The 525,024-nt window shown below is 39.4% G+C and overlaps 4 protein-coding genes across 14 annotated transcripts; 2 read left to right on the forward strand and 2 right to left on the reverse strand.

Annotated features, from left to right (window-relative positions):
* Positions 1-14,186: 14,186 nt before the first annotated feature.
* On the reverse strand, positions 14,187-22,501 carry OXSM (3-oxoacyl-ACP synthase, mitochondrial). Of its 4 annotated transcripts, none has more exons than XM_056485208.1 (3): positions 22,326-22,501; positions 17,212-18,217; positions 14,187-14,793 (listed from the first exon to the last, which is right to left on the reverse strand). In XM_056485208.1, exons 2-3 carry the CDS (start codon positions 18,213-18,215, stop codon positions 14,391-14,393), a joined length of 1,407 nt encoding a protein of 468 aa, XP_056341183.1. In that variant the 5' UTR covers positions 18,216-18,217; positions 22,326-22,501; the 3' UTR covers positions 14,187-14,390. The 4 variants fall into 4 exon arrangements, with proteins under 4 accessions (XP_056341183.1, XP_056341182.1, XP_056341180.1 ...); XM_056485207.1 differs by lacking the exon at positions 22,326-22,501 and adding an exon at positions 19,999-20,222; XM_056485205.1 differs by lacking the exon at positions 22,326-22,501 and adding an exon at positions 19,957-20,201.
* A 229-nt stretch (positions 22,502-22,730) lies between these two features.
* Positions 22,731-45,912, forward strand: NGLY1 (N-glycanase 1). The gene is made up of 12 exons (XM_056486001.1): positions 22,731-22,937; positions 23,985-24,099; positions 26,119-26,361; positions 29,710-29,869; positions 32,807-33,029; positions 33,689-33,810; positions 34,217-34,362; positions 34,544-34,654; positions 39,475-39,639; positions 40,900-41,088; positions 44,200-44,377; positions 44,791-45,912. Exons 1-12 carry the CDS (start codon positions 22,756-22,758, stop codon positions 44,964-44,966), a joined length of 2,010 nt encoding a protein of 669 aa, XP_056341976.1. The 5' UTR covers positions 22,731-22,755; the 3' UTR covers positions 44,967-45,912.
* A 15,958-nt stretch (positions 45,913-61,870) lies between these two features.
* TOP2B (DNA topoisomerase II beta) lies at positions 61,871-122,266 on the forward strand. 4 transcript variants are annotated; one of them, XM_056486002.1, is made up of 36 exons: positions 61,871-62,264; positions 79,217-79,390; positions 80,069-80,159; positions 82,133-82,196; positions 83,397-83,542; positions 83,947-84,044; positions 85,437-85,649; positions 85,728-85,901; positions 90,251-90,352; positions 90,434-90,571; positions 92,133-92,271; positions 95,442-95,599; positions 96,307-96,432; positions 97,090-97,200; positions 97,282-97,387; positions 97,600-97,709; positions 101,776-101,868; positions 101,963-102,077; positions 104,908-105,029; positions 105,794-105,942; positions 106,531-106,762; positions 108,142-108,276; positions 108,747-108,947; positions 110,591-110,786; positions 110,941-111,032; positions 112,175-112,330; positions 112,454-112,537; positions 113,445-113,642; positions 113,964-114,108; positions 115,290-115,448; positions 116,239-116,446; positions 116,946-117,028; positions 117,347-117,457; positions 120,606-120,722; positions 121,471-121,568; positions 121,780-122,266. In XM_056486002.1, exons 1-36 carry the CDS (start codon positions 62,199-62,201, stop codon positions 121,939-121,941), a joined length of 4,872 nt encoding a protein of 1,623 aa, XP_056341977.1. In that variant the 5' UTR covers positions 61,871-62,198; the 3' UTR covers positions 121,942-122,266. The 4 variants fall into 4 exon arrangements, with proteins under 4 accessions (XP_056341977.1, XP_056341979.1, XP_056341980.1 ...); XM_056486003.1 differs by having other exon boundaries at positions 61,902-62,264; positions 116,949-117,028; XM_056486004.1 differs by lacking the exon at positions 117,347-117,457 and having other exon boundaries at positions 61,901-62,264.
* Positions 122,267-122,331: 65 nt separating this feature from the next.
* Positions 122,332-438,853, reverse strand: RARB (retinoic acid receptor beta). 5 transcript variants are annotated; one of them, XM_056486007.1, is made up of 11 exons: positions 438,782-438,853; positions 430,313-430,393; positions 401,514-401,635; positions 311,252-311,747; positions 188,265-188,413; positions 167,243-167,384; positions 142,615-142,775; positions 135,639-135,815; positions 128,112-128,316; positions 126,620-126,778; positions 122,332-123,754 (listed from the first exon to the last, which is right to left on the reverse strand). In XM_056486007.1, the coding sequence occupies exons 4-11, from the start codon at positions 311,427-311,429 to the stop codon at positions 123,558-123,560; spliced, it is 1,368 nt and encodes a 455-aa protein (XP_056341982.1). In that variant the 5' UTR covers positions 311,430-311,747; positions 401,514-401,635; positions 430,313-430,393; positions 438,782-438,853; the 3' UTR covers positions 122,332-123,557. The 5 variants fall into 5 exon arrangements, with proteins under 5 accessions (XP_056341982.1, XP_056341981.1, XP_056341983.1 ...); XM_056486006.1 differs by lacking the exon at positions 401,514-401,635 and adding an exon at positions 214,404-214,490 and having other exon boundaries at positions 430,298-430,393; XM_056486008.1 differs by lacking the exon at positions 401,514-401,635 and having other exon boundaries at positions 438,782-438,845.
* Positions 438,854-525,024: the final 86,171 nt, after the last annotated feature.

Here is a 525,024-nt window from a genome sequence, read left to right on the forward strand (position 1 = left end):
CCTAACCTATAGCCCAACTCTCAAGTCATTGTTCATGTTCCTATTTCATCTTGAACTTGAGCCATCAAAATGCCTTTAATATTAGCAGCCCAGACCTGTTCTTAATTCAAACAAAAATATTCCAGGCCCCCATCTAAACATTATGCTTCACACAAACCCCTCCTCACAGAATATATGCTTAATAATTTAGCCACCTGATTTTCAGCTCCAGACAAATACAGGTTTCTTTTTGCTCTGTCAGGCCAGAATATCCACAAGCCTTCTCCACATAACATTTACTCTCACTTTTTATCAGGCATCCCAGCCTTACTGGAAACAGCACACTGGAAGATAGCCCTGGTCTGTATTAACACAAAGGAGCCCCCAGTGACAATGCCAAATAATTTATTGGTATCAAAAGCATGACATGGTTGGAAAAGATAGGAGATATAAAATTCTTTCTGTATTCTGAACCATTCCCCATGTTTCAGTGCAGTGTGATACTGATGCAAGGCTATTAGGCACTCTGATCTTGAGAGGATATCAGTTTGAGATTAGTATTGAGATTAGTACTCAATTACTCCACTTTTTGGTATAATCTCTGTTTGGATTAAAAACAACAGAAATAAAATACTCAATATTACTCTTCTTTAAAGAAAAAACAGAATGTGAAAACCTTCCAGCAAAAGTTCAGGATTCTTATAGCAGAAAACCTCTCCAGAGATTAAATATGAATACTTTGCAAAACATGAAAAAGAACATGGAAAAAGAGTGGTGATTGTTATTTATTGTTGTTGCTGTTGTTATTACCCCAAACCAGAGATAAGGTTGACAGGAAAATCTGAAAGAACTCAGTCCATGGCAACTGTGGTGATGATTGGATCAAGGTAAAAAATAACCAGAGAAAAGGAAGAGATAATTGGAAAAACTGTGAATAGTTTGAAGCAAGAACTAAGCACTGACAGAGAATTCACCTGTAATTATGGTGTTTATTAAGAATTTTAAGCAGGTTTCTAGGCTTTATGTCTATCATACCATTATATCTTTGCCATAAGTAGTGTATATTACTGAACAAGAAGTTCTGACCAAGAGCAATTTCTGCAAGCACACAACATGGTCTAACCATGGACAGAGCTGGATCCCAAGCAATGAACATTTCTCTGCTGTTTGGGACACAGCTTTGCAGAGGGAAGGAGACAAACCAAAATGTATCAGCCCCTTGCTTAACTAATCAGCTGATAAATGCAACTACATCCAAGTTTAAAAATAGCTACACTAGGAAACCTGGTGAAATGGAGACTTTGTCTCATAAATAATAGGGCTGCAGATAAGCCCTGAAAGACCATGCAGCTGAAGCCCAGGTGTAGGATATCCACTAAGGCACTGACAAGGAGTGGCTTAAGCTTAGCATGACATCTCCAGGAAGGCTGCAGAGATAATTAATATACTGCCTATTTTTCATAGGAATAAGGATGGCAGAAGCCTCCTGAATAGATACATAATCCATTCTTTGTCTTTTGGAATGTATTCCAGTTCTAGTCCTCAAGACCTGAAACAATTCAGAGTTCCACCTATTCTCTGCTAATATGGTGCTTTCAGAAACTTCCTTTGCTTTGCCCAAGATATTTGACTTTTAGTGTTCTGTGCATCTGACTCACCTTTTAAATGGGTCAGTCAAGAAGACTTCTATTTCAGAAAGTTCCTTGTTAAAACACACCTTTCAGAAGACAATGGAAACTCTTCTGAATCTCATGAAACAAGTGTTTATGAAAACAACAGATAGGCAGAAAATAGCAGAAACATGACAAACACAGGATTTTCATCAGCACCTGCTGTTACTTTTTTCCTCAGTAGCAACCCAGCTACAACATAGCACAGAAACATTTTCAAAGAAAAATGTATTGAAGACAAAAATACATCATAAACAAAAAAGCAGTTCAAAGGAATTTATTTTTTTTCATATTCTACTATTATGATGCCTATTTAATCATTACTTTACTCAGTTCTCCACATCTTGGTCTAAATCTCCTTCATTTTCTATATTTCCCTGGCCTCTTGCATCAGAACAGACAAGTTAACACTGTTTACTTCATCAAATAAGCATTCCTGACTCGAATAGCAGGCAAATAATTTATTTAACTGCTTACTAATAAGCAAAGAGAAGAATCTATCACTAGAATAATCTTAGAACCCTCCATCTGTTATAGATGGTGTGTTTCTGTTCAAACAAATGCTGGGAATGAACAATTTATTTCTCTGTTTACTTCCTAACCCATACCCTGCATATTTCATAATGATGGAAAAGCCCACAGATGAGTAACTAACCCCAGAGACTCAGCAGAACATATATTTCCAAGCTGTCCATAACTTTAGAGCCAAAGCACCAGCAAAAAAACAAAGGATCAAATATCCTAAGGTGCTCTTGGTGAGGAGCAGCCAGTGTTCTAAATTTCATTCTAACCCTTCAGGGTAGAATACAGAAAATTTGAAGATCCTACTGACATTTTGTTTGAGTTGGAGAATCAATGGCTTTGAAAAGATTCAATAGCATAGTTAGGGTCAACTATCAGTACATTTGTCTGGATTCTGGGAAAAGGAATGCATGTCCAGCACCTGCCACAGTGATCCTGACCTTCTGGGTCCTTTGGCACTAATCTAAATTAAGTTACACTTTTAACAAAATGCAGAAACTGACACAAGTACTAATTCTTTCCTTAGACGTGGCCTACTTGAAGAGACTAACACATAGGGCTAAGGCCAATTCTTCTCATGTTTTATCAGGATATTTTGAAACTGCAAACATAAAACCATTGCATTATTAAAATTGATCTGATTTACCTGTACAGTCAGACCCCTCTCAGCAAGAGCTTGCCCATCTCCCTGATTAGACCTACCATTTTTAATAACAGCAACAGAACCCATGAACAATCTGGTGATCTTTAGCCAAAGACTAGGAAATAAACTGGGATTTGCCACCAATGCAGGATGCACACACAGCATATCAGGGAGAGCAGGGAACTTGAATTAAGACACATAGGTAACTCATAGCACACAGGGTGAGCCCAGGTTCTGGATCTGAGCTCAAATAGGCTCCTGTGCAGTGAGCAGAGAGTATGTGGGTGGGGGTCCCAGCTGAGAGCCCTCAGAGCAATTACAGCCCACAGGGCCCTGGCACACACATAAGCATATACATAGATGTGCAAAGGGTTGGTTAGTGCTCAGAGTCAGTAAAAAGATATCATTGTGTCCTGGGTGTATGGCTTCTTGCATTAGCTTAGAGGAGATTGGTTTGAGAGAAAACCCCCACTTTGCTCTCTCAGCTGATTGAATTTTTTTTCTCTGAGATATGCAAGTCACTGTGCAAGCACACCTACAGCAATAGGCAGGTTTCTTGGAGCACTGAGCTCTTGAGCAGGCTGACAGCATTATTCCTGCCAAAGGCAGTAGCAGTTTTGCAATTTGGAGTAGGCAGGTTTTGAGCAAGAAAGTCAGGAAAGGATCTGAAAGCCTTCTGAAGTTGACCTTCCTAACATTCCTAGAGTTCACTGCTTGTTCAAAAAGCAGTCTTAGATAACTGTGAGTCAGCCTGGGATATTCATAGAATCATAGAATGGTTTATGTTGGAAAAGATCTCTAAGATCATCCAGTCCAACTGTTAACCCAGCACTGCCAAATCCTCAACTAAACTGTGTCCCCAAGTGCCACATATCTTTCCATTATCTCTAGGAATGGTGGTTCTACCATTCCCCTGGGCAGCCTTTTACAATGCGTGACAACCCCTTCCATGAAAAAAAATTTTCTACTATCCAATCTAAACCTCCCCTGGGGCAACCTGAGGTTATTTCTTACATGTTACTGGGAGAAGAGGCTGACCTCCAGTTTGCTACAGCCCCTGTCACACAGTCTCAGTGAGTGATAAGGTCTCCCCTGAGCCTCCTTTTCTCCAGGTTAAACACTCCCAAATTCCTCAGCTGTTCACCACAGGACTTGTGCTCCAGACCCATCACCAGCTCCATGGCCCTTTTCTGGACCACTCCAGCCCCTCCATGTCTTTCCTGCAGTGAGGGCCCCAGAACCGAGCACAGGATTGGAGCTGTGCCCTCATCAGTGCTGAGCACAGGGGACAGTCACTGCCCTGGTCCTGCTGGCCACACCACTGCTGATCCAGGCCAGGGTGCCATGGGCCTGCTTGGCCACCTGGGCACAGCTGGCTCATGTTCAGCTGCTGTGGACCAGCAACCCCAGGTGCTTTTCCATCAGGCAGATTTCCAGCTGCTCTTCCCCAAGCCTGTAGCACTGCCTCAAGTGCAGGACCTGGCATTCAGCCTCATCCTAGCAGCTCCTACAGGCAGGGCTCAGTCCTCTCAGTCAGTCCTCCCAGAGCTCTCCCCTCAGCAGGACAGGGCAGCCCCCACCACACCAGTTCTGAGCCAGCCCTGAGCCCCACAGCCCCGGGGCCTGGCACTTGCTCTAAAGAAACTGTGGAAGTACCTCCCTCTGCCAGACCAATTCTGGAATTCAAACACCTAAAGGATCTTTGGGACCAAAACCCCAAAACCTTCTCGGTCTGTTTTACCTGGTCCATTACAAAGAAGTACTAGGAAGGAGCAATGACTGTCTTTATGTTCATTTTTAAAAAAAACTTCTGTTCTCTTTCCTATTTTCTCTAAACAAGCACTAAGCAATAAATATTACTATTTGCCTATGAATGTAATTTAGGATTTTCTTGAAACAGTTCCCAGGAGAGTCTTCCTTTCCTTCAGTCTTGTAGGCCACTCCACACAGAATGGAGGTGTCAAGAGATGAAGCCAGAGGAGGAAAGGAACAAGAGCAAGAACAATCTGACTCACGTTCAATATCCAGTGAAGTAGAGGGATTCTTAAGCTGTCTCAATTAATTTGCAGTTTATAATGGGAAATAGGTAGTCCTAAAACACTTGTGAAGAAGGTCCAAAACATGAAGAGTAAGTCACAGCAAATATTGAGTTATCCCAAACATAATTCTATTTTTGAACTATGGTTCTGTGGTTCCCTCAGGGCTAGAGCCAACAGCAGCGGGACCTCTCCTGCCTTCTCTGCATCAGCAGAGACATCCAAGCACTACAGCATATTAAAAAAACTTCTTTTTATTTTATCTCGTATTTCCTTCCTTTCAGCAAGCACACAGTACGCTGCTTAGGAAACATGGAATCATTTCCCCTCTTCACTGCTCCGTGCTTTTAGTGCCTAATGGTGCAACACGAAGGCTTTAAAAAGCTGCTGACCCCTTCAGCAAGTCAGCACACACTCAAGTTTAATTCACACGAGGAACTCAGATTACTTTTATGAAGGAAAAACAAAGGCTGGGTGAGATGTCCTGCTCTTTTCCTGTGTGAGCAGGAGTGGTTTGCAAAGGAAAGCGATGTCCCTGAGCAATCCGGTGTGGAGGGGGTCCCTGCAAGATGCCCTTTAGCGATCGCTTCCAGCCCAGGGGTTCCGCGGCTCCGGGATGGGTGTCCCTCGCTCCGGGATAACCGGGATTCTGCTGCCACCGCGTGGGCACCCCGCTCCGCCCGCAGCTTCCCGCTGAAAAAGAAAAAAAGAGCTTTTCCTGCAAAACTGCGGCTCACCCCAAGGCTGACCAGCCAAGCCCAGCCGAGTCTGATGAGAGCAGGGTGGCTGCTCTCGGTAAAGGGAGGCTCACCGGTGGTACCCAGTTTCAGAAGATGCTCTTCTGTGGTTTCTGAGGCTCTGCACTGGTCCCCCAGCGTCACCCACTACAGATGGACAAACAGGAGTGCTCAGAGCAGAAGCAGGCGCTTTCCAAAGCAGATAAGGTATATTCCATTTTCTTCCATAAGATTGACAGCTGATGATAATTTAAAATGCTTAATATTCAGACTGCTCCGACAGAATCTTTTGGCCTTAAAGTGTCACAGATATAAACAGCCCATTTCCTCATGAGCAGTTACTGGTGGAAATGGTGGAAATGCCTCTGGAGCTTGTTACACTGAATATGGCCAGAGGATCAAGCACACACCCTTTAAGCAGGACATTTTTAAGGTTTCCTCTGGAGACCTCCTGGAGCTGAGTAGAAGAGATACTAAAATTCTTCCCAGAAATCCTACAGCATACATCTTCCTAAAGCGATCCTACAGCATCCATCATGAGGTACAGACCAGTGCAGGAATCTGACATTCCAGGACAGACCAGTGTGCTGGCAAATGAATCTGGCTATCAGCCAGCAAACCCTGGCTCTCAGTGTGTGAACCACAATACCACCTTTTTTATCTGTTTCTAAAAAGGACAGTGCTGTTCCAGACCAGGAATGAGGATGTCCCAGTGACCTGGTGACCAGGTACAAGCTCTTCCTAGGAGCCCTATAAAATTTCTGGCTCTAAATAGTAAATACAGCTAAGGTTTTAAGCGAGCATGATTATTTCAGGCAAGGTGACCCTTGGGAGTGAGATCTTTTGTGTCAGTCCATTTCCTGGCAGAAAGGCACTCACATTCAAAACACAACCATCACAACCAATCATTGCCAGTCAGAGGAGAAACAAAGACAAATTGAATAAAGGCCAAATTATTCACTCCTATTATATGCATGACATTGGCAAGAATCCCAAATGTATCCAGTGGTAACTTCACCTAGTTTGTTGGATATTGCAGCTGCCTCTAGGGGAGCATGTTCTATTATTTTCAAGGGCTTCACCAATTGTTATTCTGAACACTCTCTTCCACACATATTTCATCTACCTAATACAGAACAAAGGTGTCCTCTACTCCCTTTCCACCTTATATTGCTGAATAACAAAAAGAATGTCTCTGAAAAAGGTTTGACTAGAGAAATTACTACTCCTTGTCTTCCTTGCTCTGTTAGACTCCCTATACAATTATTTAGCAGTCTCAGAAATCTGCTTTTCCTAGAACTTCTGGCTATCTTTTAATTTTTTTTTTTTAAATTCTAAATTCATCTGAATCCTTCTCTCTGTGTTATTGAAGAAATTCAGCAAGAGCTACTTCTATAAATTCCACCCCCACATTGTCTGCTAAGAAGGGCTTGTGCAATGAGTAATTTGCCTACATTAATGTGAAAAAATGCACTGACAAAAACTGACTTGCATCCATGACAAAGGTTGTTATTCTCTTTCTTTTCCAAAAAGGGAAACAGAGGCAACTCCCTGGTGTTCTGATACAAAGAGTGAAAATCAGTAACATCCCTCATCTAACACTCAAATTAAAGGTATGCTTTAGACTATTGTTTTTTAAACCAAAGGATGACTTACAGGATGTAGACCAGACTCAGTTTTACCCACTTGTGCATCTCTCCATCCAAGAGAGGAGGTGTTCTGTCCATTGTTGTTTCAATAGACAAAGCTGAGAGAAGCTTATCATTGGGGTAAGTTAACTGATGTAAGTATCTAAACCTTTTTTTCGTGTGTAAGGAATGGATGGCTAAAGGGCAGTGCTGAGACAAGACCAGCTCCAAAAACTCCTTTTGGTGTATTGCTGCCAGCAGCATTTCTCTTTATCCACTCAGGGCTTGCTGCAGGTTGGGCTTTGTTGGATCAGGACCAGCAAAGTGCAACCTCAGTTTTACTGCCCTGGCCTCCTGCACACAACCAAGGGCTTTAGGGTGTTCACCAAGTGTGGAGAATTTGGCTGGTCACAATAGAAACAGTTGTGGAGGTGGCTGAAGCTGCTGGTTCTGATATCCAAATGATACCAAATTTTCTCAAGAGCCAAGAGTATTGCCACCACTGATTTAAGAAATTCCCTGAGCATTCCTTGGTGATTAAAAAAAAATCCACTTTAAATACAGATAGATGATACCAAGCTACATGCAAGCCTCCCTAGGCAAGACATCAATCTCAGAAAAAAAGTCCTCAGGAAAAAATAAGAAATCATAATACTCCTATAAAAATAATTAAATTGCAGATAGAATTATTGCCTTCTGATGCTCTTTCAGTACTTACTGTATACAGATATTCCATATCAAGCTCAATGTCAACAATCCATCTTCCTCTTTCTATCCTTCCTTCCTTCCTTCCTTCCTTCCTTCCTTCCTTCCTTCCTTCCTTCCTTCCTTCCTTCCTTCCTTCCTTCCCAAAATATCATGAGAATTGACTTTTAAATGAATTCCTAGAATACATTTTATGTGTTGTTACAGACCACAGACTGCTTGATGGCATTCTGAACTCCAGGAAACAGTTCATTAGGCATGAAACAACTGACCGCTGCTTAGATCAGTAACACTAAACACCAAAATCCTGACAATGATAAAAGGAGGAAAACTACAAAATTATATTAACTATAACATGGATGTACAGCTATTTAGCATCTGATATGTTTTATAACACTCTAGAAGAACTACAAAACACATATTAAAAAATATTCATCTCTTTTTCAATTACAGTTCCTCGTTTGCATTTCTTCTGATCTTCATGAGCATAAGTCTTCTTTCAATCCTTCCCATTGCTATTTAACTTCATTCCTATTATATTTTGCTGGACAACTTGGGCTGCAATAGCCTATATGTTACTAGTTTGATATACCTGTATACTAGCTATCATACTAAAATTATTGTGCCTCCTACACAGATGTACTGGCTATAAACAATTTTTATTGGCATATTTCTTTACAGTTCAATAACTGCAGATAGGAAATTAGCTTTCTACCAAGTTAAAATTAATCATAATTGTTACAAAATTTGGAGTGGTGTCTACTGCCCAAGCAGAAACTATTTCACATTTTGCTTTGGTTATAAAACTGCCTGCATCCTAGTTTTTTTCATTACTGTTGCTGGCTTTAGAAAACAAACAGGAGCCTATATTATTAAATAAATAAATAAATAGGAACTAAAACTGTGATAGATACAGAATCATTATTACAAATCTAAGCTGATTAAACTTAAAAGCCTATATGATTTGTCTGGAAATATCCAGAAGGAAGAAATATTTTCACTATGGTCTTAGCTGTGATAAATGCTAGTTCTACCTTCCATTTCCTATTTAGTGAAAGCTAGCTAGTGAGTATGAGCCAACATTGCTATAGAATCCAAATCTTGAGGGCAGTAACTCTCCCCACATCATAAGAGGTAGAGAAGTTTGACTGTGTCCAGATGACAAGCAGAAGCCCTGGGAGACTTGCCAAAACTCACAGTGCTACTTAACTATCAAATGTCCTTTTGTTCCAGGTGAAATATGATTTACATAGTGAAAATGAAGGACGGTAAGAATATTTATAAATTAAGTTACACATAGAACCTCTGACAGAAAAAGGATGTAGTCTAGGTATTTGAGGCAAGCATGTTCATCCATTTTTACTGCTACAAAAGAAGCTAAAGTGGTGCATTTTCACAAGCCATTGCCAATGACAATCAGAGGAAACCTGAGAGACTAGGATTTTTACATGCCGTTAAAAGCACCAATAATTTCTATTCTGCAGTATACTCCACCGTATCAGCTGAATTTGAAACACTGTGCTTCTCTTCAAAATACACACTTCTACAAAGCAAGGCTTATACATTCCAAAGGTTGGGATGTTTGTTGCTTTAAAATTATATTTACCTCCTGATCCAAATTGAAAAACTATAGCCAAAGTTGAGGGTTCTTTTTTTTTTCAGATAGCAAAAGTTATGTAATGGTTATGTATTATTTACATAAATTACGAAAGGAAGCAAGAGAGTGAAGATTGGGAAAAAAGGGAGGAGAGAAAAGGTTCAATTCATTATACAATCTTTTCATTCTCTAATACATCTACTGTCTGCTTCAGAATAAAAGGAGTACTTGCCAGTCTAAATCCTAAGTTTGAGGGGAAAAAATTATTTAAAAACCTTTTCTCCAAAATTGTCCAGCATAGAAATGTTCCATATAGTCCTCAAAAACTAGTAAAGTGCATCCTCTCCCAATTATTTTCTAATAGAAGACCAGTATATAGCTGAAAATATAAATAAATTCAGGGTTTTTTCTGACATCAACAACCACAGTAAAGCTTTACTAAGTAAAAAATTATATGTTAAACAACAGACAGCAAAATTAATCCTTTTGCAAACTTATACCAGTTGTTTTTCACATTACCTGAAAAGCCATAATCTGTCTCCTCTAACACTTCCAACAACATTTTAAAATCAGTAGAGCTTCTCGTGTTTCTTATCACAGGAACTTTTCTCTTTATTTCAACAAGCATACTCCACCACCCAACTCTCCTTAAAGCCTGCTTTTGAATTCATTAAAACACAAAAGGAAAGACAAGTTAGGTCACAGAGAATTGGGAGAAAACTCCGTGGATGTTTTTGTGCCAACTGTTTTTCCATTCCCCTTCTGGTCACAAAAGTCCAGAGGGTGGTCCCACAAAGATGCCACCCCAAACATTCTGACAGCACCAAGGGACTCAGCACAGCCCCCAGCATGGGCATCCCATCCCTGGCCCTGGCTCTCAGGCATGGTGGGAAGGGTGACAGGAAAAAGCTGATCCTCAGCCACCCAGGTTTTGTAGTACACATTTCTCACTGCAGTCCCACTCATGACTTGAGAAATCGTGAAATATGATCCAAAGGACACTCAGAGTGTCCATGCTAGAGAAAGGTAAACTATCCTCAGCTGGTTAGCAGGAGATCATGCTGAGTTGCATCTAAAGATAGTCTTTGTGTTAGCTTTTTGTTCAAAAGAATGCCATAGATGCTTTGAAATAACTATAGTATATACCTATTGTTGATTCTTATGATCAGATTTGTAAACTATGAATCCCATTTTTTACTGCTCAGGGCTTCTTTCAAGTTTTAACTGGATTTAATTTAAAATAATTTAGGAACTGGCAGGACATTATATTATAAATCCATTCATTAGCCAAAGATGCACTGTATAAGTAAGTAAAAAACTTCCTCACACTGAACTGAAGTGATCTGCAGTAAACTAACAGGAGAAATATTTGCTCTTTCCACTTGCAGAACAAGCTACAGAAGTCTGAAATGAAATTAGGTTTATAATTTTAAAGAACTGCTTCTGGAGACAGACAGTAATTAACCCTGAACAGTGGCTTGATCTTTGTAAGATTTCAGCAAGCATATGCTGTTTACATTTTTCATAACACATATTTTTATTAGGCTCCTTTAAGTAAATGAGTTCAGGTAAGTTACCATAATTCCAATTTTTTGTTTCAAATGCATTTATTTCTAAAAATATTAGCTTAAGTTAAAATTCTTGATTCAAATCTAAACACTATTTTAACCATCTGGAAAGTAGGTTGATGAAATAGTCCAGTGGTCCTCATGGACCAGCTGCCTTTTGCAGCAAAGAAGACCAAAATCATTTGTGGGCATCAGGAAGAGCAGAGCAGCAGCTCATGGGAGATGATCCTTCCCCGCTACTCATCAGAGACATTTCTGCAGACCTGGGTTCAGTCCTGGCCTCCCCAATACATGAGAAACATGCTCATACTGGAGTAAGTCCAGTGAAGAACCACAAAGATGCTAAAGGACCTGGGGCATCTGACAGGGGAGGAGAGGATGAGGGAGCTGGGACTCTTTGGCATGGATGAGACAAAGTTCCAGTGAGGTTTCATCAACATGATTAAATACCAGATGGGGGAAGGAAGAAGAGGGAGCCAGACTCTTCTCAGTAGTGTCCACTGAAAGGATAAAAGGCATGGAGCACAAATTAAAGTACAAGAAATTCCACTGAAATGTGAGAAACTTCTTACAGTGACTAGTGCCAGTGACCAAGCACTGGCACAGGTTGGCTAGAAAGATTGTGGAGTCTCCATCCCAGGAGATACTCAAAATGCAACAGGACACAGCCTTGAGCAACCTGCTCTAGCTGGCCCTGCTCAGAGCAGTGGGGCTGGACTAGGCAATCTCCAGCCCCAGCCACTCTCTGATCCTGCCTGGAGAATTTGGCTCTCACAAGTGTGTTGGACCACTTGAGAAGTAGGTTTCAAAATAAACACTCTACCAGCATCTCCAAATTTTGTTTATGAGATGGTTAGTAACTACAGACTTGTAAATTTAAATATGATAATTTTTTAAATCCAGACTCTGGATGCTTACCTCTCTCAATTATTGAAGATGAATAGAGCATTTTAAGGGAGAGCATTGTTTTAATATGTTGGTCAATTTCCTCACTTAATAGTTTAGCAACACAGATCTATTTTCCTTTCATGTTTGCAGCTACCATAATAAAGCAGTAATTAGCAGTAAGTAGTCCCTGATCAGCTCAGTGGGGTATGTGACACAAAGAGATGATTCAAAAGAAGTATATAAAAATGAAAACTATATAAACAAATTTCAAATAACAGGGGCTAAACTTGGGCTCTATTAATTTATTTTTTTTAAATCCAGATTCCTTACAGGGTACACAACTACTGCATCTAGACATCTTAAAATGATTCCTAATTAAAACACTGAAAATAATTATTGTCACAAAGCTTCCGTGGTTTAAAGGTTACCTGCACTAGATTATTAAATTGCAGTGGGCTGAAGAGAAAAAAAATATTTTAATAATTTCAAATAATTTCAGTTTCTGTTCTATTTTTCTCTGTGACAGTATCATCTATGTTTTCATGGCTGGCACACAGCAGCCTGCACCCAACACTCCTGGGGCCATGACCTCTGCTATGAAAGGGAAAAGGAGGCATCTCTGCCACAGTATTAATTACAGGTCTGCAGCTCTGTATCAAGACTAGGTGAGTTTAGTTAGACTGTACTTCCAGCCCACAATAATGCAGCACTATCTAGTCTTCCCTCATTCTGCCCAGAATCACAACTACCTGAAAAACACCATCTTCAGAAGAAGCTTGCTGGATGATTTCCTATACATTCACTGCCCTCCTGTTTGCTCTCTCCTGGAGTCTGAATTTTTAAAATCAATTTATTTTTTGCATGTAATTTGCAGAGGGTATTTTTGAATTTTGTATTCTGCCCTTTACATTGCAAGCAATCCAGATTCTCATTCATTGTACTGCCAGTGTTAATTAACATAGGGTGAGAGATTTGTTGGTATTTTCCCTGACAGCAAACTCGATTCTCTGTCTTGCTTTTATGCCTTCACATTTTCCCTTTGCTAATATATCATTTCACTCTCATTCTTACTATTCATTAATCTGTTCTGAGCTGCATTGTTCTGTATAAACTCAGCTTCTGAAATAGTCTTAATCATTCTCCAACTGCGTTTTTCACCACAGCCTCTTTAACTTTCTATTCAGTAAACACAGCAAATGAAAAAATTATGCTGTTCAATATCAGCATTCAGACCATTTGTGTAAATAATGAGATTTTAGGATACAGCTCAGCCTCATGACAGCCCATTAGTAAGCTCATTCCAGAATGAAATTTACTTACAAGTGCAGCTTTAAATCTAGTGAGTTTGCCTCCACTTACACAGGTCAAAGGCTAAGACTGACTATTTCAAAAAGAATACTGGCGAGAAGTCTTTTAATGAACTAACCGAAGAGCCAAAGTCCTTGACTTTTCCTTTGAAAAACTACACCTTCATCAATATGTTAGCTTTAGGTATAGTTTAGTGCTCCTGTTCTCTCAGATTTATTTCTTGAGGACAACTTTTTTTCCCAGAAAAGGCCTTGTTTGACAAATTTTGCTAGTTCTGTTTTTCCATTTTGGCAGAAAAACCAGATACTTCCCAATATATTTATTCCTTTCTGTGTAACTATTTTTGAAATTTTCAGTGCCATACTTGAATATCTACCTTACTAGGCTTGTACAAAATTCCAGAACAAAACAGGTCACGACCTACTAATTCTATCCCTGTGCCAAATAAAGATGAACAGGCCACTTGTACAGGATGCTGTTGCATCCTTCAATGCTTCCTTCAATCCTCCCATGGCTAACAAGAAAACACAACAAATGGAAATGAATAAAGATGAAAATAAAATTAACAAGTGCCAGAAATCTTATGAATGCCTGTCTATATTATTGTCCCCTGAATATCACCTGTGTGGAAGAATGTACATAAATCTGATATTTGAGACAACACGCCATGAGGAAAAAGCAAAATTCTATATGGAGTGGGTAACAAAGAGGAGCTCAATCATAGACCTGGTGTTATCATGCAATTATTTCATCAGGTGTGGAGTCCCAGCTTGTTAGCCAGCCCTCTTTTGTATAAATTATTCTAAACAATTTCTTTGTCACATGCATAGAAAAATAATTTCTAACATAGTTTAACCATCTCTCCTGCTCCAGTCAAGAACAAAAACTTCATCACACAAAGAACAGATATTTTATTTATTTTTATTAAAATGAGTAAAAGAAGTTCTGTCTTTCTAAAATAATTACTGGTGTAAATGTTAGGGTGAATAAAGCTCTTATGTATCAAATGAGCAACTCTCAAAGCTGAGAAAAGATTACAGAACACACCAGAGATAGCAGTACAGAAAATCATCACTGGTGCCATTTTTTCACACCATTCACAGCAGAAGTTAAACACTTGCAAAGCACAAACTTGCATTAGTGCCACCGAAGCCAAATGAATTTGTGAGCGCTATACGCCGTTTGTCAGTTTTCCACTCCTGAGCTATCAATGGGACATAATTGAGATCAAACTCTGCCTCTGTTTTGTGTAAGTTTAGAGTTGGTGGCAAAATCCCATGGTAGCAGGCCAGTGCAGTAAAAGCTGCTTCAATAGCTCCTGCAGCCCCCAAGAGATGTCCTGTTGCTCCTTTTGTTGAGGAAACTGCAATATTACGTGAGTGGTCTTTAAAAAGTCTCTTGATTGCTTGATTCTCAGCAGCATCTCCTAGAGGCGTTGAAGTTGCATGTGCATTGACATATGTTACAGCTTCAGGTAGGATCCCAGAATTTTTTATTGCTGCAGACATGCACCTAAGGAAAAAAAAGATAACAGAATGCTGATTTGCCCAATGTATTTTTGTCAAATGTACAAACCAAAAGAAAACACATAGGTTGTTTTAAAATGTTTATCAAGTGTGAAAATCTGCTTTAGCAGAGATATAAATGACAAGAGGTTAACTCATCTAACTAAGCACATTAGCATCTACATTAGGTACCAGAGGAAGACAATAAAAGTGAGGCTCACTATAAAATCAGACTTGTTGTTAAAAATTCTACAGCTAGAAAAAATAAAAAGAAAATAAGACACGAAAATCAGTCTCTACAGACTTCGTTAATGTATCAAACACACTTTTCACTGTAAAATTTGAAAACATTTAAGGGACAAATAACTAAAGGTATTATTACAAAAAGTTTTTATATGTTCTCCCCAGCAAAAATACTGGAAAATGAAAAAAAAGAATCTGCAGTCCTCCTCCACATGAGCTTCTTTCGCATACTTTCCAGAGACTAGAAAATGTCAAGGAGATAGCATAAATTCCTATATTTTGTTTTATAATCAAATTTACTGAAAGTCACACCCTTCTCCCCTTGGCATGGTATGTTTTATTTGACTCCTGATGACTTGTGCACTGTGACTGCCTCTTTAAAACATGTGTTTTTATTAAAACCATGGAAGGATCAACACAGCTCCATACTGCAATTTCTCATAGATTTCCCTCAAAGAAGGAGATGAATCAGATATCCCTCCTTGCACATAACAACAAACCACCTCTGAGCAAAAGACCACCGACTCTTTTGAAATTTGTGAAAAATAAGGAAATAAAAGGAAGCTCAAAAACAGATAACAAAGGCTTCTGGACAAATTTAAATGCCTCTACTACAGCCTTCAAACCTTAGATGCATCCAGCTTAGCTTAGGTCACTGACACTCACTGTCACTAGATAGTGAGCCAATATTCAGGCAAAAGATTACTGATAACTATGAGATAAATTAATTTAGTTAAATACATTATCTGCAATGAACTTATTGACTTAAGGAGATACCAGATTGCTTGTGTAGGACACTCTTTATATCCACAATTCTGAGTCTGGCTTTGCCTCTCCTTTCCTCCTGGTTTATTCCAACATACATATTAACCTCCAACAGAAGTAGTTATTAGAAGATAACAAAAAAAAAAAAATTCCTCTGAATTTTTTTGATGTGGCAAATAAAATTCCCACAGAAAAATGAGATAAGCACATACATTCCAGATTTAATCCACATACCACTGCAGTAACAAAATACTGGCTTGAAGACAGTATTAAAATGTATTATCTCAAGGGTGGAAATGCTCAGCATTTTGGAGATACCCAGATTAACTTTCAACTCTTCCTGCTGTCTAAATCTAATTTATATGCTACTGCCATCATAAAATACAAAAATTCTATTACAATATATTGCTATATAATCTCAAGGGTAAACAAGTCTGAAAATATGAGATAAGGCACTCCTGATTACTCATCTCACACCTAAATCTGCAGAACAATTAAACATGAATCAAGGAGCATAGATGGAGACATGGCATATTTACACTTCTAGAAAAATCTGTCAACCTTATAAAGATGCAAACACAGCTTTACAATACCATGCAGAAATTTGATCTATTTGTGCAGTGATATATTGAATTTTGGTACTAAACATTCACATACATTCAGAAAAAGGCAAGCTAAATCTTTACTAAAGATTCTAATGCCAGCAATAGTACTCAGCCTAGACGAAGCTCTCCAACTTAAACATGTGACTAAGCTGACAATTTAATTAGGCCAATGATTAATGATTAAATTGGTATCATCTACTTGTGACCTTGTTTTAATGAGATAAACACTAATAAACCTTTACCACCTCCCTAAACAGTACTAACAGCACTAGCATTTCTGCTCTGCCCCTTCACCAACACACTTAGTTGCATCTGAATGAAGTACTGAATATTCTAACAAACTAGATCTTCTAAGTACTCTACAGCTTCCATCATCTGAGGTTTCTTGTAGCAAAAAACATGCTTTTCTGGGGGGGATGGGGAGGTGTTTATCTTCTCAATGGAAAAAGGGTGAAGGAAAACCAGAAAAGATTCTATCTCACCACAGACATCTTAAAAAAGAGGTTTCTACTGAGACTTATTTATATGAACAGCTGTAAGCACAAAAGGAAAACTGCTTTCACACACAGTTTTCATATGTGTATTGAAAAAGGTTGATTCTACTGAGAAATGGTCTTCACCGTCCTGCTAAAAAAAAAGAGAATTGGAGCACAGCATTACCAGCTCTTCCATTTTTCAGATTTTCAAGGTTTTGGAATTTTAATTCAAGGTTGAACACCCCTTCTTTATGAAGAACATACAATGACATAAGCAAATGTACCCAGTATGATTAAGATACATAGCAGCCATTATAATCAACATAGATTTCTTACCTGAATGCACCATCTCCCTTGGGATCAGGTGCTGTTATGTGGCAAGCATCACCGGACAGTCCATAACCCAAAAGTTCTGCATAGATCCTAGCACCTCTCTGCACGGCATGTCCATACTCTTCCAAGACCAGCACAGCAGCACCCTCTCCCATCACAAACCCCTCCCTCTGAGAATCGAAGGGTCGACACGCTGCTTTAGGGTTTGAGTTAAAACTCATGCTGAGGGCCCGGGCTCTTGCGAATCCAGCCAGAGACAAAGGACTAATGCAAGCCTCTGTCCCTCCAGCCAACATGACATCAGCATCACCAGCAGCAATTAATCTAGAGGAGTCTCCAACTGCATGTGCACCTGTGGTACAAGCCGTGGACACAGCGTGGTTCGGCCCTTTCAGTTGGTATTTAATGCTGATATGGCCTGCTGCCATATTGACCAAAATCTTCGGGACAAAAAACGGGCTGACCTTACTGTAACCCTTTGTTTTAAATAAGTCAGCTGTGTCAGAGATTTCTTCCAGTGGAACCATGCCCATGCCAATTGCCACACCGGCAGTTAAGTGGTCCAGCTGATTCTGGGGATACCAGCCAGAGTCCTTCAGCGCGAGCTCTGCCGCGCCGATGGCCATCACTGTGGCAGAACTCATGGACTTGATCTCTGACTTCGACACAAAGCTTTCTTCTCGGAACTCACCCTCCTTGCTTCCCCTCGGCACACAGGCAGCCACTCTGCATGGGATGCCTGCATATTCCTTCCCATCTAGTGATGTAATCCCACAGCCTCCTTCCAGAAGGTGCTTCCACACAAACTGAGCCCCCACACCAAGAGGGGACACTAGGCCAATACCTGTAACAGCTACTTTCCTTCGACATGCAGGCAGCGACTTGCTGAAAGCCCTTCTGTGGTTTTGTAAATGTAGATTTATACTCAGACTCCGGAGATGAAGATTTGCAATCTTTAACAGGTCCTGTGAGCACTGTGAGAACATGGTGGCAATAATCAAGCACATTCCTGTAAATGGAGCGGGGTGGAGGGGGTGGGGACAGACAAACACAACAATAAAGCAGTCAATGTGGAAAACATTCCAAGAACATTAAATTAATAACCTGCTTTTTACATGACAGCCTATTTTCAACTTTGAAGAAAGGGATATAGTTTCTGTCTGTAATGAGGAATAGTACTAGGTATGGCAGATAATGGCAAAGAAACACATTCACTGTGGGAACATCTCCAATGGGCTCTTCTAGCTTAAGCTGCTGATGAATATGACTTTGCACCACTGTGGACTGTGAAGCACTCTCTGGTTTTGCAGCAAAATTTTCCCTGGAGCTCTAACTACCAGCTGGCTGGAGGCAGAAACAGCTTCATTCTTTTATGAGAAAAAGTGTGTGCTCACCAGAAAGTGTATGTCCCACCATTACCAAGTTGAGGATAATGTTATTTCAACCTTCATGTCAGGCAGAACAGTCTAGAAACCTCAAACAGGAGTCAATAAACTTGTCTTTGCTCTGCTACCAATGCAATTACACATCCAGGACATTCTCTTTCCTCCTCCACCTACCCTTTATCAGCCTTGGGTCACTACACTGTCAGGGGACAGTGTCTTGAGTAGCTTGAGCAAGATGTGGAGCACAGCAACACCCCCGTTGAAGGCAACACCACCAGACACTGCATAACAAGAGGCACAGCAAGTGATGGCAGAAGGCCTGCTGAGAACAAGTACTTGAGGAAGGACCAGAGGACTGTGCCAAGCAGTGATGGTGCTGTATTGTGCCACCATCCCTTTTCCTTGCCTTGGCCACTGACAGTCCAGAGCAGTCTGACTGCACACGTCTGACACGCTGGAGCAGAGCAGAGGCTGCAGTACAGCTCTGCCAACACCTACAACACAGGCTTCAACAGGTTTCTGCCTTGCCCAAAGCACAACCTGGCAACCTCAGCTCTCTGGTGTACAAAGACAGTAAGGGGCTGCTGAGCACTTCTGCTAAAATACCCAGACCTGTGGCAGCACAAGCGTACAGCAGTGTTACTAAAAAATGTCATGGAACCATAGAAAGGCCTGGATTGGAATGGACCTTAAAGACTCTCATTCCAACAATCTCTGCCATGGGCAGGGACACCTTTCACTAGACCAGGCAGGAGAGACCGGCAACCAGCCTGGCCAAGAACACTTGGGATAGGGAATAAAAATAATAAACCATCACATACTATATTTTATACATATGTATGCAATTATTGAATTTAATTATTAAAAAATATTTTTAGAGCAGCCTTTTTTTAAGTTTTAAGTCCTGACCCAGATTTGCCATTTCAATTTTTAAGCCACTTAGCCTGGACTACATAAAAGAGGCAGTGTACGTGTGTATATAAGTGTAAAAAATATATGCTATATATAACATATTATGTATTATATAATGCAAGTTACATACATGAATATATAAATAATATTATATATTCTATATACAATATAGAATATCAAACAGCTCTGCAATCATATTATACGCATATTTATAATGTATAACATATATATGCTTTATAGAGACACTATTGATATATATATATCGTACACCATATACAATGTATAAGATAATGTATTTTACACATATTATTACACACGCATACAGTAATGTATAAGATAGCATATTTTATCAGTGTGTATATATCTCAATATGCACATATAATATGGCTGCAGAGGTCTGCAAGGCAGCTCGTTCCGTAACCCCACGAAGCCTTTACTGAAATGCCGTTACCCGCTGCCGAGCCGTCCTGCCCGACCCAACAACGCCCGATACCTGGTGTGCGGGAAAACCAGGCGCAGGGTCACTCCCCCCGGGAACAAGCGCTACCGAACACCCCAGGTGTTTCAAGGGAATGGCTACTTTTAGCGTGTAAACCTGCAGTCAAAGCCCGCCGCCACGGGCCCACCCAGCGCCGCCATTGCCGGCCCGGCCCGCCCTAAAGCCCCGCCTCAGCCCTCAGTGGTACCTGCGCCGGCCGCGCCCCCCCGCCCCGCGATGGTTCGCTCTGCTTGCCTCTCCCGTTCCCACGGGGCGAGGCCGCACCACTCCGCAGGCGCGGGGGGGAAGAGGGCACTGCGCGGGGGTGCGCGGCCCAACGCGCTTCCGCCTGCCTGGCCCCGGCCCGCGGGTGCCGCTGTGGGCGGGCAGCGTGATGGTGCGAATAGCCCCGAGACCGGGAAAAGGCCGTGGAATATTTCCGTCACAAGCCACCTGTTTCAGTCACGGAAACGAGGAGTGTAAAAAAAATACCCAAACCCCAAACCTAAAAGCCTTTAAATAAACCCTCCGGTGGAGTAATAGGCAAGAACAGACTAGCATGGCAGAGAATAAAATGTTTGTCAGTCTCATCAACAGAGACATGAATTAATTACATCGTGAGTCTACTTGTGAGGTGATATCTTTATATCATTTTAGTATACAGCAGTAAGAAACCTGAAATAAATTTACCCCCACACAACACAATAATATTTATAAGCTGCAAACACAGCTACTTAAAAATACAAACTGTAGCACACAAATGAGACATGCACCACAGGAAAAAAAGGGGGAAAAAACTAAGACAAATACAATATTAAAAAAAAAAAAAAAAAAAGTGTGCAGGTTTTTTTTTAATGAAAATTCTGTTTTTAATTTAGAAATAAAATTCCTGGGGCATTTAATGTGTGAGTGATTTGTTGGAAGTTGGCACTTGGTTTTCTAAATTTTTCATGCTGCTTGCCTAGGAGCACTTCCTAAGCATTGTTTACAGATGCCATACTGAGATGCATTATGTATTTATATAGATACAGGTATAGCAAGAAAGTTAATCTTTGTATTTCCTAAGGCAGCCAACACTGGTAGTCACATGCCTACATGAAACACATGGAAAGGAAATTAAAAGCTGAAGTGGCAGCCAAGGAACATGGCATCATCTTAAATTAAAATTTTATTACTTTGGTACCAGTTCCATGATCCTGAGAACTGAAATATTAACTTTTTAACTATGCTAGTGAGAATAATAAATGTAATCTCAGCAAAAGTGAACTGCCCTGTGTTAAATCTCAGCTTTTGTGAGGGATATGTACCACTATCTTTAAAAGTCATAGAAGCTGAGCAGTGACCTGTCAGAAGCAGGCAGCAGAGCCATAGTGTAATATCACCTTCAAAATCAGAAGGCAGTGTGAATTTTAAAGACCTCTCTTGCTTGGAACTCTTTAAATCTGCATTCCTAATAAAGCAAATCCCCACAGGCTATTGAGTCCAAGGTTCTTCACCACAGTTCTTTCAGAAGCAGCACAAACCAGATCTCTGGAAGAAGACAACAAGTTTTTTCAGTTTTTTGGGTAGTGCAGGGCAGATGTTGTGGCAGGGACGAGTCGCTGCAGTGACATCCCTGCTCAGGCAGCCCAGGTGAGCCTGAAGGTGTGGCAGCCTCAGTACTGTCAAACCAGAGCAGAACAAAAAGGGATTTATATCCTGAATGATGTTACTGCCTGCCAAGGGGCTCCTGATGTTGCAAAATATGGAATAGGTAAACATTTTCTTAAGAAATTATATTATTTGATCTTTGTATACTTTCAAGCTAAATCAACCAGAAAGAATATTTAATCAAGCTCTAAGTTATGACCAGGTGTTAGAAATTGCTTGTTGACAGAATTGCTTTTTTAGGGCTCCACGTTTCAATGAGATCACACCTCAAAGAGATGGAGGTTTACAAAGGAAGAAGAATGTACCACTGACAGTGGGTACAAAGAATGCAGAATTTATTGGGCATTTGGCAGAACTCCCAAGGTAAGCAAGAAACTAGCAAAGCCAGCTCAGGAGCTGTGCTGGGATCAGCTCTGGCTGGATAAAAGGTAATTCTGGGAGTTTCTGGTAATGGAGAGTTTGCAACCATCGACTCCAGAGAAAAAATGAGCACATGGACTGATTAGCATAAGAAATAAGGGAATCATTTAATAGAAAATAGCATGCTAATTAATTAGAGAGCTGTGTAACTTGAATCCAATAAACATTAATGCCTTTGTTTGCTGGAACGTATAAATAGTGATGCGTTTTGGTAGTCATCGTGCTGGCCTTGTCCACCCCTTTCTGCGCAGATCTATAAACAAATCAAGTACCTGCTCCCTGTGCGTGGTTTGGCGCCTTGCACAGCGGGTGAAGGAAGCTGCTGTGGGACACCGAAGCCCGGTGTGACCGGGAGGTCCCGCTGCCCCGGGGCTGCGGGGTCAGGGTTAAACACGTTCGGGCCCTTTAAAGACCCGCCTCAGTAGGGCTGTCGGCTGTGACCTACTGCGCATGCGCCGAGCGGCGGGCGGTGGTGCCCGGCTGAGGGCGGTGACCTCGGTGCTCGCCCTGCGCATGCGCCGAGCGGCGGGCGGTGGTGCCCGGCTGAGGGCGGTGACCTCGGTGCTCGCCCTGCGCATGCGCCGAGCGGCGGGCGGTGGTGCCCGGCTGAGGGCGGTGACCTCGGTGCTCGCACGGCGCATGCGCCCAGCGGCGCGCGGTGGTGCCCGGCTGAGGGCGGTGACCTCGGCGCTCGCACGGCGCATGCGCGTGGCGCAGCACCGGGGGCGGGCGGTGTGGCGCGGGGGGCGGGCAGCCATGGCGGCCGCCTTGGGGCTCTCGTCCTCGCCGGGCTCCCCCGCCGTGAGCGAGCTGTGCCAGAACAGGCGAGAGATCTTCCTGGAGGCCTCGCGGCTGCTCCTCACTTACGCTGACAACATCCTCCGGTGAGCGGGGTGGCCGCCCTCGGTCCGCGGGCGGTGCCGCAGGGTCCCGCCGGCCGCTCCCCGGCTCCGCGCGGCGCTTTCGTTCCTGTTGTGTAATAGCGCAGCTCAGAAGCGTCTCTCATGGTTTTGCCGTTTTTTTAAATTAGTGTTGCTTATCTAGAGGTGTAGTGCTCTGGATTTCTGTTTCTCTATTTATTGCTGGTTGGTTTGTTTTGAAAGTTTCGGAATTTGTGTATTAACCCCAAAATGATGCCTTATTCCTGATTCTCCACCTTGGGCGGGTATTGAGCTACCTAAAAGCAAGCGGATACACAGCAAGTAGTTTAACTTTAAACTTCATTTTAACTTCATTTTATTGTTTACCCTGTTTTTCGCTTGCCCTTTGCTGGTGAACTCGCAAGGTTGGTGCCGAGAGTTAATTACAGCTGGATTTCTGCGAGGTGGCTCTGTAGGGTGCACACAGACGCCAGGACGTGTGATTGACCTTGGTGTCTTCAGCAGCTCGAGATGTGTGGGCTGCCCCTCCCTGTCCAAATCTGGCTCGTAAAAGCTGCTGTGTGACAGAGAATAGCGAGTCCCGGGCTGGCCTTCTTTTAAAGAAAGAGGCGAGACGGAAACGTTTTTAGAAGAACTGGAAGGGGAACTGAGAGGTAGCACAGGGACCACAGTCGTTTCACTCACATACAGGCAGTTTAGTGCAGCTTCCTTGGTGGGACTAAAGCCATCCAGCATTAACCTGACAGGCTCAATTAGAATGCACCAGGTATAGTGGTATCTGAGGTTGTCTCTTAAGTATGAGACTTAAGCCCTGCTAGGTATGACTACCAAATGTGAATTCACGAACATAAATTGCAAGCTGAGCTTTAGCACCGGTTGGTAACTCTCAGAGTTAAGTACAAAAAGAAATTTATAAAGTCAAAGTTTTATGTAGGTTTCACTTAACTGCTGTAAATGAAACTAAACTTAAAAAAAATTCATAGTGCAGTTACCCAGCCTTTAAGTGTTTACTTAATTTGCAAATATAATTACAACTTTCAATTTGTTCAGGAATCCCTATGAGGAAAAATACAGATTAATTCGGATTGGAAATCCGGCATTTTCCACAAGGCTGTTGCCCGTCAGAGGAGCAGTTGAATGTTTATTTGAGATGGGGTTTCAAGAGGTGAGTATAATGTAGTAATTTCAGGTGTCTTCATCAGTTTACATATTAAAATTTAAAACTGGATATTTTTTTTCCTGTTTCTCTAGTTGCAAGGCAGTAGATTTTAGGACAGTTAGTATTTTCTTTCAGTCTGTGTCTGCCAATATCTGTAGCTAACCAGCAGGGAATTTAGATGTGGCTGCTTCAGAATTATGGTGAGCTAACTTAATGCATGACAAGGTTTATTTATTTTTTTTTTTTGCTGCACAGGTACACTGCTGATTTACTGAATGGCTGGATACATATCCATGCTGGCACAAAGAAAGTGGTGGGAAGCAGGGTGGAAACCCCTTCTCTTTGTAGCAATCTGCTGTTAGGTGAACATCAGACATTATAAATGAGTGTTGAAATTGCTTTTCATAGAGAGAAAAATAACTTTAAAAAGCCCAACTCTTCTTCATGTTCCTACCATCACTAGGGCCCTGTAGTGATTTAGGTAAGGGAAGCTGATCTGATTAAAATGTAATCTTCCAAAACAAAACCAGAAATGTTTTCAGCCAATTCACAGTGCAGCTGCTCAAGTACTGGTGTTGTCATGACAGCAGTGAAGGGCAATAGACTGACTGTTCAAGTAGTAGTAGGAGGGTGAGTCCTTCAAAACACATTTTTAAAAGTTATGAAATGCTGTCCTTAAATAGTGTTGAGTGAATGTTGATTCTGTTGCAGTCAGAATGAAGTATTTCAAAGATTGCTTTGTGTTCTGAAGCGGTCTTGGTGGGGCTTAAACTGCCAGTGCTTGTTAAACTAGAAGCAGTTTTTGCAATTACTGGAAAGCTGGTCTGACAACCAAGCTCTTGTTTATTGGTGCAAAGCTCTTGCTTTGCTTTAATTTGTCTGATGCCACACTTCTGTATGGGTATGTACATTATGTTACTTAGATCCAGCTGTCATGGAACTTCTGCCTTCTGTCTGGGTAAAGTTACTGTAATTTTTTAAAAGAAAAAGTGTGCTGAAGGAAGTGATGACTGCAGAGGGAGAAACAGTCTGTGGATTTATTCTCATGCTACTGCTCAGGAGACTTTTAATGATGTGTTTTAGCCAGGAGGTGGGTTGTGTAGCTAGAGAAGCACTCAGGCAGGTCTCTGAGAGTGTGTTGGCTCAGTCTTATGGTTATTGTGTCAGTCAAAGCTGGAGTTCACAAACTGCTTTTCAGCTGCATGGCTAATACTGTTCCTTCTTTTGTTTCTGCATGATAATGGATTGATACATTCCATTTAGTTTTGTGGTGATTTTAAGTGTTAACAGGAAGTCCCTATCTGCAGTGATATGTGACCTCAAGTAACTGTAGGTAAACAAATTAGCTCAGTAAATATAAGTGCTGCAGTGGTAGAAACTGAAACTGTTAAAGGATGAATGCTTCAGGATATTCATGTTTTTAGTAACCTATTTCTTTATTTTAAGTACACAGATATTTGATTCTGTCATAACTACTGACCTCTTGTTATGCTACCAGTAATCATGTTGAAGTCAAAAATAAAACCCAGAAATCAATCTAGGTACCAATTTTAATAAGAGTAATATTGCCTATCTGAAAACTTAAAACTTTTTCATAAAAGATACCAGTGTGTAAGAGCATTTCCAGCAGATGCCATTCTAGGGGCTTCTTCCCTCAACATTGGATGCCTTTCTGTGTTGCCTAGGATTTCACTGCTGTACTGTGAGAACTGAGCATTAATTGTTCATTTCTGTTGTTGCTGCTTTCTGTGCCAAACCACAACTACACAGCCCATGAATGGCTCTGCAAAATAAGTTACTAACAAAAGCATGTTGTTATGAGCTCTCTTTCTCTAGATTGACTCTAGGTTCTTGATCTGGTAGGCTTCTGAAGCTGTGAGAGGCTTCAAGCTTCTATTGTAAAGAACCCTAATCTAAAGAGCTGAATCCTGCCAGACTTTAGGATGCTAACTTTCAGCTATTGCTAGAAATCATTGACCAGCTCCAACCTGCATTAACTGCTGAATTAATTTGTCTAAATTTCAGGGAGAAACTCACCTGGTTTTCCCTAAGGAAGCTTCAATTGAGCAACTACGTAAAATCAGGGACTTAATTGCTGGAGAGAGGAGTAGCAGACTGAATGAGTCGAATCAAATCCACAGATCAGGATCCTCTGAAGCTGCCAGCAGCACTCAGACAGCTGCACAACGGCCTTCGAGACCTGTTGAATCTGTTCTTGCCCCTGCCCGTCAGCGACCAGAAACATCACTTGTGCAATCTCTTGAAATGGTAATTATAACCTGCAAACTTCGTAGGCTGGTTAGTCATGCATGTAAAGATTGAAGAAGAGTTAACTGTTCAGACAGGCTGCTCAGAGAAAATGAGTAGTTTCCAAAATTGAGCAACTTGGTCTGACCACAGAGCTAATCTTGCTTTATGAAGGTTGTACTAGACTCCTTTTTTTCCCTAGTGGTTTCTGAAGGTTTTTTGAGTGTTTTCTTCAGTTTACGTACAACTTAAGCATGAAACATCAGACAGCACATTAGCAAGAGATTTTGTTGAGATCTCCATAAATATTCTGTTAATCATGGTGTCAAGAAAAAAAGCTGATACGTATTGAAAGGGAACAGCAAGATGGGGAACAAGAGGGAGAGTGGGAAGCTGAGTAGGGTTATATTTGGTATTTGAGAGCCAGCAGAAGGAGCAGGAGCATAACTGTAATGCTTATAATTGCTGGTATCTTGGTTCATGCATTGTGATCTCTATGTGTAGCCTGTGAGGAGGGCTTCCTTTTTTTATATGTGCCCGTCATTAAAAACAGAAATTTAGCCAGACAAGGACTAATTTATAGTTATTTAGTTTGTTTCCCTTGTCCAAGAGGTTGAGGTAAAGTTTCTGATCAAGACAGAGCAGAGTCCTTTCATCTGATGTTAACTGCCCTGATGGGAGAAGACTCAGCACCTCATATAACTTTTAAAAATTAAGTTTCTCCTTTTCATAGAAGCTTTTAAGGATGCTTTGGTTTTAGCTTTCTGGAGAGTTTTTCCTCCTAGAACCAGCATCACTTTGGTCTCAAAGTTGGTGTAAGATGAATCCTTCTAAAAGCTTACTACCCATGCATCTTTAAACACAATTTGTGTGTTTTATATTATACTACCAGTATATTGTTGGATATGAACTATGAAGTACTGTTTCTTCCCAATGCCTACCCAAGTCAGTGAATCAGAAATGGCAAAGCATTGTTTGAAGTGATGGCTTTTGAGGATAGATAGAGAGCACTAAATGACCCGTCCTCACCCAGAAGGTCCTTTGGGAAATGTACTATTGTAGGAATGTTGTATTGAGACATTTAATCTAATTATGTTAGCATGGCAGTAGTTGCCTCTGACTGGATATGTTTTACTTTGAGGATTTCTGGGTTGGTTTTTTGGCCTGCTTCTAGATTTTTACTGTTTCAGCCGCTTCTGCAGTTAGTGGTTGGAAGCAACAGAGTGATTTGGTGCTGCTGTACTGCTTAGAACAGGAAGCTTTAAAATTTGATCCTGCAATGACAACAGTGTTGCATAATGTTGCACAATGTTAACACAATGTATTCTGAGGTTAATCCCTCCAATTTCTAGTTACTCTGCCCCAACATATGCTAGTCATCAGAGCTGTGGATTCATTTCTCTGAAACTGTTCATTTTCTGTGCGTCCATGCCTGGGTGGTGGGACCAAACTTACTGCTATTTAGAGGCAATGTGGCATTCTGTTAGAATGCTGGATTTAGCTGATCTCTACAGAGAGCTATGCTGATGGGTCTCTGAGCCATTGCATTTGGTCTTTGTAGTCTGAATTGATTGGAAGGAAGTCTGGCAGTGACTTGGCCATTTTGCTTGCACAGCAGGGCTGGGCTTGTTTTCCAGTGAGTACACTGCAGAGTTATAGTTGTATAATTGTTGTATGCACTGCTGACAGGTGTCAGAGAGTTTTAGAGTTGTTTCTGTAGTGTGTTCTTGCCTATGTGTTTGACCTGTCATTCATGGGAGGCCTGATAAGTGCAAGGAAAAGCAGCTTGCTTGAAAGAACAGAGGAATATTCCTAAATGCACAATTTTAGAGACCCTAGCCCACCATTAATTTGCCTCATTGTTTTCTTCTGCATTTCTCATCATAAAATATTCTTAAGACTTAGGAGAGCTGTGGCTATTTGTTAATTCTGGTGGATGGATTCTGATCCCTTCCTGGATGGCATAGTGATTACAGGAGGAAAGGTGTATCCAAACTTAGAACTGCAGTGAGGTTCACCTCACTTCTGACATTAAATGTTTGCTTAACGCCTCATACAGTGCCTTTCACGAAGCAGATTAAGCACTACTGACTAACAATGATGATTTTGCCTCAGAAATGTGAGTTGTCAAAGAATCTGAGAGACTTCTGCTGTGCTGAGCAATATCCCTGCATACCTTTTCAGAAAACTGATGGACCGTGAAGGTCTTTAGGCCTTTGGCAGTCTCTAGTGTACCTTGTTTCTTTCTTTCAATTTGTATTAAAGTAGATCTGGACACAATGGAGTTTATGATGTTAAACCAGTTACCTACAGCTGATGAGCTCCAGGAAGAGCCAAACCAGCTCTGTTCTCTTTTAGCAGTTATGAAAATTAAGGACTGATCCTGCAGTACTGTAACAACACAAAAGCAATCACTTGTAATTTAAGTGCTCCTTTAAAGGAAGTTATCTTCTGAAGATACCTGGGTGTATTATATTGCATTTGCTGCCAGCCTCCCAGGAAAAGCATTGCATTTTTGATTAAATTAAGATAGTAGTTAACAAGGCTAAAGACTGAAACATGATGTAACAGTAGAAAAAAGGTAATTTAGCAGTGCCACAGACTTCCTCCAAAAATATGCCAGACTCTTACTTTTGAAATCCCATTTCACTCTCTGTATTGCTCCTTTTTAAGTGGGAACAAATAGTTTGCTCCGCTACCAACTTCATTATTATTAACTTCAGCTGTTATTTTTAGTCTACGTTGTTGGGTGCAGCATGCCATTAGGTGGCACTTAGGATAACTGACTGAAGAATTCTAGTTCTTATATCCAGTCCCTGCTGAAACAGACTAGGTGGTCACTAGGCTGTCCATACAAACCTCCATTAGAGTTGATATATAAAAGAAAGAAATAGAAACAGACAAGCAACATTAATGAACAAGAAATAATAAGCAGAATTCATCAATAATACAGTTCTGCAAACCAGTATAGCAGTGTCCAGAAGATGAAAGTGATTTCATATCTTTTTGTGGATTTTGGGCAAAAGGTATCCAAAAGAAAGGTGGGAGGAATTAGGCTGGGAAGAGAAGTCAAAAACCTTCCCATCAGGGGTGTCTTTAAAAACAGTTTTCTACCTAAGTTAGTATACTTTTCACTCAAGACACCATCCAGAATGCTCAGAGATTACAAGATTGGCTTTATAGTTTGGGTGGTGGTGTCTTCAATTTTTGTTGATATCTTTGCAAGTAAACATTTCACCTGTAAATAAATATATAATGTGAATATGAACATAGAATTATGGCTGATTTAAACTAAAATAGTAGAGCTTGGTTATTCTGCCTGAAGGTGAGCGTTCATAAATCATCTTGTGACTGAAAATCCTTTTGCAGGCTGCAAATATCTTGAAAACACTTCAAACAAACTTTGAGAATCTTGTATTGATGTATGAGAATCCTTCTATTCAGCAGAAAGCACTAGCTGCAATTCCCCTCCAGGAATTGAAAAGCAAGGCTCAGAAAAACCTAGCACAAGCTACAAGACTGGACAAAGGTAATGCTGCCAAGTGTATATGAAAGTAGAAATGTTCTTTCAAACATACCATCCATTGTCAGTGTGTGTTTGGTCATATGTCTGCAGGTTCGAAATGCTGTTTCTAAACTGGAATTGCCTTCTTACTAATTTACTACTCTCTTATTTTTATTTCACTTTTGTCATCTGTCTTTTACTGCTTTTCTGTAGAAATTTTGGACTCAGTTTCTGAATTAGTATAAAAAAGGGCTGAGGAAACAAATGTTGCATTCCTTGAATTTCAAGTGAAATAACTACAGCAAGAGGAGGAGAGCTTCTTGTTCAAGTAGTCATTGTTGTGAAATTCTCAGAGTGCAGTTTTCCTGTATGTGCTACATTTCTAAATTCAGAATAAATTTTTAAAATACTGCTTCTCTTTTTTAAAGTGATATTGGTGAGATTTTGAATGAGATGTTTCTAAGATGCAACCTGATACAAACAAATGATCACTTTCCTTGCTAATGCTTAAAATGATTAGGGTTATTCCCTGTTCTTCATGGAGTGAGATATTAAATGTAGGCATAAATACTTGAGACATCAGTGTCTAAAATTTATATTTTCTTCATAAATGTGGATTTGTTTTGAATGTATGAAGGTTTTGTCAGTTAAAATTACATATTTCTATTTTCAGGTGATGATTTTAGATTTGTTTCAGTGATGTAGTGAAATGCTTCTTCTGTAGGATAAATATTTTTAAAAATGCAATTCTAAGACCATATTTAAATGGAAAAATTAAGAGAAATAAGAAACCACGTGAACAAGTACAAAGCATTCTCATTCAGCAGCATGGGACAATACAATGGGAAAAAGAGACTTAGCAGTAATAAATTACAACTATTACATTTCTTTATAAAGGAAAAAAAAGAACAAGCCTGCCTCTTAGACTCTGTTCTAATACTACTGTGCACATTGTTTAAAAAGGGGAAGGAAGGGGGAGGATAGTGTTCTGAGTGCTTCTTCTCAAACCATTAGGCTGATTTAGTCCAAATGGCTTCCAGACCTTAATTTAGGTAGAAATAAAGAGGAAGGGGTGGAATTCCGCTGTTTCGGATTGTGACAGCTTGAAAGCATTTTTCAAGAGTGTTCTAGAAACATTGGTTTTGGAATGGACTGTATATGAGATGTTTGGGTAATTGGCTTTCAGTTTCTTTGGTTTCTGTCCTGCTGCATTAAGACTGCCACCTCTGGGAAGGATATGCCTTGAAATGTATCATGAGCTTTTTTGGCTCATAAAGACTATACTAGGAATATAACACTCATTTGATGAGAGATATAGCTTTGATTTTATTATTTCCCTTTGCCACATTTCATTAGAAAGATGGGCTGAACAGTAAAAAATAGCTGTGTATCACAGCCAACTGTTTTCTGTTCAAATAAATCACATTTGTTTATTTTTCCATGTGATGTTTTAATAAGGAATTTATTTTGCAAATCAAGGGAAGAGCGTTTATAGTATAGCAGTCAAATTTTCACAGATGGGTTCTAGTTTGAATCTAGTTTAAAAAAAGAGAGTGTGGCCTGTGCTTGAAATCTTCTCATTGAGGTTTTAGCAAAAAGCTTGAATATACAAGCATATCAATTTTGTAAGCAGTAAGCCTTTCTCTGAGAGTTCCAGCTCAAAGGTTTTTCACATGCATGAGTAAAAATGGAAATTTTACTATAATCAGAAGTCAGGTGTTTTTGCTTTGATAAACAGATGATCTCTTCCCATGGACTTTGTGATCTTGGCAATGTGTGTTTAATAGTGTTAGGTGCTCCTACAGAGTCTTTTGTACCAAAGATGGCTACAGCTTCAGAGCAAGATGGGAAATGAGCTTAAACCCAACTCATCTTGGGGTTTTTTTCACCATCCTGGTGAAAAGGAGCTAGTGCATAAATTTTTAGTGCATCTGCCTTCAATTTTCTTGAGGCAGCATTTTTAAAAATTTATTTTGAATGTTAATATTCATTAGTCAAACCTGTCTGCGCTGTGACTAGAATAAAGCTGTAGTGCATAAAAATAACCAGGCAGTAATACCTATGTGTGGCCTAGATGATAAAGTTACTAAGAAGAATTCTTTAAATATTTATGTATCTGAGAAGGAAGAGGATCTTATACTCCGGGCATTGTAACCCAATGTGCATTTAAAGATTCTAAGGATTTTAAAGAAATGGATCTCTCGTGAAAAACTGGATTTTTTAGATTTGTTTTTTAGATAAAGTGGGGCTATTTCCAGGTGTTAGAACAGTGAGAGCATGTGAGTAGATTCTAACACCTTTTGTAAGCAGGAAAATGGGCCAGAAAAGTCTGGTGTGGTAAAATCAGGTAGAGTAGAAAACAAAAGACATCCAGAGTCTACCTTGGGTAAGCTGAGAAAGGTGTTTGTTTGCTGAAATTAGAACAAACTCCATGCGTTTATATGGTATATACATATTTTCTACAATAATTAAGCTGTGTTTGTAGAAAGTTTGTTTATAGAAAGCCTGTACACCTGGTTGTTAAAATTGCTGCCAGTGTCTGATTCTTTGGGATTTGGAAACCAAAGCAATTGTTACTCCTAGTTTAATAGCTGAGAATAGGAAAATACTTTAGAGCAGAAAAATAATTAACTCTCTATTCCAAAGTTCTGGAAGAGTGTGAAGGGCATCAGGAACTTCACCAGGCTGAAATGTAAATCTGACTCGTTTTTCTGGGCAATTTCTTATTGTCATTCTAGCTGTAGTATTTAGGACTGCAGTTTTTTGTTTTTAAGTGTGAGCTTACTCAGTCTTGACAATTTATATTTTTTTGTATTTGTTTAAGTAATATATTAAGCTTTTTAATATGAAAGTACATAAAAATATATAAATGCCTAGAGTTACTGATTAGTTTAGGCACTATCAAGTTCAACTAAACTACTTTTCCATTTGAACTAACTGTGTGTTGTATAAATTTTACAGGTGCACATGTGAATGAGGAGGACTTCTTATTGTTGGAGCTTTTGGACTGGTTTAAGACTTCCTTTTTTCATTGGGTAAACAGTCTTCCTTGCAGCAGGTGTGGTGGGCAGACAGAGCCTAAAAATGGCTACCTGTTGCCTACGGATGATGATCTAAGGTGGGATGCCAGGCGAGTGGAAAACCATTACTGCAACCAGTGTCAGCTCTGTAATAGATTCCCAAGGTGAGCACACAGAGACTTGCCATCTTTTTTTCTTTCAAGAAACAGCTTTGCATTTGTGCATTTTGTGAACCGGTGAGAAGTTGTTAGTTCAGAGATTTTTCAAAACAATATGTGCTTCCTCTTATGTGGATTTGTTCTGAATGCTTGTCTGGCTTGGTTGGTGTTTTTTTAATGTCAATTTGATGAACTACAGCTTCTAAATAAAATTTGTTAATATTGGCAACTGTATGTAGATAGTGTTTTGTTATTGCAGGGAAAGCTTCACTTCTGTAGGAAATCACGGTGTAATGTACATCTTTTGCTGAATCTGTAGCAGAAGAGCAAATACACAATTTATTTATACTTTTGTGACATTTAAGCATTTTGCTGACTTTTTTAAAGGACCAGCATACAAAAGTCATATTTTAAGATGTCTAAATTGGTTTTGAAAACTTAACCAGATTCATTTCAGTGCTGCTAAATACTTATGATGGAGTCATGTGAGTTGAGGTAGTATTCTGCTCAGATGTATTTTGTGCAGTACAACAATTATTTCCATTATCTTCTGCAGACTGATCGGTACTGAAATCTGTTCAGATCATCAGAACACAATGTAAAGATCTCTGGAACCTGAAATGTATTTTCAGTTGTTCTCATTCTGTGTTGTTTTTTTCCTGTAGATATAACAACCCTGAAAAACTTCTGGAAACCAAGCGCGGACGCTGTGGCGAGTGGGCCAACTGTTTTACGCTGTGCTGCAGAGCTGTAGGGTTTGAAGCAAGATATGTCTGGGACAATACAGGTACCAGTATTCTGGAGTACTGCAATGTTAATACAAGCCTGTGCAAAAGGGTGTTATATATTTTATGCCTCTCAGATCATGTTAGCCATCAGGCAGCACGTGCAGTTATTCAGTCTGCTAACAAAGACAGTATACATTCAATTTCATGTATAGCCTGATGAGATGAAATATGGTTCTGCAAGTAAGGTCAGATGACTGACTTCAGAATGATAAAATCTTTAGCTGAATGTAAGAGACAGTGATCCTAAGAAAGAGGAAGCTTTAGTAACATTTCTAAATGTAAATGAAAAGAAAACATATTTTCACCTGCTCCTTCATTTAATAAATTGGAAAAAGTTACAATATTCTACAAGATTAGAATAGAGACTTTATAAGTCATTGTTTATTCTTGGCCTTTGTTATGTAGATCATGTATGGACTGAAGTATATTCTTCATCTCAGAAAAGATGGCTTCACTGTGATCCTTGTGAAAATGTCTGTGATAAGCCTCTTCTCTATGAAACTGGCTGGGGAAAGAAGCTCTCCTACATAATTGCATTCTCCAAAGATGAGGTAGGAGTAATGATGCTAATAATAAACAAACTTGCCCTGAAGCAAGCGTGCAATGTATTCCACCATGATGTGATTTTCAGAATTACTGTAGAAAAGCATGCTTTCAGTAACTAGACTCTCTAAATGAAGCAAGATATGTGGAAATTTTTGGTTGCTTTATTTTCTTCCACTTGTGCTTGAGGTTGTTGATGTCACCTGGAGATACAGCTGTAAACATGAAGAAGTGCTCTCTAGAAGGACGGCACTCAGTGAAGCTACGCTGCGAGAGACAATTAATGCACTGAATAGAACGGTATGTAACTTTTCTTCAGTGGCTTTCTGAGAGTGAAACAAGTATCTGCAGAATGTGGGGTCTTCAAACAAAGGAATGTATTTGGTAACCTCATAGGAATATCCATACACTGGATATAAAAAATGCTGTTAATTACCCATTTTACCCTGAATACATAGGAATAAGTTGCAGTGCTGGACTTAGGGGAAATAAGATAAATAATGGTATGTAAGTGGGTTATCATATTAACTCTTACATACACAGATGTGTGTGTATATATTATATTTCGTAGGGACTTCAGAGCAGACTTGTGCTTGCTGGGAGTAAACTGCAGTCCTTAATAACTATATGGACTTCTTCAGGATGACTGAAGGTGCTACTATAACTTGAAAACAATAGCATTTACAGTTAAAAGAAATGCAGGTTTAATTTGCTTTCAGTGACTTTTTGCAAGCTCTAGGAAGTGAGAGGAATGATTCACAGGCTGTTTCCAAGACTCAAAAGCTGTTGGTACCATCCGTAGAACTTTGACTAAGGGCCATGTGTTTTTACACTGTTCATGCTTAACATCCCCAAAATACATGGAGCCATTTGCACCTGCATGTCATGGTTTCAGAACCTCTCTGCTAAGCTTTTTCTCTTCCCTACTTGGGACACCATGAACTTGATTCAATATACTATAACACCATAAAACCTTGAATCACCGTGTGGTTTCCATTTTGTCCTCTCTTCCTTCCAGGGATAATTCTCATTTATGGAAACTTTAATTCCAGTGGTAGTATGGATCTGATGACTTAATAAACAGATAATGCCTTTTTTGAGGCTTACTGGCTTGAGAGTTATAGCCATACATTAAGACTGTAAAGAATTGAGCTGGACTAATATTTTGAGACCAGGGCTTGAAATAATTTTAATAGTAAGGAAAAATTATAGTCACATAGCAGTGGAGCACTGGAAGAGTAACCAGAGCAGCAAAGCAAATGGAGGTAAAGGATCAGAAATTCAAGTTGAGGAATGCATGTTCTTTGTGCAGGGTTACAGGAATTTATTGGTGTCCCCTCCAAGCCTTGAACCCCTGTTGTTTACAATACTAATTTGAGGGGTCCTTTCTTCTGAACTAGTGGCAGTAGAAACCAATCACCACATTCTTTTCCTCCACAGTTGTCCATACAAGAACTTTGGAAATGGGGCACTAATAAGTTGAAAAATTTCCCTGACAATATTGATGGAATCAGGAAACTATGACATCCTTGTCATCTCAGTGATGTTACTGTAGGATCATGCTATGTTTCACTTACAGAAGTTTAGGAAACCTCTGGAAAGGATGTCATTGCCATTTCTAATAGATGGTTCTTCATGTTGGTCTGTTTCTTACTCCTTTCCACCTTCTTTACAGGACTGTGCAGCTCTAAAGCTGCATTTTTCAGACAAAGAGCGAGCATTCTGGTCATACTTTAAATGAAAACTTAATAGTAGAGGGAAGAAAGTTATACATGTATTTCCAGTACTGTCTGTGTTTTTCCTATCTTCCTTTCCCTACATGTGAAAAATCCCAGCCCTTACATCTCTGTGCTGTTGCTTTCCCTGCTGCTTTCCAGTATTATTAAAGCTGTCTTGTGATTTTATAAGAACACCTTTGTCAGTCTTTTTAATTATATCCTATTCGAGGAACAACTTTCTCTACAAAGTAAATGATACTCACACTGCTCCTGTTACATTTTTTTGTCCAGTAGCTGTTCGGAATGTTTGATTCATTTAATTTACTAAGTTAATAAATTTAATCCCTATAAGTATCTGCTCTTGCTCCTTTTTCTTTTGTCACTTACAATAGGAATTAGATTTCAGGCTTTTAGAGGCAGTTTGCCATCCAATTGCCAAAAGGACTAGGTATCTTTCCTACATTTGTCCTAGCTAAAAGGCCTTTCCTAAAGCTCATTCTACAGTGACAATGCAGTGGGGAAAAAGGGGACTTTAAAAGTTAGTGTCCAAGGTTCTCCATGTTGTATTCTGCAGTCACAGAGGGCAAAGGTATCTCATCCCTGGAACTTCCAAGATGTGTTAGGGCAAGTTTTCATTACTCTCTTCAGATACAAGCATCCAGGTAGTATGGTTTCCTTCATTGCAGCCTATTCAGACAATAACAGCTGTAGAGGCCTCCTCTAACTTGTCCTTTTCCTGTCATCTCCTAGAGACTAACTCCACAGTAGGAGGATTTGCAGTCTTTGTGCTGTTTGATGCAGAGCTCCAATGCTGTCTCTTTTAAGCTCAATTTTTCTAAATTACAGCTAAAGAGAAGCACACATGCAGTATACATTATCACCTGTACTGCAGTGTTAATGGAAATGGAGTCTGAGGGATCATTTTTTGTCTTTCCTGGATACAGAGCAAAGGCTTTGGCCATTTTTTCTCGTATGTCTGTCTGTTCCATTGCCAAGCAGAGGCCACACAACAGTTCAAAAGATGTTGAGTGGCTTGCAGTTAAATGGATAGCAGGCAGGAATAATTTATCTCTTCAGTACTTATTTTACTTCTCAAAAATACTTAGTGTGTTTTATCTGGGCCAGGCATTCCTAAACAGGTATATAGCCTCTTGGTTACCCACCATCTGAGAATATTCTGTAGTACTATAGCACACTGACTACAAATTTTCTTCACCTACTGCCCTATTTCAGTCCATTATGTTATCCCGAGAGAAAATGGGGAAGGACTCTGAACTTTCACTGCTTTCATTGGAATCTGGATGGTAGAACAGAGAAGCAAATTATTTTTTAATTTGCTCCAGACTCCAATTTTTTGATAGTGATTGTGAATGGTTATAGTTATAGCCAGGTCAAGTCTTAAAAGGAAACTAATAACATTGATGTGAGATGAACCAGTGCTCCTTGTCAAAGGTTTAAAATTCAATTCCTGCCCTCAAATTATCTGTTGCTCAGCCAGCAATGGGTCTACTTAAGCTATGGATTATCAGTCTCCTGAAAGCAGAGTCCTTCAGGAAGGATCAACAGCACAACTCACACATGACACAGAAGTGATCGTAAAGGTGCGGTTCACCGTCCCTCTTCCTTCTTAGTACCTTTGTCTGCCAAAGAAAGGTATGGCCTGAGCAGGCAATGCCTTCACAAAAACAACAACAATAAAACATTAAATTAAAAACCAAACAACCCAACCAAAAAAAAAACAACAAAACCCCAAAAGCAGGAAGTTTGAGCCATGGCAGCTGGAGTTTTTGCAATCCATTTCTAATGACAATGTCATTGGTAGGAAATGCAGTTACAGGTTTTCCCAGCACAGGCTGTGTTGATGTCTGCAGAGTCTGAGTGTTTAGCATGTCGTGCCTGCTGCATTTCTATGCAAGAGTCTGTTGGGTGGCAGGAGATGGCAAGAATTAGCATCCTTGTGCTCATGATACTTGAGGAACTTACTGATTTCTTGTAGAGATCTGTTTTCTGTAGCCTTTTAATGTTGAAATTACTCTATAACAGGTTTTTTCAGCTGTTCTTACAAAAACTACACAGCAAAGGCATCCAGTTCTCAGCACGACATCAGTGATTTCAGTGGTGATGACCACTGACACTGGGTTTCCCCTACATCAAAGTGGATTGGTGTTGTTAATTTAGGATAAACCATATCAAACTTCCTCTGAGTTGGAGCAAGATCAGTAGTGCTGCATAGGGATATCCTAAACATCAGGGCAGCTGTTAGCCTCAGGAAGGCCTGATGTTTCATGGGAAATTGCTGCAACCGCTGGTTGTCATCTATCAACACAAGCAGAAGTGTGTTTCCCCCTTTTGCTATGTTAGAACTGGTATTTAGCATCTGGAATTTGTTCAGCTGGAGCTGTTCCTCATCATTTCTCTGTATCTTACTTTTCTTTATACAATTCCACATTGTTGTCTGGAACAAAAAAAGTCTTCAAATGTTTCTTTTGTGATCTCTATTAGCAAAACTTGCTGGGTCAGAACTGCTTTTGAGATAATTCAAATTATTATTGGCCTTAAGTTTCAGGTCCCACTGGGATGAGTGTCCATGCCTTGGATGATCACCAAAGCAGAAAATGATGATGTGTGTAATAATTTACATACTCAATGTTGAACTTAATTTTTTCAGCCCCATGTGGGTTTATCCACAATTAAAAAACTGAAAGGCTTCACATTCCAGATTTGTAAGTTTGACGTGAAAATCATGTAGACAAATACTCACATCTCAATAAAATTTTTAAAAGTTCTACCAAAAATTGCTCATAGTTTTTTTCATATAGGCAAAGAAGACATGTCATTTTTATTTTTCACTAATTTTTCTGCAACTAAGTTTTTCTTAGTTTTCTGACATCTGAAAAATAGAGTTGTCATGGTTTCTTTATGACAGAATCAGTGAAATAGCTCCTTCAGATACTTTTGTTTGGGCTTAATCACAAAACCAAGACTGTTGCCAATGAAGTCACTCTGTGTTAGAGAAGAAAAATTTGACCACAAATGATTCTTGTCTTTTCTTTCCTCCAAATAATATTGAGAACAGCTATGGTACAGCATACATATGAATGGCTATAAAAACTGTTATGGAAGTATTTTATCGTCCAAGTAAATGTATTAAAAACAAAGCACAAACATTATTTAAAAAGAATTCCACAGAGTGCCTGCAAGTTCCTGGATAACACACTGCTGTCACATAACTGTGTGCTTATGACTGATTTATATATGTGTCTGTGGTGTAAGATTAATGTTTCTAACAATCAATCTAGATTTAAAATGGTAATCTGGTTTTTTCAATTCTGTTTTTCCTGCTGGTGTCACTCTAGAGCAGAACTACAAATACCATTTTTTCTGAATGTTTTCTTTTTTCAGAGACAAAAGTCTTTGTCAGAAAATAGAAGAAGAGAGCTCCTGGGAAGGACTATTGTGGAGCTTGTGGAGTTTATTTCTCCTAAAACACCTAAACCTGGAGAATATGGTGGAAGGACATCAGGCTCTGTGGCTTGGCGAGTAGCCAGAGGTGAAATTGGTCCACAGGTATTTAACTTTTGCACTGATGGCCATCTTAGAGGTAGCTAGCTAAGGCTTTGTGATTATGGTCTATAAAAAAAGAAATGACACTTCATGATAGGTAGTCAGATTCAGCTCGAACAAATTAATCTTGCAAAAACATTAGGTGAAAGTTTGACATTAATTCAGTAGAGGTCCACAAGCAATTTTTGAGAATTGATAGTGGTCCGTTGATTCTAATAATGTTTGGGATTCCTTGATATAAAATGTGCTTTCTTCTTAAAGGTTAAAAATAGTTTTTTCATTTAGCTAGTTTGACAGAACTAGAAAGTTTAAGTTAGTTGAAAAAAAATTGGGAAAACTGTAAAAATTTTTGTATTTGTATTATTAGTTACTTCCAGGTTTTAACAGTAGGTTTTGACCAACTATTTTTGTTAATAAACCAATGTAAGAGCAATTACAATTATGTAAATTAAGCCATCTCTGAAACAATAAACTTGATTTTCACATCAGTATTTTTTTACTGTTTCCAAAAGCTAAGTATGATTTTATCTATTTTATTCTAAGATATAGCTTCCCAAAAACATAATATTTAGCTTGAGTCAGGATGCAGAGGTGTGGCCTCAATTTTGTAGCAATTCCTTCATGTGGAATGTCTAACTGTCCTAAACAGAAACAGTTAAGTGACATTAATGAGTTTCTTAGGATTGTCTGAGTTTGAGAAACTAATAGTTTATTGCACTTCTCCATTGTTTTATTTCTGAAACTCTTAAGAACAATGACTTAAAAAAAAGTAATACTGTGAAGTTACAAAGTTTATACTTTGTTTTTTGAAGCTGATTTGTAAACTGGCATACACAAGTACCTGTATGTGGTAGTCACAGGTTTGCTATTGAAAATAACCATTTACTTATTAATTGTACAAGCAATGTACTTAACATATAAATTTTCTGTTCTGAAACTCTAATTTCTCACTTAAATGATACTATTTTATGTTAGCTTGTTTAAAAATTACTTCTAGAGAGTAATTACATGAAAATTTAAAAGATAAAATTACTCCTCCCCTCTAGTAAAGTTGCACATGTACTCTAGGAAACTGGTTTAAAACTTTTATTCTGCAGAAATGGTTTTGTGCGTGACCTCTCTTAAAGAGGACATTTTCTGTTTTTTTTCATTTGGCAGCAAAACTGAATTGCAAAACCATGACATACTCTTTAAAAGTAGCATAGTCTTGGGGGAATCTAGGCACTGGGGAATGAAGGTGCTTGTATTTTTTGGCTTTTTCAGAAAAGAAAAGAAGTTGTTTTTATTCCCTCTGAAAAGGAGAAGACATCTAAATTGTTCCATCTCAGCTACAATGTAATAGACGATAGTTATACACGGATTTCCAATAACAATGAAAAAATAAATGGCTGGGAAGCAGGTGTTTGGAAGGCAGAATCTATTTGGAGGAAGGTTGAAACAGACTGGAAAATGGTAAGAATAGCAGTTATTAAAAGCCTATAATGTACAGTAAAATGATGATAACTCCAGTAAAACAGAAAACCTTTGCCAATGTTTGGATTCAAAACCTCTCTTGGTGCCTGTAGAATTTAGCTGATGTTAGTAAATGCTGTTGTTAAGATTCAGTAAGATTGCCAGATGGTACAAGAAATTAGAAATAAATTTAACTTGTCTTTCAGAAAGGATGATTGAATTCTCTGCAGGTAGGTAAAATCCTTGCCAGAATGCCAGATTTTAAAAAATGGCTTCCTTCTTAGCCTTTTGGGAAAAAGCTGTTTTATTGAGAAGCAGTATTTCTCTTGAAATAAAAAAGGGTATTTGTTATTTTTAAGAATAGTTTTATAGTATGTCATATCTCTTTGATATGCAGCCAAAGGAGGAAATTGTCATCTTAAATAATAAATTCCATCTGCAAGAAGTTAAAAACCTGTCAGTTATCCAGAATATTGTATACCTCGCCTAGAATCCTTCCCAAGTGTCAGGACTGAGCAGCACAAGAGTCATAGGCTCTAAATCTAAGAAGAGAACTGCTAGCTGTGAAGTGATAAGGGGTCATGTAGTAGCAAATAGCTTTTCCCACAACAGCAACCACTGTGGAACTGAACATTCTTGTCAGGGACTAGAGCATATTACTGCTTTTTTCCTCTGCTATTTGACAAGTCTGAAGGATCTCTGATCAAATATTCTTCTAGCTTCCCATTGATGAAAACGGAGCTAAGTATGTATTTGCCTTTTGAGATTTTCTTTCCTGTGTCTTTACATGACTGACTTGCAAAATGCAGTGGGGGAATAACTTTAAGAGGCTATGTTGCACTAAAGAGAAAGACTAAGTGAAGAAACAGGAGAGTAGTATGAAAGATGTCACAACAGGGTAGACTTAATGTAAAAGAGAAGTAACAAAGCTCAGAGTAAGGTACAGATGTTCTCTGCTTCCCCAGGATCTGCTAAAAATATGATAGCACATTATGTTTTCAATTCTGCAATGATCACTATCCTCACTTTTGCAGAAAACATGCTGTCCCTGCACTGAAACGAAACTACAGTTTTTCTCAGCTTTACTAATCAGATAAGACAGGGTGGGACTGATCTATAAGACCAGGCAAAAGGACTTGTATTCAGTAACACCTCAAAAGAATGAGATGATGGTGTTGAGAAATTAGAGGAGCTACAGCTTAGGTCTCTCTTGGGCTTGTGGATAAGGCATGTTAGTTCTGCAGAAATTGCATACTGCAGAAAGTGTGTAAGAATCAAAGAATTTAAATTATTTTTCATAGGGTATTGTTTGTATAATGGGTAATAACAGCAGAGGGAAACATTGATTGGGATTTGCCTGTTCATTTTGTAAAAGATGCTGCTTTGGAGTTTGATCAGCAGCTGTCCAAGAACTTAAAAGCCAAAGGAACCTTTACAGAAATACTTGGATAACATTTATTATGTCATGAATGGAAAGGCATTTAAATCTAAAAGCTACAGAAAATGTATCTGTCAGACCAGGAGAAACAGGAAAGAACCACTTGGTTTTATGGTACTCAATGCAAACAGGTACATACCACAAATTCAGTCAGATTACCCAGAGATAACCTGGTATCCAGGACTCAAACAGGCTGACCACAGTAGGTGATAATGATAGTGAAAGAACCTGTAGATCTGAAATCAATGGATTTGTAAAAGGATTCTTTTCTGTAAGAATTGCTGCAGTGGAAAAGAATTTGAATGAGTTGGTTGATTGGTTAGGTTTTTTTCCTCTGATTTATGATATTTTTCAAATAATACTAGAAGCAAAACAACCACATTTGAAAGTTAGAGGAAAGTCAAAAATACACAAAAGAAAACTTATTATTTTTTTCTGATTAAATGCTTGTATATTATAATGAAAGATGAGACAGACTAATGTTTGAAGCTATTCTAGTGTTCAAAAGTTTAGTGCATTTAAACCAAGTGGTATTTAATAGGGTGTTTTGTCTTCCTTACTCAAATACAGCAGTTCAGTAGGATCTGATCAAGGAAAAGCTTCCTAGAACTAGCTGAGATACATTAAAAAATATGTGGCGGTCAACACCTTAATGAACATTAAGATTACATTCACATGAAAACAGCTTAATTCATTACATTTTCATAGGTGATTCTTAGTGTAAAACCTCACACATTTGGGGGTTTTGAGCTTTCTTCAACTTGAAAATAGTAACACTAAAATTCTGTTTAATGGTCTATCAATTACATTTCTATATTAGGATGGGATCTTTAGTAAAACAAACTACTGTGTTTTATTATACTTTTATTCTGGGTTGTTATTTCAAGATTAAAAAATAAACAGCTGACTAAGTCCACTCAGTATGATATTAATCAGAAGCTTGGACATGGCAGAGTTTTTATTAATTTAGGATTCCAATAGGATCACAGTAGTTTGGACTCTCTAATCTGTAGTGTCTGTTGTTTAGGTTTGCTGATAATAGATGTTGGACTTGAAAGAACTGTCAGGCACTTGTGACTAAATTCTTGAGAGGGTTCATAGTAACTTTAATGAATGTTAATGTGTGTGTTACTGTTCAGCTAGGTGAAGCTCAGAACAGCATTGGGACTAAATTAAATTATGTCAAGTTGTAGCAGTTCAAATAATGTTAGTATGGAATTTATAAATGGCTGGCATGTATGATTTGCTTTTGCTGAGACACACCAAGTCCTAGGAGAAGCAGTGTGCAGCCACAGCTGAAGAATCTACTGATTGGACAGTTCTTTTCATCAACAATACTTAAGTGTCCTGTGCATTTAAACAGACCCTGAATTCTCTTTCTTTAAAAAACTATAAGCTCAGGTGGTTTTGTGGCTTGAACTTTATTATGGATGTTGAAATAGTTTAGTATTCCCTAGTGAGGGGCTGTGAACATGTACAATTACCTAACTGTGGAATATACTTGAGGGTGAAGAAAGAGGCACTTGGTACAGTTTTAAAGGTTCAGGGGCTTGATAAAAAAATATGCAAGTGTGTTATCTTATGATTTTTGTGTCCTTTTCTACGAGGATTAATTTGATGTGTGTTGGTCATCTCAGTTTTTGACATGCTGGTTGTGTCTTCTTTCCATGTAGGTTTATTTAGCCCGAAAAGAAGGGTCATCCTCTGCTTCCATCAGCTGGAAGTTTGAGTGCAAGTCAGTTGGTCTAAAAATAGATAACATTTCAGTTAGGACAAGCAGTCAAACATTTCAGAGCGGAAGAATACAATGGAGACTTTGCTCTCCTACAGCAGAAATTGCTTTGATAGGAGGTAAGTGTGGAATTTAAATAGTTAATTATATCATGTAGCAGATGTGTAACTGGAAATAAATAGTTTATATGAAGAAACTACTGTGCAAACATTAAAACCATAATATGAATATTCTTTACTTTTCCAGCAGCATTACTAAGCAAGGTCAAGAAAATACTGTGCATTTAATTAAAGCTGGCACAAAACTCAGTTTTATTAATATACACAGCCCTACCTGCAAGAGAGCAGGGCAAGCAAGAACACAGAGTGAATACAAGATACTTGTGTTTTTCTAGGAAGGACAGATGAATCTGAGTAGTTGCAACTGAGATCCTTAAAGATCCATTACAGCTTAGCCTTTGTAATGTGCATTCTATTGTTATATGTTGTTTGGAGCTGTGGCTTACTGAATTATTTATCTTTTCCTCCAATAGATAAAAATCTCTGCTCCTATTCAGATTTTTCTGGAGCAACGGAAGTTGTGTTGGAAGCAGTTCTAAATGGAGGGGATGGTGAAGCTGCATGGCAACACACACAGCTGTTTAGAGAGAGCTTAACAGGATGTGGGGAAAATTGCTTGGAGATAATTATAAAACTCAGTGACCTCTGAGAATCTGAACTGCAGAAATGTACTTTGGATTCCTCAAAGACATTATACCATGGATACAACATGAAGATTTTGTTGGCAATTCCTCTTCATCCTGCTGGCAGCTTATTTCCTGTTTCACTGCTTCCATTAAACCATCTTGAAACTGCACGTGTATTGAATAGGTAAACATCACTTCATGAAAATCTCTTTACTATAAAAACAAATGCCAAAATTAAAGGATTGAACTATAAAGTACCCTTTTCTTAAACTTTACAATGAAAAGGAAACAATTTTTAGGAAGCAAAACATAATAATAGAAGCACACAGCAATTGTAATTGATTTTAATTTGGAGTTTTGAGATTGGCTTGCTGGGTTTTTTGGGTTTTTATAATCTGCTTGGAAAAACAGTTTGAATTCTGTTTTCCAACTACAACAGATGGTTGTGATGATTTAAAAATATTTTAAACAATATTGGAGGATTTAGACTTTTTTTTTTATTTGATTTCATCTAGTATCCAGAAGTGCTGAAATTAAGATAATTTCAATGCTTGAAAATTTCTTTGTTAGATGTCTAAGTATTAAACCTGTGTTTAATACTAGAACTATTTGGAAGCATGATGGTTGATGGGAAAATAACCTCATTTTGAAAGAAGTGTTCATTACATACCTAAAATTGTCATAGCCTGTGATATGAAATTGAGACTTTAAACTAAGAACATAATATTTTTTTCTATGAAAAAATATGTTACTCATTATAAATACTTTTTTAATGATATTAATTCAGATTTGCTTAATAAATCTTTTAAGAGGAGGCATGTAGGTTGAAATCCTTTTAAGCTATTGTCTTGACTTGCTTTAAATACTATTCCCAAATTTGATGTAAAAGTATATACATTTTTTTTCTGTTCAATTAACGCAGTGTTTAAATTTATTTTCAGTCAATATAATAAAAAATACTATCCAGGAGATGTCAGTTGTTGCAGTTCTATGAATAAAGCATGGAGTGAATGTTCAGATTAGATAGTCTTTATCAGAACGTGAGGAAGACCATGCCTGGATTATACAGGAGATTTTCCATTATAGAACTAAAATGCAAAGATCAAACTATGGTTTTATTTTAAAATAAGTGAGTATTAAGGATGATGTTCTCAAGATCAGTATTTTTAAAATTTTTCTTCCTTTTTCTAACCTTTCCAACCTCTGTATTGATTTGAAGTGTTTGTCAAAAATAATTTATGTTGAAATAAATGTTTGCTGACCTTTCAACAAATCTAAGCAAATATAAAACTACTCAGATTTTATTAGAAAACTGCATATGCACAGTGAACACAGGCATCTTAAAAATAGTAGCTTATGGCAGCTCAGAAGTGATAGAAAAATATGTGATGGATTATATACTTCAGAATGTAAATGGACAATTTATGGGGGGAATTAGAAGAGTCGTCCCCCTGTAATACAGAATAACTCAGGGAAGTACACACTGGAATGGAAGAGTACACACTGGAAGGGTGTTTGTCAGTGCTTGACTAATGCAAAGTGAATTTGCCAGTGTCCATTTAAAACTACTTCTGTATTTGATTTCAGTTAAACACTTTTTCTGAGATTTTGATTGGGAACCCAACAGAAAAGTATTTCAGGCTAATATGGATGCTACATTGGAAGAAAAAAAGGAAAAGAAAGACAACTCAGGTGCTACCAATCAACAAAAATTATTCCACTTAATATTTTGATAGCTGAAAAAATTACTTCTTTAAGTCAAAAATTGATTTTGCAGTGTGTTACATAGAGGACCTTGAAGAATTTCAGGATTCCTTAGCTGCATCTGATAATTTGAAATCAGAAGGCAAAATAAATTTAAAAGTAGTAAGATAAAGTAATTTTCTCATAATTTTGGTCAGAATGTCTGGGGGAAGAGTAATAGCTAGAGATAAAAAAAATAGACTTCAATTACTTTACTGTTTTAAGTTAAGTTTGAATGAATTAAAAAGATGGGAAAATGCCTTGCCAGTCTAATTAATCAAGAAGTACTTCTGTATTTATAAGATCACATGCAATGAATAGAAGTGCTTATTTTAGGAAAGAATTAATAAGTGAAACACTCAGGCTGAATAGAGCTAATATGAAAAATTTAAATGGAACTCCTTGGGTTGTCTTTTGGAGTAGTCTATGAAGAGTGAACACTGAATCTTCTTCGTACATAAGCATTTTTGAGGCCCTAATTTCCTCCATTGATCTCCATTTCGGCACAACTCTTAATACATTTTAATTTTTATTTTTTTTTTAAACCAGAGGTAATTCCTCATCCACAGTTCTTTAATGTTAACTTACAGTATCCTGAATTCCCAGTATTATGTGGAGGAAAGATCTGTACTGCAATCTGCTCAAAAAGTATGGTTATTAAATTATGGTACTGTACTGGGTGAGATGTTGATCAGGGCATGTGTAGATAGAAGTCAGTGCTTACTCAACTTCTTGGAAGTTTGAGGAGGTGGAGATTAAATGGGGAAATTAAAAGTACTGTTACCTAGAAATTTCTGGCTTAATACATGTAAAATCAGCATTGTTTTCTAGAATCAAAACAGTCAGGTACATTTTAAAGAACAATTGGCTGTCCACTGTGCCATCTGTAGGTGCCTTACAAGGTTGCACTGAGGTGTAACAGTGAAATCTTTTCCATTACAGTTTTACATAAATACTATACTACCCAGTTAATGCTTGCAAACTAATTTTGTGGTGCATGGTTTCCAACAGAACTATGTGGGAGCCTGTGCACAGAATTCCTCCTTTCAAACAAGTGTTTGCTATACTGTTGTCTGTCTAGAGTTGATTGTCCAGCTGTTGATTTCTTCATATCCTGTTTTGACACTGAATGCTTAGTAATTTTCTACAACCCAGGAAGTTGCTGGGAAGATGTATCCTTAAAACATATGAAGGAAGCCCCTTCTAGGCTGTATAGAAAGAAAGAAGAGGTACAAAGCGCAGGTTTGCAGGAACCAAACAATCTTCAGTGTAAATTATATAACTTACAATGAGTAGTAAGTAGTGAAAATTATCTTGTCTGATCCTATATGAAAATCTGTCTCCTTAATTCATATGTTATCCTTGGAAGATTTTTCACATATAGTAGGTTGGATTTAAGATACAATCCTTATTATGTGCAACATCAGGAAATGTAGAACACTAAAAATAAAGTATGTTTGTCTCCATAGTGCGGTGGAATGAAAACAGATGGCAGGCAGCACATATGGCTGCCAGAAGCTGGGAACACCCATTTGCAGAGTTCTTGCAGCTCTAAACAAAACAAGCCAAAACAAAGGAACTCCAAGAGGGGCAGAGTTTGTTCCAGGCAGATATCAGGATATCCGTCCTCTTCTCCACACCTGCACTCCTCATTTCTTTCCCTTTGGTTGCTCAGGCTAGAAATGCTAATTAAGAAATAATGAACCTCCTTAGCATTTGTCTAAACTTAACATTTTTTAAGTATAGGTATTATTTAAAATAAATCTCTAATTTCCGTTGGAGATTCAAACCTCTGGGTTTGGACAAAATTTGAAGTTTTGCAAGTGTTGTCCAATTCAACAACATAAAAAATGTGTCAATATTGAAGGGACTTCTGTATCTCAGCTTTATATCATATGGATTGTTGAGAAGGAAATTGCAGGCAGGTGCCTTCCTTGAACACAGTTGCTGGAATAGACTTGGGTCCTTTTTATACTTCGAATATTTTGAGGTAATTTATTCCGCATTATTGGTAGTAGTTCAGCTTATCTGGTGCTGGTTTGAAGGTTCTTTGTGGGGTACTACTGTTGCAAGCAGTGCTTTATGCTTTGCACCTTATGACCTCTCTAAACATTAATCACTGATGTAATGTATATTATGTGTACCTATATGATCACTGGTCATATAGTTGTCAACATGAGCAGAAGGTAAGAGTAATAGCAGTAATATCTGGGACAATTTGGGGTTTTTTATGCTGATCTTGGATATTTAATCCAAGCAAAAGGAGTGCACAGTGAAAAAAAAGTCTTTAGTAGATTGAAACAGTTCCTTCTTTACTGAAATTTTAATTTTAGAAGCAGAATTTTGAGACCTCCCAGCCTATATTATGGAACTTAGGAATGACCAATTAATAGATCAAAGTCAAATACATGTATTTTAGGTGTACAGGTATTATGGAATATGTAAAGGCTTAAATGTGACTTTGAATAAGACAACAATGATTTTCTCCATTGTTTAGATTTTTGTTCTTATTCTTGGCCTTGGGGGCTTTTTTTAATGGTAAGCTTTGTAATTAGGCTTTAGCTTTGTTTATGATTAGCCTGTTTCAGTTTCTGCATCTTTTTTCTCATCTGACTTAAAATACATTTTAATTTGCTTTAATTTATGTACACAATTGCAGCTGTCGGCTAAATGCACTATGACAAAAATAAGTTTATTTATTTGGGAAAAAGAGATGAAAGGGATAGTTTAAAAAAATTCAAACTCAGCAGGAAAAAAAAAAAAAAAAAAGCAATAGTAATTAAAATTGATGATACCCAGAAACCAATAAAATTACCAGGACTTAATAAAATTTTATGGTGAAAGAAAATGTAATGGACTACATAAACTGGTGCTGGCAAAAATAGCTTCCAAAGACTGACCCTGTTTGAGACATTCTACTGTGTATTTATATTTAGGTCCTTGAAAAGTTTCAGTAGAAGAAAATTGCTGGGACTAGTGAACAGTTTTTTTTTTTTTTTTTCAAATCTGTCTGAGATTTAAGGAATATCTTGGTTTAAATATTCTTTATTTTTACAAGTTTAAGCTATAGAAATAATTTAAAAATTAAGATCAGGATCCCACTTATGATAATTCCTTCCTTTGTTCCAGTGAATAATCTGGATCTTTGATTTTTGAAAAAGTGTGTTTAGTGACATTTAACCAAGAGCTTTAGGTCCACATTACCTGTAAGGGTGTGAGATTTCAGTGTGGCATTGAGCACCTGCTTAGATTTGAAGGACTGAGTCTCCCATTAGAGGTCTTACAGACTGGGGGAAAGATGATTTCACTATGCATTTTGATGGTGATGTTTCAGTGTATGTTCTATTAACTTGATCCCTTTATTACATAATGCTGAGTGTTATTTCATATCCTTGGAACTTCAGTAATATAGTGTATTATCCTTGAAGTCCCAGGGGAACGTATTTTCCCCACTGAAAATCATCAGCTAACAATCAAGAGGAAATGCTGGACTTACTTTAGATAAGCAGTTTGGATAAAAATGTGCAGACTCCCCTGTGGAACAGTCATAAGGAAACCAGCTGACGTAAGAGAATGAAGACATCCAAGAGCACTGTTTAAGCAAACTTGAACTAAAGTAGGTGGAGCAGTTGGTCACAGTCTCTTAGAGCAAGTGGAAACAGCAGTGAAGTACAGAATGGAAGGAGAGCCTCGCTTCTCACCTCTGCGTTGTTACCACTGTGAAGAGAAGGATGGAAGGTAATGGAATGTGTGTGTGTCCATTCTTGTATTAAATCAGAAATCAAAATAACATAGTTAGGCTGCAGCAGCTTTCACTTTTAGCCAAAGTGCCAGGAAAATGTATGGTATATTAAGAAAAGCGAAGTTCACTACTTGCAAAAGGGGTGTAAAACTTTATTGGCCAAAAAGGAAGTGCCTGGTTTTGGACTGCATTAAGAATTGTGGAGCTGTTCTGTTTTGTTTTAGTATGAAGCATGCCCAAAACTGGTTTTGATTTGTGTTTTCTTTTGTTAGGTTGTGTAGGTTGGAGTTTCTGCCTGAGTATGCTAACTGATTTCCATTATGTTGGCAATAATGGTTTAAAAGAAAATAGTCCACTTCCCCACCCCCCCAAAAAAATCCCTAAAACATTCAAAATAAAAAATAAACACCCCCACTAAGGATGTAGGAACACAAACAGGAAGTGTTAGAGGCTGCAGTTTAATTTTAATGCTAGAGGATGGAAAAAGGTTAAGATCAACGGTGATTTATTAATGTCAAATTTGCATCATTTGGGGAGTTGTTTAGAAAATCTAATTATTTCCTTTTTTTTAATAAACGAAATATTTTTGAAAGGAATTTTTATCATCATGGAGCCTTTCAAAACAGAACCTTAGGAAGTTCTTGCCCAAGTGTCAGTAGTATGCATGATCTGTCTTTTTATGTTGTCTTAGCCCCTGACAACATTATTAGTCATATCATTTCTTCCTCTACTCTTCAAAGTCTGTCTTTGATAATGGTATTTTAAAAATATAAATCCATTTGATTTTTTTTTTAGTAAGGGTGAAGCCCCTGAGTTCATATTCAGTGCAATAGACATTGTAATTTTTCTTAACTATGCGCTGTAACTATATACTCTGCATCTTCATTTTGTAGTTTATGTCACATTTTAAGACTTGCTAGTAATTCATATTACAGTAGCTTATAGATGAAAAAAAATATTACTGAGTGACAGAAAGATATGAAGAAATGGGCTTTCAACCAGACACAACATCAGAATAACTGAGCACACAGAATCTTACATGCAGAAACAAAATCTGTGATAGGATGAAGACTGAGAAATGCTTACCAGAATACCTTTTCTACTATTGATTTATTTCACATACAGGACTGATTACCAATTGTGAGGAAATTCAACCTTTTTTTAAGTAAGTATTCAGTGAAAATACAAAGTCCATCTGTGAAAAGAGCATGGAGGCAACATGTATGCCAGTAGAAGAGTGGCTGGAAAATTTTGGACATGAAAACAATGAAATAATGTATAATTAATTTGTAAAGAACATGAGATTTACTGGCGTGTGATAACCAATTCAGTGGAGATCAATTAGAACCTATTCTGTTCCAAGGATTTAACGTTAAATGCATAACTGGGGAATATTTTATTGGAAAAGTATGGAAGGGACACTCCAATCATGTAGTGTTACTTGTGGGTGGAGCAGGAGTAACTATGAGCAGAACTGGTCAGTGGATTTTGCATTTGATACAAATGAGAATGAGAAAACCAGGACTAGCATTACATATTAGCATTACCTTTATTAGTGGTGAGATGGAGGGATTCTACAGTGAAGCATAAGCAGATGCTTTGTCCATCTTTTGGAAGATTCCTTTGTTTAACGTGTGATATCAGCGGTCTCCTGGGATAACCCTCACTGTTGTCTTCACTCTTAAAAGCCCTTCCAAATTTCCCTTTTTCTAAACTAGTGGTTTTTGTCCTTTGAAACAGTGTCTGCAGTCACAATCAAGGCAACTTCCCAGTGACTCATAGGTAAGATCTAGAGGCTTCTGCATCATCTCTGGGTTCTGTCCTTTTCTCTCTTCCCTGGCGTATCATAGGCTGGTACCCCAACCCCTTACAGCCTCCATATGTTCCCTAGTGCTAACAGCTGCTGTTCCTTTTCTGGTGGGCAGTGGGAGAAGCTGTGAAGATGACAGTAGCATGGTCTGCTGAGGGAGTTCTTTGGATGTGGTCCTTTAAATCAACCACAGTCTTCACTGTTGAAAGATTTTGTTCATCTCTTTTATCATTTTATCTCCTACCTGTTTTTTGTGTCGTGTCACTGTGTCACTGTGTCGCCCCACTCCCTGGGGCGTATTCATATGACAACTGAAGGCTAAGCCGTTATTCCAGTAGTGTGTCCCTCACTGATATCCTCCTATGTTCCCAGTTTTGTTCTGGTTCCCAGCAAGTCTACTGCCCACCAAGAGTAGTAACATAGGTAAGCTGCAAGCGTGGTAACATAGGCCTTTCCTCACATCATTGTGAGACCTGCTGTCATCCAGGAGCCAGAGAGGTGATGGAGGTGTTGTAGGGCCCTCAAAGCAGGGGAGAAGTGAAGGAGCAGCCATTTTAAGGGAAGGGTTTTAGGACCAACATTACAACCTTGTGTTTTGGTATGTTTATGCATATAGTTCAAAAAGGCAATGAGACTCCTGACCAAATTAAATAAGCAGATTTTACTTAATGGGAAAATTTTTCTCCACACCTCACAGAAACATTACAGAAGGACAACTGAAGGAATTGCCGTGGAAATTCAAAGAACTGAATGAATGACTATACATTAAGTTTGCATGCTGTGCTACAGGTATCCCTTGTAATGCAATGAATGCTGTTATATATTCAATTTAACTCCAGAGAATAACCCAAACAAGCACTGAATTGAGAAGAATATTTTTATTTCATGTCTTTTTGAAAGATCATCTATTGCTTTTTATGAATATGCGAAGACCTGTAGGAGTGGAAATGCAAAGCATTCACCCCACTAACATGCTAATTATTTGGAGGGAATTGAAAAAGTAGTTTCACCTATTTTATTTGCATGTCCCTGCTAGTCTGTTACAGAACCTGTTAAGCCACCCTGCCCGTGGCATAGTTAATAACTCTGGAGGGAGCATCAACCTTAGGGATCGTGGGATGTCCCACCGTGTACAGCATGGGAGTAGCATAGGTCAGGGGTGGGATGACAGGCACTGCAGTCTTCCTGTTTGTGAAACACAGAAAGTGATCACAAATTAGCAGGGCAGATTTAAGCAGGAGCTGGAGGGAGGCGTGGGAGTGCTGTGTTCCACATGTACACTCCTCTTTTGGGAGAATGTCTCGTACTGGGCAGCTTGGGAGTGCTGTGTGCTGCGCCTGGCTGAGGAGATGCTTGGATTTTTGGCTAAAAGCAGTCATGCTGGTTTGGTGAAGCAGCTCAGAGCTGAAGCATGTGCCGTGGGTTATGTGTGAGTGCTGCAGCTTGTGCTACGTTCCCATGGGTTGGTTAATGTTCCTGCTCTATGGCCTGTGACTGTGCTCTGTCTTTTATCAGAGAGCTGGTGTGGCTCTGGCTTTGCTGTACTTCAACAGCTATCAGGAAAGAAAACATTGTTTGCTCTGAATTCCCTTCAATTCTGCACAGCAACTCAAAACTAGTACCTTTAATTATTTGGGAGAATGGACTGTTTGATTAGAAAGCTGAGGAAGGCTGTGATTTCAGAATCAAATGTTGCAAAGAACCATACGTATGAAATTGATCTCTTAAACTTTATTTTTTTTGTGACTTCAGGTAATTTCATTGTGCTTTTAGCCTTTATGCCAATGTGCTCTTTCATCATCATTTTCCATGTCCCAGAGTCCAACATACTTTGGGAGAAATGATAGAAAATAATGAGCAATTGAAAAAAAACCAGGTTAGCAAACCAGTGGAATTCTCATGCATGAGAATTAACAAGTGACTTTTTAATAAGCTAACTGTAAGATGAAGGGTAAAAAAGGAGTTTCCATGCTTCTTATCATGAGTCACAAGAGAAATGAACTCAGCAGAAAATGTCGTGTTTCAGTAGTGTGTCCAACATGTCTCAAAGGGTACAGGAATGTAAAAGAATCTGTAATAATACATCTGTCTTTTCCCAAAGAACTAACGTTAGTACTGGTTCCAAAGTAAATGGAATTCTGACACAGTTAGTGTCAAATAGTTTTAAAACCTGCTAGAAAATACATTGATACATAAACCCCATTTTCTAATTTAAGACACATTAGAGGAAGGAAAATGTTGAATGGGATGGAAACTGATACTATATTGAAATTGCTGGGTAATGTGTATTGCCTTTTCATAAAAACCTGACAAATTCATTGCAATTATTACCTGGAAATAGAAGAATGTGAGCAGCAGTAAAAACCAAGGTAAAAGGAGCCACACTACTTTCAGATAAATTTCAAGAGTTTCAGAGCTTCCCACTCTTCAAAGGTTTTCTGCAATAAAAGCTTTCAGCAGAGGGGCATATGTGGAATAAAAAAAGCTCAGTAAAAGCCAACTAAATGAAAAGGAAGGTGAGTTGTTATTACAGTTCTATAGCATGATGGTAAAAACTTTGGCTTACTATGAGGCACAGTACAGGAAATGTATTCTCTCTAGTTGTTATCTAGGAACACAGGGTATCACTACGTTGTTCCTTGCAAAATTATTTTTAAAAATGAGGAATGTGATTATAGTATAACAGTTAACAGATTTGTTGCAAAAATAGATATGGCTGCCTTTTTTACACTTAGGTTTCTCAGTAAGATAAAACTTACAGTACCTGTTCTTTGCTTCATAGTTTGCAAGAAATGAAGTAGTATTTTAAAAGAACTTCATGGATGAAAAACATTTTTCTTTACTGTTCTGGAAGTTAAATCCACAGTAGATTTCAAAAAGAAATGTATAAAATAACGAGGACTACAGCGTCCATATTGTTTAGGTTAAAACCCCCCACAGGTATATGTATATCAAAGCAATTTAATTTTAACATATCTTGTAGATTAAAACCTTTTTTCTAGAACATTAAATTGATTTCACAAATTACTAAAGTACATATATTCAAAGTCATTCAAAAAACTATTTTCCTTCTTCACAGGTGACAGCCAGGAGTCCTAAATCAAAGAAAGAAATGCTGTGATCAGGCTGCTGCTTTCTGAGGTGTTTAGAAATGGAAAGATGCTTTTGGAAACCTTGCTGGACTGAAGAATTAGACTGAAATTCCCAGACTCCAATAAAAATATAGCATAGCAAAGTGCTGGCTAAATGAAGCCTAAGCAGTCAGACACGTTGTCCTGGCCATTACTGAAAGCTGTTGGTACTGTGATTTCTGCTACTTCTACCAGCAGTGGCTGCAGTCATAGTGAGCAAGAGGCATAAAAGAACCACTGATCTGGATGATTTTACTTCATCTGAAAACTGAGGTAATGTGTTCTTACATTTCTCTAAGAAAAACATGAGTGCACTAAGGAGCATGAAGAATCTACAGGGCTGATTGGAGCAATGTAAGGTACATGGTGGAAAGAGAATATAAGCAGCGTTAGTTGGGTAAAAATAGAACAGGAGACCATAACCTAAACATAAAATCATATTTGATGTGTTGCATTTGGTGCTTTATTTACACATTCTCCTAATGAATGCAGCAAGACTAAAATGCTAAGCAGAAACACCACTATTGAAAAAAATGGAGGACAGCTGCTGGGAGAGAAACATTCAAGACCCAGAAGTACCAATGCATTAAAGGATCTAAAGGGATAACAAATGTTTTTTTATTAATTTCTGATCATCTTTGCTTATAATAATATTGCCTAAGGAAAATAGAAGAGTGCATGAAGCAGCTAGCAGTGACCATTTTAAAATACTGCTTGCCCAATCATCCATGCTGTTGAATTACACAACTCCTACTGAAATAAATAGGAACTGCTGCTGCCAAGCCTTGTTATAAATGAGACCACCTGAGAAATTGTTGAATAGCTGATCTGTAACAAGTAGTTGTAAGGGAGTTTTAAATTCAGATAATGCTTATGGTGAAGTGGGTGGCTGAGTCTTGTGTACATTTTACCTGTTTAGCTATACCCTTTATAAATTTTTTTTAAGTTAAAGTGTACATCTTATTTTTGTAATTACTTTCTCAAAGACTTCTGAAAAATTAATTCTCAAAAGCCTTAGAATAGTCTGCTGACGTAGGTAATCTGAAACAATGCATTAAAGCAAAGATAATTATTTGTAAACAGGTTACTGGAAAGAGTAACAACTTAAATCAGCTAGAAAAGAATAGTCACAAAGCAGTATTATTTTATAAACTTCCTTTTCCAAACTGCCTTGTAATTGTCAGAAGAACATGGTGAGCGCATTCCCTGTGCTGTGGGCTATAAAAGAGTGATTCAAATTTTAGGCCATCTAGTACTAAATCAAAACCACCATAATCTAGTAATTCAAAGCACTAAGTCAGTATAAACTGAAGCTTCCAGTACAAATTTACTGTAAGGGAATCTCCATTAATTTGTTGGATAGCTACATGTAAACTTTCTGTCTGTGGTTCTGTGCCTGATTGAACTTTTCATAATTACCTCTGACTTTTCTTTTTGTTACTACTTGTCTTCCCCACTTTTTGTGCTCAGGTGTATTGTTAGCTGATGTCCTCATGGTGCCTACCCTGTCCTCTTTCAGAACGATGTTGACAGGTCATCCACCCAACTCTTTTGTTGCTCTTTGCCTCAGATATTCATTTGTTCGAGTATTCCAGAACTTGTGGCCTCCTTCTCTTTTTGCCTTTGACCTCAGCATATACTATGTGGGTGCACTGGCCACACTTTAATGACATGCTCTGCCTCAGTGGAGATTGAGCCATCTGCCTCTCTTAGGTCTTTTTTGAGACTTTTCCCTTCTTTGGTTGCCTCAAGAACCACACAGCTCCCTTCTGAAAATGGGAATGCAAAAGCACACCCTGTCCTAGCCGTCATTGATTCTAGTCACAACTGGTGATACAAAGAATCTGTGCAGAAAAACTTGTCCTTTCTGTTTCCTCATCACACTAAGTCAAAACATTACGTGTCAGAGGTGGTTGAATTTTAGCTCAAGAGAGCAAAGTACCATCTCTTTAGATATTTCCCAGAATAGTGGACTTCTCTGCTGTCTACATACTCATCACTTTCCCCCATGATTCAACGTATCTACACATGCCTTGTATAGAAACAACTCCTTCACCTTCCTGTCATTCCAGGAATGAGTAGACATGACCTTCTGCTATTACAAAGCAGTCTTGATACTTACTCAAAATCTATCATGGATTTCTGTCTGGGAAACTGTAGAAATACACTGGAAATTGTACCTTCAGTGAGCAAGGAGAGTCTTGCTGGGTACAAATAAATTGCTGCTCACATTTTCTTGCCCAAACAAGCTGTTTGCATTCTCCACAGTGATTAACAATGCCATAATGCAGCTGATGATTCCCAGCCTCCAAATCACAGCAATCTCCTCTCAGCTCAGTATAACTACTGTGATGGCCACTGCTATCTCATGTATGTTCAGCACAGACCTGAAAATATATCATCTTCCACATTCTGTGCTTTTTCCATTGTTTTTGTCCCCCCAGGCATTTGCATCTTTTCTGACTGCCACTGACTCTTCTGAAAGACTCAGATGGTAGTAGCATGGGTAGTAATTCAATTCTATTCATGTTGAGAATTTCTCCCAGTACAGCCAGCTCAGCTCCCCCTGCTTTACCTCTACATGCAACTTCCCTTTCTGCGTGTGGTCACTGCACAAGAGAGCTTTTTCCTATGGAATTTTGATACAAATACATTTAATTTCTATGACCAGCCTCTGCTAATCGAACAAAGAGGTTTGAGATACAATTGTGTAAGAACACATGACCTGGCTAAATTTATATTGTTAGGTGATCCAGCCATGGGAAGACTTTTCTTGAATACTTTGGAACCATCACCTGAAGCTCATTCACAATCAGTACAAGTATGTTGGTCACTCTCATATTGTACTGCCACAACCCTACTCAATAATTTGGACAACTATTTCAAAATTACACTAATGTATTATAATGAAGTTTAAAAATGCAGTAGAATATGGAAATTAGTTCATTGTGAGTGTAAATATTTAATATTAAAATATGCAATGTTTGTTTATACCTCATTACAACCACGTACAATGTGGAATGTATAATGTAATGGGCATCTACTTAGTTTCAAAAATATTTTACCACAAAATTACACTTTTTCCTGTGTAGTTTGCAGAAAAAGGAGAGCTGTTATCGGTCATTTAAGCAAGTGCTTGTATCTGAGTACGTTCACAGATTAGATAAATGTACATAGTTTCACAAATAGTCATGTTTTAGGCCCTTTAAATCTGAGTCCAGAAAAGCCACATAGAAGGAAAAGGTTTTATTAGATAGTAAGTAAACTAGAAGCAGCAAATAACTTAGAACAGATGGGAAGTTTGTACATACCAAGTATAGAAATACTTAAAGACCATACATACAGCTGTCTTACTGCTAAAATGATTGAACACAAAGTAGTATTACAATAAATATTTTGCTTACTAAAAGCAGTAGTGAAACTGGTTTAAGTAGATCATTGTTTTGAAAGCCTGTAGAGTACTTCTGTTTATGTTATGGTCTACTACTATGAGGACAAGTAAATCTCCAATGAATTGAAATAGGACTTTGTGTGTACTATCTCAAGGGCATTATTAATTTAAAATGTCACACAGTAAGTGTGAAGTATTTGACATGAACTGGTATGCATGATTTAGGCAAGTTGCATCTAGTAAAGTAATTCCACTCCTATCAAAATGTTATGGCACTTGAATTTGATTCATGCTCAAATCTGCTTCTATGTTTGTTTTAACAGGGATCTCTTTAAATGTGATGAGCAATCTCATTTCACAGCTTCACCTCTGCAGTTCACAGAAGCAGCTGCTTTTAGTCTCGTGAGAACTTTGTCCCACAATCCTACACAACTAGTAATTGTCATTGTGCAACCACTCAGCAACCACTCAGCATACACATAGAAGTATTAGAGATAAAACCAACATCAACAATAAGCCAGTAACATGCTGTGCAGCTAGTATAGGATGAGAATTAAATAAAACCCAACCTGGATGAAGTAATTTCAAAGACTAAGGAAAATGCTTGGGGGGAGCTCCAGCATTTCCTCATAAATCTGCTCCAGCGTGACACAGACTGAACATGTCTCACCATGCATGTTCAAAGATCAGTAACTGCCAAGAAGAAACTCCCTCTGTCTCTCTCTAATATAAATGGAATTGGCTGCCTTCAAGGTAGATTGCTATCTTCTACTTGGCTCACTTTGCAAAAGGCATGCTTCCCACACTAAGGACAGCCTATTTGCTAAACAGCTGGAGCTAATGAGAGCATAGTACACTGATGTTTGGAACTTGCTCTGTTTCTGCTGAATACAGTAATGGTCCTCTACCAATGCAAAAAGCTTTGAACAGATGCACTCCTTCTGTTTTCTCTGATCCTCACAATATTGATTGCAGCAGTACATGATTCATTTTAGTGGGTTCAACATATGAATTTGAGATTTTGGGGGGAAAAATATCAACATGGTTCTAATCAGCAAGCTCAAAATTCTGAAGCACTAGGCAAAACCCTGCAAGTGTTATCTTCTGGTTCTGCAAAAGCACTCTTTATCTTGCCAAAAGTAGAGGAAAGCACAGCCTACAGCTCAGAGGTACATACAGCTGGCAATAAAAGTACAGATAACTTACTGTCCCTTCTAGGCAGATGCCATTATTTTCCATAATCCTTGTGCAGCACTTAGATATTAGTTTAATAGCTTCCTTAGAAACTGGTAGAGTAAAATTATGCTAAATAAGCAATATTTACTAGAGATTCTTCTGATCCTTCCCTTGAGGCGTAATTGAGCATTACAACTGACTCCTCAAAAGTGACTGCTCCATTTCCAATCCCTTTACTCCTTAGGAAAAGCATTTTGCAAAAGGAAAAAACCTTTAAATTATTACTCTTCCTTTGAAACGATTCAGTGATTTGTCTACTAGCTCAGATGCAGTGTTCCTACTAATCCCTCCTTTTGAGACTTTACATTCTTAATAATTCAAGGAGTGTAACAGGCTGGACTAGGTAGGTCCTTTGCATTTCACACAGCAGAATGAAAATTACTAACTGAGAAGTTGCTTGTGCTGAAGCATTTTTCTAAGCTTGTCAAAAAATCTAGTTATAATATATCATGGTTTTATATATATATAAAGTATATATATACTTTTGGTGCAAAGTATCTAAAACTGTATGGATTTTTTGTGCTGATATCTAAAATTACATGAATTTTGGGCTTTGTACAAGCACCAGTTAGACCTAGGAAGTAGATGTTAAGTTTTTTGGCCACACCGTTTTTTCCAAAACGGCGAATCTGGTTGTAGTAGACAGGGTTGTGTACTGTGTACAGAACGGGGTGCTGTGCTTTGCAATGCTATATGAGGACTTCACAGAGTGATGCTGAAATGCAGGATAAAGATGTATGAGCTGTCCGAGTTAAAGAACTCCTCGGGCCGGTCCCCAGAGCCCAGAAGAGGGCAGTGAATTGTAGACACTTTCCTGCCTGGAGCCCGGGAGTTCCACCGTGCTGGAGGTCGCAGCGGTGACGCTTGCACGGATCGTTAAGGACTGGCGGAAAGGGAGCAGCTGCCCGCCGTACCCCGAACACCTGTCCCACCGACCGCATCACCTCCTGCCGCGCATCGCGGCATCATCCACCTGGAACACCAGGGAAACGGGACAGCCGTGCTCTGCCAGTCCCCGAACCAATTCCCCTATGTGGTCACGGGGAAGCAAGGTGTCTCCCTGCCCGCCGTCGCATTCCCGGCAGGCGAACGCTGCTTCGCCGCGATCCCCAACCCTTTCGCGATCCAGCCTCCCTATCCCTATCCCTATCCCTATCCCTATCCCTATCCCTATCCCTATCCCTATCCCTATCCCTATCCCTATCCCTATCCCTATCCCTATCCCTATCCCTATCCCTATCCCTATCCCTATCCCATCCCGATCCAACCGCTCCTCCTCCCTTCCCGCCTCCCTTCGCACCGCCCCCCGCTCGCGCGGCAGCGCCCCCGTGCGGGCCGTTCGCGCCCTGTTGCCACCCTCAGTGACGTCACTCGCGGCCTCTCCTTCTGGCTTCTCGGATTGGCCGGCGCCCCGCGCAGCCTTCCCGCCTCCGGCGCGCGATTGGCGGGCCGGGCCGTGATTGGCGGGCAGAAGGCGGGGGGGAGCGGAGGCCCGGGCCGGCTGCGTGGGGAGCAGCGGCCGCGGCGCGGACGCCGAGCGGGGCCGGCGCGGTTATTTATTGTCTACGCGCGGTGTCCCGGCGGCGGCAGCGGTTCGGGGGCCGTGCGGGGAGAGGAGGGGCAGGAGGCGACGGCGGGCGAGCGGCGCTGGGCACCGGGACGCAGGGTGGAAAGAGGAGGGGAAGAAGGAGGGGGCCGGGCCAGCTCGGGGTGTGCGTGTGTGCGGGGGGCGCGGAGCGGAGAGGGGGGATCTGCGCGGGAACGCGCGCGCGCGCGAGGGGCGGGAAGGGAGGGAGGGAGTGAACGAGGGAGGGAGGGGACGAGGGAGGAGGGAGGGAGGGAGGGGGAGATTTTTTTATTATTAATCTGTTTTCCGGGCCTTTGTGGCTGCGGGGGGGACGGCCCGGGGGTGAGGAGGAGGGCGGGAGGCAGCAGCGCTACGGCGGCGATAGCGGCGGCGGCTGTTGTTGCCGCCGCGGAGCGCAGGGACCGGCCCGTCCCTTTAAACTAGCGAGAGCCGCAGGCCCGGCCGGGCCCTCCGTCCCCGCCCGCGGAAGGAAGGGGCGCTTTGTGCGCGCCGCTCGGAGCCGCGGCTGAGGCGCGCAGGGCGCGGGGCGGCCCCAGCGCGGTGTCCGTGTCGGTGCCGGCCCTCCCGGCCGCCTCCGAGCGCCCTCGCCTCGGCTGAGGAGAGACGGGCACAAAATGGCAAAGTCGGGAGGAGGAGGAGGAGGCGGCGGCGGCGGCGGCAGCGGGGGACTGACTTGGGTGGTGAGTTGTGGAGCTGCGTTTCGTTGTTCGTGGGTTTTGCTACTCGCGTTTTATTGTTATTATTACGATTATTTCTATTTGCGTCCCTTGCGTGTGCGTAAGGAGCGCGGGCCGGCTTTGAAAGGAGGGAGGGAGCTGAGGGAAGGAGCTGAGGGCTGGCGTGGAAAGCGGAGCGCTGTGGAGCAGCGCTCGGTGGAGGGCTCCGGGGTCGGAGGGGGAAACCTGGGCTTGGGATTGGTGTTACACGGGGGAGCTTTAATCCCTGTGGGGGTTTCTCGGGGTGCTGGGAGCCCCAGGGAGGAGGTCAGTCTGTGAGCAAACAGGTGGGAAGCTCCTGGGGGAGCGGTGGGTCATCAGGGCTGTGTGAAGCCGCTGTCCTCCCAAGCGAGATATGGTCTGCCTGTCGTCCCGCCAGAGCTGCAGCTATTGCCTCTTGTTCCGAGAGCAAAGCCTTCGCGGGCTAGATGAGGGTCTCTGTGTTGGTCCCATTTTCTTCTCCAGCTCTGTGAAAGGACAATACCTGAAGTTCCCAAGTTTCAGGGACAGGAAGCAGGAGCTGTGTGCTTGCTATTCCATCTTGGCATCCAGCATCATCCTCTTCCAAAAGTTGTAACTCTATAACAGACCCAAGAAGGAGGTGTTTTACTGCCTTTCGTGGATTGGTGGAAGTGTTGAGATTACAGAGGGTGCTGGTGGTAGTTGACTCTAGAATTGGTGAATCCCTTTGAGCTTCCTGATAGTCCTTTGAGAGTACAAGTCCTGGCTCCCAGTGCAGTGGTCCTCGGTAGGAAGAGTGGATGCTCTCAGGTTTTGGTGAGACCTGAGAGGGAGGAGGAGCAAAGGTGACCTGAAGGGGTCTGGTTCAGCCAATCGGTGACTCCCCTGCCTTTCTCTTGCTCAGCATAGAGGAGGAACTTCTTTAATGTTTAAGCAGAAGACACTAGATCTTCATGGATAGATGGTGAGGTATCTTTAATCAGACATATGTGCTTTACAGAGGTGGGAACTTTTAACAAGTCCTGTTAAGCAGAATAGTAGCAAAAGAAATGTTATTGGAGTGAACAAATCCTACGTGTTCTGATGGTGGACTGTTTCCGTGGCTCTAATTACTGCATTCTATGTTGGTAATTCTCTTTAAGAAGCTGGCAGCATAGAAAGGTATATTAAAAAATGTGCAAGCTTCTGGGTGTGCCACTTGAGACAGTTTAGACATGGAAACATGTCTAAGTTGAGAAGCCAAAATAATTCTCCTTTTTTCCACAATACTTTGCAATCTTTATCAAATGTGTTCTTTGGATGGCTCTTCAGAATTAAGATTATACCATCTAGGTTCAACCAAGTAATTGAAAGTTTTACAGCTCATACAGAAAACAACAGAATGAAGTGTGAAAATTACTGAATAGGCATTTTTATTGAAACATGTTCTTAAATGTAATGAGGTTGAAATTATGGTGAGTCAACAGTTTCCTACAACTGGAAATGATCAAACTTTTCATTCTCTAAAAGCAGTAAAAGTTAAAAGTGTTTCAGTCAACTCAGAGTAGGTGGAGGGTAATAATCAGATTTTAGTTAAAACTGTGTTCATTTATTTTTTCAGAAAACAGTGGGACATTCTTTCTTCCTCTCATGTGCATTTTATATGGTGAAGGTAGGAATTCTGAGCCAGCTCCTAAAACCAGACCTGTTCCATGTCAGCTGCAGAACACTGGCATACAAAAGAACAATATTGTTGTAGCACTGAGTTGGATGGGCCCATAGCCAGTGTGCCAGGCTGAAAAAAATGTTGGTTTTGGTGGTGGCTCATTTGTAGATGATCATATGCTGTCCTTAAGGAGGGTGAGAGATAGGGAATAGTTTGAGCTGTCTGGCTTTAATCTGCTTGCCATATATCTGCTGGATGTGCAAGCACTTGCAGTTTGGTATTAGGTCGTTTTGAAACCACCTTGATTTCTCTAGAATTCTTGCTAGTGTGTTGAAACCACTAGGATGCTTCTCTGTCTGAGTAATGTATTCTCTGTAGTTTGTGGTTTCTTAATAAGACCACGAGTTAAACAATTGAAGGGTAACTGCAGAAAGCCTGGCCCTAAAGATGAGGAAACATTCAAAACTTGGTGGGATGTTAATGTATGTTTCAAACTAGCAGGTCCTGTACATAACCTAGTTGCTCACATTTTAGTGAAGAGTTGTGTGTGTAACTTCAGCTTTGGGTGTGATTCAAAGAACATGCTTGTAGGTAGGAAAGAATTACATGCAGTTGTGAAAAAGGAAAGGTACTTCCTAGAGAATTTACCCTAGAGTGAATTTTGAGACATCATACGAGCATCAGGTGATACCTACTTTTCCTTTTAAAAGAAAGAGGAATTAAGTGTTTATGGAAACAAACAGCAAGTCATCTCTGTTTTTGGCTATAACAGGACTTGAGGAAATATAACTAGTTGGGCACAATTACCAGTGATGGGAACACATCACTTCTATCAATAGAGTATAATAATTGAAAGCTTTTATTGGGAAAATAATTTGGCATTATTTAACTGAAGACAACCTCTGATTTATAAAATGTACTTGCTTGGTTTTTTAATAGCTTTTTTTTTTTTCTTGGTCTGGTTGATGATTTTCTGAAATCAACATGCATCTCTGCACTCTAATAGTTGGCAGAAGGTGGAGTTTTGGCTTAGTGATATAAATTATTTTGGTGGGTGATCTCCAAGTGTCACTAACAAACGTGGTAAGTTGTATTAAGGGTTAGTTACAAAAGCGTGGATTTGTAACTGGGAGAGTTTTCATTGGTGAAATGTAATGGCATTTTCTGATACTAGAAAAACTTACTGTGAACAAAAGAAATAATTCTTCAGCCTCAGTGTGTGTTTAGGAACTACAGAAAATTAATTGTAATGGCACAGTAATAGCACTTCATTTTTTAAAATACATATTCCTTTTATAGTGAAGATGAAGTCATTGCAAGTAACACTTTGAAGTGCATTGGTTCTGATACAATGGTAATGCCCACAAAAGTGAGTATTTCAAACAAGCAACATTTAAGCATTTCTGTCAGTGTTTTCAAGACTTTTTCCTCAACCCCAAGAGCTATTCATATAGCCTGATAAGTAGAAAGTGAGACTACTGATAATAATTTAGGACTTTGAACACTACTTCCACTTTCCTGTCCTTGGTGAAAGGGACAGGTTCTGGCTCTAGGAAATTCTAACTTAAAGTGAATATATGATGAGTGTTCATGTGACTTCTCTTTTAAAAAAATATCATGAATATCTGCTCCTTATATGGAGTGGAATGGAAATAATGTATATGATTAGTAGATGGAAATATTGCATATATTTGGGTTGTATTTGTTTGAATAAATACAGTAGCTGTATATTGGTAAATGAAAAGAACCAACCTTTCAAATAACCTAAAAACAGATATAAGTGTCTTTCAGAAGATTCAGTTTACCTTAAAAATAGCTTTTAATGTAGTGCTGTCATTTATTAAAATATGAAGAGTGTATGTAATTGATAAGATAGTTGGCTCAATATATATATTTTAAAGCACCAACAAATTAAACCTCCCAGCCCTGTTAAAGGGACCTTGTCTTTCTTTTATTGTTTCATTTGAAATCAGATATTTTTAACTTTATTAAAGGAGTAACTTTCAGTTTGATTTGGCTTTTAATATGTTCTGAGAGGGTTAAAACAAGTCTTCCTCTTGAATAATATCTGATAAATTCTGGTGACGTGCCATAATTCACTGGTTAAGGCTTCTGGACTGGGCAGTTTTTAACTTTATGGGTAGGTTTTCTGCATCTGAAATCCGAACTCTGCTGGCCCAAGGGTCTGCCCATCCTGCTGCTCTGAGCTTTGGCTGTTCCTCTGATTTGGGAGCAGGGGCTTTTGGATGGAGCAGCACAGGAGTTCCCTCCTGACAGTGTTGGGCAATGACAGCGTGCCCAAGAGTTGCATTGTGTTTCTGCTCCATCACAGGTCTGTTTCTATAAGCTATGAGGGTCCTGCCTGCCTGAAGTACAAACACTTGGCAGATATGGTCAGTAATATGACCAAATCCTAATGAAATCTTCTGTTTTTAGAAATAAGCATGCTAGAGTGTCGTAGAGTTGAACCAAGGGTAACTAGCCCTTTATCCTTTTTACTGCTGTTCTTTACTATGCTGTTAATTTCCAAGGAGGAGTAGGTGGTTGGAGTTCCTTTAGACCTCTTTTGTTGTCTCTCCAGACCCAGGTTAAAGCTCAGAATTAGCTTTCTGTTCTTCCCATTTCTTATCTGGATCAGGCCTTCTGTTTCTCGGCTGGCTGCAGCGGGGCTGGGCGCAGTTGTCACATATGTAACACTTGTTACATGTGCTGTTAGTTTGTTTTATCTTTCCTCTGCTAAGCTGTGGTGTCTGCAGAGCAGGCGGGGCGTGGGGAAAAGTCCTGTGTTGTTGCCAAGCCTTGTTTCAGTGCTCTTTTGCTATTATGGTGACCAGAGAACTGGGAGGTTTTATGTCCTGTGTGTCCTTAAGCCCCCTCCCCCGCCTTTTTTCACAGTTATACAATAAAAGGAAGGTCAAATGTATTAATATTAATATTTACATTTACTAAACAGGAAGTGTTTTGTAGGCTTTGGGCTATATAGTTATATCCAGCAGTTGAGGGGAACAGCATTCCCTCCTGGTCTTGTTGTATTTCTGATTCTGCTGCCCTTAAGGAAGCAGTAAAGAGATGTCATGACTCTCCTGGATATTCTAGCACCAGAGGGAAATATCTGTGGCTCAGCTGGGTGAGTCAGACACAATAGTTCTGAAGAGGGATTCCTCAGATATTTTGGTTTGCCTGCCAGAAAAAAAAAAAAAAAAAGTGGTTGCTTCTTATCCTCTATCTTCCACACCACCATTCATTAAATACTTTTGTTGTCCAGTCTTCTCCTTGTCAGAGTGCTGAATAATGCAGGATCAAAGAAGTGATAGAGGTGATATCAAGTGGAGGCTTGGTACTAGAGCAGGATCAGGGCCACATCTTTGACAGCAGCTGAGCCAATCCCACAGCTCAGAACGTGCATCTGCACCCTCTGTGTTCTGAGCTGGGAGGAAACCTTGTTCTGGCATAGGTGAAAAGGTGATGAATGCATTGGAGTGGGAACCTAAATTGTAACCAAGTCTAGGAAGTAATGTATATCTCAGAGTTTGGGAAGAATTGGTTTTAGAAGGTTTGTGGGTGATTACTTTAGGTGTTCAGTGAGGAAAGATGCACATGCCATCTGTTAATGTTTGACCTGTGAGATTTGTTGTACATTTAATTTCTAAGATGTGTATATTTAATTTCTAAGATGCCTGTGCTGTATTAAAGACTAAGTAAGAAGTTACTTTATTTGAACAGATGAAGTAACCTTTCCAAATAAAAGAACATATAAGTGGTCTAAGATGGATAGCTTAGGTCTGAAAAAATTACTGATTAAATTTAGTATTTCATTTGCATTGACTTTATTTCTCCAGAAGTAGGTTTTTATCTTGCATCTAAACTGTCTTGTGTGTCTATGCACAAAGGCAGTCTGCAAATGTGTGTTTATGTTTCAATTAATTAAAAGCAGAACATGTGATTCATAGCATAGCTGATGGATGGGAGCTATTCCATCCCTAGGAGTGAGTTTTATATATATATATAATAGATTATATATAGAATATTTAAGAATGAAAACTGTTACAAAATTTAATTTTCCTTATTTGAAACAGTCAATTTCTTGCCAGCCACCCACACTGAAAATATTATTCTGCATTAAGTAGGTGCTTTGAATGTTTTCAAAAGCAGTTTAAGAAAAAAAAAAAAAAAAAAAAAGAGTGGTTCTAAATGTGTATAACTGTGAGAAGATGTCTCTTGAAAATTGCATGCTTGGAAACATAGTAGTGTCTTCTCAAATACTTACAAGTTCCTGTGTACTGGAACACAGGTATTTTGGAAGAATGTATTTTAAGGCTAGTATTCCAGATTTAAATTCTAAATCAAGGCGTATAAAATATTATTGCATAACTTTGAAACTAAATACGAAAATTTGAAGTGTATTTTAAGTTCTAGCAATAAAAATGTGTCAAGATCAAACACCAAATATTTATTTGTGTTGCAAATATTGGAGAAAACTGTTCCTCATAAGTAAAGTGATAAACCAGCTCTTAGTAATTTTTATTCAAAAGTGTTTCCTAGCTGTTTTCTTCAGGTCTGTCAGTAATGAGTACTCAAAAATTTGGTGTGAAAAGCAGGAAAATATTCCTCCTTGACAAGTGAGCATCAGATCTGCTATTTTTAAAATTTCTGTGTGGTTGCAAATGCCTTTGCTCTTATGAACTAAGTCCTTTAAAGCTGTGTTTGGAAGTGAGTTGTTAACTTATTCTATGATATCAGCTCATCTAGTTTCATTTAATAAAGCTATTTTAATATCCTGTCTGTGTCTCAATGAAATTCCAATTTACATAGAAATACAGTTTGCCCCTGAAAGTATAGTACTACTTCTATTTTTTTTTTTTTATTTTATGAAAGTGATGAATCTGTGTATTTGTTGCACTATGCACATCTAGCAATTGTAGTGGGTTTTTTTTCAGCAAGTAAGAAAAAAGGGTGTTAGCTAAATTAGTGTAAAATCTACTTGAGCTAGAACGTGTTTGAAAGGTTCAGACCTAAATGTCAGGTCTATATTTTCCTTTGGACCTAATTAAAAAAGCTACCTTAAAGGGAAAAAAAAAAAAAAAGAAGAAAGAAAGATGTAAAAGAAGATTAAAATGCTTAATCTACTGGTATTTTCCTGATTTGTGAAGAATTGCAGTTGAGATATTAAACAGTCCTCTCATGGATCCCACATCACTTGATTTCTTCTGGTCTTTTTTAGTGAATGAGTGGGCTTAGTCTTGGGCTTCCTGTTCCTTCTTCAGACATTGGAAACTTGTGAGAAGAGCAAATGTATGAAAAGCTGGGCAAATGTCTACCTTAGTGAGGTGCCAAAAACTCACACTATCTTTCTCAATCTGTGATGTAATCTTTAAGGAGAGAGCAAGAAATAATATTTTCTTGTCATGACAAAATACAGGAGCCATAAGATAACACTGAGAAGTTATTTTCCTATAAATCAAAAGAAACTGAGATAAAGTAGAGGGGAAAAAAATTTAAAAAGCTCTTGCAACCAGATAACTTGATATGGAATGTTTTCATAAGAGCAGTTAGAATTCTGGGGTTGTCCCCTAAGCAGGGCATCTTTACTTGTGAGAAATGGATAGCATGAGCTTCTCTGGAGATATTTCCAGCTGTGTAATCCCATGGTTACACATCCTGAGTTTTTAGGGACAATGGTGTAGTAGTGTGTGAGCATTTCAGTCCCGTGTTTATTCCCCAGTTGTGTGCCGTGAGATAAAGGTACAAGAATGGCAAGGTGTCTGGGGAAAAAAAGTTAAAATAACTTTGTGTCAGTCCAGCTGATATAGAGAGTTCTGCTCCCTGAAATCATTCAGGGTCTTACTCCATGTGTCAGCACAGAGCTTTGTGTTGGTTATGGTTTTTTTCATACTCTAGTGATCCCAACTTAGTGTTTTCCACCACTGTTGTGTTACAGCATCATCATGAAAACTTTGAGGTGTCATGCCACAATCTTGGAGTAAAAGGGAGGCAAGTTGCTTGGAGGAGAGCAGTTGCAAGAAGTGAGGCAATTATTCTTTTTTGGTATTAGGTAGATCCAGAAGAGGGTTTTTCTTAAATTCTCAAATAGGAGACTGTAAAAACATTTGAGAAATTGACTGGGGACAGAGGAAGAAGTTCCATACTGGTTTGCTGATGGAGACAGAGGCAGATGGTCCAGATGCTTGAGAGAAAACAAACCTAAAGTTGTATCATGTTAACCTGCCCTTCCTGATATTAGTTAAGTAATTCAAAAAATGCCATGTAGACTTCTTTGCCAGCTGAGTGATAAACATACATGTCAGGTAACAGAAAGATGATGAAAATGCAAACCAACTTAAGAATTAATCTCAAAATATATTTGACGTTATTTTATGAGTCTTTTATATGGTACCTTTTATGGAGAGGTTGATTCTTCTGCCTGCCAAGACACAATTCTTAAAGAGCAAATCAAAGGGTAGAGTTTTGATCATCTTTAAGATTGTCAGCACTTTTAATGAACAATCCTGAAAGGCTTTTCCTAATGACTTCTGTAGGAATGTTATTGTGGGAGGATGAGTGGCTGAGGAAGAGGGGAGTTCTGGAACAGCGTTAAGGGTTTATTGACTCATTGATGCATCTGTTTTCCTCCTTGAAAATTGCTGTCAGTGTCTGGAACACCAACCCTCTGTCCCTTTCTCATGGAATTTACTACAGAATTGAGGCTAGTATTTGTAGCATTAGCGAGGCTTATAAAACATTTCAAGGCTTGTAAAGTCTCCAGAGAAGGAATAGATGTTGCATAGAAGCAGCTGAGCTATTAAACTCAAGCAATTTTTTTTCAAGGAACACTGGATTCATGTTTATTTTAATATGGCAGAAAAAATAGATTTTTAAACTAGAGAATATAAGAAAATGTAACTGTGTTGCCATAGGTTGGTTTTCCCAAATGTAGTATGGGATGTGAATATGTAGAGTTTGTTCAATGTTTGGGACAGTTTTTTTAAAAGGAAAAAAGCTCATTAATTTTTATTTACATGGTGCCTTGTGTTAAGTAAATATGTTGCTACTGCTTTTCTGTGGAAGGTTCCAGGGAGTAGACTTCTAATTGTTTCTACTGATCATATTGCATGCCTTTTTAGGCTACCCATGTATATTGAAAGTATGAAAAATCTGTGTATCACAGTCAAGGTGTTTTAGTATTTCAGTGGAAGGTAGACAGGCCAATAACATAAAGATATTAGAATTTGTTTAAATTAACATATACTGAGAGCTGTTACATTTGTGAGAGTTTAAGGATTTGCTTCTCTTGTTCAGCAGAGGATTGCTTCTCACTGAAGAGTGCAGTTGGAAAAGTAACCTCTGAATGGTATTTGGGCTCTCCTTTATTACTAATGTAGTGGGACTGGTAGTCCTGAACCTGACTAGAAAAGTCTGGGCTTGGGGTGCTCTGTAGAACAAAATCTTCATGTGTGCCAGTTAACATGAGCTCAAAAACTACCCTGTTGGGTTTGTTCTCTCCATGTGCTCTCTTGCAGCATGAACATCTTAATGTTGCCTTAGTCCTGCCCAAAGTTTTTTCTAAAGTTTGTATGTTAGTAATGAAGATAGCTCAGCAGGGAAAACATACCTTGCAGTACGATATGGGTTCAGTCTGGCCATAGAACCCAGAGCATCTGAAAGAAAATATCACAGTGCTGATGTGATACTTGACAGACAGCCTGCATGGGTTTCAATAAATTTGTTTTTCTGAAACAAAAATCTATCAGGTTGTGGGAAGTAATACTTGCAATTGGGAAATGGAAATGTGCTGGGAGTCTGGAATACATTCACAATGCTCGAACTAGTGATGCAGTAAAGCATTAGGAAAAGGCCAAGGACCTGGAAAACACTGACTTATAAAGAGGTGCAGCCAGATACTGATAACAGTCATAAGATGCCTTAAAGTAGAACATTAATAAATTGTTTTTTATGTTAGAGTATTCTTCCCTTGTTTGTCTCTGAATTTTAGCTGGAAATAAGAGATTCTTAGAAGATTAATCTGTTACCAGATCATCCATGGATATACTTTTAGATACTGTGTGAGCAATAAAAAAAGTATATTGATAGAACTTGTCAGTGGATAGACAACTAAAAAATTTCAAAATAACAAAAAAATTTAGCAATAAAATACAATTCAATTGTCATCATGCAAGGGCAAGTATTAGACACCTGCTTTTAAAGAACATAGTAAAGATCAGGATCTGAATGTATTACTGGTTTTGTACAAGCCTGTGCCAAATAAAGTGTAACTGTTGCTGTAGTAACTTAATATGACTGAAAGTGAATTAATACTTAAATACATAATTTTCTGGTCAGAAGAAGTTACAGTTAGCATACATATTTGCACAAAGGTGTTATTCTTCAAAAAGAATGGAGAAAGCAATCCCTAAATTTTTATTTGAATCTGGTGTGCCTCTATGTTGTATATTAATAATCCTAAAATAAAAATGATGCTACTTTTATGGTGTTTTGGCATTTACTAGGAAGATGAAGCTCTGTAGTTCTAAGTATGTCATTCCATCATGCAGCTAAACAATCTAGCAATACCTGTTGAAAAGTGTGGATTTTTTTTTTTTTAACCATATTCTCCTATCTGAATCTCTGAATGTTTCTGCTATTTTCCTTGCACTACTAACCTGTCTGATTGTCTAGCAAGCTCCTTCAGAAAAGTGAGCTAGTGGACAACTGATTATTTCTGATTGATGAAGAATGGGGAAAAGCTATGCTTGCTCCTTGAGCCAGACTGTTGTGAGGTGGATTTGATTCCACTGTGAGAAATGGAGGAGGGAAGAAAGAAGGAGTTTTGCCTTTTGACAGCAATCATTAGTTTTGGTTTTGTATAATCTGAGAATCTGAACATTTTGAAGCTATTCCCTAACTGTATCATCATCACTAAACTCTATGTAATGTGATGCTTTCAGAGTCCAGAGCGAAGTGCCAGAATCAGGGGCTTTAAAAAAAGAATTTTTGTAAAAAATTAGGAATTTAAAATTAACAGATGGATTAGTCTCGTTGTTGAGACTTGCTCTGGGTGAATTTTCCAGGAACTCCTTTCCATGATCAGCTTTGGAAAGGATGTGATAGAGAGATTCATGTCACTAATGGTATGCGACAGTCTATAGAAATTTGCTGTGGTAAAAGGCAACTGTTACTTTTGTGTTTTTTCATCTTGGCAGGAGAGCCCAACCATTTGTTAGACACAGCAGGAGAGTGGTTTATTTTGAAACTCCCTCCAGTTTTGTTTTCATGGTGGGAGGCATTCTCAGCCAGAGTTTTCTTTGGGAAGATTGCAAAATGTTTAGGTAAAATTTTATTCCTTGTCTATTTTTCTAGGGCAAGAAGAGGCTGTTATGATCCAATGTGACACAGTGCAGTCAAGTGCATGTTATCTATAGAATTCCCTAGTAATTATCACATGGAATCTATACACTTTTTCATTTTTTTTTCAAGTGTAGCATATCTCTGTCAGAAGAGGTAGTTTTGTTTTGCACTGTAATCTCTGGATTTCATTACTTAATTAACCTCCCAAGGTGTTACAGCTTAATTACACACAAAATTTACTGCCTTGTCCCACTAAATGTGCTTATCCTACACTTTATTTAAGGAAATGTAGGACACATGGCATGTACTTTTCTAAATTGTTATGTCCCAGGGCTGCATTTGCCTATTCAGGAGTATGTATCAGGAGTATTCATTATATGGAGTAGTTTTATGAGTTTAAGGCAGAAAAGACAAAAGCCAAAGGGAAGGAAAGAAACTTCTTGTTCACCTACATATTCTCTTCTAGGCCTCATTTATGCTTGTCTGCCATTGTGGAAAATGAGCCCTTTTCTTGCCCCCTAACAGGGGTAAGGAGGAATGGGCACACTAAAGAAAACTGGTTTGTTGGTGTTGTTCTATGGAGATATTTTGCAGTGGAGGAGAGTACAGCAGTGACCAGTACAAAATTAAGTTTGTGTAACTGGGGCAGACATCATTATTAACATTTTTCAGGTCTTTCAGCTCTCTATGGTGTGGAATTCATCTACTAAAGTAAGAGGAAAACCTTCACTTAAAGTAAGGAGTCAAACCAAGGATATATATTCCACCCGTGGCAAGATTGAAACTGATGATGGAACCTGCCTTCTTTGTTGTAGCTTTACATGTTATTGTGTCTTTAGATAGGAATAGCTTTTCTCTGGTGCTGCCAAACCTAAATCAAGTGTGTATTAAGATTTAGCTGTATTAAGTACAGCTGTTTGCAGCATAAGTGACCAAACTCAGCACGGTGGCTCAAAATGCAAAGATGGCATAACCCAGTTTTCATTACAAAAAGACAATAAAAATCTCCAACTTAATATGGATGTCATTCATACCTTCTTATACACAGAAATGTCAACGGATGAGAACACAGCATTAAAAAAAAAAAAAAAAAAGGCAAAATGTGAAGAAAGAAGATGCCAAAGTGAAATATGTGAGTTAATGGGTTGAAGGTAGACAGTAAAAGCCTTGTTGCCAAACTCTTGTCTATCAGCAGCAACTTGAGTTCTGACTCTGGAGGTGACCAAAGGAAAGAATGACTGCAGCTTTCACACAGTACTAGATAAATTAATGGCAAAAACACCTTCAAAAGAGAAGCTCTGCAGACATTGCAATCATCCTGGGGAAAGCAGTTGCCATGATAAGACCTGGTCGTGACAGCACACACAATAGTTGTGATGTGGGAACCTGTGCAGGAATTGCTGTCAACAGAGAGCTGGGGTTTTCCCATCCACTATGCTGTGTTTAAGCTGGCACCATCAAAGGTCACTGTGTGAAGTATGACTGCATGTCTGTGAAGAAGGATGAACAGTTCAATTAGGTTGTAGGTTTCCCAACTACTTAAGCATGGTCGTCTTGCTGACTTACAGATACACGTGCATTTGTCATCAGTCTGGAGGGTTAGAAAGGCCACAAGATTAGCAAGAATTTGTAAAGTCTTGAATGTCACAAAAGCATTGGGAAAGTCATACGCTGTGTCTAAAAAATAAAAAATTGACAACATTAAAATTGCAAAGCAGACCTTGAACATTGGGTAACCTGTAAACAAACAGGCAAGGAGCAGTCTTGCTGTGGAGCAGACTTAAGCCCTTTGTGACACTTGGTTAATTCTCTTTAGGGGTTTTCTCATGAAACAACAGCTGGTGCTGTTTTGAGAAGTGTTATTGGAGCTTTAACAATATGAAGATCTTTCATACAGGACAGAATACAAAAGGCATTCTTGAGACAATTCCAAAATATACAGCAGAGTTTGTCAGTTAAACAGCACTGTGGTTAAGTGCTTGCCCAGTTTAAAAAAAAAATGTGGGGGAGGACTCTCCTTTTGCATTTATTTCTATTTTAAGTAGTAGAAATTCAAAGATGAAAACATTTAAATTTTATTTTGATTTTTTTATCAAGGAACACAAAATGTGAAGACTGTGGAGGATGTTTGTATCAATAGATCTGTATCCTGTGTTTTGTGATAATGATTTTCTCTTTTTGGACTGAGTTCTAAGCATCACTTGAACTCTAAAAATGTCCATTTGAGATGAAAAGATTCAGAACTGGTTTTTCTAGGTACAGCACAGCTCAAAATACTTGACCTGGGAAACGCAGTCCTGTGGACTTCTGATCCTTGCACACCTGCATAATTACATTCATTTGTGTAGTTGAATACTTTTGAGCTTTTGCTTTTATACTTGTGTTTCAATAACGTATTAAATAACTTCTGAATGTTTATAACGCGAGGGTTTTTTGCATGCAGAATATGTATGGATCTTGAAGCACTGTATGAATAAAATCATGAATAAAATCTGTCCTTCTCTATGACAGTGAAATGAACATTTAAGTTTGGCACACTTTGTGATGCCTTAATAAAATCTATAGCATTAAAGTTCTTTAAGACAACTTTTTTCCTTTTTTTCTTTTTTATCATTGAGCAGAAAGAAAATATGATTTTTTGTGTATTATTCTCCCTTACATCATACATTATTGTGTTCTAATGAGTGTGTTATAAACGATAGTGGGCATGGGTGTCCCAGGGAGTACAGTACCAGAAGATCCCAACTAATGCTGGCCTACAGCAAACCTTAAGTGTCCCCAAGAAGGGACACTTCTGCAGGGTTAACTCTTTTCAGGCAGCAGAGTTTGTTTAGGTGTGACCTCCCTTGTCTGTCAACATGACAACAATTGGAAGTAGCATCTCAACAGAAGATATTTGATACTCTACACTTATTACTGATAAGCTGGAAAGTATAAGCTCCTCTAAGCTGTCAGTAAGACTTTTGCTAGGAAGAAAAATGCATTTCCTAGCATTGTACTAAAAGCAATAGCTTGTAGGAGGTCCCTTCCCAATATTCTGCAATAATTTTTCCCAAACTAGAGTTACTTGCTCACAATTAAATGGACTTTTGCTAATCTTCTGACTCTTACTCTACTTGTCCCATAGCATTTTTGACATTGGAGGTAGGAAAATTGTAGCTGGAACTTTTATGCTAAGGTTTAAGTTCTCACTTTGAGTGTTTGCCAAGTTGGGATGTGTTGTTAGATCCCAGTTCTCACACACTGGAAGAGCTGTCTCAGAACAGCCCTGAGAGTATTATACTGATGTACATGTCAGCTGAAGAACTATTGTGTGGTCACAAACTTCTCTGACTGTAAAAACTTCTTAAAGCCTAAGAATTGGGAGCAAATGAAACAGTTCTGTTTGGACAAGATTTTGATGGTCTTTCCACCTGGAATTCTTTTGTATTCTGCATCTCCTCTCTTCCATTTTTTACAACACTTGTTTAATATGAGAAGTGTTATTTTCCTGCTAGTCACTGGTCCCTTCAGAACAAGTGGGTAATAAAATAAAAGAATATTTATATACATGTGCAGTGAAATGTATTGAAAGCCCGGACATCATTCTCAGAACTGCTTCAATGGAAAAGAAATTATGTTGCAACTATTGGCAGTGCTTCTTTTGTAACAATTCTTATTGCTCCTCTTCCGTATTTCAGTTTAATGCTCTTTTTTCCAAAGTTCTGCTCCTTTTCTTGCTTAGTTGATCTATAGCTAGTATTTTTAGGGTGATGGTGACAGGGTTATCACAGTTTAAAACCAAATAACTGTGAAGGCTAAATTAACTAGGATACCAAAGCCCTCTAATCACCCATGTGATTTTGCAGCTCTCCTGTTTGGCAGAAAATGAGATAGACTCCAGAAGAATAGTCATGAGAGCTAGTGTTTTGGTTCCAACTGTGCTGCATGCAATCCTGGTGCCAGATTGTGAGGTTCCCTGGGTTCTTTCCCCGTTTCCTCTGGATGCTGTCAGATACAGGAGTAGGCAATAGAGAATTTTATTCTCATTTGGCATGCTCAGGTTTACTCGTGTCCAAGTAATTGGCTGTTGTCATTGCTGGTGCACACAATCTGCCTCTCTCAAAGTTCTGGAAATGTGTTTCCTAGAATTACCATAGATAAACTAGAAAAATGTGATCTCTAAATCTGGAGGAGAAAGGTAATTTACCTTGTTATGAATAGAATTAAATACTTTATTCTTGTGCTGCCTGAGCTGGGTGGGGAGCTGTAGAGGCATCAAAGCCTGAGTATTAGAAGCTGGAGAGGATAAATGAAATTAATATGTGGAGAATTGTGTGCTATAGGTTGGTGTTTGGCCTTTTGATTCTGCTCAAACTGTGTGAGTCCAGTATCCTTTGCTCCTTTTTCCTATGGATTTATGTGATTTATTGCCCTTTGCATACAGTGCTATCTGAGGCTGCAGCAAAAGCTAGATCGAAGGAGAAGTGATAACACTTCCTTTTGGCCACAGAATTTACATGGTGACTGGTTAATTGGGGGTTGGAGTTTAGCCTGTATTTACTTTATATAGACACATACTGGAAACAGCTAAATGAGAGGGAAAAAATTTGCCTGAGTGGCAAGTGGGTTTTGTCCTCATTATTTGTGTGGTGATGGTTTCTACTGGTCATGTAACACCTGCTTCAGAGTTGATAAACCTCCTGTGAGAGAGGTATTTCAGGTACTGGGTGGGTGGGGACAGAATTTCTTATGTCTTCCAGCCAGGCAAATAAATCATGTGAGTTAAAATTACATTTATTGGCATTTTTGAGATAATTCAGATAATTCCAGTTTATAGATAGGAATACATGCTGTAAAATGTCGTTACTAGTTTCCTTTGTATACATGTTTTTACTGTCTCAGAATAGGGCTAGTCTATATTTGGTTGTTCTGAGATTAACCTTTTTTTAATCTGGTTTTCATTTGATGGCAAGGAGGTATCTATCAGGAAAAAAATCACTGAAAGTGCACCAAATCTCTGTATCCCACCTCCCTTCCCATCCCAAAGTAGGTTAGTTTACCATAAAACTGTTCTTCAAGGTATTTTTTATAAAATTCAGACAGATTAAGCTTGAACTTTGTTTAAATTCCAACATTAACCTATGTGATTCTCTCTTCTTACAGCCCTTGGCTTTTTTCTTAGAATCATAGAATCACCTGTGTTGGAAAGGACCTTAAAGATCATCAAGTTCCAACCCCACTGCTATGGATAGGGACGCCTTTCACTAGACCAGGTTGCTCAAAGTTCCACCCAACCTGGCCTTGAACACTCCCAGGGTTGGGAGATCCACAGTTCCTCTGAGCAACCTGTTCCAGTGCCTCACCAGTCTCACAGTAAAGTCTTCCTAATATGTAATCCAAACCTACTCTTTCAGTTTGAAGTCATTCCCCCTTGTCATTCCTCTATATGCTCTTGTAATTAGTGTCTCTCCTTTCATCATAAAGCATTCTGGGATTGTATCAGGCTTGATCACTTCAGCAGAGAATGTAAATTATAGTAATTGAGAAGCCAGTAGAAGAGGCATTAAGTGTTTCTTAAATACTGCTGAATGAATTGTCCAGACTATAATGTAAAAGTTTAGTATTGCTGTTACCATTTAGAACAGTATTCAGTGGTTTGGATTCAAATGCTTATGCACAAAATTAATGTTGTAATTACTTAACCTGAAGAGATGGGTGGTTTTAAGTGCTGTTGTTTCCTTATTTTGGTTTAGTGTGCTTAGTAAATTGCTAAAGGTTGAATATGCAACGATTAGTTAAGAATCTGTCATGTAATCTGTTGGTTTTTCTCTATTGCAAGGATAGCTTTATCTTAATACATCTGAAAACTTAAATTTAAATTACATGACAAGTTTTGATTGTAACTGAAATCTCTGTCAGATTTTGTTTGTATATCAAGAGTGACAGATTGAATGAGGTTGATTGTTGGTTTGGTTTGTTTTTTTAGACATTATTTGATAATCAGATGAATGCTTCTAAAAAGGAAGACTCAGAAAGCATTAATAAAAATGACACTTCAAAGAAGATGTCTGTTGAGAGAGTTTATCAGAAAAAGACTCAGCTTGAGCACATCCTCCTCCGTCCAGATACCTACATTGGCTCAGTTGAACCCTTAACTCAGGTAAGTGTCACAGTCTTAATGTTTTTTGTTGTTTTAATGAGGAAATGTCTATTCTGGTTGTTAAATAGATGCATCTCTGTTTTTCTCAGTATTTGGAATTAGATAGTTAAAAACTGTGGTCTTGTTTATGTATGCACATGTAGGAAGGGGATGAGACTTGCTTTAAGGCATTGAGTGCTTGGTTCATCTGAAAAGATAGAATCAAAAAACATTGAAATCCAGTCAAACCACAAACACTCACCTGAGTGTGAAACAGACAGCTATGTGTGTATAGGTCTGTGCTCACAAGCATGCCTATGTGCACACACATATGTATGCACATCTGTAAGCAGCATTTGTTCCAGGTCCAAAAAGCTTTGGTCTGTTTGTTTAGGTAGAGAACAGAGAATTTAAGCCTCCTGCTGGCACATTCTTCAGTTGTTTTTGTGAAGTTGCAATTTGCTTTGAACATCACTGTCTGTACTGTTGGGAGTTCCCTGCCAAGCAGAAAATAATGGATTTTCATTATGGAATTCTTTGTGGGTACAGCTATAACTTTTGCAGACTTCTGCTTTTGTCTTGGATGGCTGCAGTAATCAGACTGTAAGAGGAAGGTTCCTGGAGGAAATAGGTCTTAGAGGATCATAGACTGGTTTACCAAGATAGTAAATACTTTTATTTTATTTTGTTTCCATGTAGTTAATGTGGGTTTATGATGAAGATGTAGGAATGAATTGCAGAGAAGTTACCTTTGTTCCAGGCTTGTACAAGATCTTTGATGAAATTCTTGGTAAGTACTTTTAACAATAATGCTGCCTTAGCATTATGGAGTACAAGCTTTTCTGAGTGCTCTCAAAGTACATCAACTTGTATCTAAGTTTAAATCCCAGACTTGAGTCCTGCTAAACTATAGGGCATAAAAAAATTAGTGCATTCTAGAACTATAGAACAGTTTAGAAGGGAAGAGTTTTCAGCTGAACTTGTAAGAAAATGTAAATATTTGTTACTGAATGTCCAAACTAGATAATTCTTTATAAACAATATTGTTACAAGATTTTTTTTTTTTCTGTGAAGTGTTATTAGGGCTGCAATTTAAAGTGACATTTGAAAAAAGATTATTCCTCCTTATCCTATCCCTTAAGTTGTCTGAGTGTTCACTTAGATCATCCTTTCATCAATCATTAAAACTTCCTCCTTCTGTACAGAGGGATAGTGGTGGTAGTTGTTATGGATCATTTCTAGACTTCAGACAGCTTTGAAATAAATAAGTATCATACTGCCATTAAAAAGCACTATGACTGAGGCACAAAAAATATTTTTAGAAAATTTTGTCAAAAATTCTCTGAGTTAGTGTGACTTAATGATATTCTGTTGGTGACAGGAACACACTAATCAGCAGCAGAGATGTGGAATATCTGAATACTGTGCTGTCTGCTGAACTGATATTTTGGCATAATTGGCATGAAATCTTGGACTTAACAGCTTTTATGAAGCTCTGCTTCAAGGATTGGTAGAATTACCTCATAAATTAAATTATATTCTGCTGAGGTCAGTTTTGTTGCGACATTCATTAGATTCACAACTTTTCCACATCTCTAAAATTGCTTTGCAGCATTGCTGTCTTTGAGGCAATAAGGGCTGTATATTTACCAGATGGAAAAGAATGCTTAATTTTTTTTAATATTATTTTTAACTTATTACTTAATTTGATAAACGTGGTAATGAAAACCTTTAATTGCTTCTGTTTTGAGTGCTGCCTCATAGATTAAGTTTTTTTGGCTTTTCATGTTAGGGAGATCACTTCCATATTGTCCCATTCAGAAGAAGATCAGTATCCTGTCCTTATTGGAGTACTTCATGGCTTATTGCTGCTTTATGAGGCACTGATAAGTGCTCCAGAGGGTGTGGTTTGAGAGCTAGGGGACAGTGTAATAACATTATAAAAATGGGACATTGACATTTTGGCTATGCATGCTATTGAATGAAACTGCACTAGATGATTTTAGCAAAAGCACCCTGAAATATCTGATCTTACACTGCGGTCCTTGTCAGCTGTCAAGACATTGTACTTTGGTGTTTTGGGGTTTTACCTTCATCTGTTTCATGGATGATGAGACAGATGCTGAAAGTGGCTGTAATGTGTTTTCCTGTTTAGTGGCCACAGTCACATTTCTGCTCCCTGTAGTTCATACACATGGCAGTGCAGTTTAATTAAATTCTGATCAAATGTTAATTTCCAGTTATCATTGTTTTAATGCTAAACTATGTAGACTGTTAGTTACAAGTCTTGCAGGCTCTTTAGAGAGAACTTTTGCTGCAGTCAAAACACACCTTAATGGATATGACTTTTTAGAAGGGTTTCAGTGTGTAAACTGGTCTGGTGATGCATGTGAGTTTCCAGGGTCTTTCATGTACATGCTGCAATAAATATCCAAACAAGAGCAACAAGAGAAGAATGAAGTGCTCAGTATGTTAAGAACAGTTATGAGCTCACAAAATACACTTCTATATTTATTTCTGATATAGTCTAACTGCTAGAAATAGAATCAGTAATTATAAGAAGGCTGAAAAATATCTTCTTGTAGATACTTGGTTATATTTTTAGACTCCAGTGCTAAGATACGAAATATATACAAAGAACTGCCAGATTAAGAAATACCTGGACTATTTAACTGATGGTGGAATATGTATAAAATCAGTTTTAGAGACCAAGGGATTAATAATTGCCAATGAAGTGTTAATTTGTACTACTTTGTTTCATAGTAAATGCTGCTGACAATAAGCAGAGGGACAAGAATATGACTTGTATTAAAATATCCATTGATCCGTAAGTAAAAGCATGTTTTCATTTGCTTTCCTTGCCAGTGCTATTGCAGTTTAGATTTGTACAAATGATTTTACTAATGAAAATTGATTTCTTGAAAACAGAATATTTTTGGAATTATTTCTATTAGCTTCATATTTTAAGATGAAGAGGTGAATTGAAAGTGGTTAACAGTAAGTGCTGCCATTCTGAATTTATAATAATTGCTTTCCTAAACCATTTGTTAAGGTTTGAATGAAACTTAAAACCACAAGTTCGTAAGATTTATGATAAATTGAAAGCTTGGCAGTGCATAACTATAGCCAGCCAGGTTCTTTACAAATCTTAAATACCAGCTTTGAGGTTTTGTAACACAGTTTTGCCCCTCTTGAACTTCTGTGTTAATTCCTTTACCATTAAGATAAGACTGTTTGAATTAGTCATCTGTATCACACTGAAACTTCATGTTACAAATACATTCATACCATGCTTTTTGAAACTGAATACTTGAAGAGATAATTTCTGGTGAGAAGTACTGTATTTAAATAGATGCTGATTCCTTTTCACTGACATTTAACTAAATAATAAATTATTTAGAAAGCTAGTTTTCAGACCTCACCTTTAGGATAAATATGCTGAGAAGCAATTTTTCTACTTTCCTCATGGAGTGGGAGGGAAATGGTAAATGTGTAAATTTGCCTGACCTGTCCTGATTTTGAACTCTCTAATACTCAAAAATGAGAATTCTGTGTAAGAGCTAGAAGTATTAATGATGCCAGGTATTAATAGATTTTGGCACTGATACATAAAATTAAGTCACAATGTTTATCACAGCTCAGAAATAACACTTTTCTGGATGGACTCCAATGAAACCATAAAAGCTACATCTCTAACTTGAGTGTAATTCTGTCACTAAGTGTCTGGATCCAGTTGTAGTTCATGTTGACAGTGGAATCTCTTCATGCAGGTTTTTGGGGTTTTTTTTATTTGTATGAAACACTGTCATGTATGGACAACTAAGCTTCTTCTTCCAAGACATCTAATAAGCAAAACTAAGTGGAGTTTCTTGTAATTAAAATTGTTAGAGCTCTAAGTAAATGTGGTAAGAATATGGGTTTTTTGCTGTATTTTTATTTAGTTATTTTATTAGTGTGTTTAAACAGGTATGCAGAAGTCTGTTTTCAAAATTGCATTCATTTGTTTAATGTCTTCTCTATTTTCTAGGGAGTCAAACATTATCAGCATATGGAATAATGGAAAAGGGATACCAGTTGTGGAACACAAAGTAGAAAAAGTATACGTACCTGCTTTAATCTTTGGGCAGCTACTAACATCCAGCAATTATGATGATGATGAGAAGAAAGTTACAGGCAAGGCTATTTAATGTGCTTTGTTTTATTCAGTAAAGCCATGGTGTGCCTCTTCTGTATGCTTCCCCTTCTTAATTTTTCTCTTTTCTTTTTTGTAGCTGGTGATTATCCAGTCACCATTACTCTATAGCTCTTTATTAGTGTAAAAAGGCTTAAAGAAAATATCTTACTTTTCCTTTTTTTAATACCAGTATTTACAGAGAACTTTACGTTTACATCTCCAGTGTCAGTACTCATTATTGAATAAGAAACAACATACTTTTATATTTTAATTGTAGTGTATATATGTGTTTAAACATTTCTGCTCCTGAAATGCAGGGAAAAAATAAATTTGATAAATTAGGATATGATTTATTATCCTAAATTTAAACTGACCCTAATTTACTGCATGTTGTTTTTTCCAGGTGGACGCAATGGCTATGGTGCAAAACTTTGTAACATATTTAGTACAAAGTTTACAGTTGAAACTGCTTGCAAGGAGTACAAACACAGCTTTAAGCAGGTATAGAAATGTTCAAAACTCCTTTCCATTTTTTTTTTTTGTTGTAGTTACAGGTTTAAAATCTAACACATATTTCAGGAGTATTTAACAAAATGGATAATTTCTCAGTCAAAGGGATGTGTAGAGTTTGTTTGTAGAGTTGGTATTTCTGTGTGTTAGGATTTTGGGTAAAATAATACTTTCTTTGAAGTGTTAGGTGACTAAAAAACGAAAATTTCTGTTAAAACTGAAGTATATTCATGTACATGTGAAGAGGAATACATTCCATGGAAACATATTGAAGTTGCTGTTGTACAATTTGTCAAAAAAATCTTTTTACTTAGCTATGCAAACATGGAAACAATTATCTGTGTCATTTTGTATGGTGTTAAGAAAAGGATTTTTCAGTGTTTATGTCATGAATTTAACTAGCCCCACGTGGACTTAAGTGCAGGCCCCCCACTTGAACCCATTGCTCATTGTTAGCATACAGACCAAGGGCTGAATATAATCAGGTCTACTGTATATAGCTTTGAGATGGCCACCTTTCAGTTTAAAGTACTTTGGCAGAGTATTAGATACCAAAGTTCCTTGACTTTACTGTCTTTCCCAGCTGGAGGCTTTCTTCTCTTACTTTTTGGACAATTAATTAATTTCTGGTCATGCTATCATATCACTACATAAATAATACACTTAATCTGTTATGCCTGTTTCTTAAAAAATTAATATTTTATGCTGACTGCCAAAGAGCAAATTAATATTGGTTCGAGAGTACTTTTTGAAAAGGACTAAATGCTTTACAGCTTAAAGTGCTGTTCTCCAGTATTTTCAAAATCTGTGAAAATTTATTAGAACTGAACCTCAATATATGCTGTGAGCAGATATTCTTCTTGATCATGCAGATGTGCCCACCTTCTTAAATAGTTCTTAAATAAATACAAGACCCCTGAGTCAAGTCTGAACACCTTGGGGTTTTTTTTGGCCCATTGCACAGTTACAGCATCTCCAGGATGCTGTCTTGGAGACTACTGAATCTCTGCACAGTGACTAAAAAGCCTCCCTGTAGAGGTGTGGAGAGATTGAAAGTGTTAAATGGATGGCTAACAAGGACTCTAATCCCAGCACACTTGTATCTAATTTATTAAGTTCTGTGGGAGACTCCATTTGCATTAGAATCATGTCCATCAATGTAATAATACCTGCATGTTTATGGAAACCACAAATGTGCTGCCACCTATGCTTGTGCTTTGTAAATCAATTAACTTTATATAGTGTTTTACCAGAGGAAACTTCTAATGGAAGTTATGAGCTTTTTGTTGTGTAACTGTTGCAGTCCCAGCATAGCTGGAAAAGGGAATAAAGGAGAAGGATAATGTGTTGTAAACTAAATTCTAAAATGTTTTGTTTCCAAAGACTTGGATGAACAACATGATGAAGACCTCTGAGCCCAAGATTAAACATTTTGAAGGTGATGACTACACATGCATTACATTCCAGCCAGATCTGTCTAAATTTAAAATGGAAAAGCTTGATAAGGATATTGTGGCCCTCATGACCAGACGAGCATATGATTTGGCTGGGTCGTGCAAAGGAGTCAAAGTCATGTTGAATGGGAAGAAACTACCTGTAAGAACATCACTTACATATCTTGAGTGTGCTGAGTATTTGGTGCAGAGAGTAGTGACTGTTTGCTGTTCCTTGCAGGTGAATGGATTCCGCAGCTACGTAGATCTTTACGTTAAGGACAAGCTGGATGAAACCGGAGTCGCGCTCAAAGTCATCCACGAGGTCGTGAATGAACGATGGGACGTGTGCCTCACCCTGAGTGAAAAAGGGTTCCAGCAGATCAGCTTTGTAAATAGTATAGCTACCACAAAGGTGAGGGGCTAGATCAAACATACGAAATGGAAATGATAAAATGCGTGCTGAGGCTTCGCCCGGTCGGGTGTTTGATAAAAAAGTGAATCTGGGTTGCTATAAATAAATAGGTGAGGTAATCCTGTGTGTGAGAGGAACTGGCAGAGCAATTGGATGCAATCAAAATACATTCATAGCAGTGTTTCTACATAACCACGAGTTTTGAAAACACTAGTAATCATTATTGCTGATACTGAAGTCTTATGTGAGCATACATGGTGTTGAAGAAAATGAAACTAATTGATTTCTTCCTTTTTAACACATTGTAATAAAATAATTCTGAAAGTAAGATAAAAAAGTGTACAAATGCCTTTAAAGCTACCATTAGCAAGTTTTGGCGTTTGATGTCCTTCAGAAATGGCTATTTATTGCTTTATGATGTAAAAAGTTGGCCTGAAGTGTTGAGATTAATTTTGTTTTATTTCTGTGTCTTCATAAGGGTATCTAGGTTTTTTTGCAGCTATATTAGTAGTGATATAATAACAAAGAAATATCTTAAGTTATGCTAAAGCAGCAGTGTGCTCAGCATACTAAATAAAGTACAGCTTGATACTACTCAGCTTGTGGGGGTGGTCAGGCATGAAGGGAATCCTCTGAAATCAACCAGCATAATTCTTATTTATGCCCTTTTGGCATGAAGCAGGTTTAGGGACCTGTGGTCCACTGTGGTGAAAAAAAAAGTCTTTGTCACTTCTGCTCTTCTCAAATTGCACTGGATGAGTGACTAACAACTATGCAGTTAACTTGTTAGATCTTACTAAACAGTCTAGTTATTAGAGGTAGCAGATCTAACAAGCTAGATTTAACAAGACTAGAACAAGCAGTCCTAGTAATTGGTGAGACTGTTTCTAGAGAATGTTAACTGTGAGCTTTCCAAAAGATGGGAAAGATAAGAATTGGCAACAGATACTTTGAAACCTCTCCTTGCTCAGATCTCTGTTGAAAGAGTCAGAAGGAAATCCTAATGGTAGCACAAGTGATTCATAAGCACTGGTGGTTACACTCAGTCTAGTAGGTGCTTAGGAATGTTAGTGTTAATCTTGGTGTTAGGTGATGTGTAGCCAGTGTTAGGTAGGGAGTAATTTTTATTGTGTAACTTCTTTTCAGTTGCTCTCAGTGAATTTGAATGAATGTTCTGCAGTAACAGGGCAAGTTTATTTCATTGTAGAATATTTACTTTCTAAATGTGCATTGCAATTAAACACTTTGTCAAAACTAGGGATGACAGATGTGGTAGTTAAAGGGTTACAACCTTGTTTTAGTTCAGGCCTCTTTGTGCAACATAAGAAGAAAAATAACATGACCTTAAAGATGTGTACAATACTTTTATGAAGAAACTGGCAATGTAGAGAAACTTCATTATGCCAGGATATAGGAAGTTGTTTGGAAAAACTGAATACCTCCTGACTCCTAAGTAAAATAAATTGTATACACTTACTGGTTTGAATTTTACTCTTCTGGATCACTTTTCACCATCATGCAGTTACACCTACATTATTATTATATATTCTTCTAGTATATGCTTAGAAAAAGGTTCTGTGTATTCTTCAAAAGTAAGTGCTGTAATTTCTAGTTTTCCCCACTCTCTCAGTCCATGCCATATGCATGTTACTGTGTGGTGTGGGATGTTCCAGCAGTGAATCCTCTCACCAGCAATTGTTGAGCAGCTACCCACTGATGGGACATAATGGGTAGTAATTAAGTGCATCATCTGCCTGCCCCCTTATCTGCTAACAGGTGGGGAGCTCATTCTAGCCGTTAATTATCATTGTTTGCTGACAGCTTTTTGGTTTTGTGTTTGGGTAAATTTCATCCAGCTGTAACTTTCCCCCATGTTTTTTAAACTTGCTATAAATTCCAAGTAAGGTTTTTTTTTAGGTTGCTGGTGTTGTGTTTTTTGAGGGGTTTGGGAAGTCAGGCAGTATGTTGAGATGCAACTCCCTTGTTTAGTTCTTGTAAATTTGTAAGCTTTTTCAGCTCCCCAGTTAATAAAAATTTTGCCATAGCACACCACCACAAAATTCAGCTTCAAGCTCTGATACAGCATTTGAAAGAATGTCTGTTGCTATTAACAGTTGTACAGATAACCTTCACTCAGACTTGAAAACTGATTAAGCATGGTCTTCTTAAGTTCTGTGTTTCAAATAGTAGCTGTGGTAGAAATCGTAGTAGAAACCTCAGCTATTAACATAGGAATCTAATGATAATTTTAATATGGTGACACTGCTGACTTAATACTACCAATCATTTTAGCAGAAAGGTTCAGCCAATACATTTGCAGTGTCACAAGGTAGACTTGCATGGAGAGAGAATCCCAACCTGTTAAAATTTGCTGGAGTTCAGTAGGAAATTTGGGATCATTCTAGATTTCAGATTTATTTTCTTAAAATAAATATAATTTTGAAAATGCAAATGAAAATAGGGTTGAAATTGTAAAACTAATTAAATGAAAACTTCAAATTTATTGTTTGCTTCTGAAATTTTCTACCATATAAACCATTTTTCTGTCCATAGTTTGAATAAAGCTTACATCCAAACTGATGGAAGCTATTGGCTATGAGAAGAATAAAACATATATAGGAGGCAGTCAAAGCTTCATTTTTAAGATTTTTGTTAGCACTTAATTAATCCTTATTCAAACTATGGACAGAAAAATGATTCAGAGGGTTGTTTTGCCTTTGTGTCTTGTATGGAATTGTTCTGACAGCTGGGGCAGTTCCAGTTCTGGTCCCATAGTGGGTACATTTGCCACCTGCTGGTGAGATGGATGAGAAGGTCCCAGCTCTGAGCATCCCTCACTCACAGCTGTGTGCTAAAGAATGGACTCAGGAATGAGGAACTGCTGTAATAACTAGTATCTCCTAAGAATAGGAGCTGCTATAATAACTAGCATCTCCTAAGAACAAGAATTACTGGTAAATTGCTGGTTTTCTTTGATATGTCAGATGCTACTTTTAGCAAAATTTTAAAATTTCTAAAGTTTTAAATGCAAAAATATACTGAAATGTTCCCATAAGTGTAAGTTTTCAGTAATGCCATGAGTAAAAGAAACGCATTTCGAGACTGCCATTCAAGTGTGGAGTGATTTTGAAATGTATAATTTGATATTTTCCTGTAATAGCTTTTCTTTGCAGTTTGGAAATGCATGTATTTTCCTTTAAAGTGGCAGGATATTGATAGATCATCTTTCAGTTGAACTTTCCCTCTGCTGAAACTCTGTCATTCATGTGTGGATAAAAACAGTGTTTTAATTGTGGCAGCTTTTGGGGTTTGGATGTGGATTTTTTAGTTGGTTGGTTGTTTTTTTTTAGAAGAAATGCCATGAGAAAAGATTTTGTATGGTGCTTCTAATGGTTTGTGCTGCTGTTTTAGTAGATGACTCTAGGAACTGGGAGAAACCATAGATGTTTTCTTTGAAGTACAAGTACTGGTTTGGTTATGAGTAATAATATTTAGTAGCTTAACCATTTTGGTTTTATCTACTCTTTTTTTTTTTTTTTAATTTAAATCTCTTCCTTCTCCATGAAGCTGAGAACACAGCTGCTATCTCGATTCAGCTTCTTTACATCTTCAGTTTTTCACATGCATATTCTGCCTTAAAATGAAGAATCCTAACTTGATGTTTGATTGCTAGTTATTTTTCTCTTTTTGGCTGCTGTTTATTCTTGGTTTTGTTTTCTCTTGCATATTTCTTATCTATCCTATACTTCCTCATACCTGTCAAGGGCTGTTTTTTCTCCTTGGTTCTGTTTTAAACAACAGCTTTAAAGAGCAAGGCTTTTTCTGTTTGTTACTTTATGATGAACTTCTCCATAGACACGTGTTCTTTATTTTGTCTGCCCTAATGTAGATTGGTCTGAACAGGAGCCAGTATTTAGTCTGTATTTTTGTAAGGTGCTTACTGATACAGCAAAGGTGATATGTGTAAAATATGGAATGTTGAGTTGGGTATGTTTTAATTTTATGGGATGTGCATCACTCCACTTTTCATTACAAGATTTTAATTAAAGTGTTATGAACTTCCTATGACAGCCACTAGAATTTATTTTATTAATAGTTTGGCTTTTTTGTCTACAAATTTAAAGGAAGGCATTTGAGTAATCAATCATTTAACTTCTGTCATCCTCACTTGAATGAAGACTGAATGACCTGGAAAAAATAGATTTTTCTATCTTATGCTGCAACTCAGTGTGCAAGGATTTCTATACCAAAGTATGACTTCAGGAATTTTGTTAATACAGCTAAAAGCTATTGGTAAATTCAATGGTTATTTTGTTTATTATTTGGGTTTTTTCTCTTCCCTCATGCAGGGTGGTAGGCATGTTGATTACGTGGTGGATCAGGTTGTGGGCAAACTGATAGAAGTGGTGAAAAAGAAGAATAAAGCTGGTGTTTCAGTCAAACCATTTCAGGCAAGTAACTTTATGCAAAAATATTGAAAAAGATGGATGTAAGAATTTTGTTGAGTAAATTGGTTTCTATGTTTTAAACAGGTGAAGAACCATATATGGGTTTTTGTTAATTGCTTGATTGAAAACCCATCATTTGATTCCCAGACAAAGGAAAACATGACATTGCAGCCTAAAAGTTTTGGGTCCAAGTGCCAGCTATCTGAGAAATTTTTTAAAGCAGTAAGTAAAGCCTTTTATTTTTTCCTCTTTGAAGTGGGAATTGACACACTGGACCAAGTGTATGTATGTTCTGTAGCAGAAGGTTAGTTATAATTCTTTAGAATACTGCAGTGGCATTTGCATACTCTGAAAATGGGATGAAGGAATGTCTGTTCATTCTCTGGTGTTAATAATGGATGTACTGACTGTGTTTTGATTGTTGCCCTGGATTTAAAAATGAGCTCTGCCTGATCAACTTGTTTGTTGGAGATTCTGGCATTTGCATTGGTGAAATGAATTGGACTCTTAAAATCTAAACGAGGTTCTTGATCTCTGTTTTTTGTGTTGAAATATTTTCTGAAGTTGAGAATATTGTCTGCCTTACTCTTTTTGTATCAGTCCTACTCCATTGCACTGGAGTGAAAAGAGAGGGAGGGGATATTTCACTTTACTTGCTCATCCAGTAATCAATGAAATGCAAAATGGTGCCTGTAGTATTAAAAGTGATGAAGTGATCCTTATTGTCAGGCAGTAAGTTTAAAAATTTTTCTGTAGATGTGTTATGAATTGTTGTTGTAAATGAATGTATTTGTAAGAAATATATCAGAGAGGTTTTTCCTCTACTACATTTTCTTACAATGAGGGAAAAGTAGAATTCTGTTAGCCAGAACTCTTTATACTAGGTCCTTTTTAGTGCCAGTGGCCTAAAATGAAACTTCAGTGTTGAGAACCTGCCACTGCTAATACTCCTGGCATCAAAACTTTATTGATTGTAGAGTGTTTTTTTCTTCTAATCCTTGTTATGGGTGACATTCCTATAGAATTAAGAGGGAAAAAAACCCCATAACGAAATCTGAAGAATGAATACATGTTTTATTACCATCACAGGTTTGATTTATAGTGTTTCTAATATTCCCAGAAGTAAACATTGATTTCCAGATGCATTAAATGTGCAGCACAATCTCAACAGTGAATGCTGTATTATGGGGGATAATTGAAGGCCAAAGCTCACAGTATTTTGCTTCATCTGTGTTTTCTTTTGATGTGAAACAAGACCTAAAGCAGTTTTAGTTTTGAAAATATACTGTATGCTGCAGATGTGTTTCTAAAATTGGCATCAGATTTCCAAGTGGTTGGTAGAAAGCTCATTCTCAAATAGTTTTGATTGACTTTCAGCCATTTTCAGTCATTTCCAAAGAAACTTTAAATGGTCATAAATAATCCATAAGGCCTCTTTTTGCTGTCAAAATCCAGGAGACAAATGCTTAGTACCTGAAACGACTCAGCACATCAACTACACAGCGTAAGACAACCTCTTGTTAGGTCTCAGACCTCCTTTGCACTTTCCATCAGTTATAGAAGTGGTGGAAAAAGGAGAAAAGGAAGCTCTTTTTTATTGTGTTTTAGTTGTATGTGCATAAAGTCCTAAATAATAAGGTGTGTGTTAATTCCTTGACCTTTCACATGTTGCAATTTTTACAATTTAGAGAACCTTAGAAACGGTGATTTAAAACTGAGATGTAAACATCTGCTATCTGAAGCTTTATTTTTCTCATCCACAATTCTGATTTATTGCTTGTAGGCCTCTAACTGTGGTATCATAGAGAGTATTTTGAATTGGGTCAAATTTAAGGCACAAACTCAACTGAACAAAAAATGTTCATCAGTGAAACACAGTAAAATCAAGGGCATTCCGAAACTGGATGATGCTAATGATGCTGGTAAGAGAACTTACTTTTAAATTCTTTACTGTTTCATAAATTCTTCACAGACATGCTGATTTGAAACCTGACTTTTATTTCTCATCCTTATGTGTTCTTTAATAAAAAAAATTCTGGTTTTCTAAACTTTCTAGAGCTAGAATTCAAATGTGATGGTGAGTTTAGTATTAGGAATGCTGTCCTCTTTAGGGTAGAGAATTGACAACACTGAGCAAAAGTGGCAGTCTAGGTTGGTATTGGAAGAGTGTGTATCTTCTAATTGTGGTTTTCCTGCTAAATGGTGATACCAATATTCCATTTTGGAGGTGACTGCTCTTCTTGACCTTTCTAGTGTAGAAAGATCAGAATGTTTGTAGGGCCAGAAGGTACAGGAAGTAAATCAAGTAGTGTGCAGACCTGAGGGAATGGCTCAAGAGACTTTTTTCATTAGACTTTAAATGCCATTAGGTTCCTGTCTGGGAATATAGGGCAAGCTGGCAATCTCTGCTGGCTTGCTTCCTTAGCACAGATAAGGGATCAGGATCAGCTGGCAGTGGTTGTGCCAACAGCAATGGGTTGGGAGTTGTTGAATGGTTTGAGGGGCAGACATGGCTAAAGAGCTTGAAATGTTGCCAATCTGTGTTAATGTTAGTTGATTTTTACATTAAACAAAGGTAGAGAAATTGCAGTGAAGTAGGTGGGTGGATTGAGTAGGTAAAAGCATGTAACACTGAGAAAGAGGCTTGGTTTTGGTTGGGATTTTTGTTTGGTTTGGGGGATTTTTTTGTGCTTCAGTGTTCAAGACAAAGAAGATGAGATGATGGTTCTGTTTAATTTTTCTCCCTTTCTTTTTGGTTCCTTGGTTATTAATTTTTAATTGAGTTTTCTTCAGTATTTAATTGCTTTTTCATTTATTCAAATGTGGTATTTTGCCTCAAAAGTTGATAATCATGTCTACTCTAGTATTTTGCCTGGGGAATTTTCACTCCTCACTCAGATAAATGTTCCTGATACTTTTCTTGCCAAGAGGATTGTGTGCTTGAAGAAATTGCATATTTTCATGGATATCTAGCCCAGTGCTCCTAACTCATATAATGAATGATTTTGGACACACTTTTTTGGTAGTTGTTTTAACTTTGCTTTGGAGATCAGGCTTCAAAAATCACTTCTTACTTTTTTTTTTTTTTTTTTTTTTTTTACTGTGGGCGATGGGAAGAGAGAATCTCTTACAGGGGAGTTAGTAATAAGCTATACTGTTGTTTTTCATCCTGAAAGTTCCTTAACTAAGAAGGCATGTAGGGATTCATTTGGGCTGAACACTCATGTCTAAAGCTTTGCATGACTTGAATGACTGTTACCCAGGTATTTCTCTGATGCCTAATTATTGTTTCATGTTGAGGAAACTCTGCATCTCCTGAGGGAGCTTAGCCAGATATTGGTTTATTGAAGATCTGGAAGATACTGTATTCCTGACATTGAAGGCATTGCAGATTCAGGGTGGACACACACCCCTCTGACTTTAGTTATTCCTGTGGTTTTTAGATTTTATCTTTGCTTCAAGAATGAATTTGAAGCTCAGGTTCAGCATCCACAGGTTTCTTGTGTGCCTGGTACCCCTGAATGCTTTTATTCATTGCCAGTTAATGCTTAAGAGTAGGAGAAAGGTGTATTTGTAGAGTGAAGCACTTGCTGCAGATTTCCTCCCCCTCCCCTGTAAAGAAAGGGTCCTATACCTGGTTATTCTTGATTTCTTGTGATCTTGAACAGCTAAACATAGTTCTGTGGCTTCTTGGAGGAGAAGAGGTAGAAATCAAAGGAAAAATTAAGAATATAAGATTGTTATGGAGCAGCTAGATTACTAAATCAGGTGAAGCATAAAAGCATTTTTTGAACCTGTCAGTTCATGTAGTTTTATCTTTGAGTGCTTTAAAGCTGTGCTCAGGAAAATACCTGGCTTGTTGTATTTCTGTGAAATTAATTGCTACTGATTGCATCTATTCCAGAAGAAAGGGAACCTGGATGACATTCAAATGTGTTTTCTGCAATTCATTTATGAAAAATACTGGCTTTTATATATTCTAAAACAGCAGACTTGTGTTTTTCTAGGTATTTGGAGTCCACCTTGCTGGTAGGTAGTCACTGCCAGTGTGAATGACCTAGATTATAGGTTTATTTATGGCTTAGATTCTATTAAGCCACACATCTTGATTCAGAAAGCCAAAGGTGCTGAATTTAAGTTCTGTGTAATAGAAAGTATGAGGTGGTTTTTATCTGCCACGTAAAGGCAAATTACAGCACACATTTTAAATAACAGTATATTCAAACTACCTTATTGGCAGTAGGTGAGACTCAACCAGCTTGAAGTGGTTTTTTTTGGGTCTTTTATACCATTTGCCTTGGTAAAATAGCAAAGCTACTTAATGAACATTTGCACTGTTTCAGAAGGGTGGGTTCCTTTTTTCAGTCTGCTTGTTATTTAGAACATCTATTCCACTGCTACACTTGCAAGAGGCAGAGCATAAATGTCATTCCAGTTTTCAGTGCACAGGTACCAAAATTTGTATGTCTTGTAGAATCAAAATTACACTGTTAGTAAAGATTTATTTTTCTGTTTGAGAAATTTGTGAGGTATAAGAAGTGCAAATGGTCTCATCGTTTGAGCTTTTTTGACAAATTTTTCGTACAGTTGTCTGGTTTTAGCTGATAGACAATAAAAAGGGAAAACCACAAAAATGTGATTTTACAAATTACTTTTTAAAATATACTGTGAGGAAAGTGAAAATACAGAATGGGAAGTAACTCCTGTATGTAACTCAGGCATGCATAATGTATGTGTGAAAGAAATTTGCAGCTAGCAAAATGAAATGGTGAAGGTAGAGAAGCAATCTGTCTTTTTTTGTGCAGATGTGTGGGAACCATTATATAAGGTGAGCCATTGTTGCACCCCATTTTGCTTATCTTGCTCCTTGTCCATAGCTATCCATAGTGTGCTGCTAAGGGCAAGGATACTACTCATGGCTGTGCAGTTTTAGTGGTGTGGAAGGCCATCCCTAAGAAGAGAAATTCAACCTACTTAAATTAACTGATGAGGAGAAATTACCTGTAGAGTAGAAAAAATACACCTGTATTTCTTCTTTTTGAGTTATGCTTTCTGTTTTTTTGCCTTCCCTCTCCTTCTTCCTGGCCTGCAGGTGGCAAACATTCCTTGGACTGCACATTGATATTAACAGAAGGAGACTCAGCCAAATCTTTAGCTGTCTCTGGCCTAGGTGTTATTGGTAGAGACAGATATGGAGTCTTCCCACTCAGGGGCAAAATTCTCAATGTCCGAGAAGCTTCTCACAAACAGGTGTGTAGTTCTTTTCTTTTTGCTGACAAATGGATGTCCTCCTGTTTATTCTTGATTTCTAGATATGCATCTTCTTCTTTTAATTCTTAATATTTTCCTGGAAGTTTTGTGACTGAGATTTCATGAAGTACCAGCTATTTTGAAGGGTGGGATAAACGTGTAAATATTAAGTATAGCAGAGCAGTACTGGGTTGATGAAGTTAATTTCTTCACAAGTGAAAGTAAATCTTTCTGTGGCTCATATTCACATTTCACATGAGTACTTAGAGCCCCATAAACTTTGTATTCTCTCCATTGGCATGTGATTTCATGGACTCAAAATATGAGTCAGTGGCCAGCAGCATTACCCCATATTGTTTCTGCTACCATTCATAATTTGTCTGTAATAAGAGGTGTGCTGCAGATGCCCATAAAAACACTGGAAAAATAAGGTAGCTTTGTGAGATGACTTTTTGTTATATGTTCAGATTTCTCCAGCTTTCCACATCCAAAGTGATTTGGCTGTAGAGGAGAAAGAGAGTGGTGCAGTCTTGAGAATTTGCATGTTCAGAAGAAATCATTGCAAGTTCAAAGGCTTCAAGGGGTGGGAATAAAGAGTTTATGAAGTTGAAGTCAGGGTGCATTGAAAAAATAGCTATAGTGCAAGATTGGTATGTTTCTGAATCTCTGCTTTCTACACTGGCTGCAAAAATAACTATTTTGTACAGATTATGGAAAATGCAGAAATCAACAACATCATCAAAATAGTTGGATTGCAATACAAGAAAAGCTATGAAGATCCAGAATCTCTGAAAAGTTTGAGATATGGAAAAATTATGATCATGACAGATCAGGTAAATCTGGAATTCACTGGTTTTAATCTACAGAGCTTCTTACAATGTGTTTTGCTGCAATTTCATAGATTATGAGGTTTCTTTAAGGAATTCATTTATCTATATATATTGTTTTGGTTTCTCTAAAGGCACAACTGAACTTTGTTGCACAAAACAGCAAGAAACCAAACCAAAGTAATAATAAAAACATGCTATTGATAATTCAAAAATATGTTGAAAGTAAGAACAAAAGTAGACAGTAAATGAGCTGGTTTTGCCAGCAAGTCTGGTAAAAACAAGAATGTAGACAATTATTTTTGGGATAATCTCGTGGAAGCATTTGCCACCAATGAGAACTGGGGCTGAGTTTGGCTTTTTTCCACTCTGTTGAGTCTGGGAGAGCTGTCTAGCTCTCAGCAGAAACATGGGCAGAGAAGCCTTGAAGAGCAACCATGCACTTGGCATGGAAGAGCTTTTTAATGGCTCAGGGACAGTGACCTTCACAGGTGGTTATTTCATACCCAGGTTGAGTTTGGAATCCAAATTAAAACCAACTGTTCCTTTCTATGCTTTCTGTCATCACACATTGTGTTGATGTATTCAGGCCAGTGAGTGGGTTTTTTGGTGGTTTGGGGAATCTGATACAAAGTTGTTTCATGTTTTCATGTTCTGATTCAGGATCAGGATGGATCTCACATAAAGGGCTTGTTGATCAATTTTATTCATCACAATTGGCCATCACTGTTGAAACATGGCTTTCTTGAGGAATTCATCACCCCTATTGTGAAGGTATGGGTTCTGTTATTGAGATTTTATAGATTACTTGCAGCACAACAGAAATGTTGATTTTGTTTGTTTGTTTTTTCAAAGGCAAGCAAAAATAAGCAAGAACTTTCATTCTATAGTATTCCTGAATTTGATGAGTGGAAAAAGCATATGGAAAATCATAAAGCATGGAAGATAAAATACTACAAAGGTTTGTTTAAAAACAAATGTGTGAACCCTATGAATAAATAATAATAAATGTGTGCTAGTTTTATATAATAAATGTGTGTGAAGTTTTATTATAGCTGTTTTCGTGATAGTATCTTACATAATGGTTTTATAATATTCCCAGGAAAATAAAAGGGGTAAAATAAGAAAACTTAATTTTTGAATATTGAGTAACTGTTCCTTTTTATTGTACAGGATTGGGTACCAGCACTGCTAAAGAAGCAAAGGAATATTTTGCAGACATGGAAAGACATCGGATCTTGTTTCGATACGCTGGGCCTGAGGATGATGCTGCCATTACACTGGTAAGAACTCACAAAAATGCATCTATATTATATAACTTTGATTTTCATTGTGTGCTGAAAATAGCACATGAGGAAGTCCTGACAGGGCTTGTTTTGGTTTTGGTGTTTTTGAGTACCTGAATGTAGCAGTTTTGGAAACTGCTCGGAAACACCGATTAAGTGTGGTGGTTTGGTTTGCCAATCATTCATTTCCCAGCCAATGCACCAATTAAAGAAGTGGGTCTAGTGCTGGACAAATGCAAGTGCAGCCACTAGAATTATTTACTCATTTTCTCCTGCAAGATGAGGATTAGTAAGACAGCAAAGCAGGCTCAAACTTTAAAGGGTATAAAGAAAATTTTATTGACAGAATTAAAAGAAAAATAATAAGAAAATCAGAATAAACTTTCAGGACATTTCTCCCCCCACACCCTCTTTTCTTTCCCTCTGACAATGTAAACAAAACCTGGGACTTTCAGTCAGTTTACCACCTCTAAAATAGTCTTTCTTCAATTCTCTTCAGGACAGGAGTCTCTCTTACTATGCCATGAGACTTCTCCACAAGAAACAGTTCACTTGTGGCTTTGATGTCACAGTGAATCAGCAACCACGCAGAAATCTGCAATCTTGAAGTCCCTCATTTTGATAGTTTTTTCCCATAAGTACCACCATGGGTCATCTCAACTTACTGGGATGCAGTTTTAAGGATGAGCTGTTTGAGTATAGAAACACAAGTTCTCTTCTTTTATCTCTGGGAACAGAGGTTTTCTTCTTCTATCCCTGCAGCAAAGTTTCTTCTCTCTCTCTGTTCAAGCTTCTCACTGCTTATTTCAACATCTGTTTCTACACTGGTGCTTCTTCTCACAGCTGTGGTTAGAATGTGACATGCCCCCAGTGTGTTCCATTACTTACAGGGAAGAAATGAAGTCTGATGTATCAATTACATCTTCACCATAGCCTTACAAGAACATTTCAGCCCAAAACTAAGACATCTCCTCAATCTCCTCCCATCTAGAATTTGACTCCTCCTTCACTGACCTCAGTGTCCCATGTTGTGTGTCTTCACCCTTTCCTTTTTTTGATTTGGGAGAGAACTGGTGTTCCTAGGTTCCTTTGTTTTCAAGCTTTATCAATTGAAACAGTTTTTATGGAGTCCTGCACCGCAGAAAGACTGTGCACCGGGGAACTCGCTCGCCGTGCCTCTCTATTGTCATGCTGGCTCCTGGCACCAAAAAAACTAAAAATAGAAGTGGCTGTGGCTGCTTTTATCCTTCTGTCTGCAGCATGGCTGGCTAAAGGCAACTAAGGGAAAAAAGGTTCATTGTGAGCCATGCTGAGATAGCTGCGGCCATGCAGCGCTGCCCCGGCCGCGCTGATTTTGGCCAAGCAGTGCCGGCCATGGGGCCACTCCAGGAGCTGGTCCTGGATGCATGGTTGCTCCCAGTGGTGGGATGGCCTAGGGGTGCTGCTGGAAAAAGAAAAAAGGACCAGTGGGCTGCACCAGGAAGGGGCCCAGCCCTGCTGGGAAGCGGCCTAGCAGATTTTCCCGGGAAGGGGCCAGCGCCCGGTTACCTGCTCAAAGGCTGGAAGCAAGAGAGCTTTTCCCAGGCCTTGTTCATTTCTAAATGCCAGTCTCACAGAGGCATGTTCAGCTCTCTTGAGTGGTTTAACATGGTGTCAGTATTCAAAACTAGCCAGGTTATGGTTGGTTGTGCCAGGCCAGAAGGAAGCTTCCCACAGGGAACCCCTTCCACAGCTTATGGAGTCCAGCTCAAATCCAAACTGCATTAAACCGTGACACTGAAAACAATACTGTGGGTGGAGAAAGAATCTTCTGGAAAATGTTTTAAATTTTGGAATAAGCTTAATCCGTGCCACAAAATGAGCTGCACCTTCTGCTTTTAGATTTGATAATTTTGTGTGGTGTGAATATCAAGAAGTGTTACAGTCAGAATTGCGTTTAAAGTCAGAACATACAAAAAAATACTCTGAGGGGTTTTTATTTGTTTGGGCAATAGAGCCCAAACAAAATATTGTTTGTTCATTGAAGGTCTGTCAGTGGGTCATGTATGTATTCATGCATGTGCTCTACATACTGGAAGTTTTGTAAATAGTTGTGTGCAGGTAAATACTTGTGTTTCAAAGAAATCTAGTGGAAGGACAACATATGAAGTGTCTGGAACGAAACAGTTTTCTCAAGAAATATTTCAACTTTTATCTACTTTAATTTGCTATTTTAATTGTAGGTGGCATTAGCAAGAAAATAGGATAGGAGAGAAAAAAAAGCGAAAATGGAAGAATACCTATCTTAGACAGAACAACTTTTTTCTTAACCTGTGGGTACAGTAAAATGTGTGGTTTTACTAATGGAATTCTGATCTCTATTTCTGCAAAGAGACCTCCATACACAGGCTGCACTATGAGGCATGTAACCAAATATGGCTGGTTCTCACTGTTACCTAAAATAGTATTCTGTCAGTCTGGGAGGAAGATGTTCACCTCTGTTACACCTCAGAAACTACCAGCTAGTGCTGGAGCTGTGCACGGAAGCTTCATTTCCACTTCCACCTGCATTTCCTCTGCTGGTCTCTGGAATCCCAGCCCCAAGTTTATCTCTGAGTGGTGTGGGATTTTTGGCCCCACCAGACCTCATGCTAGCTGAAATCTTGGAAAGCAAAAATTATTTCACAAAGCAACTTCTTCAGCATTCTTAAAAACTCTTTTGCTAGTAAATTAAGAATTAGAATAGCAGTTTTAAGTGGAGAAACCAAAAAAAATCCCCTTCTCATTCTATTGAAGAATAAATATTTAAGAACAGCTCTTAATTCCATTAATTCTGTTTTTATTCATTTGAAATAATTTTTATGCTGATCCAGCTCTTGGTCATTTTCCACTTCAGTGGTCTAAAAAAGGTGTAGATAAACTGAAACGAGCCAGAAGAAAATTGTAAGAATTTAGTTCTGTTTTTTACAAAAGCCTAATCTTAAATTTTTGGATGTCTGGCACTGTGAATTATCAAGCTTTGTTCACAGGTGAAGTCAGTCTGATGCAAAACAGGGTGATACCACTTAGTCCCTTTCTCAGAAACTATGTTTATTATTTATTATGTAGCATTGTGGTCTCCAAGGAATTGAAACTACTCACTGAGCTCTTTTGGAGCATTCCAGTCGGAGTCCTTTGAAAGAGATAGTGCTGATGACTGTGTTCTTATGCAGGAGAGTGGTTGAAATCAGGACATGATGAAGTTTCTATATGTAGCTCTCTGAGAAAGAAAAGGCAGTGTCTCAGCAGCTCACAGAATTTCCCCAAAGTTGTCAAAATCTTATTTAAACCACACATTCAGTTTTTATGTATTTTTTTTCTTTTCTGGGGAAGAAACTCACTGGAAGGGAGCTCTGTTTCTGTAACACCACAAAGTCAGAATGTTCCTGTGTCCTTTTGTAGTGGTAAGTGGTTGCTGGAAAGTGATGCCTTGTGATCATAAAGGCTGAGGCCATCAGTCAGCTCACCCAAACTCTGGCTTAGGCTTTTGGGCAGTGTCAATTCTGTCAGGTTGGCAATTTTCGTAACTGGACTAGGCATGGCCAGTCAGGAACAGCTACAAGTTATTGGCAGGGCAAAGAGGGCATGAAGAGGACAAGAGTGGGTTATTTTTTCTAATACCTTCACTTGTTTATCTTGATGAGAGCTGATTACAGATCAGTCTAAATGATGAACCCAGCCTTAAAGCTTTGTGGGGAAGGACATTCAAACCTGTGTGTCAAAGCACAACTCTGACGTGAAGAGGGGAAGAAGAATGATAAAATTTGTCTAAATGTGTGCAGATTTCAGGAAAGCATTAGAAATTTAAATTGCAAACAGTGAGAGATCTGTCATTTCAAAAAACCTTGTACAAAAATGTCTGAAATGTCATGTACTGGTACTGCTCCTTAAATGTAGATGTTAGCTATATGGATTAGTTTGTCCAAATAATCCTTATTGAACACTTGATCTGAAAGTGCAATATACTTAAAATTCTGAGTGAAGTAACACACATTTGCACAAACATTTGTATGCTGATACTTTAGTGTATTTGGAATCTTTCCAGGCCTTCAGTAAGAAGAAGATTGATGACCGAAAAGAATGGTTAACAAATTTCATGGAAGACAGGCGACAGCGTCGGCTACACGGCCTTCCCGAGGTGAGTCCTAAATAATAGCAATGAATCTGCCAGCTGAGATTTAAATGTAATGTAGTTTTTGTATTGAATGAATAATGTATGTGGTTTTTTTCAGCAATTTTTGTATGGTACAGCAACAAAACATTTGACTTACAATGATTTCATTAACAAGGAGTTGATCCTTTTCTCAAATTCAGACAACGAGAGATCCATCCCTTCCCTTGTTGATGGTAAGCTGATAATTCATTATGATTTGTTGGAATATTTCTGCTTTTTTATGGTTTTTAGAGCTGTGATTTGCATTGGAGTCAATGCATTCAAGTAGGGAATATAAGAACTTCCATGTATGCGTTTTGTTATAATTTTGTATCAATGATAACAATGATTCTTGGGTGCATTAGGAAGAGGAGTGCCAGGGGGTCAAGGGAGATGATCCTGCCCCTCTGCTCAGCCCTGGTGAGGCCACATCTGCTGTGTCCAGTTCTGGGCTCCTCAGTACAAGAGAAATATGAAGCTCCTGGATCAGGTCCAGTGGAAGGTTGTGAAGATGATTAAGGGACTGGAGCATCTCTCTTATGAGGAAAGGCTGAAGGAGCTGGGCCTGTTCAGTCTCAAGAGATGATTGAGAAGGGGAGACCTCATCAATGTGTATTAGTATCAAAAGGGCAGGTGTTGAGAGGATGGAGCCAGGCTCTTCTCAGTGGTGCCAATCAGTAGCACAAGAGGCAGTGGACAGGCACTGACGCATGGGAAGTTCCACTGGAGCATGAGGAAGAACTTCTTCTGTGTGCAGTGGCCACACACTGGAACAAATTTCCCAGGGAGGGAATATCTCCCTCAGTGGAAATATTTGAGAGAGAGACCATATCCTGTGCAATGTGCTCTAGGATGATACTGCCTGGGGAGGCTGGATGAGCCTCTGTAGTCCCTTCCAACCTTCATTATCTGTGTGCTAAGGAATTGCCCTGTTTTTAGTGTGAGGAAGTTTAAGCTGTTGCTGTGCAGGCTTTTTACTTAACCAGACCTATTCCCTAGGCCCTACAAGCACTTTGTTTCTGCTCATACCATCAGAGAAAGCAAGTCTCTTAAGTGCTTATAATAATTAACATTCAAGTCAGCAGCTGAGTGCAGATGAAGATGCAAATGTTTTCTCCCCTCAGTCTTGCAGTGCTCTAGTGTTTACTGACCTGTAATCTTGCTAGGCTCCTGTCAGTCAGCTTTACTAACCCTCCCCTTGAAATTGCATGTACATTAAAAGAAACAGTTTTTACTACACTACAGCTTCATTTATAAAACTGTCTGCAGACAGTGTAAGCAGGAATTTCCACCCATGCTATTGTCTGTGTGCACAAGCTTACTATGTCAGAAAAAAGGCCTTGAGACTTCAGGGAGGAATGAAGTGTATTTATCTCCAGTTCCCAGTACATTTTATAGTGGAGCTGGTCAGACTTCTTGACACTAGAGACTTATACCAAAATATTCAAGCAGCAAGAGCTTTTTGTGTTTTGGATGAAAGAGAGGGATTGTTCAGGGGGCAGGGGCAATAGCTTCCCAGTAGGATGGATCCCCAGCTGTGATGCAGAATGAAGCTGAGTTGGGTATGCACACCTAGGGAACCAAAGGATGTCAGTCCTTGTTTCAGCTTCTCCAGACTTACTTCTCTTCCTCCCATACCTGAGTACTTACAGAGCTGTATGTTTCAAGAGATCAGTGCTCCTTACAACACACAGTACCCAGACTGCCTTCTCAGAAACAGCAGAATGATTTTGCTGAAACTTAAAGAATGAGCTTGCAGTGGACTGTTTCTACAGAAATGTAAGAGAATAAGAAGGGAACATAGTTATTCATATATCTTTGTCTATGTATACATGTAACATAATGTAGGTGTATATATAAAATTACAAATATTATATATAATTCCTATGAGTGTTTCTGCCAACTTCAGCTGTAATTCTGCATTCTGGGCATGGATATATGAATTGTTCAGCAGGTGTAGTGCTCTTGCAATGGTGTTTGTCCTTTAGCATCATTAGGTGATATATGACAGGCTAGTCTGGTGGCAAATCTCAGAGAAAATAATCAAAAGGAAGAACATTTTAACTGTGTCTTCACAGCTCCTAGTTCCAATTCTAACTACTTGTGATTCTCCTGTGTGAAGTCAATCCTTTAAGGCTGTTGTATAGATTTGTGGTAGAAAAACAGGATTCCAATTAATTGCAAAAAAGTTTAGATATTACAAGTTTAAGTGAAATGGAAATTGAAGTCAGAGTCTTTTTTTTTATTCTTTTTTTTTTTTTTTTTTCTTTTTTTCTTTTTCTGTCTTCCTTCCAGCTTTTGCTCTTATATTTGACCCACTGTAGTAATGGTAGCATTTAACAGTATTTTAGTGCATTTTAGAAATATATGTGAATTAAAACATTGACTAGCTCAATAAGCATGATCTAGAACTGGTTGTAAAGTTCTGGATAACATGCAGGAAATATGATGCAATCCCTTCTGCACAGATGTTGTATCTAAAGTGTGCCTAAGCAATGAAAATAAACCAGAACATCAGAGGCTGACTTCTTTTTTAAAACTTTAAAAGATCTCAAGAGGATTAAATTTTTTTGTCATTGAATTTTAATGTGTGTTTGAGTATTTCACACAAAAAGTAAAATTTCAGAGTGCTGTGAAATACATGTAAGCTACAGTTACAGCTGTCATTGCTGAATTTGTGCTGATACTTTTAGGAAAAAGATTTTGCTGAGTAGAATGGAAAGAATGCTTGACTTGTGGAAGTTGCACATTTAGGATCAAGGTGTATTTTATTAGAATGTATTGGATGCTGTATAATTGGCTTGTGTTTCTACTTTTTTGTAATTTTTAAAGTTTGGTATATTTTTAAATTACACTTTTAAAACTATATTTTTATTATTTTGTTAATATTACAGTGTAAATTTGCTTCTATTTGATGTTTAGACTTCTTTTGAGAGATTAGAAATGATAATAAGGCAAAACAAGTTTATGACTTGGAAACATTTGCTTGTGTATGTGTTGAAAATGGGATGTTTTTCTTGATAGGTCTGAAACCAGGGCAACGCAAGGTTCTGTTCACTTGCTTTAAGAGAAATGATAAACGTGAAGTAAAGGTTGCTCAGCTGGCTGGTTCTGTGGCTGAAATGTCAGCTTATCACCATGGGGAGGTGAGTATGGAGGATGGTGAGCTTGTGAGGACTTTCAGCCCATGTAAAATATTAGATAAATGTTCCTGCCATTAAAAGTGCAAACTACTGACTAGAGTTCTCCTAATCACAGATGTACTTTTAAAGAAAGTGAACCAAACATGCAGCTTAATGAGACAGCCTGTTTCCTTTCTTTCCAAGTGTTGGTTCACAGTGTTATCCCAAATACATTGTGGGTTGTGGCAAAATAGTAGATAACTAATTACCTAGGCAACTTCTAGATTCTGAAATCGTAGGAATATAGGAGCTACATACTAGGAAATTTTTTTCTGAAGCACAGAAATACAGTATTTTAAGGGAATAAGAGAGACTGTTCTTCAAAAACTTATTACAATGTCAGAACAAAGATTATTTCTAGCTCCTGTTTTGTTTATATTTCTGTGAAATATTAGCAAGAGTGGCCTTATTAATGATCCATCCATCCCTTCTCTTCTCCCTTTAGAAACCATGGGTAGTGGTTTGTGCATGCAAATGTGGTCAGTTTATGTCCCTTTACTTCCCCCAGAGAAGTGCTTTAGAAGAAACTGAGAAGTTCAGGGGTTTTCATAAGCACAGAATATGTATTCCCAGCAGCCTTTGTAATAGGTTACAACAATCCTTTTAGGTAGACTGCTTTCTTAAAAATTTAATTCAGGTTAGTCACACAATTTTAGGCCATTAAAATAGATTTTACTGGCTGATTAGGATAGACTGTCTCATTCCTATGAATATGTATTTTCTTGCAGCAAGCATTAATGATGACTATTGTCAACTTGGCTCAGAACTTTGTTGGAAGTAACAATGTGAATCTGCTACAACCTATTGGTCAGTTTGGCACCAGGCTTCATGGTGGAAAGGATGCTGCCAGCCCTCGCTATATTTTCACCATGTTAAGGTAAACTATTAATGTCAAGCTAAATGCATTCTTTTAAATAGCATTGTTATGAAACTCATCCTTTCACAACACTCCATTTTTGGGGGCATGGAGGAGAGAAATGGAGAAAGATTGAAATATGTTGATAGGAGCACATATTTTGCTTTGGATCTCTTAAGTGTGGTTTTGAACATCCATCACATTTTGCTATTCCTACAGTTAAACAAGGAAATTTTGCTACTATTTGGATGCTGTGTTGGTTTATTACTGGGGCCCTGGTGTCATGCTGAGCTGTGTGTTCTGAAAGCTTCAAAGAATGATATTTTGTAGGTGTTAAATGTCAGCAGTTGCTAGTGTACCAGATACATGTGTTACTGTGAAGGAAACAAACATCATCTATTATGAACACATGCTTCCACTGGGAAGAACTTTGTTATCTCAGGAGATGTGTACATTGGATTTTCAGCTTCAGAATGGCAAAGAGAAAGGAAGACATGAGAAAAATCTGCAAACAGATAATTCCTGGGCCCAAAGGCTGTTAAAGCAAAATGTTCTTTATTTACTGGACTTTAGGTTAAATGATTTTCTTTTTTTTGTTTTGTTTTAAAGCCCTTTAGCAAGGCTACTTTTCCCATCAGTGGATGACAACTTGCTTAAATTCCTGTATGATGACAACCAGCGTGTAGAGCCTGAATGGTACATTCCCATCATTCCCATGGTCTTAGTAAATGGAGCCGAAGGAATTGGTACTGGCTGGGCATGCAAACTTCCAAACTATGATACCAGAGAGATTGTAAACAATGTGAGACGAATGCTGGATGGCCTAGATCCCCACCCAATGGTAAAAATAATAGTATATATTGGTATTTTATATGTGTGTACTTACAAAATTAATTCTTTTCTTTCTGGAACTTCTTAATTATTAGAGCATCAGAGTTGGTTTGTCCCAGTAATTTTATGTAGGAGCTTTACTTGACTGTTGGGAAGAGGCTGAGGAAGTTCACCTTGAAACAAAAACATTGCTATTTTTATTTTTAGCAATTATTTTAAAGGACTTCATGTTCAGCGTGCTGACTGTTACAAGTCTTACAGGATAGCTGTGATATGGCAGCAGAGTAAAAAGTTGTATCACTCTTTCTTTTTGAAAGTACTACTTAAATATCATCAGCCAAAGTTAACGTTACCTTTCTGCTTTCTGAATTGTTCTCCCTTCTATATATCTGTAGGCAGAGGAGAAGATGCTGTTGGTGTTTAAGAAAATCAGCAGCTTCTGAAATGCATTTAGCTTCTGTTTATTCAAAACTTTAGAAGTCCCAGAAGTGACATGAAAAAAATTGGGCAGGAATAAAACCTGTGTGAACCCAAAACATACGTGACCAAGGGATGAAATGCAGTTGATGTAACCTTAATTTTACAACTGATGGATATTGCTGCTTGGCTGTGTTTACTAAGCCATAGAAGCAGAAACATTTTTTTTTCTTTATTTAGATCACATTTCACTCAGGTTGCAATATCAGTTTTCAATACATAGTGGCTTTCCTTTTTCAAATTCTTGGGGACAATGAGATTTTTTTTTTTAATTAATGCAATCCATTGCCCTTCCTTTAGGACTTCTAGGCCTGTAGTCTTACAGTCAATTGAAGCTCACTGTGATTGAAAGAGGCAGTTCTGCCTCCATCTAGCACCTTTCTGTATGCTGGTATGTGCTTGTGTCAAGCTGGATAAAGAAATCAATCCTGTTAAAAAAATTTTTCAGCCTCTTAGCTACAGTTTAACCTGGATGGGTTCCACTATCTTTGCCAAAGAGCACAAAAATGAAAAAATGGTTAGGGGAGGCAGCACCACTTCTGTAAAGTTATTGTGGGGTGTTAATCTGCTTTCTGTCGTGCCTTATTTGTTCTTAGTTTTCTTTAAGAAAGATGAAAAAAAAACAAACAAAAGAATTAAAACAAAACTCACCACCTCACTGGGATCATCTGCATCTTAACAATTTTTCTGCTCTATGGACAGTAGGATAATTGGTCCTGTCACTTACATGTGTGTATTTGGGGTTTTTTCTGTAGTATTTTTCCTATGACTTCACATTTTCACAGGCAAGAGAGGTTTGTTGGTGTGTTAGTGCAATATACAGTGATAACTGTATGGAGTATGGAAAAGAAATATTTTTTACATTTTTATTTATAAAGATAATTACCACTTTGCTGCTTTTTCCAATTTCAGCTCCCAAACTACAAAAACTTCAAAGGAACCATTCAGGAACTTGGTCAAAATCAGTATGTAGTGAGTGGTGAAATATTTGTGGTGGACAGGAACACAGTAGAGATTACAGAGCTTCCTGTAAGAACATGGACCCAGGTAAGTAATAGTGAAATACATTTTAATAAAAACAAAAAACAGTGAAGAATTCCTCATTAAATTATTTAATCCTGTGTCTGCATAAACTTCTAACACAGTTTATGATTATACACACATGGAAAGGAGCATGGTTTCATTCTCCTGTGTGCTTTTGTAGAAGATGGTTCTCTGTGCTGTAATACAGAGAAACCTGCTTCTCCTGCTTTCATAGCTAATTCATAGCTAATCCTCTGTACAGCAGCCCTTTCTGTCCTGGTTTCTGCCTCTTATGTTTGTACTGCTCTTGGCCTGCATTTCTCAGGTTATACTGGTTCTATAACTTGTAAATGGTATCAGGTTTTACTGGTCCTATAACTTATAAATGGTATCAGAGGTAATGCACAGAACTTTGGAAGTTTGTGTTGTTCAATTGGTTTGCATTTTTAAGGCATTTCAAGTGGCTCTGTTTTCTGCTGCCCTATTTTCAACAGGTGTACAAAGAACAGGTTCTAGAACCTATGTTGAATGGGACTGAAAAAACTCCAGCATTAATTTCTGACTACAAGGAATACCACACTGATACAACTGTGAAATTTGTTGTGAAGATGACAGAAGAAAAGCTTGCACAGGCAGAAGCTGCTGGATTGCACAAAGTCTTTAAGCTTCAAACAAGTCTTACTTGTAATTCTATGGTAACTTTTTCAAGTTTGGCTATCAGAATCCCCACTGTTGCTTGTAAAATCAAATGTTTTTGTAGTATACTTTGGTTCTTGGTAGTGAACAGTGCATTGTGTATTTGAAATTATTTCAACAGTAGAAAACTGTAATGATGACCAATACTATGTCAATATGAATAATCAAATCCATTTTAGTCCTGATGAGTCTTTCAAATAAGACAGGCCTGGGGTGGTTGCCTTCCTGTAATTGAAAATTTCCTGTGCAGTGAACCAAAAGTGGTTAATGTAAAGTAGATCATACAAATAACTTTCTGCCATATTATAATTACATTTGAGTTTTAAACTTGAGACAAATTACATTTTCAATATTGCACTTTCTGCAGGACTGTTACTCCTCTAATAGGAATTAAATGATCCAGTGTTTCCACCAGCATAAATCAAATTTTAGGTGGTAAGGTATAGCAAACACTCTTCTTAAGCTGCTGAAGACATAATAGTGCTGTTAATTACTAATAATATGAATAAATATAGATGTCTGTCTGTTCTGAGAGGGCTTTGAATGTAAGTTAATTTTTGGGAAGATTTCCAAACATCCTGTCTTTACAGACACTGAAAAAACAGTTCTATTTTTTTATGGCAGATGCTACTTTCAGATATTATCACAAAACAAAAATATCATTTTCGTTGCTATTGCTGTGTACATCAAAAGCTATGTGAAAATAGGTTAAAAATAAATTACAGACTGTAGAATGGGAAAAGGAAACAGGCCTTACTCAACTTATTTTGTAGATTGTGCTTGAAAAGCAAATCTGCCACATCAGGGTGATGGTATTTCTCACATATTAAAACAACTGTAGGAGCTACTGTGAGAATCTGTTGTCAGTTTTACATTTCACAGATTACAAAATGTTTTGCAGCTGAGTTCCTGCATTTTCTGCCTGCCAAAATAAATAATAGATTGTAAGGGCTGTATTCTGTACCTGTGTAGAAATTAATCTGCCCTAGTGTAGGGACCTTAAAAAGTTATGAGAGCTTGGCCATTGTCCCCCTGCTCCCAAATAGCTATTTTGGATAGATGAATTATCCCCTAGAGGGGTTTATTTCTTTCAGTTGACTGTGGAGGGCACCAAGGGTGACTAGTTCACCAGTAAATGTCTAAACTGGAGATGTCAGAAGCCAGGATTGATTCCACCTATCAAGTAAAAATGATTTCTTACTTTGTGCTTAAACTTGAAGGATGGTAGTTTTCAGAGCTGAAAAGTGACAGATTTCACAGCTGAATTAAAAGACTATTAAGGATTATTAAGCTTTTCAACTGTTATATTAAATAGTTGTGAATCATCAGTTGCTACTGAACTCGAGATTTAATTTGTAGATAAAATTAGTCATTCAAGTGAATTCAGGCATATTTCTCTGTATAGCTGTCTTTTTGTTTGATTGTGCTCCATAAATCTCATCCTAAATCTACTTATAATAAATATAAATATGTAATAAAGTCCATCCAGCTCTCTGCTGTGTAGCTCCACAGTGAGGTTTGAGTTCACACTCCTTGAAATACCACTTTTTGTAGGGTGCTTTTATATGTGCAATAGAACTGAACACTTACGCAAAAAGTCTGAGTTACACAGCCTCTCTCAAGTCTATCCTGTATTTTCTAGGTGCTGTTTGATCACATGGGGTGCTTAAAGAAGTACGAAACTGTGCAGGACATCTTGAAGGAGTTCTTTGATCTGCGGTTGCATTATTACAGCCTGCGCAAGGAGTGGCTGGTGGGGATGCTGGGGGCAGAGTCCACCAAGCTGAACAACCAGGCTCGTTTCATCCTGGAGAAGATACAAGGGAAAATCACCATTGGTGAGTAGGCAGAAGTTACAGTTGTGAACAGTGGGGGAAGATCTGGAAATTATTAAAGTGTAGTAGAAAATACTTGCTCGCAATGTTTTCATGACACTGACTTCCCTTCTTTTTGTTTTTCCTCCCCTCCTCTGTGTTTGTGTGTGTCTTGTAGAGAACAGATCAAAAAGAGATTTGATTCAGATGTTGGTCCAGAGAGGCTATGAATCTGATCCAGTAAAAGCCTGGAAAGAAGCACAGGAAAAGGTAATAATCTGGATATAGCTGAACTTGTTTTCTAGTTGTCTAACTTAATTTGCAACACACACATAGCACTTTAAAAACACTATTCATTACTCCTTGTTGGCTTCCATTTAAAAAAAAACAATTAAACTTACACGAAAGCAAAGCCATGTAATATTGATATTGTATATGGATAATGCTTAGAAGAAAACTAGATAGTACAAACCTGAAAAATGAGATTGCAGAGGACTGAATTTCTTAATGTACCCAAATCAATACAGGCTTTCTGTTGATTCTGACTCTGTTTGATTTCTGACTGGCTGATACAGATACATGGTGTTGCATCAGTTACCCTACATATACAACTAATTATTAAATGTAATTATTTCTACACAACTTATTAATTGTTTTTCTGCAAAGAAACATGGATATTATAAAGCTATGACTTTTAAATTTATTGTAGTAAATTTGACCAATACCTTGACCTGTTTTGTTTCTACTTTTTTTAAAATCAAGCATTTTTTATTGTTCCAAAAGAGAGATGTGGTGAGTTTAATTTCAAAGTTACATTTGCATTACTATGGGCAGATGGAACTGCTTTGAAAAAGCAGCTTTGAATTTCTTTCAGCCACCCCTTTTCTGTGTCTTTGCTACTGCTTTAGTTATTTATTTTTTCATTTCACATTTATTTTGTATTTTTAATACTGTATTTTATCTCTATGGAATGATTTCTATTTGATAACAGAACTGTTATTTAGAAAAATTTTGAGCTACTTTCAAACCTTAGTTTGCACATTTTGGGCTTTGATACCAGCTCTTCTTATCCAAAGGACTGTGCTCATTTTCTGAAAGAACAGATATCCATGATTGCCCAAAGGACAAAGGTCTCAGCCCTGAGAGACAGGTGGGACAGCACCAATATCTGCAGCCAGCAGCACACAAGGCTCTAGCACAGGTTCTATTTGTTTTCTTAAATCAAATGATAAAATAATCAGCTCTAGAAGGTCACAGGAACACGGCCTTTTGGAAAGGTCCAGAAAATGTTCAGGTTATTGAATCTGTGAGGGCACACCCTGCTGCTCTGTGATGGTGCTTTGGAGCAGTGTCACTGTTCATGCACAGAGCTGAGATCACTGATGCCTGTAATTGTGCATGTTTCACCTCAGGCAGCAGAAGAGGAGGACTCTCAGAATGCAAATGATGATGCTTCCTCTGCTTCTGGAGCAACCTCTGGCCCTGACTTCAACTACATTTTGAACATGTCCCTGTGGTCACTCACCAAGGAGAAGGTGGAAGAGTTGATTAAGCAGAGAGATTCCAAGGTTGGTACACCTGGAAGGCTTGTTCTGAAATGACACAGATGATGTGCCTGTTGGGAATGTTCAGTCTCCAGTGGCTTTTGCTTTAGTTTTGCTTACATGCTCTGTTCTACTTTCTTGTTTTAGGAGAGAGAACTAAATGATCTTAAAAGGAAATCTCCTTCAGACCTCTGGAAAGAAGATCTAGCAGCCTTTGTTGAAGAGCTTGAGGTATGTTTTACTTTATATATATTTCTAAAACCTGAAATGCCCACTAATTTAATTAAAAACACTGGCTAATAAAAATTATTAAAATTTAAGAAAAATAATTTAAAAATACTACATTTTGAATCAAAAGTGGGTACATTTCACAATATAATGGTAACTGGGAAATCAATATTGGATATCTGAGTGTTTCTTAGGGATTGTTTCTTGCATCTATCCAGTTTAATGTTTTTTCCAAGTCAGTGATGTTAAAGAAAAATAACCAGGAGAAAGTTCGTTTTCAGATGTTACAAAAACCTGTGAGTAGTAACTGTAATGGTAATAATTACAGTAATTCTACATGGTCTAATTTTTTGTGAGGCAGTAAATATTACCAAATTCAAAACTGTTCATTCAGGAATTAAGTGTGTAGAGTACAAATACTATATGAGGGCCCCTTAGTTTGCTCCTCAGTAATACTTGAAAAAAGATAAAGTCCCTTTGGTGAATAACCTGTTGAACCTCAGCTTTCCATGTTGTCTGAAAAGGGCTGGTGCAATTTTTTGAAGTGACACACTTTGAAACCAAATTTTTAAGTTAAATGCTGAAATGATGGAAATTTACTATAGTACCAGAGAAATACTTGCAGAATAGAGACTTGATAGAATAAAGATTTTTCAGTCTAATAGTGTCCAAAAGTTTGTATTTATCCTTGAATGAAAGTGTAGTTTTTACTTCTAGAAGGTAATGAATTTATCAAGATTAAGTGGTCACTTTTTTAGAACGGAAAATTGTATTCCAGTTCAAGTGAGAATTAAGGGGAGCCTTATGCTTTATGTAAAAAGGAGCTGAATCTTAAGTAATCATCACATTCCACTTTGTCCTCATTAAAAAATAATGTGTTTCCCCCCTCCTGCCTCCCCTTGTTTGTTAGAAAGTAGAAGCACAGGAAAGAGAAGATGTTCTGGCTGGCATGGTTGGCAAACCAATAAAAGGCAAAGTTGGTAAACCCAAGATGAAGAAACTCCAGCTGGAAGAGACCATGCCATCACCATTTGGCAGAAGAATAGTTCCACAGATTACATCTGCCATGAAGGCTGATGCCAGCAGGAAATTGCTGAAAAAGAAAAAGGTAAACCAAAATGACTGCTACAGTTAAATTATTTATTATATAACTGGTGTATTTTTCTACTCCAGTAGCATAAATCCAGATTGCCAGTATTTGTATTGTTTTGCTGACCTAATGATAAGAAATTTTTACAGGATTTCTTTCACATTTGCAATCCTCTTGAGACTGGTTATTGTTCAAATGTTTTTATTGAGATAACTTCTTTCCAAAACTATTCAACAAATGTCAATATACTGGTCTGCATTCATTTATTATCTTCTGCAAAACTATTCCAGTTCGATCTTGAAATATAACTGTGTAAATTACTTTATTTTGTAATTTTAGGGTGAAACTGATTCTCTAGCAATAAAAATGGAATTTGATGAAGAGTTTGGTGGTGTGCCAGCTGAGGGTGGTGGGGATGACTCATTGAATGCATCAGCTGCAGCAGCTAAAACCCCTAAACCCAAGAGAGAGAAGAAGGAGCCTGGTAAGACCCTTGCACAGCCATAGTTAACCTTAGTTGTGTATTTACTGGGCATGAAATGCATTTTTAACACAGTGTGAGAAGGGAAATACAGTACAATAATCACTATTACATTTGGTTTCCTTCCCTAAAATGAAATATTTGAAAGTACTCTGCTGAAATTCCTTTATGTCAGCTACTTTCCTGAGGGTGATGGATCTTACATTTTCTACATTTGAATTTTTGGGAGGGGTCTAAATCTTCAAATTTGTGTATAGAAAAATAGATTATTTTTACATAATAAGGCTAATTCTTTGCAAACTGAAATGTCTAGCTTGTGTGCTCTTTGATATTGAAGGACAGGGCAGTCACCTTCTGCCCCTCAGTCTGAGTAATCGTATAGATTGTAGAACTTGATTAAATAAATGTGGTTTTTTATTGGCATATTCAGTCATTCTGACTTTTAGAAAGTTATGGGTGCTGTGGCTTGGCAGATGACCAACGTTCACTTCTCCATTTCCTCTACTAGTGGGAATTTATTATTGCTGTTTGAGAAATACACTGTAACAGGGAGGCAGCAACAAAAAAAGAGAGCTGGAGACAGAAGAGAAGGTTTAAGTGTGAGGGGGTTTATTTTTTTCAGAAAAAAAAAAACCAAAAAACCATGTTTGCAGAAATAATTATCTGAGAAGATTCTCTAAGTGCAGTTATGACTGACTTGTTTATGTGCAGCTCAAATCTCCCACAGCCAGTGTTGAGCCAGGGCAAACTAGCCCAGCTTGATCTGAGCTTGCCCTGCAATTGCCTGACCACATTTTTACCCCCCCACAATAGGATAACCTCAGCTTCCCATGTTTGTTGTATTTTTCCAATAACTGTTTCTGATCATGTTCCCTGAATAATGGAAAACTGCATGTTGTTTTCCTGGAAAACTCTAGCAACCTTTAAAAAAACATAGGTTTGATGGCAGAGGAGATAAAACTAGAGACTTTATGTTTCTCAGTCATTAAACAAATTTTTTTGGCAGCAGCCTATCAGGTTCTGTGTGAAGTAATTTCATGTTAAATCTTCCTTCAGGAAGGAGAAGAAAATTTACAAGGTTTAAAAGAGAACTTTTTAAGATGAACATTTGTGCTAAATTTGTAAAAATTAGAAAATGTGAAAATATTTTTTTACCTGATTGTAAGTGCTTTTGCTTTTGGAAGGTGCCAGGGTAAGAAGGACACCATCATCTACAAAATCCAGTGCAAAAAAAGTGAAGAAACGAAACCCATGGTCAGATGATGAATCCAAGTCTGAAAGCGATTTAGAAGAAAATGAGCCTGTGATTATTCCAAGAGACTCTCTGCTTAGGAGAGCTGCAGGTACCCAGCATTTTGTGAATTGTGTATTGTGACTGAAAGTTTCAACTACAAACCCACATTTTCCTTTGACAATAGCCTTCCTTTAGGACTTTATTTCCTACAGATAGCTTGCATTATGTTTTCTTCACTGTGTAAAGAATACTCTTAATGTCAAGATCAGGAATTTGTTATGAAAGATTTTTGTAACTTGGATCAGAAATCTTATCCCCTGTTTTAAACACTAGAATAGAAATTACTCACAAAACTAGTGAATTGTGCTAGAAACAGACAAGACAATATTCTTAAAAGAAAAAAAACCAAAAAAAACTAATAAAATTATACTGCCAAGTAAGGCCTAAAAGGCAAGTAAAAAATTATCAAAAAATTCTGCACTCTCCATGAAAACCAAGACTGAAAATTTGGAAAATGTATAAATATTTGATGGTTTAAAAAACCCCCACAGAGTTTCTGGAAAATCAGGAAGAATGTTCAAAGGGTAGATTCAAGAAAACTTCAATTGTAAGTGAAGGAGTCTCATTTCTTAAAAGTACTGATGCACAATTACTCTAATGCCCTTAGCTGAAGGTGTCTGAGCAAACCACAAGAGGTGTTGGATGTTTGCTAACATCTAAATTATCCTTTATTCTTTTCAGCCCTTTATTCTTCCAGACTGAAACAAATTTATTATCCAGCACCCTTTCGTCTTGTGTACTTTGAGGCAGGGATTGTTCACTGACTTCCACTTTGATTTGTGTATGTATCTGTCTTATAAACAACTCTCCTGAATTGTGTACATGTGTGATTTTCTCAGCTGAGAGGCCCAAGTACACTTTTGACTTCTCAGAAGAAGAAGATGATGCCGACGACGACGATGATGCCAACAACAACAACGATTTGGATGAGCTCAAAGTAAAATCCTCTCCAGTTACAAATGACAGAGAGGATGAGTTTGTTCCCTCAGACAGCTTAGAGAAAGATGAGTATGACTTCTCCCCAGCCAAATCAAAGCCATCTCCAGAGTAAGTACTGTAACTCAGCAGGATTTCTTTATTAATAGTTTTTTCAATGCAGAAGTGTCTGAACAAAACTGAGAAATGTCAGCCTATTATTGCTCTACATGCACCATGAAAAATAAAATGTGGAGGAATTCAAGTGTATATTATCTCAGCCTTGCAACTGACCTATGCAGGGGTGACTCAATATTTTAAAAAATAATATAATAATATATAAAAATAGTTATGATACACTGTCTGTAATATCATCTGTTAAACTGCATTTTTAAAGATTCTCTGTTTTCTGTCTTGTGCCTGTCTGGAACAGAGAACTATTGAAAAAAATGGTATTATGTTAATTTTAAATGCTGGGAGTTCTTGACTGGATGCAAGCAGATACAAAAATGCTGGAAATGTTAAAACAGGATTTAACTTTTACATGAATATTACAATGTCCACATACTTCAGTCTGTGCTTAATGTAACTCATAATTCCTTTTTTTTTTTTTTTTTTTTTTGCTTGTAAGTAGAAAAACATCTCAAGCCAAGAAAAATCAAGATTTTGGGAACATCTTCTCTTTTCCATCTTATTCTCAGAAGATGGATGATGGTGAGCTTGTTTTCATAGTTCCATTTAATTTTTATAGCAACTATTAATTGGCTGTTTTGGGCAGTGGTATACACAAACTTGACACAGTAGTTACAGTAAAAGGATGTCTACATCCTTCCCCTTTAAAAAGAGGAAAAGTGAAGGATTTTCTGGTCTTTAGAGGAAGAAAGCTTGTATCATAGGTAAGGAAGTCACACTACATCCATAGCTGTAGCATCACAAACACTTTCTTGAGATTAATTTTTACTGTAATTAATATGGATGTAATTAATATATGCCATGAATGAATCTTATTCTAAACTTACTCTGTGATTGTAGATACAACAAAATTGGACAGTGATGATGAGGATTCTGCTCCTGTTTTCTCATCATCTTTTGCCCCAAAACAAACAGAGAAAATTCCAAGTAAAACAGTAGCTGCTAAAAAGGGTATGTATAGAATTGGCCTGGAAGCCAATCCTTTTGTTTGAAGTCATCATCTTCACCTTTGCATTGTCTCTTCACTCTTCAAAGTGGGACCTCCTTTCATTTATTTTGAACACAGTGAAATTGAGCAATAGGGTATGAACTTTCTCCAGCTCCTTAATAGTATTAATTTGTTTCTTTCCACTGGCTATTTTGTATTGTCAGAACTTAATACCTTCCATGTTGGGAGGTGGTGTTCAGCCTTCAATTAGTTTAACTAATGGGAGGTTTTTAGCTTCAGAGGATAAGTAGAGCATGACACCAGGAGGTGTGGAATATCCCTTGGGTCAGTGGGAGACAGCTCTCTAGACTGTCCTCTCACAACTCCTTGTGCACCCCCAGCCCCTCCCTGGTGTGAGAAGCAGGAAAGGCCTTGACTCTGTGTCAGCAGCAACAAAATATCCCTGATGTCAACATCATCTCCAGCCCAAACACAAACACAGTCCCATGCCACCTGCAATGAACAAAATGAACTCTGCCCCAGCCAAAACCAGCTTAGAAGGCTATCACTTTTTCCTCTTGAAACAGAGGATCTCTGAGACTCTCCTCAGACTTCAGAGGTATAAATTCTTTCAATTCTTAGTCAGTTTTTGGAACTGTCATCTTGCAGCATTTTTTCCATGGTTTTTCCGTTGTTTTTTAAAACTGCTTTTGACCAACTTGCAGCTGAACTTAATGTATTAATTCTTCTGTAAAAAAGGTACCTCGAGGAGATTGACAAGAAAGCAGCCAGTTACCATAGTTAACTTACTGTTTTAAAAATTAGGAAAAAATTTATTGTTTTCTATATCAGGAAAAGGTGAACTGCAGCATCTTTTCATCCTTTCCCCCATTGCCTCCCTATTTCTAATCTATTTCTTGATGCACTGTGTCCACTCTAATTTTTTAAGAGTTCAAATCAGTGAATGCCTGAATACTTCTCAAACACTTCCAGTTGTTGATAGAGTTCTATAGTACAGGAAATGAAGATTGTATGCAGAAATAGCTGATCTCTAATAGGGTAGTCTTTAATATTGAATTTCTGTGCTGGAGCAAATGCAAGAGAGAACTCTGTATGCAGTAGCCACGCATGGATGCAATTTAATATTCAATCTTTCTCCCTCTATGTGTTTTGAGGGTCTGGACATGGTGAGTTGTCATTAGCCCAACCTGAAACCTTAAAATACAGCTGTGATCTGTTTCTGAGGTTCTGATTAACCTCTGCATGCACAAAGCAGGCTCTCTTTCAAGCAAGAGTTAAATTTTTGCCTTCAGAGTTGCCTTAGGGGCACTCTCCTCAGTGCATGGCAACATGACAGGTTTCTTTCACCAGTTTTCATCTCTTCTCTTCTTTTTTGCCCAGATCAGACATGACCACACTTTCATGATCACAGCTGGACAGTCCAGTGACAACCCAGAAGGTTTAGTTCATTGGTCATCTGGTTACTCTTTTTGTAGTCTCTTTGATTCTAAGTCCATCTTCATGGACTTGGCAGCAGCCTCCTCAGAACCCATTTTCTGGTAATGTAATATTCCACCCACTCACCCTCACACTGGGAGTGCTTATTGTGTGTGGCTGAAACGATTGTTCCAGAGTTGTTTGATTTTCTGTGACTTCAGACTCCGATCAATTTGGGATGAAATCTCTTGACCTCTGCTGTTCACTACAGAGGATCAAGAGACAGTTGAACTTTTCCATGACCATTTGAGCTGTCTGTGGTTTTAGGGCTTTATAGTAAAGCCTAAGGGAAATTTGAAAAGCAGGCTTACTCTTGATAAGCAGCTGCTCAGCTTGAACAGCCTTGAACAGCCCAGCTGCTGAGATTCTAGCAGTGAGATGTACTCTTTGCATCACCTGTGGGACTGATGCCATACCTGGACTTCCTGCCAAAAACTTGAGCTTTGTGAGAGCCTGTGTACAGTGATTGTGCTGCACACTCTGTTTCCTGTCATGCTACCTAGTGGAGAGCTTGGCTGAGCTGATTTGCCATCAAGTTGCTGTCAAGAGATCCTTCACACCTGTGCAGCCATTAGGGGTGTAAGTTAAAGTAGCAGATGAGAATTCCCCTGCATTTAGTACAGAGGGAAGTCAGTGTTCTGCACACTATTCCTTTAGCCACCACATAAAACAGTTAAGAGGTTTTCTGTCCCTTGGACAGACTTCACAGGAGTTACCCAGTGATATCAGGCTCTGTTTCCAGGGAAGAACAAACCCAGTGTCTTTGGCAGTGTGTCATACCTCTCTTTCTGCAGTTCAAGGCATCATAACCAAAATGCTTGTGGAGACACTCTTGTTCTCCAAACACATTCCCACTGTGATCCCATAAATGAAATTCGAGTTCTCACAAACATCCACATTCCTGGTGTCTGGAGCATTAATACATGTGTCTGTTTGAGGCATCTGTGGCTGGTAGAGGGTTGGTCAGGTGTGTATCCGAGGTTTCTGCAAAACTCAGTCATCTGTAAGCCTGTAGAACACGACCTGATGATCTTAAGGGTCTTTTCTGTCCTAAATGGTTCCATGAGTATCCCTTGACACCCACTGTTGGGAACATTCCCATGACCATCTTAAGGACAGGCAGATTAGTTGTGTAGCACTGATTGAAATTCTCCAGGAAATGCAGAATGTTCCCTTCCTCTTCTTTCTGCATTTTCTGAAGTTCCTTTTTGCTGAGATTGACAGAAAGCAGTGTCACAGAGACAGAAGCACCACCTCTCAAACTCCTGCAGTAATCCAGGGGAAAGCTATACCCCAGTCATGCCACCCTGAAGGCAAAAACTTCACAAGCAGCTGGATTTGTAAACACTGTAATGTATCCAGACACGGACAAAGTATCCAACCTGGAGGACTTCTGTTGCTGCTTTAGCTACAAGTAACCTATGTGTACTCAAAAAATGAAACAGTATTCAGCCAAGGACACTGGAATTTACTGAGTGCACCAGTCCTTCTCGGGGCATCCTGTTTATTCCACACAGTTCTAGCATAAAAGCTGAAGTATCATTTCCCCAAGTGCAGAAATCACTCATCACATTTTAATGTCTGCCATTTGTGCTATAGCTGGAGTATCTAGTACAATTAACCAATATGTGAACCAATATGTGAATTTATTTAGTATCTTTTAACTTCCAACAGCAAAACTAGATGCGCCCCCTAAACCTAAAAGAGCTCCCAAGGCCAAGAAGGTGGAAACTGTGAACTCTGATTCAGATTCAGAATTCGGCATTCCAAAGAAGACGGCAGCACCCAAAGGTAGGAGTCACAGCTGGGCTCTCTGGAGCACAGGGCTCACAGTTCTTCTAAGAACCACGCTGAGTTATGAGTACATTGATCACTGTTACATGGCTCAGCCTTCCCTGAGACAAACACAGTGTACTGACTTTTTGGCAAACAATGTGTGGACTTTTTATCTGACCTTCACTGTTGGGAATGCATTTAATAGCTGCACCCCCCACACACCCTCTTCCATTGAGCTGGATACTACTCGTTTCCTTTGATCTCAACTCTTTCCAAGCCAGTAAAATTCTGGTAGTAATTGTAGTAAATAGCACTATCCCAGTTCTCTGAGTCCTCACAGGACAGCACAGCAAGTAGTGTGATTGGATGAGTCTATTAAGGGATGCACTAGTGTTGATGGTTGAGGTTAAGAGTAAATTTACTAAATAATAATGGTGAATTAATGCTGTGTAATAGTGCAGAAGCTCACCAAGGACTTGTAGCTCTTCAGCAGTGTGGAAGTTGTCTGATCTCATGAAGTTTGTCCCTGTCTTGAACTGACAGCTTGAGCTGTCAGGGTGAATGGTGACTGTGGAAGAAGTAGAAAAGATTTAAAACTTGGAAAATAAAAAAGACTGTTATACTCCTGTTGTGAAGAAGCTTGAGTAGTAAACTGGGTTTGAACTTAACATGTAGACATACTAAAGTAACTTCACTAGGGAGTCTTTCAGTTTGATGAAGTTTGGAGTTTAAAACCAAAGTTAATTCATAATCTCTAACTTAGGAAAAGGCCGAGGGGCAAAGAAAAGGAAAGCATCTGGTTCAGAAAATGAAGGTGAATACAACCCTGGGAAGAAAACACCCAAGTCCACACCAAGCAAGGTCAGTTCCATCTGTGCTGTCTTCTCCTTGTAAAAAGAACTTCATGGATTACTTTACATAAAAGTTAAGTTCTTATTATAAGTTGCTAATGTGGTTATGGGGTCTGAAGTGGCATTAGCAATTGAATGCTAGAGAGGTTTTTTTCAATTCTGAATATTAAAATGGAAAGTGTACAAAACATCACAACTGGTTTGTCTTTTCTTTTCCAAAGAAATCCAAGAAGGCCACTTTTGACCAGGATTCTGATGTGGAAATCTTCCAGTCAGGCTTTGCCTCCGAAACCGCCCCAAAGCCACGGACAGGCCGGGCTAGAAAAGAAGTGAAATATTTTGCAGAGTCTGATGAAGATGATGATTTTGATATGTTTAATTAAGTGCCCAAAGAGCACAAAAAATGTTTTCCAACAAGTATCTTGTGTTGTCCTTTTGTCCCCTCTGTTGCAAACTTTTGTACATTTGACTTATTTTATGTGATAATGTAATTGATGGTTTTTATTATTGTGTGTAGGCATTTTAACATTTTGTTCTTACACCTACAGTTTTATGCTCTTTTTTACTCATTGAAATGTCATGTATTTGTCTGACTGGCTTGTAGAGATGTTCTAGACAGCTGTGCTAAAGCACATTTTAATTGTCATGGTTGCAAACAGCAAACCTGCTTTTTGAAATGAAGTTTAAACATTAAAAAATGGAAAACTACTCTGTGTGTGTGTGTTTGTATAAACTTGGGCTAGAGGGACTACTTCTACACGATTTTTAAAATAAATATATTTTATTCTTTGCCAGGAGACTCCATGGAAAAAGGTAAACAGTATATGAACATAGAAAGCATTGTTAAACAATCTCAATGTACAAACAGAGCCAGTGAAAGTACATCACAGACTTGCTAGAATATATAAAAAAAAAAATCCACTAGTGCTTTAAATGAAACCTAAGAAACTGACACTTTAAATCTGTTAACCATTCTACCACAGTTTTCACTCTGCTTCATGGTGATTTAACAAGGCCAAGAAGGCAGATTCTCTCCTTGTGTTTCTGGAAGTCCTAGCTGCACTTCCTTAGCACCGGGAAGGCTGGAAAGCCCAGCTGATTCCTGGCAGTTGATTCTTAAGGAAATACCCTGGACTCAGCGATTCAAAAGCTGTAAGTGAGTCTGCTGGTTATCATCCCATGAAGTTTCCCTAATGGCTTGTGAACAAGTAAACAAAAACATGGTAACACTGAAAAGTGTTTCTGCCTTGGAGGCTATAGCATTGCTGTCGAAATGGAGCAGGTAATTGTGGAGCTAGGTCACCAGCCAGCTAAGAAACCACTTCTTTAAACTTTAAAGTGACATTAACAGTGGAACAAATGACATCTGAATAACTGATCTGGCAGTTAATGCTGATACTGATACCTCTTCTGCTGGGGCAGTGACATTTTGTATACTTTTTACAAGGAAGGAGATGCAAACTGAGGGCAGCAAGGACAAATTTTCGTATTTCAACTAAATCAGACGGTCCTTTCAACTTCCTTCTCTGGATGTGTACAGTAGTCCATGTCCTATGGTTGGTGTCTTGATCGTTTTAGGTATGAGAGACAAAAGGAAAGCACCAAACATCCAGTATGGAGAGTACAGCCATACATTTGTATGTACAAAGTCATCAGAAATGCAACCAGAATTTGAAGACTGAGATCTGTCTTGTCACCATGCAATATTGAGTGTTCAGAGAAGAAAACAGAAGCTTAACTATTTTTTTTTTTTTTTTTGCATGAAATGGCTGATTTAGAGTTTCAAAAGTTTGCATTTTCTAGTTTTAAGAGTTTAAACAGCAAGGAGTATATATCGATACATATGAAAATTTCTTGGTCCTTGTTGAGTTTATCTATATATATATACATATATAGATATATATTAAGTCCAGAAACTAAGCAGCAGTAAAAATGTTTTTCTTGCTTTTCATCCCTGTACATAAGGTATTAGGAATGTCTGAAGTAGCTGGAAAATGTCTTATTCCACCATAGGGGATTGACTGACACTGCTGTTATCCACTGAACTAGGTGAGATACTGGGACTGTGTTCTGCAGTATTTCCATTTGAGGTTGGTGTCAGTGGTTCATGTCCTTCAGAGTTCTCCAACATTTCCTGAATAAGAGGTGGCATGGATCCAGGAATTTCCATTTTCAATGTAATGACACGTTCTGCACCTTTAAAAAGAAAACACAAAATCCTTCCCATGAGCATGATTCATACTATTTCCTTTCTGTTAGCACTACAGGAGTAATTTCAGGGTGTATTTTGTAAATAGTTTTGCTGACTCCTTCTATACTTCTTGCACACAAAAGTATGCAAGTTCATGCAGTTCAAGAAGGAGGAGTTAGGTGAGTGCTCCTTAACAAATTAATTCAAACCTATGACATAGCAACTGATATTGCAATACAAGTAAATTGGATGAGCTGCCTTTTTTTTAAAGAAGGATCCAAAATGGCATTAAAATACTGAAAAATTAAATTAGGCTGTGGTCATGTAGATGTCTTTATAAACTGGAATAACATTTAGTCTTTATTCTCTACTGGTTCTGCAAAGAATGACAAAATTTCTGTCTATGTTAAATAGGTGAGATAAATCCTGCAAGAGATCGAAGTCAAAATGTTTCCTTCCCATAGAAAAATCTGTGAAATAAGACACAGAATTTAACAAACACTTTATAAAAGAACACATTCAGGCAAAAAAGATACTTTTTTGGGGGGAAGTTGCCTTCTGTACTCTTCAGGCATCCTGTCTTGTGCTAATGAACCACCAAAGCGTGCAGGAGCCCTGAGCACTGCTCAGCTCTGTGTAACAGGCCGGTGAGTGCACACAGGATTAAACAAAATTACTGCATCAATCCTGACCACTCAGACTGGGAGCCCACAACAACTGGTTTAGGGAGGAAAAAAAGCCCAACACACAGTCTCAGTGTGTGGTCAGCAGGCAGGGACACAGCACAGACACAGCAGCCAAGGCTCTGCTGGACACTGGGGAAAAAAAAAATTACAGAGATAATAGTTTGGTTTTTGAAGAACCATTCCAGAAGAGTGATCCTTTGGAAATACTCTGCTTATGCATGCTGCTGCAAGGGACATGCTGGAGAGAACACTACTCACTCCAGACTGGAAGGGAGCATTTAAGTGTTTATGCCTTACATGAGGAGCATCCAAAAATCATCTACAAAGGCAATGACTGACTTTCCAAGTGAATGCTGACTTAAAAGTCTCTTTACTATAATGGGAAAGATATTAATGCAGAATGATGCTGAGAGCTTCTCTGAAAACAAACTATTGTCAGAGCTGTGCTGATGAACTCAATTTGGCCATGTTAAACACCTGCTTTGCACTGTTATGTCTGGTGCAGTGAAGTGTTTGTGTGCTCATTGAGTGGAGAGTCATAGAAATTTTTCAGGTTTTTCAAACTTCCAATTTAATCAGGGGATAAGAGAATTCGGAAGATGAGAAGGGCTCAGAACTGTCTAGCTTCAGTCCCACAAACACTTCACCCTTTAGTTACAATACTTCTAATGCCAAAAGGAGACACTCTCAGTGTTCCAGATTCATGCTTTCTTTGGTGTTCTCTTTCAGAGATCAGGTACCATCCAAAGTCATTATCGTCTAATGTACATCTTTCCAAATGAAACTCAAGACACCCCCACCCCTCCAGGACATCACCACCCTTTGGTATGATTTAGTTCTACTATGAAACATTAATGATATAATTAAAGTTAAACACTCATGTCAGAATGAAAAGAAGCCTTTCTTGTGAATTGAATATGAGGAGTTGTGCTCTTGAGGAGCAGGAAGGCTCTAGTAAAGAAGGAGGGAAGTGGATTTCTCACAAACAGTGGAACAAAAGGGCTCCCCTAAATGCTTTTATAGCTCAATACTGCTCTAAGTTTATTTTGTAGATTCAGTTGGATGGAGCTTGTTTTACTTGAGGGTAAACTGCAAGCTTTAGATAACCTGGTAAATGGTTCCTTTTTAGGATACTTTTGCTTCCAGCTCTGGTGTTTCCCTTCCAAGTTACTTCTTTTCGTTCTAATAAATCCAATTAAATAGCTCACTTATTTTTATAAAGATAGTTACAACTTAATCTTTTAACTTGGATTTATATTATTTGAAGTGGAGCAGTTAAGGTTTAAATTTAAAACAAATGTATTTAGTTGAGTGAATTAACTACTGGGTTTTTTTTTTCCCCTGAGTCTTCCCCCAAACCATGTCAAATGAAATTGGTAATCTTCCCAAAAGTACAGATCCAACCTACACAGGTACCTGTACCTACAAGCTCATGTGCCTGCTTATCTATCGGGCTGCAAATGTGTTGCTGAGTAAGCAGATTAAGATGAAACTGCATCAGCCACCATAAGAATAAGAATTGTTGCACTTCAGACTCTCTATTTTCAGACTGGTACATCAGGGAACCTGTTCTGATAAAATGAAAGCATTCAGCTACACCTGTGCTTTAGAGAATGTGTAACAGTGCTTAGACTACAAATTGCACAGGATCGATCCAGCACATACAAGACTGCATAAAATGTTAAAACTGATCCATGTTTAGGTATGGTTAGTTTGGATTAGAGGGGCTGAATCTGCAAAATGCTGCATCAAATCAGTTCCAAATCTCCAATACCTCAGACCACAGTTTAGGTGAATTTTGATTGTACAAGTTTTTTCTGCAGTCTATAGCCAGACTGTTTTTAAAAGCCATTGATGATACAAAACACATGTTGATCTGAACCTCCTAGTAAACATTAACAAATGTCTTTCTTGTCCTAAAATGACTAACAAAGACTTCATGTTAATGATTTGCTAAGCCACTTGCACCTACATCTTTTTCACTGTCAGTTGCATGGAGAATGGGGCACACCAAGCACATTTAAATTAAAACAAATTTCAAGGAATTATGTAAAGAAACTGGGAAGAGTAAGGTCACAAGGACCTTTCTTAGATGTGTTAAAAAAATAACAACCCAGGTGTCAAGGCCAGTTCTTGTGAAATGCAGCACTGCCACTCCTGCTGAGTTATTGGGAGAAAATGTACCTTTTGCACTGATGCTACGAAGATCTGTGATTTTCATTAAGATCTTTGGGAACATGTGAGGCTTGTTGGGTCGTCTCTTTCGGATATAAATCTTTAGTGCTTCAAGCAGGGGTTCCTGAAGCTTATCCACTTTCATTGGTTCTTCAAGGTCCTGGCGATCTGTAGAAAAGTATCATATCACTCATATGATTTTAAATATTTATGTTTTAAACATTTATTTTTTAAAATAAACTCCAAATCACAGAATCTCCTCTGTGTTCTTGATTAGAACTCCATGAATTTCATTCTCCACTAAACAATGCACGCTCTGTAGTGAGCGTTCCATAGGAAGAGGATAAACCATGGCTTTCTGAAAATTGGAATATTTTTTTTTCCTTGGTGACTGGAATGGTTTGTCATTTGGGTGGTCGAGAATTTCCAGTTTGCTCTTGTACCTCCCTCTTTAAGGGGAGAACACCTTGCTGCAAACAATATTTTGGTATTAATTTTATATGTGTCACTGATAGGCTACCCAGGTACTCATAGAGGTTACAGCTATTTTTTGTTACCACTACTATAGTAAAGTGAGTTACCATCAGGAGTCAGCAGATGGCAGCGCTGGCTTGAGTGACAACAAATGCCACCCCTCTGCACCAGGACACAGCAGTTACATATCAATGGTATTCTAGGAGCCCATCAATGCTTTTAATGGGTTAGGGTTAGAGACACATAAAATCGGAATGATTTTGTACTAAAGGGCCACTGCCATCTAAGACTGAATCTTGTGTTTCAAACACTCACTTGTAGCACTCAGTTTGTGTTTCAACAAAATGACCCAGGTAAACAAGGTGTGTTTCTATTGCTAATCCAGATTTTGCTAAGGAGAACAGGGACCAAGTGATTAAACCAACAGAAATTTACAGATGATTTTGGACATTATCTGAGACTTCACTTTTTTATTTTAAGCCTATGATTTTAATTGACAATCACCTTTTTGAGCTCATTTCAACCCCAGTTTGGTAGCATAACTTTTTTTTTTGGCTAAACAAAGTTATCAGCAATGGCTTCCACATGACTGAAACCAATGCAGATGCACACAATTATATTTATGAATAAAAGCTGTGTAATGGGGCATCTTGCTGTAAGAAAGCTCATTCATGCAGGTACCTATACACTGCTTAGCAAAAACACAGCAGGATCTGATCTCCAGAGGTCCCTCCTGACTCCAACCATTCTGTGAGGTACCTCAATGCCCTTTGTCAGGCAAACAATAGGACTGGTTGCTTGACAGAATGATTCCAGTAATTTTTTTTTTTTTCAAATTATCAGAATTAAAACCAGTAACTATCACCAGTGGAAAACAAACCTTTAGCATTAAGTAGCTTATATAATACTGTTACAAATATATATATACATATTATATGTTTAAGTAAAGCAAAACAAGTAGAACATAAATGAAGACATTATCATGCCTGTCCTTTTGAAATGCATTAGAGTTCATGGTGTACAATACCTCCACAGATTAGGCAGATGGCACTAAGGAGACCTGTTTCTGTATCATCCATTTCCAAAGGCAGGAGCTGGTTGGCAAATGTGAACACGAGATCAGTCAGCGGGCCAAATCCGGCATTGTGCATCTGAGTTCGGTTTAGGGTAAGGCCATCTGAAAAGGTCATGGTGTCTTGTTCTGGTGTGTATCTTGTGCAAATTCTAAGGATCTGTGGGAAAAAAAAAAAAAGAAAAATGGAATCTGAGGAATTTAATCCATGAGAGGTTTGTTGCATTTTCTTGGAGAGGTAAATGACTCCATGGAACTTCAGTACTTGGCCATGTCAGAACAATCTGAAAACAAAACCCAGTTTGTGCAGTCCTAGCAGCACAAAAACTCTCAGGTACAACATAAATATACTCTATTGACTATGTGTACTCCTTGTAGCACAAACCTAAGAACAGAAATTTCCCCCTAGTTATGAAATAATCAAAACTTCAGAGCAATACTCACAACTCAGTTCACCAATATTACAGTGATATCTACAAAAACGGGTCTTTCAATAGTCTGTCACCCACACCTAGCTATGAAATGTAACTGATCAGATGAACTGCTGATCTGATCCAACAAGATCCTGAAAGCATCTCACCTCTTTGAACAAAGGCATATCTCACTGATTTTGGGGATTACTTTCTCACGGCAGCACTTCCCTGGGTTGTGTCTTTGGCAAGGACAATTTTAGTCTGTGGAACCTTGTGGGAATGAGTGTGGACAGCTGTGAGCTGCTGAAGAGGCAGAATTTTGGGCTGCCTTCCTTCTTCTGCAAGAGCACACAGGCATACATTGCTATGGGGACAATGCCCTCCATCTCCCCAGCAGAGGCAGGTAAGGTCTCCTTGGAGCACTGCTCACCTTGTCAGCCTGGGAGTCTACACCCAGCAGAATATCAAACTTTGCACCTCCAAATGGCAGCACACACTACTGCTGGCAGCCTGGCCAGTGGTCTGAGGAGCTTTTCTTTTTTTGTGGTGGTTGTTACTTCTGTGTGCTGTAACACCGAGCCTCCTCGCCAGCCCGCTGGCTCCCAGCCCTCCTGCAGGCTCTGGCGCTGCCCCCTGCGCAGCCCCAGCGGCGGCAGCCCCTGCCTGCCTGGTGCAAAGCTGTGACACTGTCGCTCATTGCTGCGCACGCCCAGGCTGTGTTGGCTTTGGCAAGTTCGCCTGTGTGCCGACAGCCACCCAGTGCTGACCCCAGATGAAAGAGCCTTCGAGGGGAGGACGGGGATTCACACCTCTGACTGGGCACGGAGGAATGCAAAACGCATGAATAAAACACCGAGGATGCCGCACGTTTCGTTAGTGAATGCCTCGGGGTAAGGGCAGCGTCAGGAGCGCTGTCACAGCGGAGGTGCAGAGGGAGGAGTGTGTGCTGAGCGCCCGGCGTGCGTCCCATCACAGACTCTCTGTGGCACAGGATCATTTGTACTGCTGCAAGTAATGAGCACCGCCTTAAGGACCAAATAAAAGAGACGTCCATCATGCTGACATATTCCTGTTCTATATATCAATGCTTAGTGTTTAAAATAATCAGAGGTGGGAGAGGGCTTACGCTGAAATTAAACTGAACTAAGACCCTGCTGAAGTCAGGCTGATTAGCTGAGCTAAGACTACAGCTGTGTTTTTTCAGGGCCTGACTGTATTTATTTCCCATCCTACTTGGTTTTAAAGATACAACAAAAAAGATTTACATGAATATAAGAGAGCACTGGGAGAATTCAATTACTCCTATAGCTGCTGAGGCTCTGAGTCAGAGGCCCCAGCATATGGCAGCTGACCAGTCTGGGCTTGGTTCTCCCACTTCCATCTTTGTTTGGCAACACTGCTCCAAAGAAGCAGGGAGGAGAATGAGGAGAACAAGGTCTGTAAGACACCTATAGGGAAGCTTTTATTTCTTTTCTTCAGTTCCCTGGCAAGAAACTTAATAGGGTGTATTTCTGCGGATGGTTCTAAAACTATTTTCTATCTCAGCAATAATCTTATCTCACATTCTGTGTATACATAGAAGCACTGAAGCTTTGTGTGGTTGGACAGGCATGTTTGACATTGTTGCCTTAGCCCTGAATTAGGGTAAATTCTTGAAATTACCTATATCAACGACCAAGAGGGGCACAAATACAAACACAAGGCACATTAATTCCTCAGTGACCACGAATTCCCCATAATGTATGTCATCTTGAAAGTTTGCTGGTTGTTAGGTTTTATGTAGTAGCCAATGTATTGTTCAGGATCATTAGAAAAAATTAACATTATAAAACACAGCACCCTGTCAGTAAGAGGCAGCACCTTTACCACATTCAGAACTGCCAGTAACCACTGGCTGTGCTCTCCCCTGAAGTTCACAATGGGTTGCTCTTTTAAATCATTAAAAGATTGTATAGAAAAGAGAAGAAACATGGAGAATGTCTGGTGTTCAAGAAAACAAAGATTCAAAAGCTACACATTTACTGTGACACCCAAGAGCTGCTTGGTTCACTTCTCTAATGGCATGCAAGAGGAACTGGGGTGCAGCACTTCCCACCCAAGGCCTGCACAGACAGCAGCTGCCTTCCAGTAAGGGTGCATGGCTGAAGATCAGGTATCCAACTTAGGCAGGAACAAGGTTCTGTACTTCTTACCTGGTACTGCTTTTCCCTTAGCTCAGCCAGGGAGAAAGGCAGCCCCTTTGACTCCAGTGCTATTTCAATTGGTAAGCCTTAGCAAGGAGAGTTCCTCCCTCCACAGCCTCAGGACTCCCTTCCCAACAAATTAGTAGAGCAGGATTGGGAGCTTAATTGGGCAATGCTGTGGTATATCCCCAGGCTGCCTGCAGCTTACCCAGCAGCTGCCCAAGCAGGGCTGGCAGATATGGATCCCCAGATCCTCCCTCAGAGGGCAGGTCTGGGCACCAGCTGCCACAGAGATCTCTGCCCAGAGGGACTGGGGTGCCCTGGAGTGATCTTCCCCAACAGCCCAGAGGCTGAACACACACCTGCCACCATACACCAGGCTGCTGGCTGCCTCGCAGCAAAGCCTCCTGTGCTTGTTCCCCCGTGCCACGAGCCCCACTGTGTATGGGGGTGCATGCCAGGAGTGCTCAGCAAAGAGACCCCCAGGGCTAAAGAAGAGGAAGAACTTCCAGGCTGGATCCTCACTGGGAACAGATTTGGGGTCAGGTTACTCAGCCTCAAGACAGCTCCTGTGTGCATGCACAGAAAGGGGCCTGCAGGGGCCCTGCAAAATTTATAATTAAAACATAAAGTTGTGTAGGATTTAGCTACTTCCAGGCTTAGGCAGCAAGTAGGACAGGTTTTTGATAAAGGCAGCCTTCAGGCCTTTGTACCCCAAGTGCTGCACCAGCTGTCAACTGGAGGAGCCTGCAGCAGCTCCGCTGGGCACTGGCACGGCTGAAGATCAACTATGTGTTTTCAGCAATGCACTTAACTTGACTGCAGCAATCAGGTCTCAGGTTTCCTCTGCATTCCTTTGACATTATCCCACAACATGCTGTTATTAAACTCCAAGACAGATCATTTCAAATGGTGTTTTTCTTTTTTTACTTTTTCTTTTTTTTTTTATTTTTAATTTCTGTCCTTCATCAAGATCTGTGAAACGCCATGGATATTGCTGATCGTTGCTAAACTGTTCTTGGGCAAATTTCCAGTGTCAAAGTAAAGCTGATTTCAAGCTCATGTTCACTGAAGAACATATGGGAAACATCAGCACTTCAAAATAAGAAATCACGGTATCTTTCTCCATTTTAAGCTGAACTCCTAATGTCCTCAATGTTGTTTAGATTTTGCAACCAAGCCAAGTATTTTAGTTGTCACCCTGCTCTTAAATGCCACTTACAGCCATAAATACGTTTTTTCCTCATTATTAAAGGGCCCCTTGTTTTAAGGACTATTTATATATTAAAGCATTAGGGATTCTTATGAGCCTGTCATAAAGTGCAAAGCAAAAACCCTACCAGAGGCATAAAACCAAAGTCAGGCAGAAAGTTGCATTTATGACATTGTTCCTACCACAGAATTGTTACTCATTTTAAACAGATCAGGTAGGGCAAGGTGGGCCTATTTTTTATAAGAAATCCTGTTGTTAGACACTAGCTGCCTCAGCTGGCTGAACAGTTCCTTGAGAGGAGAAACCCAGGCAGGTGATTCTGAAGCAATGATGCCCCATGGCACTGCCAAACCCTGTCAGCACAGCTTGTTCTGGATACAAAATTCCTGCCTGGCATTAACGCACAGGGACTTACAACAGAAAGCAAAAATTACATCATTAAGGATTAGCATTCAAGGACTTCTCAGGTTTTTACCCACTGGATTTAAGACAGACTGGACTCTGGATTCTTTCCATATTTGTCTTGCCAAAGCTCAGCGAGGCTGGGGATGCTTGGCTGCTGCTGGGCCAGTGTACCAGCAGACAGAAGCACTCACTTTTACAAGGGTTATTGACTGAATTTTAGTAATATTTATCCCTAAAACTTTTGGCATCAGACAAAATATAAATTCCATGATCCTCAGTTGGTGCCTCAAGCTGCCTCAGGAAGCTTGATGTTTTTTCCCTTCCAGAGTTAGTGTTTGTACATAAAACAATTCTTTGGCCCATACCCATCAGAGTTTACTGAGCTCCTGGCACCATTTCCTTTGTCAGCCTGTTAAGAGGGGCTTAAGCATCCACAGCCACAGGAACTAATTGAGCAGAGACCTTGGCAGGGTCTATAAATGCTTAAGACTATCCACAGCTGGTGCTGAAGGGCAGGCAGGCAATGAAGCCAGGGTCCTGCTGGCAGGGAAGCCTGGCCACCCCACTTGGGAGCCCCATGCTGCTCCTCCCACGTGCTGCAGCTCTGGGACCACGTCCAGGGCATGGCAGAGCAGCAGGATCATGAGGGCACTGCTGAGGCTCACGCCCTGCTCAGCAGAGCTCACACTGCAGCCACTGGGTGCTCTGTGCAGCAGGAGGGGCAACAGAGCTCGCCCTGCATCTCAAGGCACAACAGAAAGAAACACACCTAAGTAGGACAACTGGCTTGTTGCAGGGGGGAAATATGTGCTATTAAAACTGCTCCAGTACTGATGTTCAGCTTAAATAAAGATAGAGAGTAGCACTGCAATTCCAATTATGTGCAGGTGATGCGGGTTTAATGGATACAGCATTTCACAGGCACACTACGCATTACTGTGTCATGGTAATTATCCCATTTTCTTTTTAAGCAGCACATAAAATAGGCACATAAAATTTGTGTAAATGTCACACATGAAAGTTAGGACTATTTGCCAAGCTGTATCTGTTCCTAGGTTTGGAAAAACCTCAGCTCCTCCCAGCTGCGGGCTCCTATGGTGCTCGCTATGCCCTGCTCACTTGCATGTTGTCACCTTCTCTGGCTTTGTGAAAAATAAAAAACAGAACGAGCAGGTGATCTGGAATGATGGTGACAGGCCTCAGTAAAGTTTATAACTAAAGCCTGAAGGTTGCCAATAGCCACAATTTAAATACAATTACTTGTATTAAAGAATCAACTTTTCTACCCATTAATTAGTTGAAATAAAGTCACCATTTACCACCTGCTTCATTCTCTTTTTTTTTAATCTGGCAAGTAGGTTTTTATTTAATCACTTCGATCAAAGTGCCTTTATCAAGGCACCTCAGAAAAATCTCCTACCAAAAAGGGTCCCCTCAATTTTTGAGCCAGTGTTGGCAGTGGCAGCACTGAGTGGAGCTGCTGCAAGGACCCTGTGCAACATGGGCTGTGCATGTTCCCAGGGCAAGCTCCCACTGCCCACCCCAACAAAGAGCACCAGGAGCTTGCAGGATTATGGAATTAGGGTATTTGTTATCCAGCAGATATGGAGCCAGGGCATGGCACAAACAAACAGGATGGCAGCTTAAAGGCTGAAGTTTTAGGGGTAAAACATTTAGATGTGCAGATTCTTGCCATATCCTGGCTCCTCCCCACATTTTTTGTGTAGTTTCTCTATTAACTATTTATTACGGGCTGCAGCAGCACAGCACAAAGCAGTTCCCATTCCCTACTGCTGTCAGAACACACTGGAGGCAACGCTGCAGTTTTTTGATCACCATCTGCCTCTTGTGTAAGGGGAAGGTAACAGAATCTGATCAGGACAGAGCTGGTGATGACAGGCGTGCAATTGGTAACAAATGGCCCTGCCCCACCAAGGGACACTCTCAGTAACAATGGGATGGCTGAGTCTGAATGAGTGCCTGGATTAAGGGAACAACAAGAGGTGACTCTCAAGCACGGCAGGGCAACCTCAACCTTCCCTTTTTCTATAGGCCAAAGAATGATACCCCTTCCCCTCTCCTACCCCTCTTCCTCCTTCATCAATGTCCTCTTGATGCGATTCTTCCAAACAGCTTTTGACAAAACAAGAGGAAAAGGTCACAGCAGTTAACGTCCTCCTCAACATGATCCTGTTTGAAGCAATGCACTTTTAGAAATTCCAAGATTAATTACTTCAACTGCAGCTTCCTTAGTTCAAACTCCTGTGTCGTGACAAAAAATATAGCTACAGTAGCCACCCTACAATGCGTCTCTAGACTGGCCATGCTTCTCTCAATGAGGATCTGAAGGTTTGTGCCCAGAATGAAACATTTTAAATGTATTTACATTGAACATTTTACTGCAAGTTATTGCTACAACGAATAATACGAAGCATATTTGCCACTAAAAGCCTGAAGACCTCTAAGGTCTCGATAAAGAAATGCTGAGATCCCAGAGGGCTCCTCTGAAGGTCAGCATGACAGAAACAACTGGAGACAAAGGGAGGGAAGACAGCTTGCCTTGACATAGTGGCAAGGCAAGGTTTGGAGAAAAACTCCCAGCCCACCTGCACAGCTCCCTCCTGCAGGTTGTAGTTTGCCTATTTAAAATTAAATTACATTTAGCTAAAATCTGTACTGAGTCCGTTACATTGGCCACTTCCACAGATATCTGCAGCACTGGAGAAAGCAGGGAGATATGAGTGCCAGAGGCTTGCATCTGACAGGCTCCAGGCACATCAGCTTCCCCTCTAAAATGTGAAAAACACTAATTCTGTGTCTTGTTCCTTAAATTCCCTCATGACGACAGGTATAGCACATTCCTAAATCATTATACAGTGGACTGTCTCTTCAGGCATCCTTTATGTATAGGATTATGCAGAGGGAGAAGAAAGGATGAAGAAGGAAGGAAGGAAGGAGAAACAGGTCTCTCTTCAGTGTTAACAGTAAAGAAAATTTTCCAAAGTTACACATGCCACAATACCAAAATGTGCCCTTTTTACTGAAAACCACAAAGTGTAAGGACTTATTTTGAGAAGTATGCTCATCCCCAAAACACATCTTTGTAGGTGTGCTGGAGTCATCTTCTGACCACACCAGACTACCCAGAAAGTTCAATTTTACAACAATAAGGTCAGGGCCGTATTTCATCCCCTCTTCCTGTCGATTATAGTAAAAAGAAGAATAGAAAAGGCATTAGTAGGAGAACAATGATGTTAAAAATACATACCAGTATATCCAGGCAGGCTGCTTTGAGTAGAGTTATTTGGTCTGCAATGGTCAAACTTGTAAAGCCTGGCAATCGCTTTGCAAATTCCACTATTTTAATAATGCACTTCGTTGCAAGTTCACTGAATTTGTCCCAAAGCCCAAGGTCCAGTCGAACCCGATGATCTGCACTGGAGTTCTGGAAAGACAGACAGAAGGCACCATAAATCAACAACGTCCCTTTCAGTGAACAATTTTCAAGGGAAGGAAACAACAACCACGTTTTCCTTCCAGAAGTACTTTCTATTAACATTCCAGGCATTTTCTGCAGCTTGCTGTTGGGATGATGCTGGTTTTAAACTTGGATTAATTGCCTGAAAATTCCTTGGATACTTCTGTGTTACTTATGATTGCAGAGGCCATCTGTACAAGGAATACAAATGAACTTAAACATTTCCAAATGCCACCCTCATTATTCTTCCTTGCCATTATATAATAAGTGCATTGAGAAAGACAATTTACAGTTGTACCCCAGAAAATATAAATGAACAGTGGAACAAGAATATTGGGTCCTCCTCTGGAAAAAGCAGCACAATATTTGGAACATAGTTTCACATACTTAAGGTCTGAGAAAATTGGTTCTGCTTAATTTCTCTGCTCTGTGGTTATGCCACAGCTTTCTGAAGCTACAGTCTCCCATGACTTACAGAGCATTTATTTACATGATGCTGAGGAAAATCCCATGTGCCTTCATGAATGCTACATGCTCATTTGATGGTCTATCTAACATACACCCCCACTATGGAAGTGTAACAAGGACATTCTGGTGGCATCTTTCAGGGACTGTTTACAATATATTCAATTGAAGTGTCCATCATTTTCTAGAGCGCATAGGAAACTTGTGTTAAGTTTGTGATCAAACTCATATTTTCATACATTTGGAACAACCACTTAACCCTTGAAAAAGCTGAACATATTAGCCATGAATCATCAATCTGCTGTGACTCACTTGATGCCAGCCCACCAACACTGGGTGTCATGAGAAGACCTGGTGAGTCCATTCCAATCCACAGGATTCCCACTGAGTAGCAAGAAACAGCTAATGATAGTGCTCTAAAAAACCCAAATCTCCTCTCCTTCTGTCCTCACTTGCAGTGTATTGCCAGCATTTGATCCAATGCTATTTAGGATGCAGCCAGTGTGATGGTGTCCCTCAGTTCCCTGTTTCATAAGCCACCAAGTTTAGTGTGCATTGCAGCTGCCTTCAGCATCTGGGTGATCTCACTGCAGGAGGAATTTTACCTATAAAAATATGCTCAGGCAGTGGCTTTCTCCCCAGCTGCAGAGGAAGCCCATGTGATCAGCTGCCTCAGTCTCAGCTGGTTGAAGTTAAAATGTTAAATTAACTTTAAAATTAAAGTTAAATGAGCAGAGTCTCAACCTAAAAGTCTAACAGACATGGCAGATTAAATAGCCATCAAAAAGCATTCAAATTACACAGATCACACTTCCTTGGTGGAAACATTTCCAGTGAGCCTGCCACCACCACTGCTGATCGTGAGGATATCCACCTTCTAGAAAACCAGTGAGGCCATTATCTTGTCAGCTTTCTTTGGTTCACAGGAAGGACACAGGGCTGGAAGAGGTTGGTGAGGGAATGTGGAGTGAGCTCAGCTTGGCTGTGATGCTCTGGACCCCATCCCAGCGCTGCCTTCACAAGACACCACCACCACCACCATCAGTCACGAAGGGGAAAGTCCTGATGGGTCCCCAGGGCACCACCAGCCTGACATTCACCCTCACTTGGAAGAGCATGGAGATTTGAGCCAGGAATATTTACATTAGGCCCTAACTGCAAAAAATTAACACTTACCATGCTGAGCAGTCTGAAGGAGCATGTGTGCTCTTTCCTGCTACCCCTCCCTTTAGGGGATAATTAATTCATTTCATCATTTCTATCTGAATTTTTATTCTGGGAACTTCCTCTATTTTGTTTGGGTTTTTTTTAAATGACAGAAGAAAGATAGAAGAAAATGTCTTTATAATGCTAAACCTAAAGAATTGCCTTCAAAACAGTCCAAAACTAATGAGTTAACAGTCATTGTAATGCCCTTTGAAACATTTCTTTTGGCTACTGGAGTATGCATCCTTCAGATTTATTTTATTTCATCCTCAAGGACCTTGGTGAAATACAGTACATTGGAGGAAAAATAAGATCAAGATGTGCAGTCATTCAGGCTGTAATTAAATTTAATAGGCAGTTTATCCAGTTCATAGAAAGATGGCATAGCAGAGAGCTACACAAAGCAGAGCCTAAAGCAGGAAATCATTTTACAATAGGGTATCCATCTGGAAAAAAAGACGTTGCATGAAACCAGCAAGTGTGAACGAAATCTTCATCAGTATCATATGAGGTTACTTTATCATGCTGCAGTGCCAGCAACGGGAAGTTTGACGTGCCTTCTATTAGGAGTAATGCACGGCTGTCGTAACAAATGTAAATCTAACTCTCTATTATGCAAACTGAAGAGAAGGGGCAGTTAATAAAATACAAAATAACCAGGTGTTTTATTATGCCAGGTGCCAGAGCCCTCAGCATTGGAGCTAAAGTGGTTTTGCACATTATCTTTGAGATGCTACAAATGGAAAGAGTTTTAACATTCTTTCTGTTAATGAATGTCAACATTAGTGCTGCAGTAAAAAGAGCTGGATTTTTAGCAGCATTTCTCAGTATTTAAAAACCAAAACTGACTGAATATCAATGTATAGGCTGAACAATGAAACACGGGGTTAAGACAATGCACAATAGAAACAAAAATTCTGATTAAATTTGACTGGTGATCTCCTCTATCCATGCTGTGAAAAAGATGCAGATGCTATGACTTTTCCTGATTATTTTACTGAAGCGGGTTTTTGGGTGTCTTTTCCAGGAGCAGTCTCACATGTTTTTCAGGCCTATGCACCAGTGCACATATGGTGGAACAATACTGTAATACACCCTAGTGGCATCTTTATCAGTGGAAAAGCCCAACCTTGCTATGAAATCCAATTAAACAGCCATTTTTGCCACATAAATTGATCCCATTTTTTCCATCATTTTTGTTTTTTCATTGCAGGCTGCTCTGTCTCCACATTAACAATACGGGATGAGGTACTCGTAGAAACATACACAGCAGCAGAATCCCTACTGTCTTTAAAATCCACTTTACAAAGGAAACAAGGCTCACAGGGGCACTCTGCCCTAATCAGGAACACTCTTTAGTAAAAGCAGCAACACACTCCAGCTCCAGTGGGTTCACTGAGGACCACAACACATGTCCCTGCTCAGTCCCAGTATCAGGAGATTCACACATACTATATATATACATATTTATATATTCCTCTGCAATGGTACAGAACAATAGCTGTGTAACTTCTAAGACCAGCACTTAAAAAGAACAAACTGCTGCCAAGATGTGGAACATCTTCACTTTCAGCTAGCCAAAAGCAGCCCAGGAGAATCTGCACCAAGGGTCTGCAGAGCCAAAATTGTTTTCTGTTTTATCCTCCCTTTATCACAGGGCTGGATGTAACACAGCTGTAGACTTACAAATAACACCACTCTCCAGGGACAAGCAGTATAGTTACACTCAATTATACTATAAAGTATGACATCTCCAGAGAAATTACTCAGGCACTCTCTCTTACCTGGATGACAGTAATAAAACAGATCTGTTTATGATGGACTTTTGGAATCCATTACATTTAAACAGCTTGCTGATTCTCATCATTGGTAGAACTGTATTTGTCACTGCCCACCAAATGCAACTGTTAAATCAAATGACCCAGGGAATTTAATACAAATGCTATTCTCCCATTATTTTAAGTAGACTTCTATCAACTATGTAAAGTATGGGGCCCCTTTTTCTTTTTAAAGAGCAGATGGATATAAAAAAAATGTAATTGAAAATGCTTCTATAAAAACACTTTTAACAGGTAAAAACACACAATGGAGGGGGAAAAATCACCATGTAACCTTTCCCTCTGGGAAATGCAGGCTGCAGTGCTCAAGAGTGAGAGGAGCCAGATACACAAGCCAAATGCCAGAACAGATTTATTTTTTTGCTATATTTCTGTAAGGTCTTTTTTACTTTACACTCTTATACTTAAAATTCTTTGCTCTTTTTAGCAGCAAATGAAATCTTCTTTTAAAACAGTCTGAACAATCACGTAACCGAAGGCACTTGGGCTGCTCTTGCAGAACAGTTTCTTCCATTCACCATCCCTGTCAGTACACAAGTGCAAGGCTCACAAAATTCAAGGCAATCTACATTGGTTAAAAATACTCACTTCTCACCTCTCACTTAGAGAATTAAATTAAAAACTCTAAGGTTATAAACACAATCTGTGTGCTCTGTAGAGTAAGCACGGCATGCTTCATGACTGACAGCATGCAGGACCAGGCATAAAAGCAGAAGTGGGGGCAATCTTCTACCTGTACTGATTGTTATATCAAAAAAAGCAGAGTGGCATAGGCTTCTAGCTCCCCTTGGACACAGCACTTAAAAAAAGGGCTGTGTGCTTCCCTGTTTTTTGATTTCTCTACTTCAAGTGTCTCAGATTGTTGCTGAAGCCCTGCCATTTGATCAGCAGCTGGTGGTGGTGTCCAGGCACCAGAGCTGTGCTCCTGTGACCAGCACAAACAGCTTCCATATACCAGATCCTCCTATCCTTATCCTCAGTGCTGCAGAAAGGATTCTCCTGTGCCCCTGGGCTGGAGGTGAAGATGACTCTTACTCCAGCTCCAGTGCTACACTGTCCTTCCCACAAGAGCTCTTAATACTGAAGTCCTACATAAAATGCTGAAGTGGCTGCCAGACCTTACCTAGATGAGAGATTTAAACACTCTGCATTTCACACACAGACTATGAGAATGCAGTAAGAAGACATTTATTTAGCACCATTGCTATTAGCTCTGATGCAGCATTTGAAGAAAGCTGCAACGCTCTCAAAGACTCAAGGTAAGCCGAAAGTGATGCTCAGTATAATTTTGTTATTGTAATTTGTACCATGAGAAAGCAGGAGGGAGCTAAGCCCTGTGAAGCAGTTCACTAGTTTGGACTTCCAACAGAGCAATGCTAAAACCAAGAAATCTCCAGCTCTCTGGGCTGTCCCATCAGGCTTGAAATCTGAACAAACAATATCCAGCCTCAGAAAGAGTGCTATATCATGGCTACTCGTGTTCCATAGACAGACCAGATTCATCTGCTCATTACTGAGATCCAGGTGCTCTCAATAAGGGCTCTGAAATTCCAACAGGGACATAAACTCGCCATGGGGCTCAGAAGGAACCTAAGGACGAAGGCATCAGCAGTGGGTGTGCTATGCAACAAGACCCTCTCCAATTTCATCCACTTGTATCATTTCAAGAGCTAAAAGATTAATGATACTTCAGCATCCAATACCTAATGCAAGTGTAGAGGTGCCAAGGCTTATCTTTCAGCCCTTGAGGATCTTTGGCAATCACCAGGATGCAGTACAGTACCATCCCACCAGCTGCAGTGCACTGCTAACTCTGAGGAATGTGGAAATACATACTAAAGTGTTCCTGCTGGGAAGGACCAGAGAAACATGGGGAGGACAGGCTCCTTCCCCAGTATTAACCAGTTTACATGGGGCTCAGAATAAAATGTGAAAAGTGCTTGTGAAAATACTTTCAGCAACATGAAAAACGTGTCTTTTTCTAAAATCACACCATATGTCCTTGCTTTTCTTGCACCTAAATACCAAGTCTTACTCTTAGACTTCAGTTTTGAGCCTTCCACTTTGCTTTGTAAATAGATTAATATGCCACAAAAGAGCACCCTGATCACTAAAACAGTGAATATTTATGGAACACAGGGATTTGTCTACATCACTCTTAGAAATTTCATGTTTGTTTCAATAGCAGAAAATTTACTCAAAATCCAGTGATAAAGTATTTCACCTGGCCTCTGGGGATTGGTCCCAGATCTTCAGCTGGGGCTAGAGGGCAAGAACCATGGAGGCAGCTGTCTCCTTGCCCCAGCCATGCCACTCCTGAACTCTTGCTCTCAGCAATGAGAGCACATGCCTGACTACCTCAGGATGTTTTGTGCATGCCTCTCAAACAGCCAGTGCTGCTGCAACCAAGAGCAAGCCCAGACCCAGCAGTCACTTCTCTTCTGACAAGGCTCTAAACATTACCTAATAGTTATTTTTTATCATATCTTTTATTATGAAATTTGCAAACTTGACATTGAATTTTCTTTAATCAATTAATATCACTGACTTTCCCTGTATTTAGCAACATATATATATTTCCCTGACTCATCTCTGGAGAAATTCCCATAATACTGAGCTTCTTCATGGGGGGGCTGATTTTTCACTTCTAAAAGCAGCAGAAGTTTTTGCTGTTATGGGATGTTTTGGTAGACTGGGAAAGGATGTGTAATTTTTGGGGCTGTCATATGCAGAGCCAGAAGTTGAACTCAATGATCCTTGTGGGTCTCTTCCAACTCAGGATATTCTATGACTCTAGGAATAAACTGCAAATGATCATTTTGGAAACAGTTTTACTTAAACATTTCATATTTTCCTTGACCTTGGTAGCTTTGGGACTATCACCAGTAATCCAGCAGCATTTATGAACTCCCTACACCTGCAAAGTTGTAATCCGCTGATGCACGAGCAGAGATCATGTCTTTGGAAGCCAACAAATTTCTAATGAATGATGGAATGTAACTGACTCATGGTCTCCAAGCTGGTCCTTTGGCTGAATTAATCCTCCAGGAGTCTCTTGTGACACTGCTAAGTAGCGCTCACATCTAAGTGCAATTTCTCTCCCCAGCAGGCAGCGTTTGCACACACACCTCTGTTTTTTCCTGGCTAAGGAGGTGCAAAGAGTGAATCTACTGCTCCATCTATTTAAAATATCCAGAGCCTCCAAAACTCACATCATCCAGGCATATCTAGAACACTGTGCCTCAAATCATACTCACTGTAGTGTACTTTCCCAGCTGGCAGAGTGAGGGGAAGGTTTCCTGGTGAGCTTTTCGGATCTTCTCAGTGAGATCATCTAACTCTGCTGTCATTTCATAGTTTTCTGTGGACTCCTGCTTTGAAGGTTCCTTCTTCTTTTTGTTCCTATCATTTCTGACAGCTGAAAAAAAAGCAGATACAGATCACATGGGGTTATTCAGACCAACCTATGTTGCTTTTGCTGCTCTATTTCAAATCACTGTAAAATGCTGTTATTTTAAACACACATTATTTTAGGTAAATATAAAAATGTTATATGCATAGAGAACACCAGTTCCAGCTTACTCATTTAAAAATAATTTAAGAATTAAATGTAGTGAGCAGTGGTGAGACCAAACTTCCACAGGGTTTGTTGTGGGTGTGCCACCATAATTCCATAGTATCTGCCTTCCAGGAAAGTCTACTGCAACTTCATATGCACAGTGTCTTAGTAACTTTGTGAGGTGGGATTTTTTCACTGAGCATGGCTGATGGTGAAGTCCTCTGCAGTGACGCAGTCGCTATTTTATTGGATGTGAACAACACTGAAAAAAGACAGCTTTCTCTTTCTTCTTAAGTACCTCAGCATGGAAGATAACAAAGCCCCATACTAATACAAATTCCACCACACAGAAGTTATTTAAAAGGAAAGTTAAATGTGAAAACAGTAAACAAAAGAAGATGAAACATGTTAAACTCAAGTTCTGAAGATCAAAGCAGAAGCACAAATACTTGAAAGAGAAAAAATGGCAGTGAAGCTATCTAAAGTTGCTTGCCATCTGCTTCTGCACTCAGATCAGCCTATTCTACCTTCCCCCGGCCGTGGGGGATTACTGGAAATATGCATTGTGCGCACTCGTGCTGTAATTGATTTCCCACATATTTGTGTTTTGTAATAAAATATGACAGCTGCTCCATCACCATGCTGCTCTTTGTTCTTTTAATGAAAATAGCTTAATTTTACAAAACGTGCCCAGGAGATAAGTCCATGTCCACAGTATTGCCAGTAATTGTGAATTTTATCAAGAGTCTTGCTGTTAGCTAAAGCTAACGTCTTAAGTGTAACCAGATGCATAAGGCTTTACAACAAAGCCAAGCAAAATCAATCCCTCTCCCCAAAGACTCCATGTCAATATTAAACACCCTGAAGACTAAATCTTACTGGATAAATAAAACCAATCTTAACATTGTTAGTATTCAAAACCTCACGATATTTAAAACAAGGCCCTAAACTTGGGGGGTGAAGCTGGTGGGTTTGGCCAGGGATGTTGGATGGCCAAAGATCTGCTGATTCTTATTTGTACTGTCCTGCCCCAGAAAGTGCATCTATCCGTGCAGTAGGGAGGGAAGCACAGAGCCACCTCTGCGCCAGCTCTCCTTCCCTGTGGGTTCCCCAGATCCATCTCTACATCTTCTGTGGCTGCTTCCTACATGCCAGTGAGCCACAAATAATCACAAAGAGTAGAAAAAAAAGCGTGCTGGGAAAGCATCAGAGGCATCTACAGAAATAACATATTGTGTGTAATAGAAAACAAGGAGCAGAGATGTGGGGAATGTTGTTTCTCCTTCACAAGGCCATTAGCCACATAGTCCATGCAATGTATGGCTCTGGTTTTCTCACTAAAGGTCTGAATTTGCAACTGAGAGAATTCTGGTGCCAATCATTCACATTTTAAGCATGAACTTGACTTAACTGTGTGAAAGACCCGCACTGAAGTCACTCACGTGCTTGGCTGGATCAGGGCTGGGATGCTGAGCACCCCACTGGATTAAAGCCTAACCTTGAACACCATCAATTCTGGTGTTTGGAGAACACAGATCCAAAGGAGACCAAGAAGAGTGGACCAAAAAGGTTATCCCTTGCAAAAGTACAATGCTGGACTGGTTTCTTCCTGCTTCCTTTTACAAGTTTTCCCTTCAAGCAAATGCTGTGCTTTGCTTGCTGGACCCCAGGCCAGAGCACAAGCACCATGCTTTACACTGAAAAAACATCCATGACCCAGAGGTACATCTTGAGTACTGCAAACTGCCACTGCACTTCAGAAACAAATCCTAATCACTGCTGTACTTGGGGGATAAAAGAGTTCCTTAGAAAATTCTGTAAACTGCTACACAACCGCAAAGAGCAATAAACCTTCTTCACAAAGCCCCAGTTACTTAAAGCTCTAGAAGCTGATTGACAAATTTGCCAAGCAGACAGCCTCAACAACTACTTCCCTCAACAGCTTTGAACTCCTCGTGGAAGATGAATGCATTATTCAGGCCAGGCTTCAAAGCAGGTGCCAAGGGCTCCCAGGGACCAGGATATAACTCTGGCAGGAACCCTGCTATGCTCCTTTGCTACCACAGCACTGCTATTTCTGCAGCTGTACCTGAAGTCCCCTTCCCTCCAAAGGCCACCAGAGGGACAGCTGCTGATCAATCCTCATCACCAAACTGGCCCAACTCCGTCCTCTTTGTTTTTTTGGTGCAAATCAGAGAGTAGAAAGGGGAGAAGAAACACAGCCTAAAAACAAAGGTTTTTTGCTCCTCATTAACTTCTTTATATGATTCTGATACCTTTTATAATAATGATAAAACCAAAATAATATATATATTCTTGCTTTATTCATCAAGACTGAATCAGACATGTCAGTGTTTCTATACTCCCTATAAGATAATGGATTAAAGCGCTGACGTATAACACCCAAACTCCAAAAGTATAAAGCATTTCAATAACACTGAACTATTGGGCATATTTAACTACAGCTATAATTCAATACACACACACATACACACAAAAAAAAAAAGACCTTAAGACAACACTATGTTTAAAGGAGTTAAATAAAAACATATAAACATATACATTTACGCAGTAAATTTAAAAACCATCACTTCTCTGGGAACAGGAACTGTCACACTGCATGTGGGAAGGTTCTAGGTTACAGCTTATGCTTATATTACATAAATCACACCTTTTGGTATCCTGATCTTTACATGCATATGATCACATCAATCCCCGATGCATGATGATACGCCAGTGATGAATCTGTGTCGCAGTTAATGCTGCCGTAGAAAACCCGGGTTATGAATTTCATTACTGTGCACTAAATTCTGACTTGATGGCTGCATTAATTAGAAGCTCCCAACAGGGGACAGTATAGAAGCTCTCTTGCCCTATGAGTTGAAGAAAAATAAATAAGGTGGCAGTGTGGGGAGGAGAACGAAAAAAGGTGTATCTTGATACGTGAAGAAGCCAGGTCTTGACGCGCCCCAGAAGGCTGAGTGACACACGCCCACACCTGTGCACGTCTGCTCCAATCCATCTTCCTGTGACAGCTTCCCTGTCCCCTTGACACACATGCCAGGACTTGCACTTCCACACCCAGAAACCTCCAGGCAGCCACAGCAGGGTTTGCAAGCTGGCAAAAGTACTTTCTGTTGCCTTAAGAACTAGCCCCTACCTTCAGATGTTCAGCTTCCTCCCTGATGATAGAGGGGCAGAACAACACCTCTTGTTCTGTTCAGTCTGTTCTCCTCACCCCAGGTTTGCCATTGCTTTTTCCTTAGCCTCAGATACACTTTTCCTCTTATGCTTGAAGTGATGAACAGGGCACAAAAGCAGCATGAGGGTCAGATGTGTTCTTCAAGGACAGCAGGGTCTGCTGTAGATAGAATTAAGTATAGAGAAGACACAAACAGCTTCCCTTGAAGAACTGCAGTGCTGTCATTTAGTAACCATGCAGCAATTCTCCTGCCTGAGTGGGGTCATTTCAAGCATGTCCTAATGCAGGGAATCGTCCAGTCTTAAACAGAAGCCCCTCAGGTCCACCAAACTTAGCCACTGTTCAGCTAAGAATAAGATGAGATCCAGCCCAGGAGATTTAGACAGTTTCTAAACCATCAGGTAAAAATCAAATTGTGAGTGTTAGTACATCCATCTGTCAAAGGTGGCACAAATGTGTCCAAGGGAGAAGAACATGTCACACAATGCAATTTTTCCTATTTTTTGCACAACCTGTGCTTCCCCAGATATGCAGAAGATACGCAGACAGCTCCTTTCATGTATTACAATGATTAATCAGCTATGAATTCATTATTTGAAATGCTATCACTGCAGTTTTGCCTCTTGGAGATCCCCATGACCTTTGAAGAGCTCTGTGTACTAGTTAGCTGGTTTTGTTCCTGTAGCAACAACTACTAGTGCTTCCAGTCAGTTCGCATTCCTGTAAAACCACACTCCTCTTGTCCCCAAATATTTTGGAAGTTACTCGTTAAGCTAACAAACCTCAAAAGCACCATAAAGCACACAGAGCAAGTCAGTAATTGCACAGCGCTGGGCACAAGGTCGGGCTGCAGAAAGACTCCTTTTGTTTGTAAAACCCAATGAGAAGAGAAGTGAGAGGTGAACTGAGGTAGGAACGCTGCAGACCTGCCAGTTCTCCCTTCTGGGAGAGGCTCGCTGTCCCGCCTGTCCTCCTGCTCCCTGGGAAGCCACCTGTCCCTGTCTGAACGCCAGGCAGCCTGGGCAGGCTGATGGTGCCACATGGTCCCATGGGGCCAATGCTCAGCACTGCAGCTGGGAAATGCAGGAGCACCAAGCTGCTTGTTAGGGTGGAAACCCACAAACCTTGCACATCTCTTCCACACTCTTGCTTCTCCAACTCCAGAGGCAGCTATTAAAACAATTCTAACTCTGGCAGAAGTTAGCAGCTGTGGCCAATATCAATCAAATCTTTCAGTTAAATAATCAAAACGTGCACCTGCTTTCAATGTCAAGTTTGCTCCATCAGGTTAAATGCCCAACATATACTACACATTAGTCTTCAACAAACTGTGTGGTATGGAATGGCAGTCCATAAGGGTGTCTTTCCCAACAGTCACCATGGAAAATCTCAAACCAAAGGAGCGTTAACAACCCTGCTGCTACTGCTGAACTAGGCTCTCTGACCCCATGGTCAAAAGCAACACCCAGCTGCACATCCCAGGCAGCTTCCAGGCCAAAGAACTGGTGGAAGAAAGCATGAAGATAAGGGAACTCAAGGAGTTTGAGTTTCCCATCTCCAACACAAGTAAAGGAACAAAACAATCATCTCAAAAGCAGCAAAATCATGCTCAACAAACTGACAAGGCATCAGTTCAGGATGGTGGGACTCCTGTTCAGATTAACAGCAGTGCAACTGCAAGCTAAACATACTAAAATATGCAGAACGCCAGGTAGTTATAAATAGATTGGCTTCCTAGGCCGTGATTTCCAGATGAAATAATGTTTTCTTTTAAGCAAAATAGCTCAGTCTTAAAAAAAGCCAGGAAACTATTTTAAAACAAATTTCCATGCCAAAACTTGGCTTTGACATATGGAGAATGATTGGAGACAAAGCCCATTTCAAACACAAAACTCTCATCTCTAATGGACAAAGCAAATAACAAGTACACAGTTGTGTAAGGGGCTTACAAAACCAAAGCACATTGAAACCTGCATATTTTGTAGCTGATTCTGAGAAATCAACCATGTCAGCTGTTGGATAACAATCGCCAGAAGAAAACATCTCAAATTAAGTGAGATAGTATCTCTCTACAGACACATATCAAAATTAACAGGGAGCACAGAGAAACAATCATGGAAGACATTTCATAAGCACCTGGCACGCTATCATTTTTCCCCAGGCACAGAGCAAGCACATCCATTACAGAGTTCGAGCCCGCCCAGGGTTTCCTATTGAGAAATAACATTCAGCTATGGCAAACCCACCCTGGCCAATGCGCCAGGAACCTCAGTTCAACCACAGGGGAACACACTGCAGATCCAGAAGACATCGTCCTGCCGCCTGCCTTCACGTACACTGGCCCTTCCAGCCACTCATGGTATTTTTCTTTTTTTCTAATTTTTTTTTTTTTTTTTGAGGAAGGTGAATTTAAACTCTGCCTTGCAGCTTTGTATTATTCATTACATAATTGCCATGTTTTATTAGAAATATGATCTATTATAACCTTGAATATGGTAACTTAAATGACATTGAAAATTAGATTATTCTGATTATTAGAGAAGTGAGAAAGGTACTAAACATTTGTAAGGCTGATAATCAATCAGTGTATCCATGTGAGTGCAATAAAAATCAATCAGGAGCTAGTGCGTTTAAATCTAATTTTTTAAGCATGACATTTCCTTCTGAGTTTCTTTTTTAAATGTCACCCTCTTCTACAACAGTGATTGATTCTATCCCCAGGGATAGTTAACTCCAACTGTTTTATTCATTGCGCTGAGCTCTTGTATCCACAGTCTTTTCTAAATATCAAATTAATGACAACAATAATAATTTTATCAAAATGTAAAATTCAGAAATAGGCATTCAAAACAGCAAGAAGCGTGGCATTACATTTAAACTGCTTCAAATACCTTTTAACTAGTAAGCAGTGTACTTTATTTAACACAGAAAATGGTGGAATTTTGTGGCCCTCCCACTTTCTTTTTCCTCCCATAAAAGAGAAGGCCAAAGACTTGCTTGTTTAAAACATAATTCATTTAGAAATGTTTCAGTAGAGAACAATGAATCACTGGCTATAGGGAGTCTGTGAGTAATTACCTATGCCTTCAAAATAACCTTATTAGGCTATTGTAAGTATAGGGGAGACCTTTGATACCTATAGCCTAAGGGCCTCTATTTTTCCATTCATGCACAGGGGATTTATATGGTTATATCCTGACGAAAGCAACACATCTCCCATTTATGTGTGAGGATAACTGCAGGGTTAATATATCAAGAGCTGACTTATAAGAACAGGTTTCATTATATGAATGAATGATACAAATGGATGCTCTATAGCTTTATTTAACTGGCCTGAAACTTCACCTGTGGTTTCAAGGATTCTCATCAGTCTGAACAATTTTATTTTTGACATGAAATTTGACACCTGCTATTGTCACATCCCTGAAATACTAGTAAGTGGAATGAGCAAAAAAAGGGAGTTTCTAGTCCTTTGATAAAAAGCAATACCATCTAAAATCAGAAATAGGACCAAACAGGCTGAGAAAAATACCCATTGAAATAAGCTGAAAAGTATGCCTTTGGCATTCTTTTATCTATTTATTTTAAATTATTATTTATATTATTTCACTGTCTTTTAAAAATTATTGATTTTTTTTTTCTTATTAAAGACATCCAGAAGCATAATCAGCAGCTATCATACATGGGATATTTAGGACCACCAATCCAAGACCCAAAACAACTGCTGAAGGAAAACAAATGGTTCTACAGGCACATTTGTCTTGAATGTAGCAAAAGGACAAAACAAAAAAACCCCAAACCAAACCAACAAACCCCAAAAAACAAACAAAAAACCAACCCCCCCCCCAAAAAAAAAACCAAAACCAAAACCCACCAACCCAAACACACCAAAATTGTATAAGCTGTTTCCAAGTGTATGAATATACCAACTAATGCCTACCTTTATATATGCTATAGTATTTTGGGAGTGGTTTGAGTCCTGCAGAACATGCCAAACAGAGTACCAACTGCCCAAAGAATAAAAATCAGGACTTCAGAAATAAAAATGGAATACCCCCTCACTCCCCAAACAGGTCCTACGAACAAATGAGAAATGAAGAATTTGCAAAAACAGAAAAACAGTAAACAAGTGGGGAAAAAAGCCAGAAGAAAATGTGTTTTGCAGCACAGGGTTGTGGGCAGGTAGAGGACAAGAGGATGAGGAGCAGTGGAATCAGAGGCAGGACAGATAGGTCACAGCATCTATACCAGTGGTTGAACTGAAAGCAGACTCCTTGGTCTCCCTTACCATCTCCCTACATAGTGGAATCAAAGTAGGTGGAGAGATGGGATTATACATTAAATGATAAACTGTTTAAATAGCATTTGCCCTGTGATTTCCATTTTCAAAGTGCTTTAATGTCATCAACTAATTGCCAGTGTGAAATAGGATAATCCACACGCTCCAAGCAGCTGATGCTTAAAGAGCTATTGAAGGTTGTTAGCATTAACAATTGCAGGCAGAATAAATCACTGATATTGCCTGTGAAGACCCACCAACATATCTGCAATGGAAATAGCCTAGCCATAGTCATTGACTTGGACAAAATTTACTCACTGGTATGTTCCCATCTGTATTTCACATAGGCATCACCTCAAGTTACTTGATATAGCCAGAAATTCCCATGTCTGAGATTGAGTATCTCCACATGCAGGTCTTGCAATCTCCCTGTGCATATGGGCAGCTGTTAAATTAAACTACACATGTCACTCCCTCCTCACTCTGGTCATGCCCCATCTCTCTCAGTATTCTTCATGAAATCAGTCACTTCCATACTCTCAATATAAAATCTATGATTTTTATTAAGAACTACCATGCCACTTGCAACAGGTTTGCAAGTAATTGCATCACCCAGTGGGAATTGCCAGTCTTTCCCTTCTCTGCACAGTGCAGGAATGGGAAGAAGCTTTGGGAATCAATCACTCCATCTGGGGAGGTTTCCTAAATTTACAGGGCTTCTGCAGGTTACCCACTGAGAAGCGCCAGCCTGTGGCAGAATCCCCATGAAGCTAAAACCCTCAGGGAAGCAAAGTGCTGTGCTTACTATCTACTGTTTTGGCTGCCAAGATCCCAGTGGATTTACTAGTAACTTCTGTGGCAGTCTAGATAAAATTCTGCATGCAGCTGGTTAAACCAAAATACTCTGGGGAAACGGAGGACAGCTTTTCTGGAATTGCAGTGTCTTAACACATTAGCTAAAAACACACAAGACCACAAACACAAAGTGATTATTCTTTCTCTTCGTAACTGCTGAAGTGACCAAATGTATATACAGCAGTTGATAAACTCTTCTAAATACTCAACCTGAAAATGAATTTCTGTTAGGCTATAGTGCATTTCTTTTACAATAGGCTGGGTTAATAAAAAAATCCCTAAATTTCAAACTCTGAACTTTCAGTCAGAAATCTCTGAGAGGCCATTAAATCTGTCTCATCTAATTTCAGCTGTTGAGGTGCCCTTTCAAGCTACCTTCTCAAAGCAACTGCCCTTTTGAGCTACAATCTTGAAGCCTGGTACACTAACTCTTTATGGATAACCGATTATGAGCAAAAATATCCTGAACCTGACCTTTCTCTCCAGGGTCATCAAAAGGTAAATCAGTCGACTTATCTACAGATATTACATTAATTTCTCGTAGGAGACAGTCATGGTAGTACAATGCCTCGCAACTGGGAGATGCTGGGGTTATCCAAAGTCCTCATTTCAATTTGCTGGGCATTATCCAGGAGCACTGATGGCCAAGGAATTGCATGGCTGTAAGCTAAGACCAGACACTGCACACTATCCCTGCCCCACTGCCTGCCTGTAGCACTTCACACTTCAACCTGCCACAGCTATTTTATTTCTTATCCTAACATACAATGAGGAAAAGAACGACTTGCTTTTTACTTAACTAGCAAGTTACCTACCGTGACAAATTGCAATCTCTTTCCTGACAATACCATTAACAGGCTCCTTCCACAAAATAACTTTCCATAATAAGCACGTTTACTGAATGCAATGAATAAGTCTAAGCTACAGGACAAATTCTGATCATGCATGATAAAATTGACTTTATGGGACCAAAAAAAGGAGGTAAGCTGAAAGACCCCTTCCCCTTGCTTGAACACGGACACTCAAGGCAATGGCACCCTAGAAGGAAGAGCAGGTTCAAGAACAGCATCAAGATAGAGTGTCACTGCATTTCTTCCTTTTATTATGGGTGGTTTCATGCAGTGAACAGAGTCTGGCTTTCCCCAAACAGGCTTCACTCCTACATTATTTACCAGAATTAAAAATAACAGCCTCAGCTTATCCCCACTGCTGTTTTTGTCTTGCAGTGGTGCTACTCCACCGATCGCAGCAGAGTCCTATTAGTGTAAAACTACAGTAGCGTAGTGGGGGATCAGGTCTAATATCTGTATCTGCAGATGGATAACACCGCATTCATACCTAAGTTTCATTTCTTTGTTTTGCCCCCAAGGCTGAATTTCACATTTGTACCTCCTGGTGGCTTGTGCAATTGTGTAAAGGTGCAGCTAGCGAGAGAGCTGCCAACTGCCAACACGTCTGAAGAGGCTTTGCGAGCGCGGGTGCTTCATCAGGCGCAGGGAACACATCGCCTCCCGCGACCGTAAACTGAGCTCATGAAGGCGCAGGAACAGTTGTTCCCGGCATGCTTTAAGGAAGGGAGCTGCTGTCTTGAATCGCAGCGCTTGCCTGCGTTACAACAGCCTCAGCAGCTTGCAGCCCTGGCCTCCCACTAGGCCAGGGACAATAAAAGCAAAGAAACAGCTCAGAATCTATTTACCTATTCTTCCAAAGCCAATGTGGAAAACAGGCCGTTATGAACTTACATACATTCCTTCCTAAATGCAAGAGCTCGTTCATACTCCTACTACTAAAACAAAATAAAATAGAAGTGCGATTGGGAAGTTATTTCCATCTCTCAAGGTGCCAGGAGTGGCACCCAAAGTGGAGGGCAGGGGGGACGGAGTGTGCACCCCACAACCATGCTTAGCCACCCTGCTCAGGCTTACCTTCCTGGCTAGCTGAAGCAGCAGCAGAAGGGAAGAATAATATAATTTAGCCAGGTAGACTAGAAGCACTGCTAGATCAGCCAGAAAAAATTGCCTGTTTAAGCCTCACACTGATGCACAGTCCAACACAGCTGGTGGGCACACATCTGCACTGGCCAGGGGGCTTGAACGGCAGGTGGGTTTGACTTTTGAAAGAACAGTGTGTTTTGTTAAAGCTGTTTTGCCATAATACTACAAAAAAAAAAAAAAAAAAAAAAAGGTTCATCAAACAGGATAATAACATGCCCAAACAATACTGTTGCATCTCACTGCCTTTTAGTGTGTTGTTTACATCCTTTCCCTTCCCAAAAGCTGAGCAGTTGGAATAAACAATCTGCAGATTTGTTGTTGGGGTGGGGCATTTTTTTTGAAGATTACATAGTCCTGTTTTCACCAACTGTAAACTAAGGAGAAAGCAAGGAGTGAGGTCAGAGGACTTCTTTTTCTTTCCATCTAGGATTTCAGGAAAGCCACGCTGAGCCAGCCAGCCTGCTCCGGGAAAGCTGAAGCTGGCTGCTGCCACAGGTAAACAAGTTTATTCACTTTCAGCTTTTGCGTCTCACTGCCCACCCCAAAATGCTACACCCGCCAGCTGAGGCAGTTCAGAGGCCTTTGCCTCCCAGGCTTTTCTTCAGATCCCTTTCTGCCCATGCATGGCATAACTCTGCTCTGAGTTCCAGCCAGGTTTAACAGGCAGCAGCTGAAGCCCCAGTTCACTTCTGGGATCTCTGTGCCTGGGACAGCAGCAGGGTTTTATGTGACTCTTCAAAGCAAAAGGTGCTCGGGAGACAAAGGCTCTTATTTTTGCCTCTAATAAATACTGCTCCATCCATAATTCACATGCAGAAATTCTGCTTCTCATCTATTAATGCAGGCTCTCTGGACATCTGTACTCCTGCTTTGTGTAGAGGCAAAAGCATCACAGCATTACAGGGTCGAATTCCCTTAACACACCTGCAGCAACCTCAGCTGTTTCAGCACTCACGTTATGACATGAATCACTCCACAAGCCTGCACCTAATTATCAGACTGTCTATTTTGATATATTTTATCTTTTATGTACAATGCCAAAGAAGTTCTTTAAAAATACATTCCAAATATTCTTTCATATAAAGGAAAAAAAAAAAGCTTTCTTGTCTGGGACTGAAGTTCTAAAATAGCAGGAGTAAGTGGACCAGATTATTTTAAAAAGAAGGCATGCTAGTAACTACAGCACTGGCTTAAAGAGCTTAATTCTGTCAGTCAGGGTCAAGCAGAATCAAATCCTGATTTCTCCATAAGATCATTTAAATATCCCCAGTAAAGCCAGCACATAACCTTTTTACATTAAGTGCTTTCACAGCACACCAGACCAGCCTGATATACTGATCACACAAGAAGCAAAGCAGACAGATACTTGTCTCCAGGAAACAGAAAGATACTAAGGAAAGCAGCCTTTTTATTTTTTATTTGAAATAAAAAAGTGATTCCTGAGGGCTCTGCAACTTCCAGGGTAAGATTTAGTGCACACAAGGGAGTTCATTTTGAGAAGGCAAACAGGCAGCAGGTCAACACAGAGTTAACTCAATAAAATAATAATTTCTACTTGGATAAACTGACCTAGTTTTCTCAGACTTCTCCATGAAAACAAAGGATGCAACTTGGACATGAGATGACGTCTGAAAAGGAAGCCAAGGGCTGGGCAAGGAGACTGAATTCAACACACAGCTGGTCCTTAATTAAATGAGGGGGGTGGTCCCCAGTTGCCACTAGAAGTGACTACACAGCAAGGATCATCTGGCAGTACAGGTGGCTGCTAACCCCATCTTATCTCATTAATAGTGATGACAAATCTTTCATATCTATCACTATTGTGGGATTGGGCCCTGAGCTTGTACACAGGTTGGGTTCTTGCTTCCAGCTAAGACAGTCTTCTCCAAGACTGTGGCAAGTGCAAGATGAAAGATGCACTAACAGAAGGGTTTCTATGAGGACCTCAGGGTACTGTTCTAGGGCTACAGCCCCCATGGGAAACATGGGCTAAAACCTCAGGATTTCCAAAAGCAGAAGTTTATTCAGTTCCCAAAAGAGCTAATGAACATCCACCTGCCCAGCCACCTGCAGAACTGCCCAGAGCACCAGGCTGCATGGTAGACACAGTGCAGCCAAGTCCTCCAGGGCCTGGGATGTACAACATGGAGGGCAGGAACAGACAAGGCTCCTTCCTGGCCCCCCTTGTATCTCATCCTGAGATTCTGCAAATCTGAACACAACAGACAACTCTTCATTTTGGGATTCAACCCAATGTTATTTTCAGCGAAGCTTTGTTGTGCTGGAACACCTCCAACCAGCTCAAGTTAAACAATTTGCCCAGAGAAAATGTTCAATGAAGAGGAAACATAAAAGTATGCACAGAAAGAGGCCTGAGTCCCCCTCTTTTCTAATCCATCACACAGCATTAGGGATTAAATACTCATTAAAAATATATATAATAAACTGTTAAGACAGGGTATCTAGTGATTCCTCTTAATTGCCTCATTTTTCCCACACCCTGGTTTCTAGGGAATATTTTTTTAATATTCCTTCTCCATTAGTTCAAGGCCCATTTATCAGAGGGTTACCTCCCTGTCTCACTCCCCCAGCCAAGAAAGAAGATCCCAAAACACATGGGTTTATACTGCATATCCTATGAGTGGCAGCTGATATGTCTGTGCAGTTTATGTATGTTTGAACCTGACAATGCCTAAATTCTAGCAGGAAGAATGTTCCTAATAAACATGTGAAATAGATGTAGCTGACTTAGAAAACAACAGGAAAAGTTGCCAAGAAAAGGCTTTGACTCTCTTTTGAGGACAAACAGGATTTAAGCCTTCTTCAGAATTAAAGGAATAAAATATTTATGCTTATTCTCCTCTGTCCCTGTTTACTTTTCCCTGTATTATGAAAGGTTTGAACATAATGGGGCTTCTTTTTCTTAATAACAAATATCCTCTTGCTTTTATTTATTGTCTTTTTAATTATTTTAGTTCCTTTTCCATTTAAAATTATTTTTTGGATGTTCTGATTTAACAGTAGTGTTCACTTGAAGAGGCATCCAAAGAAGGGGCAGGGGGGAAACTATGCATTGAGCTTCTCTTCCAAAATACTGAAACAGCAAATCAAACATCTTTCTTGTACAAAAGTGCTATCAAAAGGTTCTTATGAACTAACAGTCACTTATTCCAGGGATCTGGATCACATGGCTTTGATCCTGGAGCTACTTGATGGGATAACCAGATGGTGCAGCACAGTAAAATGTGGACAACAAGCCCAAACACACACTGAGCTCTGGACTTCTTCACCAATTTTCACAAGACTACTAATTGGAAACACAAGAGCTCCCTGCCCAAAAGAGGCCAGACTGGTGTGGTCAGAGAGGAACTCAAGCTCCCTAAACCTAATGTTTCATCTTCCAGCACCAACAACTTATCAGAAAAAAAAAGCTCCTGGATGAAATTTCAGATGTGACACCTTTTTGAGTGTCTTTTCTCAGTTGTGTCTCCACTAGAATCAAAACATTCCATGTCACAGATCACCTAGAAGAAGTGCTATGGCAAAAAAAAACACGGGAAAGATAGTCCTTGCATGAAGCACAGCTATGGTGCAGTCAGAGATGCTGACCACGTGAGGTGCAGCAGTTCAGCACATAAGGATATTCACTTACTGCTGATTTGTCTTCCTAGGCTGATGCTTCCTCTACTGGTGCCTCCAGTTTAGGCTAAGACCTGTGCAATGCCACTATCAGCCTTCTTGAGAAATAGAAAAAACTCTCATGTATTAACCAACATCTTATACTTAATTTTTAGAACCATAAAAAGTAGATCTCAATCTCTGCCACTGGAAAATTCTCTAGAAATACACAGTATATAAAATTACTGCAGTTCATAAGAGTATACATAAATTGTGGATTCTCTGAAATGTAAAACTCCCCATAAACATCAAGACTTCATGGCGATTTCCATTTTTTCTGCCTCTCTTACATTGTATTGCTATTTCTGTGATGCAAACTGCAGTCAGCTAGTTGGGAGTTAAAAACAAGGAGAAATGGGAGGAAGCAAAAGATTTGCAGCAGCACCCATTGTACCAGGGCCGAGTGACAGCAGAAAATCTGTTAATGATGGAAACAGGAGGAGACAGAGCAGGTGAAAACAGTGTCCCTGAATCGACCAGTGGGCCAGTGTGTCAAGGAATGATGCCCTCTCCTGCTCCTTCAACTGCTCCTTCAATGTTTTAATCCATCCTCACTGCTAAGTTTTCCTATTTAATTTAAGGCTTCTTTTTCCCAAGCTCTCAAGTTTTACAGTAAAGTGATTCCCAGGTTCAAATACATCAAGTTCTGCTTCCAAGAAAATACTGACGGTGGAGAATCAACCTCCTTAACATAGGGAAAAAAAAAGCTAAAGTGCAAAATGCACAATGCTATCTGCCAGTAATCCCTTCCCCCCAAGTTTAAAGACAGCAAACGTTTAAAAATATAATGCATTGAAAATGATACAAATATAATATGCTTTGTTAGTCTGTTATTTTCAATGGTTTGTAAAGTCTTCCCTCAGAGGACTGGGCTTAAATCATTCATTAACTTGAAGCTGATTGCTTTGTCCTGCAAAGGGGGAAGAACATGGATTTCTCAGATGTAACCCAATTTCCTAACAGAAAAAAAAACAACCTGATGAAATTCAGTTATCAAAACAATCTATCAAATCCTAAACAGAAGTGTAAATAACTTAAATTACAAAATCAGATCCTTCACCAAGATCTAACTTTATGGAGAGTTTTAAAATTAACATTTCACTTGCTTCAAAATTTGAAAAAAAAAAGAAAGAAAGAAAAGTAGGTCAGCATGTTTCCCCAGCATGTCTTTCTGACTCCATTAAAAGTGTCTGTCAGATGACTAACCATGCCTGTAATCCAACTAAAAGCATGTTTACTTTCTGTTGCACTTTTTGCCAGGGGAAAGGAAGAATTCCACTTAGCTTTAACTCTGAAATTCAGGTAAATGTCTCCAAAGTCAGACAATTTCCTCACATTTACTTACCAAATCTGTTTATATCAACAACAAGCAACTGGTTATCGGTGCATGGCACCGAGAAATGATCCCACAGCTCATTAAATGCCAATCAGCCACAGGCACTGCCTGTAGGGCTTTAAGCTACAACTTGTAGAAGTCAGGTTTCAGAACTGTAGTCTGACTGACAGACTTTTCATGAGACCTAGATTTAAACATTTAAGAGCTTTCAGAAACAGGCAAGTATGCAAACAAGTACTGGAGTAAAATAAGATGAGGCAAAACCATTGCTTTCTGTTCATTTTGGGCTAGAGGACATTAAAAATTCGAATGCCTTATGATCTTGCTTTTTCCTTTTATAGAATTGGCAGCTGAGTGTTATTTAAGTTTGGACAGAAAGGGTGTTATTTCTATTCCTTGTACACCATCTACTTTAAAAAATCCTTTACACTTTCCACACGAGCGCTGAAGAACTGGAAATTAACTGTTCCGATGTATTTTAAAACGAGCATGTGATACAAAGTCAAACTAAAAACAAATCCAAGCTATTTTTAGAGCACAGTCCTAGGGCCAGCATCCCAGCAGGAGGAGCTGCAACGTGTCAGCCAGCTTATCGCAGGCACGGCAATGGAAAACTCCCTCTGCTCTAACAATTCATCCAGTGGATGAAAGCAAGCCGAGAGAGCCTGACAGCAGCAGAGGGAAACCCATGGCCTCATCTACTCATGGAGAGATCTTCCTAAAGCATCTTTGAGCGCTCACTGGTTCTGAGTGCCTGCTTTCCATCTTCCACACCATCAGCACGGGAGCTGCTCTGGGCAGAGAGGCCCGAGAGCTTTGCTTCTTTGCCTTTTGCAGAGGCACCTACCCCGTGCAAGACCATCTCCAGGAAAACAAAAGTTTGCAGATATAAACCAGCAGGAAGTCATACACATTCTCACATTCGTTTCTTCTGATCAGCATTTCCAAGTAAGCCTCTCATTTGATAGAGAGTCCTTCAGGAACATTCGAGTTGCTGCAGTTCAGACTTCCCAGAACTCTTGGGAACAATTTACTGCATTTCTCATGAACCTTGGCTACTGTAGATAACATTTTCAGGTTGGCCTGACAACCAAATAAGCCATGTTTAGCTTCAAGGCCCAGAACACTGGCAATTTGCTCGTTCCCAGACTGATATTTATCTCATTGACATTTCTGCATCCTTTGGATTCAACATCCTAAAATAATAAAAAAATAAGGAAAAACACCAAAAAGCATTCAAAAGAAAAAAAAGATACTAGAAAAACCACAAGAGCCAGTATAGAAAGTGCAAGCCACATAGCACAATGGCAATCAGAAAGAGAGATGCAAAGATGCCCCGCGTCCCAAAGAACAAAATGATCCGAATGAGGAATACGAAGCAGTGAACTGAGTGCATAAAGGAAGAATGGAAGCTCTGAAACAAAGCTTTTGAGGTCATGGGATTGGGGTCTCAGCAGTTATGTCCGCATGACAAAGCAAATGTGGCCTCAGCTTCATTCTTAGGAGTGCAAGGACTGGGTAGGGACTGGCTACCTCAAGATTTCCCATCTGCTCTTACAGCAGCATTGCCCAGCACAGGACAAGGCAGAAAGGATAACCCAGGGTTTTCCTTGTCATGAAAGCCACTGCCATACTAAACTGAAGAAGAGGCAAAGGCAACCTGCAATGGCAACAAAAATGCATAGAGCCAGTGTCTTCACATGTACAATTTGTAATAATGCTATAAACCAAAGTGGGGGATGAGAAATAACAGAAAAAGGCCAGGAAAATTACAAGATTTATGTTGAGAAGTGATTTTGTAAGAGATACCTGCCTAAAATGCACTTTACTGGGAAACTGATGGAGAAGAAAGCATCTGATGATTCCTAAAACATCCAAAAGGTGTAAAAAGAAAAATATGAAAAGTTAGATCTGTGTCAATGCCAACTGTTCTCAAGGAAGAGCTCAATCTCCAGAGAAAGACCACCACAGAAGTTGGCACATGGCAAGACTGCCAGAGAAACCTGAGCTAAAAGCACCAACTGACACACCATGGGCTCCTTTAAAATAAGGATGGGTTCAGCAAGGTCTGAGCACTTTGCTAGATCACTGAACAGTAGTAAGCACTTCTCTGGAGTGTGCAGCAGGTCTAAGCAGAAATTAGATTGTGTGTGCATTACACTTTTCCCTGGCTCTAGTTATCCTAAGTTTTACCCGTAATGAAAGAAAAGTTACTTGAACAAGGACTCTGTGCCACTCATCTGAGTATCTTCCACAGGACAAGATTGAGAGGCATTCAGGAAGTTCTTTCCTAAAGCACATCTCTTTTAGAGCATGGCTGGGTACTGCAGTACAAATGATTAGTGTAATAACTTTAGAAGTGTCACAAATTTAATAAAACACCTTGTTAAGCAAAAACGTAAGAAAGGCACACATTTACAGTCGTCAAGGACTAGGATTGATGGATGCAGACAAAGGCTGCAGAGAGCACACGAGCCCTGGTAACTTCTGCCAGGATCTGTGTTGTCATAGAGACAGCAGAGAGCGTTGAAAAGTTCACCACGGTAGCTATACCTTAGTGAATAAGTCTTAATGTAACTTCCAGCTGAGGACATGTAATCAATCTCTGTATGAGCTTATTGAAGGAATTCCCTTTATGCTTACTCAGTCCTCAAGAGCCCAAAATGAGGGAAAATATTTTAAAATATATATTTTACTACTTTTAAAGACAAGCCAAGCTTCTTTTGGATTGGGACAGTAGGGATGGTAGCGGCAGGAAGATAACTGTTTCTTTTGAGAAAAAAATTATGTAAAACATGAAAAACTTGATAAAGATATTAAATTTTAAAAACCCCAAAACACTAGCAATTCTAGAGCAGCCTGGCAAGTTTGACCACATGCAGCAGTTCCTCCCCCTTTCCCTGCAAAGGTGGTTGCAGCCCTGGCATCTCACTGCTGCTCTTCTATTGAGTTTAATCACCTCATCCCCTTTTACACTGCAAAATACAGGACTTCTCCTGTTCTCTCTTCCCTCTCCAGGCCTTTTTCCTGGCATCTCCCTCTCCAGTGGCATCTGACCCCTGGTTTACCTTCCTCAGGGCAGCAGCACCCCGTGACCTTTCCCGGGTCCCTGCTTCGGGCTCTGTCCCACCACTTGGGAGGTATAGGACACTGCAGCTCACAACAAGCAGCACAGAAACAGTGCCAGGGGTTGTTTCTTGGCTGAGGTCTTCAATTCTTAGCTTACACAATTATGGAGTTTCTATGCAAGGAAGGGGGGAAAAAATTTGCAGCACTAGCATGCAGCAGTTTAAAGTTACAGGTATTTGCATAATGCCTGAAAGGCAAGGAATAGAAGAAAAAGAGAACATTAGGATACTATTCTTAGTTTTCCCTAACATTTTAGGATATAAAGATCAGACTAATTACCAGACAGTCTTGAGCTGAGCAGGGTTCACTAATCACACTCTGCTTGAGGAATTAGGAGAGAATTACTTAGCCGCATCATGAAAGGTGCCAATAAATTGTTCAGCTGGAGAGTTAACATAATAAAAAAAATCATTTTTTATGTTATTTTCTTTAGCAGTTTATTAATTGCTGCCTGAAATACTTTTCTGAAACACAACGAGCTGCAAATGAATTCATGGGCTATTAATCTGCTGTACATGGCACTGGAGGGAAAGCTCATTAGGTGAGTTGATGCAATTACTGCTATTACATAACCATCTTCACAGAACATAGAGTAAATTATGGATAATAACATTCAATCTAAGTTGCTCCTTTAAACATTAAAGCTGGCAAGTGAAAGCTATGCAAAATCAAGGGTAAAGGCTAAAACACAGCAGCGGCAGACCCCAAAAGGAGAAAGGAAAAGCAGATCTGCTTCTTTGAAGACAAAAAAAAAGATGTGAAAAGCAAGAGATGTTTGTTTAACCATGGGAAACAATGCACAACAAGTAGAACCCAGTTCTCTACAAGAGAATTTTAATTGTATGTAGATAATTTTCAGCCACCCAGCATAACAAAGTGTGTATTATCCCTGGCAGAGCACAGGCTGACACTAGAGCACTGTGGTTTTTGTTGTAGGACAACCCTTGCCCATTAGCATTGCTCTCATCTTAAAAAATATCTCCCCATCAGTGATATTGAGAGTTTGGCATTAACTTTTAAAAGCTCCCAATCCGTCAGCCTGAAAAAAAAGAATACAAGCTTTCTAATCTGATCAGCAACTGAAAAAACAAAAAATCCATCCTTAAAAAACAAAATGAAAAATATGTTATCTATATGGCTTGGGCATAGCTTCCTCACTATCTATATTCTCTAATTCTTAATTTAATTGGTATTTTCACAGTTTACATCTTTCTACTTTAAAAGCAGTTACAATACAAGGTCTCCCAGTCTCTACGAAAAGACATAATTTTCACCTCTTAAGACAGGAAAGACAGATTAATCAGCTTGTAGGGTTTAGAGAGAGGAATTAGTCTCAGAACAGAATTCAGGGGTTTGTAATTTCCACTCTGATATTTAGCTCCTGCCTCCCGAGAAAGCAAGTTTACAAGCAAGGCAACTACTCTGGAATTTTTGAAAAAGCCCCCAGCCACTGTGTGGTATTTAGGCATCCAGTTAAAAATCTAGCCTGTAGCAAAGCAGAAACAATTCCTAAATCCAGTGCTTCCTGCTGGCTAAAAAGAATAAAATAACCCCAGTTCAGTTCTGACTAACATCTAAATAAAGATTGCATTCTAATTAATTCACTTTAAAATGACATCAGTGAAATCTGCATGAACTTCTCGAATGCAACTATGCAGACTAGCCCTCCACTTAGCCACTCACTGCAGATAGAATCATACTTCATGAAGGAGACAAAAAATTAAAAAGAAATAAAAAATACAAATATGACAGTTTCTCAAGTTGTTTCCTGCTTGCCAATTTCAACCAGAACGCAAATAAGTAAATCCATTCATTCTATTGTTCAGTAGCAGAATGTAATCATATGTTCCAAGAAGCATGAACATTTAAATATTATAAGGCTCAAGTCTGTGACAAAGAGTAACAGACATTTCTGGGCAAGCTAAAAAAAAACCAAACCAATAAATACAGAGCACAGAAACCAGATTCTCTTCTCTTCATGATAATTTCCCTGCATTCCCTTCCTCCCTCCTTCTTTCCCTCCAGAGAGGTTAATTGTAAGCAGATTTGCAAATCTGAACATTGCTTCAGCGCACTGAAGTAATCTGGAACAATTCTGTGCCTTTATAAACATAATTTTGCTCTATTAGAGCTCACTACAGACAAGGCTTATGCCAGTATAAAGAGAGTTTCTCTGTATCACACTCTGGTACGTGGGCTGGGTTGTGTCTAAGGGGACTCTAAAGATCTTCAAGTACAGTGACAGTCCCTGCAGCCTGCACAGTTTATGAAAAATGATGCAAGCCGAAGAGCTGCTGGGCTAAGCTGGGTAGTTGTGGCAGAAGGGAGCTCCATCTTCTTCCTCCTTATACCCTACAAAAAGATCCAGTTTAGGTTCTCTTTATGAGCAGGCTTCACCTCACAAAGCGCCTGTTGCAGCATCCTGCTTGAAAGAGTCCATTCTTGTGTGAGAGTGCTGCCCAGCTTCCTGCCTGCTCCCTGAATTGCGGGAGGCAGTGCCGTACGCGCGACCCCTCGGCAGCTCCTGAGCACCGCGGGGCCGCAGCCAGGCAACAGCGCTGCCACTGGCACCTGGGGTCACACCGGGCATGGGGCTTCAGCAGCAGCCTGGACATCACCTAATAGAAGGGCAAAGGTTAGTTTCCTAAGGCTCTCCATCACATAATGAGCCTCTGTCAGCCTTAGGAGCCTTCTCACTTCAGCAGCAGCAAAAAAGAAAAAAAAAAAGAAATCACTGTGCGTGATCACTGCTTGTCTCTACGTGGTAATTGAAAAAACCAAACAGACTGGGAGGGTACAAAGGACAGAAGTCATTTGGAGCGGGGTCAGAGCCTCAGCTGCACCTACACTCCCCTAAGCACTACTACTACATGGGCAGAGGTGGGACAGCCACTCAACAGTCCCCAAACCTGATGCGGGGCTGGTGGAGGGACTGGCTCCAGGCGCTGAACCGGGAGCTGCAGCTCAGGTTTCGGGGACAAAGCTCTGGAGTTTCTGAAGGAAGGGTATCTGATTAAAGACAGCAGGGTTTTATTTCAAGCTGTGTTTTGTCCTGTTGTAGGATGATAAGGCAGTCATCACTAAGTCGTTTCCCCTCACAGTCTTTGTCTTGCCTATCTGGAGCACAAACTTTTTGCAACAGGGACTACACAATGAAAGAGGGTCCCTACACTAGTGGGATCTAGTTTCAGCAGGTCTTGCAGATATTATCTCAAGGCAAACAGCCCCACTCCTGCCCTGGAGGTAGTGTAGTTATTGACCTCTCTTGATCAGATCTGGGGACTAAAATGGGGTCGAAGATAGCTTTCTTCCCTTACAGGAACAAAACAACCTATAAAGAAATGCAAATTCTGTGCATTCCTTCATCATCTCACTTCATTCTCTGAAGCAAGATAAGAGCATACAAGAAATACTCAGTATCTCTTCTCATTCAAACGTACCCCCATTCTTAAACCCCTACTTATCACACTGGCTATGCACCCAGTTCCCATCTCTCCTCTGATGTTTGTGAGGAGCACTCTAAGCTCAAAGGGAGCTGCATGTGTAGGTACTTTTGCTTGTCCTTTAAAGACAGAACAAATAAACAAGGACTGTAGCTTTTAAGCACAGATTACTCTGTATACTGAAAACCATAATCTACTCCTCCTTAGCTCCTGGGAACAGACCTTGGGGTTCCTATTTGCAGGTGCCATCATGATTACTTTCCCCATTTGGGACTGGTTTGAGCATTGTCGGCTTGTTTCCCTGTGAGATTTCTCTGATACTTTTTTCTGTCCTTTGTTCACAGCATTCACATTACAAGATAACAGAACTGTAAGAAGACAAAAAAATAAAATGTGAATAATGCACTGAGGGAAAAAGAAAAATCTGTATCTGGTAAGAAAAAGCCAAATGACAGATGTGCCTTTGTTTACACAAACTTCTAAAGAAATGGAGTTGAAACCTAGAGATACGTTTGAAAGAAGGTCAGATAAGAAAATAGATTCTCAAATCTCTTAAGAGATTAAAAGCTCCTGTTTATGAAGGGATAACACAGAATCACTTCAGACTTAGTTCTTAAACCCAGAAGACAAGACACACTGCATTCAAACTGATGACATTTAAAAAAATTTCCCTGTTCCTTTGCAAATGTCTTCTACAGAAATGCAGCCAGAGGACATCCCTCACTTCTCTCCCTGATCCTCTGTTCCCCCTCCAACCTGTTATCCCCCTTTCAGTGCCTGTAGAATTTTGAGATAAAGGCAACTGCCAAAGGGCAATTTCACTCGGTTCACCCTAGGAAACAGGCAGAGCAAAACCTTAATTCCTGCTGGAAAAGCTCCAGCTACCCTATGGGAGAAAACAATCCATCACCTAAAAGGCAGTAAGTCTTTATAGTTTATCCAAAGTAACTTTGGTTAACATGTTAGAAATACTGCTGATACTTCCAAAACCTACTTCAATGTGACGTTACAGCATTTAATAAGATTACTATTTCACGTCAGCAATAAAATCCTTAAGAACTCAAGAGCAACAAGCCCTCAGGTGAGAAAAGTGCTTTTTCTTCTCTTCCAAACTGCATCATCCTTTTTTTTTTTACAAAAAAAAAAAAAAAAAAAAAAGCTGCACAGGTACATAGCAGTGAAATAGCTATCAATTAAATCCTTCTCATTCAATCTTAAATCTTTGCATTTAGCCTACCTTCTCCTTTACTCCCATCATGGTCTGCACTCCAACAGGTCTATACCTAAGTATAGATAAGTGCACTTCAGGCACACAAGAAAACTAGAAAACCAAACACGGAAAATGAAATAATGGAAATCCTAAGATGTCCTCCATCAGTAGCTTGAAACTTTCCAATAACCACAACTTCACATTTCCATGAAAAGGAGCTGGAAGCATAGCACAATGGCCCTAAGGATGTATCTGGTTCTTCAACACACTTTCTCTGAGAGGAAAGAGAGGGTGGGAGAGAGAAATGGCAGTGAGGAGGGACAAATGTAACTTTAGGACCTCTAGCTCCTGACCAACTACACACAAGGGAACTACTGGGATGTCCCACACAGTCCAGGCATGTAAAACGCTGAAGATAAGAACCAGTTTAAATCACAGTTCAGACATAAATGCCTCATCACAGTCAATTTTTCTTTTCCTGTGATCTTAAACTCTCTCCAAGAAACTCTCGTGGGCGAATTAAAGTTAAGACTTGGTGTTGGGCAATTTTCCCTCCTCTGTTATGCACACACTGCAAATTTCTCTAGTGGTTATTACTGGAATTGACCTACTGACATCAGGAACATCACTGATAGAGGTAAAAACCCTCAACAATCAAACAGATCACTACACCAGGGACTTTTTTGCTACTGCAATCAATCAAATAAAAAATGAGAAAGTTTCAGAAGCATTACCCTATGGGATCTGAGAAAGGCTTTTTTAGCTATACTTTCAATCTTGATGGGGATATCAATAAACTGAGAAAAGAGAATATCACATATTTCTTAATAAATATTTTAAAATGTTAATTTAAAGGGCAAACCAGAGATTTGTAGAAAAGAAGGGAGAAGAAAATCCTTTGGGGTTTTGGTGTGCTTTGCATGGTCAGGTTTACTGGCTTTGCAGGTTTAGAGAACAGCTTGTTTCACCTTTTAGAGAGGGTCCAGGCAGTAAGAACACACAGCTTTCAGGTTGCAGACTTAAGGACTCAGAAGTTTGTAAATAAAGGTCTAAAGCTGTGTACCAAATTTATACTCCTTTCCCTTCATGTGAACACAGATACTGGCTTCAATCACATAATTGCATAATAATTTTTTCCCTTAGGACTGCCACATATATGTAGGATATGACAAACAATAAATTGTTTCTGAGACAACTTACATTCTTTGGACATTCCCACTTCAAAGCACTTTTGTAGTCTGCAGTACTGGCAGCGATTTCTGGTAACTTTATTGATAACACAGTTTTTATCTCTGTGACATGTGTAAACCATGTTCTTCTGGATACTCCTGCGGAAAAAGCCCTGGAATCAAGAAAAAAAGAAAAGAAGTAAGCTTCTGAGCTTTCCATAAACCTTAGAGACAGGCACAAATGTTGCTTTAAAATAACAAAATAAATTCAAAGTTATGGCTGGAGTATGGCATCTTTAAAGACCCAGTCTTACTATAATTTAGTACTGTTTGTTGCAACATAAGACTCATCTCTTAAATAAAAACTAATTATCTAATGCAACCTAAGGCCAAAATAAACAAAGCTAAAACTAGTAAGAGCATTCAGGAAATGAAGTCCTAGATTTTACAAAATAGCTCAACTACAAATGGTTTGAGCTTATAATGTAAGTTATGAGTTGGGTAAACAATAGCCTTCCTAACAGATCCACTTGGAAGTCAGACACTCATCCAATAACAAACAGACTCTCTCAGCACTAAGGTCTCATCTATTTTTGTTACTGCAGAGATTCTCTAGCTTGAAGGCAGCACCTCAAAAGAGAAATAATTTGAAACCCAGCTCTCTTAACTGCTGAAAGTCCTACAGCAATTAATGAGGCTTCTGCAGGTGGAAGAGTTCCAGTATCAGGTTATTGAGTTGTGAACTTGTAAAAGTTGCCAATTTTTTTTCTTACTCAGATACAGCTGTGAAAATAATCAAGTAATTACAATGATCTTGAACAGAAATTAAAGAAACCTAGAGGTCTGACTTGTACTTAAGGAACACCATTTGACTGAACTCTTCCTTCAACAAGTGAAAAAGAGAAAAATAGCCATAAATGGTAAAGTTAGGTGGCACAGAAAAAAGGCAAACCCCAAGTTAATTTCTTTATCTGCACTAAACCCCAAGCTTTAGATAATATCATGTAATAATGAAGAAAAAAAGAGGATTACTTTAAGCATTTTAGAGCTCAACTCACAGATACTCATTGAAAGTATTTTTGCAACAGACATTTGGAAATTTGACAGCACTATTTAACCTTCTCACTCAGATTTTGAAAATCGTTTCAGCAAGCACCAGGGTCAAATTTCAGTCAACATCACAGCATTATGGAAGAACAGTCAGCAACTTAATATTTGTTGGAGGGCTTGAGAGGTTAAAACTCTTCAACCAGCCACATGTTTACACCCCACAGGGAAGCTGTAAACTTGATGCCGCAGACGATAGCTCTGTGCCCACAATACATTTGTCTAAAGATGCAATCAGGGTAAGCTATAAAATTGGCTCTCCTCGAAGCGCTCACCGAGATACGTGAGCGGTTCAAACGACAAAACTCCCATCATTCAGAGCTGACTGAGACTTTCTGGCTATATGATCAGGGAGTGGTAGGGCAGGCAGTAAGGGCTGGTCATAAATTCCTTGCACAACCAACGTGCTATAGATGCTAATGTTATGAAAATACCTCAGATTCACTCGGAACTGAAAAATGCCTCCTTAATCACGTAACCCCTGGCAAAAGTTTTCTGCAGCTCTTGCACAGACAAGCCTCATCCTGAGGTTAGCTCCTCTGATTTAGGAGATATTTATTACTGCTATCAAAGAGGTAAATAAAAACTCTTCACATCTTTTCCTTAAGCTACTGGACACAGAAGAAGAATTTAAAGCTCTTTGTTTGGATAATTAAAACCTTTCAAGTTATTAATAAGCACTGCTACTTTATATTCTATGCTTCTGATCATTAACACTGCTTGAATTGTTGCAGTGGCAGGTATGGCATGTGTATGTACATTTGTTTACTTGCCAAAAATAAAATTTATGGCAATATTCACTCCTTTCTTGCTTTGATATTCCCCTGTGATGCCCGGCTCTGGGGTAATTGCTGATGTGGCTAACAACAACAGTGAGGCATCTATGGCATCTAGTTTGGTTTAATTCAACAGGCAGAAAATGTGAGCTGTGCTGTTTCAAGAGTCTTTCTACAATTTATTTGGTCATCACTTTCTAGCTGGAAAGATGCAGGACAAGCTGAAACTGGTAACTTCTATGGCAACCATGCCAGCCTAACCCAGTGCTGCTGCAGGTGATTTAACACCCACAGCCACCAATGGCATTATTTTCCTACCACCTGCCTGACATGGCAAGAAACAATATGAACAAGTCACCCAATACTGGGAAAAGAATAAACAGTCTTCTCCAAATACATCTATACTTTACCAAAATATAACCAGTAGCTAATGGCACCTACTGATCTGTTGTTCTGATATATAGCTGCTGGGTTTCCATCCTTACAAGCCAGGGTTTAATTACAACCCATCAGGAAAGATGTCCTTACCAGACAAAGTTGACCACACAGCACAGCTGAAAAATGTGATCCATCTGCAGACAGCAAGTATAAAGCATTCATGAAGTCATTACTAATAAAAAAGGCTTAAGAAGAACAAATTTGGAAAAAGCTGATCCAGGTCTAAATGAAGACAGTTTCATCATCAGCCTAACCTCCCCAGGCAATGTCTTCCACAGAGTGAAAGATATAGAGGAGGATACTAATTGTGGAAGTTTTGACTGCTGTTTGACAAATTACTTTTTAACACCTCTATTTCTTCATGGATTTACTCATGGAACATAAATAAAAATGAACTTGTTTGCACAAAATATTCAGGTGAAAAAAAGGTGCAATGTAGTCCTGGTCAAAGCTAAGGACATGGTTCTCAATAATGTATTAGTGCCCACTCACAAGCATTCTTCCCCAAGCCAGCACTGGAATATCATTCCTGGTAAAATTTGTGACAAACTCATTTTAAAAGTTCAGCAATACATCATCAAAAAGACTGAATTTTAAAATTTTCCTCTGGAAAGGCACTAAGATTATAATTATCTTTGCACACAAACCCCAAACCAAGCTGTCCTAGGGGGAGGGACAGGAGTTTTAGGCACTGGCAGGTGAGGAGCATCATTTGCTGGGCACTGGGGGCTCAATTTCCCCACCCACCTCCAGAAGCCTGGTGCTGTGCAGCCCCAAGTTATGGATGGTGCTGCAAGCAGGGCATGCTCAGAGGTATTTCCTGAATCTGGGCTGAAAAAACAGAGTATCTTTCCCTCTGCAGGGGTTTGGACCCCAACTGCAGCTCTGCAGTGAAAGAAAACTGTGCAGGACATGGAGATGGCAAAGCAGGTACTTGCTGCAGTTAAATAGAAAAGCACAGTTACACCCTTTCAAGGCTGAGTTCCAAACAGCACAGGTATAATAACAGTGTCCTTCTCACTAAAAATATGAAGTTAAAAGCAAGCCTACGTTTTCCTCCAAGTGCTTTCTGTCAAATGACTCCCATCTGATCTCACAAACCCAACAGTTTCTTCAAAAACTAAGAAAATCTAAATGTGACCTGATGTTAAGAAGTTGTCATAAACTTCAGAGACTGAAAACCACCACTGCTAGTAAATTAATCAACTTCTAGTGCCTATTGGCTCTTGGAAAACAATATACTACCTACTATAATACAGTCACCTCAGAATGAATCTGCTTGTCTGAATATTTACATGAGGCACTTTTTATGCAAATATTTTTGCATCCTGTCCAAATTTACACCCTGTAATGGGAGATGAGACACTCCATTGCCAAAAACAATCACAAATTATTCTTTCTTTATAATTTAAAAAGCCTTATGAATATAAAAAAAAATCCCATTCTGTGATACATAAAGCATTACTGTCATACATAATTGTTTTTGATAGCACCTACAAAGTACTTGAATTTAAAGTAGAGGAAGCTACTGAAGGCCTATCAGGAACAGTGATTTACTCTGATATTCCTTTTATCCACAACTTTTGAAAGGAACATGGATCTTGTGTTTTTATTTTAGAGAAGACAAAGCTTTGTGGAAATCACACTTTTTAATTAATTCTGTTTTTCTGAGCGGCTTTTATCAGCATTCTTTACACAGAACATTTTGGACAAACATTTCAATTTTTAATCTCATCTTTTCTGTGTATCATGCCACGCTCCTCCCAGGCCCACCAATCTTGTTATCTTAATGGATGACAGATAGAGTATCACTCTGACCATGCCACATTAGGCATCCTCATTTACCGAGTGCAAGGAAAAAATGCTGAGTATAAATTATTCAGAAATCTATTGTATCAGCGTGTGTTCCCTAAGCATCCACCAGTGGCAGAGCAGACAGATTATTTTTCACTTTTAATTGTGTTGATATCTTATCTGCTGCACTGAAAGCAGAGAGTGATATGTGAAACCGTATGTATCAAGCAGCAAACAAACCTGGCTTCCTAGGTCTATTGCACATAAGTAAATAATCTATTTAGTCAATCCAACCTCAACACAATGCCAAAGAAACCACCTCATCCCATTCACCATTTACTTTTGCAGCAGTTGCCTGTGAATGGGTCAAACTTTGAGAGCTCAGTACAGAACAGAGTGCCCAAAGAAAATATTAACTATTTCAGTAATATTTTGAATGCCATTATGACACTGGCTATCTGGATACAAAGGACCTCATTAAGGATGAGCCTTCAAGATAAGGTTAATTGTTTAAACTTATAAAGTCTTATAGATTTGTTAGCATGAACTGCTACTCTTAAATACTTGATAGGGAATCTATACAACTCCCTCTCCTTCACTGTCCAGTTGATTTTGGCAAGGCAGATGATTTAGCACTCTAGTTATGCACATGCATGAAGAGATGGATCATTTGACCACAACAATGTCTTAAAAATATTTTGCCAGCACAGGGCATGCCAAGTCTTATTTGCAGGCAGAGTGGGCTTACAAGCTGAAAACTTGCAACTGCCAGCCAGGGACAGGGTAATCAGCAGAGAAGGGCTATTGCAAGCTCAATCTGTTTAAACAGCCTGCTCAGTTCATCTGGTCCAGCTTTGATTACCCCCAAACACAGGCAGCTAGCTATGACTCCTGCAGAGTTAGAGGCCATTCTTTGGTAAATTTGCAAAATAAGCTTTTGAGTGAAGCATATTGCTACTTTATCGTAAAAGAAACAATGAAGTAGGAAGGACTTCTCCATGGTACAGTTTATTAGTCATTTATAAACTCTGACTGAGGTCTGAGAGGAAAGATAAATACTAGTAAGAACTGAAAAGAAAATCCAGCCCTCCACACATCTGAAACCTCTGCCCTTAGCTTTATTCTGAAATACAGGCAGGGCAAATATGTGCACTTTTTACAAAAGAAATATTTGTGGTGCAGGGCCTCTTCTCAATCTATTTTAATCATTTAAGTTACCCTCTATCCTTGCTCACCCTGTAAAATGTACTTAGAGAAAGTAAAGCTCCTGGAGCATCAACTGACATTTAAGGTATCTCTCATTGATGAGATCTGCACAGAACTGCTTTGTGACCAGGGAATTGCCCAGGTACCTGCATGAACTAAATGTAGTTTGCAGTATTTTTAATAACTACTGGCAGTAGTCAGGGAACAAAAAACCCCTGCATCACCAAATCCTGGTAGGCTAAACAGTCAAGCTAGGGGAAAGACATGCAATTTTTAGTTGTTAACTGGGATACTTATTCTGGGAGGCCTAGGTAGCATGCAAACCTGCAACTGGAGTTGCATAGAAAGGCTTACAAAAGACCTACAACCCAGCATATGCTGTTCAGTGATAGCATACAGACAAAACACACTGCAAAATGGCTGCAGCCAGAACAGGAGACCCCAGAAGTAATGAAAGCTACCAAAGCAGCTATCTAAAAGGAAGCTTAAATGAGCTTATTCCCAGTTGCACAGCACTTTTCCAGGATGTCTGCACTGTCTATCACACTTTGGAAGTCACGGCTTGCAGAATAAACAAATTAATTGTCTGACATTGTGGCTGGAAACCACCGTTGGCACAAAATGGAAGCAGCTACAACAACAAGTAAAGGAAGGCTCACTGCCAGAAAGCAGGGAGTTGTGCTGATGATGTACATCAGGGCAGGACAGGAAGATCTTTGCAAAAACAAATTTCAGTAGCTGGTAGAGAGCACCTAAAAATGCCAGCCAGACAGTGGTGGAGGAACTCAGCATCAGCCTGCCCTGGGAAGGGCTCTGGTTTTGTCTGTCATTGCTGGTATTTCCAGCTTGCCATCCAGCTTGTCTAGCCATTTATTCTGCAGATGAAGAGCAGTCCTGAGGTTCTATGGCCAAAGAAACCTAAATTTGCCCTTGAAACCAGTGTGGTAGTGCTTTTCATTCTTTTTAGTAGACAGAACTCAAAACACAATAAAAATAAGCAGTTGCCATCCCACATCTTGCATATGGAAATGAAGACCCATTATGGGGCAAACAGGTCCATTATCTTTTCACTGTTGTTACACAAATGGAGAAGTTTGAAATACCTCAGGGTTTTCTCTTTTCTTAAAAAGAGAAAAGACCCCAAAGGACATGGATGAGCAGACGAGGAACGTGCCACTACTCTCTAAGTTACCACAGTGGGGATACTCATCTGCAACTACACAAAATTTGCCAGCAGAGAAGGCCATGTTTGATAAATCCTATTAGTTTCTAAGTTGAAAAAGGTCTTATGGGCTTCACAGGGCAAAAAACCCCCAAAACTCTGATGACAGAGCTTGAAGAAAATTGTTCAAGGGTCTAGTAAAGCTGATTAGCCATTAGCTCCTGGTGAGGCTGGAAAAAACCATCATTTTTCATTGTGTCCCTTACCAAAACATCTTCTGATTCCACAAAGCTTGGTTTAATGTAAAACACATTCTAGAAATCATCAAAACATTGATTGCTTTTTTTTTTTCTGGTGAGTTTGAAACACTTCTGGTGGCCAGCTGGCAGAGAGGCAGCTACCAGCAAAACAAGGGAGATGTGTTCCACCAGCTACAAATCTGCATCAACTGGATTCTTCCAGAAAGGGTACCACAGCATCCCTAGGACTACGCACGTATTTTTCCACAATTTCGATTTTCACTGAACTCCTGACCTTTTTAGCAAACATGTCAAAGTCTCCAGACAGAACAGTCATCACCTTAAAACAATATGTGAGGGGAAAGAACGGCTGAGATTTTCTGCTTCTCCACTTCAGTGATTTAAATGGAGAGGAAGGTGCTGGTATGTGCTTCCATCTGCTTTTTTCAAATTAAGAAAAAAAGGAGATGGAATGTATATAATTAAAAAGTTACAGTTAACTTCCTTTCAGTCATGTCTGTAGGATGATTTTTGGCCTGCTATGAAACTCCAGATGGGAAGAGTAATGAATATAATTTAATACAAATAACAGGAGATCAAAGAAGTGCTTTTCTGAGTTATTTCACACAGTTTAATGGGGAACTCAGGAATGAATTATTGCATTTTGCTGTTGTTTTATATTTTTGTTTATGCAAATCAATTCCCTTTAACCTAATTTGTGAAGGATCAGACCTATAACCCAATAAAACCATAAAATGTCACTAGGATAGTTGTACAACTGGCTAGCACTTATCCAAAAAGGCTATATGTTGCAAACTGCTCATCGTTTTTTTTTCCTCTCTTCCCCTCCAGTGCCTCAGGATTTATACCACCAATTAAGACAATAATGAGTGCCCCAGGTTGACCTCCCAGGAGCAAGAATTAATTAAGCGCAGTATTTCTTCGTAAAGAATGACACTTTTCCAAACCATTTATGTAGCAGCCCTCCTGCATGGAAGCACACTATTACAGAAGACTTTTCAAATTGTTACCCCTCAATTGTATGACTGATTTTGGTTTACACTCATAATTCGTGTCTTTGTTTTCATCCACTGGGTTTTTGGATGGCTGGAGCGGGGGGACCATCTTCCATGGACAATGTTACAATTTTACTAGGACATGCACAAGGCTTTTTTTTTTTTTTTTTTTTTTTTTTTTTTGCACAGAGCTACAGTGGAAAGACACTAAACAACAGCTATTCTAACAAAGTAGTGGACCTCCTAGTAAAAACAAACAAAAAATTTCCACCAAGCTATGCCTCTGCAGTGACATGCAGATTCCTGCAGCAGGCAGGACAAGGAAAGGACTCATGTTAGATATGCAATTACCATGCTGCAATTACTTGTAGCAGTCTCTCAAATTAACCTCTCCATTTAGCTGCTTGGCAGAGATGGAAACATGTGAAGACGAAAGGGCAAGCTCAAACACAAACCTACATGAGAGAAAGAAAGTGTGTGTGTGTGCTCCAAGGAAATTCCCTGCACAGGCAGGTTTGTGTCCCCCTCCTTTTCCCCTCTCAGCCTTCCCCACAAAGGCTTGCAGAGTTCCCGCAGCAGAGTTATTTATCAAAAGAGGCACAGGGACTTTATTTAATTGTCAGCCAGTACAAAAATCCCTGCATTTCTGCACCATCTGAAATTTATAGCGGCACTAGTTTCTTTCCCGCTATCAGCAACCAAATGTTTAGAGCTCAGCTGAAATAATAATGCAAACTATGCCACAAATATTTATATATGCCTGCAAGCTGGCTGAGGCGCAATTCCCCTCACGCTAGCAGAGAGATCTGCACAGTTTGCGTGCGCAGCCAGCTGTTCCCTGCTCTCGCCCCAGCTGACCTGGAGCCAACGCAGCAGCCCAGCCTGAGCCTGGATGGCTGGGTGGGTGCCTGTGGGTGCTGGCAAACAGCTGGCTTTGGCCATGCCACAGCATGGCCCCTGCTTACCTCCAACACCCAGCATGTTCCTATTCTCTTTGTCTGACCTGGGAGGAGTTTTAAAACACACTCGATCTGCAGCAAAGAAGTTTCTGAGGAGGGATGAAGTGACATATGAAAACAATGCAGAAAGCAACTTAAAATTACTCAGAAGAAATAACATGGACATAAACATGCCAAAATAAATCAGATGTCTTGAGCATTATGCTTCCTGGTACAGTTCTCAGGCATCTATCTACGAATGACTCATCAACACACGTTCACTATCTCCCCATAATTTTTTTTTTGCTCTTAGTTTTGACAGTTGACATCTAAACAAATATGTTGTACCAGATCTCTTGAAATCTGGCAAGTAGTATCTTGTACTTACTACTTTATGCTGCACTCTCATTCCCCTGTGTTCAGCAACAAAGAAACTCTGCTAATATAGAACTATCCACTAAAACCTTCTAAAGCCTAGAGTTTAGTGAAACTTGGATGCCTGGAGACTAGAAAACAGAGTTCAAGTAAACACCCAGAAATATGCAAGTCTGGCTCTCTAGTACTGGCAGTAGTCAAGGAAAATTACCTTTCCACACTGCAGCTGAAACTCATTACCAAAGGCGACAGCAGAGGGATGAGTTGGAGCTGGACCAGCTTGGAAAATCCACCATTTTTAAGAGTGAGATGGTGGCCATATCCCCCTGTCCAGTTTCCATACACAGTCAGAGCACCCATGGTCAAAACAGTCTGGACAACATGGGAAAGCAGGCTGAGAAAGATGGATGAAATGCAGTCTGTGCCAGTGCAAGGGATTAGCAACTGCAGAAACAGAGCCAGAGGAATCAACTGACTCATTCCTCCAAGCAATAAAGACTTTTAGGATAACCAGAGAGATGCATCTTGTTGCAAACCCCAACACAAATCACATTGAGATGCTGGAAAAAGCATTGCAGCTTTCAGGACAAATGTAGTGCTGTATCAACCTTGCCCAGTGGATCATTCAGCCAAGCTGTACAAAGCAAGGGAGAGTCTCGGACTGGGCAACTTTGACGATGAGAAAACATGACCTTTCAGAGATGAGTGAATGAACTGGAGCTGATTAATCTAACACAGGAAAATCTTTGCAAGATGTTTTCCTGTTTTCTCACTCCCCTGCCAGACTTCAATCAATGGCCAGATTCAAGCACAGAGCTCATATAATCACAAGATGATCATTCTTTCAGTTTACGAAAATCACATGGATTTTGGGTAAGATGAAAGGTCTTTTTAGTTAGTTCATCCATTTAGTTCCTGGATGCTGTGCTAGCATCTCTTCTGTTCACCTAACACTCCCTTTTCTTTCCTTTTAAAAAAATATGTAGTTTTCACTTTTGTTTCTGTACATGTAACAACCACTGTGCATTAGGATCGACAAATGTGGACTGGGCAAAACCATCTGCAACAGCATCTGAGAAATGCCTTGATCCCCTGATCAAAAAAAAAATCCCATAAAAAACGGTTGTGCTCATTCATTTAAAAATGATGGGTTGCAGAGCTCTCTCTCTCTTACATGCTCTGCTTAAATATTGCTAAATCTGGAGCAGTGCCACTCTTTTGGACCAGCAGAAAGCATGTAAGGATCACGGCGCACACTGAAGTGAGGACCTAATAATTTGCATATATATTTATCATAGGGCTCCAAGCAAGGCAAGCACTCTAGAGACAGGGAAGACCTCTCTCCTGTTTGGAAGATTCATCTGGAGAGCAGCCAGCAAGGACACTCGCAGGAGTAGTGAACAGTAGCCATTGGAGTGGTTACACCACAGCTATAAATCTCTGCTTTCCCTGTTAAGTGCCTGGGAGGAGGAAGAGGGAACTGGCCACAGCTGACAGTAATGGGTCCCATTAAACTGCCGCTTTTAAAGAGACTCTAAAACGAGAACAAACTTGCTTCATAAGCATTTGATCAGTTTGCCTGACACCAGGCAATGGCAGACCCTGCTCATGTGCACTGGCTGGGGGCTGCTGGCTCTCCCCACCAGCACTGAAATGCTGGTTCTGAATAGCTGGAGTGAAATCACTGACTGCATTTACAGCCAACCAAATCTACATTTTTGGCACTACTTGCAACTGTGTCTCACCTTATAATTTATGTATCCATTATTCTAGACAGGGGATCCAGAAACAATACACTTTTCCCCTATAAAATATAACTATTATGATCCAGTTTTTATTGCATAGTAACTTTTCCCACTGAAATATATTAAATGAGAAATTTTAAGCATGGCCACATGAAATCATAAGGGACTTTACATGAAAAAAATGTTTTTCTACTTCTCAGCTGTCTCCTGAGTTGAGTGTGGACACTGTGGGGGCTCCTGCTTATTATCAAAAGGAAGAACAATTCATGAGGAGGGACTTTGAATATTTGGCAAACCAGCTGAAGCAGCACACCACTTAAACAGCTTCCATGCCAACATCCTAAAAGTACCAATTACAGAATTGGTACTTTGCATGACTTTTTTAACACTACAAATTTTCATAACTGGAGTACTGAGATGCACAGGTGTCACACGTAGAGGTATCCCCTGTATACGGAAAGTTTTTCTGAAATAGCAAGAATAATAAGAAACAGGAAGAAGGATACAACATGTATGTAATTTACATGATTCTCAGGAGACAAAGTATCCGTATTTCAAGACTATAGTACAATCTAGATACAAAGAGGGAAAGATAGGCACATGGCTGTAATCTCAATTTTGTCATTTTCTGCTCTTTGAATGGGTACTCAAAAGTGAAAGAATTTTTTTTTTAGTAAGGCATTTGTTTTGTTTTAAAGGGTGAAGAAAAAGAAGAATGTATATAATAAACCAATTGGATAAAAAATCTCTAAAGCTGACTTCACTGGAAATAATGAATCATGGAAAATTACATCCAGTTGTCTTTTCTGCTACAGCACAGACAAAGACCAGCTCCACAAATCTGCACAGCTCTGGGATCCACGGTGCAAATTCAATTGCACTCCATTTCCAGAAGAATCTAAAGCAAATACCCCTCTAGGAAATTTTCTCAAAGGAACACTTCATTTGGGATTAGAAAGAACCTCTGTGTCTATTATCAGGTCAGTCACTAAGTGCAGATGGTGATGGAAGACTACTTTCCAAGGCCAAAGTATTTCTGCAAATTGGGAAGCTGACCATTTACAAACACCAGAAAATCTAGATAGATATATCTTTCCAAGTAAATTCCAAAACTGCAGCAAAGAAAGAGCACCTGAATATCTACTTAACACATAAGTGTGAACAGAATTAGATAATGATTAATTCCATTTTCTACCATTATGAAACCCTGTAATTTTGAATTTACTTCTCTAAGATGTGCCAATCAGAAAGTCTCTAAGTACTTGCTCAGAAAAACTCAAACTACAATTTGAAAAGATGCCTAAAGAAGGAACAGCTGTATCCTTAACCATCTCACCAGCACCAAAATCACACTCAGCCAGAACTACTCCTGGCAAACTATTATCCTAATATTTTTTCCAAGAGGAAAAACAGTGCACTTTCTTATGGGGTGCAGCAGACTATCCTAAACCTAAATTCAACAAATCAACTGTATATCCTTCTCTATCAACTTCTCATTAACCAGATCCTTTTTAAAGTTCCAGAGTTAGAAAATGAAAGCTAGTTCATTGTAATTTTATACATTTGTAATTGCAAAAATATGGCATAGTATAAAAAGATAGGCTAATACTGTTAATAGAAATTCTCTGTGTATTTAATTTCTGAGATGTTTGCTCTGACATCCCTATTTCCTTATTTGCTGGATTACATCTGCAAACAGTACTTTTAAAAATCGTATTATAAAATCTTGTATTAAATATGGTGGAAAGCTGCATTTTTTCCTTACATATGTACAATTTGCAGAGCGTGCACAGAACAGCCTGTACTCTACAACTGTAATTAAAGGCCACATGTGGTCCTTAAACTAACAGAGAGGTATGAAATAGATTGACAAGATGAGAACAAAATAAAAGGCTTTTCCCTCTTTCTAGTGAAGAAAATTGAAAAAGTAAAACCCATTAGAACCTAGTGACAGGAAAATAAAAACACACTCCACATTCCCTGCATGCAAACCAGGGGACTTCCCAGCAGGCAAGTCTGAATTTCAGCCCACCTGCTTCTGGCATCTCGGGTCGGTACCTCACAATGCATAGACAGCACTTTTACACATGGATGTAATTTACTTAATTCTGCTGAAGGTGTTGTAAAAACACACAAATTACTGATCAGCTGTGAGCCCGAGCTCTCTCAGCCATTTGCTAATAAGCCACAACAGCTATGGGCAGGTGAAAGCTGGGTAGAAATGTGACAAATACATCTGCAAGGACTCTTTATCACCCATTGTGGTGCGAGAAAACATGATTCAACTCCAACAACAACATGTACATCCACATATAAATTTGAAGTTTCTTCATTTTAGAGTGTGTACTCCCAGATAGGGAAAGACATAGACACTGCCAAAAGAGAAAGACTCAACTATTTTTGTTTATTAATAATAACAGCAATGAAAAAGCTGTAATCGTTATGGACTAGTTAGCGGCCAAAGACCCTGAAAAGATATGCAAGGTCAGCAGGCATGAAGGCTACATTTATATTAGGAAATGCTCACTATGGCTTGCTGGCATACAATGGGAAAGTCTACATCTACCTTAGATAACTCCTACTGGCCTCTGAAATGAGACAGTTGTACCCAAAATGTCCACAAGAGATGCCTGCCTGCAGGAGGAACACCACTTGCTACCAGAAACCTTCCAGGCGCACAGCAAAGCTGTGCCCCAAAACGTAGCTGGTCACCAACACACCAAAGTTAGAGAGTCAGACGTTGCTGTTCATTTTTGAGAAAGCCTTCACTGATGGTATCAGGAATTTTACAAGAGAAGGGAGTGCAAGTTTCAAGCCAAACAATTATACATAGTTATTTGACAGTTCATGGAAAATAAAAGAGTACTTTCCAGTTCCTGTTTCCACAGGACATTAGCCCGTATGCTCGCAAATAAGTAGAGCAGTGGGGTTAGCACAGTTAGAAAGTTAATTTGGGATAATCTCTGTGCTTTTATAGCACCAGCATGGTTGCCAGAAAAAATTACAGTAATAAGTAAAAAACAACTATTCTCACAGCTTAAGATGAACCCGTGGTCTATGACAAGGCAACGGGCAGGGTAAGAGGGAGATTAGCTGTGGATGCAGGTGCTGTACCCTCACGGGGACACTGCTGCTCTTTGTCCATCTCTGCTCCAGAAGCCCAGTGCAGGGGAGCAGCTGAGCTATAACCCACGACCTGGGTCCAAAGCACTGGAAAGCATATTTGGCACACAAACACAATTTACATTTTTGCTGTCTGTCATGGTGAGCAAGTAATTTTATTTCTTCATTCATGGCGTTCACACAACCCAGAGAGAGATTTTAATAAATCTGGTAAGAAAAAATTTTTGCTCCTGATCCCACCTATTTAATCATGTTTGCTTGCTCTCAGAGTGCTTCTAACTAATATATGCTTCCCCACCTTAAATTTTTTTAAACAAATTCAGGATCTGTCAAAAGCTTTATCTTCCAAACAAAAAAACAACAAAAAAAGAATTAAGAACTTACTGAAATAGATACCACCCTTTTCACAGGGCACCTGACCTTCTCGGGATTGTTATTTGAAAAGATGAATTTCAAGGATGGCATTATAACAATCAGGTCTCCTCTGATAGCACAAAATGAATAAAATTTCCAGATTTTCAGAACTACATTTAAAGCAGTTGCAACTCATTTAGTGTCTTTCTGCATATGGCACTGCTTTCTGCAAATGAATGGTTTGGAATGTTGCTATGCTGCAAAGTGCTTACAGTTTAAGATCAGATTATATTAATAGTATGCAGAAATGTATTTCAAAATGCATTTTTCACCTTCTAAAAAGTATTGTTGATTTAACTGAAACTAGGAGCAATTTTCTGTGATTTGAAGAATTTTTCATAGCTGGGCATGGATGACAGCACGCATCTCTACTGCTGGCACTGTCACTAATACAGCCTAAATGGAGACGAATACAGCTTGATTATTCAAGCTGATCTGTATTTTTCTTTGAACCAACAGAAGCTTTTCCCACTGCATTGCTGCAAACAATGTTACTTCTTTCCCTGATACAAATCATACCCTGCACATATTTTTCAGTTTACATTTCTTACTTTCTGTTTCAGTTGTAGGTGATTAAAACATGCCGAGAAAACAAAACTAAACAAATACATGAAATGTTAGTTAGCTAGCTTTATGAAGTGTGCTTTTACTTTTTACTGCTAAATAGCTGAGAAAATTCTATGTCTGGATCCTTAATTCCCCATAAAGGGGCATAAATATAGGCTTAAACATAATTATATTATAGCTAGAAGCTAACATGTGCAAGAGTGGTGTTATCAAAAAGAACTGCTGCTTGAGATCCCTCCACAATCCCAGAACTGCCTAAGAAAATGCAAATCTTTTCTCACATGATGTAAGAGACATTATTAAAAGGAAAAGGCATCTGTCCCAAAGGACACTGTTCCATAAAGGGAACTTTTTTATAACGATCCATAAAATATTTTAGGTCTCTCAGCAACATTTCTCGCAGACCAAAGCATTATATCATAGAACCATGATATCATTTAGGGTGGAAATAACATTCTTGCCATCAAATTTCAAACAAACAAATAAAATGAAAGCCAACTCCTCTTTCTCTCTCTCTCTGTGCAGCATTTTATAAACCAGTTGTTATACCAATGCTGATCAGGGATTCATGGCCTGCACCAGGGAAACCCCAAGCCCCTCAGCATCCAGAGGGACATAATCATAGGGAACATCATATCGAAGAACATTAACACAGTTGTGCTTGGGCACCTAACCCAAAGGCTCATGGGGATAGGCTGTTCTAGAGGGTGACTCAGAGCAGATCTGGTTTAGATGCTTTGAATCAGCAAACAGAGGAGCTTCTCTCTCTCTTAACAGACTGCAGAAAGCCCAGCCTTCAAAGTCAGGCAAGCAACTTTGGGCCTCAAGTTGAGTGGTGGGACAGCCTCGCACTGCATCTGTAAGTGATTAAGTTAAAATTATAACAAAATAACAGCTTTTCTCCTAAACTTAACTTCTTAAGCCTAACAACAAATTTGAATGAAGCAAAAACTGTTTCTTTTTTCTCTATTTTTTTTCCCCTGTGTGTATTTTATCTTTTCTGGGGAGTCTGTCCTACAAAATTACAGACCTTAATGTCAAGGTTTATATCAATGTCTATTTCTTCATACTGCTTCAAGTCCATAATAAAAATATATATTTGAGTCAGGAATATGTCAAATAAATAGACATATTTTCATAGCTGAAGACCCTTGAAAATATATTAAATGTGACTACCCTTTTAATTTAATGATCCCACATTATATGTGATTCTATATGAAAACTGTGATGGAAGGAAAGCTATCCTTATTTTATGATAAAAGCCAACTTGGGATCACTCAGTATTGAAGTAGATTTATCTACATTTTTGTCTGTTAGCATCAATAGCAGGCAGAGAGGCATCTTCATCATTCAGACAAAACTGCTGGACCGTAAACCTACCCTCTTATATTCTGCGCTGTCTTCTCCCATGAAACTGCTCTAGGCATCTTTGCTGCCCACCGAATACAAGCCAGTAATCTGGGCAGGACTGTCAGCAGAGGAATGCCGTCTTTTAAATGCCCAGAACAAGAGACAAGGCTCTCAGAGACAGCTGAAGCTGCCAGAACACCAGCTTCTCCTCCTCACCCACACAATGATGGCATTGTGTGGGGAATCCAGCCCACTACTCTCAGTTCCCCTTTCTGCAAACCCGGCTACAACAACGACTCAAGTCAGGACCAAAGAGCTGAGCGTTTGGTGACAGTCAGCCCTATAACCACTTGCACCAGCTGGATAAATCCAAATTGCTCCTTTTCGATGGAATTTGTTTGCGTGCTATCTAGCAACACCCAGAGACTGGGGTGGGGGGGGAAAGAAATATCTCAGAAGTCTGTAACTGAGGTCATTAAACAACACAAGTAGATTCCAAAACCCACCTCTGAAATGCCATGCAGTTTACAAAATGGAAAAGTTGTAAATAAGCTGAATCTTGTCAATGTACTGTTTTGCAGATAAAAAGATGGATGTCTATGGAATTTTGCTTACAAAATACAAGTACACTGTGAAGATCAGCTTGATTTTGAAACTCTAATACATATAGAAAGCCAATGACCAGCTATGAGGCACATACACTTTCAAGTTTTGTGTAACACCCAGAAATAAACACAGAAGCACGTGTTTGGGGGTCTTTTTTTAACTATTTTGAAATTCTCACTGTGGTTCACAAGTGCCTATTATGAAATACTCCATCTTCTAAAAACCTTAAATATATCAAACTGGCCCCAGAACAGTCTTCCTACTACAGTGGGTACTGAAGACTCCAGTAATGAATAAAACAGCAAGGTTACTAAAGTATTTGGAAAAGAAGATTAGGAGGCTGTTCCTAGGTACCTGAAAAAACAAGAACCAAGGATGACAGTGAGTGGGAAAAGAGGAAGGGACGACAGGAGAAAGCGCCAACTCCACGTGAGAAGGCCACAGCAATGGTTTAACAATGAAGGCAGCTGAAGCCAGATTCTTAGATTCTGGAGGAAAAATTACAACAGATAGGGTAAAATAGAGTACTGCAGATCAGAAATGACACCATCATGACAGGATGTCTGAACGAATTGGCATTATAGTTAGTGATGACATAAAGAGAGGATAGAAAGTTCTGTCTTCATGAACTCTGTGTCCAAGGTATCAGTGAGGTGAGCAAGATGTCATTCCAGGGAAAGATGGGAGGGGAGAAGTCAGAGATGGAAATAGTTTGGAAATCATCCATGGGTTGGTGCAGCTGAGGGAAGATAAAATTTACAGTGCAGTGTTTCCCAAACTGAACATCACAAGGTCATAGTCACCATCCACGGCTCTCCAAGGGCCCCTGGTCAGAAAGGTCTCAATTAAAAATACACCTGTTATAAGCAGAATATTGCCATAACATCCCCCACTGGTGCACCATAAAAAGAGGTCAGTAAACACTGCCTTTTTAAATAGAAAACCAAAGACCTGAACCTTGGGGAATGGCACCAGGAGGTGGATAAAGAGCCATTTAAGAAGATATTAAAAAAACAGCAAGGAAAGAGTCCTGAAAGCCAGGAAAAAGAAAGCCTAATGAATCAAAGGCAACCCAAAACTTGGAGGACAGAAAACTGTTCCTCACATTAGACAATGACTAATAATGATTACTGTGGCAGCAGCTTCACTGGAGCTCAAAGGAGAAAGGCAAAAGAAAAGGAAAAAGAGAGAAGACTAGAAGAAAAGCAATGGAAAGCCAGGACAGAGAAACAAAAGATCAGGGTCCTAATTAGATAAATATGATGTGAGCAGAGTTTTCCATTTGTGTTTCCCTTGGGAAACAAGACTGCCAGAAGTTCAAAGTGAAAGGTGAATGAGTCAGAAAGGAAAAAAGGAAAAGACTTGAGAAAATGACCTCAGAACAGAGGAAGGTGCAAATCCAGGAGAAAAAATGAGTTAATTTAAGATTTAACATCACAGAACAGAGACTACAAATTCAATGAAGAAGAAAGGGAGAATAGAAGCGAAGAAGGAGAAAACTGCAACATGGCTAGATGAAAAGAGAAAGAAAAGGATTGGTTGATATTTTAGTTTAGTTTCTTATGGAATCCCATCCCAACAGCTTCTGAATATGCTGGTCAGCTTCAGTGACAAATCTTGAAGAAAACAGAGCACTTTGAAATTGCATGGAAATGTGTCTTCAAGGTAAAGGGGTAATGAATTTGAATTTCCTAGCTGCACAAAAGGCTATTCATCCTTATTATTATTGCTCCCTTGATTTACCAGAGAATCAGCATGAAACTACAGCTCCACACCAAGCAGAAGCCTTCAGTGAAACACAGACTCTCTAATAAACTTAAGTTAATCAACTGAAAGGCAGATATCCTCAGGAGAGAAGGCTTCCTCAAGCAGCAGTGCTCAGTTCTCAGTGCTTATTGAAACTTGCAAAGCAACTGGCCAATTTTTGTATGAAAAAGGCTGGAAAGAAAAGAGTTTCATGAAGAGCTGATATTGAGAACAGAGGGTGAAAGTAGACTTAAGAACAGGCAGAAGCAGATCAGAAGTTCAAGGTGGTAGTTTTCTTGAGGTACAGGACAAACAGCTGATGACAGTATGAAAGCAAATGTAAAGATGAAGGAAAAGAAACCAAACAGTCAAAAAGGTTTCAAGAGAAAAGGGCAACATTCTTCAGAGAAAAAGTGGAAATGGACAACACAGATTTCTGGGGTGTTTTCTGGTGCTGCAGTCTGCTGTCTGCTCTCTGCTGACATCCAGCTCACCACTTCTATTGACCTGAAAGCTCAGACAACTTTCAACAGCAAATGTGGCACCTGACTGTTCACCAAAGGGAGCGGTCGTTGATTCAGCAGCCACATGTTCTAGCACTCACTAAGGAATTTGATTCAATTCATGGAAGAGATTCCATAAAACCTGTTGCAGAGCTAGCATCAACAAACCCAAATATTATGAGTCTCAAGCAGCCAAGTTACTACTTTGGAATCTTGTTATTTCTCACAGACTGACAGCTTTTGTGTGTAACTTATCTTTTTTTCTTCTTTTTTCAACATCAGCTATCATTAACTGCTGAATTACACATCTTGCAAATTAGCAAATAAACGAAGATAATATTTTTGTTCTTGCTGAGTAATGGCTAACACATTATTGCTTTATTTATGAAAATGTTTTGCAGTAGGCCAGTGAAAGTCCTACAGTGTATTTTGAATTAATGAACTCTTAGGGGCACGTGACCTTTCTGCCACGGTCTGCAATTATGTCTGTGCTTAGAGGTAACGTGGGTGAGCAAGTTACACTACCAGCATTTGCACGTTAGTATCTGAGTATGATGAGAGCTCCTACTTAAGGAAATCAGCTATAGCATATTCTTTCCATATTTCTTTCTAACAAACAGGTAAATTTTAATAGTTTTGTGGTATCTAAAAGAAAAAAATTACGGACAGGACATCCAAGAAAAACCTCAATACCAGAAAGAGGTTCTAAAACTGAGGTGAGATTAAGAAGTTACTTTCATTAATTCAGTCTCTACAGTTGTAAAATAGGGGGGGAAACAGATTTCAATCCTTTAATTTTTTTGTCTAATGACACAAACCTATGACTATGGTATTTTATATAAGTACAAAAGGCCAGTAGCATGGAAGAAGTTGAAGGTTCAAAGAATAAAGTAAAAATGGCTAACTACACACTAGCTGAAAAATACATCGTTTCACAAAAATAAACCAGCAAAATTCCTTTTGTTAATTTATTCTAAGAACTTTATTTATATGGCTATAGCACCTGTCATATTTTCAGCATGCATTGGCACTGTACTAAACTCCACACATCTATTTTAAGTGAAAGGATGAAAATCATAGGTCTTTTCTTTAACTGTTAAGAAAGGTCATTGCACTAGGGTATGCTAACAAATTTATCTATGACAGCATCTGCCCTATGATATCATTCTTTACCATTTTTCACTCTACCTTCTTCCCTGCATGCATGGAAGTGCACACTGAATGCACACCTCCAATTATTGCCACACAACATGGTGTAGCTGACATTGCTTCTCTGCTGGGTGTCTTCTCTTCAGACATTCTCTAATTTTGAGTGGTGTGTTTTATTACTGCATCCTATGGACAGTCATCAATTCATGCTCTGATAATCACAGCACTGGAAGGCAGCTGGCAGATGTGCCAGCAATAAAGTCTGACAGATTAAATTTTGCAAATACAAACCTGCTAATCCTTGAATTCCCAAATTGGTTTGAGATTAGTTACATAGCTAGACACTACACCAAAAATTTCCAGATGATCAGATCCTGTTCCCAAATTCCACCCCCTGGGTGCAGAGAGGTAGAAGTACATAGAAAAAAGCCAAGAGAAGCCAAGGGCCATAAGAGATCTCAGGAAATATCTGACCTACAGATGTACAATGAAGGCACAAAAAGTTTTCTGTTTATTCTTTGATTATGTCTACATCTATGTAGACTCATAGACTCACATTCTCATGCGAGTCAGTACTTAAGGAAGTCCCTGAAAGACATATTTGGCAGAAGTTACGAAGGGAATTAATTCCAAGAATGATGGTAATTTACTTGTCTTTAGCCATGAATCAGAATTAATTCATGCAAGAAAGTTACAGCTGTCTTTGAAGACAATCAAGTCACACCAAACTGCATTGCTTTATCCCTCTCCTAAGATGAAATGCAGCCCTATAAAAGGAAAGGGAGATGATGGCACTCACCTTACATCCCTCACAAGCACTGACACCATAGTGATATCCGGATGACTTGTCTTGACAAACAAAACAGGGCTTGTAAACACGAGGGGGTGGAAGTGGTGAAGGAGGGCTCGGAACAAGTTCCTCAGAACTGGTGCTCTGAGTTTCAACTGCTACAAAAGAAAGAAAAAATAAAATTGAATAATTCATAATAATTTTAAATAAATTCCTGTATATAACCATGTTGTAAGTATCAAGCTGGCCCATACCTTTCTTTCCATAATAAACATTAATTCATCTTTCCTAGTAAAATTTGAAGGGAGATAAGCAAGGCCTACATCCCATAGCCTCAGAACTGTATTTTAAAGTACCAAATAATTTAGATGTATGGCATGAATCTTACCAGGCTCCCAAAAAGGACAACTTTGGGCTCATGTTCTGTTTTCAGCCTGTTGAATGTGTGCAGTCTGGATATCAGTATTTAAAGGGTACCTAATCTTGGGAGAGTATTTTAATCTCTTGCATTTTTCTACAAAAGGTAACACCTTCAGTATGCAATTCTGACCTAGCAGAATAGCAGCACATATCAGGATATATGTACAGAGTGTGAGATGAGACCTGAAGTAAAAATTACCTAAACAAAAAAGATTTTTTTAAATCTGTAAAACTAGCACAACCCAGCAACACTTCCTTACCTACCTTAGGACCTGTAACATCAGGAAACCTCACTGAGAAAAAGCTACTTATATATTATGACCCCCACATCCCTTTATTGCCTTAATATTTCTAGATGGTCATTTGTTTTGAGGCTGTTGAAAAGCCAGTAACCCCTTACAGGGAAAGGACATGAAAGCTCTATGATGCAAGATAAGACCTGAACTACATTTTTCCAAAACATCTGCATTAGTTTTCTGTGATATGCTGTCATCATTCCTCACATTTATTGTGGATGTGCAATACATTTTCATGTTTCACCTAGCCGTCTGCTGCTTCTCAGATAAATCCCTCTAACTTTTCAACAGATATACAGGAATGACAGGATCTGTGAACTCAGATCTATCCAGAAATATTAGGCACTATCAGCAGAGCTAAATCTCCAGAGTACTAACAGTAGGCCCTAAAGAATATTACTCAATGGAAAAATCTTAGACAAGATTTACTGTACATGATATTTTTCAGATTATAACGATGATACATTTGTATTAAACTCATGATTCATTGTCAACCCATCTGTTGCTGAATTCACAGAGGGCATCACAGCACATGAGGCAACTTCTGATTACTCATGAGAGAGGGGCCCCTTTCTGCCATTTTTCCTTGGGTTAAGCTAGTATCAACTTCAAGGACAGACAGTTCTTGAGAAGAAAATAAATGCTAGAGTAAAGTATTAAAGGTTCTGATCTAAGGAAAGAAGGACCTTTGTATTTTATTTATATATCTAACAATAAGGAGGCTGTGATAAAACAGAAAACTAAAACAAGTAAAATAACATGGCTCCATAAATTGTGACCTTAAGACAATGTCCAGAACAATATTTATCTTTTTCAGTATTAAATAAACTGAACTTCGCAAACATCTGTGTGTTCCTACCACACCAAGAAAACTTTAATGAAGCTTCTTCTTAATGAAAACTCATATGAGAATGATCATTTATTTTCAACAGTAATTTTTGGTATTTAAGAGAGATAGAGAGTGCTCTGTTATTGATCTCTGCACAGCCACCCTGCTTGAATCAATAATCTATTAGTACTTCTAAATTAAAGTTAGATTCATCAAATGCCCTTGAGAAGCCTCAAACATTCCTTGCCTTATTTCATGCTCGTACATGAATTATGGTGGCTTCCAATGAGTCTATGGAATGATCAAATTTTAGCTTTAAAACTCCAATACCAGCAGACAATGTGTTTTGTATTAGCTCATTCAACTCTCCCAGTCCATCTAAAAGGCAGTTTTTAGGCTCCCCATGGGAAAACAAGGTTGTGTCATTCAATAAAACAACTGTGCTCCTGCAATCCTTCTGTGATTTTGGTTTGGGGAAAGCAGCCTTTCAGGAATAATACTGATACACTTCTGTTTATTCATCAATTCATCCTAAACAAGCACCGGCATCCAATAGTAGTGTTCCAACCACAAACAGTATTGTACTCCAGAGAGGTCTGTCAAGCACTGTAGAAACAACAGGAGCTTGTGATACCCAGAAGAGATTATGCAACCAACTCAGCTCATAAATACACAACAGAGCCAACAAGTGAAGTGTTGAAGGTACTGCTAGAGAACATTTTTCAGGACAATTTGAAAAGGTATATGATAAGGAAGGAGCCAATGGAAATCAAAGAATCTTCCCTAAAACACCCATATATGTGAGCCACTTAATCTACTAATGCTTGCACATTAGCTGAACAACTGTCTAGAGAGTTTGGTTTTTTGGTTGGTTTTTTTTTTTGTTTTTTTGTTTTTTTTTTTTTTGTTGGTAGGTTTGGGGAGGTTTATTTGGTTTTTCTGGGGGGGTTTTGTTGGGTGTTTTTTTTTGTTTTGTTTTTTGTTTTTTGTTTTTTTGTGTTTTTTTTTTTTTTTTTTTTTTTTTTTTTTTTTTTTTTTTGTTGTTGTTGTTTTTGTTTGTTTTTTTTTTTTGCATAATAAAACCTAGCTTGGGCACATTCACTTTTGATCACAGGCAAGGTGTACAGTTTTCTGGAGGAGAACCCAGGTTCAAGCCATGCTTGACTCTTACTCAAGTTTCTGACTTACTATTCTTCCTTGGATTTAGCTTTTGGAACTCTTTATTTGAAAAAGTATGCTGTACCTGAGTATGCAGAAGTCCTGTGCAGGCATCTGTAGCAACTCATGCTTAACAGGTATAAAGTGTTATTTTTGCAACATGTTGACAGCTAATGGATGCATGACAGCAGAAGCTGTTTTTTCCTATGCATGTCTACACAAGCAACAAGGACAAAAAGATAGGATGGGGGGTGGAAAGAAGCATTTTTAAAGTAGTCCTTACAGTTTCAGGAAGAATTCAAGGGGGAAAAAAAAGAGAATTAAAAAAATACAACGTCTTTCCATGCCCTGCTTTCTTGTCCTGTGGGATGTGACACTTCAGGATCCCTGCTCACCTGAGACAACAGAGCCTCGTGCTGTCACCCAACACCTGAATGCAGCTTAAGCACACAGGGACTCTCAAACAATCGGTCACTTCACAATTCCTAAGATTTCTGAAATTTTTCTAAAGGTTAGATAAAGTAGCAGATAAGATCTTTAAAAGCACAGCGTGCTTTCTGAGAGCTAATTTACTGCCAGCTAAACCGTGTTGACAGGTGGAGAAGGTATTTTATTTTGAGACCAACTAGAAGCAGGCAGGCACTGCAAAATGCTTCGTGTTCTCCTAGAAGCTTAGATTATTAAGCTTGCATGTTAATGCACACTTTGGACAGTTGAGTTTTAAAAGAATAAGAAGTTGTAAAGCAAATGGCATTTCCTGGATAGCCCCAAGGGAATTTTGAATACTGAGCTCAGGGTCCCTGGTGGGAAGCAGCAATTTCAGCTAATTAGGGTGAATAGCAAAGTGTTGCATTTGGTCAAAACACTCTGTTAACCCTCATTTTTGTTGGCACCAACAAGAGTCTGGATATTTTGCCTTTTCTTTTCTTTTTTCTTTTTTTTTATTTTTTTGTGAATTCACTGCAGGAGTGCAAGGCACTCAGCTCACATACATTAGGCAGAAAGTCAAAGGAAACGCCAAAGTTCAACTAAAGTACAAGTAATTAGAACCAGATTCTCTGCTGCTTGTATGGGTGCATTTGATTGTAGAAGTTATTTATAAGCCTCCAAACATTTGAAAAAATAACTATATACTGTAGATCATTTAATTTTTATGTCTCGTCTGGAAAAAAAAGTCTGCTTTTAATCATCTTCCAGGAAAGAGCCAGGAACTGGGAAAGTGGGTCTCAATTGTTTCAATACAAATTTCTCTCTTTCATGTGCCACATAAAACTATACTATAAAATTAAATCCAAAATATCATTGACTTTGCCCCCCCTCCAATTTTTTTTAAATGAAAAACTTCTTTGAATTTGTCATGCTTAAATACTTTGCATTGTTATGAGGGTTTGGGTTTTTTTAAACTCTTGTTTGGAAGACAGACAAGGGGAGAAGGAAAAAAAAAGGAGTGAGAGAGAAAGAAAACATTATCGTGGAGACTTGCCAGCCTTGACTTAGTAACCTGGCCATGACCCTCCAGCGAGTGTGTGTTTGACCCGGTCACACATGACTCTAGCTGCGTACTGTTGCTGGGTTATAAGTCCCAGATATTTTTACCATATATACAACAGGTGGGGATCACAGACAACAGAAAGAGGAAAACAAAGTCTCCTCTTGTGGGAAGACTCCCATTTTCCCCCTTGCAAAGAAAAAAGCACAAAGCAATGAAGTTTTGCTACTACTTCAGTACTGGCACTTGCTGTGCTGGCTCCTTGTTTTTCACGGGGGGTGGGTGCACAGAGGTGGAGTGGGCTGAGGGCAGCAGGACCGAGGAAAAGGCTCAGGGGAAGCCATGTGCAACTGTTAATCAACACAGAACAAATTATCACAATCAAAAATCTTTCCTTATAGACCTGGGTATGCATCAAAGTTCAGGAAGGAATGCTTCTTATTACAAGTGAACTCAACATACCAGGATTAAAACCTACAAAAACTTCAGATTGAGATATTATTACCAGAATTTTCAGAAGTACCTAAGAAAGCTTGTTTTCCACATTTGAGGGTTTCTTTTTTATTTATGTCTTTGTAGCTGCACACATCTGCCTTAAAACTATGATGTTAAATATGTTTATTCTATTTTAATTCTTGGTTACAATTCTTCCAGCATTAATTATAATTAAGTCATGCATCTCTACCAGACTGTCCTGAAAAAAAGGGTGGCATTTTGGATGAAAGCCAAATCAACTCTCTAAAGTCTAATGGTTTGCATTTAGTCTGAAAAGGGACATTCTACTTTCAAAAGGGACATCAGAAGATGAAACTCCACAACTTTTTTTCTTTTTGAGGGTGCCCAATCAAAAATGATCCTTTTCTGTTATTTTAAAAGCTGATAGAATATCTGACAGGTTTCCACTATGTGCTGCTCAGGATTCATACAGTATGATTAAAACAACAACAGAACTAGAAAGAGGTAAAGGTTACAGAGCTGAGAAGCCCGGTCTGCAAGGACTGTCTAATGGACAAAACTGCACACAAGGTCACCTAAAAGGAGTCTCAGACCCAGGGCACTTTGAAGGCCATGCAAGGGGCACAGGCTGCTGCTGCCAAAACTATCTCAGACAAGGTGCAAGTCCCGATAGGTGCAGCCGAGTTGGCAGGAGCTCTCTAAAGCTGAAGTACTTTTGCTGCTACAACTCTTGTCAGCTAAAGAGCGATAGGGACAGCTGGCTTCTGTCCCAAAGCATCTGGGAGAAGAGGGGTCCTACTGAACTCTGCCCTGCACCTCCCAGTACAAGAAGCAGTGAAGCACACTCTCTATTCTGATATCCTCACCCTAATGAAGTTCCAAGTACAAATTTGGCCATTGCTTCACTGCAGCCAGACATACCATCAGGACAGTATTTTCTTCCCCCACCCTTCTGCATCTCATGCATTTAGACAGTGCACTATTTTGGGCAGGGCCTCAGAATGTGCTGTGCAGTAACTGGCGCTGCAGGACTTTCCAGTGATACTCCAATTCAAATAATGATAATGATCATGATCCTGCCAAGTCAAAAGATATTTGAAAAAATGAACCCTGAAAGGCCTCCACAGCCTTGAAGGGAGACATTACTTGCAAAGCAGGTCCTTAGAGCGCTTTCATTTTAACTATTGTAGCATTTCAATGTTAACACATAGACTATATGTAAAGTATGATTTTAAAAAAAACAAACTTCATATTCAACAAATGCCTTTGCTGTGTATACATCAACTTGTATTTGTCAACTGACAGAAAAAAAGTGTTTACACTCATTTGCTGCATCTTCCCCGGTTTAGAACTGGGAGAGAGAGAGCTGCATCATATTCCTTCATGCCTTTCATCAAAATTGCCAAGTTTCAATTGCAAATCAGTAACGTTAACCAGCAGAGTCATGTAACATAAGTCAGTGGAGTCAGTGGATACTGATCTTGGCCATACAACAGGAGTATAGCCCTTTGAAACCTGTATTCATATCAGGTGATTAGGGCCAAGAAATAGCTTAGTATCCTACTACCAGCATGCAGAGTTTTCCAGATTTTTTTGCTCTAAGTCAGATGACAACAGCATCTATCTTCTGGTATTTTTCTGTTCTACTCTCATAATATAATTTCTGTTACTTAGCAGCTAACTTCTTCACAGGTTTTATTATTCCCCCAAATAATCTCTATCAGTTACCCACTGAAGAGTAAAAATTCTTCTGTATCATACTTTTCTGTTATGACACAATTTGGCCTCTTTATCAATCCATTAGTTAAACATGGCAATTTGGTCACCTGACTTTATGCTGGCATTTAATAAAGCACTCCAGGAGCCCCTCCTGCCAGCACATCTTCGGGTGACATTCCTGCACAGATTCCCTGAGAGACTCTCCTCAGGCCCTGCTGTCCCTGGCCACACAGCAACACCAGCACTGCTTCTGGTTCTGCCATGTTTAGCAGTATAAAAGGTCCTTTTCTCTTCTGCTTATCTGATCTACAAGCAGGGATGGTCCCTGCCACTCCAGTCCATGAATAACCCATGAGCATTCATATTTTTACCTTTGTAACACCTAAGAGAGATAAGGGAAGAGCTATTCTTACTTTCCAGAAACAGAAAGCACTGACAGGGAAAGGGCTTTATTTGCTTGCATCATAAATTCCTAGAAAAATGCAAGCAGTACCCAATTGGGATTTTCAACAGCAACTGAGAACCTAGCTGTCTACAGCACTAAGCAGTGCCCTCAAAATATAGCCTTACATGTCTTGCCCTTGGTTTCACATGGGATACGTGACAAAGCAGGGAACTCTATTAAGGTCTGTGCTCGGTCCCTCTATTGCAGGGGCTCTGAAGCATCCCCAAGTCTGCATGTGCACCCCACTCACCTGCCCACTGTGAGACAGGACAGGGCTCGGTGCCTCCTGCCTCCAAGAGCCACTGCTGCTGCCAGCAAGAAACTCAGGAGAGATGAGGAAACCCTGCATTTATTTTCTGATCTCCACAGCCAGCTGAGAATCAGCTTTATATAAGACTACCATCATATATACAATTACACAGGCATAATCAACACTAGAAACTGCCAAAAAATCCTCTACTTTTGACTTTACTGTCCAAGCCTCACACACCACCAAGATGTTAAGTATGAATCTTGCACAGATTAGTCTTATAAAATGAGTATGTATGACCTAGAAATCACCAACACATGATCAGGTATTCCGGAAAGAAAACACCCTAAAAAGCTTTTGTCTGAAACTACTGCATCTTTTTCTTGTGTCCCACATGGGGACCTGCCACTGCAACCACTTTTGGTGCTTCTCCCAGCAGAGCCACAACTTTTGGCAAGTACATTTTCTACACACATATTTACTACAGTTAGCAGTAAAGGACAACGAGGAGGCTGCAGCTGCTCCGTAGTTTTGCACTTTCTGGTTCTCAAGCATCAGCTTCACTAAACCTTGAGGTAGTATGTATAATAAACATCACCTTTTCAAAGAAAATTATACGGCTTTTCAGGGCTGATTTTTTTTTTTTTAACAGTTATGTCAGCAAAGCAGATCTACATTTGGGTTTATGTGTCCATATAGCCAGAGAGATGTATTTACACCTGAGCAAACATGGAAAGCAGAAAGCTTGTCAGGATTAATTATATCAGGGCCAAGAACTGCATCTGGTTATACCTGTGTTACTCTCAAGACAGCGAGACTTAATGACGTGCTAGTAACTGAGAACAGGAGCGTCTTTTGCTAAATAAATGGCCAGGCAGACACCATGAGTGAGCCAGGGTGAAAGTAAGAGTAGAGACAGGATGGCCGCAGGGTTTGGCAGGCAGAGTTTACAGGGCAGCAGCTCATCACTTTGTATTAGGAGCCTACCTTCGAAATGAAAAAGAAAACATGTTAAATGAAAAAATAAATCGTATGGAAAACTGAAGAAAAACATCCGAAAGATGCTAGCTCTGTAGTTTTTTCAGGTCGGTGATTTTCTGCCTGTCCATTACCATGCAAAACCACATCAGTCTCAAGTGAAAATTCCACATTACTGCAAAACTGAAAAATAAGATCTTCCTTAAAAAAAAAAAAATACATAATTGCACCATCATCTGCATGAAGTTAGATTTTCCTTTGAAAATGAAATTTTCTTACAACTCAGACCTGTGAATTCCTATAGTCTGATCCCTATGTGAAATAAAGTGGCACAGGCAAAGAAGAGACACAAATATAGAAAAGATGAGAACTCTGACCTCTTTATTATTTATTTATGGAAAAGAAGCCTATTTCTGTGGCCTATTGATACAAACGTGGAGTAACAAATTCAGTGCTTTCCCTATAGGATCAAAAATTTTAAGAAAAGGTCCAGGTAAGGAAAGAAACACTTAAAAATAAAAGGAATCTGATTCTTTTTTTTTCAGCTTTGTTCTACGGTCTTGCTACTCCACTAACTCCAAAAAAAGACCCTTGTAAACATAAATGGGAGAAAACCCAGATCTAGTATCATCAGTAAGAAATGAAAATTGCAAGGGCAATGAAATAGTTGCTATAATCTCTACACACATCCAGATATTTTACTAAGTCATAAAGTCTCCATTTCTAGTTATTAAATGTTTTATAGTGTTTTGAAGATTTTTAAGTCTTTTCAAGCATTGAAACAGAATAATTCAGAGTATTATTCTAAAGGAATGATTTTATTCTTCAAAACTCACCCCCTATCCAAGCTGGTAGTAGTTTTTGGTACTACTATGTCTGCCAAATAATTTTTTTATTTTCTATATATTCAACATATCTTACGACACTATTCATCCTGACTTTTTGCTGTGGCTTGAATCCAGTTGGAAAAGGAGTTTTAAAAATTTTTTAATCATGTAATACTATTACACCATTGTTCAGTACCACATGGACAAAAATAAAACTATTGTGCTCTCTTTGGAAATGCCATAAAACTGACTTGCTGTTAATATTTTACATATCATTTCACTTCTCAAATTTTAGGACCATTAGTTCAGAATATTTTGATCTTAAAGTATTTTCAAACCTTAAAATTAATAGAGTGACTCAACAAGAGCCAATTCAGTGATCAGAACTACTTCAAGTTAGTAGAGTAGCAGTTAAAATGCTTATCATTACAATTAATTTGTATTACAGCCACACTGCTGGATATCACTAATTGATTTATATACCCTCCTTTCTATACCCATTTACAAGGGCAATTATGAACACCATCACATATGTTTAAATGGGTTACATTAGAACATTATCTAGAAACTAGACTGCTGAGCTTAAAATCCTTAAGAACAGGTAAATTCTTCATTAATGGGTATGTTATCAACTCACTACAAACGGCCTATAACCTTTTAAGGCAGCACACGGTGCTAATATTTTACTTTTCATGGGCAGTTGGAGGTTGGCTCCAATGATGAGCTCCACCGCTATCTTTAATTGTTTTTAAAATTGCATATTATAGGCAGCAATAAACACAAATTAGTATTATACCATCCACAGCTTTCTGCAAGGCATGGTTTCTATAAACAAGTTAAAACGCATACATCTGTAAATAATAAGTGTAAGTATGCTGAATTTAATGAATAAGGGCACTAAAAGAAATTGAACAGTAGGGGTTCAGCAATTAGAGTAACTGCCCATTTTATTAAAAATGTATTGTTTCCAGCTTTCACTTTAGAAGGCTTTTATTGCTTTGCTAATTCTAAGTTTTGATTTCCTTCGAAAAGGATGTCTAATTCCTTATTTTTCTTTGACAGCCCTGTCACACAGCACTTGCCTTTTTTACAAGGCAGTGGACAACTGCAATGCTTTATATCTCCTTGCTCAGGATCTCACTCTCGAGCCCTCACTGCAGACCTTTGTTTGGCTTATGCCACCCAGAGGTATGATTCCTTATCAAGTAAGGTTTCATGCCACACCAAAGCTGGGATGAAACCTGCTGAACCAGCACACCCCAGGCAGCCACCCTTCAGCCCTTTCCCAGAGGTTACCGACACTCTGGCAGGGTGGGGAGGGGAGGAGCATGCTTCCAGCTTCCCAGCCATGCCCCTGCAACCCAGAGCCATTTGCTGAAGCTGGCAAGGCTCGGGCCATGAAATGGAGCCATGAATTTCCTGCTGCTGTTTCAGCAGCAGCCAGCTGCAAGAGGACAGGGCAGTGTGTAGACTGGGAGAAGCAAAGGTAGCTTCTCAAACCAAGCAGATATCCCAGTACACATCTCTCATGCCTCAGGATCACTGCAGTGAACCTCTGGGCTACCCTTGCTTGTATTTGTGTGCTTTACATCCATGTAGCTCACTTTCCAAGTAAGTGTTAAGATTACTCCCTACACTAGCCTAATTGCACCCACATTGCTGTTCCACAGAGGTATAATTAAAACAATCCATTATTTCCACTTAGACACGACACAATAACAGGAAAAATATGGCTTTCATCACTTGAGCTTATCTACAAATAGAAGGACAGTCAGACCAAAACTTGACCTTTCTAACATCCTACAGCACACATACATTTACAACATCTAAGACCAAAACAGGCACATACTCTGATCTCCTACATCCCCTCAGTCTGCCAGAATAGGACAGTGCAATACTAAGAACAGCTCACCCTAGCATTTCTGATGCTAATGTGAGTAATTTCAGATTATGGTACATTTAAGAACTTTGTAACTATCTTTGAGAGAGTAAATGAAATACTGAGTTTACGAAGCTGTAATGCTCAGTTGAGAGGAGTTTCAGTATTTTTGAATTTAATACCTGCCAGAATAAAAATGGTAGCACAGTGGAGAAGGTAACATGAAAACTAAGACACTAACAAATTTCCTTTCCTTGTAATTCACAGCACCTTGACATTGAGTTTATAAAGTATTTTGTTCTGGTGTTTTGGTTTTTTTTTTTTCCTTGTAACTTTTCATCTGTGTAGTTAACATGGCAAACATCTCTCTGCCCCTCTCACAGTAGGTCCAGCAAAAGCTGAAATCTGGGAAGGAGTGCAGTGTACCCGAGCCAACTGGTAGTAGTTCTCTTAACTGTGACTCAGAGCACACTTCCCCACTCTGCCTAGAAGATCACAAGAGCCTGGAGACAAGATGAGTACAGTGACTGGAGAGCATGCTTCCCAGTATTCTGTTTTCCTATTCTCTACCTGCAGTAATTTTCCTATTAAACTGCTGGAGTGAGGAATGCTCATATTTTTACCTGTATGTTGTCAGTCATTACTATTCTCACTCAGAAGGGAAAAAAATATGCACACACTGTACTTCAGGAAAACACATATGCACTAACAGTATTTCCTAGTCACCTGGTCTTTCTTATTCAATACCTACCTTCAGCAGTGATTCTTTTTTTTTTTTTTTTTCTCACAGATAAGCTACTCACAACTGACTGCAATATCCCTGCCTTGCAAACAGGAAAAACGTCAGCCATACTTTATATAGAATACGACAAAAAGAAAGCGCTTGTTTCCAAAGAACTAAAAAAGCAACATTCAGCCCTAGTAGCTGATATCCCAGGAAACTTAAGGCAAAACATACACTGAAAAAGTAAAGTTACTTTTCCCCAATGAGGTTAAAATCTAGAAGATCTCTGGTTACGGTGCTCTAATAATTTTTAAATATCTATATTATGAATATCCACTATTACACTACACTTATGATTCATAAAACATACCCTTTTTTAGGGGGAAAAAGATGTTTGAGAGATTTGGGCCATTATTTTCTGAGAAATTAGGCTAATATCTACAAAAGGCTTTCCACTTGTCACAGTTCATTCAATGCAATTTTCCCAAACTTTCTGAAGGACTGCTTTAGTGCCTCTGCCAATGCCCAAAGGATTCTGAAGACAAAGCAAAGTATTATTGCCAACACACCCTGACTATTAAAAAATGTAGATAGCTGTGAAATTGTCTGTAAGACTACCCATTTCACTTGAAGATCCAGAAAACCTCCAACCTGTGGCACTGCTATTTCATTGAGTCACTGTGACAGGGCAGAGTGGCCATTTTAAGGAATTAGTGAAATCGGTGGTGGAGGGTTGTTGGTTAGAAATCATTGCTTTTAATTCCTTAGTATTTGCACAAGTCTAACAGCTGCACAGCTGCACAGAGTTGCCCCAAACTGTAATATAAACTAGGCAAGCTTTCCACAGAGTAAGTTCAATATGCATTCCCTTACTTCCCATTCTAAGGTCTGATCATGTTATGGTTTTCATTACACGGATTTGCCAGAAATTTTGGAGAATCATCTTAGTTCTTTTCCTGAACTTTTCCTGCCAGACTCAAGGTTGTCATCCAAAGAGGACAACGTATAAAAACAGTAATTTAAAAAAAGGTGTAACCTGTGAGCTCAAGGAATGCTCCCTGAACAAACTCACCTCTGACCACCTTACCCTGGAACCAGACAATCCCAGTGGGATGGGAGCACATTTGGGAAAACTCTCATACCACCCAGGAACAGGAGACCCTGCTGTTTCATGGCACCCCCGGCATTTGCAAACCAGTTTGCCTGATCACTGCCTTCTATTGTTTCCTGAGATAAGCAGGGCCCCAGTGAACAATTAGAGCTTTCAATAAATAATCTGTAAGCACATTCATTTGATTTACTGTTATTTGATACAGCAGTTAGTTTCAATGGGGCAGTTACTATTGATCACTTAAAGTACTACAGACAAACATGAAACACTTCCAGAACTCCATGGATTATTACTCTTTATCTGCCACTCATCTGGGTTACTTGTAATGGTTGTGAAATTTAAAATCAATAACAACAATTAGCGTTTGTTATACTCTGAGGAATGAATCATGTGAAATATGTTTTGTTACTAAAATGAAATGCTGGAGAGCTTGCAAATAGAGCTTGTAAAAAGCAAAACTCTAAAACAACTTCTCTTGGTATTGGAATGTCCAATAAAGGGGGTAAAGATGTATTTTACAGAGGGTAAGGATGTATTTTTAAAGGGGATATTTTAAATTTACACAGAAGTATACAGACAATTATAAAAAGGTTTTGGTATGATTTTCAAAGGAATAAAAGTTTCAACGAAACTGCTGAGAAAGTTGCACCGAAGCTTCCCTTAGAAAATTCCACTACAAGTCCTATAATTTCATACCCTTTGACCTCTACAAGAGTTTTGGGTTGTTAATCATGGCAGAACTTGCTCCTATGAAGATAATTGAAGATACAGGAAAAGCTCTGACTCCTCTTCCAACTACCTTTTACTGAAGATTATCACCAAAAAAAGAAAAGTATCTAAGAAATTAATTCAAAATGAAATTAATGAAAGCTGGAAACTGATTTTTAGGTATACATGTTGGAAAAATCTTTTTTATCTTCAGATTCATATAAATAAGCTGTGAATCTAATGAAATAGATGGAAATAACAGTATTTTGAGATCTCTGCTAAAGTAGTAATGCTACATAATTAAAATGCAAAACAATAAGAGAAATATTTTATCACTAAACTGTAACCAGAGCTCTGTGTGAAACCATCCATTCAGAAGACTTGTTTTTCATCAATTATTTGTTATTTATCTGATGTAAATATAAGAAGGTCTAATTAAAATGTATGACTCCTTATGCAGCTTCTTGTCATTAAGACCAATGAAAGCACTCTGAAGACCATAATGAAATAATTATGTTTGCCTTTAAGAATCCTCTTCAACAACACATGGTAGTACCACAGTAAATTAAAACATCAGGAACTAAATTTCTCTTGCATCTATTTCCATTTTCACTAATTATACCCCCAAGCTTTCCAATAGACCAGGCCCTAAAATTCTTTTGAAGCTGAAACAGCCTAAGGAACAGCAACCTTTTCATAGTAATGGACTTTGAAGAAGAAACAAAGGTAACAAAGCCCTGGAAGGATTAATATTTCAAATAGAGTTATCATGTGAAAATATGTGTTTATTTGAAAAATGGGGAAAAGATTGTTGATAAAAAGCCAAATATGTGTTCCAAGGAAACCAATACTCTGATTTAATCTCATTTAATTGCGTCACTCCTTCCTAACTTCTTTTTGTCAGAGTATTTTCTTGTTCTGCACAGAAATTCAAGTTAGTAAAAGCATAACAAACACAGTACTGCTGGGCAGTGGCAGTGTACCATGCAGTAACTGAGCTCTGCTTTCACGTTTTGGTGAAGGTGAAAACAGCCTCTGTGAATAATTGCAGTGTTCATAATGGACTCCATTTCAGGGAGAAGTGAACACCTATTTGCCCAAACTGCCTCCAGATATGCAATGTATCCTAACACACAGCTCATGCTTTAACCACAAAAGTCTTGCAGGACCTCACCAAAACACAGAGAAAGGAAAGGATTCAGATAAGGAAGAGAAAAAAAAAAAAAAACCACAGAAGGATATGAGTCAGCTCTGACTTCGTGCAGGCAGCTGAAGGCTTCTTTTCAAAACTTCAGGGAGATAATGGATCCTTCTTGGTGTGGTGTCAGAGAAGTGAATGTCGCAATACGAGCAAAACATAGAAAGATGAGCAGTTCACATACCTAACCTGCATAGCATGTGACTGTATGTGCAACTAGAAAAACACAGCTGGAATGTGCTCTCTAAATGGAGAGAGGAAGGCAGAGGTTCACGAGTGGATGAAGATTTTGGAAAAGTAGCTTGCCCTGTTAGTCCCCTGATCAAAGACACTGAAAGACATAGGTGATTTACCATTTGTTCTGCATTTTACACCTTAGTGTTCAAAGTTTGTAGTGAAATAAGAAAGATCTTTAGAAAGTCCAAGACTTTCCAGCTAACCTCTAAGGAGGATTTGACATATATCCTCATTCAGTAACTAATAAAATTTCTTCCTCAGCTGAATGAAAAGAGGAAACTCAAACAACAAAGCAATGCTAAGGATTACTCTGCAAGATGAGGGGGAAAAGGAAAAACCTCCTCAGACCAAAAGTTGAAAGGCAATAGTATGAACAATGGCTTAAAACCAAAGAAAGAACCCCCAAGCTCAGGACCTGATCTTAACAATAAAAAAGTTCACCCATGCGTGACATTTTAGCCATTCCTTTCACTTGTGCCCTAAGCCAAAACCTGCAGGCTGGTGGATCAATGAGGGTGGATCTCTGTGAAGAAGGGAAAGTTTGTAGAGAAGTTAGGACCTTTGATTAGAGCAACCCAGAGAGGAGTGCAAAATCCCGAGAGAGAGTCAAGCTTTGGGTGGCACAGGAGTTTCCCTGCGTCTAACCCGAGGTCCTGGGGGGAAGCATCTGCCTGCAGATCCACAGCCCTTGCCCAAGGGGAGGTCTGGGTGTCAGGTATCGCCAGATGGCACTGTGACACAGTTTTCCAACTCCTTTTTTTTTTGTGCGAGTGAATGTTCAGTCTTGGAAAGACAGGCAACCCTGGTCTTCTTGTGAGTTTTTGAGTAGAAGATGAGGAATTAAAGTGGCAGAGGAGCCTGTTTCCTGCCCCGGGCTCTGCCCACAGCCAGTTCCTGAGCAAAAGTGTGGAGGCTCTGAGACCCCCAAAAGCCAGGGCACAGCTGCACCCTGCCTGAACACCTCTGTCCCAAATCGGTATTTGTGAACAAGTGAAATACTTAATTCAACTCAGATGCTGTTACATTCACTTATCGTGCAAGAGCCTAGAAATCCTCTAGGTAACAGTCACCAGCTGGCAGAGGAGTGATTCTGGTGCAGGACTGGAAGATGAAGGAATTCTCGTAGGAGATCAGATACACACTTCTACGTGATATGCTGCTGTGTCATCAGCCAGCCAGGAAGAGAGGACCAGCAGAGTGGCTTAATGGCCACTTCAGGAATTACCTCAAGATGCATTCAGATTAAAAAAATAAAAAATGAAAAAATTGCAGGATTCAAGGGACTTTTGGGGTTCTTTAACTGTTTTGATGGGGTGGATTTTTGGTTTTTTTGTTGGTTTCCTTTTGATTTGTTTCGTTGGGTTTTTGTGGAGGGAGGAAAGTTTTGGTGTTTTGGTTTTGGGGAACCAGTAATTGAACTGTTTCTTCCACAGGCCCAAATGGCTTTCTATAATGCAAGCACCCACTAAAGGAAGTCTGTGTTAAATCAAACTGCGTTTTTTGTCTTCAGCTGGTGCAACACTGGTCAACCTGTTTAATTGTTCCACATCTCTGCTATGCATTTTTAAAAGAAGAATGATCCTTCTTTCTTTTCAAGAAGAAATGCTGGATGTTCATTGTGCTGAACATCCAGCACAGTGACATGCACTTTTACTGGTATTTCCTAAAAGTACCAGTACATAAGTACACTAAAGGCTCACTCATACAACAGCTCTGTCTCTGAAACCCTTATTAAAATCGAGGGTGGAGGGTTGAGTGCATTTAAGTGCTTCACTAGATAAGGCTGTAAAAGACAAAGACATCCTTAATTTGTCATTTTATTGTTCAAAGATCCTTGCTAAAAATACAATGTGAGCCTAGAGAAAAATATTATGGTTCAATGGAAAGAGATCCTCCAAACCATTAAAAGAAACTAAGCAGTGCTAAAAAAATCTCTGCTGCAAGACATTTCTCTGCTTTTTTTCTTAGGAGATGCACTTAGAGGGTAAAATATAAGTCACTGAAAGTGCATAAAACGGAAATCCTTCCAAACTATGGATGGACTCTAACATCATGTCCTTAGTGGTGAAGATCCAGAGCACTCTGAGAATTTATAAATACTCATTCAAACTTTAACCTATTAAACCTATACAAGTGTCGCCCGCATATGTATATTTAACTTACATAGTTTTATAATATTCAGTTTATATATGGTATAAGCAGGCAAAAGAAAAATCACCTTGTCCAAGGGGAACAGAAGGTATATTATATACTTTGTGTCTAGGATTCTTTAACACAGACTTGCTGGATTATATTTCCATCTCTCTTAACAAAAGTATTTGAAGAAGCTGCAAGGCTCAAACAGAACACTAAAAGAAAGTGGGGTCAGTTATATAAGGGCTAGCACTAGTTTCTTAAAAGGTTTTTTCCTACCCACTCCCAAATAAAGGGACAAAGAAGTGAACATTGTCGGAATGTGTTTCTAAACCACATGATATCCTTATCAGATTGTCATGTACAAGGGAGGTTCTCACACAGGGACCCCATGCTGGTGAGCTGACCTGTCACATGATGCAAGTTCTACGCTCCTATTCAGATTACTAAAATGAGCTGAAGAAAGCTAGATTTCCCCTCCCCCCTCCCCCCCCAAATAAGCAAAATGCAGTGACCAAAGTCACATTAATTCGCTGCCACTGGGAAAGCAATCCTGAGCAGCTGCAAATGATAAGTGAGTATATGAAGAAGACCACAATTAATATCTGCTGAGCAGACTTTATCATAGAGAAGCAAACAGAGAAGCGGAGAAACCTGTGAGTCAGCCAAAATACAAGGAAAACTCAGTTGATTTGTAAATTTATGGAAAGAGAGTAATATATTTTTATAAGCAAGTTCTACTTTGTCTCTATTTTCACTGTTGATGTTGTGAACATTGTCATTGAATTACTTTTTCATGTAGTTTGGGAGAAGTGGAGCAGTCCTGTAAACATTTTTAATATTAAATGTAGGTTTTAAATAGTATTTGATCATTCAAATATATGGCCTGTTTTAAAAAGTGCTGAGGGAGCTCTGAGATGCTCAGCATATTTGGAAATGAAGCCATGAAATGTGGATTTAGGATGCTAACTTAAAGCTACTGTTTCTGACATTCTCAACTTTTGAAACACATGTGCTCATGCAACAACAAATTAATAAAATCCCAGACCTCAGATTATTTTTAAAAAGACAGTTTAAAATCCATAGTTTTGGATGCAAATTGTTTACAGATTGCAATTAGAAGGAACAGCTAAGATTACTGTGACCAAAAAACTGCATAGAATCATTTCCACATTATATCAGTTTGTTCCTTTTATACCTGGAATATGGTTCTCATAAAAAGGTGGCAGCACTAAGACATTACTCCTGGTTTGCCTGCCAGAAAATCCAGTTTTGTTACCCTCCTGTCTATACTTTTTCCTGAAGCACAGAGAAAATGATTATTCTGTTACTTTAGGATAGTTTTGAGCATTTTGAGGCTTGTATTTTTGTGGTTGCATTTGGTTTGAAAGGGCTTGGATTTCAGCAAGAAGTGGCATGGGTCACAGTGCATGGGGACAGACTTCATGCACATGAGCAAAGGTCAAAATCAATCATAGCTTTGTATTTCCAGGCCTATTACTTTTGGCAGTTTACCCTGCCAGAAGGGGCTAAAATATTTGCCTCCCAAAAGGAGTAAACATCAATAGGGGGCAGGAATATAATCAGCTTCTCAACCACTCGGCAATGAGAAATGAGGGTAAAGGAACCCCTCTTCACTGCAGCCACTAAGCCATCTAAATGTTAGATGCAACATTTTCAGCAAAAAGTTGAAAGATTTCACAGCAGAGTGACTTGAAAAGGACAATAGGCCTATTTAGGCAATTATATTATGCAGGCTTTGTTATTAGGCAGCCCTGCTCAGCCCCAGAAAGTCTGGATAATCAAAAGTGTCCAAGTACAGGAAGGGGAAAAGTACAACCCCACCCTCCCGCACAGCCGCTGCCAGGACCTCTGGATTTGAAGGGTAAAGTCTATTTACCGAAGTTCCTTGGCCATTTTATACATCAACTGATATCCTTCCTCATGGGGCTGCGTGCTACAGCCTAGCAAAGCTCTGGAAAGCCCTCTGAAACCACAACTAATTTGGCCCCAGCCGCCCGCCCCTGTAAATTCACTGCTCAGAAGCTGCTGCCAGCCCCCCAGGCAGAAACCGTGAGGGGAGAGGGATGTTCCCCCCCGGCTCGCACGCATACCAGGGCCGGTCCCCACGGCTCAAACAGATCTGGAAACTCATCACAGCTGTGCTCTGCTTTTGAGGTCTCAATAGGACGGGGCACAGCGTGGCCGACCGCGGCAGACAGCAGTCCTTCGGAGCACAATGTCCCTTTCACAGCCCCGCTCCCAAACCTAAATGCTGGCTGTGTAACACAGCCGCACTTCATCGGCCGCGAGAAGGGCGGTATATAAATTAGACCTGAGCAAAGCCAGTCTCTTGGCGCGTTTCGGGGAGGTGGGACCGTAATCCGCCGAGCAGGGCGCCTCGCTCCCCCGAGCAAAGCCCCTCGGCTTGGCCGGGCTGCGGGGCTGCCGTGACGCACACATGGTTAACAAAAACCGCTCAGCAGTAAGTAGGGATTTAACTGGATGTGAGGATGACTAACTTCGCTGTCTGAAACACTATCTCCCTCTTTCAACTCCTTAACTTCGCCCTAACCCTCTTCAAGGCATCGCCTCAGAAGCCTGGCTTTGTTCTGACAAGTTGCACCTTTGCTGCACAGACTCATTAGGCAAGCAAGGAGTCACCCAAAGATACATTGCTTTTCCTCCAAGCTTATCCCACCCTGACTTCACCAGCGAAAGCCTCTCATCATTTTTGTCTGCAGAAGTTTTTGACAGTGGTGCGTGTCCATTAGAGTTTTCCTGTGCCAGCAGCCGAATCAGACTAACTGCATCACAGTCTACATAGAGAATAGTTTCCCCCTTTCAGTTATCCTGGAAAAAAAAAAATCCCCACACAATTTTTAAAAAATGAAATTGATCAGAAACAAACATTTTTTTTTTTATCACACATTTCAGAGCATTAAGCTAGACATATAAAAATTTAAACAAAGACTCTATCCCTTAACAAATCAGTCCTAGCCATTTAGCTGTAAAGTTTATAGATGAACTTCAAAGAAAATAACCTGGTTCAAACAGATCTTGCCTTCTGGGCACTAGCAAACACACCTGCAGCAATTTGATACTTGGGAATGCAGATTACAAGTCCTTCACTTCAAAATGTTTGTTTTTTAATTCAGAAAGATGAAAGAAAATAAAGTAGTGGGCTTTTTTTTTTTTGTGGAACACAGATGTTTCCAGTGCTTGCAGGGAATGGGAACCTGACCCAAACACCGCAATAATCCAGAATTTTGGAGGAAAACGTATGCTTTCGGGAGTCCCATCTTCATGAACTTTCTGAAAGTTAATACCTGCCAGCTCCTCTCTAGGCAAACATCTCCTACCAAACTGAAATAAGAACTGTATACTATGGGAGCCTCAACATCCCAGTGTGTTCCACTGCCATGTCCATAACTTTTGACTTCATCAATTTTTTCATGCTTCTAACCTAAGGAAATGCAGTAGGCTGCAGTCATCTACTTGATATAATTAGCTGAAACACTACATAACACCAAACAAACTTACTCTTGTTTTGGGCCTGCTCATTTGGTTTTTTGCCTGTTTAATTAATGAAGACTAATGAAGACTTTTTTTAATAGGCTTTTCCAAGGTCAGATCTCCATTCTTTGCAGCTCCTCTCTCAGGACCTGTCCTGTTCCCGCTTCCGCAGTATTTAGTTAGCTCATGTTTCACCAAAAGTTACTGGTTCTCTTTCAGTATTTGTTGCCACTGCACTACGAGGGAGTAGAATATTCTAACTTACTTAAGAAACTATAAATTACTCATTCTTGCAATCTTAACTCTTTTGTCCTCTTAAGAACTAGCCTTGTCTAATTTAATTATACCGACCTGATTTTTATCTTACAACAAAAGGCGCGAGAACAAATTACAATTAGAAGTGCAGTTGGTTCTAGTCTCGTTTCTGAGTCCACAATTTTCTTTGCAAACAAATAGTCTCATTTTAGATCTACAACAATAAAACTAGAATCGCATAAAACATAAACTCATATGAGTACAAAATCAGGGGTTTTTTTTGCGTTCTTGTAACGCACCATGCAATACACAGCGGCTAACAGTTGCATTGCAAACCCATGGCAGGTTTTTCCTCCCACAGGGGAGAGGAAAAAAATACCACACAAGTTAAGGTCATGTTTGGGTTGCGTCTTATCCTCTATTTTTACTTTGCAGACCCTCATGGACTAGAAAATTCATGATGCTGCAGGAGTGCACTAGCTTAGTGAATCGTAACAGGATTAACGTACGGAAGATGTGCTGAAGTTGAAGACCTACAGCATTCTGCCCTAAACCCTGCAATGGCAAATTTTGCCAGGATTTCAGTAGAAACCCTGATGCTGTCTGGGATTGTTACTGGCCTGCTCTGAGTTTGCACTATCCATGTACTATTCCCTCAACAACCATTTACCTTTTACTCTACAATCACGTTTCTATCAAAGCAATATTTCTAAGGCCTAAGGCAATGGCTGCAGGTGTACTGGTGGTTTTTTGCAGAGCCAAAAATTAAACAACAAATTAGACCAAAAAAACCCCTATCATATGTCTAACAATTATAAAATTTGATTATTATTACATCAAATCACAGAAGTCTTCTTAAAAATGGAGAATCAGGAAATGCCAAAGTTAGAATTAAACATTGCTATCCTTGTATTTATAAGCACTGGAGCAATCTTTAAACTAATAAAAGCTTTCTGGACAACAAAAATTCTCGTTCTGTCATATTTTCATGAGATGCAAGATAAAAATCTTACACTTTAAGAGAATTTTAATATTTCATAATCAATTTATATATTTACTCATGCATAAACTGCTTATACTTTCTTCAAAACTGAAAACAAAATTTGCTCTAAGATTTCAAACAGAAATCTTAATTTAGACTCACTTTAACGAAATTGTTTTTCCACATTTCTATACCATTAACTTTCACAGTTCAAATTACAACCACTGTATTATAATTCAGGTTTCAGCCTGATTTTAAATTCCCATGCAGTGAAGATTAATCCTACTGCTTACAAAGTTACAAGACTGGATTCCTGAATGCATTTTCCTGTGTTTTTATTTACTCTTGTTAATATGCGTTTCTTTGATTAGCTAAACTTTCCTGTTATCAACACTTGTCTCTTATCACAGGCCCTAGGCAAATGACATATTTACCACTCATTCCATTCTGATAAGGGTAATCCTGTGTTTAACTTGCCCAAGAACAAACACCATATATTTTGTTTTTAAGAATCCTGCTTCTAGGTATTAAGAACATACAAGAGAAAGAGCAGGACATTTTAAAGCCAGGAGTTATTTAAAGAGTATTTTGCAAGTGTAAGCTTTTAACGACAGTATATATGTCCCCTACTCCAGGAAAGTTTATTTAATTCCAAGTTTCCGCAATATCACCACTGAAGTTATACTAAAGTTTAAACCATGAAAAGAGGAAAACGCGTTTTCAGTAAAACATCTGGTTTGGATTTTTATTTTTGCTAACCAAAGCTCTCCCATAGCTAGTAACACTATTTTGAAGCAAAAGCTTTGTTTTATATTTTGTTTGAAGCATTTTGAAAAGAGTGCGAAGAAAATAAATATCCTATTCTGAACTTCACAGTCTCCTTTTAATTGTAAGGACATCAAAACATTTTCAGTGTTGTAGGCTGCTAGTCACTGATTTTTACAATTCTGTTTTCATTACTCAACCCACACAAATGTCATATGGTGTCTGAAAACTTTTGAGCCGAGTGAAACACACTGTTCAACCAAACACTTTTAAATTTATTTTTCAATTACCTACTCCACCCCTTTGAAATGTCAAAGGGAGCTCTTCTAGTTCCTAGTTAACTTTTTAACATAATGCAAACCAGAAATTTCCAACGGCATTATATAGTTAATGGTGTACTGAAGTGTTCGAGAGCGTGCTAAAAACATTTTGATAGATAGCCAAGTCATTTATCTAAATCACCGTCAGAGCAGTGAAGCATCCTGCAAGCTTTTAAGCATAGCATAAGGTGATGTTTTCTGGCACTTTTTGTCATTTCTCAAACTTGAAACTGGGGTGTTAAAATATCGCTATTGTTTATCATCTATATATTTCAGCAACAAATCAAGACCCTTGTAACATAGTGACACATTTTCAGAAGTGTCCTACTACTAACTCTCACTCCTCTCTTTAACAGTGCATCGCTGTCTGAATCTGAAAGGTACAGAAATAATTGATGGTTAAACTCAAAGGGTGTTCACAGTAAGTAGTTTTCTAGCAAAACAGCAACTTCTTAGAGCAACAAAGTGAAGAAGAAAGGTGGCAGCAAGGTCAGTACAAAGAAATATTGCCTTTTCTTCGGAAACTTATAACTACTGTCTGATTTTTGGAATGGCACCTACCCACTGCAATTCCACATCTTTGCAAGAACTGTAGAGATCAATATTTTAATTGCTTGTCTGCTCTGCTAAAATGCACTTCAAGACAACATGCATCCTGATTAGCAAATGTACTACAAAATTAGATTAAGGAGGGGGAAAAGAAAAAGCTACCACAGAGATGTTATGTAAATTTGTTTTTCACCGGTTGGAGTTTTGCAAGTACTTGCTGTATTACATTACGATTTTATGTGTTCCTGTTTGGCTCCACAACTGTTGTTAGGATCAATATGCCACACGAGAAGGGATAAACAGAAAGAAGTCCCGTGCTTCTTTCGTTTTTCCTTTCTTGCCAAAAGGAGAAATAAAAAAAAAGCTTGCAAACCACATTTTGCACAAAAACTCACCCCACCCCTCATTACCTCTGCGCTTAATTACCACTTTCTTTTTTAAATACATGCAAGTAAATAAATAAAATAAATAACAACAACAACAATTATAATAATAGTAATTGCTTTAAAGTGGAAAAATAACAGTTGGGACCTACATTGAGCACTGTGCCGGTGTTGCCACTCTGTTTGTGCCAATCCACTGAAGCATGCTTTGAGAGCCTTCTCCTGGAGCATGCAGGAAGACGGACTCGCAGTGTAGAAATCCAGCATCTGAGCAGGGCTCACTGCTAGAACGTCCATACAGTCAAACATGATTCCCCCTGCACAGAATGCCTGCAAAAGTGCTTTCCTCTAGGTGTGGAGGAAAATGGCACATAAAAGTACACCCAACTCCATCAAACTCTGCCCCTTTTTTGGCACGTAGGCTGTTGGTCTTTTTCCCAGACCAGAATCATGAATTATGACAGACAACACAGCTAAAAGCCTGTAATTGATCCAAATGATCATTTACCATTTTCCAGGCTGCCCAGCCAATCCAGCAAGATGGGGGGATGCGAGCTGCATTCCAAGTTTTAGCTACCATCAATTTCCCCCCAAAATTTCTTGAGAGTCAGTCCAGCTCCTGGGGCGCTCGCCGGGTGTGTGCCGCGTCCCACGCCGTGCCAATCGCCCACCTCCCCGGGATAAAACAGCTCCGGTGGAGGCTCGGGATCCCCCTCGGCCGTGAATAGATGCTTCTGCCTCTGAACAGCTCACTTCCTACTACTTGTGTCACAGGGAATGAAAGATTGAATTGCCTAATATATGCGAGTGAACTTTCCGTGAACCCTTCCCAGGCTGCTAACCTTCAAATGACCCAAGCGGTCTGACATCACCAGCTCCCAGGATTCTCACACGCCTTCACAACTCCCAGCAGCCCTGCAAAAAAGCCAGGCAGGCAGGCGGGCGGGCAGGCAAAGGCGAGCCCCAGCCCTGCCGGAGTCGCCCCGCGGCCGCCGAGCGGGCGGGTGCGGACGGGGAGCGCAACTTACGAAAAGATCCAAAATAATAAAGTAATTAAAAATAAAATAAAATAAAAAAAGCCAAAGAAAACAACGAGGAGGAGGGGAAGGGGGTGGGAAGTAAAACAGCGGTGTTTTCAGCGGTTGCAGGGAATGGAGAATTCGAAAATTCCAGCTCAATTTGCTGAAAGTTCTGTGCCCCCCTCCCTCCCTCACACACACACATTCCTTTCCTCCCCGGAGAGGCCGCGAGCGAGGCGCAGGCGCTGCCGCTGTTCCACAGCCAGGGATACGGGCTTCGCCCCAGCTGCTGGGCTGGCGGGCCGGCCTTGCGAGCAGCCTCATCCTGGCGATTCCCCGGCACACGCCAGCGGGGACCCGCTCGGTGCCACCCGCGGGGACCGCTCGGTGCCGCCCGCGGGGCCTGCGGCCGGGGCCAGCCCCGCTCCCAGCGGGGAACCGCAGGGGCCCGTCCCTCCCGGCCGGGGGGTGGGGAGGGCGGCCAGGCCCCATCTCTCCGCGCCTTCCATCTCTCCGCACCATCCATCCCTCCGCACCATCCGTCCTTCGCCCTGGCTCCTAAGTCACCCAGCGCTCCCTGGCTTCCCCGATGGGCCAGATTTGGCACTGCCCGGGAGGGTCTGTCCCCACTACCGAGCCCAAGGCAGGAAGCAGCCACGCATCCCCTCTTCTCCGTCCCCAGCCCCGCCGCCGCCGGGTCCTGCCTGTCTCTGATTAGCAGAGAGGGGCTGGGGCCGCTCGTGTGGCCCCGGAGGAGCTGTATCAGCTTTCAGAGGGCTAATGAGCCCCAGCTCCCCGGGAGGGGAGAAAGGCCACGGGCTAATCCACGGGGAACAGGACCCAGCCCATGGTGCTGAGCGGGGAGACCTCCCTGGGGCGGGCGGCCCCGGCCAAGCCCTCACAGCCGCTCCGAAGGCAAGGGGCCGCTCCTACCCGCTACGGTCTGTGCTAAACCACACTGCCGACAGCCCTCCCTCACTCCCTCATGGCCGGTCTAGGTGTCAAAGGCTTCCCAAGCCTGTGGCCGCAATGCCTCGGCCAGCCCAGTGCGGGCCCACCACTTGCATGAAGCCAGCAGAGAGCTCGGTGCTTTTCAGGGAGGTAATTACCCTCTCCCAAATCTTGCTCACCGAGAAAGACTCCAGGGAGGCTTCCACCAGTTCTTATTCCTATGGACAATTTAAACATTAAAAACAACAGCCTGGAAACACTCCATCCGCCCCAGTGGGAAGAACATGAGCTCAATAACCACATGCATGCTTTTATTTTAAAATAAGCCAAGCCACCTCAGCCCCAGCAGCGAGCATCATCCAGGAGCAAGTCACGCAGGAGCCTCGCTTCCCCGCTCCAAAGCAAGCTCAGGTGCAGAAACTAGAAAGTGGAACACTTGATTATTGCTCATTTCTTGCGAAGCCCAAGCCAGGAGTCGGGCAGAGAGGGGCACGCTGAGCAGGCATGGCACACCACTGGCGACCGTAAAGAAATGCTGGAGAGAGACTCACCCTGGGACCTGCGCAGCCACTTTAATGGATGTGGTGTCCCCTCTCCACAAAAAGTCCTTTGATGAACCGAAAGCTCTCTGACAATGCCTGCAGATTGTATTAACAAAACTTTTCACACAGATTCAAGAATTTACAAAAAAGCCCCAAACCACAAAACAAATCCCCCACACAGCACACGCACTTGTTCCCTGAAACTGATATACCCACATTGAAAACCAGCGGCCAGCAAAAAGACCTGCTGCAATCTGGAAGAGAATCCTTTTGAAGAGATTAAAACAAAAGCTTTTCTTAGCCTCCTTCCCCCCTCAGTGGGAGAGCTGTAGCTGTCCCTGCAGCAGGCAGCCTCTCTTTCCCTCTTCCCTTCAGGCAGAAGAGTTACAAATGCTGGAGTTTAACAGCGTCTTTTTAAAGGACTTTTTAAGGACTTTCTCAGCCCTTTGGGGTGTCCTCCCCCAGCCTGAACTCCTGCAGTTGAAGAAGCCCCTGACACTCTCTAATCTAAAATTTATGCACAGCATACACTTACTGAAAAAGCCATCCTTCAGGGAAGGCTTGTTTAAACTATTTCAGCACAGCAAAACAGTGTTTGTTGCATTAAAATAGCCAAGTGGAAAAGTGGCTAAACTTTTTTTTTTTTTTTTTTTTTTTTTTTTTAACTTGGCTGGCTACATTGCTACAGTTTTGTTTGGAATAGCAAAGCTAAATTAACAGACAGTTATTTTCTAACCAGACGACACAGGATGCACGAGAAATTTGGAATACGTAATGTATCACCACAAAAATAACTGGAAAGGATGACACAAAACACAGTATGTTTTTTTCAGTCTCCAATTTAGGGAGAAAACAGCTTTTTGCGAGGACCAGGGTTCTTGGAACAGTTTAAGCTTATGCCAAGAAAAACATGTTGCCTATGTGAGTTAAAAGTAAACAACCAAACAGAAATACAGTTATGTTTATCCCATTAGCAGTCTTACTATACCGTATTCAAAAATAATACCTGTTGGTTGTACCTCAAAATGTAGAGTGGCAACTTCTGAAAGTAAATGTCGGGAAGTGACACTTAAGTGTGTACAAATTGGAAAAAGATTGCTTTTTCTCACTATATCAAAATGAGCCAGGTAGCTCATCATGCTTTGTCACAAATAATAGTTGCACTAATGCTTATTTTTATTACTAAATGCACATGTAATTTGAAAATTCCTCAAATAACTCAATGGTTTACTCACTCACTATTTCTACAATATAGTAACATATTCATCTCTAATTTCACTTTGAAATAGCACAATACTTATTTTTCTTCAACAGAGTATTAGGAAAAGCTGCATTCATAAATGGGGAGTATTTTCTAACTTAGATCAGAACTAATCATAATTATTGGGCAAACTAATAGTCCTCTAGTTAAATGTAATGAAACCTTAAGTATTGCCATGTATTTTAAATGCCTACCCAGCACCCACAGAGGTGCAAGGAGGCAAAACTCTGCAATATCTTTGACTTTGTCCATGCAAAGAAATTGTGGTTTCACATCAGTGCTTTGATCTGTTTTCTCTCAGACTGTGATAGCAGAAACTTTACAATAAACATATTCTTAGCTATAAGTGAAATAAAAAGCACAAGTTCAAGTCAGAAATCTATTTCCTCTGGTGTTACTGTATATTTGTCAGTGTGACATAGCACATTTGAAACCCATAATCATAAAACAAAAATTTACAGCCAAGGTTTAGGGTCTACATCTGTTTCTCTGGTTTTTGTACTGCAATTACCCACTGGACAATTCAGAAAGCAGCACTATGAATCATGTACTGCACACATGGTTGTGCTGGTCACTTTTTTGTTAGTACAAGAGGCTGAGGATGCCATAATGTGCTTCACTGAGAGAGAGAGAGCATTAACTAGAATTAGGATGAGTGCACCAGGCTCTCTAATAAAAATGACTTTACTAGAAGCAGCAGAGCACTTCTGGAACATTACAGGCATATTTATAGGATGGAAAAATTAAGAAGTGCATGCAGAAATTCTCCCCAACTAGGTATCTCAAGGGAAGCAGACTTTTTTTCTCTTTTGCATGCATTTTACTATTAATCAAATGTAGCACTCTCTTGAAACAGTTTTGACAGCAGAGTAAATGGTTACTAGTGAATGATGTGTGTGTTTAAGCAGTGAAAGCAGAGACAAAGTGATGTTTTCTTCTACTCCCTAGGCAAGGGCTGACACTGAGCTTGCTGCCTCAGCTTTGATACTCACAGATTCCTTTGTGTCAGTTGCTGGGAGAATCACTGGCAGTTCACTAACCCTGCCTCACACACAGGGGCTTTGATTTTTACCTCTTCATTGACGATAGATGTTAATATGAAACAGTACTTGCCTGCCTTGGCATTTTTTTTTTCCCCTCCCACCAACTGGTGATACAAATCTGAAAAATCTGAAAACCTGAATTCCCTTTCCACTACATGCAGATTTTAGTGTTGAAGGATGTTTTCTTCATGTCTCAAGCACGTGAATGATGTCAAAAGATTATGGGGAAGAAAATCAGTAGGTCACAAGAGAATGGCTCAGAATTTAAAACTCTAAGGTAGTCCTAGGAAATGCCTATCAATTGTGAGCAAGAATTGCCCTGAAGAAAGTAAAACAGTAAAATTACTGGCATGAAATGGTACAAATGACATGGAAAAAAACATGAAATACAGTGAAATTAAGTAAAAAAGGGTTTCTTCAGTCTGCTATATGCTACTATGCACAGCTTGCAATGACCGAAACAGGAATTTGCACTAACAGGAAGAATTATTTCAGGCCTGAAATACAACAGCAACTGGCAAAAGACAACTCAGTGCAGAGCAGTATTTTATTTTAGATGGGAAAAGCAGAGTTAGTCATCTCCAGACCCAGAACTCAGGCATGCAACCAGTCTGCGAATCACTTACTGATAAAGGTTTTGTCTGTTTTAATCAGTGGATATGTATTTTTAAAGATGCCTTTAAAGCTGATTGTTTAACTTAAAGGCTATAGAAATAATTAATCTCCACAAACTTGAGCATACAACCATGTTTCTCAGAATCCATACAATCCTTTGGCCTTGAGCCAGGGGAGAACTGCCCTACGTGATAAAACTGGGAGTGTATCTGCCTCAGCAATCCATTTCTAAGAGTGTCTGCTACTAGATCTTTCTAAGGAAAACACAGGAATCCCTAGTGACTGGCAAAGTATAACTCACCCAAAGGTCCTCTAATAGCCTATTCTCTAATAGCAAATCACTTAAGCATTAAAGCATGAGATTTAATATCCCTTCCAAATTTTTTTTGTAATAGCCCTGATATTCTAGATAGTCATATATAGACAATGTCTTTTTGAATTGTGATAAATTTGTAGATCTGTGACACAGAAGTAGATAGTAAGCTATTAGGCTTTGAGATAAAGAAGGGTAACTTTTAAAAACCAAATTAAAAAAAAAACACTGTAAAACCCATCCACATTGCAAATAAAGGAGAGAGACCAAACTGCACCTTTTTGAGGCCCCAAAGGGTGGTGGCTGCAGGCTCCTGAAAGGTTGGCAAAGAGGCAATGACATCATATGCATGAAGAGGGGACAACATGCATTTTTGAAGGATATGAAAAGAAAAGAACATTAGATTAAAAACTGGCTACATACTGAATCTGCACTTGCTATTTATGAGGATCCTGCAGTGCAAACACCACTGCTAAATGGTTGCCAGAAAGAAAAAGAAGTGAAGAAAAAAAAGGTTTGTTTAATTTTGTTTTCTTTTTAAATGACTAGGAACTGCTGCTTCAAGGTTTAGCCAAGAAAGAGATTTTTACTGCTAGCCTATAAATCCCTCAAATCATAGAATTATAATGGAAATGCTGAGGTAACTGGAGTGCCATGCATGGCACTGACACATTGCATTATATAAACCAGGGAGAATGAAGGTAGGGAGATCTATAAAACCTAAGTAGAATCAAGATGTATCAAAGAGCAGAAGAGCAAGCAGAAATGTTGAATATTAAACTACAGAGAATACTACTACTAACAATAAAGATTCCTATATGCTGAATATGCTTATGGTTGGCTGAAGGCGAAAGAACACACAGCTCCATTAAAACTAAAACAGAGATTCAAAAAGACTGTTCAAGTAACTACTTTGTTTCTGCCTTTTTTTTTTAGGAGGTAGAAAAAAGAAAGTTACTTAACAAATGGATAGTATTTCCTGATGTTCTGATATCCTGAAAGGTGTCTCAGAATGTATAAATAAATAATCTGAGAACATGCAGAATAAATGGGAGTTCCAAACATAGGCATCTTACCACTTTATCTGTAACCAGAATCAGAATATAAATGAGCACAACTGTACTTCTTCTACATGTTCACTAATTGCAGGCTTAAACTCTTGGTGAAAAGTTAGGCCTGATGGCTTTCTTCCAGAAAAAGACCAAAGCTCAATACATACATACATACATACATACATACATACATACATACATACATTTATTTTAACAAAGAGTAGACCTTACCTAAGCCCTATTTCATTTAAGTCAGACTTCAGTAGCATTTAAGGCTTGTGCTCCTGCTCTGCTGACAAGGACAACCCATTCAGAGGGATGGCAGAGGCCTGAAATGGCTGAAACACACTTGAGTGGAGCTCTGGTCACATAAAGCCCAATGCAGATTAGACTGGATTATGCCATGAATGTAAACTGTGACAGAAAAAAATAGATCCACGCTCAGCAGCTTGACGTGCTTATTTATGACAATCCAGCTCCCACATAGCTCCTTCCCAAACCTACATCAAACACTGAAAGAACAGCTCAGTGTCCTGTCTCTGGGGTATCTTGGAAAGAAGAATGAAGGGGTGAGTGAAAAATGTGTTGGCATAGCTACCTGGCTAGCAGAGGTAATGACAGCAATGACAATGTGGTGACATTGCCTGAAATCTGCTGGTAATGATGGTCATCATGCCAACACCTCCACTCTGCCTGTTGCCCTAATGCACTGTAGTTTCACACCTTTGTTTCTGTCATGCAGATGTGCTTTCTGTTTGGGAACAGCCTGCATAAATTTTTGCTGTAAATGAGGTAGAATTACCCAGAAACTGAGGTATATATTTAGCAAATCAATGTCTGGTTTCTCTTGTAGAACATGTACCATCAATAATGTGTGAATTAACTGAGGACACATGTCCTCTGAGGGACACTGTTATCACTGTAACTTTATTGATGTAGCCTGAAAAGTAAACTTTACTAACAGGGTCAGTTTTACAAGCATGCAGGTTATCATAATGTAACTACTGTTGAGCAGGTAGAGGATTCTGTATATTCCTTTTATACTACAGTAACTGAGCTGTGACAGGTAACTGTCTTTCAAAAAGGAACAACTGCTTTCTCACCCTACATTGTTAAACCAGTGTAACATTCAAACATAGATGAGATCTCAGGAAAAGTCAGGCTGGGCTGGACCTCATTTGCATTCAGAACAAGCAATGTCACCATCAATGACGTCCAGTCTGAAATGTTCACAAGATGTTTCCTGGTTTTCAAACTCTACTAGGATATACTTATCAAATTGTTCTTTGGTGCATTCCTCAAATTCTACTTGACTTGTGCAATTTAAGCCAACAAAGAAAAATTTGCATGGTCCCAAGCTGCTTCACTAAGATAGTCCCACATGATTAAACAGATCTGCAAATTCCCATACCCTTAGATTGCAAGAGTCCCATATTGGACCACAGAAGGGATTGAATGTCCACACATATTATGTCCACGTTGAGGCAATCACAAGTGACACACATGTTTTAATCAGAGACAACTTACAGAGTTCAGTTAGATATTGTGGTGGCGAACAGCATACTGCCCCAGGCTTTATGCAGTATCATGGTTTTTTCCCCTTTTGGGACCTTTAGTCCAAATGTAGTGGTGGACATGCAAAGTGGTGTCTAAGCATATCAGGCTTGACAGATCTATAAAACTATCAAACTGTTTTTGCATAAACTAGACCAAAATCTCTTCATTTGCGTATCTTGACCCTTCTGACTGAATAGTTCTGCACAGACCTTGTCATCACACTGAAAAAAGCCCCATTTCTTTCAATCCAATCACAGTTTTGAGCAAGAATCCTCAAGAGGCTTCTCATTCATGGGACACTGATCTTCCATGTATTGTTATCAGACTTAGAAAAACAGACTTACTCAACGTCATATGAAGACACAGGAGGAAGAATGTGTGTTCTGTCCTTTGCCAAATGGCTTTGAGATCTCACCCTTACTGCATCCATCTATTCTATCTTTGGCATGAAATATGCCAAAGGGTACACCAAAAGACAGGGTTGTGGCCAAGCTCTTTCAATGAATTATCAACATTGTTGGATGGGTAAGTAAACCTGATTCTATAAAAGCTTTAGTTACAAGAAAGGCATGTGCACATTCCCAGTACTGAGAAATGTGTTGTAACACTCTCTAAAAAGTATAGCAAGTTTTATCCCCAATCAGATCTTAAATGACAAGTTGGTGCATATATGCTAATTAAAACCTTAAAAAAGTTAAAGGTCCACCTGTTGGATTCCTAAATTTGTCTAAAAATTGTTAGGTTTGGGGGGTTTTTTTGGGTGTTTTTTGTTTGTTTGCTTGTTTTTTGTTTTGTTTTTTTTTACAGACTCACTAAGAGCAGAAGGGCACACCACTGATACTAAAGCCTGTTCTGCTAGCTGAACAATGCAGGAACATTATGTCACTCAGAGGTAGAACTTCACAAGCATGCAAGAGAGGCTAAGAGCTTTGCCAACACACATTATCAGACAGAACCTCACTGGAAAAAATGAGGCACAAAGATCTAAGTGAAGTGTAAAACTTACTGAGACTTGAACAACATGTTGACAGATACCACTCCACTCTTTTGCTTCCTATCAGAACCCAACAGCCAAAGCAGAGATTCCTAAGCAGTGTTTTTACAGGCTAGGCTTAGTCTTTCCCTCATCTTATCAGTAGCCTTCAAAGGGACTGTGGGTGGATCTCCTCCAGGGAAAATAAAAAAAAAAACCAACAAAAAAACCCTCAGAAGTGCCACCTCTTCCATACAAATATATTGGTGCAACCACAGAGGTCTTTCTTGAGCTGAGAAAACACACCTGGCTCTTCTAAAGAAGAAATTAAAGAATTTGTGCTTCAGCCCTCAAGCCTTGAGTGGCCTTAGAGAAGAAGAATAGCTAAGCAGAAAGTCTAATCAGGATGCAGGAAAAATCAATACTCACTTCTTGAAATGCCTTAGGCAGGAATGAACAGTTTAAGGTTGAGACATTTTTCTGCTCTTTCTGCACAAGAAAACGTGCTGAAGACTAAGTGCACAGGTGAGAGCACAAAGGTAGGAGAAGGCTTTTAGGAAGACTAAAAGCAATCCAAAGCATCTTATATCCTAAAGTTCTTGGGGAAATCTTATCTTTTAAAAGTTTCCTAGTTTTGCTGCATGAGAGATCTTTCTATACACCACTCAAAGTTGTCCAAACTAACATTTTCAGCAATAAAAGCACACCATTGTACTGTTATTTTCTGACTTTGGTGTGGAATACAATTATTTAAGACTCAGTGGGAGAGTATGAAAGGAGCAGGAGTGTAATTCCAGTTCAGGAAAAACTCCAATAACTGACAACAACTAAGAAACACAAGATAGATGCATTGTATTGTAGGGGTGAGTCCCATTGGCTGGAAACCATGACTCTCCCAGCAGGACTCAGTTACATAGCAACTCCTGAGGGCAGATTAACCCTTTCCCAGTCAACATATCTGGAATGATTTAGGAGACCTTTTCCTTCTCCTGCTACAGAATAATTTCATAGGTTTGCAAAAATGGTTTGGAAAAAAAATGAGTTGAATGCTACCAGGGTAGAAGCAAAGCTATCTGACTCACCACAGGATACTGATGGTACAATGAACAGACATTGCAGGGAGTTCATGTCAGTCTAAATGATATTTTATATCTTCAGGTTTTGTGACATGTAAAACACAAAGTGTTTTTCTCATTAAATAGTTAATGCTTAGTCTGTGGGGACCCAATCCAGAATGCATTTATCAAGTATCAATGGTCTTTCTCACCCAAATTCTGCCCACTCATTGACTTCTGTCTAGATAGTTAGTGAAGAATTAGAGTCCTCAGCTGGCATAGTACTTAATTAATCTAAAAGAGAATTTTTCACTGTCAGAGAATGTGTTGCTTTCATTCAGAATTGTACAGGTTTATTACTGTAAACTCTGAAATAACTCCTACAAATCTTATAATACTAGTTTTCTTGTAATAGTCCTTTCTAATTACTGACATCAAGTAATTTGATGAATCTGGGAATCTCTATTTATTTCATCACAGCAATTTCCCGATTTTGTTTTTAGAACTGCATTACACTTCGGTGCATACATATCAAATGTGAGCAAAAATACTATATACTCTTAGCACAGCAATATTCATGTTCTGGTTATCAGAAATAATAAAGTTTGAATCTAAAAAAGTCAATACCTAAGACAAAGACTCCTTAAGCTCTCTATTTTTAAAATGTTAAAATTCAGCTACATTAGTTTTCTCCCTTGTAAGAGAGCTAGAGGGTCCCTGGGCACCAGGAAGGGCACATGTCCTCACTCAGGGCATCCCTGGTGTGGTCACACTTCACTGCTTTGAGCCACAGCTGCAGACTGTGTAGGAAAAAAGAGCTACTAGGTTTCCAGAGGAGAAAATAAGAGATCAGGCAGATGTGATATTACACTTCTTATGACTGTCTTCTGGTCACAGTAAGTGAGCTCTGTCTATTTCCTCTTTTCTTTCTTTTTACAGGCAGAAATGGACTTATGGTAAAACAGGCATTAAACAATGCTTGAAAAGGCAGGCACCGGTGACACTGCCCTGATTCAGACAAGCAGGGTAAGATTATACCTTTCCTTTACTCTGGAAGACCCAAGGACACTCATACTTGAAGGTTAGAGAAGAAAAGCCTTGAGCCAGTTCATCTTCTGCTCCTCTTCCCCCACCCACCATTCTCACACATGGACACAGTAAAGTTACAGCAGATCCTGTAACACACATCTCCCACCAACATCTCTTCATGAAGTAAAATCTCTGCTCAGCAGCAGCTCCTCAGTTCCCATTCAGATCAGTCAGAAGAAACCACAGCCCTGATAAAGTTTCTTTTTTTCTTAGTTGCTTTAAAAAAAACAGGTAACCTTTGTGTGTTACTGAAAGGACTAACCACATGGTTAAGATATGCCTTGCTTTTCTAAACATTTTACATTCTAAAAGTTCATCTCCATTTTCTTTCTATGGTTCTCATACATCACATCACTTAAAAATCCAGGTGGGATAGAAAGACATAATTTAAAATTCTACTTATTATTTAATTTGGCTTCTTGCATTATATCTTGAAAACTCATCTTGAATTACTTAGCTGTGACTGTCATAAAACTAGAAGTACCAATGGGTGGGAGATTAGCACAAACAGAGCTACTTCAGAAATATTTTGTGATCTGAAAATTAATTAGGAAGAATCAATTTAAATTCTTATTATGGAGTTGTTTTTTTTAAAGTTCGTATTTTGCTACCATTATTCACCTAAAACTGTCACTTATGCCCCTGGAAATGTTGCCTTCAAAAGGGTAAAACCTGAAGGACCAAGTTCAACACACTTATATTCTGTTGAAAGTACCTTTTCATATAAATACAACACAGACCTATCAAATATTTGTGTTCTTCATTAAACTAATGCCTCTCTGCACCATAAACAATATGGTGCAAAATATAGGTGTATTCCCATGTCCTCTTACTAAGGTAGATGACATCAAAATAAATTTGCAACCATATCATTATATCAATCTCCAGTATTACTGCATCAGTACTATAACCATAATTAACTAGCTGCAGGTCAAATTTCTAATAAATCTTTAGAAATTAAATGTATAATTTGTCAAAACCACATGTCTTCATAAATTGATTATTCAGAATTTAGAAGCTTTTTAATTAGGAAGAAATTTATGCAATACCATGTGTAATAATTACGAATCAGCTCTTCTGTGATATTTTTGTACATCAGCAAAAATTAAAACATTGGAAAACATTACCAGGTCATTGCAGTATTTCAATGTCAAAAGAAACACATAGTTTAAATATAGAGGTTAAAGATATTTTCCCGTATCTTTTACATCTTATATAGCTTTATGATCTCAGAACTGGAATCATTAACCAAATACAAAATCAATGAGAAAAAGATCTAATCTGACCATTTTCAAGTGCAGAGTCACTAAAAATGATTTATGCCACTGTAACACTTTTTTTTCCATGGTTCTATAGTTTTACTAAACAGCATATATTCTAAGTCAAACTTCCATTTTATGCTACACTAAACAATATTTTGCCTTTCTCATCCCTTCCAGCTAAAATTATGAAAGAGTTTAAAAGCATCACCTTTGTGACAAGCATCAAGATGAGGGGTACAACCCTGGCTGCTAAATAGAAAACTAGAGAAAAAAGAAAGTTAAGTGATATTTGTCCACGGCACACAGGCAGCAAAAATTGTATCCCAGCTCCCCTGCTCTCCCCTCCTATGCTTTCACCACGGGCCTATTCAAACTCTGCACCCCCACAAGGGCTGTGGGTACTTCTATCAACATTTCATAGGAGAAGATTTTTTTTGACAGAGAACACAAAAGCTGCTTTGTGTGAAGTCTGGACACTTTTTTTCTACCTAATAAAAACATGAATAGAAGTGGGACCTCAGTAAGCATATGGCAGAAAGTCTGGACTAACTGAAAAAAAGGGGCCTAGAAGAGTTTGCTCTCTGTCATTCCCCCCCATGTTTACTGGTGAATGTATATGGTGTAAATAAGGAGTATGCAGAGCAGCCCATAATGGAACATTGTTTATGTGCACATCCTGGCAAATGCATATATAGCATGGAGACTATTTCCAAGCAGAACATAAACACAAAAGGGGAGTGATGACAAACAAGTATTCCAAGGCAAGAAAAATGTTATTCCATATACAAACCAAACAAACTAAAGTGGTTTCTCCCCTGCTAGGATCCAACTGGCAGATTTCAGCTGCACACACTATGTAGCTGTTAAAGAAATGAGAGACATTCCAGGCTTACTGGTTGGCTTTCTTTTTCTTAAGAGACCTTATTATGCTCCTAATATTAAAAAGAAAAACACAGTTAATATTTTATTTTACTCTCTTGCAAAAACACAACAAAACAAAACAGCCCTTTCTTTCAGCCTGAATAAGAGCTGGGGAGATAGAGCTGATGCCAAGAAAACACCATAAGGAATTAAGTCACAGCTTTTCTATTTCAAGTTCCCACTGAATGATAGAGATGGTTCTTTCTTCTGCAGGTCTCTCTGACAAACCTATTACACAGCTTTAGCAAGTGACACCAGTGTGACAATAACTTAGAGGTTTCATGCTTCTGGCAGAATGTTTTTTTCTTTTTCATCATTACTCATATAGGTTTAGAGGAGGGTTTAGAAAACTCAAGTCCCTGCAATTTCAAGATAGCAAACAAGGGGGATGAACCTTTTTGTGTGCTTACTTCTGGAGAACAGAGTATCATGCTTTGACAGCTGCTATGTCAATAAATGGGTGTAATTTTATTCGTTTAATTTCAAACACCCAGCTAAAGAAGGAAGAAAAGATGACAAGCAGGAAAACAGACAGCAGAGTAACAACAAGAACCACAAAAAGTCAATTGATAAGGCAGAGCTTTTAAAATAATTAATAGGCCTTTTTAAGATATTAGACACTAGAAGCTAGCAGCTTTAGTAAGAGATCATAGGAGGTCCAGAACAAAAATACTTTGTGATGTCCTACATAGAAACAGAGCCTGTGATTTTAGCCCATTTTAAGATACTCAGAGTGCGCCTCACTTTCTCCAAAGCTCAAGATACAGACCCAACAAAATTGAAATACAAGTTCAGAAATGGGGTTTGCACCTATAAGGAAGTTTTCTGTTAGTCTGTCAAAACCTGGATGCAAATGTTCCATGCTTTGCCTTTATGAACTCTTGGAACTTGGGTGCATCACTCATTGGGAAGTGATAGAGCCCGGGCTGGGAATACTGGTAGCACCTTTATAGTAGATAGACAGTCCTTTATGGAATCACATTATTCTTTGATTTTCCTTTTTTCATGTATCACTTCCATTATACAAGACCAAAAGAACCCTCACAAAGCCTCTCTCTGGTGACTGATTTAATGTTAATACTTTTCAATTAAAATCACACTTTATAATCCAAAGGAGGCTTACTTAATTTTACTTTTATTTTAATTACCCTTGAATGCACACCTACCTCATCCCAACATGACCTTACACACACCCATTGCTTGAGTTTCTCTTTAGCTGCTTGCAGACTTGTGCAGAGCTTCACAAAACCACACATTTCTCATAATTACTCTTGGCTGCTTGGACCACTTACAGCATGGTGACAGGGAGGGTGCCCACTAATGCCAATACAAGCTCCCATGATCTTTCCTCACTACAGAAGGTATTTCTGGTGACTGAATACCTTCTGCACATTAGAGCTGTTGGCTGTATGGGCAACCATACAGCAAAGAGGAGGATCTGTGATGGCTGTTGCAAAGCTAAGTCACAGTGGGTGCTCCAAAGATTTTAAATAAAAGGGGTTTTAGTAAGACTCCACATCCTACCACTTACTCTTAAAGAAAGGTACTAAACTATGGGAAGAATCTGTAAAAAATTGCCAAATGTAGAAAATTCACCATGCGATTTAAAGAATCTTTTTATTCTCTTCATCTAACTTTCACCAGTCAAGCGAGCCATTCAGTTTTCATCTGAGAAGTTTTCAGCTTTAAGGACTCAGGAGAATGGCCTACAAACATGACCAGATAGGCATGTTGACAGGCTAAGAAATGGAGGGATAAGGAAGAAGTACTCTAAATTACTAACACTGAGCCTTTTAATATGTATGTCAGCATTAAGATTTATTTTACATCTGCGGCTGACACTGAGTTATTCAGATATGCTAAAGTGAATTCAGGACCTGCAAAAGAGACAACAAAGGTACTGGAAAGGTACTGTGAAAACACTCTGAGACCAGCTTTGTATTCCTTACTAACTGCTGTCCAAGATGTGCAATCTTTTACATCGTTGTTTACTAGACAACTACATAAAAACTAGTAATCTTTATATACTACTCCCATCCCTCTTTAAAATTAAAATTGAGTTGTTATTTTAACCCTACTCAAATATGTAATATAGTGATGATTGTAAGTCTTTATGATCACAAAATCCCTTTGATTTATCCCTTAGTTTACTAGCTTTAACAAACATAATCCTAAAAACAATACAGAGGAAGATCTTATAGGCCTTCAAATAATGGAGAGGGAGCAGGGAATGTCTACATAAGTAAAGCTACAGCTTCAGGGCCCAATTCTTTCCTGTTGGGAGGCTTTCTGAATGCTGCTAATAAGGTCCTGCCACTGGAACTAGAAGAATATCTTCATAAAAAAAGGCCTTCAGTGTGGGAAGATACAATTTTCAAGAAAATTTTTAATAAAAAGCTAATAGATGTGGGACCTGAATCTAACAATAGACATAAGTATGTCTAAATACATAGGAAAATATGAATATTATTAAAGGTGGCAAGTCCATCCTGCCTACCCCCCACATCCAGATCTGTAGTCACGAACATGAGGATGTTCAAAGCTTATGTGAAGATACCAGACCCAGCTCTCCACTCTTACTAACCATATGGCAACAGCCAGCTAAACACAAAATAAGAATTATTTCATTTTCTGCTCAGTATTCCACACTATGACAGCCAGAAAAAATACATGGAAACAGAGCAAAATAAACCTGCCTTGTCTATCAGCCTTGGCCTTAGCCAAGATGCAATTACCACCCTGCATCACAACTGACCCTCTGAATATTTTGAGAATCTGTATCAAAGCAACATTAACTCATATGAATTCCACCCCTGGCATTGCTGGGGAGAGGAGGCCTGCATGCTACCTGTCAGAATGGACAACTCCCAGGACATGACCTCAGCCCATGGCCTGACCCTGCTTGTTTTTCTGATAGCCTTTGAGCCCCTGCAATTCACTCTATCCACCAACATGGGCAGGATCTAAGCAAGTCTAAGAGCTCCCTATGGCTTTTGCTGACTCTCAGGACAGTTCATCACACTCTAGTGGAGAAAGAGTCCATGTGAGTAGGTGTGAGACTTCAAGCCCATGAGAAGTTCCTGAAAACAAGAACTGCAACAGCCACTCTTTTCAAGCATCATTGTGAGCAGAGGGCTGGAGTTCTTCCATGCTGTTTCTGGAGCTGCGTGGTTTGGGGAAGAGCTGCCTCCACTTGGCTAGCACTACTTAAGCAACATTTTTATATGCTCACTGGATTCACACAAGAAATCTGATCAACTACCTTCAGGAACCATCCAAAAACTTAGGAATCTTCCAGCTGGCTCACTTGTTCACCCTTCTTGGGTACTCACATATCTTATATAACATTCCCTTATTAAAAAACACACAATTTTTATGGGTTTTGTACTGCCTAATATGTAAGCATATATACAATAAGTCAGTGCCTTCAGTGACATCATCCTTCTTTTCAGCTGAGATATGGAGATGTATCTGATGAAAGAGTGAAAAGAGTTTTTTATATTTTTCTCTCCTGCATGTATCTCCCAAATGGGCTTGGCTGAGGTAGGAGTGATGTAATGCCTCTTTTGAAGACATTCTTTAAGGGTCAAAATGTACATACCAAGAGGACAGTTTATCACATGGGAATTCTGGTCACCTATTTGGAGTTTAACTGCAACCACAACGTGTCTCTTAGTGCTGGCACTGGCACATGAAACTGGAGGTGAGCTTGCTGGTAACTTACATTTCATTAGTACAATGAAGTTTTACTGGTTTCTTATTAGTGAGAAGAAAAAATGCCATCCTGGTTAGTAAAAATTACTATGCTTCCCCTAAGTGTAAAATTTGGTATTGAGACAACCCAGATGCCTAAGCTTATCACACCACCAACAAATTCCCTTCTGGGAGGAACCTACTCTATCTTCTCTCATTAGTTTGGTCCCAATTATGTCTATTTATTAGCTAGTCATCATAGCCACCATTACCCTTGCCCCCATCTAGCTAAGAGAGCTTTGGCCAAAAAGACAATTATTTCATATGTCTGGTAGGCTCTCCATGTCCACCCAGGGTGTGCATAGTCAACATGGAGACAGGACTGCTTCCAGGCTGAGGGTGTTGGACACCTAGTTAAGATGCCAGGAGGGAAGGGATACGCTCCTTAGTAGTGTCATGGCCAATCTCTCAGCCAAGGAGCCAAGGCCAGGCAGTCCTTGCCCTGTAAGCCCCAGGGACAAGGCAGGCTACAGCGCCACACAATGGACTGGTGTAGAGCTGAGCACTATGGGCAAGGGATAGAAATCCTTCCAGCCATCCTACCCAAGAGCAGGAAGCACTAGAAAGCCAACTGCAGTGAGTGCACACCTGCTAGCCAGAGAAGAAGGAGCTGGCATGAGACATGACTGCATTGCTTTCTCTAAAGCGGACTTTTAACAGCAGAATCTGTAGACCTTTATCTGTCAGAAGCACAGTGCTACTGCAGCTTCCTTATCTCCAACAGGGTTTGTTCATGTCCAGCACATTAAAATGAGACCACCTCTTAGTGAATAGGGCTGACAGCAAATGCTTTATCACTAAATAGAACCATATAAAACCAGACAGTACTGGAGGTAGACAATCTAGGCTTAAACATCCTCCTGAGCTAATTATGCTGCTCTTAGGGCAAAAACTATGAAAGAAATATGACACTTAAGCACAAAATTGACATATTTTGCAGAGGAATAAGATGGAGTTATTGAGCAGAACTTTTTTTTTTAAGCATTTCTGTGAACTCAGTTCTAATCTCAAAATATATAATCTGTTGGGTTTACATGACATTTCCATTGCTGATAAACGATGTTCAAATATATCAGGCAAAGGATGAACTTGTTGAAAGTTCTAATTGTCAATTTTAATGGATGGCCAGTTACAAAATTTGCAATCCTATGTTAGGGGAAAAGAGCCTAGACAGAATTATACGGGCAAAAAAACCCAATTATATAAAAAGCATTTTCCGTAACTATTTATGTTTTAGATTCATGCCTTCAAAGCCAAGTGCATGCCACTGGAGTGAAGGATTTAACAGTTGTGGGTTTCTGTTGTTGTTTTTAAGAGTTAGGGATACTGGACTTGCTCAGTCTATAGAGAAATCAGTGTAGTTGGAAAAGTGGGTGAACAAACATTTTTACTGCCACAGCAAACAAAACCTGATACTGATTTTTTTATCCATACTGTAGATGTCACAAAAAGCTACAGAGATGTAAATCAACTGGAAATAATAGTTAGTCTGAATTGTTGCTGGTCAAATATAGCAGAATTTGACCTGACACGAAGGCAGAAGAACAACTGTGCAACTGCATTTATACAAGAAAAGAGTAACATAAAATATTCTTTACTTAAGAACCCTACAAAGTATTTTAAACACTGACATAAACTAGTTTTCCTTTAAAAAGTTTGTTGCTGAGTTTTCAGGGCCACAGTAGGCTTTCAGATAGTATGATGCAGTATTAGTATGAATTTGGGCCAGCATTTTCAAACCAAACATTTAAAGTCAAGATAAATATATTTTTATGTGCCAAGTATTTATGGCTCACAGACACTGATAATGACTGAGTAGGGCAGGACAGATCCATTCCAGCAGTGAATTTTAAGATGCAGTTCCTGCTTGCATTAAATTAAAGTAACTATGCTGCTGATCCACAATCACAACATAAAAAGCCAAAGCCAAGTCTCTAGAAATACTCAGTCTCATATAGGTGGAAACAGAGTGGCAAAATTTGGTCAGTAACTTGGGGGCTAGTCTGATCCTATTATTAGCATTTCCTTTTTTTTTTCATGAGACCTAAACGATTAAATATAGCAGCATCAACTCACAAAATACATAGCAGCCTTAGAAGTTAAGAAAAAGGGCATAAATCACATTTGAGCCAGAGGAAAATAAGTATCATGAGAAGTAGTACTTTATGTTGTTTTAGTTTTAGTTTTTGTTTTTGGACAGCTTTATTTATACACAAGATGAAAAAACACTGCAGGAAGTTTTAACACAAGCAGATTTTTAAGGTGATCTCTATCTACTACAAAAGTAATTTACATTTCCATTATCAGTCTTAAATCTTTCCTGAGAGTCTGAAGGCCGAAGCAAGTTCCTAATCTCAGCCACTGTCTACAGGACCCATTCAAAAAGAAACCCTCAAAGCTCAGGCTCCTTAAATCAACTCCATTTGGTGCAAGGCTGGGTTTCCTGCTTGTTTGCTTTTGGCCTTCCTGCATATTGGTTCAGGACTTAGGGCCGAGCTCAGCTGCAGAGATAATGCAAAATCAGAACTATTCTTTTCCTCTGGCTGCCAAGGAAATCCCTGCTTTAGATTAGAAAATAACTAATGATTGTGTGTCCCTGTATGCTTTGGAGTAGGGCCCCTTATTTTATCTACATGGCAGCTACCTGTCAACGTGTGGTGCTTGGAGTAGCGCACTGGGAGTTCATACACACCAAGACTATCTAAACAGACCATTAAGTGCTAGTAAAGTAACACATGTGAACGACAGGTCAATAAATTTTAAACAACTTATGTTCACTGCAAAGACCTGGCTCTTTTAGAACAAGCTGTGTTTACATAAAATCAATTTTTACAAGCATCTAAATAATTAGGGAATATACTGCAATAATAATTATATTCTAAGTTCAATATAATAGTTCCAAACAAATTCAATGCATCACTTGCTTGTTTACACAATTCCTTCCCCCTCCCAGGACTTGCTTCTTAAATAACTCCTTCTCTTCACAGGAGATGTTTAAATTTCAACTTGTGTCCAAACGAGAAGGAATTGTTACTTCTTATACTAATGTGCCCTGATGCTCATCCCATTGCATATGTTTGTGCAAAATAACTGAGAGGTCAGTAAATCACAATTCTAACCTATGTGGTTATTTTATCCCTTCTAACAATATTTGCCAATATTTATTTAAAATCAGATTATTTATCCAGAGCAATCTAGCGTTAATAGGAAATTAGAATTATCCGAATTCAATTTTGGATCAAAAATTCAGAAGTTTTGGATTAAATGATGGTTGAGATCTCAACTTCCTGTTCTTTATACAATATCAGTTTATTAATTTAAAAGCTGCATATGCATACTCAAATAGACATACATACATGCCACATGTGCTCACACCCAATTGGAAGCAGATAGCAAATAAAAGAACCCAAATTTCACAATAAAGACTGAACTAAATGTTATCCATAGCTACAATGGCAAAGACACTGGCAAACTGATTTACAGGGCTGAGTTTCCACTTCATTTTTGTTGCTTTTCAGCTACAGGCAAAAAGAATTTAGCATGTTGTGAGCACTATAAATTCACATTTGCCACAAGAACCCATGATGCCATCTGTTCCCTGGAGCGTTTACATAAAGTATGCCAATGCAAACCATCTGCAAACTGTTCTTGCATGCGAATTCTTGTGATAATGCAATGTGGTACATTTGCAATTTCAAGCAAAGACCACTTGAGCTTCTTTGTAATTGCTGTGCTTAACTCAGATGTTCTATAAAAACCTCTTCAGAGCAGGATTGTGGAGTATTTTGTCGGTGGTTTTGCTGAAGTCCTTGATGTTAACTCTTTACCATTGTTTTCAGGTTTCATCACTGCAAGATAATGGTGCACCTTAAGGTAAGGGTGAAAGGAAGGAACACAGAGAAGTGGGACATCCTCCATTCCCTTGAGCTAAGGACTTTTAAACAAACTCTCAGCCTTTTGGAAGCAAGAGAGAGCACTGGATTGTATGAACTGTGGGTTTGCAAAGCACTGCAGTTCTTTCTATCCAGTGCAGAATTATATCTGAGTTTCTCCTTTTCACAACCCACTTTTTTTTTTCCTTCTTACAATTTTAAAAAAATTGATGGGAAAAAAAATGCTTATGAATGACATGCTGATATGCACTGATACTGTGAGCAGCAGTGGAAATTTTCTGAAATAGTAATGGTGGAAAAGGTGTACACACACACACACACACACACACACACACACAGACACACACACACAGACACACACACACACACACACACTCTACAGCAGAAATCCCAGCAGATCCCCCAGCAGTTGGGACCCTGGTTAACTCTTTGCTAAACAGATTAATTACTGAGTCTCTAAACCATTTTCTAGGTTTCTCCAGTTAGTATTTAAATTTTAAATAACCATTTCTCTCTCCACACAGTGAATGTAAATGTAGAATTCCCTATCTTGGATCGAACTAGCTACTATGAGTAATCTGTGTGCAAGTGTGTTCTGCTTCCTTTTCTGATTTGCCATAAAAAGGAGTGGCCAGTATCACCACTTAGTCATTCTTCTTTAGGTAGCACAGTTTCACACTTCTGCTGCCACCATATATAATTTAACTTCGCTCTTCCCTACTACTCAAACATGCCTTTAGTAAAAGCCACGCAGGAAAATAGAGATCTGGCAGAGGGCTTGGGTGACACCCCTCAATTATCCAGACACATGCAACACACCCCTGCTGCCCCCACTCTCCAGCTATGAGCCCAGCTGACTCCAGTGCATTAGCTGATGGTTGAAGAGTGTATTATAGACTGACTATAGAAACGATTAGCAATACTTAAAAGATTCAATCAGCTTGTAAATTGGCTCAGTATGCACTTGTGCTCTATGAAAATGACAGTCTGAATCTTCCCTACTCTGTGAGTGTTACTACTGGGAAGTTTCTCTTGACAGCTATCCCCATACACCAGCCTTAAACTAAATCCTAGTAAAACTAGTTCTGAGATTCTAATTTCTATCACTCATTCACTCCAGACAATGTAAAAAATTGTGAAGGGTGACATATATGATATAATTAACTTTGACAGAGAGTTTTCATTTGTTTACATGCAGGGGCTTTATTTTCCATTGTCTTGTTTTTAGCAAAGAAAGAAGCAAGCAAGTGCTGACATATATGGTGCACATCACATCCCTCTCAACATTTTACAGCCAGTGAATGCCAATTTTTAGTGCCAAATCTGTCTTTCTTCAGCAAACCTGCTTCCTACCTCCCTCCTGAGCCTCTGGGACTAGTACTCACCCCAGGCTGTTTTCCAGAGTGGGTTATGTCATGTTTTGTTGGGAGTTTTCAGCACACTTAAAATTTATGCAAAAGTAAAAAAGAGATGATCAAAGAAGCAGGAATACCTGACCTTCTCTGCCTGTGGTCACTCACTTTCACTGAGCAAGCCCCAACAGCATCTGTCACTAAAGAAAAGGATTGTTTTGCTCAGACATCTGTGGGTCACATTATTTCACAAGGCTGCAGCAAGAGGGGAAAGTAAAACTGAGGCAGGTTATTAATCACTTACCGTTTCCTGTACGACATAGAGGAAATAATCAAGCAGTATAGTGGGTTATAAAGGGAGATTCCTGAGATACAAAAATAATCACTTCATTTAAGGCATTGCAGGAGGCCGTGTGATAGAGGCAGATTTGGAAATTTGGCTTTATTTTATTTATGAGATTAAGTAACTGACAACAGCTGCCACATCTAAATGAGGGTATGATGGCATTCACCCAGCAACTGAGAAGAGCAGCGCTTTGGATTTACAAGTCTTCTCCATTCATACCCAAAAAGCACAGGGTTTGCAGGGTGGAACAAGCCCAAACTACTCTCAGTGATATTACACGACCAGATCTGGAGGGAACTTGCCCCATATAAATTAATGCCAGCCTTAACAAGAGTAACTTTGATTCATCGATATATGCAGCTGTGTCCTCACTAGGGAGTTTTCTGGCTACACAGGATTTTATACATCTGTCAGCTTTAAATCAGGGATCCAAATATAGACTGCAGCATGCCAGAACACTCCATCAATTTGTCCCTTTCCCTTGGGCCTATAAAGCACTAAATGGGCAGAGGCTCATCAGTGAGGGATCAAGTCCTGATCCTACCCACACCCTGCAGTCCAGTTAACCTCAGCAGTGCAAAATAGGAGTCAAAGGAAACAAAGCTGCACCCAATTTTTAAAGTATCTCCCCCAGCTCCCACCCCAAATTTCTGATGTACAATGGATTGCATTTTTTTCCATTTTTCCTCCTGCCATGCAAATGTGATGGCAGCTTCCTGCAGCTAGCAGTGTGAAAAGTCACCATCAGCAACGACGAACACCAAACTGAATTAGATCATCTTCTCAATCATCATTTCTGTGATGAAAAAGGGAGATAAAACTTCCTTTGAAGAATTTTCTAAAGCTACACTGAAGCAATCACCCAAAATACAGGAGAAGTGGCTCACGCAGAAGGAAGGATATGGGGGCAGTGTTCTGTGGTTTTGTGTGGATTTTAGCTGCATTAAGAGAAGAAGACTTAAGGCTGCTACCTTTGGTAATTTATATGAGGTATTTCTAGTACTGACCTATTCTTCTGTTATGCTTGCAGGACAACAAAGTCTTCTCCCTGTTTCTGCTCTTCCCGTGAATTTCCAAAGGAAAAAGACAGCATTCAAAATCAGGACTGGTCATGCTGGCAGATGAGGCAGCTTGGCAGTTCAATACCAAGTGAGTTAAATAAAAATAAAATTTAATTTTAGCCCTTTTAGGCAGTATCAACTGCAGGTAACAGTGATATTCACATTTTAAAAGGCCTCACATTTCAGTAATATTATTGTTATTAATATTGATAGACCAAATTTCTAGTAAATGCAAAACCCTCTACCATGAAACACTGCAATGCACAAGAAGCAACCCTCACACCACTTTTTTTCTCTTTTTTTTTCATTTTTCTTTTTTTTCTATTACTGAGGTTTATATTTCAGTCTTTAGAAATAGCTCAGTCATCAAAGACTGTGACCCCCATGAGGGCACTAATTGAGGAATGGATAGAGTTTCCCAGAGACTAACAGCCCAGGGTAGTGAGGCTGTGCTGCCCTGCTACGGCGCTGCTGCGAGGAATACATATATGACAAGACCTTTGGTCCCTAACCGTGATGGATACCAAGTTGCTACAGCAAATATTGCCCTGGATGACTGCCAAGGATTAATCTTTTGACAATTAGGAACTTGTTTCATTTTGCAGCATAAGCGAGGGTATGCCTTCACTAACCTAATCTCAGTTTGAGAGATGTCAAGCATATTCTTCAATACGAAATTAAAAGATAGGCTGTTTTATCTTCAAAAGAAGTGACTTGAACATAGAAAATCACTCTTAAATCTATCTCTAGATATAGGATTAGATGAAGACTGACTGTGTTTCACTGATACACACAGCTTTCAATACCCTCTTAAAAATCACAGTTCTAAAAAAATCAAATGACAGAATCTGGTAGAAATTGTATTACTTTGTAGTGATCAAATTCTGTCCTTAGATGTACATGCATGGGGCTTCAATTTGACAGCAAACCTGCATAACCAGAAAGCCTTCATCTGAGCACAGAATCTGACCCACAGATGCAGGAAAATATCTATGTTTGATGTAGCAGATTTCTATTATTTTAGAAGAGTAGCATCTGGACCTGGAAGTATTTTACCACACTGAGACTGATGCATTTGACATATTGTAGTCTTGCTGAGTTCCTTCCTTTATTTGGAGATGATGAACTTGATAGCAGTCGGCATTACCGAGTGATTAATCAGTCACTTTTGTAAAGGTTATCTGTTAAAAATACATCTGATTAATTTGGTCCAATGACAGAAGAGGAGCTGTAGATCCCTTAAGGCTGACCCAGAGGCCATCGCTGTATAACAATGGACAGGTTTCATTTATAACATGGGGAACACACATGGAAATCTGCTTGTAATTAGAAAGTGATAATGAATCCATCTATCAAAAGGAAGCTGGTTTGTCAGCAGTTGTGGATGCAAACCCTGATATCTACTGTAAATCCCTCTGGCCTTCCCTGGGGAGTATAATTGTAAATATAAGTCTTCAGTACCTCAAACAAAGGTCTTTCCAGGTTCTGGTTTTGAGAAAGAGATTTTTCTTTTTCATCAATTCATGTTCTTGTTCTAACAGTGAATAAAAGTGGCAAGTGATGAGTTACAGACATCAATCTTTTTCTTCAAACATTATTGTGTCTGTTTCAGCAGAGGAGAAAGATGCTTAGAGACTCTGATGATCTGAAAGACAAATGAGATCTGTACAAACAGAAAATGCTTGAGTGAAGCAGAACTACGATCGCCTGCAGGTAACAGAGGATAATTCAAGAGAGTTGTGTACCTAGTGTAAGTTCCTGACAAAGGGTACAGGTCTTTCAATACCTATAAAGATTACTGGAGTGATACTAAGGGTGTTTCACAAATAATCTGATTAACACAAGCTTCTGAAGAAGGCTCAGACTGAAAAAGGACTTTGAGATTATGAGTTTTGGAAACTGGAAGAATAGAATTACCATCAAAGGAAATGATCAGGAAGGATGAAAGGGAATAGAAGGCACTTGGAAGAGCCCTGACAACAGCTGCTAGCCTTTTTCCTTTTTATCAGCATTCAGGTAGAAATATCTGCAGATACCAGAACTCCACTTCCAAACAGCAACTGTAACGGGAACAGAGCCATTACTCAAGGTACCTGAACATCTCCATCACCCTAGGCAACTGATAATCAAATGTAAGTAATGTCCCTGAAGAAAAACCACAGTAAAGGAGTTCAATACATTTCTGAATATTGATTCCTTCCAGAAACCAGAGCAATCCAGATAGGACTAAAAGAAAACGGGACATCAGTCTTTAGTGTAAAATCAGTTACAATCCAATTAAGCATCTACCAGAAAGCCAACATAAACACTCACATGCAGCAACAAAAAACAAAACCATGTAGTAATAATCCTCTAAAATCTAACACCAGAAGATGAAGAGACCTGGCCTGTTTCACAACCACAGATAGATGATTAAAACATAAAACACACATGTCAGAATAAAACTGTTAAATAAATCATTTTACAAGGAGGAATTCTAAGGTTTATTTCCACTTTTTTCTTGGCAACTAGCTAATTACCTGCTTATATCTTCTTAAGATGAGGAGGAAGCTGAAAAGAGGCCATTAATAAATCAGATGTTCCCCAGCAGCCCCAAGCCTTTAAACACAGTGGACAGCAGTTTTTACTACGGGAGAGTATAGCCAAGCTCATAACAACATTACTCAAAAAGTCCAAACAGCCCTTCAGCCACCAGTCTTCTCAAGTGTTTGTGGGGAAAAAGTCCATTAAAAAAACTCTAGAATATACACACATGGAAGAAAGTGAAGAAATGAAGCACAGTGGAGCACAAAGCCTTATGTCAGGCAGCCACAGCAAGGATTGTGCAGCACAGGCACAGCATCAGAGCAGCAGGACCATCCAGAACTGTTCATTACTGCAGAGAGAAAGAAAGTATTCCCTATGGCCTCATGGATACCACTGACCATTCCTAGGGGCATGATCATGGTTTGCCATGAGCACTGAATACCTGCAGGATACAGCCAGGCTGGGGTGGCTGGAGTCAGAGCTTTGTGAGATCTTCCAAGGAACCCTCTTTTGGCTGGATATGGCAACATGGAGAAAGACCAGCATAGCAAGGAGGGGAAATGACCAAGAACAGTCTTCAAACAATGCTCTAAAATATGAAACTCATGATTTCACTGATCAGAATCACCTGGTCAAAGCAAAAGATCTGAAGTAAAAAAATTCAATTGCTACCACAGCAAATGATACTCAGCCAGTAACACCAGCCCCTCCCAGCACACCATCCAGCAACCTGCAGAAAGCAGCCTTCATCTTAGTGTTTTGGTGCCAAGGAGTTGAGTGCAACACAGTTATTTGGCAAGCACTGAGCCTCCAAATTCTACATGATTGAATGTGTTTCCCCTAATAAAACAGATTTATTAATACACTTCTATTTTTAAATGTGATTTTTAGAAACTGTGTCATCCAAGAGGTACACTGCAGGGTAGAAGAATGGAGAGGCAGAGAGGGGGAATAGATGCCTTCTGAGTCTTGCTCACTGAGACAAAGTTATTGGCACAGCAGCACTAGGAGAGCAGCAGGTACAGAGCAGACACCAAAATCGTGAGTGGAGATGTTAGTGAGAATGCTGGTTACACAGGCATGTGCAACAGGGCCACATGGTTCTATTAGATACCCAGAGGCTCTGAAACACAGCTGGATCAAGCCTGAGTAAAGTGCCAGGTGAAGGCAAAAGCCAGCATTAAAATTCTTGCAAAGCTGGGCATGGTCAGTGTTAACGTTTGTGAAGTGCCACAGAAGCTCTACATTTTTCAGACACCTAATGATATTGAGGCACAGAAAGCAAGCTAAACAAAGAGCTTCATTCACTCCAGCTCCATTAAAAACAGGGAGAACAAAATCAGTTCCAGACATGTGGGAAAGAACCAACAATTGCTAGCAAAAACAGTAATACCAGCATTAGTGTTCCAAGAGAAAGAAAAAAACCACGATGGAATAAAAAAATAATCACATGAATCACAGAAGATGTTTTCAACAATCTGAGCACAATTTAAAAATAATTACTAAAAGAAATCAAAACTAGCTTGCTGAATTCAAAATGTACATGTCTGAAAGATTAACACTGCTTCAAAGATATTCTAGTATAAATGGTCAGTAATAACAGCCTATGTAATGAGTACATGGTAATTAAGAAATATAGATAGCAGTAACTTAATGAGGACATCATATTTTCCCCTAAGGAAGGACATGAGCACTGATACATCCATCTGTTCTCTTCATACCTAGAGTCTTGTCCTGGTGGCACAGTCCTCACATACTTCAGTCCATACTATTTTGTAAGAAGCATTGGTCAATGCAGTAAATGTCCTTACACTTTTATGTTGACTTATAAATAATAAGAGTAGCTCAGTGATGTTTGATCTAGTAAAAAGGTTTGTAGCCATACTACTCATTTCATCCTTGTCTGGCAAAGCTAACTGAGAATCTCTTCTCTACTGTTAAATGATCTTACTGCCCTGTCAAACTGCTCACTCCCCACTCTCCCCCACACTTGGGAGAAGTCTTGCTCATAGCCAGAAAAAGCAGTAAGAATCCATCATCATATACACAGAGCAGCTTCTCAATTCCCTGTTTTCTTTTATTTTGCCTTCTCAACAACCACTCACTTTTCCTTCTTAGAGAAACCTGTCTCTCATTCCTCTTGGAGAAATGGCACCCCTAAACTTCAGACACACTGCCTATATTGCCAATGTTGTTTTTTTCTTGGCATCTCCTAAAGCAATCAGGGCTTTTGAGGGCACAGCACTCCCCAAGCCGGCCTCTTGAACAGATTAAATGGATCAAGTATGCCCAGTATTTGTTCCTGTCAAATGTATCATACAAATACTGCTCTGACAGTGTTTTTATGAGTAGCACAGGAACATATTTGGAAACAAACAAATCTTATCCTTGGGACCAGAGACAAGGATATTAAGGAAAGAACATTTTGGTGTATGTGAGTGTATGTTTTCCTACTTACTGCCCAGTAGGGAGGAAGGTGAATTGCTACTTACTTTCACAGACTGTGGTAAGATTTCCCATTCACCCTGCCAGGCTCAGACAGTATTATCACCTGCATCAATTAAGGTACCTTAGCAAGGGGTTTTGCAAAAAAAATTACAGTAATGGCTTTATCAAAGCATGAAAACATAAATGTGCCTTCATTTATGAGGAAGAAACAAATGATTAGAGTATGAATGCATCGTTTAGGGTAATTTGCAAAACAAGAGGATGTGCTGTAGGCACTTTGGTTGATAGGTGGAAAATAGTTACAAGAGAACAAAAAAAGGTCCCACTGAATTTCCTCCCTGCTGGCCATTGTCCTCCTCCCCGTTTCTTGTTTGGCATTTAACTGATACTTTTATTTTTTCCAATAAAAATCTGGCCACTATTTCTATTAAACTTAAGGGTTTGTATAAGGTTCCTTATAGCAGCTGCAATGTCAATGTGGGTTCTCCCAGCCTGCCCTCCAAATCATTTCAAACCAGCTCCACAAAGACTGTCAACAAAGCCTCTCAAATGAGCACAACGGCAACAAGGATTTTCTTCATAAGAACAGTCCTTTCCCTAGGAATCTCTCTTCTGTGCTGCAGTTTTGCCCATAAGCCTCCCACTTTAAAGCCAGAGTCAGGACAATACAACCTGCATAAATACACCTGGTCAGTCTGCCTTTTCCTGCTGATAGAGAAATAATAAGTTACATACTTTTGTAATGGGCTTTTGAAGTTTTTCACCTGTTTCTACTTTTCCAGATGTCCTAGGCCAACCAGCCCCTGCGACTTCTACCCCTGGCCTTTATTCTTCATTACTGGAGACCTTAGGGTTGCAATGCTGTCCTCTCCAAATTCAAAGCAAAAGGAGCAAAATCTGACTGTGAATTTCTAGCTGAGGATACTGCTGGATAGGATCTACGTCCTCAGAAAACAAAGACATAGGGACAGTGCTAGAGGCTATTTTCAGGGGATAGTACAGAAAGTGGCTTCAGAGGGAGGTAGGATACTGCAGAAAAGCAGTTCCATGCCCTGTAGGAGAGATCTCCTGCACTAGTTGAGCCTCTTCAGAATGGATAAATACTGAGAAGCAGAAGCTTCACTTCAAACTGAGTCTGACCACTAAAGTCTTCACTGAAAGAAATTTCTGACAAGAGTCCAGGAAAAGAGCTGGTTATAATATAAAAGGACACACTGACATTGTCCACCCATTTGGTTTGATGTCAACATAAACCTCATGCCACAGGAGAAAGTAAGGAATTCTGAAATAGCTCCTCCTACAGAATCAAGGTTTCATGGAGTTCACGTGGCACAGAAACATAGACTCACACAATGGATTGGGTTGGAAGGGATTGTAAAGATCATCTAGTTCCAGCCCTTCTGTCATGGGCAGGGAACCTTCCATTGGACCAGAGCCCCATCAAGCCTAGTCTTGAAGGAGAATTGTAAAACTGTTTCAAATCTTTTACTGGTGGTTCTCTTGCTGAAAATAATTCATAGTTCAAAGAGAAACAAAATAAATCTTTAGCACCATACCCTTTGTACAAAGGATTTGCATACTTCTTGATTTTTCCACTTTCAGTTGTCCAAGTGAAGAACTGGGTGGATGGGGAGGTGTTTATGGTAGACACTTGTTTCCTGCAGAATGTGAATGTCTTTAGCTCTGGAAGAAGGACCACAGTGGCATCCACTGTGGGTGGCTCCTGTGTTGCTCAGTCAACCTGACAAAGCTTGGCACCGAAAATTAAACTGTGGAAGTTCAAGGGTTTCTTAGTTGCATCATTAACAAGTGTCAGCAGACAACAGGAAAAAGGTGATATATGAAGAACATAAATGAGAGCAGAACAACTTCCAGCAATAATTGAAAGCATAATGCACTTTCAGCAGTGAGGTTGGACTACTACTGGGAAGCACCTGGTTCTGTCAGGTCTCTTCTCTCAAGACCAGCACCAATGCCAATAGCCACTGGAAGTGTTTAAGCCAGAAGAGAGTGCCAGTCTATTTGCAGGTCTTCGTGACTGAAAAATGGGTGCTATCAGCCTTTTTTCCTAATATTTGCCTGAGCCTCACCAGAGCCTTTATAGGGAGACTTATTTTGTGATAAGATTGTTTCAGGAGTCAAGTGCCTATTTCTTTACTTTGGGCATGGAAAGACATTAAGGAATTATCCCCATTTTGGCATCCCTAATTGATAGTCCCAAAAAACTGCTAAGTATCTATCAGGGATTTTCTGAAGCAGGAGAGACATTTTTTGCCCTTTTGAGGCAGTTACCACACAGCAGGATGGGTGAGGCTTAAAATAGAGTATTTTGTGTGCCTGTTTCACAAGGGTGCTTTGCCAGTCTGCCCAGCCATTTGTTAGTTCACAGTTATTGGCATTCAAACCAGAAGCGAGGACTGTAAATGAATCTTTGGATTGTACAGTCCTTGAAGATTTCAAAGGAGTTCAGCCTGAGCTAAAATCTGGTAAGTTGGAAACCATTTAGACATCTTACTGTGATGGTCAGTAAGAGGAAACCAAGTTTCAGACTACCTCCTGCCTTAAGTAAACAAGATACATGTGTAGCCCTGTCAGAATCAACTAGTCAAGAACAAGGTTCAAGCACATTTAAAACTGAATCTATGCTGACCCTGACTTAAAAGAGAAGCATATTGTTGGTAAGAGTATATAAAATTCATTTCTCATTTACAGAAAGGAAAAAGAAAGACCAATTCTGATACAAGCTTGCAGGTCGTCTTAGTACTCGAGCCTTCTAGATGTAGAAAAGGGTTTGCTAAGAAAGGAAAACATGCTGGGGGTTTGATCTATATTCTAAGAGGCCTTTGCAGTCATATAAAATGACCCAGACTTATTACAACTTCAAAAGACACACATAGTTAATACTGATTTTATCAAATACCATAATGCTATGCAGGCTAGCATTGCTTCTGAAAGTATTTGCATAATGAATAACATATCAAGCTATGTAAACCTTTACATTTTTGGTTTCTCATCTAGATAGCTTTTAAACAAGGTCAGAAGCAAAGCTGCATGTTTATTTTGCCTTTTTTTAAACTTTTAAGCAGAAATTATATTTGCTATTTTTCAAGCATTTGTTGTCCCTCCTTCATTTTGAGCAAGGAGAAATGATCCTGACATATTACATATGACATATGACATAATGGATTTTTGGAGGAATCTTTTGCTGATTAACCATGCAGTGAAATGAAATGCTTAATAGAAAACACTTGGCACAAGCTCCCTGATCAAAATGTCACCTTGAAAATGGCTCATAAGTCATTTGTCACTGTAGATTTTACCCACATTGCACAATACTGGCATCCCATACTAACACACTGCAACTGTGAGTAGACAGCCTGGGGTGATAAGGAAATTACAGGTATTACCATTCTGGTTATCCACAGATAATTAGCAGCTCCCATAGGTTGCAATGATCTAGGAAATACCATGTCAAAGGTAATCCTTGTGCAAGTACTGACTCTGACAGTGCTTTACTATCTTTGGCCAAGGTTAAATTTGGGTCACCGTACATGTGAACGTACGGAATCACGCATATGATGCCAAACAGGCTTCGTCCAGTGTTTGACCTTTACAGAGAATGTTTTTCTTGCAGTATCTAGAAATTATTTGCAAAAACTGGCATGTAAAGTGTGAATACGGTTGAGAAGTTACAAACAGAACTAGGTATTTTCATTTGCTCTGCTGCTATGAAGTTGTCTGGGCCCTGATATTTTAGACAGAACCAGCTTCAGCTGAGAAATGACATCAACAGTAGTCCACACAGTGCCCCTTCTGATTGCAGGCAAAATGAAGATTCCTCAGACAGGCGACTCAATGCTCTTGTAAAGGGTAAAAGTCAAATTCTGCCCTTTTGAAGAAAAATGTTGGTAGCTGTCTGCCTGCTTTGAAAATTGCCATATACTCTCTACAGATATGGCTGAGAACAAATGTGGTTAGTGTTTTACCCCTACACATCTTTGCTTATTATTTTTATACCATTCAGATTACTTCAGAATTACCTCTTTATTTCCCCTGCTTTTTATGAAATTATGTAAATAACTGGAACTCATGAAACATATGGGTGGAAATGCCACAGCCTGATTTTTTTATCCAGTATTTGTGACATATGCAATCAAAATCAATCCATCACAATGTTCCCTAATTCCTGTATTCTCATTCCATATGCAGTAAAAGCAGCACCCACCATAACATACTGCCCTGCAAGTGCAGTGGTACTTGGCATGTTGTTTCCTTTCTGTTCTGCAGAATTTCACACCTCCTTTCATTTTGCCTGTGCTCGTTGTAGCCCATCTCTAGATGTCCACCTTATGTCTATGTGATGTAGCTTCATTTGACTCTAAAAACTTATTGTTTTTTTTTTTTAGTGTTATTTGTCCAGTCAAAGGAACAGAGACACTTCTTAGCCCATGGTGACACAGCCAAATATTCTGCAGCCCTTTCTGATGACAGAAACATGCACCAAACCCAGGATTCACTGTGTAGCCTGAACAGTTCACCACACTGCACACTGCATCAACAAAGGATCCTTGGACAGTTTATTGTAGCAAAAACAAAGACCACATTTCTATTTGTGTGAGTGGTCTGGTTCCCTAACCAAAATTACTGAGCATACCTTTTAAAGTGATATTTTTATCCCTAAAAACTGAGAGCCTCTAGTGCTACTACACCTGTCAAAATACTTCTTTACTCTTCCAAGCATCCCCACACTTGCAGTCTGAGTCAGACCATTTGGATATTACTCATGATGATTTCTTCTATCTACAGCCCTGGGAACACTACAATTCATAGGGGTGAGACATGCTAACACCAGGTCTATGAGTGATTTAATAAGGCCTGAGTGTTTTTTTTTTCTCTCTCTCTGAACAGTCTGTGGTACAGAAGGGAAAAAACAAAATACTTCCATCATCACAGTACTAAACATTAACCTTTAGGTAATGAGTACCATAATTCAGGCCATTCAGTTCAGTTCAGAAAAATCACATGGAAACACAAAGAGGAGGATATTAATGAGTATGCCTGGATGTATCTGCATGTCCCTGGAAAACAAGAGCATGCTGTGGTGGACCAGTCACACCTTCACGAATGGCACTTGTGCTGCACAAATGGCTGGGAGAATCCTTCAGTCTTACCAGCCTTATGAGTGTATTTCTGTGTTGTGTGTAACCCACCAAAGAACAAACCAATCCCAAGCCATGAAGGGGCACAGTGTCTCAGAAGAAATGTGACAGCAACAGGAAATGTCCATCACTGGCACATAAACGTGGCTATGACACACAGATGCCCTCACCTACGCTGCCTTGTTAGTGGCAATGAGCAGAAGGCACCTCCCCCCGCCATCTGTGCCTCCTCCTATTTGTGGAGGAAAGACTAGCATATACCTCAAAAATAGTACATATCAATGACTTTGCTTCTTTCAGTGAACTTTAAGTCTTAAGTGAAAAAAACTTACATGTTTGAATGTGACATAATCAAGTGAATCTTCAAAGGACTCATGGATTTGGAGGAAGGTAGAGGACATGCCAGTGTATAGGCTACAATCAGCATCTTTCCACAAAACTGTGTAATTGAAGCCCACTTACAAAACCAAGGGACATCATATGTACCTGCAGCTGATTTTGGGAGGCTGCTCTGGAACCTCCCTCCTCTGCTGGCCAGCAAAGCCTCCTTTCCTCTACAGACTGCATTCATTTTCAGACCTGTGCATTCCCAGAATACTCTTGTGCACACACTGTCCTCTAGGTGTAACTCATCACCTTCCCCTGTAGCAGCCTTCCCCTCTGGGGCACTCAGCATCCACTGTGTCACTGCCAGCCTGCACTCTGCTAGACTAAACACACAGGGCTCCTTCAGCCTCCCCTCTCCATGTCTTCTCGAGCTGACACTCGTTCTCCTGTTGCACAACACACTTCCAGTCCTCTCCTGCATAAAATTTCAATTGTTCCAGTTTAAATGTGTGGGAAGTGCTGAGCCCACTTCTTGGTTTTGCTTAAAAAAAATCACTACCTCTAGACAGTGCATTTATGAAACAGGCTGTTATCAAGTTATGCATATAAATTAACCTAACCTAGTGAAAATACAGCATATAAAAAAATAGCTTCTATGGATCATTTGATTCTATGATGAAACGTAAAGCATTTGCTACTCTGGAATAGAAGCTAGCATTCACCATAAGCTTTTTGATTAAGGTTTCTGATTAGGACTGTTTTTAATGTCTCATATAGCAAAATCCAGTGTTCATATTATGTTGCCTCTGTAGATCAAAGCTTGTCTCACACGACCTGTGAAATTCATTAATTTTATTTTTGTGTATCTAGAATAGGTCATGCCACATTCTGGATGTAAAAAAACTAAAAAAAGACAGTGTAGCTTAAAACTCCACTTTTCCTGCCATTGTCTTGAAATACATATTAAGTTTAATGTGGAAGAGATGATGATCCAGAATAGAACTTGCTTTTTCTGTCAATGTAAGCAGTGTATTGGTCTGGTTAAAAAGACAGATAGGAAGTCCTTCACTGCAGCACAGCAGTGAAATAATAACGGGATAATGCCACATGTGATACACAAATCCCTAAAGAAGAACTTCCTGAATTCCTTTTAAAGTTTATTTAAGCTTATTTCCTTCAAAGATTTTTCTTCTTTCAGTAGAAGGTCAAGACAGCTCTCCTATACTTCCCCCTGAGCAGAAAACATCTACAAAGTGTCTGTATTGCTCAGATGAGCTCAAAAACTGGTTCTGCAGCCCAGAGCTGTTGTCACCTTTGCCATCCCTGGCAGAGAACAGCACACCATTTCTTACACAAGTTCAGAGTAGTCCCTGGCTCCCACGTGTTGCTGCTGCTTCTTTGTCCTGTCCTACCCTTCTTATCTCCCAGTTGTCTGGCAACCATGTCTGAAAGGAGAAAGTCCTCCTGCAGGTGATCCAAGGCAGCTGAACTGGAGCTGGTGCCACTAACAAGTTTCCAGCTTCCTTGACCAAGGGAATTGAGGTCTTTCTGAGTGACCACTCATCTCCAAGACATCAGTGGCATGTATCAGATTAATACCATCTCTGAGGATGTGTCAACCCAAACAGAACTTCAGCATGACCACATGAACCTTTTAACTGGGACAAAAGGTTATTTTCTATCAGCTGCTTTTTGGCATCCATCTGTGTGTACCCTGTGGTAGAGATGAGGCTGATTAATTCCTCTGCAAAAGATGCTGGAGATAAGGCCAATCCCCACAGCTCAAGTGAGGGACCTCACAGGAGCATGTCTGTGTGTGGAAACTCCAAAGCTGTATGTGATTTCTGCCCATGGATGAGTACACAAAACTCCCACTGAGACCCACAGGGAGCCTAGAGAACTTATCTAAGGGCAAAACTCAATCCTACCCTTATAGCTCAAATTAAAAAATAATAAAAATTCCCTCCGCACACAGTCACATGACATGCAGCTAATGTTGCATGATGGAATAGTACAACTCCCTCTGCTTCCTTGGCCTTCTTGCCAGAAAAGCAACAAAATTAATATTTAGCTTCATGTAGTGCTTCTTGTCCTATTTCTAAACCCAAAGTAAACCCTGCTTGGAAAAAGCATTTCAGGAACCTCGGTGACACAGAATCTCTGCACTGGCAGAGCTTCAGTAAGAGGCATGTTTGGTCAGAGATGTGTCCCACGCAGCATCATTGCTTCCAGGAAATACCAATAGGAAATATCTGGCAGCAACCAATGCACAGCACAACTGTGTGAGCTTACTACAGCTTACCCTGCACACAGAAATGAGGAGAAAATACTGCAACATATTTCTTCCTGCCTGTCCTCAACAGCACATGGACTTTTTAACCCAAATTTTCCCAATCAAGCCTTAATAACAACACTGTTGATGTTGTTTACTATAGTAGATATTTTCATAGCATATCATCTCCTCTTTAAAAAAACAAGCAAACAAAAAAAAAAAAAAACAAAAACAAAAAAACTGTCCAAGGAGTTCATCCTGAAAAAATAAACTTCTGTAATTCACACAGAGCAAATTCCACTGTGAAAACATTCTTGTTCTCTTCAGGAATGTAAAACTGTTTAACTCCATCTACACACTGGGCTTCACAGCCTGGAAAAGACCTGGCTGGGCTTTCTATTTGTAAACCAAGTTGAATGTCCTTCCAGCCTCAAATAAGGCCACACAGAAGAGAAAAGCACTATGGAGAGATGAAGTTCTTCTCTGCCCTCTGAACCTGTAAGGGATTTTTTACCATGCATGCTGCATTATGCAAGTTTCTCTTGCCTTCTCTGAGCATGGTGGGAAATGCACTGTTCTGAAAAGAAACCTCTGCAAATGCAAAGGCAAAAAGCACTGAGTGGGAGAACTTGGGAAATTGCTGTGTGTAACTTTACAAAATCCAGTTGATACTGTGAAGTTGTCATTTAAATAATTAAGTACCAGAGAGTGTCTCTACTGATAGCAAAAAGCAGTGTGGGCAAGCTGAGCTCAGGCCAACAACACTCCCTGCCACTCTGAACCTCTGTGGCTGACAGATGCTGGAGCAGGAGCTCTACCAGGACAAGGTACCAGAAGAGATGTGACCCCGTACATATACATATATATATATATATATATATACACACATGCACATAGTTTTAAATAATAAAGACAGCATAACTCACACGTATCATTGCACATTCACACACAAACCATGCAAGTATGTGAAGAAAAACCGAGCATTTGGCAGGAATATTCTACATCATCAGACACAGTCAAATGAATGTTTTGTAACAAAAAGTTTCTGTAAAAACACCATGGAAATCTGTGCATAAGTCTTACTCCATTTCAAAAAGGCTGGATGTACACACCACAGAAATGATCTCATGTTTAATGCAAACAATAAGTCACTAAATTTATTTTCATTTTTTGCATTGATTCTATTCAGTATAAAAGTCTTTCTGTTATGAGAAATCCTACATCGAAGTACTGTATCCACGTTCAGATACAGGAGAATGTTCCTCATCCTTTGACAAATCTTGGGGGGCTAAAGTTTCTCCTGCATCAGAAAATGTCTGTTTTATTTCTTTATGCCTATTTTTTTGTTGTACTCATTCAGAAGAATAAATGTAGAATGCATTCAGCAAACCATGCTAACAGGAAAATTTTCTTACAAAAATATAAAGACATGGGGTTTTTTATAGATAGATAGATATGCATATATATGTATCTGGAGACATATGTGCTTAGGCTGTCACTGATATTCGCTAAGTAGGGATTTAACAAAATTTTCCTACAGCAGGACCTTGTTACTATTTTAAAATCATAAATATGTGCAGAGGCAGTTTACAGACCTTTTAATTTATTCTGCACACACTCACACTGAGACTTGCAAGACATACACAAAGAAGCACAAGGAGAGCTAAAAGAAGAGACGGTATCTGGCCTAATTTCAGCATCTAGAAGTTAGATGTCTAGTTCTCAGTTAGTCAAGGCTCCTTTCTACATCTAGTACGTATTTATAAGCATACCTCAGTATCATCCTGTCTAGACAGTCACTCTGGAAATGCTTGTTCACTGCCTGTCAAGGGGGCTTACGGTAATGAGTTAGTGGGTAGGTTTTAGAGATGTCTAAAACTGGGTGAGATAAATCCAGACATTCATATATGCCTTTGCAGAGGTGCAGAAAAGCCTCTTTTTAACCCACAGGACCTCCCTGCCATGCCTGAGGGCCACCACCACCTTCCTGCATTGGGATGCCCACAGCTGCCAGGCCATCACTTGGCCCATCTCCTACTCCTGAAATGCTGCAGCCAAGGCCTGAATACACATCAGATGTGCACCATTAGCAATGATGCTTCCTGCATTTGCAGCACATAAACTTGTTCCTATAACAGCTCTCGGTATTTTCCACCATTTGGCTGGCGCTCAGTGATGTAACCCAGTGTGAATGAAAGAACCCCCTTTTTCTCCAGTCTCAACAATGTGCCTATTTGTGAGCAAAGCCATTGCTTTCCCCCATGGACCTGGTTAGTAGTGATATTTTATTTAAAATTCTTGTGGAAGCTTATGGGCTAAAGTAACTGTGATGTGAAAACCAGATGTCCATGGCAAGGGAAAGACTCAAAGGGCTTTCAGAAACAGGGAGAGTCATAATTCGGCTTCAGAGACTGTGTTACTCTTCTCCATGATGGGTACTGGCAATGGGCAGGGGGGGTTGCATGCAGAGATAGGTGGTAAAACACATCTGCATTTTCATTGTGGATGGGACTGTGCTCAAACACAGGGGGAAATGGGGTGAATTGGGGGCCCTACTCTCCCTCAGCAGCCACATTCCCAGCAGTGCCACCTCACTCACCTCCCAGGAATCAGTAGGGGCACAGCCAGCATGGCAGCAGCTTTGGGCATCATCCTGCATCAGCTTATGTGACCACAGTCACCACGTTGCGGATGTCCCCAAGGGGTGAAAGCAGCTGTAGCAGGTCAGGAGGCCAGCCAGAGGCTGCCTCATCACCCCACTGGGGATGTGAGCTGCAGCACAACCACGCAGGAGCAGGCAGCAGGATGCTGCTCCAACATGCTTAGTCTCAGGAGCTCTTTAGCTACCTCTGCTCAAGCCCACCCAGGCCACTGAAATAGAGGCTCACACGCCACCAAACTGCAATGATGCTGAGAAGAAACTTGAGCTTGGAGTCAACAAAGAGCCAACATGTTCTCCAAGTACTTTTCCTGTTCAGAACATACACCCTACCATCTGGAAGTTTAAGGCAGCAAGGAAACTTTGATGGCAGGCTTCAGCAAAGTAGCATCACTGACTTTGTTACCAAAGTTATACCAAAATATATATCCCAAAACTATATGTATATGTAGAATAATTAAGGCTAGAAGAAGCCAGTTAGCTAGAAGCCCACCATAGCTATCAGTGCAATTTGTGCCTGCATTAGAAGCACAGCTGCAGCTAGTTTAGGATTTTTGGAGCATGCTGGTGTGACTGATCTACTTAAAACACTAAGATGTAAGAAATTAAAAACTTGAAATGGCCTGACTATAAAACAAGATCCAATTACATGGCAAAGCCAGCCTGAACGTTTTTGGATACATAAAAATTTTGAAGATGTGTTTTTGCAACTGTAGGTGCTTCGGTTTTTGCCAAAAGAGTTTTGAATAATTTTAAAACTCTCCCTGCGTGTCTGCCAAAGGATGTGCTCACTGACAGGAAAAGCTAGTAATAGATGACAAAACAGCAACAAACTCCTTCCCACTCAAAATGCTGGTGAGGTCTTTTTAAATGGGGAGATGGCTTGTCTGCAAGTGCTGTAACAAAACTACTGTACTTTGATCATGTTTATTTTAATAGTTTAAGCTGTAATTATATCAAGAGGAGTTCTTTATTCATTTTTTACAATGGGTATAATGAATGCAAATATGCTTTTTTAATGGTTTGTGTCTTTTAGCTTTATCCAAGCACTATTAAGAAAATGGATGTGGAGTTATTCCAGGATAACATCTCCAAAACATATTATTTTTTCCTCTCTCCACTACATAACAAAATGTGACTTTTACTACAAATTATTATAAGCACACTCCTGGAAGCTAGTCTTTTACAACCTGATATCCTATTCTGATTGCAGGAAAATGTGAAAATAAATTACACAATCATTTACATTCCTCTAACAGTTATCTTTGAATATGTATTTTAAAACACCATTTCTGTTCTACGTATTTTTCATCATTTTAGCTTTGTTTCCTTATTTCTAAAGACATGCTTTAATAGACAGATAAAATTTCAAGTATTCTGTCTGTGTTATGACTCCTAATAATTTTCCCTCTTACTAACAAAAAACTTCTTCCTTTTTGAGGTCAAAGAGTGCAAGAGTTGAAGCTAAACCCCAGGAAGTCAAGGGTTTAAGTTGGGACATTTCTGGCTGTGATTGTCCAAAAGCAAGCATTGCTGGTGGCACTGAGGCAAAGCTGTCCCAGCAATACTCCCAGAGGTATCACCCTTTGTGACATTCATCAATCTTCCTGACATTTAGTAGGAGACAATACTGCCAAAGCTCCATGTAAACAGAAGTAAGGTGCCTGCAAAGGTGTAATTTGTATTGGCCTTCAAGTGAAATAAAAATGAAAAGCTGAAAAATGTAACTTATAGGTACAACCAGCAAACACACACCTCAGCATGAGCCCATGCATATCAGAGTCTGCTCTCATTGCTTTCCACCTTTAAAAGAACCCTATAACCCCCACCCCTAACCTGAAATTGTTAAATTCAACAACACTAAAGACTGCTTTAACCACTTTAACAAAACCAGAAACATGCAGACACACGACACAGCTTCCCACAGGCAGGGAAGTGCTCTGTATTTCCCTGTAAGGAGGGCCCTTCTTTAATAAGAGCTTCATCCGATCACTGTCATTGTTCTGGATAATGGATTACCTACACATACATTTTCAAGTGTAATGACACTCTTGCTTATTAAAGACCTCTCAGCTGAAGGGGCAGAATATTATGAACTGGCCAATCCATTCATTTCCTTGAATATGTTATTCAGTATTTTATGCTAAACCAGCAATACACCATCCATTTTAGTACAATGATCCTTATGTTCAATAAAACTGAAGTGCTGGATCATAAATCATTATAGTCATTTATTTTACATTAGACACATTAGCCACTATATTCCATAATCTATTACAATAAGGTGGATTTAAATGTACCCCAAGGAACTACAATAATAACTTGAGAACCAAATATAGCAATTATGGATAAAATATGCTTAACCTAAAACTGCACTAGCTGCATAGACTGCTGTGAACTTTAAATAAAATTTAGGGAGGATGATAACTGTCCTGGAATAAACAAGTAAAAGAGGAAAATCAGAACCTCCTCTTTATACTTCAGCTAGTTTAACATGCTCTATCTATGGAGAAGGAGATGTTATGCTTATAAACCAGTGTCTACTAAAATATTATTATTCCATTATTACTGGTTATGTTAGCTTTCCATCATGTGAAAATTTCCCATATTTTCCTGGTGTATTATATCCTACTTACATTTTTTAAACAGTGTTCTTCCTTTCTAACTCTCTGTTTCATCTATTTGGATTCCTTGTACTTTCTTCAAACTCCCTCCAACCATTTTTAACAGTTTTGGTAAAATTTCCATAACATGTCCAGACCTCACTGGTGCTTTTGGCTTTGGGCTGAGTGACAACAAAGGGCAAAGTCTGTTTGTCTCCTCCAGACGCAATGTCTCTGCACAGTCCCACAAAAGGGGCCATTGGTAACTTTCTGGCCCCAGACCAAGAAGCAATCTCAAATGCTTGTGAACACAGCTTAGCATTTTTCAGAATTAGTGCTCTGCCAAGTATTAAAAACCACTACTAAATGCTAAAGAAAGTGACTGTTTTTTTACAGGAAGGTTCCACACTTCAGACCACTGGGATTTCTGAAGATGCCTGCCACTAGCCTGGTACAGAGGAGAAGGAAGATTGAGGGCTCTCAGACATCACCTGTATGAAGAACTGATGGATGTCATGTCCAAACTTCACATGTGCTGCCTTGTATTTATAAAGCCACGTTTCTTTCTGCATAAATTCCATTATTCTTGAAATATTTTCCTGTGTTTATTGCCTGGATTTTTTTTTCTTCCCAGGAACAGAAATTACATTTAAGAACTCAATGCTCACCGCTACCACTGTAGCCACTCTTACCTATTACTATTAGTTCTCTATTATTTTCTGCAATTTTTCAAAAATTATTGCTATTAGGTTAAATCATTTCCTAAGGGGCTTATTAGCTAGATCAGCAAACATGTACACTGGAAATTCCCTTTTCCAGTTGTTGTAGAGCTTTTTGTAGAGGCCTGTTTACATCACTTTCTTTGCTTACATTTGTTTTTTCCCATGGAGGCCAAATATTAAGACTGGGTATTGAGTGCAGCTCCTTGTACAGTTTCTAGAAGTAATCAGGTCCAGCTGAAGGCTCATAGGCAAACCACTGCTGCACTAGGTGCACTTTTGCTGCCTGCCCTGCACCTACACAGACTTCAGTCTCTCGTTGCCATGCCAGCACCTTTCATGAGAGTTCACATAACTAAGAGAAAATGTACACATTATTCACGACAAGTTCAAAATAAAATTTCACTTTGGCTCCAAATCGTTAAACATATTCAGGCAAATAAGGACATCCTAACCAAGGTAAGGCAGAAGCTTGCTTTTCCAAGCCTGTGTTCATATTTTACTCCATAGCACAAGAGGGATAGTAGTGAAATGTGTGAATGCAAGAAACCTCAGCTCTGGTTTAAATACTCTTCCTAATTTCTATTGAATGTGAGCTGACCTGTTTGTTTTTATTCCACAGTTTCTGACTGAAGGGAGCTGCTGTGGTGCCACCAAGAAAGGAACAATACACCCAGCTCTGTGTGTTTTGGGAGAGAAAGTAAATATTTTGTACGACATCCATTGTTGAATAAATAACTTTCTCTTTGATAAACAAGCACCAAAAATCTGTATATATCATAAGAATTCAAACCTTGGTGATAACCTTCCACCACAGGCACCCAGCAGAGCTGTGCAACAAGCAGCTGAGAAGGGCAGCTACTCTCCCATTCCATTTTGGCCCCACATTGCTCCTTATGATTCTCATGTTCACCCACATGTGATACAGGAACAGAAAGGAGAGGTGTGCATCTAACCAAGTCACTGTAAAGTTTTGTCTGAAGCAGGACAGAGCCTCAGAGGCAAGATGCAGGTGAACCTCAATTCCTGCTTGCTTTACATCCTGAGCTGTGCTCTGCCCCTCCACCAGCACTACAGCCAGTAATCTACCTCGATCTGACATCTCCAGAGGGGAAACTATTTTCCAAAGTACAATGCCAAAATGGAAAGTGGTGCACAGTGAGGACATCTGATCACTCAGGAGTTATGGCAGCCACTGGAATCCTGCCAAGGAAAACCTTGCTCTGTTACTGGGTGTATTCAAAGAGCATAAACTGATCACATTGGGCCCTCCTTCCTTCTTGGCCCTCTCCAAGAGAACAAATGGAAGAGGGAGATGAAAGCAACAGGCAGCATGGCATGCTTTGACTGAAGGCAGAGAAAGCTGGGCTGTACTCAGGGCTGAGGGCTGCCCATGCAGACGGGGGCCAGGACAGCTCAGACACCTGGTGGCCACCATGGCACTCCAGATCAGAATGTGCCACCCAGTAAAGGCCAGTCCCAGTCCCGCCAGCCACACCTCGTGCCAGGCAGGCACCATGCTGTGCTGCCATGGATCTCCAGCACAGTGCTGCCTGCAAACAGGAGAGGAGCCTGCCCACGGTGAGGTGTGCCAAGGCAGCCATGCTCTCCCTGATGCAGGACAGCACAGGAAAGAGCTCGGAGTTTAAACTACATAAAGACAGTTACATATGTTCAGTGACACAGAGTGCTCACAGAGGGCCACATACTGATCTAGCCTAGGCATAAGATATTGTATATTTTAAGAGAGAGACAGAAGCCCTTAAGGTATTAAGCTCTCTGTAAATTCAGCCCAGAGAACCCTGCCCACTGCCAGGGCACTGGGTGGTGCCCCTTCCCCGCACAGGGAGAAGGTCTCCCTGCTAGAGTGAGTGACCCACGGCCAAGAGGGCAGTTTCCTGTCCCAGCAGGGCCCTGTGTCCGCAGGCTGTGCCGGAGGGGGCGAGGCAGCTCTCCCAGAGCACAGCCTGCCAGGCGCGGGGCGCCGGGGCCCTTCCCGCTGCCTCCCCAGCAAAGCCGCCTCCATTCCGACAGCCGCTTCCTGCCAGCGCCGCTGGCAAACAAACCTGTGGAAAAGTAAATACGTTTATCACACAGATTTCCTCTGCCCCTTTTTAAATAAGGAAGGGCTCTACTGCTTTCCTGAGTCAGACCCATACCACGCTGAAGCTGTATCATCGATAAATATGCGCTCCCATGCTCATTCCAATGACTGCAGCCATGGGTGATATGGGGTTGTGTGGTTTTAGGATAAAACGAAAAAGAGCTCCTCTGTGTAGGCACATTCCCACCCAGAAGCCAGCATTATGTATAATGTGGACCAGTCTGCATAAGCCAAAATACCAGGGCAGCACAGTGAGATGAACGTGTCCCTCACCCACTCTTGCTGAAGCCAGCAGATATGCAGCAGCTTCTTAATGCCTTCCCCTCACAAATAGGAAGGCCTCTTGAAAGAAATTGTAAGTGAAATTTAGCCCTGTTAACAGCAGGAAATAGCCAGCAGTTTGAAATCACCTGGGCCAGGGATTTGGCCTTAAATTTTCCAATCTGACGCTAGCGTGGCATCAGTACCTTTAAAGTCTCTATTAAGAAGGGGTAAAAACAGTTGGAGAAGTCAGGGTCATCTCTGGGAATTTATACGAGAAATGTTTGCTGTACTGCAGATCAAAATAGCATTTTGACTCATTGATCCCCTGAATGCCATAAAATCTGAAGTAAGATCCTAGTGCTTAGCAGTGGGAAAAATGAGTTTCTCTGGCCTCCTATCGTAATATAAAGAATGAGCAAAATAAAGAAAAACAAAGGAAAAAGAAATGAGATATAAAGCTGGAGATGAGGGCAAAGACAAGCAAGCAATTAAAAAAGATATATGGACTTCAATTTACAAAAAACACCCTAAACCTCCGCCTCAGTAGCATGTTTAGCTCTTAATCAAGTCTTATTACAATCGCATGCAAATGCCGAGATGGCAGGACATTCCTTCAAACTATGTTTTCATTAAAGATTCTGCTTTTCCAGAATAATAGTAAATGACACGTGAACTTCATATGAACTATAGGTCATGAAAGGATTTAGTATTGGCATTTTTAATCTAAAAAGTCTGTGCCAGAAAATCAATATGTTTCAGTCGCAGCATTCGAATGCAATTTTCTTCACGTAACAGGGTTCTTTCTTTCACTCCTCCTTCCTCTCCCTCTCTCTTTCTCTCTCCCTCTTCTTTAAAAATAATGAATAATTCCCAGTTTTTCTATGAAACAAGCAGGCACATTAGAAGGCAACGACATCAATAACGCGTTACATGTAAACAGAAAATGAACAAAAAAATCATTCAAGGCCCCTTTCAAACTGGCGTGCTTTTCATCAGCGCTATTACAGGTTCCATTCACATTATCGGATTGAACCACGCTGCATAACCAAGGTGCTGACAAGCCTTGATTACCCAATAACTCCTGTATTCCTTTCAGGCAGGTTCACCGAGAGGACAGGAATGCGCGGCCTTCCTGTGGGGCAGGCTGCTTTCCAGCCAGACCAAGTCAATGAAACCCAACGCCCTCTCGCTCCTGCGCGCCGAAACAGCCCCTGCATTTCCTGAGAGGCAATTATGACTTTTCCCTTCTTTATTCTCAATTGTTTCGGATAACAATTTATTGTACATCGGAGGGGCCAATATAAACATTTTAAACTCTTTTCATAACACTTAGAGGGGGCTGCTAAGTCATCTCTGTAGTAAATCTGTTGTCGGCTCTTTCCCATGCTGCAGAGTCAACAAATCCGTCTCTCACCCAGGGCAGGGCCAGCCAAGCGCTGCAAAAACAGAGGAAAATGAATGCAGCGCCTCGTACGTCGCGTCTCTACTTGCTCCGACTTTCCCTGCACGCTTGTTAGCCGCCCACCTTTCGGTTTTCCCTTTGCACGACACGCTTCTCGAAGGATAGATTGCTCAAAAGAGAAAGAAGAGGGGAAAAAAAAGCAGTTTCAGGCCATAAGTGTTTTTCACGTTTGGATTAATCCCTCCTCCGTCCCGAGGAGAGGCAGAGGATGCATTACACACTCGCTCTTTCTAGCAACTTAGGCTGGAGCACTAATGAAAAGCAGGAGACAGAGTTGGCAGCCAGATGTGGGGCGAGGGCTTCTACCGAGAGGGAGCTGGAGCCATTAGGGCTGGGATCTAACAGAGGCTAATTCCCTCGCTATGTCACTTGCCTAATTCCTTACAGACAACTCCTTCTCCGTTCCCTAAAAAGTATGCACATATCAAAGGCAATCAAGCAAAACAAACATTTGCAATAAATTTATTTTTGGTAGCAATTTATATTGAACTTACTGTTATTTCTCCCTAACTAAGCAGTTCTTAGTCCTGGTCTATGTGTCCCCTGAGTGAAACAGCTGCTTTAGTATCATTTCGCATCCAGAGCTGTGGGTGTAATATTACTCACATTTCTCTAATTAACTTCTAATGACATGAGTTATCTGCACGTTTTTCTTGTTATTTTTTATTGTTTTCAAGTCAAGCAGAATTCAGCTTTTACCTGGTGCCTGCTGCACATGCAGCAAGACTTGCAGGGCTGTGTACAAAGCTCCTGCCCAGCTCTGAATCCGAGCAGCCCCCCCCACCTACCAGCTGTAGGGCCACTGGGATCTCCTGCTCCCTGGCTGCTTCAGTTTTCTTACCAATGCCTGCAGGATCAAAGGAAGGACTATGCGTGTTCCTCCCACCTCTGCCCAATGCACCAAGGCCTCCCTCCTCCCAACAGGGATTTCAGAGAGAGAAGGAAGATCTGCCTTTGCAAGCCCTGGAGATTCTAGAGCAGTGGGCGAAGGAAGGGAGAGCTGTGGCATAGGGTCAGAGGAGGAAATTCTTGCTGCTGGTGCGAGGCTTGGCCAAGTCAGCTCATGGCACAGACCTCTGACAAGGCACTGCCACACAAGGCCACACACACATATTATATTCTTCTTTTACACACATACTATATTCTTCTTTAAGGCCTCAGTATTCTATTCCCAGAATGGTAAGACAACGGTAAATGCAAAGGCGTGGGTGAGTAGAGCGCACAAAGTCAGAATTGATGTCTCAATACTGGGTGTCTGATGTGGCTGACTCTGAAACCATCTTGCACAGGCATGCAGAAACGCACACACAAGTCTGCAAATACACGCAAGGAAATTTCCCTGCTGCAAATATGCACTGCCTAGTTCTCAGCTTTTTTTTTATTTTGTCTGTTATTCCATTCTCCACACATGGCTGTTACACTCAGCTCATCACTGGGGTCTATTTGTTGTCACAGGCCTTTCAAACAGCAAATATTTTGAGTCAGTTTACTTTTCAACACAGCAAACTAAGGGCTTTTTACTCGGTATCTCCTAGAACTGGAACAAAAAGCGATTTCCTACGCAAGTACAAACAAACAAAAGCTAGACCATTTTCCTTCCAAGCAGGGAGTTAGTCTTGCCCAAAGAATTGTGCTTGGTATCTTCCAGCAGCAACACACTGCATTGGAGGTTTTCTCACAAACTTACAATATCAAGCTTTAAACTTTTCTGCATCCACCATCAAGGCAACAGTGTCAGACAGGAGCAATCAAAAAACTACAAATCTGACCTCAGTTTTTATCTTAGCTGACCATGGCTCTAACAATGCAACTTCTAAAAATACCCAAGTATTTTTAAAGCCAGTGTTAGAGCAACATAGATTATAAAAACAAATTAAAATAGGAGGATGAACAAGATGGATACACAAACTTCAAAGAAAATTTCTAAAAGGCATTTTCCAAGATACAGCATTTATAAAAAGGTTTCTATTTTACCTGTATCTACAGTAATTTGCTACATTAAAAGAAAAAGAAGGGGGAGTAACTGAACTCCAGGAAACCATAATAGCAATGCCAATGAATTACTTGCCCATTGAGTCCAGAACTGAGTTGAAATCTGTGTTATGGATGTGCTGATATTTGGCTGAATGAATAACCCATAGGAATCCTACAAGCAAAATGCAGAAGTAATCGCTCCCTTATTAATTTAGTAGTGAGTTTTTTATTTTACTTACTCCTAGTTTATATGAAGAAATCAAAATTGCATCTTGTTGTATTCATCTGGTATCTCCCTCTCAGCTTAAAGACAACTGTTATCAAGCAAATGCTCCAAGGAATATTTACTAACCGTGACTCTAAATTGCAGTCTATCTCCAAACAAAATCACAGTTGTGAACTGCAGTTTTACAAAATCCCAGCATGTGACAAAAAAAGACCAAAACTGGACTGCTGGATTTTTGCAGTCTCAGTTCTCTTAGGCTGGGACATAACTACTACATCTTTAATTTACATACATTTTAGAATCTTCCCTTCAAAATTATTTGTATTCTTCAGCTTCTGTTCCAATGCCTACAAGAACAGAGACTCTAAATAGAAATTTGGTTCAATAAATCTGAAAGAAAAGACATGTCATCATCCCTCTCCATCCATTGCATTGTTTGTTGCATGTTAAATTGTGACTGCTGTGGCCTTACAGGATTTTTTTTTAATTTTCTGAGAAAGCTTCTTCCTTAATCGTGCTGAACAAATCATAATGATGTTTTTTAATAGATGCTCAGGGACAGTTCGTAAAAACTCTATGCACCATTCAAATAAAGGTTTTATAGAGCTTAACCAGATAAAGATGAAATTCATCTATTTTCAAAAAACTATTATCCTATACAATGAGATATCCTTTCTGCAGTCTGGCTAACCATCCCTAATCTGTTATATCACCTCCTGGGACAATAAATCATAGGAAAAGGAGAAAAAGCAGGCTGGAGTGTGAAGACAGTGCTATACCACATAAACATAAATCATCATCAACCCATATTTAAACTTCAGAATAAAGTCCATGAACACTGCAATCTCAGGAACTTTAATGGGACAGGCTGCAGTGCTGACTTTGTTTTCCAGTTTATATGTTATTTTTATTGCCACTGTATGATAGTAAATCCTTTCATCAGGAAAGTCTTTAATCAGATTATTTTATTATGAAGTTTTGCTGCTCTGTTAGATCTTGAGTGGCCTTTCAGTCAATGCAATGCCTTTGTCACTTTCTGCCATACAAGCAGTAGGTGTAACATCAGCCAACCTTTCTCTCTTCTCAGTAAATATTGGCATCAGACGTCAGTGATACCTATCAGTGGATGGCACAACATCCCTCTGCATCCCAGGGCACAATGCAACACCCTTAAAAAGCTCTTCTGACACATGAACTCAAGCCCCTTGAATCCCTCTCACCCAAAAAACCTAACCCCAAACCATCAAACTGTATGGAGTAACCCACTCCAAAACAAATTTCAAAGGAAAAAGTTCAGAAACAGCCCAAGCTAGAAAGAAGGACTTTGGTCTGAGCCACCAAAGAGACTCCACATTAAGTTAAAACAGGGCTACTGTTGCCAGCATGGCAGGTGACTTCTCTCTCTAAGCTCCCTCCCATCCATCCATCCATCCATCCATCCATCCATCCATCCATCCATCCGTCTGGATTCAGACTGATTTTGCAATGGAACTATTTCTAAATCTATATCTCCTTCTCTAGTGCCACTGCAGTCCAGTGGGCCACATTACCAGCTAGACAGACAGCCTGCTCCCAAACACAAGCAGCAGCCATCAGGCCAGCACTGCTTTCTGCAGTAACAGCGATGTGCACAACACTCAGCTCTCTGCAGGACCAAACAGGGCTGCAAAACGAGCTTTTTTCATTAATTAGTCCCTTAGGAAAGCATTTACTCCAAAACAAACTGCTGGCAGCATGAGATGGATGAAACCTGTAATATTCACCATGCAACAGTGCGTGGAGGGAAGCAACACTGGAACTGTGCACTGAAATTCTTTGTCATTGCACAGCAAACTTTTCCTTTTAAACACAAGAATAAAAGATTTAGTAGACTGTGTGACAAACAAAATCAAGAGACTGTTTACATAGGAAAACCAGCCCTCTTGTAGCTGCACAAATAAATAATATTCTTTTTTCTTTGAAGAAAGAGCATATGCTCAACATTCCTTTGTCCTGCATCACAATAGAAAAACCCTTTGCACTGGAATATCTGAATCACTTCTTGGCAGTCCCTCAAGGTAAACAGAGTAAATTAAAAATGAATGTTTATTGTAGATGCACACATACACACACACACTGCAAAGTGGAGTGCTGTATTTGCCTATCAAACATAAGAAGCAATTGAGTCCATCAGTCATTCAAACAAGCAACTGAAAAGTGGAAATAATGGGATGACAACATCAGAAAACAACCTCCCAGAAAGAGATGAGTTTCTGCATAGCCATTTGTCTTGTCTAATTAATCCCACATGTGGGACTAGGCTGGAACATTAAAAAAAATTAGGTACAAAATATTACTTTCAGTGGAAGCTTCAGAAGTACAAAAGAAACAGAAATGCTTTATGGTCACACTTTGCTTTCAAACCCCTTTTTCATATCATCTTCTTAATGTGGGACTCGGCCCCTGTGCCTAAAATGAGACTAAGATAGTGTTAACAGCACAGAGGAAAGCAGTTGGAAAAGCCGGGGAAAATTATGTCGTTGCCACTAATAAAACAACTTGTCAGTTCCTAATAGATTTAAAACCTGTGTATTAGGTTGCAGACTATTCCTGGGCACCCACAGAGCGGTCATGCCCAAGAGCACTTCCCTCTGCTCAAGACCGGTGAAAAGGGCATGACCTATTCCCTTCCACGCAAACCTTGTCACAGTTTATCCGTATTTTTGTCAACTTGGAATTGGACTGCTGTAACACACTCTCCACAGGGCAAAACAAAATGCAGAAACAAATGCAGAATGTGTCAACTGCTGACTTAATGGAGTTTCATGCCAGGAGCTTGTTGCCCTAATGCGCGCGGGTCTGTGATATCTGTCCTCACAAGAGACCGCGCAGGTAGAACCAGGTGGTGGGTTTAATATGTGAACCCAAGAATTTTTCAAAGGTATTTCTGATCCTAAGTGTGGGGACAGACATGCCTGCCAAGGTTCTGAAAACTGTGGCCACTTCTGGAAGATGTGTTGGGGTTTTTTTGGTGTTTGTTTATTCTTTTTTTTTTTTTTTTTTTTTTTTTGCTTTGAGTGTTTGCTCTTTGTTAGTTTTGTGGGTTTTTGAGGGACTTTTAAAGTATGCAGCAGACACCTCCTCCACCACCATGTGTATCAGGCAGGCTACCAGAGCTGAAATGAAAGCAGAGCTGAGCTGAAAGTCGCCTCAACATGCCAAGAAACATCCTCCATATGCCTACTCCTCTGAAGCAGTCTATCTATCTCCCCATTATGAACATGAAATAATGTGAGCAGGGCTAATCTATTTCCACAGGATTTTGGAAGGAGAAGGGACTGCAGGTTGCAGCATTTCCAGCTGCAGTCTGAGGGGTGACTATGCATTGGAACAGATTGCCCAGAGAGGGTCTGGAGTGTCCCTCACTGGAGATACTCAAGAACTCTCTGGACACAATTCTGTGCCATTTGCTCTGGGATGGCCCTGCTTGAGCAGGGAGGTTGGACCAGATGACCCACTGTGATCCCTTCCAACCTGACCCATTCTGTAATTCTGTGATTTTTGTAATGCAATGAAGTAGCATATACTAACTAGCCTTTTGCACATCAAGAAGTGGTGAGAACTGTTCTGGCACTTGGCACGGTGATGACACCATGCCTGCTGGCACCATTTGCCAAAGAACTCTCCCAGGTAACATCCCACACTGACACCAAAAGGAAAAGTGGCACAGAACAAAGCACCAACAAGCTAACAGCTTCATACACAACTTGGCACATCTTAGCAACTTTTTAACAGGAAAGTAAAATGAAGATTCAGATTAAGTGTTGTGCCTCCATCTAAGCAGGTGGCAGTGAGCCTACTCGAGGCATGCAAACACTTGTGTACTGTGCGTGTGCACACCCATCTGTATCTGTATGTACACAGATCTGCTGGCACCCATATGTGGATCACTGGAACTTCTAAAGCAAAGAATGTTTTTTAAATCTTTTTGCTTCTCAGGAGAACCATAAGGGGCGTTCTCACGATTTTTCTGAGGACAGTCCCTAGTTTGCTCTTGCAGAGTACTTCTTTCCCCCCACCCCACCTCCCAAACTCTCTTCAGTTTGCTTTCAGAGTAAGGAGGTGCCACCTGATTCCTCCCACTTCGGCCAGGAATGAGCTGCCTGAAGTGCTCTGTTCCATTCCCCTCTGCCTCCATCCAGGGAAGATGCCCCCCATGCTCAGGGACATGCAATAGCCCACTCCAAGCTAAATGCATTTAATTTATCTGCTCACTGAAAACCACTTCTCCCATGCTTCCTGTCTTAGTTGAAAGTAAGTGGGTTAATTCCTGTTGCAATATATTTGAACCAGATGTACTTTTATTTTTCCCCCACAGCCAGAAAGAAATGGGGAATTGCAAAGTTTTCCTTCTCCTTTGAAGGAAAATCTACAATTTGATTATTGAGTCAGCTCCAGATCTCACATAAAAACACCTTGGCATCCAATTCCTCCTCTACTGTATTGCATTTGCATGTTTTGCTTTAGCATTTATGAGGGCCTGAACACAATGTATCTGTTAGAAATATTCCCAGTGCATAACTCTCTAAATAAAGTAGGAAGAAGATTACACCCTGGTTAGCACACCAGAATTTTATGTCAGGAACACTAGTAGCCAAAATGCCTACCTTTGCCATTGGAAACCTCTTCAGGAGAAGAGTCAGCTCAGAGTACTAGCAGAAAGGTCTAAGGCATGTATCAATACGCATCAAGATTTAGGAAAAACAACAGCAGAGAGATCTGTTCTGCTAGCGCTGCTAATAAATAAGGTATTAAATCGTTAAGATTTCAATTACAAGGTTAGAATGCAGCTAACCAAATAAAAGCAGGAGGAGTTGAAATAAGAAGTAGGTTAAAGATTAATATTCTGGGTTCAGAACAAAAGGATGCTCTTTTGTGGTACTGTGCTTATGCCTCTGAATGTAAACATTGTTCCGAGAACCATTTTTTCTTTGCCCAATCTTTAAAGGGTAATAAATTAGACCTTGGACAGCCATACAAGCTGCTACTAGATGTGAATGTGAATGTGTCTGTAGAAAAGGCTGACTTTCAATCAAAGTCTATTGAAAGAATAGTTGGATTTTCTAAAGAAGCATGTTGTGCCTATTAACCAACTTACAAAAGGGGCCATTTTCTTGATTTATGTTTGGTTGCTATAGAGATCTTGCAGTACAGACTGGCAGGTGAAGCTCCCATTTAACAATCTCACAGGTTTTTCTTAGCTGTACTCAGAGGACACAGAGCTACAGTAGGTAAAAACCACCACACAAATATAGCATATCTGTCAAACTTAAAGATCAGATTTAAGGCTTTTCAAGAGTTTATCAGGAATACGGTACAGTTATTACACAATCTTTTCCCACAAATGGTTTACACCCTGAAAAATCTTATTGCAGCAAGCTGCTTCAGCTCTGTTGGGTTTTGTCACTGATCCACTTCTTATTCAGCAGGTAATTACGTGTGAGGATTCCAACACATCGCAGAGCTGTCATTTATTTGTGGGGTTTTTTGCAAAACATACAACACATTCACAAGGAAAAACCTTTGCTCTGCAAAAACTGATACCAATGTGTGCAGAGAGGTGTCAACTAAAATGGCAATAATAATAATAATCATAATCATAATCATAATAATCATCATCCCCTTGTCATGAAACTCAAAAAACCCAGAGAACCTGCTTCTGAGAAACAACACATCATGTTGAAGTCACATGAGATACTTCTGTGTGTCAATAGGTCACAGGCAATTCAAGACCTGGACTTTAAAATGTTATTTTATAAGACCAGGTCTTCTGCCTAAAGTCTGACAATAGGTAGCTATGCAGAAGCTAGAGTCCTGGAAGAGGAAATTATCAACCTATGCTAGTCTCCAAACAGCAATCTCAGAGGAAAAATTGCAAATCTGCATGGCAGTATATGTTTCAAGTCAAAACCAAACAAAAACAAATCAAATGAATATTTAGGATGCGAGTCTTCCCTTAGTTGCATCTTGGCATTGACAGATACAGTATCAAATATACAAAACTGAAAAAAAAGTTTGGAAAAAGAATAAAGAATCAGAAATATTATTCTTACTGTATTTAACACAAGGAAAAGAACCCACAATTATTTCTATGTGACTCCTTGATTCAACAAGGAATTTCCATTGGCCATCCTTATAAAAAATGAATCTGTAATTCATAAACCAATGATTTAATTAAATTAACAAAGTTTGAAAAAGGCAGTGCCTCAAAACTTCCTTACTTATCAGTATCTCACACCATCACTATCTTCCATACTATTAAAATTTTATTTAATTTCTTCAAATAAAGAAATAGAAGGGAACAAGGAAAATGAGAAATTAAAGCATTATGGCTCTCCATCATTTTAAAGGAGTAGTATGAGCTGATAGGGGTACTTTATCAGAATCAGTTCCACTGCTCCCCTTACCATGATCTCTCTATTCACAGCCCACACTCCTTAACCAGCAACTCTCACCTCTTGCCAGGAGAAATAACCAGTTTTGCTTCTCTACCCTGCACAAAACCATCTTGTTTACTAGGCTCACCCAGGCAGAATCAAACACATCACCAAGGAAAAATACCAAAATTTTTTTTTTTTTTTTTTTTTTTTTTTTTTTTTTAAGTCATTGTTTCAAATTGCTCCCAAGGAGGCCTGATTTCAGTTCCTGAGGTGTATTTAGTGTCTGCAGAACAAAGATGATATTTGAGGGCACCAAACATCTAGAGCCACCAGTGGCTGAGAAGGCATCAGCACAGCATGAGATGGATGTAGGTGGAGTAACTTCCATGTGCAAAGGCAGCTCAATCCAAAGCTTATCAATGCAGAGAGGTGAGAGTCATCGATGGCATTAAAAGGTGCAAAAGAATAAATGGTTACCTTTTGCTAAGACCAATACAAATGTCTCTCCAGAGGCAGATGGCTCAGGGGTTGAGGTTGGTCTGGCCTTGTACAGCTGAAGTCAATGAAAAGGAGCTTTGCCACCAAGTTCAAGAGGGCAGGATGGAGGCATGGGCAGGAGGAGCTCTGACATCAGGCACCCAAATTCAGCCTCTCCAGAAATGAACTTCCCTTTCCAACCTGCTGTCAGAGCAGAAAGCTGCAAAAGCTTTCTTATGGTTAAAAGGGGGAGGGGAGGATAATTGCGGTAATCTTCAAAGGATTTGTTTTAATTTTTGCTGAAAGGACAGCAAGTCTTTCGTTGTTTGAACATATGGCTTTTGGGGAGAGGGCTCCGAGTTATTTCATTACTGCTCTTTTGAAATTTTGCTGATTATCAGGAACAAATATGGCCTTAACACCAGAGCTGTGATGAAGAGAGATGACTTCCTTGTAAAGCTCCTCGTTGTTTGCATCCCAGTAATTATTCAGCAAATGGATTCCACCTGTTGTACTTCACCCAGCACATACAGATGGGACTGAAATATATCCTGGATTTATATTTTATTTGGACTAACAAAGCCAGGATTTGAATTCAAGGGGCAGTGAAGGAACTAAGAATGTTCTGCATCAGAGACTTGGAAAAAGAAACACAGGGCTTTGGCTGTGGCCCTTCTGCTCAGATTATCTCCAAATACTTTACACAGTGACTCCTCCTAAGGAAAGCAGGAGCGATCAAATCCATTACACTCTGCTGCTGAACCCTGTCTCAGGCCTCCTTCTTGACACATTTTTTAACTTCCTGTAATTTATTTTTTACATTAAAATCACTGGCAATATTTTGACCATCTCCTGCTTTAACTCCAAACCATGATGAAGGCAGATTTGACTGCTAAAACAGTATTACACAATATCTGTCATGCAGATTGGACAGTAACTTATTAGACCCTGTTTTATTGAGAGTCTGCATGTCGGCATTTTGTTTTTATACCTTGCATGTGTTTTTAGTGTTGAACTTGGCTTTTCCAGGAATCTTATAAACATAAAAAGCACAAAGACTGAAATCCAGTCCCTGCTGAAGTAATAGGATTTTCGTCACTGATGTCCACAGGGTAGGATTTCAACCCAGATTACTAACAGATTTGGGTTTTTAACAAAAATTTCAATTTGTGTCTCTCCAATGTACACCTTTTGACTGGAGAGGTCAGTAGGGAAGAAAAAAAAATCTGGAAGAAATATTGCTATTAAAATCACATTCTAGACAACATCCCTGTGCATGTGCATGCACAGCCACATCTGGAAGAGCTGCTGAGAGCACATGGAGTCACACAAGGTCTGACACCTCAACTAAGAGAACACCAGATTTAGACCTGGGATCTCTAAATTCTTGAAGATACATCCAATATCTTAGAGGTTCTAAACAGTGTAGAAAAAGAACACTTAATGCTGATCCCCTAAACATATTAAAAAATACATTTTCTACCTTCTGTCATTCTACAGGACAGAACTCTATATTTTTGTCTTCAATATACATACACAAGATATATATAAGCAAACACAAAAGGATGGCAATAGCCATGTGGAAAGATGCTGGATCATATAGTAAATTAATTTACTGAACACATCCCCTCCCTTTTGCCTGGTAACTTCTGGTCTTTTTCAGTTTCAATGCAGTTAAGGTCCTTATGAAAGCTGTGAAATGTAATTCCATGAAAAGCAATGAGGGTAGGAAAAGAGGCCATCTTCTCCCTGCTCTGTGAAGAAAGGGACAACTCTGGGAATCTAGTTTCTTTGTGGTTGTGAAAGATTAACAATTACCTTCAGCTCCACCAGTGAGCAGTAAAGGTCTGGTGTGCCCACCAGTAAAAACTTGAAGGTTATAACATCAACCCTTGTAAGAGAAAAGTTCTTAGGTCATTTCTAAAGGTGTTTTGTTGTTTAATAAGCATACCCCCTCAGTCTGCAGGAGCAGGATTTTGGAAAAAAGTCACAATAAAACTTAAAGCCCTCCAAAAGATTCTTAAACAGCTTTTCTATAACCCATATGGCATATAAATGAATATAGGATAGTGTTGTGTAACAAGTTTATTGGCATACAGTTGGTATGGCCAGATTACTTGTCCTTTTAGTGTGTAACCTTAGACTGCAGCCATCTTAAATGCCTGCTGATAAATCTTAAATGTACCAGTCCACGGTGTGTCATTTGTTCTTCATCCATTCACTTCTCTTGGAGCACGTAAGTAGATATTTACATATAAAACTCTGATGGGGCACAAAGGATTCGATTAATGCATTCCTCTGTAAACCCACCAAACCCACTATGTTTTCTACCACGGATAAAACCTCTAAGCTTTTAAAATCACAAATGTATTTTAACAATTGTTAAGCTGCTGTTATGGCCTGTGAAGGTTCCTGGTCTGGAAACAATGGAAACTGGAGTCTTATGTTTATCTTCAGACCAGGACTGATGGAGGCAGCAACAGTATATGCTTTCCTAAACTGACCTACTAATGACCTGAATCCTGCCCTGAGGGGTTAGTATCCCTTGGAGTAAGAGGATATTTAGCTCTGATGCCTGTTCAACCTACTCATTTTAAAGAAATTGCCTCATCCAAGCTAAGGGGTTTAGATCCTATTCTCCAAAATTAATCATTCATGCATGTTATTTTAGAAACGTAGATGTTAGTTGTGAAAAATATATTATTATAACTTGAGCCATCTTGTACCACAAAAATTAATATGGCCAGTGCCAAATACCAAAGAAAACGTTGGTACCACAGATACTTGGTAAAAGGGTTTGACTGCTTATTCCTTCCAATAGCATAACTTGAGTGTGTCTGTTTTGTGCATCAGCCATTTTTGTGTCCCTGCTGAACCAAGGCCATCCAGGGATACCAAGTTCTTTATTGACTACCTTCCTCCCTTAGAAGGAGGAAGCAAGCAGTTTGGATTAAATAGAGTGACTTCATTCACTCTTTGGATAAAGCTGATCTGTCTTGAAGTTACAATAAATTCAACTACACTAAATAGCTATTTTGCTTATCATATGCATGTGCATTTTACATGTTTCTGATCAAGATCAGAGACAGAAAAGGGCACAGGATGCCTATTTCCATGATATCCTCTCACACATCTGGAGATTATTGACACAGCATTCCAGAAAGATTTTATAGTTTGGAAAACCCCAAGATGTTTTGATCACTTACTCACAAACCCAAACATGCAACCTCACCAAGCACTACCAAAATACCACACTCTCTAATTTTCTTGATTATCACAGAGTAATTATATGACCAGAACTCCTACTTCCTGGAGTCTATGTTCTCTTCTTTATCTCTGTGTACATCTGCCACTCAGTGCTGTCCAAATTCAGAGCAGTACTTGCTATTATTCTATTACAGGTTTTCCTTGAATGCTAATCCCCCGGGATCTGGCATCTTAGTTCAGATCAAATCCTGTTCATGCACACACTCAAAACAAGAATCCAGTTTACATATTTGCAAAAACACCAACAAAAAAATTAAAGCTACAATGAAATTGCACGTTTATTTAAGTTTCTTGGCACAATTACCATTCAGATTAAATCATCAGACTGAAAAATTCACAAAAAAAAATTTTGCTGAAATTTTGCACTAAATCACTTCACTATCTTGGAAAAAATTCTCCCTCTCCAATTCATTTTACACTCCCTCAACCCCCTCCAATAGAAGAAAACAGGTTTGTATTTTGAACATTAGCTTTCAGGTAAATTTTGTGCTGCAGATCTAAATATTTCTTCCTTGGGATATTCCACATCTCCAGAGGCAACATTTGTCTTCTTCTGCATGTAGAGAAAAAAAAAATAAAACGAAGAGAGGAGAGGAGAGGAGAGGAGAGGAGAGAGGAGAGGAGAGGAGAGGAGAGGAGAGGAGAGGAGAGGAGAGGAGAGGAGAGGAGAGGAGAGGAGAGGAGAGGAGAGGAGAGGAGAGGAGAGGAGAGGAGAGGAGAGGAGAGGAGAGGAGAGGAGAGGAGAGGAGAGGAGAGGAGAGGAGAGGGGAGGGGAGGGGAGGGGAGGGGAGGGGAGGGGAGGGGAGGGGAGGGGAGGGGAGGGGAGGGGAGGGGAGGGGAGGGGAGGGGAGGGGAGGGGAGGGGAGGGGAGGGGAGGGGAGGGGAGGGGAGAAGGGAAGAGAAGGGAAGAGAAGGGAAGAGAAGGGAAGAGAAGCACACACATGGCTTTGTGTAAATCTACCTGCCACTATATTTATCATATATAAGTATAAAAATATTTAGCAGTGAAGCCTTTCTTGAAGATTTTAGAGTAATTTCCTTGCTCCTAGACAACTTTTCAAACTTACAGTCTCAACTGCCTCTGAAACCAAATTCAGTGACTCCTAGAAAATTCATTTAAAGAAATGATTTGCATATGCAAAGCACGCTACCTACCAACTGCTCCATGCCTGTATGGACAATGAGTACTAATAAACCACAACCTTGCTCACTTGAACATATACCAGGCATGGAGCTAGGTTATCCCAACAGCTGGGATGAGGGTCAAATCAGAGCACCTGCAGCTTTCCAGTAGGATGCACCTAATGCTCCTGCACCAGTAGGGGAGACAACTCCTCATCTCCTAACAGAGAGACGATGTCTGTGCCTTGCTCACTTCTCCCACCTACTCCTATCTATCTGCTCCTATCCTATCTGCTCTGACTGATTCAGAGATGGGTGCAGACTGGGCTCACCAGAGCTGCTCAGAGCCATGACCTGGAGTCTCGGGTGCTGAGCAGAAATGGGAACATACCTGGGCACCTTTACAGCACTGCAGACAACAAAAATTCACAAGCTGTTGCTCAAAGCCCCCACCAGCCAAAGGCCTGCAGGCAGCACTGCTGGAAATACCTCCAGGCAGGTGGCAGCACCTCTTGGGGTGGGCTGGGGATCCCGAGGCAGTCGGTGACCTCTGTCCTGGCAGCTCCAGCCCAGGGATGTTGCAGGGCACGATCAGCGCCGGTACGTACCCACCCCTGGATCCAGGTGCACTGTTAACAAAACTGTCTTTCCCACAGAGCCTGCAGAACAATACATTTTATATTCTAATGAAGTAATTATTAAAATAGGTAATTATTGAAATAACCGCATCAACTCCCAGTCATTAAAATCCTCCTAAACAGAACTGCATGATGGCTTAGGCTATTAGAAAGCTTGGCAGCCACCCAACGCCTACAATAGCTTCTAATTAATTGATCTCACCTCTAATCTGCTATTGTTAGCCTAGTGCTGATCATTTGTTTGGCCTACAGATCCTATTGCCCCTTTCATTTGATTGTATTTGTTACTGTACCCTCTCTATCTCTTTCAATTAAGCACAGGTTAAGTGGTTCAACCGCAAGAGAATAGGAGATAATGGCACCAATCAAAGTAATCTCTTTAATTTGCTAAATGGATTACAGGGAAACCCCAGCCAAAGTGAAGTCATAGCTGGTGGCCTTCACTTGAACTATACACAAAGAGTATCTAATTATTAACCCACCACTTGCCAAACTTTACAGATATTCAATAAAACAACACAGCAGTCCTGTACTAGTGGGGTTGCTCTCATTAAAGGGTTTTCCATTGTAAAATTACTTTGTCTGCAAAATCCTTGTATCAGTGTCTTTCTAAGCACACCAAACACTGCACTTTCAAGTGCAACATATCTAGATACAGCAGTCAAAACACTGCACTGCATACCAGTCAAGGGAGTGGATTTATAATCTCTTTAAGGACACGCTCATGGTAGAGTTCATTTTTCATATTTGTACTATAAATGCAAATGCAGCTTTGCAGCTAGCATTGCTCCTGCTGACTGGAGAAGTTTTAATAGTAAATAAGCTTTGTCCTTAAACTGGCAAGTGGGTTCCTTCCCCCTCTCCTCTTTCCTCAGAAGTGTTTTTGAGCAAGCTGTCTGGCAGCAGAGCTTCACACCCAGTACTTTGGCTGTGCGTGTCCTTGGCTAATCAGTCAGGCAGTGAATTCAAGAATGTGAGCTGCATGAGACAGAGGGTCATTTCCTTGCAATGACAAGAAGAGTGGGGCATCAGAAAGAAAAAAGGTAGGAGGGGACAAGAAGAAACAAAGGAAACAGCTTGTTGGAAAAGTAGAATTTCTTAGGACCAGCTGAACCCCTGCCTTTTCATAATAAAATGTTTTTATTAGTGACAAAACAGAGATTACCAAGTACAAATCTACTGTTCCTGGCAGAATTCAACTTGCATCAGATGATGGGCCTGTGAAACAGAGTATGGTATCATTTTGCACTTCCATTTTGCCTGTGGTTGGTTGCTTTCAAATAGAATGATTATGTTAGCCTCAAGCAGAACACCTAAGTGAAATCTCCATATTAAAGGAAAGTGAGCTGTATGGAGAAATAGTAAACTATATTCCAGGCTGGATGACTTCAGATCCTACAAAAAGTCCATTAAAATGGAACAGAACTTGTACTTTCCAAACCTGACACCTGGCCCACAAGAGAGCACTTACTTCTAACACTCACTGCATTTGTCTTGTAAAGTCAAGAGCTACAGTTCTGATTTCTGACTTAGCTTTCTGCATCCTCACTTGTTTGGGCACCAGAGCTTCTGTACTGCGATTGTCAACTTTACACAGCTTTGTGATGGTGTGGTTCCAGGTCGTTTCCATGCAATTCCAGGCACGAACAAAGAAATTATATATATATATCTATATATCTCCAAATTTCCAGCAACGCTCCCAACACAGCATGCCTCTGCTCCAACAAGATGTCATATTTCATAACATGTTTTTGTTTGCATGGTAACTGGCCAGTAACTTGGCATTCTTCTGCTGTTCTGTGTTTCGACACCAGTTCAAGCACTAACTGCTTAAAGCTGAGCACATACTTCCTGCATTATTGAATTAGCAACTACATACACACACTATAAACTTCAGCAAAGTCCTTGCAGCAACTGCTTGTATAGCAGGTAGGGGTCCACAGGAAAATCACAGATGACCCCAGGTTTGTCACCCACGGTCACCTAAAGGGACACACACAAGGAACCTGCTGCTCTGAACATGTTGAGCATTTTGAAAAAAAAAAGTTATTTCTGGGTGCAGTTTGGGGAACAGAGTGAGATGCTCTTCTTTTTCCACTCCCCACACCTCAGCCTCATTATACACCGCCCTGCTTACTATGTCCTGGCCTAAGGCACCCAGGACATCTCCATAGGCTGACTCCACTCATCCAGCCAGCAAAAACAGGGGCTGTCCCATAGGATGTGGGACCTGGTCTGGCTCACTGGAGAAGTACTGCAGCACCAGGAGTGCAACCAGCAGGGACTGGGAACCAGCCTGGGGGACAGGATGCCTCAGCCACCGTGTCATCTGCCAGATAATTCTTGTCCTCCTCCTGTAACGTACAGCATGCAAACAGATCAAAAAGATCTGGAGCATGACCTGCAGCTCATTTCCATTTTTACCTCTAACAAGTCCTTATGGAGATGCACTTTCTGCCCACAGCCATCCATTGTGCCTGCATATGCACACCTGACCTAAAAATACATGGCTGGCTGACATCTTCAAGCATAGAGGAAATCAAATGCCTAAATTTCCAAATGCCTTTGCCATTTGAGAGCACACGTAAGGCTATATTCTGCTTTCCAGCTGCCGCAGCTCAAACAACCTTAATGGATTTAACAGCACAGATAAAAACAGCCTTCCAGACTTTACCCAGGAAAGAATATTTTGCTATCTTAAATTATCCTATTTTTCAGGTAATTCATAAAGATTAAACTGGGCAAAAAAGGAAGGTGGAAGCTTACCCAGTAGTATTGTTGGGTTGGATGATATTCAGAAAACTCAAGCTTTAGGGATCTGTGGTGCTGATTCAGCCCATTCACAGAGCCAGGGGTCAACCCACAGCTCTACTTCTCTGGAATGCAGAAATATTTATTCACATCTGGAAACAGCCCATCTGCACTGGAAACTTTTCTAGCATTTTCTCGTCTATTATGATACAAAAGGTACCAAGCAATCCCTTTTGTTATTTTTTTATTGTTCTATTTATCCAGCAGTCTTCCCTTCCATTTATATACCTACATTAAATAAACAACATGCCTGTTGCGAAGTAAATCAAAATGCTCTGAAATCTGCCAGAGTGGGTACCAATAACACAAATTGGTACATAAATATTGAGGCCCTAGTAATCCTCCCTCAACAAGTGAGCCAAATAAGAAACCAGGTGAAGCCCTCCCTTTTTAATTCCGCTGAACTATTGCTAATAGCATGGAGCCACCCCAACGCACAAGAGTCCCTGGCTCGAGTGACCGTTTTCAACACCACCTTAATTAAACCTGCTCCAAGCAAATTTAATCAGCACAGTGAACAAAAAGGCTTCTGAAAGCAGGGAGCACTTTACATCAGAGTTTGCAGCACAACTGTCAACAGCGCCGAGAAAACATTTTGCTAAGCATCAGTGGCGACTTCTGGTTACAAAGAAAATAATTCTTATTGCAACTCTTTGAACAAAACACTTTAGAAAGATCCTGAGGAAAGTGAACACAGGGAAGACACTTCCCCATCTGCATCCCATCCCTTTCAGTTTCAAGAGGAGCTTCTCTTAATGTCTGAAATCCGCCCCTATGTTTAATGTCAGTGGTAATATTCCAGGGTTTAAATTCGGATCACAGACAAATCTATTCCTCTTTTTCCTGTTCTTTCCTAAGTGTCTGCTTACAGTCAGGGCAGAAGACAGATTGCTGGGCCAGACAAACCCTGGGTCTGAGCCGGCACAGCCTTTCTCATTGCAATAAGTTTCCTACACTACCCTGTCACAGGCAGTGCAGAAACTATTTGCTCTTTCTTTCTGCTGGCTGTATGAAGTCTATTATTTAGGTAATTACACTAGGAACGGTACCAAGCAAATGGTTTCCTCCCCTATTGATGCAAGACAAGTCTCAAGACTGACGATAATTCCATTGCCTTGCTATACAAATAACATAAATCTCACTGATGGATATTTTGCATGATCTCTGATTGAAAACAGCCTTGAAAATATACAACTGTCTTTATGTACTTTCTTCCCTAAACCCAAACTACCACAGAAGCAAACAAAAAGCAACTCTTTTGTTAAGCAAACTACAACAGCACTGTTAAGCAAAGCCCCAAGGTAGATATTTCTATTAATTTCTGTATCCAGCAGCACAGGCAGATCTGCCCAAGAGCTACCCTCCCTCTTCCAAGCCACCAGCCAAAGGTGTGCTGGGCAAAAGGCACAGGACTCCCCCCTTGCAAACCCATTTGCTGTGAAAAATAGCTGGTATTGGCCACAAGGCAGGCAAAGAAAGAGGAGAAGTAAGGCAGTGCTACAGACTCTGATCTCCTACTCCCAGGGACCAAAAGGAGCATGGGGACACCAACCTCTGACAGAGCTGGAGTCAAAGCCCTCTCTTTCTGCACATCACTGGAGCCAACTGACATTCCCATGGTTTTGCTGCCATGTATCTCACTAAAATGCATGTTCTTAGGGGATACCTGTTGCCTTTCCTCGAAAGGGATATGTCTCTGTGCTCGCTACAGGCAAAGATTCCCAAATGCACAGTGTTAGAGAGAACATCTAAAGGCACAGTTACATCCAGATAATGAAGTTTCACCCCAAACAGCTTCATTCAAATGCAGAGATGAACATACACACAGATCACCAAAGGCCCTTTGCAAGGACTGCTTTTAGCAGCCAAGTGTGAAAAACCAAGAAATTTGCAAAAAAAACCCTAAACAACCAAACCAACTAAAAAAAAAAAAGAGTAGTAAAAAAAAAAAATTGTCTTTACATTTTTGTTAATATGTCATGATCCCATCTCTCTGTCAATAAGCTCAGACTTCTTCACAGGCCCAATACAAATTCCTATGCTTTTCAGGCAATGAATATGTAAAAAATTTAATACTACTTCAGTAGGAGTTAAACACAAATGAAAATACCTTATGTCTAGAGCACTCTGCCAGAAACCATCTGCTAAAAATCTCCAATTTAAACTTAGGCTTATGACATGCCTGGTTACTACTGCAATCCCAAAGTAATGGGAAATGCAGGAGAAAATGCAGTGGTGCCTTTCCTACTAAACCTCAAAAAAAAAAATCTGTGAAAAATATCTCCTTTTTGAGGGGTGCAGCCTTCCCTCTTAAAATTAAATTTTAATCTGGAGAGGAAAAATGCTTTCTTAGACCAACCAGGTTTTTTTCTTCCTTCAAGTAAAAGTGTTCTCTAAATATGAACCAAATTTTCAGATACTTTTGCTCCAACCTAAACTGGATTGTTTCAGCAAATCAACCCTTTGTAATTTGCAGTCATCTTAATGCTACCACTGACTGAAGGATCCAGTTTGCACATATTATTTACACAGTAGCAAATACAATGCAGTTAGAACCTGCTCAGGGTTTTTAGACTGAGGATACACAGAAAAGCTGCACAGTCCCACAGGGCTCTCCAGGCTGCCTGGTTTGGCTGGAAGTGAAGCAGCATCTAGTGCTAGCCAAGGAAATACTATCACTCAAACACACCGAAATAGCCACAGAAAGAAGACACCATGCAACAACACAGCACTCCTATAGCTCTACTGTACAAAAGTACCTCTCTTCAAAACCCTCACTGAAAAATCAGAATTGCTCAGTAAAATATTTTGGATTACTAATCAGAAAGGAAAACAAACAAACACCAAACCTTTTACAGCTTCAGCAGAACACGTAATATAACCTAAAAAAAAAAAAAATAAAAAAAGCTAAGCACTTTCAATCCTCAGGCTTTAAACACACTATTCACATGATTTCCTAGACAAAATTTAAATCCATCAGTATTTCAACAGGTCCCTAAATTAATAAGCTATACTATTTTAGAAAAATATGTTCAAACAACAGAAAAACAGAAAGTGAATGGTGTCAATTAGATATTAGTTGAAAGTCCTGATGTATATTAAAATCTAAAACGTATCTAGAAGTTAAGACTTTAGAAAAATATTAATGTGAAATACCTATGAGTGCAATCTTTGAGGAAAAATAATGTGTTAAGCCAAGTACATATGGAAGCATCTAAAATTACAAGCTCTTATTCCAACTCCTGGTTATTCAGTAGCTAATCTGCACTGGAAGAAGGTAACTAAATACAAATGAATTGTTAAGAAAACACCCAGTATTTGCTTGAATATTTAACAGCTGGAACAGCTGGACTGGATTACTGAACAATGAAATTCAGTGTGCAGTCAGGTAGCGAGGCAAGAAAGCTCCCTGAACAAAGCCACAAGAGAAGGAAATAAAATAATAAGCATTTATAACAATCATTTTTTTCTTCTTCTTAACCAGCTATTAAATCTCACACTGAATGCCCCATTTCATAAATACATGTGAATCAAATCAAGACATCTAGAAGCCAGTTTTAAAGGTTTTTAAAGGCTTCTTAATTTCATTTTATAGTGACAAGATAAAATGAGATTTCTTTTTTCCTTAATTGAACATGTGTGATTCCCAGGGTTGGAAGGATGCTAAATTTAACTTATTTATTTATTTATTTGAAAGTATATGAAATCTCAGGAAATTTTTCAATCATCCCTTATCTATGCTGGCTGACATGGCTGAAAGCAAGAGGCTTATCTCAGATATTGACCCAGGACAGTTTTATTGAAACTGTGTGAAGCTGCTGTGATGGTCTCTGAAATATACCAAAGTGCAGTATAAGCACAGAGGAACAATTCCCAAGGGATGTGGGACTGCAATATGCAAAGGTGTCTCTGGATGAGGGACTGTAGCTCAGCAATGGAGAGCAGTAGGGATAAAGGAAACCATTTTTCATCTTTCTGTTTTTGGTCCCCACAAGCTCAAGGATCATCTCCCCACCAGATGACAGCAAATGAGATCCAGTTCACCTAATTCAGATGGACTCTCTTGCATGGGTACATTACACACACAGTATTAGTCTCTAAACCTTGCTTAAATGCTAGCTGTCTAATGGCAATTCCATTTGCAAACTTTAAAGAGCATCTTTTTATTTCCAGCTCAAGGAAGCTGAATGCTTATTTTACAAGGACTGCAGCCCTGGTGTCTAAAATCTGGATTCTCTTCTGATCTGCAGCGCTGTTTTGACTTGAACCTTCTGCTCCCTGGAGATGGACTCAATGGTCCTTCCACTGCCAACTTCTGCCTCCAGCTGCCTCGTTTTCCCCATTCAGTGAAACATCTGCTGTTGAGCAGCTCCTCTGGTATTGATATCACTGCAATAGCCAGGCAGTCCAACACCAGGGCCATGAGCACAGGGTAGATATCCCAACAGACTGATCACCAATTAATCAATGAGAGTGACCAAGTTCAATCTCGACAAACTTTTCTTAGAGGGAGCCAACACCTCATCAGGATGACCAAAACCTTGGAAAGCACAGCAGTGTGGAAGACACTGTCAAGTTCAGGCAGTTGATGCTGTGCCAAAAGACCCATCAGAGCTGCTTCAGATCCTCAAGTGGAATTCCTTTATGTTCAGGCACTGACTTGTCTTGCCAAATACTTCTAATGCGATTTGCATACCTCAGAAAAGATCCCAAACTTTGCAAGTTAAGCCAAAACACAAGCCCAGCCAAAGCCTCCACCTGCGCAAAATGTTTATTTTTAGCAGCTGCAGACTTAGGGGAGCCTGGCAATAAATTTGACCTGCAGCTGCTCATCATGCCAACGCTGTGTCAACAAATGGCAGGCTGGCAAGGAGCACATTGAACACAGCGCTATCCGATTTATTCAACGCATTCCTAATGGCAGGGGAGACAAATGGTGGTACATGCAGGAGACCCAGATTTAGAGGAGGCTCCTGTTCATCCATTTGAGAAAGATCTGGCTTGAACTGCCTATTTTCTTGTTGGCCAATTCCATCCATGCCCATTCATGGACTGTTTGTTTACTACTTTGTAAAGGAAGCAGGTGCTTAACAACAGATGTTTGATCACAAATTTATCATTGGACTTCACTGTGAGCAGGGGAAAATGAAAAAAAAAAACAAACAAACACTGCAAAAGTGTAGATGCAGCTCACACCCACAGACCCCTCTCCTTACTCCAGTCTGGATGGGAGGGAATGACCATGGGTGCACTGGTGAGATGTTGCATCTAGGCTGCATGTGCAGCTGAACAGCTGTGCAATGCCTTCTGCTTCCACCACCAGTGCCAAAGGAGGCAGGGACCCAACACTCTGGGGAGCTGAGGAGCCTACAGCATTCCTCTGTGCCTTCCTTGGCCATGCAATGGCCTGGAAAGGGACTGGGGAGGGCTCTGGTGCAGTGGGACAAGGCAGGAGGGGGTGAACAGCGTTTCTCAGCAGGAATGTAGCAGTGACAAGCAAGGAGGGAAAAGACAGAGAGTAGGACAGTGTTTGTGCTCAGGCCTGGGGCAAAGGGGTGAGGGAAGACAAAAGCCCATGGCTGTGATCCATTCTGTTTCTGTACAACTGAGACACCCTGAGCCAGCACCACTTTAGCCTTTCCTCAGGCCAAAGGGAAACACAAATATATGCAGAAACAAGACCTTGGGTCAGGCCTATCATGCATGCAGAACCTTGCACTACCCACCAGCTAAGCCTCACAGCTTTACTGACTCAGCCCAAACCCCAGCAGGCTTGGAAAGCACCATTGATCCCATGGGCTGAGTCAGGCAGGGCAGCACTCGGAGCAGCTCCGCTCGCAGGAAGGCTCAGGGACCGTCACCTCCTGTTCCCAGAGCAAGAGTGTGATGGAGAGGTGAAATATTTGATTTCAGGTAATGGAGAGCTGTTTTTTTCCAACATCCTTGCCAGATTATCTACAGCTAAATTTAAAAGGAGAATAGTTCCACAGGTGAAACAAATACGAGGCCAGGCTGCACATCATGTTGTTACCTTTGTAGCCTTGGCTAAGTGAGGTAGTTTTTTTTAATTCTGCTTTTCTCAGTGATGATCAATGTGCAGTCCTGGCAGGGTTTGACTGCTGGGGAGGCACCACTCATGGCACCTCTGTTGGGCACGGGCTTGCCCAAATGCCAGGGGGACTTGTGGTCTGAGGGTTAAATGCCAGCTTTTCTCCCAGCTGAGAAAAACTTCCCTGCACAGAAAGCAGGAATGACACACAACCTTCGCATAACCCAACCCCTCTGGGCACATACCTTCAACAGACAGCTAAAAAAAATAATAATTTTAAAGCTCTTTATCTGATAGACAAGTTGTTATTATACCAAAAGAAGGGAAACATCAGAGACAAAATCCTGAACAGTGCTGACTACCCACAAATCCCATTAAATGAATTTAAAAAAAAGGCCAAGACAACAACAAAACTCTTCACCCTTAATCCTGGATTTATACATGTGTTGTAATTAAATATAAATTGAATTTCAAAGCCATTTCAAATAAAAGGGCAGCTCAAGAGGCAGAGTGATAGAGAGATCTATATATAAACATAAGTTATATGAATACCTACCCTACTTTATGCCAACATAACATAACATAACAAACAATCACTGAATACCCTGTTACAAAACACTGGCCAAGTTTTTGTAAATTTGGTAAAGAAATGGTACTTCAGAGGAAACATAAGAAAACAATGGCCTGGCAGCAGGGAAGCACATTCATACTGCAACTGTTAACTCAAAAAAGAAATCGGGAAATTGAAATTTGAAATCCACTGTTGTGTTCTGTTTTCCAAATACCTGCTGAAGGTGTTTTTGGCCCCCAGACTACAGGCCTGATTTTGGCCATCCACTGTTAGCCTATGGAGTAATTGGCATGCTTTATCATCCTTCCTTTGCAAGATGAGAGGAGGGGAGGTGGCAAGAAGAGATGCCTCTGGCTAAACACAGGAGAGGATACTTTCCACAAGAAGCCAGGCAGATCTCTGGACAGAGGCCATGCAAACCTCCCCCCAGTCAGACTTTTCCAGACTGGAAAAAGCTGGGAGTGGGACAGTCTAATCTTGGAACTGGCCTGTCTTCCAGCAGAGCACCTGATTGGAGCCCTCATAGGGTTCTGTCCCACCTGAGATATAGGAGATGCCACTTCCTCCATGGAGTTGGCAGACCAGAGTTTGGAACATCCAGGTTTAGTTTCCAGTTCTGCCACAAATTCCACATGTTACCCTGGGCAGGGAAACCTAATCCCCATGCTTCCCTTCTCTGTTACCTTGGCTCTTCCTATTTGTTTGTCTCCCCTGATTAAATGTTGAACTCTAAAAGCAGGGGCTGTGTTTTCATATGGTGTTTCAAGCAGCGAGGCTTGATAGGATTTGGCACATTCATGTGCAGTGAAATAAATCAATCAATAGTCAGGAGAGTTGCATTACAGCATAGCATGGGCAGAGATATCTACTACAGGGTCTACCTTTAGTTTCTTGATATGTTTCCAAGAACCTTAAGGATAATTTTGTTTAAGTATGTAATGAAAGATTAGGGCTAAATCTGTAATACACATGAAAACGAAGTTATGCCATGCAATGAATAGTTATTGTCCTCCTCCTAGTAAAAGTTTATTACACACAAAATCGTTCTGGAGGCATGGGTAGCTATTAAAATGCCTACACACCTAATTCTGGTTTCATGGCTGCACGAAGTAGTGGCTCCATCAATCCCTCTGCAAGATCCCAAAAACAAACGGCAGTTGTTTTCTAAAAAAACAAAAAAACAACAAAAAAAAGGGGGGGGGGAGGGGAAATGCAGGACTATGCACCTAAACAATCCATTTGTTTCAGCAGAGCTACTGTTCAGAAAGAATGAACTGTGCCTGCTGCCTCTCCCATGTGTCAGTGGCTCACCAACTCCCTGCCTACCTGCTGCCAAACTCGACCTCTTGGGTCCTTCTAAGTAACCGCTGGCTCATTTTGGGGCAAACCCTCTGCCACCCCATTGTCAGAGGACACCAGCATGGCAGGAAACCTGCTGGAAATGACAGTGACAAATGTTCCACACAGAACAGCAAAGCCATAGACTCTCTTAAACCAGCCGTTACAGCGCCTATATTTTAATTTTAATGGCGAATCTTATGGAACAGACATGTTGGAAGAGCAATAAATAATAAGTTATTGTACCCAGTCTTTCATTTTTGAATAGTTAAGGAGATTAATGTACTTGTCTGCATTACTACTCTGAGCTATTCTGAAAATAAAGCCCAGGCAGAGCAGCTTCTCCATGGCCATGGACGTACCAAACTGTGGGCATGCTTTGCCACGTGCCTCCACAATGCACACTGCAGCATCTTGTCTGGATTGCCTTCTCTAAATAAAAGGTAGATCAATAAATAAATATAATTAGCACATTAGAATAGCCATTCTTTGCTCTGACACACAATGAGGGAAATGAAACAACTTCAAAGGAGATTTGCTCAATTAACACAAGACTTTATAATGGCACTAGAATAAGATCTTATCACTGATCTAAATAGCCTGGATTGCAATTTCTCTCTGACACATACTGGCATGCTCCTGACAGTCATACTATCATTAGAGGGATCTGTCTGCACTTCCATGATATCCCTAATCCCCTGTTTTGAATATTTAATAACTACAGAAAATGGAAATCAGTGCACCATACTTCAGAGATAATTCCCATAAGAAGGACAGGGGGCTGTATTGCTGCAGCCTACTCTTGTAGCTGTTCCCACTCAAACTTCTCAGCAATTCCCTGTGCAAAAGTCAAAAGACCTGGCTTTGTTGTGGGTAGATCTGGCTCTGTCATGCAGGTATCCATAGCTGCAGACCCTGAAATGCAATTCATCAACTCAGAGCAAACATAACGCTGGATTATGCACTTCTCCTTTGTGCCTACAGCTGAATCAGCAGCCCTGATTTGCCACATGATACATACAGGCACAGCATGGAGAACAACTCTAAAATTAAGGAAAAATTCATGACAAAAAAATCAATCTCTTCAGTATATTTTTGTTGTTGTTAAAATCTCTAATAGAATACTTCACAAGAGAAAATCACAAAAGTTGTTCTTCAGAGCAGTCACCTCCACTGGGTCTCAAACCAAATCACAGAATAATCTTTCAATGAAACCATGAAACAGTTTTACTTCAGGCAAAAGCACTGAGACTTTTTCTTAAAAGACAATTAAAATTACGTGCATATGACCAAGATGCTGCAAGCCTTTCTTGTTAGGATACTAGCTGAAAAGCAGTCAATAAAGATTTCTCACATCTTCGATTTGTCTTGTCTCTTTTATTTTAAGAAAGAAAACCTTTCTTGCAAAAAGGAGGCAAATCCCTCAAAATAGCATTTTCCCAGGCTTGCAACGAAGTATAATTCTAAAACAGTTGGGTTTAAAAAAAAAAAAATCTTTATGGCAACACCTATGACCTTACCCATGGGCAAAGGCAGAAGTCTGCAAAGACAGCAATTCTGTGCAACACACAGGTTCTTCTTTTAATGTACAAATCAAATGCCTAATACCAGTGTTCACTAGGGATTGTGTTCAGCAAAAAAAAACACAGGCAGCTCTACTAGCTGCCACTTTTCAACATCCATAGATATCTGAAAAAAATGGTGTAACTGTAAGAAAAACAACAGGCATCTTTCATCTTAACTTACTGTTAATTAAGCTGCTCTTATAATTTATTTCTTGGTAATTTTACAAAGAACCTAAGCAACTGTGAACTCAGTTCAAAAGTGGGAAAAAACCCCCTTTCTTTGAAGGTTTCTATGAAATTCTATTGCATGTGCATGGAAAAAATAACCTTGTCAGTACAAAATGCCTTAAAGGAATCTCCCATCAAAACCCCAGCGAGGATGTAGACTCTTGACTGAAAAGAAGAGATCAGTGCAGTCTCTGGAGACAGTATCAAAGGCAGAGACGCTAAGCAACAGCAGATTTAGCAGATCTCTCACTTCCATCTCTTCACTCCAGGACGCCAGCCTCCTCAAGAGACTAGCTCACATCAAACAGAGAAAACGATCAGCTATAGGCTCGAAATTAAGCTTACACGGTTTCACAAAAGACCTGAGTGTTTCTGAGAGATAAACATACAGCTGAATTTTGAGCAAGGAGCATGCCGGCCGCTGACGGCATCCTGCTCCTCTCCATCAGCAGCTTTGACGGGAGCCATGGCAGAATTCCATGTGTGCAGCACGGAGGATGCGCACTGGCACCAACCCTTGCCTTTAATCCCCAGTTAAATCTGCAAACCACAAGGGTTTGACACCATTTGTGTAAAGAACACTTAAAATACAAGTTGAAGAGACACTGCTGAATATGGATGGCTGGACAGAAAACACTATAAGGTTTGGGACAGTGAAGGAGGAGATGCCAAGAGATCAGGCAAGTGGTAAACAGGGAGGTGCAGTTTGTTCTGAACGTGGATCGTGCCATAACAGCAACTTGAAACTCATGGGGGATGCAGATTCTTGATAACATTAAAGAAAATCTCCTGCTTCTAAAAGCCAGTCTACATGCCATCACTTGGCAGACGTTTAAACTGAAAATCTTTACAGTTACAAATTAGTAGCTTTAAACACTCACTCAAAATACCTCCTGTTTTAGGGCAAAATCTGCTCAGACACAACGCAGAGGTATGGTGTTCCAGCAATTGAAAATCTGTTGGTTTTTAGGTTTTAGTTTGTTTTTTTCTGTAGGACAAGCAGCCTTGTCCTAGCTCTAGGTCACAATCAGCACTACATATTTTCTAAGATAAAAAAACCTCGCTTTCCTCTTCCATGCTTGCATGATGCAGACTGATTAAACATTTGTTCTCTAAAATTGGAAATGTTATTTTGTATCAGGAAATCATAGAGGTCTTCATTTGTTTTGGCTTCCATTTGCAGTTTGCCTCTCTGAAAAAAGATACAGGAAGTAGCAAAATGTACTGTACTTGCACTCTACATAAAGATAAGGTCTATCAAAAATCTCTTCACTTGTGATGGATAACTTTTGCAGGAACAAATACATAAATAGCAATACTCTGAAACTGCCTTCTATTCACATATTCAAATAATTGCAAATTAGACATGTTTATGATGTCTGGAACAGCACAGAATGAAAATGGCAACAGATTCCACCCCAATCTCACTGGGAAATTCTGTGTCAGCTGCTGGAGAACTGTATTGTGTCATGGGGAAGTGACTGGCAATGTTTCCTCCCACACAGCAGTGCTAGGTTATCAGCTGGCAGGTGGAGCAATGATCAGCTGGGGGTGGAGCAAGAAGGGAAAAAGAAAGCAAAAAGGTGGCGGGGGGGTGCGGGAAAGGAGAAAGTCTCTTCTTTCACAAGACTTTAAATCTCAAAATTGTTGGCAGACCTTCATGAAGCTCCCAACTTCTCTCCTGGTGAGAAATCCCACACAAGCAGGAATGACAATTTGAATGGCAATGTTTTAAAAATATAAGCTTCTCCATGCCTCAGTTACCCAGCTGTAATATGGACACAATTATATGCCTTGCCACACTGAAGTTTTCTGAAAGTAATAATATATGTATCTGAGGCAACCAGACAAGATATGGTAGGATTGATTGTCCCACAAAGGTCTCAAAAAAATTAGTACTATCTCAGAGAAAATTTTCAATTACATGCAGTAAATACTCTCCAGCCATGACACAGTGAGTTAATTCCTAATTATTCACTGTGCTTGGAAATATTTTTTATCACTTCTTTGATTCCCAGCTTTTCAAATACGCCTCTTTTCTCAGTGATTTCCTCCAGGCAAAAATACTCCCCAGGTAAAGTGAAAACATGACATCAAATAGAAACCAAAATAGCAGGGAATGCTGGTGTACAGAGTGGTTATTGTGCTCGCTGTAATAGCCTCATGCAAGAGCTGCACAAAAGTCCTGTGATAATACAAATATAAAATCCTTGCACAGACAAAGATACACGCCGAGGCATGAAATAAATGAATGCCTACTACTGAGTTACATCAAGGCTGAATTTTCCCCTGGAGTCCATGATTGATTAATTCCTGTAACTTTGGTACCTGAAAGACAGGAGATTTTTCTTGGTAGTAAAGAGCCTTATAAGATATACTTAAACGGATTATGTTGATACCTTTCATGATGTAACCCTAATGATAATTTAATTGAAAAAGTGCTTTAAGCCATAATAGCAGAGAAGACAGGATTTCCTTTTTTCACTTTGACAATTATGGGCCAGTTCAGAACTGTTTTCAAAATAAGGAAGAAGACGAATTTCCAATCAACTTAAAAGAATGTGTCAAATTCTGCATCAGTTTTCCTCAAGCCAAATACAGAAATGTACTGGCATCAAAGCCCACAGATTTTTCTCATCAGTATTCCCAGATCTTTCCTCTTCCATCATGGAAATCACTCTATGTTTATCCATGTGCAAGTGTGCTCATTACCATACCACCCTGCACAGACCATTTTTGCTATCTGCTCCTCAGAGCAAAGAGCTCCCCAGTGACTGAGGAGCCAGTGGGCAAGGCTACCCAACTTCTACCTGTTGTTCTCCTCTATACTCTCTTAAATCTTACATCTTTTAGTGGTTCACATGCATTGTTTGAGATGCCATCAGGTTTATAAGACTGAGAGCATCAAGCCACTCAGGAGCGTATGATCATTATCATCATGTGCATTGGTACCACCAACTCACAGATATACTGATAGTACAAACTGAGTAAAATATCTTTATTTTGTTTTTATATGATCATTTTCCTTCCCACAGGTTACTGCTGATTTATATACTTCTTGTAGCCAGCCTGTGGGGTGCACATGAACCAGGACTCATGCTAAAACTCCATTCATGGGGACAGTGCAGCAGGACATGGTAGGTGTTTGTCCATGTCTCAGACTAGGGGAGAGATGTTGCGGCCTGATTTTCTGCCAGTATTTTAAGAGGGCAACCAGGATGAGCTAGGTATTTACAGATCAGCTAACCTGGTATTGATTTCAGGCAAAATAGCATAAAAGCTGTTATAAATGCAATCAGTAAAGAATGATGGGTTGGTAGCATAACTAATGAAAATCAACAAAGTATTATGGAAGAGCAGTCTTATTGCATAAGCTTGGTATCATTACACATATGGTTGGAAATACTCTTGGGGAAATAACACTCTTAAAACTACTGTCATGCATTTGAATTAGTTTTACATGACATTCCAATTAAAAATTATCAGTGGACATAATCAATAGAGAAGAAAATAGATTAAAAAGCTGTCTGATCTACCCTAAAAAGTAATTGTAGACGGGAAACTATCAGCAATTACAGATATTTCTATGGCAATTTTACATGGATTTGGTCTCAATCCACTGTTGTTCAAATTCTGTTGGTAACTGAGGGACAAAGTGAGTAATAGTAACAATATCCCTGACAAAGGTTTTTTGGAGAACAGTACTAGGTAAGAGAACATCAGACCAGATCAGTTCCAGAGAGTGAAGCACAGTAATTGATAGAGGAGACTCAGTCTCAAATAACCAGCCTGCCAGTATCATCTCATTTCAAGCTCACACATGTACACATAAAAAATATACTTTGTGCACAAAGGGCACAAGATGCACCTGAAGGGCTGTGACTTAAGGGCATTTATCATCACTGTGGCTGACCAGTTAAATATACAATTACCACTCAAACCAGTCACAGAGAAAACCATCTCTCACATGTGGAAACTGGAGAAGGAAGTCGGTATTTGCAACTGTAGATGATGTTAATGAATAATGCTAATTCTATGGCACACCAAAACTTCTGGCACCCACTTTTTCCAAAAGGAGGTTGACAAGCTGAAAATTATGCAGGAAAGGGCAAACAAAAGGGCAAGTCCTCTGGGTACTTTGCCATACACACATACAGCCAATTGAATGAGCAAAAGAAAAAAAAGCCCGAGACTCAAGTCCAGGTCTCAATTTGTCAAAGAAAAGGAGAAATTGGAAACACTTCACATCATCTGCAGAAAGAATCCCAGGCGTGCACAGTAATAAAAACCTGAGTGGATGAACTCGCAATGAAGGAAAAAGAAACACAAATAGATAAACTGTACTTCTCACCCCTTCTCCTCTAATATCAGCCTTATTATCCAGCTACACTCCGTGGCCCAGAACCAGAAAGAAAGAAGGAATGAAGCACTGGGAAGTACAAAGCAACATGCACTAAGATATGAAGCAGCTAACCAGGCATAAGTGCTGATGCTACAAACAGCAGGGCATTGACGGTGTCCCTCTGATAAGCAGGAAAGCTTTCTTTCCCAGCTATTCAGCAATCCTCTGCCTAAGGCATAAACATACTCTTCAGCCATAGAATTCCATCCCTATCTATAATGAAGACAAGAACTATGTATGTGCGTGCACTGACTGGTGAGGAAGCTCAGAGCAGTTTCTACCCTCAGCTTGCTTTTCCAGAAAATTTATTTGTATCATTGAGCAATCATTTTGATGAAAACCTTGCAATTTATTTTGCCTTCCAAAGCAATGACATCAGCACTCCCTAGACAGGAAGAATCCAGAGATTCAGAAGAGCTATCACCCTGCCACAGACACAGTGAGGTTTTGGTCAGCCAGTGGGCTTTTCACACCTGATTCAACCACAAGGACCCTGGCCACCTTTCATGATGTTGCTCAAACCCATGTCTACTCACCTACTACCTTCAACCACCAACTACCCTCCAACAGCATAGTAGCAGTGCTTCTTCCATCATTTCACAAATTATCTGAGAAACAAAATACATAGCAAAAATAATACAAAATATTATTTAGATAGCTCAAAAAGATATCCAAAAGGATAGACATCCTTTCCAGTCTATCATCTAAATATTAATGCGTAAACACTGACTTGCTCAGATAACTGTTCAGTTTTTCTTTGTGGTCCCTTGCAGGTGTTCCACTTCTGGTTTTGTGAGATGAAGGAGGAAAGGATTAGTTAAGCCCAAGAGAGTCAGAACTGGCATTACAAAGCCATAATATGAACTGGCCCAGTTTCAGCTTTTCAAACAGTACTGCATTCCAAGAGACATCCTAAGGTCATGAGCATTATACGAGGCTTCAGTTTGTTGTATACACCCAGAACGTTTTCATATGGCAGGAATTTAATACTTGCATTCTCAGGAATTTCCATTCACTGGTGCTTCACGCATCCCTCCTATATTTTCTCACTTTTCATTGCTGCACATCCCCTTCGTGGATATGAAGCACTCTTCCACAGATACGTAAAAACAAGTTATTTCATCTCTAACATACTGCAGATCTGCTTATCACCCACACTTCTGACAGGGAAATCAGGGAGGCACAGAAATCAGCATAAAGACTAGCACATTAAGGGATGAAAGAGAAGCATTTAGAAAAACTTAACACAAGAAAAGGGGACAGAAAAAGACAAGGTTAGATCTAGACATGATGTGAACAGAATGAATACGCCCACGGGGCATAGAGGATGCAAACAGTAGGTGGTCTTTAAAGCTCTCATCTTCATTCCCAACAAACTAGAGGTGGCAGCTGGAGAATGCAGAAAGCCTACGGATAACCTCACCACCATTACCTTCACTGTTAGCGCATCCCACCACCATACTCTGGAGTTCAGCTTGCTTACTACCGAACAACTTGTCCCACCTTCCTCCTCCCTGAGCTCACAGCTGCGAGATCCCAATCCCTTCATGCCAGCCCTGGTGTTCATCCGACCTGGGCCATTGATATGGAAATTTAGGGATCTAAACTGGCAGAAAACTTTCACTTTTAATCATCCTTGGTTCTCTGAGCTGCCTCCCCAAGGACGAGAGGGGCACCCAAGCAGAGGAGGCCACAGCCACCACGGTGCAGGAGGCTGGAGCAGCAGCAGCAGCCCCAGCAGCCACCAGCCTGGCCACGAGCAGAGCCCCAGCACGAAGCTGTGCCCTTGGTTAGCACCAGACCCTGCTCTCTAACAGTATCACATTCATTACCTTACAGAGCACCTTCTGAATGAGGATACGCTACATTTTTGAGTGATCAGTCAAACCCAAACAATCAATTACACCTTTTGTCAAAACTGTTTACGCTTTCACACTGTGCTGGAGTCATTAAGAATGAACACTGAGCAGGACTGGTTATTTATCCTCCTCCTCTTGCCCTGAAAGGGAATTAATCTTAAACTTTGCGTTTAATGATCTCAATACAGGCTCACTGTAAATGACAGCAGGCTGCACTGAGAAATATTTAAAAACAGAAGGGCCTCTGAATGACAGAGTTTAGCAACACACAACTGTTCCTCCACATGCACGCCAAGGGAAGCCAAACCTCTGTGGAAGGCGAGGTTAAAAATGTGCTGCGTGCCACTCCAGTGCTACAGAAAACATGCTGTAATTAGCAACCTCTAGGGATTTATTCAAGCTGAGAAAGATAAAAGTGAAAGGAGTGATTCAAAAGCCATTCTTAAAACTGCTGGCCGACCCACTTAACATTCTCTCAGCGTCTACACAGAAAATGCAATTCTTCTGTCAAAGAAAAGTAATTAATGAACCTGTCCTACCCATCCATTGCCCCTCTAGGGATGCTGGCCACCAGCATGCTCCAGCCTGTATGCTGAGGTGGCAGACAGCCCTGCAGCCCCACATGGGTGTCAGTCACACACAGCACCCTCACCTCAACAATGCTTCAGCAGAGCATCTCAGACTTACATGGTCTAAATGTGGTCCAGGCTGGGACACATCCCTTGGTTTGGCCTGGCTGTGGTCCTCAGCAGGTCCCTCCCTCTCACTGCCCTGTACCACCTTTCCATATCCACCAGAACCAGCAATGCCTGTTGTTGGAGAGGATAAACCAGAATGTTTCTAATTCTGGTCTGGGTGATTTTCACTGACATGCAGGGAGGACATGGGGTTTCATTGCATGGCGATCTCCTCCCCACCACCATGTTTAGCAGACTTCATCTGTGATGCTTGTCTAGGTGGGATGTTTATCTTATTCCCTTCCTCTCCCAAGGAAAAAGAGGGTTTGCTTTTACATACTTTAAGAATTTTTAAGTCCAATTCTAAAACTGATTTATTTTTTATCATTATTTTCCCACCATTCTCACTGCTCCCCTCCACAGATCGCCTTCCACCCGAGCAAAGCTGACAGTTCCACACAGCAGCAAGCCACATTGATGGCAATCATCTCATTCATATGCACACTCAGAGCACCATAAATCTGCTCAAATATCATTCCTCCCCCAGGGCAATGTTTTTTTTTTCCCCCAGAATATCTACAATGATAGCTGCAGAAATTTCTCCTTCTAATTAACTTACAGGTTCCAAATATCACCAGCTGGAATCACAGCACAAAGCCTGGGCAATGAACACAGTAGAACCCAGCTGAAGGATGAGAGTCTTTAGAGTCTTTGCTATCTTTTCTCAGTTTTGGTGCTTTTTTTTTCTTTTTTTGTTTTCCCTTTCACTTAAGAGCCAGCAAGTTGAAAACTACTGAACCCTTTATCAACACATGAATGGACAACGAATAACCCATGAACTGAATGAATTGAAACTATCCACAGAACCCTTAACTGATATTTTTGTTGGCCGTGTCACATCACGTTATATTTCTGACGTGTCATGTTTATGCCTGAGTCACGGTGCAGCCTGATGGAAGAACAAAGCACCATGCGATGCAACAGGACGTACTGGTGAGGTCAAAAACCCCATCTGACTGCTGATTGACTGCCCACCACTAATCTGGATTTAGTTAATTCCTTCTAAAAGACAAGAACAAAAGTTCAGAGAAGGTTAAAGGGCACTTGCAGAGTTTAATAATCTATTAACACAATAACCTGCCATATATGACTATGCAATAAGCTGAGGGAATTTGCCAGAAACACTTCACTCTGCAAACATTATTTACAGCAAATCTTGATTCATTATATTCTCTGTATACACAGAGAAGGGCAGTGTTTCTCTAACAAGAAGGCTCCAAGACATGAGCTAGTTCTAAGGTAAAAAACAAACCCTAAGCAGCAGCCAAATTAGAAAATTAGGTTTATCATATTTTAATTTTTGTTGATGAAAACTTTTTACTGTTGCGGCTGAACTCAGGCAGGCTGAGAAAGAAAACCTGACTTCAAACAACATCAGGGAAACAAAGAAGTAATTTTATCATAAAACCTTAAAAACCATAAAGATCAACTCATTAAATGATCTCTGCCTTTCAACTCCTGCTTGTCAATGGATAGTTTTTTCTTTTATTGGATTTTCTTTAATTAATGTAGCCAACAAGGCTGATCTCCATTTTTAAAGGCAGTTATCAGACATGGTGCTGACCCTGAGAAGGGAATCCCCAGAATTCAACTCTTCTGCCCATGCCTGATGTACAGACGAAGGTTTATTCCTTCTGCAGCTTCTGCATCAGAACAAAAGAGTTTTGCTGCAAAGCAGCCCCACCATCCTCCTGGAGAGAGAACTGGGACCTCTGGGATCCTAAACCAATCTCAAGCAGGAGCTTGAGTTTTGAGTTTTTTGAGGTTTGCATTCCTTACAGCAACAAGAGAGACCCTGATATTGAAGACAGTGTGATTTGTGATGATGATCCTAACCTAGCACCACTTGAAGAAATAAACTAGTTACTGTCTTTTAAGGCCATTCATACTTTGCCCAAATAAGGCTTTAAGACAGTTACAACTGAAGTTCTTTTGGCTTGGAATACTGTTTTTGCTGCCTGAATAAGCCCATAGAACACTTAACCAGCAAAAAAATGACACCACTGAAGTTCTCCTTGTGTTATACCAATATGTGCAAACTTTGGACCAGGAGAGCAACATGGTGAATGAATGAAACAACGTGCAGCATTAAAAAATCTCCATTTTCCTACACTAACAGAAGGCTCAGTAGGTGCTCCTGCAAAAACAGTCATGCTGTCATAGTATCTTACTGACTTGGGTGCACAGAGAGAAGCAGTTGGTAAAGAACTTATGGGAGCATGACAGGAAAAAAAGGGGGCGACTGACAAATCCCAAGAAGGCCACAATCATGCTCCTCAAACCAGTTATATGGTAATATAAAAAAATCAGAAGCAAAGGGAAACCAAATTTTGCTCAACCTACTCTAGAACTACCCCTTGGTTTTGATGAAATCTTTCTGTAACTTAGAAGATTTTTATACTCAATTTCTGTGCAGCATTCAGCATCAAAAATATGCAATGCAGCTTCAAAAGGACACTAAAGTTCAGAATCCCTTCAGGTTTCCTTGCCCTGCCCCTGTTAACTTGATGCATCCAAAAATCATTCTAGAAAACATTGATCATATGTAAAAGCATGTTCCAGAAGTGTCTGTTTTGTGGTTAACATTCCCTTCTATCCTACTACAGATTTTTCATTTGGAGTAGTGCAGTCACTGTATTATATTAGGTGGACCACTGGCAACTATGTTCCTCCATCTGGGAGTCCCTGGGACTGCTGAAATCCCATGGAGCACATCACAGCATCACAACTGTGATTCAAAAGCATAAAGCAAAATCTCCTGAGTGCCTCTCCCCCTGAAGTAAATCTTGCCCTTGAGACAGTTCCCATGGGAAGGACTGTTTTCCTATAGGATCTTTCAGACCAAAGAAAATCAGTGGGTTGACACGTGAAATGGAGGGGTTTAATTTCTGTGGGACATGCTTTTTAAATGTATTTATCTTAGTCCATGTGACTGAACCAGGAAGATGTATGAGGGAGACACTAGAAAAATCCTTAAAATTGCAAATTTTGGCACCAAGTTTTCATAAACCCTCTCCCCATCCTCAGGAGCTATATAACAGGCACTGGAGCAGGAGATTTACAGCATCCCATTGAAGCCCTCCAGCCATCCATCTAAAGAATCAATTCCTGCTCCTTCCAAAGAGCAATGCAACCAAAGATGCCCAAACACACCTCTTTGAAAACACAAACTCAGAGCATACAGAAGGTACCCTCACCATTAACATAGTTATGGAATTGGGAAGCTGCATCAATCTTAAGCAACATATTTTGCCCTCCGTTCATGCTGTTCTGAAACAACACAAGGACTGTGAGATGATTTTCTTACTGAGTAGCACCATACTTGGAGTAATACATTACTGGTGGGACTCCCCTGATGATGTATTACACTAATGCATCATTAGGATGATGTTTCACTCTGATGATATATTGCAGTGCAACATAATGAGAGCAATAGCTCACTGGGTGCATAATCCTGCCAGGAGCTGTGCGCCTGCAGCTCTCTGACTTCATTTGTAGTTCAGGGTGTCCAGAAGCTTAGATGGATTAGATCCTCAGACACACACATCTCAAAGCATGGCAAGAGTCAGAAAAATGCCAGCATACAGGTGGGTGCAGTTAATTACAGGCTTCTGTGTACAGTATGCTAATATCAAGCATTGGCATCGCATTTTAACACCTGTGCAAAACATCTTTAAATGAAGAAGTGGCTGTAACAGAGCTGCTGAAGCTCCTTATTCTTATGCTTCCCTGCAGTAGCCATCATAGCAGACTCTGGATGCTTACAGCCTTGATAAAAATACCTAGCTTCCATTTTCCATGCCAGATGTCTGCTAGAAGGAGGAGGAAGGCTAGGGAAAGGGGGTGGTTGCTTGTTTTTAATCAATAAATTCAGTGGAAGCAGTTCTGTTCAGCTATTTTTATGACCCAGACTAAGAGAAAAAAAAATAGGTAGTTTTGCCAACAATGAAAGATTCTGGTGACCTTTTTTCTGACCTTTTTTAACAAACAGAGCTATTTGATCTGTATGAAATTCTAAAAAGACCTTGCAGTATGATCAGTGTCACTGACAAGAAGGCAACATTTTAAGATTTGTGAACTCTTAACCATGAAATCATATATAATGTTCAAAAAGAGGGCAAACTGGTAAATAAACAAGGAAGGAACAAGCCAACTTGAATAATAAAAGAACTTCTTCAGTCTCCCACAGAAACATTAACATTTACAATTGAACCACAACTTCATTATTTATTTAGTTTTTTGCTTCAATACCTTTGGGGTTCTCAAATAAGTCTAAATGTGCATGCACACACACACACTCAAAAATATAACATGGATTCTGCATGCAATTTCCATTTTTTGTATTTGTTTAGTTCTGAAAAACATAAGAGTATTTTAGACAACCAACTAATGTGCTCTGCATCTTCAGGTTCTTCAAAATGAGCAGACCAGACTCCTCTCCAGGGAACAGCAACCTCTCTGGTCACAGATTTAAAAAACGTAGCTTTCATACCTTTCTTCTGACAGCTGTAATTGAGAAACCACAGGGTAACTCATGAACTGGAAAAGAGTATAGACACCTCAGCTAGCTAAATGATGAGTTAATATCTCCTCCTTTCTCTTTTTTTACCCCCTTATGAGTAGCCCTTCAGATTACCTGAGCTATAGGGCTCTGCCTTGTAGATGCTATCTCCAGCCAGTAGAGCACAGGTTGGAAATACACAATAAAGCACTGATCTTTCTAAGATCTGTCTGCACCAGGAAAAAAACAACCAAAAACAACCAAAACCAAAACAAAACCAAAAATACACAACACCCAAAAACACCCAAACAAAACCCAAATAAAATAATCCCCCTGAAGCCCCCCTCACTTTTAGGGGACCAATTCTGAACAGCCCTCCAGCACATCCTGCAATGAATTAAATTCTAAGAAGATAACATCAGCTGAGCATCACTCTGACCTACAGTAGCCTGAATCTACCTGTCAGGCTACTGTGTGTTTTCCACACAGGGCTGTTTCCTCCCTGTTTCCCAGGGAGACAACAAAGTCCACAGCAGAGAGAAGGGGACGACACAAACCTCACCTTGTAGTTTGCAACATGCTGTCCCCAAGCTTGGGGATGGCAATGAAAACTCACCTCTTTAACAGACTACAAGATAACAACCAAAATAAAATAATAAAAAGAAAAACAACAAAAAAAAAAACCAAACCAGAATGACTTCATGTATTTCCCCCACCAGTCGCCCATGCAAGGGCCAGCCACGTCCTGGCCATAAATTCTCTGGCACAAGAGCATTATACCAAAGGAAAGGAATGCCTTTCCATCTGTGTATTTCCCCTCAGGCACTCACTTGATAATGAAACCAGTTAAGGTCTTTGGGTTCACAATGTTATTATAGTGGGATAATATTTTGTTTGCAGCCAAGCCTGAAGAACTCCTAAGTAGTGCAGCCCAGGCACCATACACCTGTTAAGTCATGGCGTTCCTGCTCTAAGTGGACAAATCTGTTTTAGCCATCTCCTGAGATTTTCCCCTCACAGTTAATTACAAAGCGATGACTGTACTCATTTCCTGATCTTAGAGGGAATCTATAACAAATGTCTGCCAGGGGTGAAGGCTGTTCCCTCTGTCCCTCAGAAACACCAGCAATCCTTCTAGCAGCCCTGGCTGCCCTCCTTCAACCTTTTCTCCCAGTCGTCCCAGACCTTCTGCTGCAGCACAAACACTGCACAGAAAATAATAACCATTCACTAGGAAAGAAACAACATGGGCTGACCGAGACCAGCATTTTCTAAAATAATTGAACAATGCACCTCCTGAACACAAAAACACTGGCACAGACATCCAGACCAAGGTCACTCTGCTAAGACCTACACTGAGATGGAAAGACCCAACCCTGTCAGTGATGTTCATGCAGAGCATGAACCAGCAAGGCAGCAGGATTTTATTTACTTCCTGCACAGACATACACAACTACAGAGGTGAACATGTGGTTCCCAATGACTTGGGGAGCAATTTTGTTTAAAGTGATTAGCAGGCTCACAAAGAAATTTGCCCCTTTTTGTATCAGAAACCCATTGGAGCCACTTTGACCCTGTGACATCTATTCTAGTATACAATTTTGATCCAAAGTATTGTTGTGTCTTGCAAAATACAAGATATCTGAAACCAGGTCAGGCACAATAAGCATTCTGGGGGAGAAATAACGGGAAAGTAGTCCATCCTAAGAAGAAGTGATACTTCATTGTGACAGCAACCTTTCTTCATGCTACTCCTAGCAGGCTGATGTCTGATCCTGGGCACAAATTGTTGGAAATTGGTCTACCTGACCTTAGGGACATACGTTAGGTCAATGGTTCCCAACTTTCCGGACCGATAGCCAATTGAAAAGGATCAGCATTTTTTGCAAATCGTCACACACGTTTACCATCAACCTTGTGGCTGGAAGCTCAAAGGTGATGTGACTCAGCAGCATGGCTCCAACACCTTCTTCGTTACCCATCTGGGATGACCAGTGCTCAGCAGACACAGGTGAAGAGCATCCCTTGGCTGGAGCCATCTCAGAGAAACTTAGAAATTGAATTTGTTCCCTGGCTCCCATGTTTTCATAAGTTGTTTCACACCATATCCCAGGAGCCAGCTCCTGTGCCATCATTCAGGCATGAGCTCTATCACAGACTGTGCTCCCCCTTTTCCTGGCTGCTAAGAACCAGCCTAACCTTCTAAAATAACACTTCTGAATCCCTCTCACTGCAAACACAACATCTCACTGAAGATGCCACCCTTCCACTCTGAGGATAAATACAAAGCAATTCCTTCAGCAAGGAAGGAGGGAGCAGAAGTATTTTCTGTAATTGAATGTATGGAATTAAAAGCACAGAAGCACACAAACACCATATAAATCAATTAAATAAAAGCAGACACAATCAGACAACTTGCAGAGACAAGAAAATAAAGAAAAAGATTAAAGGGAGAACTCCTGGGTGATGAGCAGATGGACTGTGACTTAAAGCTCAGGTAAGAAAAGGGACTTTGGGTATTGGATTCCTTCTGTGATATAGCTCCACTTTTCCAGCCTCAAACAACAGATCTGACCCCAAAATTACTCTTTTCTTCCAAAGAGAAGAAATCTGCTAGACCCAAAATGTGCTCAGTACCTCTGATGACAAACGAGAAGCATCACCTTCAGAGCGTCCTTGTAGCTGTTGGAGAGCAGCTTTAATAATTTTATTAACATCCCCAAAACACTTTTAGGTTTTTTTTTCTCTCCATCAAAAAGAGACAAAGTTTACAAAACAGGGCCACATATTCCTTATCACTTCATTGATTTCTTTTTGGAACTATCATTGTAGAGTCTCCTGGCCAGTCAAAGAAGTTTCATGGGTGTAGAACTGATTAAAAAATGGATCGCCAAACGACATCTCAGGAGAAAAAAAAATGCACATATGTCAATCTGGGTTTAGTGTTAATGCTCTTCCTTTGTACACTTCATTAGGCTTTTAAATTCTGGGCTGTCCATTGTATAAAACTCTCAGCACTATTAGAAACCCCTGGCACTCACGCAGAGTGCTTCAGAACAATGACAAAGATTTGGCAGAAACCCCATTTGAACTGCCCACGTCAGTGACTCTCCATGTCCTTGCACTAGTATTGGACTGCCTCAATTATGCTTTGCTTTGGTTATGGAAGGTTCCAGCTTCGTCTTGGACACGAGGTAAAAAATTCTTTGGTTATTAAAAAAGCTGAAATGGGGAATACATCTGAAACAAACAAGGCATTTTCTGCTATACGCTTTAATTCACTTTCTCGAATAATTTATAATGATTCTCATTTTTTACTACGAGTAAATACCATTACCTATTTAAAAATCAAAGCTATTGCAACATGTTTTCATCAGGTTTGTGTGAGTAATTACATATTGAAATGGCAAACATCCCTTCCAATAACACCCTGGCAGAGTTTGCTTCTTCTGCAAGTAATAAAAGTGAAAGAGAGCAAACTGTGCTTCAAGATATTTGGCTGCTGCACCATGAGGCAGCTGATGCATTCCAAATGTCTGTCAGGTCACTTTGCAACACCAACCCCTGCTAATCAATAGTGAAATCTTTCTCTCTGTGGCTTAAATATATTTCTGGTTTTGTTTAACAGAAGAAAATTGCAAATTAGTTGGACTCTGCCTGTCCATGCAGCTTGAAGAAACACGCTGTCATCTTGACTAGGAAAGAGTTAAGCAGATACACTTAAATTACAATACTTAATTGACTGTCCACCATGCACACAGGTTTTGCACTGCAGTATCTCATTGCTGGTCTTCACAAGAGGCAGGCCAGTCTCCACAGGCTGTCTTGTTTCTAAGCATCCAAGCATTTTTCTTAAAGCCCCAAACTCAGCTTCCCCTTTCTAGGATGCGAGCCTTTCTTCACCTCCTTCACTTGGACCAGAAGTCATGTCCTTTTCTCTTGCTCTTCATATATCTTCCTTTTCTTGATTCCAAGCTACTTGGAACAGAGATCATATCCGTCTTTGTTTGAAGACTCTATAGCAGTCTGCATGTTGCAGTGGTACCATAAATAAAAAGCAATAAAAACGTTAGGAAAGTCTTTTGAAAAGTCCATGTTATTTTTACTATTACTCATGCTGTCGCTATTTAAGAAACAATGCCAGGAAGATCTAGGACTTGAAGGGGACTTATAACAATTTTTGTAAGAATACACTATTGAAACTATGATGTTACTGACAGCAAAGCATTTTGCAAGGTGTACAAGTTCTCCTGCTGCTTTTTTGAGTGCTTCTAACAGATGTTCAATTTCAAGTGGTCTGCAGATACCAATAGGCTGATGGTTCTGCAGGAATCAGAGCAGCAGATGTGCCCTGCATTATGTTTTGCTATTCCCTTTATGAATCGACATGTCACCCTGCGGGTTTATAGCCAGTTAATTTTGTAATGACATCACTATTTCTGTACTTTTAATGATTCTCGCAGGATTTAATTTCTCGAATAACAGAACTCTTGATCCTGGAATTGCTATGCGAAAGTAGTGTATAACACACAGATTTCTTTACATGATTCAGTTCCACTTCCTGCCAAATGCCTTTGCTGATAGCATTTAGGTAGTGCTGGTATGCAGAGGGATTCTCCCAAAAACCGCAGATTTACAGTGTGGCCTCGTTTCAGGGCTCTGTGCTTCTCTCTCCAGGATCATTACCCTCAAACAAGTATAGCCTGGTGGCTGGAAGGAATGAGGACAGGAAGGGAATAAGGACAGAAAAAGTGGGGATTTCCATTGGCTCTGCTGTAGAAGGGAAGGTGTTGCCCCTCTCCAATGATGCGTTCCACAGTGCCCAGCTAAAATCACAGGAAATTTTGCTGCATTTTCCACTGGCAGGAACCTGATTGTGAGGACAGTACTCTGCCTGTTGGCTTGGATGCTTCCAATCTTAAAATGGAGCCAAGTTTTTTCTCCCTCAAATACAGTTGCAGAGTTTGTTGGAGCCCAGGGGTTTTTGGGCAGAACCTCTGGTAACAGCTGCAGGCTGCACAGAGCAGCCATAGGACACCACCTTTCATCCCTGGAGTATTTGGCATTGGTAAAGTATGCCTTTCTTCTTATTTTTAAATACAGAGAGGAAAAAGTGATGCTATTACAGCTGTATTTAAAGGACTTTTGGCATTTCCTTCATTGAAACTAACTTTTAGGTATTTAAAAAAAATTGACTGGAAAAAACATCACAGGTTGTAAAGGGTTCTAGTTAGCATAGTTGTGTTACGAAGCTTTGAAATACATCGGAAAACTTTTAACTCTGAGAAATGAGAACTGCAGAAGTTTATATTTTGTCCCCCTCCATTATCTCAGAAATTATATTACCCACATTACTGTAAATATCAAAATACATCTTTAGTAAAAGCCAGTTTTTGAAAACCATCTTAGGTCTTACATTTAAGGAGTGATTACTATCTGCTCTTACTGATCTAGCTGAGAGATCAAGGCCTTAATTTCTAAGAATCAACTACATAATTTTTACACACATACAGGAAAAAATTATCTCCAGTTGTGACCACAGGCAGTCTTCACAGCACTTGCAGGAGCTCTGTGGTCATGCTGGGGTCTGAAATAATCCATAGAAAGGATGCAAAAATTAATCCTAAAAAGATAAGGTATTATTTTTCTGAGTTTTCCTCAGTATTTCTGAGTTTTTTTTCTGCCCATCTTAACTTTCTGCAGTACACACATCTTAAAAGAAGTTGAGTATCAGCCTTAGTACAAGTCTCAGATTGAAACATATGAAGTTCAGGAAAGCCAATGCTGAGGTTAAATCAAATTTGACTGGTCTTCAGCACTGGAAAATAGCAAAGACAAAGCTCTGTCTGGAGGTCCACACCTATTAAGTGCATGAATTACCTGACTTCCATCTCAACTAAAGCTGTAAGCAGGTGTGCTGTCTCATGGCATGCCGAGCCCATAGATATCTCAGAGTACTCCCAAAGCAGAAGCACATTCCCCAGAGACATGGCACATCACAAGACTCCAGACCCACCTCTCCTCTTCTGCTCTAGCCTCCCAAGAAATGCTGAACCAAACTCTTCCATTATCTGAACTCAGCATTTCTGCCTCAGACATTCCCAGCAGCCAGTCATGACTTTCAGCTCCTCTCCCAAACACCTTAAGCTAGGGATGAAAATCATGCTCAAAAACCCTTTGCTCCTGTGGCATAACTGAAGTACTTAAATCTGTGAAGTTTGTTTCTGCAGGCACCTAAACATCCTTGCAGGCTTTCCTGAGAAGCAAGGATCACCATAAAATTGTGGAGCTAAGTCAAGGACGCATTGCCTTTGTCCAGCCTTCCCCAACATGGAGACATGGCCACACAGGGACTCCCAGTGCCTCTCCAGCCCTTCCCCTCCTTCAAAACCCAAACTCCCAGCCAAAACACACACTTTGCTACCAACACACCTTCCCTGACTCAGACCATGAAGAATCAAACACACAGGGAAGATGCTGGGCATGCTGCTCACTGCACAACCTCAGGGTACTCAGATACAGCCACTGGGAGCTCAGCAACCCAACCCTGGTGAGACCCACTATATTTAGGGTATGACTGCTTTCTAAAAATGCATTATCTAGACAAAACAGTTGAGTATCTTAGGGATGCAGGTTCTGGTTTTCCGAATATTTCTGATATTTACTCTGACATTTCCTCTGAGTGTGTGTGGTGTTTTGAAAGGAAAAGAGTTTTCTGTTGCTTAAGGCCAGTCCTTCCTGTTTGTTAGTTTATACCAAACCTAAGTTTTGACATGAATAAAATTGTTGCTTTAAATCTGATTTCAAACATGTGGTAAAGGCAAATCTAACAATTTTATGAGATATAGTTACTTTTGTAGAGGGTGAGTCTGCCCTGGGGAATTTTCCCTGACTAGATTTATCACAAGTTTTTTGAACCAGATAATTTTGTTTGATAGCACATCTGGCAGCATCATAAAATCTTGACGTCCCAAGCTATTACACAGGAATTACTTTTGTAAATCATTTATGAATATTACTGATGTAGGCCTATTCTGGGTAGTAAGAAAGGAAACAGAGCACTGAAGGACAAAGGAAGGGAAAAAGGATTCCCTGCCCTTTCAGGGCTCATCAGATAGGGTGGGTATTTATCATTTTAAATGGGAAACATGTTGTCATTGATACAGCTGAAAAGTCCACATAACACAATTTGTTCCCCATATTCCCTAAATAGGCAAAAGGGGAAGATATTCTACCTGAGCAAAACCATAAATTGCTCTCCTGAAGACAAATCTGTCCCTGTCCAAATCTTAAATAAGACTCCCAATTAAACACCACATATTGCAAAAACATAGTAAACAAAAACTCACAATTCAAGTAGACTAAATGAGGAAAGTCTTACCAAGACCAGCACTGAGGCACAATAAAAAGCCCATTTTAGCTCACCAAAGAAAAAAAAAGGTATTTACAAAATCCCCCCCAGTCCACACAGTGACCTGCCTTTTGAACACAGCAAAATGATTAAATGGAAACTCTCCTCACATAGCAAAAATGACATGATTAGCTGCTAAACATACACCTTCAGACAGAAAGCTGGCAAATCAAAAGCTTATGTTGATTCTTTAGTATCATGAATTATCACACTATTAGCAATTTCAGAAGATTGCAACTATTGATTTGGATTGGAAACACATCAGACATTGAAATAACTCTGGGTGCTGCCCTGAATGGACCAACAATGGGGGACAGCAACAAGCCCTTCACTCTTCGTTCCTGATATCCCCAGTACTGGGAGCTGCTGGGAGTTATTCTTGTTGAGCCAGAGCAGAGGAGAAGGTCATTTGCAATACTCCTCAGAAACACTTTCTCTGCCTTAGGTAAGAAGGCATTTTGTTGGGGAATTTCCCTGCTTTGGGGCCCATAAGGAGGGAAGGAGCAATTCTCTGACAGCTCCTGTTTGACTTCCAAACACCAGGCTCCTTCAGAGGAGGGATGTCCACGAGGGATGCACAGAGCCATTGCGGAGCACATGCCAGCACTGCACCACACACTTCCCTGCCAGAGCAGGGAAAATTTCTAAATTTGGCTTCCTCCCAGGAAGCAAATTCCTGTCCATACACACCCAGACTGATTTCTCACAGATGAGCATGCTGCCCACTAAAATGTGAAGTGGGCTGCATCCACAGGGTGCTGAGGACCCACCCTGGCAGGGCAGGGGAGTGGCAGGAGTCACCAGCTGCACAGAGTAGAGAGGAGCTCCTGGTTTATTTGAAAATGGCAATACTGAAAAAGAAGCTCTAACATGAAAATGCAAGTTTAAATTTTTGATAGTTTCAGATCAACTAGAATCTGAAAATGACAACATAACAGTTTCAATAATCAAAGCATGGGTGGTTTCAAGCTGCATAAAGAGTTCGACCAGGAAAAAATCCACAACATGACATAAAGGAAGAACTGAAAAGAAATGGTGATTTCCAGGGCTATGAGTGGTATCTGGACATTGCTCCTCAAACTTGACAGCATGAGGCAACATTGGCTGTGGCTAAGAAATCTGAGATTCATGTTCTGTTTACCCCCCTCCTTCTGAATGCAAACACATGTTCTGCTTTTCCAATAATGATGGACAACACATGCACTGAGTAGGTACACTGAAAGTCATCTGTTAATTGCAGATACATGTAAATGACCACACAGCAAGCTTTCCCAATGATACAGGACTGGAAAAAAAAGAAGACAGCTACACTAAGATTAGACACTGTGAAAAAACCTCTAACAACATAATCGAACAAGGTTGATTAATATATTTCTTTCCTAATTCAATATAACTATTACAATACTATTTTAGATAATTCCAGAAAGCCAAAGAGTGATGAGGGCTTTTTTTTTCAGTCAATTATAGATAGCACTTGCCTCAGTAACTATGCCAATGGAAGAAAATCCATCATGTACTAACCATACTCCAATCTCCAACAGGAATATTCCCCATTTTGTGAAGTAAAGTGAGATGTGGGAGTCCTTGACCTTCCGAGTAATTAAGGGAAACAGAGACATTCTTGTTTTTATTAGAGACACACTAAACTATTTGAAAATAATTTGAATAGCTGGAGAATTAGTGTATTTGCCTGCTCATGAGTAGTGCAGATAGTTTAGAGTTCTCTTGGGGGCAACACATCGTAATGAATATCTGCTATTCATATTTAATGCAATCTGCCAAAGAGTGCTTTTGGGAGGACTTTCTGTGTCAATATAATGATTAACAACAGGACTGGAAAAGTAAATGAATTCCTGCAACGGGTGGGGCTGGCAAAAATATCTTGCAGTACTATACCAGTTACACTGGATTTAACTGTACTTTTTAAATTATACAAGTGGAAAATTCATTTCCCAGGGAGGGAGGGAGGGGGGGAAAAAAGCAAGCCATCTTTAAGATGAAGTTCAAGTAGCAAATAATTGCATTAATGAGAGGAAAACAATTCCAGCAGAAAACAATGCCCAAAACAACAATCTGCCTGTCCAGAGCATGTCTGAAAAACCTGGTATGTTATACTGACTACTAAATAAAATAATTAGTATTTACATAGCACAACCCAGAAATAATGTTGTAGGTACTTCCTTTCTACCTCTTCAAATTCCTCAGCTGATCTTACTTTTCATAGATTTTCTCATATTTCGAAGACTTACATAAAACAGAACATAAAGTTCTTTATTCTTTACAATACACTTTTAAAACGCCCCAGACAGAAGAGGATAGAAAAGCTTGGCTGAAATACAATAAGTGACCTTAATATGGAATTTTCTCCATGGCATCCCAACAGTCCTCTAAATAACACATACAGATTACTTTTTTCCAAGCTATCTGGATGAAGCAATCTTACTAAGTTTATATAAACTGCAGGACATTCTTGTATCAGACTGACTGCTCTTCCCTGCCCCTTATCAAGCTACTCCTATTCCTCCCTTGCAAGAAATGGAAGTGGGTATATCAAGGATTTGAAGGCTCATGTTGGCAGTCTGAGGACTAAAATGTGGGGTGGGGTCAGAGGTAGAATATGGGGGTGCTCCCACCAAATGCCATGAGCTACACGAATCACCTCATCCAAGCAGATGCTCAATACAAGCAGAAGGGGAACAAATGTCAAACAAAGTGTTTTATTATTTAGTGGCTCCTACTGTGGTTATTGTCCAGACCTTTTTAAATTTGATCTAGGATACACTCAGGGATTCCTTTCATCACAGCATTAGCTCAGATTAAGCTTATTCCTCCAGCTCACACCAACTGGCTTTGTTATGTAGTGGTATCTAGCCATGTTAAACTAATTCTGTAAAACTCATTCTGGTGAAGTTATGTTATAAGAACCAGTCTTGCAAAGATACTATACAAACAACCAACAGGGCTTCATCATCCCCATGCTGATATTTGCTTGTGAAACTGCAACATCGCTGTGTGCCTTAGTTCCATCAGCCATAACATCAAAGTAGCACTTTCCTCACTCAGTTTTCAACTCCATGGATATACTGCAATGATCTGTGCAGCTTTTACATACCTTCTTCTCAAATTCCAGGTGGTGATTCTTTTGGTTAGGGGGATTTTCTTGGAGTTTGGGGACTAATTTGTATATATAATCTTTTTATATATTTTATATATAATCTTTTTAGAAATTAAAATGTGCCCGTTACAGCCACAACAGATGCTTTATAAAGAAGGTAAATTCTTCCAAAGCTGGTATCCTCACATTGTGGCAGTTGCCTTACTGACCTCTAGCAGCAGCATTAGGTCTCATGATGGCCAGATGGGCCCTGACCCTTCTTCCAGGGCTGATGGAGAGCAACACCACACTTGTATCTGCAAAACTTACCTGTGTGACTGCTACTTACCTGAACCTAAGGTGTTTTCACTTTAATAAAACACCAAGCAACAATATTTGTCCATATTTATTTATTTATTCCTCCCCAAAATAATTCACGAGTGTTCTATGATTTTCCTATTGCAAACATGTTAGACTCTGCAAGACTTTCACCCATTTCCCATAGCTGGTCCCAGTCTGACAAAGAACCAAAACCTCTTGGTTTACGACAGGCTGGTGCCTGACCCAAAAAGCACAGGAATGCCCCCAATTTTGCCTTCTCTGACTATTTCTAAACGATCTAAGCAGTAACCTCCTGAAACCATCTCTGCAGCATAGAAGAAACTCCTCATTCATTAATGTGGCCAGGGAAGGCTGTGTGCCACCCGATGCCAGGAGTGAAGGAGTCTGCTCTGTGCCCCACGGGGTAACTAACACAGCAGGAGGTAAATCAATCCGACTTCAAAACAGTAACCATCCCCTTGACCACGGGTCTCGCTCGGCGCTAGTGCGTGGCTCACGTACCCGTAAAAGTGGGTTTTTTCATCCTCTGACCTCTCCAGCACTGCCACCAGACCTCCAATCATGAAGTATTTTGCACTATGTATCTCAGGATAAAAACAGAAGCCGAGCCACAGGTCACAGAGGCAACAGCATTATTAACATCAATGAAACTAAATCACTCCATCCTGACCATTTATGGCAAGCCCCTTGTGCTCACACAATTCCTGTGTCTAAGATGTACTGTTGTCTGTTTAATGGGACTGGAGATACCTGCTTCAACTGTAGATTAGGATATCTAATGCAACTTAATGCAACTTGATATAAGGTTATTCTGCCATCATTAAAAGTCTAAAACCAAGACAGAAAAAAATAAGACACTAATACAAAAGCTCAAATGGTGCTAACTTTGAACAAAAGCTGTTGAACAGCATTGTTTTAAAAAGATTAAAAAGATCTTTATAACATTCCTTTTATGTAAAATCATTTCTATTGGATTTTAGATGAATGAAAAGAATCTGGAAGATAAATAGCACAATAGCTTCAAGCATGTAAAGAGGACTGGTTTGGCCAACCTTTAATTTTTTCAGGTCTTTGCAAGAGAGTTCCATATCATTTCACCACACAGTATAAATTCTAACCTTAATAGAGACCATCAATCATACTGACTTTGCCCTATGGGTGGCTTCATTGGGAAAACAAACAAATAAACAAAAAAAATCTACAATGGAGGACAGAACCCTGAAATACAACCCAAAGCTCAACCTGCAGGCTTCCAAGAACTTGTCCCCGTAAATCCAGCAATATAATCCTCAAGTTCCAGAATCGGAAGTCTACAGACAGGGTGTTGTCAGTACAGGTATGAAAACAGAGTAGTGCAAACCAGAAGAGTCATCCTGCAGTGGACTGTGTCTCAAAAAAATTCTAATTCATCCTCCTTCCTATCTTGCCAATTTTAGCTGGTATTTGCAAACACTATTGCCTTGAGCTATGCATGACAGCTGCCAGGCTTTTGGCTCAGCCACAGAGACCCAGTGCTGCAAAGCACCTCCACAAAAATACTGACCTGAAAATGTTGAGACCAGGGCATAAAGACACAAACCTCAGGATTCAGAAGTAGTCACTTGTTTTGCATATTGACAGAAATTCCTACTAAGCAGTACTTTTCTGAGAGGCTGAGCACTGGCTGGTTTATTAATCATTAATAATGCATCAGCAACACAGTCTTTATTCTACAGGAATAATTCATAGTAAAGAAAAACTCTGCATCACTAATGATACAATTTTCATATTTACCAATCTATGCCTCAGAAAATATTCTCATTTCCTAATAAAACTATTTCTTCAACAGGTGAGTATTCCTGAAGTAGTGTGGGGTAAATTCAGGATGGTAATCTGATAATCAACCAGGATATTTTCTAATAGGATTGGAAAATATAAATTACTTGTAGACCTTTTGGCTGTTTTGTTTCTCATCTTCAATAAAGATAAACACCCTGCAATAGAACAGGGCAAATAAAAACCTAACCCAATTATACTTCTTCGCATATGTGACTGAATAAAAATTTTCCACACAAATGGAAAAAAAAAACCAAACACAAAAAACCACAAACAAACAAAAAGAACCAACCAAAAAAAAAAAAAAAAAAAAAAAAAACCACTAATTTACTTCAAGACTGCATGATATTCCAGTATCTGTATAGGAGACATGAAGCCAGAATTAGTATCAAGCAGCACAAAACCTACAACTTTACTCTTCAGAAGTACTGTCTTCACTGTGATTTCCCATTGAAGCTTGGAGCTGAAACTGTGACATTTTTGTAAAGAACTGTCTGAAAGATATACCAGGGTCACCTTTTCTTTTAGTAGGAAGTGCATTGTTCCACATATGTGCTGTTTAGTCAAGATTTCTCATATCCAACAGTTGCAGTAATGGATTTAGACAAGCACCTTCAACCACAAACTGATTTGCAAAGCTGTATCCATCTGAGTTTCCTGGGTAATAAATACATCAGTCACCCAGTGCAAAGACCTCCAAACATGTATCTTGTCTAAGTGATCCTACTTAAAAAGTTTATACCTGGGACAGCTTTGTTTAGGGCCACTTAAACATATATAGAACTGAGACCAAGCAGAAAGCATACTTGTCATAAGGCAAAGAAAATGCCTTGCCCAGCTAATGTACTCAGCAGTGCTACAGTAAAACTGTCCTGGTTTCAGCTGAGAGAGTTAATTTTCTTCCTAGAAGCAGGTAGAGTGCTGTGGTTATGGAACTGAGTATGAGAATAATGTTGATAGCATCAGCTAAAGCATCACTGTGTTAAGTAGTGTTTACTCTCAGTCAAGGGCTTTTCATTTTTCTGTGCTCCAACAGTGAGGAGGTGCACAAGGAGCTGGGAGGGAGCACAGCCAGGACAGCTGACCCAAACAGGCCCAGTGGATATTCCATGAGATAAAATACTATCTCCAGTATATAAAGTGGAGGGAGGTGGCCAGGAGCTGCTGATGGCTCACCACCTGTAGAGACATCTTTTGTCTCTCCTGGGTTTTACTTCTCTCTTTTTGTTGCCTCCCTTTTGATTGCACCTATTCTTATATTACATCTTCAATATTAACTTGTTCTTATCTCAAACTATGGGTTTTACACCTTTTTTCCCTTCGATACTCTTCCTCATCCCACTACGGGGGAAAGGAAATGTGCGAGAGCAGCTGTGCAATAGCTGGTTGCTATCTGGGGTTAAACCATAACAGACACTCAACCACAGACTCAGGGGCTCATTCTGCAGCCAGAGACAGCTCACAGCTACCAGCTGTCCACTGGGCTGCTTTTCAGAAGCTGCAGATGAAGAAAAGAGTTACTTACAGAAGAAAACAAAATCAGTTTTAATAACTGTGCAACTTCAGAGAATTCTATACTGAGGTATCATCACCATTCATGGTTACAAAAAGATCAATTTTTCTTTAAAAACAACACTGGATTCTGTATCTAATATAATAATGCAGGATATACCAAAATGCACAGCAAGTTTTGTTACTATTGGTTTCCACAGCTTTGGCATGCGATACAGTTGCCTGTTTATTTTCATAAAAACAAGAGGAAGTGAAAATGGTATTTCAAAACAAATGCATGCTCTTTGCCCAAGTAAAATACATCATGGATGAACAACTGCAATCACTCTTGATAAAATTTCAGAATGAACACAATCAGTCTTCATTAGAGGAGAGCTGGTCACTAAAAGGTATTAATATCAAGCACTTACTTGCAGGTGATGGGGTGCTGCATCCACTAGTTGGTGGGTGACTCTGGAGTCCATGGAGGGAAGGTAGTGACAGTCCACCAATGACTGGAGGAAAAAGTAAGGGATATGGTGCTGCTGGATAGTGAGTCATATGTCCATTCACGGCCGGTACGGGACATGTGCGGCTGCTGGTTGTCATGTTGACACCTCACAGTGGACAAATATTATGTTGCATCACTCCAGGCCAGCAAATTAGATACCTCAAATTATGAATGACGAGGGCTGTCAAGCCTGAAGGTACAGCTTAAGCTGGATTGTGTGATGATGAAAAGGTAATTCACTAGATCAGGTCCATCCTATATTTCATCACTGCTTCCTGCTGTTCTCTCTTCTAGGACATCCTTGCTCTGCAGACTGTGGATAGAAAGTCTTCTCACTCTGGTGTTAGGGTGCAGTTGCTTAAGCAAATGTTTCTCTGGGAGCAGAGTTGATCTCTACAGATGCATACTGACACAGTCTGGGGGAAGAAAACAATTTATATTGATTATTTATACTGATTATTTATATTGAAAACAATGTATATTGATTAAAATACACTTTTTTTTTAAAAAAATATGCACATAGAAGAACCTTTTTTTTCATTGTTGCTTTTGTTAAATTACAATTTACATAGCAGTATCCCATGAGGTCAGCTTGATATTTACCTAGGGGTAAAACACTCACCCTATTACAGAAGCTAAGAGAACACCCATTAAGTTGATTTCCCTGCACAATGTGCAACACCAAGAGCTCTTTCTGGTGTGACCCAGTCTTGTGAAAACTTCCAGATTTAAAACCAATGCATCAATAATTACCTGAATATTGATGTTGAAGGAGAAAAAAAAATCAACTTCTGAAACATTTCCCTGTATATGAAAATGTATGTGCATGAATATATAACATAAATTATATGTTTATACACATATAATATATAATAATATAATATAAATTACATAAATAACATGTATGAAAGTTTTCAATGTCCCCCTAAAAGCTACAGAAGAATTGACACTGAGGAGACTCTCAACTCCCTTCAGAGCCATGGCTCAGGAGGCTGAGGTGATTTTGGGTTTGGCTGTTAAAGCAGTGATTGATTTAATAGTGACAATTTTGACAAAGCATAGTTAGTTTATTATCCCTTAGGAAACATCTCACTAACAGTTTACTCTTTATTCTTGTCTTTTTTTTTTTTTTTTTGAGGGGTAGGAGGAACTACCCAAACAAACAAGCTCACATTATTTCATAATGTGAGTGAGTGAGTGAGTGAGTGAGTGAGTGAGTGAGTGAGTGAGTGAGTGAGTGAGTGGCATGAGTCAATACACTCCAATACAGTGCTCCTGTGCTCTGCCAGAGAACTTGCTTGCTTTCATGACCACCATCTTCAAAGCCATCCAGAGCTCCACTCACCTTCCTCAGCTTTTCACCCAAACAGTTGCCACCTTTCAAGGGGTCCTCATTTTTTTCTGTACCAAAAGCCTCAGGCTGAGAACACGACATTTCCTGTGATATTCCCTGAAATTTGCTCCCCCATGGCAGCTCAAGTCCAGGTACAGCAAAGGGCTGGTGGTCTCTGGATCAGCCTGCTGGTGCCACACCAGTAAGTGCTACTGGTTTCCTGAGAGATACGCTACTGGGAAGGCTCCAACTCTCTATATTGCAAACACTGCTCCTGTAGCTGCTCATGCAGTGCTCCAGGCAAAAGTGAGTGCTGTAGCCAGCTCCTGAGCTCACCCTGCATGAGCAGGTTACTCATTTCCTCCAACACATACTGTAGAAGGAGCCACAGAGCAAACTCAGCCACCCAAGAGTAAGGCAACCATGGCTGCCTAAAGCTTTATTTCCTGAGACAACGTGCTAGGCTCTTGCATCTGCCACAGCCAGTGATCAGTAACCACATCCACCACTATATAGCACTTTTATCTGTAATTCTTTGAAATTATAGCCTGAAACCAAAGGCAAGAGGACTTTTGGGTGAGAAAATAAAGGAGCGGTGAAACGATGTGTCAAGGTCACGAAGCAAAACTGACGCCAGAGGAGGAAAACCGTGACAAGGCAGCACTGACTATCACTGCTGCTACTCAGGGCACCAGTTGTCGGTAAGAATTCAAATGAGCAAGGAGAAGAAAGAAAAAAACCCAACTCAGATGCATATGTTTGCCTGTCAGAGAGCAGTGAAGTGTTTCTGCTCTGTGTGGAATACCAGCAAAGGTTACCAGCTGTGCGTGTCGTCAGACAGCAGCTTCTGCTGAGTGCAGCCTGCTTGGGGATAGCTGAAATGTAGCTTGTAAGTGTTTGACAACTGTGTAAATTATGCACAAAATGCCTTTAGTACTAATGGAGGCAAACTTAAGCAGAGACCAGGCTGTAAGAAGGGGATGCAGCAAGCGAAGGCAGAGCTGCTGGCCAAGGAGACCAGTGAAACCAGGCAGGTCTTTTGAGGGAGCCCCGGCACCTAAAATATATTGACATGAAATGAGATGAACCATTGCTGGTGCCTGTTGCACCTTGGTAAGGCTCTATGAAGCTTAAGAGACAAGGAAAGTCAAGTATCAAAGGAACACGCAAAGTTTTATAAAGCAATTCCACAAAAGCCAGCAAAAATATCACACTTCTAAGTGTTTGCAAAAAAAAGAACAGGAGAAGGATGCTGATGAATACCAGCCCTAAAGATGTGTGCATTAAATTAAACACAGAACAAGGTCATCTATTTTTAAATGATGTGGGGCTTTGGAAACAAAGTTCATCTTATAAAACTATCTAATACCTTCAATTATATTTCTATTAGCCAGAAAAATGCAGAGCTCATCATAACTTAAAAATGTTCCCAGAACCACATCAGATATATTTGCATATTTAAGTGAAAAGTATTCAGACAAAAGCAACTCCTTCAGCACAGAGCGGGGAAAAAAAGGCACTCAGGAAAACTCTTTGGCCACTTCTTCATTACTGAAGGAACATGATCTGTGATGGAGCCAGTGATGACAGAACACAGTGGTATTATAACTCCTCAGTATACAAATACATATATTTAGCAGTGCCAAAAGTAGGTTTTGCAAAACAACTCTATAGTTTTGTGCGTTTATAATTTTACATGAGATGTAATTAAAAACTGAAATTACTGCATGAAAGCAAGTTTTTCTTGCCTTACTCAAAAATTGCCATAAATTTCCTGCAGATAGCTGAGCTAGACATAAGCCTTCTGAACTTGATAAGTTTACTTTCCACAGGCAGTGGGAGAAGACAGTGTAAAAGTCATGATACTCTAAACAGTGTATCATTTGACTCTAAGCTGTGTCCCCTTGGGAGCATCACGGGTTGTCCACATCTGTGCTACGGTCAAGGAGCAAACTGTAGGCAGATAGCTACATATCAGCAACTCCAGCTTCTTGTAAAGAAGCAAATGCCACTCATGTTCTGTGGTTACCAAGGAACTTCAAGTTACCAGCTCTGCTAACAGAGATTACAGACCCATCACCTCCATCACTGCACAGCAGAGGACATCCCAAAGTAGAAACTGCAGCAGAATGGGAAACCCAGCAATCAGTTTTCCCATTCACACCGGTTCCATGGCACAATTCCCATGACATATTTCACTAATGTATCACCAGATGGACACATTCACATCCCTGAACTCACTGATGAGGACCTAGCACTGGACATCAGCCACAGATGCCTAGGCTGCATGTGATTCCAAGGTGAAAACATCTCTTTTGCCTAACTAGACCGGTACCATAGCTCAAAACACTGCACGGGTGTCAGCTTTTTGAAGGAGATTTTCCTTTGTTGTCACTTGGTATGGGAAATATCCCACAGCTGATGAGCTTACCCTAAATGGGTTGGGAAGAGCCAGCTACCACAGCTGAGGACTAACCAAGAAGGAGCAAGCCAAACTGACTGCAGAGTCACCTTGATGGTGGATGACCACCCATTCACGTGATGAAACAACATGGATTTCTGCCCTGGAGGCAGAAGGCAGAATTTTCAGAAAATGGCTGTCACCAAGGCACTTCAGAGGATCTCCTCAGCATACAATGAAAATCCTCTTCCATAGACTTCTCCTTAGTGACTGTTCACAAGGCCTTTAGTACAAGCAGTATGGAAAAGGATCATACAGAAAGGTTCCTTTGAAGGTTCACCAAGAGATGATCGCACTGCGCACTACTTTGCATTGAACAGCAGCCAATGACTCTTCTTTGACACAACATATGCCTCCTCCCTTTAGGTTTTTACAGGTATTTTACTGACTTGACTTTAGTGGTAAAGCAGATGGCCATAGGGGAAGCAGGCTACAGTAGCTCTAGAGCAGAGCAGAATATTTATCAGCTGCAGTTAATGCAGCAGGTATATCTGTCTCTTCCACATTTCTTCTCAGTTTGTGCAGCAGAGCAGAAATTTAAAATTACAAATTTTCACATTTAAGCTTCAAATTTTACTGGATAAACAGTAACCCAACTTTTCTTATTGTCTCTTAATTTCCATGCATTTTGCACAGGCTTGACTACAGAAAACAGCTTTGCTCTTCAGACATCTGTCAGTTCTCCTAAAATATATTAAATGAATTGAGCCTCATTCATTATATTGCTATTTAGCTTCCATTTGGTAACAATATTTGGTATTACTGTAACATAACTCATACTTCTGAATTTTTCACTTGTATAAGATTTATTTGAATTCCTAAAATCCCTTTGGTGTTACAGGTGACTTTGATGCACATCACCAGCTGGACAGGCAAGAAGCCAAGGCAGGAGTCTTGGCCAATTAATCTGTGTCAGTAGGAAGGTTACGCTCTGTCCTCCCTTTTGCCAACAACACCCCAATTCCACATTCCTCTTCCTCCCCTCTCACTAGCCATAGCAGGGAATTAAGATGTCAGCATTGCAAGTAAAGCAGGATTTTCGTCTTTTTTTCTTCCCTCACTTCTGAAAAGGTCAGTGGGGAGTTCTGCCCTACCTATGGTAATGTTTGAAATTCAGTAGTCATTTTAAGATATCCATGATGTAGCATCCAGAAAACTTCTCAGCTAAATCTGCCATCCCTACATCCTTCTGCCACAGCAAACTGCTGTTTCTCTTCCCTTACAACTGGGGAACAAAACCAGGAATGCAGAAGAGGCACCCCAACACGAGGAACATATTCTGTTCAGAGCCAGGCACTTGGGAATTTGCCTCTCCAAGCCCTTAGTCTGCAGCACTGCTGTCCCCAAAGTTTCCAGGGTCACAGAGGAAGTCTCTTCTAAGTTCATTTCCCATTTTCCTGCCAACTCCAAACCCCCCGCCCCTCCCTTAAATCTTCTAAAACAGGAACCTCTGGACTGGGAGGGCAGCCTGGGCAGTAAGACAGGAGAGGCAAGTTGCTCTTCTCAGAGCAACAAAAACAATTTCAGAGAAATTTTGCATATAAAACATTTCAACAATATATTACTTGTTTATCCCAAGGGACAGTTCTTATTTATTAGCTGGCTTCAAGACATAGTCTAATGCTGTTTTCAAAACAAGTCAAGTTCTGAGAGCCCTTACTGTATTTAACGTATAGTTTGTATTGAAATCCCTGATTATGCATATGCTTTCTATTATGCTGGCTGATGGAGTTGCATTCAGCAGTACTGAATAATTCAGCAGATTTAGCACGACTCAAGTGTAAATCAGTCAGATCCAGTAACACGATAACCACATTGCCTTTAAACTCTTAAAAATGCATGGAAACTTTTATTTCATAAAGAGGCTGTACTCTGTTCTGCACCAGTTCTCACTGACTGTGAGATGTTGCATTTTTGTTTTCGTGGCTATCCAACAAGATTTAATTAAACAATAAACTAGTTACCGTGGCAGAAGTAAAAAAAAAAAAAAAAAAAAAAAAAAAAAATCCTTTGGAGTGTTATGTTTCCTTTATTAGCATAGTGATGTGAAACTAAACAGAAAAAGCAATCTAATAACAAACATTCCTTTGAGAAGGGCTCTGGGAGCAAAAGGACATCCACTTATTGTTCAGCCCATCCCATTGGTCCATATACGGCAATAAAGGTACAATAGAAGGAAACAGGAAACAGACTGGCACATCTGCATTATCTTATTAGAGGCTAATGGATATCTGAGAGGAACATGCATCTGATGCTGAATAGTCTGTACCAATCTCCGAAGCAATTACTCTTAATTAGTGGATTCTGTTTATAGATGGAACTTAGTGTACCCTTTTGTATCAAAGAGATGCAGGCATCTGGAGAGAGATATGGTTTTCTTAAAGGGAAAGCACTGCAGCACAATGTGAGGGTTGGGCTGGTGTTTGGTTGGGTTGGTTTTTTTTTGGGGGGGGTGGTTCTTTGCAAATAAAAGCTCTCTGAAGCATAACATATTCTACTGTATTATTAATCAAAAGGGCATGCTGGTTCAAAAAAAGTAAAGGGTAAAAAAAAGTCCATACCCTTAATCTCAAACTCTGAAAGTAAACACAGAAAGCTAATACTCGTATATGAATTATATGACAAAAACCACTTTGATGATAAGCAAATAAACAACTGAACCTAAAATTTCCAACCGCTGGCCAAAAAGCTTAAAATAGCAGCTTAACTCAGAAGAACAACATCTGCATTTTGTATCTGCCAAGTCTGCAGCCAAAAAAAGTAAACTACTCTATATGACCAGATGCATGAATAAAAAAGAAAATGCATGAAACAGAACTTCAAAGTCGGTTTACTGAAAAGCAGATCTGTAGCTCTTACATCCCATAACCACAATTGTCACATATTTTCAAATATAGGTGGAAGACTTATGGAAAGAAGGAAGATAAATTGTTGTAACAGAATCAAGACACTCTTACTATGACACTTTTCCTGCATCTTGGTATGCAAGCTAGCTGTCTGCTGGGGGACTGTGAATTCCTTTTTGTCATAAAGCTGACACTTCCAAAATGGGTTTCTGTTTTATTTGGGGATTTTTCCCCCTGACATTGTTAAGAGATAATTAATATAATTAATGAAATTGCTGTTTATTTTAAAATCCTATTGGGAAGTATAAAAAGGAGGGGGGGAAAGCTTCTTTCTCCCTAAGCAGCTATGCTTCGAATTGCCTGCATTGCAAACACACGCTGATACATGCCTGAAAAAGAGAAAATCTAAATCTGAAAGGGGAAAAGGGAAAAAAAAAGTGAGACACAATGACACCCATTTATTTACACACCATACAACAGTACCCTGCTGTGCCAACTATTGATTTTAGTGGAACTGAGAGTCCATGTTGGAGAGCAGCAGCTGTGAGTACATAGCTTGAATCCTCATATGGGAACAATAGTCCATAAGCAGAATAACCTACTTCAGCCAACCTTCATGTATAACAACCAACATTAAAAACACACAGAGCTTACATTTCAAAACCTGAAAGGCACTATGGTTATTTGTTCCACAAAGGCTTGGGGGAGTTATTAATTTATTTGTGCTAACACAACCAAGAGGTGTGAAGGATTGAAAATCCATGCTTTGCATGTCTGGTACTCTACAGAGATGTTAATTCTGTTCTATACTAACCATATTTAAGATCCTGCCACTCTATCAGGCAATTTCTCATTTTCTCCTGTTTGCTGCTTTAAACAGCAGAAGGGCTGTTTGAAATTGAGCTGCAGGGTGGTTGGGTTTTTGGGTTGCGGTTTTTTTTTTTTATTGGTGGGGGGAAGGAGGAGGGGGTTGGTTGTTGGTTTTTTGTTTTTTTTTTCTTTTCTCCTTCTCCTACAGCTATCTGCATTCCATGTTTTTTCTTTCATTACTCAGCAGTTGCCAAAACTATACTGAGAACTCAAGATAAATGGTTAGGTCAGGTGATGGGGTTAACAATTTACTGTGTGTACTGCTCTGAGAGCCAGATATAGTAGAATTGGCTCATGTTTATGTACAGGATGAGAAGTTGATTTCCTGTGCAGTGGCTTTCAATCACCTCTGTAAGGGACTCTCTTGCAGTTTTCTGCAGAGAATTCAAAGGGCTCTGAATACATTTTGTGCTGGTATATGGGACACTCTGCTTTGTAATTAAATGCATTCCTTTCTTACTCTGTCACATTTGAAAAATCCTGAAGGACAGTCAAGAAATAAAGTTCTCTTTCATCTATGGAAACCAAAGTAAAGGCAACTGGGCTTCCTGCTCCCTGAGTTTAAGTGAACTTGTACACTCATTATGCTCCCCAAATTTAAAAGCTATTTCTTAATGCTTAAAATTGCTTGTTCAATGGAATCAACACTTCCGTCCTTGCATAGTCATCTCTGCTGTTCCTCATTAACATTTCCAAGGATGTAAAACAGTAACTCCATACTGAGAATATCCTTCATGAGAGACTATCCCATGTGCTACAGAGGTTTGGGAAATCAGAGATTTGCCAGACCAAAGCTGCAGTGCTTTTCAGCAGACCGAACTGGTTTCCTTGTTTCTGTTCACCCACGAAACTCAAAAGGAAAAACAAATCCCTTCTCTCAAATACGATTCAGGTGATCCAAATTTGTTAAAATTGGGTAGTTAGCTCTTAAAAATCAGGTTGGTTCCTTAAATTACACAGAACCAGAAACTCAAGTACGAAGCTTTTTCTGCTCAAGGTGCTGTGCCTATTGCTTTAGTTCTCTGACCACATTTTTTCAGCAGGTGTCCTGTGTTCCTGAACAGTTTCTCCCTACAGTTCAGAAAAACAAGACTGGATTTAGCAATATAAATTATCCTTTACTGTCCTATGCATCCAGTCAGATTGTTTTGTTCGTAGCTGCCTCTATATGAGTTGACAGCTAGGAAGATGAGATATGATCACTGACAGGACTAAGGAACCTATCCTTTGGGCTCTCTTTTCATCATCAAGTCAAAGTAGGGAAAAAGAATCACAGGTAACAAAGGTAAGCTGCAACAAGCACCAAACATGTTTCTAGGATTTGGGAAGATTTACACAGGCCAACAGGTAGTACCTTAAACTGAGAGCATACTCAGCTATCTGTGATCCTTACCCATGAAGGAAAGGTAGCATCTCTAATTAAGTTCAGGATGGAATATGTTCCCTGTCCAGCAAAAACAAACTTCCACTGAAATCTTCTCCTTAACTGGCAATTAATTGGTCTTTACCCTTGCCTACAAGGCACCACAAGATAGCATCACATGGATTCCCAGCCAAAGCAAGCTTTTGTGAGAAGAGCTTTTGGAAAGAGACAGGAGGCCAAGGGAAGGGAGACTGAGTAAGCAAGAAAAACCACATCCTGCTGCCTATGTTCAGTAATGTCATCCAATATTATGGGATGTGCAGACATTTACAAGTGTGCCAATCGCTTCCCAAGTGGCGTTACAGCGAGGAGGAGTGAGGAATCTATCTGAAGCCTCCCCAGCATGCTCTCAGAATGCTCATCTTAACATGTCATAGTGACCAACAGCAAACACAGCACTTACCATGGCTGCAACTACTAAAAAGACTGTATACTGGCTGTTTATAACTTTTAAGAGGCCTCCGAGATCAGTAAGAGGGGGTCAAGTGATGTTATTGTTTTGGTGACAGACGGAAGATCCCTAGTAAATGATCCCAGTGGCCTGGGAGTTATTAAAAGAATGGAGTACTTCATCAGCTCAGGAGCTGAAGAGGAAAGCAGCTTTGGAGGGCGGTTCCTTGACAGAAAAGCACATTTCTTTGGGAGGCCAACACTCTACAGTCACAACATCCACTGCAGAAACAGGATAACAAGAGATATTTCCTTAGAGGAGAGCACAAAGACATGCAACACCAGTGACAACTTTTACTGGTACTGGTCTCAAAACCTCAATCAATGAAGCCAGGAGTCAAGGAAATGATTAATCAAATGCTCTATGAATGTGGGTACAGAAAATATTAGTTTGGATGGCTATGCTTTATCTGAACATCCACCTAGGTGACATTAATCACCCACAGGGTTATGTTGGGAAAGATCAGGGCAATTTATACCTGAAGCCTCTGCTGTTAGTTTTCTGAATTGCTAGAGATGATTATCCCAGCACAGAAGCTGTCTCATCTCTCTGTTCAGCTTTAGAGGTATATTCCTGAGAAGTCCTAGTCCTTGCAGAATCACCACAATAAAGCAAAGCACCACATCCTCTCCCTGCCTGAGGTCATTTGGGTAGTCTTCCTCTGCATGGACAGGGTATCTTTAGTGACACTAAGGATGGAAACAAGTAGTCAGATTCATCCAGCCTGGATGTCTAGCCACAACTGCAAATATTGTCATTAGACTTGCTTTCACCACCAAATTAAGGTAGAAAATCCTCTACATCTTTAATTTCTACTTTGTTCAGTATCTGGACAACGAGTAAACACAGATCCTTTTGTGCCCCACTATGGCACAAATGTGCTGCCTGGAAATGCACTGATGGGTCAGTGCAGTATATGATCTTCACACACTGTGCAAAGAAGCAAATAGACTTCAACAGTCACTGAGATAAAAAAAGATGAGAATAAAATTCTGTTTAATTTAGAAAACATTCTGCACTACAGCAGAAGGTTCTGCCTCAGCTCAGCACACTTCACTTTATAAGCCACACAAAGAAGGATCCTACAAAAATCCACTTAACTGCAAAGAAAAACTCTGCTATCTGGAGTAATCTAGACTCATTGTTAGGATAAGCATGTGGATTCACTCAAAAAATGAATAATGTTTGTTCGGGAGGCTGTCGGAGAAACCTGAAAGAGGATTTTGTAGAGGTTGTGCCTGAATTGTGAAATAACATAGATTTCCCAATCCCCCATGAGCTGGGAGGCACAACCATGCTCAGGAGGTAGGTTCAATCTGTTAGCAGTTTTTTGCACTGCAAGGCTGGAAGTTCTACTTCCTCTGAGCTAGAGGAGTCTGCATCCCTGCTGCACCCATTTATCACGTGAGGTGATCCAAGTGGAAGAGGGGGGAAAAGAGGGTTCAAGTGATGGTTATGAACTTTGTTTCTGAAGACTAGTCTGTTGGACTAGAGGTGCATCTATCATCTTAATATCATGGAGGTGTGGACGCTGTGCTAACACAAAATAACTTAGCACACATAATTTATCACCTTTTGTTATATACGTCGTCTGGTAGTCTGTCTGCTGAAAGGTTCTGCAATTCCTCTGAGTTATTAGAGTCTTCTGTCCTACTTTACCCAGAAGACGACATTTCTGCTGCCTACGTCAGGCTCCTGAACCTTCACTTATTAGATATCACAAGTTTCAATATATTCCCAGTAAGACTCCCTGAGGGTCAGCAGAATATGCCAGAGGGCTGGTGGAGATTATGAACATCTATTTTAAAACCTCTGTTCTCTGTAGCTCCCTGTCACAGGAACAATAGGGTGGCAAAATTAGGAACAAGCACAGCCATTAACTAGCAAGGGACAAAGCCATAGCATGGATCACAGAACAAAAATAGCATTTTTATTGTCAATATTTTGCTTAACAGGGAGCCAATAAAGCAATTGTGAAATGCTAATAATATGCTGAGATAACACTGCACATGTAAGCACCCTCAGAGCCATCCTCTGAATCATCTGAAAATGTTGCAAAAACCTTATCAGTCAGGTCATAAGGACAGAGGTGCAATAATCAATCACAGTAGCCACAAAACCAGCACATCTTTTCCACATTCTAACATTCAGAAGATCTATATCCCAGAATTGTCTGCTAGAGGTTTTGGACAGATGGATTACATTGTCAGAAAGAGCAACATGAACTATGACCTTACATTTCACATCCAAAAGCAACTAAGAGGAGCCTTAGCACTGGCAAAATTCAAGGAGACTTGTGTCATGCCTGCCAGTCTGCAAGGCAGGACTTTCGATACCAGACAAAGGTATTCTTGCAGAGTAAGCAAGTGTGTGAGTTAACTGCACAGCAATCATTCCCAACAAGCCCCTTTCTGAAAGGATCTTTCCACTGATAAATGCAAGACAATTTTCCCACTTCTGTGGGCAGAGAAACCAGTCTGAATTACTTCATGTTCATGGTGCAGATAGAAGCTGCATGCAGACCCTTATGGATGGAGACAGGTAATACACCACCATGCAGCTCTTAGACCTGCCCAAACCTGCCATCACATTTAAGCATGTCAGCCATAACTCAGATCAAACACTTATCAAACACTTAGCAGGGCAGCATTTAGCTTCTGAATGCATTTGGATCACTAATCTTTCAGCTTCACTGAAAGTCATGAATTAAAATAATGAATTTTGAAAACATTTAAGAAAGTAATAGTGAACATTTTCATAATTAGTTCATGAGACATGGGTCAAGAGTTAAGCCCTCAAAAACATTTGGAATCCCCCAGGAGATGCTAAACTTGGATAACAGTGCCAAAGATGACTCCTCCTGTGGAAAGACAGTGTGGTTCTGGCAGAACTCCTGTCATCAAGCCTCCAACCAATTCTGAGCCACCACAAGCAGAACAACAGCAAGGATGCTCAGCCTTGGCAACAAGATGCTCATTTCTGCAACCTCTGAGCCACACACATCAAAAAACGTAAGTCAGTGAGAGAAGCAGTGCTCTCAAAGCTCCCAGCAGCACCTTTACCCCCATGACAGCAGTCAAGCCCAGTGTGCTGCTGAGGATAAGCCAGCACAGCCCCATCTCCTGGTACTGACAGCACCATCTCTGCTGCAGTAACCCAGCCTTCATCTGCTTATCATGTGCTTATCATGTGCTTATCAGGCTGTGCTGAGTCACTTCATCAGGTACTCTGCATTTATTGTCTAAAAAAAGGTATCCAGAGCCAGACAGCTGGGCAGGTGTGCACTCCATACCACTTGTCATGTGTCTGGTAAATGCCCTTCTCTCCTGTAGCAGAATGATCTTACCAAGGCTCTTCCTGCATGATTTTCAGGACAGTAGCACCTCACAAGTCAGGATCCAGCAGACCAATGCACTACAAAGAACACAGAGGAGTGAGAAGCCTGAAAGCTCAGCTGGGTGCCCAAGGCTGATAAGACAATCTGATTTAACCATGCAAATACCAGCAGTCAAGTAGAGCATATCTTTGGAATTGGGAACGTCAAACCAGACATGCCACAACAGAGAGCACTTTTCTAACAGCACCTGAAGTTCCTTCAACAGATGCACATTAGGTGAGCAAATGGATTAATCCCCAAGGAAACAAAAGAGAAAAAAAAAAAAACCAAGGAAAAAACCTCCAAAACAAAACAATGGTCTCAGTTACTGAGATAAAGCCATTCAAAATCCACTCCTGTCTTTTGTGATTACAATCAAGTCAAAAAAATATCTAAGTGGAGTAGTCCACTCAGAGATGACTGAAAGATACATGTTGATTCGAGCACATCCCTCAGTATTATCCCAAATGCATCCTCTTTCCAGCTAATGGTGTCTGTGCCAACTGAAGGTCAAACACTTGTCCATTATATGGGGTCCCACAGAGCACCACATGCTAAAGCAAATCCAAAGTAAGCAAAAAAAAAACCAATTTGTTTCCTCAAAATTATGCATAAGCAAGAGAATGCAATAAAGATGTCAGCTAATGGAAATAATCTCTCAAAATAAGTGACATCTCTAAAGGCTGTCACTTCCTTTACGTAAGCCACAGTTCTTGAAGATTTTCCACCCGTACAGCTCCAATTCCCAATGTGGAGTCCATCACTGTGAGATGAAGAGAATCATGTTGCTCCACACTGAATATCCAAGTTTATGAGGGAGAAGGGAAGGAATCAGAAGTGGGAAGAAAAATTACCATGTTGGGTACAGTCACTGCTGCTTAATTTGATGACCAGTGTGAAGATGCTCCTTTCAAGAATGCCAAGCCTGTGTGCACTGTCAGAGAAGTGACTAAATTGTATGGAATACTTAGATATTCAAGAACATATTACAAGCAACATACTTGACTGAATGACACATGAAAGAATACTCCAAGAAAAATGATGCAGAGTTCTAATATAGCAAGAGATGGAAGGGATACTGAAGATCATTAAGAAAAAGCACCCTGTAGAACATGATTTTGTATAAACAGCTGCATTTACAACATGGACCAGGTCTCATATTCATGCATGGGACTCTGCCCATGTTTTTGCCAGACAAAAACATACAGGGATTTTTTAATAATAAATGTCAGAAATCAGGAGATATACTCCACAGTAATAATGGGAGTCCAGGTGTTAAAGAAAACCATAAGATCTCTTCCCTTCTAACACACTTTGCAATCACAGTAATACACCTAGACTACAGTTTTACCATGTGTGAGCTATGACAACTTTTCTCTGCATGTGTTTGAACAGTAATGACGGGCCTTAATAATAATAAAAAAAAAATCAGGTGTATTGTCTTTATTATGAGAGTATAAGGAGTTTGAAACAGAAAGAAATAACTATTCTCTTCTACAAAGAGGAATGTAAAAATGTAGCCTCTTCATGTCAGATCCAAGCATCAAAGACTAAATGCTTAAAAGTAGAATTATACGAACATTTGAGAAATGCTACAGTGAGAACATAAATTCCACCCTAGCATTTGATTTAGTGATAATCCTCCAAAACCAGCTCTGCATCTGATAAATACAGGTTTAAGATCCAGTTGTTGACACATGGTAAGGAAATGAAACACATTCTCCCTATATGAAGCTCACATTTTTCTGGGTGAAACAAAGCACAGTTGTACCTCATGTCTCTAAGGCACATTTTAAAGCAATAAGGAGAGAAAAGGGCTCTACATGAAGCAGTTTTATCTGACGTGCTAAAAGGACCAGAGTTAAACAGCCTGACTGTCACATCCACTCTTAAGCCTTTGAAAAATAAGGAAATCCAATTTAAGATTTACGCAAAAAAGCCACGGCACACAGTTCCTTGGCTTTACAGCTCTGCTTCAAATACCTCACTGCAGAGGTAGGCTGGTTGCTCACTGAACCTCTTCAAAATAAAAAGACCTTTAACAAAAATGAGTGAAGGTACAAAGTTTGGTTCACTAGAACATCACCAACTCTGATTAATAACAACCACAAAAATAATATACGCTCCTTTCAGAAATTCTCCACTTTTAAAGAAACAGAAACATTAACAGGTCTGGCCAGTGGCAATGAAGGCACCCAGCTCATATTCTTCTGAATAGAACCCATAATTTAGCCATGTACCAGGCAACCAAGACTTTGTCCCTCAATTTTTAAAAGCACATAATTCTAACTAATTATGTTGCTCGATGATCCTGAGTACTACTGAACAGAAAATGTATCAAATGGGAAGCTAAATTTTATAATTTAAAACATTCATACACATAAAAGGGGAGAGGGAGAAAAAAAAAGACACAGTTTTTCAAAACAGCATACAAAATTACATAGCAACAGTGTAAAAGCTTCTGAACCATTTCCTTTCCCTTGCCTCCAATGGAGGGTTTATTCCAGAGAGACAACCCTCAGCAGACAAAGCCTGCTTTTAAACATAGAATAACAGGAATTCCTATAGTGGGTCAGATTAATAGTACATTTAGTTCAGTAACCTCTTATTTGACAGCAGCCAGAATCAGATGCTTTAGGGAAAGAATGAAGAAATCTCTAGGAGAGCAATTACAGAAAAAACTTTCCCATAAAATTTCTTTCCAACTCACATCATCTACTGGATGGCTTATGCCCTGTAACAGGAGATTTTCTTCTCGTCTTTTTGTTTGTTTTTGCTAGCCTGAATAATACAAATAGCACTAAATAATACCCCAAGCACTGTGGATATCTTCTCTATCTATGGCCCATATGTTTTTAATCCTCAAAATTGTTTGCCCTAGCAGAATTCAGAGTCACAGAGTTTCAACATCACCAGCTTGCTGTTTAAAATAATATTCTGCTTTGCTTTTAAATAACCCTCACATTTTCCCTGGATGATCCTGTGTAGTTATAGTACACCACAGTAAAAGAAAAGTTAGGTGGATCTAACTCACCTTCTTCAAGACCCTTCTGGTCTGCTTTCCTCAACAGAGTTTACTGCAGTGACTCTTAAGAAAGCAGCCTGGAGAAGGCAGAAATGCCTCCAAAATTCCTTTCCCCCACACCAAGTGTTTCAGGTTTCCTTCAGGACAAATATTAGTTCCTTTGTCAAATTTACTTGTTCATCTTAATTGCTAGTATACACTTCTTCAAATATCACCCTTCCTAGTTAACAACTCCCTTAGATTTCAGGGCAAACACTTTTCAGGGCAGGAAAAAAAATCAATTCTTGAATAAGTCAAGAGTAGCAAGTCGTTTTTCTAATTAGGGCATTGACTTTCTACTAAGATTGTACTAGAATTGTCTGTATAGTCACTTCCATGTTAAAAACCTAGGTAAATATTAGTAAAGAAACAATTACACCAATTAATAATAGCAGCTGACAGATAAACACTACCAAGAGGACTCCATTCTCTCCTGGGGCAAACACAATGCCAGATTCCAAAGGAAAGCAGAAGGGGGATAATATGGACCCAAGCTGTCCAAAACCTGCATTTGCATCTCCAAGTAAACACTTAAACTCTGTAAACACCAAGCCATTTCCAGCCTGCTTGCCATGCTCCCAGCTGGGCCACAGCAAACAGCTAATGGGGAAGCTCCAGAGCAGCAGGGACACTCTGGCTCTGGCAGCCTGCCCCATCCACTGACCCCTGGTTGGCTTTGGGGTCACTTGGGATTCCTCCATGCTGCCTGAAGTCTGCTGGCTGTCTCCAGGATTTCTGGAGAAGGTTGAACATTCGCAATTTTTCCTAATATATTCACATTGGCCATGTCCATATGTCTTCATCTGCAAGTCTGCTCAAGCATGGAAACGACTAGAGCATGAGCAAGTATTAGACTAAATTATTTCAGCAACCACATTACTTTCAGTAGGCTGCCTTTTGCCAAACCAAAGCATCTGCAACTCAGAAATGTAACTTCTAAATTTAAAAACTCTGCAAAAAAGTGCATCAGCTCACACAGATTTGGATGGTGACAATCCTCCAGAAGTTACTGCTGTGAATAACACTAGCATAAGCAAATCAGCCCTCTGAAATCAGTACTGACAGAACACCTGAACAAGGAAAGGCTACATGGTGTTAGTCTTAATTTTCATTTTTGAACAAGTTTTTAAATATTCATTTCAATAAAAGTTAAAATAAACAAATATTCATAAGCAAAAATTCACACACAGTGTGAGTGTACTTCAATTTAAAATTACATTCTCCCATTCAGATCCACCTATCCCTAGTCAAAGGACACAGCAGAAGCACTAAGAGTCAGGTCACTGCTTGAGATTTGGGCTGAAAGAGGAATTGAATGCACAGAAACAGCCACTGATGGAGAAATGGGAAGTCTCTCACTCATATCCCCCTCATCTCTTACTGCAGGCCTTCCAAACAAATTCAGTGAAATGAAGCCATCACATGGGGCAAATAAAACACAGAACCAGGTTTGTATCCAGTGACGAGCTCATACTGTCATGTGATCTGCCCCTCAACTCCTCATGGGTATAAAAAGCAAATACCATCACCTATCAGACAGAACAGGGGGGAAAATGCTCCTGATCTCAGCACAGCTGCTCAAAGTGTCTTTAATACAAAGCAAGATGGAATAAAATGGATGCATTCAGGATTTTACGACTGTCACTGTGATGTTTTTCTTTATTATTCACAGGGCTTAAGAGATGCTTACCCCACCATCAAGGAGAGTCAGGGGCTCAAAATAACAGCCTTGCACGATCATCAAAGTACAAAAAAGAAACTATATATCAACCAGCTTAACTGGTATGTCTCTAAAAGAGCAACATGTAAGAAGTAAGTTCAAAAAATATTAGAAACCACTTCTGAGCACTGTCAAGCTGACTGAAATCTTAAGAGTTTGGAAAAAAAAAAAAAAAGGAAAGTGTTGTGACAAGTAATCTAAACAAATGTTAAAAGTGAAGTTTGACAAAGATGAAATATCTGCCAAACACCCAAAACATAAATGAAACTGCCATTCAGCCAGGGCCAAATAAAACAAGATGTAGCCAGGCAGTTTCTGACAGAACAGTAAGGGCATTGTTAGGTCTTCTTATAGACCTCCTTTCTTTATGCAAAAAAAAAAAAAAAAAATCCAGGAGGGTTAAAAAAAAAGAACACCACTATGTGGCAAAGTGTGCCTCCACTTCAATGCACACCCCAGGCTCTCTGTTTCTCTGTGAAAGAAAAGGGATGGGGGTTTTATCCATGGCTTCTGCTGAGCACATGCTGGAGGTTTCCAAGGACCAGAGCAAGAGGAGATATTGAAAGACAACAGGGAAAATCCAGCAGGAGGAAGGAGAGGGTTTGGGGGAGTGGTAAGCTCATCTAAAACATTTAGCAAGATTTTACACCTATTTGGTTTCAAAGGCTAATTAGCATTTTGAATAAAGGGCCTCTTCACTAAACATGTAAACACCTCATCCTTCCAGTGACTGCCAAAAATCAAAGGTTACCAAATGAACATATATAAGGTCTTTAAACTTCTAACGAACAATAAAACTATTTTCCCCATAAATTTCCAAATAAAAAAGCATAACACAGCACAGAGATTACAATGCCAAAAAAAACCCAACCCAGAAAAACCCAGCTCATAAACTCTGCAGGTTTTCTGAACAGTATTTTGATCTTTCCAGAAAGGAACAGTAAAAGCAGCATATTCCCCACTACAAGCTTCATTTTAGGATCAAAAGGATATGAAAGTACATACATTTAATTAGCAGGGAGAATACAAAAGCCCATTAATGGAAAACAAAACACATTCTGGAAACAAAAATACACTATAAATGTTACAGACAGTCACTGGTGTGTTCCTCTGTGCATGGCAACAGTTCAGGAGGAGGAACTTCTGAAAGCAACACGCTGGCTTCCAGCTCACAGCTTTTCAGGATATTCACCCTTCTGTGACTGCTTAACATGATCTTCTCTATTTATAGCGACTTTTTTTGCAACTGTTATTGCATGGTTATTAAAATGAGCAGGCAGAGTCACAGAAACACGGCAGCAACCAACGCCAGCGACGGAACAGACGACACTACCCCAGCACATGCTCTCGCTCGGAACTCGGGCAGCTCCGGGATTTTTGTTGGCAGCATCCTCTGTGCAGGTCAGGAGAGCCCAGGAGCAACGCTGGAAGTGTGGCCTGTGAGCCACAGCATGACCCCTGCCTAAAGCAGCAGAGGTGTTAGTGCAGAGCACACAGCTCCACATCTGGCCCCTGACCGCCCAAACCAGCACAGCTGGGAGCTGAGGCTCGCACCAACCCAGGGCTGCTCCTGCAACAATGGCAATTGTGCCTGGTCCAGCTGCACCCTCCAGCAGCAGGGTCCCCAGGACACACCAGAGCCTCCCTGCCCTAAAGCACCCACCCAGAGAGCAGATCTCTGGTGGCCTCCTCCTGTGTGAGCAGCCCTGAGAGCCCACTCCACACCAACTATCCAAAACACAGCACCAGGCTTCCAGTGGGATCTCTGGATGCTCATACATCCACAGCCACGCTGCTCTGTGAGAGGGTTTATGTCCTCAGACACAAAGAACTCATCGCTGCAGCCTGGGCTGTTCCCTCACAAGTTCCCTCACAAGTGTCCCATGTGTTTCTATACAGGCTGGTTGTCATTGCAATACATTTTAATTAATTGTATGCATTAGAACTGGATTTTATACAAACTCATTTTTGCAGTTTCCAGTTCAGAACAGCCTTAAGTCAGATTTTAGAAGAAGTTCAGCTCTCTCCTATTATAAATAAACTGAAGTGTTTTCTGCTTTGTTTGCAGAAGGGAAATCCTTTTAACATTTCATTATGATAAAGATGATTATGGGCAAAAACCAGTATTTATTTTTAAATTTGTTGATTTAAGCTTTATTTTAAAGCTGTTAGCAAAAAAAAAAAAAAAAAAAAAACAGAAAAAACAACTTTATTTGACTTCATTAATTAAAAAATTATCCTTTAAAACCATCATAGGTCATCTATCATTAGCTTTACTACTTCTAAAACATGAATACATTGGGACTGCTAGGGTCTGGAGTCTCAGACAGGAGGGGATGGCCAGTGGGGTGAGCATATGTTCCTGCTGCTGCCAACCCATTCTGGTCCCAAGCAGCTGGTATGAAGCTGGTATGAGCCAAGGTTGTAAACATCAAGTGAAGTAATCCCTGCAATGGCAGCTTCTAAAAGCTCAAGAAAAAAATCCCAAGAAAAACTGAAATTAAAAAATTATATATACACTTCCCAACCTTAAGTTTTCCGCATCTCCAGACCAGTTCTCATGAGAGGGCTTCCTATATTCCACTTGCATCCTATATCAGTATCCAAGATTCAAGGGACAGAAATTCCAGCTGCAGAGACCATGCAATTCTTCATGCAGCTCCCTGCTTACACTTGTAGAGAACATGCCAACTAAGAGAGGTTCACACAGGGCTGGAAGCAATCAAACCTCCCTAGGCACTGAGGCACCCTCCAGAGTGAGAGACTTGGGTGCAATGAGACCACCACAGCTCATGGGGTCAGTCAGATGGAAACTCACAGAGCCAGAAATGGAAGAGCCACAAACCATAACTCCTTCAGAAAAAAACATTTCAGAAGCACCAGGAAACAATAGGCTTTGGGTTTTTTTCAGGTGTTAGTGAGAAAGAAGATGAGTATGTCATAACATAAGGGGTCCCCACTCACCTCAACAAGACTTGAAAAGAAACACTGGTAAACCAACAAACTTCAGGGTTTACTATTCCCATTAGGATTTAAGGGCTTCCTGAGGGAGGAATTCCCACCTAGGGTTAGGCAAACACAGACCACTCAATATCTTAAAGCTGGAACTAGATTACATTCAGAGAAGATGCAGCTTAAAGGTCCAGATAAAAAGGTGCAAGAATACCTTTTTTGTTCTGCAATCTCAGCTTATTGCTTCTAGTCTACATGGGAAAAATAAATCCACAGACCATACAGCCTGGTTTGTATTTTAATTAAGTAAGTGCCTGGAAACAAGTTATAGGTTTTTTCCACTGCTTTCTCTTGCTAGTTGCCCAAATACAGGCTTTTCCATAACCTTGTCATGGATCAAGTTATTAATAAAATACAAACAAAAACCGTACTGGCACATAAGCTAATTAAAATGTCTCTACCAATTTCACCTTTGCTTCTCTTCTCAGAAATGAATACATCCTCCTTTGACACAACCCCAGTATTCTGTAATCCCAGTGTCTCTCCAGCTATCCATGGTTATTTTGCCATTACAGCATATGTTGTTTCAGAGAAGCTTTGATAGTGTCATTTCCTTACCCCACTCCCAAAGATGCACAGAATGAGTTCCAGTCATTGTGGGAAATTTGTTCATGTCCAGTTTACTCAATGCTCTCTGCAACAATTTTGTTGTGAATGGCTATTGTTAGCCTGCTGCTGTTCACCCCTTAGAAAAGGGGGTGTGGTTTTTTCATTGGTTGGTTTTTGTGGCTTTTTTTTTCAACATTCTGCCAAAGTAAAACACTTTTTCAACCCTTCAGTGCTGTAAATCCATGTTTAGTTGCTGTATTGGTCTTGCTGATACAGCAGTCCATACAGTGCCTTGCTTGAATCCTTGGCTGGAAGAGAGTTGATAACCCACTGATGTTTTTGTTATTGCTGAGCGGGGTTTGCCCAGCAGCAAGACCTCCTCTTGTGCCCACTCTGCTCTGCACCATCCCACTGGGAGGGGACACAGCTGGGACAGCCAACCTACACTATCCAAAGGGATACTACAGACCACAGCATGTTGTGCTTGGCAGTGGATGTTCAAGGAACAGGGGAGAAAGGGGGAATGTTCATGGTCATGGTGTTTGTCTTCCCAAGCAACTGCCATGTGTGCTGAGGCCATGCTTCCCAGGAAGCAGCTGGATGTCTGCCTGCTGATTTCAAGTAGTGAATGAATTACTCTTTTTGCTTTGCTTCCGTGTACAGCTCTTGCTGTCATGATTAAAATGTCATTATCTTGAGTAACAAATCTTCTCACCTTCCTTCTATTTTCTCTCCATCTCATGAGAGAATGCAGGAGTGAGCAGCCGTGTGGGTAACTGGCTGTCAGCCAAGGCTAACCCAGCACAAGGCTACAACTGCCAATAATTTTCTTCTTGACCTCCTTCTTCATCTCTAGTTATCTTCTGTTTAATTAATCTAATTAACCCATATTAATTTAGCAGATCAAAGGAATTCTTGACATAACAGCTGACTCAGTTAACATCACTGCATGCTTGGAATCACAACAGATTTACACAAAGTCACTGGCTGAAGTTGGATGTCCTCCTTAGACCAACTTCATTCTCTCTAATCCACAAAATAAAATCAATGTTTTAATTTCTAAGAATTATTTCGGTCAACCCTTAGGACATGACAACAGAAAGAATATCAGAACTGCAAGATCCCAATTAATGCAGGTGGTAGTAACTCAATCAAGTTGTATTGGATGTGTGTGATGAACAGGGAGGCACTGGAAGATGCCAGTGAGATTAAAGACCCTGAAAAGCTGTAAAGTTGCTCATATCTTTGTCAAATGAGTATAAAGGCATTAATGAACCAAAACTACCTACTCAGGCACTTCAGAGTTGTACATAACATAGAGGGCACAGGGGAGAGGGCAGCTGGATTGCATCTTCAGATCTGACAATGATTTGCTTGTGACTTCAGGAAAGTCATTTGAACTCCATCTGACTCAATTTTTCCATTTGTGAAATGGAAATCAACATGCACTTCCATTTTAAGATAAGTGAAATACTCAAGGCTGGCAACATCATTAACTCTAAGTAACTAATAGCTATTAGTACCTGGTGTACATGATTGCCCCTTGGAGCAGCTTTCCTGGGGGTATGAGGGAACATGACTTACAGCTCAGCACTGATAACCACTTGATTTCAATAGCCATTCTGAAGAGGGCAATGAACATGCTCCTAAATGAATTCCACACCCCAAATCAATTCAGTGTCTAAGAAGAAAAAGAGTATCTACTGGAAAATAAGACAACATATTCCAAGACGGCTGTTTTATCTACCTGACATGTTTCCTGTATCTTGTGGTGATTTACCGTAATAGGTAATAACTAGTGTACATTATATCTCGTTTTTAATAACCACACTTCCATTATATTTCATTTCCCAAAGGGACTATTTGTGTTTTTTCATATCTTTTAACTGTAAAACTGTAAACTGCTGTAATCAAGTGCTGCTTTCTCTTGCATTCTGGACATCCTCCGTTGATTATAATCACAGCCTGCTGAACTTACCTTCAAAATGTTAATCAGGAATTGAAATAAAAATTGATATTATCACATTACGTGATGCCCCATTTATTCACTCTTCTTAACACAGGAAACCCAGAATACAAAGAAATATAAAACAGAAAAGTAAAAAAAAAAAAAAAAAAAAACAAAAACCAACAGTAAACAAACAAAAAAGTATGAAAAAGGCAGGGGGGGAAAAAGGGAAACAAAAAAAAAAAAAAAAAAAAAAAAAAGAACAACTCCAAAAACTGGTTTTACAGAAGATGAGAATTAGAGAAGACCTTTAATAAAAGTAAAAGCCCATGCTGTTGAATCTGATGTCTGTAGAAGAGATGTAGGCTCTGAAAGTATGTTTTGAGGTACTTGTAACTACATTCTCTCTTGTAACTCTGGATAAAATACATTAAAAACTCATTTTAAAGTAAATTTAAGAATAGCACATCTGTATACAGTACACTACTATTTTGGGACTAGTGACTTGGTCCCACAAGCACCTACCAGCAAGACTACAAGGGGAGAATGTATTTTAGAAGGTATCAACAAAAACAAGCAAGTAAGTGTGTAAATCAAGCTACAAAGTCAGCTGGATTTTCCAAAATGAATCCACATTTAGGGGAACTGACAGGTTCAGAAGGATGCCAAGACTGAAAGGGTCACGGGATACTACCTCATAACACCCACAGTGACATTTTTAGCAGCCTCACAACACAGCATTTCAGAGATTTCCAGGTTTCCAGCACCAATACAATGCTGGGCTGGGAAGATCTAAAATCTTTGGTTTAGCTTACACCCAGCACAAAGGATGCATGATGCACACCCACACCCCCGGTGTAAGAGTTTTCTCTGCTCTAACACACAAAGCTAATACTACAAACTAACAAAACAAACTCCAGTGTGGTCCATCACTTTATCTTGATCAGCACAACCTAAAGGCTGGCTGTAACTGCATCCAGAAGAGCAAGACACAACCATGGCCTTCTTGAAAGTAAAGGAAACTCTTTCCTAAGGAAAGATTTTTAGTGGAACACACAGAACTTAACTCTCTCAAGAACCTCTCCTTCCTTTAACTGGTCACTGTCACCAGGAGTAACTAATATTTCTTAGCTTCCTTCACAGGAAGAAAGGGATGAGCATTTACAAGGAAGATTTGGGAAAACTGTACAAATGCAAAGTTGGACAGATAAATTCAGCCAGCTGGAAAATAAAATCAATGAGCTAAAAGCATTATTAATTGAGGCAATATGGGCAGAGTCAAAGCTACTGACAGAGCAGAGGAGATAAAGCAGACAAACCATTATCACCAAAAGTAAATAACATTGAATCAACCAGATATGATCAAAGGAGCATGTTCATAAGTACTGGTGATATTACTTCTGAATTTGATTTATTTTATCTTAAGTCACAGTGTATATCACTTAAGCAAGCCAGTTCCTTCCAGGTATCTTGCTAATATCCCATAAGAGAAACAAGACTGGATGCCCAGACAGTAACAGATTAAATGAAAAGGCAAAAAAAAACCCCTAACTAGATAGAAAGACATAATTAACTCCATACAGCTAAAAAATCTATATACAGAAAAGGAAGAAGCCACTATAATCATATAATCTGGCCAATCACAAACACAGGGCATGTATTTGCCCTCCCAAAACATGGATTAGCAGCATTCCCTACTTATATAAAAGACTTCAAATGGTGGCATGTTCCTCACTTTCCCATTAAACTCTCTTCCCTTGTCCTCTCCCATTTAACTCTCTTCCCTTGTCTTCTCCCACTTATGGTTACACTGTGCATACTGAAGGAACAGTACAGAGCAGGGAGCAGTCCCCAGGAAGTGCCTGCCTGTGCAGCAGCATTGACTTTCTCCTGGTCTGATGTGTCCAACACACCTGGTCTATATCCCTGCTTCAAAAAGAGAGGTCTGTATGAAAGCTCTGTCTAATGGAAAAAACAATGTGGCATGTAGTATTCTTCACTTTAAGTATCAATCCAGACACCTATTAGTGAGGACCATGGTTCTGATTTCAGGATGAGTTCCCAATAGCTGTTGAGGATTTATACTCAATACTATTTATCATCTGCAAGTGGGTTATCATTCTCAACACCCCCAAATTGCACACTTGCATAATATTCTTGGGTTACCACTGTATTATAATGTCAGTTGCAACATTTTTACCAAAGCCAACCAAAACTGACTGAAAGAAGCTCATTCACTGTCATCTTAATAGTTCTGAATAACCTACAAGACCAGTGGCAGTGTGCTCCCCACGTGGGAGGCAGATGCACTCTACTGTAATACAATAATTCGTCTTTTATTTCTATGATTATAGATCCTAAAACCCTAAATGTAAAAAAAAATTTAGAACTCCCCATAAAGTACCCTACATAAGCAAAAGCACTGATAATAAGGTATTTATTGGATATGGTTAATTATCTCATTTTATTTTTACTACTCAATAATGTTTTCATGGAAATTAGAGAGGCTAAAAATTCCTGTCAGACCTGAAATGATTTGCAAAAATGTGCAATATTCCACTAACATTTCTGAAAGTCTGAGACTACAACTGGCAAACAATCTGCCCTGGCTTTGTGGCTTTCCTAACCAAAAAAAGACCATTATAAAATGAGTGCTGCGAACTTCATAACTATGCTGTGTTTCTTGTCATGCTGGGATTAGTAATAGCAGTGCTATCAAATATTACTGTGCAATAAAACCTGTGGTTTGCATTTAGATTACATTTGATTTCTTCATGTGGAAAATGCATACTCTAATTTTCCTCTTACAGTAAAATTGATAATACATAGAATACAACATCACAGCAGATGACACAGTCTACAAGGTAGGCATGACTTGTTTTATAGTCATAAAGCTTGTACTTCTGGCTGTGATTTTATGAGCCAAGCATACCAAAAAAAAAGAGCACAAAAAGATATTTATAAATAAAGGCATACAACAGTAAATAGGAAAGGAGACGAAGTTACAGAACAGATTGAACTGGATATAATCAGAACCAAACAGCTTTCACAGAAACTGCAAACTTAGCACTTGGATTCCTCACCAGTCAATAACGTAGGTACAGCAGCCTCCTATAACAAAAGAAAGCAATTCTAGGCTGGAAGAAAAGGAATGTAAATAGGATAGGCAGCATCCTCACCAGGCCAAAAAAAAATTCAGTGAATATATTCTTTTAAAGGTCACAATATCATAAATTAGCCCCTCACCTCCCCCCAGCTCCCACAAAGTTGATATCATCTATCAATATTTTCTTTGTAATAAGTAATCTTTCAAAGTATTAATTTCAGTAGTATCTTTCACAGTATATTTCAGAGAAGCTTTTATAAGCATCTAGGAACTTATTAGATAAAAAAAGGGAGGTGCACGGCGCACACGGTCTCCATGGGGACATTGCACATGGCAGAGCTGTGAACAGAGCACTTCCATCACAGAAAGGCAATGGGGAAGAATTATACAAAACGAACAGAGAGCTCATTAGCATGTAAAAGCCATAGCCCTGTATATGCTGCCATATTTCTGTACGTCACTGCATTAACAAATTGCTGTTTATTAGCCATGATTTACTGAGTGGAGCACAACAGAACTGGGCACTAGCTGAGGCAAAGCAGCTGGATGCAAAACTAATGCAAACAGCTAAGAGGAGAGTGATGTCTTAACTACTTCTCTGCATAGCTTGATCCACCAGCCAACAGATGAACTGATTACACACTGTAGCAAAAATTTCACCTTTTGCTACACTGCAATAATTCATGAATAAATACAAAACATGGTCAATCTTGACATACCAAAATATGAAGAGCTGCAAAAGGATTCCTCACCTCCACCGAAGATGCTGCTGTCACATTTAGAGAAATTATCTTTTTACAATGCATTAGTGTTCTTGTATTCAAGCCAACCATGAAAAATCACGAACTGCAAACGTATTCCTTTTGAAATGTTTACATCCACTTCAAAGTATTTTTCTTGCTACTATACCACCATGCTCTCACTGCATTACCTTACTCTTCTGAACTCACAGCTTTTTCCACTGCAGTCTCACTGTGGATGCATACCTCAATACAAAGAAACCAAATCCAGACTTCGCAAAGCCAATGATAACGCCATGCTCAAAGCTCAGGAATGCAGTAAGCATAAATTCCCAACAGAGACCATCACCAGTCAGTCTCCCCACCATGCTCAAGCCCAGACTTGCATCCCCTTTCTTGCTTGGGCTTTGAATCTGGCTTTAGAAATGCCAGTACCAGGAGAAGCACTTTAACTATATGTTATAAACAACATGCATTAATGGCTTATGGACTGATACACTTTGCTTTTTCCTTTTTGTACTAAAGGGATTTTGCTTAGGGAGAAAAGAAAAAGAGGAATCAATGCTTTGGACTTGTTTTTTTCTCGGAAGAACCAAAAACCCCACAAACCTAGAGAAGAAACGTGCAAAATGCACCAATTCCTAGAGACAGCAGAGGATTAAGATTCTTTACTGTTTTAGTATAGTTCTGAGCCCCTAAATTTCAAGTTCACATCAACCAAAATTAAAACTCACCACAGATTATCAAGTTTCATGTATTTTTTCACTACCCTTATGCAGAATTTACTTTGGCACTGTACAGGAGTGCATTATTAATCAGCATAGGTTTGTTTGAAAAAGCAGACTCTATTTATTCAGAGCTAGGACTGACTCCAAATCCAGGCTTTCTTTTCCGCATGGAATGCAAGTGTATCAGATTTGGTATTTGATTTTTCAGCTCAGCTGTGAGGGACAAGCTGAACTTTGGAAAAAACCAGAGGTACAGTCTACGTGGTAACAGAAAAAATAACCACAGTATTTTACATTTTTTTTTGTGGTGGTTTCAGGTATCAAACTGAAAATGTCAAATGTCTCTCACCACACCCATTACAGCAAAATCTCAGACCAGTTGAAGACAATGACGCTTTGCTACTGGCATTAAATGAATCCGGTCTCACCCACCCATGACCAAAAAAGACACAGCGTCATTTCAAAATCACAGTCACTTTCCTATCAACTTTTTGCAGCGTTTTCAGATTTATACATCCTCTTCTTGCTCTCATATTGCAGTCAATTAGCAGCTATAACTAAGCAGATCTGTGCAGTTTTAGCATGAATTCTTTAAAATCACTGATCTTTACAAGCTACTTTGATGAAAAGAGAGAATATTTACCAGCAACTATTAAGCATGAAGTTTGAGGAAACAGAAGAAGCTTGTAGGAGGATTTGCTAATGTAGTTTATTGCTGTTACTTTTCATATCTGAAAAGATACTGCCTCTGAAGTCTCTGACGAAAACGCAAATAGATATTCTTGGGAGACAGTACAAGCCAAATGCAAGTTACAAAATCAGATAACTCAGTCTTAAGGATTTCATCACATAAATCCACTGATATCTCAACAGTGTGACACTAATATACATGTAAAATCGGAATCTAAGTGTCCAGTGCTGCTGAAAAAAGAGATGGTGGAGACATACAAGGATTTTCACAGCCGAAGTCTTCCACATAAATGTGCGCAGGGAACCTAGAGATGAAATCCCCCACAAGAAGACACAATACTACCTACCAGGCAGTGATAATCTCTCAGTGGTCACAATAGGCATGTTGTTGAAACAAGTAGATGGAAAAAAAAGGCATCCATGCTTGAGTGATTCTGCAGAGCAATGTGCCTACACCTAATACAATGGAAAACCTATTCAAGAATAGCTAATCTTGTGAAACTATGACTGCAGAATGCTGTTAGAAGCAGTGAAAACTGAAAATCCTCTGAATTAAGTGTTCACTGAGCAAGTTAAAGCTCAACCCATCCATCCACATACCTGAGGGTGGCATCCATGTGACAAATTGCATTTAACATGCACCTGCACTCTACCTAGTAATCCATCCTCACCTTGGCTACTTCTAGCATTACAAATCTCCAAGGTACTTTAAACAACTGCCTTCTGCAAGGAAGAATTGCTCCTCAAAAGTGTATTCTCAAGAAGTCAGGAAAGATTCAGGTTCAAGTATACTGCTGTTCAACATGGATAGAAATAGAATCTTTAAATTCTTTGGAAACAAGGCTTCTATGGGTTTTCAGGACCATTACTATTTCAAGGAGACAAAAATACAGGATTTCTAAAAGGAAAACTTGTTAAGTCACTAAGCAGTAAGCAGCTCAGAGATGCATATCCACTGCTGAGGACGGGGTCAGGTGGTGAAGCCCTCAAGACACTGATGGAGTGATAACATGCACAGCTACTCTTGGATCACCTACAGGCAAAACCATCATTCCTTAAGCCAGACAGACCCAACACATGCCTGCTCCCCTGAGAGCTGGGTCCATACATTGCCAAACTGAGGCCTTGACAAGGGGAACACACTCTTCCATTGTCGAACTTCAAGAAAATCTGCAGTGTTTTGGAGGTGCAAATTAAAGGTGCAATAAATGCACTGGGGAAATGCTGAACTTCTTCTCAAAATACTGCAGCCACTCTCATGGCATGGCAACTTAGGGAGAAGGAAATACTAACTTCTTGTCTCCAAACTGTGTGCTCTGTGGCAGCCTGAAGCTGTGCCTGGAGTAGTACCATAGGTCCACAGATACCTCTACCATGCCCACAGTACTAAGAGTGCACTTCCTTCAGCAGATAGGAAAAATCTCCATCTCAAGATGAGAGAAAGAAGGATGGAAGTGTGAAGGACAGTTTATTATTATTTCAACTCAGGCTGGGCACCAGGACTGGACCCTAAATAAATTATGCCAGGATATATGCTCAGAGTTAGCTTCCCTTGCAGTTCTGCACAAACAGAAATCAGCAGGAGTCCAGCATGTAGAACGGCTTCCGAATCGGGTCATTAATCTGTACAAGCAGAAAAACCTACCCCAAAAACACATTAGCAGCCACTGCACTCCAGGTTACAAGGCTGAACTATCATGCAAATTGATACACATCTCTTGCTTCCTCGAGCCACAGAGGAGGGCACAAGCAACCTACAGGGGAGAGAGCACAGAAACCTACGGATGCGCACTCCTGGTGAGGAGCAATGGAACAGGACAGATTTATTCAGTGATGATGGCATGGTATTATTTTTTCCTACAACAGCAATGCAAATTATTCAAAGATGGTCACATTCTGAAATGGCTTGGCTCTAGAAATTGCCATGAAAATCTTGCCAACTTAAGTGAGCACACAAAACCACAAAGGCAGAAGACAATTCAAGGTTTCAAGTAGACAGCGACACACAGATTAGTCACTAACATTTTTTTTTTCATCTACTTGTTTGTTGATTTATCAATAAACTAAGCGATCTCCACCTGCTGTCCAGTCAATAGCTGATTAGTCAGATGATTCCCTCCAAGTCCTTCAGCAGGACAGAGTCTTGCTGTCTTGACAGCAAGGACAAGACAGTAGTTTTTTCATAGTTTTACAGCATGCTGTTTCTTAATAACAATGTAAATAAAGCAGAGTGAAGAGACCTTTCCATTTCAAAGCTACTGTAAAATGTGGAAAGGGACTTTACTTTGGGCTCAAACAGATCATTTTTTTTTTCCTTCTTTTTTAAATACCATTAATATTGCAGGCAGGAAAAGATTTCACTCTTCCAGTCCCTAGACAAAACCTAACACTTACTCTTTAATATAACTACAAGCAGGACAGACCAAAGTGGAACAGAAAGGCGTATCTCTCACTGTTTCCATCATAAAAACACCTATTATTTACATTAACCTGAGAAAGAACCACATACGAGGCAAGTCATTAAACAAGAATAGCCCTATGTTAATCATCTAAATTCATGACTATATAACCCACAGACAACATCTGAGTTAACACTGGCTGGCAGCTCTTCAGGAGGCTGCAGGAAACAACAGGGTCTAAGGAGAGTAAGAGGAAAAAAGGGCTGGCTGAGCAATGCACCTGCTCCCTTGCTTCCCCTTCCCATTTTGCACAGAAAAATTTACACAGCTACAACTCTTAAGTGCACATTAAACTTATGCCCTTTTACATTGACATGACTGTGAAGACATTATGGTGGGTGTAAAATACGATACTACTATTAAGAAGCATTTCTGCACTACCAGCTGGTGTAAAAGAGCCGTTGTGCAGTTAGGAATTTTTGTTTTCCTATGTATGATAAAAAAACAATGATGAGCCTTGTTCAAAAAGTGTGTTTAAGTAAAAAGAAAAACACCTACTAATTTACATGTATATGTATATACAAAATATACAAATCACACAGACTTACAAATACTTATATAAATACTTATATATGGATACACATATAATTCGTACACGTAGAGATATAAAGAGTATGTGTGTGTGTGTGTGTGTGTGTGTGTATATATATATATATATGTGTGTGTAATATACATATATATAAATCATCCTAGGAACACAAATTGCCAAGTGAGTGTAAGAGAATGACTCCTCTCCTACGCTCACCAAAAGCTCAGAATCAATTCTTGAAGTAATAGTAGTATAAGTTATGCTTTACACCAGAGAAGAGCCAGTGAACAAAAGTTTGAACTGTTTCAAGTGAGCCTGAAAAATGTTTATTCACCAGAGTTTGAATCTGTTGCAAACGGCTCATTTAATTCAACCTCAGAGGCATTTGCTCTCCACTTTTCAACCTCAGAAAGCAGTAACCTAGCTAAGGAGGTTAGATGCAGTATCACCAGATCAAAAAGATGCCAATGAACAGCTGAGACTTAAATTTATACCCAGCACGGTTACACGGACACGAAAACGAACAGTAGATGCAATCAGTTTCAGCTATATCATATATTTTTGCCTGTTCATAAAGAATTTCAGGAGGAAAAATATTAAACAAAACCCTGAAATTAAAATCAACCATGGAAAAATTAATCTAGCTGCCAAGAAGAACTGACTAAGGTTCCATGACAAGCACAGATACGTATTCAAAATTAACTTTAAAAAAGCTTCTAAATTCAACCAATGCGCTATAAAATGACAAACGCACATATTATACAAACCAATTATAAAACATTGCAGCAAGCATTAACTACATGCACAGATCTTATGAGCACCTGGGGAGCAGGACAGTGGACTAAATAAAGTCAAGGAATCTTGAAATCCACAGACATTACATTTTCCCTGTATCGAAAGGGTGAGAGGTGTTCAGAAGGTTCTGACTTTCGGTTCTGAATGAGAGAGGAGAAAATACGGCAGATACTTGGAGTATCTGTAGGTTTAGTCTAGATGCAGAATATATACCAGAAAATTAAAACTACTGAAATCCTGCAATATCTGCTTCTATCAGAGACTCACCTATTTCCAGAAAGATGACAACCATTTATAAATCCGTTTCCACGAGAGAACTATAAAAATCCTTTGGATATGCAATGTTCAGTGTTCAATATTTGCCACCAGCAGACACTGTTGTTAAACAAAATGGGAAGCAGCCCTCAATGCATCCAGATAGAAAAGCGAATCGTTGCCTCCCTGTAAATCCTGCAAAAATACATCTCATTCACTTGTGTGGATCTCTTTATTGCAGTTGACATGGGCTTGCCCAGGGGACTAACTTGTTGTTCCATAAAGATCCTTAAATAGGCACTACAGATGAAACATTTAATCCAAGCCCTGGTATCAAATGGCTGCTATTGCCAGTGACAGTGATAGAAAAATCTATTTGCCAATTAAATAACTGCATGCAAAGCTATGACTGTTTATTATACCTTTTAACATAGTTCAGCTGGTTTGGATCATATCCAGTGAGCTTCATATTTTACAAAAACTGCATTCCGTATAACTCATAAGTAACATGCTTTAAGCCTTCGTTTTTTAAATACACCCTTTCACTCATGTTGTTATGAAGTGTTTACTTGGGCAAGGGAATACATTTTACACAGAAATGCCACTTATATCATTCAACTATACATATATATTGCATTGGACCTCTCTCTGTTGATAATGAAATTATGATTTATGCTTAGAACAGATGACCGTATTTTATTTGTTGGAAAAAAAGGATCACTTTAAAAACTCGCTGTGTTTACTTTAAATGCTAAGAATGTACAAAAGCTATTCATTTTTTGTAAAACTAAGGGAATACATTTTGATCCCATGAGTCTAATAAAACTCTGCATAAACATAACAATAGGGAAAGCTAAGATGAATAGTTGAGATGAACACTTAAGCCTGGACTTCATTCCGGTTGGACTTCCACCATGCCAGGAAACAAGAAAACAAGTGATGGGGCAGTAATTAAAAGGGATTTAAGATTAGTGGCTGTGTTACACCCAGGTGTGGAACACCACTAAAATAGGACACAGCTCTTAGTTTGACAAGGCTGCAATTTAATAAAGCACATAAGTGTGGAAGTTGCAGCTCAGAGAAGTCACCTTTTCTGAGAGCAGCTTAAGCATTTGCTTAACTTGAAATAACCAGAGCTTAGCATGTGCTTTGTGTCAAGCATGAGTGTATCTTTGGGACATAGACTGCATTTTCATTTCAACTTAGTATGAGAACAAAATAAATTAAGTCATGCTAATGTATAAAGCAGTATTGGATAAAAAAGGGACACAAATACCAGAAATGGAAAAACATGTATCTAAAATAAACCTCTTTCCATAAATAGGAAAGAAGACAGATTAAGGTGAGTTTTTATTTCTCTTAATCACAGGAAAGTTATGGTTTTTTTCCCTTAATCTTAAAAAAATTACCAGATGTAATTTAGTATCTTACTCCTATTCCCCAATGCCATAAATTTAGTATAAACTGAGAAAAAAAAATTCTTAATGCTTCAGAATGAACATTGATTCTTCCACATATTGTATTAAGATTTACTGCTTTTTATGCCATTTTTAACTTTGTAACTGTTTTGTCAGGATAAGCTGTAGCTTTTGCTGTACCAAAGTATGGAGAAAATGTTTCCATCTTACTTTATCAGATTATTGGAACAATGTATTATAATTTCTGGAAAGTGCTATTTCCATTTTTACATTTAAGCTTTATTCAAGAAAATTGCTTATGAATTTTAGTAACTCTTTTAAAGTACATGGGCTGAAATTGTTAGGAATCACTAGGAAGGTTCATTGAAGACTTCTGTGAGGTAAATAAACTGATTTAAGGGTGCTGCTCTACCACAGCTTTATGAGAACACAAACTGTAGCATTATCTTTGAATAAATAAAATTTAACCCCTAAAGTAAAAAAACCCCAACTGTTTGTCTAGTAAATAAAGCTAACGTTGTTATGCCATATTACAATACCTCTCTTCCTATAGTTTATGGCTATTTATATGGGAAAAAATCCAGAATCCAGACTGTCAGTGCTTAAAAACTGCATTTCAGCCTCTTTACTTCCTTGATTTCTCCCTGCTGGGCAGAAATTTTTAATCACAAAAATACCTCCTGTAACTCCATCTCATATCCAACTTGGATATACTCAAGTTCGAGCACAATCACTTTGTTGTACAAACACCTTCAGAGCAGGCACAACTGGAACTCATTAGGTTTGCATCTGACCAGCATATTTTTGTGAAGGGTACAAGAAGGCAGCAGGATCTAAAAGAGCACTGAGACCCCAGTCCTGGTAGTGTGGGGGTTTGAGCTTCACAGCATGCAGGTGAGTGCACCTCTGAGAGCTTGCAGGTGCTCTCAGGTGCTTCCTCACCTGCACTGGACCACAGCCAGAATGCACGAGCTGCAGGAAAAAAACTGTTCCTAAAAAATGGTAAAATTTAATTTTTAACATTTTTTAAACTTTTTTTATTTTATTATTTTTTGTAGTTCTGAACGAGACATTTTTGTGACAAATATTCATGGAAATCTCACCTGAAATTTCAGACATTTTAGCACGTTTCTTTTACCAGCTTATCTCTGACACACATTCAGCAAATGTTTTGGGCATTTGTTATGTAGTGCATTCCAAGTTTCTCTCAGAGCCACAGTAGCAATCATCAAAACTTTTATTTCCTTCTCCTAAGATTCTGATCTTTAACATCTACAATTAGTTATTTACTAGTGTATAAAATATCTTTAAATGTGCCAAATCTATCTGAATAAATATACTTCAATGCATAAACTATTTTTTTTTGATGTATCACAATGAATACATCTGCTTTAACATCTATTCTCTTGATCAGTCATTTTGAGGTGGTCCACTTTTGTTTTCCTGACTTTCACAAACATGCTTGCAGCCAGTAAGAGACTCTTCACTATGATTAATGGCCTCCCATTGGGTATACAGAGAATTTCCCAGCCTGGTTCCCTTGAGAATGCTCCACTACATGGATTTCTACGCAAAGCTAGATTAAAAGAGGAGGAGCAATAGCTATAGTCCACCTACCCCACAGCCATCAATTATATACAGTTATAAATCAAAGTTTTCAGCCAGAACAAAGCCTAGTGTGGCAAACAAACAAGGGCGTTCACAGCAAATTGTTTTGAAGCAGAATAAAACTCTTGATAGAAACAATGGGGCAAGCAAAGCCACTGTCAATATCACTATAAAGTTCCGTTGATTTATTAAGAATTAGACACAGTGTATCCAATTACTGCTGAATTAACTTAAACAGAAAGCAGCAAGTGGAAAAATAAGCAAGGAGATGGATTTCTCTTTTGAAAGGAAAAAATCGCGCAATTCTATATCACAGTTAATTGAAGACAGTAACGTGAATCATAAAGTATCTGTACTTTAACTCCCTGTATTTGTGTTTCTTGGCTTTTGGTTTTAAGCTCTCTCTTTCATGAGACACTGGTAAGTCTATCTCATCCATATTTCATCTCCGCTCTGTTTGTTTTCCTGGCTATTTCTGCCTCCATGCCATAGATGATTTTGATCAGTTGGATATTTTTAAATACCCTTCACGCACAATCTGCTTTCAAACAAGACAGTAGAAAAAAACACTAGGGGACGTGGAGACAAAAGGCTGTTAGCATCACTCCTCACATGTCTCTTCCCTTCTGGACAACGTGAATTATCTGCAGGGGCCATTTTTTTCCAGACATTTAAAATTCCATTTTTTGATACACAGCAGCTTTTGGGAAGCCAAAGAATATAGTCAAAGCCAGTCAAAATGAATGTAAACCCCAGCCAAAAAAATTAGTTGATATTTGCTATTGCACCCAGTCCTCACTGCAGAACATTTTTCACATAGACTTTGTCTCTATCTGAAGAAACAGATGCTTGAGAAGAGTGCTCAGTAATTTCCAGCAAGTGAAAAATTAATTTTTTACAACTCTGACTAAAGCTGTGCAGCCAAAGACAAGAACCTTTAGGATGACTTCACATTCCTGAGAGACAAACCTTGCCTGTGCCTCACCACATTTTCCCCAATCCTTCCTTGCACTACTGTCCTCCAGGTTGCAGCAGGCATCAGCACCCCAGTTTTGGAGTAAGATGGAGTTTATGGATCTCTGACAGGGGAGGGTCACACATGAAACATGGAATCATAGAATGGAATCATGTAGGTTGGAAAAGATCTTTAATATCATTAGGTTCATCACTGCCCAGCACTGCCAATCCCACCACTAAATCATGTCCCCAAGTGCCATAAATCCACAAGTTGTCTAAACCTACATTAATGCACTCACAAGCTCCTGTCTTCTCTGCAAAGATCTCTTCAAAGAGGCCCCATGCATCCAGAATGTACAGGAACCATCCACTTCCTGCCTAAGTAAAGCTGCAATGAGAAACATGGACCATCACCTCAAGGGCTGGTGAGAAATTCCCAGTAAAAATTCAGAACAGTCAAATGTGCTTAGCATCTTGCAGGTTTGTGACACACATCTCAAACAATATTGGTTATTGAGTAATTTCTGACAAATAGAGTGCAGAATTGACATGATGTCTGGAGCTCTAACCCCAGCTCTCCTGCTAGCTCTATACCACCTAATTCAAAACACCTAATAATGAGAGTCTACATCCTTCAGCAACCAAATAAAACTGCAGAAGATCAGTTTCTACAAAAACAGGACCAAAAAGTGCATACTTGAATTTCTTTTTCTGTCTCCTAAGGGTGTTCATACTGGACAGACCTCAGTTTTTTTACCTGGTCATAACTTTTCCATCAGATTCTCATACTTGCAGATATGCACTAGTGTTAACACAAATTGTCCTTCTGGAAACCTACATTATTTTCCTAGCAGGACTATCTTCAAGTAAGAATAACAAAATCTGGCATCCAGAGGTTCACAATCCACACATCCACATTAGTGGATGGACCTCTCTTCCTACGTATTTCTACGCTAATAAAAGAGACATTTGCAAAAATACATAAAAGTACACAAGAATTCCATTAAGGAATTCTACAATCAAGAGTCACAGTCACTCATAAAAGACCTCTACAATGACAATTAAAGAGGTGCACAAGTACATATTCCATTCAGGTTAAAAATGTGCAGGAAGTAGTTTTCAAATTTTCAAGGAACTGTAAGATAGAAAGTGAAAAATGCTAACAAAAATGCTAATGTATCACCTTTTAAGAAGAGATACTATGCATATACAACTCCCTTTAAATCAGTTTTATGCCTGAATTACACAAAGCTGTTGGCAGAAGTAAAATGATGCTGTTTTGAAGGATACATCAGTAACAGGTATGATCTAACATACTTAAAAGTAGCTTAAGAACTGCATGTACTACTGCTGAATTTCTCCCTTTCTCACAAATTTCCCCAGCCCTGTATCACCTGACACACACATGCCCCTATTACATCTTGTACTTTGGAAAATATGTTCCTTAAGGGAAATGGCAGTATGGAATTTTGCATGTAGAGAATCTAGTCCAACCCAAACGAGGTCCAAGCTGGCAAAAGCTTGTAGCTGCTTCTGATACGTGCTGAATACTAAGAATAGAAACTAGCACTGCCTTCAGAGCTCCGTGATGGTATTTGTGTGTCTAAAATTAAACGCGAGGTCTATTGATCCACAGTAGTTTTCAGTGTTGGACAAATTCAAAGGGGAAAGAAGAGAATGATGACCCTGACACAAATGTGATTGGGAAAATGGGCTGGGTGGGAGGAAAATCCGTGTTTTTCCAAAAAGCTGATTGTGTAATCTTCTGAACATACTTGTGTCTAGGTGCAAGAACAGCAATTGAGGAGTGACATCAGCCAATTACTTTGTTCCTTTAACACTCATCCTGCAGCCCCCACAATAGGAGGAAAATCCTTCATCATCCCAGTTAGATGTTCAGTGCAGTAGCTCCAGGAAGAAGCCTGACACAGCAGATAGAGAAAGTTTAAGTTCACTCCTTTCATTGAATAGATACAACAGCAGGATTTGACTTGTAAGGTCAGAAAGTGGACAGACACACATAATTTATTATTGAAAATTACAGTCATATTTGGATTGCTTTTGTTTGCAAATTATTCTGGAAAAGAAACCAAAGCACATACCTAATTCGAGTAACAACAGGCTCAAGGTCATGCAGAAGAATATAATTATCTTCATAAAAAATGGGGGCAATATTAAAGACATAGTTCTGTGTATGAACTTTGTGAATGGATGAGTACATGTTCAAAGAGCAGATGGGGAGAAACCCTCCCTTCACTCACTAGATGAAGTTATGCCTGAGCCACACAATATTAAGGTAAGCACTATTTGTAGATGCAAAATTACTTTTTGAAGGGGTCACAAATTCAAACACAGCACCTCAGCCTAGCCTGAAAGCGTTCCTTTTTTTATTACTCCTTTTTAAATGCTTATTTCATACACATTTACCACAGCTCATTTCAGCTGAACAGAACCCCCATGTTTGTGATTTTTGCCTACAAGAATATTAAATTTCTGCACATCTGTCTTCTCTCTAGGGGTTTCTCTAGGGAATATAATAGACTATTTGTTTTTCTATTGATCTTGTATCTAAATACTGTTTTCTCCTTTCAGAAAAGAAGAAATCTGCCAAAGAATCAGTAGTGTCACTGTGAAAATGTTTTTCTTAGCTGGATGAAATGATGGCAGAGCAAGATTGGGAAAAAATATTTTTCAAATCTGTTTTAATAAGCGTACTTCCAGATAGGGATATGCTAGATATTGGTCTAGGCATGCCCCAGGCCTATGATCCATCTTTCATCCTTTTTACCAATTTCAGACTGACAGCTAAATTAGCTCCTGGAAAAGGCTCCCGTAGGCAGTAACCAATAACCTGCCATCCAAGGTAAGTTGCAACAGTGAGAGGAATAGGAAAAAAAATGGAGATAGAAAGCTGAATTTACATCAGTCAATAAGAAAAAAAAATGAAGATACAAGCAGGATCAAATTCTAAGAAAAAAAAAATTAAATAAGTCATACTGGAAAGAGAAATAGAAATTGTGATTTAATGTTATGTTAAACAATAGGCATAGGCTGACCTCTTAAGACATGACCAGGCAGTCTTTGAGTTTCTGTAGTTAGTAAAACCAGTAAGTTTACAAACACACAACTGCAAATGGAAGGGCTTTCTTGTCCTCTAATATTTAGGCTTACTACCACCTAGTTACTGAGATGTGTTCATCAGGAGACAATAGCTGGTCATAAAAGGCAAGTATCAACAACCTTTTGAAAGACAAAGCTCATTTTCTTCTCAGGCAAAATAAAATCCTCAGCATGGGAGAGTTCACATTACAGTGCTAATAGTGCACATGTGCTGAATTATTTAAAAAATAATAAAGATAGGAGGAATGACACATCCGCTGGTTCACTGACAAAGCAGGCAGTTTAATATTTGCACAGCATCTCTCTGACCAAGTAACTTGAGCTTATTGAAGCTGACACTTAACATAGATTTCTGCATGAAAAATAACTGCTGTAAACACTTAGAATAAACTCTTTCTGAAACGGACTTAGTTATATCTGAACTTGCATTCTATACTTGCATTTTTGTCATTTTTTTTCCATCAGACTCTATGATAGGCAAATCACAGTTTAAAAACAATGACTTTGGTACAGTTAGTGATTTTCTTCATGGTAGCAATTTCCCCTAATGTTATTTATGGTATAGTGTAACATTAGAAATTATAATTAAAATTAAGGTTTCAAAATAGGGTGCAGTTCTCTGTTAAGCAGTTTGTGTTTTATTCATATAGATAGATAGACAGATTAGAATTTCAACAGACAATCCCAAAATGTTAACACAGATAAAAAAATCCCTTTTTGTTTAGTGGGATGCCACAAAACATGACAAGCCCATTTTGTTGCTCACTGCAGCTGTGTGTCTGCGTTTGAAAAGCATGCTTAAATTAAAGACACAAAGAAATGCCTGGGGTTTCATTGCATTGCAAATGTAAAGAAAGACTGATTTTCTTCAAAGGAGGTTGATAATAACCTACAAACAGCAGGTATTTTCTGCTACCAGCATGTAGCTGGCATGTCATGGCTAGTACATCTTTAATCATAATAATGAGTTCTGTGGTAATCATGATAAAATATGTTTTAACTGACAATGTTTTTACCTGCCATTGCTACCCTCTACTGAGAATTAGCCAACTTCTTTTCTTTTTGAGTTTCTCTAGCTTTAGCAGTACACCTCATTGAGGCTGCTATACCATTAGATGGGTCACTACTCTAAAAGGTTTGCTAGTTGTCAACACTTAACTCTTAAATATCAGTTTAAATACTGTGAAATTCAATTGACTGCTCAGAACAAGGAATACATATAAAAATAACTGAATGATCTGGAGAAATAAGTGAAATTGCCATTCCTTTTTCTGCAAAAGGCAAGCAGTTTTTTAACTTCTTTATCTAAACAATTTTTTTTCCCCTGCCACAGTCAATTAAAAGAATCATAGAATGGTCTGGTTTGGAAGGAACCTTAAGGATCACCTAGTTCCTAACATGGGCAGGAACACCTTTACAAGACAAGGTTGCTCAAAGCCACATCCAACCTGGCCTTGAACACTTCCAGGCAACCACAACTTTTCTGGGCAACCTGTTCCAGAGCCTCACAATAAATAATTTATTCCTAATATCTAATTTAAAAATAAGCTTTTTCAGTTTCAAGTCACCACCCCTTGTCACCACATGTCCTTGTCAAAAATCCCTTCCCAGTTCTCTTGTAGTTCCCTTTAGGTACTGAAAGGTCATAAGGTTACCCCAGAAATTCTCCTGTAAGTTCCTATCTCCTCTTATGTGCATTTTCTCAAAGATGTTTCTCATGTTAAACTAGCATATTTCTCTTGTCTGTTGGGAAAAAAAAAAAAAAATCAGACCCGTAGCAATACTCTCTCTTGTCCTAGACCACCCACATCAAATAAGGCCCAGTTACCCTTCCCTCCAGCATCCCATCCCTCTCAACCCAGTTATTGACAGCACTCAACTTTTGCAACTCCTAACTGCAAGCAGGAACACAGTAGTTTACCATGAGGGGACACCAGCTTCCAGCCTACTCCAGTAAACATGATTCTCCTTGAAATGTTGTGGATGCCCTATCCCTGGAAGCATTCCAGGCCGGGTTGGATGGGGTCCTGAGCAACCTGATCTAGTGAGTGAAATCCCTACCCACACTGGGGGGATTGGAACTAGATCATCTTTAAGGTTCCTTCCAACCCAACCACTCTATGAAATATCACCTTCTTATTTTAAGACAAAACCGAACACTTTAAAGGAATCTTCTGCCTTTTTTTAATTAAAGAAAAAAATTAATTAGTAATTAGACAAACATCACTGAAATTCCACAAAAAATATGGAAGGGAAACTAGAGAGAAGTGATTAAACCTTTTTTTAAAGCAAAAGTAAAGCTGCCCAGTGAAACATCCTGAATGGCAAAAAGTCAGCATTAAAAGCTAACACCAAAATAAACCTTATGTCTAATAAATCTAATAAACTTCCTCTGGTCTACGATAAACAAACAAACAGGTGGCTGTGAACAAATGCAACCACTTCCACCAGGCTTGTAGAGGATTATTTGGAAGGGAAATCAGTAGAGCTCTGATGTGCAAACCTAAAATGGCTTTGAGTGCTGGGGATGAACCCAGCATGGGCACAGAGCCTCATGCAGCACAAATATCTGCTCCACAGCCTGTTTCAAAAACCTGTGCCAGACCTCAGGTACTGGGTTTGGCTGGGACAGAGTAAATTTTCTGGAACAGAGTGAATTTTTTAAACCACAACAGATCATCATAGAAGAGCCCCTGATGTGTGGTTTCATTTTTCTTCTGCCACTGTCCTCACAGTGGTGCCAGCAAGACTATTCCTACCCCTACTCCAAAAAAAGAATTTATCTGACAGCTGTACTTTGATCACAGCGATTCCAGGGACCTGGGGCTCCATCCCAAACTCTTTTGAAGATGGGAGCCAACTTGAGCAGCAATGGTGAAAGATGAGGTGGGAGCAGATTATCAGAGGTTGTATCTTGGGTTGAGTCTCCTACTCCACCATCAGTCAGCCCTTTACCTGGGCTTTTACAAGCCTCAATGTGCTGCACAACATTAATAAAACTTCCCACTGCACAGTGGCAATATGAGCAGGGCTAGAGACCACACTCTTGAGTTATTCAGCTATGGTGGTAGCACAGCTTTACTAAATACCTCAGGTATTTTTACCATACAGGAAATATAAATGCACCATAGCAGCTAAGACCTCTGCAGGAAAAAAGTACTTAAAGACTAAACTATGAAGAAATAAGCATTCTAAATGAGTGCCCATTTCAAAAGCATTTTTCTTTTGCCACTTACTAAGGTTTGCAGAAACCTGCTGAAAGGATGTTTCTCTGTTACAACCTTTAACTCCGAGTTCTTAACCATACCATAGATCATAATATTGTCATCCTTCACTGTCACCACTGCGTCAGCAGCTGTTTTTGGTCTCACAAAAAAAGGATTTGACCTTTGGGATGGACAGGAAGCTGAAGGAGCAACTTTCTGAAAAAATAGCCTCCTGTTTACATTTGCCTTGTTTAGCGAACAATTATCTTGGGAGACATAAGTAATAAGCATGTAAGCTCACATAAGCAGAAGTGTCATTTTGATAGCACTAAATATGAGTGCATGTCAAGCTGTCGGTAACGGTTCTAACTGTAAAATGCTGATCTGTATTTTACCAATAAAACCCAGGAAAATGCAAATGACAAGACCAACAGCACAGTCTGTTAGAATCTAACCCCTATCTATCACAATGAGGCTCATCAGCAACCACAGGGAAAACAGCAGCTGCCATTATTTTATGGCACAGTTTTTAGTGGTACTTGTTTGCAATTGTATGTTTAATGCTGGTAAATTCAGACACCTATTCTATGATTCTGTGGTCTACATCAAGAGCACCAGCAAGACTCTAACTATTCCTTATATATGTCCTAAATATACTCAAGTACTTTAGTTCTACTACAGTCAGCATTAAGTTTTCTATATATATTTGTGTGCTGAAAATAAATGTTTCCTATGAATTTGAGAAGCAGTTGGGTGAATTATATGCAGTATAACATCTTATGAGTGTTAAATGTTATGGCAGAGACAAAGCAATTCAGTTCTTTAAAATCTTATATTCTGCTGAAGTTATAATGCTATTTAAACATATTGCAAGTATTTACATGCATTGACTAGATAATCTTAGTTCTAATGAAGCATCACTTCATTTTCTGAGGTTTGAAAATATGCAAAAATCAAACATGAAGTATAATAGTTTTTTCCAACTTTGTATTTTACACTGTCTTTATAGTGATATTTACTTTAAATATTTTAAAGGGTTGTAAAGGTGGAATGTACAATATCCAATAGGAAAACCAACCTCAAGAGCATCCCTGAGAGTGTATTTAATACTACAAAAGAATACCATTTTATTTGCTTGGAAGAATATACTACTGTTTAGAGTCCTTATATTCACAGTTTTATATGAGACCTAGAGAAAAGCTACATACATTACAGAACAGATTTACTGCCATATATGAGCACACCTCTATATTTGCATGTATTTAATATTCAGCAGGTTCTGTAGACCACCTCAATGCTGTGACTCAGTTCACTACAGGATAGTAATGACACTGACAACAAACTCATCCCCTGAGACTATTCAGGCAACTTCTTAGTTACAGTAAAAGTCTCTTGAAATCCCATCCTAACTCAAGGGAAAATTTAGCTCTTTATTTACTTAAATTTTAACAAACAACTGGAACAAAGAGCACAATGCCAAATACCCATGACTGTCACCACACCTCCCAGGGCAGCATGCTCTCCTGTATGTCATCTCCAACATTACCAAATGTAAACAAAAGAAAACACCCAAACTCTCACCGGACTATTTCACAATTCTGAAATGCAAGAAGAATAAATTTTGGCTTGCCACCTAAGGTGGGGAGAATACCTCATCAGCCAACACACTCAAGGTGCTATGGAGCACGATCATATGCAATGTTCAGAAGTACCACAATGAGAAAATATGCTTTCAAACAGCTACTAATGACTCAAATTACAGAAAGCTCTGTCAGAAGACAGACATGCAAGTCATCTGCCACAGATCAGCAAAATCCTGTATGCAGGCTCTGTGGTCAGCATTTTTTTTTTGATCCATTTCCAGCAAAAGATGGATTATGAAACATAACCCCTACAGTTTAAAAGTCCAGTGGGACGGCTGTGATAACACTACCTGTCTTACTGCTTAACACAGACCATTGTGTTTTGGTTTCCCCTGCATGGGCTTCTTTTTGCAGCACAGCTGTCAGGAATATTTCTATTTAATATTTGGCACGCTTTTTTTCACTGAGGAAAATGAAAGGCCTCCACAGAGTTAACCAAGGTACACTTTTTTACTTAGAGAACTTGACTTCAACTTTCCATCTGTCTCAAGTTCATCCCCAATCAGTGTGCTGAGACAGCAAAAGACTATGGATTAACCATCCATCTGAAGAAAGCTGAGATAATGTGCCTTCCTACACTTGGGAGAGGATAAAGATCCAGCATGACAATCAATGCAGATGTACTCTCATAATGGATTTCACTTACTGGGATGAGTTTTGTTTAAGCACTAGCCTCAGTGATCACTAAATCATTACATAAAAGTAAAAAGTTGTACCTGGCCTTCAGCAAAGTACCCCACTGAACCTGACACCAGCACAGTGTGAGATCAAACAGTCCATCCCCACTCCACTTCTACTCAAGACTCAAGCCAATTCTCTTTTTCTCTTCCTTCTGCTCCCCAGTGGCCCTCTAGACCATCTCAGGGCACCCAGCTCACCCTGAACACAGGTCTCCTTCCCTCTCTTCACCACAGCATGGTCACCACTGTCATTTCAGCCGTGCCCACTGACTTCAGCAACACCTTCCTCTCCCTCTGCTCCTGCTCTCTGTTCTCCCAAAACTTCTCATAATGTCAGGCTGAGCTTTTTCCTTCTGCATTGTCATGTCCTTGCATCTGCTTCTCCAAGTTTCACTAACTCTTTTTTCTCTCCCCTAAGTTCAATTCTGTCCTCTTGTCACATAACTGACTCCCTTTCATTACAAAACTGGACAAATACCCCCAAGAAACAAACAAAGCAATAAATAACCCTGTTCCTGGCAAGGTACTTGCTGCCATCCCATGTTTATTTGGTCTGAGCTCCTTCTCCTTCTCCCAGTGCAGGCCTTGTGTACTGACCCCACAGTCCCTTTGAGCACAAGGACTATTTGCTATTTGGGGTATTTGCACACTGCCTAGCACAGAAAGGTCCAGCATAATTTCCTTACTCCAAAGATACAGTGTCAGGACACTACTCTTTTTAATGCAGCTCATCCAAGAGGAACCTACATCCTTTTTTTTTTTTTTTTTTTTTTTTTAAATATGCTTTCTAAACAACAAACAAGTTGTTTTGACTGTTTGCAGGCACAACTGAGCATGCAAGGACATATGACATCCACACAACTGTTGGACACAGTGAGTATTACTCAGCACATCAACAGGCTGGTCGAGTAGAGCACCATGTACCATTCCCAACATCATTCCAAGGGAAGTGAAGTAGAAAGCCAGCTTGTGTTTTCAGCCTTAGGTAACAGACATTTAACTGCCAATCACAGGTTTATTTGTCTGATCTTACAAAAATATGAGCCCAACTCATTCCAGATGGGTGCATACCCAGGTGCCCAAATTTACATATGCAAGCACACAAACATGCTCCTGCACAGACCCACAGTGCCCACCCAGCAAGGAGCAGAGCAGACCCTTAAAGTATCTTTTCCACTTCTGTCCCACCCACACACTGTTAAAAGCTGCAACCTAATTTTAATTCATTGCATATTGTTCTGCAGAATAGTTTGTGGCAAATGACGACAGCTAGACAAAAACATTTCTCCTGCATTACTTTTCAACAAGTTCCCATTTGTATTCATCTCCTCGGTCCAGATGAAATGACACTGCAAGTCAGCCACACCTGTTTGACAAGTGAGGTCATCTAGGACATGAATTTATCCACTTACATAAGAAAAGGCCTAGTCACAGAATAAATATTAAGAAAATAAAAATAATAATAGACATTCGTAAAGCAGTATGATAGAGGGGTGGTTACTTGCCTCCCATAGAAAATACAGTACAGTGAATGTTTAAAAAAATTGTTTAAAAATATTTTTAAAAGTCAAAAAAAGGTAAAAGCTTGAACAGCAAAGAGAGACAGACAGATGAAGGAAAGAAAACATCCTGGCCACTATGACACAAACCTCAACATCTGCAGTTGGTGAGGAATAGAATTTATTAAGGCAAAGTGAATCCTCAGGGTGAAAACAAGTTCGAAACACACTTCAACCTAAAGAAAACAGGATGCTTCTCAAGCAAGGAAAGCAGTTTATACTTCAGAGAACAAAAACAACTGCATTCGTCTTAGTTGCCAAGTGCCATAAATGGAGCCCCTCCACCTCTATTAGCAGCTAAAAACATTCACATTTAAAATAGTTTCATCTCTACTTAATTAATTATTTGCCACTTATAGCCCTTTGTTTTCTCCCTTATGAACCTGAAAAAAGCACCAATATGTTTCTCTTTGCTTAACAGAGTGTAAGGAGAAATAGATGCTCAGAAGGTAGGTGTTTCCCCATCCTCACAGGCTTTTTATTCAGACTCACTGAAAAGAATTTTCTGCTATGACTGAGCCCTTGGCTTAAAAGACTTCAAAGTTATACTGTCACATATTTTAAAAATACATGTACTATAACTAGCAAGTTAGCAAAAAAATCATGGCAATACTTCTAACAGGCACATACCACATACACTCAGGACTGGGTGAAAACAGATTTGGACCAAGACAGAGTCAAATATTGGCTGGGAAGCAGAATCTCTCCAGCACCACCACTCTGTAGCCACTTTGTACACGACATTCAGGTGGGATGCTGCTTCTCCAGTGTGCCCAAGAAGCATCTCCACCACCTTTTTTTGTGAGTGACCATCTCTGCAATGCTCTCTTTTCCACTGGGGCTGCTCCTCACCAGCAAGGTGCCAGATGGCTGTAGCACACCTGCACAGAGACAGAGGCCCCAAGAGCAGAAGCTTCTGCTTACAGAGTGGGTGGCTTGTGTGGAATGCCAGCGGTGTCGATGATCAAGCTGCCAGCGAATTTCCAAACAAGATGTCATGCTTTTGGTCTACCTTGCCTGGTGCTGAACATCTGCAGCACTATCTCTCTCTATTTCCTTTCTTTTCTGCTCCCTCACATTCTTACCACCCCTCGTGCCCTCCTCTGCAATCAATCAGTAGTCCCAACCTGGAAACTCCTTGATGCGAATTGGATGGAGATGCTGGTGGGATGTGATCCCATCCAGAGTCTCAACTCTGTGATTCCTTGGATGCTTTGGCTACTAAACTCTCCCTCTGTGAGTACTCAAAGCATGCTGCAAGGCCAGTCTCACTTTCTACCCTGAAGACTGGGAATGTTTCAAGGTTATTTTGTTGCCACTGAATATCTGTATAAGAGAGATGAGCAGTCCTTTCTATTCCACTGTTCTCTGTACTATGTATTAATTACAGGAAGGGCATCCAGAACATAGCTTAGGTCTCCTTAATGGCTTTTAGAAATCTAAACACATGAAAACAAACATTGGATTTTGTTCTGTACATAATCCTTACCAGCTGTGACTGAGCTTTATATAAACCGAGCTATTTGATAGACTTCCTTAATGAGAATTGCCTTGTAGTGTAAATCATCTGAGGAGGTAGGACAAAAAGCATGTTTTATTTACTCTTGTGCTGTGGTGTCATCACTTCGAAAAGGAATCAACACAGCAATTAATTATTTTTACACACACACTCTCATCTGAAGGACTGGCATGATCTAGTACCAGACAGGTAACTGTACAAGTCTAGTAATTCACAGATGTGCAGCATATTTATGGAAACAATCCAAAGACATTTGGTTTGTGGGAGGTGGAAGAGGGAAGACCACCAAAACATTTTGGTCTTATTTCTGAAGATTTGCTATGTGCCCACCAGCCCACATGTTAAAGCAGCATTTCTGTAATAAAAACAGCATCTTAACCCTGGAAAATTACAAGATTTGATACAGAAAGCATCAGCTACAAAAGTTACAGCTGTGGACACCAAAAGCAAGCCATAAATCAAAAGTAAAACACTCGTTATGCAAGGAAGGAAGCAAGCTAGCTGTGTGAGATGCCCAAAGACTGAAAGGCAGATTCTTTCTCATTAATATCAAAGCAGTATTTACCACATCCTGATCCAACTCTAAAACCAAACATGAGGTGCCACATTCTGGACATGCACCAGAGTTTCATTCTCCAAACACAAAGAATATCCCTCATATCACTTCACTGACAAGGTCAGGGACACTTTCTCCTGACCCAGTGGGAGGACATGGACAATGTAAAAAGAGGACAATGTACAAATGGACAATGTACATTGACTGGAGCAGTATTTGCTCCCTGAGCAAGGTAGAACATGGCTCTACCTTCAGCCTGTTCAGGGTGGGTATTATCAGTGTCATATGTGAGACTGAGCAAGCCTCCAGGGGGGCTGGATCTGGAAGCAAAGGCAGCTTGATGGAAGCACAGTGAGAGAAACACAAAGTTATGCCAGACAAGACCAGGGCAGTGCTGACTTTGAATGAGGAGTGATGAAGTTTCATTTCCTTAACTCTGTCTAGAGGAAGGAGCAAAAAAAAAAAGAAAGCAAACCCCTAATCCTGCCATATACCTTCCAGTCTTAAAAGGTCAGGTGAAAAGGAAGTTGATTTTACTTACTTTTAGAAAATTCAGATACGTCTTTTCATGATTACTAAGCGTGGAATGGTGGAAACTTCAAAAGACAATTTGTCTCTCTCACCTACTGTTGTACTAAGTGGAAGATGGTAGGGAGGTTGGAACTAGATTTTCTTTAAGGTCCCTTTCAAACCAAACTGTCCTATGATTCTACTTGACAAAGAAACAGGTGTCTTTATATTATATTATGTCCTTATGTTATATTTTACTTTAACTTATTTAAAACAGAGATCTAGAATGCCCAAATTAAAAGAAATCACTTTACCTAGCAGTAGCATCAGGTGACTCCTTCTTCCATTACTAATGCCAACTACAACATGGAGGGCAAGAATGACCAAGCTGTGAAAAACAGCTTATTTTTCCAGCCTACCAATGGCTTTTGTGCTTTTTTTTCCACAGTACAGAGGCTTGAACAGACAAGACTCATTCTCAAAGTCCTTCTCAGCCATGCTACAGATGAAAAAAGATTTTCCAGTAGGTTATTTAATCCATGGCCCACCTATAATTACTCATGCACAGGAAGAGAAACTTCTAGTTTCAGGCTTCTGAAAGCAGATTAATGAAAGTGCCTTTGTTTGTGGGGAAAGAGGGAGCAGGGTAACTTGCTTAAAAAGGTACATTTTTGCCATATGTAGGTAGAAAATAAACCCATCCATCAAGGATATATTAAAAATAGATGAAAACTGGCTCCAGACATAAGATTACTTGGTGAAAATACCAGAATAATGGACATGGAATTTTTATTCGATCAACTCTGAACAACAGGGGAGATTAGTTTATGCAAACTCCACAGAACAAGGCTTTATTTCAGAAAGTAATCCTTCAATTTAGCCAAGATTTTGTTTGCTCAGAGATACAATGGAACAGAAAAAAAAGAAAAAAAAAAAAGAAAGAAAATATCTGGCAAACATAAAGACAAGCCTGTGTACTGCACTTAGAAACAATTAAAGATGTGCTTTGTACCAGAGTAAAGCTTTCAACTATTGGAATAGGCAGAGCCAAATCTCGTATTTTGTGCATACAGTTTAAACTGCCAAACAGGGTTTATGTACCGATTAGTGGAGATTATTTAGAGTGGTACAGCCATTTTTTAAAAATACAATATTATTACAAAGAACCCCCAGAGGTTCATATGAAGATGGTCTCTATTTCATAGACAGTAAAATCACTGAGGCATATCATCACAGCAATGACTTACTACTCCTGAAGGAGCCAAGGGAGTCAAGCTTAGGGCTGTTAATGCAGGGAACAGCCCTCCCCTGCAACTGAACATGCAAAAAACAGTTCACAGCTCTTATCAGGTTTTTACTGGACTTTGGCTGAAGTCTTAACACGTCTGCATCGCCTGTCAGCTTCATCCAGCTTTTTATAAGGAATTAGGACAAATTAAAAACACCTAAAATATTTAATTTAGGAAGTCTCTACTTCTTGTCACTCTAGTAACACCACTGGTGGATGTAAATGTTCACCAGGCTTTTGGGAAAAGTCACTTTCACAACCCTACCCTGTGCATGGGACAATATTACACAGTGGATCATGACATTCTGACATTCAGGTTGGATGTCTCAGGCCTTACTTCAGCATTCTGAGCAATGTAAGGCTATTTATCTCCACCACAAACACAATTATTTACATTACTTAACAGCTCTAAAAATGTTTTTTGGATAATCTTTGTTTTGTAAAACACATTTAACATGATTAAAAATCAGCAGCAGAACAAGAGCACTATAACTGGATTTTAGCAGTACATCCAAAGTGAATAACCCAGCATGCTTACAAGAAAACAAATGCATTTTTCAGTCACAGCCCTTCTCTACACTTAGATACCAACAGGGAAGACAGAGGGGTTCTTTGTGGACATCAACAGCAACACCAGCATTACCCATTACTTTCAAATACTGCCATGCTGGGATGTTACCTGGATCATGTCCCACTTCACCTGAAGCAGGCAGTGCACTGCTGTGTGTGCTCTGAGTGTTCTTGGTACATTACCTGTGCAATATAAAGGCACAGGTACATGCACCACAGATCACTGTGTGCTGTGCATGCAGTACACTCAACACTGCCATGTTTTCTCCCACCCCCTCATGCACTCCAGGAATACTCCTTGGAATATCCTGCTCTCCTGTTTCTCACATCATCTTACTACCATCCACTTACCACCCAGGCAAATCTGCAAGGGAAGCAAGAGCAAACTGCATTTTATGAAAATATGCACTGAAGGCAGCTGCCCATCCCCACTTGGTACCTACTTTGGGGTGCAAACTCCACAGACTCTGCTCCCACACACAGAGGGCTTCTGAACCCCACAGAATGAGGATCAGTACTCTCAGCTTAGCACAGAAGATGCAGGTAATGCTTTTAGTTGGCACAACAGTTTAACTACACTATGTTTTAAGTATGTACAAAACATATCCGTATCTCTGTGTTCTACCCCAAAGCTGAAGAAGAAAACACACCTTTAGGTCCAAAATTTTTCTATAATAATGAGTTTAAAGGGAATTAGAGCTCAAGCAACAGAATACTGGAGCACTTTGGACAATGGAAAATGAAAAAAAATAGATATCACACGAAATAAACTGCTGGGCTCTGTGTTGTAGTGGACTATAAGACAAGAGAAACACTGTCAAACTTGAAGGGAAAAGGGCATCAGGCAGGTAATAGCAATAGTTACAGAAAAACTCCATTTGTGGAGATGCTAACAAAAAAAGGGAGCAAGTGCCTAAAATAAACAGTCCTTTATTGACCTGAAGAAAAGCACACTCACATCAACATCAGCCACCAAACAGGCTGCAGGGACTTTCTGTCAGGCCCTATTGAAAACTCCACCATAGAAGGAACAAGGAAAGGGGCTTCTCTTCCACTTCAGCTGAAGTCTTTTCCTTGCAATACTCAAGTTTTATCCAGTCTGCAGATCAAATGTTTGCTAAATAAACTTAACTGAAAAACTAAAATATGAAAATACATAGCCCAAAAAACTTATAGGACAAATACTGGAGTAATTGAACACATGAATAACAAATTTCCATAAAAATGCATGAAGAACAGAAGATTCAGTTTCAAATTTCCAGGAGTTCTTTATACTTGTTTAAGAAAGTACATAAAAAATAAAATGCAAATATTTTATGCATTGTTAGCAAAGGTAGTTGTAACTGGCATTACTGCTTAGCTTCTTATCCTGCAAAATATCTGAAATATTGCTTACCATCAAGTCACTGACCTACAAAAATAGCAGAAGGCAAAGAAAGTGTTTTCAACTAAAATTCAGAATTTGGATGATGAAATTAGAAATAGTTAATACACCTTTTAGAAGTGAGTTATATGGATTTATAGCTATTTCATAAGCCTGTTTAGAACTCTTCAATAGTTTGTCTCCTAGTGCTTCTTTTCCATGATGCAGAAAGAAATAAACTTTTTTTTCCTTTCTATTCTGATTTCTAGCAATTGAATCTGCTTCACACATCAATGTTAGCATTCCTGTGAAAAATTTTTCTGACTGACAAACCTGCTATGGATAAAACAGTGATGAGCCAAATCCAGATTTCCCTCTGAGCAAAAAGGTTTCAGGGCAACATTCCCATTAAACGATGATGAATTATAATGAAACGCTGTGTATGAACACTGGGATGAATATGAAATGAGATCAGCTTTGTTAAAGTCATCACAATAAATATCAGATGAATCAATGAATACCAGGCAATTACTGCTGAGCCTTTTAAAGCCATCCTACTGCAAATGCATTGCAGGCACTAGAAAGATACCCAGACCTGCTATAGCTGCAAACAGGCAGTGTCAATACTGACTGTAGAGAAAAATGCTCTACAAATCACAGCTTGGAAAGAGAAACCAGTGGTGGCCACAAAAATGCTTAGGATAATGAAGGCACAGCCACCACTCCATCACAGCAGCCATCTATCCAGGCAGCAGAAATGGCATGGAGCTGGATTTCCCCAAAATGTGAACTTGAAGACAGTTTACTACTAAACTTATGGCTTAGGTTTGAGCTTATGCACAGGTCAAAAACAGAGAGACTGAGCCCTGGAGAAAGTGCTCATCACAAGAAAGAACATAAACCATGAAAACTATCTTTCTCGAAGTTCAACCATGGAGGGAATCACCTTTGCTGCTCTCACCCCAAGAGGGTACCCTGCTCTGTTCAACATCTTGGCATGGCTAAAATGGGTTTCCCTTACCCTCAAAGACCCCTCTAGCCACATAAGTAGCTCACCACTTTCAACTCTGCAAAGAAAAGTTTTTAGGCGATCACGATCCCCCTAGAACTGTGCAGTGGAGCAGTTCAGTGCCACACCATAACACGTGAGGCATGCGCCACTAAGAACAGCAAAATACCTAAGTAATATTTGGCTGCTAGCAGAGAGAGAACAAAAATTAAAAAAAAAAAAAAAAAAAAAAAAGAAAGGGCTGTGGAAAACCAGATGAGAAGCAACACTGCGAGCTACTGGCTTGAAAATAAAGCAGCTCTGCACCCGCCAGCAGCAGCAGTGTGCTTGCAGGTCACCGAGACCTCACTGAGGCTGCAGGTTTGTTCCTTGCGGTGCTGTGACCCATCATGCCGTAGTTCACCGAGGAACCAAGTAGCTGGGTCATGCGATGGGCAGATGCACGTGGGAGAGGAGCCCTCGGGCTGCCGGCGCTGCTCCGGCTCCCGGAGTCCCCTCTGTGACCACTGGAGCACATCAGCTCCCCCGCCCCGAGCTTCTGCAGCCTGGGGAGCAGGGACAGGCTGAAACCTGGGCTTATAACCTCGTTTGGATGGATACCTGACACACTGAAAAAGTCAGGTCCTTCTTCTTTAAATAAAAAACAAACCGACTCCCCTTTTAAATGTTAAATTTATATGCACATCACACAATGCAGAGAGACAGAACCGCATTCTTTCTCCTTTCAAACTAAACGTCACACAACTTGTTTTCTTAAAGCCATGCCCTAATTTGATAGATGTGGAAACTGACTCCCTCTGTCCTGTAAAAAAAAAAAATGAAAAAGACAAAAAAGAAAAAGAAATTAATACTAATAATCCAGAGGATTAGGGCTCAGAGGTCAGTGCATAACCTTTTAATGAGCGAGGTATTTAAAGACTGATGACATAGTATATTTTTATTCTTCAGTAATTCAGTACAGAAGTTTACATTGATTGCTTAAAAGGCCATTCGATTTTATTTCCCATATTTAATTGTTCTTAGTGCCCAATAAATGGGTGACTGAAGAAAGTAAAGGATCATTTTATTCTTCTTGTATCATTAAAAATACTGTCAGCCCAACTCACCCATTTCACACGCCCTCTACATGCCCTCCATGTTTGCACAAAACCACGAGGATTATCTGTTTTTCATTACCACCAAACCCGAAACCCCCACAGCGCTCAGGCTCTCTAACCTGAATTAAACCTCTCACAGGTGCATGAACAAAAAGGAGGTATTTTACCATTCCGAAGCAGAACTTTATTAATACGACAAAGAAAAACCATAAGGCTTGCACAATGGAATTTTGTTTTACCTTAGAATTTATATCTTCAATGAAAAAGGGCTGCCTGCTAAGTCCTTATGTCTTATCATGGCTTGGACCTCTTCAGATCCTGCTCATTGAGCAGCAAGAGCTGCAGGTCCTCAGACCAGGAAAACATGCATTTAAACACATGGCTAAGTTATATGCCTAAAGTTCAGCCTGTGCTTAAATTGGCTCATCATCTGCTCATCTTTCCCCTTGTCAACAGAGAACAAATGTGAAAGACACAGGAAGGGTTCTCTCGCCCATTCAGTATTTGTTGTATCTCACAACACAGTTAAATTATGCCACTCAGTGAACATCATGACAACTTCCTAGGTACAAAGTTATTTTTGTGCTTTCCATGAATTCTGGAGTTATCTGGACAACACACACAATTCCTAGGTTGCTGTTAATGCAACACACAGATATTGTGGGTACTTGCTGAACCCACCTACACACTTGCACAATTCTAACTCACCAGAATCCAGAAAAAAAACCCTGTCATTTTTTAGTTTCTCTCTCCAGTGTTTCTATGATGTAAGAAATAATTATCACCATTTTCCATCCAGGCAGCTGAGGTACAAAGAAATATGGTTTGGATTTGCAGAAGGTTCTGAGGAAGTTTAAAGCCCAGATCACCTTATCTTAATTCCTAACATGTTAGCCTTACTTTCAACAAACTCAGAAGGTGAAACTGTTAATGCCATTGAACTCAATGGGATATTTTACAATGATTTCAACAGTGTCAGGATTTCATCTTCTAATGCCAGAAGGATTTTTATCTAAATAAAATCTGGGACTTTTTCTTTATAGCAATTCACAATATTTTATCACACACCACTGAATTACTGAAAAGGTAACTTGATTCACTTCTTCATTTAAAGTGAATCTCCCTCAGTGGAAAATACGATTCCTAACAAAAAAAAAAAAAAAAAAAAAAAAAGCATACAACAAGTTTCACAAAAAATACATACATGCATATAAAAGGCAATTTTTAAAAGTCATTTTCATGTACCATTCAATATTGATGATCTCAAAGATCATTACTGTAGAAAGGAATATTGAAACATGAACAAAAAAGGAAATGGCATAAAATATCTTTTGAATGATAACCATGTAGAGTTTTTGAAATGCAATCACATATTTGAACTAGTACAATTTATATTGGATCTGTAATCTACTTAAGTATTTATTGATTGACACCCATGACAAAATAACTGTTGCCCTAATAGGATTCACATCCAACATTTTTTAGGTTTTCCAAATAGTTCACATGGTACATTTACATATAAATCAATTAATATTGACTGATTGATCAATATATGCACAGTATGAAAAAGAGTTTTGGCGGCTTTATGTTCTTCGCAGAGCAGCTTTACCTACTGATGATTAATTTTAATTTACTTTAAAGGATTCTATTGCACTGAAACTTTAATTAAAAACGAAATGAGAAAGTCTATAAAGTCTGCATAGCATCAATTACCTAGACTTGATATCCTGCACTTCGCCTACCCTCTGTACATATGGTTTCTGTTAAAATAATTGGAAAGCACTTCTGAACAATGTCACCCACACATCCATTCCAAGAGTGAGAGGATATATTACCATTAAACGTCACTAATATTAATAAAGAAACAATTAATTCTTCATTAGCTATTTCTAAAATACACCATCAGACTCCCTCAGTTCAAACACAAATAAAATGTTACACATGCCTGTCAGTGAAATGGGTAATCATCATCGTTGTTGTAATTTATACTGCTTTCTGTTGTAAGTCTAATGCCTCATTTATTTATAAGGCTTTTTGGCTGGCATTATAAATAGCCTCTTTGAAAAATTAAAAAAAAAAAAATCTAGCTCTTATTAAGAAAACTCACATACTTCCTGTCAACTCTTATAAAATGTTGATTTTAATTTGCATTGCACCTTTTTTGGTGAACAGGCAACATTTATGTTTATAAGTGTTACTGTTTCATTAAAACACACAAAATAATACCTTCTATTGATTCGTGTAGGCATATAAAAAATATACATTTAGCAGACTAATCTCAATCCCAAACTAAGAAAATCCATACAGAAAATTATTTGAAAACTGCTGGTGAGCTTACTCTAGGAGTAAGTCTGCTCAGCAGCTAGCCTGATTTAAAGATCAACCATACCAACGCTGCTTTGGATCAGGGACAAGAATGGTTCAATGTTTTAATTATTAAAAAAGCATGGAATTGTCATAGTCCTACTCCACTGCAGCCAGCATCAGGTTACAAACCTCCGTGGTGTCTCTGGCACACTGCCTGGACTATTTACTGCTATTTGTAAATTAGACACTTGTGTAGGAATGTCAGTTTTAAATATCTTTGTTTAAAAGAGCCTGATAAGAGATGACCAGATATACATTTTATGTGGCCACTAAGTAATTGCATGACACGCAGCCAGCTTGTGAATTTTACAGGACAGCTAATAACAACCTACAAGGTAGCTTGTGAATTCAACATTAAAAAGAATAAAGCCATCAAAAACAATAAAAAGTGTACTCCATAAAGCTGTAACAACAAAAACACCAAAAAAGTCAACTCCCATCCATAACAAGAGCAATCTCTGAGCTCTCCATTTCTGAGAGTAATGGAGAGTCTTAGGTGCCCCTATCAATCCTGCTAATACAGCTCCAGCAATTATTTTCCATACTCTACATCAGTAAGTTAAAATATGTTTCCAATGCCTAACACAGCAGTCATTAAAGTTTCCCCTGGTTCAATCAGCATAACTAATGAGGCCACATAATAACAGAATGCAATCTCTAATGAAAAGCCCAACAAAGTCTCCCTGCTACAATACTGCTGGTGATTTAGTATTCTCAACGTGTCCATCCTCCATCTTTTACTCTGTGGATATTATCACCACTCAGAAAATTACATTTCAATGAACTTGTCAGGAAATAAGTAATAAATTAATCAGGCAGCATAAACCAATTACACTCATTTTCTGTGTGTTTTCTTCCAGGGCCCACGCACGAATGCAGTACTGGTGTGCAGGTTATTCCTGCTGACTGCTCAGAAAGGCTGCAGGCTGTGAGCAGGAACGCTGCTGGAAGGAAGGGGAAAGGAATCTTTGCTCTGCTGAAGCCATCACAAGTACTGTTGATGCCAGAGGACATCCAGCACCAAAACACTGCTAATTCTTAATTTTATTTATTTAATTTATTAAAGCATATGCAAATCTCTGCAGAAAACTGAACCATTACAGAAACTTTGAAAAGTATTTACAAAATAACCGATGTGAAAACTTCCAGCACCTCAGCAGATTGGCAAGTGTAGCCCTGTGTATTTCTAGGTGTCAGTAGTGACAAAGAAAGGTGCCTACAAGGCTTAAGTTGTGGTTGCTGTTATGAGTACTTCAATGTCACATTTGGGAGGACCCAAAGGAATTTATGCCAATGTCTATGGCTAAACTGAGAGAACTGAGATCCAAACACTGTTTAGGCAGCACCCAGCTCTTCCCTCCAACTGCTAGAAAAGCCTTTAATACTGATGATGTTACTTCTAAACATGGGAAATGAGCAACAGTACCATGTGAAGTAGCAGTCAAGAGCTCCCATGCTAACAGGGACTGAACGACTCAAACTGGACGCCTCTTGCTCCAGGCTGTGTGAAAATTTGGGAAGAGTGGCGCTCTGGTTTAGCACCTCTTGTTTAAGGCATGATGTCCATCTTCACAAGCAAGAGAACCAGAGAGATTTTTTTTTTTTTTAACAAATAAAGCTCAGATGCTCAAGCACAAGGCGCAATCTGTCATGGTACAAAATTTCACAGCAAATTATTCAGATGCAAAATCTGAACACAGACTTCTGGTCCTATAGTAGTGAGCCCAGGTGACACAAAATGGCACAGAAACTCATGGCTTAACAAGGAATGCGAGTCCACCCATTTACTGCCTTCAAAAGGATTTAGCTGGACTCAAAATAGATGTACTTTCAAATAAAAAAAAAACTTTCTACCAATTGCTTTTGTTGATACATAATGAAGATTTTATGCATGCAAATACACTTTTTCCATGTATGAAATATTTCAATGAACTCTTAAACTTAGTCCTGCAAGAGTAATTATACAATCATCATGCACCTGCCAGACTCTAGACCCCCACAGAACACCAACATCCTTTTTGTGAATATTGTCTGTGCTCTGTCTCGGCTGGGAAAAGATCCAAGTGGGTTAAGCTCTGGGAGCTCATTGTCATTGCCACTTCTTGAAGGCTGAATATTGTTTAACCTTTCCCCTACAGTCTGCATAAAATTCCTAGAGGGCAGTTTGAGACTCATATGGACAAATTAAAAGTGGGATTTATTACAACTGGAATAAAATAAATTGAAATAAAATAAAATATGTCATGATACATGTAACCTCATATTTGGCAAGAAGTAGGCCAGAAGCACAGTAAAAAATTAAGTTACAGCATTTAAAAAAAAATTATCTACCAAGCACTTTTGCCACCAAGCTAGCTGCCAAAGTAATATCCCTCCTTCATGACTTTTACAATTCTTTTCTTCATTTATCCTCACAGCAGACAGCTCCTACCAAGAAGTCATGTGCTCTCATACTCTTCCCTATATTAATTTCAAACTGCATTTATCTACCTTAATAATTTTAGACCCTCTTTTTTTTCTTTTTTTTTTTTTTCTTGCTTGCCCATTTTATGCTGTCATCCTATATACTTTTTAAAAGGTAGAACCAAAGAAGCTCATAATTTCATAGCACTGGTCAAGGACATGAGAAACTGAACCAGGCATACTTTTCACTTCCACTTCCAACAGCACAGAAAAATGCTTACAAAACAGGATTATTTGAGCTTGTTCAGGTACTGACAGCAGTAAAAATGGGGAACAGAGACACTGGCTGGCTTGGAGACAGGCTCTCCTGTGTTCAAGTCTTTGCCCATGGCACACTTTCTCCACAGCTCAGGCACACCAGACATTTGACATTTGACAGAGTATTGTGCAGCCAGAAAAACATCATGAAAAAAAATGGAAGAGGTAGTCCCATTCTGTTAATAGAAATGAAAAGGGAACAGCAACACCCACACATCCCTACAAAGACTGGAGGAGACAAGCTCAGCAGTCAGACCTGATGGGCCATGGTGACAGTGGCAGTGGCAGCATTTTCAGCTTTTTGCTGCTTTGCAGTAGGTTTTTCCCAACACATCCCAGCAGCAGCCAGCCCCACAGCCCCAGCAGGATTTAGAGAAACTCTGCTGCTCAAACCTTTAACCCAGTTCACTGCAACCACAAGCAGGAGAGCCTTGCAAGCCAATGGTTCTACTGCAGAGATAAAAAGTGCTCACAAACCAGTACACTCTGCAGAACAAGTTCATTTTGCTATCCCTGGTTCATCTCTGTGCCACAGTGCAACAGCCCTATTAAGTAAATCTCTTCTCCAGCCAGCTTCCATTTTCATGTGTTTAATTTCCTCGTATTATCCCAACTACATCACAGAGGGTCATGCTAAATAATTTCTCTTCTTTTTCTTTTTTTGATTCTGTACATTTTCATACACTTCAAAAACAGTGAGGTGGTTCTTGTGCCCCATCGTTTCAGCCTCCATTAGCAAATATTTAAGCCTTTCAAATTTGTGCTTTGAGTCCATGTTTCCAGCACCTGAAATTTGTTTAGTTCACTGGCTTTCAGAGTGTAAGCATCCTGGTGTCAAATGCTGTATCTTACCTTCTAAAGAAGAATATAACTCCAGTTACACTCACTTTTTTTTTTTTTTTTTTTCTATTCTGGGAAACAAAGCAAAACAAACAAAAACAAACAAATGCACCATTTTCCGCAGTTGCCCTTAATTTGACTTCACTATGGTCCACATTAACAGAAACAGCAGCTAAACTGTCTTTGAAACTTTATTCACCATAGCCAGAAAAAAAGAAGGAAAAAAAGACTGGTGAAATGCCTTTAAAACATGCTTTAATCTAGCTGGAATGCCATAAATTGCTTCCAGATGTGCTCCATACAAAAGTCAATCATAGCTATTTATACTGACACTCTACAGTCCAAACAATCTGAATCCAAATGCCATGTCTCTGCTACAATAAAGCTATAAATGTCAGTCTTGTTGAATCTGAAGAGGTGTTGAAGAGTTCATGCTAGTTTGCTTTCTGGGCTATTTGTTAGCCAGCAATTATTTTTAAAAAAGGAGGAAAAAAAAGAGGGGGAAAAAAAGAGAAAGGAAACAAAAAGAAACTTTTAAAATAGGTCCTTTCCTTGCTGTGCTGCTCTTAAAGCACACCTGACACCTTCCAATCATGACCTTGAAAGTGCCACAGGTTACAAGTTGAAATTCATTTCATAAGTTAGAAAAATGTAGTGCTTAGGCTCTGAGCCAAGAATAACTGAAGGGCTTGGCAAGGCTCCCATGCCCTCCCCTAGAACGAACACACACGTAGTACACCTGGGACTAAATGAACTGAAGTACAGTAAAATGACACACTGACTGCAATAATACTTCTATTCAAAAATCTTCCAGGGTATTGGGGGAAAAGAAAATAATTCTTGCTGTACAGAAAAAAAAAAGTTTGGAAACTGTACCCTCATCTGTTGTTTTGCATGCAACACACAGTCATTGGAATCAAAGTAGTCTTCACCTGGGAAAGCTGAATAACCAGCATTTAGATGAAGAGATGACCTATGGAGTTATTCCACAGTTTCAGGAAAATATATTATTTTTGTGCAGTCTCCACTGAATTTTCTTGTTCATTTTTATAGACTTCATTAAGATCCTTCCCTCTCCCCTGCAAAAGTGCACCTGCAGTTCAATTTATGCACAAATGTTTCAGAGTTTTAATTCTGGATGTTTGTAAGTGAAAGACAACAGGGAATTTTCTTATCATTGCTTGCAGTTTGGGGAATTAAAGCATTTCAGAAAAATCACAACATGTAAGAACTTTAGTCTTCAGTTCCCTGCCTTTTTATTTCCCTTGATGTTTGCCTCCTACTCCAAAGATTTCCTCTGCCTTCCCTCAGATCCTTACCTTTTCCAAGTCCAGAAGACCATCCCTAAAACAGAGCTGAAGAACATTCCTTCCTTCCAGGTTAAGCTGTAGCATGGACTGTCATTTTTAACCACACAGGTTGAGAGAAAAAAGGCAGAAAATGCACATTGAAATGATTAAACTTTGGTCTAAAACTTCCAGAGGAGGGAAGTAAATTGTAAGATTCAAACTGTATACATACATACATACATGTAGATATAGATATATGTACATACAAACTGACTACTTCAGAACAAGATTTGTGCTCTCAGTTCAAGTTACAGAAAAACTTCAGTTTTTAATAAATCTCTTCAGTCAGAGGTTATACAAATGACTACAGAAGCAGCAAACATAATACCTGTATATAAGAACGGGGGAGGAACCTATCTAGTGAAGTACTGAGCTATCAGCCTGGCCCAAACCTTAAGCAAGGTTTTGTAACCTATTTTAAAGGAATGTAATTTCTGTGTAATTGCAGGGGGTTGGAGGAGAGATAAGCAACAGAGAGGCAGAGAAGCTCTTCAAGTTAAAAGACAATTCTGGCTAAAGAAGAAATGATTAAGACTTGGCCACGAACCCACAGAGAATGGAATTCACAAGCACGTGCCTAGCCATGAGGAGGGCGAGATGCTCCAGCCACTGTCCCCTGGGAATGAGATGGAGGAAAGCCCTACCACATGGGAGGCTGAGAAATTTACATGACTTCAGTATCCTGCAATAGCAGGGGATGAAACTTGGTGATGCACAAGCTGCCTTCGTCTCCTGTATCAGCCTACATTCAAAATACCTATCTTTATTCTTAGCTCCTATCAGACAGTGAGCAGTTTTCATTGCATTGGTTCTCCACATAAAGACATTTAAGACTTGCAAGAAAAGCTGGGGGGCTAAGGCCATAAACAGAGGGTACCAATACCATTTTTCAGTGGCATCTCTCTATCAGTGTATTTCTTCCTTTTCTTCCACCCCAGCAATAATATCAACCTTCAAAAACCTTCTCCCTCCATGAACTTTACTACACAAAACATCATGTTATTGCACATCCTCATACTATCAAAATCTATACAGAAAGTCCTTCTCACATCCTGCCTCACTGTAAAGGCCCATCACACTGCCTCTGAACATGCCACAGTCCCTCTGAAAAGCCTGACCACACATTTGCAACATTTAAAGACAAATGCACACCCAGAGGAAGCAACTAATTTACTCTGTGTCCACAATCCTTACTGTATTCTCTCCACCAAAGCACAGTGTTCCCCTCTAAAATGAGCATTAAGTTTCCCATTTAGATCCCAAACCTTCTAAATCTAGGACTTCTCATGGAGCACCAGCCCTACTCTGGGATAAAACAAAGTAAAGTAACTATGACAATAATAATAACTAACACTAATCACTATTGCTGCTTTGAACTCCATAAATCTGTCCTGCTTTTGCAGCTGTGCTGTTTTTTCTGAGGCACCAGTGGTGCTGCCAGCAGCCTAAATGTTAGTATTAATTCAACCCATCCTTCCCATCCAAAAAAAAGTACCATATCTCCAGATCTGCATAGCTTCTGCATTTGTGATGGCTGACCCCCAAAAAGAGATAGAAGGAGAACAAAAGTCACTAAAGTTACCAAAATATACAATATAGCTACTGTTTCAAACAAACAGGTTTGAAGCCAATATAATTTCTAACGATATCATCCAATATTTTATTTGCTTTAAATTTGTCGTCTTTTATTAGAAACAATAAGCCTTCCAAAAAAACCCAAAAAACCAAAAAAAAAAGAAAATTAAAAAAAAAACCAAAAACAACAGCAGGCAAAAATAAAACCAAACCAAAGCAAAAAAAATTTTAAAATTAAAAAAAAGAAGAGAGAAAAAAATCCCTCACTTTATGTTTCAAATTATTTACTATAACTTTAAAAGTAACAAATGAAGCATTTGAGTCTCAGATGTGTAACCAGTAGGGAGTTGGCTCGATGCGTCAGTTTTTACACCTCTTGCAGTTAAATCAGAGATCCAAATGCAAAATCTAGCACTCAGTGGTGAACTTATAACACTCCCTGGAGGAGTGTGTCCATAAACCATTCACTGGATTACTCTCATCCATACAATACTTTATTTTATAAATCCACTCCCCACCAAAAAAAAAAAAAAAAGTAAAAAGAGAAGAAAGGGGGGAAAAAAAAGAAAAGCTTAACTAAGGTGAAGTTAAGGTTGCACAAACTATAGATCATTTTTGTCATCACATGTCTAAATCTCTGCTTTCCTTTCTGCGATTTCATTAGTACAACTTTCCGGTGTTTTTATCTCAAATGGATTTGTTTCCCCAAATTTGCGTCTTGGCCAGAAAAGGGATCCAAAAACACCCAAGGACAGATGTGGCACAGCCACGCGTGGCGCAGGAGCACTCCCAGGCCTTTGGAGAACGCTCAGCAGAGCTAAAACACTTTCAAAAACTGCTGCGCTGACTTTTCTGTGGAATGTCCTCGGTGACAGCTTTTTGGGAGGTTCACATTACGCCTCATGTTCTTATGAGTCTTCCAGACATTAAGTCTTTCGCAATGTATTTCACAGAGTCACGGAATCGCTAAGGTTGGAAAAGACCTCTAAGAACATCCAGTCCAACTATTAACCCAGCACTGCCAAGCCCACCACTAAACTGTGTCCCTAAGTGCCACATCTAGACATCTCTTAAATACTAAGGCTTGGTGTTTCAGCCACCACACTAGGCAGCTGTTCCAATGCTTGACAATCCTCTCCGTAAAGAAATTTTTCTTAATATCCAATCTAAACCTCCCCTGGTGCAACTTGAGGCCATTTCCTCTCGCCCCAGTGCTTGCTGCTTGAGAGAAGAGACCAATCCCCACCTGGCTACAATCTCCTTTCAGGTAGTTATGGAGAGTGGTAAAGTCTCTCCTGAGCCTCTTCTTCTCCAGGCAAAACAATCCCTGTGCTCTTCCAGGTGCTTCTCATAGGATTTATGCTCTAGAGCCTTCATCAGCTTCCTTCTCTTCTCTGAACACGGTCCAGCTCCTGGAGCATGTTTGTAAACACGTGCACACACTGTGTATGTGTGCTCACATGCATGTACATGTGCAAACACACACACATGAACATAAACACAGTCTGGGGCTAAAACTAGAATGGATAAAGATCAGTGCAGCTTCACTGAATTCAAAGGAATCTCCATCAGATGACAAAACCTGAGTACAGTGAACCTGCCTGATAGCCTACTGACTATTTCAAAGTTGATAGAATGTAATAAATGTGAAGATTTCTGAGGTCTTTCATGATTTAAAAAAAAAGGAAGCACATGCACTAATAACAGAAAGAGTGGGAGTTTTGTTGCAGTGAATATCATTCTCTTCAGTGACTACCTAACACACAGCTCCCACTGTCAGCTCCTTCCATGTCTCTTGCTTTATTAAAATTGCAGAATGGGTGGCTTCTGAGGCTTAATAGTAGTGTTGACTAGACAGCCTCCACCAACCATAACTTTTTTATCTTTTGGAATATGACAGTTATCCAGATTTATATATTTACTGTAATTTCTCAGCTATGCCTGCATGGATTTATCATGCTCCAGGAAAGCTTCCTTTGATTCTCTACCAGTTGTACACCACAGTCTAAAAAAAATCTTAAACACAGTTTTTAAAATGTGCATTAAGTTCTTGAGAATTTTTTTTAGTTGTCTTATAAAGTGACATCATTGAAAGAAATATTTCAAACTTTCAAATTTTGAAAACTTGCCATGCTCACCTCCCCCAGATCAATTCAAACATAAAATGGAGTCCTTTTCCAGTGGTTCAAGTTCATGAAAAATTAAAATAAACAAAAAACTCATGTTGTTTTAGAATGTCCATCTATCACAGATCCATTTCTTGCTGCAGTGGGGATGGGACCAGCAGCAAGATCAGCTCACCTGCAGCATCACCTTCTGCTCCAGCTTTGACCAACTCCAAAGAGTGGGTGAAACCAACAGTACTATCAATGTCCATTTGACCCATTGCACAGCCCCACACCTCTGAGAATATGCAAAACTGGCTAAAACTCAATTAGCCAGTATATGTAATTATGCCCTCAAGTGTTAGGAAACTGAAAAGCCTTTTTAGTTATAAAATACATTGGGAATCTAAATGTTACGATCAGTAAGACAACAGAGCATTCATTACTTTTGTTGCATTTTATCTAGTCCTTGAATGCAGCTCCCCCATTCCTGATGTAAGATTTTCATTAGCCATTATACAGCTGAATGGGAAAGCCAAGCCAGCCAGAGAACCAAACCCACTCAAAGACACAGCCACATTAATAAGTTGACAGCACATGCTGTAAAATACAACTGTGGGCCTCTTATGTGAGTCACAACCAATAACTTTTACAGCAGGACAGTCAATAAAAAATAACCACCACCCCAAAAGAGTGTCTTGGTGAGCAATAACAGGTAATGGTTTGTTCATCTGTTTACCAGCCAGGCTCTGGAGAATAATCTTCTCCAATTACACCACTCTCACGCATCGTGCCGTACTTCAGTGACCACATCTCCGTGTCAATGCTTTTTAATTCTTTTATCTCCCCTAATCTGCTTTAAAGAGCTACCCTAAGTCTTTGCTTACATCATTCTGCTGAATTTCCATTACCATGGAAAAACATCCGCCCCTATTAATTTTTTCAGTGCATTTTGTGGCATGTTATTGCTTTTTTTAAAATCAACTAATAAAATCATATCAGAGAGTTTTTCAGTGCAGCCTAAGCAAACACTGGCGTGTGACTACAATGAGGTATAGTACAGTATGCAAGAGAAGTCAGAGGCTGAAATGAGAATACAATTTCCCATGAGAGGGTTCTATGTTCAAGCCATTTAACTTTAAAACTAGTTCAATATTTGAACAAGAGACTATTTTATTCCCATTCAAAGTTTAAACACAGATCACTTCGAAATCAATCATAAATTCAAACCTCTTTATTTTAGAAACTGTTTCAATATTTAAAAGCTTTTTCTCTCTTTAATGTAACCGCACCTTCGAGGCTGCAGAAGCAGAACTGACTTTGAGATCCTTAAGAGCAATGCTATTTTCCTGCCAATACATACAAAAGGCAGTTCTAGGAAAAAGAAAAACCCACAAAGGCGAGGCTGTGCTTTGCTTCAGAGTTTAAGAACAAAGTCTGGACAAAGAACACACAGCCTAGTCTTCAGCCCAAACTAAAGTAAATGAACTTGGTTTGGGTGCTTTTCAGGGCACACCAACATAATTCCATGTTGCTGCACTGCTTTTGTCCTCACCTGAGTGTAAGGAAAAACCAGATGAGTGGGATCAGTGTAGACAAAAAGCAGCCCTCCTTTAGGATGGTACAGAGGGGGAAATGTTCAGAAGGAGGATGCAGAGCCCATTGGGTCCCCGTCCCCACCCAGCAGAGCCAGGCTTGTCCTGCTGCCTCAGAAGCCTCACAGCCCTGCTGAGGGTGCAGAAATGGACGGCTCCAGCTCTGAAACACATAAAAAACAATTCAGCCTGGTGAAATAGCAACATTTCACACCCATATATCATTTCAATGTGATGATCTTAAGGGTACTTGGGGGTGGATGTTACATTTGCTTGTTTTTAAACCTTAAAACTCATTCTTCAGATGGGCAACTTATCACAGAGAGTCAGTGATGGAGAAGTGAAACCAGGCGAGTTCCTGAACTGTGTCAGTGCCAGCTCCTTGGCAGATGCCACTCTCATCCAACTAATTTCAGTTCCAATTTGTTTCTAAAAATCATCTTTTGTGCCCTCATCCTTGTAAAAAGCGGTTTTTCACAAGCCCAGAGCATACAGCTCCACACAAATGTAACACTACAAAAATACTCATATCAAGTAGAAAAGACAAACTGATTGTTCTAAAGCAAACAGTATTACTAACCTCAGGGCTGACTTGTTCTGGTTTCTGGTCAACTACAGTCTTCACAATCAAGTTAAAAGATGCCTTTAAAAAGGATTAAGCATGTCTACTATTAAGAGACTACAGAATAGGAGCAAGAATTAGGTTGTGTCTTTGTGATATCAATGCACTTAACCATCTATGGCTTTGTATGAACCCAGGAAGTATTTTTTGGCTCAATATATAGCATCATGATAAACCTGGCTGCATGGGTAGTGATGCTGCTGCACTAGCATCTGAGTGTCACCTTTCCCAGGAGAGGGCAGCTGTCATTCATAACTATCTCTCCTTAATTGAAAAATGAGGGGTCCCTATTTCCAGGAAGCCATAGGCCAAGAGCATTAGGCAATAAATGAGCTTTACTTTTTACACACCTCCAAATAAAAAGAAATCAGTTGTAATCAACGCAGCATTAACATACTGTCTTGTAATATTTCACATAAAACATGTCACTGAAAACTCAGTATTGAGCAGGAAAGAATTTGATGAATCAAGTAGATGAAGCCAAGATGTAGTTATTAGATGCATTACATCTTTAGCACATCATCTGTAAAAATGTCCAGGGTAAACTAACGCTCCAGGGGAAACCTGACCTTTAAGAGGCTCCCTAATACTACATCTAAATTAATGTCAGTGACAGGCACTTCAATCTAAAATAGCAGGGTTCTTTCATTCTATCTACACTATCTATTCATCCATTTATTTGTGTGTAAATGTGTGTGTGCATAAATGGATTTGTGTCATTCTGGCATGGGGGAGTGGGTGGGGGACAAAAAGAACTCATCAATTTTTTTTTTTTATTACTATTTCTCTTCCTTACTACTCCTATGCATATTGTTAGTTTTGCAGGATTCATTCAGAATCCTTTCAGCATAAAAAAGGGTAGGAAAATTATTTTCATAGTTACTAAGTATACTTCTCCAAGGAAGTATCAACCTTGCAAAACAAACATGCTTGGACTAGAGCAGGATGGAACTCTTGCAGCAATCAATATAACAAGCAATTCTGAATTTTTGAAGAGCTGGGCTGGGCTCTGACATGACTGGTGGTCAAGATAAAAATCATAATTGAGATCAGCTTTGCTGTTTCAAAACAAAACATTGAAAATAAGTTCAGTAGAAGATGCATTTCTGCCTTGGAGGAAAAGAAATAAATGAACAATACACAGCAAAATATTGATCATAGAGTAATTTCATCGCTGTTAGTCAAATCAGTGCTAACTGTGGTGTCCAAACCTTCCCTCACTTCTGTTTTTCACTCTGTTTTGGAGGTTTTATGATCAAGAGATGAGGCCACTGGAAAGCAGCCACTCTGATGACCTTCTTATGGTGCTCTTCCTCCCTTGCCAATACCAAACCCACCCAGACCTGTGGTCCTCTGTCCTTCCACTTCTCAGAGACAACAGCATGTGTTTTCAAGAGATATGTCTTCGTGCAATAGAAGCTGAGATCTGTTCCTCGATGCAAAGGATTTACACATTGCTCTGAAATAAGGACAATTACATTAGCTAAATCCTAGTGAAGTAAAATTGTTAAGTCCTTTCACATTTTGTTGATCAAGAACCCTTTTATTGGAACATTTTTCTTTTCAAACCTCAGTTCAGTAATAAACTATCCTCTAATTGGTCTTTATGCTATGAAGAGCTACCTTGCATTTTAGTTATTTTATGTTATATTTTCTTACAAAGACACAATTGATCAGGAATTGCCTTAGCCCCACACAGAGAAGTAGTCCTAGAAGCACTGAGTGCATAAAACATTAATGTCAGTAATGCAGACATGACAAGTTTCAACTCTCCTTTCAGCCAAACAATCTGCCTCTTTCATACTAACATCACCGTTCAGCCATGGGCTACATAAACAATGTCAAACCTGGTTTCAATATAAAGTGAGCACATTAATGTTCCCACTAATATACATTTCCCAGTAACCACTCCATTAGATTGCTTAGTTCAAACTGCATGACATATCCCATAACATATCAGCCAGTTCAGATTCACAAGCTCAGAAGATACAGATATTCTAAGTATTAAAAAAACCCAACTTTCTTGTGTGTGTGCTCAAGAGCTCTGCTAATACAAAAACTCCCACGAGGCTCTCGAGAAAACATGCCTGCATGGAACACAGCCCTCCTCTGTTCAGTAAGGGTTTTTTTTGGTTTTGCTTCTTTTATTTTTGGATGATGGTCTTTCACTTACTTCTTCACAAAGACTAAGTAAATGGACACAAAAATAAAGAGGTGCTGTTCAGAACGGATAATCCTTTCTGTAATCTCAGATAATGTATCTAAAACCAGTGGATCCAGTGATGTCTCTCTTTAACCTATCCCAAAAGCAAGCCAGTTGAGTGGCTAAAAAGTTTAATGTACATGATGTAGAAATTCCCTGATTTAGCTCACTACAGACCCTCTGATCATATTCCAGACACATGAACTTTGTCTTTTCCCTCACACCCAGTAACAGCACAGCAGCATCAGTCTCAGGGTAGATGGACATGAGAAACCCCCCCCACTGCAAGACAACCTCGTGTGAGCCTCCTTAACAAGCCCAGGTTCCCCAAAGCACAGTGCACAGCCTGCACAGCAGCGTGCTACAGACAACATTACTGTGCCTTCCCATGTCAGTCCGGGTTATAGGGTGGTTTATTATGGGCTGGGGACCAATATCCTAGGAGCTCACACTTCCAATTTTCACGTTCAGCAGCTGGAAAGGCAAATATCCTCAGCCAGAAAGTTCATTAACCTAGAGATTTTCCATGGCCAGATTTCTTCAGTATTGCAGTAAGATGCAATTTTACATTTGGGTTATGGTGTTTTGAAGTATTTAATGTAGCTGGAAGCCAACAAATACCAGCTAACCTTATCCCTGAGCTTGATAGTGTGTTGTGAAAAATATAGCCACTTTGAAATAACATAACTTTAAAACTGTTTATGCTTAACACGGTGAAATTAAACACACTGAGTCAGACATGCTAACTTTTCTATGTTGTTGAGTAACACTTAATACCTTAAAGAAGTGAGAAACAGGAAAAAGACTCAAGGATTGAGAGAGCAGCAGGGAATTTCCATAAAGTCATCTGATTTCTCAGATTGAAAAGAATGAAAGTGAAATTGAATTAATCCTACAAATACGTAATGCATGCCCTCCACTAATCAGACTTTGGGGAGAACTCAGCATAGATAGTGGAAGGTCCACTCAATCTTTAAATGAAAAACACCCACTCAAGTCCTCTGACTCCTCCAGGTTCACTAAACTTGACCCAGAATACATAAGTCTGGACTGGCACGGATCTTATAGGGCACATCCTCAGAAGGTGTAAATCTGAGAAACTCCACTGACTTCAAAAGTCTGTCGAGCCTTTAGCTCCAGATGTTTGTGTGCAGTCATGAATTCCTGATTTCAAAATACTTTAACACACCTAAAAGAGCAGCAAAGACTAAAGGTTTTGCACTTGTTGTTAAGTAAACAATCACTTAATACGTTAAATAAAATTAATAGCTGAAAATATTCTACATATTCTGATCAGCAGCTGATATTTATTCCATACATTCAGGTTCAAAGTAATTTTGCTTTGGGCTTCAAAGCTCACTTTTAACTTCAGCCAGCTTCTACTGTCAAGTTTCCAGGACAAAGTTCAATAAGGCTTACTTTCTAGTAAGAGTCAAGCCATTAACCTATAGCACACATTCATGTACAGTGTGCCTAGTGAAATGCAAGTCTTCAGAATATTGTATTATGTCGGTCAAAAGAAGGTCTGGCATAAAAACCCCAGTCAGGGCTATTTCAACCATTCAACAGTCCAATTACTTACACTATGTTAGACCTTCCAGCTCCATGAATGTAAAGCTCAGGAATGTAAAAATCAGGCAGCCAGGGCTGCACAGATTGGGTTGTACATTGTGAATTATTTTGTCAAAACACAGTGCTTCAAATATAATTGCCAGAAGAGATGTAACATGTAGGCTTGCAGCCTCAAGTGCAACTTCATGGCAAGTACCATGGTGCAGCCTTATGGATTAACCCATGAGAAATTCCAATTAACTGATGCAAGTCCATTAACACTGGGTCTGAGTAATATCTCCTCATACACAGGATTCCCTGAAACTGGAAATAGAATATATTAACAAGGAATAAATTCACTTGCAACATTCAGCATACAAGTGAAGAAGCTACCAATTAGCTGCCTGTGTAACTCATTTTGGAAGATGGTATCTACCTTTTCTTTCCTTCTCAAATTAGATAAATGAGCATGTCCTGCAAGGCCTTCTAAATATGCTGGAGAAGTATGTATTCTACAAGATACCCAGAAACAGGATTGAAAGGTCCTTACTATATTCCGTTCTGTCTGCAGAGTTATCAAAAGAGAAGACCAGCCTGAAAGAGAACTGTTAAAACTTGTTCTTCCTACAAATTCCTCCATCTCTACAGAAGCAGCATTTCAGGTGCTTTCTGCCTGTACAAAGAAGAATGAATTTTCCATTGCCACCATCAATTGATTTTTCTGAAATTTGGGTTCGATTCACTTTGTATCATACACTCCTATCCTTTCAAGCATTACAGCAGCATCCTGTGATAAAAATACAGAAAGGATTACAAATACATGTCCCAACAACATCTTATGTTCTAGCTGGTGAATCACACCAAGTTCTCACATAATCACCTCCAAGTTGTGGCTCGCATACTAAAACCATGTGCATGGTGAGCTGGTGGGGCCCAAAATCATCATGGACTTAGATGAAAAGACAAAGCAAAGTGCTGGATGTACTATTTTTCACAAAGTCAGGAAATAAGATTTGTGCAAGAGGAAGAAAAATTAGATACTATATCTTGACTCATCACTCAGTGGGATACAGAGTGAAATGTTGGGGTAATTGGGAGGTCTTGCCAAAGAATTGTTGTGCTACCTATCAGGAACCTGAATCACCCAGAAAGCTATAGAAAGAAACTGAAATGCACAAGTGTAAACAGGTATGAAGATTCAAAACCTGCTACTTAGCTGTGATCCACTAATAACTGAGCAATGCTATTGCCTTACTTCTTAATACTTTATTGAAGATCATTTCCATAAAATGGTATTGTTACAACCCAGCAATTCATTATTTCAACAGCCAAATTTTAAAAGACACCTTCTGTCATCATCTTTTCTCTCTTTTTGGCCATTTAAATCTAGCATTGTGGGTGACCCTCCCACGCATACCATTCTAAGCAGCAGCATACACTCTTCTTCTGCCACACCACTTGGAGATTTAGGGGATCCACAGGAAGGAATAATCTGGCTTTCCTAACCCATAGCGCAATTGGTGCCACTTGGGTGGCTGACAGAGAGCTCACTTTCAATTTGCATCATGATTTCTTCCCTGCCAAAATGCCACTGCTGAGGTGCCACCAGCAATGCGTGTTGTGCAATCGAGACCACCGTGCTCGGGGCAGGCAGAGAACTGAAGGCTCCTCTGTGCCATGCAGACATGCCCACACTTGGAGAGGCAAAGCTGACTGTAAGCTGCTTGAGCCACTTCCCTGTGAATTATTTTTACTTCTGTGGCTTGACTTCTTCATTTCCTTTCCCTCTCTTTTCAAGCTGATGCTGTAATACGGTCACGCTGCAGAAATCCCAGTCGGTACAATATGCCGTGGAGCCACACAGCCCCTCCAATATTTAGGAGACTGCTCCTGATTCATCAAGGCTTCCTTGATGCCTTACAACGTCTTGGCGAGGTCACAGGGTGCAGGCTGCAATTTCCTTTGCCTTTTTATTTGTATTAATCAGGAGTTTGGGGGCTGTGTATGCCTGTGTTTGCTGGCCGGCTGCAGGCATCACTGCATCACAGCGGCACCTGGTGGGACAGGGCAGGGCTGGAACACACCACTGCCCACCCTGCAGCGCCCACACATCCACAACAAACCCAGAACCAGCACTGCCTTGCTCTGGCAGGTCTGTCTGACATCTGTTGCTGTGAAAAGTTCAAAATTAACATCGCTGAACCCTACCCTGGTATTTGCTAAAGAGATGCAAAACGCTGGATGGGGAACAGACTGAAGGCTAAGCCACATCTTAGAAACAGCCTGCAACCCGAGGGAACTGGGAGATGCTGCACACAGCACCAAAAGGAAAAAATAATCTGATAAATAACTCATCTCCAAGGCCTCTCAACTTTTGATTCATTAGCCATCATTAAAAATTTATAAAAGTATATTAGAAGTAAAGCTCAGTTCAGCCCCTACATGCATTCTAGCAGCAGTGTGACACATTGAGCCCTTTTCTTTTGATTACTGCCTTCAATCTCATCATTTTTATTTTATGGGACGCAAAGCATCAAATTCAGCTTCAGAAATACAATGTTCAAAATATAGTGGCCAATAAATGTTTCATCTTTTTCACAAACTAGACCTTAAAGAGCTTCAGTTATTTATTTTTATAGCAGCAGCATACATAAGTGTATGACACAGTAAAGGATACTGATCTCTGAAGACCTCAGATTATCTTAAACTCCAGAAAATCAATATCAAATCCTGTGTTTACGGTACTTTTCATTATTTATTTTAGAGCCTAAGGAAGTGGACAGTGGAGACTGCCAGTTTTGTACAAAAAGAACCTAGCAAAGTTGCAGTCAGATTTATAGGTCAAACACTACATTACGAAAGAAACCATTTACCCCCAAGAGCTGAAATCACTGCTGTTCACCATAAGCAGAACACTTCAATAAAAGTCTGCAGACTAATTTACTTCAGTCCTCACACCCTGGCCAACGCAGAGCTCGTGCAAGGTGTGTAAGGGCTCCCACACAGTACAGCTGCACTGGGAGGCACTGGATTTGCAGAGTGCAGCTGGAGCTGAGGGCGTTGCTGTGATCTCTCACACCCCTCAGCATCGATGCAAACGAGCACCAGGCATGTCAGACTGTGCCCGCTGCTTTCAAGACTACCAGTTCTTGATGAATTTTTCAAAAGTGCAAGTCCATGACACACATGAGAAGAGGGGAGAAAAGGAATGAAAGAAAAAGTTCAGGGAGCTTTAATCCTTAAAAACACTTGGATGGAGGGAACATCCAAAGCCAGAAATAAGGATTTTTATCTCTTTAAAAAAAAAATCCACTCTTTGCATTATGCTTACTGAGCTAACTGAAGAAAACTAGTAAGTTAGATCTACATTAAGTATAACTTTAAATTCCAAATTAACTTAAGTAGGTTGATAAAGAACAAGAAGAAATAAAGTCTTAAGGAGTCCACAAATTAACCTACAGAAAGTGCTGGATTAAAATGCAGAAAAGGCCATTAAGGTGAAAGAGGCTCTTACTGTCTCTGACTGTGCTCAACATACATTTAGAACCAATCTCTCACTGCTGTAATGATTCTACCACCATTCTCCTGTATCTGAAATAAAACATGTTAAAGATAATTCTGATTGTAAGCATCTCTCTTTTCCCCTTGATTCTTCATACCAACATAAAAATGTTACAGAAAAATAGTGTTGCTGCTATAAAAAATAACTGCATACTCTTTATATTAAATACTGTGATCTGTTCTTGTGATAAGCAGAAGGTTTAGATATGAAGAATTGTTAGAATAATTACAGGCATTGGAAGAGTCCTGCAGGGTAGGAACTAGAAACACTGACAGGAATCCTTTTAGCTTAAAGATGAGGTATCTAATAGAAGGCATGTTTGAGGTTTACATGAGACATTAGACATTCCTATTTATAACATAAAATTAATTTGTGGAATGCACTGCTACCACAGCACACTGACATCAAAAGCACAGCAAAATTCAGATAAGGTTCAGATAGATAACATGAAAATGAAGTGTTGCACCAGAGCAGATTTAGGAAACGTGAAGGATTTAAGCCTTTTTGCTACACAGCACAGACCAAAATCTACCGACAGGATTTTAAAAAAACCTACAACTTTCACATAATGTGAAAGACATTTGAAAGTTTATTGTAGGGTTTTATGCACTTGAGTTTGAAAAACCCAGCTCCAGTCTGTCTCAAGAGAAAGGACAGCTTCTTAGATGGACCACTGGTTTGATTTGGTATGGCAAGCCCTATATTCTTATGTTCCTACCAGATAATCTGCAGTAATTTGAGTGACAATGGATGGGTACCCATCCTAGGGAAAAAAATATTCTATCATTCTATTTCTCAGTGCACTGAACTGAATTATGTTAGGTTAAGTGTTGTCACACTGAATAATCTCAGGCTGTATCACATGTCCAAAGACACAATTCAGTGTAATGTGTAGGACAGTGCACTCAAATTTGCTACAGATGTGAACTGGGGGGGAGTGGGGGGGAATACAAACTTTAAGTCTAGTGAAACTTACAGCACCTACAACAGTAGCAAAAACCATGTTAAAATATGTTAATTCCAAATGCTGTCCAACTCCAGAAACATAAATTGCTTGAAGATATAAAACACTTTTCTTTCCTCTTTCTGCCTCTCCTCAGCCTTTCTAACTTCATATAATCACAAACTGTGTTTAATGCCAAAGAAATTCAAAGACATCTCTCAATAAAACCATTGGGAGAGCACAAGTAAACTGAAGACCCCTTAGCTTCTTGGAAAAACATAATCATAATAGGTAAATGTTACCAATTCATTACATTGAACTAAAAAATTTTACTTTGTCTATTAAACACAAGAAGAAGCTCTCACAAGAGACATGAGTGAGAGCCTCAAGATTTCCCCACTCTTTGGAAGCCAAGGCTAGGTTTCTCTAACTTAGCTCGTTCCAGAGAAAAGATGGGACAATCTGCCTCAGCTGTTTCTGAGATTACCATAATTTTTAATTGAATACAAAACAGGTAGGAAAAGAGAAGACCCATATGCCTACAACTCACATCACAATGCTCAAATGTTCACCCCTCCACACAAATGATTCTGTTCACTACTCTCGCTCCTTCTTCTTATGGCTAATAATTACAATTTTGAATAATTTTGTAAAGCACGTTTTGCAAAACAGCCACCTTCACAGATCTCTCAACTTAAGTATGACAACTATAGGCAAAACCCCCCCACCAAAACCCCCCATCCTCCATGTAGACAATGTGACATGTTTAGATGAACTCTTTCATGCCTAACCAGCCAAAGTCCTTGGATATCCTCAGTGGCTCTAATTGTACATATTTCCAAACAGAAGCTGAGCAGGACATGAGCAGAGGACACTTGTGCAGGTGAAGGAACCTTGTCTTGATGACTACCCAACACAGACATCCCAATCACTGTCTCCCAGACAGAAGAGCCCTGGTGACAGAGAGGTGAGCAATGTGTAAGCCACTGCCTCTTTCCAGGGGATTGTGTGCAGACAGCTACTCACATCTGGGAGCTTGCAGAACTGAGACCTAGGTCTGTATTTTAGTGTTTGCTTTCAAATCATGCATTTAAAACAAGAATTTGAGGACTCCAGTAAAAAAAAAGGCTTTTTACCAGCTCCTACAGCCTCATAACTACCAAGTCTCAACAATGAGATTTTTTTCATTTGGCTTTCCATATGTGTACACAGAGAATCTCCAAAAAACATCTTGAGATTTGATGTCTAACAGCTCCACTTGCTTTGAGAATCCTCATATCATGCACAAGAGGGCTTAAATTTAAAAGAATAGCTCCATATTATTAACACATTCTAGAACATTTTATTGCAGAATTAATGATGCTTATGTGGCTCTTTTGTTTACCTTCTAAGAACAGCAGGTCAATACCGTTCGTAGAGCGAGTGCCAAGAATTCCTTTCAAGGTGTAATTCAGCAGCCACCTCGACTTGTCCCATTTTTTGCCGTGGCAGTACTGCCATTTTGACCAGCTCTACACTGCCTTTGCTCTGCAATGTTGCAAGTAGTTCACAAACAAACAACAAAATGTTGCTGGCACCATCTGCTCCTTGGAAACCTGCCAATCAGTATCCAAACCACTGAGAGGAGCTTGTGTTGGGATTCACTTTGTATCCATCCTTTCTGGAAGTTTGGCTTTTGCTGCTGTCCCCAGTAGTCCTACCAGCAGCTGTAGAGAGAGCTTTGATCCATTTGTGGGGAAAAAATCTGCAATCTAGTAACAATTCCCATCATACTCATTGAGATGACCTTGCCCCATCATTTGGACATCACTGGGTCTGCAATGACCTAAAGTCATGGAACGTTTCATCCTCCATAGTTATAGCTAACCTGAACATTGTGAAAACAAGGAGCAGATATAAAAGGTACATTTTGCCAGTAAATGAAATTCAGCCACTTTTGAAAAGGGCAGAGCAGATCCTAAACACACAGCACCCTTCACTAGTGTTTCGGGGGCTATGGTGTATGACTTTCAGAGTTGAGAGTAAATAGACAGGAAGCTCACAGTTGTCACCAAATTTGGTCCACACACTGGAGGCAACAAACCTCCTTATAAAAATATGTTACAGGATTCACATGTTAAGATATCTCAATATTGGAAGTGGGGGGGAGCAGTGGAAAGAAGGTAAAGAAAAGAAAAATGGGGCAGTGTGCCGTAATGCTACTGGGACAGAAAATCCTCCATAAATTCCATACTGACACTGTTAAGATTTACCTGAAATGCAGTTTATTAATTTATCATAATCAATAATAACTGGTTTGTGATATCACAAATGCACAGCTCACCTCATTTATACTCATTTTTAATTTATGCCCATCAAGCATCATTTTGTTCCACTATTTTTCATACCACAGCTTGCTCAGGTTTTGTTACTACAATTGATATTGCATTGCTAATTCTTCTGTGAGTCTCTATTTACTGTAGCTCTTGGCTGGCTGTGTACAATGGCAGCAGGCACTGGCTTCAGTGCTGTGACATATCTATTTAATTAACCCAGCTGTTCTCTCTACAGTGTGAAGTACCAAGCAACGGTGCCATACTGGAAAGCAGGACTCATAAAACTAAAAACAAATTACAGTGCCACTTGGAAAATGAAACACAAATAAAGTCTGCTTGAAAAACAAATACAGATAAACACATCCCTGTCTGCCTTGACAGGCCTCTGCTATTCAGTTAGATACTGCACAATATTGCTGAAGACTTTTAGAAGCACCATTTCTTATTTTAAATCCACCTCCTTCATCTTGAATAAAATTAGCAATTTGCATGCAAACAAAAATGGACCATTTTCTTAAAACAGAAAAAATTCAACAGCAGACCTTTCCTGATGGCAGTGTTCTTTTATCTATGTTTCTACAGTGTCCATTCTTAAAAGTGCTTCTGCATAAGACATAAAAAAGGAAGATCCCCCAGTGCAAGCTGACACTGCCTTTTCCTTGAAAGCTCATAATATCAAAATCAACCAAATTAGTCTGTTTATCAAGCTGTCACTTTGCAGCATGCTGAAGGGAAGGAGGAAAAAAAAAGCATTCACTGAAGTTGCAGCCATTGCACATGAACACTACAATAAATATAATTTAGAAAACATCTCCTGCGCATCATGAGCTGGGCCTCAAAATGAGTCAGGTACCACTAAAAAAAAAAAAAAAAAAAAAAAAAAAACCAAAACAACAAAAAAAACCCCAGAAAATACAGAAGAGAACATCACTGTACCCAGATTCTTTCAGATTCTTTGAGATGTGCTGTCTACACAGACACACTGGATCTGAAAATTAGTTAATTGCTTTGGAAGAACAGCATTCACTGGAGCTATATCCATATTCCAGGATGCCTCCTGACCATGGCAGCGAGGACAAATGAGACACAGCAGCTTCAACCAGCCTCTCCAGTCACGCAGAGAAGTTCAGTTCATACCCAGATGGAAATTAACTCAGTTACATCAAGTGAGAGACTGCTTGCTCTCCCTAAGTGCTGTCAGACCCCTCCTGCATTTTCAGCTGAGAACTGAGGAGGCTGTCAGTGGTTCCTGGGCTGAGGGCATTTGTGTCAGCCGTGCCAAGGCACTCAGGACACGCCATGCAGGGTTTTCTTCACCCCACTGCTGATGAGTGCAGAGGACAGGACAGCCCTTTCCAAAGATGTGCCTACTCTGTGGGCACAACTGTGTCATGGAATGAAACCTGGACAGCTCATCCCAAAAGCACTTCTAGCCACTGATTCAGGCTGAGGCTACTAGGAAAAAGCTTCCCACATGCTCTAGAATACAAGCAATTCAAACAGATGCTGGTACAGTAATACAACTTTATTGAAGTTCAAAAATTATTATATTTTATTTATTGATGAAAAGATCTAAATCTTGCAGAGTTGCTGCTCTCACAGTAATAACCAGTAACAAGAGAAGGAAAAGCTGTCTAACATCACCTGGCCTCTTAGACTCTTGGCTATTGCAGCTACAATAGTTCCCAGGATTTTAAGTACAGCCCTGGTGTCTGCTGCCATCAAAACTATGTAATACAAATATATATCTAGTGTAGTGTTATACACACACTCACATCCCTAGGTACACAGACAGGTACAAAATAACTTGCCAGTAAACTGAGAGTGGAACAAAAATGGCAAATTTCTACCTACCACACAATCTTCTTCCACCTGCTAAAGTCAAGATCCAGGTGAAGTCCTATGCTACTATTTTATTTTCAGAAGTATTTGAACAGCAAAAGTTTCTTGAAATACTTCACCCAGGGTACCTATCCAGAAATCTGCAAATTAGGAGAGATGCACCTAAATCTATTTCTGGTGTAAGGGGGAACACAAACCTGGAAGCCAATTAACTGAAAGGAAAAACATTTCAATTGATGTCGACATTCAAGGCACTCAAGAGACTGCACTCCCTGCAAGTTAAGAGCAGAGAGAAAGAAACAAGCAGAAGAATTCTCTATTAGAAGACCATCCTAAAAATGTAGACCTAGAAATGTACTGACCTTTCCTGTGATCCTTTTAAAAAAGTTATTTTTGTGAAGTCTTTGGTTTTGTAAGCACAGCACTTTATCACACTTCCCAAACACACAATATGCTTTGTAGCTCTTCCCTGAAACCAATCAATCTACACAAATATTTCAAGCTTATTTTTTTTAATTCTTACAGTTGTTCATCACTACAACACACTTTTAGCAGTATCTTCTTGTAAGGCATCTCCTGATGTCCCTCTCAACTTCTTTGGGACTACCACTACACGGCACATCAGTCCACTAAATAATGCAATTCAGAATCTCCAGGAAAAGACATGCAACTTTTATTTTAACCTGACTGACAGGAATAAAATCTCACTCATTCACATCAGCACAGCTGCTACAAATGGATTTCCCAACTGTTTAAATCCTCAAGCTGATCCAATAGGAAAAATCCTACTTCACCTGTGGGGTGAAGTAGGATCATGTTCAACAACACTAGTAGCTGGTTGCCTTATTCTTTTTGTTTTGTAGGAGGATGTAATAGTGATCCCCCAAACCAAGAAACAGGGAAAAGAGAAGATCTTCAGAGCTTTCTCCTTTGCTTCCACCAACTATTGTTTACCACCTTTCCTGAGTTGAGAACTTTTTCTTCACAATGGCACAAATAATACTTTGCCCAAGAATCCAACCTGCTACAAATAATTAGTTTACATAAAGAAACTGAAACGCTTGATTTATGGCAGCACCCAAAACCTACAGTCAAACCAAACCTCTGGTTTGAGTCTGCAATATTTGTCTGCCATCACTGGGCTGAAAAAAATACAGTGAAAAAACTTCTAAAAGTTACATAACAATAGATTCTATACAGGACAGTTTGTGACACATACTTCAGCATGAATCATGTGAAACAAAGATGAAAACAAAATCAAAAGCCAGGTTAACAAAACATTTTCATTACTATGACTAAAAATCTGAATCACTAGTTATTTTTTCCTAAAGCAGTTCACTTTAGTTGAAAGTGCAAGAATCAAGAGAAAAAAAAGCTACTTACTGCTGTAAATGCCAGAAAAAATAAATGAAGAAAATGTTCAAAAGTAAATAAATCAAAAAAGGGATACTGAAGATTCCTAGCATGCATTCTGCAAGGACAAGCAAAACACTAGCATTGAACTGAAATACTCTAGCTTAGTTATTAATGCATCCTTAACAGGGTGTCAACTAGCTAAAGACCAGTTGTTCATTCAAGATAAGCAACAACACTGTCTCCAATTAAATTTCACCTGAACTTAGGTTTTCATCCCACTGTTTCCTTGCCTAGGTATTTTAAACATGTTTACCTTCTGCCTCATTGAAGGAAGTTAAAACTTTCCTTCCTTGTTATTTTTTGTAGTTGTCCTACTTAGCTGCAAACCAAGCACCTGAGGTTCAACTGCAGAGCAAACTCGTGTTACTCTTTGCTCCCTGACCCCCATTCAAGCCAAACCTACAAGAGCATCCTGAATTTTTCTGCCGATGGAAGATTTCATCAGTGAAGAGCCAGGCACCATAGACCATCACTCTTCCTCATGTGCTCCATATTTCAGCTCCCTGATGGAACCAGTGGCAAAAGGGAACTGACAGTGATCACAGTAATTCCTAAATAGGTCATCACCATGTTCCAGAACATAATTCCTTTGCATTCTGTAGTGGTAGGAAGAGGTACTTCCCTGAGCCCCAAGCCAGGCCAACTGGCCCATCCCATAATTACTGTATTGTTATGCAGTAACCCCCCCCAATTTCACCAGGGTGCCATAAATCAGGCCTCACATTCAGGGGGGCTGTAAAACCATCAGTGGCAGAGAGCCTGTGTCCAGCTACGGTCTAGTGAGAGTATTCTGAAAAAACCAGCAGTGGGAAACTTTACCAGTGTCATCTGCTGCACAAGTACAATATCTGTGATACAGGGGGCTGATGTCCACCAGACACCCAGGAGGAAGCTGAGGTGCAACCTTTTGCTGCAGAGGTCTCTCTCGGCATTCACTTTTATCAGCTCCAGTGCAATATTTTCCAAACCTCCCCCTGGGTGATGTCCTTCGAGCCTTTTCTAGGTATCCAGTCTCAAATTTGATTTTCCTCCTTTTATTCTCCCAATTCTTCAAAGATCATTCCAGAAACCTGATTTGATTAGAAGTCTCTTTTAACGTAAGCAATTCATCCTCACACACGCGGAGCTGTTGATTCACCTTTTCTTTAATTTCATTTTGCCTGACTTTCATTTGAGCTATCTCAATTTTAACCTCTGTTAAAGCTCCATCTACCTTGTTTACTGTTTCTTTGATTTGAAAGATCTCCTCCATTAAGTCCTTAAGCGACAACTCCATGGCCATTTTTGGCTCCAGCTGTTTGTCAGGAGAGGTCAGCCACTGCCTCGGTCTTTTATTTGTCTGGAGAAACATTCAAATTGTTTTCAGAGCAATTGTTTTCTTCTCATTTCCTGCCATCTCTGGTTGAAAATAATAATGAATTACCTCAATTCTAAGGAAGGTTTCATCCCTTTACTTCATTATCAAGAGCAGGGAGAAAGACTGTTTTAGAGGTTGGCACCCTGCACAAATTTCCTCATGTCTTGCTTGAGGAATAATAGCACAGGAACTGTTAAAAGTTATCTTCTACACATACACAGGATCCTGCAAGAAAGCACTGGAGTCTTCAAAAAATTCACCTTCTTAAAAATCCTACCAGGCAGGTAAGTATCAGATTTTCTGAACAAGAGGGCAAGTAGCAAAAATACCTCATTTAAAACTTGCATACTAAAACGAAGTTCCTGGGATTTTTTTTTTTTTTTTTTTTTTTTTTTTTTCCCCAGCTCTGGTTAGCAGGATCAGTTCCTTAGCAGGACAGGAAGCCTGGGGCAGCTCTGGAAATAGGTTTCCTGCCTCGATACAGAGTTCCCAGACTATCTTTTCTCCTCTAAACACATACAAAATGTGCTCAAAGGAAGGCATCCAACACACAGAACTGATGAAAGAGTAGCTTTAGATCAGAAAATGGCCTTTCTCAAACAAACCTTTATACTTTGGTCTATTATTTCATGTCAATAAGGAAGATACAGAGACTTAAGATGTGTGTTTAAGTGAGGGGGTTGTTTGTTTTTACAAGTATCTTTACTTTAAATCATATCCCAGCTGTTACTAAGCCCACCTGAGAATTAGCATGCCGCAGATTAATAATTTACCTTAAAAATCTAGATTTTTTTTTCTCTTTTTTTTCATTTTGAGCACACTGTTCCCTTCCCCCTCACATACACAAAAATGTCACACTGAGATTCATGCACTGCCCTACAGACACAAAACCGTAATTTTTGTATGCCCTCCCAGGGGAAACATATCCCACCTTTACTGGACACTTCTCTTTAAATGATATGACTCTTTATCTACAGGAACCCTTCCCTCCATGACTGAGCTGAAAGGCTGGATAACTGGCTTATGTGTGATACCAGCTTATTTGTGATATCTTTAAGGTGGCTAATCTGAGTGAAAATGAATCTCACACTTGCACACTTTCTTTCCAAGTGGATTTATTTCTAGTTCTAATATTAAATTTTTGTTCCATTAAGGAGCACAGCTGTGTTTTATTAGAAGCTGTTTTTCTAACACTACTGTTTCTTTACCATATCAAAGAAATTTATTGCCTATAAGCTATTTTTGCAATAATTGTATTACTGTATTGTGACTTTCTTACACTACAAACCCCTGCTTCTTACAAAATGGAAATGCAAAGTTAGATTCCTAACCTACTAAAGGACACCTAGCCATACATACTCAAAAATACTTAAGTGATTTACAAAACTCCACAGAATTAACCTGACAGGCAGTTTAGATTTTTGACCTTTGACTTAATGGAGGCAAATATTTGCAGAGAGAAGATGGGTTATCAGATTGCTGCATATACAATCTCAGGCCGGTTTCTTTATAAGAATGAAACTCCAAATTTGTCTTCTTCCATCCCAAATGAGCATTTTAACACCTCCTACCAGAAAGAGTATCTTGATGTAAAGTCTTAATATATACTCTTAATCAGAATACTATAAATTTTTCAGTAGTAATTACAAATCTCTAGAGTAGGAATGGAGCAGAAGGGGAAAAAAAGGAACATCAGTGTACATAAAAAAGACTCACCAGTTTTGCTTTAATGTATAAATAAATAAGGAAATTTTAATACTTTTTTTCTTGCATTAAAGAATGAACACACAAACATTATCTCTCTTGGTGCAATCTATTTGGTATGTCATAAAACAGAAGACAAGCCAGCTGGGTCTTGAGTCCCATTCTCACTGGGGCCCCTTTTCATTGCCAGAGCAGTGTAAAGCAGCCTCTGTGTCAAAGAAACCCAGATGAATGCAGGGCTGAGCACAGCGACTCTGTAGCTGCAGCCATCAGGAGAAATCCAGAACAGGATGTAGGAAAACTGTACAAGCTGAGTCTAAGAAGACAGAGGCCACATCTGGATAAAAGATTAAATGTAAGTGTGCTATACACATATAGGACAGAAAAATAAAATTACTGGGACCTAAAATACATATCACAGTGACAACACAAAGAATAAACAGCACCACTATGAGCTATGTTTGCTTACCAAGCAAAGGAATGGAACTTCATGAAAAATTATCATTTTAAATGATCATAGCACTGGGATACAAAACCAGCACATTTGCAGACTGATATTTCTAATCTTTACTTAATGTCCGTAGTAGCGATTGTATAAAATAAACAACTAAAAATTCCTAGCCAAGCAAAAAGCCTGATAATTTAACTTCCTGGCTTGGCTTCCAAAGCCTAATGCAAAGTTTAGTAGCTGCACAGTCAAATAAATCTTTCAACTACAGCTTGCTTTTTTTTTTTTTTTTTGAGAAAATGGTAAATATGGTATTTTCCATATTATATACCAGAACTACAGTCACAACCCAAGAATGTAGATCTTTCAACCATTCATTACAGAAAATATTGCTTGAGGGAAACTGTTTTAAACTGATTTATGTGGTAGACACCCCAGTCAAATTGGACAATGTGGCAGATGGTAATGGATTTATGCATATTTATGTAGCATGCATTTACTTGTCGACTTTGTTATCCATCTTTTGCCCCTTCCAAAAGTAGATAGCAATTTATAACAATGATGCTGTGATGCTGTGACTGGCTGTCACTCCCTTTGCAGCCCTTTCCTCTGGACAGGCTAAAAAGCAGCATCCTTTGTGCAGCTATTTTAATTGTTTTACAGTTTTATTACAAAACATCCTGTCTGTTACACTTGCTTCCTGAGGCTATCATAACAATGTTAGTTGCCACTGCTTAAATCTGCCTCAGGGTATCTGTTTTTACAGTTGCAATTAAAGTCAGTAAGTAGTCCACCAACATGTTAACATTAATTTGTCTTTTAATTTATTTGACCTTTTAAACTAAGCAAGTAACTCACTGAGGTAAGGGATGCACAAAATTCAGCTGCTATACATTTTTGCAATAAGGTGGTTTTAGGTTCTTTTCCACCAAAACATTCAAGTGTTCAGTTGCAAGGGCTTTTATTTATTCTAAATCTCTTCAGAAAGGGCAAAATATATTCACATTGCATTTAATATGCATGTGTTTTACATAACACAAATGCATATACCACCAGTATAATCTTTAAAATTCAGAGAAACTGAGCAATCTGAGAAGTTTCTAAAACCTTGATGCACTAAAACCATTACAACTCTTAGAAACCCTTATATGACCAAGGATTGTTTACAGAACACATCAGAACTGATGCCAAAACAAAGAACACAAGGAACCAAATTATCAGAAAGCAACAAACTGCTTTGGTTTGGAGCATGGCAAATGAAAAATAACAAATTTTTTTTTTTTTTTTAATCAGTAACTTCTGGTGCCCTTTGCTCTCATTGAAAAATGTAGCCCTATACCTGCATGCCTCATACTGGTCTCTAGAATCTGATGCAAAAATATCCAGGGACATGTTTCAATATTTAAGGTAACTTATATATGCAAATACCTTTTTAAAAAGCTGTTATAAATAAGTGCAGTTTTATATTGGTCACCTATTAATCGAATGTATATTTAAGCAAGTCTCCCAAGCTGTGGGAAGAACCCCCAGACAAAATTTCAGGACCACTTTAAGCTAAATCTAACCTCTGCTGGTGCAGCTTCCCCACGTTTTTGGTAACATGCCCTTTGCCTATGGGCATCATTGTGAGCTGCTGAGTCTATCTAAAACCCTGATAAGATGAGAGGGGTACCACCCACATCAAGAGCACTCCCTGGTAAATTAGACGTGGGGGGATGGTGAGGAAAGACTCATCAAATGGTCATTTAGTGTCAGAACCATTCAAGCTCAAGCAAGAGGCAGTAGAGAGGGAGGGAAGCTTGGGAAAAAAAAGCTGAAAAGGGGAAAAGACCAAATGAAAACAGCCACTACCATCTAATAAAAAATTAATCCTCATAAAAAAAGATAAGAATTCATTCACTCCCTCCTGGTTGATTGAAGCATTTGACTCCTCTTCTCACAAACCTCCCCCGTGACAACCAAAGCTTTAAACTGTTATTGCCATCTTCCTCCCAAGTTCCCAAACCTCTCTCAGCTGTAAAAGCCCTTACTCAGCTGTGCTCCTGAGCAGCTACAACCTCCAGCCTTCATTTTTCTGCAGCCCAAGCATCACCAATTAACACAAATATTTGCACCAAAATGAAAACAAAAAATAAAAAAGTTTTTTTTGGATGGGGGGTGGTTGGGGGGGAAGGATGTATTAAAATACAAACTATTTCAAAAATATTTAATTTTGGCATCAACAATAAAAATCCATTTTGCATCTATTTTATTCCATTTTAACATCTGAATATTGCATACTATTCTTGGAGATACACAATGCCACTAAAGCAAGCACCCAAATTTCAAAAACAGCCAACCAAACCAACCCAACCCAGGCCAGTTATGTATCTTTCTGTCTCCCCTGTGCAGAACAACCAAGCTGACATGGGATTTAGTGCAGCGAGCTGTGGAAATAAGAAATCAGGCTGTGCCTCACCTAAGCACTGAGGCCACACAATATGAAGAAAAATGCTATGGCTGGAAGTGGTTGTCGGTCAATTACTCACCCTTTAAAATCCTATTATCTTCCAATTCTGCCGAGGAAAAAAAGGCACTGCTGAACACAGAAAGGCAGAACAAACACTATCTTTTTAACCAAATGTGTCCAAAAGAGTTTGTCTCTCCATATGCTGCCAGTCACCCAGCTGAAAAGCTTAGTTCTGACTGGGTGGCTCGCAGCACCAAGCGAAGTTAATGGCATTTTAAGAAGAGAGGTGTATGTGGCAATATTTGACTTAAGGCTGTTTAGCACACCGTGGCTACAGAGTAAGCAACAGAGATGAATTCTAGATAAAGCAGATAAAAGGAATGCAAAACCTAGCCAAAAGAAAGACTAATGCCTGCCAGGTAAAACGCAAAACTATGTGTCAAGAATAATATTCAGTAATGAGGCAGCAAGGCAGATTCAAAATATATTTCTAGCAGAGTGGAGGATCAGTGCTCTTGCCATTACAGAAACCTGCTTGAGTGCCCCCACATCAGTGTACATCTTTCACACTGCTAAAGGCATAAATTACAATACACTGAGATTTATCAGATGCCATTCTGTGCTGGACGGAAAGAATAAAGCTTTACTCTGGTTTAAAGAATAAAGCTTTGCTCTGGTTTAAAATGTGATAGACTTTTACAAGTTGGCTACCAACAGGATATTTATCCCACAGTCTGAACTCCAAAAATTTGCACAGCATCCTGCCCTGTCCTTATACTTGTATCTTGACAACAAAAACATTTAACATAATTAAAATGGGACCACTGCAGAGGGATCAAATTTTCCCCTGCCCTATGGAGATGAGACTGCAACATGTACTACCTGAAGGGAAGCAAAGAAGACTACAGGATCTTGCACAGCTCTCCAGAGCTGGCTGGTCCACAGGACCACAACAGAAGGAAAACCACTGTGGGAAGGTGTGTGCAGAAAGCTCCTCTTCCCTGGCAATAGCGGTGTGAGGGATTATTTCCCAGGGACAGAAGCCCTCTGCTGGTCAATGCTTTTTGTAAGATGATTTACAGCAACTGAATGCATGCAGGTTTTAATTTGTCCCTGGTTTTCCTACAAAAGTAGAACTGTGAATGAGAAATATAAGAACAGATTTCACTTTCCTTTTGAGGAAAAATCGACTAATCAGAGTACAGCAATCAAATCTTTTTTATTCTTATTAACTGGGTAACTTCTGTTCTGTAATTTTTAAAAAATGCTGTTCACCCCGTAGCTAAATATGTAATCAGTTTCAAAAAGTCTTCATGACTAAAACAGCGCTGACATCACATATACTCTCGACACCTCTTTCACTGCTCACACAAAAACGACAAGAACTATTCAAATAAAACATGTTGCTGACATAAGTACTCAACCCTGCAATTTGTTCTCCAGCACATGTATTTAATATTTAAATGCATTAAATTTTTCACAATTTTAAATATTTAATATTGCTATTACACATCTGAATTGTATTTTAGGTTTTCAAAATTATGTATAAGCATAAAAAAGGCATTACCTCACCTTCCATGAAATGAGAACACTGATCCTTAAAGTAAATCAAAACTAGTTTTGGTTTTGACCTCCTAGCAGGCCTTCTAGCTATAGTATTGAAATTGGTTAATTGTACTTTTAGGGCTAATTGTATTTTTGGTACCTGTTCAAAAGTGGAATTATTTTCCTGGGAGGGATGGGTAAGTAATGTTTTAGACACATTAATTCTTGATTTCTTCAAAATATCAAAGACTTGTTCCAGTCAAAAAAAGAGCCTCTCTAGACAAGTCAATCTTCAAATACACAGGCTTTAACATACAAACAAATACACAAACACACACAGGATTCCTTGTTTCAACACCATTCTACTGCTCTTATTATTTATTTATTGTTATTACTAATTCAGTCAAGAATCAGACTTTACAGTCTAGTGCTTTACTCATGCACCAAGAGTAAAGGTTGATCCTGAACCCGTATTGTTTTCATTAGAAGTTCAGCATCTAGCATGTAATAAAACTCTGAAAAAAAAAAAATTTAATTATCATCTTTACACTCCTTAGTCCCAAGCTCTTAGTCCACAATTTTGTAGTTCAATGCATCTTGGCATCTTTAAATCTATCCAGAATAAATAAACCAAGGAAAATACATAAATAAAAGACATCAAATTAGGTGCAGTCCTACAGATGTAGATTTTGTTATGTGATGGAAACTGTAAATTTCTAAATCTACACCAACAACCAAACAGTAAATCAAAGTCATACCAAACAGACCGTCTACAAAAGAGACACCTACTACTAAGCTATCCTTTAAAATTACTTTAAAGTCCAGTATAGCAGGATTCTTAAAAATTAAGCTAATGCCATTATAAATTAATTACAGAAGAATCCTTCTGTCATAAAAGGTAATGACCTTTTTTGGCACAGCACACCACTTCTGCACCAGTGTAACCCTAATCATCTGGTCAATACCAGCCAAGTCACTGCTTGGCTGCCAATGTATACTTTGTATGTCAGTCAAAAACTCACATTTATCTACTGTGCGTCAGTAAAATGGAATGTTTATCCAACCAGCTCAAAAATTCTGGCTCACAGGTACCAAAACTTGCCAATGCATCCATGTTTAGCTAGCAGCTGAATCCTTTTTCCACAATTTTCTAGAATTTTTTTTCAATGATAGAGAGAATTTCTACTAAATTATATTACACTGACAACTACTCACGTCAAGAGGAGGACTGACTCTTCAGGCTCAACACTCAGCCTTCTTTGAGGTGATCACAGGGAGCAACCACCACGTTGATGTCCTCCAGATCCCAACCAATGAGAAGGAAAATGCTCTGTCTCCTTGCAGGACAGAAAAAGAATTTATGGGTGCCAGGTTAAGATCCAGGCAGGAATTTGCTCAAGTAGACAAACTTTCTGCCTGTTCAACCCAAGCTTCCCACTTCTCCCTTCCCTCAATGCTCTTGGGTTCTACTGTTCTCCATGTTCCAGAGAAGGAAATGGACATAAAAGTCCTTCTAAATAAAAGCATTGCACCCACACAGGGTGTGGTTTTAGAGAAAAGGGCATTCTCAGTCTGCAAAAGGACATAATTCAAAAACATCATTTTTGAAGAGAAGAGAGATAATAATCACAGGACAAATCATATCCTGTGGAAAGTAACTTGCACCACATCATATTCTCTCAAGAATACTCTACATAGCTAAAAAAAGAGCTTAAATCTGTAACTGCAATTACAACAATATGTTAATACTTAAAACTCTTTTAACATAGCTCATCATTTGATATTTCTGACAAAGTACCTTCTGGATGTATTACAAACATCTTGTGCTGGCTTACAAAAAGCCAGGCACCATCTCAAAGATTCAAATTTATGAAAACCAACAGATAACATTTATACTTAATTTTGAAGACTTAAGACAAGACTGATGTTTCCACTTATATTAAAACCACTGTTACAGGAACAAAAATGTAGATTTTAAAGCCTGGAGAAGACTGGACATCAGTAAGCCAAGCTCTTGGCAGGACAGTTACAAAGGGTGGAAGTTATTAAAAATAAATTGCTGTAAGCCTTAGTCCTAAATGTATTATGAAGCAAATGTACAGTTTAACCCATATTTCAGCAAAGCAAGTCTCCCTGAAGAATGGAAGCTGAAAGCAGCATGCCAAACCTATAGCATCAAGCCAACCAGACAAGGACAGGTCCTTCAGCCCAACTTGCTCCTCATGGAGTTTCCTCATTTTTCAGAAGACTTTTAAAGGAGTGAGATGTCCTTAATGCCAGTAGGAGTGGCATAATGTGTCCCTGCAAAGCACCAACCCAAAGCCCTGTGGTGTTAATGGATGTGTGATGTATTAACAGTATTAAATTGTTACAGCATTAACTTTTAACTATGTTTAAGCAGCAGATGTCAAAGAGAATGCATCACTGCTGGGGAACTCGGAGCAAGGCATGATTTGTGGTGACCCTGTGGAGCTGCAGTGAGAGCACAGGGACCAGGACCAGGACCAGGAGCAGCCTCAGTGAGCTTCACAACAGGCACTGGGGGTAAGGCTGGGGAAAGCTGACACACGTGCACAGACACAAGAGGAAATTAAGGATTTCACTAAATGAAGAGACTCATGTTGAACAGACTAAATACAGAAGGACAGATTATGTATAGATCCATTCTGAAGCAAATCAATCAAAATGAACATTATTCTCCATAACGTAGAATATGTGCCACCTGAATAGACAAAATATAAATACCTACCAACAAAAAGAGAAGTTCAGTCAAAAAGATATTCATGCCAAGTACCATGAACAAATCAGTGCAATTGACAGCACAAGGCAGTATCTCTAATTGCAGTATTTAAATATATTATAATTGCAGGAGCCCAGGTACACCACAGCACCTGGTCAGGCAGGGTGTCTCACTGGGGGCTGTGCCAAATAGCCAAGCACACCATCACCAATACCATCCACATGGGCACCTCTCAAACATGGACCTTGGGTTCAGGTAACCTCTGCTCTTAGTTCATTCATGCTGCCAAGAAGCATAGAGTCTTCATGTTAAATAGGAATAAAATTCACAACTACCAATGAGGTTTAACAGTGCCAAAGCAACATAGGTTTCCTACTGTTTCTCCAAAGGCATTAAGTAATGAGAATTTCTGATCACTTTAAGGCTCCCTTATATCTGATAGAGTATTATACAGTTTGAGAGCACCTTTGAAATCCAGACTACTGCATCCAGAGTAACTGGAAGGCAAGTCACACGGATTAAAAACGAGAAACTAACTGCAATTCTAAAATTACCAAATGATACCTTGGAGATACCTCATATCTCTAGTGCAGCACTGGGAAATTGTGTTTGTATTTGCAGCATAAACAAACACATGAACACTGATAATATTGAATTGTATCTTTTTTTGAGCCACAACTTAGCAATGTGCTGCTCTGTATTTATCCCTCTGGAGTCTGGCTCTGTCCCTACAAATTTTGGTTTAGCTCAGGTGGCAAAGGTTGATGCTTGCTTGTGACAACATTTCAAAGCCTGACATTGATTCCACAGGAATGGTGAAGAGGTTTAAAAAAAAAAAAGGTGAAGTAAGAATCATGTGCAGCAACCCCATTATGGGGCTACCATGAATCAGGTTCCTCTACTTCAGCAAACAGATATTTGATGCTGGTAAAAAAAAAAAGGAGGTGTTCTCTGTTGAGGCTCCAATGATGCTTTAGCTTAGCATAAAGTTGAAATATAATAATAATTAAGCCTATGTGAGCACATCTCCTTAAAAACTTAAATAAATGTATATAAGTGAGTGAGCTTGAAGCTGCTGAGACATCTCTGAGTTGCACCACTCAGACCTGTCATGGTCTCACTCTAGCAAACCATTTTTCCAGCACAGGTGAAAGGAGAAGAGGGGAAAAGGAGAAGGAAAAAAGTGAAGACAAGCAGGCCAGTGTTAAGAGAGCAATATGTGAACTGTCAAATCAGGCACCTAAATAACTTGTTTTGTACTCTGATAATTTTCCTTTCTTTGTTTCCTTCAATCTTCTTTAAGATCTTCTTTTTTTCTCTCCATACCTTCTCGATTTCTTTGCCTTCATATCCATTAATATCCCTTTTACTTCTCTAGTTAGGTTTCTCTCCTATTTCCTCCCTTTGTGAATTTTTCCAAGTCAGTGGCCTTTTTATTTTTCTTTTAAAAATTATAATTTCATTTCATGGTTGCTCTCTACACACCCCCCAAAAAAACCCCATCAGAATATGTTTAGTAAGTTTCTGTACTAAATCAAGTATTTCCTTCCTGCCAGAAACAGCTCTGAGGGCACCAGCAGTCCTGTTGGAGACAGGACAGCAGGATTACAGCACAGCTAATTAAGTACCTTTTCTTTCAAATTCCATATGGACTCTGCTTTTACCATGATTAAGTAAGAATCATCACTGCAATTATCTTTTGGACTATGAACAATATTGAAGTGTAGCACATAATATTTGTATAAAAGCACATTACAAATTGATCCTGAGGGCGGGAGCAGTAATTTTGCTGTCTACACAAACTATCTTTAAGTGCAGTTAAGAAATCATTTCACAGGCTCAAACTATATAATAAGATGAAGGTAATAAGCATGACTGAGACACAGAGGGAACAAATTATCTTCTGGCAATATATCCTGCAATTGTGACTGGATAAAACTGTTAATCTGCAGCTGAGTAGAAAATTTATAATCTGAAGGGATTTCTTCATGTAAAATAAAACAATCTGCTATCCTTTGATAAAACAGCAAGAACCTTCTATTACACAAAGTACAGTAAACAGCACAATAGGACACATGTCCAACAGAAAAAGAAGTTTAAAAGAAGTTACTCAGTATCTCTAACATTAGAAAAGTTCGTTTAGTTGACTAGACAAGCTAATAAACATCTGGTATCATGAAGAGTCCTCCTCTGCTGACACATACCTTTCTGCTGATACAAGCATTCAGAGCTTTTTTCCTATTGCTCCCTCCTGTCTTACTTGTACTAACCATCTGAGCTGTAACATTGAATTAATGTAAAACCAAAAATAGATTTCATATGAAACAGCTACTCAAACTTCACTTACAAACCACGGGTGCTTTTCCACACAAAATTAAATAATACTCATCTTTCACAGATAAAGCATCTGAGATTTAACAATGCAGAGTAATCTTTCAACACAATTATTACTAATTGCTCTTTGTGATTCCATTTTCCAAACGTGTTCTGACAAGAAATACAGAAAGTAGTGTAGGTGAGGTCTTAAAATTGAAAGCCAAAAGTAATATTTTAATTTAAAAACCAATTCAATACATTAAATTAGAAAAACCTTTCTGTACTTAAGCAGACAAGCAACATAAAACAATTTAGATAATGCTGAAAAAGGACTCTACACACAAGAGGAAAACAAGAGTATATATATATATATATATATATATATATGTATCTCAATCATATACAAGAGTATATGATTCCAGCATAGAAACTACAGATACAGCCATTAAAACTGTAAATTTCTCCCTTTACAGTGCCACAGGGAAGCCCTGCACAGAACACCCTCTAAGAGCAGAGCTGAGTTTTTGGTTTTCCCTGGGACTGTATCAACCTGCTACTCGCAGATGCGGACGCTGCACTTCACAGGCAGAAGCACAAACATCAAACTGGGCTGCTGCAGACTTCAGGCACTGACTTCAGTGGAAGACAGCCACATCTTGCTGTGGGGAAAACAGGCCAAGCAATTAAATATGCATCAGCATTAAAGCTAAATATACAGAAATAGCTTACAGACATAATTCTGCCTTACCAGCTCGGCATGCATAACCTGCATACATATTTCATTTTTAACTATGAAGACAAAACTTTTGTGCAATATACTTTCTGTGACACTCTCTTTACCATTTCTGCATCACTGAGACTTGCAGCAATAAAAAATAATATGACAGCATTAGTAGTAACTAGACTTTTTTTTTCTACTAGAAACTTACTCAAAGTAAAATTGACTTTAGAGGTAATACCTGTCTAATTAACATTAATAACAAGTATCACATAAAATTCATTCCTTGGTGATTAAGACTCCAGTGTTCAGCTCTGACCTTCCAACTCTTTCTTTTCTTCCTTTACCTTTTTTCTTTAACAGTCAGTTCCCAATAATATAATCCATAATAACATGAACTCATAACAAAAGGCAGGCCTGTGAGCCATTCTGCCTCAGAGCAACATCCACAGCACACAAAAAAAAAAAAAACCAAAAAAACAAAAAAAAAAAAAAAAAAAACAAAAAAAACAAAACAAACAAAACAAAAAGCAGGCAGAAACATTAAGCTACAGCCACAAATTTAATCCTTACTTCCAACAGCAAAATGAGGGTATCTGCATCCCACATTTCATATGACTTTATATATTATGAATCTCTGGCACATCCATAGGTACAAAAAGGAAATCCTTTCTTTCCTGCACTATGGCAGCTCAGAATAGTCTGCCAAACCCTTCAAAGAATCAGCAACTTCTTACAGAGAGATAAAGACAATGGATAGCCCTACCAAGCTGCTAACATCTGCTTAAAACCTGCAGCTTCTCTTTTCTTCTTCCAGCACTTACCCAAGCTAGCATGCACTTGCACAAGTCTTTAAAGCACTGAACATTTAAGCGTGTCACAATTCTATGATGTCTCATTTATATAATTAGTTCTAACATATGGCCCACAATCAGTGTGGGAAATCTAAAATATTCTTTGGGAAGCTGTCAAACCTAAAGGGATATATTTTTCACTAAGTGAAAAGAATTAAATATGCAAATTCTGCTAACAATAGGGATAGGGAGGAAATAGAAATCTAGCCCAAAAGGCATGCTAGCTCATTGCATCAAAAGCAAGTTATTATGCTCTGTACCTGTCAGTGCCAGTTCAGATCAGAATATACAGTGACATGCAGAGAAGCTCTGCAGCCACCAGGATTTTAGCAGTGCTGTGGAAAACCGTAGAGTAGATAAAAACCAAAACCCACTGTGAAAATGCCAGCTATAATTAACACACTGGGCTGAATAGGGATTCAAGGCATATTGTATTAATCCATATCCTTTTCAGAACCACAGCTGTCCCCTGGATGGGGACACCTCTGTATCATCTGCAGCAAGTAACACACCATGTGCTAGCAGGGACCACTTTCATGCAGGCTCACCCCAATTCCCCCTTCCGAGACAAAAGCCCAACAATTCTAAAAACCTCTGGACTAAGATTTAATTCTCCTTCACTTGTTTCTGATTAGGAAAGCTGCATCTGTTTCAATTGTGGCACCACCATGAGCAGTGGCAGCAGGCATCCCCCTCCCACCACTGGGAATGACCAATTTGGAGAGAACCACAGCCAGCATCCACAATGGATAAACAGCCATCTCACTTCCCTGAGATCACTTCAGGATCAACAGTTGCACCTGATATTTATCAATGAATTGTTAATTAACCAGTTGTACAGATTTAGGTGAAACAGTCCTGGAAATGCACAGAATGTCAACAACAAACAGAGCACCAGGAGAGTTCCCACAGGATCCAGCCTCCCTGGGAAGTTTAACTGGCTTTCCCACAAATCAAAGTGGAATAAACTGCAGCAAAAATAGACAGCCTGTATGTGCAACTAATAGCTTTGTTCTTCAGTACAACATTATTTAGCATGGAAAAAGAAAAATCCAATATCAATGATCCCACAGTAAGGAAATAATATGCCCCAAAATAATTACACCATTCACTTTCAAAATAAGCACTGAAATGTGGAACCAGCTATACATTTCTTAAAACAGTTGGTAGGAAAGTCAAATCTTTTCAGTAAAACCCTTTCCTAAAGGCAACTTGAGCAATGTAAAAGCCCAGTAATTTGTCTGAATAAAATCCTGCACCCTGTGGTTAAGAACCTGCCAAGCAAGCCAAATACACTAAACAAGCAGAGCTGGCATTTGACATGTCTTTTAAGAGTGAGCTGTGACAAGTTACTAATGATATCAGTTAGAAAGCAACTAATACTGTGCTGTGAAAGGTATAAAGACATGCAGAAACCTGGTAATAAGGACCAAATACTGACTTGAGATAAGCAGCTAAAACCATTTTCAGTGAATGACACTGCTCAGTTCAGCTCTAAACCTGTCCCTCCAAACATTCTGCACCTTTTGTTATTAGGTGGATTCATCCCTAACAACATCCCTAACATTCATCCCTAATAACACTGTAGGCCTAAAATGTGCTCTGTATGTGTGAACAGCAGTATGTTGACATAAAATTTGTTCTAAATCTTACAGTGAGCCCCAAATGTGCCACATCTGCCTATAGTAAGAGCTTCACAAAGCTACAAAACTGGCAGTTGTGAAAAGGAATTAGAAGTGTTAAAGAAGAAGAAAAAACTTAACCATTGCACTCCATGTAATGCCCAAAAAAAAAAAAAAAAAAAAAAGCCCCTGAGAAGGGAGATCACCAAGGGAGGAACCACTTGGACTAGAGACAAATTTGTAAAGCCATAATTGGTGAGTTTCTTTAGTGAGAGGGGGCATTTCCACTGTCTGGGGGAAAAATGCCCAATCCAAACCAACACAAATAAGCCATCTGGAGAGGAGAAAAAAAAGACCCATGCCATGCAAAGAGTTATGCACAGCAAGAAAGCATATGGGGCCTTCCTTATTATTTTAACTCTATTCAAGTTACTATTTTTATTTAAATTTTCCTTACAGCTCATTGAAAATGCTGTCTGAACCATCTCTCCCAATTGTCATAGGTGGAAGGAGAAAAGTACTAAGCTGATGTCTTGTTCAGATAACTCAGTTTCTCTAAAATTACTACCACTTTCAGTTATCTAAGTGTTATACAATAACCAAAGATGGAAGCTGGTTGGCTGTGACAGGAAATTAAACAGACCCAAAGTGTTCCTATTTGCACTCAATTACTGAATGAGAGCAACTGCGTGGTAAGGTGATGCAACCTGACACAGAACTTTCAACCTTGCATTTTCCTGGTGTGTGCCTGTCAAAAAGGCTTTTTTTCTCTTTCCTTCCCAGTCCCTTACCTCCCCCAGTTTCAGTTCTTGACTTTTATGTCTTAGGTTGCTTGGCATTAATTAGCACTATTAAAAGGAAGATTATATAAGGAGCCAAACACACAAGGTATCATATTTTTGATACCTATTTCAGTTCTTTCAGGCATTTTCCCCAGTATCTGTTCAGCACAGATTGCCTCTGCTAGAAGATGAGAGTTAATGGACAATCAGGAAGGCATGTTGAACCAAGGTCACAAAATTAAATATTATTTAAGAGCACAATATGCAGTGACACAAATGACATTTTTGCAGGGAAACAGCAATATTCGCCTCAGAGCAAATGAATGATCTGCATCCTTCTCACTGTTAAACTGTTCTTTAATAGAGACAAAGCATGAAAAAGGATGCAAATACTTTCAAACACAAAGGAGATTACAACCTAAAACCTTAAGCCAAATCTTTACTTGTATTTATAAGGCTGCCTTGCATCACTTCAGTAAAAGAAATTGATCCTTAAGATCTTTACACTGTCAAGGCATCAAGAGTAGAAAAAAATACCTTTAACATAAATGAGATAATCAGACCTAGCAAGATTCAAATTAGGGAAAAATAACATACATTGTTCACATAGTACTATATTATTTATTATTATATTACACAACGTATTACAGATATTTTATTTAGAAGTAGAGCATGCAGGTAATTACTCTCTTCATTCCTCCCCTAACACATGAAGGGGAAACAATTTTTTCAGATTTGTCTTAAAACCTGAAGGCCAGAACTATCAGTAGCCAGGGATTCTGATGCCTTAAGCTACTTAAGAGAAGCACATAAAATTAAGTTCCTGTGCTTTCAAATACAACACTAAAAGCTAAAGGAGCTTGTTCAGTTGAGTTTGCTTGCTCTTTCTATCTTAGCAGCTTTTCAATTTTTTGTATTGTTCATTATTTTCCACCTGAAGACTATTCACATATTTGACATGCAAGTTTCAAGTCATTTTGGCATGGTCCAGCCAACACAACTAATATTTAATCAGCTGTGCTACTGCTTATTTTAAAATGCATGAGGTAACTCCCCCAATCACATAAATCATTACATAAATTCTTCCCATTTAGAGAAGCACAAGCCATCCCCAAAAAGATCTTAAAATTTAATTTTAAAAAACTGCACTAGATATCACAAAAATATGTTTCTGTTAATAGTTAAAAAGGAATACTACAGATAACTGTAGTGAGATTATGATAATTTAAAGATACCAGTCAGTGTAACAGAAGCATAGTTTTAGTAATAGCAACACCAAATAAAGAAAAAACAAGCATTCTTCAATGACAAACATTAATGTTGACATTCTCAGGAATTCAACTTTCTTTGGAACTGAAAATAATTTGGGACCCTAATTTCCAGAAGTGTATTTCACTCCTACAGCATTACAAAGGCCTACAAAACTTGATCTTACATTGATGACTTCAGGTATCTGGACAAGAAACTAAAGCCAACTGAAAATGTGCCAATAAAAAATAAATCAAAAATAATCAAATGGCTTTGTGGCCAAAATCAAACTACTTTTTCTAAGGTCTTCCAGTTTTAGAAAGTTAAGTTGTTAATAACAAGAAAGAAAGAAAATTATATGTATATTTTATGCAACAAAAAGTTTCCAATGAGTGGAAGCCCATCTTCAAATGTAATGTCAGTAAAATAATATGCAACAAAAATATTCATGTGCTCCCAAAAAACCAAAAATCCCCCAAACCAAACAGACAAAAAAACCCCACCAACAACCTCCCACAACTATCATTTTGTCTTCAGATGGGCACTTCCCTTCCTTTCTTCATGCTTCCTTTGTGCTCTAGTCAGAGAAGTTGTATTAAGGAGGCTTTTTAGTCTTGGAGTACTCTATCACAAAAATCATTTTAATATGGTCAGAATCAGTAGAGCACTTAAACAGTGTCAGCTAAGTCCTTGATCAGTTCTGTTAAAACCAATGAGGAATGCATGAGCTTAAAATTAGTTTCCTGTATAAATGCTCTGGAACTGGGCTGTAATTTCGTTTCTTTCCAGTTTGGAAGGCAATTCCTGCTTCTGGCATAAGATACCCAATACCTTCACCAAACAGTGTAAGTAGTAATGTCTTTTATAACTTACAACTTGCTCAAAAAAGAGGGGAAAAGTACTGTCCCCAATATCCTTAGTAATTTTATCTTTGAGAAAAACTGAAATTGTTGAAAGGGAAATTCTCAGCAATTTGCCTTTCTTTAAAAAATGTGCATGCCAATAAAAAGCATTTATTTAAAATTAATTTCTATCTGTTCAGAAAAAGAAGCACCTTCAAAGAATATTAAATACCTTTTAATGCCTTTTAATTAAATACTAAATACCTTTCTTAACCATTTTTTAGAAAAAAATAGTCTCATTACAATTCAAAGACAAAACAGAATCTCACAGATCTGCCACTACACTTAGGCAAAAGTGCTTAAGCAATGCACAGTAAGCAAAAGTGATTGTAATCCTCACACACAGTCTTGAAGATGAGGTAGGAACTACAGCACTCATCAGGAAGACATATCAAGTGCCCCTTCATGCTAATTTGCAATACCTCTGAAGCCCAACCCTCAATATTCTTCCAGTTCAGCAGATGGAAGGGCAGGTCAAAGCAACATATGCTGGAAAACTCCCAGCTGAAGCATCCAATGCTTGAGGCTGTAAAGAACCAGCCCAGCACATCATCTTTCCAGAGTTACTAGCCCATCCAATCAAACACAGCTGGATTTCACAAGTCTCACTGAATGCAGCACTACAAAACAGTATCCCTTGGAAATACAATGATCGAAGAAGGAAGATTATTTATCATTGTGCTTTACAAATGCAGTGTTTTGGGAAGCAGCAGGAGGCTTCCTATATTATAAAAATCTTTCTTGATTGGCTCTTTGATATTAACAAAGGACTGCATTTCATCCTCAGTGTGAGTACATAGCCTCCCTTTAAGCTAAAAGAAGTTTAAGTATGCACATGGGAAAATTTACAGCATCACCTCACCAGCATCCTTCAGTTTTCACAGTGCTCCACCTATGGTCACATTCTGAAGGGAAAAACACCTGGCATTTTGAAGTTAAAGGCAGACACTGTACCTGAAGGATGGAAAATCATGAAGCTGCTAAAGCTGATCAGCCCCAGGGTCTAGGTCCAGCCAAACCCTCTCTGCAGTAAGGTACATTCTCTATTTACTCATGAGCACATGCAAAGAAAACAGAAGCTTGTTAGCAGAATCAGACTTTGATTTCATACATGAGCTGAAAACCCAGTCCTTGCACAGAATAAGCAGAGGAATTCAGTATCAGCTAATTTCTACTGATTTTGCAGTTGAAAACAGTACATGTGTTCAAGTAGGGCTGGTTATGCAGCAATAGTTTCACCTTGTATAAATGTGAGATCCTCCAGCACTAAAAAAGCTACAACCATGCTACAGTGATAAAAATCTACGAAGGAACCATGGGGAACATTATGCTCAGGGAGGCCACACACCTCCACTTCCATCCTGCACAAATTTCCAAGCCAATTTTAGTATAATCATGTGTTTGTGACTCCAATGCTTTTCCCTCACAAAAAAAAAAAAAAAAATAAGAAAAAAAAAGAAAAAAAAAAATCACATGCTTCTGTACTAGGATTGCATTTTCCAAATAAAGTGAGTTGTGGCTGAAATGCTGATTACCCAGAAGAAATCCTAACAAAAGCAAATGTCATAAACTATAACCATACACTACAAAATGTATGCAGTTTCTCTGCAAATGCAGCCCTGGCCACAAGAACAGGAATGTCTTTGGAGTCCCATTACATACAGGAAGAATAAGATATTTATGAATGGCCAGTAGCTGCTTGTGCTCATTGTCCTGGGAGAAGCATATATATTCATAACAGCTAGTGGACTTGAATAAGTTCCATGTATTTACTTTGTTTCAGAAGAATACATAAGCTACACCACAATCCAGGATTTAAGGCTCATCCAAATCACCATCAGTTTTCACGTGAACAAAAAATATAATCCAGTCAGTTAATACATAAAAGTACACACTCCATCCTGGAACACACTTTTGACAACTGTGTAGTGAATCCTTGATTGAACATACTATTTGGTATGACTCAAAATCTGTTTTTCTTGAGGGCACTTCCATGAATACACTCTCAATTACATAAATAATGTATCACTAGATATTTGAGAGGCTTTAGTTATTCAGAAATAAGTCTTCTTCTGTGAATAAGCACTTCAAAAAAAATTCTTTTTTTTATTTTTGCCATTTCTTCTCTTTTGAATTACTAGAAGCTTAAGACTTCAGTATTCACAGAAGAGTTACATACTTTTCTGCACTGCAACTGCATAAAACCTAAGAATTCTAAAAAAGAAAGAAAAGAAAGGAAGAAGGGAAAAAACAACTGAAAAAAGTCAAAATAGAAAGTCAGACACAGGAGAACTGTGGTCTATCAATGTAACCTAACACTGCCTATAGTATCACAGAAATGAAGGGTATGCTATAAAGCACAAGTACAGAATAACTTGCCCATAGTACACTTGAGCTTTAAATCACTGTGGTGGGATATTCACCCTAACTTCTATTACTGTATCTATTCTAATTAGCCACGTAAATGACAGTTCTTCTTTTTTAATTTATGCATTTAGACTAACATATCTATTTTGCCACAACTCCCCAAAGTTAATTATGCATTGTACAAAAAACACCCACCCTGTTTAAATCTGTTATCTCCATTTACTGCCTTTCAATGTAGTTCTTTGTTCTTGCTGTAAGTTAAAGTGCATGATTTATTTATACACACACCCCCCACTGACTGCTCATCCTCTAACTTAACTATGCTGGGTTTATTTCTTTCAGTACCTTGACACAAGAAATTCTTTCCAATGCCACATCTGCCCATCCTTCTCTATTTTTATTCTATTTTCTTAAGAGTGATTCACCACAAAACAAGTAATTCCTGTTACAAAGCAGCATGTTATAAACAAGCAGTAACTACTAACTAGAAAAGACTGTCCTTGTTTTATAAGATTTTTTGTTAATTTCACCTTCCCTTGTTTGTTTTTTTTTCTAGAGAGACAGACAAAAGCCTAACTTGCCAGCTTTTCAATTGCAGCAAATGTTGTTAATTTAATATTCAGCAACATGCAATTAGGTCAAATTATGTATTCAGAAGTTTTTACTTGGATTTGTTAGCTGCAAAATTTTATCAACCACCACAGTGCCTGCTCCCTAAGATTTGCTAGATATCCCCTAGTGTTTCTAGCCTTCCTCCAACTCATTTTCTATCACTCACAAATCACACCATCCCTTGATTCATCTTTTGAATTGCTATATAAAAGTAGCACTGGTACACATTCACCCTACTATTCATATTTCTACATCTTCTACAATGTCCAGGTTCCAAGTGTCCACATGGCTCTGAGCATGGCACACACCCTAGAAGACAGTAAAACTTTTGAATTGCACTGTGCCACAACTCCTGCAGAAGGAAGAGTTCCATTAATTCTGCCTCATGCTTCTCCATTCCATATTCTGAAATGTTTCTTACAGAAGAGAAGTTTTGGGCAAGAACTTTTTCAATGCCTAGAGGAAAAAAAAAAGATATACCCTTTAATGTCTTCTGACAGAAAACAGTAGTCTGGGTTAGCTTTAGCTGTACCTACTTCACTAGACCTAGCTGTAGAAACGCTCATAACAATCTATTATATTCTGTCATGTTATGTAACTTTCTTTGCCATTATTCCCAGGAGAATCCTACTCTGAACTGGGAAAAGGGCCACAGACATCTTGTGATCCAACAAACCCTTTCAATAGGCAGCAATACAACAAGGAAAGGAGAGGTTATGCTTTGATATGAAACATCAAATTCTTATAATATTTCACTAAGCCTGTCTGGATGCTGCTTCCACCACCAACTGATACATTTTCTTTCTTCACAGTCCTTAGCTGGGCAATCCAAAAGTGGGGCAACAAGTCAGCTTGAAATACTACATACAAATGAAGTTTTCTCCTTTTGTTGAAAAGCCATTTGTCCCAAAAGGCACTCTTGTAACCTCAAAAGCCTGCAAACAGCAATGCTTCTGAGAGCTCACACGCACAAACACGTATCCATTTAAATGCACAAAGAAAGCACTTCCATTCCAGGATTTCAGCAGGTTCTTTGGTACACTAAGTTGTAGGCAGCCTGCAGTCAGATATTGCTCCATTGGGTCAGACATGATTTTATAGCAGCAAATGCTACATTTAGACTCCACTCTCACTGCTTTTCTTTGTCTCTTTCTGAGGAGGGAATTTCTTCCATGTTTTCACAAACAGCTTGTCCTTGGTTATTTTAGTTACTGTGTTTCCATCTAAAATCATCAGAATCAATGATTCAGAAGTACTCCTATAGGAATCCTTTTCTTCTAAAAGCACAGTATCATACGTTCATTTCTACCTTGCAGCCTTCTAAATCTAAAATAGCTTTAAGCTATAAGCACAGCTACAAGCCCAGCATCTAAATACATCCAAGGAGGTAATAAATTTCACCTTTCTAGTACTTATTATCAGCAAAAGCTTTAAAGCATCACAAGTGTAGGTAGCAAACCACAAACGTTACTGAAACTGGGAAGCAAACTCAAAATGCAGACTGTGCAATCATAAAATGCTTAAGAGAAGCAATTCTGAATTGAAGATTTTAGAAAAAGAATGGTACATTATTTCATTTCTAGAGTGGATCAACATAGTAAAAATTGGATGCAAAAGATTGGCTGCAAATATGTAGCTTCCTTTCTTCCTTGAACTGTCACTTTGTGATCATAGATTAGTCCTTCAGACTCCATCTAGTGAAATGCCAACTCTCTGCCAACCTCAGTCTACAGTTTTTATTGTGCTGCTACAACTTAACACTCACATCCTTAAATCACAGGCTTTCTCAGCCCTGTGACTGCAAAGTACAAATCTTAAAATGCATGACCCTTATGAAGTAATAAAAATCAGAAAACAAATAACAGAACAAATACAGCCATTTAATTTAATCTCTTTGAGATTAAATTGGAAACCAAAGAACTGTACTTGGAGACCAAAATAATTGTATTTTTAACTCTCTGGAGAGAATAAGAAAGTCTTTGTGCATTTGATTCTTGAACTTAGTTGTTAGAATTTCTGCAGAAAAATAATGGTTTCTCTTTCCTGCTATCTGCTAAATACAAAATGTGAATTATCCAAGCACATGTGAATCTTCTGAAAGACAGACCTCAACCAAAGGTCTCCCTAAGTCTTCTTAATAACACTTAGTGACAAATGGCTCATAAGGACGTGGATTTCCAGCTGCCCTCCTAGGAAGCTGTTGTATCATGGGTTTGAAATTGCTCAGGACAGAGATACTGATTCTTCACAGTATGTTTTCTGAGGACCTACTGTAATATAGTTATGATCATATTGAGACAAGCATACAGCTCCCTTTCCTTCAGCAGTAGTAGAGGTTAAAAATTCATCCTCAAGTTCTCTGAAGACAGTACAATATGGTATTGAATAGATCATTTCATTCTTCATTACTCAACAGGCATTCCAGCATGAATCCATTCCTACCTGTGGAAAGCTCAACTAAATATACATTCAGTCCCACTGACAGGAGCTAAGAGTTGGATCTCATCACCAGCCACACACACTAAGTCCCCAAAGTGAACATATGCCCTCTGAATGGGGCTTCAGTCAATTCATAGATCAAGATGCTGGAAACAGGAGGGCACGTTTGCTACACGAATGATGAGATAAAGGAAATGCTGAAACATTTCAAAAACACCATAAACAGAGTTTATGTCCTGATGGTCAATGCCCTAGCACAGGTTCTGCTGCACACTTCTTGGGGCTCCTCCAGGTAAAACCACTTTCTGCAAGATCAAGCTCTTGGCTTGGTAGAAGACTCACTCCTGTGCAAGCAATACCAATTACAGAATAAAGAACTGGCAATAAACTAGGTGAAATATATTAATCAAATTTTCAACCACCCAGACCACAATTTCCCAGATGACAAAAATGGCAACTTGATAGCAAAAAAACAAAACACTCCCACCACCTTCAATTTTCAGCTAAAGCCTAATACTACAGATGAACTTCCTATCACAATGAAACATCCTGACACCTAACTGTAGGATCCTTTAATGAAACAAACAACAGCAACAAAAGGATATAGTGTTCCAAGCTTTCCCTTAAAAAGGGGGAAAAGCTGATTTCACCTGCAAGGAGTCAGCTACACTAATTCAAAGTACCTAAAAACTAACTAGGTCCATAGTCCTATATATCAGGTTTAAGGAAAAGAGACAAGTGAAAAAGCAATCACTGAAGTGTTTGAAAAAAAAAATAAAAAAAATTGGATCATACTGGTCAGGAACATCAGTTTCACCAAATGTGAAAGATGATTTGAAAAAGAAAGTTTTTGTTACTTTAGAAGGAAAAAAACACTTTTGCATATCTCATACACAAACTTTTAACAGGCCTAGCATGATCCAAAACTTAAGGGTTTCCTCTGTCTTATGTTTTATAAAATCAAGGTTAATTATTTCTTGCCTCTGGTGCAGAGCAACAGTTCAAAACCAGAACCGGTCTGTTGGTCGAGACCATTTTCACACCTTAGGACAAAGACTTTGGCCTAATCTAAAGGAAATGCTACTTCCTAACATGACAAATTATCTTTTTTGACATAACAGACAGTACTGTTGCTTTTCTCTGAGCTCAATCTTTATTTCATCATCACTTTTATCAGGTCATTGGTGGTGGCAATACATCAAATGCTTAGAATTTCAATGAAATTTTCATTACATAGGCATTCAGTGGTCTTCAAATTTTCCCTGGGCACAGAACGAGCCTGGGGTATGCAGCAGTCTCCCACATTCCCTGCTCTCTTGATTTCCCCATGGTGATCAGAGCAGGCTCTATGCTTGCCATCTCATCCTGGGTACCACCCAGGGTATTTGGTACTTGTGAGCATCACCCAGTGGGTGGCTTCACACAACTTGGAAAGGTCAACAGCCAGTTAGCACCTATGAGTTGCTAATAAAATATACATACACAGATACATGCTCATAACCACCTATGAAGTGTTTCCATGTTAGTCATGGTTATATACAATACATATTAATTAGTTATATAAACAGTCCATGTTTATACTAAAAGTACATCCAAAAATACACATAAAGATGCACAAACAAAACACACACTATAATTACCGGTATTTTCTTACTACATGTAATCAACCACATCAATAGTCAAAAGAAGATAAAAATTGAAAAGTCACATACTAGGTGTTTGATCCTCTAAAAATTACAGTGCCTCCAGTAGTTCTCTATGTCACTTTAAACATTTTTCTTCTCAAAAAGCCTTTCCTCCCTTCTTTCAACATAATACTATAGTTTATCCAATCTCAGTTCCTGGTACCAGCAAGCTGACTTCGCAGGAGAACCTTACTGATAGCTCATCTCTTACACACATGTACTGTTCTGCAAAGAAATAGAGCCCAAGGATGCTGAACCAGTTTTCTGAAGCTACCATTCTAGAAACACTATGAACAAGTAAGAAAAATACAGCTGCATAACTTTTAACAAAACAATACAGAACCCAATCCGATGCATTAACGGCCCATAATGCTATTGAACAAGACTACAAGAGAGACACTTTACTTGCAGTTGCTTGTCAGACAATTACTCTCTGCTACTGTAATACTTCATGTGCATACTTCCAAGGAAGACTCATGAACGCACAGGTTCATTAAGGGAATGAGAGAATCGATTGTAAAATGGAAAAGGCCGAGTGAGGTCATATTTCAAAGAGATGAATATGGTACACTCCATTATGTTGTAATCAGCCTCTCTCTTTCATCCTAAGAACTGTAATAGTCTATCCTAATTTTCAAGGGAAAAAAAAAGAAAAATTCTCACTGCCTGCATCGTACCTTCATCCCAAATACAGTGAGGAATTCAAATGTGCTGCAGGCAGTTTCCATTTACCATGGTCTTTGGAGCAGACGGTATTGATGTTGCTGACCATTTTTCTCCTTAATAAGAAAAACATTCAAATGCTACTAATATTGCTGCCTTGGCAAACCACATTTTATAGATGGGACTTGCCCTGTACATGACACATAGAACATCAATCAAGGCTGAATTTTATTTCAATTTATTATGGTTGCTGTCTAAATGAAAAAATGCTTATATCGTTAAAATGTCTTACAATATAAATGTGCAAATGATGTAATCACCTGTTTTGTGAGAAATTTCTGATTCTGATTAAAAATATCTACAGTTGAACTTCTAAATATTTAATAAATGTGAAACAACATGCACGTTAAGAAACCACAGTAATTGGTATCTGGTGTAACATCATGGTTTTATGCTTGATAGCTTTTATCTTTAGAAGATGAGTTTATAAGGTATTCTTTTAAAATGGTAAGAGCTGCGTTTTTGTTCAAACCATCGAGAATAAATTACTTTAATCTTGACTTCATTCAAGACCTCACATGCATGGTTCTTTCAAGTTATCATTTATCACAGCTCTTTGCTTGCTATAGCCAGCCAGACTGAACTTGGTATCCTGCAAAAGCCCTGCAAGCCTTCCCAGACACACAGCTCTGGCCACGACACAATCACCAAGGGGCAGAAAGCAGCACCTTATTAGAAGAGAGACAGTACTCAATTTTATAATCAACTGGAATTCACAAACCTGTCCTATTGAGCTACTGAGACAGAATTTAATGCCTGGCAGAGTCCTACTGGCATGTACCACATCTGACATGCCCAGGAGCTGGCTGGGATGCTGGCTCTCCCAAGCTGCTGCCTCCAGCATAGCATAAAGCAACACACCAGCATCATATCCCTGCTGCAGAAAGCACTGCAGAAGACCAGGTCAACCCAATGGCATTGAAAACTCATGAAACTCTCATATTCTCTCTGTATTATTGGCATTTGGTAATTATATAAACACAATACTTCCCCACTTATGAACAGCCAGCTCTTTCTGCCATGTTTATTTGATAATACCCTAAAGCCCAGAGCTTAAATGCACCAAAGAATGATAAACTGTTACAGAAGTTCACAAGCACATTGCAAACCAGAACATTAATCCAAACAGTTTTTGCTAGAAAATAAGAGCACAGATTGGCAGGCAACTGATTCTCCCCTTCTAATCTGACCCCACCTGGAATACTGCGAGCAGTTCCAGGGCCCCAACAGAAGGAGGAGGATAACAGGGCTGGAGCATCTCTCCTGTAATGACAGGCTCAGACAGCTGGGATTGTTCAGCCCAGAGAAAACGAGGCTCCACAGAGACCTTACAGCACCTTCCAGTACACAAAGGTGGCCTACAAGAGAGATGGATGGAGAGAAACCTTTTACAGGGACGTGGGGTGACAGGACATGACTTTAAACTGAAAGAAAGCAGATTTAGATTAGAGGAAGAAAATCTTTCCTGTGAGTGATGCACTGGACCAGGTTGCCCAGAGAAGCTGTGGATGCCCCATCCCTGCCAGTGTCCAAGGACAGGCTGGATGGAGCTCTGAGTATTGTGATCTAGTGGAAGGCATCTCTGCTCATGGCAAGGGAGTTGGGACCAAATGATCTTCCAGGTCCCTTCTTATCCAAACCATTCTATGATTCCATGTTTTCCTTAATTGGACAAAAAGTATCTAAACTAGAGGTTGGATCCAAGGAGCAAAAGACTGAACTGCAAAAGCAGTGGTTTAGCATATATTGAAGATTTGGTGAACAAACAGGTAGTACAGCTACACACTGCTGCCCTTTGTCAGGTAAGCACTGCTCATGCACAAGTCCCAGCATCTTTCACAAGAGGGAAACTTCCTGAAGATTTTTGCCTTGCACTGAATTTTATCACAGCCAAGAACTGAGGAGCAATTTCAATTTGGCCTTTAAAGAAAAAAAAAAAAAAAAGGATAAATAACTGTAAACAAAGGAAGTGTATGAGAGCTACATGACAGATAAGTGGACTTTTATAACATTGCATATTGTAAAGTTTGCCAGAATGTATTGAAGAGTCAGTATCCTGGTTAAATCACATCCTGCTGCAGCTGTCCAGCTTTATAGCTAAAATATTCATATCAATTCCATTAAACAATTACAGAAGGAAATCCAAAAAATTACTAAAAGTATGTTGGCTTTGTGCTATCTTTTTTTCAGATTTAATAATAGATAAAATGCTCTTAGCTTCAAAGAGTGATTTTTTTTGTGTGTGTATTCACACCCTGGAGGCCACAAAGCAGTTGTCCTATGGAAATCCTACAAAACCTAAACTTTACTACACATTTCTGATAGACATTTTAGACAAGAAAGGAAGGATATTTTAGCATTTATGGAGCTGGCCTGACATTTAGGGGATCTCAATTTAATTTCCTTGTCTGCCAGACTTCCTTCATAATCCCAGACAAAGTAAATTATTTTCCTTTCCCTAGTTTCTCATCATCAAAATGGAGAAGACCATTAAAGTACTTGAATCATGCAAGTTTTGAAAGACAAAAAAAATACCATTTTCTTCTCCATTTTTATTTTTCTCATGGATAGAAAATTACCTGAAAGCTCAATCTCCCAAAGACTTCAACTGTACACTGTTTTGTTGTCAAAATCAACAAAATACACTATTCATAATTAACACACTTTGTATGTTGCAGATCTTTGTCACTGGAGAGCCTTCCATTTTAAAATGCCTCCTCTGTGATAAGAAAAGATATTGAAGAATGAGCACAGGGAAAGTTAATAAACAAAATGCATTCATGGCCCATTGCTTCAAATAACTTTACTATATAAATAGTCCACTCATCAAATAATGGCCTCAATTAACATTTAATTCTCAGACAATGCATTTGTAATGTGCTGCAGGGATTAAAAGTTCTGCATGAATATCACTATTCTGGAAGTGTCACCACTTACAAGAGAAGTGCTGAGATATTTTCCACTTGATTAAAAACAGTTTCTGGTCTTTCCTCACCCTGCTTTCTCTACTAGGCCTCCTTGTCCTAAAAGGATCAAAAGAAAATATATACTCTACTATACTCCAGACTCTAGTCTGCTGGCTGATGATGACCAGCCTTGCTTTTAAAATCCATAAGTACACTTAGTGCAGCATTACTACATAGGAGAAAACTAAGCTGTCCTCATGATTTTGTTAAGAAAGCAAATTATGGAGATTCCCTCCTGTAAGTGCATGCTTCAATCCTTTTTACAACAAGGTAGAACAAAGAGTTTTTCACAGAATACTCTCAGTTGGAAGGGACCCACAGGGATCATCGAGTCCAACTCCTGACTCTGCACAGGACACTCCCAAGTGTCACACCATGTGCCTGAGAGCATTGTCCAAACACTTCCTGAATTCTGTCAGGTTTGGTGCTGTGTTCCAGTGCCCAACCACCCTCTGGGGGAAGAACCTTTTTCAAATATCCAGCATAAACCTCCCCTGATACAACTTCAGGCCATTCCCACAGCTCCAGTCACTGGTCACCACAGAGAAGAGATGAGCATAAAAAACTGGGACACGTAGGCTTAAAAAAAAAATAAATAAAAAAAATTAAAATAAAATAAAATAAATAAATAAATAAAAAGGTAGCAAGTTAGCACAGCTACTGCCAGGAACAAACACAAGGACAAGACTGAGGCAACAATGGAAGAGTCTTGACATTATGTGGACACTACACTACAAGAGCTGCTTAAATGCTTGGATGCTGGCTATCTAAACTGAAAGACCACCCCTCACTCTGCCATCTTGCTGCTAATGGTGAAAGAGAGTATCTTTGTAATATGTGGTTGCTTTTATCCTGCAACACAATGGCTGAGCGTTGATGAGATGATAACTAAGTCAATTACTCAAACACCAACAAAACACATTCTAACAATGACTGCCGAGTTCATGGTGTCATTTTAGAAACCGACTCCAGTATATTCAGAATTTTTGTGTGTCCTGTGGGTTTGATCTAAATCCTAATGAAATTAACTGCTAAAAGAAACCAAGCTAGAACGAGCTACCAGATTTCAAGGCATGATGCAAAATCTGCTGAAAAAGTCAACAGATGCTTCTCCTAGAAGTCAGAAAGGAGGAAGGCCAGAAAGCTCTTGGAAATCTAAAATGGACCTCATTGTGCTTTGATGGTGAAGTGATGGAATAAATAAAAATTAAAAAATTAGGAGTTAACCTATGACAGAGATCTAAATATAAAATCCTGCCAAGACCCATTATTCTCAAAACATGTTTTAGGTCATGTTAGGACTTCTGCCTGTGGGCTCATCTCAGGCATGAAAAAAATACAATTTAATGAAAATTAAATATAAAAAAAAACAACCTGCTTCTCATCCATTATTTTCCTCACAAGTATTGTCTTATCTTAAATTTATTGCTAATACAGTATGTTAGCAGTTGTCCTTAATAAGCTCTGCATACATCCAAGAAAAGTGCATACACTGACAAAGATACTTCTAGTTTTGCACAACACATGGCTTTTTTTATACGGTATGTTCTCAGTTGAAAACTACTCCCTCACAAAATGAAAATTCAGCAGAAACTCTAATAGCTTTCATATTTCAGTCTAATAGGTAGCATGGCATTGCACTGCCACCCACCTTTGCTACAATATTGCACAGCACATTTAACAGACATTTGCTTCCTTCACTCAGTCCTTACGCGCAGCTTCTGCAGGACCTTAGTATTAACATTTAACAGAGTCTATGAGCATAAAGCACATTTATGAACACCTGCTAGAACATTTTATTTGCCTTAAGAGTTTTATTATAACTGTTAAATTTTCTTGCTATGCTTTATGGGCCAAATCCTGGTCCAGTTTTAGACTCAACTCCGATTGACTTCAACAGGAAGCAGATTTGATTGTATGTGGGTTTCCATACCAATCCAATACAGCCCTAAAGAAAATGGGATCACTGGTAAGCACAATACTGGATAGAAAAAGCCAGCACTTAGCAGCTCTAAATATCCACTGAGCACAGCCTTCAAATGCAATTAAAACCAATAAACAGATAAACCCCACACTTACAAGTCTGTGACCTCCAGTGTGCTACAAAACCCAACCTTGTACTTGCAGAAGTACAAGGTATGCAGGTATCCCATCCAGAAATGGCTTGGTGGGAGGTATTACCACCAACTACTCCGTCTCAGATCACTCACAATGCTCCTGTCACCAAAATTTGGTTCTCTGTATTAAAGCCATCAAAGACCGGAATCCATCCACGTCGTGTCCTCTGAACATCCGGACAGTCACAGTCCTCTTCAACAACACAAGATAGGCTGGAACAAAACATGCAGAGCCAGAAGTTGTAGCTGATGAACCAGAGTCCAAGGAAGATGTTGCAGAGGAAAACATGCCAGAAGTCTGACTGTTCTGAAGATGTTCTCTACAGCTGTTCTTCTCTGACAGTTTTACCACCTTACTGGAGATGTTTGTAACACCTCTGTGAGACTGATCATGACTATATAGAAGCAACACAGCTCCTCATAGCTTAGAAAAGAGAATAACAAAGGACTCTAGGAAGTCCACAGGGAACTCTTCTAAGAAAATTTAACCTTATTTGAAATTGCATGAGAGTTTGTCCACTGCTATTAGAAGCCCAAAAATAGTAGGACAGATAGCTAGCACAGAACAGACAACATGGCAATGCCATCCATTTCACAAAAGCTTGACAGTAAATGCTTGATTGAAAGCATACTATTAAGCCCCCCAAAATTCAAGCAATTATAAAAATGAAATTATAGGCACAATGATGAATGACGACAAATGAAATGTTAACAGATCTAGCACCATACAAAAAAAATATTGATTTTCTCTGATTACTACTTAGGTGATCAGAGTGTATGAGGTCCTAGTTGCCTGCTTGCTCTAGATTTTATTAATGCTCCAATATCAGACACCCAATTTGGAAATCAATGCTTACTTCATCATTTTTCTCTGAAGGATCCTATTATTCACAATTGATTTAACAGAAATGAAAGGCTTACCATTAACAAGACCCAGCTGCTGACACTTCTTAGATGAATTATTGAACTTCTAAGAGTGAATTAACTTAACCATCACCAAGACTTATTGTCTGATGTTTCTCATACCAAAGTCAGTGTATTTATAATTACAGAACCAAGTAGTAGAAAGTAACTCCTTTTCTGCCTCCTCCAACACCATATACACAAAGTAAAAATAAAGCTTTGCAAAGATAAAAAAATATGAGTTATGCATCAAATTCAGTCAGTTGGAGCTTAGTCTCTAACTGCCTTTTGACACCCTGAATCTTCGTTTATTTCTAAAACTCATAGGTCATTTCAAGGTTCAGAAAGAGGAAATCCAATTTATGGCAAGTTACATCTTCTGTCAATGAGATTACTGCAGTCAAAGATCCCTAGGGCTGACCATGCCCTGCCAGAAAGCCTACAGAAGACTATTATTAATTCCCTTTAGGTACAAAATGAAGAACCACCTTATGAATTGAGATAAAAGTAACAAATATACGCTTCTGCAGGTAGAAGCAGTACTACCAGTCCATGGCAAAAGCAGTGTAAATGTACAAAGCAAAAGGCCTATGTTCAGAACTTGCCATCTGAGCCAAGGGGCTCTCTCTGCTCAGAACATCAATCCATCATGCCCATTTTCCAGTTTAAGAAGGGGTATTCACCCAAGGTGAATTCATTTCCTCAAATAAGAGCTTTTGCTCTGCAGAATGAAAAGTTCAGTAACCAAAAATGAGCAGGTTTGGAAGGGCAGGTGATCACACCAGTCTCTATTGTAATCCTATGAATGACTCTACAATCCTATGCAATTCTCAAGCAGGTACAGTGCTAATAATGCTCTTCACGAGTCATCCTTGAGAAGAGGCAATAAAAACCCTGACTGCCAATACACTGCCCAGCTGCAGTGATCTACAAACACATTAGTGTGAAGAGCACAGAGCTGTGCTAGGCAATATGTTATCCTTCAGCCACGGACAGCAGGACCACAGCTGCCTGGTGACACAGCCAGAACAACTGCTCAGCTGTCAAAACTAGTGAACATTCCAGGTCTTAGTAGACTTTTGGCTAATCTGTACTACCTGGCTGAATATGCCTTCAAAATGCTAGAATGGCAACTGCCTTGTCCTTCACCATTCATCATACTTGCAGAGGTCAGCTTGATTATACTTACCTCTGCAACTGCTCTGAAGACTTCAGCACATGATCAAGTTCAGACTCCAGATGCAACACATTCAGGAAGTCTTCTGGATTAATAACACAATGTTTTGCTTCCTTTTTATTCCACAGAATGGTGAGATAACAGACCTGTTCTATCCTTTTCACACAAGCTGAAAGTCAGCAACTGTCCAAAATCACTAGAGCCTCCTCTCAAAGCCCTCAATGGATTTGAGTGCTTTCACACTGCTGGAGGCAAAACACCTGGGCCTTTTGAAGCAGGGTTAGTATCTGAGGAAGATACTCTTGGAGCAAACCACTTTTTGAATACTTTTTGTATTTCCCTTTCCCAACTCCTGTTTTAACCCCTATCTTACTGAAACTAGCCGTAAAACTCTGCTTTGGACATTGGACAAACACTGCAAAAATTAAGAAAAATGGGAAGGAAAGAAGCCTGACAGATAGAGCCTCCAAAATTATAGGTCTAGCTACATGAGGAAAACAGGCCAAAATCATGAAATTATGATTATTTTTAAAATATTTAGTTATCAAAAATTTCCAATATGCCTCTTCTCTACACGATGAAATGGAGGGTGGCTGGCCATAACTGAAATCTGGTTAAATTTGATATCTGCATAAAATATATCTCAGTAAGTAGGTTGTAACAACTTTTTAAAAAAAGACATGGACTTTGGCAGATTTCCTGCTTTTCTTACACTCATTTCTTCCAGTACTTCCCACATTGTGAAATAACTCTTAATGCTATAAAGACAGTGCAGACTGCAAAAATTGGTCCTAGTGGTTCCAATGGGAGTAACATGGTCAGAATTTGGCATTCAACAAAGTTTCCATTTCTACATAGGTTTCATTTATTTTTCAGTTTAAAAATAAGACCATATTTTGGCACGTAACTAGAGCTGCTCCTGCAACTCAAAAGAAATAACACTGCTGGCAAGCCTCAAATCTGTTCCAAGACAAAAAACTGTGTTGGCAGAACTTTTTCAAAAAGTTCTTTTTGACTAGAGGCAGAATTCAACACCAGCATAAGTAGAGAAACTTCAGTAAAAACAGTTATGTTACACATTAAGTTTATATAATGCAAATATATTTAGCTGACATGGAATTAAAATTCTGTTGAACCAATTCTGTTTATCTTCTACATGTACATAATAACTTAGCACCAAATTCTATAATCATTCTTCTGTGAATACTCTTTCCCCTCCTACATAAATGGTACTGTGCTATTTACAAAGTACCACAACCATGCCACACATTTTTTTAACATAAGAGAGTTATCCAATTAGGATGTGGTGAAATTAAAGCTGCAAGATCTACATCCCTGCATCAATTACAGGCACAGAAGAAAATAACATAAATCTGGCATTTCACAACTTCTGAGGGTTTGATTTTGCAACCTACTTTCTAAAATACCTTTTTTCGCACGTCATACCGAAGGGTTTTTTTAGAGCATGAATACAGTTAACCAACGTGCAGCGGTGCTTCATCAACACAGATCACAGCAAGATTTGACTCCCATCTCCACTACAGCACAGACAATGAAAGCATTCAAGTACCTAGACAAAGATGCCCATGCCCTTGCATATTCGGGATATAGCTGGTTGATGGATGAGACAAAGTACTTACAAGGAAACCTGTACTATTTTTTATTAACCATTGAAAAAAACTGAATTGAGTTCTTCTTGCCAGAGAGAGGGAGAAAGTTACATGACAGTGGTAACAGCCTGCTTCAGTCCTCTTGAAGAAAAAGCAATACAAAGCTTAAATATGTAGGTATTTCTAAAGCCAAGTTCTAAGTACAGCTTGCTTACTCTCCCCTAAATACAGTTGCCTTAACTCTAAACACAGTTCTTGGAGTATTGCATTGAACATCTTTGGTGTTTTGCCTTTTTGTCAAAGCATGCTCTTTTTTACATTTTGTTATACTGTCACTGAAGGAAAAAAAAGACAAAGAAATGTAGACTGAATTTATTTACCTTCAGATTCTTAAGAATTTTTATCCAATGCACCACAATTCCTGAACTGCTTCAAATAATTCAACTAAACACATGGAGTAGAGGACCTTTAAAGGTCTCTTCCAACCCAAGCTATTCTATGACTTGTGACACTTGATTTTAAAAGCCAGTCTGTCTATATGTATGTTATCTTTCCAATAAAATATACCACTTTAGATGTCCACTGACTTAAACCAATTCAACAAATAAAAAGAAAGATAAGATGTGATGACTATGTTCAGACCACAAGTTAATGCAGTTAATTTGAGCACCAATATAATTAATACAATGACCAGATAAGTACAGTTAGAATGTCAAATAAGATTAAAACACGTTATATATAAATAAAAATTAGACAGAATTTGAACTAAACCTTAGGTCTGAAATTCCAACCAGCAGTCTTATTGAGACTAAATTACACAAAATTTTCAGTGTAGTGTGCCTAAGAATTGATATCACAAAAATCATCAGATCTTCAGAAATTTAGGGCAATATTGCCACCAAGTATAGGAAAACACATTAATAATCTTTTTATTTCCACTGTAGAAATAATGTACTACAGGTGTTTCAGAAAGACTTTGATTTTCAAAAGTAAGTGGTCTCTTTCTTTCCATACATTACCAAGCCTAACAGAGGCACATTTTTATTTAGGCTAAATCATGCCTTATGGGACACACTTAGGAGGAGGAAAGGAGGACATACAACTGGCATTTGAGACATATTGCCAGTACAAAGCTGCCAAAAGCACACAGCAGGGAGCATGTTTTGGCTATCCATGAGCAGAATAAGCATGCACTCCTTAACCACTGCCAGCTGGCATTTGTTCCCAAATACAGAATGCTCACTAGGCAGTTTGGAGACTGGACATACTCCTAACCTTATCTATGCTCCCATAAAAACATAATGCTGAGATACCTCATTAACCGTGCCTGTCTCTTAGCTGACTGCCAAATGAGAAAGACTGAATGACAAACAAAAAGGATACATTTCTCCCTACACACAAAAAAAGTACTTAAAGTATATCCTAACATACTGTAGTGCTTAGCAAGAGAGAGATTTTAAGTGTGTTGGAAGAAAATTCTGCCAGAATCTCAAAAAACAGAAACACTGCCACTCTCTATTGAACATAGATAGAAAAAGTGAAAGCCAGAGACAAAGAGTACCAGGAAAACATAGCAGTGTATAGAAAGAATGGCTGGCACTATGATTATAAACTGTACTATCATGTTTAATACAACCTCTAGCACTCCTCACAACAGACGTTCCCTGCTTTATGTGTTGGGGCAGATTTGTGGGTAGAAGATTAATGTCCCCCTCCATCTGCTAATGACTATATAGGTCCCCTGGGCTTTGCACCAAGGGTACTTTGCCCTTAGGATGGAACAAGAAATGGGAATTTGTGTTTGTTACAACATGTGCTTGCTATTTCCAGCGACACTAGCAATTGCTCGATGTCTATTATTTCAACTTTATCTACCAAAAACATATTTTATCACGGTAGTTCAACTGTGATTCCAAGTAGATTTTCAAAGAGATCAGTTAAAAGGAGAAAAAAGCACTTTTCACTTTTAAAGTGCTTTCTTGACACACACAGCCTGCATCAGCATTTGCCCTGTAAGTTCTCTATTCATTAACTTTTCACTAGAGTTTCAAAGTGATTCCACTTTTTGGATTTCCCCTTCTCTGTCACTGATAGCCTGCTGTCATGGACCAAGCAACTCAGAAGGAAGAAATGTAGCAGAGACTGCCATGTAAAAGAGAAGGCACTAATTAAAGTCTTCATTATCTTCAGGGGGTTCTGTGAGTGGACTTTAACTTACCCCTGTTAACTGTACCTTTGCTCCTGAGACCTGGAGGCAAGTTAGAAGGAGCTTGACACCAGCATAGTCTTCATGGACCTAAGCCAGTTTGATATCCTGGAAGAATATAGGGAAAGAACAGTTACAAAATGAAGTTCTGAAGGAATGAGGCAAACACAGTCACTACCAGAACAACGATACTCAGAGCAAAATCAGAGATCTTAACAGTAGCTCCAATATCCGCAAATGAGAAATCAAAACCAAGACTGTTGCTTCATTAAAGTCTCTGAACATGGTGTCCCAGGTTTGTTTCATGCTTCCTTCCTTCCTTTTCCCGCCCCTATCAGTTGCAACACTGACCTCAGTTCCATCTCAAGAAAGAAATAGTTGTCCCCACTAAAATCACCTGTGAGCACCAGAGGGAATTCCAGGGGCAGTCAATCACATTTACATTAACACCAAGCATATATAATTAATTTCTCCCAGTTTACCCAGCTTAACTTTGGAAAAAGCTGGAACACCTCTGTAGCTGAGCCATCAACATGAGAAAATGTTACCCTCTTTTTAAAAAAGTGAAATGTGAATTCAGCACATGACCTCTACCAATCTTTTTGGTCCAACTGGGCACTGTTTTCTCAAACCATTCCTGCCCAACAAGAAAAGAAGGACAAGATCATAGTCAAAAGTGGAAAAGAAAGAAAAATGGAAAAAGAATTGCTCTGTACTCTCCTTCATCTTCAGCAGAGAATTTCTTGGTCTCAAATGCTACCAGAGTGAAGAAACTGCAGCCACAAAAGACAATTCTTTCCCTCTATATCAGAAGCAGTACAAAACAATGAGTGTTGAACTAACAAAGTGCTCTGCCTCTCTTAGTACTCATTGCTCTGAAAACACTTCTCTACTGGCTTTCCAAATAAGAAAATACTCTAAATCAAAGATACACACTTAATGTTGCTAAAATTAATTGTAAAACACAATCAAAAAAACGCAGCCTGATTTGTGCATATTTTGTTTCTGCAACACAATCTTGTTAGCATCAACAGAGCTGCTCCCAGATTTCCCATCTGAATCTAGTGATATTTGGCCTTTTTCTTATGCTTCCTCAATAAGGCATGCATTTCACCTTTCATTTGAAAATTAAAGGAATCATCTTTTCCTTTAATCTTTGTACAATAGAGGAAATTCTTTCTGATTTAAATACACAGAGCAGGTAAAAGTGATTCTATGCTAATATTTCATGATTAAGTCATTCTCAAGTCCTTTTGGAAGTCGGACTTAGAGCAGAAAAGCTTGAAAGTCAATGCTAAAAAATAATAAAAAATATACAGCTAAGAATATTAAAGACAAAAACACAAGGAAGGTAAGAGACAGAGCAAAGAGCTGCAGTTTCCCTTCCCTGTGGGGAAGGATAGCACATCTCCTGACTGATACTCCTTTGAGCAACAGCTTGTTTTCCTTAATGTGCCTCCTCAATTGGCATCCCGTGGCCAGCACAGGTAGGCAGCCCCTGGAGAGAAAAGCCACTGAAGTCCGTGCATCCTATGGAGCACTGACAGCAATCATTCAAGCTTTTATACAAGTCCCTTGTACCTCTGCAGAAAGGCTGCTCTCAATCTGGCCTCCAGAGAAAATACAGCAACCTAGATTGATAACATCTACTTACACTGCTGCTGATCAGACATAGACTGTCCCCGACAGTCTTCCTGAAAAGCTGAACAGCAGTCTTAAACTCAAGTACTGGTAAAACACATTTAAAGTCAATTGCAAAAAAAAAAAAAACCCCAAACACATCTGTTTAGGGAAAGAGCAGGGGAGTTACTGTTGCTTATTTCTGGAGAAGAAGGGAGAAATGTATCAAGTCTGCACACACACATAGACATATGTACGTCTCACATATGGGTAAAGGATAACAAATACAAGTTGTTCTCCACTACAGAATTGTCCACTTTGAACATTATAGACATCAATATATAAAGTTCATGTTATTTCAGTGAGACACCTTTTGAATTAATAATGCTGGCAGCATTACAATTCCTGTAACACAGGCTATTTGATCATCACTAACTCAAGGACAAATTGAAGTCTGAAGGCCAAATCTATGGGGATTTCTGGTGACATCACTAAGACCTCACAGAGATGCCCAAGACAAGTAGTGCTGGTATTTTGCCCACCTTTGCAGCAAGATAGTTCTGAGAAATGACTCAAAAAACAAACAAAGACGATGCCACAACTAACACCACTGAGCCACTCCATCAACAGAGATTACTCTCATCACATCAGGAACAAAGGACATGTGTACAGTCAGTCTTAGAGAGCTTCATTTATTTGTTAGAGCTATTCTCAACATACAGCAGCAAGACTGTGACTAGTCAAGGCAGCAGCAGCACTTTGCCCAACAGTTAAACTTGTTCCTTTGCTCATGCTCTTTATCCATTTTAATTCTAAATTTTCTTGGCCATGAGTACTACACAAAGGGCTCCTCTGATCCCACAAGCAAACAGCTCTATCATCCTAAGAATGTAATTTAAAAGACTATTTAGTATAACTTTTACAATACTTATTTTCTCTGCAGGAAATCTTACAGAATCAGAATAATTTAGGCTGAAAAGGACCTCTAGAGGCCATGTCCTCCAATTCCCAGTCAAAGCAGCGCTGATTTCAAAGTTAGAACAAGTTGTTCAGAGCCTTGTCCAGTCATGTTTCTAAATCTCCAAGGTCAAATCTTGCAACTTCCACAGACCTCAGATCAGAGTTTGACCATTCTGATTGTTAATTCTTTTTCCTTGTGCCCAGTGAGAATTGCTCCATTTCTATATGTGACAACTGCACCCCATCCTTGCTCTGTACGCCTCAGAGAAGTGCACTGCTCTCCATTCCAAAACAGCTATTAGGGAATGAAAGGCAACAATTCACCTTCATCTTCTGACCTCCAGGCTGTGCAAACCCAGATCATTCAGCATCTTGCTGTACACCATATACTCCAGACAACTGAAACAAGGCGGCTGCTCCAGGTTAAAACTCTTTAAATGATTTATGAAAATGTAACAAAACCTTTCACATACCTCACCTTGACCACACAACATTACTTTACAGGTTCCCTGACACAGACAGGACCATTGGTACCTTACTTTCTGATCCCAAAGAAAGTTCTGAGGACAACCTCAGAGGAGCAGCAAGCACAAAGGATTTGACAAGGTGATGCACTGACCGGCATCTCAGATCACCTAAACACACTGGAACAGTACTTTTTTAAGAGTACAAAAAAAAAAAAAAAAAAAAAAAATCAACATTTAAAAAAAATTTAATGTGGTTTAGAATGTAGCTATACAGCTTCCTGCAGTTGACCCCAGAAAAATAAGACATGTGATGTGTAATTTCCTTTGACTTTTCTTTGAACTCTAGATAGAAGTTCCTGCTTTAAAGAGTAGGATTTTTTTAATTAATTACTTTTACATTTTTTGTTAATATTTCCAAATAGTATGGAATGCTAAAATATTTATATGTACCAATTCCATGGGTTAGAACACCCTCTCAAAGAAAAACAGCTTCTAATCCTTTTTTTGAGATAGGGTACACTGCACTAATTTGATGAAAAGAGCAGTACCCATCCCTCACTTGACCATGTTAATTCCAAAGCATTTTCAGAGAATCTAGACATAGGTCAAAACACATGCAAGAAGAATGTGGTGTAAGGAAAAGAAGATCTGTTACCCTCACTGAGCTACTGAGAGCACACTTCCTTGCATGGCAGCACAAAGCATGCCCTGACAGGGCGTGAATCAGGTTTCATTCAGAGACCCAAGGAAGTCAGCTTTCTATAAAACTTAATAGGATGTTCCCCACATGCAAGGATGGGTTTAATAAAGATTTTATTTCTTATTTATTTAGCACTTGTCTTCTCTTTGCTACATATTGCTGCCACAGGGAAAAGCTTTTCATATCTGCCTAGATAAGACCTAAAACCTCTGGAATCATGACTGACAAATACTCCAACAATCAGTAGCCCCAGACTTCAAGATGAAGCCATGCAAGTTCAAAACCTGTCCCCTTAGCAGACGCAGCAGTTCCACCCAAGAACACAACATGTATTAGCACTGAAAAACAGGCATGGAACTATTTACACACACAAACACACCTATATATTCATTTGTGCATACTGTTGGCAGAATTGTGCATATTACACACATAACCTTCAGCAATTTAAGAACAGTAGCAAACAACAGTGTCAGCAATCCTGCTCATTTCATATTGAGAGAAAAGCCATGGCAATCACACCAGAGCTGTCACACAGTAAGGGCACCTCACTAGTGAGCCTGTTGCAACTCTGGAACAGCACAAGCATCACAGCCCCTCAGTGCCCTCCTCCAGCTCCCCACACCAGCCTAGACACTGGGCACAAGCTGTAGCACTGCATGAGAGGTAAAACAGAAACTTGTGCCCCTCCAGACAGAGGCACTGCTCTTGCACCCAGCACGAACACACACACTGGCACAGGACTCAACTATGCTTTGAAGTTTTACACATGCCCTGGAAAGGTTTTGCCATCACTTGCCTAGCAAAAAGAACAGAACCCACTCTATGTGCAAAACTTTTTAATGCCTCCATTACTGGCACTTTCACATTTCCAGGTTGGAGTTTTTTCCCCCCTTCATCTTATCCTCTCCATATAGCTTACACAGAGACCACGCTAATTAGCAACAGCTTGCACTCTGTATTAAAACTAAAAATAACCCCAAAAAACCTAGTGAAAAGAGAAACTCAATGAGCTCATATGCATTTCATCATTTCAGTAACATTGGCGTATTTTAATTACACTTAAATAATGTTAATTCTGATCTGAGCAGCAGACTAACCATAATTGCTGAAAAATAAAGTTATAAATTAAATGTGAGATATGGTAGAGTCTATTGCCCTATAAACTTGCTATAAAGTGCTACAAAAATATATATTGCTGTAACCAAAACTAACAATAATAAGCTCACTGTGTGAGGATAAAACAAAGAGGTGAACAGCAGAGAAATGTTCAGCTGGTGTAGCAAATAAATCCAAAATCTACAAAGTATAACTTCAACAAACTAAAAAATATATAATAAAATAGAGTTCTCTCCACTTTCACTATCATGAGTAGCTCCTAAAACTAAGAAAAAGCATATTCCTTATGGGTAAATGTCTATTCTACAAATTTTCCATATTTCCTGTACTTCATTTGGCTTTTTCACAATGGGCCTTATTCTGTTTCCTTATGTCCGTACTTCCTATATGTTCAACATTCACCAATCTATCTACCCTGAATACAAACTAAACTATGGATTACAGAGAATGAGAAGTTCAATGACTCTTCCAGCCTTAAAGATGTACTGTAGCAAACAGAATACTGCACATTGCTTTGCAGGAGGGAAATATGATTTAACTGGCATTTCATCAGTGTCTTGGGAGTCAAAGACTATCTCCTATAATATTGAATATTTAATTAGGACACAACTTACAAATAAGAAAATATTGGACAAAATTTTTCCCCAGTATCTTGCCTAAGCTGTATCAATAGTTTGCACTTGCAATATTCACCGCAGTAGACTCCATTATTATAATTGAGATCAGCTAAGCTGTTTTAGGGAATTTCAATAGCTACTGTCTCCTCCTCATAGATAAACAAGAGAGAGTCAATGATATTGAAAGACAACAGATTTAATGCAGATAACTTACAGAGCTCAATACCACAAAATACTATTGAAACAACAGGTTATTAAACCAGTCAAGATATTAAAGTAACTGCTAGCTGAGAAGGGTTAGAAAAACTTCCACCACATGAAAAAGCACTCTGTAACTGTTCATAACAGCTGGATGACAATACCTGAACTTTGTATTGTATCCCACTGAGGAGTGGCAGCCTTTCTAATCTTTTGTATCACCTAACAGCAGAATCCCACCCTAGGGTGCAAAATAATGGAAAACTAATCTTTGTCTTGAAAGTACCTGTACTTCTTGTGAGAAACATCAGTATTAGCACAGATCTGGTTGAACCTGCTAGCAACTCTATTTTTACACGTGTAAATCCACAGAAGTCAACAGGAACTTAGTTTATGCTATCTACCCACCATATCCATACCAACAGAAGTGTGAAAATGGATGATCCCTTTCAGGCACACCTGGCTCAAACTCCTACTGTACACACCTACAGACACTCATAGTTAGGAATTTGCTGCAATAATTCATTTATTTCTACAAAAATGCGGATATGTGAGAACACCGAGCTTTCTACACCTCGCCCACACTAGAGACCCACTACCCCCAAAACAAGTTCTATCAATAAATCCCTTTTACTACTGACAAAGACAAAAATTTCCTCAGCAGAAAATGAAAAAGCAGTCCTTGGTGGTGCCACTCTTACCTAGAGAGAACCCAATTTTCATGTGTAACAGACACATTTTTACCATAACGCTATTATGGCGAATTAACCTGAAAATGCAAGAGAACTGCAAGACCACTGCAAGAAGATGCAAAAGAGATGCAAAGTAGCCCAAAGTGCAACCATCTGCAGTGGAGTCACTTTGCTTTCTATACAAGCACACTTAGTCACAACATAATGACAACCCAGGTTGAAACACTCTCATCTACAAACACTGTGACTCTACTACACAAGGACAAATCCTGCAACCCTTCATCTAGCAAAGTATATTTTGCTGGAAGCTGACCCACATAAAAAGCTGAGGATCAACCTTCTCTGATCATTAAAACAGACACAGACAGATGCTGACACAACAAGCTCTTACAGAGAGCTTGGTTCATAAAGGAACGAATTAATTAATATTCTAAATCAAAACCACCCTTCTTAGTTAAAAAACAAAGCACACGCTAACTCCTGATGCTCTTATTTTAAGAGCAATGTTTTTTTATGCAGTTTTCCTTCCAACTCTTCCCAAATGACATAACCAGAACTACAAACAAGTGATGTCCACATAGCAACTTCTACCACAATGACACAACTGATCTAAATTTACACTGACACCACTTTACCTTAAATCAGCTTCTCCCACATGCACAGGCTTTTGCACTAGGTATCCAATTCCTTCAGTCAGCCTTAGCATCATATATAATTAACCTCTGCCTGCTAAACTTCATCATGAGAACTCTTCCAAGAAAAAGAGACGAAGAGTAGTCTCAATGAATTCCCCTTCCTTGGACTGCTGCTGTACTGTCCTGGTGGGCATCTTTCAGATCTAGCACAGTCCCTGGACAATAATATTTTGTGTTGCTCCATTAACTACTTTGTTTTCAGAATCCATGCTATTGTTCCCCTCTCTCGTCAAAGCACAAAGTTAGACCGCGTTTGCTGCCAGTAATTTAGCCCTTCATAATTTGTTACACACAGCTTGCTTAAATGCTATTAAAAGCACGTCTCAGCCAAAGGCAAAATATCAACACTATGCAAACCAGCAAGATTCTGCCACAGATTCAAACGACCGAACTGTCACTCTACACACAAACAACAGCGCGCCACTAGAAAACACCAGAAATGCATAAAGAGCATCCCTATTACCTTCTTGCATCAACGCCTGCGACACGCACACACCCTGCCGAGTCTTCCGCGTTTGCTAGCCACGGATCACTCCCTGGCAGGCAGCAGAAGGGACCCAGCAGACCCCCACACCGCCAGCCTCACTCACCCAGAAATAATCCCCGCTCCAGCCGCACAGCCACCGCGTCCCAACAACGTCCTCCGGCGAGGACAGGAGCCGCAAACCTGAACTTTGGCTCCCAAAAGGCGCAGCAGAGCCGCCCGGCAGGGCTGCCCGAGTTGCCGGGCGCAGAAGTAGCGGGAGGCGCAGCGCGCAGCCGGCCGAGGGACGGGAATCTCTCCCGCACGGCGCACATCGCTGGGGCTCCGCTCAGCACACCCAGCCACCCTGCGCAGAGACCCATCGCCTTGTTCTAACCACACTGCAAACACCAAGTTTTTTAAGGGTTTGGGTTGTTCTGTTGGGGTTTTTTTGTTTGGTTGTTGTTTTTTTTTTTAATTCCGCCAAAACAGCCGTTCATTCGGGCCAAGGCCGCCCAGCAGGAGAGCGGCCGCAGCGGCGGAGCGGGTGCCGGGCTGATGGGGTCCCGAGCACAGCCCGGCGCTCCACGCTCCAAACCAGCCCCCGACGCGCCCCGGGTGCGCTTTTGTCTGCGCAGGAGAAGGAAGGCACGGAGCGCCCGGGCGCTGCCGCCACATCACCGCGCTGCAGCCCAAACAGCGCCCGCGCCCCGCCGGGCAGCGGCAGGACCGCCTGTGCCCCGCGCTGACCCGCTCCGAGTTGGTGCGGGGGCAGCGCGGCCCCGCGCCGGGGCACGGATGCGCCAGCGCCAGCCGGGACCGCCGGGGCACAGCCGGCAGCGCGCCCCGCTCCCTCCCCGCCTCTCCCCACGCCGGACGCGGCGCGGCAGGCAAGGAACCGACCCCCCCTAACCTAACCTAGCCTAGCCTAGCCCAGCCCAGCCCAGCCGCCGGCAGCCCCGCTTTACCTCGGCAGCCTCCCGCTCCCGCCGCCGCCCCGCCAGTGCCGCCGACAGCGGCGGCGGCAGCCCCGGACCCCCGCCCCGCCCCGCCCCGCCCCCTGGCGGGGCCGCGGGGGCTCGCGCGCCCCCTTGCCGCGCGCGGGGCCCGGGGGGCGCGGGGCGCTTCCCGCCCGCGCGGGCCGTGAGGCGGCGGCGGGTCCGTCCCTGAGGCGGCGGCGGGTCCGTCCCTGCGGCGCTTCCCGCTCGGGACCGCCGCGGGGCCCTGCGGACCGGGGCAGGTGCGGGCCGGGACACGGCACCGAGGCACCCCGGGGCTCGCCCCGCTGGTCTCCCGATGCTGTCCGGCGCTTCCCAGATGGAGCGCGGTCCCCACCGGCCGGCACCCCTGGCCCTCGCCCAGCGCAGGGGACGGGGCACGGATGGGCTCACCCTCTCGCCCCACGCGTGCTCTGCGTTTCTGCCCGCAGCCTCTGGATATAGTTTTTCTTCCGTCGGACTCCCAGCGCGGCCCCCCTTCAGTGCCGATGTGCCTCCTCCTGCCTTGACGGCGGCAGTGACTCTCCATGCCTTCTGCAGGTGTGTGGGTCCGGTGGGGAGCTGAGCACGTACTGAGAAATGCTAAGAATTCCTGCTAGGGAAGAAATCCAGAAAGAGGGAGGAAAGGTGTGATGATGCTCAGGTGGGGCACGGGCTCCAAGCCTTCCATCCCAGCAGCACAGGAACTGACTGGGTCTTCAGCATCCTCTCGGCTGCTGTTCATCTCAGCTTAGAGACTGCAAAGTCTTCAAGAGTTAAAACAGGCAAAAATACCCTCTATTCAGATTTTTGACAGCTGTAATGAGCGCAAGGAAGAATTATGTAAACATTATTAAGTGTTAATAAACACATGTCAGCGTTAGGCACTCTTGTGTAGAAATGTTGGTAAAAGCCACAGTGAAAGCTTTATTCATAATGTCTTTTTAACTTTATGTAGCTGGTGTAATAGGCCCTGTGCATTGCTGTTGCCTCGACGGAAAATCATTACCCAGTAATGGATGAGCCAGTTCGGAAGGAGTGCCACTGGGATACTGCACACTTTCATTCAAAGATGCTGTGTATTAGAGGAAGTAGCAGGAGACCTGCCAACTTTCCCAATTTAATTATTAAACTGTCAGTTCCTGACTTCTTGTTTCAACTTCCTGAGGCAACATCTGGCGGTAATAACAAAAATAAATAAATAAAATAAAATTTGATCATTCACTCAGCAGCATTCTCTTTGCAATGTCCTTTTTACAGCAGCTTTTATGAAAAGCTCGATATGGGGGATCCAGACCCGGCATCTCTCTGAACTACCCGAAAGCAAAGACAAGAACAGTTTCAGCTGTGATCCTCAAGGCAAAGATGTGCAGAAGGCTATATCATATGCTTGAGCCTTTTTTCAATGAGTCTGGTGGTGTGCGTTTTAATCTTCCTAATCCTTCTTTTATTCATAAGAACATCAGCGGGTTTTTTTCGCTGCATGAATCTGCATGATATGACTTCGGGAGATAAAAAAAAAAATCTTTCGCTAGCCAAGAATTTTTGCATTTTCATCAAACATTGCTTCAAAAGGGTAAAGTTGGTTTCAGGAAAAGAAAAAAACAAACCATAAAGGATATCAGATTTAAATGCTACCAAATGTGAGCAAAACACTGATGAGAAGTTTTAAAATATCTGAGACTGTGTCTTCACGTGTTCTCTGGATCTGTTTCATATGATGTGACAGCTTCAGCTCGCGATTCGTTATTGCAGTGGCTTTTGGAACTGAATGCCTCTTTTCTTCATATCCTCACTCAAACACATGCACACGCTTACAAAAATATGTATCTATATATGTACACATGCACACGGAGAGACAAATACAGAGTGACTCAGCTCTGCATTCTACTTGCTTAATCAGTTTCAAAGCCTCAGTACTGTTCCTTTGCCTTATTTCAAGTGCCCAAGGCCACCTTTCCCACATTGCTTATTTCAGTGCTGGGGTACAGAGCCTTTGACAAAGCTGGGCCATCTACGCTGCCTTCTGCGGGTCACCCTCTCCTAAAAGACTTTCTGCAGGTCAGGAGGTCAGCCCTTCCATTAATCACACGGCAGCTTGGGATTCAGCACTCACCCTGCACACTAGTCCTAGGGAAACCTCAGAGACCTTTTTCCTGGTGGTCACTTGGAGCTAAGGAAGGAAATCAAGATCTGGAGGCAGAGGTTGTGCAATCCCAAACCGCAGGGAGATGGTACCAGGAATGCTGTGGGGGAACCGCCATCACCCACGCACTGCACAGTGATTTGGTCTGCTCTGTGCTGTGGACAGACAGGAGTTGTAGCAACTCTGCTGGTAAGTACTAGTCAGCCAAGTATGGCAGCAGTGCCTAATTCAGTACCTCCAAGTATAACTCTTCCCTAGTGCTCCCAGACAAAGCACTCCTGATTTTCTCCCTTCTATCAAGAAGCCAGGTAGACAGATCAGAAGAGTCTAAAGTCAGTGTTGCTGTCTTTGACGTTTCTGTCAGATATTTAACATTAGGTCCTTGTTTTTTTTCCTCAGAAGTTTCCTTCTTCTCATCACTTGGAGGAGCTTCTGGAACATTTTATTGATTTCTTAGCTGCTTTCCTCTGGAACTCCTCATAATTCTTTGCTTTCTAAGGCTTCCTCGGGTACTTTTTCTTTTGTATCCCATGGTTCAAGCAGCAGAAAAGCTAACTATCCTGTTAAGTAGGGCAGCCTTTCTTAAATCGTGGAAAGAACTCTGGATAATCCTTTCATACCTGTCTCCCATCTTCAAGTGAAATGACTATGCCTCTTAAGTTGTCATAGGATGGAATTGAATACTTTATATAAATTCTATTCAAGATTCTCCTGTTTTCCCTACAGTTCATGACAGATCAGTCAGACTCTTCCTTTAGACTGTAAAGAAGAAAGAAAATAGAGAGAGGGGAGAGTGTTCAAAGGGGATTTTCTGGTCAAATTCTATTTAACATTTTTTCTCCTATTTGCCAATTCCCAGGCCTATGGCTCAGAATTATTTTTAGAAAAACCACCTGGGTTTAAAAATAAAAAAAAAAAAACAAAATCACAAATCCTTAAAAGAAAATGTTTCAAAATGCTCTGGACCAAAGCAATGTTCCAAAGACAGCAAAGACTATCCTGTGACCAGATGCAGCTTTGAAAACTTCCCTAGGAAGTCAAATTTGTAGTATAGAAAGAAAAAATTGTGCTTCTGTACATTAAGGAGTCTATAATCATTTTCTGTATTTTTTGCTCAGGAGATTCCATGACAACTTCTTTACCGAATATTAATTCAGAAGTAAAGAGGAAACTATGCAAAAAATGAGCAAATCCTTAATGAAAAGAAGGTCAAAGAACAGTTTAACACAGAGAATTTCACAATCTGTTGGAGAAGGTCAATAGCATGATGGATAAGACTACAGCAGATGTATTTGTATGTTTACAAATGTGAAAGTAGAAATTAGGGTCTTATTAAAAGTAGCAGCTGTTAATTGCCAGCCTCACATATAGACACATGCTTGGAGAGACTGTTAATTAACTGACTGAAAAACTGGAGGAGTTTCAACTCTGAATTACTTGCCATGGCCTTAAGAAGTTTGGTGAGAGACTGATTCCCAGGTGGATCCCAAACTGGATAATATTTGTTGGCTATGTGGAGGCAGTGATGTCTATCTGAAACAGAATTGCCTATGCATAAGGATGTGCTGATCCACTAGGGTCAGCATCAGCAACTATTAAGGCAAGCTGACATAAAGAGCCTCCCAGATATCTGTTTTCATATAGTCTGGAGACATCAGCTCATATAAAACTGCAAAATACTTGAGACTCAGAATCAAAAATTGCTTCCTTAATGAAAAGCTTCCTTTACTGAAAGGAAGAAAAAATATCCTGCAGGATTTGAAACGTCAGCCAGCAGACAAAAAATCCAGAATCCCGCTAAGCTTGGGGCACACTTACATGAACAATTGTTGCAACAGCCAGCACTTACCTAAGGACATGATAAAAATCCCAAGGTGTTAATAATAATAGCAGCTCAGTCCCTAGCAATATTCATAGGTTGTTGGTTGGGGTTTGCTTTTTTCTGCAAGGTACTGGCAGGAAGGAACGTGGAGTCTGTGCACAGAATTTAGAGCATTAATTTTGTGTCTGCCATGCTTACTAGGTAACAGAGATGATATTTTACCTTTAGAGATGAAAAATAAAGCTGTGGTGCACTCAGACCATCATGCAATAATAACTGATAGTGGCAGCTGAGATTATAGGAGCATCTGCAGCTACAAATACTCAGCTGGGACTCCTTTAGGCTTCTGTGTATCATCTGGTCTTCTATTATCTCCTTGGGAATTAAACTAAGCAACACATGGGTGCCATGATTTCCGAATGGTTGATAAAGGAAGTTAAAAATAAAGCTAATGAAAAATCCAACCAGTATAACTGATACTGTAAAACCTCCTTTACTGAGCTGGGTAATGACTTAACAAGGGCATGCATAAAAGACAAAGAGCAAAGGCGTTAGAACAGCTAACCCATTTGTTACCTGAGAGTTCTCTTCAATGGTAATGAGAAGATTGGGAGAGATAATTTGGTGCATTGTATTTAAAGATCAGCTCTTCGAGGTTGTCCCCAGGATGGACTGTCAGGGAGTATCAGGTTGCAAGTATACTGATAAGACAATATGAAGAAGACGGGAAGAGCATTTAGTAGGAGTAAAAAAAAGATTGTAAAGGTTTCTAAGTAATTAGGATGTAAAGTTGCAGAAAGCAATGTCAATTTGTAAGAAATCATGTTACCTTGGCATATAATCAGTGACAATAAGGTGGAATCCTGATTATAGGGAAAAAGTATAGGGCAGAAAAATTGTTACAAATACAGAGGCAAATAAAGAGATCTGGCTAAAGTACTTAATGGACTTAGCTAATAAGGAGAAATGCAGCTTGGATGGAGAAAGAACAAAAATGTAAGTTATAGAAAGACAGAGGTCTAAATCAAGCTGTGTTTGAGTTTCTGGATTTGTCCTGTGCACTTAATGATAATGTGTAATCCCTCCAAGATTTCTGCTTGATCTTCTCTTGAGGGAAATTATGCATCTAGTAGCAGATCAATGTTACTTGAGGATCTGAAATTAACAGTGAACCCAAGTATTTGACTGTAGAAATGAAGTATTCCAGTAGTACTGCTCATCAGGGTCGGTACCAGAATTCACAGAGCACATGGATTACCCTGCCTGCTACTTTACAAAGCACCATCAGAAAGATGTTGCCAGAAATAATAAGTAGAAATGAGTCTTGCTGCTAGTATGTAACAGCAAAGTGAGCTTCATGAGAGGATTTGGAACCCAGCCACCAAGGGATGAAGGAGTGGGGACAGTTGCACTGTATGCTGGTGAAACCTCGCATCGCAGTTTGGTCCTGCAGGCTGCATGTTCCAGCAGAGGAATCCAAATGGCTGCTATAAGTCAAAGCTTTAGACATCTTCAGACAAGTATGAGCTAGTGTCTGTCCTGCAAGTAATGGAGGGGATGTGCTCTGTAAATCACATCAGTGATCCAAGCTTAGAGTTCTGATCAGAGAAGAACAACAAATCTGTGTTACAAAGGCCCTTGTGTCATCTTTTTAAGTAATACCGCTCAGCCCTCAACAATCCAATACTGTTCTGATAAAATTATTCTTGGATTCATGCTTCCTGAGATACTTTCCTATTTATCAAAAACTAGCAAAGACTTCTGCACCTGCACAGGTGCCAGATGCAAAAGACTTTTATGTCTTTTGGAGCAATATTTCAAAAAGCAGACCAATATATGAGTCTAACATAAGCATACCAAACACAGAATAAAAAAAATTAAAAAAAAAAAAAAAAAAAAAGGAAGGACAATAATAACAATTACAATGCTGCAACCATGTAGTAGAAGACAAAATCTAGAGGAGAACTTTAAAAATTGAAGTTTTCAGCAGAGCATGCCCAACAACTGAGCCTGGCCTGTAAGTTACATACTCTCCATTGCTGTACAATTATAATCCATCTACACTGAGAATAACTACAACATTCATAATCTTGGTGGACAGATGGTGTGCTTCCTGGTTTTCTAGGAGTTTTTGCAATATTTAAATTTGTGTTGATGGCTAAAATTCTTGTAAAATTCAAGAGATAAAAAGCTGTAATAATCATTGCAAGCAGTTACAGGGAGATATGTGTGTCAATAAATATGTAATTTTTAAGTGTGTATATATATACACACACATATATATATATATATGTTATTATAATAATAATAATAGCAATAATAATTTCTACCAGCACATGTAGAAGTTCTTGTTTGCAGTGTCTTAACACTTCTCACTGGCTCTAGTTTCTGAACTCAGCCTCTAGGGCAGATATTCAGTCCTACAATTTCTTCTGAAATGACATTTCTATAGTCTAATTCCTAAGTAAATAGTGTGGAGTACAGTATGGAAGGGTAGTTTTAGGCGACTTATTCTAACAGTTGCATCGAGAGTGGCAATTGAACCCACATCCTATTGTTCTCCAGTGTTATCTTGGACATGTTGCAAGTGGTAGCATGGCTGAAAGAAAGATTAACAGGTACTCGACTGGTAAAGATACGGCAGGTCTATTGCTGCTGTAAATTGTTGGTTTATTACAGGATCTACTCCTGCAGGTTTGTTTGCAGTCCTGCAGGCACTGATGAGCCACGGGGCACAATTCATGGTCTGAAACCTAGGATTCTGATCTTCTGGAGAGGTGTCTGAGGATTAGGAAAGGTACCCTAGGGCATCTCATACTGTCACTCAACACCTACATCACAGCAAACCTTTAGAGTCTCCAATCTGGAGTCAATTTTTACACAAAATATCTAGATGCATTATGGTCCTTTTTTTCAGAGGGTCACGTTGAATCTTAAGTATTTCATTCTTTTCTGCTTATCTGGAACTAATTATCTTCAAAACAACACAAATAAGTTAGCAAACAAACAAGAATACCACTAGGGTGTTTGTAATTGAGACCTAAGGCATAATTGTTTATGTGTGGATGATAAAACACAGCTATTTATCTATGTTAACCTTTGACTACTTTCTTAGTCACATGGAACAGCTTATTAAACAAGAAAGGGTGATGTATGGAGGTAACAGCTACTCTGAGGAGGTTTACAAAATCATGCTGTCACTGTTTCATTCAGCCCGATGAGGTCAGAGCCTTCTAATTAAATACAGTGAGTTCAGCCTTCAGTCTGCACTCTCAGTTGTCATAAACACGGTTGATATTTGTTATTATTTATGCTGCAGTACTTTTCCCAGGGTGTTTGGGTTTTGTGCATATACAGGAAGAAACAGACTTATTGCTATGGGGATAATATGTGCCTTCCTAACTCTGGAAAATATCCCTCTGACCACTAGACTTGGTAAGTGTTACTGAGTTTCATCCATTGCTCATATCTGACTGTAATTTGCTGTGGAGCGTTCTGCTATAACTTTCTATAAGGACTAATATGAAAATTGCATTGGTTCATATTCAGAAATGAAAATAAAGGGGAATGAATGGGCACCAGCAACTCCACAGGCTCAGCTGGAAGAAGCACCCCACCTCTCCTGGCTGCCAGGGCCAGTGCAGTGAGAGCTCCCTCTTCTGTTGCAGATCATTTTCATTGTCAGCCATGCTGTCATTTTAACCCCAACATCTGGTTACCTGCTAGATTTTGTCATTGCCCTACTTAACTTGCATTTCCATTTTAAATTAACATTGTTCTCTTCTGTTCTTTTACTTCTTGTTACTGTTTACCTCTGTGCCATTGTTTGGGCTTTCCATTAACTAACAAAAAAAAATCAATATCTCTTCTACAGAAAAAAATCTGAATAAGCTGAGTGGAATAATACAATCATCAGAGCACATTTTTAAGTTTTAAAAAACCAAACAACAAAAAACCAAAACAAAACAGGAATGTACAACATACTCAGAACAGCCTTCTCTATGGCCAGCTGTAAGAAGATATCTTTGGCATTTATGATCTTGGTGAAAGTTAGTTTAAATGTCATCAGGTTTTGTTAAAATAGAATAAACTTCTTGGAATAATTAATAATACACAAGGTTTTTTTTTGTTAAGGAATTGATTTACTTCCTTCATATCAATATTCTTACAAGGTGAGTGTGAAACTTGTTTTTTTGACAAGGTTCAAGCCCAAGAATGAATTTTTAACACTTGGCTTTCAAATACGATAAAAAGTCATTTCAGTAAGAACTATTTATGCTGGACATTGTGTTACTATTTCCCAATAATCTGCTTCCTTCTGTGGTGTTATGTCCTTCTCTTTTTCCCCTAGTTGGCTGGTTCATCAACTTAAGTCTTTAGGGAAAGAAGAGTCACTTGCTAAATGCATTCACAGCCTATAGCACAGAATGGTCCTGACCTGACTGGTCTTTGGCCTTAGAATATTTTACAGGAATGTGATACTTATTATTCTTGTTTATAATATATCATGGAAGATTTCCATTGTTCTCATGTTGTACTGAATGTTATTTTTTTCCAGTTAAATATGTCTTGGTTGCTCTCAGAGTGCTGGGTTTATGATAAGTCAGATTCTGCAATACGATGGTGACATAGATTACACAGTATGATGGTTGTGTTACAGTAAGATGTGAGGAAATAGTGCAACACTTTAAAGTCCTACAGTGACAGCACAAATGACACACCATTATTTTGCTTTTGTTTAGATTCTTCTGGGGAAAAAATGTCTGATACAAAAATCCTGGGCTTGTCTACAGGCAGTTGCAGTACTACCATTAGTGCATGCTCCTGGGTGTTTGCCTTCCTTCTACTCTGACCAAAGGTGAGTGAGCACCCTTTTGAATACAAAGGCACTTAAATTTTCATGCTTATTCAATCCTGGGCCTCTGCTGAGACTATGATAGTAAAAATGCCACATATAAAAATGGTTTTATGATACATGTCTTTCCTCAAAAAGTCCAGCTGCAATAGTAACCGATATGTTTGATGGTAGAGCATATTTGTTTGTGAGAGTGAGAGAATGTTTGTATTTTCAGGAAGATTCAAACAAAATAATGGGGGCAGACACATTATTTGAATATTTTTCCTTTTACGTTTGAAAATTCTGGACTGTGCAACCAGCACTCTGCCTTGCCACCATGTGTTTTAAGTCTAAGCAGCCACAAAATTCTCTGACCACTCAGATGACCGAATTCCTTCCTGAGTGTAGGGGTTCAAGTCCACTCCACTATCTTGTATTTTTACATCCACAAATTAGTGAAAAAATGCTATATTTTTCTTATAATAGTATTGCCTTCTCCATTTGGTTTTACTCTAAACCAGTAAAATGTCTTTGGAATTTCTTACAAGTGATGTGCTGTGAAAAGCAATGATAAGATTTCAGAAGTTTATATCCTAAATTTCAAGACAGGGAGCAGGCAATATAATAGTCAGGAGTCTTTCAGGAAACAGATCTTGACCACATTAGATATTTAAGGTTTCATTGCGTCTAAAAAAACAAAGAACTAAAAAGAACTCCTCCTTCTTTTCAAGTTTCACATTTCAATTTACGGCTATAAAAGTCAAATTTAGCTCGTTTTCTCCATATATAAAGCTGGCATGATTACATTATCCTTTTTACTGGTTCTCCTTCCACATTACCTTTTTAATACAGTGTCTATCTTCAATTAAATTTGTGAAAAGTCCCAAAGATGTAAGTTGTTTCAACTTCTGTGAATTTCATGACTTTGCTGTTGCTGCTGCTGAGGGACTCGGTGTTTGGTAGCACACAGGCCCATGACCTGACTAACCACTTAGCAACTGCCAGCCAGTTCTTGCAGACTTTTCTACACCTGGAGGGAAAAATAAAGTATAGAAGGGCGACACAGGAGGGAGCTGATGGTCTGATGCATACATCAGGGAGGTTTTGCAGGAGGTGAGTTAATGATCTGAAAAGAATAAGGGCAGTAAGATAAGGGAGAGGCAAATACAGATGCAACAGCAGAGGGGTTTATGAAAGAGGAAAGCCAGCTAGCAGAGGTGATTTTGGAGAAGATGTAGGGCACTAGTTTATAGGAAGCAAGGCTGTCTTAGTACTGTTGTTACAATCTGTTTACTGTAAATGTAATTGCTTGTAGACAATAGAAGGCAATAATTGTAAATTACGAAATGTAGTGCATAAACTGTAATTTATATATAATATGAGACAATATCCTCCCTGTTAACAGGCTTGAAGTTTAATGCCTTACTAGATTATCATGCCAATAACGAAGTTTCGTTATTTAAAAGAGATACATTATGGGAAAAACAATCATAGCAGCAGTATTCAAGTATTTATCCACTCTGCAGTTTTCCCATGTTTCCAAGCTGCTAGTTGTTTTAAAAGGAGCTATAATTACATTAAATACTTCCCTGTATTCAAAAACCGAAATTGCTTGGCTTTCCACAAGAGTATTAACCTGCAGTAAACATGGGTGAAGTGTTCAGTGTAAACACAATTGAAATAGAATACAACCTAGTCAACACTATCTCGTTAAAATGATGACTGCACAGCACAAAACACTGGAAGATTTACCCATAGCTCTACAACTATGGTATAAATTTAGTAAGAGTACCTTGATTTTCCTTTCTCTAGCTTAAGATAAATACTTTGTCTCCTCAAAACTTATTTTACTAGTGGGACTAGATCCCTATACCAGTAACATGCTGGCAGGTCTAAGGAACAGTACACTACATTCAGATCTAAGGGACCCTGTGTATATACAGTGTTGTCACAGAAGAATATCTGATTCTCAATTCCCTCCACTCCATCTTGCTTGTTGGTTCTTTATTTAAGCAACATCATATTTAGGCTAGACATTAGAAAAAGATTCTTGATCTGGAGGGTGGTTGGGCTGTGGAACAGGCTCCACAGGGAAGGGGTCACAGCACCAAGCCTGACAGAGTTTAAGAAATGTTTGGACCATATTCTCAGGCATGTGGGATGAGTCTTGGGGGTGTCCTGTGCAGGGCCAGAAGTTGGACATAGATGATCTTTGTGGGTCCCTTCTAACTCAGGGTATTTTGTGATTCTGTGATATTTGCTAAAGGAACTCAGAAATAGAATGTATTCTTAAATGTAGGAGAGCTATGGTGAACAGCAACTAAATTTCACATCCACTGGAAATCCAAGATGCACAGGTCCCAAATAAAATGAAGAACTTCCACTCCTCCAATATAATTTCCAAAGCAATACGATCCAGTCAATGCTGGTCATTTACCAGAATACTAGGAAGAAAAGTTAGATAGGTGGGTGAGTACCTGATAAGGAGTTCAGATACATGACATTCCCCATCAAGAGGTATCCAAGAAGTTACGACAAAGCAGTTAATTTTTTTCTTATTCAGAAGACAGTGGTGAATATTCAGAGATATTCTTGCTGAGTGCTGAATCCTGCAGATTCCCTCTGGAAACCAGTAGCTGTAAGAAAATAGAGGTATTCATAAAAATAGCTAAGGAGAGAACAGGAAATTGGGCAGTTGATGGGCAGTTAATCTCAACAACAGACAGAAACAGAAACAAATCAAATTGAGGAATGGAAAATACTTTTCCTCCCTGAACAATGGTGCCAGCAATAGAAAAGTTATATGAATGAAAAATATATGTAAGATGGTGGTAAAACCGAAGATAGTTGGGAGAAAGAAACACTTCCTTTAAAACTTGTGCTTATTTTTTTAAATGTATTTTCAGTATAAGAACAATAAAAATTACATTGCCCAGACAATGCAGGTAACATATTCCTAGAATACAGTAGTGTAGAATTTGTGTTCATATCTGTATAACTAATTACAAACCTTTCTTTCCTCTGTCTTAAAGAAAGGCTTTTTGAAGTTAAGGAACTTCCTGTAAAATAAAGAAATTTACTTTATGTTTAGAGAGAAAATACATTTTGTACGGGGACATCTTATACTACATATATACCATTTTTTTCTCAGAATAAAGCCTTGCACTGGACCTCATGCAAAAGAATAAATTCAGAGCATTTTCTAGTCGCCACAATAAGGTTGTATTTAAAATGTAGGTACAAATTAATGCACTTTGATGTAAGTGTGTGGAGCCAAACTGAGGTAGGCTTACAGCAATATTTAGCTAAGCTCACTTTAAATGTCCCTTTTTTATCAGTGACCTTTCCTTTAGAATTTCTGTCATAACACTTGGGGATATCACATTAAGTTTCTTAGTATAAAATTGAGCACCGAACAGACTTTTAGAAAGATTATGGCGCTAGAGGGATATTAAATGGTGAAATCACTTACTGTAGTACTCATTTCTGAGAGCAAAGGTCTGAAGTGAAATGAATTTGGTGATCTTTGATTAGTCCTCGTTGGGCAGAGGTCCATGTCTGAAGTCAGCTATGTGTATAATTAGGTATAATTTTTACATCTGTTCAATAGAGGTTAATTGAACTATCATAATAATTGAATTCCAGTACTTCTGATTTTTTCTGTTCCAAGTGTTCCTGTGAGATCAAAGCCAAGTATTCATCATCCAACACATTTGTAGGAAATTCCTATTGCATTCAGTATTTGGTTTGTGGGTTAATGCAGGGCATTGGCATTTTTCAAACGTCTAAGCACAAATACAGATTCAAGCTTCCAAAATAAACAAGCAAAATAAAGAAAAAAAATGCATGCTACACATACATTGATTCTATACAGAAAACTCCTCACAAATTAAAGGAACAGTCAAAAGCAGGTAGGTTAGCAACTGACAAAGATGGAAAGATCTCATAATCCTACCCATGTATTTTGCAAGGATTTCTTGCAACCACCACTCTTCTTGTGGTGGTTATTTTAAAATCAGTTTGCATTGCATATATTCAGTAAGTAAACACTTTCCATCGACATTGAGCCTGAAATAATGCAGCTTTATTTTTTTCCTGTAGTCACAGGTGTGCAAACACATGACAAAAGCATATGCATGAATGCTGTGTGTATTTACTTTTCTGTGTATGCAAGCAGTTACATGCATTTTACAAGGTTACTGTTCACTCATTCAGAAAACTAACAGGGTTTTTTTTCCTCCTTTCATATAAGAAAAAAAATAGGCACTATGATGAACAGCATCCAATTACACATTCATGTGGGATCCAACATTATTGGATTATTTTTGGCTCACTACTCTCGTCAGACCTAGTCTTTGAATTTAAAGGAAATATTTTCATTTACTGACTTTAACATTTATGAAGAATGCAGACTTTTGATATTGAAGTTCTTTGTTCATTCAAATAGGCAACATACTGAATAAGTTTTCTTTCAAAGAGCAGGAAGGTATTGTCCATACCCATTTAACTATAGGCTTCTCAGTGAGGACTGTCCACAGAGGTGTCAGAGATGACCAAGGAGTACAATTTCACTAGAACTACTTCCGAAATTTAGACAGCTTATGAAAAATCATAAAAATTAAAAATATTCCATCTGAAAGTGAATTTTTGAAAAATTGGAAGTACTGCCATAATATCTCAAGGGCTTTATAAACATTAAGGTTGAATGACCCTGATCTGTCAGCTCACTGGTCTACTTCTCTCATGGTACACAGGTTTGATATTAGCAGTGTCTCACTTTGACGTAGCATGGGAGTTATGGGAGTTACTGTCTCTTTGGGGAGTCCAACTATAGTGTAAAATAAAGGTGAGGCACAAATATGTCACAATTACTAAATTAAAATTCAAGTTTTTATTTCATGAATCCTCTCAAGCTATTGAACTTTTTGCTGGTAAATTATTTCTTTTTTAATTAAAAGTGTAGGTTCCTGAAGGAGGTTTGACTATCAATCCGTTTTACTTTTAACTACCAAATGATTTTCTGGAGAAAGTTTCATTAATGACCTATTAGACAAAGGACTGCTGTTACCACCTGAATAAATCCAAGTCTGTAAGTGGTTGTCTCATAACTTTTAGACTCAGTCAGGCTGGTGGACTAATTGCAGTGGTGTTTCTGTTTGAACAATTGGAGTCAAGAACAGTGCAGAGAATGCAGGACTGATCCCTATGAACAGACTTAACCTCTTTTGCAACTAAATCCCATAAACCAACTTTAGTGGTGCAATGAAGTTCATTGTCTGCTAAGTCATTGTGAATCATAAAGTCCCCATTTGTGTAGTATAAATCAACATAACTATTCAACAATTAAATCTACAATGAATATATTTTTTAAATTGCCAAGCATTATGTTTCATTTTACAAGCTTGCACATGCATTCTTTACAGCCTACTGTCGTGTAATGCTTTATAAATGATACTTGATAAACAACAGCTGTATAATCTTAGAAATATTCATCAAGAGGCACATATATCCATGGTAAATCACTTTTGACTTGTACAATGCTGGTGGCTGGCATATATTCTCCTAACTGCTTGCATGTGGAACATAATACGACATGGCACTATGCTTCTGTGAGACAAAAATACATTCAGAAAACATACTAGATTATCAATTGCAAGCAAGAATGAAAAACCTTTGTCAAGTGCACAGTTGCAAAGTGTAAATCTCATAGTAGATGCTATATTTATGCAACACCACTGTGCTTGTTTTGCATAATAATGTAAAATAATGTTTACTTTTAAATTGGACTTCATTGCACTAATTTTCATAGTTTATTGGCACTGAAAAATAAAGCTTAGGGAAGATGTGGTATCAGGGATTGGCTTTGCTCTCCCATAAATTAGACCAAGCTGCAACTTCTATATTTCTCTCAGCTGTTAGAGTTCTACTAATTCCCTAGATTATGTCATAGTTTATTTCCTATCTGTTATACACATTTCAACTTTCAGAAAAGTCCTTGCTAGGCAGAGTATACAATAAAAGGGTTTGGTTATTCTTTCAGATGCTTCTCTGTGACTTCTGTAGAGCCAGATACAACAGTTCATATGTCAGAGTGAGTTTTGGGGAGGAAGAGATAAGGAGAGAAGAACATCATTCTCATGCTGATGGCAACTCGGTGCTGATGCTGCTACATAGCAGTGGGACTAAAGAATTGAAGTGCACTGTGATTGCTACCTTTGGGCTCTGTGCTGAATTGAATTGCTCATTATAGCAGCCTCTAGATTTATTGAGACTGTGCAGTTTCTATTTAACATTTACACTATAAGGTTACAAGTATTGTTCAAGAAGCACCGTTTATCTTTTGTTTAGTATCTTCTGAGGAAGCCAAAGCTTGAGCTACTAGCTGTATCTACTCCACTCACACTGTAATTTCCATAACACAAGCTGTGCTTGCTTTTTAAAAATTGTGGCTAAGATTCTCCTCACTTAATCAAGTAAAACACACCCAACGTAAACCCCTCAGCTAGGCTTCCTATAATACCCAGTGGAGAAACACAGACCAATTAATCCCATCCTAAATACTACCTGAAAAAAGAGGATGAACCTCCCTAGAGGGTGTGCAGACTCTAGAGGCAGCCTAAAAGGCTTCCTTAGAGTAGAAATACCTTTTTTTAATAGGGTAGTGTGAAGTGAGATGAGTGCAGCCAGCTGTGCCCCTTTTAGTCTCTGTGCAGAGCCATCCCCCCAGCACAGCTGCCCTTAACTACAGAGCACATGGGGGCTGTGTGCATGTGGCACAATTTACCCCAGCTGTGCAAGTGACATTTCATTCAGGGAAGTAGCTTCATTTACCTGATCTGTTGTGTCTGCCTAAAATTAAGAACTTGATCCGTGACTGTGTAAATAGCTTTCATATGAGTTACATGAAGCAGTAGAAAACCATTTTTTCCAGCAAAACCCTACAGGGTCTGGAGCTGTTTGAGGAAGATGTTGCTTGAACAGGCTTTATACTAGTTGTTTGTATCCATGATTCACACTTAGAGGAATTTGCTGTCTCTGCAGTTCTGCATTTGTGTCTACGTTACACCAAAACATCTCAGGTTTTTTGAAAGAGGTTGGCAGATTCTCTTTATATCCTTTTATCTCCACTATGGATAGAGGAGAAGCTGGATCATATCTTTCATTCACTTTTAGAGGCAGAACTTGGGCAGGAGCTCTCAAGAAAGGAGGTGCTGCACAGGAAGTCTCCTGGCAGTCTAATTAAAAGAGGGAAAATGGCATACTCTGAGACAAGTGCTGGAAAACTAAGGAATTTTCCTCATTTCTCAAGTCTGAATTTGGAAATATGGCTCACATAAGACAACAGATTTTTAGCTTGATTTCTTGCTCATCAAAATTTCTTATTAGGACATGTAGAAGGTACATTTTCTTTACCCTTTTATTTCCAACTTGAGGAACTCCAATAAATTAATTGGCACTCTTATCTGTTATGTTGGTATCTCTGGTTTTATCTGTGCATTGTGTCTGTGTGTGTTTGTGAACAGCTGCAAGTCCTGCCATGTATTTACCCCTCTAACCTGTTTTAGGCCTTTGAAAATCTTTTTAAACAATGTACTCATCGAAAGTTTTTTATCTTTTAAACATTTCTGTAGAAACAAGGAACAGATCTACTAAACCAAATCCAAGAACAGAATAGATCTTACTGGTCTACATTTCTACATAAATGAGAGCAAGTAGTAAAAGTTTAAAAAGTTTAAAAGTTTATTCAATTAAACACAGGCTAAATTTACATTTTGAAAGCAGCAGAGCAAGTACACATGACTTAAAGTTGTATTTCAGCTCACTATTTTCACCCTGCTAACAACAAGGACAAAAAAAGCTTTACAGTGTATACTACTGATTAATTCTTAACTATGGAAGACCTTGCCTTCCTGGTGACATGAAGGTTTCCAACAGAAGCAAAGACAGGTACTTAAGAAACAAAGCATGTAGAGGCATCTTTTTCCCTTCTATTCTATTCCAGCTTTTGTTCGTTGTTTGGATTTCCTGAAACAGAGGCAACATCTGTAGAATTGTGTTTAAATTCATTAATGAAACTCTTCCCCAGGGACTCATCTAATCCTTTTCTTGATTCATTTTAATTTTGGTCTCCACCCTGAAGCAATGAGTTCCACAGTTATATGATGTATAAAAGCACTTTCTTTTGTTTGCTTTAAAACTGCTGTGATCTGAATGTGCTTCGTTTCTTAAAACGATGTAAAGCAGTGAATAAAAATTCACTACCTACACTCTTGAAATAATTTTTTGCTTTACAAATGTCTGTCATGTTTTTAACGTAGGTTTGGGGGGTTTTTTTGCCAGGATTATTGCCATCCTAAACTCTGTTTAGTTCTACTGAGAGGTTTTTGAAACAGGGTGACTGGAGTTGCATGCAGCATTAAATGTGTTACACATATGAATTTTATTAAGTTGTTTTCTGTTTTGCTCTCAGTTCCTTTCCTAAGATATCCTAACACTGTAGTCAACACCAGTTAAGCCATCAACTTGCAGATTATCTTATAGAATGAACCCCAGTAACCCTGGATTCTCTGCCCAGGATAGAAATAGTTAATTCAGAGCATATTCTTTCAGTAATCAAGACTGATTTACTCCAAATGCATTATCCTGCACTTATTGATAAGGAGCTTTATCTGCAGTTTTACTTCACTGTCCTCTCCAGTGAGCTCTGGAAGTCCCTGCTGTCTTACATCTCAGAAAGTCCCTCTGCCAGGTAGCACAGGAGAATGATGAACCATACAGATCCAAGCACAGATATTTAGGGAATTTGTTGGTTGAAAAAGTTGACCACTTACAGCTGTTCTTTGTCATCTGCCTTTAAGTCATTACTAATCCACGGCAACAGTTTCCCATTAGTCTCATGGTAATTTATTTTGTAGAAACCTTTAATGAAGAAACGTATCAAAAGCCTTTTAAAAATTTAAGTACTCTATAGAATAAGATCACTGTAATCACTTGTTGAGCCTTTTAAAATTTCAAATACATTTGTGAGAAATGTCTTCCCTCACTAGAACAGTATATTATGCAATATACTTTGTTTCTCCAGATGTCTATTAATCTTATCCTATATTACAGTTTTACCATTTTGCCTGTACAGAAAGCAGACTTGCAGTCTATGGATCCAAGAACTCTCTGGAGTCCTTCATAAAGATTGGTGTCACATTTCCCACCTTCTGTTCCTCTGGCAATAGGTTAGACACCACTGTTAGCAGTTTAGTAATTTTATATTTGGGCTCTGTTATAAATCTTCAGTGAATACCATCTGTTCCTGGAGATTTCTTACTGCTCAGTGTGTCAATTTGCTCTAAAGCCTTTTCTATTGACACTTGAATTTGAGCCAGTTCCTCAGCCTTATCTCCCATAAGGAATGACTGATACCAGGACTTCATTCTCTTCTGTAATGAACACTGATGCAATAAATTAATATAGCTTTCCAGCAATACCCTCATCTTCCTTGAACGTTCCTTTCATACCTTGATTGCCTATTGGTCCCATCTGAATCTCTGTCAGGCTTTCTGGTAATGGTAGGTTTGAAAAAAGTTTTATTAATAGGTTACCTGTCCTTAATGGTACTCCTTCAAATCCCTTCTGGCACGTCATACAGCATTTTTGTATTCAGCTTTCTGCCATTTATTCTCCTTTCTCTTTTGTTTGTTTGGATGCAGCTCCCAGTCTTCACTTCTGACAGTTTTCTCTGCTTTAGTATTTAACATAGGCCAGGTGATTTTTGTTTCTAATTTATATTTTTAGTGACTGCATTATATTTTCTCTGTGTCTCTAATGTAGAACCTCTCTAAATTGTCTTTCTGAAAGTGTTTTATTCTGCTGATGGCTGCTTTTCATTTTTATTTAACTGTTTTACCATTTTATATTGTTTCTATTTTTAAAGAATTTGGTATTGTGGCACATTTGGGACCTTCCCCTTTCTAATAATGAGGATAATTAATGTGGTCACTATTAGGGGACTCAGTATGGGCAGATATCTCTTCCCTGGGTAGCTGCTCCATAAACCAGTCATCTCTGATACCTAAAAATGTTCTCTCAGAAACAAGCATGCCTAGAAATAACATTTTTTAGATAAATTAATTTATTTTCAGGAAGCCTACCTTCATTTGCAATTGAAAAACAGTTACTGGGAGGGAAACAAAGAAGCTACCTAGATTTAGACCTTTTCTACCTAAAATTGCGATGAATTTATATGATATGGATCATACTCTCTGCTATGTAAGTATAAATTTCAATTCTTAGCTTGATTTTACTTTTTCCTTAACCCAATAAGTCTGATAATTTCAGTGGATCTACTTTATTGACTTATACTGAAGTAGAAGTAAGATCGGGTCTTGAATCAACAGATACACCTTAAAGGAATATTTTATTTAGTAATAGTTGTAGATAAATGCATTGTGTGGTCATTTTCAATCAAGCTTTTATTCCATCTGCTTTCTTTCTTTCTTCCTTCATAACTGTTTTAAATTTATAGCTTACATGATGTATTCTCAAGTGAAATTACCAGTGAGACTCAAGAACTCCACAAATCTTCTGACTAGCTAACTTTCACCTTCCCTGCTAATCTGTGTGCTTATGAAGGAATTTAGCCATAAATCAGCAATAACACAGCTATTTTAGCAAAACCAAATGTCATCCATTCATTTGACTTCCAGGCCCAACACAGCCAAAATGCCACAGGGTGATCAGGAGATGAGTGTAAGTGCTACACAACAGTGCATTTAGTTTTTCCATTTGTCATATCATGTCAACTCATACTCCTCAACTTCTTGCCACTTAAGATGTAAGCAGGAATAGCTGTCAATATAATCTTCAGGACATCTACAAACAAATTTAATCAGCTGAACACAAGGGTGACTAACAAATTCCAAAGAGAATCAAAAGTCTTCTCTGGAAGCAGAAGAGATCTCAGTGCTTTGCTTTGGAGTTTATCTATGTCACTGCCCTGCAATCTTGTACTAAGTGCTTTCTTCTGATATTTTGGACATGAATCTCCACCTGCATGTTTTACCAGGAATCCCATTCAGTCATAACAGGTATCACAATACCACAGATTTCCACACAATAAAAGTTTTGAACCTTATGAAGTTACCAGAGAAATTTCAATTTAAAACAGCTTTAAGGAATGGTTATAAATAATAAGAAGAAATAATTAAAAATTTTACAAAAAGATCCTGTGGAGTGAAAAGTCGCGAATGGTAGTAACAAATGGAACTTTTCTCCAAATTAAATGCATATTTAATTCTGGTACTGTTCCTATCATTTAGTTTCTTGTGAAATGTGAAAGTGATTTCCTTATAGAACTAAGAATATTTAGTTAGCTGATATCTAAAAACCTAATAAGAGGTTGCTGTGGAACCTCCCTCCTGCATTCGAATTGATATTGTTCAGGATCATGGGGGCAAATCTTATGTTTCTGTGCCTAGTCAGCTTCTCTCTTTACACCAGTCTTAAATGTTCAGGAGTTGGAAGGAAAGAAGATGCTTTTCTTACTGAAGTTTTTTTTTTGCAGTAGAGAGAAATTCTTTCTGAGCTGTGACAGGTACTGGCACAAAGTTCTGGCAACCCAAAGCTGATAAAAGCCAGCTCTGATTATGCCTGTTTCTTGCCATCAAATTTTGCATGCTTCTGTCATTCCCAGTAAATCCATCCAACTCATGAATCATAATCTATCAGAGGTTGCTTTTATCTTTCAGATTCCAGTGATATCTATTCTGTACTTCTGGCTTCTGCTCTTACACCTAGTATAAAATCTTAAGTGCAATTATTACTTAACTATTCAAATGCTTGCTTGGTTTTCCCATTGTAATTCAGATTAAATGACTGACAAATAAAAATATTCCAGAAATTTTATTTTCATTTCTGTAAAGAAGAGTTAATTACTTTATTATCTCTACCTAAAGTTTTGTCCAATGTCAGAAAAACCTATTATTATCTTTACTTCTTTCTTGACTGAGGGTTTATTTCTTGGACTGTATCATGTCCTTTTTTTTTTTTTTTTTTTACTTGCTTTTGTAATAAAGAGGGGGTTTGTGTTCAATTTGGATCATTACATGACATTACATTAGTGTAATGTAGCCTTGGCACCTGGTAAAATAAGACAAAGGAAAGACAAAAATATAATATTGGTTCTTTTTAATCTTCCATAGAACCTATTATTGCTGCTTCTCTTTTCCAGAGAGGGGAGTTGAAGACTGGTTCCATTTAGTCCTTATTCATTTGTTTATGCACCTTACCAAGAAGAGATAACAGTGACATCTTTGCTTTATGGATGGTATTGACAAGAAATTGTTGAATTTCATATCTTCATTACACCCCTTCTTTCTTTGAGCCACTAGGAGTGATGCAGTTTCTCTCCAGTGATGCAGTCTCCTCTAGTTCTAAAATCTTAGGTTTGTGCACAGCAGTTTCAACAATATGTACAAGTATTATGACTACTGTATTTTATCAGAGATAGGATATTATGAGAGGAAGGGACTGCTTGTAAAAGAAATTATAGTGCATAGTGCTTTGGCTCTATATCCTGCAGGTAAACTGACTGATATTTTAATTTCCTTGGACTCTTTTGAAAGCTCTCTAAATGAAGGTTCTGAAGAAAATACATAACTTTGGTTATCATATTTTATGGTTATTACTGTGTACACATTAAATGTGAATTAATGCAATAAAACAGTACATTTCACATAAAAAATACTATGAATTTCACTGCTGTTGCTGACATGGCACATGTATCAATGTAATTATGGGTTACAAATCGTTGGTAAGAGAGGCAGTGTTACAGTTTTTGAAATTCTCCTATTATATGAACTCGGAAAGAATGCTGAAGCTTGTATTTAATTTATCTTGTCTGGTAGGCCTTTCAAAAAGGCATTATTGATGCTGGATTTATCTTTAGTTTGATGACAGTCAGTGTAAACAAGCATGTGGAATGTACTGTTGCCAATGAAAATGTTGGGGCTTGCTCCTCCCTGGATTAGTTTGATGGTGTGAAACCGTCACAGACAAGTGAACAGAAGAGTTCTGAGGCTTTTTGCCTCTGCAGGGCACTCACAGGCCTGATGCATCAGGGAGCTCTCTGTTTAGGACTCACTGTATTTGCTTCAGCTCTGCATATTTGTCTGGAGATGTCTTGACTATGTTTGTTTTTTAATAAATCACTGATTAAAAATGTGTCCTTTTAAGCATTCATGCAGAAGAATAGTGAATCTTCAAACTCTCCTATTCTGAAGATAGCAAATAGCAAAATTTGGTGTGCCTATACCTGTGTACATAAGAACTTGGATGAACAACTGAGTTTTGATGACTTAAACCACTGCCAAATACCCACAGCAGATGCATCTCTTGAGCCTGCTGAAAATCTCTAGCGGAGGTTGAAATCTGCACATTTTACTCCATGCTTCCCATAAGTGAAAACTTTGTGGATAGGCAGTTACCATGGCTCAGCTGAGATATAATATCCCAAACAGCTGGGATAATTCAGCTGTACATCTGAGGCCAGGAACAGGATATTTATTTTATTACCATATTATTTGTTCTACTGTCCCATTCATTCATTGCTAGTTGAGAATCAATAAAGTCTTCCTACCTTTATGCTTCACAGATCTGTCTAAATACCACTTTTATACTGTTTTACATCATCCACAATCATACTTTATCTTGCTGATACATATAAGTGTGGAATTTCCTTCCGGTTTTGATCCTCTGTTCTTCCAAATCATTCCTTTAGTATCAAGTTTTCTAAAAAGCTCACCTATATTAATCCATTAAGATAAGAAATGTCGCCATGACCCTAATGTTCAGAAACATACAGGCACGCTAGTACCTGAAGAGTACTCTAAATGAGGAAGAGGTCAGTAAATTTATTGGATGTACCACTAGTTTTCCATGAACGAAGAGCAGTTCCTTACACATCTGTGCTAGAGGTGAGTTACAGCACAGCAACAATAAAAATCTTTATCAAGCAGATGAGTAGCTGGTTGAAAGGGACTGTGGGAAAGGAGCAAAACTGGAAGGGGGGAGACACAAATGGGTAGACCTCAGCTAGAAGAAGAAAACTGGACTGAAATTGTTAAAACTGTAGGGAGTTGGGTTTAGACCTTGGGTATCTCATTCCTTGGAATCATAGAACTACTTAGGTTGGAACAGTCCTTTAAAATTATCAACTCCAACCATTAAACAAATGCTGCCATGCCCACCACTAAACCATGTCCCTAAGTGCCACATCTGCATGTCTTTTAAATATCTCCTAGCAGAAATGATGACTCAACTACTTCCCTGAGCAGCGTTTTCCAGTGCTTGACAACTCTTTCCCTCAAGAAATTTTTCCTTATATCCAAACTAAATCACCCCTGGTGCAACTTGAGGCCATCCTGTCTTGTCCTATTGCTCGTTACTTGAGAGAAGACACCAACCCAAGAGACTACCTTGCTACACCTTCCTTCAGGCAGTTTTAGGGAGTGATAAACCACAACTCCTTCAGCCTCTCCTCATCAGAGCTGCGCTCCAGACCCTTCACCAGCTTCATTGCCCTCCTCTGGGCATACTCTGGCACCTCAGTGTCTTTACCTTAGTGAAGGGCCCAGAACTGAACAGGAGTCAGTCTGAGGACAGGAGGATGATCATGCCCTAGTCATCTAAATCTCAGTGCCTCATTTACTAATACAGTATTAATTGTTGCTTCTTCATAAAAATAAATTATTAGAAAGCATTCAAACTTTAAAACAATTAGGCATTGTAACAGCATAATTATTTCAAGAGATTAAACATCTTCTATGGGTATATGTTCAGTTTGTTTTCCAGCTTAGACTCCCTTGTCAACACTTCCAGTATCCACCAAAGACACAAATTGCAGATGGTCAGCACCTGCTTGCTTGAGGCATTGGTTTGGCTGTATAATAAGTCCTAAGTGCACTGTCACTGCTTAACAAATACATAATAAATAATTACTGTAATTAATACTGAAGCTGCTTCCTTGGGCTACTCGTGCTTTCTGTGTCAGTTCTGCTGCATATAATAGTGCTAATCTTTTAGGCTAAGTAGCTATTAAATTCTTTGAGTTTGGTGAGTTGTTTCCAGCAGCAGAAAAAACATAAGTATCATAAGAAATTTGCTTCATATTTCTATTTATCCTCAGAGAATTCGTCATCAGTTCTTGCTTGTCTGAACACATTAGGAATCAGTCAAAAGGAGACTGCTCATAATCCCTAATCACCATTTCAATTTTTTCTACCCACTATCTAGTCCTGAAATGCTGTTCCTTAACCACACTACCATGATTCCTTTGCTGACTTCTGAGCTTTCCTGCTGCCTTTGTGGTGGCATCTGACTCAAATATATTTACAAATAGGTCAGAACAACACTCAGTCTCTGTATTTCCATTCAGACTCCAGGGAAAACTCATAAGTATGCAGTTCTACTGACATTTTCTCCAGCAACATATAGTTTAAAAGGATCCTTCCACTATCTGCACTTTTTTACTTGTTTCTATCCTGTTTTAGCCCCTCTACTCTACATTAAGTCTTCTCTGAAATACCAGTGTAAATGTTTATGGGATTATAGTGTATGCTTGATCACTGACATGCTCCAAGGTAGTCACTCCTATTCTTATATTTGCAAACCTTTAAAAAAATATAAAAGCACCACAAGTGGATTTTTTTATAAATTTGCCTTAGCACACAACCTTACTGCCCAACTTGTGATGGCAGAAGATGAGGAAGAGAAGAAACAAACAAAGGAGCAAAGGATTATTTTGTCTTCTGGGAAAAAAAAAAAAAAGGCAGAAGAAAAAAAAGAAAAAAAAAAATATCAAAACACACCCACAGCCCTCATAGCTCAGTGTTTATCCCAACCTTGTGTACTGGTTTGTGATTGGGACACAGTTTGATCTTGTTCCAAAATAAAGAGGAATGTGGCTGCTACCTGATTTAACCTGACTTGAAACTAGCAATTATACTTACAGGTTCCACAAGGCTTGTGATGGCCAAAAGATCACAGATGTTCTCTGGGAACCATCCCACCTCTAACAGAGCTGCATCTCGCTGCATTGGGCTGTGCTTCCATTTTTGCTTGCACCTAAAACACGTTGCTATCAATTAGATAATCCTGTCTTTCTTCTTAGTTTCTATAAGCAATCTGAAAATATCATGGCAGAGGCTCAAGAAATGAAAGGGGACAATTGACTTTGATGATATGGTATGTATTTTGTTACTTTAAGAACTCTTCTTTGCTGGCACACAGCCTTAGGGATGTTTTGTTATTATCACTGTTGTCAGTTCTGAACACTAAATTTTACTGTATTTGATGTTAAAATCTCAACTCAAGGTTGTAATATCTATAAAAAAATATTGCTATAAAGATTAAACTTGGAAGAGGTTGTTCACATCCATGAGCAGACAGTAGAATAAATATTGAAAATCTTATCTTTTTCTACTTCTCTGAGAAGTAGGAAACAAAATGAAAAACATTTATTTCTATTTGAGAGAAAATACTTTTAACAATACAAAATCATTATCAGTCAATACTCAGATGTTGATAGTTGTTGTTTGGAAGATGCTTTTCTTGATGACCTTTAAATGCCACAGTCCTAAGTTATGATGTACAAAGAATATTCCTTCATTTCAATATCTACTAGGAAAAAATTAAATTGCTTTTGAGTATAAGCAATATGTATGATAGTGGGACATATCTATGCATTGGCTCACCCTGCACAGTGAGAAATGAACAGGATAACATTCTGAATTTGAAATCACCACCTTTGGGCATGGCATTTCTTGCTGCAAGCAACCCTCCATTCGTTACTCTTTAAGTACAATGCCAGTGCTTTTTCTATGATCCATCTAACTTATTTCTCACTAGAGCAACACATACTATATAAAAATATTTTCCCAAATGCAGTCCTAACATATTAGTGTTTGCCTAATTGTCAGGAGCAAGATTTTGCATGAATTTTACAATTTTATCCAGCTATGCAACTAATAGGATTATTCAGAATCATGTTAATAATATATTTGCTCAATTTTGTAGCTGCAAAATTCTTATGTTGTGTCATTATTCAACAGAAGGAACTGAGGAGAAACTTTCAGTATGGGGAAGGTACTCAGTAATTGCCTTTTTAGAGTTTTTTGCATCTCCTTTTGAATTATTTCAAATTAGGCAATCAATATTTGATGCTGGCCATAATTCATTGAAAAGAATACTGTGGGGTCAATAAGTCTTACTGCTGTTGAGAGTATCCTGTATGTATTGGCCAAATCTTGTATCCAAATGCATATTTTTTCATTCAAATATTTAGGAAGTAATTGCTGTAGCTGATTAATTTTAAAATAATGTGCAAATGTGAACTTAGACAAATACAAGCTGCATATTTAGTCTCATTGAGGTACTTATTTTTGTTGAAATATGGTATTTTGGCAGCAGAAATACTGCTTAGGAAGCAGATAATTACTCTTATAAATCAGATGGTCTTCAGAATAAAATGACATATTCACAAATAAGAAGAGTGTCTCCAAACTCTGGCTCCTCACCAAAAGAAGAAGAAAATGTCTGTAATATTTTATATTGCAGAATCAAGCACACGAGGAGTGGGAAAAACCAGTTCTGTGAAAGTGGGTGGAATGGACACAGTTTTGGTTTTGGCTTTTTTTCCTTTTCTTTTAAATCTCTCCTTTGTGTTTAACTTCCCTTTTATGCCCCTTTACATCCAGTAATCTCCAAGCTCTTTTAAATCATTAATGAATGAACCAGGCTGAACTAGCCCTCCCACTGATTTTATAAAGCAGGAACATATAATTAGGCTAATTTACAGGAGAAAGAGCCGATGTACTGGAAGGGTGAGTGACAAATCCAAGATCCCAAAGGACACCCAAACCAGAATCAGTTATGAAAACTACACCTTTTAACAGCAAATCTATTTTTTAACCCGATCCACTTTTGCAATAGTTGTGCAGGAATAGGTACTAATGTAAAATACCATCTCCTCCTACAAAGGGAGCTGTGCTAAAGCACTGGCCAACTAAAAGCACTTGTCAAATTAACAGGGTGATCAAGTTTATGCCTTCATCCCTCACCACAAGTTCAGGCATGTGGGATCCAAGCCTCGGGTCCGGATCCACAGCTGGCAGAAGGAGATGCCCCCATGCCTCTGCAAATCTAAGCCTGTTTAATAAAAAAGAAAAAAAAAAAAAAAATTGCTGTCAGGACATTTTAAAAAGATTTTACTTAATGGACATCAAGGAAAAGGAAACAAACCAAAGTACAACTTAACACTTATCTTAAAGTCTACTGTGCAACCTGCATGGAAGCGATAAAGTGGTCTCTGAGACTCAGTAAAGACCTCTGTTCTCCTCAATCCTTTATGTAAAGCTCCACTGGCCTAACCACATAGAGGAAAATAATCTTCAACATATTTTTGTGTGATGATTAAGTCTGCATGAGCTCCAAAAGCAGCCACGACTGACAGAGCAGAAGAGGGTCCTGGGATATTCAGCTATGATGTGTTGCTTCTGTGAAGGTCATCTCTTCTTTCAATCACAGTGAATGATTGACTCAACATGGAGTTCATATTGCACGGCATATTTTCAGAAATGATTCATGTTAATGGTGTATCTCAAGGGATTGATGTTCAACAGAAGCTGCATCTCAGGCTTAAAAAATGATTTAGCAATATGAAAGCCTACAAACCGAAGCTCACGTAGAGACATTTGATGGTAAACATCAGAGAATAAATACAACTAAGAGTCATAAAATTGGATAGACAATAAATCTGACTGTTTAAGACCTTTTGGGGCTCAAATCATAGAATCCAACATCACTTATACAGCCATTCCTTGATTCAGCTGTGCGTTTTCTCCTGAGATGAAAACAGAAGACATTTTCAGCATTCTGACAGGTTGGAGCTGCTCAAGGAAGTAGCTATGTCAAAAAACAACAAAGTACTATTCTGAGGAAATACAGCTCCCCCAGCACTACCTGCTCTCCCCACCCCAGTGTTCATGGGACATACCTTCAGCAGGGTGGCACTGGAAACCTTTATCCAGATTTGGAAGCGTGGCAATGCCACACTCAGGCTGTGGCTGGGAAGAGAGGTGGCACACTGTACCTTTGTCTCCAGGAACCACTGCTCCTCTGCCTCCCCCAAGGCCAACACTCCCTGCTTTCACATACCTGGAAGTGTTTATTTGTTAATGTTGAACACATGACACCCCATTATAAGAATCACCAGATTATGCCAAGGTTTCTCTATCAGTGTTCCTCTCTGACTCAGCTGTAAGTTTTGTGAGGTGACCTGCTGGAACTACTGGTGAATGCTTAAGGAGGAGGTTATGAGGTGGAAGTCATGCAAATATCTACTCATATCAGGACAGAGTCATGCAGGGGTGGTTTCTTTATTACTGTTCCAAAGTCCATTTTTGTATTTTGTCAAATGTTGACATTGATGGGGGAAAGTGATTGTCCTTGACCAAATATAAATATAGAAAACATGAAGTCAGAAAAGAAAACATAACATGTCTTAGCTTTCAACTGAACTGACATTTGAGAGGGATTTCTGCTGAGGAAAGGTGGTGTTCTGTTTGCAATTGTCTGAGTTTAGGTAGGCATGAGCAAATAAATGGATTTTTAAAGATCAGGTCAGTAATTTTGAAGATTATCTTGGTATATTTTTGTTGTCTTTATTCATATGTTATAGTAGGACTATAAATGGGATTTTTTTTCTGTGTTGGACTCAGAAATGTAAGTTATTTTCAACTTCTGATGTCCAAATGATACATGTGACACCCTGAGATTCAGAGGAAGTTTTACAAACTTCACAGCCAGTGAGTGCTACATGGTAGCTTTTTACTATTTTTAAAAATCATTACTTATGATAGGTCTATATAGCCTTAATATCTATATGATTGTTCAGTCCTTTTTTATCTTACTGAATTCTTAGTCTCAATTATTTCAAATGGTACTTAGTATGGAATTTCACACTTGAAATACTGAAAAAGCATTGAGCCTTCTGCTGCTTGCTCTTACCAAATGGCTCCTTCACTTCACAAACAAGGTCAGGCTGTGGGTCCCTGACTGCCTGCTCCAGAGCATGCAGTATTGTACAGACTCATGTAGAGTAAGCAACCTGTATTATCTCTAGGGAGATTCTTTTCTTTCCCCCTCAGCACCCCCGTGGAGGCTGGGTGACACACAGCCCGCTGTGTTATGTCTCTGTTCCTGTAGTGCCACTCCAGTGCTCTCCACAGTCTTGATTGCCACAACCCATTGCACAGTCCTGTAGCTGATTCGCTTTTTCAACTTCAGTTGCACATTGATCTGTGTACAGTGAAGTCCCAGGTCTCCTTTAGATGATACAATCAGTTCAGAGCTTTCCAGGTTGAACAGATAATTTTTCTTTGCAGCTGGATTTTGATGCCCTTTGTTATCACTCTGACTTTTCACCTATCTTATTTAAGTTTCTTTCATATTCTCTGCAGTCACCTCAGGTCCTGTACAGGTATACAGCTTAGTCTCCTCAACAGACTTTGTTGAATTGCTATCCTTTCACCTTTCCAAGTCATTAATGAACTCATTAAACATTATGGCACATCATAAGGAACACCTGGGGCAATTAATCCACCACTGTGATGGGATCTGGCCATTTAATCTTGTTTTTCATCTCTAATCAGGTCTAGACTCCAGCAATCTTAAAATCTTGTATTTAAAAGGTTCAAACTGTGTCCTGACCTATCTGTTAATGTACATTTATTTCATATTTATAATTAATTCCCCTAGGATTAAGTATAATTGAAAGCCAAAATTCAAAAATCTGTCTAAAATTCTAAAGCCCACTTTGAAAAAAACCCTACCAAATGGTCAGCCTGCTGTGTTATTACCTAGCTAAGCCTTTTACACTGGTGCAGTAGAAATTGTATGAAAAATACTTTCTGCTGCTTAAAATATTCCTTTAGCAGATGCAGGGTCTTATGCTGCCTTGTCCATTTACTGTTCTAATTTCTGCATATTTTTTTAATCTCTTAGCATTTCATTTGTTCTAACTAACTAAATGGAATGCTTCAAATCTACCATAGAACCGAAACATGAGAACATAAATAATTTGGGGAGCAGAGACAGAAATTCAGGATCCTCCTATCTCAAGAGATCAACAACACCTATGTCTCTTGATTTATGACCAGAGGAATAAGAAATTTATCATAATTCCCCAGTGATCTCTGCCCTGATGTTTATCTGTCATTTTCTAATTACTTTCTTCATGTGAATATACCCAGTTCTATGAGGGTAATCTCATATTTCTAAAACTCTTATCTGTGATCAGACTGTCTTGTACTGTAATTTTTCATACAATTTTCCCGTCTATTTTTTTTTATTGTTGTTGCACATTATAGGATACAAGTGAAACTGCTGATTCTGCCTACTTTGTGAACAATGGCATTTCTGATTTTCTATTTTTTTAAATGTAAGTTGAACATTTTTTCAAGTATGGGCAGACAAAACAGCATCTCAAAATGGTAGCATATTCTAGTTATTCTGCTACCACCTGAGAAACTGCCCTCAGGGACAAGGGAAGACAGGCTGAGGGAGTTGGGGTTGTCCAGCATGAGAAAGGTGGGTGAAAAACTTTTTATAAGGGGCTGTTGCAATAGAACAAGGGCAATGGTTTTGAACTAAAAGAGGATGTATTTAGGTGGGATATAAGGAAGGAGGTTTTTTAACAAAGGGTTTGTAATGCTTTTAAAAGCAAAACCAGTGAGACACTCCAAGTTAGAAATACAATTTAATAGGAAAAAAGAGAAAAATAAAAGACATGCTATAGTACAAAAGAAAAACCACTGACAGACAGAGTCAGAATACAACCTGACACACTACTAGTTAGCGTGGTGGCAGCAGTCCAGATGAAGTGGTCTTCTTGAAGCAGTGATCCTGTAGAAATCCTGGCAGTGATCCTGGTAACTCCTGTCCTCTGGAAACCAGTGGCTAAGGGGGCTGCTTTGGTGCTCCAAATCTCAGTTTTTATCTAGATAGGAAAGGCTTGGCTCCTTCCCCTAGGTGGAACATCTCACAATGGGATAATGTAATTTTATCAGTCATGCAGTGGGACTCAGCAGTCCATTAACAGAAGATATCTTCCTGGGGGAAGGGTGGGTCATGGGAAAGAAAAAGAACATTGCCCCATCTGTTTTTTTAGCAGATGGCCCATTAGCAGAGGATACCTCCCACAGAGATAAGAATCACTGCTCCCCATGGTTTCAGCCGATGGTGATAGAATACATACTTTTGGACATATCTTTACATTGTAACCTAGGACAGGGTGTGGTAAAACACTCGAACAGGCTCCCCAGAGGGGGGTTGAAGCTGTCAGGGTTTGGTTGGATGAGTCTCTGAGCAATCCGATCTAATTGAGGATGATCCTGTTGTAGGAGGATCCCTCATTGTAGGAGGGCTGGACAAGATGACCTTTAAAAGATCTCCTCCAATCCAAACTGTTTCATGATTCTGTGAATATCAGGAAATGAATCAATAAAAAGGAAAGGTAGAAAAAGAAGAAAAATAATCTTCCTAGAAATCTTGAAGTTACCTTATTTTAATCAGTTCTTCATCAGAATTCTTTAAATTTTCTAGTTTATTCCTAACATGAAGATTCAGTTTTTTCCTAACTTGACCACAAAAGCCCCTGCTTGGCGTCTCTGAAATCAGAAACTTCACTTCATCTACTAGAACCAGCTTTTTAGCAATGAATAATATGATTTTAGTTGTATTAATCACCTCTGCTGAGCTTCAGTAGCTCTAGCAATGTTAGCAAAAGTATAGATGTAATGGGCCTGTAAAAACATTCCCTATTTCTTTGAGACTTGGTGATTATTTTTCTTTGTCTGCTGAATTAACCAAGTAATGATTAATGTTGGCCTGATAAGTCTTACATAAAAGTGAGACATTAATTTTATCTTTAGAATCATAAGGCTGTCTAATGTCCTGAATGGCTGCAAGAGGTCTGAAAAGATTAAATAATTGTGAGAGAAAGCTAACATTTCTGATCTAAAGAAAGAAAAAGTCAGGACTATTTTAATTATTTCCTCTTCTTCTAGCAGATATGTGAACTGCAGCTGAGATTTATGTAGTTTACATTTTCTCTGAGTTGCAATGGCCCAAAGGGGGCTGCTTTTCTTCTTGAATAGTTAAAGCATAGCTTTCATCAATCTTTTTCTCTTTCTCCCATTCCAGGGTACCTCTGCATGTTGTCTAACTTACACTTTCAAGGTGGAGCAGGGGAAATACGTACCAAGAAACCACTTGCTTTGAGAATACTCCTGTGCTCCATTGTTTACCTGGGCAGCCTAAGGACAGCCCATGAACACAGCCTTTCTTAGATAAAGTCACTTGATTTGGGTGCATGTTTTATAAGCACAGTAATACCCACATCCTGCTACTGGTTTATGCAGAAGAGTGACCCCATATTTCAAATATTATTCACAGGCAACAATTCAAACTCACAGTGGGAATCTTCAAAAGCACAAATGGAGGCCAAGTCTCAAATTCTTTTTGACTTCCAGCAGGACTGAGACTCCTTGCGGCTCAGAACATCTCCCATAACCAATAAAATGCCAAGCTAAAAACATTACTGCACTGCAGTGAGGTTGACTTATGCTGAAGATAAGACAATGTCTCTGAGTTTATTGAAGCTATTGTTTTGGGTAGTTTTATAGCTTAACCTTCAGTAAGTGTTATGAACACCATATCCTTTAAGATTACAGGGAGAAGAAATTTATCTAAAAGATAAAATGCCTGATAACTAATGAAAAGAAAATGCTGGTTTTGTATCAAGTTCAAGATTTAAAGCACACAAATGTGAACAGCCATGAGATGCTTATTGTAATGTCTGCACTAGCACATGTTCCCAAATGAAGGGGTGCAAAGGCAGAGGTTTGCCCACGAGCAATGCCTGTACTGTAAGGTTCCTGACCCAGGCATGTAGTGGGGGTTCAGCTGTGCAGTTCCCCCTGTTTCTAAGTACACTGAAGCTGCATCCAGCCTTACTATACTTTCACATCCTTAATAGTGGTATTTCAGTTTATTGTACACTAATTAGATAGACCTGTTGGTTGAAGGAGAGGAATCAACACCCCATAATTACTTCATTGTAAAATGTAATGAGCTTTGGAACCTGACTTACTGTAAAAATTGCAGCATAATAAATAGAACACAGTTTTCCAACTATAAAGCAGCAGTGAATTCTGTTAGTGTATTTCTTCATGAAACATGTTTATGTGATAGTCTTCCAATTTTATGGCTGAAGTTTATCACCATAAGGTGCATTTCATGACAGCCAAATAACTACATTCAGTTAGACTTGTCACCATGTGCCTTCAGTATCAAGACACATGCTGATTGTATCAAATAGTGTTGACTGTCTTTGGCTGCAAATAGAAAAGATGATTACACTGTTCTCTTTAGATGTGATGTAATATTATTCACCTCACTAAAAACTGAAGGTCAAGGTTGTCTAAGAACATGAGGAAGATCATCAATTGAAAGCTTCATAATGTGATGATAATGCACTAACAGAGACAGCAGCAGTTTTGCATTAATATTTCTGTAACTTCTTATGCACAAGGCAGTGCACAGCCTACAAACTAAGCAAGTGACTACTGGTACATTTATACAGAAAAAAGAATTATTCCAGGAATTCTGATGCTACCATATTTTGCAGTCACTTATTTATCTCACAAAGGTCAGTAAAAACATTTTACACTTCTGTGTGAAATTCCAGCAAAGGATTAGTGCATTATTGATTTATTTTTTCCACAACGTCATTATCATCTCCCTGAGTCTGGAAGAAAGCTTGAGTAAAATAAGGGATAGTGATGGAATTCAGAGAAAAAGTTTTAAGTAAAAAGAGTTTGCTCAGGATCATAGCCAAGCCTTGTAAAACCACTGGCAGCACAATTTGTATTGAATGTGGGTAATGGAAACGCTTGAGCCTCATTCCGGTAGTAAATACCAAATGTATTGTGCAGCATGGTGCACATTGTGGAATTTGAATGGAGGTATAAGACCCACAGTAGCTTTAGGGGGAGACTGATTTCTGTCAGCAGCACCTCAAGCCAGCAGTGCATCACTGGAGGAGAGGCAAGAGGAAGGCAGCGAGTGTGGAATCGCGCCGTGCCCAGTACCGGAGCCTGGCGTGGGGATGCTCTGGCTGCCATGGCAACCACGAGAGGAGCTCCTGCTCTTTGCCCTCCGCTGGAGACACTTGGTCCCCTGCTGCCTTGTCGCCTGTGGCCCTGTGACAGCCGGACACTCACCCCACCCAGCTGAAAAGAGAGGAGATCCGGCTCAGAGAAACTGATCTGGTGGGTTTCAGCTCCCCCCACCAGCATGGGAGATAGGAAAATTCAGAAGATAAACCCAGCTTTTATATTGACATAATAATCACAAAGATTAGAGCCTAATCTGCTTGGAAATGACAGTTTAGTCTAATTTAGGACTGCATACAGAAGTATTTTATGGTAGACATTGAATGGCATTGTGAAAGCAAAGGAGGACAGGCATTTTCATCCTTAAAATGTGTCATTGTAATCCTTAACCTTAATTTATCTCATTTAGGACTCCCAATACAAGGATAATACATAATCTACCTAAATAATCTTCAATCTAATAATATTGATCTATATTCTTAACATCAAACACACCTTAGTGTATTTTAGTTTAGGAAAACACATAGAGCCTGGAATAAAGACAAAAGTTGATATTATCTTATCTAGAAAATGTTGTGTTCAGGGATTAATTTTAATGACGTTTTAATATATATTTTATTGCTTTAATTTTAATTTTTGTGTTTTGTTAAATGAGAGTTGTCCCCTTAAGAACACATCTAGGAAGAGAAACAAATAATCTTACTAAATAATTTTTATAAAATGTCACCCATGACAATGCTGAAATTTTGGTAGATGTTTCGAAAGATCAAATGATGTACCATCATGATCATCCCAGGTTTTCCTTTCAATAAGCAAAAGGAAGTATAGGGAGACATCACGGAAGTTTTAAAAGAGGGAGAGGTAGAGAGAGAGAGAGAGAGAGAAACAAATGTTACAACAAGAAAAGTGAGATTGAAGTAATTGACAGAGGGGAAGTAAAAAGTACAGGGGCTGCCAAGTGAGTAATGACCTAGAGACACAAAGACATGGGTGGGTGGCTCTCAGCTAGCAGCTATTGATGCTGCTCAGAGCACCTCCTGCCCCATCCCTATGCCAGGGATCTCCACTGGGTGCTTGTTGTTTCTCACTCTTAAATTCTTAACCAGGAGGTATTCAGAGAGAGATCCCTTCTTCAGATCAGCTGACACCAAGATCTGCACTGTGGCATCAGTTTTCCTGGCACATTGTTTTCAGAAATGTGATCTCATACAAAAGCAGCTGAAGTCAGTGACTGCTGCAGATGCTCAGCTGTCTCATCCCCTCTCCTTTTCCTTTTCCACACACCTGCCCCTGGTGTTCTGAGAGTTCAGTCTGAGGGAAAGAAAACAGAACTGGAAAGCTCCAAAAACATTGTGGCTTCCATATCTCCTGTCCTGCTGCATTCCTGCACCTGGAATGGTGCCTGTCCTGGGTGTGAACAAGGAGATTGTGCTGTACCTGTCTATGTCTGGGCACCAGGACGTGGTCATGATCAGTGATGGTCAGGGATATACTCTGTCCTTGGCATCCCTTCAGAGAGATGCAAGCTGGATTACTCATGTGGCTAGAGTGGCAATACCAGTCCTTTAAACAGCTACATGGGGGAGTTTGAATTTCTCATATATATAAACCATTATATTTAGATATTGAATATCTTTTTTTCTTATAGCAAAAGTGTTCCATGCAGGCTTTGTTCCCCACAAAGGGGCCAGAGTTCAATTTTGTGTAAAAATGTCTGCTGATCAGAAAGTATTTGTTTTGTCTTTTTTTAACTGAAAACAAAAGAAGACTGCAAGGAAATTTAAACACACCCTGCCCCCAAACACTACTATTAAGCTTTATTGCTAATAACCCTATGCATAATAATCAGTATTTTGTCCTCCTGATTGTCTTTTCCTATCATTCAATTTTCAAAGGGCCTAGGTCAGACTATGCAGTCCTTATTACTGAACATGCATAACATTCTCTTCTAAATTCCCTGTAACTATTCAAATTGCAGCTCAAAAAGACAAATTGTCTATCACTCCAAAGTCTTAAAACAAAACAAAAGGCACCATATTGCCACTTTAGGGACACATTTGTTGCCTGCTGTTGCTATTATATATGTCATTTTAGTCCTGCAGTTAGCCATAAACTACATCTTTTCTTTTTCCAGGGAGAAATAAGAGATGCCTGAAGGGAAGCAAGAATGGAAAGCATCCTTAAAATGACTGATTTACAATTGGTAAGGAGATACAATATGAAAATTATAGCTTTCTGAGTGTGTCACATGCCAAGTTTGCACAATGTTGTTGCTTTAAAAGCTGCCCCACAGGCCAGTGTGGTGGATCAGAGGACACACATGGCACATGGCACACATGTGGCTGTGTGAGAGGGAGAGACCCCAGGTCATGGTCCCAGGACAGGTAAGAATCTCAGGGGATGAGCTCATGGGACACCTCTACTGCAGAGACTGCTGCATAAAAGAGATTATGCACAACATACCTTTCTGCACTACGTCTGAGAGTGGAGTGGAAACAATAATAAAGGTCCCAAAAACATCAACTGAGAAAAAAAAAGGCCCCTGTGATTCAAACCAGAGGCTGTTTCAGGAAGTAAGCAGCCTCTCAGCATAAAACCCTACCCAGGTTCTAGTGAATAAATGAAAACCAATCTGTATTTTATGTGACTGTGAAAAGCAAACATACAGAATGCTATTTTTAGCAATCTCCTGGGATTTAGGAGTCTGGTGTGGGTTAATCTGCTTTAGCTCCTGTGCAGCTTGGAGTCTAACCTAGGCTGTTAAATAGGGTCTGTTGCTGCAGCCTCTCCATTGCAGGGTGGTGTTCTAGAGCATGTGTCTTCACTTTATATGTGAGGTATAAGAGCAATATGGGCATTTTTGGGTGTCAGAGATGCATGGCTGTTCTCTGCCTTTTCACACTCTAAGCTGGTAATGAATAGGAGAAGTGCTGATTCGTTTTGCATTTTAAGCAAAAAGCATGTACATCATGTAATTTTGTGGGGAATTTAGCCCAGTCCCAAGGCTGGTATAGTGTCTGGCTCAAACAACTTCAGCAAAGTAGAGATGGATGCCTTGAGTCTGTATCTGAAGCTTATTCAGTTTATTTCATAATCTAGTAGTTCATAAAAATCCTGCTGCTTCCTACTAGCATAAACAATTCAGGATTGTGTTGGAGCATCACATCTATTATTTACTGAAGTGCTTATCCTCTATGATTTCAAAAACTCCTCTTCAACACCTTTTGTATTTTTGCTGTCTGGATTTTAATGTAGCATGGGATTCCTTATTTTTTTTCATCCTTTGTGAAAAAGCACTTCACTTTGTTTTCTGTTTGTTACCTGATAATTTCATTCCGTGCCTGCTCGTTTTGATCTTATCAGAAAGAGAAATAATTCTTTGTCAGTGCTGTTCTCCAGTCACTCAGGACTGCAAAACCTTTTCTATAACTTTCATGCTCACCTTTAGGATTAGCTACTTTGAAAAAAGCAGAATCAGCTGCATCTTTATTCATTCCAGGTTTACAATAGTTTGCAAATAATTTATGTATACAACACATCTTACATGTAGACTTCTTCCACTGGGCATCTTTAATTTATTCCTGATATTTTTTAGATATTAATATTTAATTTTATAGTAATCCATGAGAGGATCTTCCCTCTTATCAAGCAATAAGCTCTAGTTCTCCATATATTTATAGATTTTCTTTATTTAAAAATCTGTTATTCTATAGGGAATTCCTGAAGTATGGAGCTAGTTGCACCAGTGTCTTCCAGAAGCAAATTTGGTTTATTACAGCTATAAGTGAGCTACTCCACAGAGCTTTACTAATAAGTTGCACAGTGATTATCACTCTGGTGTTCTTATTTCCCCATCACATGCTGGGATGGTTGTTTAAAAGTCTTGTGAACTTGTTTTGAAAAATGATCCTTGATGCAGTAACCCAAGAGTATAAAACAGGGTGACATTACAGTTTGTGTGTCTCCAGCTTTAATTTGTATTTAATAACCTAGCTTTAGTTAAGTATATTAAATTTAGTTGACTTTTAAAAGAGCACCCACTGAGTTTTATGCACATGCAAATTGCATGTCTGTTTGCTATAGAATTAAACCCTCAATTATAATGGCAATAAAGATGTAGTTATAGTTTTAATAATCAATTATCAAATAAGTATCCTGATTTGTACTTGAGATTAAGTTACTGATGGAATATTCCCTTGTATGGGAGCTTTGGGCACTGGTTTCCTAAGGAGATAGATCCTCGAACCCAAAGAAAAATACCTGGATACAGATTTATATTCAAAAAACAGGTAAAAGAATTTTCTCCAATATTTTCTCTTGTTGCCACAATAAAAAATAGCAGGTCTGTGTCAAAATTCTTACTTGTATCAATGATCATTTAATCTGCACCTGGTAGTCAACTGTAAATGGGGATTCACTGTTATTTTGAACTGTTCACGAGCTGTTCTATTGTTTGAGACAAATATCTTCCATTTCTCCATGGGCAAAGTGGAAACAACAGACAGGTACTACCTATAGATACTTGAAAAATGCTCGAAGGCATGAAATTGGAAGAGATAAACACAAAATACCACTGGCTGAGATGTAACTGAGATGAACAAAAAGCTTGGGGGAATAGGAAATCAAAATAGCTAAACTATTTTCCTGGCCTTCTTGCTAATTGGCTGGTGATCTTGGGTAGTGTCAGGTAGGAATTGCATATGAGACCTTCTTAACAGGGTTTTGAACTGCACACCTGAGTGCTCTGTACTCTTCCCACATCTAGGCCTGTAGCATGTTTTAGTGAAGTGCTTGAAAGTGAAGTTTGTTCACCATTTGACATTTGGAGCTAGTTTATTTTCAGTACATTGTCAGAATTAAACCTCCCATGTTTTCTCATTTTTGTGTGCTGTTCAGAGCATCAATGTTTGCCTTGTTGTTTTCCCCCTAGGAAGATCTCCTTGTCTACTAATTTGAATGTTTTAGCCTTTTAATCTACATGGATTTTAATGAAAACTCTTTTGACTGTTAGTTCACAGATTTTCCTTGCATTAAAAAGAGCCTGAGGTTTTTTCCATTGAAGTAATTTTCCTAATATGGTGAGAAAATGCCAGCATCTAGAGCTAGTGACTTAAAAGGAATGAATTACTATTTCAATGAGGATAAGACAGGATGCTAATTCTGATTTTACAGAACTTTTTTAAATAGAAATGCTAAAACCCAGTAAAGCTAAGAAGTCACTTCCAATCTTAGACTATAGACTATGTAGAAATCAAGAATACATGTTGAAATTTCAGACTCCTGGAGAGAACAATAATTTAGAGGGCAAAACCTAGCATCTGGATTTGGGAGAGTAATTGTTTGGAAATGGGGAAATGAAGCTACCAGTTTTGGAGAGCAGCAGCAGGAAGAACTGAACAAACATTCCTTGTAGGTTCATCTCATTTTAAAAAAAAGTCACATCTGGCAAAGAGAGCTTGCCTTGCCTCTATTCAGTTTAACAGATCTTTCCATACCTTGAATATCTTGGAGCATGATTTAAATTGCACTGTCCAAAGAGGTCCCTAAAATCTTTCTTTCTCCCCACTAGTATTTTGTTATCCTTCTCCGAATATAATAGTGTATAAAATGCTTAAATTGAGAAAATAATAGGTTAAAAATATTAGAAATGGACTGTTTCTACTTCCCAGAAAGGCTCAGATTAATCATTCAAGCATTTGAACCTCTGCAAGAAAAACCTCACTGGTCTTAAGGTATTCCCAAAGGACTTCCTTATGGTTCTTCTTCTCCTCCTGACAGCACTTAGCAAGAATCATATTTTCCAAAGCCTTCTGACCTGCCCATGGCCCTCTGTTTTACTGAAAGCTCTTGCCAGTATTCAGGACATATGCAAGTGAACAGGGACATCACTAATTACTGTAGCTTCACTTCAGGTTTCACAGATGCTGATGTCCTGGAACTTCTGCCCCACTGCTGTCTCAGATTTGTCCAGACACAGGAAATTTGTCCCACTTTACAATAAAACCTTCTGTCTCAAAGTTTAAGGAGATCCTGAACATTTGTAAAAAATGAGTGCTAAGGTGAGAAGGTTTTTATGAAGATCCACAATCACCACCAGCCTTTGGGGATAATTGAGCCTATGGGCAGAGAAAGATCCATTCTAGAGAATCCCCTTCTTTTGTGTGACAGAGAGATAAAACAAATATGGCCCAGGTTTCTGACATTTTTTATAATTTCCATCTCATTTTGTCACTACAATTTCTATGAAGCAATAAATGTTTCAAAATGCTGCAGAGAAGGGGGAAACTAAAAATTTTCTGACCTAAAGAATGAGCAGAAAGAGAACAAAAGAGGAAAAGGCAAAACCCTAATAACCCAAGGTTTCTGTTTTAAATAAACCGTTTGCTTTACCTAAGAAGGCAAAATATACCTGTCAAAGTTTTTGGTGTTGAGAACAAGCACATCATTTCAATTTGTGGGAAAAGAGGATGCAGACATAAAATTTTAAGCGGAACTTTGTCAATTCTGAATAATCATTGGTTAAAGGAAATTACAGTTCTGTAATACACAATGTGCAAGAAAAAGTGGGGGTTTTTTTTCTAGTGATTGTATTTAAGATTGAGGCTACATTCTGCTTTTATTGAAGTAACTTCCATTATATAACAAATAAACAGTGTCTAGACCCTGGAACACAGAGTGTGTGAAATCAGTTACATATCTGCTTTCTTCTATAGCAGCCTGTATATCTCTGTTGTTTCAGCAGCATCAAATATGTATAGCAGATGCCATCTCCTGGCAATATCATTTTTTGGAAAGTAGTACCAATCTTACACAGCTTACATGCAGGAACTGATTTTTAACTATTTTAAAATATGCTTAATGTGAAAGCAAGCCCTTATGTCCTTGGAGTTTCATAAAAGCATGAACAATTCAGGGACTTTAGTCAAATGTTCTGATTTTTACTTGACAGTTCCTAATAGTCTTGTAGTAAAGAACTCTATGTTAAAAGTTTAAACACATATTAAATGCATTTAAATACATATTTTAAAAATTTTAGAATTTTTAAAATGACAAAGTTTATAAGTAGTCGTTTTTTTCCTTAAAATACCTAACACAGCTGGAATGGATTCAAGAGTGGATTAATAAACTTATCTTCAAATTCTTGTCTAATTATATACAGAAGAAATAGGAATCAAAGTGTAATAATTTTAAAGTGTTGACTAGCAGAGAAATCTAGTACTGTAACATGAAAAAAAAAACAGAATTCAAGTGTGTAAAATGCAAACCAGTGTGCTTTGACTTGGACGTATTTAGAATATCTTATTTCATTTCATGAATAATTATTGAATTTCAGAAACATCCCTAAGTGGCAAACAAGTATGATAAGGCTGAACAACAAGCTCATGGAAATGAGGTTCTGACATGCAGTGATCTGCTTTATTACACCAACAGATTGCCTGGCACTCAGCAGAGCATCTCCATGGGGTCTGTGGCCCTGCTGCTTTCACAAAGCTGAAGCAAAAACAATAGTGGTGAATCTTCAGCTAACTGTAATCTGTGTTCATTTTCTATTTTCAAGTCCTTTTGGACCTAGTGATGTTAAAGTAAGGAACTAAGAGTAGGTATCTCTTTGCTCTCTCTCTTTGTTTGCACCATCCTGTGTTTTGTGGTTTCTAATACAGACAGATTCACAGGAGACACCGAACTGGTAAAAGTAAAGGAGGTCAGAAACAGCCTGTAAAGTGGTCTTAAGATGTCAGGGCCACTGTGGCTTCAGGAAAAAAGGGAACTGGTAGAAAAAAACTGATGCTGTGCACAGATCAACACTACCACAGCTCAGACAAGGAGAAAATGAAAAGCTAAGCACATTTTAGGACATTGAGTTTGATCTTTTTGAAGCTTCTCCAGTGTATTTAATTCAACACATTGCCATTAATTGCACCCAGGAGTAGGATGCCTTTCTGGACAGCAAAATTGGATGGGAAAGCAAAAAACTCTGACAGCTGGGCACTCCTACCCCTCCATGTGCTTTGTTACAGGGCAGCACAAAACCCTGGTGATCCATACTTGAAGCACAGTGAGCGTCTCCCTCGGAGAATCGTAGTAACAATCACAACTGGCCAAATCATGGCATGAAAACACCTGGGGTCTTCAGAGCAGACCTGTTCACTTGGATATCATATTCATGTAGAGTAGATATATCTGTGAGGTACTTCAAGACCCAGGCAATCCTGTGCATTCATGTTTATAACAAGCAGAAAACCTCGTCTCAGCTGCTGCAGCTGGAATTGCTTATACTACATTTTAGTAATAAAGCCAACAAAGTGCTGCTTACCAAAATTATACCTTTTGCAGTGGTTTTAGAAAATCTCAAAAATTTAGAGTGCTTTTTTATAGAGGGCTTTATTTTGCTTGATTTTTATATCATTCTGCTCAGACACATTTTGGCAATGTTTTGCTGATGCAGCTGTATGGGGAACAGAGTCCCAGTCAGGGGCTGGTTTTGCCATTGTCCCCTATCTGGGAGCTGAGAGCCCGTCTCTCTGGAACATCCCAGCTGAGCTGAGTGCTTCCCACCTCTCACCAAGCTTGTGATCTTGGTAGGGCAGACTGTTTCCATAGCCCTAATTGCTGGCTTTGCAAGGCTCCTTGTTACAAGTGTTTTTGCGCTCACTGAGGCATGTGAATCAAACTTGTCTGTGTTTGCTTCAGCCCCATAAACAGTGCTTGTTACAATATGGGCTGTTTGCCTGATTATTCAGAAGTCTAATCATTGTAGGCTTCATTCTAGCAGCACTCACACTGAGCTTGTTTTGCAAAGCCCTCTCATGACTTCCATTATCGTTTTAGTGCAATGCAATTCTTTCACATCATACTGTTTTCAGAAAAGGGGGGGTGTTTGAAAAAAAAAGCAGAAAAAGCCGACACCACAGAAACAGCTTCTTTGCACAGTACAGTACAGTACTGTTTTCCAAGTCATGCCCACGGCTACTACTGCTTATTTTGCTCTATGGGAAAAAGGACTACTTCCCTTTGGTAATTCTCATCTGCCCAGTCCTAAGCCTCATTATAATCTCTTTTTCCCTGCTTAAGTAATTATTCCCTGGCTCTTAATTCCAAAAGTAGAATCAAATAATAAAACCTGGAAATTGCTGTCATTGATGTAGGGAAAATATAAAGCAGCCATGTTTTCCTCCTGGAGGTTTTAACTTGAAAAACTGGAGCGTAACTGTTGTCATTGTCTGAAACTTCTGTAGCGGCTGGTAATTTACATTAATTAAGTATGCAAATGATGACATAAACAACAAATTGGCCTCAGCATTAACAGTTTTCCTCTCACATTTTGAGACAAGCAAAGTGGTATAATGGTATGGAAGGGATCTAATTCATCCTAATTCTGATCTTCCTCTGGGAGCAGAAGGAATCCAGCTGTGCTGCTGGTGGTGTTAGTAATTTTGACACATGGAAGATTTTGGTTTTAATGCAATTTCAGATAAATACTGCTTGACTTTTTTATATATATTTTTTTTTTTTTTTCAACATTTACAGCAAAACAAAATGTGATGAGAGTTAGGGTATTGCTGGTCAATCACATTACCTCAATTTAATGCAGAATTCCTGTTTCATAAGTGGAAATAGAACTTTATCATTTTTAGGAGGCATCAAATTAGTGCAAATTATTTCTAGGTAGTGTTCAAGAATCTTGGTTGCAGATTTTACTGCTCTGAAAGGACTGTCTTGTTGGAGCTCTGGAAATTAGAATTAGTACTTAAGCTTATTGATCCATTTTCTCTCTGGCAGTGGTAGAGAATGTGTGTCAGAAAAAATTTATAACAACAATACTCATTTATCTTTAGACATACTCTTCTTTTACGGCTAAACAAAATGAATAAAGAATGTATTCACATTCAGATATCTATGTGCATTCACCCCAGTTCCCCTATAGATCTCTCCTTCCTTTATGTTTCATCCATTTTTCCTTCCCAGGAGGAGGGATGCCACAACCTGCCGCAGCCCCAAAGTCCTGGCTTGCTTCCCCAGCTGCCCCATATTGTCCCACAGGCCATTTGTTCTGCTCTCATGCCTTGCTCATCTTTCAGTCATGTCATGCATGCTGTTTGCTAATTGCATGGTGGCTAACTAATCTGGGTCTCTCACTCATTTGGGGTGGGGGGGCCACTTCTGCTCTGCTCACAGGCCTCTGCAACATCCCTGGCAGTGTAACTGGGTAAAGGACTGAGCTGTGTTTCATCAGAAGCTTAACTTTTTTGACCAATGCATTTTCTTTGCAGATCTATTTCTGCAACTATACAATGCTGAACATTGCTCTTGTCTTCATACCCATACACATTTGCTGCATAAATAAATGGTTGTGGAGCAGAGCTGGTGCTCTGTGTACTGATGCTCTCATTGCTTCCTCATCTGCAGATCACTGCAAGTTTCATGTATTTGAAGTGAGATTTGCTTATTTTGACTGGCAGTATCATTCATGTGGTTTTGCATTGTCTCTTCTGAGTGGAAGTGAGACACAAGCACAAATTCTACATTCTGAGGTAAGAATGCTCCTTTGTACTTTGCCAGTATCATCAGGGCACTGGCAGAAGCCAGTAGAAAGCAAACCCAGATAAAAGCATATTCAGTAGTTAAAAAATTATCTCAGGTATTTGCTTGGCTCCATTCACAGCCTTTTAACTTCAAATATAAGATGGAAAAGTCTCATATTTAAAATAGAATGAAAAACAAAAATAAACACAGCTGTATTCCACGGTCTTTATTTGACCAAATTATTTTCAGTTGCAAATATCCTAAGCCTTTCATTATTAAACTTAGCTATTTTGGAGGCTGATAATTTCCCTTACATTGCTTTCTGCTCAACAAAACCACAATAGAATCATTTGATTCCGTATGCTATCAGGACAAAATAAGGGCTTCTCCAAAAATAATTCAAGATTGCTCTTCATAATTTTTAGGTTTCAAGATGTGAAGACAAAAGCAAGTAAGTTATTTTAACACTGCTTTGGTTTCGTGTAATTTTGGTAAGTTAGGTATGAGACTCCAGCAATCCTGACACAGACTAAGGTTTTTAAAGATCAGTCCTAGAGAATTTCTGTGTGACCATTGCACAAAAATAAGGATTCTTAAATAATCAGTTATGTTATAATTTCATGTCAAAACTGCAGACACGGTGAATTTGCTGTGATTGCACTGCAGCAAGAACTACCAGAAGAATCAGGCAGCAGCCTGGATTTCAAGGAATTAAATTTAAGCAGAGTGTCATACTCACATTTTCTTGCTCAATTCTAGGCCTGTTTGAAGTGATGACATCTGGAGAGAAAGGCCGTGACTACTGATACTGAAAAAAATCAGTGTCAGAGAAGTGCAGACTCAAGTGGTAGGGCAGGCATGAGCTCCTTCAGAGAGGAAAGAGCCAAGGAGTGCCTGCCATTTGGGACAGGCAATTCCCAAGGCTTGCAGGCTGATCCATTTGTGGTTGTTTAGTAGTGTATGAGGGCAGCTAAGCTCTGTGAAAGATGGAAGGAATATGGACATGGACTTATTTTCCCTTTGGCTGGATTAGGAAAATAGCTGTGCATAAACCCAAAAGGCTCTATACATACGAGATGCCATTTCTGCTTAGCCCCATGCTTGGATCCCTCTGCTTGGATCTTAGTTAATTGTATTGTGGTGTATTTGGACCATCTTTCTAGGCAGTGTCCATGGAGAGCACTGCTGGAACATGCATTATTGTTTGTACAGAAGGTACTGAAATACAAGTTTTGATCCAAAGTGATCTGGTCCAAATCCTACCTCTTCCAAAAACGTGTGGTGGTGACCACAGGGCTTTGAATCACCTCGTTCTCCTAATGGGAAACTGGTTCTGTGCCTAGTGAACCACAATGACCTCTTAAATAAACCATGCAGTAGAAAACTCAGTGTTGAACTGTACCATGCATACTGGCCTTGCAGGCTTTGCAGACTTGCCCAAGTCACTTTTATAAAAATAATAGACTGTGTTTTTAAAAAAAGAATTGGCATGCATGCACACTGACAGCCACCTTCACAGGAAATATTACATCTCTGTATTAAAAAAAAAAAAAAAAAAAAAAAAAAGAAGAATAAAAGAAAAAAAGAAAAAAGAAAGAAAATATTCTTTAAAGAGAGCCTGTGCCTTAACCCATCTTGGCCTTGTGAAATCTTTAAGATTGCAGTGGTGTATCTGAAGTCTTTGGTGAGGTGTAATGAAATCTTTATGCTGAGGTAACTTTCTTCCTTAATAGCACAGTGGGAGAGAATCCATTATGTTTTAAATCTGTCTTTGTCTCTGTGGAGACATTTATTTTAAAGTAACATTTTAATCATGGCTTCAGCCTGCAGGGAAAAAAGAAGATACCCAGAGCTGAATAATGCATGTCCAACTACCAAAGGGGATGCTCTATTAACTCTGATTTACATATGACTGATTGTTTAAATTTGTAATATCACCATTCAGATGGCATTTTGGAAAGGTGAAGACCTGGTTTAGGGCAACCATAATTCAGGGAATAAATGAACATAGTTTAATAAACATTATTTGAAAGCATACATTGTCAAAATAAGGCTGACCCCCACCACAATCACTTTTATAATAAATCACCTTCCAGTGTCCTTTTTCTACCATTTGGGCTTAGAAATTATTTATCTGGATGTCCTTTACTATGCGTATTTTTATGGACTCTTGGCAATTTTAGGGTCAGAAATAGCATATATCAACAGAGAATGTGAATTTAACAAACATCATTATAGGCACCCATTTTTCTCATCCATTTTCTTTCCAGAATCAAATAGTTCTGCTCAGTTCAGTTTAGCCACTTGTCTTCAGCTAATGGGTCTATGAAGTGTTCCTTGGTTTACTTTTCAGTGGTCTCTCCTGGCTTTCCAGGGCTGTGTGCATAGGGGGAGACATTTTGCCATTCTGGCAGAGTCTGTGCATCACTAGTGGGGTGTGTTGTAGGTGGGGAATTCCTGGATAAAGGCTTCCCACTCTCTGGACTGGCACTGCCTTCAGTGACAGCCCTTCAAGCTCCAGCCCTGCCCTGCCCACTCCTGCCTTTCAGAGCAATTGTGCCATCCAGTGCCACTTGTGCTGGGCAGAGGCACTAGCAGAGCCACAGACACACACTACCTAATATCTTATTCAGAATGCTTGTGCAGTAATCTCAATGAGAATACTTCAGGATTATTTTTTTTTTTTTTTACGAGCTAGAAGCAGCGAACACTGTTATAAATGCTAGCATATAACACCCTGAGAGGAATAATTGCAGCACATAGTTACTTATGTTAATACTATCACATTATCTTGTGATAGCTGTGCAATTAAATGAGTCACCACTACGCCAAAACCTCATTTGTCTCCAAGCACTCCACAAATATGCTGCACTCACTGTCTGTGCTTCAGTCTGATAGCTTTTTAGTCACTGCATTCTCTTTGTGTTTGGAGAACAACAGAGCTGTGGAGCCTTTGAAAAGATGGAGCATACTGTTTGAAATTTAGTAATAGAAGGATATTAATCTAATTAGTGGTTTTCCCAAAATGTATTTAAGAAGACACTTTTCTGAGTGATATTTACACAGCAATGTCTGAACCTTAAAAGAGTGTTTTAAGAACAAAAACAATGTTGTGACACAACAGTCTGCATCCTATTTACCCTCCACTCTGACTACAGCCTGTGTACTCCATATTCAACTGAAGCAAATCCCATTGGCACTGTTTTTGATTTTCAGATATTCCAAATAATATATGCACAACTTTTGCTCTAAGCAATACTGGAAGATCCCAAAAGTGAGTGAACATTCCATGTGAGGAGTGGTCAGTTCTTGGTTTCTGATAGGAAAAGAAAAAGAACCTAGCAAACAGATAGAAAAAAGCTCGTTGATATTTGGGGAAGCACATTTTAGACAACGAATATGATTTGTCCCTTTTGTGTTATAGTGTTGCAGATTTTTGCTGAAGAAATTATATCGTGAATGGGGAAAAAAACAGATAGAAAAGCATTGCATAGAGTCTCTTCTGTTTCTTTTCCTTATTAAAATATGCAGCCTGATTTTTGTGTACTTGAAGATGCCTCTCTGCCTGGAAACACAGCAAGATCTAGATGTTGGTAGAAATTATTCAGCTTCCACCTAAATCACTGTGGAAGTAGAAAATTGCCTCAATGCAAGAGAGAGAGCTGAGTACAGGCACAACAGCTCCTCTCCTGGCTGCTGCAGCAGCTCAGGAACGAGCTGAGGAAAAACAAAGAAAAAGAGGGTAAAGCAGCACTTGAGAAAATGTTCCCTGTGGCCTCAGGACACCATTCTGTTATGGTCAGATGCTGTTAAGGTTTAAGAAAACAGAAATCGGTACATTTATACCCCAGAGTTTAATTGTGACCTTTTGTATTTAGGCAATATCTTCTCCCAGCCCAGGAATTAAATATAGTGCAGAGAGACACTCCTCAATGTGACATCAAGTATCGTTCTTCCCCTGAAGAAATAAATGTGAATGATGAAAGCAGGAATGTGGAAATAAAAGTGTTACTTCCACACTTATAATGCCAGCTAGCACTTGTTACCAAACTTGTGAAAATAACACGATTTACTGTAATAGTTTACACTTGACTAGTGAGGTATAAAATATCTTTATCTTATAGCCATATAAACTATGGTTAAATTAGGCTGAAGAGACACACTGAGCAGTGCCCACAAAAGGATTAGGAGTACAATAGCATTACAAATATAAGAGGCAGAAGCAGAACATCCTGTTCAAAATATAAGTTGAATGGAATGGAAATGAAAGGAATCAAATTAAAAAGAGGATGAAGCAGCTCACCTCTTGGGTAATTCTTAATCTGAAAGAGAAGTTGATTTAGGCTGAGGCTATACAAACCCCTTACTTCCCTGCAGCATTTTGACTGATAATAAAACAGGGACTCTAAATATGAGAATGGTAAGAGATAATGTGATTAGTCTGATCACTCAGATTTTCACCAAAACAACAAAAGCTTTGATTTAAGTAGTATAATTGTATTTGTATATTCTCACCTATCTAATTATTTACATTGAATACCAGAAATTTTCAAGGCTTGTTTTGCTTTATTTTCACATCAGGATTACTCAGAAATCTGAGGTGAGAGTATTCTCTATTCTTGTGTTTGAGAGAGATAAGGATATCACACTTTCCTTTCCAGGTATTATGGGAATTAATGGTTCAAAAATAAAAGTAACAAACCAAACAGCTGAAAACAGCCCGAGCTGAAAAAACATCCCAACTGAATGACACTTCTCCCATTTCCCTGATGTGATAAACCTTACACTCTTAAAATATCCGTCTTTTAAATGGAAAATCAAATGGAAAACCTCAGTGCTTTGGTTTTTTTTTTTTTTAATACGTCATGAAATATTGAACAAAAAAGAGGTCATAAGCCATTTTGTTGACTTTATAGGTCTCATGAGACTTCTTCAGGCTCTCTTCTTGTTTGCTGCTGTACATCTGGACTGAGAGTCATGCAGAGACAATATGGCAGGTGTAAGTTGCTCTTGCAGATGTAATACATTTTCCTCCACAGCATGCAAGAAAACCACTTCATTTCCTGTTTTCACCAGAAGGATAAATAAAACTTTGGGCCATGTTCTTACCCCCCAAAACCAAATTATATTTTCCAGAAGTTCCAGCATGACTAGGATTTTCTCCTATAAATTGAAATATGCAGCTTCCTTTTGTCGGATAAAAAAAATAATAAAATTAGTTACTACCACGGGGAAAAAAAAGGTTTCACATATTCCTCTAAAATAATTATTTAATGTTGTAATTGCATGCCTAAAGAAAGACTAAGCCATGGAAAAATGAATGTAAATAAGACTTAACGTGCACTAAAATTAAAAATGTCTATGCCTATAGCAATAGCAACAAATAATTCAGGAAATGTGGCCACGGTGAGCTTGTGAGAGGCAAAAAAATAGTTATAATCCTTCCTCCTCACACCGCCCTGGTCAGCCCCGGCTCTTCCCAAATCGTGCCACCGGGTGCCGCTGCAGGAGAGAGAAAGGAAATGTTTTCCCAAGGACGAGAAACATTACTTTTCGTGATTCCACACTAGCGCCTAGCTGAAAGAGTGTTTTCCCTCCTAATACACGTGCAGCCTTCTTGCATTAAACTTCTATACCATGAGTAATTAATTTTACTGCTCTTGAAAGTTATTGGGGAGAGAAAATAATGTCGTAAAATCTGTGTGTGGCTCACCTTCAGCAGAAGGGCAATGCAAGAGTTTGGACTGAAATGGACTGAAATTATTTAATTTTGCTTAGAAAACCCCCAAGACTTCACTATGCAATTCCGTCACAGTTCAATCTCTATGGTCAGTTCTGATTTCAAGATCTTTTAATTTGCTTTCTAAAGAAACCTCTTTAAATAGCAGCTGTCAGCACTGCTGATTCTCCTAAAATTTTTACATTTTTGCACATATCCACCAAATAGATGGCAGCTAAAATCCAGCAGGGGAGCCCATCAGTCCTAGCACAGCTGACCTACTCAGTAGCATTCAGGCCAGCTGGAGAGAGACTCACTCACTCTGTGCTGTTTTACCTGAGGTCTGATTGATTCTCATTTCATTGAAAAGCTGGTCAAATTCCCCAAGAAACAAAGCAGTATTCTGGCAGAAACTAACAAAGTGCAGATGTTATTAGAAATTGTAATTAAAAAGAAATTCCTGTGTTATTAGAATTTGCCTAGGAACCAAAAGGCAGTATCAAAGCATATGCCTCTGCTGTATATTATTAGACTATTATGTATTATTGAAATATGCAAATCATGGCTATTAAGGAGAAATTCAAAGAAGGAGCCAAAGGAGTAGAAAGTTTGCAGGTGGCATGCCGATTGTTTAAAGATGCTGTACCAGAGACTAACAGCAAACATTTACTGCTTATCAAAAAAGACTTTAAAAGGACCACACGCACACAGAAACTGGCATGACAAAACAGAAACGTGAAAGCAGTTGTTAGAAGTAACAGTCAATCTTCAAAAAGTGGAAATTGTCTTGAAATGAGGAAAACAGAAAAGAACATAAACTCTTATAGGTTTAATATAAAGCCTTTATAAAGTGGGCCAAAAATATTTTGAGGAATAACTTGTGATAAGCATGAGTGAATAATAAAACTTGCTCTAAACACATCAGAAGCATGAATTGTGCCAGACAGTTTATAAGGCATTCTATAATGTTTGGGTTATAAAAGAAGTATTTAAAGGAGATAAGCCCAGAGCTGAAATGCTAAATGAATTTTTCACAATAATGTTCTCCATGGACAAGCTTAGGCAGGTTTCAACAGCAGAACCTTTTTTAGGGTTCAAGTCAAAGAAACTATCTCAATTTGAAGTGTCAGAGAAGAAATTTTAGATTGGAACCAAATGGTAACAAATGAAGTAGATTATATCAAGTTTTTAAAACACTTCTAAAGAAAGTCTTATATATATGACAAATTATTAGTGCAATGTAACTTGGCATGTAGATTGGCCTCTTTTCCAAAGGAATGGAATGTGGCAAACATTCATTTTGTTCTTAAATTCAGTGGCAACACAGGAATTACAGCCCAATAAACCTGACCTCCTGTATCAAGTTGATAAAGCTTTTTCAAAAGAAGTGTATAAGACACAAATTATCAGAGTTTATTGAAAGATTCAGTATGGAAGAGAATGAGAATGAGAATGATTTGGATGATACATTATGAATGGTACATCATAGATGGATTTCCTAAACCTTGAACAAAGATCCTTCATTATAGCATGCTGAAGAAAGGAAGAATTACATAAAGTAGTTTTTCTCAGGTGTTCCTATGCAATTGAAAGAAAATCTTCAGAAATCAGGATAGGGAATGAACAGGTAGCCTTCCATTTTCACAGTGGCAGGGGTTTACTCAAAGATGTTCTCCAAGATTTGATGCTCACTCCTGGCCTACTTTATATTTTGAATGCTTTAGAAAAGAAGTAAATAGTGAAGTTATAAGATCAGCAAATGATGCAAACTAAGAGCCACTTGTGATGGGATGCAGGATATTCTCTCCAGACAGAGCAATTTGGCAATAAATGGTGGAAGAAATTCAGTGTTAAATACAGAATAATATGTATGAGGAGAAAAAAAAGCCTCTTTATATTATGCAAGTACAGCTTTAAATATGTTATAACTGCTAAAGAAGGGAGATGTCTGAGTTCTTCGGGAGATATTGTGTGCAAATGTCAGATTAATATTCAGCAATGGCAAACAAACAAAAATCCAAAATATTAGCAGAAGGAAATGGTGAATAAAATGGGAATCAGGATGCAATTATAAGCATCATACAATTTGCAGATCCAGAGTTATAAATCTGACCCATATTTTGAAGACTGTGCATTTTTCTAGTTGGAGTTATTTAAAAGAATATTGCAGAACTAAAAAAAATGTAGTAATCATGCCAATAAATGTGACCAAAGACAAGATATGGTTGCCACAAAAGATGAAACTTAATAGAGAAAACATACTTTAACTTGGATGAGAAAAATCAGCTTGGGATATGAAGTAACAGAGGTTATGAAATCATTAGTGGCATGGAAAAAATTATTAGGGAGGGCTTCTTCTCTTTCTGTCACAGTGTAAGAACTGGGCTCCCTGAAATGTCTCTTGCAGATAGTAGTTTGAAATCAAAAGAAGGGAGTAGTGTTTTATTTTTAGTTGCCATGGAATAGTAGCCACTGTTTCAGCAGCAACTCCTGCTCCACAGAGGTTTGGAAAAGCCCAGAGAGACAAAAGAACATTAGATAAAGGGCTAAACTGTACCTCAGTCAAGGATAAACAAATGTGGTTGTCAGGTGTTCATGAGATAGACACCAGCTCAGGGAGCTCTGTGGTGAGAGGGAACTGAAATCTGCAGGCTTGAGGAAATGGTGTTGGGTTCATCTAAGAAAGGACTCTATTGGCTGTCCTGTTCAGCTGTACCCTTCTCATCCACAGTAGTCAAATCTCAGTTAAAAGTTATCATTATCCTAAGAAAACATAGAGAATTTTGTCACTAAAATCTTGACCATTACTTCTGAATGGGATATGTTCCAGCTAGGTTCTGTGATTTGTAAGTCAGTGGATGTGACCCAAGGTAGCTCCAATAGCCAGCAGACAGGGCAGCATGCCTTCTACATGCAAGAAGCACAAGCAGGCCCTGCCACTGGATTTCTCCCATCCTGAACCACAGCCAGATGTATCAATTTCCAATGGTGCTGTGCCCTCACATGGGGGTCTCACTAGAGACAGGGAGCACTCAGGTCTTACCAGCACTACAGTCCTGCTGTCTTTGCTGCAGAGCTAACTGGAGTTAAAGTGATACCTCTGTGCATTTTTTGGGCAGGTGCTTTTGTTCAAGACAGCATGAAAGGAGTTAATGTAGACTACAGTTTAACTCCTCAGTGAAAACAGCTTCTACAGCCTAAGGATCAGTGCCTTACCAATGTGTATTTCTGCACAACATATCCTCTTTTACAGAGTGAACCTGTACTGTGGGCAGGAGAAATGCCAGGCACTGTGAGGTACAGGTTGTAATGAATAATTGAGATAAATGTGTGTACAATCAGTGCAGGTGATCATGAAGTTCCAGACAATCCAGAAACCATTTAAAATACAGTAGTTCAGAACTATATCCAAGCTGAGTCCTAGGGGTTGCTTATAATTTTACAGATTTTTAGCAACTTGTAAGGATTAATAAGTTATTGCTGAGACTTGTAGCTAATTAAGTACTTAGTTATGATAGCAGAGTAAGAGTAGGATGGTATATGAAATGGCTTACCTCTGACACAGACAGGTCATCTGGTTTTGTTAATGACATAGTGAAGCCATAAACCTTATTACATACGAATCTGTTAAACTGTAGCATGTGCAGAATGGGAAATAGAAGTGCAATATCATCAAAATCTCTGAAAAGACTTTTGTAAGGTCATGATATGCTGACACCAAGCATTTAATTTAAGGTTAACATCTTCTAATAATACATTTGACAGCTATAATGGGTCTTTCAATGGAAAAATTATTTAACTGTAATATTTAACTCTAAAAATTATAAACCCTAAATGTATTGTGGTATATATTGCCACTATAAATTAAAATTAATGTATACATGACGTAGTTACAAGAGAAAAAGGAGCATTTTTTGATTAATGGAATGGTAGTAGTTCTGTCTCTTTTCACTTGTTCCTGCAGAGCAAAAGATGCTACGAATATGAAAGAGAAAGAAACCATTAAGAGGTTTGGCTTCTTAACTTCTCCTTTAATTCTGTCATACAAGCATAATATATTCTGTACTAGTTTCCTGGGAACTTCAGAAGGATGAACATGAAAAAGAAAAAGAAAAACTGTCTTTCTAAGCAGCCTTTGTCTAGAAACCAACATTCATATTAAAGGCTGAAATGTGTTATTTCAAGCTTTAGCATATATACCTCACCAAATAAGGGACCAGCCAACTTATGTAAAAGAATAACCTGCCTTTGAGCAGAACTTATTAGCTTGGGCACAGTTCCACAGCAGCATGTCCAAACAGCTTTTGGATTGAATATATCTTCCATTTTGCACCTTAGAAAATGAGCTAAGCAATTCCACAACTGTCTCCACCTGACTACAGAGACATGCCATCATAATACAGCCTGGACCAAGGCCCTTCCCCAGCCTGCTGACACAGGTTGGCTGTCAACTGCTCTTCCCAGCTGATGTGAGGCAGTTGCAGCACGATGAGTTCAATAGCTGTATTCACAGGAAAGTCATTAAATGGGCATTAAATGAGCCCTCAAAAACATGTAGCTTACTTTCTGAATTTTGTAGGTTCCTTAAAAAGTGTTGTGTGAAAGCAAACAGCTCTGTCTGCTTGCTTACTGCCTTAAAATAAGGGTTGTGTGGAAAACAATTGCAGTTAAAACTGAAGACACTAAAGGGGCAGAGAAGCTCCTGTTGATCAGTCAATCTCCAGTAAAACATAAACTGCTTGAATAAAATTTAGGAACTCTTCCCTGAAAAACCCATCTTTGTCTGAGGAGGACCTATAGCTCAGAGAAGGACCATGCAGCAGGAACTGCTCTGGTGAGTGGCTGTGTCACACTCAGTAAGAATTGTTACTGGAAGGTATTACAGGGAATGTGCACCTTCCCATACCCCCAGTTCCTGAGTGCATACATTTCAGCCTGCTCTGCTCCTGCCCTCTCTCTCTTCTCAAAACCCAACTTAGCTTGGATTTGACATCTGGCGTGTATGTAACAATTTCAGCGTTATGGGAACATTGTATAACTATGTGATTGCACGCTACAGAGGAACTTGATGAAAACCCAAAGCAAGGAAGGACGCATAAACAAGGGAAACATTAGAAAGAAAAGTAAAGATAGGGTTCAGCAGCCAGAAGAAAGTAAAAAGTACACCCCTCAAAAGCATAGGAGAAGAGAAGGGGCAAGGAGGAGAAAGAAACAATAAATAGTTTAAATATGACATTGATTACAAAGTTGCTTCATTGTTCATGTTTGGCAGTGGAAGAGGAAGGGGGAAATAGCTTTTTGGAATGCTGCATGAACATTAATATTGATGGCCTCATAAAAGTAAATTTGGGTTTCTCAGGGGAGAAGAGTGCAGACACTCCTTTGCCATTTAAAGCTGAAGTTCATGTGGAGGAGAGTCACAAAAGTCTTCTCTCTGTGTACCACGAGTATTCAATAGACCAAATATTTTTGGCAATGTGCCTGCTTAGATGAGTGTGTTAGTGCTGCCTGCTGGGTTATGTAAGGGGGGATACTGCAGCAGACACAGTGAAGCAGGAAGCCTGAAATGTTCCAGAAGACCAACTGGGATTTCCCCTGCTGCTATTGTCACAGCAGAGCCACTATTTTTAATTTAACTAGTAAAAATTAATTTACTTGTCTTACTCCAAGCTTAGTCTGCTACCAAAAGAAAAAAAGAATTCAGGCAATGCTAGTGGGATTTTAAACATGTTGGAGTTTAAACACACTAATTTCCTGGCTGGAGGGGAGAAAGCTGGAAGACCAAGCAGCACAGACACACCATGTCTGCCTCATGCAGCTCTGTGATGCTTGGGGATGGGGGAAATAATTGGCTGTGGTGCAAAGGTGATAGAAAGCCAAGTGAAGCTGGCAGCTTTGCTAACATAAACCAGAAAATAGCCAAAATTCTTTAGGGGATGCATCGTAAAAAAAAATGGAGAGGGCAATGTGATGTAATTAGTTATTAAAGCAGAGGGATGGGAACCAGAATGCCTTGATTACCAGTGTTGTCCAAGTTACACACTGAGAACATAGTCATGCCAGGTACTAAATGTCTTCTCACTTAGGCTCTTGTCTGTTCAGGATATTGTTGTGTAGCCTTTCCATATTCACCTTCTTTAGCCAAACATTTGGACTAAAATACAGTCCAAAATGATCCTCTCTTGCAAGCTAGAGGCAGACATTTTGCTGTGTTGTTGTTTCTAGGATAAAAGCATTATGTACACAGACTAAAAGTTTTAAAATTAATCATTTCAGAATCTGCTTCCAATAATATGCATTGTCTTTTTTGATATTGCCTTTTTTGAGTGCTAATATATGCTGCAGTAACATAAATCCTGTGACACATCTCTGCGGGGTGTATTTGATAAATGTACTAAACAAGATTAGCTCTACTATGGCTGAGTTGCTGATGAAAAGACACAGTTACAAAGGCAATGAAGTGTAAAAAGTCATGCATTAGTCACATATGAACCTAGAGCTAACAGCTCTTGGACCCTGACCCAGTGTACTTTTCCTCTGGCCACAGGGTAAATTTGAGTGTAAAACAGACAAAAAAAGTTTAAATGTGTCCATGGTTACTTGAATTTCAGAGCTGAATGCATGACCTAGGAGAGATGTGACCTCAGAGATGCAGAGGAATGTGTGAGAATGTGATGAGTACTGATACATTCTGAAAAATTAGGAAGTGGCTAACAGGTACTGCAATGCACTTACATATATTCCTTTCCAAAGATTTATAATTTGTTCAGTAATTTCCATGGCACATCCCATCACAATCCCTGGCTCCTGTTCTGACATCCCCACTAAGTTCCCCGTCTAGTCATTCTATCTTCCCTCTCTCCTCCCTGACCTCTAAATCCTACAGTCTACCCATTGTAAATTCTTGAGCTAGTTTTTCTCTCTTTCCACAAGCTTACAGTTTCTTTTTCTATCAGGTTTTCTCATCAGTTACTGTATGCTTTAGCTTCATACCCATTCATACTTGCATTTCTGTCCCTCTATCTGTAACAAAAAGGACAAAAAAAGAAAAAAAAGATAAGATAAAACCCCAGGAAAAACAATCTCTTGGCCCTGATAGGTAAAATCCCAAGGCATCAACTGTAGTTAGGAAAAGCTGACAATATTGTTGCACCCTTTGGAATTTCAGGTGAAAAGTGCAAGTGAGTCTCTTCTGAGAACTGATGAAGAGATTTTCCAAAGATTTGGACCCTGGTCAAACTTGGTGTGCTTTTCACTGAACATGGGAATATTCATTGCACAGAAATTGCCCCCTTACAAATTTGACATTTTCCAAGATGTGAAGTGCTGCAGCTGTTCAGAGGAAAGGTTGTGAACAGACACAAACTCGTGGTAATGGTAAAAGAGCAAACTGTTAAAGCACTGCAAAGTTATAGCAAGACAATATAGGACATTATCCCAGAAAGTGCCAGACAAACTTACTCATAGCTGATGCTATCAGCACCACCTCTTACTGCAATTCACACATAGTAAACTCATACTTTTTTTGTCATAGTTAGATTTCATGTTTCTGAAACACATTGTAGGGTGATATTTTTCTTGAATGCTTATGGCCAAAAAAATCCTGCTGTTGATCCTTGTGATTTACGTATCAGTTTGCCATTTTAAAATAAGTGCTGTGTAAACAACAGAGGGATTAATATAATACTGTGGGAAATTCTAACCAATTCATGTGCCAAAGTTTCATCAGATTGATAAAAGCAGGAGCTTCAGCTTCATCTTTAAAATAATTGACACTTCTTTCTCTGTAGCCCTGAGTCTGCAAAGTATCAATTGCAAATGAAGCCCTCAAATATGTCAAAACATTCTGGATCAGGTAGTCAGCTCCTGGAGCACTGAACTTCAATATAGCAACTTTAAAACTCCTGTCTTTTGTCATTATAATTTACACTCTTGTATATTCAGCTTTCAGACACTGTTTGTGTTGATCACTTTAAAACTCTGGCATGGCTCTGAATGAAACATTCAGCATTTTGTACTGCATACCAGATGTGAATTAACTAAATGGTGCTCGTGTTCCTAGATATCAAAATCCAAAAATGTACTTGTGCTTAATCATTACATATCTATTTAATCAACCATTAAACCATTTAACTGTGGGATATATTTAATCAACCATTTTCCAGATGAGAGAAACACAGTTTTTATGTGGCAAATCAGTCTGTGTGAGATAATCTGTATTTTTCAGATTTCCCAAGGTGCTTATTTTAAGTGGCATAAGGTTTCCCTTTTTTTTTTTTCCTTTCATCTGGAGTATCACAAAGTGCTAGACAAACTGTAGCTTTGAGCAGTAGAACATTTCTGTGGGGAAGTATGGCAAATACAAACAGGAAATCTGTGTGCCATTCAAAGAGAGATTTAAAAAACAACAAAAATCCCTCACACTCCAACCCAGGATCAGGTTGAAACTATTGGGATGGTTATCTCCCTGGATGTGAATCTTTGACTCATCTTGAACCATTCTAATATTTAAACTGAAGAATTAAGTTCAATTACAAAAAGGCCAGGGCTTGCACTGAGGAGTCCATGTTCCCTACAAGCTCAGCTTTTGCCCCTTGTTCCTGACTTTATTTATGTGAGCTCAGTTCTGGGTAGTTTTGCAATGTGCACCATCACTCTGCAGAAAACATAATTATTCCCTCTGATTAATACTTATAATTGGTTTAATGGAGCTTCACAAAATACAAATTGAAATGCATTCATTTCCATGCAGGCTCTCAAAATCAAATGGATCTAACTGTGATGAAGACAGAGCCTGTCACTTTATGGGCCTGTCACCCATCTGTCATCTGCTTTGAGGAGGGTTTTCAGGGAGAAAAGAGTGGTGCCATGGACAAGACACTGGAATGGCTCCTAACATAGCATCTATGACATTACAGCTGTAATACACAGCTGCATGACATTTCTGGTGGCACCAGGCAGTTTTGCTGCAGACAACATGGGTCATATCTCTGCTTCTGAACTAAGAGCCTGTGTGGCTGAGCTCCCAGGAGACAATGCTGATGCCAATCTCTTTGGTTCCTAGCCAAGATTTCTGAGCTTCCCATTCCTTCTGGATCCCACTGCCAAAGCCTGCAAATACTACAGAACCCTGTGCTCCTCTCACTCAAATGTTTTTACACCCAACTCCATTTCCCACACTGAAAGCCTTCCATTCTTCTCATCTCCCAACGTTCATCCTGCAGCCCTGCAACAACCACAGGGCCCCCAGTGAGGAGCACCCTGCTCTGTTCAGTCTTTGACCTGTCCCTTCCTAACTCCCATCAGAACTTTTGCCCCAGCCTGCCACTTCTGCTCTGCCCTTCCATCTGCTGCTAGTCGCCCACCTCCTACACTCCCTTGCCCTCTTCTTGACTGCCATGGCCCCCTAAGGGTGGTGCCTGTCTATGCCATGCCCACCTATTCCCTCCTTCCTGCACACCAAGCAAGACTTAGCCCTTCTGATAGCATTTCACAAGAGCATGTTCCAGATGTGCTTCCTGGGTGTCCTCTCTGAGAGCAGCATTAGAAGATGTACTCTGGAAATCAAAAGGGCATATGAGTAATCCCACTGCATCACTAGATAAGGCAAGAGGAATTGTGAAAAAGAGCAGAGCAGAAAAAAACCCCAAACCAAAACAAAAAACATGGGTCTAGTCAGCATGGGAAGGGAAGAGATGGAGCTCCAGCACCTTAGAGAAGATAGTGATGGTATCAAAGACTCAGAGTTCAGATGATTTTGATGAGGGCAGAGTTGAAAGTAAGGAAAGGAGAGAAGGAAACAAACGTCCTAATGCACATCAGGAAGGTTGTTTCATTCTTGTAATTGTGTAAAACTGTGAGGAAAGGGTAGTAGGAGTCACATTTCATTTGCTTTCACCAAAAATAAACTAAACAGCATTACTCTTTGCTGGGAGGGGAATGGACATGGACATGTGTCACTATTAGCTAGGAGTGGCAAATAATAGCAACACACTTCTTGGCAAAGGAAGAACTTTATTGAAAACTGACCTGTATTTATAGGATGGTTCTTGAATCTAAGTCAGGATAGCAGTTCATTGGGAACAGGAGAAAACATCCCATGTCACATACACCACACACTGTCCCGTGGTCAACACCAGCTACTTAATTAATTCTTTTCTATCTGTGAAAAAACTATCATCCTGGGAAACAATCCTGGCCACAGCTGGGAAATCCTCACAGCCTGGGAGCTAAAGCTAAAACAGCTCAAAACCTAGGAACAGGCCTGGCTGAAATCTTCCTAGGCCTCCAGCAGTGTCTACAGACGTGGACAGCCATGGACAAAAGCTGCAGACTGTGGCATCCAGCAGATCTTGAGTTGGATGCCACCACAGGATGTGGATGTGATGCCGCTGCCTTTCAAACAAAAAAACATTTGCTTTTCAAAATCGGCCAGTGAAGGGACCCAATAGGAACTTTTTGGTGACACAGGCACACAAAAGCCACCAGCCAGGCCCCTGTGCTCGCTGTGGACCGATGATTATCACCTCTAATCTGCACCAGCAGCTGACTCTGGGCTCTTTGCAATCGCATGACTGCGCTCCCTGCATATCCATTGTCCATCCCCTGGCTGTTCCCGTAACCTCGGTGTGTGGAGCGCTCTGGGATGCTCTGTATGCTGTAACTCACCTTTTTTTGCTTATGGCTTCCCATTGTAGTGACACTAGAGGGTGACAAAGATTCAAACGAGAGCCACAACGAAACCATTACAACTGGGAACTTGAAATTGAGATGAATTTTTAAAAACTGACAAGTTTTCCGCTGGAACAGGTATGAAGATTCAGTGCTGCTAATGGCATTTTAATAGAAGCTGGTGGCACTTAATGGAAGCTTGTTTGATTTGGATCAACCCTGAAACAGATTCTTTAAAATTAAGAATCACAGAATCACTAGGTTGGAAGAATGATAAGGTGATAACGAGATTTTTTCTGTGACTTTTCCAGAACAGAGTTGAAAAAAATTGAGCATTTTGTTGGGTTTTTTTGGAGTGGTCCAAAACATGGTGCAAAACAAAGCAAATTTGAAGTAGTGATGGGAAATCTGTGTTTGTGGACAGTGTGAATAAAGAGAAGAAAAAAAACACATAATCAAATTTAGGCACATAAAAGTATTATTGTTAATATGAACAGCAGTTTTCAGTTAGAGAATTATGTAGAAAAAGAACACTTTTCTGTATGCAATACTGTTTACAAATGTGAATATATTGTCTAAGAAGTGAAAATGGTCCAGCTGCTTTACAGCACTGAGGAAACCAACCTTGTTTTCTGAAAGAGTCTCATGATTTAATACTGCATTTTTATGGGCATACAATTTATGTTTCACATGAAAACAGGGTTTGGATATGTATTAGCCACTTGATAACACACACATAGCAAGAGATTCAGGATCAAATCAACCATGTTGTCACTTTCAAACACTGCAGCAATCATGTTAAGCCTTGCATCACTTAAAACATGGTCTATTATGTATGTAAAATATCTAAATTATTTAAAAATAGTAAGAAATGCTCTACTGAGTTAATTACCTTAGCTTTATTTGCCAACTCCAAGTAATTTTTGAGTGAAATTTGCATTATGTTACCAGCTCCCAGGGTCTTATCATGAAATTTTGTAGAAACTGCAATGTACTGGCACTAAAAAGTATGTAAATCTCAGCTTTCATGTCTACAAAATATTTCCAGGCTGTAAGACAGTGGAAAAGCAATGGAAAAGAAATGAATCTAAATTTCCAGCATCCGAACTGCTATGAAAAGAGCTTCCCTTTGTTATTCTAAAATGTTATTTTAAATTTTATTGTTATTTTAAAAATGTTTAGGCGGTCTTGTGATGTTTGGGCTCTTATTCATCACTCTCAGGGCTTGCTGTTGGCAATACAGAGTGCAAATGGCACCAGCCTGGGCTAGCAGGATTGCTGGCTGCAGGAATTTACCCCACCCTTGGAAGTGAGAAAAAGATGTGTAAACCCCTTTCATGGAAACTTTGGGAAGAAATAAGAGATTTGGTTAAAGATTATGGCTGCTTCAAGCACTTGGCCAAAAGAAACTCTGTTTAGTGGTCAGAATAAGACACAGACTGTAACAGTCACTGGCACTGCTGTTGCCAGAACTAAGCCAGCCATCACCTAACAGACCAAAAGTGTCTTTGCCCTCCTCCATCCCTCTGCACAAATGCCCTGCTGGAGGATGTAGCATTTTCTGGCAGAGAGGTTGGGATGGTATTTTTTGTGGCGTCTATGCACAAGATGAAGTAATGCTCAAAGAAAAGGTGTGCTTTGCCCAAGGGAGGGTGAAAGTCCCACATGAACTCTAATGTGCATGTTCTCCACTTTGGATAACCCCGTGGGAGAGGAAGGGTCACCTCCTTTGGGGCTCCATGTGCTTCTTAAGTGAAGCAAAGAGGGCAGGACATTGGTGTAAGATGTGGGACTGGGAGAGAGACCCTTCACATGCTTTAGTAGGCCACGTTTTACTCCAGTTTTCTCTCTAAAGGCGTATTCCTACTATAAAAACTTCTGTAATGTGTTTTGAGATCTCTGTGGTCCAACAGAAACACTGGTAAAAGATGAAGATGAAGAAGTGCTGTCATAGACATGTGTAGGCTGAGCAATGAGGCGTGAAGTCATCCAGTCTAACTGCAGATGCTCAGCCACCATGGGTGAGTTGGAGCTGTAGCTGCCTTTGGTCCCCAGATCAGCAGTGACTGGAGAGCTGCTGGACTTTTTGGGCTTGAACTGGCCCTTCTGCCCAAGCGTGTCACTTGCCTTAGTGCTGTGTTTTCCACTGAAAGAGACACCAGAAAGCAATCCAAAGGAAATATGTTTTATAACAGTTGCTTTATGCAATCTTTTCAGTGTTCCAGCAGCCCTGACTGATCCTCAGTAGTAAAAAATGAGGGCATAGCCACCCAGCAGTTAGTTGGTCTGAGAGAGGGAGCGGCTTTCACACAATGCAAGGACTCAGTCCCAGCAAAAACAGGCAATGGCAATTAGATCACCACCATAGATGGTTCACAAAGCCACTGGTGGTTTTGGTGTAGAGGAGAGGAATAACACTAATGTGCTCAAGATGCTGTCCAGAGAGAACAAGCTACACTGGTGTCTCAAATTCTGTGTCTGAGGGAATATAAATGGAAGTCAATGAAAAGGGAAGTTGCGAGGTTCTCGACCTCTGGTGCTCTAAGGCACCAACTGCAGAGCTCTTGGGCTCCTACATTGAACTCTTGGCTCCTACTTCATTGGGTTATCTTAAACAAGCAAAGCAGCTAATAGTTAAAAAGGTTATTTATTACAAACCACATCTTATTACAAAGCACATCAGTCTCAAATGGCAAGCAGACAAGCAATAGCAAGCAGTAGCAATAAGCGAATGGCTAAAAGCCCTGGCAAAAGTCAATGGCTGAAAGCAACAACTCTCCCCAATACAAACTCTTATATAGGATTTTTCCAACAAGCTAAGATGCAAACTCTGACCACCACTCCTTAACCTATTAGAATTCTAGTTTCTTAGCACACCAGGTTATGTACAGAACTACTCATACAATCTATCTTGTTCTATATAAAAACTGTAAGCAATATTCTTACTATAGCTCTATTATGTCTAATTCCTGTCTACCACTGTGGGCCTGGAGCCTCTTGCTGAAGATATCAGTATGTTTCAACCTTCACTAGAACTTGCTCTTCTACTCTGGCATTTGAAACCTTTCACTTACTAAAAGCATTAGAACTCACCCTAAAATTACTAACTTACTTCTACTTATATGTGAATGGCTTAATATACTTCAATCCATCCAAAGGCTTTAATTCAATCCCTGCACTCTGATTTCTTCAGAGAGACCCCTGACTCACTGGCTCCAACAGGAAGTAACCCAAAGCCCAGGACAGGTGGAGAGCATCTGATTTTGCTCTGGGATCTGGGGCCCTACTTGTACATGCAGGACACCTAAAAGAGCTCTAGATGGGAGATACCAAAAGCCCCCATGGTTAAAATAATGCTGCTGAGTATAGCATAAAGGCATTGTGTTTGTTTTGCTTGCAACCTCTTTATTAGCCCTGTTTGTTTTATTAAGGCACTGAGGCTGTGGGTAGGTATGTGGACAGCCTGGCAGTGTCTGAGGTATCTGCTTGGCAGCCCTGCAGGCTGAGAAGTGATGCCTGTGAGGCTGCAGTGCCCAAGGAAGGAGCACAGAGTCCTCTCACAGATGGCAGAGGAGCCTCCACAAGAGCTGGCTGTGCTCCAGATCACCAGGCTCCTGCAGAAGCTGCTGTCCTCTGCTGCAGTCGGTGTAACCAGGCAGTAGATCACCACATTTCTCAATATGTGCTGTGGAAATCTGTTTTTACTCACACAAATGGTCCCTGCAAAAGGGCCTCCAGTGGAAGGCATGAACACAACATCTTGCCAGTTTGTTTGATTCAACAAGCTGATTTGCCATTTGAAGGAAAATGCCTCCTTCCTCTCAGACACTTCTTGTCTGTGGCTGTTCTATTTTTCAAGAGAAAGATGGAGGGCATTTTCCCCTGTTTTTTCCCAGACATTTGCATTTTTCTTTCTCTCCCCTAATTCTTCAGTACTTTCCTGCCAAAAAGTGACTGGTGGCATATTTTTTTTTCTGTAAACACTCATTGTGGGAGATTAAAAATAATTATCTGTATATTGGAAAGAAGAAATCTAGACCATTCTGCACCCTTCTCTAAGTGACATTATGCTTTGACATGGATTGGGAATTGTTTGTAGCATTGTTAATGTCAGTACTTAAAAAGTTTACCTAATCATGTGCTTCACACAGAAACTATGCAGACACAGCATATTCCTCCAGAAACTGAAGATATTTAATAAAGATTTTAAAAATATATAATACAGAAAATCAATAAGTACCTCATAAATTCTGACTAATCTGCATTTTAGAATCTGGTTTTGATTTCTAAAATTATTTTAAGGTTCCGTCCATTTTTTAAATTACCTGAGTAAGTGTTGCACTAAACTACACATAATCTCACCACGATAAATTTCATGGATTCATCATTGTAATCCAGTCCTGTGCTACTATCTTGAAAACTTTAATATTGAGCTTGTAATCAGTGACGAAGTCACTGAGAAGAAGTTGTTTCACAAATACCTTGTGAATTGATGGTTGGAGTCATGATTCTTTGCTGACATTTATCATTTGCCACCAGTGTAGGCTTTGTGAGCTGGATCTTCTGTGGCCCAGATTCCATCACTTCTGAAGTACAGGGTGTATAATGCAGTGGTAATGGGGACTTTACTGGTTTTCAGAGAGACCCACAGAGGTAGAGAGCAGCTTGGTGGGTTTGTGGCATCTCTTCTACCTCCTTGGTTTGGAACCTGGGACAAGCAAATCAGGAGCATTGCTGGGCTCTAGACATGCTTTGGCTGCACGAGAGATCTGCTGGGAATGGCTGCAGCCAAAATACTTTGGAAGTCTGTAACAATTCTGGCTTTGGAGAGCAAGCCTTCAACAGGGTTAGAGGAACAAAGTTGCTGCACATCTATTTTCTCCTTTCCCTTCTGCATAAGCATTAAGTGTGGGTTGTTAAGAGTGGAGGATACTCTTCCACAAGGATGTCTGTTGATGCTTTGCATGATTCTTAAGTTCATGACACTATTAGATGTAGGGGTAATGTCCCTAGCTTATTACAGATCCTTCTCTCAAGTAAAGCCGAAGGAGCAAGCAAATTCAAATAGGCTAGCAGATGCCAATTGTGGAGACCTAGTGGATTGACAGAAACATTTGGGGAAATTTCAGAAAATGAATGACAAGTAATGTACAAAATTCCATGAGCCAAATCCTCATCTGGTTAATATAACCTTCTTTCCCTATGAAATTGAAACCTCTAGATTCATTAACACCAGATGAAGATCTGGTCCTTGTCTGAATTTTTCCAGGCAGACAGCTATTACTTTTGCCCTCAAATACTAGCCCTATTCCTTCAATAAAACCAAGCAGCCAAAAATTCAGAAACTAGGGGGAGGAATATAGGGGGAATTTCAAATTCAAGCCAATAATGAAAAGTTTCTTTGGTCTAGTCTGGAGTAATAACTTGTGCTTCTCCATAATGGTCACATTGAGATGGTAAATTACTTCAATCATAAGTGTAGTTGATAGCAATCAATATGATTGGCTGCTGTTAATACACAGGTTTTGTTCAGTGTGTCATGTGTTCAAATGAATATAAAGTCTTCCTTACAGATATACAAAATAGTTGAAAATAAAAAGAAAATACAATTTCTTGTTTGCCCCTTCTCTGACAACAATGAAAAAATCCTGCTGATTTTCAAAAAATAATTCAACTGAATTCTGAGAAATATGGTTAGAGTTTAAAAGCCACTTTTTAATGAAAAAAAAAAAAAAAGAAAGAAAACCAAAAAACCACCAACATGGAGAAAAATTATTTTTTTTCCTTTTTATTTACTATGCTGAGACTCTCTGAACAAAACTAAAATGTTACTGTAGTAACTGTACAAGCTGCAAGACACAATTCTCCAGAAAATGACCTTCTTATAATTCAATGGACATTTCTAATGCCTGCATGCCAACATCTTGCTTTTTGTTAAGTATACCTTGTGGCTTTTAAAATGGATCTTTTGTGATTGTTCTTAATGCAGATCTAAACCCATGTATTTCCTCTGGTTTGTATAAGCTTGACTGTTACACACACTCTTTCCTTTGTCTGGATGTCTGTGTGAGAAATATTGTCTATATTGAATTTTATCACTAAGGAACACCCACTGTACTTCCTGTTTTATGTGCTAACACATATTCATCAGTATTTCCATTTGTTTAGATTAATATACATATTTACAAGTGGATAACAAACTTCTTTAAAATAATGGATTCCCTCAGAAAGTCCAAGAACTCTTAGGGATCTGGACTAAATAGGTAAGATCCAATAAGTCAGAACCAGAAAGAAACCCTGAGCCCTGGATGATCCAAATGCAGTGAAATGCGTGAGAAACCAAGTATCTCACGAGTCTTCATTGTAGCATGTTGAGCCCAGTAAGATCACAACTTTTTTCTCTCAACTTCAGTGGTACCAAGTAAAAGAGCTGACAGACAGAATCCTTGTATTTTACAGCCCTGGAATTACCCAAGGAATAAACTTCTCAATAAAAATCTAACTGTTGAATGTCATCAGACACATTGAGTCATGTTCTTATCTCACACCCACAATATATACAACTTTGTCAGATACTGGTTTTTCATAATTGTTTTCAAATAATCAAATAAAGGGACTTTGTCTGGGATTTTGAGCCTGTTAGCAGACGGTCTTAGAGCACAGCAGCTGCTTGAAGGGGTTTCCTGAAAGTCTTTGTTCAAAGAGAATTACAGCCAAACAAAACATTACTAAGACGGAATTAGTACTAGCTACAAAAGAGGATGTTAGAAAAACCACACATACATATCAGACACTTGAGAGCTGATCATGGGCAAGATAAAAGACATGCAAAAGCAGCCAGCCTGGGTGAAATACTCTTACCCTCCCTGCCTGCCTGCTTTCCCAGGGTAATATTGCCCAGGCTACCCATGTGATGGAGCAGTATGAGTTGCAGTGATGAATAATGGTGACCCCTCTGGACAGAGCCACTCTTTTGGCCACCTCTCATCCAAGTGTCCATTTCCTCCTTCAAGTGGTAGAAACTCTGACTGGACTCTCTCACACTTAATTCTTTGCCTTTTTTTGATGTACATAGAAAGGAATTAATCTACAAGAATTTTTTTATTTCTAGTTGTGGTTTTTTTCCTCTGATTTCTGTGCCAAAAAGCCTGAGTGTGGTTTCAGTGTTGTCTTCTTAAAATAAGTGCAATTCTTAGGCCAAAACAGATGGAATTCCATCTGACACCCCAACCTATTATTTTCTCCATCAGAGAAATCAATGTCCATATTCAAATAAAACCCCAATAAATCGTCATGAGGCTGCATAAAAAAACTTAAATATTGTTTCATAACTCATAAGACCAAAGAGGCTTTTGAATATGTTTAGCTGGTATATGTTAGCAAATAGCATCTAGCATGACATCAACAGCTTCTCAAGGCCAGCTTAGGAGCAGAGGCAGATAATCAAGCATGAGAGACAGAGGGTCTTCATGGCCTTAAAGTATTAACAGCTCAAAAGTAAAATTTAAAAACAAACAAACAAAACCCCAAGGCCTGAGTCTTCCAATTTGATGAGGTGTTCTGCAGCTTCTGCAAGTGAACTATGATATCACTTTTGTTTTCTGTCCCTGTAGTTGTTGCCATCACTGTGCTCAATGAAGATATTTTTACTAAGAACTAACCTTATTTCTAAATCAGTAGATATCAGTTAAGGTACATTGACAGAGGTGATAAATGGGATGTAGTAATTCCCAAACAGAGTTCCTCTGGCTTTGTTTCATGCAGTGAACTCTTGCTATTGTAAGAGAATATTAATTAAAAAAAAAAAAAATAAAAAAGAAGATGCTGCAAGTAAAAGTACATGTCAGGTTCTTTTGGAGTAGTAGATATAGAATTTGGAATTGTTAGCATGTTCCTTACAAATAATATCTTCATATGATTAATAGAACTACTCACTATTGCCACAGATCTCTAGAACTCATGCAAAAGTGCCTCCAGCTTAACTACATAATTAATGGCACCATAAAATCTTATTCACTAATATCAGAAAATGCTTTATTGCTGCAGATATATGCATTCATTCAGAAAAAAAAATCTTGCATTGGATGCACACTGTGTTGGATTAAGTAATATGGCAAAATTATCCTTTAGATATTTATCTGAAAACCCTAATGAAAGTTACACAAAATCACCTTTCAGTGCAGTTGCCACTTCATATAATTTTTATTATCTGGAGACATTAAATGCAAAGCAAAGAAAACTATAAATGGACAAACTTTTCAAAATTGCTGTCCTTTTAAAGAAAGCTAGGTCTAGACTTTAAAAGACTTGAACTGATAATTAAATATATAGGCCAGTTACATTTCTGATTTCACCATTATGGAAAAATACTGTAACATATCCATTATATTCTGTGTTTTTCCCAAAAATGCGTAATAATTTATCATTGCCAATAGTTTCAGTGTGGAAACAGATGTATTTCTCCATAGTATATTTGAGTTCCCATGAAGGAAAATCACTGCCAGAAGATAAGCAGTTCTACATGGCAGTTCTGCAAAGCAATGAAACTCCACTTTGCCTTCTCTCATAAAAAAAGTAACCGAGAAAGAAAAATCTTGATTTTTAAATCTGTCTCAGTTTCTTCTCAAAAAGAAAGTTTAGGTCTCTGAATATCACGTGCAATAGTCTGTGCTGGAGTTTAAAATAGTTCAGACATAGTTACAAAATGTCATGTACTTACTGTCTGAAAACATGAAATAGCAGCCTAATACTTTTTGTGATATTCCCCTTTCCAAAATTCACTGAAGTAAGTGGAAATGTTTCCACTGATTACATGAGTTTTGGAACAGATTGTGTTCAAACCAGTTAAGGTTCTGCCTAAGGAAAGAATATGATTCTATTCTGAGAATTTAAGAAAATGCGTATTTTAAGAGAGTTCCATTTAACATTTTTTTGTGGGACAATCGAGTACTTAAACAAAACTGAAAAAAAAAATGAACTAAAGGAACAGTAATCTGCTTTCTGGATGGTAATCTCTTCTGCTCTATCTTCTTACTTCATTCTAAATGACACTTTTCTTCATAAATATTCAACATCTAAAAATATTTAAATTTCAAGGAAGAAAACTGATGGAATTATTTGACTAATATTTCAATATTGCTGATATTTTGCAAATTATTAATTTAATTAAAGGTACTCAGGAAAGTTTAATTAAGCATAAGTAAATTCTGGCATTTGCATTGCAAGATTTAATTGACTTCTTTGACTAAGAAATACTTCCGTTTTCTCACATACAGTAGATTAGAAAACTGTTGGAGGTAAACATTTGAAGTATGGAGAATTGTCTGAGCTTCATGACATCACTCATAGACTAATTATTCTCACCAGTTGAATTTCTGTTGGTTTCCCCAGTATTGCAATGTCCATATTCTGAAAGTATATCAATAAGTATACTAATGCTAAAGCATTAAATTTATGGCAGGTCCCTTCCAATGAGGTAGATATAAATGAAATAAACTTCTTTGTGTCTTATGACTAGTAAGATATTATATAAAGTGGATTTTTTCATTAGAAAATGACACATTTTTAATGTGTCTTGTAAACAGCAAGGTTACAAGACAGAAATTCCACATATGGAGAGCAATCTGTCAGTATGATCTTTTTCACTAATGAGTACATATGGTTTTTCCTCATGTTTTCTCTGAACACTTGTACCTAACCCACAGTATTCCACAGCAATCAGATATTGTGGCAACAAGCCCACATACAAAAAATAGAACTTTGCTTATTCAGGGAAATCAAAACTTTGCTATCATATGTATATATATCTATGAAGGGTTCTTTTCCTAGGAGGAAAAGAGGCAAAAACTTCAAACTATTTTGAACAATGAACTGACTGGCCCTGCCTGTGATAACAGAGAACTGGACTAGATGACTCAGTCCTGTATTCCTGTTTAGGACAAGTCTGATTTGGTGTACAGAAAATATTGTAGGAAATCTCTAGGAGGTAGCTAAAAAAGAAATCGAATAAAGGTAACTATATTTTATTCATTATCTATACGTAGGCAGAAACGAGTATGTTTGGCATATGTTATGACTTGTATTTCATTTCTTCTCATGAATCTCAATAAAGTATGGCTTTATAATTACCTATGCATGAGTTAGCAAGTCCTGAACCTCCTAAAGAGGAAGGTATTTTATTATTCTTTTTTTTCTTTTTTTTTCTTTCTTTTATTTTTTTTTTTTTAATGCTAATGTGAACTGTATGGTGTGAACGGAGCCCTGGTGCCCTGATGCCATGGTTGTGACATTTCTGCAACAACTGGTGATGCCACCAGCACACTGGGTATCTGGGTATCAAGGTCTGCTTTAGAGATCAGCTCTGTGGTGCAGGGTCCACCTCCTGTGAGGCTGGGCAGGCTTGAAGGAATTCTCCCTGGGCTTACCTGAACCTGGGGTCCCAATCAGTTAGACTGACACTACTCTTCCTTGTAACACAGCAGGGTTTGTGAAGCCCTGCTGCACTTCAGCCCCTTTCTTCAGGGTTACCAGGGAACCTATAACAGTGAAACCCAAAAAGGAACAGCTTTTCTTCCAGCCAGGAAGATTATGGCTAGCCCATCTGGCATTGATCCATCAGCTGCCTGTGCTTTAGGCATCTGTAGAGACTTTATACCAAAGGTCTGGGATGAAAGGGAAGGGATGAAAGAGGAGCTTAGCAAACTTGCTGAAATGCTAACTGGAACTGAGAGATCTGGGACATGGATGAGAATTGCTGCCTCAGTGGACATACTTCTGGGTAGCACCTAGAAAATATATTGCTCAGCTCTGAAGACGAACTCAGGTAAGAAAAAGGAAATGAGGCTTGGCTTCCATACTCACATCCCTGCATCATGCAGAAAGATGATCTTGAGGAAATGTACTGTCACCATTACAGGAAAGAAATGATAATGTACCTGTATCACTTTATCTCCTGTTGCTTTTATGCAGTTACAAGATTTTGATAATGTCAAAAACTTTGCATGCAATTCTATTACTTTTCACTTTTTCTCATGTATTTACATAGCAATAGTCAAAACCAAGTACAAACAAACATGAGTCCAAACTAAGCACTTTTAAAAGCCATTGCAGACTTTACCAGCCAGCTGAAGAGCAAATCAAGGCATAGAGAAGGCTGCTGATGCTACATGAAACCAGCCTCTGCTACATGAAACTAGCTCTGCCTTATCCCACACTATATCTGATACCTGGTCTATTTTGTGTAAAGCTGTCTTGAGTATCTCAACAGAACTCTCCAATCTGCACAACAGATCATTACAAATCACAGCATTCAGCAGAGCTGGGCTTGGAGCAGGGTGTTTTCCAGCCCATTCCTTGAGGTGGCTGTGTCCAAGGCTACTACAGGGTCAATTAAAATCAAAGTGCTGCTGGTGAAACTTTCCAAGTATTTTTAATCTGAACAAGAACAACAAAGATTATTTTTCCCTGGATTGATGAGTCTGTGGGGATAAAGGATAGATTTTGCCTTGTGCACATTTTTCCGTGGGTGACAATATACATAACAGATTAAGGCATCCTTTCTCTAAAGTCTGAGCTCTTTAACTTTGCAACACAGCTGGTGTGGAGAAGGAGTTCAGATTCCCCATTCATGCCACAAGCACATGGACTAGAATTAAACTGCAAGAAAATGGGCTGGTTTTCAAAGGATGTTATAGTATTTTTTTCTAAGCTGTGCCAGCACTGTTCTAAAACCACCAAAGGGCTTCATGATAAAGTACTTCACTAGTAACTTAGGCAAAATTGAGTGTAACACTAGTTCATACCATTTCAGAGACTAAATAAATGTGCAGATTATATTCAGTTGCTATGTCTAATTTGAAGTCATATCTAGAAATGGAATTGAATGTGACACAAGATCAAGAAAGTACAGACTACCAAAGCCTTTTCCTCATCAACTTTTGTCTGAAAGTTTGTGACCAGGGATCCAGGCTTTAGTCTTTGGGTGATAGATGTTTTAATCAGCACTAGGGGAAAAGCCAAAGTGGAAAATATTATGAGGCTGGTGTCTGTCACATTTTATGGATTGACATAAGGTTTATTGTTGTTTAGCAATATTAATGGATTGACGTAGAAAGAGAGATTTATTGGAACTGTTCTAATATCAAGATGCTTGTGCAAACACAAAAATAGATTTAAGACCCAAAGGGTATCCAGGATCATTTCAATGTCATGTACAAGTTTGGCAGTCCTCTTTGCTTTGATTTATCTGCTCTCTTGCTGAGTCCATAGTCTCTAAGACTGGCTCCTTGCTGATTATCATAGCATAGGATTTCTTTTGCTGTAAATGCAAGGACTATTTACATAGTATTTTTAAAAAATATTATTTTATTATTAAATTATATTTTATGTCATAAAATAATCGCAGTAGATATTAATAATTATTTCCTTTTAACTACTTTTCTTTAATTATTATTACTTTTTCTAGAGATTTCTTAACTGCACCGGCGACAGAAAAACATAACAAAATAATGAAAATACAAATAAATCTCAGCTGACATAACAACATATAACTTAGGGTATTATTTTCTCTTCCTATAAATATAAAACAGATTTCACATACCTTTCCTGTGTTTATCTAGACTTTTCTTCCATAAAACTTATGACTGCAAGGGCTTGCAGGCCTCATGCAAGAGTTAGTTTTGATCAAAAATTTCACAAACATCCAGTGATTATTTTGTTAGCTGTGTGGAGACTGTGAAATCAATAGCCATTTTGGAAAATTGTTGCCTGTCAGAGATAATGTTTATCTAGCATAGTCCTGGTATTTTCTGCTTTTTACTGTTCTCCCAGTATCTGATTTTCACTTCCACTTGAAATATTTTTGAATGTTATTTTCCTACTGTTGCTGTGCATTGTCTTCAATAAAAATATGCCTAAAGAGAAAATAAACATTCTTCAGCTTTCTGCTCTGATCATTTGGCAGCACCTTCTCACTGGTTTCTCTGTCAGTATAATTCCCTTGTACACAGCAGCAAGGAGAAGAAAAACACTTCTAAAAACCTAAATATATGTTTGAAATGGCAAGAGTGGAAGGGGAAGCAGAGAGTGCAGGAATACATACTTGATATATTTAATCTCTGATCTATTGACCCAAGATAGAACATTCCCATTCCATGACTTGTTTCTGATGATCTAAGTGAATTTATTGTCCGTAAATCCTTCCTTAAAACTCACCTCCGCCCTGATGTATACCCTGACCTTTGCAAGGCAGCTGGGCTGGGTTCTCTTACCTAATTTAGTCATCTAAAAGGCATTTAAGCACTAAATATAGACCAGTTACCTAGGTACCTATTGCAGTCAATGGACACAGCCACATGCAGAAAGTGATTCATCACATCCTAAAATATGTTGGATGAATGGCCCATTTCATGGATCTGTCACTCTCCATGGACTGTGGCAATAGCCCAGGTGTCTGAGACCAAATGCCTCACTTTTATACAGCCAAAGTTAGGTGGGCTAAATCCCACTGCTGGCATCCACACTGAATTTCCTGCCTTGATTGAAACAGTCCTGCTGCTCCTTTGTCTATCTTGTCTGTGGTAACTACACATAATCTTGTTTATTGTAGACATATGTTCTGGTTTCAGATGTTTTTTCTCCTACACACAAATTTCAAGGGACATGGAGAAGTCTCTCCCTCCTCAGCTTCCCCCTCTCTGCCTCCCCCTAAAAGAACAATAAGAAATAATTCTGCTGCCAACAAAAAAATCATTTGACACATACCCTTTAATCTGTAACTGCCAATTTAATCAGTAGAATATATGACATCTCTTCATGAAAAATCTCCACAAATAATTTAAAAACTGGTACTGGAAACTCTTTCTGAGTAGTACTGACAGCAGTGGAAATATTTCTATAAATAAGGGTTTGAAATTAGTGAGGAGACATGCAAAAATAAGAATTACTTGCATCAGTAAGATTTGCTGAATGTAGCCTTTAATTTATCATCTGCAAATGCAGCCCAGTGAAGATGTAGAAAGATTTGCTCTTTTGTAAGAGTTACAGCTCCAGATTGTGTTATGTGATAGCCCATGATTGAATAAGTGCATGGTATTTCTGAAGGATTGTGAAGGGATATAGAAAGATTATTTTCTTTACCACTCTTCTTGTGGAATTTCATGTATTTGAACAGTGTATAATTGCAAGTTACATTTATTGCTATTTCCCTTTTTAAATTAAAACTTCTGACTGAAGTTGGAAAGTGGAAGCCAGAAACAATACCTCTGGGTTAATTATGTAGCATGTAATAGGATTTTACCTTCAAAAATAAAAAATAAATGTCATTTTCAGAATCATTAAGGCTTTAACAGCTTTTGGAGTTGATTTAAACAATCCATAATGACAATGTCCTACCCTAAACTTACTGGATTCTAACAGTTCTCATTCCAGACTGTTAAATTTATGCACTTTGTGCCAAATCCTGAGAAGTTCCTTCTAATACCATTACACCTAGCTTAGTCTTTTCTCAGGGTTTCTCATTATAATTTAGAATTTCATCCTTTCAGTTGGTTGTAGTAAATGCTTTGGACAGTTTGGAATAAAAGAGGCTTTGTTTCATAAAATCATTTAGGTAATTTCATATGTTTGAAAGAGAGTTGTGCTGGAAGGAGTTTGAAGCAGACTCAGAAACTGCATCTCCTTCCACCACATCCCATATGAAGAAATAACCCAGAGAGAATTCCCTTTGCTGAACACGAGGTCAGACTTTGTGGAGCACTGAATCATTGCCAGCTCTCAAAATTTCTCAGCAGTTACTGTTCATCCTCACCTTTGAACATGTCTGGTTCTGTGGAGTATTTTCTACCAATTCCTATGGGAGCTCGACACATAATCAAACAGAAATAATATCCCTCTCGACTATTTACGTAGGAATTATTTTAAATACCATATTTTTCAGCTTTGCAAGAAGAGTGTGTAAACACTGAAGAGATAGTTTGCTGTCTGTGTGATTGAACCATCTATTAATCCATGTGTTTGTGTATATAAAATCCCTGAACCAAACTGGTATTTTCTCACAAGAAAGAAACTTTGTGTTTGCCTCCATTAGGAACATCTGAAATGAAATCTCACAAATTTTGTGCTGATGGTGGTTTGATGCTCGTTTTTACAAAGTAATGTAAGTCTGCATTATTGGGGAAATCCTTTAGAACAGAATCATAGAATGATAGAATCACCCTTAAGATCCTTAAGATCATCTGGTCCATATGAGCCCAAAAGTGGACATCAAGTCTGAATTTGTCTGTTTTCCCAGAGTGTCATTTTACTTTTTCCATTATGTGGAGAGATGAATAAGGCATTGACATCCATGGAGGATGATTCACAGTAGCCAGTGAATAAAAAATAATTTTAGGATCCTCTCCTCTTTTCCTATGTACTGGTTGAAAGTTTTCAGTCTCCTGGGGTCAGGTAGATAAATCCATGATCAGTTTTCAGACAAGTTGCTGATGTGCAGCCACATCATTCCTGGCCTCAGGGTCCAGGTTTCTGTGGAAAAAGAATGGAGGTTCACCAAATGGAAAAGTGCTGCTGTGCTCCTGAGTCCCACCTCTGATTTGGGTGACTGGAAAACCTGAACTCTGGGTTTCAGGCACAGTGCTGGGTGAGAAATGCATCTCTCTCCTTTCCCCAGCTTCTTAAATTTCTCATGGTGCTGTCAAGTCACGTTGTATGAAATATGTTCTATGGTGCTCAAGTATTCCTTGCAGGATTTTCTTATGTAATAATTTCATTGCCTTATATTTACTTTTGCATTTATAAATGATCCATCTATTTTTAATTTAGGTAATGAGTTCCTTCTACGCTGAAACATCTCATTTTATTCATAGGTACACATTTCAGCAGAAATCTTAAAATATTCATAAGATTATCTAGCTGTTTTTTTTCCCAGGCTGTGAATCAGTCCCTGATATAAAGGACCTGATCCTGCTTCTGTTTAAATCAACAGAAAAACTTTCAATTCCCCTTGGACAGAGATGAGCTCATCATGATACTGAGGAAAGTTTGTTTTACTTTTTTTTCCCCAGCAAAGTATGTTTTGCTATCCTTCTGTAAGACTGAAGTACTTGCCAATATTGAAACTTTATTTAGGCAAAGCTCCCATGAATATGGGTGTCAGGATAAGACCTACTGGTTCTTTTAATAAAGGAGAGGGAAAAGCCACAATCAAACAAAGCCCTGACATATTTTTCTTTTCTATTAGAGAAAAGCAGTAAGCATTTTTCCTCAGCTGCTCATACCTTAGTGCCCTGGGGTTATCCCTCAGGGCAGGAGGATGGGAGTGAAGAGGCCCAAGCTGCTGCCTGGGAGATTTTGGTTAAGGCTGGCTGCAAACCAGTGCTTGGGGAAAGCTGGTCCCTCTGCAAACTATTTATTCATGGGGCAGTATGAAGGAAGCTATAGATCCCCTGACAAATCCACCATGGTCTTCCTTGGTTAATGCCTCGATTTGTGCTTTTTCTTCAAAGCTTTTTTATTTCTCCTCTGTCATATTAGGATTTAATTATTAAAATGGAATAACCAATATCCTCCAAATTCAGTGCATGAGGCTTCCCTGCCAAGTCCCACAAACAAAATTACAAGGTCTGGTGAAATCCTACACTTCTTGGTTATTAACTCTGTCAAATGAATCATGCTTCTGGGGAATCAGATGTTCGTAGGATTTAAACACTCATAGCTGTAAATGCAGAAAAATACCAGAAAAAAAGTTTGCTGTTTAATTAATTTCAGCACATGATTTCTGCAATCTATCCTGCTACAAAACATAGGAATAACACAAATGTACCCTGATATAGATAGTAACTATCATAGCCCTTGCTAAGTCATTGTGTGAGAAATGAAATTTATAATTAATAGTGACCTGTCTCTTGTGGAATGAGGTCCTGTTTTGGAGAGTTTCCAAGTAATTCTCTGTTTCCCTAGGCTCACTGCAGAGTGTCACAAAAATTTCTTGCTTCAGAAGCAGGAAAGAGTAAAATAATGTAAAAACCAATTTTAAAGCACTTGAGACACCTAAGCTTAGAACAGATTAATTTTGTAAAATTCACAGAGGAAAAATGCATGTATTGAAATATTTTTCTGCAGTTCTTTTGATTATTGGTTCATTCATAGGTTTTCTTTTCATCTGCTTTGATGTGTAAAACAAACAAAAAATATATGACAGAGCAAATATAAACAGTGTAACCAAATTAAAAGAATTGCCACAAATTACCATTGTATTCCTCTTAATTTGCAAATTCAGTACTCACTCTGAAAAAGAGGGAAATCTTATTTGTACTATTTTTTAGGAGATAAAGCCCATTGCAAGAATCCCTTGCAGAGCAAAGCTTCAGATGGAAGTGAGGAACACAGACTGACTCTAATCCAATTTTGACGCCTTCCCCCAGGAATAATTGGGGAGTTCTGGAAATGTTCAGCCCTTTGGGGGTACCTGGTGTCTAATTCTACAGCCACATTGCAGCTCAAGCATGTCAGAGCTCTCATTTCTTGCAGTACATGTCATACAGAATATGCTGGCCAAACCTGCCCTGTATCATTGAGAGAAGTGACAAAAGTCCATAGTCTGCTGCTTTTGCTAAATTTAAGTGGGACCTTATTTTAGAACCATGTTTCTGGAGCCAGTGCTCTTATGCACATCCCTGCTGGAAGCTGTGTGCCCATACTGTCTGTGTGGAGACCAGACAAGTCTGTGTTCCAAGGATAAGCATGGAGCTGCCCACAGCCCTGATGCAATGGCACCATGCCAGTTAATCTGCTAAAGAGATGACATCAAGCTACCAGGGAATCTTTCATCCCTTCCCTGTGCTGTCTGGTACACACAGAGACAGAATTTAGTACTTGTCCTCCTGAAATCAGCACAGGTTATGGCCATTGTGAGCAGCTGTCGGTCTGCTCCTGTAGGGAAAGTTCCACTCCACCCCAAAACTTTCCAAAGCTTTCAAAGCAAAAGAAAGAAACCTCAAAACCCCCAAAATGAAAAAGTAAAACAATGAAAAGCCCTCCTAAGACATTTAACAGGCAACTGAAGTATTTTTTCCAAGACGCCCAGTGCTGGATGTGCAACAGCTTTGAAGGAGGACATGCAATACATTGCAGAATTTCATCTCTTTAATCCTATTCCCATTATGGAACAGAAGCTGGCTTGGATTTTGTGTGAGGGTTTTTTCAAGCTTGACTCTGACCAGTAAATTTCTTTCTGCTACAAAATGTCCTCTAATGTTTCCTATTGTAATAACTAGTCTTACATGGTCCGTTCCTGAGTCTGTTATGTTTTAAGATTCATTTAAAAGAATGACCCTCTTTCTTCACTGTTAAATTCATTAAGCTCAAGAGACTTAATCTCTGTAGGAAATACTAGTCTCAAAGAAATTTAAAGTTCTGAAGTTTTAATTTACTTTTTGTTTTTCCCCTATCTGATATCATTCTGATATCTTCCCATTGGAAAACTAGTGTCAGGAGACCTTGATGGTGTAGTTTGTATTTCCATTAATTCATTCTTGCCAGATAAATTATTGCCAGAACTTCTCAGTCACTGTCTTTATTAACTCAGTTAAATTTCTCCTTTGGGTCATTGTCCAGTAGTTTGTCCAGCTCACTGATCTGCTGGCAGACTGAAGTATCCAGTGTCCGGAAGAGCACTCTAGCAGGGAAGATGATGAAATCATAACATTTTTGGAATTATACTTTTTTTTTTTTTTCATTGAAAAACAGTTTTATGAAAAACAGTCACTGTGGATCCATCTCCCTCAGAATACAAAGGACAAAACAACTCTGTTTAGTAAAATAATTTGTTTGGTCTGACTAGTTGGTTTTAAATACAGTTTGTCTCTAAACACAAAGCTTCTATTCACAAGAACAACCATAGCCTGCACTGCTATGGAGGGGTGGTGCAGCATCCCTCCCGCCCAGCAGGACCCATTGAGAGGCTTAATGTTATCTTCTTATTTGTATTTACTACACAGATGAAAGCTTCCTCCCCATCTAAATCTTCTCCCACCATGTTCTCACAAGTCTGCATAATGAGATTAATAAATAAAGCTTCAAAAGGTAACCCGATCAACAAGACTTTGTATTCCTCAGCTTTGGGTTGTGGTGAAGCAACCTGATGGTGAACTATGGTGAACTGGCAAGCTCCTGGTGCTCCCAGACACTACAAAGCACCTTAAATTACAAATCTATTCTCCAAAAAGTGATGCTAGAAAAATGATACCACTGAGTTATATTTTTGTATTGTTCTAATTTGTTCCAGACAAAACATATCAAATTTACAAGTGGAAAGGAAAGCTATCTCCCTTTTCAGCCCTAATGTATTAACTTGCCAATACTTGGCTCTATCAACTTGCTAAGAAGCTGAATGTCATTTTGGATTCTTTCTCTTGTTTTTCCAGTGTGTTGCAATGAGCAGGCCAGTTCCTCCACCAGAAACACTTGGCAATCAGATTGTCTTCAGTAGCTTTGCACACATACAATGGATTCTGACACTGCACAAGAGAAATAACAGAAACCATCTCACTTCCTCTGGTCTCTGCAGAGCTAGCAGGAGTCAAAATAAACTGCCAATCCTCCAGGCAAACAAATGACATGAACACACATGGACCGAGGCTGCAGCAACAATGGCCAAACTTTTGCAGGATCCTATAGGAAGCTGCCCTGCCTTTGAAAGCAATGGGAAGCTCTGCCTAAGGCACAGGCAGCCTCCCCCTCACCCCCTTGCAGCTCCTCAAATTGCACTGCTGAATGTCTGGTCCACTCAGTGAGGTTGGAGCAGACTTTTCCTGGAGAACTGGTCCAGCTTGGCACCCATTCAGCCTGCAGTCTTTCTTCCCTGGTTGCCAAAAAGCATGCTAGTAATTCAGATACACTGGTGGGTCTGGGATATGAATAGTTGGCCACTGGGAACAGTATGAAAACTTTATTGTTATTCATAGCCCATCATAAACCAGAAATGATTTGCCACATGAGCTGGTTTTGGATTTTAAATCCTAAGACATCAAACCTTCCAATCTATTTCAATTACTCTTTTTTTTTTCCTTCTTTCCATTGCTCTGGGAGAGAAAGAAAAGAAAAGCTTCACTCCAACACAATAAAAAAATCCAGGGGTTATCAAGAGGCAGTTCAGGGATTGTTTGTGGTTTGTCAGGCAAATTTATGCAGTCCTTAAGTATACAGTTGGCACACCACTGAAAATGGGTCACTTCTGTATGTCTTTTGGGACAAGGAATTTAGCAGGTTAGTCAGATGGAGAGTTATGCAAACATGGCTAAAAAAGCCATGCTTTTGTAGATGGTTTCAAAAAACAGATTCAAAAGCTGCAATTCATCAAAAGCTGACCAGAGAGAGATGGGGAAATAACATAGCTAAAAATGAAAACATTGGAAAATAGATGGGGTTTTCTTCAACAGTGTGATGAAGAACTGACAGTGTGAGTTGGCTCTTCATGGATTCTGCTGTATTATGCTCTCAAAGCCATTAAAAGAACTGTTGAAAAATTAACCACCATACAGGAGTTCAAGAAATCTCTCAACCATGTGTTTATTTTTCAGTCATGACACAGCTTTATGCATGCAAGAGAAAGAAGCAATCTACCATTTGTTTAAAATAACAGAGTCCTGAGAAACCCTAGCTCTTATATAACCTAAAACCAGCAGTATTAAAAATCTATGTACACATTTCTTGAATTGGACTTCTTATAGCACATTTGTGTGTCTTGCAAGCCTGCAGAAGAAGAAGAGGCTGCTCCTCTCATAACTGTCAAAGCTGTGGGCAGGCTTAGGGATAATGCCATTGCTGCTGTGGGCAGATACAGCAACATGGAAATCAGCTGAGCTTTGTCATTCTGAGCTTGTCTCATTCCAGGTTTTCTCCAGCTCACCTTCTTATGGTCTCTCACAGCCTTCAGTACAGGCATAACATTTACTGATACATGGAGTATCCTTCAGCTGTTCCAACTCCTTGTTCTCTTGACACGTTGGCAGCTAGTAATTACTAGCTCTGTTAGACACAAACCATTGCTTCTGGTGGAAGAAGGAATAGCTCTTCCAGCCCAACAGAAAATTACAGTGGAAACCTGTGTGGACAAGGTTGGGTGCTGCCCACCCACTTTGCTTTCAGTCAGTGACAGCATTTCCTCTGTTCCTCCTTCTTTTCCTCTGTTCCTCCTTCTTTTCCTCTGCTCCTAATTCAGCCATATGTTTGTGTTTTGTACATGTAAGTGAAGCTAGCAGGAGGCTTGCTGCTAACTTCAGTGGGGTTGAAATTTAACCCACTTTGTACATTTCTGCTGGTAGTATTAAATGAAGGAACTGGAATTTCAGCAGTGCTTTTACAGAGAGATGCACACTTGGGTTAAGATCACTCGGGTGAAATTCAAGCCTGTTGCAGTCAATGTGGGAGCTATTTTTTTCACTACGCCTCTGTTTAGCCCACACTTGAGAAGAAAACACACACAGACACCGAAGAATTTTTTATTTAGAATAAACATCAGTGGAGGGAATTGAATGGTGGAAACTGCTAAATTGTTTGTATCCTTAGTCACAATTATAAAAGCTGCCTCCAAAAGGGCATAGCATAGAAATAATGTTATTGCTTTGGTCTTTTTCTCTTGTTTTTCTATAGCAGTCTTCTCAGTAATACTCTAAATGATTTGGAAATGCAGCAACAGTATATTGTAATACTAATTTGAGTATGTAGGAAAAGCATTTGCTGTCAGTATTAACCTTTGTTTATTACTGTGAAAAAGCCACAGTAGCATGTCATGCTGAACTAATTTGAGAATTATGTGTTGAAATTATTACGTAATTCTTTTGTTTCCTCCCTGTTCAGATGTTCTATGACTGTTTCTGTGTATTTGTTTTTAAAGTGTTTATAAGATTGTTTACAAGGCTTTGCTTGTTCATTGTCTAGTTAGGTAATAGATGCCAGAGCTGACTTTACCTTGGCTCCTCACCACTATGTAGTATTATAAGTAGGGTTAACTTCCAAAAATTCAAATTGTCTCCACTGCCTTTGCTGTGCAAATAATGCAGTGCATTTGGTTGCTCTTTTACTTCACTGATTTATCTGCATATTAGATGCTGGCACCAGACTGAAAATGCACTTAAATTTATTAAATTAGTACTATTCATTGGGTTTTGTATGTTGCTTTTACATGGTTTCCCTTCCATTCTCAAGGAAAACAAGAAAGAGAGAGAATTAAAAGCCCGTGCAAGGACACAGAGGAAGGTGGTGGCAGTCCTAGTAATATTGCTGCAGTCTCTTGGTGCTCAGTCATGCCATTGCCTTTCACTGTGTTGCCATTTGGCATCACCTCAAGACAACTACAGGTACCTGCTACTGTAAACTGGGCAGGTTTGAAAACTTATCTTTCAAGGCAAACTTTGCAGTACACACGGGGGAGGATGCTGAACAGTTTTGCTTTAACATGCTGGCATTCTGCTCCACAGTAAATTTCCTACAACATCCATTTATTTCTATTTCTAGAACATTAAGTCTCTTTCAATATAAAGGTCCACCTGTAAACCATGTAAATTGATGTTGGAAGAAGATGGAGAATATTTGCTTTTCATTAATATACATATGTATTTGTGCATGTATATATTTAGCATATCTTAGAGAGTTTTATACACTTTTTCAAAGGAATATAAATACATATACATGTACAAAAAGGCTTAGTTCTAATACTCAGGTGTGAGTAAGGAAAAAAACTGGTCTAAGAAGCCAGACAGCCCGTGCAACCAAATTTAAGACTCTTCAGTTTTTTGTTGGAAAGCTTCAGGTGGGTGCTTGTGATTACACAGCAGTCTGTGCACTGCAGGAGCTCCTATAAGAAGAAGTGGTTTCACCAGTTTTGCAACCTTAATAAAAAGTCATTCTATCACAGAGAAAAAAAAAATCCTATTTTTAAAAAGCATGGCATGATTCATCTGCATTTAAGTCACTTCTAAGAATAAACAAAATTTTTGTTTTTAGAGCTCCAGTCTCTGCCACACTGCTGCTGGTAAGGTACAGTAAACTGCTGTGCTTCAGCTTCCCTGAACAGCAAACACTGGGGCCTATGGAACCAGTATGAACTGATCTTACATAAAGGTGTAACTCACCCGTGACATGGGAGACAAAATAACTCTCCTGCATGTTTGCAGAGCCTGCTGAATCGTAAAAAATGCAGTAGTTCTGGAAAACACGCCATACCACGAGTTCAGAAATAATTTATGTTTCCCTTCTGATTATATGCTGAATATTGGCAGGGCAGTCAAGGAGGACTATTTATAATATACAGTAGTTGCAAAAAGTTATCTCTTACTCACACGAAATGAAAAAAGAAAGCTAATAAGATGGTCAGAAAAGTAAACTGATAAAGAAACTTTATACTTTTAGATATAAATAATCAAATAATTTATTAATATGATTGACACTTCAGTCAAAATCCTTCAAAAGTCTCGGATGGCTTATTATGGTTGGCAGAATTTCACTCTGCAGTGAGTGTCAGCAATTTGTCCTTTCTCCTCCTCATACAGGGATGCTTTTATCAAGTGGCTTTTCTGTGGAAGAGGGATGACCAGGCTTTTTATTTTTGACACTTGTTAAGTAACCTGTCATGCTTTTCCTTTGTTTGTTTGTTTCTGCAGTTCTCATTTCCAAGACATATCCTGTGGACTGTTGAAGTGCACTTCAAGTGAGAACTAAGTATATCTGCATGGTGTCTCACTGCAAGCTGTCTGTCTGAAATGACTGACTTACACTAACTGAGTCCATCCATAACCATACCAGGGTTCACACTGTTAGTTCTCTTCAAAGCTCCAAAATTTAACCCTACTTTGGAGGGCAGAGGAGGGGTTTTTTCCACATCCCAGATGTCTGTCCTAGTAGAGTACTGATCTCAGCACAGACAAAAAATTCTACCTGTGAGGTGTCAGTTTTTCTTGTTGGACCAGTGTCAGCGTTCCTATCCTAGATTATGAACAGTTCAAGCACTTTTTCTGGAACAACTGAGCTAATTTAATTTACAGTTTCACAGTGTCTCTGACCCTAAGATAATTTGCTGGTGCACTTTTGCCCCCGTATTAGGTTACTTTGTCATAGATTTTATTTGATTCCAGGAAACATCAGGGCCAGTGAGAACTGGGTGCTCTACAAGGGCAGGGGAGCCTTGACTTGATTCTGGTTGCAGCTTCAATTGAGGGAAAGAACATAAGACATTTCCCTCTCTACTGCAGAAAAACCAGTGATTTGCATACACTCTGATCTCATCTGAATGTGGTTTTAGCATGGCTGCTCAAGATATTAATAGACTACTTTTAACTTGGGCCTCCCTAAATATCCTCACAGTGGTATTGTTACCGTACCAGATCATACTCCTACATTATCCTCTTTGGTTAGCCTTAAAAATACTTCAAAACCCGAAAGGAAGAATGGAGTCTTTGTCTATGAATGCTAAAATCTATCTTCATCCACGAGAAGCTGTCGATGATTGCCATGGAAACATTTACTAATTGTCCGTGGAGCCTGTAAAAATAGTAAGAAAAAAAGGTAAGATTTGTCAAGAAATAACACTTTGTGAGACAGGACCTTAACCAGAAGATTCTCAAAAGACAGAAAGACATTGTGTGGTATAGCAAAGCCTTTTCTTCTCCTGATCCTCTCTTGCATGCAGACCACCTTGCTGTCCTACTAATGAGACCACATTCCCATTGAATAGGAGTAGTGTCACCATGACCCTTGATGTCTGCTTACAAGACATCTTTCAAAATACAGGACTGTGGCTTCAATCAGAAGTCAGGAGAGCCACCCATTCTGTATCATAGTTTGAAAGATCTGAGAAGTCACATTTCTCACTTTTTAATTTTTTTAAATTAGTTTTCCCTCTGTAAAAACGCCATTTTCCAGGTCTAAGTGCATGCTTCCAGGCTGGGTGTGATGCAAACCCAGTTGTAGCTTTCACCCTGTGGAATCTGCAAGGTAATTTAAAAGCTCACAGCAAATGACTGCAGTAAGTAGGAGAGGCAGGACAAAAGAATACACTGATGAGTAACCAGGTTGGTCAAAAGTACATCTCAAAAAGCCTAAATAGTTGGTTGTTGATTTTCATTTCTGGTTTGTTTTTTTTTTAGTAATCTTAAAAGTGCTACTGCTAAAATCTTATATTTGCCATCAGCTCTCCATTGGCCAACCCAAGAGGCATTTGGGCTCTTAAAAAAACACACTAAGGCTCTCTAGATCTGTAAAGTGTTAATCACCAGGTAGCATATCTTGTAAGAAATATT

Source organism: Oenanthe melanoleuca, chromosome 2, assembly GCF_029582105.1.
Source record: "Oenanthe melanoleuca isolate GR-GAL-2019-014 chromosome 2, OMel1.0, whole genome shotgun sequence".
NCBI classification, from domain to species: domain Eukaryota; kingdom Metazoa; phylum Chordata; class Aves; order Passeriformes; family Muscicapidae; genus Oenanthe; species Oenanthe melanoleuca.

Coding starts and splice junctions, on each gene's coding strand:
- OXSM (XM_056485208.1), bottom strand. CDS start 18,215: ATGTGCTTGATTATTGCCACCATGTTCTCACAGTGCTCACAGGACCTG. Junction 14,794..17,211: donor AAGGGAGATGGTGCATTCAG/GTAAGAAATCTA, acceptor TTTTTTCCTTAG/GTGCATGTCTGCAGCAATAA.
- NGLY1 (XM_056486001.1), top strand. CDS start 22,756: ATGCGCGTGGCGCAGCACCGGGGGCGGGCGGTGTGGCGCGGGGGGCGG. Junction 22,938..23,984: donor TACGCTGACAACATCCTCCG/GTGAGCGGGGTG, acceptor CAATTTGTTCAG/GAATCCCTATGAGGAAAAAT. Junction 26,362..29,709: donor TTGTGCAATCTCTTGAAATG/GTAATTATAACC, acceptor ATCCTTTTGCAG/GCTGCAAATATCTTGAAAAC.
- TOP2B (XM_056486002.1), top strand. CDS start 62,199: ATGGCAAAGTCGGGAGGAGGAGGAGGAGGCGGCGGCGGCGGCGGCAGC. Junction 82,197..83,396: donor ATTAAAATATCCATTGATCC/GTAAGTAAAAGC, acceptor TCTATTTTCTAG/GGAGTCAAACATTATCAGCA. Junction 108,277..108,746: donor CTGTAAGAACATGGACCCAG/GTAAGTAATAGT, acceptor TATTTTCAACAG/GTGTACAAAGAACAGGTTCT.
- RARB (XM_056486006.1), bottom strand. CDS start 311,429: ATGACAACCAGCAGCCGCACATGTCCCGTACCGGCCGTGAATGGACAT. Junction 167,385..188,264: donor GTGCTTGTGAGGGATGTAAG/GTGAGTGCCATC, acceptor TCTTGATTCCAG/GGCTTTTTCCGCAGGAGTAT. Junction 126,779..128,111: donor CATCTGCCTAATCTGTGGAG/GTATTGTACACC, acceptor ACTTTTCTACAG/ATCGCCAGGACCTTGAAGAA.